The sequence below is a fragment of the Falco punctatus genome (genome assembly GCF_963210335.1).
Source record: "Falco punctatus genome assembly, chromosome: Z".
In the NCBI taxonomy this organism is placed as follows: domain Eukaryota; kingdom Metazoa; phylum Chordata; class Aves; order Falconiformes; family Falconidae; genus Falco; species Falco punctatus.
In genome coordinates this window covers 82313524-82850309 of record NC_137586.1, presented here as the reverse complement: position 1 = coordinate 82850309, position 536786 = coordinate 82313524, and the positions used below count along the sequence as shown (strand labels likewise).

Genomic DNA, 536786 nt, shown 5'->3' with positions numbered 1-536786 from the left:
CCCTTTGTTTGTTTTACTTGTAGGGGGGTTGGGGTTAGTTAGTGAGGGGTTTTTGTAGTGCACGACGACGAGCTTTATTCTTTTTTTTCCCCCCTCCTTCACCCCTTTTCGGTGTAGTCATACTTTGAAAGCTGGAAAGGGTCATGCCAGCTATAGCACTGGGAGAGAGCCTGGGAAATTGAAGTGTCTGGGGAAAGCTACTGCAATTAGACGGAGCTGGCTGCCGGCTGCCAGGAGCTGATAGACTGCAGCTAATTTACACCACTGGCGCCCCGATGTAATGCCTGTGCTGTGGGGTTTATGTCAGCGAGTCTTTCAGGGGCCCTATTTTTGTTTTATGATACAGTAGTAAAGCAAAAGAAACAACAGGAATGTCCCAGAAAGAACCTGTGTGGTTTTTCACTGTATTTTCCAATTACAAATCAGGTACAAGTAACTAAAGAATGAAATGCCACAGTGTCTTAATATGAAGCCTTATAGTAGGTCTTAAAATTAGTTCTGGCGCTTCATGGCATTTGAAGATTTGCTAGTAGAATGGTGTTAAATATTGATACAACATGTATTTTTATGAGTTACGGAGGCGGTGAGCTGTTCCAGTGCGGACTGTGGGCTGAGTGGGGCTGGGATGCTCTGTTTCTGTGCATCTAACAGTGTATGAAAAGAATGCAGGGTTATACAAAGCCCACAAGCAGCGTGAGTGAAATATCTACTCCTTCCCGATGCTAATGGATGAGAAAGAAGGCAGGGGCATGTGGGAAGTCCGTAGCATTCCCTAGATGGGTACAAAACTAAGGTAGTCTTCTGAATCTTTGATGAAGAGATACCAGCTCAATACATACGTTTAAAAGAGATGGGAAAGAAATTGAATGAACTCATAAAATTCCATTGTTTTGTTTTATTTTATGCTGTTTTTTAAACTTGGAATTACACATGCAATCCTATATTGGATTTAGGGGCTTTACAATCGCAGCTAGACGTGTAACTGAAAGTCTAGTGCACAGTATTTACTCAGAAGCAATCTGTGGTTGAGGAAGTTCCTAAGCTGCTGGTTGCTGGATACCAAGAAGATGTATCAGTGAAAAGCTGATTTTTTTCCTTGCTGTCTTTTTTGTAGTCATTTTCAGGCCACCATGACTAGAAGTTGCTGAGCAAGATGCTAGGCTAGATGGATGTTACTTTGAGGCAGTATGGTTGGCTGTATGTATTAAGTTCCAGCAAAATGTTTTCATCTTGTTGAGCAAAGATGTAGATTCAAATTAAGCATAATGTTAATTATAGGCTTCACTTAAGAAGACAGTCATGATATTGCAGGAGATGGATTGAAAAAAAAAAAAAAGCTCTGCACATGCACAGCACAATTTGAGCTACAGTGTGCTGTCTCCAAGGTGCTTGCCTGATGAGCACTCAACGAAGGTGAAAAAAAGTGATTTCATATTGTTCTGTCACATTTGGAGGCTTAATCTGCATATCTTGATAGTGATGTTTCTGTATAAATACCATAGAGGGTTTCAGAGAGATGTTCAGTTAACTCCATCTGAAGAGCAGTTCCACATGCAGATCACTGCTCCATGTGCATTCATCATCTTTGGGAAGCATAAGTAACTGCAGGATCATATCTATAGTAGTGGTGAAGCTTGTTGCATTGCCTTTCTTCCAGCATAATTTGGATTCCCCCCCCCTCCCCCCGCCTTGTATCTGACCATGAAAGCATGCAGAATGAAAGCTGTGTGCTTAAACTGAGCCCAGATAAGATGAATGGATATTATGTATGCTTTTACCTAGGAGCGCTGTCACGACGGGCAACTTTATAGGCCTGCTCATTATTATTCCTAGCACCTCAGACCATGGCAACAACTCCAAAAATGAATGTTCAGTATCGTTGTACCAAAGATTTTGCATGTTCCTTTTCAATATGGCTGCAAAGAGGACCTTTTCTGCAAAAGCAAGTATTGTGATTCATGATGCTGCATTGGACCACTTTTGAAAAGACTTTGGAAGTTCACACTGGTACCACTTAATAGTGACTATTTTTCAGGATTTGAGGAGAAGCATACTGAGAAAACAACATCTAAAACATAAGCTTCCTGATAAATCAGAAGAGGAGAGGAAGAGTTTCAGGGGTTTGGTTTGGTTTGGTTTGAACAGGTTTATGATTTCTTAACCTAGCTTGATTTTGGGTTGATCAGTTCTTCAGTTAGCCAGCCACTTTCAGGGCATGTAAAAAAGTTGTGTCATCCTGAAATTCTGCTTAGAAGTTTTCAAATAACCATAGTTGGTGCCTGTCTGGGGTTTTGGAGAGGGAGAGGGGGTGGCAACCATAAATGTCCGCAGGTAATATCAAAATCACTGTTCCTCAGTGTTGTGATCTGGTCCATTTAGGATCTGCCAAAAAACCAGGTGTTAGCGAACACTGCCAGGCACATCTTCCTGCAAGAAGATTATTGTCCTATAAGAAATGTATAGTCCATTCTTCTTTTGCAACTGTTTTTTGTTCTTAGTGCTCCTTTATTTACAATCTTCTTCAAATTTCAGTATCACTCTTCTTACACATATCTTCTTAATCAGTAATGGATCTGCCAAGTGACACTGGTTCCAAAGGCAACACAGACACTACCACCTTCAGATGCTCCCTCAGTTCTGTTTACTGCCACTCATCGTGATTTTTGTTTGCAGTTATTCACTTGCCTTCCAGTTCCTGTGACAGTGATCTTTTGCTAGACACTCTTAAAACCTGTGAATCACTTTCTTTAAAGAAGGATAAACAGCTAGTAGAAACTGCAGGGCTCTGGAAACTAATGCTGTGCTACAACACTCAACTAGAGTAACCTGTCAAGATTTATGTAATCTTTGTGTCCATAAAAAAAAAAAAAAAAAAGAGGTTTACCTTAGCTTTTGTCCTCAGTTCTCATTGAGTTCAAAACTAGATGTTGTGACTGTGCAGTTTTAGCATAACAGTGATTATCTTTTGATAATATGTTCTTTTAGAGTAAGGTGTTTGGTCTTAAGCCGGAAAAGGAGAAGGCTGCTAAGGAGTCTGCTTGACAGCAAAAATTAAGCAGACTTGATCCTGCTGATGAAGAAGATGTAGGTTAGAAGGTGGCAATATGGTGAAAAATGTGGGTTATGCGCTTCCTCTGTTTGGAAAGTTCAGCAGTATGGACACTATGACTCACCAGTATAAAGCTACAGAAATCGACAGGAAAAAAGGCAGCAGAACATACTAATTTTAAAACAGACCCTACATATTAATGAAATTTTTTTTACTGAAAAAAAGAAAAACCACTGAAGAAAAATACAAGCATGGGGAGAAATCAAGCAACTTCTGCAAAAAATAAAATAATGATCAAAAGGTGATATATTAAAACATTAGTTTTCCAAGCTGACTGAAAATAAAGGAAATTATTTTATGCCAGCTGAACCACAGGCTTTCCATTTGGAATTATTTATAGTCTCTCAGACTACAGTGTTTTCTCTTTCTTTTCACAAGTTAGGCTTTTTACCGTATGAAGCTGTTTTCTTCAAACTGTCAAGTTTCGATGGGACTGGGGTTTGGACATTCATAGCTGCTTAATACTCCTGGCTAGATAATCTTTTCCTCTTTACAGTATTCTCATTTCTACTGCTTAAGAAATGGAGCACCAAAAAAAGTTCATGAAAAAATACAGATTATCTCACTTTTAACATCGCTTTCTCTGGAGATAGATGTATGGGATCTGTAAAAGGGATTTGCATGGTCTTCATTTTGCCAGATAGTATCAGGAGAATCATTTTCATATAAATACCCTTTTGACTTAGCACTTCATCACACAAACTTTACACATTTCCATCCAGAATATTAATTGATTTTTGTCTTCTGATCTATGTTATCTTTGCCTTGGAATTTGATTTGACTTATTACAAACTTTGGCCATCTCCAGGCTTTTCTGAGAACTCTTAATGTTAATAATGTATCTTGCAAGTAATTGTGCTTCTTCAACACACCAGACCAGTTATGGTTTTTCTTCTCATCTTCTGTGAGCTCTATATGTTTTGTTCTTAATTATGTTTCTGTTTTCCTGGGAGACCCTGAAGATGAATTGGTGAGATGGAAATAGAGTGTGATCAAGAATCAAAGATGGCAGAAAGGAAAGGAAGATAAGAAGAAAGACTTTGTAATGTCATGTATAAGCCGAAGCAGGAATTTTTCTCCTGTCGGTATGCAAGTTAGCAAAATACTTTGCATTTACACTGTACCTCCTGCAGATCTCAAAGGTCTCACAAGTGTTCATGCATGCTCCAGAAATAAACAGGTTTTATTTCATTAGCTAGAAGAAAACCAACCCTTGAAAAATGTCTTAGGAAATGATAAGGAGAATATTGGAGGTAGTCTTTGAACTGCAAGTTCAGTAGTGTATAATATACTTCTTAAGCTACCAACTTCAGTTGTCTTAAATGCTGTTTTTTCTGATAGCCCTTAAGATGAAAAAAATCTTCAGTTCTTGGATGCTGCTTGATTTGCTTTTACCACAGTCATTTGTTAAAAGTAGTATGTATGACTGCAATGTCCATAGACTCTCAGAAACAGTCAATGAATGTCCGCTGTGACTGTTGGAAAGTCAGTATTCTGTGTGTGTGATAAATGTGTCATGCCAGAAAGATCAGAGATACTCCCCCACAGAGACTAGATAACATTTTTTCAGTCCATACGAATGTGACTGATCTTTAGTATTTGATAGCGTGAAAGAGATGATTTCAGGCAGTTGTGGTGTTCTCAAAACTAAAGCACACGGGTCCAAGGATTTTCCTACTCACAGAAAACCATGGCAGTTGTCACTCAGTGTTGGACCAATATCAGCAAAATGTTGCTAAACTGAAGCCCCAATCCTGATTGTGCTGTCCTCTTTCAAGCCATTCAGACAGGAAAAAACCCCACATTTTATTGCTGAACTACTAGGCAATCCAAGCCGCTAGCAGTAGGGTTTTTTGCTTACTCTTGCATGTCCTCCTAAATTATCAGAACTGAAGTGCTGAAGAGAAGATTTTGGCCAGTTTCCAAAATGTCCACTGAGCAGTCTCAGTACAGCTTTTAACCAGCTGGTTGTACCAATATCAAAAGAGACAGCTTTAGCTTTCCAGTGGTGTATTTTCACACGTGTATTTTGCAGGTAGAGAGCACGCTAGTGAGCTTGGGTGACTGCTGTCTAGTCCTGGCTTGTGACCTGCTCTGCCTCTGAGCTAGGACTGTGCTGCAGGAGTTGCAACTTTGCAGTGCATTTGTCTTGTGCTAAATGGTGTTTTCTGAGGTGTTTGGAAATGGGGGAGATTGTAGTTAACTTCAAGTAATTGTGCCTCCAAAAATTTTAGTGTTAGAAGAGTTCGAATCGTGAAGTCCATGCGGGAGGCAGTAGCTGTAGCCACTTGGCTGTCAAAAAGGCAGCAGATAGAGCACACTGTGTTTGGCTGCAGATACCAGGGCAAAACACCAGCTGCTATCCAGAGGCTGAGAGTTAAGCCTTCAAGCTGGCTTGCTCACACTCTTGAGGCCAACTGGCCTAGAAATATGTATGACTGAAACTGTGTTGCACAGTTTTTGGTCACTTTTTCATTTGCAAATATCATTGCCTGGATTTGCAGAAGCAATCTGATGTTTGGATGAGTGAATATTTCTGTTCAAAGCTGCACAGGCTCAGATGTCTGCATTTACAAGTTGCTGTCAGGTAACTGACCCAAAGAGTTCTTCTGTAAGGAATGTATGACTCATTCTACCTATTTTACAGCATCCATGCTATGGAAGGAGCTATTGTATTACACTTAAAATGTACAGAACCCATTCCTTCTGCATCTGACTGAAACAAGAGATAGACGTGGTATACCACTTGTTCTGGGAAATGATTAACACTTGCTCGGATCGGCAGTTCCATTGAAGTGGGATTTCTAATGTGAATAAAGGAGCATACTATCTAGTCCCAATGATTATTGCTATTTTAGCTGAATATTTTGTGTAGGTAGATGAGGTAATATGAACTGCAATGCTGCCAGTGTGGCTGGTGCACCTCTTACATCTCTGAGCAAGGCAATTCATTATATTTTCTTCCCATGGGCTGTGAACAAAATTAAAATTTCTGTAAGAACAGATTCCCTGAAGGTCCAGGGTGACCTCTTTTCTCATTTTGCATGATAGGGCCTTAAATCAAATGCAACAGTTTTTAGTTAATATATTTCATATTTGCTGACAGCATGACATTGTTGGTATTTAGGCTTAATTTCATATTCTGTCAAATCTCATTAGTGTATTTTAATAAGGATCATCTCGATTGTAGCTCCCTGGCTTCAGTAATAGCTAGGATGTGTTTGAATAACCATGTGAAGCTCCTTTATCACTTTCTTGTTTCTTTAACTACTGCTTTGTGGTTTCTTATGGGACATGCCCCAAATGAGAGGTGCTAATATTTGAGAAATATTTAATGAGAGGTAAAGCTATTTGAGAAGTTTCACCATTTGCAAAGTTTAAAAAGGCTCTATTTCTGAATGTCTCAAAGTCCACTAATGTTTTTGTGCCCTGGCTATCAAGGAATATTTTCGCCAATCAGTTTGATGGATAGTCATGAGCTGGTGAAAGAGAAGAACAGGACAGCCATTTGTTTCTCTGTTTTAAAGAATTGTCTTGGGGCAGTTTGTATAGACAACGGTTCTGGGGTAATAGTATAACAATGACTTGTTGGGCTTTTCAGGCAATTCAGTACCAGCTGTCATGCACAGCAGTCTGTGGAAGTTATTTGTGGTGCTATTGGAAGGTTACAGATTGCCTGATTCTCTACAAAGAAAGTACTCACTTTGTCTTTTGAGTCTATTAAATCACTTTCTGTAGGAAGTTTTCTGTCCCCGTTTTGTTGTAATAGAATATTCCTTTTTGATAGTAGTGCTTTTACCTGTATGGCTTTCATATTTTTTGAAATTGCTAGAATTAATGCTCATTATTTCAATATGTGTATTCTCATGCAGATAATTGTACTAGTCCTCTGTGCAGGGCTTCGTCAGTGTAGATGTACCTGCTAACACAAGAGGGAAAGGGGGATGTAGTTACTCTCATTTCCTGCTTACTTATCCTTGGAGGAATTGCCACAAGGGACAAAAACCTCGTCTAACTTGTGACAAGACAGTCACAGGTCTGGAGAAGAGGAGTCTCAGGGGGCATCTTACTGCTCTGTACAGCTACCTGAAGGAGGCTGTAGGCAGGTGGGGGTCGGTCTCTTCTCCCAAACAACAAGCGACAGGACAAGAGGAAATGGCCTCAAATTACACCAGGGGAGGTTTAGATTCAATATTGGGAAAAACTTCTTCACTGCAAGGGTGTTGAAGCATTGGAACAGGCTCCCAGGGAGGTGGTGGTATCCCCATCCCTGGAGGTGGCTATAAACTGTGTAGACACAGTGCTTACGGACATGGTTTAGTGGTGGACTTGGCAGTGCTGGGTTATAGGTTGGACTCGATGATCTCAAAGGTCTTTTCCAACTTGAATGATTCTGTGGTTCTCTAAGATCCAGCAAATCATGTATGATACTGTTTTCTCATTCCTGTATGGGTGGAGAATTTTGAAGTGGAATCTCTCTCAGTGTAAACATATTGCACATATAAGCACATAAGATATGGCTGCCAAGAACTTAGTAATTTAAAATATTTAGAAGTGCAGCATTTGTATGTTGGAGTGTATTCTCAACTTTATTTTCAATGTTAGAGACTGTTATTTTTCATTTGTTTAATGATTCAATGTGGAAAATACTCATCAGGTTATAAAAATATGTTGACTTTGATCCTTTCTTTTTAGGAGGACTGAAAATCTTTGCAGTTACTGTAAGTGGAAAATCAGTATAATAAGAAAACGTTGATTTAGCTTTTCATATGGAAATACATCTTCTGAGCGTAGTTAGAAACAGTGTCTTAAAGAGACCAGATTCGAAGATTTTTCCTTTTTAAATGAGGATGGTTATTTAAGAAAAACGATTTAAATGGGAGAAAAATCTTATTCACCAGAGTAGACATTAACTTCATATGCATAAATCCTAATAATCTATGAAACCATTCATACGAGAAGGAGAGCCAAATGTTTTTGGAATGCTGAAATTTTATAGTTGTCAGCTATGCCACATTACTAAAGATCAAGCCCTACACAGTAACAGTCTTTCAGTCCAGCCCAGCTTTCCCCATACTTTTGCAACAAATGCAAATATATCCTCAGCAACATGAGAATATATCTGATTTAAAAGGTACATCACACTGTTGGTAGAGGAGCTAGAAAGAGGGAAGCAGAGGTAATGGCATGAAAAATGCTAAAAGAAAGAAATCTGATGAAGCCTTGCTGGCCAAAAGACAGAATGAGTAGAGGGTTTCCATCGTTTGTAGAGGATTTAAACTAAAATAGCAATTCAGGATGTAACTCTGCAGAACTCCAGGCATAGGGGTCCTTACCCTGATCTATGAAAAGGATCAGGATATTAGAAAAGGTTTTCCTATCTTCAGAGCCTTTGCTCTTTTCAAGCTTAACCACTAACCAAGCAGTAGGCTAATAACTGGCTTAACTGACCAGCTAGGGTAAGCTATAATAACTGCTTAGATTAAAAAAACCCTGCAAAACAAAAACCTTGGTCTTATGCTGTTTTATGTAAAAAAATGCAGTGAATAATCACAGTGATATTTTCATAGCTCCACAAGTAGTTTGCACTCCTAAAATACCGAAGAGGCATCTATTTATGTTTCATTTGTGCTTACAAAATAATTGCTATGTATAATGTATATGTGTGTGCATGTCTTTTTCTAAAATGTGACAGTATTTCTGTCCTCATCAATGAAGAATTCTTTCAAACATGCTATAGTAAATAAAGTTCTTTAGTCCTTTCCTGTGTCATATGCTAATTCTCAGATGAAGCTAAAACTGTCTTTTTTTCCAATTCTTTGTGCATGATTTTGTTGGATAATACCAACAGAGTTGAAGTAATGTGTTTTTCAGTCCTCTGAATATTTTCTTTGGGTACCTTTGCAACAGGAGAGCATTACTGAAGTAATTTGTGAAAGGAATTATCCTTCTTTCCAGCAGTAAAAAAATTTCATGCTCACAGTAAACTCTTAGAATGAGGATGAACAATGAGGGTGACATTATCTTAGCTTTAAGTATTTTATGAATGTCATTTAGATTATGTTATTTTCTTCATATTGGCAGACTTCTGAACCATGCAGATTAAGGCATCTGTGCAATCTACGGGGCAGAAACTCAGTGTGAAAGAAGTAGGTTTCTTGATACTGAATTTTGGATTGGCCAGGTTCCTTTAATACAGCAATAAAATAAAAATAATTTTTCCTGCCTTCTGTAGGCAGAATAGCTACTGTTCTCGGTGGCAGCTTTCTGATATTAAGAAGTGTAAGGAAAGAGCCTTCATAAACAACTTCCTTGGTAACCAAGGGATTTTTTTCATTAACTTCCATTTCAGAGAAACAGAAAATTACATTGTTTACCAAAGAGGTGTTTATGAGGTATTGGGTGCAGCAGGGTGTTTTAAGTTTAAAGGCATCAGTGAAAAAATTCAGTTTTACACACATGATCTAAAATGCTTGTATTTTTTGCAGATTTAGGTAACTATTTTTTCATTAAAAAGAGATTTATACTTCTGAAGCCACTTAACTTCTTTTACAGTATACTTAGAAAGGTATAACATAGGATATACCAGAAAGTATACCTGTCTATTCATAGTTTCATGCTGATTCACAGTAAAGTGAGAGGTAGTTGTTTCTGCTGCCAGGAGAAACCTGAGAATCCACTACTAGTGAAATGCACCCTAAATAGATGTAATGATATGTTCTGTGGTGTGATCCAGAGAATGATCCTTCAGGCTACTTAACTTAGGCACCAGAAAGTCAGAATGAGGGTACTGGCTTCAACATGGTGGTGCAAGAAAGTAGTATTAGGTATCTAGGACATCTGGTTTTGAATTTAGCTACCTACATTTAGCCTGTGTTTTATTTTTGGACCTACAGTATTGATTTGAATCTTGCCTTTACCATCTAACCCTGAGTAAAATATCCCCTATTCATATGATGGAGGTTTTTTTTAGGTGATGGGTAAACTGCTGTTGTTATTTTTAAATATCTGATAAATATTATGCAACTTAAGTTTCTAAAAATGTTGCAATTTTGGTGCCAGGCTTTCAAGACAAAAAGAGCAATTGGTACAGGATGGCTAAGATTAGACTGGTATTCACATTTTTTGGTGGGACCTGCCTTTCTTGCTGGATACTTAGGTTTATATTCTGAAAATCATATCTATGCCCAAAGACCTTATTTCACAAGCAAATGAACTCAGTGGTTTCACAGAATAAGACAAACTCAGTCTGAATAATATTTCCAATGTGTGGCCTTAAATGCACTTAAAAAAATCTACCAAATTCACACATTTGTTAAAAAACCATGATGTTTAATATCTCTGCATATTGGAAAATATTTGTCCTACTGAAATTATTTGGTCTTGACCATGTGCTACAAGTAATTTATGGACTGTATGTAAGAAATTAAGAGTTATTTGATTTAAAAGGATAGATCAAAAGAGGGTTGGGTGCTACGGCAGAAAGCCAATACAGAGTTCCTAATAGGAGTGATATTTTCTCAACAGATAAACTTTGCCTGAAAGTGACTTTTCGTAGTGAATGATGAGATATACTTATTGTTAAGCAGAATTGCCTGTTGCATTTCAGTTCCATGACATTTCTTTTGATGGACTTCAGTGAAGTTAATTCTTATGAAATAATGCCTTTAGAAAAATTGAAGATGAAGCATGAAGCAAATGAGTGTCTCTCACTGGAAGCTGAAGGTCTGCATTTGCAGTAAAGCCAAGTCCTGCTTTCTGAACTTGTGAGCCTTGACGGATCATGAAGGTGCAGCCACACTGCAGTACCGTGGGAAGTTTGTTGAGCTAGTCCTTCAAAGTAGTCATCGTTACTTGAGCTGATCATTGTTAGCTAGCAAAAAGCTATATAAGCAATCTCTTAAGTTGGGGAGGTATTATACTTTGGAGGAAACTCTGTGTTCAGACTGCTTCCAGCATCGAAGTGAGTGCATTCCGAGTGCAGATAGTGCAGCATTTGTATCTGTCACTGGCATGGGTATATACTGTGGCTGGTCTGTGTTTGGGGGAATGTAAGTTTGAACAAGATGCATGATTTCCGTGTAACAAGTGTGTAATGCTAGTGCCTGAAGTGCTCCTGTGCTCTGTGAGAAACTCGAAGCTGTAGTTAAGCTCCTGCTTCGTGTTAAGGAAACTGTAGACAATAACGTTTAAGGGTTTTCCGAGTTCGGGTGCTGACTTAGGTTCACCCTGAAGGGCATGCAGAAATACTAGTGAGCAATCTGATGCATTTCAGTATCAATCGGAATGATTCTCCTACCATTTTTTCTCTATTTTGTTCCCTTAGGTAGTTCCTCTGTCTTAGGACGTATGTTCACTTCAAAAATATGTGGGTCTTTGTGGATCACCAGTCTTAATCTTTCCTAGTCACTTTATTGGGTCATTTCTCACTGTGCTGATTTCCCTGCAAAGCAATAAAGTCCTGTTTTGATACAGTGCTGAAGCTTTCCAGAAGTGAAGTTCTTTTCAGGCTGAGTGTTACGGGAATTACTGAACACATGCATATTCACTGCCACTTTACTAACATTTTGTGTCCAAATTGAACAGAAGGAGCACTACTTGTATACTGCAGTTTAAAATGGTATTTAATGTTTGCATACACTGAGGCTTTTCACAGGCATTATCCATGACCTTTTCCACAGTTCCTGGAATTCTGCTTTGCAATTACTCAGAGTGGTTTTCACACTGGGTCCACTTTTTCCCCTTATTTTGTCAGCTGAACTCACAACATCACTGATTGCCCTGTGTTGTTCATCTGCTTCACGCAGATACTATGCAATTGTAAGAGTGTCTCATTTGGCTACCCTGTATTAGTTGAACATTATTTGTTTGATTATAAATTGTATAGCAGATAGGTTGACAGTTGTTAGTTTTTACTAATAAATCTGAAGCCAGTTTTGCTAGTTTAATGGGGGAGGGTGGGAGAGGAATAAGCACTGGCAGGTTTACATTTGACTTCTAAGATGGATATCTGAGCAAAAAATAGATAATGGTGAATTAAACCATAGTTTGTCACATTTTTTCCTGGAGAAAACAGCTCCACCCTCCCTAAATAATTTTATTCAGTACAAACATTACTTACAAAAAAAGAAAAGAAGTAAAATGCGAGTTAAAGTCAACCTGTAGAGAAGTCATTTGTGAGCCAAGTGCTGCTGGGTTAGAGCAACTGCTCAGATGGGGTTCTCTTATTTCCCTGAAGGACGTGAACCTGCATTTCTGTAATGAACATCTTTAGGGTGCTTTGGAGTGTGAGGGAAGAGGCGGGAGAAGTCTTCTCAGGTCTCCCATTGAAACTCTACTGCTTTGAATAAATAATTAAGCTTTCACACCTCTCAGGCAAGTGTTACTACCACCATTGACACAGTCACTTGTCTGTTCTCACTAACTGTTTAAGTATTTTATGCAAAAGAGAAGCATTACAGCGTCAGAACAATCACAGTGCATTGATAAAACCAGTTGCACCCATGTCTGTAACACGCAGCCAAGTGTGAATCTGCCCCTGTTTTCCAGTTGTATTGGTTATTACTGAGAGAGAGAAGACTTCTCTGGCTCACCTACTGTTTGGGTGAAGCACCTGAGTGGTGGTTTGTCCGGTTGGGTATTAAATTATTTATGCAGCATGGAATGGATATGGCAAGGGCAGAGTTCCCGTTACAGCACAGTGGTTCGTCTCTCACAAGCATAGGAGAAAGGTGAGTTGTTTTAACCTGCAGCTGAGGTGAAAGCACCAGCCACTGAACTATTCAGTGGATGTGGGAAATGAAAGCTGTATGAAATGAGGCCATATTTTTTGACAGGACACTATGCTAGTTCAGCTTTCAGTGAGCACCAGTCTCAGTCTCTTTTCCCACTACACAAGATATACTAAATTTATCAGCTAAGAAATCCTTCCCTGGTCTGCTGAGCTGTCCTGGGAGTGCCCATCACTGCCTGCCTATCATCTCCCATCTTCCAGACTCCATTTGGTGTTGTACGTGCTTGTCAGCTCTCACAAAACCATTTCTGGGAGTCCTTCTTCCATATACTGATTCAAGGAACATTGTTATTTTAAAATACAAAACTAGCAACAGTAATCATGTCTTTTTTGAAAATGAAATGCTTCCAGACAGCTGTCTGTTTTCATGGAGATGACTCTGTATTTCATAAATACATGTTTTTGCCTTCATGAATCTAGAAGAATCCTATGTGGCACTGTATGGCGCATGCTATAGTTTCCAATATTTTTCGTGACAGCTGGTCTTCAGTATATCTGTGATTTACCAGAAACTAAATACTTAGGTTTCATTCTTTAAAATCACTTAAAGTTTAGTTACAGGACTGTCAGCACTTTAAACGTCTCAGTCTTAGTTTCTCTCTGTAGATAGGTACTGCAGGGACAACAGTTTAGTAGTGGGTTGGGCAGATCTTACAGGAGAATGACTGACCTTGAGAAATTAAAAAAGCAAAATATAAGTCGATGTAATTAAACCAGCAAAGCGTAAGCCTGCTGCTCTAGTGAGTGCAAATGGCATATATGAAAATATTAAACAGCTGCTGGCAACATGGTACTGAAATATCAGATAATCCTAGTTCTGTTCTCAGAAGAATTCCAAAGGCATTGCTTCTGGAACCTCTCTTATCACTGGGAGGAACCATATGAATTTGTCATACACCTTGATGGGTTATAAATTAGCTGTAATCACTCTGGAGAAAGACCTGTGCCTCACAGGGGAAAGCTCAATAAGAACATCTGCTCAATGTGCCATGGTGGTCAAAGAAGCAAAGAAGATAGTAGGTTATACTAGGGACAATACATAGAATGATACTGAGATTGCAGTATTACTGTTACATGTAGAGATGCATTATCTTTATTTCTGTGCTTAATGATTCAGGAATTTTAATGCTTCATGGATTCCAGTATTTCAGGAAATGCAGGTAGACAAGCTTGGTATTGACTTATCTTTTGTTTGGTTTTAAGGTGAGAGATGACAGCTAGTTTTATTTTTATCTATACCCTTGTTTTTATTATATAAAAATAGTGCTTAAAGCTTGAATAGGTATTAACTCCCATAGCACTATCATAAATAAAAGTGAGAGAAAATCTATATATTAAGGTCATCCTGTCTTCAATAAAGATTCAAGCACAAAGCACATTATTTGAGATGTAAGAGGGTTTTTCTTACAAAGAAAGCTTGAAACAATGGGAAAAGTTTGCATTGTTCAATGTGCAGAGAAGTTGTGGCCATGGTATAAAAAGGCAGAAGATGGAGTGAGGGAGATAGCAGAGACTCCTTCCTATTCTTAGGAGGACTGAGAGATGCTCAGCAGAATGAAAGGATTACAAATGCCAAAATGATACAGGAACCCCTTTTACACCCCCTCCACATCATTCTGACCTTTGGAACTCACCTGCCACAGTATTGGCAGGCAGTGGTGAAGCGGCACCTGTGGCAATCAAGGTGATCCTCCAGGTTTTTGTAAAGAGCCTGCAGAAAGGCTAGAGATGTTAATGCTGCTACCCTGCTGCCTGCCCAGGACCCTTAATTCCTCTCTGGGTGTCTGGTGCTGTCAGGAGATCTGAGTGTGTGGGGCTGCTGGAGTGTACAACTGCCTGAAGTACTCCAAAATGGGGCATCTGCTCATGAATCAATGAATCAGTCTTCTCTCTTTCTCTTTCTTCTCTTTCTTTCTTTCCTTCTTTCCTTCTTTCTTTCTTTCTTTTTTTTTTTTTTTTTTTTTTTTTTAAGAAGGAAAAGGTTTTTATAATGCACACAGGAAAATACAGTAATGAAAATAGAAACAGCTGGTGTTTGCCTAAAATGAAAGACAAGCTTTTTCTTGGTAAATGTCTTACTTCCCTTGGAGCAGGGAAGTCAGAAACGACCTGACATTTGACTGATGACATTGTTGTCCACGTGAAAGGCAGAGAGTCAGCTCCCTTCATGCTAAAGCTTCCTCTAAGGTCTGTCATTTCCTGTTAACTCTATGCACACTATTTAGACTTTCAGGGAAAGCCGTTCCCCTCCTGCTGTTTTTACAGTGGTGAATGTCTCGGAAAATAGTAGTGGAGATTCAGTTTAATGGGGCTCTTGCCACCATTAAAAAGTGATGTCAAACCTAAGGATAATGAGAGATATTTATACTTCATTTCAGAATGTTTATGAGGATTATCCATCCTCAGCCATAACAAGGCTGAATGTTACAGTTTTTAGGTATATGGTGCATGATGTTTTCCGTGGTGCCTATTACTGAGCAGTTGTTTTGGGGCTATTTCTTTGTGTATGTTTAAGCCTGTATCATATTGGCAAGTTACTTAAGGGGGTGATTTGATCAAATACTATTCTGTTGCTCACAGCGTCTGCATCACACTTAAAGGTGTATTTCTACACACAGTGAATTCCTTGGAAAACATTAATGGGATAGAATGATTGAATAATTTAGGTTGGAAAAGACCTTTAGGATCATCGAGTCCAACCCATGTTATCAAGAGCTGGTCACTGAAAGGCACTGTATACTTCACTGTGGGGCCTGTGCTAGCAAGAGGAGCAAGAGTAATGTTGCAGAGAACAGCTGTAGCAGAACTGTGTACTTATTCCAAGAATAAAAGCTAGGTTTGTAAGTAATTGTTTCTCAATATAGACAGGAAAAGTGTAAGCTGTTCCCTTCTCATCACTCAGGAGCATTTCATTACGGTGAAGATGGCTGTCTAATCATGAGCATTTTTCATCTGGCCAGGGAGAACTTTGTCCTCTGCTTTAAATTTATGCATCTCTGCCATCCCAATAGGTATTGGCAAGGCTGAGAAATGGAAACTGTGCACCCTGTGGGAACTGAATTCACCTCAACTGGTTGTAGCTGTGGGCTTGCTACATATTCACTGCTGAAGGAACCAAAAGCCAGATACCCGGTGTTGCTTACATTTTTGGAACACTTAATCTTAGACAAATTCCTTTCATTGCATGTGTTTTGGCATAGTGGACCAGGGAGAATGTTGCTTTTTGGTGTTTCTCCTAATCTGGCGATTTTCAGTGGCCTTGTGAAGATATTATACTTTCTTTCTGAAAGACTTCCGATTAATATGCAACTTGGTTTCCTCAATGGTCTCAGATTCCTGAGTGAAAAAAAGAAGCTCACTGAAGACTTTCCAGTTTTGCTTTGTGTCATGACAATGTACTTGCTAGTCTTTAGAAGACCTGGTAGAATAGTGGCAATGTATCTTTTCTTGCCAGTGCTGTCAGAAAACAGAGATCCTAATGAAGGTAACAGCTAAAGCCCTGGGGGCAGGGAGGAGATCAGGAAGGGGCAAGAATGTGCCAGTTTGCAGATCAGGTGGCAAATGTTAGCAGCAAAATGTTCCTTTCATGTTCAAAATGACTAAAGAGAAATCAACATTAAATGATAACACCAAGACAAGTTTATTATACCTTTATATATTTTAAACTAGTACTTTTGTGCACTTAACAAAGGAAGGATGGAATTAGTATTTGTGACTGTGTATTGGATTGTACATGGTGGGTTGTGCATGGAAGGCAATTGCACCAGTAGTAAGAAGCAGCTATTGTAATCTGGACATCAGAAGCTCTCTTGGGCAGATAAGGTAGCACTCACACATCATGGCAAATGTGGTATCATGCTTACTATCAGTTGCAACAAATTCAATAACTTTCAATTTGTCATGCCAGGATGACATTAAAAGTACTGCTAGCCAATAAGTCTGAAAATACTTACAACACTGAAAAATTGATAATAAAAAAAGTCAGCCAACTGATATACAATGATGTCACTTAGCTCCTTGGGTACATGAAAGCTGATTTTCCATGAAAAAGTGTTGTTTTTTGAATTTACAAAAGGGACATTGCAGATTAGGGGGGTTTAAGTGTTACAGTGAAAAAATGCAAATGGAAACATTACTTATGTACTATTTCAAAGTCAGAAACTTGTATTTTAAAATTGAATCAATAAGAGAAGTTATATATGCCATAAATTAAGTGTCCCAGACTATCATTAGCTTAAGAAAGTATAATATAAATATGGCCTCACTTGAAGTGAAAGCTAAAGCTTACTCTGAATCCATGAATTAGGAGAAAAGGTGAAAGATGGCAAATAGTACGTCTGAACTTTTAGAGAAAAAAAATGTTCAGGAAAGTCAGTAACAACAGATGAATGCTATTTTTTTGTTTTAGTGAAGGAATCTAGTTGATATGTTCTCTTCAAAATTCTCCTGAATTTACCTGCTCATTACTCAATCACGATCTGAACAAAAAGGCCAGAATTCTCCAGACCTGTGGAAGCTTCCAGCTCCAGCGTGACGGAGATGGATGCTCCAGAAATGCTGCATTGGTATGGCTTTAATTTTGGTCAGAACTGGCTTATGGCTCAGCTTTGTATGCAGCAACCCAGCTACCAGTATACAGGGAGATCACTGAAGTCGGTTCAGAAATAGACTTGGTTCACTCAGCCAGACGAGGTGTCAGCTGTGTTCTGAAGTGAGAAGTTAATCAAATGTCAGCGGTACCTGAAGCAGTGCTTTTGGTGTGCACAGATTCCGTGGCTCCTGCCAAGCTCAAGTGGGTTTGCTTGCGATGGAGCAATTGCAGCTCAGCAAGCGTATGACACATATACAAGGACCACACTGACGGAATGTCTTCCCAGATACTGCAAAATACAGCAAACTGAAGGTAAAAATTGCTCACAATTTATTCAGATAGGTATCTTCTCCATTTAGTTGTTTCAGTGGGTATGTTTGTACTGTTATGTATAGCTACTCCTAATAAACAGACTAATATGCTTCCATTCCAAAATCAGTGTTTCCTTAAGAAATACATATTTTAATTATTTTCAGTCTCTCTTTCTAAGGGAGATATAACACGCTGTGGTCCCGTTTGTTCTGTAGCTAAGTTATTGATGCTATGATTAAGATTTTAATTGATTTGATGTGACAGCAGGCACACAAGGCAGAGGTACTAAATGCTGCCTTTGCATCAGTTGTCCCCAGCCAGGCCTCTGTGCTTGAAGAGACAGGTCAAGGAAGAGAAATAACCAGTACTGGGTGAGCATCAAGCTCGGGTGGCTGGGGACAACCTCACCCACAGACCAGTGGGACAAGACAGGCTGCACCTGAGAGTGCTGAGAGCTGGCCAGTGTCCTTGCAGGGTGAGACATCTATAACCTTTGGGAGGTCATGGAGATCTGAGGAGGTCCCCAGTGAGTAGAGAAAAGCAATTGTCACATCTGTCTTCCAAAAAGACAGTAAGGATGATCTGGGAAACCACACTGGCCAGCCTTGCACCAGTCCCTGGGAAAACTGTGGAAAGTATTTCTGGGCATATGGAGGAGAAGGTGGTAAGGAGCTGTCAGCGTGGGTTTACTGGAGATAAGTCGCACCTGAGCCACCTGACAGCCTTCTGGGAAGAAATGACTGTTGTGTGGATGGGGGGAGAGTGGTGGGTACCTGGGCTGTACCAAGGCTCTTGGCACTATTGCTGCTCTCATATCCGAGTTGGGCCATGATGATCTGGATGGGTGGACAGTAAGATAGATAAAAGACTAGTTGGATAGTGGGTCTTAGAGATATGCGATCAGCAGGTCATATTGGCCTGGTAACAAGCAGAGCATCTCTGGAGTCTGTCCGGGACCTCTCTTGTTTAACACCTATCATGGTGTAACCCCAGCCACAGCTCAGCCTCAACCAGCTGCTTGTTCATCTCCCCGCCTGCGCCTCCCCCCCCCCGCCCCGGCCCCGTGTTGGGATGGGAGAAAGAATTGGAAGAGTAAAAGTGAGAAAACTTGTGAGCTGAGTTAGAGACAGTTTAATAGGTAAAGCAAAAGCCACGCACGCAAGCAAAGCAAAACAAGGAATTCATTCATTGCTTCCCATCAGCAGGCAGGTGTTCAGCCATCCCCAGGAGAGCAGGGCTCCATCACATGTAACAGTGACTTGGGAAGACAAATACCATTACTCCAAACATCCGCCCATCCTCATTCTTCCAGCTTTCATTGCTGAGCATGATGCCAATGGAATGGGACATCTCTTCAGTGAGTTGGGGTCAGCTGTCCTGGCTGTGTCCCCTCCCAGGTTCTTCTGCCATCCAGCCTACTCACTAGTGGGGCAGTGTGAGAAACAGAAGAGGCCTTGATGCTGTGTAAGCATGTTCATCAGTGTCTAAAACATCTCTGTGTTATCAGTCAACACTGTTTTCATTACAAATCCAAAACATAGCTACATACGTAAGCTACTAAACCTTAGAAGGTACTGTGAAGAAAATTAACTGTATCCCAGCCCAGTACACATCTTTTATCAGTCACCTGGAGGAGATCACAGAGTCCTTGCCCATCAGCTTTTCAGGTGGACCGAATAGTGGGAATGAATTAATAGAAAATCCATGAGTCCCTGAAATAAGAAGATCAAAACTGAGAAGCACTTTTCTCCCTTTTTTTTCTAACTCTGCCAGTATAACTGAGGTATTTAATACATAGGACTTGATGTGATTTTTCCTGGGAGCAGACATTTGAGTTTATTTGTAGGTCATCTACCAATAATTCCTAATGGAAGCAGAGATGAAGAAAGCCCTCTGTGAGTTGTTCTTCACAGAAAGCTTAGGAAATAAGCTTAGGCCTCATCTCTATTTTGAAATTCTTAATTTAAAAATAAATTGATCAAAGGAAGGCTATCTTTCACAGCTGATAATTTTCTCTTTCAGCAAGAGATCAATGCCCCAACATGATGGCAAATGACCCTGTATCTTCTTTTTCTTATTATCAGGCCAGTTCCTGTAAGAATAGAGAGAAATCTTCATTTCATGCACATGCTGTACTATAGCAACAGATACTCTACATGCACTTTCAACTACTTAGTTGTGCATTTCAGCTAAGTGTTGAATTGTGTACTTTCTAATCTCAAAGATTCTTTATGTTTTTCAAAGCTTTTCACCTTTCAATCAGTGTCACGTTTACAAGACAGGTGACAGGGGCTCTGTCTGATCAGCCAGTCTGATGGGAATAGACTTCGTGAAACATAGCTGCACCAGGACCAGATGTTTAAATCTTAATCTATACTGCATATAGAATTTGAATTAATTTGCTGGTCTTTGCAGGATCTCTACTTGGGGATAGTTTCATTGTGCATAACTGTCTCAGTGGGAAATCTGCACGACTCTGCATTTTCTCTTTCCTTTCCTCTTGGATTCTACTTTGAAGATGTGTACAGATCTTGGTATGTGAGACACCGAAGGCAAACTCAGTTTGTTAAAATGCCAGTAAAGCTGATTAAAATGCAGGTAGGTTGCACAAAGTGCCATAAATGGGACAATCTCTTGGATGCCCTAGCACTGAAAACTCTTGGATGGGCTATTTATCTTTCAAACCGAAACCTTCTGAATAGATCTTCATTTGGCAAATCGTCCAGAACTGGTACCAGCTCTTCAGTGGGAGCACAAATGTCATATTTCATCCTGACCTAAACAGCTGTCAAACTGCACTGTGCTGGCCTCTCAGGTACCAACAAATCACGACCCTGCTAGGAACACACTGGTACATTTTAACGTACTTTTTATAGCTGTAAAATGCTTAATTACTTCAGTATATAACAGATAAGGTTGGGGGTTTTTTTTATTTTTTTTTGTTTTTTGAGCTGGCAGATTGCCATCTGCGCCTTTCCCCTTTGGCTCTGTGATCCTGCATTTGAAGCATGTTGCTTCCAAAACAGATACCTTATCAAAAAGTGAGTAGGCATCTAGCTAATGGGAGCACAAAGGGTCATTGTCTGTAACTAGGAGACTATGATTCATCTCACATAATTGTTTTTAAAAATTCAATTTGACAGTCGTAGTGGGTAACAAAGCAAACTAAACCGAAGATTTCAAGACTCACATCAAGGTAATCTTTCATTTTAAAGACAGGGAGGTCTGGTGGCTACACCAGGGCATTAGGACTTGGGAGATTCAGTTTCATGTTCTCACTCTGAAATAGGCTGAACACCTGAGCTTGGGCAGTTCACATAGGTCGGTCTTTTCCAAGGGCATAACCCAACTGAAAACACTGGGAGTTAAGCTTCTGTGTATCCTGGAGGATTTGGGTCCAAGGGTCCCCAAAATCATAAATCTCTTTAAGCAGAAGAGTTTTGTGATCTGTCTGTTGTTTCACTGAAGTGACCAGCGAGGCAGGGATTGAATCCACATCTTGAGAAATACCTTGATTCTTCCCTTTAAGCTATGAGCAGAGAGCATCGTGAACAAGGCAAGAGGCAGCAAGGCCAGGCAGTGTGCTGACTGCCAAGGACCCACCATGTCCACACCGTCTGGTCTGGGCCATGAGGACGGTCTGAGGATAAAGTTGGGAAGTCCTGTGGGCACAGTGAGGGCGTGAGGCAGCAGGCTAGGCGCTGACATGGCTGCATCCCAGCTCCAGCAGGGACCAGACGCAGAGGTCTTAGCTGAAATGCAGCTCCTGCCACGGGTGGTGGCCCCACATGGGGTGTCCCAGAGGGCTTGCTGGCAGCACTGCTTTTTCATAGCAGCCTGATCCCAGGCTATGCAGATGGGTTGTATTGGAGCCGATTTGAACATAGGCAGCTAAGACCCCAGGAAGGGATGTGGGGGAAGAGACTTCTCTCGGTTCCTCTATTACAAAACAGGTAGTCTTCCTGTATCTCTAAACACTGGAAAATGTATAGCTTCAGTAGTGTTAGGAGGTAAATAACCTTCTAACTATTCTAACTATACTATTTGGGGAGTTGTAAGGATAATACGTAATGAGATTCACATTAATAGTAAAGCACTTGCAGTTGTCTGTATCGCTCTGTTCTCTGTTTCTTACTGTTGCGGTGGGTCTTCGTGGTAAGCACAGGACTAGTATTTCTTGGTGCTGCCTAGGTATATACCTACCTGGACTTCTGTAAGGCCTTTGATGCAGTCCCCCACAAACATTCTTACCTCTGGTTTGGAGGGAAGTGGGTTTGATGGGTGACTGTTCGATGGATAAGGGATTGGCTGGGTGGCCATGTCCAAAAAGTTACAGTCAATGGCTCAATGTCCAAGTGGAAACCAGTAACCAGTGGTGTCCCTCCAGGGTCCACACTGGCACCAATACTATTTAATATCTTCATCAATGACGTAGAAGTGGGATGGAGCGCAGCCTCAGCAAGTGTGCAGGTGGCACCCAGCTGAGTGGTGCAGCCCGTGTGCTTGAGGGAGGGGATGCCACCCAGAGGAGCCTTGACAGGCTGGAGGAGGGGTACGATGTGCACCTCGTGAAGTCCAACAAGGCCAAGTGCAAGGTCCTGCCCCTGGGCTGTGCCAGTCCCCGGTATCAGCACAGATGGGGGATGAGCGGATCGGGAGCAGCCCTGCAGAGAGGGGCTTGGGGGACACTGGTGGATGACAGGCTGGGCACGAGCCGGCACCGTGCACTCGCAGCCCAGAAAGCCAGCCCTGTCGTGGGCTGCATCAAAAGTAAAAAGGAGGTGATCCTCTCCCCCTGCATGACTCTCGTGAGACCCCCCCTGCAGTACTGCGTCCAGCTCTGGGGTCCTCAGCACCAGGAGGACAGGGACCTCGTAGGGCAGGTCCAGGGGAGGCCACAAGAATGGTCAGAGGGCTGGAGTGCCTCTTCTGTCAGGGAAGGCTGAGAGAGTTGGGGTTATTCAGCCTGCAGAAGAGAAGGCTCTGGGAAGACCTTTAGGGCAACCTTTCGGTGTTTAAAGGAGGCTTAGAAAGACACAGAGAGGCTTTTTACCAGGGCCTGTAGCGACAGCAGGAGGGGCGACAGTTTTAAACTGGAAGAGGGTGGGTTTAGGTAAGATACAAGGAAGGAATTCTGTACGGCGAGGGTGGTGAGATGGCCCAGGCTGCCCGGAGCAGCTGTGGGTGCCCCGTCCCTGGGGGGGCTCAAGGCCAGGCTGGACGGGGCTGGGGGCAGCCTGGGCTGGGGGTGGGTGGGGGTGGGGCCCTGCCCACCGCAGGGTGGGTTATACTGGATGGTGTTTGAACATCCCTTCCAACCCAAACCGTTTTATGACTCTATATATCTTTCTTGCTAATTCCAGCAGCTCTGTGTTTGGGAGAGAGAGTAATTTTGTTTGTCGAGCTGCATGTAGTACCAAAAAGGTAATTAATAAGGGTTAAAATTAACTAGAGCAAATGGGATAGAAAAGGATAAGCCTTGGCACAAAAAAATATTCTGTATCTGAGATTTTATATATAGAGTTTCAAATTAGAAAGTTTTTTATAGCTGATTTGGCAAAAATGATGTTATATATATGTAATACAATTACAGAAATACTCGCTACACAAATGCAAACTGACAAAGCTTATTATTGTGAAGTTCAATAAGAAATTTTAATTATCAGAGAACTTATCTCTCCTTGAAATTCTTTCTCATTCCTTTCTTACGCTTTTAATAAGGAACTATTTAAAAATGGAACTAAGGTCTTAATTTTTCAAGGACTGAATCCTAGGCAGATGTTACAAAAGGAAATATGTGCAACTGAGTCATACTTCTGAGTAATAGAGTCTTGTAAATGCTAGTGTCATCCTGCTAGGTAGGCTCAGTCCATATATGTTTGCACTTTGACCAGAAACGATTAATGGGTTCTCCAGGATGTTAGATATCTTTCTTATGCAAGGAAAAAGGCCTGTTTAGCTAGTTGAAGCAGAAGTCAGTTTTTAGTTACTTTTCAGAAGACAATGTAAGCTCACAGCGTAGTTGTGCCTGTAATCACAGCAATTGTCTCAGACCTGTGATTGTGCACACAGCACACAGCAAGTGGCATGGCATCAGCAGGATCAAGCAGAGAAATAATGAAGAGTGGGTAAGTGGGAATGCCGTGCAGAATCACAAGTGAGGTAATAACACATCACAACTGAGGTAAATCAGATATGTGCAGGAAGAAGCTCAGCTTATTCAAGTGTGAATAGGATAAGTCGTGTTGTTGTTCCACATCTAACACTGCTGCACAGACTGTGCATGTTTCCTTGGTTGTCACGCGTGCCTATTTTATTCCTGAGTGTTTTATTCTTATTGCTGTAGGTACAGTAATGAGACTTGGCCTTTTTGCGATGAGCAGACATAATATTATGCAATAATCTTCATTCTGGTGCTGTGTGGACTGCTCACCCTTGCAGTGGACACTGGTGTCCCTGCACCATCAGCCTACCAGTAACATCAGGTCGGAGTTGTTGTATCCTTTGAGCACGTGAAGTCTCCCAAACAGATAAAAACCGGTATAGCTGAAGATGTCAGAGATTACAGCTGAAAACACAAAAACTGAAAGGCAGTGAGATTTTTTCCTGCTTAGCCTGCATAAAATTATGACTGCCCCCCTGAACAGCAGACAAGGACCGCTTACATTTCTCTTCCTACTGGGAACAGATGGGAGGAGAAGGAGTAAAAATTGTCCTGGCTCAGATTTTCTTGATGATCACAGGAAGAGTTGTCTTACATACGATTTTTCTAGGCACATCCTCTTCTGCTTCTGAAAATTTTGCTCAGGAAGCTTTAAGGTCTTCATCAATTTGTCCACAATTGCTACATGCCTGGTAGCCCTAACAAATCAATCAGATTGTGTGCAGACTAATAATATTTGAGGTTTTCAGATATCTAAAAAAGTCAGAAATGTGTGTCTCTTCTGTCTCATGGCCACCTGCAACGAGCACAAAACTTCTGGCAGGTACCACTGCAATAACTATAATAGAACTCAGAAATTACCAGGTTTGCTTTACTGTTTTGTTCTCAGTGAACACAACTGCACAGGACACACTCGGTCGGTCTGGTACGTCTGGAGGACAGAATTTCATGGGGACTGCACAGTACAGGAGTATTTCTGGGGAAGTGGTGTAAGAGCTTTGTTTGTAGTGTTTTTATCTTCTGAAACCATGCTGTTGGTAGATGTCGTGGTTTAACCTCAGCCGGCAGCTCAGCCCCACGCAGCCGGTCACTCACTCCCCCCGTGCTGGGATGGGGGAGAGAATCAGAAGGGTGAAAGTGAACAAACTCATCGGTTGAGATACAGACAGTTTAACAGGTAAAGCAAAAGCAGTGCAACACAAGCCAAGCCAAGCCAAGCAGGGAATTCCTTCCCCACGCCCCACGGGCAGGCAGGCTCAGCCTTCCCAGGGCATCCGGGCTCCATCACGTGTGACGGTGGGTTGGGAAGACAAATGCCATCACTCTGAACATCCTCCTTGCTCCTTCTTTCCTCAGTTTTATATGCTGAGTGTGTTCTATGGTATGGAGTATCCCTGTGGCTAGTTTGGGCCAGCTGTCCTGGCTCTGCTGGCTCCCAGCTCCTTGTGCACCTGCCCCCTGGCACAGCATGGGAAACTGAAAAGTCCTTGATTTAGGGTAAGCGCTACTTAGCAACAAGTAAAACATCACTGTTTTATCAACATTGTCTTCATACCAAATCCAAAAAAGACCATCGTACCAGCTACTGAGAAGAAAATTAGCTGTCCCAGCTGAAACCAGGACGGTAGACTTCACGCTTTTTGTGCAAGGTCTGAGCAGTTTCATTCACCAGGGAACTGCATTAATAGCTGAGTTAGCAGGAATTTAGAGATATAAGAGATTATAAAGATGTATTTGTACATTTTTGCCTACCTTTCTGTAAAGGCAGGGTTAAACCCATTGTAGAAGCACTTCAGTTTTGTCTATCCACCTTTATTTGTCTCAGCCAAAAGGGTTTCCATTATACCCGAGGGAGTGCTCCATGGTCATGATGTATTCCACTTCTAGGTTTATCCAGGCACTTGGCTTAAATTTTCCTTTCTTAATTTTCGGCTCATTACTTTTGGCTATTCTCCTTTACACTACCTGAGATACCTCATTTCTCTGCTTAGTTTTCATATCCTTCAGCTATTTGTTAATGGTTATCTTGATGCCTTTTAAGTGTTCCACAGCCAGGCCATGTTTATTTAGAACTTTTCATCTTTCTTCATAAGTCAATGCCTCCAGCCCACTTTAATCATATCAGTGGCTTTCCACTGACCTCTCTGCAATTTACAACTCTTCTCGATAATGAGAGTCTCAGGGCTAAATGCAATTTTCCAAGAACAGCCACACACTGAAGAAAATGATTTTACCTGTGATTTCAAGTGTGTTGTATTTGCAGCTGCAAACTGTATTTTTCCCCCGCAGTTTTGCATTGGAAGGTCTGTTTGCTGTCAAGATTACCTAATTTTCTATGAGATGTCCACTATTTGTTTTTTCCTCCCTGACATCCATACAAATTATGAATGGGAAAATACTATTCAGAGGAATGAGAAGATCAACGCCACGTGGAGCTGTCATCCACGTGATGTGGAAATGTGTGGAAGGTTTTCATGTTTTTACTCCAGAGGTCAGAAATATGGACAGATACTATGTTTAAGATTCAGGCTGAATGAATATGCATGGCATAGGAGAGATGGGCATGCATAATGGCTGTATTCCTGGGAGTTCCTGGGAGAAATTTAATCAAAACTGGTGCTCTGGATGAAAATCCCTGTTCATGCCAATGAAGATGGAAGAAGTCAGTGCCATCTGATTAGCTTTAACCCTTCCCCTTTTCCCAGCACCACTGTTCCTGAAGTTGCCTTATGAAAGGCTTTCAACGTGAAAATCAGCAGCTTCTCTTTCTTGTGACAGAGGAAAGCAAGCCAGCAGAGGGTAGCAAAACAGTAAAATGGGCGAGGTGAGAGCCATGGAAGGTTCATTTTAAGATTGCTTTTATTAAGGGCATATACAGAGCATGAACTCAGAGGAGTTTCGTTAAATAGGAAGATGTTTGCTGCAGTTTGGAACATCAGTGATGCAGAGTTTTTTATTTAGAAAGAAGTGAACACTGGTGGAGGAGTGAATGAAGATGTAGCAGAAATCTGATTTGTCACTAAATGAGTGTTTTGTTTTTCTTGTGAGCTCAACATTTCTAATATTTCTGTCTTTCCTAGTAGTGCTTATATGTTGTCTAGATTCTCCCAAGTTCCTGGATAAACCGTGTGGGATTTGTAGTAGGAAAAGAACTGGCTACGGCTAAGGTGTGCAAGAGGGGAACAAATCATACAATGCAAACTTCAGACAGCATTATAAGGAAGAAATACGGTACTCCTTTTGGATTCAAGTTAAAAACCACATTCATTGCTAACGTGGTTTAGCAGCATGCCTGTTCTCTTTGACCCAGTTTTTCTATAGCTTGACTGCTGCAATGATCACACTGTATAACTTGCCTAAGAAGTATGTGTTTCTCTTGAATATGAAACAGTTTTGTAAAATGATTATAAAATGTAGACATATAAATTATGGGCACTCTCATGTTGTGATAAAAATTTATACCTCAGTTTTCTTTTTCTGTTTTGTTTAGACAAATGACTGTTAGTGGCTCATACAAAACGAGGTCCTGAGTGTACAATTACGTGTGAGTACTCCTGGCTTGAGTCCTTCAGTCTCATGGACAAAGTCCTTCAGGTAGTCTCAGTGGCCTGGCTGACTTTTTTTCAGTGTGAGTTAGGGGATATTCAGTATTTCATCATTCAGATTTGCTGAATATTCATCCCATGTTTGTCATCATTTTGGTGTGTCTCTCAGTGGAAATCATATGATGACCTAAATGGTAGAAACACAGGAATCACCCCAGATTTATTTAGCGTAAAAAAAGGATATGACTGAAAGGAAAAGGGAGGCTGGATGTTTACTAGGTGAGTACTAGCAGCACAGGCTATCCTTTGATCTAATTTTCATCTCTATTTGTAACAACATGGAGGAACTGGGTATGACAAAAAGGCCTTAGAAATGTCACGCAAATTTGAACGTTATAAATAGAAATAGAAACTCATATTTTTTTGGTTCTCACCTCTGTTTGACTAATGATTCATATGAATAATCAGTGTTCAGTCTAGTGGTTTTTCTGTGGCTCAGGTTTTAGACTAAAAGAGTGTATCCTTTCTCTGTTTAAATATATGTATGTTTATCCACAATGATTTAGCTATGAGCAGAACTTTAATGTGGAAAATACTATCATAAAACATTAAGTTTTTTCTTTGAGCAAGCCTGGCTTTTTGGAGGAAGTCTTCATTTTGTGTGTGATTCCACTGCAATTAATGAAGCTTCAGATTCTAAGCAGGATATAAATGGATGTCTGATTGCTTATGTATTCAGAGCAGTTATTTCTAATTTAAAATACAGAATCTAATCATGCCACTTCCTTAATTTTGGGAGCCTTTGCTCTTAGATTTTGCCATTCGTCATTTTCTTTCAAGTTGCTGCAGATACAGAGAGAGAAAGAGATGATGATTTTTTTTCTTACGTTTCCTTAATGCATTTTGATAGATAGGGGGAAAAAAAGCATTAGCCACATCAATGTATATAACAGTAGAATTATATTTTTCAGCCTGTACTAGTTGAAAGGAAAAAAAACACCACACCTGAAATTGCTGAAAATCATAAATCAATAAAACTTACAAGAATTGATCTTTAATTGAGAAAAAGTCTAAGTACCCAGACCTTTGATAGATAAAAAAATGAAAGTCTCTTTGCAGAGTTAAAGAGTCAAGAAGTAACCACAAACAATTCAGAAGCCTAAGTAGATAACTTAAGATGGTTGGTCACTTAGTTACAACCTTTGATCTTCTCTGATCTTCACCTGCTGCTCCTTGGGAGATACAGCCTTGGCATTTCTTAAAGGCTATGACCTCTCTTACAAAGACCTTCAGGCTTCTGAAGTTTTATCTCAGTACCTGCTGGAAGTCCTTTAAAGGCACCTGAACAGCGTGTAGGTTTTGTAGACACTCTTATGTGCTTCTTAATGTTTTTAGGAAACCCAATAATTATGGACAATGGTCCTCCAGAAATTACTGAAGTCAGTGGAAAATCCTGAAGCCCTTTAATAAGACCTATGTTATGTAAACATAACTGTACAGATTTTATTCCAGACAGCGTATTAACCTGCATTTAGCTGAAATTGTGAAAAATATCCTCATGTAGTGTTTTTTCCCCCCCTTTCCTCTTTTGGTCTAATCCCAGAGTAGCCAAGTGTCATCTTGGGTTGTAGGTGTAAACCAGAATATCCACAATGGCCACAAGACCGCTGCTTTTTCCTGCCAGCTGTGAACAGCTTGCAGGCTTCGGTTCAGCATTGTAATGTCAAACAGACATAGCAGCATCCCAGCTTTTTGTTGCTACTTTGTCTCAGCTGAACCTGGAAAGAGGTGGCGTGGAAGCCTATGGGATCCAGTCCACCAGCGGCAGTGCAGATTTACTACCTGAGACAAGAACATGCAGATTCCCTTTCAGAGGTTCCCAGAAGAAAAAGTACAAGAAGTGAAGACAGTTTAAGGTTATTTTAGGTGCCGTCATGCTGGCTTTCCTCACACACAGGCAGCCTGACAAAACCAGTGGTATATCTACACAAGAGCAAGGATACAGTTGTTAGAACTGGTTTGCCTACATGTGCTTATGAGACACTAATCAAAGAGAATTGAGATACGGTGTCTTCCCGGATACAAAACTTCTTCTGAATTCGATAGGACTTCTCTGTGCAAAAGAACAGCAAGATATGGCCGCGATCCTTACAATCTGTTGCCTAAACTGATGCTGTCATAGTCAGGTACTAAATAAGATTGTTAAGAAGCAAATCTGAGTCTTCTGCCAACTTGTTACAAGTCAACGTCTGTGTGTCTCAAAAACACACACACTGAACTGACAGAATTACTTTGTGCTCAGATAATAATAAACTGATGTCATTCTGTGGCATTCCACTGAATTTATAGGAGCTCTGTGGGCAACAAAATAAAATTCAACCTGCTATTTTTAGTGAACATACAAATTAAGGCTCAGAACAAGTCCTTGTTACTCGTACTTAGCAATAACTTTTTCTATGAATAAAGCACCTTATTTCCGAGTTCAGAAATCTCTTTCTGCATCTGCTGCAGCTTCTCTGAAGTTACAGACTTTCTACTGACACCAAAAGAACAGTTTAAACATTTAGTTGTTCCTTTGCAATGCTGGAGAAAAATGTTTCATGATTCATAATGACTTCCTTACACCATCCAATGCAGCTGATTTGCTTGCTTTCTACAGCTTCACTTCTTTTCTGACTTACTCTTTCTCATTGTAACCTTATACATTCATAAATGTAATCAAAGTGTGAATTGTCACTGTCATTCTCTTTCAAGAGCTGACAACTCTGATCTTAGTTTAGCAGCTTATTAATCACAGCAATAATTATCTTAGCAAAGACCATTCACAATATGAGAAATGATTGTTGATGATGAACAGGCGTGTATATTCACTGAAATAGTGGCATTATACATTTCTCTTTAGCATCATAATTAAGAACACAATGTATAAACCCACAGTTATTTGTAGGAGGGTTGTAAAACGTGGAAGTTACACTGCAGTAACTATTTTCAGCTGTCAAGAACAAATAGTAAAATTTCCAGGCTCTAACAGTGTTTGAATGCTGAACTCATCAATAACGAGCTTCATACAGTAAAGCTATCACAGTTGTCTTATTGTTGGTTCCTCCATCAATAACTTCAGTTCCACTGTCATATCTTTGAATCTCTGGTATCTTTGGGCAATCGATTATCCAGGCTTGCAGTATGAGAAGTAGCTGGTGGAATGGATCTTGCTCCACCTTACCGCACCGTCCCAGGGCTGAGCTGCAGTGCAGACGTGGCAACCTCATTTGGGCAGAGGGGGGATGTAGGGTGCCCAGGGAGCGCTCCCCTTGCACCAAGGGCAGAACAACTCCCGTCGAAAGGCAGGGAAGGAAGTGTGGGGTGGGGCCAGGCAATTTACCAGCAGTTTAAAGTCACCATGCTCAGCTCCCAGCCAGGGGTAGCAAGAGCAGCCTCCAATGGCTGGGGAGCAGTGCTCCGGATGCTCCGCTGGGCTTCTGCGTGGCACTTGGACGATTATTGCAGCCTTGATTTACTGCTTCCCTGGAGCTTTTATTCCTAATTTGTTGTCGCAGTATAATAAACCTGCACCGTATCATATTGTGTCTGGACCAGATTAGGCAATTACTGGTGCCAATACATTTTTAAGCTTAGAGAAAACAAAATCAAGGTGCTAAAGGGTATGTTCCCATAAGACATTGGGAGGCTAAGAACAGTTACCTGCTGAATTGAAGTGGCGTTGCGTGTGCTATTACTAACAGGAGTGCAGATGCATTATGAATTCCTGAACATGCTCCTTCTTTACCTCCTCGCCTCCTGTAGTCACTTTTTCCTGTACATGTGTACTCTCTCACACATACTGTTTTTAGAGAAAATTTTCAGAAAGTCCAAATACGAAACTTGAGTCATCCTTCAGTTTGGGCTGAATCTGAACTTTTTACCTAGTGGTCAAAAACCTGACTGAATATACTGTTCCCTTGTTTCAGTCCATCGGGTTCCACAAAGGGACCATTTTTGTTATACACGTATGAGCATACTGCGGTGGGATTAATCATAAACCTGGGCCTGTGAGTGTCTGTGCATGTGAATGATGCTTTCTGTGAGCTGAGCTGCGACCAAGAACAAAGTAAGGCCTAAGCCTTAGAAAGCCGCCTCTGTGCTCTCCTTTAAATGCACTAATTCATCTCTGGGCAAAAGGGGCTAGAACATACCAAGCAGGTCCCCTGAGGACGAAGTGCCGTTTGTATCATGACAAATGCACAAGGCAAAGCCTTATATCAGATGTACTGTGCACTCTATTGACAGGTTTGGAAAATTATGGCACTTTTCAGACCTTTCCTGCTTTTCATGTTGCTGAAAAATATTTCATCTTGAAATGTCATGTGGCTGTACGCATTAATGCATAATTTCACATCAAACAGAGGAAGAATAAGGAAAAGGCCAGCAAACTCCCATCCCTTTGCCTGTGTTCAAATCTGAGTGCGAACTGACATTTTAAGAGTAAATGTGACAAAAATGTCATATCTTGATAGTATTCCTGACTTTCTAGTCTACAGGGAAAGCTGGAGCTGGCTGGCAGTGTTGTCCTAAGGAGTAAAACTTCCTGCCCGGTGATTCACGACGTGGCAGTCCCACATGCTTCTAATGACTTGCCCAGCCACTGAGTAAACTAAAAGGCAGCCTCGGGAAAGTCAGCTCGATGGGATGATGTGCTTGCCTAGGGAAGAAATATTGTGCTGTACTCAGTGAAAAACAATAATAAAAAAGAATTATGCCTAAAAACAGAAAATAAGTTTGACACCAGCTGCTCGGATCTAGTGAAACGGTACTCATTTTTGGTTTCCTGGAACAAATTGGCAAGCTGCTTAAGCAGTTTTTTGAATAATAAAATTTAGAAAATTTAAGAAGGTAGCACTACCTCAGGGACATCTTTTGACACATTATTTCTGGCACGTTTTCTAACATCTCACTGCCTGATCTTGTTCTTAGATGAAACAATTAAGCTAGGAGTTTTAAATCGACTTGTAGTTCAGGAGACCAAGTGGCATGAGGAAGAAGTTGCATATTACTTCTCAGATAAGGGGGCACTGTGTGCCTTCCCTAGGCCTTCCTTGTCCTGGTGGTACCCTGCTTGTGATGACTAGTGGCAGGCCATAGCATCCTCCTTCACAGACGTTTGCTGCCAGGTGAACTCATGTGTGCTACCTGCCCCAGGAAGCTAAAGGCAACACGTCTCCCATGGTCCACCCTGCAGGCTGGAAGGAACGTGAGGCAGAAAACAGCCCCTAGCATTTATTTCCCAGGCAAAATCTGGCTCCAGAGGTTATGGGTGAGACTGTTTTCAGCTGTCCTGCCCTACCAGTCCTCCAAAAATGCTAACCTTATCGCAGAGTTGGCTGAAAGGACTTAGCATCCGTGGAGGTGAGTTTGTGGCGAGAGGAGCAGCTGAGATGTGGGTACACTCGCCCTTTTGCAGGCTCTGTCATGGGGATGGCAGCTTTGACAGAGGAGGAGGTGATGCAGCTGTTTGCCCAAGGCAGTGTGTCCCAGCCCTTGTTCAGAGAACAAGCCCTTGCAAGGGAACTTGGAGAACCCTGCAGCTTCACTGGCCGGGTCCCAGTCTGACAAGCAAGCGGAGGGAAATTAAATTAAAATAAAATAAAAGATTCCTGGATAATACAGTAGAGATTTGTGTATTTGCAGTAGTTTCTTCGGTGAGTAAAATGTCAACTTCTATTGCCATTATAACTGTAGACCATTTCCTAGCACTTTAGGTTTCATTATAGTTCGGAAAGTAATGGCTGTGTGACATTGTTCAATGAACTTGGTTTCCAGGAGCTTGGTAATACTATTCCAAACATTCTGAATTAATTTGATAGTTGATTAAAGCTGATAAGAATAAATTCATTTAAACTTCATATAGAGGTTGTATACGTTTCCAAATAACGTGTGGTGTGGTTTTGCAGTAGTTAATAGACATTTGTCATTGTGATTGAAAGATTGAGTCTTCTGCTTCAAGATGAGAATAGTGACCTAGAGTAACACTCATTCTTGTTGGTACTTAAATAGCCAATCTTTTATTTAATCTAAAGAGATAAGGATATAAATTAGTAACAATCATGTTTCTGGATTAACTTCTTGAGTTTGATTTTATGGGAGTTTTTTGTTGTTTTTTTTTAAGGTGAAGTCACTTTTCCCTCCATGGCTTGAGCTTCCTCTTTATAGAAAAAACTGTATGACCTTCATTATCAAAGATTAAGTGTGTGTATAGCTCTTAAACAGCGATTAATTCATTCTCACAGTGTACTCTAAGGCTGACCAAATCTACTTCAATATCAGGGGCCTCTTTAAAGAATATGCAGCAAAATTCAATTAGTGCAAAACACTGGCCTACTTTTAATGTGTATTTATTCAGAGTTTATATGATAAACTGTGCTCCTCAGAAACTCAACTATAATACCTAATGAATGAAATTTTCCCAACACTAAATAAATATGTTTCAGCCATCATAGCTACAAAAGGCCTCTTCATAGCAGTCAGAAAAGTCACACAGTCCGCACTGAAAGCAAGAAAAGTCAATTCACTCCAGCCTTGCACCTACCCCACCCCAGTGAACGGCAGAATAGATGGACCTGACATCTTACCTAGAGCGTTAAAACATTAGAGCTATCTAGACTGTGGTAGGAGACAGTCCATAGATCCTTTTCATTTGTTTTTAACTGTGTCCACTGATAAGAATTACAGCTGTGGAGCATGAGAAGGAAGGAGGCAGCCCCTTAGGTCACCACCTCTGAAACTACATACAGGTTTAGAGGTTAAAATTCAATGCCATAAGACTATAGCAGCTGCCAGGGCTTACCCTGAAGCAGTGGAACCGTGGCTTAGTTACTGGTTTGTTAAGAACATTTTGCTCTACCTTTAGTTTCTCTTAAGTTCACAGTGAGTAATTTCAAGTCTAAAAAGGGCTGAAAAGGAGTTCAAGAAGACATACAGTCTGTTCCTGTGCACTGAGATGAGATAAACTTATTTCAGCCCCCCAAACCAGGTATTGCCCTGGCACAGTGTAGTGGTTTCTGCTATGTGCCTACTTCTCCTTTAAAACGTGATACACAGCAAATTAATGAGTTGCATCTTTGTCAGCTCTTACATGAGCTATAGCTTGCTGCATAACACCCCATTGGACTTTCCTGGAGTTTCAGTTACCTTACATGATCTGGACCTTATTTGTGCCCTCAAAAGATGGTGAGATGTTTAGTTTTTCTTATGTCATGGCTCATTTTCACTGCTACTGGTAAGCTTACCATTGTCGCCATCACAAGAGAGCTGTTACCCAATGTACGTGTTCTGTCGGCATCACCTCCTGGTCCAGTCTTACGCAGTATTTGTTCATCTTTTACCTAAAAGCGTCATGCAGCTAGTAAAGAGGTGGCTGTTGAGCACCTTGGGAGCAGTATTATAGTCTTCTTGTGGGGAGCTGGTAGAAGGCGATAGCTAAGACAAGGGAGCAGGAAGTGTGTGTGCATTTGATGTGCTTTGAGTGAGGATATAGAATATATTGTCATTATTACTGTTTCTTGCATGATTATAATTTCTAGCGTCTAGCATGTAGTTTTGGGAGTAGGGTCACATTGTGATAGGTATTGCCACAGGTTCCCTCCTGCTGGGGATAGCAGTGTTTTTTAATCATTAATTTTTCGATTGCATATGGTGCTGTGATGGTGGAGAATGGCAAACTTCATCACAGCAGCTTCAGCAACAATAAAATACTGAGCTTAAACTGCAGGGTGCTAGCCACATCCTTTTGAGGATCCCAGACTTTGGGATCGATTCATCCCTGCATCCTGCCAACAGTCTTCAGGGTTACACCACCGAAATGATAACACAGTCACTGGGGAAGCAGTAAGGTCTCCAGGTGTTTAGGAATTTGTCTTTGAACCTTACCCTGGCAGCTTTTGTCACCTCTTTATAATGGGGTCTCTGTCATTGCTGGTGGATTACCCCCCAGACTCTTGCAGCTTCCACAGAAGGCTCAGTTGTAGGAAATGCCAGTCTTTGCCTTTCTGTGTTTTCTGTAAAAAGGGTTTGACAAAAATAGAGGAATGCTGCAGATAATAAAACAATAGAGACCATTACTGGGCTTACCCTCCTGTCTCACCGGCTCAGCAACCGCGCCTGTCTTGCGAGGGTGGCAGGTTAGTTCCTGCAAACTGCCCCGGGCTGTCAGACCCTCTCAGCTCCCAGCCCAAACCTTTCTGCTGCTTTGATTAAAGGTGGTTACTGCTGATGGTGCACTCTCCAGCTGTTCCTCCGTGCTGGAATGAAATGACAAAGGTATTTATTCTCTTCTGGTAAGAGGTCAGTGTCCTCATTTCTTAGGCTCTGCTATGGGGCTGTATTAAGTGGCTCAACATAAACAGTAAACAATTTCTTTTTTTTCCCAGGTCTTTAATTTCTGTCCAGCTGCTTATACGGTCATGTGCTGAGGTAGACCAAGAAACTGATCGGTCAGCAAAATTTCTTTTGAGATTAATAAGAAAAAAGGGTTAGGTTTCAGATGAGAAGGTTCCCAAATTCCAGACTTGCTCAGATATACAAGCAGATGTGCAGGTACAGCAGAGGGGACCACACAAAATGTGCGGATGGGTGTCGAAGAGGCAGGCGGGGAGAGGAGTGCAGAACTGCTGCGTGGCCTTATGTCCATCGAATTAGGTCATTTGCATCTGCCCTCCTCCGTAAGAACTTCAAATTACCATTTCTACTACCTACGTGAATTGCTGCATTACTGGCTTCGGGCTGTTTTCCCCCACCTTGTACCATCCTTAAAATATGTTACTATTTTATAAACATGTAATTTACATAGTCAGTGTGTAGCCCCTTTTTGAGGTGTAGAATATGTAAACTTGTGAGCTTTTCTTGGAGTCCATTTGTATAATTTGCGAGCACATAAAAATCACTGATCTGAGTATGAGGTGACCCTTTGTACTTCACAAGATTTAGGATCCTCACATTACAGGCACTGAGCTGGGCGTATAGCCCAGATGATTAGTAGTATTTACATAACTGATTAGACAAAGATGGTTTTAACTTACTATCATTTAAAGCTTCCTTTGAAGTGCGGAATTGTTCCCTTGTGCTTATCACTGCTTCTTAACAAAACTGGATGCAGTCACATTCCTCTATGGCCCCCTTTTAAAGGACTGTGTGTTTTTCTTTTTGGGAATGGGGGAGTATGAAACAAATTCTAAATACTTGATTTTTTTTTCACACCTGTGATGTAACTTTGATGCCTCTTCAACCTGCAGGACTGCAAAGCTGTCTGAATTTTCTGGAGAAATTTAAATTATTGGGTTCTCTTCTCTTTCTAGGTCTTCTTATTGGGAAATAAACAACACACCCTAATGGCAACAGAATTAGAATTATTGCTTTCTGATGATTCCTCTCTAATCTGGGTTCCTTTGTCTTTATCCAGTTCAGCGGACCTGACTTTGAAAAATTCTACAATGATCCAGGAAGTCTGTTTCCCTTTTCTTCCTGGCACATTGATGCTGCTGCTTTAGGAAGGCATTAACAATGTATTAAATAGGAGTCATTATTCATAAGTAAGAGAAATGCTTGTTGCAAGTGGAATGCCTCAGTTTTAAATCAGTGTTTTATATGGTTGTCTATAAGATCCTTTCTTAATCATCTGCCATCAGCAAAGCAATCTATATAATAGTTTTAGTATTTGCAAAAACTGCTTCACACCTAGAAATAGGGAGAATAATTATGAAATTTCTATTTACTGATAAGACTGGAATATGGGTTTGAATCATGAAAAACAGATTGCTGAATATATTAAGCAATGAAAGAGAACTTGCAGCTGACCAGGCTTGCTAATGGATACCTCTGCAGTCTATGGGAATAACTGCAGGTCCAAACAGACATAAACATTAAGAAGAAAAACACCTTCTTGGAAGACAAAGAAGGTTAATGAGTTAGCCTTCCATTTTCTGGCTACAAAGCAAAGTAATTAAAAGGTATGTAAGTATTATGAGCTGGTGTTCATTTCAAAGATAGAAAGATGATGTCAGCTACTGAATGGTGCATTAGTGTAGAATGTGACCTGCTATTCTAATCTATTATCTTTTATCCACAAACATGGGAAAAACATATTGATTTAATCTTGTGATTTTGTTTCTATATACACAGACTAAATTGCTTTTGGCAGGTTGAACAGGAGAGTAATTTACTCCGCTAATACTACATTTTTGTGGTCTCAGATGGATTTGAATACTCCAATTTCCTCTCATTAAGCTTAAGCTTCCACAAAAAAAAAATACACCCCCCCAAAAAAAATCAGCCTTTGCAGGTTACATTTATGGGCTCTGAAGAATCACCTTGTAGCTTTTTCATGTTAGAAAGTGATTAAGTTTTAGAAAGAATATTTATTCCGCCTCTCCACTCTATATACTGTAATTTGTGAAGTTTGTACCATAAATCTAACCAGTAATCAGCATAACAGCATGACATTTTGCATATCTCATTCTTGAATTATCACACAGCTTTTGTTTTGCAATTGGCTCTTGAATGCGGGCTGGAATATTAAGATTCCTTGCATGAAAAATGCTTCCGGAAGCCCTCATTAACTTTCTTTTCTTTTTAATTTTCATGTGTGTTTCCTTTTCTTTTTATCAGTGTCACGCTGAAACAAATGGTTTTATTCCGACATTCTGTATTACGGTTATATCACGTTAATCCTTTTTGGGGTTGTCACCTTTACTTCCACACATTATTACTTTATACTATTTTATCCTGTCTTTCTTTTTCGTAATTTTAGTTAGGGCTCACAATAAGTTTTTTTTGTCCATCCACCTGTCCATCTCATCCACTTTCATATATTACAGCCAGTACTCCTAAAAACAGTGAGATATCAGAGTACTTTTTTAAGTTCTCCAGTGTTTTAAGTAGATCTAAATCTATGTAATTTCAGAAACAGTTCTCTCTCTTATTGACACAAGGTGTTTCACAGTTCTTAGCTGGCAAATCAAATGAAATGTCTCTGATCATTTGTCATCCACAGATGGAATAGAATTCAGTATGCAAGGTGCGAATGCTGGGACACAGAGCACTCCACTGCTCTCTTTGAAACGTTAACAGAAGCCTCAAATTGATGTAAAATGCACATTGCCTAAGGTGAGGTCTCCTGTGAAGCTTTGTCCCAGGGGCTATACGCACTGTGGGGTGCATGGCAATGAGGCAGTCTTTACATACCTTGCATCATTAGAAGGGAATGTCATGAGATCTTCTTTCTTTCTCTGCACATCAAATTTCCCATGTATATTTGCATAAAATTACCTTGCAGTTTTATGCATGTTGCAAGTGTGCTATCGCTGCCCACCTAAGCGTATTTCTTCTGCTCACACATAATGAGCCCTTCCATATGTTTTTTTCCAAAGCCGTTCTTTGGTGAGCCTGAACAAAAAGTTACCGGGCTGTGTTTGAACTTGGGTGCATCTCCCTGTGTGCCTTAGAGGAAAACCTGGGTGTCTTAGGGGGTGAGCAGTAAGTTCAAGCAGACCTAGCATTTATTTCTGTTTCTGATCCTGAGGTTGTCATACTCCAGAGCTGCTGTACTTTCCTTCATGGTGGAACTCCTGATGAAGGCGCAGGTAATTAACAGTAAGTACTGTCAAAATGGCCCGGTGGCTGAGGTACTTCACTGGGCTCGGGCTAATCGGTGAGTCCTCGCTCAGCAAAAAACTCTCTTGTGCCCATGCTTGCAGGACCAAGCTATAGGAAACAACAGAGATTGCCGCGATCTTTGAAACGACAGCTCTGTGTTGCTGAACAAGATTGGTGACTGAAAGGAGATAATGGAAGCTTTGGATTTGATGTGACTTTTTTAATATCTGGGACTCTCATAGAGCAAATTTATCTACATATATGTGCTAGGAATGCTGACTTTGTTTTTTTTTTTCTTATTTCTGTCTGCACAACTGGAGTTTATTAACATATATTTAAATTACCTAAATTTGTCATTACTGTTTTATATATGAAAAACATAAAAAAGTTTAATACATTAGAACTAAGGTCTGCCTGTCTAATGTCCCTTTTATTGACAGCGGCCTGTAGTGGCTGCTAAAGTCAGAGAATCCACCAAGAACAGGACATGGTGAGGATGCTTCTATTCGCAGGATGCAGCCTGAATTTCAGAAGCTCTCTTGGAGTATTATTCATTTTTTCTCACCACAGTTATCTTACATCTCACATTTCTGGAAGTCACTTTGCTCATTTATTTGTTCCATTGCTTTGGGAGATCTCCACAGAGTGTTCCTACTTGATGGAAAGTTTTTTAGGGGTTTCCCTGCCACACTGAGACCTCATCTGAGAGAACTTCAGAGCTTCTTACCATTTTTCATTGTCCAGACACAGTCTCATTTCACTCACCCACACGCAGAGCAACACACATCAATACATTTATGAAGCTTAGGTATTTCTATACGTTTTCAAGAAAAAATATATGCAGAAGCCTCCCATTGATTTTTTGATAAATGATTCACACAGAAACTTGCTTGACAGCCAACAGGAATGAATAAGCTTATTCCAATAAAATCACCACCATGTCTGATTACAATATTTTTCAATGGCCAGTTTTGTGCAGAGAAAGAGATCCCTACAGGGAGGTCATTTGTCAGCCTAAGTCAAAGCTTTAATGTTACTCTGAAATAGCTTAGTTGAAGCTGGGTGAGAGTTTCTCTTTTTTCTTTCAAGGGGAAAAAAATTGTAAAGAATGTAGGTGAAAAATACGGAGATTCATAGCAATTATATAAATCAGGACACAGCAGCCATGTGGTTCCATGTAAGCTCCCAGTGCCAATACATTAATTTTGTGTTCCAATGGGGCACTTATTTGTGAAAAGTCTTTTTTACTTTTACATTTTCCTGCATCTAAATTTTCTTTAAATCTGTTGCAATTTATTTTGCCAAGGTCTGCTTGAGCACATTTTAATCATAAGATTATCAGAGTCATATTTATCAGTGCAGTGGCTACACTAATATACACTCTATCCCTAGGAATTAGTTTTGCTCTCATCTTTTCCCATAATTATTTTTAACTAAACAATAATCTCCAAGTCTGAAGCAGCTTCTGCACTAAACAGTTGTTCCAGTGGGATATAAAATTTAAATGGCAATAATTCTACTTGCTTTACTCCACAGTTGTCAGCCAAATCAGATTTTTTGCATAAAGTATGCATTTTCTTGTCATATTAACTGTTTCAACAGCAGCGTGAATCTGCTGTCCTCAGTTAACAAGGTCTTGATTTTACTGGAGTAACTGGATGAAGAGTGAAGGAAAGCTTTTACTTCAGTGTGTTTAGCAAATGCTAGCTGATACAGGGAAAACGTACAAAGAACAAAAACAATTGCTGTAGATTCAGAGTAAAGCTTAAAGGAGGAGGGATTTCTCTTAGTTTTTCCTTGCAGCTATGTAGTTTAGTACATAACTGGAACTAAAAAATTTCATTGTTAGCTGAATGAAGATTGAACCTGGCTGGATGTGCATGTGTGTCCCGCTACCCTTCCAGCATTTAGCACAGCAATACCATTTGGTGTTATTTTGCTTCCCAAAGAACACAATGAAAATTTAACTCCTACCAGCCACCACTCTTTTGCTGTCTTTTTCTGGGAAGGGTAGGTATGGCGTGTTAAATTAAAAATAAATAAATAAATTTGTTCCTAAAAAGGATTCAGGTGCTGTGGTGCTGAGTGTTGCCATGTGTAATTTTTATGTGGCTTCTGCCTGAAGTGAAATCCCAAGTGACTGAGTTCCCGAAACAGTTTGTGGGGAGATGTCAGGGAAGAATGCAAACCAGACAGATTACTGGGCAGAGAAACTGGATGGAGCTAACCAACGATCCATGGGGTCAAGTCAGGTCTGACACCTGACCATTCTTCAGGTGTAGGCACCACCCAGAGCAAGACCATCAGGTAGTACTTGGCACAGCTTGTCTTTGTTCAGGCCAGGAAGTTAGTCCTCCAGCACTGAGCGGAGGGGTGGTGTCATCTCCTTAAGTGTGTTTTAGAAGAAAGAGGTGGCTCTGAACTGAGGAATAGGACTGGCTGGTGCCATAAATTGTATTTAAATATGAAGATTTAGCTTCCTTTGCTGCAGGCCACAAGGACTCCAACATTTAATAAAAGGAATGTCCTCTCCACCATTTAAGACTGTGTTGCAGTCAGCACCTTGTATCAAGCTCTTTCAGCTTAGCAGAGCGTGGGCAAGAACTGGGTACCAGAACCTGCGAAGGATGTGCTGGCCACAGGTCTGAGTTTTGCCTTCAGTTAAGTCACTGTGTAACACAAGATTTTAATGGAAAACAAAATTAATTTTAAGCTACTAAAAGGCAAAGTCAACAATGTAGTTGCTAGATTTGGAAAGCGAATGAGAAGAAACAAGGCAATTACATACCTTATTAGCCAGCTGTACTTGGCTTGGTTTCCTGCCTCCACTCTGCTTGTTTGCCCAAGAGGTGACAGGATGGATTCGTAGCTTGTTAGAACTAGGACCATGTTCCTCTAATGAGCCACATCCATCTGGCATCATCTCTTGTGAGTTGGAGCTTTTGACTTAGGACAGAGTCTGTCTTTAATGAACTGCTTTACTCACCAAGGCTTCTACAGAGTGTAAACATACCCCAAGGGGATTGCCAATAACACACAGTCTTGATAATTTGATTGCTGTTTGAATTTATGAGCCTTCTGCTAATGTAAATCTGTCTGATGGAATGTTAGCTGCTGATACACAGACGTGTTTTTGAAATACTACTTCATACTGGGTTGCCCAGATAGTGTTATCACTCTCTTCATCAGTAGATGATGCATTAGTACCATATAAATTGTGCTTCTCTTAATATACTCATTGATGAACGTACATTGAATCATCTGAGCTTTTAAGACTTTAAGTAACTAACTTTGCTAACACATCAGAATTATTTATAATCAAAACAATTCGAGAATAACAAAAAAAAAAAGGAACACTTGGGAACAAAGGAAAACTGAGATTATAATACATATAGTTGTATTATATTTTTTTATTATAATATATATTATTATATGTAATAATATATTATTAATGTAAAAATAACAATTAGTTATTAGGGAAAACCTTAAAAAGCAAATAATGTGTTTTTCAAATTTTGTGAATGGGTTAAAACCTTGAGAAAACTTTCATATTGGCAAAATAAAAAGGCTTTGTTCAGCTCTTGGTGAACTAAGTAACACAAAAATAAAAATTAAGTCAGCCTGAAATATTTTATTCACTAGAGAAAGGCATGTTGTTTTCCTTTTGGCATATACAACCTTTTATTCACCTTATGTTTTGTTCAACCTTTTACAAAAAGTAATGGTTTCAAAATGAAAAGCCACAAGTGGTGAAATTTATAAAAATGGTGACAATGAAATTTCAGATAGTTAAAAAATCAGTATTTTATTTCATCATCATGTTGATCTCTTTCAAACAAATCTGATAGCAAAATTCATCTTAGTTGCACTGGGAAAATCCTCTTCGTTGGAAGGGTTTTCTCCTGTCTCACACCCTCAGAAGACACATTGCCCTGAGTGACTGGTGAGACTGAAGAAGATGCTCAGCATCTACAATCTAATTGAGGGCAAGTGTTTGTTGCATCTTAATGATGTCCAACATGACCATCATTAGGTTTCTTCAAGGTAATTATTGATGAGCTGGGTTTTCTGGGTTTCAGTTTTAGAGTTTAAGTTCTGTACAAATTTCATTTTGGGTCATTTGTTCAATCTTGCCCAGGGCAACAGGGAATCTTTCATTACTATGTGCTTAATCTTTCAGACTTGGAGTAAGTGGGAGTTTTCTTTTGCCTTTAGTGCAAAAGTACCTGATGCTGTGTGAGGTTTTGATAAAGAAGCAAGACCTGGCACCAGCTTTACTGAAAGCATCCAGCTTTGCTGGGGAACATCAAATCCCCAAAGCCTCCCACCTGCAGCATATTTGTGGCTAATTCATTAATTTCTGATGGCAACTGTGTCTTACCAGTTGTTCTACACTGCCAATCAAAATGTAGAAGCGGGTCTTTGCAGTGAAATGAACTAACCACTTTTCCAAAATAAATAATGAGATCTTTAAATACATACTTTCCTTCCAAACAATAAAATGCACAAGATTAGGTGGCATTATCTACACGTTCACTAACTTCAAGACAGTGTATGCATTTTGCAAAGGAATTGATGCAGCGCTCAGGAGCAGGGCAAGACTGGCAACCTTGAAAACTGAAGTGGTCCATCCACAGGCTGGCTGCTGTGATGGAGCTCACTGTGGTATTCCCAGTCAGGTGCTGTTGGGATGCACAGCTCTGTTGTGGAGACTCGGTTCTTTGTTGTGGGATAACTGTGATGCCCTGAAGAGTGCATTACTAATTGCACACTAATTAAGACTTACTAATGCATTAGCATACCACTTACTTGTAGCTCCGTAGCCCATTAAGTACAGTACATGTCATGCCCCAAGCATTACAGTGAGTTTGCAAGACCTCAGGTCTGAAGCTTCTTAGGCTAATTTTGTCTGCCTGGATTTTCTTGAACTGCCTGGAGCTTTGTTTTTTCATGGTTTAGCCGCAGCAGTAATTTTTCTAAAGACCAGATGGCTTTTACTGTTGCTTATCTTTACGTGGTACAACAATAGCTTTTATGTAGATAGCTATAACAAGCCTTATTCTGTATAGAACTAAATATTTATGGCCAAGATGGTGGGGTAGTGTAGAAGAATAGGGTCCTGGTACTATAGCAGAGCCCTTGAGAAGTGGGGATGTGGGATGTGGAGTAAAGGAGCAGTAATGGGGTGATAAGAGGCAAGACAAGGCCAGCATCAGAGAGCCTGCAGCTATAAACAACTTAGCATTGATCAGTTAAACAAACGATGACCTGGAGGTGGTGAAGTCAGCCTTTTAGGGGTAAAAAGGAGAACAAAGAACAAGTATATACCCTAGTATATACCCTGAAAAAGGCCCCATATTTATTGTAAATTTGGATGTAATGTGACTTGCAGACCAGTGAAGAAAGACCAAAGTGTAAAGCACGTTAGCAAACATCAAATAACCCCCAAGTATACCCTAGTGTAAAGAGGAAGAAACCCTCACCATCATCATGATGCTCCAAGCAAAGAACTTGTGGTGCTGACAGCTTGCTGTGCTCATTGCCAGACCGAAGACCTTACCATTTGGACCTCAGGGAGTGATGAAAGCATGAGGAAAGCACCTGGAAAAGGAGTAGAATCTAGCAATGTGTATACACTTTTAGCTATACTATTTTTATCAAGATTTTTTTTTTTTTTTAAAGTATTAATTTTCTTTTTTTCTTTTCTTTTTCTATAATAATTAGATCTGGACTAGTAACAGCTCTTTGAGTATGCTATTAAGATTTTACTTATCCTGACAAGGGATTCCTGATTTTACATACCACTGAATTCCTTTTTTGCCCATTCCAAAATTTTGAGTGTAACTTATCTGAACTCTGTCTGTAATCAATAATGTATTCTTGACTAGATTTTTTGCCTGCATAAGAAGTGGACTGTTTTCACAGAGAGGTTAAGTGAGTCGTGCCCCATGTGGTGGACTTCATATTTCTATGAATTTATAGTTATCACTCATTTTAAGAATAATTAGAACATGAATGGAAATGGAGTTAAAATAGTCAATTTACTTGTCACATAGGCTCTATTTCTCTTACACATTTCTAGTCTTACAGGACTTTAACAGCCAAGGCTATTATGCTTGACAGCACCAGTGAAGAGGGTAGTAGGAACGTTGCCCTTCTCTGGGATCGTTCTGTGAAAAGCCAGGAATCTAGGGAAGTTTATGGAGACATTGTGAAGAAAAATGTTCATTGCCTTTCTTGCTAACCAGGAGTCCCAGAGCCATGAACAAACTGTTACGAAACAGCCTAGTTCTTTCAAACCCAAATCGGGTCAATTGGGAAGTGTCTAATGATTAAAAAGAACGTTGCAGTGCCACCAGCTGAAAACAGACATACGTTGTGAATGCAAAGATTCTGCTTTGATATTTTTTATGCGAGGTTTGTAGGTCTGCACACAATGCCACGGTCTGCTCCAGAACATTTCAGCTACAGAGGGTGGCTGGCTCTTAGGAAATGCATTTTCCTTTGCCTGTAACTACCATCCATTTCTCTGAGAGAAAAGTGTGTGCCTTAAGGAAGTAGCCGTTTCTGGGAATAACCCAAGTAATGTCATTTTGTACGTATAGCCTCCATTTTACTCAAATGAACTGATCATGTACTGCTTGCTTTCTCTTTTTTCTTACCCCTCCCAGTTAATCAGCAACACAAAGAAGGATAGAGTCAATTCCACCCTGATTACCATGGATAGGATGTAGGGAAGAAGTAGTTACGAGATGATGTAAAACAAGGGTGTGATGCATACTGTGACAAAGGCAAGGGACTGCAGATGCAAATTTTTTTTTTTAGGAGAGAAGTTAAAGAGTAAGCATAGATTTCCCGTGACAAAGGCATTAAAATACAATCAGATGCTAATGATATTACAGTTTGGGACAACAAGATCTATGGAAAGAAAAGCTGGGCAGAAATAAGTTGTGAACTGAAGACTGACGAACCACGTAAAAATTAGAGGAACCCACCCTGCAAGCTCATCAGCAAAAAACTGGGTACATATGGCTGTATTTCATGGTCTGGGGTCTTGTTAACTATAAGGGCTTATAATTCTTGGTTAACAGAATAACAGAAAGGGAGAAAGAGGAGAGCTCTTGGACGTGGAGAAGAAAGGAAAACAGGAGGAGGTAGAAGAAGTTGAACAGCTTCCCAGTAATTAAAAAAACTAAGAAATTCAGCTGGCAGTTATTTTGCAGGAATTTGCTTTTTGCTTGTAACTTTCTTATTTAACCTCCTTGTTCATAAATGGTCAGTAAAAGAATTAATTAGGGACTCATTAGACATCACCAGCTTTGGGTTCTTTGGAAAGTTAATGGAAGAGAGATCACTCTTTTCATCTCCATAAAGCAAACTCTTTACTGAAGCTATGAGATGTCTGAGAACAGGCTGAGAACTCGCCACCTAGGTCAGGACTTCTGCATTTCTGTCTCTGGAAATTTCTTTCTCCAGGATTTTAGGAAAACTCCGCATGCCAAAGCAGAATGCAGAGGTCGGTTTTGAGGGTGAATTGGATGAGTCTTAGGACTCATGAAAAGGAATGCTCCCCAACAGGTGGTGAAGACTTATGGTTGAATGGTAGCAAATGAACACCAGCTTTCTTCCCAAATTTAGGTTGATATTCACACACGAACAGAACTTGGCAATAAAATTCTAGATAGGAAGTTACAGAAGTTTCTTCTTTGCAGGCTGCCTTTTCATTTGGTGTTTGATTAGTTCTGAGCGCTGCAATATCCTTGTTCATGGCTAGGACTCCTCTCTGCCATTAGCCATTAACAACAAGAGGGAGCAGTTGGGGAACAGAAACAACGTAAAACTGAGTGAGGGAAATAACCTGAGTGGATTTAGAGGAAGGAATGAAAAGCATTCGTGTGAGCAAGTTGGTCTGCTTAGCTCACATAGATTGCACCTGAGGAAACACAGAGGACTTGTGAATTACTGTCTTCTTATAAACAAGAACAATTAAGACCTTAATCTATGGCAATAAACTTAAACAGAGAGTCCTGTGGGGACATGCACCAGCTAGATTGTGTCCAGTAGAAAGTGATGTCCTAATAGTGAATGGTGGCCACTGGGACAGGTACAATAGTACGCTGGTGCTACAGAAGCGTTATACTAAGTTATGGCCTTGTCCCAAGAGGAAGGTGATGTGTAAAGGTGTTAAGTCACTGTCACTCATTAGTGCAGGCAATAATTCATTGCTAATAAAGTAAAAAATAAAACTGCAGCGTTCCTAAAGAATATCCTTTCTGCCCCAAACATCCTGAAACCATCGTACTACGCAAAATAACAAAATATGAAGTCTGAAGTCCTCAAAAATTTCAAAGTAACACTAGGAGAGAGACAAGGAGAGGAAGTAAATTGCAGAACATGACAAAAATGTTCAAATTTGTTTATTCCAATACTGAGAATTTCTTCCCAATCCCAAAAGTTGTTGAACAGTATAATTCTGCATGCATAAATGAGGCACAGGTATCATACATGAGAAGAATTTTTCAAACCGCGCAAGTGCAGCAGCTCATCCAAAAGATACACCCTAAGTCTGTGCATGGTCTCGTTAGGGAAAAATCCCTAGAATTTATCAGTGAAAAGGGAGAATTCTCCCATGATCCCAAAGGCAGTTAACAGAAGCTTTAAAACATGAATGTTTAATTGTGAATAGCTTACAAGTAATATTGTGAGTGTATTGAAAGGTGCAAAATGTCTTTACTGCTGTCACTTCCACAGATTGATTTACCAGACTCCATCTCGCTGTAATGTAGGTTTCTTGCTCACAGATGCCCTGTTTACAGCTTGTACCCAAACACTACTTGGCTGGCTGGAGTGGTGTCACCCCGGCCGGCAGCTCAGCCCCAGGCAGCTGCTCGCTCAGTCCCCCTGTGTCGGGATGGGGGATTGGATCGGAAGGTAAAACTGAGAAAACTCATGGGCTGAGATGAAGGCAAGGTAATAGGTGAAGCAAAAGCCGTGCGCGCAATCAAAGCAAACAAGGAATTAATGCATGACAACCCGTGGTCAGGCAGGCTCAGCCATCCCCAGGGCAGCAGGGCTCCGGCACGCCTGGCGGTGGCTCGGGAAGGCAAACGCCATCACCCCGAATGTCCACCCCGTCCTTCTCCTTCCCCCAGGTTTATCTGCTGAGCATGAGGCCACGTGGTGTGGGATGTCCCCTGGGTCAGCTGGGGTCAGCTGCCCCAGCTCCTTGTGCCCCCCAGCCCACTTGCTGGTGGGGTGAGGAGCAGAAGAGGTCTTGGCTCTGTAAGTGCTGCTTGGCGGTAACTAAAACATCCCTCTGTTATCAACAACATTTTCAGCGCAAACCCAAAGCATTGTCCCATACTACGAAAAAAATCTCTATCGCAGCCAAAATCAGCACACTGGTTGTTAGAATATTTGTAGTCAGTTTATACCTACATTCTACAAGCATTCAGTGATTAATTGTATTCATTATAATTTTTCTTTTCTGGGCTTCAGAGGCATTTTTGTTATCCCCAGAAGGAAAGTCATGCACTGCTGACATTATTCTGGTAGTCCTTCTTTTTACAGGCCCAACTGAAACTAGCCTTATTTTTGACCAGAAGTGGCTTGGAATTACATTTAATGTTCCAAATGAGCTCTAATGAATGGTCTGTAAATTGAAGAAGAACCTGTTTCATCTGAGAAGCCCTAAGTTTCAAGGAGAGCAATCTTGATGTGAGACAGCTATGAAAATACATATTGAACAGCAGCATCCTAAAGTGTTTCCAAAAATATTGTGTCTTCATGAAAGCAGCGACACAATTTGTGTCCAGACAAGTGCAGAGGTTATGTGGACATATGTAATTCATGAGGACTTTCTCAAAGAGGGTTCAGAACTCAGTCTTATCGTTAGGCCTGATTTATCTGAACAGGCTCCAGAAGGTTTTGCTTTGCTTTGCTTTTGAACACAAAACAGACCTTGGAAATTGTATTTACAGACAAATGAATAAATGGGTTGAGCTGGCCATTGTAGCAATGAGTATTTTTCTGAAGTGCCCCTAACCTGCACACCTTGTAGGCCAGCCTTTTGAGCACAAAAGGCTATCCTGACTGCTGTAGAAGTCACCTCATTTGCTGTTTTCCAGCACTCCAAACTATCACACATCCTTGTGGCACTTTTTTTGGGTATATGTATTCCTCTCACAACCTTAAGTTCTCCTTGTTTTGATTTAAACACTGCTAGCCATGGACAATGGAATAAAAAGTGGACTACCCATTCAGTGATATTTTCTATCACATAAGATGCCAAAAAGGTATTACATTCAACCATATGAATTAGCATTAAAAGGAGGGAAAGCATTATCACTCAAGAAGCAATTCCCTTCTTTGTAGTCTACAAGTGGGAATGATTCTCGTTATAAGCACAGGTTGTAATGCTTTGGTGAGAGTTTATCGTACTTTCCAACATTCATTGTAGCATCTTCAGGACGATTGCATCTACTGTGGCGCAGTGCCATCCTGTGGGCCCTAAGGTTATCTGAGGCAACCACGCCGATACAACAGGCATGACAAGTTAACATGTTGAGCAATTTTCCACATAAGGCATTAAACCAGATCTCATTCAGCATTTGATGATGCATTAGTTAAATAAAAGCCCTTGGCTGAAACTTGTGTCCATACTTCTTCATATAACCACATGCACTGCCGCGGCACTGCCGACGTTAAATTCTTGAGCTGCCTGGAGGGCAGTAATTCTTCATACAAGCTTTCAAAAAGTCCCAGAATTTTTCTACACGTTATCAAGGCCACCTCTTGCCAGTGCATTTGTTAGAAAAGCAAATCAGGTCCAACTTGTGTCAAAAGTCCATTTTTGATGGACTAGTACATTTTTTGTGGTATTTGATCGATGTTCCTTTGAGTGCTTCCATACTAGTGGTCAGGATGCAGTTCACAGACACGGGAGAGCCGGGCTGAAGGCCTTGTCATGGTTCACACAGAGTTTTCCCTCACAGCTTGTGCTAAATCTGACCATGAGAAATGCGCATCCTAAGACAGATTCAGGTGGTTCGTCTTTCCCAACTTCCTTAAACATTGTGGTCCTTATTCAAATGATTGTGAAATGACTTGGCTCCATAAAATTTCATCACATTGAAAGTATTTTGTCTACCTCTGAGAAAAATCATCTTGTCTTTTAAAGTGGACATATCTCCTGTGTTGAGCAGATCTTTTTTCCTAGGATGCAGGAGGTTCGATCTATGTGCTTGCTTTTACTTTTTTGATGGGCCTGGAACAGGAGATTCAGCAGGCCTTAGAAAGCTTTTAAGAGAGCTCTAGAAAAGGCAGAAAAAAAGTCTTTGCCTTGAGAGTTCATCCACGGGAGTGGCTGGTATGAAGCATGCGAGCTGAACGCTCTGTGACCCCAGCTAGATAAAGGCAGTTTGTCTGATTTATATATGTGCAAATATAATGCTACTCGATGCAAAAGTGTTTCGCCGAGTGTCGAATGAATGGCCTCTGGTGACCATTTGTGACGGCAGAGTGTTAAAAGTGTTAATGTAATCAATAAAAAGGAAAAGGTCTGGGAGTAGCACTCAGTCTAAGCAGTCGAAACTTTACAGAACATTGCCACTGAAATAAATATTTAGTAACTCTACACTGAAGGGGCTATTCTTTTGACAGGATGAGTTTCATGCCTCACAGCACAAAAGTTACGAGATTTCAGTCAGTAATCAAAGAATAACCATGTTTTTCATACCAAAAAGACATTACTTCTTTTCCACTGACATGCCAACGGTTAAATAAAACAGTTCCACCTCCCACCCTCCATTTTTGGGCAAAAAAGAGAACAAGACAGAAAAAAGAGTCAAGAAAGAGAAAAGGTGAAACAAAACTAGAAAATGCATGTTAACTACATGGTGGCAAACTTGAAAATGGTATACGAGTGTCAATGGGTGCCACTACATGGCACCATTATGTGATTTGAACCTGGGGTTGAATTGAGGCTCCCTGAGCTTAAAAAAGCTCCAGAGCTCATGCTTGAGACCACAAAGGATACACCAAGGCTTAGATTTTAAAAGGTATTTGGATATCTGGATTCCATTTTATCAATTTCACTAGGAAAACGGACTGCTGATTTTCACTACTACGTGACTACTGTACCACTTACAACAGGATTTTGTTTGGTACGTTGTTGTTACGAACTGATTTTATTAATTTATTTTAGGCTAAACTCAGTTCATTTTATGTAATGCTTCCAGTTACGAGAGTGAGATGGTACAGAAGTTTGTATCAATAACAAATAAATAATTAAGTTGCAGCAGGTTCCAGATGAGAAGCCGGAGATTTTGACAGTTGAGGAGGGAGGCTGAGGAGTTTGGCATGTAAGAAAGCCTTGGGGAAAGTACATAATGGCAAGATGTTTCTGCTACAACCTTAATAATGTTGTGTCTTAAAATGCCTTCTGGCCTCTGGAGTCCTGCAGGTGAGTGGTGCTGCACATGTGTCTTGAAATTACTGTTTCCAGCTCAGCAGCCTCTGGAAGAAAATGCTACATCCAGCAAAGGCAAAGGGCTTTTTTTTTTTTTTTTTTTTTTTTTTTATTAAGTCATAACATTTTCTTTTGAACTATGAAGGTCAAAATTGCAAGGACGTATGTACTTGATCAGAAGAAGTTACTTGTGTTGGGTGAGTGGCTGGGACTGCTGCTGGAAGGCTGGTGTAAGCTATGCCGTAGAGAGGGGTGTCAAAAACTGAGATCTGAATGTCCTCGAATTCCCACAGCACGGCTAGCCATCTTCCTGGCGGTGGTAGGAGAATGCCTCAAAATACAGCAGAGAACAGTCTCCTAAATTAAATGCAGAAGTAACTGTAGTTTTCCTAAAGCATGGGCTGCAACCATTAGGAAATTAGTTTGTTGTTCATTTAAATTCAGCGTATTTCAGACAGCTAAAGTTAAGAAAGCACTTCCTTGTATTCTCCTAAAGTTAGTGCTCAGGAAGAGTAGGGAGGGTATCTAAATGCAGGTAGCATTTTGATAACAAAATGTGGTTTTTTTTACAAAACTGAACAATTCTTACCAGTTTTTACATTGTTTAATAACCAAAAAACTGATTTCTTAAGTACGTAACTTCTGAGAATATTTCTATCAGCTGCATACTGAAGTTGCCCTCACTGGCAATCAGAACTGAGTTCTAAAATCACTTTCACTGATGCAGTATTTTTACTACTTTTCAGATGCACCTTCAACTCTCTTCAGTCAGCTGAGTTAGGTCAAGGCCAACCTCAGGTGCACCGTGCTGTTACCTTTTCCTGTAACCAAATATTCCTAAGATACTAAAAACATTGAAGTGCACCTGGTCTTAGCTAAGGTCCTGCGTGTACACTCTAATGCCATAAAGCTTTTAGTTAGTCGATGAATTCAGTACAAATCATGTACTTAACAATTTTTCGTTGATTTTATGTTTTATGGCTGATCTTCAACAAACTTCAAGGAAGATTCACAACACCTAGAAATTCATGGTGGGATTTCATGCATGGATACCACCAAGCAACAGACATTTTCTTGAGTATTTTTTATCTCATTCACCAAGACAAAAAACCTTAAAATTGTTTGCAGATTTCTTTGCTGACATATTGCCTTAATTCCCAGAAGAATTTTCAGTGAAGTATCCCAGTAGTGGAAATTACTTCTTCGTTTGTCTTCGTACTTCAAACAAAAGAGAGTGTCAATGTATTTGTTCCTACTTTTTAACTTCTAAAGTCCTCACATAAATCTAAAAAACTTTTAAATGGACTGGATAGATGATTCAACACATCCAGTAAAGTTTTCCTGGGACCTGTGAATTACAGTATTGAGACGATTAGCTGACCATACTGCAGTGGGGAGTGGTATCTATACGGTGTCTCACCCTCAGTAATTTAGAGACATTCTTATGACTGGTAATTAACATTTTTTTAGCTGCTATGTGTATAGCATTTTGGGGGGGTTTGGTTGGTTGTTTTTTTTTTGTTTGTTTGTTTGTTAGAAATATATTCCCCTCTAAAAAAAGAATATATTAATGCATTCTTGACATTCAAAGAATTACCTGCAGTTTTTTTCTGATTACTTATGTGGGTGTTGTGAGCATGAGGTTTAATTACAAATATAGAAAAATGCCCCATCTTATTTTATTTGTATAAATTCTAGGAATACATCTTAGCTAAATGAATGGTCTCTTGTGGGGAAAGTTGTATATTAAGGTTATTTTCCAATGGCTTAAAAGGTATTTTTGTAGAGTTTATTTATTCCACACAATTGATAGTTGCAAGAGAAAAAGCTCCTACTTTCATGCCTGCCTTTTTTTATTTTTGGCTAAGCCTAAAAATTCCAGCTGTCATACTGAGGTAAACACTACAAAATATTTTTTAGAAGAACACAGTGCAAATTTCTACGTCCCTTTTCTGTATTGACTTTTGTGGGGGAGGGGGAGAAAAAAAAAAAGCCTGTACAGGACACGGTTAAATATCTGGGTGGTTGTTTAAAAAAATGGGAAAAGAAATATAGTCAAGAAGAAAGGTTTTGAAAGCACTAAGTACTGGCTTCAGATTGCTTCCACCGAAATCCATGAAAGTTTTATTACTGACTTCACTGGAAGCTGAGTGAGGCCAACACTGAGTGGCTTAGAAAATGTGAATGTATGGTCAGAGCTGCCGTTTTGCAGGCACTGTGCATGGAGCTCGTTCACCTGGCCCAGCTCCAGCTCCTGTCCCTGTGCTGGGACGATGGTGGGAGGGAGACCCAAACCATCTCCGCTCCAAGAAAATTGGAAAATTTGACCTCCTATGCATATTTGCATATTTTCCTTTTTTTTTTTTTTTTTTTTTAGTAAGGACTATGGTCACTTGTAATAAAGGATCATAAAATTGCATTTGAAAATCAAGTAAATGAGGTGAACTATAAGACATTACAGCTAAAACCAGAGAATGTATGTTGTGTACTTCAAATTCTGCTACACATGATGGGGAGGTAACCTGGTCATGTCATGCTATGGTTTGCAAAAAGTAGTTACTTACAAGCCAAGTATGTTTCTTTTGGTTCACTGCACTAAAACATTTTTGTAAGGCTAGATTCAACTTTAATACAGAATTCATACAGGGCAAATTTCTCTGAGTGAAATAAATTTGGTGTTTTGTAACTGTAAAATAGACTTAAGAGTTTAAGTAGAGTTTGAGTAGAATACTTTGGAATAACTTAGGAGTAAGTAGGAGTTCCATGTCCCAGTTTTGAAATTATGTATATTTCAAAGATTAAAAATCATGAAGGTCAGAGGAACTTCTAACCCATTTAAGGCTATGAAAAACTTCCAACCCCAGCTTTCCAAGGACTTACAATTCAGGTTTGGTTTTCAAAACCCACATAGCAAACCCCACATTTCAAATCCTTATTCCAGTTCATATTGTGGTATTGCTTTGACAAAAAGCCAGTCTTCACGACTCATGCATTTCTCTGCAGAACTAAGAGCAGGTTGGACACTCTTAATTATGCACATTATTTAATTGCATCCCAGTTGACATTTCAGAAGTTCATAGAAATGTTCTGAATATATAGCTTTGTAAGAGAATGGTGACATTTCTACATTTACTAGTAGTTAAATGCTATATATTAATCAGTAGCCCTTTCTCCTTTTTTTATTTGTCTGTTTTTTGCTTTCAACAACAATTTTAGAATATTTTTCTAAAGTAGACTCATGGGTCCTTCACTTTCAAAAGTATAATTTTCACCTTTTTATATATAAACCATGATCAAATCTCTTTTCAGCCTTCATTTAAACTTCATTTAGCAATAAGGTTTTTTGAAGTGTACTTTCCAAACTTTATATGACATGTTTTAATTAGCTGAATCTTTTCCAAACTTCTCAATCATTTCCCCGATCATAGTTTGGTTTTTGTTTCGGTTTTGGTTTTGTTTTGTTTTGTTTTGTTTTGTTTTTTTCCCCACGGTGGCTAATCTCAACGTAAAGTCACACAAAGACCTAAAAAATTCTTCCTTCTCATACAAATTTTCTCCTTGCTTATTCATCACACTGGGTACCGTTTGCCCCTCTGGTCTACTGCAGAGGCAGTTTGTTGCAGGAGAACATTTCCTGCCTTTGAATGAGGCATAACACACACTGTGCAAAACCACCAGGTGATCCAAATTAATTGATGTATTATTTGCCACTTCCCGATTGCTGTCACTTGTTTTGATATCAGCGTGGTTTTTTTTGTTTTTTGTTTTTTTTTTTCCTTCTTTTTTTCATAAGCAGCTCTGAAGATACTGGGTGCATTGATAGCATCAAGTTGCCTTGGTAATTCTTTCCATGGTCCTCATCCATCAGTCAGGTAGATCCTCTGCTCCTGTATGGAAGGAGAAGATTAGCTCTCTGGTTGGGGAAAGCTGAGTAATGAACAGAAGATTGTACACTAGGGTCTATACCCAATGCGGAGTATGAACACAGCCATTCACACTGCTTCAGCTGGAGACCAGGGCTTACAGCCTGCTGAGGTAACCGTGCTGGTACTGATGAGCTAATATGCACACCTGCACTAAGCCACATTTTATTCCTTCAGGACTCCACTGACACTGTAGGATAGGGCAATGATTGGTTTTTAAAAGTGTTCCTGAGCTCTATCATTAATCCATTAAACTACCGTAATACTGGACGGAGTATTTGTCACACTACTGCATATTGTTGTACAGAAAATTCCTTAGGGGTGTTGAAGCCCGTGGCTTCAACGTCCCATGTCAGCCCAGGCACCTTGATCAGCCTGACTTTCCATATCAGAAACCAGGCTTTACAAAATCTGTGCTAGGAAAAATATTGGTTACCATTAATTACGCTACTGTTCTTCCAGTTTCTACCCATGATTCTACCTGGTGTCAGTCTTCCCTTTCTTTTTGTCCTCCAATTACCCTTGGAGACCTTTGGAGGCGTGATTATGCCTTTTCCTCAAATGGCAATAGTTTGTGTATTTTTTGTCTGTAGAGTCCCACAGACCTTTATAAAGAAATAAAGGATGGTTCATATCCTTAAGTTTCATATTATCTGATTTTTGAAATCTAAAATTAATGTAATATTAATGCCTTCTTAATGCACCATTCATTAATACAAATTAATTTTTGCCTCAGGAAGTAGTAGTTGCTACTTCTGTGCCTAGAGTGGCATAATTATATATTATTCAAACCTTACCTCAAAATTGGACTTACACTGCACAACTTCTCTGAGATGTACCTCTGTGTGAGATGCACAGCCTGTGAAGGTTCTTAACACCCAGATCCGCTGAGGTAATTGCAGCAATGAGCTCAAAAACCACATGGGCGTCCAATCAGCATTACTAGGGCTATTCCTAAACCTTGGAGGAATGCCCAGTAATGCAAAATTATCTCTTTTCTATTCCTGTAGAAGAATGGAAGCAGGCTGTTAAAACATGGTAGTTTTGTTTCTTTCTTGTGTTCCTTTATAAAAACCCTTTAATATGCAGTTAAAATCCATTTTTTGTATGATTGGCTGCAAAACAGAAAATGCTTATGCCTTCAAGCAGCTTCTTAGAGTGTTGCTCCCTGCTTTGTGTTGTCAAGTCCTAATAGTAATCTTTGTTAATAACGTAAAATTGCTATTGCAAATTTTATCTATTGTAATTTATATAAGATAAACTATGTATATTTTTATTCAATGACCCCAGAAAAGTGAAAGGGAGCTTTTCCTCCGTATTCTTCCTTTAAGGAAGGCAAGTTAAATAGATTTGTAAGGGGCACTTTTTCTTCCTAAGGATTTTGAGTGCTCTACTGAAAATGTGAGGGATATTCTTCTGTGCACATGAGTTGAGTGAAATTCCTCCCTGTGCAGCTGACCACCAAAGACAGAGCCATTTGTCAGTCTTTAAATTTGTGGTGGATGTACATTGTGGACAAGGCATTAGGTATTCCAACTGCTTATAAATATTTGTGTCTTGTGTTTCTTATTCAAAACAAAAGTACTCTCGGTGGAAAACAGACTGAGGTCCATATCCACCGGTTTGGGCCTAGGCATTTAGAATTATATTTCTGCAACCTAAAATCTTTACATTTCCAGCCAAAGACAAGCTGATAATGTAGGAGCTTGAAGCAGGAGGAAGGTAGCAGCAGAAAGATCTATTAATACTTAAAATGCCATGTTAGCAAAGATAGGCCTTTTTCTAGTGTTTTGTCAGAGCCCAAGTACAGCAAGACAAATGGTTATTCCTCAGTGAGATTTTCCATTAGAAGTATTCCACAATACATTTATTTTTTCATACATGCATACACACACATATATTTTATAGTCTCTACGATTTCACTGGTGGCCTCTGTTAATGCTTTTTTTGCCACAGTTGACGTTAGCAGTTCAGCAGGATTTAACATGATGTAGTGTAACTGCTGACTGTGTAGGAGGTAAAATACCATATAAGAGAATGGTAAAATACAGAATAAACAAGTGGTGTAGTGGATTGTGTCCCTGGCAACTTTCCATGGTAAACAAGTTTGCAAAGGACAGAATAGCTAGGAAAAATGTGGGTTCAAAAGAACAGCATTACTTAATCACGTGCAAATTATGGTTGCTTTATACTCGCCCTAATTACAAAACCCTGGCATGTCAAAAAGTGAAAGCCTCATGGGGCTAGCCAAGACCAAGAAGGATCTCAAAGAGAACCACAGGAAGCAGAAAGATCTGTGAGCCTATATTTCGCCCTCTATATACTTTCCTGTCCCCCTTGTGCTCCTCTTGCTGTGTCCTTCTGTGTGGACATTGTGCATGGCTGCTGGCAGGTAGCACTCTGCAGGTCCTCCATGCCAGCCCTCTCCTCTCCTGCTCTGCCCACAAGCATCTTGCTGGATGGCTAATCAGTGATTATTCTCAAATCAATAAGGATTCTTTGTCAGCATAATGACCTGAATGACGACTGAAAGGTTTCTGATTTCTCAAGATTGGTCACAGTCTTTGCAGGTGCTCCATTCCCCTGATAGTGTTCCCGTGATGTAAAATTGTACCTCCTTAGCGTTTATTAGTGTTGCTAGAGCCTTGCATGCTACCTGAACACAATAAAGATCTCTGCACTTGGGGGACTCCAGGCTGGTATTATCAACAGTATTTTGATTCTGATTTACAGCTGTGCACTTTCAGATTTCACCAGGATAACAAAAACATTACTTTTCACAATTACTGTAGCTGGAAAGAGAATAAAACCTGAAATTCTATAAAAATTGTCGACATTATAGTTGTTTGAACAATGGGCAATAGTAATACCAACTTCTCAGTCCTTTTAGTCTTACTGTTACCTGCCATGAGAATAAGAACTCAACACAGTGGTGTTGGAGGAGAAGGCAAACAAGGAAAATGAATTTTAAAATGAAAGATTACAGTTACATTTCTTTTTATCTTTCAATTTTCTTTGCATAGGGATTGGAAGATTTTTTTGAAGTCACCTCCTAAATACTATTATTTTGGTCCACTTCATAATACATTTTAAAGCTTAAATGTCATCATTTTATTCTTTCTAGTCTGTCATTCCATTGAAGCCGTGTGGTATAAATCAAGGACTAATGTGAAATGAACTAGTAAATTGGTACATAATAGGCAATTTCTCTATATCTGCTGAAGTATTTCACATACACTGATAAACACATTATACTGAATATTTGTAAGTGGCTTTTGAAGAATGCAAATTCAGAAATCTGTACTTCTTGGGAAGTCGGAATTCTTGATATTCAGTGTTCTGTGACAGTACAGGCATTTGGGCCTGGATTATTTTCTTTGTTTTGTATTTTTTTTGTGGTGATAGTGATAAGGACAGGGTTACTTGTAGCCATGGAAGTCATTTGAGGAAAGATACTCCAGCTCAGCACCATGGGAAATAATTTCTTTATGATGACCTTGTGTCACTGCAAGTACAAAGCAGTCTTCACAGCTGAATGCTCTAGCCCTGGGGATTGCTAATGATGGAAAGTAATAGCTTTTAAACTTCTAGCCACCTGAGCTGTGTGTCACATACATGTATTACCTTTGGAATTTAAAAAAAATATTTGTGCAGTATCTTTCAGGATGTTTTCAGCATAATGATATAACCTTGGTGATAAGTTCACATGAATTTCAGGCACACCACAGTAAGGCTCTGTTAGTGATTAATTACCTCCAGGGAGCTGAGGAACTCAAAACTGTATATGACAATCTAGAAAATATTGGCCAATTTCTATTGTATTGGTGTTCAGTACATTCAGTAAAATACTCTTTGGAAATGCTTAGAGAAACAAGTCAGCAAAATAATAAGAAGTTCTCTTTTGTTTCTATTCAGAGATATACAAAAACCCATTCACTTGGGTAATGAGAATTACAGGCATGAAATGCAAGACATAAACTATAAGGCACATTTGTTGTGACCTTTAGTTTATTTCTCTCTTGCAGCAGATTTGTTCCCTGCTGAGACCTGCCCTTAGCCCTGGCCAGCCCAGGTATAAAACATTAAGTCATGAAGATGCCAGTCACTATTTCCTTTGAAAGGTTTTATATCACCTTACTTAGCATTTAGGAAGTCAGTAGTAGTTTTATGGTTATTTCTGGTTCATTTGATTATGAAATCTAATAATAGTTATTCGCGCCAGACCCCGTGAAAACCTTGGCTAGAGGTGCTTCTGGTACTCTGAGTCTTCTCCTCCAGCATTTTCACCGTGAAGCAAAATTTTTTTTTTGAGTAGTGCAGCCCTACACCTACAGTTGTATTTCAAGAAATAAATTTTAGCTACCCCTGAGACTGAAGGTATATATAACACTCCATGCAGTAGGAAAAAAAACTCACCTGGAGTCCCTGCTTGTAACTGGCTCTTCAGGTAATATAAATCTCCTCAGCACCACGTTGTATTTGCCGAAGACCAGACTACAAGCACTGACATATTCAGTGTAACTCGTGACTTATAGGCGAGTTAGGAGGACATCAGCGATATGGTACTTACGGGGATCATAACTGACTGTTACACGCCACAGATTTCAAGATATGTGGGTAATAGGGGCACTTAACACCCTCCTCTGCAATGCAAGATCTGTAATTGGTTTGTGTGTGCTTAGGTGTGCAGGAGCGAATAGTCATGGGGAGCACACAGCAAAATGGACTGCAGCCTGTGTGGCAAACCAGTAGGTATGTACATGTAGGTCTATGTGGGGCATCATACCGCTGAGCTCTCCCTGCTGTTACTTACTGCACTTTATTGCTAGAGTCGGGTGTGTGTGATGTAACCGTGTCTGCAGTCGCAGTAACGACAAGCCTGGGGTGGAGCGTACAACTAAGTGGTTGCACTGTAAGCTAGCTACGTGACATTAAAGGAAAATTACTTCATGTATTCACTCCTAAAGAAAAGGAAATGACCTACTTGCACTTGACTTACTTTGTTTTGTTGCAGTTATAGGGACAATGTGCGGTTTTTTTTAACCTCTAGCTGGGAGTGGAAGATTAGTCACAGATGGACAATGGGCAAGCAAGTGCAAGAAAATCTGTGCATTAGGAAATGCAGAATTCAATAATGCAAGGAAGTGTATAATACGATTGTATGTAAAGATTTTAGTGAAGCATTTCATATAATGGCTCATAAAATCTGACCCCCCCCAAATTAATTCAGGTCAATTGGGAAAAGCATGAAGCCGAAATTACCCAAAGATCATTAAAAAGTGCCATGATAAACAGTAATGTGCTATGATGTTGGAAGGTTGCTGTTGGGATATCAGAAGGATTAACTATAATTTCAGTTTCCTATAATAACTGAATTAATTGCCTGAAATAAAAATATGAAAACACATTTATTAGATTTATAAATGATCCTGAATTAACACTTGGTGTCAGTCCCTCTGGCATAAAATACATAAAATAACAGTTTATGGTTAGACTTGCGAGTCAGAGGAGTATGGAAACATCACCAGGTATGTATTTTACATACTAATACTTTAAAGATATCAGCATTTCTAAGGAAAAGTAGAGTTCGTTCCATTCTTCACATCATCCTGTTGGTGGATATTATGATGGAAGACTAATCCCCTGTTAACAACTGAAGCAAAGGGAGGGTGAGTAGGTGGCAGGCATGTCAGAAGTCATCAGACAGCCAGGGTCTGTGTTTCTTCTGCAGGCTGTGGGATGGCAATGGGGAAGGCTGTAGCCTTGAAGCCATCTGCACAGCTCAGGTCCCCAAAATACTGAACGCAGAGGCCGTATGAAATCCTAAACATGCATGTTACACACACATGCATTGTGTTTGAGATGCTATGGTGGCTGCGCTTGTGTCTCATCTTTGTTGCTGGCAGAAAGAGGGCAGTGAGAGATGCCATCTGTGCCTTGACAGTGTATACTCACTGCTGAGTATTTCACCGGCTGTTCCTGACATTCATCAGGGTCTCTTTAGCTTTTGTTTCTCTTTACAACTCTAAGAAGGCTATTTACACCAGGAGAACATTTTTCTAATGTGGCAACTCACGGTTAACACCACTGTTAGGTTGTTAGGTGTTAGGTATAGATAGGTGACTTGCCAAGACAGTTTGGACCCACAAGCTTCTATCATACTTGTGGTCTGTGAAATGAGACAATAGCAAGGTCTGTGTAGTTGCCTTTTGCATGTGGTCTGTAAACTCTTGTCTTCCACCATTTCTTGTCCTGTATCTAGGCACAGGTAAGGGCATGTAATCTTCCTGCTCATAATGGATGGGAAGTGGGGTGCGTTTTGCAAAGCTAGTGACTGCTGAGCCACGTCTTTGTGTGATTAGCTCTGAAGGAACTATAGACAGGCAAGGTGCTTCTTAGAGGTCAGGTAGTTATTTGCTTCTCAGCCGTTGTCAAGGCTATGAGACTCATTCACACAAGGAGAGACATTTTCCAATGTAGTAGTTAACAGGCAGCGCCATGGTTTGTCTTTGCTTGGGCACACTGAGGTTCAAAGCTGCAGCTACTCTTGCACACCTCTTCTCCTGCTTCTAGGAATGTAGGATGTTCATCTATTGTCAAACATCTCTAAGGCCACACCAAACTTCACAAAACCATGCACTGTGTTCCCTTGCAAGCTTTTACACATATTTTTTTTCTCCTTTTTGTCTTCATACAGCAAATGTTGCTGTGATAAAGTGTTGCAGAGCCCTTCCAGTACTGTCCAAAGAAGGTAAACCATTTGGTTTAGCATCAATTTATCAATAGACCTGGCCTTAAATTTATTTTCCTTCTGAAGCTACTTCTGTGTCGAGAACATGATTTTGACAGCAATTAGTGCAGTGGCATCGGTGAAGGCTACCCTCTCCTTTGTAATATTGAAGCCTTGTCTTTGGCTCTGACAATAAAGCTAAAAATAAGCATCTGCTTCTAACAGAATTCTAATCTCGTGGGATTACATGTGGAAACAGAGCTGGTAAACTTTGCTGGTTTCCTTCATGAGTAAAACAAGAGGTCACCACAGTTAGAAAGTGATAATTTTTGAAAGTTTTAAAATGTCCCTATGACTGCTTCTGTCTGAAAGGACTGATTAGCCATTACTGCAGATTTTATAATTCCTCTCAGACTGAGACAGTTTAATTTTAGCAGCTGGTGGAAACGGTGATAAAAGAACAACCCACCTAGTGGAATCAGCAGAGGCACTCAATGGATGATGAAACATAAAATAGTATGGTATATATGGTCAGGTGGTTTGAAGATACAGTTTTGTTATTTTGTGATAATTAGTGTCACTTGTTCTGCTTCAATGGTACCCTTAGGGACAGCTGTGAATAATAACGAAGGAAGAAGAGGTTTGAACTAGGTGGATATTCAGACAGATGGATAGACAGGTGATTTACATGCATGTATGATATGTAGGTTAAGTCCTACTAATTAAAGAAGGAATTACAAAAATGGATGGTGAATCAATCATTTCTAGTGTTGCATGATTGACATCAAAACCTCGTCTCCCCACACTGCAGAGCAGCAGTCATTGTGCTGCTTGTGGGATCATTACCCTTTTGATTCAATGTTCACTTCTCTCTTCATCTCACATTTCTTATGTAACCAATTTTGTTAATCTAAGTTTTGCTTCTGTCTCCATTGCCGGTAATTAGAAAGGGATCTGCACATCCAAGGATAATTTTGCTGAAGTGTGGTTATTTCTCATCATTCGAGGAGCTGTCAGCTCTGTTTCTTAAATTTCTTTCACCCACATACTCAAGCTGATCATGGCCAGCAGTCTCTTTATTTTCATGCTGCCAGAGGATAATAGACAAGCTTTGCACTGAGGCTGTGCTGGCCTGCTACAGAAGCTACCAATAAGGTGTGCAGTGCAAAACAGTTTTTAAGCAGCTGGGCAAGCAGCGAGGGAGGTGGTTCGCTGTTGGAAACAGCAGGGGTCTAATGCTGTTTGTAGGACTGTCCTATTTCTTTGCTTCCTTTTCAGCTATCCGTTGTATGGGAGCTTGTTGGTAGGTGACAGTCCAAAAGCAAGCCCTGTGCCTGCACTGGGTGAAATGCACCTCCTGGTCCCCATGCTATTCTTGTAATGCCAACATTTACTAAGGTGCATGAGAGCTGTTAAAATGTTCAGATCTTTGGTTCACCCTTCATCATGACTAAGACAAATAGGGTTTTGCAGAAAAGTATACAAGTTTTAGAGCATTGTTCTTGACATGCTTTAAGCATTGCAGTAGGTTAGCAGAAGTTCAATAGCCTGTCACATCACAAGGTTTCACCTAGGCAGTAAACCTGGAAGCAAACACCCACAAGATCTTTCAGTTCCCCCAGTCCTCCGCTGTGCCTTAAAAAACTGATGCCACGTGTTATGATGAGCTCCATCAGAAAATGGAAGCCATCCTGCTAATCCTTCCCAGCCATTTCTTACTGTCAGTTAATACTTTTCTGTCAGTCATCTGCAGTGGAGAGGAAGCTCAGCGAGTCTATTATAGTGCTGAATTTTTTGTAGGCGAATTTGCTGACCCTTTATGAAGTCTCACATTCTGCTGGGAATAACGGTACGCCGCGTCTGCCTCTGTGACCTTTGTGATTGCCCAAGCAAAACTGGGTGGGATGCTCCCACTGCCAAACCTGAATAAAGGTGCAGGCATGTAAACAACCCAGTTGCTTGGGCACACAAAGTCAGCGTGGCTGCCTGCACCCGGGAAGCGCAGGTTCATACGTGCACTTGCCATAAGAGGTGGACGTTACCGAAAGCAATCCCTACAGTGCCAGCTCCGGCAATCCTGCTGCCCGAGGGAGGACAGTAGCATCCTTACATATTCTGGAAGGGATTTAACATCTCAGAGTGTCAGTAGTTGAGATTTTAAGGGTAACCACTTTAAATATAGCCTTAAAACACAAATATATGAACACTGTGCTACAGCAGAGGGATCCTTTGCATGCAGTTAGGCAGTCTATCTCAAGAGGGAAGCAGTCTTCACATTTTTGTATTCAATGTATGTAAAAAAAAAAAAAAAGAATAAAAAAAAAAGAAGAAAGGATTCTCTAGAAAATAACTTGCCAGACTTGCACCAAATCAAAGTAAATACAGTTTGTGACTGCAACTGGTTCTTACATGCAGGACTCTTTCTCTTTTTATTGCTTAAGCTAAATACACACTGGCATTTTTTGTATCTTGTCCAGCATATCGGAAAAAGTACTGAAAGAAAGATGTTCATTTTGATAATGGAAAATAAAAAAGCATGTGAAAAAGAATATAAAGGTGTAAATTACATGTAAACAAAGGAAACAAATTAACTGGAGAGCTGCATCTTTTACCCTCATGTCATGGACTCCATGATTAGTATAGTTTTTTTATATAAATCTGTGAAAATATATATATATATATCCCTGTGAATCCATATCATTACTGTTCAAAATCCCCACTGTGTTGGAATTCCAGCATTCCTCTCATCATCTTTATTTTTATTTTCCTCTGCATCTAGATGCCTAGAGTTCTAAATTGTATATTTATCTCTCCAAAAGGTTTGAAAGCACAATATATTAATATAAAAGGAGATCACGTTGACAATTGAAAGGATCTGTTGAATTGCATCTCTTCTAGTAGTCTCTTTCAAGTTGTGCTACATTATTTCCTTGACACAGCATAAGTAGTGCGCAGTATGTCCTCTGAGCTCATCGTCTGTAGGGCCTGGAGAGGATAAAGAGGAGTGAACCTAATACCATAAAGATTTCAAGATAAACATGTTTAGCAATTATCCTCAGAATTACTTGGGAAAGATCAAGCAAAACTAATCAATTTTTCAAATCAGAAATGCAATCTCGCTGAAACAAAAGCAGACAAACAAAAACCTGCCTCTGTTCTTCCCTCTGCTGCCCACGCAGACGTCTTCCATCTAGATGCTCTTGTCAAGAAAAGGGAAGTATCAGAAGGTTTCCTGGCTCATAACAGCATAACATCAAAGTGATGCAATTGAAGCCAGTCCAGGCGATCCTGGTGTAAAACTGATCCAAGTTAAGTGACTACCAAAATCGATACTTTTAAAACACTGGAAGAAGCTCCATTTTCACAAACGTGATGCCAGCAGTTCTGCAGTGCCACCGTGGGATATTGACAGGTACACACCAGTCCCAATCTCCCACAGCTTTCACAGTAACTCGATTACAATATCAGATTTCTTCCGAGTTGACAGCGGTTCCTACAGCTGGTATTTTAAGAACTCCACACGTCGCTGGAAACTTGCAGCCACACGGGCAGTAGATGTGTCTCAGTATCCTACATTATGCATGAAGGTCACTTCTTGCCTGTGCTGGAGAAGTCTATTGTACTTTGAGGGGTGGTTTGTCACTGAGTTCCGTGTGACAATGTTGTCAGCAGCCTGACAATTTGCCTCCCAGAGCCTGCTGTTTTGAAGACTCTGTGCTAACCCAAGGCATGCAAAAAGGCAGAGGTGACAAATCTAGATGTTAATACAGCTATTTTTGAAGGAAGGTCTTGTAAAGAACAAGCATACTTGTTTTGCAGGGACTGACCTTGAGTTGCTCAGTTTTTATACAGCCTGTTTAAACAAGACTTGTGGTCTCGCCATTCGTAGGTAGCTGTGTTTGGACAATACGGTATGTATTGCGCTTGTCAAAGCTACACATTTCAAAAAATTCCAAAAATTAGGAAAAGTCTGAAGGTGGAAACACATTGTCTAAAACAGGTAAGTTGGCCACAGTGAGTAGTTAAACTTCTGTGTGCTTAATACTATTTAAAAACACTTTAATGGGTTGTATATGAAAGGTGACACGTCTATCAGTCCAAACTCTTCTCACATTTAGAATCCACAGATCTCTCAGACAACTGTGAAATTCAATGTATTGGTATCTGTTTTGATTGTCCTTCTGACTTTGCAACCTATTCACTCCCTTTCCTTGATGAAGTTTGCTGTTGCACTAAACCTTTTTTAGAATAAAACAATATTCTTCTGTCTTTGTAGAAAAGAAAAAGGGAAGAAAAAATGTCACAGTAACATGAAATAACAACTCTCCAACCATTTTTAAAACAGTCCGTTTTGTACTAGATCCCACGCGTTTGCAATAGCTTGGCTTAAGTCTTTCTTATATTGGCTAAATCACATTATAAACCCCACTGAATTAATACCCTCCTACACATTTGTTCCATGACTTGAACTGAGTGCTGGTTTTGAGGAAGAAGTTGTCCATTACTGCACTTCCTGAATCAATACTGTTTTGAAGGAGTCACTAAGTTAATTTATGCTTTTAGTCCCATGGCGCTTGTTCAGTCTGGCAGCTGCAGAGAAGGTCAATGGAGGTAAAGCTGTGTTTCTTAAGATGTAGTAGTTCTGAGAAATCCCAGGTCACTCTAATTACTACCAGCCCAAGCTAAGCATAATGGCAGCCTGCCTTGTGCTTCAGAGAGCCTGACAGTGCGATACACCTTGGGAAAATGAAACACGCTCTCCATTTCATGTGCTCGGAGGGCTGAAGTGGCGGTCACCTGGGGTGTATTTGGATTTGCCTTTGAATGAAATCATCTGAAGTAAAACAACTTAACTGCCTGTCGTCAATAATTGCACCTGCTACATAAATTAATCACCAAATGGGTCTGCAGGTCATACAGCATTTTTCTTACCAAGAGGAGTCTGAGAATGCTGCACATCTGCCTCCGGCGGAGTAAAGGAGGTGCCTGCCCTGTATGGGTTGAGTTTTGGTCTTCCTCTTCGAGTGACATTTATGTTCTCCCGAAACCCAAACCAACGGATTGGTACCACAGCCAATAAAGACTTCATTTTTGGTTATGGACGCTGATCTCCATACCTGGAACATGTCATGCCCAAAAAGTCTAATCAGTCTTTGTGCTGAGAACATTTTCCTAAGGGCCAGCCTACAGTTCTGTTTGCTTAATAAATCCCTACTTGTCTGAGAGTCCCACAGCTTTTGCAAATTGTTCATTTTATAACGGGCGAGTTTTTGACCCTGTCCTGCCCTGAGTTTATGTGTGTATTTGTGAAAATGCAAGTGTGCATGAAAACGTTAAGCAAATGATGCTAGACATTTTCTGCTCTTTGAAGGGAAAGGTTTTCAGCTGGCTGTGTGGGAATGCTTCAATATTTCATAAAAAAGTGTATGAGATTTGAAATAATGAAGATTAATACATGCTGACAGTTTCTGGTTAAGCTTCTGTTCTGAGGAGGTTTGTTCCTTTTGACTCCAGAACAATAAATTGTGAAAAGAAGGTAAACAGTAAAAAATAAACCTTTAAAATGTACCCTCCATAATTATTTAGGCAGAGCTTGAGTTTAATGAAATGGAATAGCACTTGGTTATATTTAAAAGTGTTTGTGGAGAAGTGTTAATGTTGAAACCCAGCTTAGATGTATGAATCCTGTGAGATTTCTTTTGTGTCAAATCTGAGAAGCCAAGGAAGTATAAACTTAATAAATATACATTAACTGTTTTCTTAACAATGTGTATTAACTATTTTTTAAACTTTGTTTGTTCTTACAAGGAAATTGCATGTTCTTAAGTGTAAGCCACAGTTACTTCTGTTTATTATGTCTCAGAGGGCATTAAGGAGAAAAGCCTTAATGACTTAAGATGGGAAACTCCACTCCCTGCAAAAACAAGATAGGTGGTTTCTATGGTAACTTCCTAAATGTCATGTTGTTTTAAGACACTATAGTTATTGCAAACTGAAGCAGAAGTACAATGGGTGATCGTAGCACGAGAGAAGCTTTCATTACTACACTGAAGAAAGCTGTGAGCTGGCAACAAGTTTTCAGTTCAGACACCAGTCTGAGTCACTGTTACTAAATACAGAAGAGTAGAAATCCAAGATGCTAAATATTGACCTGCTCATGATACCGGTTGGATGGGACTCTCATCTTCCTTCCTTCTTCCCTTCCTTCCTTCTTTCCTTGCTTGCTTGCTTCCTTCCTTCCTTCTTTCCTCCCTTTTCCTTCCTTCCTTGCTTGCTTGCTTGCTTGCTTCCTTCCTTCCTTCCCATGGTAAGAATCCAGGGAAATAAATTTAGCCAAAATTGCTCATTTTAGAGGTCAATGGCATAATTTCCACAGAATGAGAAATCCATGGAGGCATTTTGCAGAAAAAAAAATTAATCACGTCTGTGTCACCATCCTATTGTTTCAAATACAATTATTTCAGATTTCTCCAAAGGAGACTCCGGTATTTTTAGGTGAAATATCCAGACTCAAACACCTCTGAAAATGTATGCAATTAAAAATTATTATTAAAAAGGGGAAATAGTAATCAGCATTTAATTTTTTTCCCCCTGAGTTTCCTACTATTAATGATGCAGAAATTACACCAACCGAAATTAAACATAAGAAGACCCTAGATTTTGAGTGCTTTTCATTATGTATAGGCTATTTCTGGTTTTCTTTTTTTTTTTTTTTCTCTCCAAATAATAAGTATAATTTTACAAGCTGCATTTTACATACCTTATAAAGGACAAAATACCTCCTCGATTAGAGTTGAACTACAAAAAATGCTGAGGTGCTCAGCATACATTGCCTTCCTTCAGGCTGCAAGGATAAAGTGTAACCTCTCTCCTGATGGTAGTTGCTTGCTGCATTTATCACGCTCATTTTCCTTCTGCCTCAAAACATGGCTACATAAGAATGGAAGAAGAGGGATGGCTTCAATAAGATGTACTGAGCAAACCTTTTCCTCAAATATCATATGGCATTCCACAAAACTGCAAGAGTCATTTTCTGAATAAATAGCGTCAGCTGTCTGCATAATATTTGACTAGCAAATGTTAGACTTTATGAATTTAAAACTGCATCACTGAAAGTAAATGGAAGATCTGAATTAGATCCACGTTTAATTTCTGATTAATACATTTGAATAATTCATCAGTTCTAGGCCATATTCTCAGAAAACAATATGGTTATGGTGGTACCTGGTTATTCCACTTCCTCACTTCCCACTTACTGGAGTAAGATCAGCAAACACTTTTTAGGGACCACCGTATATTGAAGCCCTGAGTATGAGACAGCACACAAGTCCTATGCAAGTTAGTGGAACGTGAACAGAAAACAAAATAGAATAGAACAAACCACTGTATCAACAGATGAACAGAGACCTGAAGTCATTCTAGAGGATGGTGGAGGAAACTGTATGTCTTTGAGGGACTCCTAAGCCTGCCAAAAGTCCTGAGCTAAATAATGTGTAAGTAGAGAAAGGCTAAATATTGGTGCCTTTGACTTTGATAGTGAAGTCCAAGCATAACGGACACCTACACATGTGCAAAATGTGCATTTGGCTATACGACAGAATCGGTGGAGTTTTAGATGATGAATTACCCTCTACACTCGTGTATGAATATGAGAGCAAGGCAGGTGCCACAGTGTACTGGAGGAATACCTCTTGTGTCCCTCCTTCCTCATCTGATGGTCTGGATCCTGCTCACAGCTTCACTGACACCGGGAGACATTTTGCAGCAAGTCCTCGTGGTTTTCCTTTGGGCCTCCCCAGTGTCACTAGGGTGCTCCGCCTGCAGGCTCCATCTCCTCTGCAGACCTTCCAGCGAGAAGGGGGCACCAGCTACCTCCAGGGCAGGGGTCCCTCTGCCACGGCTATTGGGGAGGGCTAGGATGAGGATGGGGTTCACAAGGATGTCTCCATCGTCCCTGCTGGCTGTCAGGGCTGTCACACACGTACACGTGCTGTGCTGTGTGATGTGGTGGCAACGGTAGGGCTGTGCCGCAGAGGGAAAGGCACCATCAGAGCTGTAGGGCCATCGAAAAAAAACCAACAACCCTACAAAGTTTCTGCTGTTAATGCTTTCTCTGAGCACAGCTTGTGGCAACTCCTCTTTGGTTTGCAAACAAATCTGATGTTTTTCTTTGTGCCTTTTCTCCTCACCTTTTATTTAGTGCTTGGCTTTTAAGTAGTCACAGAGCAAAACAAAACAGTGCTTTTCTAGGTAAATAAGCAAAGTAACATGGAACCTATGAGCTTGTACTGATTTTTCATTATACTGAAAATTAACTCTTTGGTCTTTGTGTTTCATTGTCAGCTGCAAGGAATAATTAACATCGGACGAAGAATGAATGCCATTATAAGGAGCAGTACAGCTGAGATTTCTTGTCTCATTTGCAATTATGCCTGAAGGTAACACGATCACATAGCAGGCTGAGATCCTGCATAATCAGTTAAAGAGACTTTAATGTAATAGCAATAGGAAAAGGTTATGGTGAAGACACAGGCAAAGATGCCAGTCATGCAGCTGCTTTTGCTTCTGCACGTTACAGTCCCATTCAAATCTGCGTACCTACTCATGATTAAAGTCGATCACACGTGCACACGTATGTTTGGTGCTGTACTGCCTCAATTACACCTGCGGAGAGCACAGAGAAAAGGGACCTCTTACAGCTTTGCCCCTCCTGCTTGTGGAAATGTTTCTCAAATTCTGGCTTGCATTTTCAGGCATTGCTTTTCTCTTCCTTCGCCCCCCTCTTCCCACCCCTTGACTTCAGTTTAATAAAGGCTGAGGATTAGTATTCATGGGTATGATCTTTCCTGTTCTCAGAGTAACTAATTCCACTGCATGCAATCCTCTTGTCTCAAGATGAAAACAGATAAAGAAGAGGCCCCACATGAAATAGTTAAGATATGTATTAAGACAACATTTGAAATAATTTTAGCCAGAATTGTCATATGAATTAGTCTTTCAACCAGACTGGTTATAAAATTAATCTTAACTTAATTAATTTAATTAAGGGTAACTCAAATGTTCAGAGTGAGACCACACTTAGAAGCTATCTTGGAGACTGGAAGACGTGAAAAGTCACAGATGTACTGGGGCAGGATGGGGGCGTGTGTGCGTGTGTAGTTCAGATGAAGATTTGCCCTTTTCCCCTACAGCCCCTCTATAATGAATATTCAGTCCCCATGAATTGGATAAAAAATAATAAAAACAAATTCCGTACTGCACAGACTTGGAGCATCATTTTTGAATGGGAGGTGCGGACTCTGTCTGTGCTGTCTCTGGCAATGATGCTCATAGTTTGTAGAGCCTCATGGCTTGAATAGCTGCTTGCAGGGGCCAGACCCCATCCTCCCCCTCCTCTCCCTCCACTTTTATTTCAGTTTCTGTGTGCTCCAGACTGGAGAGAGAAGGGCCAGGGACTCTGAGGCAAAGTGGGAGCTGGAGTGACCTTTGATATGACTTCACCAGCGTTGCTTACCCGGTCCTAAAAAATGTGCCAGTCCTACTGATGAGAGCTCAAACACTGCCGTGCAGCCAGGGAAGTTTAGTTGAAACCTTGCCTTTTTCCAGGGCTGAAGTGCAAGCACAAGAACCTGTGTAAGATCCACTGGGATCGGGGCTGGTCTCATCAACACTTTTACCTGATCTGGTATGGGGGATAATGGTAGAGAACCCTTATTTGGGGGAAGGGGGTGGGGGGTGCGGATAATGAATGGAAAAATGGATGTTCATCAAAGCGTCTCTCCCCAGCACAGCCCACGGTGTATATTCCCTGGTTTCAAGTCATGTTACGCTGGATGGGAAGAACCAGTCCAGGCTGTCTTGAGACAGTAAATGAATACTGATGAGCCTTTGGCTGTTCTTCACTCAGAACACTGCTTTGCTGCATTTCAGGAGATGATTTGAGCTGCAAAAGTGTCAATACATTCAGTTGATTCAGTGTGGCATTGTAATACAATCAAAAAGATCACCGGTATATACAGAGGGCTCGAAACAAGGAAAAAAACCAGCTAAGACAGAGTCCTCAGTCATTTACTAACAAACTGTGTACCGATGGAGATTTTTCACTAGACAGTACAAGACGATTTCACAGTCACTCCTGAGAACCAGGTAAGAACTAAGAAGTGTTCATCTGAGCCCTGGTAATACTGTGCTGCTGCCTGGGTGCCTGAAAGGAGCACGGCATCCATCGGGGAGCACATTACCAGTCACACTGGAATGCTATCGGCACATTTAATTCTCCTTCAACTTAAACAAGTCCTTGCTTCTGTGAAGAGGTTGCTTGAAATCAAGGTGTTGATTCATATGACTATTTACTGGGCTGTTGGCATCACGAATGCCCTTCCATTTGGTGTGATGAGGATGGTAGATCAGTACAGTACATCTTGTTGTGGACTTCTAGCAGTCCATTATTTGACTTTGGGAACATATTAGTTCATTCAGGCAGTCTAAAGGCATTGCAGACATTAATCTGGATAGAATGTAACCCATTGGAGAAGAAATTAACCACAAATGCATTTTTGCAGGCCATAGGAATGCTTGTGGTAGAGGCTAGGGAAAAGATTGCTAAATGTTTAAAAATATCCAAACCGTTTTAGTTGAAGTGCAGTCTTTTATACCATGAAGGGATTAACTGGGACATGTTTACCAAGTCATTCCTATTACCCACTCCGTGTTTACAGATGTAAACTGTGCATGCCATTCAGTCAGCTCAGCAGTTGCGCTGGGATCAGGCAAATTTTCCTTCACCACATCACACCTAGATCCTTGGCTGCTCTGGTTTGGAAGTCTGGCTTTAGACTCCCAGAAGTATTTGGGGAATGTGACCGTTACAGTTAAACGTGTTCTTAGTGAAAAGCCGTTTGTGAATAGATGGTCTCATTCCCACAGCTAAACAACACTTTCTATTACAGCTCAGAAACTGGAGAGAAATGGAAAGGTGAAGCAGCCAATGCAAGTGGTGAGTGACATGCGCTATATATGTATATTTCGTAAATATTGGGTCAGAATCTTCTGGAAGCCACTTTGACTCCTATATGGAAATTGAGTATCTTTGTGAACAAGAAGACCTTTCTGCTTGCTCTGGTCACTGGTCAGTGATGGCTTCTTTAATAAAATGCTTGCTAATCACTCAGTAAAGGGAAAAATGGCTTTAGAACAAAGCAGTGCTTCTGACTTTCATGTAGTGCTGCCTCTTCCCGTGTGAAGAAAACTCCATTTCTGTGTGAGCCTCTAAGCCAAGATAATTAAACAAACCAGGAACATAAATAAAATACCCACAAACAAGCACTGTGCACCCATCCTCACTTATTTTTCTTAAATAAAAGAAAATTATATTGGCATATGAAAGATGAACAGCTAGATTAAGTTGGTGACCTTAATTAGCATCCTTGAAACACTAGTTCTAAAATGTTAAAAGAGTAAGAAAACTGGAAAACACCCCCCCCCCCCCCCTCCCCCGATCATACTGCTGAATACAGAGGTCCGTGGCCATACACAGCTGGTAAAAACTGACAGCTACACGTCAGGTACTTATCTGGTTTGCATGCACCTGTCTGTGGGAGCTTACTGATGCATTAACTGAGGACAAATGTTCAGGGTTTAGTGATATGTGTGCTCAGCTTTAGCTTGCCAAGGAGGGAGAGAGGCTGAGGCCCTGAGAGAGACGCTCCCTCTGCCATGACAAAAGACTTTGCCCTGACTTGCACTGCGTCGCTGGCAGACCTGCGCCGAGGTGCTCGGCTGCCTCGTGCCAATGCGAGTGGATGCCTTGGGAAGCATGGAGTGGCTTCAGGGGTGGGTTGTGGCAAGGTTGTAGGCTTGGGAACTGTGCTAGAAGAAACCGTGACTCTTCAACAGTGCAGCAGAGCACCTTTCAGCCTTTTGACATGGTAGCTTCCAGAATGACCTTTGCAAAATTTCACACTGTACTTGTTGAAATGGAGGTTGTTTGCCTTCATTTGCATCCTCTGAAGGAGGGAGCAGAGAGGTCAGCTCAAGAAAAAATAAAAAAAAACTGCATAGATGAATTTTGGAGAAACACCAAGAACAGCGTGCTGCAAGTTCAGTATGGTTCATATACATTAAATGCCTTTCTGTATAATCTTGCTCATCTGGTCCTAGGCAGCCCTCCTAACCCAAAGCCCCTCTTTATCCTCCTCTTTATCCTTTCCCAAATTGTTTCCTCATTCTAAGTCCAATCTCATCAGTCTGCAGTTTTCCTTTCTGTTCGGTAGTTTTTATTCCCTCCATACTCAAAGCAGAGGGCTTTGTCCCCGACACAGGCTGGGTCTCAGCAGCATCATTTGTGAAACAGCTCTCATCTTCAGTTCATAGATCAGTGCACTTTTCAGCCTTGGGACTATAGATGTGGTGCTGCTCATTTATTTCCTATGTCAGTGGTGCAAGGACAGGCATCCTGAAATACCGTAAGGGAAAGAGGTACTGTGCAGGTATATATGTATCCAATCTATGTGCGTGCTTGGGAAAGATGGGGAAATATTCATGGGGCATGTCCCTGCGATGAAAGCTACTCGATGCCAAATAAAGCCTAAAGTAGAAAGTAGCGCAGCGTATTTCAGTTCTGGGATTTTTAAAGTTCAGGAAAGATTATATAAACCTGGATCGTAGAGAACTTACTATAGACAATGCCACTAGTCTTGCTTCTCACTCCCATTTAGATAGAAAAAGTTGTACTGGGTACATTTACTGACCAGTCAGCCTTACTTCCATGACTGGTAAGATCATAGACCAGATCCTCCTGGAAGAGATGTCAAAACATGTGGAAGACAGGGGGATGGTCAGAGACAGCCAGCGTGGCTTCACCAAGGGCAAATCATGCCTTACTAATCTAGTTGCTTTTTACAGTGGAGTGACTGCATCAATGGACAGAGAGCTACGGATATCACCCACCTGGACTTTCGTAAGGCCTTTGGTACAGTCATAGAATCATAGAATCACAGAATCATCACATGGTTTGCATTGGAAGGGACCTTAAAGACCGTCTAGTCCCACCCCCCTGCCCCGGGCAGGGACACCCCCCCCAGCCCAGGCTGCTCCCAGCCCCGTCCAGCCTGGCCTTGAGCCCCCCCAGGGATGGGGCACCCACAGCTGCTCTGGGCAGCCTGGGCCAGTTTCACCACCCTCACAATAAAAAATTTCTTCTTAATATCTAATCTAAATCCACCCTCTTTTAGTCCCCCACAACATTCTTGCCACTAAAGAAGAAATGAGTCTGACAGATGGACTGTTCCGACAGATAAGGGATTGGCTGGGTGGCCATGTCCAAAAAGTTACAGTCAATGGCTCAATGTCCAAGTGGAAACCAGTAACCAGTGGTGTCCCTCCAGGGTCCACACTGGCACCAATACTATTTAATATCTTCATCAATGACGTAGAAGTGGGATGGAGCGCAGCCTCAGCAAGTGTGCAGGTGGCACCCAGCTGAGTGGTGCAGCCCGTGTGCTTGAGGGAGGGGATGCCACCCAGAGGAGCCTTGACAGGCTGGAGGAGGGGTACGATGTGCACCTCGTGAAGTCCAACAAGGCCAAGTGCAAGGTCCTGCCCCTGGGCTGTGCCAGTCCCCGGTATCAGCACAGATGGGGGATGAGCGGATCGGGAGCAGCCCTGCAGAGAGGGGCTTGGGGGACACTGGTGGATGACAGGCTGGGCACGAGCCGGCACCGTGCACTCGCAGCCCAGAAAGCCAGCCCTGTCGTGGGCTGCATCAAAAGCAAAAAGGAGGTGATCCTCTCCCCCTGCATGACTCTCGTGAGACCCCCCCTGCAGTACTGCGTCCAGCTCTGGGGTCCTCAGCACCAGGAGGACAGGGACCTCGTAGGGCAGGTCCAGGGGAGGCCACAAGAATGGTCAGAGGGCTGGAGTGCCTCTTCTGTCAGGGAAGGCTGAGAGAGTTGGGGTTATTCAGCCTGCAGAAGAGAAGGCTCTGGGAAGACCTTTAGGGCAACCTTTCGGTGTTTAAAGGAGGCTTAGAAAGACACAGAGAGGCTTTTTACCAGGGCCTGTAGCGACAGCAGGAGAGGCGACGGTTTTAAACTGGAAGAGGGTGGGTTTAGGTAAGATACAAGGAAGGAATTCTGTACGGCGAGGGTGGTGAGATGGCCCAGGCTGCCCGGAGCAGCTGTGGGTGCCCCGTCCCTGGGGGGGCTCAAGGCCAGGCTGGACGGGGCTGGGGGCAGCCTGGGCTGGGGGTGGGTGGGGGTGGGGCCCTGCCCACCGCAGGGTGGGTTATACTGGATGGTGTTTGAACATCCCTTCCAACCCAAACCATTCTGTGGTTCTATGATTCTGTGTGTACATAACAGAAAATTACTTTCCAAATTATACAACAGCCATACATCCTGGAAACAGAAACGGGACCTCTAATAGGTCTGGTTTTCACACAAGAAATCCTAATTTCTCTTCTGTTCTGTGAGAAATGGAAGAAAATAGTGAGTGAAAGGGCAGTATACTCAAACCAACATGATCTCTCACCCATGCCAAAAGGTTCACTAGAAATGGAATTAACTCTTAGGCTCGCTAATGAGTCTCATGATGCACACTGGACTTACTGGGGCAGTTCTATAAATATAAGAGTGACAGGTTTTGCAGCAACATGGAAAGTGAAATCACCCTCCTGCTTCCTCTTTGCTCTCTGTATTCCCCCATGACATATATGACACCAGCCTGTAGAAAATGCACATTATATATATGTGTGTGTCTGTATGTATATAACAAATGCATACACCATATTCACAGAAGCAATGCATGCTTTAATTGCTTTTTCAAAAAATCTCCATCAGTGCCTCTTCTGATGAAGCTGTGAATCTGTTTTAGTAACACAAGTCACATGTAATAAAGGAATTTCTCCAAGTCAAAAATAGTAAAGGCAACACAGTTCAAGAGAAAAATAGGACAGATGTAAAAAGTGAGGAAAGAAGATTCAGACAAAATGCTCTTCCATACAGTTGATTGTGCGTAATTCTAGATCTCAGATACGATTTATGTTTTGTGTTAAAAGTCACGGTAGGTTGACTCCAAACATCAGCTAAGCCTCACACAGCTGCTGGCTCGCTCTGTTCCACCAGTGGGACAGGGTAGACAATAGGCAGAGCAAAAGTGAGAAGGTTTGTGGTTGAAATAAAAACAGTTTAATGAGCGAAGGAAAGAGGGGGACACCCCCAAGCCCCACAGAGCCACCACGTGATGGGAAGGCAGTCTGTCACCGCTTCGCACAAGCAGACCAATGCCCAGCCAGCCTCTGAGCAGTGGCTTCCTTCCCCTAAAATCCCTTCCCATCAGTGAAGACAGGTAAATCCATCCCAGCCAGGCCTAGTAGAAAAGTCCATAGTATATCGGTCCACAGCATCTACATCATACTTTATTTTCTGACATTTTCATAAGGACGTGCTGTATCAGTTTTTAAGGGGCCTTTGATCCTGCTTCAGTGGATCTCATATATATATTTTATGCCCAACAGTCTGTGTACTTAATTGTATTTATTGTGGTCAAGGCAATACAATACATTTCTCTACAGCTCCTACTGACCTCTTGCAGCATCCCAGAAATCCAATATATTTCAAGATGTTCACTTAGATTGCTTTTGATTTTCCGGTCTGATGCAAATGTTTAGTGACCTTTCCTACCATCTTTTGAGGGCTGATATCCTTCATCTCGTCATGTGGCCGTCAGAAATGTGCCTATTGACCTATCATCTGATGTGCAACCTCAGATAACCACAATGCATTAGCTTGTAAACCAGCGAGAAAGCAGCATCAGAAATGTTATTATGACGAGCAGACTGTGCTGTGACCATTCCCTCCATTTGCTGTGCCTCACCTGTATTTTGCGAGGTTATTCATGCTCCCCATGCATTCCCATACATGTGGAGCCTACTTCTGAATTAATATATATACTATCTCAAAACACAACTGGTTTTGTTACTAACAAATACTTTGTAAAATATATTTTGCTGCACTCTTAGCAAGCTAAACTGTGAGGCCAAGACACATTTCCATGTTCTTATGTTTAGAGGCATTTAAATATATACATATACAGCTCCCCAAATGCTGATACTGATCTATATCATTGGATAAATTTGTGATAAATGCAGTTACAAAGCTTATACAAGACTTATACAAGTCTGCCTTTTATGTTTTAATCCAAAGCAGTCTTTTAAATTTAAAACCATCCTAAAGTATATTTATCTATTAAGAAAATAATGCACATTTAAAAAAAGAAAATGTATTTTTATTGGTACAATTTTCTTCTATTTTGTCCTGATTTATTTTGCAAGGCTTAGTGATCACAGGTCACTTAGTGACCTTAGATTAACCTCCTGTTATTTGAATCTAAGGTACAAAGCAAGTGTCATTGTATGTTCCACAGAAATATCAGAGACTACTTATTTCATAATGATGTAGAGTGTTGATAGTCATGTTAATCCCTTGAGCTCATTACCAACAGGTACGGGAGGTTGGACAGTGATAAATACTTGCTATTCTGAACAAAATTACTCATTACTTTCTCTCATTGTCTTTATTAGAATTCCTGGGGATCTAAATTATGAAGAATGAGAGGAAAAATCTCTTTTCATTCCTTCAGGAACTGGCCCTGTGTTTCATGAAAGAGTTTCAATTTATAATTAAAAACCCAGAAAGATTCGAGATGCGTATTTTCAGAAGTCTATGACTGAAGTGCTAATACTCAGCCATTATTCACCAAAAGGAATCCTCTTGTTGTGTGCACCATTATATTTTCATTTTTATGACTGGTAGAGATATGTAATCAGGAAAAGCTGCAAGATCTATTCTGTGACTTTTCTGTTGGAAGACCATACACCATTAGTGTTCTGACCGCACATTTGGCAGACAAGGTACCTGTCATCAGTGCATACTCAGGGATGTTTTTTATCTCTAAAAGACAATTTTTGGTGAAAGAATAGAAGCTGAAATGGATACGAAGCAAAAGCATGTATATCTATGGGCTTATTCTGGATCAGTAAGGAGAAAACCACTGAAGCTCCATCTCTCATAAGTACGTAAAGCTTTAAAATTTTCTAAAAATCTCATTGTTTAAAACCTTTTCTGTGTGCTACCTTAACCTCTAGGCTTCTTTAGAAATCGAAATGATACATGAAACTAAAATAAGACATTTCAGGGAGCAGGCTGTACAGCAAATAAAGCGAAGAGAGGGCAGGGCATGAGCAAGCACTGGCTCTGCTTTGGCATCTCCACGAGAAGCCTCATAGCAGGTCTGCGCTGCAGCTGCTCTTACATTTTCGGAAATCAATTTCCCTGTGTAGGAGTGGAGAAGAGAGGATAAGGATTGATAAAAATAACCCCAGAAATCTGACTTAAAGAAAATGAAATTGGCAGTTTACATTTCTGGTGCTCATTCAGAGAGCAATAGTAAGAAATAGAAAAATATTTTTAGACTTGTTCGGAACCTTTGCTTTTTTATCTGAAAGAACAAAGGGAACACATTGAAGGGAGCACAGCACCACAGTTGATTTTGCCAGAAACAAACTCACCTACCACAAAGACCCCGCGAATGCATCCAGGAAAATGCCGCATCATATCTCTGCTCCGTGTTTGCTGCCAGTGAGGCTGAGATAAGTTATATCTCCTTCCAGGTGTTGGGATACAAGTGCTTCATAAGTGACCTCATTTTTCAAAAGTTTTATTGTTAATTTTGAAGACTAGACAAGGTCATACTGGTTTTACATCGTTCTACATGATTTAAGTATATACAAAACCATTTGAATATTACACAGCTTGAAAGGTTGCAAAGGTCATTTTGTCCAAGATACTTCTGTACTTACTGACACATCAGAAGCCAGCACTGAATATTATAGTTCATATTTGTTGTATAGCAAAGATACACTCATTTAGTATCCTTAGTCTTCAAAACAGACACTAATTTGTATGCAGCCATTCCAAAAGAGAAAGTCAACCTCAAAACCAGAGCCAGTTAACGTGATAAGCCCTTAACAGAACACAATTAAAACCGAGCCTCGTGCCAGTGCTGTATTTCCTAGGCTATAAACGTAGCACAATACAGAGCTACAGAAAGGTGAAGTGTGCCTACAAACTTAACTGGTTCAGGGTGAAATTTAATTAGGAGAACATTTCCAGTCTTGTTCAATGCCATTGTTGCAATTAACACTGAAGTCAAGGTTCACTTCAGGGTGTTTCTCCATCCCCTCTTAAAGGGGCGTACCCCGTCCCGCACTTATGCCTGGTTTTGGGGTGCTGGTTGCTTTCACAGGGAGAGTACAGTTGTGTTAATTTATAACTTGTCCCTTATGTCAATGGTGTTCACCAAGACAAGAAAATCCAACCAAAGGAAAAAAGTTTAATTCTAGACCATAATCTGATTCTCATCTGTTTTGTTAAATCTGAAGTATTCTGCAGAGATCAAGAGTTAATTCAGATTTTTACTGCTGGTACTGGGAGCAGAATTTGGTACTATGGCTGCACAACACCATTTAAAGAAAGCTTCTTGGTATCTAAGGAATAATTTACTTAGGAAAAGCCTCAGTATTTTGGCTGAAATTCTAAGGGCATCAAATATATGATTCTTTTATACATTATCACAGAGTGATATCACGATGTATGGAGCTTTCTGTGCAGGTTTTGAAGACCGCTGGTGGATGAAAGCTGATACAGGACATAAGGATGAAAGTACTTAATTCGAAATTAATGCAAAATAAAATTACTATTTTAGGTCTCATGACAACACAATTTTTGTATGCAGATGAATGGATAACAATTACATTGATAAATCAAGAAAGATTAATTCAAAACCAATACTGAAGCTGCAAAAGATGAAAAGCATGAAAAAATCACTTAAGAACACAGAACATTTCAAAAGAACATTAAATCAAGCTGTTACACTAAGCAGCCTAATTTTCTGAAATGGCCTTCCATTTTTTTGCATACAGCTGACTAGTGAAATAGCTGCATGCTGTTGTTCATATCTGTAATTAAGTGTAGGGTCAATAGCTCTCCCACAACAGGAAAATGGTTTTGGAGCTTTTTAAATACTGTGTGTGCCCTAAAGATATATTACTTTTTAAAATATATTTTTGTAATTATTATTTTTCAGAGCCTAAAGTGCAAAACATGGGCAGTAGGTAATTTAGGAATACACTTGTCCTCCGTTATTCAGAATTTTTTTACTCTTTAGAAGTTCCATCATGATTGACTTTCTCTTTAAAATTGCTCACTATGCTTGAAGACCACTTCATATATACATCATTAAGGAATGCTGTTAACACAGTTACAGACAAGACAGTAACAGTCTAGTGGCTTTTGTTATGCAGCACAAAGTAAAAAATAAAGAACTAACTTAGCAGTGTTGCACAGGACCTCAACATTTCTTACACATACTTTTACCTTTACAAGACTCTTCTTTAGAAGTCTTTACATGTCTAAGCCTTATAAAATAAATACTTGTATAAATACAGTTTAAGGATTAAGTCGTTTTATAGAGGCAGGGTGTTCTGTTTGTTAAAATGTGACAGTTTAAGTGACACTATCAGAAAACCGCCACCAATATATCCCCAATTCTTGTATGTAAAATTCCTGGCTGCTATTCTAGAGTCTTTCACAGTTCAATGGATAATATATTTTGTCTGTGGTGGAGAATGTGTGATTAAATGCAGGTTTTTGAAATCCAAACGATTTTGTTTCCAAAGTAAACTTCGCCCTTTGCAGACTGTGGGCCAACTAGCCGTTCGCCTGGGAAGCAGCACCCAGGTTCATACTTGTTTTGGTGAGAATGTAACAATGACAAAAAATAAGTTCAGTGAGGTTTGGTACAACATGCAGCTGTCTCTCTATATATCTTTCTATGTGCCCCCACCTCCCCCCATCAGCATGTTATGAAATTAAAAGGGTGGCAGTAATCCCAAATGCTGTCATTTCAGGTAACAGACAAAACATCCTCTTGCTCCTTGTCCCAGGATTTTTTTAGATTTATGTGCAGTCATACAGCACTTTATTCCAAGGAAAATTGGAGTGCTTTACAAAGGTTGGTATCGTTATCTGTATCATCATGGGAAACTGAGGCAAGGGGGAGAATGTCCCTCCTACTGCTCCACTTTTCCTCCTAAAACCTACTTTTTAATCTGGGGTCCACACTGGCTGTCATGTTGTTAAAATATAATGTATATGAACCATTCCTGTAGATGAGCTATGACAAAACCCAGCCTCCTCGTGACTCACGGGTGCATGTCTGAGAAGATGCGGTTGGGAATGGAGGGTGCCAAGGGCCCAGCTTTGGTGAACTCCTACCACACCTCCTGGCTTCATGCCTGGGAGGAAGGCTGCGATGGCCACCATAAGAAGAGCCCACCAAGCGAGTTTCCTGGCAGTAAGGGAGTCATTCCTCCTGTGTGTCTTTTAGCACCTGATTCCTTTGCCTCACATTTGCCTCCTCACAGAAATTAAGGAGGTATCTGAAAGAAGTAATTGGGCAGGCAGCTCCATCTAGGGTTGTGTGCTCACCCCTGGGCAAGTCACAAAATGGGCTCGGGATTTCTGATGCGCTGTGTGCCTTGAACTATGTGGGTGCTTTAAGATGAGATACCGCAAGTACCCTGGTGTCTCATCTCAACCTCCTTGAAAAAGCGCATCTCAAGCAGAATTAATAAACTTTGGCAAATTAATTAACTTCATAATATACTGATAGCAGGTTTCATTCCATATGCAAACAGGTCACCTCTTTCAAGGAAAATAACATTGTGGTGATGCTAAACAGAAAAGATGGAGGCCATGTCTATAGCATGCAAAATAGAGAAGGAAAATGGGGTTACTTAGGAGAACCCTTTAGGTGCGTGGACTCTGCTGTTTAGATGAAAGTGATGAAAGGTAGCTTGTAACATCAAAGGTACTGTGTTTTACAGCACCACGGAGTATCTTCCAAAATATATGTCATAAATACTGACAGTGTTTGATAGGCACAATTACTATAATGCAGTCATCCCCAAGTAAACTTATTGCTAAAAGCTGCAGTATCACTTTTTGCAAGTAAGATGACAGTATGATTTATGGAGAACTTGTCAGCCCAGTGTTTCTAAAGCTGCAAATGAGCTTTGTCATGCGATTTCTCTTCCCTTGTAAAAAGGATGCTGCTGTTTTTCCCTAACACGTTTCAACTAGTGTGAACAACTCAAAGGAAAACTAGAAAGATAATTCCACAGCAGAAGGGACAACACTAACAGATTTGAAGGACAAAATCGGATTGGATCATTGAAAGGGCAGGCTTAGACCTCCTTGCGAAAGACAGTTAGCAGCCTACCATAAAATGAGCACTTGTTCGTGAAAAACCCACTCAGCATCCTACAGGCTTTGCACAGTTTCTTCTATGGAGGGACTTTTAGCTACACCGAGAGCGGCGATGCCTGACGGAGGTCTGCCTCAGTCCTCCACCGTGCAGCCCAGCAGCTCTGACCGCAGGGTGATCCTGCCGTACCACGACCACGGGAGGATGCGGATGTGCCGGGCGTGGATCGGAGGGTCGATGACGTTCTTACGGTGTGTGTCATTGTCAAAATTTCCCTGGAACACCTGAAGGGCGAGTAACAAGAAGATTTAAGGTGGTGTGGCTTAAGGAACAGCTGTGGTACACTCCTGATGTCCCCCGGCATCTCCCTATGCTGAATTTTGAGCACCCGGGCACCTGACTGATACTGCAAAGAGCACCCGCCCTTGCTGAGACCTTGGGATTTCATCGCATGCCAGGGACCTTGGAGCTGGTATAGGCACGGCATGCTCAGCCGTGGTGCAGATCTAGCCTTCGATTCTGCTGTTCTGCCAATACCCAGGGCCCAGCTCTAAAAGTTACATAAGAATTATTAACATTTAAAAAATTAAATGCCTTTTACTTGGCATTTTCATCATGTCAAATTAGTCCCAGGAGATCCTGTTATTGTTTCCAACAAAATACCATTAATAATTAAAGTTAAGAAGAATTTTTATTGTATCGCTTATGAATGCAGCTTGGATGCAACTGTGTAAACCCCTGTAAAGTTACTGATTATCAAGGAAGCTATCTTCTGTCAAACAAAAGTCAGCATACGAATTATGGGCATCAGTTTGTGACCAAATTAAAAAATTCTTGCACAGTATATTGCATATTACAGTGCTATTTCCACTAGTATGGGTTAACAAATACATAAGTGAGTTCCCAAACATCTGTCTGTGTTAAACCAATGCTGGATTTTTCCCCTGGCAGCCACCACTTAAATTCAAAGGCCACAGCACCACTTTTGGCACAGTGATTGGATTATTCCCTTGGGATATTTTCAGGTTTTATGGGAAATGCTCATTCTCTTCAAATGTCAACCAATCAACTTTTCATTTATAAAAACTGAATTTGATGGCTTTTTGACTTGAAATGAATGAGTTTCATTTGCATCATGCAGAGAAGGAATACCGACCTGCCGAAGAAGTGCTTGTATGACTGAATTAGTGTGGAAAGACAAGTTTCCCAGAAGTTCTTAGGTAAAATGTCAGAGGTTGAACTGAGGAGAGGCTGATCTACTATTTTAGCCCTTAAGCTGCTTCCTCCATGACATGTTTACAAAGCACTATATGAAAATCTGCACTTTTGGGTCTCTGTGCTGCACCTTTTTGTTGAATTTTGAAAGCTTCTCTCGAGTGCTATCAATTTGGCATCTTGAACAAAACATGCATCCTCCACAAGTGATGGCCTTTCACAAGTGATGAATTTCCCTTCATGTCTGATAGCACAATAACAAAGAGATGGGAGCATTAAAGCACCTAGAAGTTAAGATAGATAGATAAAATTGCAGACAGACTGACCACAGAAATAATAGTGTTGTGAGTCTAAGGAAAGAAATGTATTTACCACAGGAGTAATTTTTTGTTGCATAGTGTTGATTAAAACAGCTGGAGCTTGGGCTAACAAGGTTGCACCTGAATTTGAGTTTCCTTTGTGGCAATACAGCATACAATAAAAGGCAGTAAGCTCGTGATTAAAACTACGAATTGGCACCCCCTAACGTAAAATATGTAGCTAGGAAAGCTTAAAAGTATTTTTTGTTTTTCAAATTGATTTCTTGCACATGTATGTTACATATCTGTTGATATTTTTTACCAAGCCAGATGATAATCAATGCAGAACTGCAGACAATTCTTGCTGCAGAACTACTGGAAAATTCTCTTACTTTCTATTTTATTTTCGCTACAGAATACGTATTTTGAAGGTAACATTTAAATGAAGGCATAGAACAATAAATGTTGTTTGCCAGAACTCTTCTATGGCACACGTGTAGCTGTGCAAAATAAATAATGTGATGCAAACCAAGCAAGAAATACAGCTGAAGAAGGTGGGATTATGTCATTTGCTTAGAGCAGGAAAACAAGAATTAAATTTTCCTTCTCATACATAATTTTATTAGCATTTGAGGTCAAACTAATCACTTTCAGAGGTTGATTTATGCAAATCTTGAATTCACCTTCCCTCAAAATTCAAGTTCTGGTTTCAAGAAATTAACTCAACGTGGTAGATCAGGAAAAGGATTTCAGGGAAATAAGTTTACCACAAAGTAAGGGAAGCTTTGTCAGCATCCACAAATGTGACCTGCATAAAACATTCTAAGAGCAAATTTACTGGATTTTATTTTTTTTTTGCCCAGTGGAACCATGGCAAATTCCTTATGGTAAAAAAAGTATTCTTTGTCACTCTTCATTTTACTTCAGCCTAAGTTCCCTAAGTGACACTAATGGAGTCAAGAAACTTGGAATGAGCAGGGAAGACAAAGGACAAAAACTGTAAATCCAACTTACCCGTACAAAAAAAAGCTACTTCTGTAGCCAAAGGTAGTTTTTCTTTAATTATCTTTTGCTTTAGGCCAGTCAATACAAAATGAACCACCTAAGGAATTAAAAGGTCTTGGAAGAGCCGGTACCCTCATACCATAAATGATCACTCCTCACATTTGTTTCTGAGAAGGTTGTTACAGTATACAAAGCCTCTGAAGACTGTAACTATTTATTAGCATTCAAGAAGCTGATGTTGGAGTTACAATACATAGCTCTAAAATTTTTCAGGTGAAAAAAATGCCCAGTGATGGTAAAACACAAGCTGATTAGTGGTTAAGGAGTAAAGAGCAGAGTGTAAGTTATTAAAGTGTCAGTGCATAAAGCTGGTGCATATTTTGATTTTGAGTTCTGGGTGGGTGCAGGTCTGGTCCTGCCTTATCTCAAACAGCAAATGTACAGAGTGAAGCAGCAAGATGGCCACAAGCACAGAATAATGTCCTTTTGCAAATTATTAAACAGACTAGGTCTCTTCAGCCTAAAAGAAGATACGATAGATGCCTATAAAATCAGGTGTGGCATGGACATAATCAATAGCAGACTATTACCAGAGACACTAGGGGACAAGGAAAGATACCAGGTTATTCTGAGCCACCTAAAGGTCATGATTCCCCAGACAACATGCCATTAAACTGTGGCACAATTTCCACAGCCTTTAACTACTGTTAACGGACAAGTAAATTGCTAGGGGCAAAATCAGCAGGGGCTATTAAAGATACAGACAGAAGGAAGCTGGAGGCTGGGGAAGTACACTGGGGAAGAATAACAGCCCTATGTTTTTTTAATTCTTTAGTCATCTACTGCAGGATGCTCCCTGCCTCGGACAGAGCTTCAGCCTCCCCCAGCCCAGTGGCTCCCGCAGCACAGGGCGCCTCTGCGGGTAAAGGTGAACCAAATTTTGAAAAAAAACCAAATTGACAACCCTGTTGTAGAATGTTAAAGATTTTACAGTGGGTATATCTAGTTATGTCAGCCTGCGTACTTAAAAGGTGTATCTTGCTAAAACATTTACCCAGCAGCTTCAGCAAGTTTACACATACACCCCCCCCCACACACACACACATATGTGTAGCTCCTCTAGTCTCTTACAGCTGCTATTAAAATAAAAAAGTAGAAAATGCATGCTGTTGGTACTTTTTAAAGTATGATAACTTATTTCATGATCAGTTTGTGCAAAAAAGGATGAAAACCTGGAAAATGTTTACTGAAATTCCTTGCCAAAAGGATTTCTGAAGTATAAACAAGCCTTGTTTATAATTGTGTCCAACAAGCAATTTGGATGTCTTGCCTTCAAACATTCACTGAGAATTTTTAATATAACTAAGTGGTTTATGGCTCAAGCAGCAAATCCGAATAATGACAACATAAATTGATTCAAATTTTAAGAAGAAAACTATATATGTTTTACGACAGAATTATTTAGAAGAAATATCTGAAGAACAGCAGCTTGGGAAAAGTGGAATTTATTACAACTGATGTTTGCTTTGCTCCAAACATGGAGCTGGACCAGGTTTTATGGCACATCCACAGGACTCATTAATTGGTGGCTGCAGTGGGTAAGATTGTTTGTGGTGCTGTCTCAATGGATGTGCATGGAGCGTGAAAACCCAGGGAGTCTGATTCTGCACAGAGAATCTTTCTGGATCTCCTGTCTCGCAGAAACTTAAATTACATGAAAACTCTGCATCAGCCATAGCATTGTTGGTTCCTGCTATTTATAATAACGGATGAGATTTGAGACTTTTTAATAACGAAGCCTCAGATGGTGAAGTCACTATGTTGGCTGCTGTACCTTAACCGTATTTTTTATTCTGAGAAGAATATTTTAAACACATTATTTCATCAAACCTGTTCATATTAAAGGACTATTTTTAAAGAGTAGCTAGACCTGGGTTCTGTATGGAGTTTGCTTCCGTGCAAAACATCTCAGTGTTTGGACAAATAAAGGGAGCACTGTTCACTTAAAATCTAAAAAGAAGCTGCATGAAGAGTAATTATTGATAGTCATACTCCTTTATTCTGGAAACATTTTATTTCCTCATTACTATTCACTGAAGAAGACTTGCTTAAACAAAAGAGGGAATTTGCAGACTTGAACAGCCCATTTACTTGCTTTGAAATTTTTTGCTCTTGGTGTAGAAACCTTTTCACCATGAAGAGTTACAAGTGAAAACCAGTAGGTAAAAGGTGGTGAAGGGTGTCTTGATTTCTCAGCAGAAGCAGAGCTACTGTTTACAGGCATACTCCACTCCTCGGAAGATACTTTCCGCTCTAAAAGACTGGGGAGGTTTGGGTTTTTTTTAATAAACATATGTAAACACATGTACCTCTGTGTGTGTGCACGCACATGTGTTTCTGGAGTGATTAAGTGGGAAAAAAAAGACATTCTTTCTTTTCAGCCTGCTATACATAAAGTCTCTGGGTGTAAATTTTCCGCTACCAGTCTTAGCCATCTTCCTTTCTTCTTTACTGAGCACTTCTCCCAGGACTGGCTGAGGAATCAGCAGTTAGTTGGTTGGCACGCAACAGATAGCTATGCAAGAGTCCACTGCCAGGAGAAGGACTGTTTTTTTCTCTCTCCGTGGTACATAAGAACATGTATTACATGACCTTTATTATTTCTTCAAGATACCAGGCAGACAAAACTTTCAAACTTGTGAAACAAACTATCGCATTCTTGCTACTTTTTTCACTTGATCTATCTACTGATGCTACTAAAGTGGGAATTTACTCCACTGTACATAGTTCAGAAGTGCTTTATGACAGAAGATTCAAAGCCAAGAAAAAAGAGAAATATTTTAAAGACCAGCCTCCCTCCCAAAATGCTTATAGAAATGCAAGGTAAGGACTGTTAATTTGAGGATGTTGTCTTCCTTCAGCTCTTAGTATGCTACCAAGGAGAGAGATACGTGTGCTAGAGGTACGACTTAGACTGAGTATAACTAGATTTTCATCTGATACAAATCATGGTAACTCAGCTGGAAGTAATAGAAGTCACTCATAATTTAAACGAGTGCAGAAAAAAATATATTTACTGTTAGATTAAAATATTATTTAAAATAATAGTATTAAATAACAATAATGCAAATAATACTAAAAAAAAATGTTCTTTAACTGTGCTAAGTATGTGCATTATGTGTAGGAATTGAACCTGTCAATGTAAACCAGGTATTATGATAATGAAACATCATACAGAAAAACCATTAGCAAATCTAGCAGACAGATGTTTCAGCTGACATGATCTAACTTTTAATTTTTAAGTAGGTTCCTGTCTTCTGTTGCTATGGCAATTAACTAGACATGCAAAGCATGTAACTTTTAACTCGTCATAATTTTGTGCTCAAATCCAGTGGCCATTTGCATACTGGATATTGTCTGCTGGCAGTTAATTGCACTGCTGATGGCTTAAATAATGACTGATGGTGCTGCAGACTGCTAGGCTACTTTAGGCTACTTTCAAATGTTCTAATCTTATTCTAAACAACAGCCTCTAAAATGCCATTTGATGCTGCAGCTGGCTTTGAGTTATCTACAGCAGGCTGTGCCATTTATAAATCACGTGGAATATGATTAAAAAAAAAAAAAAAAAAAGGTCAAATATGGTTTGGATGCCCTTAGCTTTGGAGGCATAGTGAGATACTGACCTCTAGTTGAGAAAAACAAGATAGCCATTAGCTCTGGTCCTTTTTTAAAAAATACGTATTTGCTTCCTACTTGCCAGCCTGTAATGTAAATTATTTTGCTTCTTGAAGACAACAGGAAAATCTTTCATATTTTCCATATTTCAAACTATTTAAAATTAATGAGAAAGGCCTAATTTTTTAAAGACATGCTTTTTTCCCCCAGTACCTTTTTGTCAGCATTCTCAGAATTTCAGCACAGATGTGAACTGAAATGACTGGCTGTTAAAATAGCAGGAGCCAAACAGGAGGTGCAAGAGCCACTGTTCTTGGAACAGCTTTTCCATTTGAAATGGTGCAAAGAACAAAACTGAACACCATATTTTCTTCTGTTTTAAACAACTAATTTCTTGCAAGTTGATCAAAGATACAGGCTGCACACAGCGTGCTTGTGAATAAAAGATACCATTTTTTTTCCTTTGTAAAATAACTTCACAGATGATGAAGAGGCAGAAGTGAATAGCTTCAGATATTCACCGAGATCCACTGATACATTAGGACTCATCCTGTAAACTGTTTAACAGTCAGATGTTCAGCACCACACAGGATTAAGCTCTCGGCTCTTACTTCAAAGCATTGTAAAGTCACAATATTCATCTGCAAGTCATTATTACCAGCCTACCAACATCTCCAAAATTTGTGGCTGAGACATTGTTTAGCTTTCCTTTTCCAGAATGTAAAAATGACATACTTTGTTAGGACTTTAAAAGCAGTTATTTCTCTTTTATCCTGTCTTCCTTTCCCTGAAAGTTTTTGGGATCATCATTCTCCTAAATTATCGGATGACTGTACAAGGATCACAGGATGAGTACAGAATGGGTAAATTGTCTGCAAAGGAAATAAGAAATCTATATATTCTATCCTTCATAGAAGAAATCAAGATGTTCAGTTAATATATAGATTGAATGAGGGTAAATAATGAATAATTTATGGTTGCTGTTGTTGACAGTTGCCAGTATCTATCTTTTATCTCCCTTCGGTGTCTCCTGGGGACATAGAAACATTTCATGAAAAGTTTTCACTTCGCTGTGAAAACATGGTTTCTTCTACAGTCATCTCACATTTTGGGCCAAATCTTGTATCTTGACTTAAACTAAGGGAATTGCTGTGGATCCTGTGCAAAGATGTTACTATCAGACAGGACCAATGATGCTATTTCTCTTCTTCTCCCTGTGGATGAGGCACGGCATTGCTTTTTCTTCTGTTGTTTTTATTTTTTCACTTGTATTTTTGTTCCACTACACTTGCCAGAGTGCAGCCAGTATTTTTGGTGCTATACACATCCAGTGGACAAATCCTATGAGAGCACACTGCATCAACACACACCTATCTGGAGCAGTGGTGAAGGGTTTGGTGTCAGACTGGAAAGTTTTACTGAGTGATGCTCCATGCTTCTGCCCGAATGCAATTTCTGTATTCTCAGTAATGAAATGGATGATGGAAATAGATTTGCTTGTTAAAAATGCGGATGTGGCCAAGGCTTTCCCTTTTGAAAGGTGGGATCAAAATTCAGAGTGGTCTTGGCCAACTGGAGAAATACACAGAAGAGCAATGGTGTAATTTTATAAGTAGCAAGCCAAACATTAGGAAGTCATAACCAATGTCACAGGTACATGCAGAATGATGGAGCCATCAGTATGTCTGTGCTAAAGACTGCAACAGTACAAGTTTGGGAAGCCAGACTTCAGGAAGAGCTGGTCCAAGCCGAATGCAGAATGATCTGAGGCTGAGAAAACATACCCTTTAAGGAAAGACTGAAAGAACTGACTTTTTTTCCCCCCCCAAAGAAGAAACTGAGAAAAAATAGGTTAACATTCCTCAGCTAAAACAAACTATCTGAAAAGATGAAGATAAAATCACGTTTTGTGTGTCCTTTGAGGACAGGGTGGGTGTATTGCAAGGAGGCGGATAAGCAGCTTTTCCACTTTTAAGGATATTTAAACACTGGAGTAGACTGCTTATATTATAGAATTTTAATCACTGGCTGTTTCTAAGAACATATTAAATAATAATCTGCTGGAGAATAGTGCAGGATATGAGCACTGTGTGAGGTGAAGGATGGGTGAATGTGTTAAGCCTTAGTTCTAACAATGAGCTGTTTGTACTCCTAGGGTGGCTGGAAGGGATGTGGGGGTTACTGCATCCCATTTTCTGTTGAGAAGACCTCAGAAGGGATGGGAAGAAAGGAATGTAGTCTCTCCACAGGTCAAAAGGTACATGTCTAGGTCCTGTCTTGAGATCCTTTCCAGTCCTGCCTCCTATGAAGTTTTGCCAAGTTCACTGACTGACAGCTAGAATCTCTGGAATGTCAGACTCTGTCATCAGACTTTTGACTTTTCCAGACTTTTGCCATATGGAAAAAATTAGAAAGAGTAAAGATATTTTCGATTAGTGTTTGTGTATCAAAGTCTGAGGACTAGACTCATACCAAGTGATCTTTTTATTTTGTACAAATATAAATTCAGCAGTTATAACTTCCAATTTCCAGCTAGATGTATTTGGTCACATTCTGCTATTATTTATGTGATCATCATAATATGCATCTATTTTATTCTTAGGGATGTTAATCAATATGGGACATGAGATGTTTTAATAAGACAATGATTAATAAGAGTTTTCCATTGCTCCTAATGGAATATGCATATAGCAATTAACAATCCAAGTGATGATGAAAGCAAAAATAATTTAATTTGCCTTGGCAAATGTTATAAATAAGTATAGACTGGAAGTGTGCTTTAGGTGAGAGTGCATTTTTTTGTAGATTTGCTTGTGACTGTTACTGCGTTTCTCACTGGAGACTTGAATGCTTGTTCTTTCTTCCACTAAAATGGATGCAACAGTTTGCTAATAGAAGTTTGGCTTGGAGAAGACATTTCTTCCAAGTAGATCTTTTGCTTCTGTTTTTAAATGCCAGGGGTTTAAAATGGGATGTGTACAAAGTACTGAACTGGCTGTCATTTATATTGAATGCGCTTATGGTACATCTACAAAAGGTGAGTTGCTTGTTCCAGTTTTTATCTGACAACCAATTATACCAGACACGTCCGTAATCATTGCTGTCAGGACCTTCTCAGCTGGATGACTAAACCAACTGATTTTGTTTTCTCAATCTAAAATCGTTTAGAATTTTATGGGGAAAAATCTCAGTGCAGGATAAAGCTACAGTGAACTGCCATTTGGCTTTTAAGAGTGGGCCTTTACAGAGTCGTATTTGGATAATAATCTTAGAAACATGTCTATGCACACACACACACAATTATGTACCTACTTAATCCAGAAATTTAGGACACCTTCCCCTAACAGACGGGTGTATGTACCTTTGATTGATCATTTTAAATCAGTAAAATTTAAGAGATTAAGGTATCTAACCCCTCATCAATAGATCTACCTGTACTCATACAACACATATCAATACATATCAAAAGCTTTCTCATTACCTCAGAAAATTGAATTTAAATGCCCATATGAAGGGTAATAATTTTTAGTGAAGAATTTTTGTTTATTTTAAGAAAACAAAGTACAAGTGGGAACATTTATCACCCTGAATACAGATGTTAAAACCACCAGATTCAAGATATACATTATCAGATATATCAGCCATCTGGTATTTTTATTAATGTACCTTTTGTTTCAATCAATCAGAATTAATCCCACTAAGATATTTAATAAATAATTCACATTTTGTCAGCTTGTTTAACATTTCCCTTAAGCAATGCATACGCTGTAATCTCTTTCTTAACAGATTATATTATGAATAGCAGTGTTATACAGTTTAAAGGAAAGGTATAATGAATAATATCCTAAATAACAAGACGAAAGTTAAATGCTTCCGGGTAAATCAATTAGAAATCTATACTTTCTCTATGCCTCTCATTAAATATTTGCAAAGGAAGTTGTGAAAATTTTTATCTTTTGTATTCATTTAATAGTGTAATAAAAAATTATCTTTCCATCGGGTATTTGAAATCTTAGTGATTAATTTCCAGGAAAAAAAGTATCAATCCAAAATGGCTAGGTAATGAGGTACACTGAAGATGTGCTTTGCAGAAAATTACAGAAAATAATGCATACTTACCAAAATATGCACCAAGACACTGTTTTTGAATATTCAAATAAACCACTATTTATATACCTTCTTCTCTAGAGTTAAAGGAAGAAATAATTCCAATAAATGGAGAACTGTAAAGTTTTATGTCCCATATTTAATAGCAGTAAATCAGGTGCATTGCATGATAGGTATGATATTACTGCACTGTGAATGTCATTGTGTTATATGACTCTTTTTTATTCACTTTGACTTTTATCTGTGGGTTCCCATGCATATGGAACCCTATAAAGCAGGCAGCATGCAATAATCTAGAGGCTTCCAGCACTGGAGTTACTGCAGATGTATTCCTCTGCAAATGTAAGCAAAACATTAATTTTCTCTGTGCTTTACCTTATCCTTCTTTTGTTTCTCATCTTGGTATATGATCCAGTGTACCCCATCATTGCTGTAAGCAAGCTTGTAGGACCCCACAAATTGGACATGACCAAAATCTTTAGCTCCTTGGGTAATTATGCCGGTGATTTTCGTAGGGACAAGCAGGTCAACCTAAACAACAACAAAAAAACCACAACAAACCAACAAACAGATATAAAACAGAACACAGAAGAACGTAATCAGAACTGACTTCACACCACACAAAAGCAAAATAGTACAGCACTGTTGTTCACACAGTTGTTCACAAGACAGTTCTCAGGTGCAGGCAGGAAACCCCAGGGCTGTTAAGAAGCCCCTTAGTGAACGGCAAGAGAGGACCCTGTCCAAGAGGTGGCTTTGCACCGCTTTGCAACTGTGCCCACTGCACGCCGACATCATGGACAGTAACTTTCATTCTCCAAGCTCCAAGTCAGTTTCCTTCGGTTTTCTGTAGGTTACTTACTGCTTACACCACCTAAGGGCACAATGGGGCTAATCTCGTACCATTTTCCACTGCGCTAGGTGCCATACATGGTCCCAACAAAACAGCAGTCTCCATTGCAAATAATGTGTAGCCAAAAACTGTTCCCATGTGCTCCTCATAATCAGAATCCACTATGCTAGAGGCTGGTTCCCTAAACACCTTTCCATTTAATTTGCAGTAACAGAGTCCATGCTTTACTAAGACTTTTAAAACATTTGCTAACACACTTATTTCCCCGCTGAAGTCTTCTTCTCTTTTTAAGCCTTTGTTTCTTTTTCTACCTCTAAAGCTCTGAGTGTTTCATTCCTTCGGTTTTTTTGAGTTCTTTAGTTTATAATCTTAGCACAAGAGTTTTAAAAATTCAAGGCAGGAATCTTAATGCCTAATAAAAACCTGAGCTTTCGAGTGGCTTTCACATGGGTCAGTACATCTGTGATCAGTTCTTTTGAACCAGAACCCAACACTGAATAGAAGAGATTCGGGCCAGATGCCTTGGATTAAAATGATCAAGGAACTGAATACAATAACAGAAGTAAATTGACCTAATAATGTATTTTTAGAGGAAGAATGGGGGAGTTGAATTCCCTATCAAAATTGACATTTTCTTGAAATGTGAAGGTAAAACTGAGGCTCCATTCTTTGTCTTCCAGCAATGCTGCAAGACAGTAAAAAAAGAATAAAGGTAGATTTATTTCAAAGAATAAATGGCTGTGAAGCAGTCAGCATTTTTAATATTGTCCGTTAAATCAGGCAAGAGAGACTAATAGTAAAAATATTACAGTAAAATGAGAGGAGTGCTGAACTTCACGAGAAGATGAGTGAAATGTTTTTACAGCAAAACATTAAAAAGAGAAGATGAAGAAATAAAGAAACTCTGGCTGATCAAATACTGACGATGCAGTCTTGTGATTTTGGGAAGCAAAGTCCCCCTGAGCAAACCAGATTTTGACTGGAATGTGGCGCACAACAGAAGAACAGATGTGATACAAAGCATAAGAAATTAATCATGAGAAGAGAAGGAAAAATAAACAAGCGGAAGAAGTCAGCTAGTCCAAGACAATGCCTTTGAAAGATGGACACTATAGCTTGGAATCTATAAAGAAGAAAGCACAGAAAGGTGTAAGGCTACACTTATAAGAAAAGAAAAAAAAAAAAAAAAGACTCTTTAGAGCAATCAGATAAGTAAGACTGGAGACTCCTGCCTCAACATTTGAAGACAGGTAGCAAACAATGAGTAGCAAATCCTTTTAAGGAGTAACTTAAAAGCTTCAATACTGAGGTACTATGACAATTAAGTGGAAAATGTAATTTTCTGCAGATGGTCCAAAGAGTTTTGGTTCTACCAGAATGAACTAATTTATTGCCGTCTGATAGCAGCAGTGTTGCTCAGAGGAGCACCCCAGAATATGAGGGAAGTATCCTTGAGAGGCAAAATGTTTTTTGTTTTCTCTTTGGCCAGTGGAGAGAGGGACTCTATCAATGATCGCTCAGAGCAGGAGTCTGCTTTGGATGTTCTTGTGGGCTGCTTGAAGGGACTCCTTTCTTCTGTAAGGAGGGCAGGGGGGCTTGCTTCCGTAGCCTAAGTGGGCCTCTGGGAAATAAGCACTGATAATTAGTACAAGTCTTTCATGAATTAATAAGCACCAGGTCTCCAGACCTTGCCTCCAAATATTTTGGAATCTAAATGAATAGTGTGTTTTTCAGAAAAGCTGATCTGGTAAGGAATCACTAATTGGTCCACACTTTGAGGCAGCATTTGAACTAAATATTTCAGAGTCAACTTCAGATACTTTTTATAAATGATTTTGGAATTAGCATTTTACAAGTGTAACCTCTTTTTAGAGAGAACGCTTCTACAAAAAGTCAATGTGTTTCCTGTTAACTTGAAAAAAAAAATATGCCTCCATAAAATCAGTTGTTTATTTTTAAAACGCTGAAAGTAATCTAGAAGGATTTCACAAATATTTAACATGGCCATGCCACTCAGGGTATTTCTCATTGAAATTCAGAACAGGGAGAAAAAATTCTCATTAAGATTCAGGGGATTTCAAAGGTAAAATCACAATAAATCTTTATTATCACATAGATCCAGTGTTAATAAAAATGTCCCAGTAACAATTGTTTTGTGCTTATAGGACATAATCCAGTGGCCTTGTACTCTTGTTCAGAAAAATGATGTGGGAAGCTGAAAGGTAATTTGGCATATGTTCAGTCTCTTTCTGAAAGACTTACATAGCACTATGTAGAATATATGTGTGTGTATTATATTAAAAAAAATAAAAAAGAAGTAATAAACAGACACAATCTGTTCTAGGTTTTGACAATACAAACAATACATATTGCTGGAGGTGGAGGAAAAAATAAAAGGACATAGCACCAGCATCTCCTTCTCATAATTTAGTATCTTATGTACTTATTTATTCATAAGCTGATAAGAACCCTTCAGGCAATAAAGAGTGCTATCAACCTAGCATTAAAGAAATATAGGTTTTACTCTGTTGTTTTCTTACCTTCTACAAAGGGTTAACACCCTCACTTTTCATTCTTCTTATTGGAAGTATTTACAGCAGAAAGGTGAGAAGAATTTACACCAATTTCTAGGCAAAACATCTGCATGAAAATAGCCTAAACAAAGTCATAACTTCCCATCAGGACACAGAACACATTTATTCAGTTAGTGTGGATTGCAAGTAACAGGCAATCAAATAAATTACCAGGGAGAGAAGCTGAATTAACACACAACCACTATGTACTCTTCAAAGCTGAATGTGATTAACAGGATCAGAATGTGACTTTGGCTTTTTCAATGCGGCAGAATTTAGAACGAGATAGAGGCAATTAGTCTGCAACTGATAGGATCATTAGCTGGTTACAAGAAGAACCATGGTTTACAGTTGAATTTACATTTCTACAAGCAGCTGATCAAAAAGCAGTTTAACATCTTGTGTCTGAAAGAACTCTCTTGGGCTATACCTATTCCCTTTTCCCAACTTGCTTCAGATGTTAAAGACGATTCAGTGTGATTTGGAGGAGAATTAATTTAAGAAAAGCACAAAGACAAATCCACCTGTGTATGAAACCTTTTTAATGAACGATGCACGGATGTGCAGCATGAGCTCTGTGTCAGTGTGCAGTCAAATGCAGAGGGACTAGTACTTGTACTCCAGGTAGATCTTCTTCATCTGGAGAAAACAGTCACATGCAATCACATCTCTGCTCTGAGCAGTCCCAAGCTAATAAACTTCAGCTCTCAGCATCTGACTATGCAGATGCCCCTAGTCTTCATATAGCCACCTTTGCACCTGAACTCCTTGAGAACCGCAACTCATAGATGTGGAAACCTGCATCAGAAAACCTGGCAATGTTCATGTCTCCCAAAAGCAAGAACATAAGGATGAGACGCTTCTAGACGTTTGGGACAGCTGCCCATAAACCGGTTTGGAACTGCAAGCAGTACAACTGCAATTGCATGCACTGTGTTTGAGCACCGCTATGGAGCTATGAGCATCCCTGTGGTGATGCGTTGCCTCCACAGCCTACTGGCTTGGGTCTCTGTTATATCAGGAAGCTCAGTGCAAGTGGAGTAGATGTGCCATGAAATATCAACCATGACTTTCTGAACATCCCCTCCCACTTCTTTTCCCTCTTCTGCATACTTGGAGGAAACACGTTAAGTTCCAGGCATTTGCTGGGACTATAAAGGAGGCAGGACAGCAGATGAAGATAAGCCACCTGTGCACTGGGCTCAGGAGAGGAAGTGGGTGGCTTTCATGAGATCACACCTGAAGCTGAGAGGCCACATGGCTCAAGTAGTCTCTCCTGGAACAGAAACACCACCGCGACTCTGGCTTGCCAGAAGAAGAGCCTCAAGAAGATACAAATTGTAGAATTCTCCAGCACCTTGCACACTGATGGGGGAGATGGATTTAGATGGCCATACCTGGCAACTGGCTCTGGGTGGCCTTGCTTGATCAGGGGCAATTGGACCAGCCGAATCCCAGAGGTCCCCTGAAAACCTCAATCATTCTGTGATGCTCTGACACCCAGCAAAACCCAGCCACACTGCCCAAAGCACCGGGGGCTGGGAAACCAATAAGCACAGGCTGCGTTCATTGCGTTCATACTGAGGAGCATCGGTGCCATGGGCTCAGGTCTGTAAAGCAGAGCAGCCGATATGGAGAGCAGCACAGCCACACAGCGTGTGCTGCAGGGCTCTTACTTCCAGCTAGTCTGCACCAACTTTTGAAGCACGTCTTTTGGCTTAATTTCCTCTGAAAGGAATCCATTTCATGCTCTGTGAGGATACTCCACCATGTGAACCAAAGCGTGAAAAGCAAAGACAGTCTTTAAAAATAACACACTCCTTATCTACACTGTAATGTTAAAAGAGAAGAAAAAAAACCCTCAGAGTCTAGGGGCCACCAGGTCCTATTTCACAGTGAAGATAATGGTAAAATGGTTCAATTGACCTTCAGCTGTGCATCTCTTCATCTCAGGACATCCAATCTCAGCTTCAATTCAAAGATGCAAAGGAGAGAGATGAGATGAAAGATTTCAGGAGTGCTGAGGGTTAACGTTAGTCCAATAATGCTTTTTAATAATTATTTTTTTTACAGATATTACATTTCTGCTCCCAGTATGGCTAATCTTACGCACAGCTTTTCTTGTAATTTGAGAAATGTCATTCTTCTGCCAGGTTTTCATTTATTTACCTTTGTGAGGTTTTTACACTCTTTTTTTATCAGTTGTTGCCACTAATGAATTTCTGGGTAGTCCTATTCTACTTGGCAAATAAAAGAGTCCCTTGGACTAAAAGCACCAGGGATAGAAACCAAAGAAATCGACCCAACGCATGTGAGAGGGAAGCACGGCCAAGGTGGGGCACGGTTCCTTAAAAGATTGGGAAAAGAAGGCATGCATGGTCCCCAGCTGCTATTTCACCAAAGTGCAGATCTGCCTATCACATATGCTGGTCTTGCAAGGAGGTCTCAGATATTTTGGGATGTTTAAGGTAATGTTAGAGACTCATGGTTGGGCACCTGAATCCCACCATGACCGTCTAATGCACTTAAGTTGTCCTGAGCAGGTTATTTACTCTTCATTTAAGACCTCATGACTCCCCTGATTTTTCCAGGCACACTCAGGATAGTTGCTCTCTGCACCCAAGCCTAAGAAAGGGAGGGACAGGCTTGCAGTGTTTGCAGCGTAAATGTAGAATTGCAGATCTCCTTATATTATTGATCCGATGTAGGCACTTAGCTTTCTCCTCCAGGCCAAACACTGGAGATAACAGGAAAATTGGTGACAGTATAGTACACTTGTTGCAGATGTGCAACATCTGTATGTTTCTAACTACATTTCAGCAGCATTTCTTGTTTGTAAAATGTGAAGCTTAGCATACTCATTAATATGAAGGCTCATATTAAAAATCCCACCCAAACAACCACAAACCTAAACTATGATCCATCATGCCTAATTGCCGAATTGTATCTAAAAACTTTGGAGGAAAAAACCAACGAAGTTGACTATACACACTTAGTAGAGAAAGCTCATTTCCATCGCAGCACCATACGTAGCAGACTGTTTTTGGTATAGTCACTTAAATATACACTATTAGAGTAAATACTTATTAATAAAACCTGAAAAAAAAAATGCACTAAGAAAATAAGTTATGAGACAAAAGGAAATGCTCTGGAAGCCATAATAATTTGATAGGAAGAAGCATTTCAGAGCTTTTTGTTCAATATTCCACTATAATGGATTTTCATTCTTGCAAAATAAAATAAAATAAAATAAGATCTATTTACATTTAATTTGTTCTGAATTAGCTAGTGTATGTTTTAAATTAAACATCTTCTTTTATGCCTAGGAAGAGAAGGGTTGTTTTCAGACAAAATAAGATTGGAGTGCCATTATTTTGCTTCTTCAAAAATGTGAGGTTTGTTTTGCTTGCTTCTTTTTCAATTTAAGATTAAACCTTCAACATTATTTTAACATTGTGCTACTATATTTTTAATATCTGTAGTCCTCTAGGCCAAGATAATAAATATGACTCTTATTTTCTTATTTACTCTCATTTTCCTCTTCTTAAAGAGCACGTTCCCTCTGAATCACTTAATAACGACAGCAACTGTGCATAAGAAACAAGTTAGAAAGAATACCATGTACCATCAGCTGTGCCCAGTACAATTTACAAGGGAGAAACGGGTGTGTGATGTCTGTCTTGAAATCTCCACGGACTGACTGTAAAAAATACATCTCAGGCCATTATTTTGAAAATTTTGAACTGAAACACACACACAAACTCACAGGTCACTTGGTTTCAATTAGTGACTCCTTAAGCAGCAGCCACTTAAAGAATTTAGAGTGTGTGAATCTTTCATTGATGTACTTATGTACTTAGTAATCACTGTTACAGAGATACTGGAGGAAAAGGAGAAAAAACGCTTGAATTACTACATGATTTTTTCAGCATTTTAGTAAAAAATCAGATGCATAGAATCAGCTGCATAGCCATTTTAAAAGCAGTAGCTATTTCTTATTGAGAAATGTTATATAACCACACTTTACTAAATCATGACTAATCTCATTTTATTGATATCTCAAACCTAAAGTGTAAAAAAAAAAAAAAAAAGAAAGAAAAAAAGAAAAAAGCAAATTTTAGCCTTGGGATCTGGATTTTCAAAAGCCCCAAAGGGAGTTGCTACCCATTTCCTATGGGAACGCAAGGCAGTTGATGTTCCACGGTTGTATTGGCATGCTGGTAAATCCTGCTTACAGCACACACAAGATAACACTGCTTTCATACTGCTCCTGCAAACTGGAATGACTTCTGTGCGTGCTGGCAACTCTCACAACTTATCAGGAAGAATTCATGTCCTCACGGGAGATGGCAGTACATGGTATATCCATGTCTGAATGCAGTCTGAAGTAAAAGAAAATTTAGTATTTCAAAATGATAACATCAGTGATGGTTAAATCTATAAATTTTTCTCCTAACACTGAATACTTCACATCTGGTGCAGGAGTCTTTTTACTGTAAATGTGATTAGACAACTTTTGTAGATGTGACATAGTTGATTGCATTGGTCACCAACAGTCAAGAAACCATGAATAGAACAGTAATAGTTTCTCTGTCTGGTACGGAATATTCAAAGCTTATCAGTCCTTGATGATGCTAAGAGATTTTAAAATAGTCCATTCAATTAGCAGTGATTAAGCAGGCTTAGGCATCTGGTGGAGTTAGAAGATTTTGAGCTGCATTAGTACACTTTGCTGATCCTTGCACCTAGTTATGGCTAGAAATAGATAGGGATATTGGAAAAAAGAATTAATTTACATTCAGTTCTTTACATAATAGTACATGCCTTTAAAAGAAAAAATGGTATAAAACTGTGTGATAATAAGAAGTAGCTTTCAAGAGTGTCATTCCTGGAAATCATCATTTAAAGCACTTACTGCTGTACTAACAATAATGTTGCTGATAACTTTTGTTCAAAAGCTTTTGACAATGACTAAAGGTGAAAATAAAACACAGAAAAGAACAATTACCAAAGAAAAAAGAAAAGTTGGAAAATATTGACCATTTGAATGTCTTTCCTCTAATCAATGAATAAGGAACACACAATTTGAGAGGCTGGACAGGCATGCTCCACTCTTAAAAAGAGTGGGAGAAGAGCAAGAAAGTATTTCTGTTACCTCCTCTTATGTTACTAAGATATATCTCAAGTTGATGAGCAAATTTTTTAGTAAGATTTCTTGTGTGCCAGTTCTGTGGGCTCTGTCCCCATGTGGATTCCTTAGTTTTCTGTTAAAGACCATTACAGGGAACCTCAGATGCTGGAGTGGGCAGAACAGCAGCAAAATACCGACACAAACAGATAGGAAAAAACTTGGAATGTAAGCAAGGGAAATGTGGTCTGTTTAACTGTAAATTTCAGAAGGACACTTGAAATTTGAAGAGTAAGGAAGGTAGCATTTTATACCGGCACTTTGAAACAGTGGCAGCTTTTGAGCTGCAGTCAGGAGAAATCCAGGTATCTCAGATTTCATTTGTCTTAGGGTTTCAGTGTGTTATGGGATTTAAGCTGAAATTAAAGGCTGGTGATGCAATGCCTGGGAAAGCAAAATCCTTTGTTGCAAATGAATTACTGCAACTTCTACTTGGTTTTCAGCAGGGAAGATGATGTGATAACTTTTACTGGAGGACTGATAAATATCTCTGTAAAAATGTTTGGATCACAAATGGACTCACCTACGCATGAGCAGCTCATTTTATTTTTAAAATGAAAAATAATGGTGGTAATATGCAAGTTCATTATTCACCTGGTCGATTTTCCCCAGGTGATTAATAATTTTGCAAATATTTTCTGCAGTACATAAAAATGTCCCAATAATCTATGAGTATCTAGGCTATAGATCAACAAGTAAACTGCAGATAAGCTTGCACACAAGATACTGCAAAGTGACTAATAATTAATATAACTACTGAACTGTTGAAATACTAACGAAAACCTGCCTGTAAGCAAAGTTAAATCTGCCTAGAAGATAAGTGAGGTTTAGGCTGAAAGTTCCTCCATGTATTTAAAAGCTCTGAGTGCATGACTCTTATTTTCACAGGAAAAGCAGCCAACGCAGCATCATTCAGCCATTCTTTTTAAGAATGACTTCGCCCATCTGTCAGCCAGGCATTATTATGTGCAACCTGTTTCATACAGCTATGCTGCTGTAGCTGTAAGCTAAAAATGCCCAAATTGTGCTACCAGACTCTGAAAACGAAAGTAAGCTGCTTGCTTTGCCTTCTTTTTTTTTTTTTTTTTTTTTTTTTTTGTGTGTCCACAGCCCCAAAATGATAGGACAGGCTTTTGTTTACAGCAATACACTGTTAATGACCAGCAGATATACACTAAATTGGTGCATTATGGTGTAGGAATTGGCTCTGACTTTCTTAGCTAGAGAAGTATTTTTCCAAGTTTAGAGAAGAAACCAAGTTTCTTTTCCCTTTTAGACCAAATGGCTTGGCACTTCCAAGGCAATAATCTCATAATGTACTGGCTTGAATACAATTAAAAGGTCTATTAATCTTCATTCTCCAGGACATAAGAAAGATTATCTGTTATTAGTCAAAATGACACCCTGGAGCTCCTATTATAGAGCTTCATAAATAGACCTCTGGTCAAAATAAGACTAGGCTACTGGCAGGACATATCCAACCCTAGGACTCAGTTCTGCCTTTGATCTGACACAGATGTATTTTCTTGGCTTTCAAAACACCCTGTAACGCTTATCGGCTCTCTGCACCTACTGCAGAGCATGTGGAAAGCACAAGGCATGACTGATTTAAGGGATTAACACTTTGCTAAAATTGTTGACCGAGCCTGGAGTTAAACAGGAAAATATTTTCCTGTTCCCCCAAAGTAAAAAAAAAAAAAAACCAAAACCCCACAAAAAAACCACAAAGAACTTTGTGCTGTCAGAAATGCAAAAAACCCCCCACCCAACCACAGACCCTGAGAGATATAAGATGAAGAAGAATGCTTTTGAAGGAGTTGATCGGGATCTGGGCAATCAGGTCTGCCTGGACCAGGCTCAGTTTCTGATCTGGGTAAGGAAAAGAAGGGTCATGAGAATGGACTTCCACATTCCAGATAAAAGTAACAATTGAATAACTTTTACTGTTTTTACCATATATTCCATTCTAGAGCTTTTGTGATGAAAGTTCCACAAAAACTGATTGCCTGGGAAACATCATAGGATTTTTCTACAAGGAACTTGGATTAAATGAACTTCCAAACAGCTTAAGCCCAGATCGTACACTGGAACCCACAGATGCAGTAGCAGTTAATTCAAACTGCTCTAGAGTAAATTAAATATTAAGTAAAGCTGATCTGCAACCAGAGCTTTAGTATTCAGAAGCGATAAAAAATTGATTTGTCTCTGAAATTTGAATGACAGTTTTAATAAAATTATGTTTGATCATTTTAATAGTGGTATGAATTTCTATTGAAGAAGTTCAGAATTATCTATGAATTGTTTCATTTTCATAAGAACTGGTACAAAAGTAAAAATATGAACTCCAAAATATTTTAAATGTAATTTAATAGCAAAAAATAAAATGCTGCATTTTAATCTAGAATGTTTTCATTATCTTTTCATAGAAATTAAAAGAGCATCTCAATTGTTTAAAAGTTTTTTTAATTTTTTAAAAAATTGACAGCTACTCCCTCTTTTGTATTGTTAAATAATTAATCAAAGGGGTACTGATGCTTTGGTGCCTAGGCAACAGGGTAAATCAATGCAGACAAATTACTTCCTAAGCTTATCTGTACTCTTCTCAGTTTGGAAAAAAATGATAGAGAAGACTGTAGGTTTGTGGACATGGAGTTTGTTGGTTGCAGCTACATTTATTTTGAAATTAAGTACTCTCCTTATGCCTCAATAGACCATATTCCTTAGGAAAATCACTAACTGCCTGTGATTGGCCTCTAGAACTCAAATGAGCCCTGAATAATATTGTTATTTTATTATTTTTCTTCAGATTTACCAAGTTAAAACACTCCTATCTTTGCACCCTAACCCATATGAGAACATAAAAAGAACATAATGCAGAAGGTGGGCACATAAATATATTTACCTCAGCCTCTCATCCAACGTTACAACAGGGTGTAAAAAAATTTTTGTAAGGTTAAGAAAGCTAGGATCTAGCTGGCTGAGACTGGAAAGAATTTCAAAACTCACGGCTTCTGACAAAGAACACTGGAAAAAAACACTCCCAGGTGGGTAGAAAGGTATCTGCAGCTAGAGCCCTTCTTTTGATATAACTAGAGGCCACCAATGGTCAGGCAGTAACCAAAACTTAGACCATTTGAAAGTCAAACTGGTTGAAATGGATCTTCTGACAGGGTGCACACAGATTTTCAGAGCCTGCTTTGTCTTTTTTACCCTTCTCTTTCACTCACCTCCAACTGATTCTTCATTACACTCTACAGTACTTCCACTGAAGAAAACAACAACCAAAACACATCTGCATGTTTTTTGTAACTTAAATGCAGCATAGTATAGGTTCCTACGTGTAACCTCTCTAAGCCTTCCTGAAATAATTAATTCCATGATTATTCATGGTGACACCTTTGAGATAACTCTCGAAAGTCACTTTGTAGATTCGTTAAAAATATTAAATATTACCACTATTTCCAGTATAAATAACTATAGATGTGCTGCAGACATTACGCTTGCTGCTTTCCATGCTTAACATATTAAAGATTTAGTTGACAACAAATGTTATGTCACGTTCAGACTGAGCAGATTAGTAAAATCATTTGAGTCATTTTTTCAATATCAGAAAAATGCCAAAATCCCCTAGGAGTACTTTGGCTACAGCTAATTGCAATCAATATTTTTTTAAAAAAGAAGAAAAAAATGGTTTTTTGAAACAAAGATAGTAAAAGAGAAACGTACAACTATGGCTGGAAAAGCAAACATAGCCCTCTCAAAAACACAACAATTTTCTATAATAAACAAGGCTGGATCTCAAAGAAAGTAGTATCTGAAGCAGAATATTTGCGAAATGTTACATTTGCACATACCCACACAACCCCTACTGACATCTGTTACAGCTAACAAAGAGCCGCACACATACCACAGAGGGTGAAGTCTGGTCTGCCATAAACCAGCAGAAAGATAGGAGATGATCAATTATTAATGAAGTCGAAATATTAACTTAAAAGTTTTGAGCACCAACACACAGAGAAGTCTGTGAAATCACAGCATTAAGGAATCTGAAAAGAACATATTTTCAGCTCTGGGCAATGTGTTTTCCTTGTAGATCCATCAGACATTTCTTGCTTTTTTTTTTTTTTTTTTGTTTTTTGTTTTGCCCTTGTGTTCCCAGTCTTCCCTTCGCAGAGATTAATCTTTTAAATGGCTCCTGCAGCCCTTACTCTGTCAAGTGGGTATAAGCCTAATTTATTAAAGCCCAGTGTTTACTGTCAAGGAATCTGCACCTTTGTGGAAGGCTTGGCAAAACCAGAGGTTTTCAGTCAACTTCAAGCATGTGAGAGATGTTGTGACACATCCACTTTCATACTTTGGTGCTTAAAAAATAATTTTAAACATATAAATCAGAGGAATAAACTTGAACATCTACCAATTGCATCTACCAGGAAAAAGTCTGGATAAGAACATGTCTCAATGTAAATTAACTTCTACTGGAAAGCAAAGCATTACATTCACTGGCAGACAGGAATAAAAGATCTTTGCTTATCACTGCAGCAGACTGTCTGCTAAGTAGAGTTTTCTATCAAGAATTCAAGTAAAAAATTCTCCACTGACTGTAAGTAGGTGTTTCTCACTCATGCATTGAGGTTCCATGGAGTGGACTGTTGCCTAACTACTGCTCTCTAGGCAGCAGAAAATACATCTTTATTACTGTAACACAGATCAGCAGTAATTTGCGTGCTGACTTGCAACAGATTATTGTGCTTATATCAATTTACTCTGTGAAAGAACATAATTTTCAAGTTTACTATGGTATCCGATAGTGCAAATGTTCATTTTTCTCATAGAACACAGTGTTTTAAAAAGCACGGGCATTAATGGAAAGTTGATAACTTTAGACAACAGCATCTTAAGTATTTTTCCTCAGTGACTGGTTCCCAGCGAGTCTTCACAGAAGGGTTTTGCCAAGGTGGTTAAAGACACTCCCAGGGTTACACCCACAGGGGATATAACTGTCATGTTTTTCCCAAATGTCATGTTAAACCAAAGAGATTTAACAGCTTTGTGGAACTGGATGAGAATGTTCTGCTCAGAGCAAGCACTGCGTAGCATTTCAGTTGGGATTAAACGCTGTCTTTGTGTTAGCCCCAAAACACACACAGAAGGTCCCGATTAACCTCCTTTATGTTACTAATGTGGTTATACCCATAAGGTTCAGTGAAAACCTTGGCTACAGGCACTGCATGCAGGTACACGCATCAAACTTCCGGAGTTCACAAGAAATCACTAGCTCGGTGAGCTTGACCTTCTTACCTCACAGGCCAGAGTTCTCACCCCAAAGCTACAGACCACCCCCCGAGACTCTCCAGGCTATACAGTTCAGTCCTTTTACACTGCAAAGCCATGCACAAGGCAGATCAGCCTTTTCCTGCATGAAATTCTAATTTCAGAAGGACCTTGTCAGACAGACGGTGAGGGAGTTCACTGGCGAGGCTGCACCTCAGATCCTGGGTTCAGTTTTGGGCCCCTCACGACAACACAGATACAGAGGGGCTGGAGCGTGTCCAGGGACGGGCAGGGGGCTGGGGCAGGGGCTGGGGCACCGGGCCTGGGGGGGCGGCTGGGGGGCTGGGGGGGGCAGCCTGGGCAGGAGGGGGCTCAGGGGGGACCTGGTCGCTCCCTACAGCTGCCTGGCAGGGGCTGCGGGCAGCGGGGGTCGGGCTCTGCTCCCAGAGAACAAGGGACAGGGCCAGAGGAAACGGCCCCGAGCTGCACCAGCGGAGGTTCAGATTGGGCATTAGGAAAAATTTCTTCACCAAAGGTTGTCAAGTGTTGGAACAGGCTGCCCAGGGAGGTGGTTGAGTCACCATCCCTGGAGGTGTTTAAAAGCCTTGTAGATGTGACATTTAGGGACACGGTTTAGTGGTGGACTGGCCGGCGTTAGGTTAATGGTTGGACTCAATGTTATTAAAATTCTTTTACAATCTAAGCTATGATTCTATGATCCTATAAACACTTAGGGGTTACCCTGATTTAAAAGTACTTTGTGACTCCCCAGGTTACATGACCCATACTCCATCCTGTACAAGAGCAACAGGGAAGACTGGGGAAAAAAATACTTATCTTTACAAAATGTATAGATTTTCACTATATGAAGTGGATATTTTGTTCACAGTAGCAGTTTTGATTGTACCACTGTGGGTAAAGCAAATAATTCCTAAATTAATAATAACAAAAAAGCGCCAATATAGGCATTCTCAGTATTTCCAGAATTATGCAATAAAGTGGTATGAACCCTGATACTATCTGTAATATTCAGTAATTTATTTCTGAGGTTGAGATGATGATCCTATGATGACAACACATTTTGAACTTTGTTTTGAAAGAGACACTTGGTATGCATGTCTGCAATTTTGCTGGTGCACAACAGCATGAAGGTCAAAGGCTAAATCAGAGTATAGCATTTGTACTTTTAAAGTTATCTTCTTTGCATTCTTCTGTTTTTGATTACACATTCAACTGCAAAAGACAACCTTAAAGAAAAGCAATTTTATTTTGGTTGTCCAAATAATGAACATGTGAAATAGGCAACAGCCATTTAAAAAGCTAAAAAAACCCACACACAATCCCTTACATTTTCTTGGGACTTCACATAGCTCATGAAAGCCTCATTGACTGAGATGGCAGTGAAATTATCTGTAAGCAGAAGTCTGGCTGTGTTTTGATTGCTCAGAAGCCAATCAGGGTCTTTACACGGGCAGGATTTTGAAAAAGCGTTTCTTTGAAATGTTGTAAGATGGCACCAGCTCTTGAGAGCAGGTGGGAGGAGCAGCCTGTAGAGACTCTCGCCAGCTGTAGCTCAGCAGAGCATGGCAAAACATCACAGACGTGCGTGGTAGCAAGGAATGCAATTCATTCCTGACACTACACAAATGACTCATGCGGGGCCTAATGAAAAATCCAAAAGAAATTCTTGTACAAAGTTTTGAAAGATAACTTGGTTTTTAATAAGGCAACTCTTCCAGTGATTTTGCATACATTTGGTGAGTTTTCTTTTGTATGCTGACTTTGAAGTCAAAAAGTATTCTTCTATTACAGAAATACTCACACTCACACACACACACACGTATATATTCTCACCTACACAGATATATAAATTCTAAATGTACTGCATTTTTGTTTAACAGTTTTCATATTTCCTGATCTGTGAAGTTGCTATTTGGGTTACAGCAGCATACTCCCAAACATACTCCTTAATTCAGTTTTCCATCAAAATTCTGAATTCTGATTTCTCTGTCTCCTGAGAGATTGTGTGTCTCTATGCCAGGGAGATATGGGTACGGATTTTAATGTTTATATATATATGTACGTAGATATATAAATTTACTTATGATAAATTCAACTGTGATCAGGTGTAAGTACATGTGGAAGAAGCAGCAAATTTTGAACTGAAAAACATTGCTGCAAGCAGGTAGGAGAAGCGAATTTCTTGACGTAGCAGCAATCAAAGATCAGGAGATCCAATGTATGGGATCTAATGAAAAAATGGAAATAAAATTCTGTGGGATTGTGTGGCTGTTGTATCTGGGGCAGTTGTAGCTAACAGCTCACACCCATAGCTTGAGGAATTTTCATTTTCATTATGGTGCCAATAACATGGATATTGGATGATATTGCGTCCCTAATATTTTTCACCAAATACATGTGAAATATTAGAACCATATATTTACATCATTTTTATTTGGTCTACATTTAAAGTTTCCCTCTGTAGACTCTGGATGCCATAGCTATACACTATCAGAAAAAAAAAAAGTGTTGTTTTTAGAAGGTTTAAAATAGATGCTGGTGCTTGGTCTAAACAAAACCAAAAATCACACAGGAATGAGTATTTTGAACAGGTACAAGCCCTTTCCGTGTTCTAGTATTTGCCAGTACTGGGATAAATAACTGAGCCTTAGAGCTTCACTGTGGAAAACACCTTCTGGAGCACATGCACGCAACAGCTTCTGCTGCTGAGCACCCATGGTGATAACACATGTAGCAAGCAAACAGCTGATACCTTACCTGACAAGTTGAAACTATTCTATGAGTTTACAGTTCTATACGATTAGAAACCAACAATCACCTGTCAGTGCAGCTCTATTTTCCTGTTTTCTCAAATATTTTCGTTTTTGGCTCATGGAAGTCATTCAGAGCAAGTCTAAGAGCAACAGGACACATTTGGTCCTGTGCTGGCTCATTATTTACAACCAAAAATGCTTCAGTATTCCCTGGAAGTAGGGGAGACTGACAAAATTAAGAATGTGATCTTCCTGTTAATGATAGTAATTGTATCGGTTGGCCACATAAGGAGTATCTATTTTCTCTGCAAACCTTGTCTCAGCTACATTCTCACTGATGCATGCAAATTATATGTTATTTGTCAAATGCATCTGTGCTTCCACAAATATTTTTGAAATATTGTAGGAATATCCTTTTATCATTGCTTTCTGCACCAGTTTACGTGCACTTACTCTTATTATCCAATTCACTCTACCTTCGCTAAAAATCAACAGAAATAATTTAGGCCAAAATAAGACAAAAAAGACTTCATAAAATTTTACCGGGCACTGAAAATGCATTTAATCTGTTGACAAATGCATTGTTACACATTAACTCACATCATGTGCATCTTAAATCTAGCCCTGTGACAGTAAGGAGTGTACTGCATACCAAACATTGTATTTCATCTGTTCTTAGTTTCTCAGGCTGCATATCAGAAGTTAGTCTTATTTCTATACAGCAGATGAAATATAATGATCCTGGAGAAATATGGAACTAACCTTTTTGAGGAGAAAGCATTGAACTAAAATAAATGAGATCGGACTTGCCAGTATTTTTATGTACTACTTAATGTAGAGCTCTGCAATATGTATTTTTATCTGTACAAACTCCCGGAGGAGCTAAGCCTTTTCTAAACAGAATTATCAAATCCATAAGAAGGCACACGACATATGTTTTTCTCTCCCTAAATGCTGTTAATTTTATCTCTACCAAATTATACCCCAGTTGTTCTAAGGGTGTCTCTGCAAGCATGCAAACATGACTCACAGCTATGTACACAGTCCAGCTCTAGCTGCTGTGTTGCCAGACCATCCTAAGAAATTATTCTTTCAACCACAGCAAACTAAAAATAGCAGCACTTCAAAACTGTATGTATATCAGCTATGCTTAAGTTGGTCTCTTATCTGCAAGCTCATGCAAGGAACAGCAAGACGCAAACTTTCTTCTTCTGTTTGCAGGCATGTTCTTAAATTAGTGTACTTTTCATGGGGAATATGTTGTGCCTTACTCTCAGGTCCCAAAAGCACACAGATTAGCCTTGCATGCCTCTTTTTCCACTGCTACAGTCTGACACAAAGCTGGAGCTATGGTAGCAGCTACACACCAGTGACAGGCACAAAATAAAGGTTTAGCTCCCACAGCTGCTCAATTAGGAGTATTCTTGTCAGACTGTGTATTTTTTTCACGATTTGTTTCCAGAAGTTTTACCAATGAAATGTATCAATAGAAAAACCTAGTCCTCTTTGTGCATATTGCAGTCTGCTTAACTATGTTAAAAATTAAACTCCGTGGGGTTTTTTTTTCCCCCCAAAAGGAGGAAAACCAGCAATATACTTTGTAAAGGAAAGAATTTTAAAAGGTGGTATTCACTGCTTTTGACTTATTGCTTAAAATGTGTTACTTGCAACAAGCTCACCAACATAAACTGTCCTGCAGGGATCTATTACAGCACCAACTTGCACTTTAGTACAGATTAGAAATATGTTAACAGAACCAGAGATTAAATATATATCTAACTGCATTTGATCATTAAGGTAACAACCTTAGGTGCAGTAAAAGAGAAATCAGTTATGATGTAACATGCTGTAATTGGTTTCCCTGAGAGCAAACTGGTTGTCTCCGTATCAATTTTCCTCAAGCTACCTGCGTTGAATTAGTGAATGCTCAGGTTCTTCTGGTTTCATAATTTTGCTCCTCTTTTGACGTACAAGTGTTATGCCTATCAATGCGCGATATTTACAGTCTATGCAGCATGGCTGATTTGAAATCTTGTCATCTGGCTGCTTTGTGACTGTATAAATGCAAAAAGAGCTGGAACCTTGCAGTCTGTTTGGCTAGCTGCAGTGATAAATGCCAATTAGTGATAAATGACTTCACTGCCACGGATGCCTTGAGCACTGCTTCCACACTACCATGCCCCACACATTTTGCCTGCCCAAAATAGTGTAGCAGCGGTTATTATTAAAATGAAATCTCTGCCTACTGCTTTCAATAAGTAGGTGTCTGTGATCTTCATGACTTGTCAGAAAAAGGAGTGGCAGGAGCTGTGAAGTACTGCGGTAGAAGAACATCAGTGTGGCTGAAATATCAAGATACCCGCCTGGAAAAGAGATGTCCAGCAGCAAGGTGGTGGCCTCTGCGTACGGCTGCCATCCACATGCGGAGGCATATGGTGAGGAGGAGGCAGATGGCCGGTCTCCCTTCACGGCTCCCAGCACAGCCACTCGTGCAGGCTTTGACAAACACAATGATTAGGAGCCTGCACTGGATGTCGGCATGACTGAGATGGATGAAAGGATGGGAGGCAAGAGGACAGGTGGTAAAGATGTGTAAACAGAAACCTTTGTTTTATTTTAAGGGGATGAAACATCCACAAGAAAATCAGAGTGGAATGTTGGCAACATGACTCGGGCTGCTGCTGTTTCAAGGCAGCCTAGTTATCTTAATATGAATTGTTTTTTTCAAGGTAGATAGGCAGTATTGGAATTTTCTGTAGTAAAACTGGTTTAACTTTTAACACGAGTTTGGCACCTGTGTTACTTTTAATTGGTAAATTGTTTTTAAAAAAACCTGCCTTTTTTTGTCCTGGAAGTGACATACATGATAAAATTTATATGCGCCTCAGGATACCATTATCTGCCTGCTAAATCCCACAATTTTGGCATGGTAGACAGAAGTGCTAAGGTGTGGATTACAGCTATCGAGCAAAATCTCTTCATGAATTTGAAAAGAAATACAGATACCATTAGTGACAACATTTTCTCCCTCCTCAGAAGGGTAATCCTGATTTAATTTTTATTCTGGCAATGTGACCAGTGCATGACTGCTGCCTGTCATCCAATCTAATGTGATGCATTAGATCAATGAATTTGAACATCATGTAAGACTTGACAAGTATTTTGCAAAACCAGTCACCACTTCACCCCTTGTGATGCAGCTCATCCAAACCTGCTCATCAGGAGGTCTTGCAGCGTGTTCCTAAGCCAGCAGCAGCCACATTCACTTGGAGCTTCTGAGAAAATTCAGGCCCTGCTAACTCAATGTGCTAGCCAGGGAAACAAGCAAGTTGTTTCTCTTGCAGAGGGGTTGTGAGCAGAAAGACGAAAGACTTCCTCATTTGCAGTCTGCAAAGCTGGTGAAAACTAGGTAACACAACTTTTTCTGAGAGCTCTGAGCACCTCACCAGGTCATTCTGCATGAATCTGAATTTCTAGCCAGTAACCTCTCAGGTGCTTCCAGGCAGAGAGCTGCCTAAAATACTCTGGAGAGCACTTGGAGCTTTTTTGTGGCGAGACCTGTGAGAACATATTCTCAAAGAAAAATAAAAGAAAGCTGAGTTGCTACTAGACATTATTCAGCAAGTAAGATGGACAATGCAATAATTGTATATAAAACCTCAGTAAAAATAAAATGGAAATGCACTGATAATGTTATTATGAAAGGTTAAATATTTTCATTATTTTTTCTATATTTATTGAAATCTGTAAAAACATATACTTGCACAAATATGTACTGATTTGAAAACCTGTACAACAATTAACACAAAACAAATATGATGAACAGATTAAGTTTTAACGTAAAGTATCTAAACAGGTCTTCAAACAGGAATTTGCAGCATCTGTGCAATATCCATTGATCCACTGTACAAATTAAACCCTTCATCCCAGCGAAAAAAACCCACCAAACCAAACACCTAAAAAAAAAAGTAAATCTTGTAGGCAGCAATTCCTCCTCCTTTAAGTGTTGAAAAGAACAGAGAAAATATAAACACCTGCTTGTTCTTTGCCGGGTGGGCAAGCTCTTTCTTCCATACCTATTTCCTACTGCCTCTTCTGCTCCCTGTAAGGTTCCCCCGTAATTACTGTTCAGCTTATATTGTTACGATGGAGTGTCAAACATTCAGTGTTTCCTCATTGCATCTTAGCCTAAACCACACATTTTTGTTACTGCGAGCTTCAGCTAATACAAAGTGCTTTCATCTCAGACTGAAACACAACAGAGTGGAAAACCTTTCAGCTTCTGTATAAGCGAGAGATTCCTGTGACTGCTCACAAAAAAATTGAAGCTCTTGTTGCATGAAGTTACTCTTAAGCACATGTTACAGTGCTCACACTTCTAAATTCACTCAAGTATGCTTCCTGTGGTATTTGTAATCCAGCACTAAACTATGCGTGTCATCCTTATTTGTATAGGGTGTTCTGACAATGACTTTTTACAAATACAATTAAAGCAGGTGCATTTAATAATGGTGGCTTTGAAACTAAAAAAGTCGTGCAGGCTTGTGTAATAAGATTTTAATTCTCTATTTTTTTCCCATGCTAACAATTATAGTGGACATAGCCAATTATGTTCTATGCATTGATTACTTACTTATCAATGTGCCACAAACATGTTTACATGTTGCAGTAAATTAAGCTTTTTATACATAGCTTGCTATCAGCATCTTGCCTATTCTCCAATCATTTGTTTATCCAGGCTGGAAAATACTGTCATTTATACAATCAAAGCTACTGTCAGTATCTTTAAAATTTCATTGACTATAGTAATACCTCAAAATTCTTCTGCAGAAAACTGCCTTTTGTCAGTTTACATAATAGCTCTTCTACTTCTTTATGAAGTATAAATTGTGGAATTTTACTTAATAACAGAAACAATTGACACTATCACACACAATGGTAACTTAAGAGCTTATAAATATTGATAACGAAACAAGTAGTAATGTAAAATGTGTTGTTCTGACTACTTGCTTAATTGCTTATGTAGGTAATTCATTCTATGATGAAGGTATTTCGGCTACATAATATCAAATACAGCACAGTACTTGACATGAAATCTATAGAAACTGAAAGCAAAAGACATACGCACAGAGGATTTATAAGATAGAATGGAGCCCTTTGGCAGACCTCAGGTACTTATCATCACCTCCTTCTAATGCAGACCTCCTTGTCCACCTGACAGTGACCAAGGGACCTTTTCAGTTCAGGGACATGGATAAAACCAGCAGAACAAAACTGCTAAAAGCAAATTCCAAATGCTTCATACTACCTGTCCACACAATCAGGCTGCCTTGATTGCCATCTCCCAAGATTTACTCCATTTCTTGAGGGCTAACTGGAAAAGCATGTGTTAATTTCAGGGGACAGCATGCTGGCACACCATCGTTCTTAGGCATTTAAATTATTGTGTAGGAATATATTTCAGGTTATTACCCTAATAATATTGAAATAAATTGAGCTGGATAATTATGTTTAAATGACTTCAAATAAAAATACTGAATGACAAGTTGGGGTAGACTTAACCTCGATTAACCTCTTTTTAGGGAGGCTCCTAACCAAAGCTAGCCATGTCAGCTCAGCAGAGTCAATGGAGTGTCAATGGAGAGGACAGCCTCCTCCAGAGGGCCGTTCATTCTGTGTCTCCCAGAAGGGCACCTCAGGAAAGAAGTAACTGCTTAAGAGAGATGGAGTGCCAGTGACTTGCTTAGATTTGGCTCAATAGATTTAGGAAAAATACAGATACACCTGTGCACAGTAAGGAATCATACTGAAACCATCTTTTCACAGGATTATAAAACAGGAGAAGTCCTATTATAAACTGGAGCAACAGTTGCAAGATACGATTCTGCAGAAATAAACCTGAAAGTTCTACAACACTGAAGTAGTATTGATAGATTATCAGATACAGAAATGTGTGCCCCAATATTTGCCCTAAAGCACTAAGCATTTGCTTCCAGCTAAATGAAACAGGAATTTCTGCAAGCAGTTCTAACAACAGCATTACACAGAAACCTGAATAATAATAATAATAATAAAAACCCCAATCACACACCACCACCACCACCACCACCACCACCACCACCCATATTTAAATGAAATATCATTATGCTGTCCCAACCTTCTTCAGTTTATTTTTCCCTTTCCTTGACTGTAGTACCTTTGCTTGTAATGGTAAACGTCTCTGTAGACGACATTTGCAGATGTCTTCTGTAACAGGAGAGGAGACAAGCTGCACTGGTGCAAACCAAGGGCCCAGTATCTGGCTCCCAAATGTAGATACAAAATGCAAAATATATACATATGTTGGCCTAATACACCTGCAGTCTCCCGTAATTTTCAGATAAAGAAATTTCTTGAGCCTTGTGTTTTGTCCACTTAGTAATTTCTAACGGGTTTCTTCCTGTAATAATGGTAAGTTCATGTCCAGTCTCCCCTTGAATTCAAATCAGCTTCTCACAGCCACAAAATCATTTGTCAGAGTTTCTCTGGTCTATCATGCACTCTGTAAAACCACATCCTAAAACCTGATTCTCCCAGTTGATGTCCGCTAGTTCTTGTCACACATCCTTGCCTTATCCAGGCACAACATCCAGTGTCTTATCTGCTTGCGGTCAGTACAGAGAAGAAAACAGGGTGCAGAAAGCATGAAATTTCTAAGTCCTCAGTTCTGAGAGTCTATAGGTAGCTAGTGGTACGGACTACCACTACTATAGTGATCTCAGTGCTAGCTCTTAATGTGGATGTGTTTCCTTTTATTTGTGTAAACCTGCCACCTGCTAATCTCATGTGACCCCACTTTATTCTTACATTGTGAAAAATACTGTATATTGAATTCCTGACCTGCTTTTTCCATGCTCTGACTTTTTTTATATTACATACAGACAACTCAGAAGATTTGGCTCAACGTTAAAAAACCCTACAACACAACCAATTTGCTAAGTGTCTGTCAAGTACTTTGGGCAACTGAGCTAGAAATCATTTACAGGATGGTATTGGACAATGAATCCTGCACGGGAAAGCAGCGATCGCTCTCGTAAGGTAGAGGTGTAGGACTAGGGGTTGCAGTGCGCCACACTGTTTACTCCCAGTCATTATCCTATGTAATGCGTCAAAAATATACAGAAATAAATAGCAGCATTTACACCGACTTTGCTACATTCTGGATCAGACTTACAATACTAATTTTTCCAACATCACAGCAGCAAGTCTTTATCAGCATGCTGCCACCCATATCTGAACATACACTCTCTGGCTTCTCCTGCTTCTGTTTCAAGTAGTCATTGTTTATCTTAGATATAAACCTTTCTGTAAAAAAAACCACCAACATTTTACATTACTGTAATAGGTTAGTTAATAGCAGTTTCTGAGCTGTAAAAAGCCTCCTAAATAGTTTCTATGGCAATGTGGACCTAAAATTAGAGTGATAAACTAATTAATATAAGAAAATAACAGAACTGCCTGCCTTTGTTTTTATCACTGCTACATGACGATTAAAATCAAGTGCAGTTCATTGAAGAGATCTGCTTTTTACAAACAATGCCTTTTTAGAATCATGGTATTGAGCTTCTTATTACTTTTCAGTGTAATCCACGAAGTAATGGGGTGATACAATGCAAAGTGACAGGTGATAAAATTGTCTAAAAAGCCTCTCATGTAGTCTGTATTCCAGTTCTAAAGACCATGTTGCTTAAATGCAATACTAAAATGAGATTTACAGTTCTCTGTAAAACTGAGGAACAGATTAAATTTGAATAATTGATTTTAATGTTTTCATTTATTTTCTTGTGCATTAAAGTTTAACTTGCTTATATCTTTTAATGCAAAAAATAAAATCCGGCTCCCAGAATTCACTTGTTTCAGTCAAAATGGAACAGAAAGGCTCGTGCAATGTGGGAGGACTGCAATGTAAATTAGCCACAATTTCCACCTTCCAAGTGAGCTTCCATAATAGGTGACAGGGTTTTTTAAATCACGGAAATAGATGTTCCTCAATATGACAACATTTAGATCCAATTGCTCCCTTTTTTACCAGAATGCTATTATTCCATTTGAAGTTTGACTTTTCAGAGGGTCAAAAAATACAACGCTGTGGTCCTTTGCTACATACCCTCTCTTGCTCCGGTAATGGATGCCATTATTGTTTCATTAGAACTAAAACCAGATAACATTTCCTGACATTTCACCAGAAAAGTTGGATGTAATCAAATACGTTAAAAAAAATTATAGTGGAAGAAGGAGAATGGTTGCACCCTTCCCATGTGCATCTGCAGAGATACAAAGTAACTCAGACATGCAAAATTCTCAAAAGACCCTTCCTTCCTTCTCTTATTTTTATGATGTTTTATTTATGATGTATATTTTAAATGGAAAATTACCTTAGAATTTTTTTTAGAAATACTTGGTTAGAGAGAGACTCAGACTGCCTTAGCCACACAAAATCACGTATAGTAGGATGGGGAATAAAGAGGACCATGTTAAAACTCCCTGATAATAACCCTCAAATAACTCTTAAATTCTCATAAAACAGAGATTTCATTTTTAATATCAAAAGACCTTCTAGGACTATGAATTATTGCTGTGAACCTTGGAAAACAAGACTTCAAAGTTCCTCTCAAATAAAAACAACCTCTCTGATGTGTTTTGGAACACAAAGCAAATCCTACTGTGGCCCTGCAATTTATACTGGTGTACATTTGGGGGAAGTGAAAAGAATAAATGGTTTGGTGGCAGATGTTGTGAAAAATGGTCAACCAATAATAACAGGAAGCTGTTTCTAAGCAGCTCTGAGGTTTATTTTGAGTAAAGCAGTCCTCCCACTGGAGATACGTCTGTGGGCAGGCAATAAGCAAGCTTGTCTAAGAAGCAAAATGAGAGTATCATTCATTAGTGCATCGCTTGTGCGCGGCCGGGCTATGGTGCCGGGGCTGCCGGGCACCGCCGGGCCCCGCCGCGGGCGCTGCCCCCGTGCCCGGTGGAGCCCGTGGCCGCCGGCTGCCAGACGGGCCCGGCGCTGGCCACGGCCCGGCCCAGCAGCCACGGCGGGAGCCCCTCGGGGGCAGCGCGGCTGAGGAGGGGGGGAAATGGCCCACGGAGCTGCGGGAGAGAGCAGAGAGCCTGCCTGAGAGCAGCGGCCCTGCAGCCCCCGGGCCGGGCAGGGGGAGGCCGGGGGGGACCGGCCCGGAGCAGAGCCCCCCCGGCAGGGCAGGGCCGGGCCGGGCAGGGGGAGGCCGGGGGGGAGCGGCCCGGAGCAGAGCCCCCCCGGCAGGGCAGGGCCGGGCAGGGCCGGGCAGGGGGAGGCCGGGGGGGACCGGCCCGGAGCAGAGCCCCCCCGGCAGGGCAGGGCCGGGCAGGGGGAGGCCGGGGGGGACCGGCCCGGAGCAGAGCCCCCCCGGCAGGGCAGGGCAGGGCCGGGCAGGGCCGGGCAGGGCCGGGCAGGGCCGGGCAGGGGGAGGCCGGGGGGGGACCGGCCCGGAGCAGAGCCCCCCCGGCAGGGCAGGGCCGGGCAGGGGGAGGCCGGGGGGGACCGGCCCGGAGCAGAGCCCCCCCGGCAGGGCAGGGCAGGGCCGGGCAGGGCCGGGCAGGGCCGGGCAGGGCCGGGCAGGGGGAGGCCGGGGGGGACCGGCCCGGAGCAGAGCCCCCCCGGCAGGGCAGGGCCGGGCAGGGCAGGGCAGGGGGAGGCCGGGGGGGAGCGGCCCGGAGCAGAGCCCCCCCGGCAGGGCAGGGCCGGGCCGGGCAGGGGGAGGCCGGGGGGGACCGGCCCGGAGCAGAGCCCCCCCGGCAGGGCCGGGCAGGGCCGGGCAGGGCCGGGCAGGGCCGGGCAGGGCAGCCCGCGGGCAGCCCAGGGCCGGGCAGGCCGTGCCCCCCGCCCGGGGAGGGTCCCGCGGGGGAGGGCAGCACACGGTGTGTGTCAGGGCCGGGGGGATCTCTCCCCGCCCTGCCCTGCTGTGGCCGGCCCCAAAGGCCCCCGGCTTCCCCCGGCGGAGCCCGCTGTGCCGGGAGGGAACTGCCGAGCGCTCTCCCTGCCCGGGCCTCGCCCCACCAGCCGGGGGTTACAGGGGCTCTGCCCGGCACCGCGCGTTAGTTACCTGGCACCTCGCTACTGATGGTCAGGCCATCGCTCCCATTAGCTCATTCGAATTTGGCTCCCATTCTCCTAATGTGTGATCCCCCATTGCTGTGATGTCCACAGTCTTTGACTGAGGTTCACCCCATCCATTGTATAGGTATCAGCATGTTAACACATTTATATACAGAAGAAAATTACGGCATATCCAGAGGTCCTGTTAAAGTGGAAGAAGAATCTTCAAGGCTGAATATCAATGAGAGACACTGAAAATAATACGGCTTTCTTTTGTGGTGGACTTGTGTGTTGCTCCCAGCTACGTGACTGCTGTGTTCTGATGTCCTTGCTGAATTTGGAGGCACCTATGCTTTGCTAATTCAGCTGATCAGTGAGTTTTAGTCTCAACACTGCCACATAGGTTGGCTAGTGAGTCAAGAAACCACCCTCTAAAAATCTCTTACTTTTATTCTTTGGCTCCATGAAACATCAGCTGAAGCTGCCTGGTACCTCTCAAAAAACGCAAGTCTTAGCTACTCCTCCAACATGCTATTGAGGTTTCCAAAAGTTCAGGATACTCAGCTTTATGTAGCAAAACACAAAACTGAATCCACAATATTTTACATCTGCTATACAGTGGCAGTGTTTGAGTTCAAAGTAACGTAAGTATAAATAAGGCAAACTGAAGAACTTCTCAAAGTCAGTAAAAATAAAATCAGATACAGGGATATACAGTGAATTACTGTTTCGAGCCTTTGTAATATTCCTGATGTTGCCAAAAGGGGATCATTAACAACCTGCAGTAAGGCCTTTAAAAACCATTCTGATAGTTCTAAGAAAACACTGTGATATAATTCTCATTACCTCTTAACAAAGATGACCCATTAAAATGGGTCTAAATATTTTTACATTTGCCGTTAGAAATAATAGAGCTCCAGTTTTTACAGGGGTGTTTTCCCTTTACTAGCTATATATAGAGTTAACTTCTAATTGTGAAAGTATTCTTCTGCTTAATTATACAACAAAGAAAGGCTGGGTTGAAATAGGATTAATATATCTTGTGGTTAATTAAACACGAAGCTTCTAAGGAGATCACTCCAACAACAAAAGCAATTAAGACTTGGTTATGTATAGGACATAATTAGGCAGGAAGTTCTTGTAATCCCAAGAACTTAGTTTTAAAGCATGCATTTCTTTAAAATAATCTATGATCTGACTTACTTTAGAGAAAACTTATCAAATGTGAGTACAAGCACTGACAACTCAGATCTGTTATGAGCTCTGTCCCCATATCAAAGATGAATTATAGATTAAAAAAGGTGGCTCCGTTCTGAGAAAATTTGCCTCTGTTTCTATCTTTATGACTGTTGACTGTCTCTCAGCTCCTGTGAGTATATGTACATACAGATACAAGCCCAAAATCAGTGAGGAAATTCCAACAAGGGTCTGTTTCAATGCTATATTACAAGTCTCAAGGTGCTCTTGAACAAAACACAGATAATTGAAGAATGTTTAGTTGCAGTATTTTTGTGTATACTGCAATTTCCCTTTTAAATTCTCTTTCTCACATTTTCTGCTGAGATTTTTCTCTTATGTCATATTTTTTGACAGGGAAACTGCTCTTGCGTTACTTGAGGATCAAGCAGGATGAATAATACTAGGCAGAGTGGAAAGAGGGTCTTGGACAATACATTTCTATATAGACACACCTGACTTAACATGGAAACCAAAACCAAAAAAACCAAGATAATATGTATCCTGCTGAGACCAACACTGAACTATGAGTGGGATGTTATTAGGGAAAAATGAACGATGAAACCAATTAATAGGCTAAGATTCAGAAACAGCAAAGAAATGTCCATATTTAGTTTATGTGATGTATTAACATGGTGAGATAGGGCCTTTTCATTTTTCTGATTACTGCTAGGTAAATGTCAGCCCGGTTAAGCATGTTTCCCCCTCCTCTGAAGAAGTCTGCAAGGTAGTTCATTGCCTTCTAATTTAGATTAATTTGAGGTTCCTTTGCCACCACTACTTATTTGTGTTTGCATCTCAATTTAATTATTACATAGCAAAAAAAAAAAAAAAAAAACAAAACAATCTCTGTTCACCATTTGCCAAGCTAGGAGCAGATCTGTTTCTATGTACTTTGTGTAGGGAACAGAATATGGAAATGAATGGCAGATTTTGAGCAAACATGTTCCGAAGTCAACCAGAATCTCATAATACAGTTTCACTGTGTTTTGAAAGTGGCATAAAGACTAAAATCATACGAATGCAAAAAAAATTGAGAGGCCTATTCAGTGAAGAATACCTTTCCAAGACCTTTGTATATTTTACTCATAAGATCTTGACAGTTACATGAAGAAAATGTAAGTGCTTGCTTAGTCAAGAAGTAACAATTGGGAACAAACATGCAGGGCTAATAAAAACAGCACAGTCCAGTTAATAAAGCATCAAGCTATCAGAAAACAGAACCAGACTCAGTTCCACTCTATTTGTTTGCTTTCACCCTGCACTGGCTTTTGTCTCATCTGCTTTTACATCAGGTATTTTTTGCTGCTTAAAGATAGTTGACCTTGTCAAGGTCTCTTCATTTCTCTCCGTCATCTGTATTTTTTTTGTCATCCTTTTGTCTTGTTGAGACTGAAAGTATCGTGGGGCAACAACTGTGTCCAATTGTGCATGAGTCTAAAACTAAATCAGATGTAGCTGTGAAAACAATGAACAGTTTTATTATGGAAAAGTGGATGCTGTTTTGAAACACTCCCGTGGAAGAAGAAGGCATGCATAAGGAACACGTGTGCACCCTTTCTTTCTCTATTTCTACCTAGCCAACTTTGTAGCCATTTTGTTATTTTAAGACAGGGCAAGGAAATCAGACTTTTGTTTCGTAAATAGAGACAGAACACTTATTTCAAATCAGTGGAAAGGATAAGTAGGTAAAACAGGCAGGAATTTAATAAAAAAATGAAAAAATAACATCTTTCCATTAAAATGTAATGAATGCCATTTTCAGAAGGTGCTTCTATTGGCACCAAGGAAGAGCAAAATTTCTACTGTAAATACACAGTAACAAAAAATACTTCAGACTCAAATCCTGTGTACATCAAAATTCAGAACAACCAGGGAGTTTTTACTTACACTCCCAGATTTTGTAAGCAAGATCAAAACCTGTTATTGTAATAGGAAATGGGTCATTATTCAATTTTACTTTCATCTGCAGGGGAGTGATACACAGAAAAACTACAAGTCAGTAAGGCAACTGACAATACTCTCTTGCAGTGCTTTAGAGCTAGACATGATTCAACTGTTTATGGAAACTTCACGAGTGATTTTTGTTAGTGATGATGAATTTGTTATGTTTCAAAGATGGAACACTGATTTAGCTCCTCATTTTTTACCGAAGACTTAACAGAGAGAGTAGGGCGTATAATTCACTGTACAGAGTAGGACATTGTGCAATGAAACATTTTTCTCCTATAAAATCTTAACTGTACTGATTTACAGTTCAGATGGACTCTTTCCTTTGTACTCGTTTATTAAGGTGTCATCAAACAAATTTTTGTTGCAGGAAACAACCATGCTGTATCTATTTGTTGACTATTTCCTGGACACATTGCAACAAAAAGCTTCTGTACTCTGCCTGTCCTTCTAACAATCTCTTTGGTTTTGGCCAGAGTAAAATCAATGATTCTACCAAGGCTCTAGACTCTGCTACCTAAATGATAAAATGCACCCTAAATACACCATTGAAAAAGCAAAATAAACCAAGATTTTATGCCACCTTATTTAATTCCAAGGCTTAAATTCAATTACTACTATAAACATTTCCATAAAATGAAAGGCAGAAGAAAGCTTTTGCAAAGTCAAAAGCAATTTAGGAAGGGAATCGTGCTGAAATGCACGATTTAGTAGCATTATTAATGTGAATAATGCATTTAGCTTGAAATTATTTGCGGGGAAAACTGGGTGAGAGAGCAACTTCTGGAATGTCCATCAAATATTTGCTGACAGGTAACTGTGACTAGGAAATCAAGGCATACCTTTTAATACCATTTCTCTAAGCTATGTTTTTGTTAGTAGTGTCAAAAAAGTGTTGGCAACATATGGAGAGATGAGGCTTTAAAACAAAAAATGGGGGAAAAAAAGCTTGCTCATCATCTTGAGCTAGACACTGCCCTAAAAGCTAATAGTGACCATCTAGATGTAAACTAAGAGTGGAGAAGTCAGTAAAGTGATCTGTTTCTATCTCTAGTCCAGGTAGTGCAAAGTAGATAAATTCAGCCACGTGCAATTTAGAAGCGAGTATCCCTCTTTACCTCCCTTTGACTAAATCACTCAGAGCTATTTGTCCATTTCTACTTTATTCTACCACTGGCTCTTTTCATAGGGAAATTTATCTGTAGCAAGTTTCTGGAAAAGTATGGGACAGGAAAGATCATATTAATAATTTAATTATGCCCTGTTACATTGCTGCATCCTGTGAATGTCAGTGTGTGAGCAGGATATTACCCTGTGAAGCTGCTCATCAAGGTAAGCATAAGACCAAGGAGATGCCAAAGCTGAGTGACCAAGTTAAGTCCTCTGAGCAGAAATGACAGCTGCCTTGCCAAGAACCACAGGGGAGGAAAAAGATACTGATTTGAAAAGATAAAATGACCAGTATGGACTGTAAATATCTTTCAGTATCCCAATAAAAAGCGTAGCACAAAGAAAGCTTGACCTCTGTACAACTTGTCATTCGCCATCTGAAATCTAAGAACTTACTTTTCTGCTTGTGAGAAATTGTAATTAAGAAACAGTACCAACTCTGCATCTGAAGAGTGAGAAAGACCTTATGTTGTTGTACACGTAAAAGACATTGATTCCTTTCCTGATTGGTGGGTGATGGCTGTGGCTTATTGAAGCTGCAGAGAAAGATACATGCCTGTTGTTTACCATGTGTTACAATTAAGCTTACAATTCCCATAGAATACTGTATCTTTCAAAGACCAGTCACAACACACTGCTTAGCAGTCCAAGCCTTCTAGTAGTCATGTAATTTCCTCACTATGTTAATAAAATAACATTTTATCCTATTCCAATGTTGAGTCTTGCAAGTCCTTATTTAATTAATATGTTGTTAAGTGTTTTCTTTTCTTTTTTTTTTTTTTTTTTTCAGGGTGTGGGTGTTAAAATATTTAAGCCGGTGACCAGATAGAAACCACTTATTTGGGTACTTTAAAGAGTATTGGTATTAATGCTTGCTTTGCTAATGGTGCAATTCAAAAGGTAATTAAACAATCTACACAATTTTCTCCTTATGAGTTGTTTTCAGCATTTAGGAAATACTACAGTGTAGTGATTTCCTATCTAGTAAGCCTCTGCAGAATTCATTACAAATAAACAGGTAAATACAACAAAAAAGAGGAGAAAGAGGCAGGTGCAATAATAGATGAGAAGCAAATACCACATGAGATACAGGAAACAGCATTCTTTTATTGTAGTAACAGAATGAACACCAGCATTAAAATATGCCTAGCTAACCAATACGAGATGAAAAATAATGTTCTCTACCCATATTAAAAAAGGGGAGTATTGACCTCACATAACTTTCACGTTCAAAAATTCATCTTCTGGTTTAAGCTAATTGTCTGTCTCTGTGGCTAACAGAGTAAAGGCTTATCTCCAGGATGATTCATAACAGGAAACATAAGACGATTACTTAGGGTAGGATGAATTATTTCCTGATAGTGCTGTCCTGTTTCCATTGACTATAGAAGCCTAAGCAACTAATTAGAAATAGGTATTTTAAGGTATCTATAAATTGCATATGTAAATTTTACGTATAGAATCTGTAAATTTAATTTTTTCTGTAGTTTAGTCCCTTTGCATGAGGTTATATAGCCAATAACTTGGAGAAACACACAAAAAAGGTCTGGGTTGTCTCTCTAGGCTCGTGTTAGCTGTGCTGTGCATGAGGCTGCTGGAGCTGACATAGCATTAGGCATGATTGCCCTCTGTCTTCCCTTGATCCTCATTTATCTTAGTAATTAGACAATTTCAGATGACTTGTGGTGGTGGTGCAAAGCACAACATGTACCACTGTCAAGTTTTGTAAATACCGGATAAATGTAGCACAGTCTACTTTCTATGAGTACTCTACAAAAAAACCCAAAACAACAAACCAACCAACCCCCCCCCAAAAAAAAAAAAAAAAAAAAAACAACCCCAAAAAACCCAAGAGCAAAAGCTGGGTGTGATTTAGCCTTTAAATAATATTTTTTTCATTTGATCACTTAGAAGCTTAAACACTATAAAAAATTCCAGAAAAAGAATATAAGTAGATTCTATAATGGCATGAGACTTTGTAGATGTTTTTGTGTATATGTAAAAAAAATGTGATTAGTTATTTGGAATATAATTTTTCCTTTGTTTTCAAACAAGAGACCTTGTGATGTAAAAAAGATGGTCAAGTATTAAACTGAAAGAATGAGTCAACTGCAGGCAATTGTTTTCAGGTGGTGTTGATGAGAAATCTCAGTAGTATTGTCTAATGCTGGAGATTAATTTGGAGGAAAATTCCCAACCTGTATGCATTATACTCATCACATTTTAAAAAAGTGTAGGTATATATGTAACAGTGGCTTTTCCAATCTTCAAACAATCTGCTATCTTTATTAGCAACTGTTTTTTCCCTAATAGCGGAGAAACATTACAATAAGACATTGCTTGTTGCTCCACTCTGCTATTTAAGGGAAAGATTATTTTCTTAAATCAACCGAGCTCAATGGTAGATATATAAAGTAACTGTGAATAAACTGTATCAGGTTTATTATTCATGCACATGAAGCCGCAGAACCTTCCACTAGCTTTGTAGCAAAATACAAGCTAAGCAACCAGATGAAAGTCATTTTGCAGCACGTAAACTGTTTTAAAGTTTCAGGAACAGCTATAGACATAAAGCTAGTGCAGTGCTGCTGGTGACCTGAAGATAATATGGAGATGTAAAAGGAACCTCAGCAGGCTGCCAGGTTGGGCATCTTTTTCATCTAGCTGTGCTCTGTAGAGAGACAAGCCTTCAAAACCCTAGCCTATCAGATAAAGCGGTTTTCTTTATGTATGATTATAAAGTTAGGAATAGGATAACATACAAAACACTTTATGCAAAGGAGATGGTTTAGGGGGCAGAAGAAAGCTCCAAATATTGGGAGACACCAAATGAAACGAGATGCCTCAGCTCCAAGGAATATTGCAGAGGATGGTAGATCAGAGAAACATCAGAGAAATTACTTGCTAAGCACCAGGCAGAAGAAAAATGGGCAAAGGCACTAAAGCAGAGGGTGTTGCTGTCCTTATCAGGTAGTGAACGAGAGTGGGAAACTAATACAAAGACAGATACGGCACCTGTTGGTTTAACAGAAATATGGAAATATTTTATACCACCAAAACTTAACTAACGGTAAATAGAGAAAAAGGAAGTTTAATATGCTGTCCAGATTTCATGATCTGTAACTGGAGAAAAAATGTTAATTCTTTTGAATGATCGTCTCAACTAGGAAAATGAGATACAGAGTGGTGAAAATCTATTTACCAGAGCATTCACCAAGCTATGTGAAAATCAGAAGGAATAACTTTCAATAATCTTTATAGCCTTAGTGTCTCATTCTGGGCATAAGGTGGAAAGTTCTTTAACATTTCCTTTAATGTCCAATGACAAACAGGGAGTGGTGTGACCAGCTGGAATGACAGTCCTGGATTGTGTCCAGGAGGAGCAGAAGCACTCCCAAAACTGGCAAAGCAGCCTGGTCATGGTAGTTCAGCAGGAGATCCTGGGAAAAGCCTGTGAATTGGTTAAAGGTAGCGAGTGATGCTGAGAAGCAAATCGAAGTAATGAGAGAAAGGGACTGCCTTGAAGCAAAGTGAAGTTTAGGCTTTTCTTTATTTTCTCAGTAATTAAATTGAAATGCTTTACCTCATGTAGTTTATGTTGCTTATACATAATTATAGGAAGCAAAAAAATATTTTTTTTAATTTTCACTTCCCCACATCCCCTTAATCTTTAATTTTATTCAGTTGATTTCACAGAGTGTCTCCAAAAGGGAGGAACTCCCTACAGAAAGTGTTTAGGAGTAGAGGGAGTTGCTGGAACTGATTACTCGCATTAGATTTGGTAGCCAACCTGAACAACTATGTTGTTCTGTATCACCAAGCTGCATAGATTTCAACTGTGATGAGAACAGAAATGCTAAATAGGTGGATTACCCAAGTTAATGGAAGCTCCTCTGCTATGAACTAGGCTAGGTAACTGACATAGCTTCTGCAGTATCATGTTTACAGGAATCACGAGATGCCCTTGAGCAAGCCTGTGGGGGAATTCAGATGAAGAGTATGACTGAGGTGGAAAAGTACGATTTTGGTCACCTTATCTCATTAACTTTTTCTCCACGTCACAAAAATACTTTCTTCCATTGCTAATGATGGTGTTTGGTGTAAAGGAGTGTTGTGTGGGGAACCTGGGGTTTGTAAGTGATTAGAGTCTAGATCACAAGAGATTTTCAACAATTGCAGCAGCAATAAGGTAAGTATTCTTCTCTAATCTGAAAATGCACTGTCTGTGTGTGAAGCCACATAATGCTTCATATTCCTGACTCTGGAGCTAAATTACAGATGTAGCAATCCAGAATACTTTAAATCAAAGAGCACACTTGTTAATGGCTGCATTTTTAAATACACAGAATATTTAGGTTTTTCTTTTTTAGAGAAAACCAAGTAAAACAACCTCAGCTCAAGACAGTTAAGCATTTACCTCTAGTGTAAAAGCACTGTGAGCGGCCCCCAAGTAGCAAGTAGCGTTTATGCAGGATGCAAACATCACCTCTCAGCACCCATTATCACAGCAGTCACGCTGCGATTTATGCCAGCAAGCTTTTAAACAGAGGAACAGTTGATAGCAATGGCGTTTGGGCAAGGATCCCCCCCCAAAAGCCAGAACAGATCTGTTCAAGTCACCCACATACCACACACTACAACGATAACTTTCAAAGGCATTCAGTAGGCTCTTACCCAATTTCAGAGGCCTTCTAGTGAAAACTATAAAAGGTAAACCAAACAAGCATGTAGAGAAAATTCAAAAGGCATGGAAAGCTAACGCTGTGAAATACCATTTTGGTAGGTCAGCCACTTTAGCAAAATTCAGAAATCTGTGTCTTACTTTAAGCCTCTTTTAGGATACCACGGAATCGTTGCTGGGATCATTCCTTGTAATGTGTAATTGCTGAGGGAAAAGGGCATACAGATAAGTTTGCTTTCATCCTCTTTTTTCTTCCAAATGTGTTTTGACTAAACTCGATGAAAGCAGTATGACTACAAAATTGCAGTCAGTGTGTTAAAAGGTTACCATACAATACTCTGCATTTTAAGGTAAAAATAGAGAACTACCAGCGAAAAAGAACAATGAACAGACAAATCTAAATGACAGGCATGTCTTTCTTACAGAATCTTACCTAGACTTGAAGCATTTGAACCCGTCTCTACTCACAGACTGAATTCAGAATAAACAACCTATAGTGGAAATTAACAACCAACTTTAGCACTGAAGGAACAAGTGGATTTAATGCCTCCTGGTTGTTGTTTTTTTTTTTTTTATTTTTCATTCAAGAAATGTTATGATACTCGTTTGGAGAAATATCACAAGTATAATGACTTTCAGGAAAGGGTAAATTGGTCATATTCCTATGAAGATACTGAACTTGTATCATAGCTGTATGACAAATGAACTACAAGACGAGTATTTCTTCACAACTTTCTTTTATACCAGATAAAAAAAAAAAAAAAGTATGCCTGATGCTTCAAGGACTTGCAGAGACTGTGCAAGTGGTCAGATTAAAGTTGCAGCTTCAGGTAGGCTCATACATAGCAAGACTTAGAACAGAATTGAAAATTTTAGAATGTAAGAAGTAACGCTGCAGCCCCTTGCCACCTGTAGTTGATTAAAAATCCACTGTCACCCACCGGCGGAATAACACATCACAGGGTGTTTCTGTGGAGTCTCTGCACATCCTTGGTTTCTTGTTATCACTGATGGGGCTAAATTTGATACAACTGCCTTTCTTTTATCTGCTTCTCCACTAAAATTTTCCTTCTCTCCAGAAGTTACTAACTGCTGTTTCAAGAAGCTGCTCTAAAAATCTTTCAGCAAATCCCATGTTCTTCACTCCTTCAAAAGCTAAACAGACAAACCAACTGCTCCTTCCTTTCTGTATGTGTGTAAACTTGGAGAAAGGTTAATAATCATATTGCTAAACTGCTGAGCAACTGTAGGTAAAAAAGCTAATATGTCATAATTTATATGTGAAAAGATTGCAGGGGGTTAGTAGCCAGTCTAGTGCTATTGAGGCTTCCTACTGAGAACTGCACTGCAAACTGGCAGCTGACTCAAAACACTGCTATTTTCAACATTTCTAAAAATGCAAATGTGTCAGCAACTGGTCAAATAGGCTTCCATATCGGTGATTTATTGCACTCTTTCACATTAGTGTACTACTGACCTGTACAAATCACTCCCAGGCTGAAAACAACGCCTGTGCACAGCTTTATAATGAATGCATGCGCTAAATCAGTCTTGCTAGTTTCAGAGAGGTGTTGGAAGGTAATTTTGAGCTGTCTCAATTAGACAAAGATAATTTCTATGAGCCAGATTTGTTAACGTGCACAAAGCTGAAGCAAATATGCTTTTCCAGGGAGCTTTGGAAGGATAGAAGGGGGGAAAAAAATCCTCTCTCTTAACAAGAGAGGAGAAGCCTCTTTTATGAGAACACTCACTGAATAAGTAAAACAGATCTGCAGCTACTATTTGTGTTCATTAACAAAGGAAAATTTATGGCTGCTGGGCAACTCGTAAGGTTTGGCTAGCGGAGCTGAAGGTTTCCCTGAGCAGGGTTTTCTGCAGTTGAGGTACCAAAGATGTGAAAATCTGTCTGGGCTTTCCTAGCTTCATCATCTACCTGTGGCAGAGTTAGGATGGTTACATTCAGAAACAACAATATGAGTGTAATCCTAAACCAGTTCAGCTGTCCCATACCTGAAACACAAAGAAGATAAGTACTTGGGAAAATGTCTGTGAAACTTTACCTGCAACCACTGTGACTGGTCATTGTGGCCAGAGGTCCAGGCATTAACTTTGCCTTGCTTGTCCAGCCGGGCTTTCCTGGGCTCCCAAGCAAACATGTCCATGTTGAGAGTACGGAAAACACTGGAGGCAGTAATTTGGTAGTCTTGTATATGTCCTGATTTCATCCCCAGGGGTTCAGAGCAGCCTGCAACAGCAAAATAAGAACTGTGACACTGCCTACTTATCTCTGTAAGTGGTTTAGGTCTTCTGTTACGGAAAAGAAAACTAGCAATTCTTGAAGGGAAGGCTTTAATCAAAACTATTGTTGGAGGAACTTGTGAACAAACAAATAAAAAATAGCCAATTCAAGACACTTTATTTCAACACTACCTTGGAATAATCAAAAAACAAGATAGAGAATTCAACGTATTTTATCCTGGCATAAATTTATGAAGGCATACAAACAGAAAAGATGACTTTCATCTCTTCTTATCTTGGTTTTATTTTCCTGTCCAGCAGCTTGCTATTGTTTCCTCTATTCAGTTTGATTTTCTCATGCTTTTATGCCACGACACATTAACCATGTGTTTGCCTACTGAGGAAATACTAATTTTGCTTAAAGTCACTGCTGAAGTAAAATGTTAGCAACCACTGAGCTTTTTCTACAGTTCTGAATTTCTTTGACACCTAGCCAAAAAATGTAGAAAGCCCCAACACCCACTGACAGAATGGCAGACTACAGAAAGCCAACTGAGTAGATGATTGCCTAAGAGAAATCAAGAGTTAATGGCTTATTTGTTTAAACCAGGTGGATGAACCACATCATTGAATTATTTTGATTCTAGCAAAAGCTAGATCTTGGGCTTCTCCTTTCTCTGTTGGGTGTCCATGGGAAAAAAAAAAAGAAATAAATTAGTAATTGGCATTATGTTCCTCTGCCTTGTTATTTTACACTGGGAACACAGAAGGTACATTTGGACCCAGAAGAGGGAATAAGTAAGCTGACAACAAGCAGCAGTGTAACAATGGTACTGGAAGCCAAGGGAGGCAGATAAGCTGCCTGGTTTTAAGATTTAAAAGTAATTTAAAAATGCAGGCAAGTCGAGTGGCTGAGAGCGAGAGGGCTTCTAAGAGGTCAGGAAAGATGGATGTATGGTTGGATGGAGTCATGTTTGATGGTTGAGAAGAAGGTGAAAGATGGAGAGGGGAACATCAGGCTGGTTTCTCATTTCCTCCCTGCCCAGCTGTCAAAAACCTGCATATGTGAAGTTGTCCCAAAGTTTTCACCTCACAGCTTCATGTACCCTACTCAGTTCTGTAACTGACTTGACTCAGTTAAATTGCCAATAATATTTTAACATAGTTCACTGAGCGAGAGTGTGCCCAGGATCTAACATACTCGGTTTTGCAAGGAGTGCATCATCCCTGTGGATGCACAGAACCTTGACCTCATGTATCATTGGGAAGACAGCAGTTTTCTACCCGACACTCACATCCCACGCTGCTGAGCTGGCTCCTATCAGGTATTTGCTGAATTCACCAGCTGCGTTGTGACATATGTTATGTGACTCATATAAAGCACACATGTAAGTTATGAAGGCTCTCCTGCTGCTACCATGACCCTACTCAGCTGGTGTCTCTTGAAAAAGCCAATGCACTGTGACCACTTGAAAAACCTTCAAAGTTTTATTTTGTTTTTCACTTTATTTGAGCTAGATATCAGAGCTGGTTCTCTTTTTCTTAAACATCCATTTATTCCACAGTATGTTTACCCAGATTTAAAGACCTGGGGTTTTTTTTTTTTTTTTTAGTTTCTTTGATATTACTAGCAAAGACCTTGACCTTTTGGTCAGATTCTAGTTTCCGTTTCTCCTGTAGGTTTAACACACAGAATTAAGTGGAATTAGTAGGGATTCAAATCAGGAAGGTAAAACTACGTCCTCTCTGGGGGTCTAAAAGCAGGAGCAAATGTGTATTACCAGATGATAATAATAGTAATAATAATAATAGTAACAATAGTAAAATTAGTAATAATAATAATAATCATCATCATCATCATCATTATAATCTCTTTAACGTAGTAACTACTGTATTTCAAATATGAAATACTGACATGATTCATATGCAATTAAAAAACAGAAAATAGAGTTAATCTTTGAGAAAAAGCCAACCCTTCTGCTTCTCAGTGCACAAATGGAAATTGCACTGCCTTGTCCATAGAATGGACTACCTAAGTTCAAATCAACCAACCAATTTTCCTGGGAGTAGGAGGGAGCAATTGGCAGTACAAATGAGAGTCATCTGTTGCTTTAGAGAAGGACTTTGCTTATTATTAAATTCTGAAGTATCACTCCAGGATCACAAGGGCTTTCATCAGGAACATTTCATCCAAGGAATGTGAAGGAGGTTCCTGACACAAAAAACATGGGTTGTCAAAACTGTTTTTCAGTGCTGGTCCAATCCATCAAAACCAGTTGTATTTTCTCTGAGTATTATCATTGATTTATGAAACAACAGATGTGTCTGCTTTTGTGTTTGTGCATGCGTGCATGTGGTAATAGGATTTTACACTCGCCTTCCTTCTCCACTGCCCCAAAGAGAGGGTGAAGACAGTTGTTAAAAGGTGACAGGAGAAAGTGAGAAGAACCATGAGAAACAGAAGAGACGAACATGATGCACGTGGGTAGCAGAACAGTGTCTTAGTGCTGTGTCACAGAGAGCAACAGCAGACCCCCGCCATTCCCAGCTACAATGGCGCCCTGCTGCAATGACAAGAGGACAACGACTGTTTATTTTGATAGGCAACCCAGAGTGCAAAGGGCAGAATCATCAAACTGGTACAAAGCTTTGTGTCTGTAGGTAGTCATCCCTCACAGAAGTGTATTTATAATAATGCTTAAGATTCCCTGGGACGTCTCCTCTTCATTGCACTGTATCTTCTTTAAATTTGCTTTGCAATGTCGCTGCGAAAGGATTCAATCTCCTTTGCCATTTTTACAACCTGTTAAAAGTTAGAGAGAGCTGACGTAGACATACAGCTATGCTCAATGGAGAATCTTAGGTGCAAATGTTTCAGGTGCTTCAGATATCATCACGTGTGATAAATGATATCTGATAAATCTGTATGTTTAAACCTAGCTAGGTATAAGTTTGCAGTTACTTCTTATTTGGTCTAGCTCAAAGAAACAGGAGCAGTGAAATAATGAGGATAAGTGTGGATTAGTGTCTGAAAACTGAAACAATTCACACAAAGGTTTTTCTCTGTTGACTCTTCTGAGGGCACAATATATTACTTTTCAGTTTGTATCCTGTACGATGCCCCTCATATACGTCTTCTTTCAAGAAAGCTGAACCCCCCAAGGAAATATTAAATACCCAGTGCAGCAGAGGCAAAACCACAAATGGATCTGCATGCAAAGGTCTACATATGTCTTGTCTTGGGCCAGGATTAATATAGTATTGGCAAAAGCAGCACATTCAATTATTTGAGGGCAAAGGTGATTTTTTTTTTTATTAATACCATAATATTTTTATTTTCTGAAAATCAAGAGATTTAAAAAAAATTTCTTCCTATTAATGAACATAGTATTCCTTCCTAGATTAGTTGGTGTTAAAAATGAACAAGGGGAGGGGGATTTAGCACTAAATGCAGATATTACAAAGTCCCCTTGTGTGTGCGTTTGTGTGAATGGTACCTAAGGTACTGTTAGAATAGAGAGAGAGTTACCAGGCAACACTCCAAAAAGAGGAAAATTACATGCTCAGGAGATGCTATGAGTCTCACAAGGATGGTTAAGATCTGGGGACCAGCATCCGTTTGCAAGAACTAACAAACTCAGAACACCAAGAATTTGCTGAATTGGTACACAGCCACCAACATACATGAGCACCAACAACGTATGACAGGGACACGTGCAAGAAGGCAGAGGCTGCTATATGCAGATATTTGAGCGTGTGAGTGAACTGCACAAGTAAGTGACTCTGTTGTGCTGTCCTGGTTTCGACTGGGACGGAATTAATTTTCTTCCTAGTAGTTGATACAGTGCTGTGCTTTGGATTTAGTATGAGATTAATGTTGATAACACACTGATTTTTTGTTGTTGTTGCTGAGCAATGCTTACACTAAGTTGAGGACTTTTCAGCTTCTCATGCCCTGCCAGTGAGAAGGCTGGAGAGGCGCAAGGAGCTGGGAGGGGACACAGCCAGGGCAGCTGAGCCCTAGCCAAAGGGATATTCCGTACCACAAAACGTCCTGCTCAGCATATGAACTTTGGGGAGCTGGCCCGGGGTGCGTGAATCGCTGCCCGAGGACTGGCTGGGCATTGGTCAGCAGGTGGTGAGCAACTGTACTGTGCATCATTTGTTTCCTTATTGAGTTTTATTTATCTTTTTTTGTTATCTCCCTTTTCATTAGTATTATTAATTTATTAAATATAATAACAATAACAATAATAACAATAAATTTTTAATAATTTATTTCAATTATTGAGCTGTTTTTATCTCAACTCCCGGGTTTTACCTTTTTCCGATTGTCCTTCCATTCCCACAAGGGGAAGGGAGTAAGTGAGCAGTCGCATGGTAGTTTGCTGCCGGCTGGGGTTATACCACAATATGTGTGAACAGTTATCAGTTTTTAAAAACAACACCTTGATGCTACTATTAATAACAGCTTAATGAATAAAGGCATGGTAGTAAACACTATCTCCGCCCACATCAATACGCTATGAAAGAATGGGAATTTACAACACAGAGATGCACAAAACACAAGTAAAGCAGGAACACAAGGCCATGAAAATTAATGCCTAATTTATTGATGGCCAACTCCACAAGCACTGATAGCATTGATCGTGGTTTCAATAAGGTCTGACCATAGGTCCTGGTAAGTGAAGCTATTTATGAGCCTAGAGCAGATGATACTGAACATTTTGCTGAAGTTTGTCCTAAAAAAACGTTAGTTTTTATCATGATCTGGTGCTGCAAGACAGCCTTCCTCTGTTCAGTAGTGACTCTTCTCTAGCACCAGGACATGTTAGAGAAGCCAGACCTCTCAAAGTGTTTTTCTGCCTAAGACAGACCACCTGGAATTAGAGTGAATTAGTCTGTCATTATGTATAATTACACTCTTCTTTCGGTAAGATTGAAATTGTTCTGCTGAGGCTTGGCTGCCTGCAGTTCTAAGAAATGATGACCTTGAAATTGTTAGGAGACCACTGAAATGAATTAATTTCAGTAGCTTTCACAGTTCTTTGAGCAAAACAATTCCTGGTCATTCTGGCAAGGACTTACTCTAAATTGTGGTTCCAGAAATGGAAGACATAAAAAAAAAAATAAAAATCTAATAGCCTAAAGCAGCTAGACAGAATTTGCTATTTACTCTCAAACCTATCTATATTGGAAAAAAGCTACAGTGAGATTAATGCATTAACTTTTCATTTCTGAATCTGGTTTTGATGCCACTAGAGGACTGAGAATTATTTAACTCCTGCTTTTGATATATCATTCGTGAACTGGATGACTATTTTTTGTGCAGTAAGCAGGCAGCCACATAAAAATCATTCTTAAATGAATTCAGTGGAGCACTCCTACCGGTAAAAGGTTGATCTGTTGAAAAAGATAAAAAATTTACACGCTTTACTGAATTTGTAAGGGAACATGGCTCTTGCAGAGAGTGGCTGGAGGTCAGCATTTACATTTATGAGCTATAACTTCTGCTACTACCTTAAGAGGGTTTATAGTGGCTCCACTTGTTCATTTACTTCGTAGCTACTAGATGCAATACCTGCTTCTGCTAGAAATCCACAAAACAAGTCTAAACTTAAATCTTGACTAAAGCAGCGCAGCAAAATATATCTTACTGCACTTAGAGTGGTCCTTGATGGCAGCTGAAGCATCCTTGTGCCTCTAAGGATCTCACACAGCACATCGGCATGGTCACCCAGCAGCCAAGAGAAATTGCCCAAATCAGCTGTGATGCTTGCTTCTGCCATGACTCTGCTGTACAGCACTGCACAAACAACTTCAGCTCTCAGAAACCATTTTCAGCGCTTAGTTCAGGCTGTGCTGAGTGTAACTGTGACACTCTGTCTCATGGTCTGCTTAGGCTGTGAGGTTATGGGTCCTGATAGCTGTTGTTACCTAGTAAAACTGCTATAAATGACCTTTTCTAGGTTGCATGTAATTGGAGGCCAACGTGCACAGAAAAATTTACAACGTATTATTAGGATGCTACCACTTGATATTACTGCTATTACTGCCCCACTGCAAGCAACTCCTGTCACTTATATCACTTAGGTGAGCGCTGCTGCTTAAATAATTTACATAAAAAGAGATAAGTAACAGTGGATAAATAAACTCAGGCCTGCCAATTGCCTTTCACCAGAAATAAAATGCACATGGTTTAGCGCTTGGGCACAGAAATGTGCCTATTGATGATTGACCTCGGGGGTGGGGCGTGGGGGGGTGGTGGTGGTGGTGATTGCAGGAAACCCACCTGAGAGTTCACAGCCAAGAAGTTCCATTCTCAACGTGCAGTGTCTTCTGCACACCTGAGGGTACAGCCGTATGTACTGTGACTTAATTGGAGGAGTGAAGGAGTTAGCGTACGGGGTGTTGTTGTCCACATTCCCACGGAACACCTATGATAAAATGACATATTCCTAAAAATGTGCCAGGGGGATTACTGAAGGTTCAGTTCATTTCCATATCTCTGAGATATGTGCATTGTTCTTCTGACTGTCCCTGCACATTTCTCTGCAAGCCTTCCCCAAACAGAGGTTGTTTTATCATTCCTAATGCCCAGCATACAAGCTTTTAAGCAAAACATTCTGCCATTTGTTTGCGTCGGCATGCATTTGCCTCCTGTGCTGAACCAGGACCTCTATTTTGTCACTCCTAGAAACTGAAGCCACTAATGCAACTAGATTATGTCGTCTTTTCTAATTAGTGTATTAAATAGTCCCAGTTCAATTTAGCCTGCAATTATTTATGCTGACTGACATTTATTTTTTCCCCTCTACTTCAAAACCTGATCCAACTCCCACTGAAGTGCACCGTAACCCGCCCACTGATCGCAAGGGGAGCTGAGTTAAACCTATAAGCTTTCTTCCATTCGCTCTTCACTCCAACCAGATATGCCCGTACTTTGTTTTCTTCCCTCATTATACACCTCTTCACACAGCATTTTCATTTCCTAATAAAGGAAATATGTCCAATGCTGCAGAGTGCCTCAGTTCTATCTTACCTTACACAGTAGAGGGATTTTTGCTGCTCTGTATAGAATAAGTAGTAACTATAAACTGTAAACACATACTTCCCACTGGATGATATTGTGCGTGTGGTACAGGCGTTAGCATATATGAATGGATTCTGTGCTTTTAAGGGTTAACACTAATCTGCCAATGTAATAAAACTAAACTGAAAACGGAGTAATGAGTAATTACTGGTAAACTAATTAAAATGAAAATCAGTTAAGTGCAATAAACAGGATTATTCTAGCCTTGGGACATAATATTTATACAACCATCAATTAAAGTATAAGAAATTCTTAGCAGAAGTGCAAATTTATTGTTTTTTTCTTTCAGAGAAAAATAATAACAAGGCAACCTACATCATACTATCAGGCAATTATGCTTATCGGCTAGAGATACCTCATACTTCTGCAGGCAGCTAAACCATAAGATTCATTCATATACTTAATGGTGACTTAATCTTACCGTATCTTCATTTGTGCCTTTTACTTTGTACATTGTCCACGACTTCCCATCATTACTGTATGCAATTTTGTAAGATTTTACATATTCTGGACTTCCAATCCTCTTAGCACCTTGAGTTATAACTCCAGTTACCCGCATCTTCTTCTGCAGGTTTATCTGAAATAACAGTAAAATGTTATCACTAACCATCTGAAGGACACAATTCTGATTCTAGACTCCCCTGATTCCTTTTTTTTAAATTGCTACTATTTTTATTTTTAATGGCAGAAGGGAAAAAAACGCACATAGCTGTAGCATTGAAATTACTACCTTTACACTTGCATTAATTCCTTTTAACTTCCATTCATTTCATGTACATATGCACATAAATAAAGGAAAAAAAACTGAACCAAAAGTCTGTACTATGCTTATGTCTTCATGTGTATGTGTACACACAAATACAGATATATATAATTGATGCACAAGATATTACTGGTGTATTATCAGGATATAACATTACTGGTATATAGGATTACTGCTATATATTTCCTTTCTAAAAAGGAAATGCAACAGTGCAGTAATTTAGCAAAGGCTGAACCTGCTGTTCTATAGGAAGCCAATTTACAAACCTATACAAAAGTGTCTAAACTAACTTCAGACTAAATTTCTTTCTGAAAGTAAAAATACATGGATGTTCTGTAAAGCAAACAAATAGACCTTTTCTCAACTCTCGCTGAAAATTCATATATCTGAAGATCATGACTGAAATACTAATCCCAAAACAGTCAATAGCAAAAAACCAATGGCGGTCAATGGATACGAACGTTTCTTCTGTATTTGTCTGAGTTGAGCTCAACACCCTGAAATACAATATGAAGATGCACAGACTGTTCAAAAATACTCAGACAGCGTTAATTCTGCCGCCTTTAACCATCTATGAAGGGAAAGCCAACTACATTCTCACAACATTCAGAATGTGATATTCAAATAAAACAGTGCTGGCGTTGGTCCCGGCAACGAAGTCAATCATGAAGCAATCTGTGGCACTTGCACACCTACCCTCTCACGGGCAGGAAGATGAAGTCTGCAACTTTTGCACCAAATGAAGCTTAAGAAACAGCTGTCGTACTGTACATTGTGCGAAGATGCAGGCAGATGTGTGATAGAAGGAGACAAATGGAAACACCAGAGAGTAAATAGCTGGGACAATGTAAATAATACGTTAAACTATATTAGTACTTGCATCCTCCAAGCAGATCTTACCTGTGCTCCCTAGTTCATGGAGCTGACCTGGTGCAATCCCTACTGTTTGGGACAGCCACCCCAGTACAGGAATATGGTATTATATTATATATATATTATATATGGAATATACAGGAGACAGATCAGGTATTTGCTGTCCAAATACTTGAATCCCAATATTCTTTACAGTGTGGTCTCAAGTTTTCTCTCACTTTGTAATGTGATCTAGCATCTTTTAAGGCCTCAAGATGATCAAACTTCAGTGTTTCAATATTTTACTGTATACACAATAGGAAAGTGGAGAAAGACGGAATTTTACTGCTGTTTTTTTGAGGGAGTCTAGGTATTTCTCTGCTACTTATCTGAAATAGCTGGGCTTCACGTTTTTCTTCTTCAGGCAAAAGAAATTTCAATATAGTTTTACCATAGTTCTCCCTATGAGAAATTAATGGGTATGAGAGGTTAAGACCCATTGAGAGAGGAGAAGCTGCCTGTAAAAGATGAAGATTTTTCACAGGATCTTTCTCACATATACCAGGAAAACTCTGGAGCATTTCTAATTGCAATGGGGGGGAATGGATTCACACCAGGAATTTAAACAGGTATAAACGAGAAGAGGTTCAGGCCTTTTTACAGTCTTGGTAACCCTTCTTTTCCCCCATTCCAGGTCTCCCAGAGGAGGGAAAAAAAGAAAAAAACCAAACAACATTTTAAGTTGAAAGAGGACAGCTCCAGAGACCACTGTCAGCCCTCTAACTATATTTAAAAATGTATTTAACATAGAATAGTAACCAGACAGGCATCGCTTCTATAGATTTCACTCTATATACAGAATTTCAGAATATTAATAAACAAGCAAGTAAAACAATTTTTCATATATTCACAAAATTGTTAATAGTGAAAGGATACCATCTCCAAAAACAAATCAGAAGGCATAGTGAAACAGAAACCAGCCATTGATTATTTGCCTTTTGCATGTACTTACTAGTAGTGTCTTCACATGTCATTGTTTGGGAAAAGGAAGATATAACTGTATGCTATGTTCCCGCACTGGCTCCTTTCCATGCCCTAGCGTCCATCTCTAATGCACAACAAATCAACCGCTGTACTTCAAGAAGCAAAACAATGACAATAAACCCACCCAAAAGTAATCTGTCAGAGTTTAATACCATAGTTGAAAGTAAAATCTTTTTTATATTAAAAAAACAACGTTCTACTGCATAAAGGAAAGATTTAATAATAATTTTAATAGTTAATTAATAATTAATAATAATTTCAGATAATCATAAAAATGAAACCAAAACAATTTAAATTTTAAATACTAATTTAATATACATATTGTTTAACCTGTGTTCTTTGAGTTTCGGGAGGTAAAAAGCCTGCCTTTTTTCTGCTATATACCAGTCTGCTCTATATGCTTATCCAGATAACTGCACAAATAAGCTATACAATCTTATTTACTTCTCTAACAGAGAGAATCTTGCCTTTTAGAGGCTTTCTTGATCAGTATCCGTATTCTGATGAGTCACAAACTGAGCTTTGGCTTTAAGCAATATTGAGCTTGATATAACACAGGAAATAAATACAAGATACTGTATTTTGCAATTAGGTCTACATAATCTGTCAATGTTTGCAGGAAAATCCCAGTGAAGGGGGCAGGGGGAAATGCTTTCAAATCCCCGCAGCTTGCTTGCAAGCAAAATACCCATGGGGCTAACATCATGCCTGTGGTAGCTCCTTGAAGTGCATATGGATATACCAGGAATTAATTGGCACTTTGTGTATGGGTTCTTGTATGTCTTTTAAATTTTTCAAGTCAGAGCTTTGCAAAACTCAAAATATTACAACAGTGCAATGACTATAACAAAGCAGGTGCTGAATTCTTTCTTTCTTAATGTACTTCAGTGGGAAGCAAAGTTCCCCGTGTGAAATGTGAACTAGCTCTTTTAGCACTAAAAGCATTTTCAAAGGTATTTTTCTGCAGCAGTTGTGAAGAAAAACAGCTTAGGAAGCTCTGCTTTGTGGATTCAGATCTAGGACAGAATGTTATATGTTCTAATTACATGGGTGACTGTGTTTTAAAACAAAGACATGAAAGTCAGCACGATAACCAGTTTAACTTTTTTTTTTTTAAAGATGATAGCTTATTCAGTTATAAAGACCTCCTTATCATTACGTAGATTAACTGGAAAAGATCAAGGATGATAGGAGATCAATAGTATTTTGAGGGATTTATCCCAGTAATTTACGTATTAATGCATAGTAAAGACCATGTAAGAAGAAGACACTTGCATAGAAATTTGAGGAAGCCACTAACAGGAAAAAGAAAGAGACTAATCAGTTCTACCAGCCCCACTTACATTTAAGGTTATTTTGAGAGTAACAGATTCAGACTTGACAGTCAGCCCCTGTCCATGGAGCTGTGCTCAGCCCCAGCTCAGAGAGGGCTCCTGGGTCCCAGCAGCTTCCATGGCACCTATTTCGATGGGACCCAACATAAGCCAGGGATTTGGCTGCAGTGCTCAGAAGCAGATCTGAGGATGCCTGTTGCCCTACATCCTCATGGCATGACACAAATTGTGAAACCTGGGTAAGGTGCTGCTTAACATCAGTAACGGGATCTGCCTCAAACAGATTTTGCTTTTCAATGAGGAAGTTTTCTGGGGCTAGAATAAATGTCAAACACTGAACCACCCAGGTAAAACGGCATGTAAAAGACAGCCAGTAGTCTGACATTGATTCATTTAAATATGATGCCACAAGAAATAGATTATGTCTACACAAAATATGGTGGATGGTGCAAAGTCACTGTGATGATATTGTGGAACGGTCAGCTAGAGCACAGGGATGGCAGTCAAGTTAATAGACAGCGCAGAGGGACAAGATACAACTCCTCAGAGTCGGTGCTGTGTATACTATCAAAGGCTGAATTCATGTACTGCCAGTTATTCAGTGCCTTCTATTCTATACTATGCCATGTAGCCAAAACTAAGTAAAAAGAAAATCACTTGAGGCATACTTCCCTTACTGCAGTGCATGTCCACAAGACGGGGAATAAAATCAGCTCTATCAGTTTAAAAAGTTCCCAGCAGCCCTTGAAATTTCCTTTAACCTTGTTCCTTTCAACGACCACAATCATCCTGATTCCATGATTAATCTACTTTTATCATCACAGCACGTTAGAGTCATGACCTCTTTCAACAGGAGGGGAAAAAGTAACCAGCATGCCACGTTTCCAGCTCTCAGCAGTCATTCTGTAGGAGTAATTATCTATTAAACAATTTTCACTGGTGTACTAATGTTTTTGTCTGCTACGACTTGCACAAATTCATTTTAGGATGCTTAATCATTCAGTTGTTTATATTGATGAAGATGTAGCCAATGAAGATTTTACTTGAACTTGAAAAAATCCATACCAGAAATAAGACAAATGAAAAAGAATGTTTTCCCAAGAGAAAGCGGCAATACAAGCAAGGTAATTTTACAAGTTCCTGTAGATTGTGCAATGCCTTATTTTCAAAGGCAATTCAGAAACAGTCCTGCAAGTCTGCACGGTGTGTGCAGCTTTACTTTTAGGTGTGAGTAAATGTAGGACCATAACACTGGAGGGAACTGCTTCATGCTTGTTTTTCACAAACAATCCAAAGACCAAAAATAACTTCCAGGCATGCTTAATAAACCTTAGAATTCTTGAAAAAAAAAAGACTATATTAACAGTCACAATATGTCAATGTAACAGAACAGCAGAGATTAGGGAGAGCACCAGTGGAAGAAGTTCATATTCCTCCTCAATTTGTGATCAAATATTAAGTATATTCAGTGTGCAGAAGGTATGCACTTGACAAAAATGAGAAAAGAATCAGTGGTGTTTGTCTCATTTACATTATTACATGCAGGAGAGGAAAAGAGGAATGAGAAGATGGAGTGACTTTAGGAAGACACCATATGTGATGCTCCTGGCTAGAATACATAACCAGATTCCCCTCATTTGTTACTGCACTATTAGCAATAACACCACTAACATTTCATACAGAACAGGTTTGTCTGAAGTATACCTTAAGAGCAAGCTTCCAGTAAATGCTTAGATTAAAACCTTCATGAAACATTGGGTCTCTGAGACTGTAAATGTAGCTCTACATGAGCCTTCATTCATAAACAGAAATGCAGTTTACAGAGAGCTATGGTGTTTACCTGTTTCAATTATGAGACACAATAGCATTGCTATAAATAAGTTGCTATACTTTCTAGCAGAAAGTATACATATTTTTACTAATACTCACTGCTACTGATATTAAACCAGGGTTGAATAAGGGATCAAGTTCATATTTGCATTCAACGATTTATTACAGCAACCCATCCCTGTTGATTTAATCAGGTTTTGAAGGATGAAAAATTAATTTTTCTGTCTTTTTTTTTTTTTTAAAAAAAGTCATAATTCTGCTAAAGCTTTATAGAAAGCGCACACAGAAACATTTTCTGATGAAGAACAGGGACACTTGCCAATGGAAATGTTTATAATAAAATCAGGAAAGGAGTAACATGACACGCATCTCTTAATACTGGGAAATTTAGTGACCCTGAAGGCTTCCTCCCATTTTTCCTCTTTCATCTTCAAACACGAGAAGCCTTGAACTCGACTGAACATTGCTGTTTCACCCTGATGTCACATCAAGAGCAAGGGGCTGCAGAGCAGGACTTAGCATGCGATGAGGTGCAGGAAGGTCAGAGCAGGTCAGTTACTATTATCTTCCCTGTTGCAAAGCATTGCTGGCACCTGGACATAAGGTGCTCATATATCTTGCCTGCCTGTGGCTTTTTGTTACTGCCCTAATCAGCACTGTCAGCAGAGCTTCTCCAGATTTAGTTGAGGGCATTAATGCAGTCAGCGTAGTAGCAGTGATATGTGTTTTAACTAGCATCTAGATTAGGTAATGCAGTGATTTATCCATGGTAGCACTCCAGCTGTTGCTGCCATCCTGGAAGGGGGTTTATTACATGGAGAAAAGCCAACATGTTTTATCTTATAATGGTGATAGTCTAGGAGAACTAACGCAGTCATTTGATAGAGGTCACTTTATAAATAATAATTCCAAACATGATTGTGGAATTGTACCTTGCAGTCAAACCAACTAAAAACTCACATTATTTCTGATCCCAAAACCCTTTTATTTCACTTACGTGGATGCAGATCTAGCAAAGTCTCTGCACAACTTTGCTATTAAATCCTCTGCAAACTCATCCTTCCAGCACCATTGTTTCCAGAGTGCCTCGCCAGTGTATCATACCTTGTGGTAACAACAAACATCCCACAGGTCTTCCCTGTGTTCACTCAATCTTAGCCCCAGCCAACCATCTAAAAGCAACACACCTATGCCATCTTTACTACGTCTATTCATATGCTCCAATTTAGGCATGATGAATCAGAGACACAAACTAGCCCACTAACTTAATTTGCCTTTCTGTGAAAAGATCAGCATATAGGTTATACCCTACTTGTATGAAAAATATAAATACGGGGATTGTTTGGCCCATGTAATGCTAATACAGAAGAGCATATGTTATGAATAATACCAAAAAGCAGTCACTTCATTTGGCTTTTGTTGAGAATTTTCACTTTATGCCTCAGAGAGTTTACATAATTAGACAGACTAAAAACTTGCTTAGTCTGTTTCTTCTTATTATTAAGTCATTATTTTAGTCCCAAAGGTAGTTTCTATGAATGCCATTAACTGGATGATATGAATTATTCAAATACTGGTGTGTTTAGACTGTCATCTCAAGAAAAGGCCCATAATCAATCTCATGTTGTTCAGAGGTTTGTAGCCCAGCAAAATTCCATCTCATTTGCAAAGTATTGATTAAATGGGTATTAACTACCTGAAATTTAAGGTTAGCTAAGAAACACTAAGGTCGTTTATTGCTATTATTAATTCCTTCTTATACTCTGAACTTGTGAATACTCTTCCTGTCTTTTGCATTCTAATATATCTGGAAATAACTTCCCCAAAACATCTTGAATACTTCTTAAAGCATCAGTCAAAGAATATGTAAATAAAAATGTCAGAGAAAATACCTATATGTATTTCCACTTGCAAAACAGCTTTGATCACTAGCTTGTAGAGGTTAGAAGATAGGATGTTAGTCTGAGGTCACAGAAACAAGCATGCACTTTTCTTTTAATCCTACATGAAAACCCTTTTCTTTAGGGAAAAGAAATACATTCAAAAGGTGCAATATTAGTATCACCATGAAAATATACTCAGGGAAAATTCTTCATGTGCCCAGTGCAAATATCAGAGGTACTTTATATTGGTATCCTTTCTGGTTTTAAGGCACTCTAGATGCACTCTGGTAAAAACCCTGATAACAAATAATGAGCTGCCATCAAGCCCAATAAGGACCACTGGGAAGAATTCCCATTCTGACTTCAGTGTGGGCTATGTCTATGTCCTGTGTATCTTCTCAGGCCAGGAAATGTTAAGAAGGAACTGTGCTAGAAAGTGAGACATCTGTTGCCCGGATGAAGATATTTTTGACACACCCGTTGCCCAGATGAAGATATTTTTGACACATCTGTTGCCCAGATGAAGGTATTTTCTTCATTGGTTTTGAATATTAAAGCTGACCAGGGGTTATAAACCATCCACTGAATGATGGGAGCTAAAGCAAAAACTGAAACAGCAGGACAGATACAGGAGATCAGACTTCCTGGGCACTGCAAGAACCCTGCTGGGGTTTGTGATCATTGCACATTCCCAGCTCATTTTAACACACTGGGAAACTAAAGCTACTTAGTTCCTGCACCAGAATAAACCCCGTAAGCAATAATAGTGCTAACAAATGGTGCACAACCAACCTGTGCAGAGAGTACTTCTTAACAATAGTTCACTACCTTGGCTTTCTTTTTATGCAGTTTATCTACATAAATTGTTCTGATTACTACTGTAAAGGAAGGGGAAGGGTCTACCTGAAGAGTGGTTCTGCAGGACAGATTGTCATGGGCTGTGCAACGGACAGAATTCCTTTCCTATGTAATCTTGCTACACCACCCTTGGGAGATGCTGCAGATTCCGCAATTCAAATGAGGTCTGAACGTTTTACAAGGAATCTACTGAGGAACAAGTGGCACAGTAGATCAGTGTTTGCAGACTCCTGGTGAGTAAGATTTCTCATGCTATCACACTTCAGCTACCATTCCTTAGCCAGTAATTAAATGCCATGTTCAGCTGCTAAACAACTCACAATGCGGTATTTCAATTTTCGTAACACTGGCAATAATTTATCCCCTTTCTTCCTTGGTTAAGATAATCCTAATCATCACATAACTAGTTAAAACCTTCTTTGCCAAGGAGCCTGGCAGCCACAGCTGGCTTTACGCTGACCATACCAACCTTTTGCTCTTCCCAGCTACCTGCAAATACCTTTTCTAGTTAGTGCAGAGTCTTTTTAGTTGTCAGTTGATAGAGGACGCAAAACACATTGAAGTTCCAGCTATAACTAGGACTTCTGACTGATCCGGTAATGCTGCTCATATTTAGGGCAACTGTTAGACTGGGTTCACATTGTGACAAAATTTTTGAGGGAAAGTCAAATGGGAAGATAAGCGTCTGTGAAAGCAATCCTTCACACATATCGTCACCCTGAAGAATAATCTGTCAGTTGCCATGAGACTGGTTGTGTCAGGTTAGAGGCCAAGGTTTGTAGATGGACACAAGTGGAGCAGAAATGTGGTTTGGTAAGCACACAGGGGACAGATGGCTTTGTGACTGCTGAAAGGACTATGCCACTCAAATGATTTCTCCACCCACAGAAACTATTAGAGAAAACAGAAAGTTGGCTCAAATGATTAATCCCTCCTGAACCTTAAGAAATTGTCTCAATATTGCTTGAATCACAACAAACACACTCATAATGTATATTTCATTATCTCTTGAAAATAAGAATCAATAGAAAAAAGTTGATACATAAACACAAAAAGTTACCCTTCAGTGAGACTCCAATCATTCTAATTATCTCTGCACTTTTCCTCAAAATACTTTTTCCTTCTACAAAAATTGGCAGGCAATAGATTAGGTTAAAAACATTAAATGTTGCTTAGTTTTGCAATAGACAAAGAAAAAAAACCCTCAAAATCTAAGAAGTCTCACCAAGACTTGAATGATTGTTTCTCTTTCTTAACCATTCATGGAATAAGAAGGTTGTAAGAGTGCAAGAATAAAATACACTCATCTTTTTCAGTCCACATAACTGATGTTCCACTGAAATTAGAAGATCTTTCAGATGACAAGCGCATGTCCTCATTTCCAGGGGAGGTCAAAGAGTACGAGTTTCGTTTAGCTCTTGTTTTCTGCTGCAGTATCATGGTGCTGTTATCCATGTGTCTGGAAGTGTCTGGAAGTATTGGAAGTACTTCCAACAGCCTACATAAAACAGTAACTTTTCTCCACCAGCTGTAAAACAGCAGAGAAACATGGAGGTGCAGCTAGGGACTGCTTATTTGCTTCTCTACAGCTAGAGCTGTACCAAGGCTTTGCCTTTATTTTCACCCTGCAGATTGCTCTGCACTTCTGTGATCTACCTCTAATGATCCACAAGCCTTCTGAGGAGCGTCTGAGGGATCTGGGGTGGTTTAGTCTGGAGAAGAGGAGGCTCAGGGGGGACCTTATCATTCTCTACAGCTGCCTGACAGGGGACTGTAGGTAGGTGGGGGTCGGTCTCTTCTCCCAAGAAACAAGTGACAGGACAAGAGGAAACAGCCTCAAGTTGTGCTAGTGGAGGTTTAGGTTAGATTATGAAAATTTTCTTCACCGAAAGGGTTGTCAAGTACTGGAACAGGCTGCCCAGAGAGGTGGCTGAGTCACCATCACTGGAGGTGTTTCATAGCCATGTGGATGTGGTGCTTAGGGACATGGCTTGGTGGTGGACTAGCTGCTGCTGGGTTTATGGTTGGACTTAATAATTTTAAAGGTCTTTTGCAACCTAAATGATTCCATGATTCTATATGAACTCAGCATATATGTACTCCTCTGGGGCCATCAACACAGAAGTAAGTGTATATACATCTCTGTACTCTGTACCACAACAAAAAAATTCTTAATATATTGGCATGTATTTTTACTTTTTTTTTTTTTTTTTTTTAAATTGTTTCCTGAACCTCAGCTGTAATGAAGTAACTTGAAACAGCTTTCTTTCTAGAAGTCAAGCCTAGCAGAAGAACAACTGTAAGCGAATATCATTTGCTTTGCTGGTTTTGAAAGTTAGTGTTTACAACATAAAATATGACTTGTTTGACTATCGCACATCAGCATAATATAGTCTTACAGACATAGATGCTGTTCACTCCAGAGGAGGACTGTCATGCCCACACATCACTCAATTACAGTTGCTGAGCCACCACATAGGTGTTGGGGCATCTCCACATGCAACTGACGCAAGAAGCCAGACAGACACATATTTGCTTATTTCGGTGCATCACCGCTTGCTGGCTTGATTACTTTTAATATCAGGATGGTAAATGTGAAAAACCATGAAGTCAAAATAGACGGTGATACAGACACATGAAATAATGTGTTTAAAAGTACTGTTACTTCAGTCCTTCAGCGATATTACTTGGGGTAATTAAAGAACGCTGGCACGCAGGTTGAGAAAGCGTGTTATGGGTAGTGTTCGTAACAGCATCATTTCAGTTGCCATGGGGATGCTAACTCTGAACTGACTGCTTTTGTGTATCCAAACCCTCAGTCAAAAGTTGTTTGAATATGTCTGTGTGTGGGTGTTTGTGTATACAAAGAATGAAACTAGGAGATATAAGATGATACCAAATAGATGCCAAGATATGGGACACAAGGGAGTATCTAGATGATTACTCTAAGAAATAGGCTCCCAGTCCTTTTGTTTTCTTCTGCTTTGAGTACATAAATTATATTTTTAGCCTGTAAGCTAATTGTATAGATGTTGAGGGAGATTTGCGGCTAGTAGACATTGGTATTGAGTTTACTGAAGTCAGTGAACTTATGGCAGACTTTGACCAGCTGAAGATCTCTTCTAATTCCTGCAGTTCAAAAGTCCCTATGTAGGATAGTTTTGAGAAAATTCAATTGTACTTACATTATTAGTTTCTGTTCTTCCCTGCTGAGGACTTTCAGGTACTCACCAATATCCCCCAAGGAAATTCTCCTATGATATTAAGTCAAATACTGGAGAATTGACAAAAAATGCAGAGCTTTAATAGTTTTTTTCAGCATTTAATTTAGCAAATTAAGTCTTCCTATATGGTTCGAGTCACCTTACATGATGACTCTGAGACTGTATTTCACAAGGTTCAGTTGGACACATTGTACTAAGCTGAGAGCTATATTAAGGAATATTAAATATTTAATCTATGATGACAGGTATTTTTGGAAGCTGATACAACAGTGATCATGAATGAGGAAATGAACTTTGACAAAATGAATGGTTTGACAGATGGTAGTTTGCTTAGAACCCTTACTAACAGATGTTGGAATGAATGTTCTGAAAGACCTCTGTGTATTTTGGGTTTTATCATTTTATTGGCAAATAGCTATCACCTGGTGTATACCTGCTCTTTGGAAGTTCTTGATGTGGAAGCTGCTAATTTTTTTCCTTGCCTTTTTTTGAGAAAAAAACCCCAACACTTCATTGATTCTTGCTTGGAGATAAGAATGATGGAACTTAGAAAGTCTTAGAAAGATAAGAATGATGGAACTTAGAAAGTCTTTAAGTACATTTTTTGGTGTGTTTTTTTTTTTTTTTTTTTTTTTTTTTTTTGTGTGCGTGTGTGTGTGTTACAGTAGTTATGATTAGGTTTGTGAGAATCACAGACACACAATTACTTATGCCAGTATTAGGGACATGAAGCCCCAAAAATGTGATGCTGAGCACCAGTAGTGGGACTGAAGCCGTAGGTAGTGTGGGAGACACTTGTGTAAAACTAAATTAAGCTACAAATAAAAACATACCTTCTACATACCAAAAATGTTATTCTAATATATTTAGACTTCAAAAGAAAAAAAAGGAAAAAAAAAAGGAAAGGAAAAAAAAAAGAAAAAGAAAGCATTCTCAGTAATCACTAAATAAAGTACCAATATGGCTTCTGGAGCAGAAACTAGAATTCAGATTCTCTCAGACAAGTATCCTAACCACTGTTCTGCACAATACTTGTCTTACTCTGCTGATTTTGAGCTATCTTAACGTAAACAAAACACATCAATACACTATTTAGTTCTCAGATATCTTTTTAGTGAACACTGTGTTTGGGCAATACTTAAGGAAGACCTCATTCTCCATCTTCTCTGGATGCACGTTGCCATCACCCGTGCAGCATGTTGACTGCATGCTAAGGCACCGAACGTATATCTATGTATTTCATGGGATGCCCGATGTCCATAATTAACCACTCTGATATCTGCTGTGGGAACAAGCTTTATAAGAACTATAGTTTTGTGGCTCTAACTGTACTAAGTTGACCTTAAAATACTAAATTACACGGGAGGTTGGGAAAAATTTTACCCTGAATCTGCTGGGGTACATCCCTTTCCATCACAGGCCACCATTTTAATAAGTTTCTACAGGAAGACTATTTAGTCAGGGTTTGAATAAATATAATGAAGAAATTTAACACTGTGCAAGGTTATTAAAAAAGAAAAAAGTATTATTTAAAACAGATGCATTGAGAAGGGAAAAGTAAATAAACCCAATGTATTTTAATTTGGACTAGAATACTAATATATTCAAGTTACCAGTAAGGAGTTGGGAACCTTTTCCATCAAACTGTTGTATCTCAAAATATGGAGTTTCATCTGAACTTTAGCATACAGTTTCAGAAAAGCCATTTAGGGAAGAAATTAGAAAAATTCTAGAATTAAGAATGCTCTTTTCATATATTCTAAATAAGACTTGTAGCTTTTCCATTTTGACATCATATTTGACATGCAAAAATTGTCCCCCAAAAAGAATAAAAATGTGAATTAGAGCTGGAAAAGGATTAATTCTTTTAAGACAAAACCCACCCCAAAACAGAAAATTTGTGTATTTTTGTATGCAATAAAAAAACAGGGTGGAAAAGCTAACTACTCAACCTGAACTAACTTCATTTCCAAGTTTTTGATTCTGTAACCAAACTGAGCAGTCCAGCTGTTTCATAAATGAATCTTCCTTCTTCTCACAATAACAAAATTAAATATTTGAATATTTTATTTAAAAACCAATTGGTAACCATACTGATGTCTCTGGTGAAATGGTTCCTGCTATTTTAATGAGACATAAGATTTTTTTTTTTCTATGTAATAACTTACATTTACATACAACAGTCTCCAGCAACAGTTCAGGTGTTCAATCATAGCTCCCACACAGTGGTATGATGCACAGTAATTAGTTAATTTTCTTAATATTCTCCAGATGTAAGGTATACTCTAATCTACTGTTAGTGGCTGTGGATTAATACTGACCTTGTAAAAACAACTTCCATTTCCAAAAGACTAAAAAAAGCACTTAAAAAAGAGGTGGTAGTCTTTTGTACACCATTAAAACTTTTGCATCATCAGGCAGGAATCCTCTTAACAATGACATCTATCATGTATTTTTGAGGTTGAAAGTCTTAGGACTCCTTGGTGCATTGACCACCCAACCTAGCCCAGCCTGCAGGAGCTGCTGAAACTCTGCTGTGAGCTCCTTCTCCACGCCAGGCTCCCCGGCACAGGTGGTATGTCTTACTGTTCTTGGGCATATCAACATCTAGGAAGGTTCATCTGTTGAGCAAGGACCCACTGCGGTGGTATTATTTGCTGAACAAAAAGACAATACCTACTCCAAAAGACTAGAGAAGCAAGACTATTATCTTAGGGGGCAATAATCACCCACCTTACTCCCTCTCACCCCTGAGCATGGTTGCTTCACATCCATCCTTCTTCCAAAGCTACTTACACTTCTTAAGTGCGTGACTTAGTACTTCAGTACTGTAGGCCAGTCCTTACACTGCTAGTTATACCAAATTATTACGTCTCGTTTTACAACGTTCTTCACCACATTTCAGTTTATGTCTTTTTGGCATATCCACCATGGCTGATGTCTTTGTGTAATAAAGGGATAATAGCTGCACAGAGATAAAAAAGGATAATATTTCATGGAAACAACAGGGAAACCAGGAAAAAAAAAAAAAGAATCAAGAAGTATTAGGTTTGGGTGGTGAAACCGGGAGAGAAGAAGAAACCTAAGGGTATAGGCATGGACCCTAGGTTAGAAATCACTAGAGGAGAGTAACGTTTAGCAGGTCCTGCCAGCAGTTTATGTTAGAGATTAGCAGTTATTATGACTTTGGCAACGGTAAAGACTAATAGAAACAGCAGTCTTGTCCATGGCCATCTCTGTACTGATCCATACTGCCTTGACAAAATATGTATCTGGATAGAAAAATATAGATGCGTGTAGGGAAGGAGCAGAGATTAAGTGAATTCAGAATAGAAAAGAACAGCATATTTTAAAGCCATAAATGCAAAAAGACAACAGGGAAAAGAGAAACCAGTGCTCTCTTAAAAAAAGACTTCTCACCAGAACAGTCAAAGTGACCATTTTGGTTATATCTCAGGAACGACTAATAAAAATAGAAATGTGGGATTATTTTTTTTTCTCATTGTATTAGGAAACACAAAAAGTTAGTGTCGCTGAGAAAATGGTAAAAAGTATACACATGTGCCGTTTTATCACAGCCAGCCCATGAGGAGAAACAAAGGTCAGCAGAACTTTAAAAAGCAGGTATGAGTTACTCTGAATTAACGTGCTTTCAAAAACATGATCACTGACCCTTTAAATCACAAGCCAATTACATGCATTGTAGTGCCATTACTAATTACATGCTGAGAGTGTAAATTTAAAATGGCAATTTCAATTTTCGATTCATTGGGAGAATGCAGGAAAATGAAATTGCATACTAATCAGTTCATGTGTGTCAGACACCTGAAAGATTAGAGACAAAATACTCTGCACTCATTACAAGTGAGTTATAAGCGAAGCACTCAAACCTTTCATTTGCCAAGCTGCATATAAATAAAGAAATTAAATGACAAAGAAAATTGATAATGAAGGAACAAGGCAAAAATAGCTACAGGCCTGTACGTAATTATACTTCACAGGACTTTGCCCATTATACACAGCTACCTTTAGAGTTTATCTAGCTTTAGAAACTATAAAAGCTAACAGGCTACCGCTTCAGGTTCAACACACTAAATATTAATTTACATTTCCTAAAAATGGGGTTTCTGGTTTCATAGCCTTCCACTTAATCTCTGCCAAATATTCACAGTGTTTTCCAGGAGCCATCTTCTGCACCAGCTACTTCGTGAATCAGACCAACATGGAAATTTTCCCATATACAGACGCCTCGCACTGGGGTGTGGGAAGAAGCTGGTGACATGATAAAGAAAATAAAAACTCGGAACAGGCTGTTGGTAGAGGAAGCATTTGTCCCACAAGGCCAGAAAGAAGGTAGACAGAAACTTAACACGAGTCAGAGTCGGCTGAGTTTTTGTAACTTTCCGCAAATTCCTGTGAAGTGTCTCCCTGGCCATTACAGAAGCTGTGCAGATACAAGACACGGGATTTCTGCTTCTCCTCTCAACAGAAACTGTTCACCCATATACGGGTCAGCAAGTACCTGTCTCTCAGAGTGAGTGTATTTCATGCTTGAAGAACAAGACAGTGCTCTGATGTAAAGAACTACTATGTAGTGCATAAAGTGTGAGTTTGTGGAGATCTGTATCCTTGCCAAATCAAAACGGGGTTTCTGCAGCACACTAAAAAAGGCACTTTTTCTCTGCAAGTATCATCTCCCTGAAAAAAAAATTTACATTTTCTGTTCCCAGGTGTGTTAAGGAGAAAAGTCCTCAGAAAAGGCGGGGGTGGGGGTGGGGAATCCTCTCAAGATTTCAGCTTTTGTTTTTAAACTACAAAGATTATTTTTATTTTTGCTCTGAACTGAAAAGAGAAGATAAAAATACTTGGCAGGTTTCCTGAAAATTACAGACCAAAGTTTATTTTAAAAGAAAAAAGAGAAGAAACAGAAGGGAATGCTAGGTGCTTAGTACACATTAATAATTTCACTTAATTAGCTTCTAGAAAGTCTTTACATACTATGGCTTTCAAAATTACAGAATAGCCTGCATAGGGTTTGCACTACCTAGATTAGGTTATTAACTCCAAAAAAGAGCAAATTGTTTAAACTCGCTGCCATGGGCTGAATTTTGTAGACACATTTTCTCCATTGGTCCAAACTCCCTTCCAGGTGAGAGCAAAGGGAAGACTTCCCTGGCAGCAGAGTCCAAGGCAGACATAACTCTGGTCTGGGTAGAAACCTGCACAGCTGCCTCAGAGCTGCCTGCACAGTGCACGGTGGATTTGCCAAGTACAGACGTAGAGGCAACAGACCATTAGCCATCCCCATCCAGTTCATCTCCTAGTAAAGACATGTCTAGGGGGCTAGTGCTAAATGATTTTGAATTTTTTCTCCAGCTCATTTAATAAAGTCCACACTCCAAAACAGCCCAAAAGCTACTGTAACACTGACTTTTTCATTATCTATTACAGTTACATTAGCATTCTATTCCTGTGAAAATAATTCTGCTCAAGTCCCATAGCATCACTCTTCCCAGTTCTTTTTCAATGCATAAATTTTACAGACTTCCTGACCTCTCTGGTCTTTATGGAAGAAAACTGACTTACAATACATTGAAGGGCCTTTGTGTTTTCACTCTGCAGTGTATAACAAACAGTAACACTGGTTTCATTTCTCAGAACTGACAAAATCCAGCATTCTCACCACACCAGTTTCAAAATCTTCATCAAACAGTGCCTGCTCTCCAAACGTGAAAAATGAACAGGTAATCTTGTACGCTTTTTCCCGGCTTATCTGGGAACTGCTTAGAGAAATCACGAACAGTAGTCAGCACAAAAACTTGAATATAAACAACAATTTTGCCACATACACAAAGGTCACTTTAAGGACAGTGTGTCTGACACACCCAAGGGACATACGGACAGTTCAGCCTAGCACTAGTAGACAAGCTGCTCAAGGACCATCTTTTGCTCCTCCTGCGGTGGGTTCACTGGGAGCGAAGCATCGTCTTTACATACTCACTGCACCGATTAGTGCAGAAAGTTTTCCCATTAGTATCTAACATCAACTTTATTAACTAACAGCTGAAAATGCCAAAGCTTAGCCCAATTCACATATGAAAAGAAAACATCATAAAAGTAGAAAGCTGTAGCAATCCCTACATAATCATTATCCTCCTTAAAATACAGCCACAGGACTTTACTGAAGTCATTTGCTGGGCACAGAGAAATCCAGTCCACAACGAGGGCACTGCTATTTGAATCATTCTAGCAATAACAGCCTTGAGTGGGAATGAAAAAGAAGTGTTCAGCCACAGATGTGGTTGAACTAACAGCTATTTCAACCTTAATTAGAACAGTTCTTGTTACTTCCAGCATGATGCACACAATGCTTAACCTGTGTGCCCAGGGCAACTCAGCAGAGAGGACAAACTATTCCTGCAGGCTCTGGTACCGCCAAAACCATATTAAAGCACTCTAGAATGATGCCCAAGGAAGGCTGCATGTGTCAAAGTAGCTCTACCAAGAGATACTGCTGTGAAATGCTGCTGAGGCCCTAATGAGCAAATGTAACATATGTGGAAAGCAGCCTCCTTGAAAAGAGTCTTTATAAATTTGCTTCTATGGTTTAGAGCCACAATGGAACATATGCACATGTTTTTTAAATAAAAGGATTTGTGCATTTGTAAAGTCAAGATTATTACTGTTTTGCAACTAAATAGTCCCTTTTAGTCCAGGCTACATTTCTGACAGTGAATAAGAATCTAGCTGTTAGTTTACCACTTGTCTTCATCAGTTTCTTAAGTGACTCTGGCAATTGAATCAAGGAGATTTTTTTCCTTCTCAGCTCCATCTGTTACCTGAATCCATGGCCATCTGTCATTTTCTGCAGCAGTCCAAGCATTCACAAGACCCTTCTTATTAAGTCGTGCATAGTATGGATACCATTTCTGGAGCCCAAAAAGAGCTCGGTGAGTGGATGATGCAGTAATTTGTTGGTTTGACACAATTCCTCCTTCTATCCCTAGTGGGCCAGAGCACCCTGAAAATGGAAACAAGAAAAGAAATGTGCAAAACTGAAACAATCAACTCTTCTGAGTCCCAAGTGACTGCAATTACGAATAGCCTACAAATAGATCCAAAATGTCATGTCAAATACATTATCAGTAGATATATAAAGCACTCAAGTAACATATTTTTGTAGAAATGATAAAAAACCAACAACCCAAGTACAAAAATATTGCTTGTAAGTAACTATTCCCATTGCAAAATTAATGAAATAAATAGATTAGCCCTTCAATTTCTTTTAGTCTGTTCTATCTGAAGAGTTGTGAGTTTGGGTTTTGCAGATACCATGAAAGAAAATGATCCTTAGATTCAAATATTAAAATAATTGCTAAAATTAAATTCAAAATTCTGTAATTACTACAAAGTTCCATATTACTGCTCTCACCATAGTGGTTAGTATTTAGGCTACTAAATGTGCTACAAATTGTTATTGCAGTTATCTTTAGAAATATGAAATTAGATACATGATATTGTTCAGTTATATTAAAAATAGTTAAAGGTCTTGTACATTTAATCAGCAAGCTATAAAGTATGTATTTAGCTGTAATGTTCAAGTGTTCATAACTTTATGTGTGGTATTCACTATTAATGTATGCACCTGAAATACCTGCAGATGCAATCTTTTTTAAAGTCAAGATATTCCCGTATACATTGTTTTCTGAAGCCACTCCATTTGAATACATGAACAAGATCATTCAGTTATTGTGAGCAGTCCAAACAAATTTACAAATGACTGCCAGTCTACCTACTATTAAATATCCCCAACCAGTTTCAAGTAAACGAGATTTTTTTTTCCCTTAACTCAATTCTGATGGAATGTATAAAGAGAAGCTAATTGCAGGAACTACTGTAGCAGCCAATCTTGCCCAGTTGCCCAAAAGATCTTCTGCTTTGTGGGTCAATTGCACTTTAGCAGTTTTGAACACAACAGGACAGATGTTTATTTACACTTTAGGTTTACTCAGAAGCCTGGCAGTATTTCACCTCAAGCAGTACCCAAGAATGAACTCTGACATGGTACTGCTATGAAATCCTTACACCACACAGGCAGAAAGTCACACGTAATTTAATTCCTCATTAATTGAAAGGTAGAGAGAAGAAAAAGTGACCAGTGCAATTTGCTTCTCTTGGCAGAAGCTGAGGCAGGGAGGCAGTGCTGGGAGTCACTAGCTATGCAGTTCCCAGGTTATTGCATATCACTGATAATGGAGACAAATATAAACTAAATTGCAGTTTTAAGTTGATTATGGAGCAAGAGCCAGGGACATGCGTGTGATTGCTTTCTGAAAAGATAAACCAAACCCCCACAGGTGGGGCTCCAAATACGTTTCTTCTTAGGTGCAAAATCTGGCTTACTTCCAGGATGTGCTTAAATGAAATCCTGGTCCCATTGAAATTAATGACTGACTTGCACCATAAGATGATTTCATCCACATTTTTAAGAGTCCACAAAGCTCAGTTAGCTTCTGAAATCCTAGTGCTCCTTTTCTGTGTCATGTATCACCCGACAATAGAGGGGGCATTCGGCACTTGACTAAAAGCTCTGTTCATGCTGCACAAAATATAACAAAATGCAGCTCTTTCCTGCTGCTGTACCAGGTGCGTAGTCGTGCCAGAAGGAAACAAATTCTTTGTCACCAGCACAGGCAGGGGTAATATAGGATGTATTTAAAAAAACCACATATGTTGGAAAAGTGTCACTTTTCATTGTGTTTTCAAGCGTTACTTAAAAAAATTGAAAGAACTATTTAAATCATAGCTTTCTGAAATCTTTTCATCGAATCAGAATAAATTCCTTTGGTGTACAAACTGCCATATCTGCTTGGAAGCTGGAGGTAAACTACTCTACATTCCTAATAAAATGGCATATTTAAGAAAGTTTCTTATATTTACTTGTTAAAATATCTTTGCCATTTCATAATGGAAAAGAAAGCACACACGTGTGTCAGTGCATGTAACTCACAAACACACGCGCGCACATAGAGGACTGATTCCAGTTTACTGTGGAATTAACCACCCCTTAAATCTGGTACCTTAGGATGATAAAAATAGAGATGTTAGAAAACTGAAGAAAGGTTTCCAAAGGAGCTTAAAAAAGGGGCATGGAGGTATGGTAGGTTTTTTAATATAGACACAGAGCATGCAGCTGTGTTCTGTATCCTCACGGTGAGGAGCACAGGGATGAGGATGCTGCCAGCTCTGCTGGCATTATTCAGTGACCTAACGGGAAAAATGTGTGCTTGAGGACGGAGCCACAGCATGTATCAGGGCCAGTTTTGAGTGGCGTCCAGAAGAAGGGTATTTGGCTCTAGCAGGTAATTTTCAAAAGAAAAACACGTATTTGATGCCAAGACCTTTGATCTGCTACAGACATCCCAGCTTTGGCAGACTTGGAAGAGATGTGGTTGTCCACTTTTACTGCTTATCAGCCTCTGTTCAAGGTGCAGAATTTTGTGGAAAGCTTTGATTTGATGGTATGTTAGTTCTCACGCTTGAGATGCATTAAATGGTATTTCAAATATGTGTGAATTCCTTACAAGAGAAAGGTGAATTTTCCTCTCTAAACTGAAGGCAGTTAAATTACCATGTAGAGCACTTAACTCTGGTTTGTCAGCTATGACCACATACGGTCAGAAGTGTTCACCTTTCTCAGCTTTAGGAAGATTATTCCTGAAATCCAAAGCAAGCCTCCACCTTCAGAGAATAGCTACTTCATTGTACCGCCTCCTATTTTAATTGCAGTTCCAGTCTTTGTTCGTCACGTCAGTCAGTTTTACAATGTGAGTTAAACACAACATTTACCACTCCTAAAAATTAAAACAACCACAGCAGAAATATTTCCAAAAAACCCTAGAAAATTCCCTTTCAGTGTTCAGTTTAAGCATAACAACAAGATGTGTAGGAAACATGAGACTGGATAATAATTGCTAAATAATACTAGCCTTACAATGTAATATATATATATGTACACGCTGCTAAGATCTGTTTTGGGGGACCATCTTTTTTTCACTGCCTTGAAGGACATCAGATCATTTCCACCAGGTGGGAAGCCTGGATCAAGCTAAAGCTTCATCCTGCCCAGGACTCGCTTGCTAGTCCAAACCACAGAGCTTGCAATGCAATATTACCCTGACTACAGCAGCGCTGATGAACTGAGCAATTTCTTAGACACAGGCTGAGCAGATGGGTCTTGAGGAAGCCCACGCCAGGCTACCTCATCCTACGACATAAGATACCCCCGTATGCATCATGATGGGTTTTGTTTGAGTAGCATTCCCTTGAACTTGACCACTTTGAATTTAACCTTCTGTTTCATAGCCAGGTCAATCTGTATTTAAAGGTGTTTTTAAAACTCCTCAGTCCATTTTGATAACGCTAAGTACATTTCTGAAAATATCAGAACAATTTGCTGTCTTTCTTATTTATTTAACAGCCAGGACCCCCGCAAAAGTTTTCTTAGGATTCAGTGAATAAGCTCCTTCCAGTTAAAACTGCCCATTTACCTACCCTTCAGATCCTTATTTTTAATCAGACATTAGTCTACAAGAAAAGCTTTCAATTTACTTTCTTTTATCAGTTGAAAGGAAATAGTTGAACATGTATTTGGACAGTCAAATACTGCAGCGCAAATGGACTTCCCTTAGCCATATGCTCATTAATTTCTTCCAAATGCTCCAATAGATTTGTGAGTCATGCTTTCACCTTACAAAAGCTCTAATGGGGCTATTACTCTCTGAAATCCCAAGAGATATACTTTGTCTGAAAACTCTCGGCTGAATACCCCACCTCCAGTTCCATCAGGCAGGTACTATGAGTAAAGGACTGGTTACAGACTAGCTTCTGCACAAGATATTCATGACACAAACAATACTTTCCTTCATGTTAAGATATCAGTCCTTTCTTTTAGTGCTTAAGAGCTGTGATAAGCCATTGCCTACTAACAATGAAGGAAATAAGCAAATGCAGCTTTTGGAGATTGTCTTTTAAATAGAACCGAGATACAAATTTTGCAGAACAAGTACAAGCTGTATTATATTTTGTTGTTATACATCCCCTTCTATTAAATCCACAGTTCATTTAACAAAAATCATGACAGCTTGGGAAACTGCAGCCTCCAAGGGAGTAATAGTATCACTACAATGATTCTGTACAACGTAGTGTGGTCAACGCCAGCCATTAAATAGAAAGCCATTTTTATTAGTCAATGCTGACACATTGGGGGATGACAATCAGTTTGATTCAAGAAAATAATAAAAAAAATAAAATAGCAATTAAAAAGCTGCTTGACAGGTTCATGATAACAGATTCAGAAAGAAGATTTTATCATCTGGAGCAGTTATTTTAGTGTCATTAAATAGCAAAATACTAGCTCAAGCAATATTGTTTTTAATCCTACACTGACAATTGGTATGCACCAAATAAAACTGTAATGATGCTTCTCTTGTTCTCATCGAACAGAAACCTATGCCCATGATGCCCCATTGTCCATGAGGTTGATGGAATGCAAAGATGTACCGATGGCTACACGACTGTGAGTGGATCCAGTCAACAACACAGCAAAAGTGAAGGATTCACTTACTCTTTCCAGTTCTCCTAAGAATCCTCACTAGCTCATGTGAAGATCGCATGGTTATAAAACTGCCTTGAAGCCTTCGTTCCTAAAGTACTGTTTTGCACCACAAAGCAAATGATCATTAACTCAAATTTCACTCGTGACCGGGGGTATGGAGATAAAATAGCTCCCCAGACAAAAGACGAGTTCTGCATTTCCAGCCTTATCTCATACAACAATAAATCCCTCCAGCTGAACAAAAATATTTGTGCAAAAGGATATAGAAGAAGATGACTTTCAGCTTACTGTGTTTTACATTGATATCTCTTCAGGGGTAATTTACAATAGGGATATATGTCACTGATCTCCCCTGTTAATAGGGGAAAGACAAACCGTTTTAAAATAAAGAATTACTACAGTAGGCGATAATAAGCAGAAAGGACTGGGTAAACATGTTACTTTAGTACATTTAATTTGGACTTCTACATTTATGTCAGTCCACAAATTAAGCAAAACCTCCAAATGGTTTAAAAATTGCTTGAAAATATGAAGATGATGCCTTTGCAAACAGCAGAAAAAAGATTTCTTGTTATTGATGATGAAACATGACTGACTTTGCAGTGTGAATATATAGCTTTCGTTTGCTGGTTTGTCTCTTACTAACGTCATCAAAACAAACAGATGCAACATTGAAGGCATGCAGAAAACAAATCTGCTTTAGACATCTGCAATCCTGTCTTTCTCTAAGTACCTCATTTTCTGGAACAAGATGGCTCTGGCTGTGCTTGGCATATCATGGTAATTGTGCTGAACACAAACCCTGACAATGGGATTACAGATGACCTCTGATACTGCAGTAATTAACACTGCTCCCCACCATGCAGTCTAGGCTTCAGCCTCCTATTTCTTCCTTTTGTTTCTCCTACCACCCACACATCCTGGCCCAGTTTGCTCTGTCAAGGACAACTCTCTTCAGATAATGGTGAATTTGTTTTTATAGATCCTTGTTAAATGGATATGGATAATCATTTAGCAACCTGCTATTAAAGCATCCACCCATATGCAGCGTATGAAGTGATGCTCTTGTAGGGCTTGTTTTTTTGACAACCATGACACAATAATGCTAAAATCCTTTCTTTATAAATACTATGTAAAGTGCTTTTACAGAGACGTGGCTGGGAGACACAGGTCCCCTCCTATGGACCCCTCATGGGTTTTGTGACACGATAGTCCCCACTTGCCATCTTCACCATTGCACAATGGGATTACAGATGACCACTGGTATTGCAGTAATCAATGCTGATACAGGCATAAGCTCCCGACCATACAATATAGGCTTCAGCCTCTTATTTCTTGTTCTTGTTCCTTCACACAGGGACTTTGCCTCTCTGACTACAAGCATTTTCCCACACTGGCCTGCAGTCCCCAGTATGGGATCGACATTTGGATTCACATCCCTTTGATGGACATCCAGAGGGATTTTCTACACTAAGCAAGTCTGCAAAAACTTACACTTCCAGCATAGTGCAGGAGCATATGGAGACAATGGCTCAGTCACTGAAAACAGATTATGTCTTTTTAATATAGTGCTGTGTCTGAAATGGAAGGTTGTTATTCAGGACTAGTTTGTTTAGTTCTAGTTTGGCAGTTTCTCCATTCTGCTCTTTGAGTAGAATGGATAGGATTGCAAATTCCCCACAAAAAGCACAGGGATTAACATCTGGGGAATGGCAACATACCACACAGTTGAAGAGGGGACGTGTCCAACAGGAACAAAATTAAAGGAAGATACAACATCTGATTTAGGAACTCCCTAAAGTGAAGACTGCTAGCAGCTGTGAAAATACGATGGGAGAACCACCACTTAGAGCTCCTCCCTTTTCTCACACTTAACCATTCAGCATTTGCTTCAGGTCACTGCCCATGGTAGGACTACTGGGCTGCTGTCAGACCAAGCAGTTATGCTCAAAAGCAAGGGTACCCCTAAAACCTCATGTCTGCAAAGCTGTAATCAGTGTCCTGGCTTCAGCTGGGATAGAGTTAATTTTTCTTCCTAATACTGGTGCAGTGCTGGGTTTTGGATTTAGTACAAGAATACTGTTGATAACACATGGATCTTTTAGTTGTTGCTAAGTAGTGCTTGCCCTAAGTCAGGGACTTTTCAGTTTGCCGTGCTCTGCCAACAAGGAGGTGCACAAGAAGCTGGGAGGGGACACAGCCAGGACAGGTGACCCCAACTGGCCAAAGGGGTATTTCCATACCATAGAACATCATGCTCAGTATATAAACTGGGGGGAGTTGCCCGGGGACTGCCGATTGCTGCTGGGGAACTGGCTGGGCATCGGTCAGCGGGTGGTGAGCAACTGTAGCGTGCATCACTTGGGTTTCCTGGGTTGTATTTTCGTCTCTTTTTGTTGCCTCCCTTTTCTATTTCTTTCCTCTTTCTTCTTCTTCTTCATCTTCTTCATCATATATTATTATTATTACTACTACTACTATTATTATTATTATCATCATCAACATTATCATATTTCAATTATTAAGCTGTTCTTATCTCAACCCACGGGTCTTACCTTTTTTACCCAGTTCTCCCCGGCATCACACTGGGTGTGGGGGGTAAGGGGGTGAGGGGGTGGCTGCACATTACTTAGGTGCCAGCTGGGGTTAAACCATGACATCGCAAAAATAACTTTTTCAGTATTTGCTCCACAAAGTGATTGTTGCTGCTATGTCAGTGCTGAACTCCACCACATTGAGTTATTGAGTGCATGCCTAGGCATGTTCAAAATATTTTTAGTAGAACTGGCCTGGGCAGAGGGCTTCCAGAATGCAGACACACTGTGGATCTCTATCACAGAAAACCAAGCTTCATATGATCTGGAAAAGTCTCTACTCCAAGACGGGTCAACTACCTTACAGCCACACCATCCCCGACGGGTGTTTGCTCTATGCCTTTTTTCAAAAGTGCCAGTAGTGAATATCCAACGATTCCATTTTGTGTTTGATTGAAGTCCAACTTGAATGTTTCTTAATCTGTTCATTATTTCTTCTCCTGATTCTATGAACATGGACAACAATTTCCTCTTCTTATAACAGCGTTTAGTGTATGTGTCTCCTCTCCTTTCTCCTACCTGGGATTGCCAAACACAACTTACACCAAGCACACGGCATAGCACAAGGTGTGAAGCAGCACAGCTGTCCTTGCTGTGTGGGCTGTGGGGCTGGCTGGAGGCACAACCCAGCATCCAGGGGACAGTTCAGAACCCAGGAAAACGGTCAGCTGAACTTTGACTGTGAAGCACCACATCGTCAATTTACAGCCACAAGCAGAAAACTACTATAACTCCATGGCGATTTCAGAAAGGACGAGCACCATAGTCCACCAAAACCAAAATGCTTCCTCGGAGTTTATACCACTATTCAAGTTACAGCATAACAATTCACTGACACACATCACCTCTATTTTATTTTGTTTTCAAGCAGCAGTTATGTTTGGGGTTTTTTTAAGTTAAATTCTATGGCAGTCAGGAGTTTCATTTCTCAAACTTCTCTGCTGAGCTCTCATATAGAAATATATTAATCTTTATGTGAAAAATTATTTTTACCTTTCAAGTTGGCAATGTGAAAAATAACATTTCTGCCACATTTGAGTATTGACATTAACCAGTTTTACATAACTCACAGCCACTTAAAAGCTACTAAAATTAATCTGAATAAAACAAATTATGGAGTTATGCTATAAAATAATTGCTATATGGTCATACTTACTTAAGGAAGTGTGGCAGACACAGAAACCTTAAATGCTGCATAACAGAAATGGATGATGATGATGATGATGATGATGATGGTGGTGGTCGTGGTGCTGCTGCTGCTGCTGATTATGATTATTTTAGGTTGCAATGACATGAAAAGATATGTGATTCCAAGTTCTATTTACGAGCCCCAAGGTTTTTGGTGGATTTGGACTCCAGCAGCTACGAGTGGAGGAGATTTGTACAGTTGTGGATCTGTTAATTACCTCCTTTACTTTGAGCGACTGCAAATGGTTGTGGCAGAGAGTACAGCCAATTAACAATTTAAGCATAACTTAGACAAGAATCCAACTGGAATTAAAAATAGTATTTTTTTATTCGCTGCTGATGAACCCTGCGCAATCTGTGCACTTCTCCCCTCCTTGGGTATTGACAGAAATATTTCTTTGAAGAATACAAGAAAACTCAGCTGCTTTGCAGCTATGTTAGGAAATTTGCTAATGAGATATAGTGTTCTGACAAAGTTCAGCCTGATTTCAGGACAGTTACAGACTAATTCTTTCAGAGTTCCTTGGTTTTATATTTACGTTCATGTGTTTTTCTTTAATGACACACAGTTTTGTGGGTTGTTTTTTGTTTGGTTTTGGTTGGGTTTTGTTTTTTTTTGTTTGTTTTGGTTTTTATTTTGTTTTCTTTTCATGGAGCATGTACATAGACAGAAACCTTACCTATGTGACAAATGCAATATATTGTACTGTATCCTCTCTTCTCCCTAATTTTATTCCAAAGGACTTGGTTTTTTTTCTGGCACAGGGCAACATTTGTACTAGAAAACCTAGTAATTTTAACATAGAGTGGTCAAATATGTCTTAAACTGTAATATTACAATTCCCAGGAGCTGTCAGCACTCCCAGGATAAAAAAAAGTGCAAGCTCAAGAATATTCATACCAGTGCTGCAAAATGGGGTTCATCAGTGGAGAAGCCTCTCAGCTGCAGTGCCCTGCTGGTGCAAATGCACACCCACAGCTGTGCCGGCTGGTGGGAATGCTAATTTCAGAGGTGCTAATTGAACAGGGAAGCTCACTAATTTCCTTCCTTTGATTTTCTTAAATCCTACCAGGAGAGGTGAAATACCTGGGATTCTGACCAGCTGACTGTTTTGAAGCTCTGCCTCATTCTTTGAATTAGTTGCAGGAACCAGATGCTGATACTACGTTTTTGTTAAAGTGCTAACTGACTACTGCTAACTTGAAGGCAACTCGTGACAGAGGTATCCACAGGCTTAATGACTGCTTTTTCCCAAAATCTGCTTGTTCCCCCACCCCTCCCCGCCAGAAAAAAAAGAAAATAAAAATTGAACACCACCACCACCACCACCACCACCCAAATCCTCTTTTGGAAGTGAAACTGGATAGACAAGATTTCATTGCACTGAAAAGACAATCTGCATTTTTCTAGCAGGTGTACAATGGAAATCAGTGGGATTACATCAATGTAATTAGCATTCCTGCAAGCCAGCCTGACAATGAGAATGCTCACTCGCCAGGAGAAGAGTAGTGCTTTTCAAGTGGCAAATCTCATTTTGCTGCCTAGAGACATTCTTTCTGTCTTTGTGGTTTGGTGGGTTGTGGTTTGTTACTTTTTTTCCCCTCCCCATAAGAACAGCAACTGTTCCTAGGAATGACAATATTACTTGTTACAAGATGTATTCATTGAAATTGTTTAAAAACTACTACTACTAGCGGCACTAATATGAATTCTACATTACAATGGAATACATGCTCTTCAGAAAGCAGTAAAAAGATGGGAATATCCTGCAATATACTGCTAAACTGATACGCTAAATATGAGCTATACCCACAGTACTGGACACAAACTGCAAGCAAACGACTGTTATTTAACTCTGACTACACAGGAACAGCAGTTGTTACGTTCTCTAAGCTGTTCCCATCTTCTTCTATAACACAGCCAACTTTTTAATAACTGCAAATTCAGATATCGGCATTTAGACTTTGTTCCTGGAAGCCATTTGATGTAGGTATAACCTTATATTCATGTAGAGCACCTTTAAGGATCAGGGCTTAAAGTCCTGTTTATTTAAAAATACAGAATTAATTTCAAGGTCATGGACTTTTATTAGGGTGGAAAAAATTCAGAAACTTATCGTGCTATATGTGCAGTAAGAGAAGCCTTTCATTACTACAGCAGTATACTAAAGTGAGATGCATTTGTGACTCCATGGTGTATTTTAAACATAAATCTTTACATGACCTTTTTTTAATTTTTCTTCATAGCCCCTTATTTTTTCCTTATCAACATCTCATTTCACCATAAATAGGACATTATTCCAAAGTGTTTGAATTAAGAAATAGCTAACCAAACAAAGCAAATGTAAGGGATGCAATCCATATGACCCAGCTTCAGGCACCTAGAAGTTACGTATCTGCCCTGAATAGCTGTTTAGGCTCTTTCTGTCATCTCTGGAAAGAAACTGGCAACTCAAAACCATGTTTTCCATTATTCCAACATCTATTGGGGAAGTGTTTAAGACAAATGTGGTCATCTTTTCTGTGTCTACTGACCAAGGGACAGACCTAGAGCACTTGTCTTCAACTTAAGTGCCTAGGTTTAAGAGGCTAAAATTAAGTGAAACTAAGCTGGTGAGTTTTAAAAACACTGAAAAGTGGTTATTTTAACAATACATGATTATATATTTTTCTGCAAAACTAGATTTACTAGACAGTTATCATACTTGGGCTTTACGGAAAAAGGTCTTTTAAAAACAGATGCCAAGGAAGAGATGAGCATAACAGCAAATAACTTTCCAGACTTTGATTATTCTGTTGAAAAACATGATCATGAAAAGGCTGATGTGACTTTGGAATTGGAATTAGCAAGTGATTCAAGTCAAAATACCCACTGAAAACCTCAGAAAGCTCTTTGCCCTAGAAATACCAAGTGACTCCTCATTCTGTTTATATTACATCTAATGCCAGTGGTGGTGAATCCCATGGGTCAATATGGGGGCCAACAGTTTCAACACCTTCATTAGTGACCCAGACACTGGGACAGAGTACACCTTCAGCAAGTTGGCAGATGACACAAAACTGGGAGGAGAGGTTGATATATCAAATGGGTATTGCTGCCATCCAGAGGGACCACAGCAGGCTGAAGAAATGGACTAAACAGGAGCCTTGTGAAGTTCAACAAGGGGAAGTGCAAAGTCCTACCTCTGTTCCTGGGGATGAACAGCCCCATGCACAAGTACACCTTGGCAGGCTGGGAAGGTGGAAAGTAGCTTGGCAGAAAAGGACCTGGGGGTCCTGTTGCACAAGCTGACCATGAGACAGCATGGCAAAGAAGGCCTCTTGGGCTGCATCAGACAGAGAACTGCCAACAGGTCAAGGCAGGTGGTCCTTCCTCTCTACTCAGCACTGAGGAGACTTATCTGGGGTGTTATGTCCAGTGCTGAGCTCTCCACTATTAAAAAGAAGTGGACTTACTGGAATTAGCTCGGTGCAGGGCCGTGATGGCTAAGGGACTGGAGCATATCTACAAGGAGATGCTGGGAGAGCTGGGACTGCTCAGCCTGCAGACAAGAAGGCTCAGGGGGATCTTATCAATGTGTATAAATGTCTGATGGGAAGGAATGAATACAAAGGAGCCAGACTCTCCTCAGCGGTGCCCACTGGCAGGACAAGAGGCAACAGGAACAAACTAAACCACAGGAAATTCCACCTGAACATGTGATTTTTTAGTATTTTTTTTTCCTTTTTTCCCTGTGAGAATGGACAAAGACTGGAACAGGTTGTCCAGGGAGGTTGTGGAGCCCTGTCTGTGGGGATACTACAAACCTGAGTGGACATAGTCCTGGGTACCTGGCTCTAGATGGCCCTGCTTGAGCAGGGTGGCTGGACTAGATGACCTCCAGAGGACCCTGCCAACCTCAACCTTGTTGTGATGTTCTCATTCCAGATAGTTATAACTCCAGGTTCTTTGCAGATCAATGCTCACAGACTGGTAAATCCTGTTGTCAAACCAGCACGGAGGAGCCTTTTCTGAGTAGGAATAATCTGATATTCATCTGTTAACTTTGGAGTGTTATTTATTTACAATGGGTAAATTGTAAAAAGAAGTACTTTTCCCTGAAGTACTTTGCTTCATTCATTATTATGCAGTGCTACAAGAAATAACAATTAATAATTAACAATTAAGAATTAATAATAGCAATAACAATAACAATAAATTGTTGGTTAGCACTTTTTTCTTCTTGGGAGCTATTCATAAGCAGAACACTTTCTACAAATGTGTCTGCAGTCCAGATTTTTTTGATAAAGTTAAGGATGAATATATTTCTCCCAATCAGTCACAGTCTGTTACAATGATAGCTGACATACAAAAATTCTGTATGTTTTCCTGTACCAAATCAAAGTTTTGACATTAGTTGCATGGATAATCAGTATATTTTTAAAAGCAGAATTTCTAATTTTAGAAATTACATCTTCATTTCCAGGAGAAGGTAGATTCCCAAGAAGACTTTTCTTTTTCTGGAAGATGCTGTCTTTGCATATATATGCAGATCAGATGCGTAAATGCACCCTACAACAGATTGAAGAGCTAGAATCTTAAGTTACTGGAAGTACTCTGCCTTTGTACATTCAGTTTACTTCAGTCATACTTGCAAAGAGCAAACATATTGTGTGGAGGTATTGCGAAGGATGGTTATGTATCCCACTCATTATCTGATTAATTGTCTCATGGCGTGGCTTCAGTAATCCAAGAACACTTGATTACAGCATACCGGTACAGCTACAGATTATACAGACACAGTAAGTACGTTCCTACATACACATTATTTTAATGTATTGGCTTCCTTTCTTTTTTTTTCTTTTGTCAAGCATATTCTTACTGCCATCTCATCTGCTCTCGAGTTCAAGACAGGGTTTTTTCCCCCCACTAGCAGCTATTGCTTCTTATGTCACCTCTTAAAACATCACTTTTAAATACAGGCAGAGCCTAAGCCCTCTACAGTCCCTCCCACACAGAGGCAAATTTTCACTTGGAATGAATTCTAAGTTGTGTGAGAGCTGTGTATGGAACACTGACTTTTTGAATTTTAAAACTGCAGATCTCTAATACAAAGATTAAAATCACCGTTGCCCAAAAGAGATGGTGTACTACCGCAGCCACATTAGCTATACATCTGGTTTTGCTAGTCAGACATTCACCCATAGCTAGAAATCTCCAGCTTCAGTGCAGCGGTGCTTTGGACTTGAGCTACTCAACCTCTCGTTGCATGGACTGGAGCTGAAGATTGCTGGTGAGCGTTAACATAGTGGGGGGACAGCTGCAGGTCACAAGCTCAACTTCCCACATTTTAGCTACTCACCATTCTGATCATTCTGCAGCTAATCACATGGTTTCCTTACTCCGTGTAGCTCAAGTGTTTTTCCCAAATCCAGTGTTCTGATCTGAATGATACTGAGTAACTCGGTTGTAGAAACTCATGTTAATTGTTGTTCTGAAGACCACGGGCAAGACCCAATCAATGCTTTTGTTCTCATTGAAGGAACTTAATCAGCCCTTCCACTGAGACAAGGTAACAGATCATGCATTCCTCTTTCTAGTCTCTTGCAATGCAAAATGAAACCACAAAATTGAATTTACAAACCCCCATTTTATTTTGTGCTTCAGTAGACCCCAAGAACACGCAATGTCAGTGATTATTTCAGATAGTTTTAATCTACTAGACAAAGAACGAAACATGCAGGTCTTATAACTTGGAGGTCACTCCTAACTACACAAAGGAATAACACTTTTTTGCCGAGGCCTGGTAAGTTTATAGAGCCATTCAACTCTGAAATCTGATTAACAGAAGGCATTTATCTCCATAAGTTTGCTTCGCAGATTTAAAACAAAACATAAATGGATTTTCTCGACCTATTAACATTTTAATTATTATTATTACTCTGATTTCTGAAGTATGATTCCAAATATGTTAGTAGCCAGTGTGGTATTGCAGCGTTGAGGTGAAGAATATGATTAATCTTGTTTCATGCCGCACGTAAAATACTGTATGTCAAAGGCAACATCTTTACCAATTTGCGTCGGTGGCAGCTAATAAGCGCACAGACACTTTCAGACAAGCAAACTTTTCAAATGATGCTGTGTTAAGTAAGATTCAAGCCTCTAGGAGGTGACATGAAAATGAAGTGATTAGTTATGTTCCGTGCAACAGAAGACAGCTTTTCAGACAGTAATGGGAAGGATTGCTACCTATTTGCTGATATGTCCAAAGAGATTAAATGCTTTTTATGCTGATGTAGCATCTCAGCCCACAGCAGCACATTATTCTGCTATCATACTGGACAACACGGTTCATGTGTGTAAGCAATGGCTATCAGAACTAATCAAATATAAAGAAATTGGATATTACGTTCTACTTCTCAACAGTGCCATTACTGCTAAGTGACTATTACACGCTTCCATTACCAAATCCTCTCTTCATACTTTTATAGTAAGGTTGTAAAATTCACTTTTGGCCTTCACTTGCTCTACAAGCTCCACGCTGAGGACACAGGTTGAAAACAGACAAATCTTAGGTAGCCTGAGGATTTAAAAAATGGAAACTACAGGATTTTGGAGTTTCCTGGCACCTATTAATGACTTGCTTTTTCCAGCGGTAATGTGATTTCATGACGTAGTGTTTTTAGGAATTGTGCTTAGATGAAAAGGCTAGATTTAGGGGACTACAGAGCTGCACAATAGACCAGTACTTCATTCCCACCTACAAAACACAGCTTTAGGATGCACTGTGGGAACCACAGGCAGGTGAGTCGACTTAGACATCTTGTAGGCTGCTAAGTCTGTAATTAAGATCACTAAGCACCTGGACAAAGACAATCTGTTGGAAAAGAGCCAACATGGCTTCTGTAAATGGCAGTGCTGCCTCACCTGACCAAGTTTAATGGGAATAATGTGCATAGAGATAAAGGAAATACAGTGGAAACAGCACGCTTGGGTTTTCAGAAAGCATTTGATAAGGTTCCACATGAAAGGCTCTTGCCAGGGAGTGCTGAAAAGGCCCTGCCACAGCTATAAGTCTAATTAAAGGACAAGAATTAGCTTTTCAAGATGAAATGTCAGCAGTGGTATCCCCTGAGGATCATTGCTGGAGTAAGTTTTACTCATCAGTGGCCTGGAGGAAAGTATGAATGGGGAAATTGTCCACTTTGAAGCTACTAAGCTCTCTTGATCAAATGACACTCTGATGATGAGCAGCTCCAGAAGGACAATGAAAACTGAATGAGTGGTCGAAAGGGTGACAGATTAACCTCAATGTACACAAATGGAAAATACTGCAACTATGAAAAAAAACCCTAAAGTATGCCTGTACAATATTGAACTTGGAAATGGCCATTAGGACTGCAGAGATCTCACAGTCATCATCATCAGTTCTCTGAAGTTCTTGGCTCAAAATGCAGTGGCAGCCAAAAAAAGCTGGTAAAAAGTCAGGCACTGAGAGCAAGACACAGAGTATTATTTTACATGTATATGAAACCCTGGTGTGACCACATACCATGTGCAGTACAGGTCTCTGCCTTCCAAGAAGGTGCAGAGCTAAAGAAATCATAGGGGATGGCAGTTCAAATGATTAAAGGGAAAAAGCAGATATTGTAGGAAAAGGGAATAAAAACCTAGATTTTTTCAAGTTGGAGAGGAAAAGGCCAAGGAGGGATATGACTGAACTTTACATAGAGATAGATGAGATGAATGCAGTACTGTTCATCCCATCTACATTACTGAAAATAGGGAGCACTCACTGAAATTCACAAAAAATCAGCTTAACGCATATAGAAGAATGTATTTTGCACAGTGGGTAGTGGTCTTCCGGAGCCTTCTAGAGGCAGATAAAGGATCAACAGGTTCAAAAAAAAAAAAAAAAAAAAACCAGGCAAACTCAGGAATAGGTCCACAGATGAAACTGAAGAGGCTGACCAGAGGTGTGCCCTCTGATATTCCTACAGGAACTGTAGACGTGGAGGAGATAGGAGGGGAAGAAATGGTAGAAACTGCCCCAGCCTACATTCTCTCCTTAAACAATGTTTGTCATTGCCACAGTCACAGACTTGGTAAGCCAACTGGGCTGTTGAACTCTCTGACCCAGCGCAATGTTTTTTCATGTTCTTAAGAAATTACCAATAAAATGGTACTGAAATTTAGCTAAGAATACATTATGTTATTCATGTAAATAGTCTAAAAACAATTCCCAAGAAAACACACTGCATACATAATGAATAAGTATAGCAGTTTAATTAAGAATAGAAAGTAGACTTTAAAAAGCCACTATTTCAGAAGGCATCCCTTTTAATACTGTTTATAGGCTATTTACTCAGTATTCTGTAAGAAGCCTTATTATCCAATAATTTAATATTATATAGGAAAAGAGTTTGTTAGGAGATTACCTAGAAGAGATTTGTATTTCTAAGATGACAAACTAAGAAATAATATCCCCTTTCCTGGAATGCCTCCAAGATAAACGTGGTCAATGAAGCCACTAGATATCTGTGACTTTTCCATTCCAGCTGTTTATAGAAGAGATGGGAGGTATTAGAGAACGTCATCCAGTTACCAAAATCCAAATCTTTTCGCATTTTCCTTTCAAAAATAAAGCAAAAAGTAAATGTTTGACTTCATTGTGAATAAAATCTCTCATTTTATTTACAAAATGCCTAGACATCTGAAAAGTTACAGAACGACTCAGTAACTTTCAGGGATAACTACGTAAAGAGAACTATTCACAAAATGTTATAAGAACAGGCAAATGGGAAGTTACCTGTCAGTAACAGAGAAATGAGCACAACTCTGTTTACAAATTCATCTTGAAGCGTTAGACTCTGATGGCTGAGTAACAGCCAGGAGACCCTGCTGTGCTGACAATGTCTGTATTAAGCAACTCCAAATAAACGTGCACATAACAAAATTACATTGCAATCACCAAAGCCAAATTGTTTGATACTTTTGTTTCAATAAAGTAGCAATAGCAGTAAACTATGCTATTATTTATCCATAATGACTTATCACAAAACTCTAACAAAATGTTATAAAAACTTAGAACTCTCAGTCTGAATTCCCAATAACCTTTTCATCCCATATCCTCAGTGCAAGTCAAAAAGCTCACATGACTCTGGAAACATCTTAATGCCTTTCTTGTCTAAGTGTCCCTATGTAAAATTTATTGTGACTTCAGATCCTTTTGCCTTAACATGGACCACGATATTGCAATGTTGGATGCTGGTCTGCTAATTTAACTGCAGTAGGATTGACAGAACAGGGGGACTTGTTTCTCAGCTTCTCTTGTGCAAGAGGACCTAATCTGAGCAAAACTAACAAGGAGGAATATGTGCACTTAACTACCGTATCTCTTCAGCAGGTGTGTATTTGCATCTAACAACATGAATAAGAATCAACTGCAGTTTGGAAAATGCAGCAGCTTGAGTTGAAGCTTTATATGTCTTTCAGGAGTTGTAAAGTTTAAATGAACAAGACTACCATCTACTTATAAGAAAATGAAATACCTTCCGTATCTGACCAAACTTGAGATTGTGTTATTCATATCGCAGCTCCTGGTGTTGTGAGAATTACGGGTCGCGACTCTCACACAATCGTTTGAAGGTGCTCCACCATGCATAAAAGATGCCAGTGGGGCTGAATCTGATTTTCCTCAGGCCCCTTCTCCAGTCGCAGAACAGTGCAGTCACTTCTCTGCTTCCCCAAGAGGAAAAACTCATCTGCTTTACGTCCCTTACACATGGACACTGCAGACTGCTGCATTTTTTGCTGTTCACAAAAATTACACGTCTCCTCAACTTTTAATACTGGTTAACTTAGCCAGCTCCCTACACAGTAAGCTGTCTTGGTGAATTTCTTGAGGTCTGCTTCTCCTTGTACTTTGCAGACAGCAAATCTCATTAGGTTAGATGATGGCTTTCCATATTGAACCAAACACCACTTTTAAAGTATATTAAAGTGTCTGAAAAGAGGACTCTCCATCACTAAATACTAATAATGAACAGCATCAAAAAACTAGTGTTTCAATTTTTAAATCTATTTGCAATTAATGCTACAGAGATTTAACTTCTTAGGTGAAGGGAAAAACATACTACACTTCATTAATAAACCATATTAATAGACCATATTTTCTTTCTAGCAGTTTTATTTGCATGTCTAAGACTAAATCAGAGCTTTTAAAGGACATCATGTAACTTGTGCCCCATTAACTTCAGAAGAGATGAGAAGAGGCTGAACAGATTCCATCATGCGATTTGGGAAAGGAATTTAATTCCTGAGTATTTTCCACCTGACACTTTTTATCGAGGAAAAAACTTCCTATGTCTAAAAATGAACAAAACTCAATACTCACTCAAATTTGCACCTGATGGAAAAGTTAATGGTATTATGAAAAATATTTTGGAAGGACCAGGAGGTAAGAAAAAGAAGAGGAAGACGTTTCAGTAATCACAGCAAAATCCATATTCCACTTCCTGTATAGATGTTTTACTGCTATGCAGAAGAGAAAGGACACATTTTAGAAACACTGAAGAAAAAAAAAAGAAATCTATCTGCATACAGTGGATGTAAGGATTCAAATTTGTTTTCAAAGTTAAAAGAATACTGGGGAATATTTTTCTTAGCAATATTTGCTTTTATTTAACTTTGATGTAATGAATTACAACACAGTTAATTTTTATGCTACCCCTGGGATGAAATTTCAAAACATGGATGGGCAAAAGTGAATTGCACAAAAATAGAAGCAGTAATTATGAAATTAGGTTTCAGCAACAGCAGCATAAATGGGAATTTATATTATTATTAGAAGAATAGGTGCAATATTACATACTACACACTGAAACTGATCTTTGCTGAAGGCATACAATGTCACCATCAACTGTACAGATCTGCCAGCACAGGAAAATCGTATTTATGGCTGAGCATTATCAAACAGATTTTTCTGGATCAGTAAGGGATGTAAATCTGTCCATCAGTTTTACAGGGTAAAAGTTTTGTGTGATACCTTTCTGTAAACAAACTTTCTAAGTAAATGCACCAAAACAAGAGCTGGCCGAATTACATTTCGCATTAATACTAGAAAACAATCACAGATGCAAAGAAAAAGGGTTTAAATTGAGCGTTTTTTCTAGGCAAAGTACTTCCAAATTTCTCAAGTCTTAACCCTACTCCATTTCAAAAACTCACTTGCACCCTTCTTGAGTCCAAATTTATGTACACCATGACAGAAACAAAGCCTTTCTCTCTCAGTATTGTGTTGTTGGGGAATTTTTCATATCTGCTCGTGTCCTCACATGTTTTTTGAAGCAGTGACACCCCTGAGTAAATAAGACTGGCCTCTGATCTCACAGGCAATGAACGACTGCCATTCCCAGGCGGAACCCTGAGGAGGCTTAGGAATCAGACCAAGTTGTGATGAACGACATGCTGCTCTTCCTTCCAACACAAGCAACAGGGCACTGGAGATACTCTGGATTTCTTCTGAGCCCTTGGATCATCTAATGACATGCAACAAATGAGCATGGTGGTCGTCAGGGTCCAAAATAGATGTAACCTACCAGCACTGCTCATTCCCCTCCTATGTAGCTCACACATGGCTGCACCAATGCCTGGAACAGGAGCTTTGCTGGACTCTCCGTCTGTCCAAAGCAGCAGGAGCTGTGAATCCTGTCTCAGTGGGAAGCTGATTACTGAACATATGACATTTCCTCCTCCTTATGAAAACTGCCGGTGGGAGCTTTGCTGAACCTGGAGATTTTAGTTCTTTTAGGGCTCCTGTAACCGTGTTTTGTTCCATTTTCTCTTTAGTTCACATGGCTTTTCATCTTTCACAGCTTGGCCTGAATTCCAAGTGCAAATGAATCTCCAAAATGTGAATCTTCTTTCAAGCTTCCAACTCCTACAAGGTTTATGCCGTACTCACCTGTACTTCTACCCTGCAATCAGTTTGTGAACCATTGCAAACCTCAAGGCAGTTCCATTACGAGGAGTTTGCATGGCTCTAAGGGTGATTTTCCTATCATTGTTCATTCCTGTGTCTACCAAAGGGTAGCGGCCGACTAGACCAGGCTGACTCAGGTGGCAAACCACCTTCCATGATTCATCTACTTTGAAATAAGCTCCCTTTGTCTTATAAATACTAAGCCTTGGAATAAGGCGTTTTCCAATTGGACTAGTACCTGAAACAGAACAAATGATCCTGTGACTTGGGAACTTGGTTGAGCCTATTGCAGCAGTGAATTGTTCTTTTCATGTATTTATAACAATTAGTGCTTTTATTGAAGCTGTTTTTCCATACCTTTAAGGGGTTTTTTTGGTCACACTAACTGGTGATTTGTTTTCAGCTTGCTTCTACTGGCTACAGTCAGGCTTTTATTTCTTTTATGGTACCAATTCCTTACCTGCAAATTATTTTTCATTCTGTGAGGACATAAAAAGAGAATGTGCATTATTGACCAGACCAGGAACTTAAGAGCTATAGAGGCTACTTTGAGAATAATGGTGTGCTGTAATTTTTCTTTTAAACCTTAGAAATGCTGAAATATGCATTGTCATAGGCTTCGCCATGCATAAAAATGCACACAAAAGTTCTTCCAGCATAGGAACAGTGCATTATATTTATGAGTATTTTTTCTCCTCTACTTTTTGTGAATGTCTATGATTCTATGTCACTGAAAAGGTAGGGTTGTATTGCTCCCTGAGCAGGAATAACAGAGGTGGAAGACAGGAGAACTAATTCCTGAGCCAAACACAACATTTCTGCCTCTTTACTGAGGGTAATTGAGGGGTACCATGAGTCAAAAATGATACAATGCCTGCGAAAAGCAGATTAGTAGGTTTAGGTAAGGAAACATGGCAAAAAAATCACCACAACCAGGTGGTTCAAGCTACAATGACATGTCACAAAGTCAGGTTGTAGATGCCTGAATATAGGGTTGAGTTCATTTTGTAGTTATTGACACAACCCACAAGGTACTATTATTGCACTAGATGACTTTTGTACTAAGGACATGATTAAATGTGTAAAATATGCCTGTTGGGTCCTAAGGGCTTGTCTGAATATTTTAGAATGGGTTTCTGTCAGGTGTCTGAATAAAGATTGTATCCTCTACTGCCTAATCAAAGTAAGATATTGAGAAACAAATTTTCAAAGGGTTACACTGATGTACGGTACAATTGCAGCATGGTGAAAACATACCCAGAGGCATTGGGCTAAGGACTTTGTTCCAACATCAAACACTGAGAGATCAGTCTCATTTTCCTATTGTGTTGAAAGGAAGAACTACAATTGTCATCTGTTGAGCCTAATTTTGCACACCTTTGCATCTTACACAGGATGCCTGGACAAAGAAGGTCTGCAGTGGAAGGGCCAGAGTGTGCTTTTGATTGAAGATTCAATATTAGAAACGTTAGAGTTTGCTTAATATTTCTTGCTAGGTCATTGAAATGCCTGGAAGAACATTCCAATGTTAACAATGTGTTCTGTCATTTCTGTAACATTTTCTGCTTCTTTGCACTTTCATACCAATACACTACACAGAAATGCTAGCCAGACAATATTCCCAGAATGGTGTAGTCTCAGCAAACCTCATTAGTTTCAGCAAGAGATTCAAGATGGGTTTTGTCCAATGTGAATATAGAAATTGCGTTCCATCCATGATTAGCTGAAATAGTTAAAAATGTAAATAAAGCATCATCAGCCTTACTACTGACAAAAGTTTTAGCCTGTTTTTCAGCATTTACTTAACCTCGGGTTTTATTCTTATAGCATCCTAAAAAACCGTCATATTTACCTAGGCTGAGTTGAATTACATGGATTTAAGTCACACCTAACATGTTAAAGTTCCCTCTTGCGCTTTCAAAATGTACTGCTAATGTTTCTGTTCTAAGATATTTCTCTAATGCGGGGAGCTCATAAATCAAGTATTACTATTAAATTTATATTAAATAGATACATTTCTTTTTGGCACAATTTTTTTTTTTTCAATTCTTCCTTTTGTCTGAGGTTGACCACACATTATTCTTTGAACCAGCAAGGACATCATATGGATGATAAGATAACTACCCTGAGTACAATAAAAAAAGTGAGTTGATTTCTCTCAGGGTAATATTTGTGCATATATATAGATATATACACCTACACACACACATATGTACCTATAAAATCTCCTTAAATTTTCCATGCAATTCCCGAACTTGTAAGCTAAATAATGACAAACAGGAATATATATATTTACTGAATTTTTATTTGTTGTATCTTTGGCAAATTAGCTGAGAATTCTAGCTTCTAGATTTTATGATCTTTGCAGAGAAACAAACCGAGAAAAACACAAAAGTTCAATTCTTCCACTTGCCTTAAACTTGAATTAAAGAACAGTTTCTAGTATCTTGGTTAAACTGTGGACTGATTAACATTTTTAGCTGGTATTAGGTCCTCATTTCATGTCCAGGCTCTGCCCCCTGCCATTCCTTTCCAGCAGCCCAGTATTTGTGTGGCCATGAAGTTCACTGGACCAGGGAACTTACCTCCTTCATTAACTACCTTTTTTATTTCCTGGTTCAGTTTTTGCAAGGACAACAAGGCAAATGGGTAAACCAGCAGCTCTGAATGAGCAGCCGCAAAAGCAGCAAGATGGGCAAAGAGCTGAAGCAAGGCTCCTCCTGGCAGCAGCAGGGCTGGTTTGTGTTAGTTTTCAAGGAATTGTTACTTTACGGTACGATGCAATGGAAAACAGGAATATGGGCTGTTTGTCTCAATTCCCTAACAAAAACAGAGAGTGTCTTTGGAAATTTCTGGAAATTTAAGGCAATTACAAGATCTTACCTATTTAATAAATGGGAAAAACAGCAACAGGAAACCTGTCTGGTTTCAGTTTAAGGTCTGTCTACTCTAATCCACAGGTCATCTAGAAATCTCTCAGGTTTAGCATGTGCCTGAACAGGATTCCAGTACATACTGGGAAGATGAATAAAAATGGGACAGAAACTCCAATATAAAAGAATAAATTATTTGTGTACTAATGAATGCATATATTCTTCTTTTGTGGGTGATTATAATGCCCATACTTAATTACCACAATCTGTATTTCTAGAAACTACAATTATTTCTATAGTTCATTTTTCTCCCTAATGAAAGTTGAAAACCTGAATCAACTGATTAAACATGAAAGTTTGGTAGGTATCATCATAAATAATTGACAACTTGAACTATAGAGCAATTTCAAGAACACAAGAGAAAAATGGGTATGTTTGGCCAGTTTTGTTTTACAGAAATACACTGCGTTTAATAAAACACCAGTATTTCAGATCATAAAACTGTCAGATATTGAAAACAACCAAAAATATGCTTAAAACCAAACTTCATGTTGGATTATTCATAGAATTAGTCAAACTGGTATTTCAGGCTGTAGAAAATTTAGATTCTCCTAAACCTCATTTGAAGAGAATCTAATAGTAATCACTAATTTAGGGAACTCAAGTTCATGTTGGTTCCTGTCAAACAAAGTGATTCACAGTGGCTTACTACATGCTTTAAGCCACAACATAAAAAAATCTTATGCATTTAAACCTAGGTTCCCCAGCAGGTAATCTGGAGATGAGGTATGGCTGTAACGGGATCATGTTTACCATTCAACAATAGTCCAGTGCTTAACAGCTTAATTTTAATAGGACATTCTCATGAGCTGAATTCACCAGAAACCCTGTTACCAGGTTTATTAATTTAAGAAAATGGTTAAGTTCTGATTCCTATCTATATTTTGAAAACACGGACTTACTGGATGACAGATTTTAGCCAGACATAATGATTCCCATGAAAACATAGCTTTTAACTGTTTCATAAATTGTTTTATTTTGCCTGTGCACTTTGTATGTCCTCATCCTGTGGTGTTTGTTTTGCACGGGGGTTTTTTGAACCTAAGTGTGGAAGCTTTCTGACTCCCGAGTCCTGAGCCAGGGCTTATGGGAGCTGGAGCGAGGGAAGGTAGAGACTCACTGAAGACTTGAGCATCAAGCAACGGATCTCAAATGACAAGCACCCGAAGCAAAAAAGTCCTGGCAAGTGAGGATACTGCCTTGAAAACACTTGTAAGTGAAAATAAAAGAAGAAGATATAGCCTCTTGAAAAAATACTGTGAAACTATTTATTTCTCCTGCACTGCAGGTCATGCAAGCTGCAGGTATCCCGTATTCCTGGGGAAAATTTTGAAAGAAATAAAAGTCTAAAATCACAGTGCACCAGAGTGACACCACCTAGTTTGGAAGTATCAGGTTGCATGTAAGCAGAAGCCTTGAAAGTCTCTTTATGGCTAGATCTGTCAGATCTTTAGATAATTTCAAAGTAAAAATGACACTGAAAGAAGGGGTGTTTTCATTTAAATAAAATAACGCCACTTTGATTTCCACAGAGAGGAAGGCAGAAGACAACCAAGTGCAGGATAAACACATTAGTGTACTGAAATGTAAAGCACAGGAACCAAATGAAAATAATGTGAAGGTACACTGCCTAGCAGGATTTCTGACATGCTAGACAAGCTAAATCGGTGCACTTGCTCCGAATGCAGTCCTCCTACATATGGGGATGTTGAATACACACAGAAAAGGAGGGGAAGGGCCATAGCATATATAAAAAATATTTACAGTGACTAATCTGATCTATATCTTTAAAAAAAAAAGCATGAGAAAATTTGCCATATGCTTTAATGGCAGCAACTCCTGGCAACTGGCAAAACACAGCTCCAAAATGCGTGATGGTGGAATTGTAATGTGTCCACTGTACGGTACCATCTGCTAGATGGAAAAAAAAAAAAAAAAGTGATCAAAAATTACCTGTGGAACTCCTCACAAATTACTGCAATCCACAACCCATGTTGCTCATGGGAGATTTAACAATGCAGATTCATACTGAATAATGCAAACAGTCTGATACTGATGGAAGTGGCTCCCTGTGGCCTGCAAGAGTTTTGTCATCCAGAAAGCAAAAACTTCAACCCCCAGAGAATCTGCCTTGGAAGCAGCACTTATTTATAGACAATCCAAGACTAAGGAAAAATGTAATGGAGGTAATCACAACTGATAGCTTGAATTCAGCACAAAAGCTAGAAATAAGTTTGGAGCGTGCAAGAACAGGAGATGCATCAAGGAAATGCTGATGCCTTAAGAAATCTGGAAAATATTATGGAATTAATATAGTATAGCTTTGGCTTTCAGAGCATAGGAAAGGTGCTCCCTTTCCATTCTGTGTTTACTAAACATCTGTAGGCAAATTTTCTAATTATCAGATCCTCAGTGAAATGTCTCAACAGGTTGATAAGCTTATTCCAGAACAATTGAATGTGCTTTGAAGCCGTCAGTGCTCTTGCACTCCCCATTACTTTGACTTCACCTCATCCTGTGCTTTCCAGCAATGAGAAGCAGCTGGTGTAAGCATCATTTATGCCTAAAGATAGTAGTAGCTAACAAGAAAGAAAGGAGACCGAGTTTAAGCCTCTCCAGAAAAAAAATGAGAGGTCAGGCCAATGCTTCAAAATTGCAAGGTTACGTTCAAAAAAGCAGAAGAAGACCCCAGAGGAGCAGAAGCACTGTTGGGGTGTGAAACACATCAGCTGGCCAGGAGGTCAGCTCCATGTCTTCTGAGAACTTTACTTCACAGCTGAGCCCTTAGAAAGCAACTCCAAACCTCATCCATGCCAGAAGGAGACTCAGAAGATGGTCAATGTGTTCCAGATACGGTTCCAAGCTCATTAGGCATTTTACTACTTAGCTGCAGACAAGCCTTTCCCTCTCACTTCAGCTGCGCTAGGTACTAGCAGAGGCTCCGGGGACTAGACGAAAGGATTTTGAGTGGGTGTCCCACAAGGCTTGCAGGACCTGGGTGTAACACAACAGTTGTCTCACACCTGGAAAGTGCTAGAGATGAAACGGTAGGGAATTATTTAGGAGATTAACGAAGAGAAATTAATTACTGTGGAATTAAATGACAGAATTTTAAAAAGAGAGAAACCTTAGTGGGACCATCAGGAAAAACAGTCTGACATAAACTCCTTCAACCTGATGAGTAACACGACAAGTTATTATTACAAAGCATTGGTATTTGGGATATACCAAAGTAGACACACTATTAGAAAGTGATCCCGGAGAACAGGCTTGCATGACGGACTGCATGATGTATTTTTGCCTTTTTTTAGTATCGATCTAGGAAAGTTCACATATTTTGTGACGTGGATTAGCAATCTCTGAGCTTTGTGAGGTAATACTGAGACAGCAATCAGTAATTTACATAATTAGGTAACAGTATTTAATTACATGATTACTGTAAATACGTGTAAAACTAATGGTGTAGCTGGAATGTAATTACTACTTGTAATTACATAATTAGGTACGATGACATAACTAAATTTCTCATGAAATAAAAGATATTTACATGCCCAGCTGCAGGAACCAGCACAGTGCACAATTATATTGGCATAAAAAGGAAAAGTTACCATTTTAATGCTGGCTGTGCTAAAGCTAGCTGAAAAGTAGACGAATGCTCAAAGTTTGTGAACTGTGCCACAGTACTAGAAGAATGCATTGATTTTCCTGAACAGAGGTAGCTCAGTGATTACAGTCAGTGCAAACATTATTGCCATCCTTAATTATCTGTTATTTATTGATAACTTGTCATATGTTCAGCTGAATAACATGAGTATAAAGAGTGGTATAAGAGAAGTATTCAACTATCTACGTTGTGTGGCATTTTGTAATTACTGATTTAAGTAATATATTACTTTTCTTTTACATCTTGAAAGCACATCTGATTTCACACTCCTCCCATGATACTGCCCCGCAGACACCAGGCTGGTGGTGCCCCCATATGTGGGTCCCTGCCCAGCTGAAGTACAGAACAGAAGCTTTTTACCACTGCGCTCCAGTGCTGCATTGCGGTGCCCTACCATTTAACCACACCATAGAATCACAGAACGGTTTGGGTTGGAAATGACCTCAAAGACCATCCAGCCCACCACCCTGCCCCGGGCAGGGACCCACCCCCCCCCCCCCAGCCCAGGCTGCTCCCAGCCCCGTCCAGCCTGGCCTTGAGCCCCCCCAGGGATGGGGCACTCACAGCTGCTCCGGGCAGCCTGGGCCATCTCACCACCCTCGCAGCACAGAATTCCTTCCTTGTATCTTATCTAAACCCACCCTCTTCCAGTTTAAAACCGTTACCCCTCATCCTATCGCTACACTCTCGCCATCTCTCCTGTCGGCCCCATTAGGTGCTGGAAGGTCTCCTTGGAGCTGTCTCTTCTCCAGGCTGGACAACTCCAGCTCTCTCAGCCTGTACACATTTTGCAGCTGACAAATTAATAGTTACTGCAAAGCACATTTTAAAGCTCACTGTCCTTGATCTCTGCCCCAAAGCAATTTGACTGTTGTATCATAATTGTAAAATTAAAAAAGCTTTATCATAATTGTAAAAATTCTTCAACACTCAACGGAATTATCCTTTCAAATAACTTAGTGTTCTTCTCTATGGGCTAGATGATGGAGTCCTGGGTCACAGCTTTCAGCATTCTTCTACAGAAGCATCTCCAGAAAGATCGTCTGACTGGCTTACTGTTGCAAATCCCCAAAGTATGACCCAGGAAGACAGACTGTAGGCAATGTATTTTGCAAGTCGCTAATGCTTTACTGACATTAGCGGAATTCTTTCACTGTTTCAGTACACTGGAAATTTCTATTTTTTGTACACATATACTTTCTGTTATATGCTCTCCAAAACAGAACTATGCATGTGCATATATATACAAACACACACATAAAATCAAATCCAGTATAATATATAATATATAATGTATACAACTTCACACACAAAGTTCATTTTTACATTTAATTACCTATACATCTATACAAATAAATACGAAAAAACAGGCGATGATCCAGAAAATCCAATACTAACTTCAAGTAATATCTCTGACTACCCCAATTCTAGCAAAACAGGAGACTAGTTTTATGTGGTCTATAATCTGAGCAATGTCCATGATGTGGCCAAAAAACCAGAACGGGTAAACTCTGAAGAGATGGAGGAGATTCCTGGTAGAACTCCACATGGTATTTCAATTGTGCCTTGTAAGGAAATATATGAAGTGATTCACCAGCAATTTTTACAGAAAATTTTAATAGATGTTCATTTTTTACAAATTCTTTCTGGTAGCCATACAGGCCTTAATGTTTCTCAAAACAAATCTTAATTTTGATTTCTCTTTAGAATTATAAACATGTTACGTATGTCTCAAAAATTAGGCACAAAAGAAGATGCCTCAAATCTCCTGCAGGTTGCATATGTAAATCTGGGAATTCACTGAGGCTACGTAAAAAAATTCCCAGCTAGTCATTTGTGGTTATTGGTCTATGTTGTTTTCTTCTCCATATTTCCCCATGCATCCATAATGTGAACACAGAAAAATTAATCAGATTCTTCAGCTTTGTTATGGTGTCACTTATTTAGTATTCAATATGTAGCATTTTTTAAAAAAATATTATTTTTCCTGCTACATATGGTAGCAGATCTTCGTTGAACTAGGAATTTCCTTTCTTGAATGTGGATGACTTTAGTATCTGAGGTATTTTAAATGTAGTATCTAACACTACAAATGCTAATACACAAATATTTTCCTTTTTTCCCTTAAATTACCAGGCCTGACATATCATGGCACTCTATTAGCTTTTTCCGCCACACCACCCTATTAGCATCCTTTGCTCAACTAAAACACACTGGCTTCTTCTCTGCGGTATTTTCAATCCATGAGCCTCTAACATGTTATTGATGTTCAGTTAAGGTATATTGCATTTCTTACCATAGCAGTTTATTCTGTTTTTGTTATTTTGGTCTTCAAGATTCCCTAGTCTTTCTTACGTGAAGAACTCCTTTGTAGTAATAACTTTAGGCATCTGACCTGTATAGTGCATTCATAGTTAATGTTATTGGTAAAATCATGTAAGATTTCTCCCATGACAGAACTTGGAGGAACTCCACTAATGATTTCTCTGTAAACCAGAGGTCCAACTTTTAGAGATCTGTCACAGAGAGTAACATATATTTTCACCCTGCTTTTACATTTGTTGGTATCTGCTAATTACTGTTGAGGACAGGATACTTGGTGAGATGAACCCCTAGCCTGAACCAGTTTTTGTATTTTCTACTTTAGACTACTTACTACTCCTTGTTTGACTCTTAGATAATAACTTCGCGTTTAGCAAATGTTTCCACCATAGCAGATGCTTTACTTGAATGCATGACAGGTTTGGTCTCTTAATTTTCCTCCGTTTTGAAAAGAATAAGGTGGCTATTTTGAGCATTATGTATTTGTAGACTACAGAAACATTTCCATAGTATACTACGGTCTTTTCTGCAAAAGAAAATATTATTTTATTTTAAAAAGTGGATGTAAAACCATGGAATACTTACTTTGTTGGCAGTTTCTTCCCATAAATTCACCTGGACATTCACAAGAATAGTTGGCAACGAGATCTGTACAGATTCCACCATTCTTGCAGGGTTCGGCTTCACATTCATTTACATCTGCAGGAAGCACACGAGACAGCATTGGGATTAGCAAAGAGAAATTGTACAAGCAGTAAGCACTTGTTTTAAAGCACTAAACCACAACATAGTTACACAAATGACTTTAGAAGACATGCATTCTTTTGCCCAGCAAATGTACTCAATAAAAGATGTGATTCAGCAGGGCTTGTTTTAGGAAAAAAACAAAGCAATTTAATATAAATTTAGCTAGTTTCATACACCTACTGAAGTTTTTCTATGTCACAGCATACAACAGAATTTGAAATTTTGCTCAGTGATTTTCACTGTAACTTCCAGAGGACATCAGGGCCACAAGTCACAGTCTGGCCTTAAATAAACAAATTCAATTAGTTCTAACAGAGTACTCATTAGTGATCCTTGCAACTTCAAGTAATATAGCTACTTCTTTATCAACAGATGTCAGTTACAAATGCTTCTCAGTTCATCTTAATTCATTAAACTTCTAATTGACAAGGTTGTTTAACCGTCTAAAAAATTTCCTTTCTGTGCATGAGTTAGTGGGCAAATTGAAATTAATAGCTTGATCTAGAAGCTTGCAAATTTTATTAAATTCAAAGGACAGAAAAGGTGGTTAATTTCGTTTGAGTTTCCCTTTTCCAGTACACTGCCAAATGCTGCAAGAATACTATTGTCCAGTCTTTTTCAGGGTAGTAACCTTCACGTATAATACCAGATTCTTTTTCTCAAAAGCAATGTTGTATTTTTCAGTCATCACAAATAGGCAGATGAAGGATAACAATACCTCATAGTTAAAATTCTCTGTCTCTGCATTTATTTTTCTTTTGTATGGAGTAGAAACATATGGATTTTATATATCATTATCTCAAAGGGCTGCATCAATGCATGCTGTTAAATGTTTAAAAGACGGTAGCCCATGCTAGCTTTATTAAGAGTTGAAGTCCTGTTGCACTAGACACTGGAAAGAACAAACAGAAAAGCACTCGGTTTTGCTTAAGTGCATATTCATATTGGATACAGTTGCTGATAAAGTGCACAGGATAGCACAGAGATAAATTCAAATGAGAAGATTCTTAACAGAGATGAACCAGTTGCACACATTGGTGAGCAAAATGCCCTGCGAATTGAAGTAATACTCCTCACTGTTGTGTTGAATCTGCTTCTGTCCCCAAAATGCAAACCTGGTTTGTGGTGGTATATATAAAAGAGATGCTGCATAAATGTCTGAACCTGATACAATAAAGCTTGTGCAGAATAAGCAGAATTCAGCTCTGTCAAGAAAGTTCCTTGATTTCTGGTAGCTGAGTATGTAGCTTTTGTACACTTAATTTGATTTTTCACATTAACTAGGAATCTATGTACAAAAATTCAGTGTTTTAATACATAGCTTTCCTACATCTAATTGACTTTGTGATGTCTCCAGGGAAGTCTGCACCTCCAGTCTTTTTTCCAAATCTAAAAAGCCATGTAGCTTTTAAGTTCTGTCTCTAATGTATGTAAGGCAGGTTGAACACTGGCTGAATGGCTGGGCCCAGAGAGCGTTGATCAGTGGTGAGAAGTCTAACTGGAGGCCAGTAACTATCACTTCCAGAGCCAGTACTGGTCAGATCCTGTTCAGCATCTTCATCGTTGATGATCTGGATGATGGGGTAGAGGGCACCCTCACCAATTTTGCTGATGACACAAAACTGGGAGGAGAGGTTGATACATCAAATGGGTATTGCTGCCATCCAGAGGGACCACAGCAGGCTGAAGAAATGGACTAAACAGGAGCCTCATGAGGTTCAACAAGGGGAAGTGCAAAGTCCTACCTCTGTTCCTGGGGAGGAACAGCCCCATGCACAAGTACACCTTGGCAAGCTGAGCAGATGAAAGCAGCTTGGCTGCTTGTCCTGGTGGACAAGAAGTTGACCGTAAGACAACAATGCACCCTCAGGGCAAAGAAGGCCAACAGTGTCCTGGGCTATGTTAGGTGGAGGATTACCAGCAAGCTGAGGGATGTGATCCTTAGTGTCTACTCAGCACTGGGGGAGGCCACACATAGAGTGGTGTATCCAGCTTTGGGCTCTCCAGTATGAGATGGACATGGGCATACTGGAGAGAGTCCAACAAAGGGCCACTAAGATGATTAAGGGACTGAGGCACCTTGTCTATGAGGAAAGGCAGAGAGAACTGGCACTGTTTAGCTAAAAGAGCAGGAGGGTCAGGAGGAAATTCATCAATCTATATAAATACCTGAAGATAGAGCCAGGCTCTTTTCAGTCACAGTCAGTGACAGGACAAGGCAATGGGCACAAATGGAAACACAGGACATTCCGTCTCAGCATCAGAAAACACTTACTTGCTGTGAGGATGACCGAGCAGTGGCCATACATTGCCCAGAGTGTTTTTGGAGTCTCCAGCCTTGCAGATATAAAAAAAAAAATTTGGACATAGTCCTGGGCAACCAGCTCTAGGTGGCCCTCCTTGAGCAGGAGGGAGTGGACCAGATGACCTCCAGAGCTCTCTTTTACCCTCAAACCCTTCTGTGAGTCTGGGATTACCTTCCTGTTGCTGTGAACAGAAATTCAGGGACAGACTTTCAGCTAAATGGGGAGGGCTAGTTTAAGTTCTTTGAACCAGGAAAAATTCAGATTTTTATACTAAAATGGATGATGGTTACTGATCTTTGAGCTTCTTTTCAATCCCTCATGTCTTACTATTTGTTGCCTATAAAGATACGATATATTGGACTAATACAAATTGACAGGGTTAACTGAATCTCTGTCTATCGAAGAGGAAGAAGAGGAGTAACAGCTTAGTGTGTGAGAAAAAACCTGCCAAGGGAAATGACCAGAGAGCAGACCTGCTCAATTCTAAATTCTTTATATGTATTTATACAATTTAACAAGATTCTTCTGCTCCCTGTTTGGCTTTTAAAGTAAAGTCCATTAACCTTACATTTTCATCATGTTATTCATCATTTCAATGAAGGCTAACATATTTGTAGGAAAAAAGTATCAGAATCAGTGTGAACTGAAAAACATTAAATGAACACACAAACTGCCTCTTACTTGGTGAAATAAAGGTAGTAATTTATCCTCTTAAAAGCCTTTCTGTGTAAAGATAATACCTTCTTAAGATATTTAAATTTTTCTAATCTGCCATTCCTATTGAAATATGTAGGAAAAAATGCAGAGCTTTCCAGCATATTTCATATTGTCTACGCAATTATGTAAAAAACAGATTGAACCTTAAGTACCAGATACTTTTAAAGCAATCCTCATATTCTATCCCTATGGAGCAATTAGCTATGATCAGTGCAGAAAGATGGACGGGTTTTATTATTATCTTTGTTACTTGGATCCTACAGTGATTTTGTTCCAGTAATTTGAGAACCTTTAGTCCTATCAGTTCAAACAAATATGTCATATTTGATGAATGAGGAAAGACTAGCTCATTGTAGCATCATGTTTGAAACCAGAACAGACGTTTAGTTGGAAAGATAATGAACTGAACTGTTTTAAAGAAAGAAGCATAAGTTCTACAGAATTATTTAATTTACTATTCATTATTTCATTTGATTGAATGTGCAGATGTAGAATATTTAATTAAAAGTGGTTCCTGCAAATTGTTGTCAGATTTTGTTCAACTTCGTAGATGCGCCAATTATGACACTGAACTTTACACCAGCTGGTGTGTTTCTTCTGAAACAAATATATACCCTTTTAAACTTTGTCATATTTTCAGGATTAGAAGTAAATTTGAAGAGAAATTTTAAAATACCAGAGTTTCTGGAGTAGTTGCTCCTAAAGACAATGCAGGCTCCTAAAGGAAAGCTCTCTGTATGTTGTCAGATACGAATTTGTCACTGACTATGCAATCAACCTACCTATGCCAGAAGGATGTGCTTTTAATGTAAATTAACTAATACAAAGTAAAATCACTGTAGGTTGCTCACGATTTGTCAGGTAAGCTTAGGTTTTCTGCCAGGTCAGGTTTCAAAGTGTAGTTCAGATCTTATGCATTGCAATAACTAAAACACAGACAGCTGGGTGCAACCACAGAATTCAGAGTTCCTCACACAGGGACCTAGTAAGACTGTTAAATACTGAGTGAAACGGGGTCCTGAAAAGGTTTAAGTGCCAGTACAGGAAAAGCCTGTGTTTCTAAATAGTGTCCAGGTTAGCTAAATGTAAAAGAGCAACTAGGAAAAAAAAACCACAAACCCCACAAACCCAACCCCCTTCAAGCCCAATCCCCCAAGATTTCTCCACTGCATCTTGATTCTGAAAATGATAGTGGTGCAGAAACGAGCAAACTCTGACCATTTTCTGAAAATAGATGTTCCTTGAATAATAGCTTGAAGGGCTATGACAGTTGGTTAGGAAGTAAAGGTTACGCTAAGGTTTCTTTTTATGCTGAATATGATTAAATTTACATTTCCTACCTCCTATGATCAAACCATAACTACAAAGCTATTAAGCACACTTCTGTTTGAAGCACAGTAATTTGTTCAAAGAACAAAATAATTGTTATATTACATAGTGAACTGGAGAATTCGTTATATTACATAGTGAACTGGAGAATCATCGTGAGGCAGAGTTCTGGGATTTTGTCCACCTTTCTGGATTTTATATATATGTGTGTGTATGTGTGTGTGTGTATATATATAAATAAAAAATTATATTTTTATATATAAATCCTCTAAGTATTTAATAAAACATGAATAAACCCTAGAATTGTAGTTTCTAACATAATATAATTAAAAATACATAATTCTCATTCTGGACTTTACTGGTTAAAGTCACATGTGTTTTCCTGAAAAATTACCCCACATGAAATGGGTAGATGAATCATGTAACTGTTATAAACAAAAATTTAACAATTACTTCCAGTGATTGGAGTTCTTCAGCAAGCTACTTGGTGTAAACCTGACTTTTTGTGACAAAGGGACTGATAAGCTTAGTCACTTGTCTTTGCTGACGCAGCTTGCATTTTGGCTGCAAATGAACACCAGTGTCGTGTTCCTGTCCCCTGCACGCTTGTTCTTTACGCATCCCAAATTCCTGGTGCCTGCCACCTGAACCCTTGTTTCTCATCCAGGAATACCTTTCGCAGTAAAGACTTCCTGAAGTTCCCTCCTGCTGACAAGCACATTCTTTCCTTACCCACTGATTTTGCACTTATTTTGGCTTCCTGATCACACTTGGTCTGCTCATCTCAACTGTAAGTCATGTTCTTGATCTATCTTCCAACTTGATGGAACGGTTGGCCCATCACAGCTCAGTATCTAGGTTCAAGCATCTATATTGAAAGTCAACTTGGTTCTTATTAGAAGCATTGATTAGACATAATCCAGTTATGCCCTATTAAAATAGAAAATATTTTTTTTCCATAATAAAGTCAATGTAATATATAGAAAATAGATGGGGACATATCAACTGGTTATAAACTCTGTATCATATCTGGTTTCTAGGAAGACTCACAGCTATACACTGAATAAAGATCAAGTCACAATTTGAGAACCATGACACCCTTCCCTGCACCCAATTACCCCATTACATTTTTTTTAAAAAAAAAGAAGACTGAAAAACTTAGAAGCTCCTCTACCAAGTTCTATTTTTTAAAGAAGTTGTTGATAACTAATAGCATGTTTAAATACCTCCACATTTGGAAACTGCTAAAGCACGAAGTGGAGAAACATACAGTATGGAATAATTATCTTTTAGCTGGAGCCTAGTCGAGGCTTTTCTTGTAGTCGCTTGATGGTTCTTGAATAGATTTTTTAAAATGCATTCTCCATATTTTTTTCTTTATTGTATATTGATCCTGTAAGATTTAATTACATGGGTAAGTACGGTATTGGTAAAGACCAAACAATGTGTATGATCTTGCTTGCAGAACTTTGTAATAGTCTGTTATTGTTTAGACACGGGCTTTCAGATGTTCAAACTCTTCATTATTACTTTCCTAACAAATACCATGAAAGTCATGCTATATACTCTTTTCTGTTATTAGCGATTTGTGCCAATTTGCTCAAGTACCGTATTTTTTTTAATGAGACATTAAATGGTAAAGCTCCATTGAAAACAATAAATTTATATCAGTTTTATTTGGTAAAGAGTCTGACTCAAGAGAATCAATAGAATTTAACATGGCTATCTTAAACAGTGACCTACTCAGTTAAATGACAAAATTTGAAGGATAACAGCAATTCATGTATAGAGATAATAATCTCCATTAAAAATAGGAGACTTTTAGTAAAAATATTTACCAAAAAACCCCACCCCAAAATCCTCATGAAAATGTTCTGTCTCATATTCCTGTGGTTCACTAAAACAATCTTAAATTGTAAAGGCCTCCTAAATGAAGACAACCTTATTTTTTTTCTAAAAAGCTAAATATATATAAAAAAATTGCATTTAAACAGAATGAATAAGAATTGCCAGAAAGTTTGCAAGCACCTTCATTTTTTAATTAAAAGATACAGAAGAGATAAGTAAGTACCATGGTAACAATTCATTTTATTATTGTTAATTACCGGTTTAAGAAAGTTTCTAGCCTGTTTCTGAAGAACTTTTTGGCTGTGATTAATGTAAGCAGAAAATAACTGTAACTTCAGCTATAACTGTTCCTTGATTTAACCAGGATTACACAAAAACAAGGATTAATACACTACTGGTACAACCACATTGTGAAACCTGAGCATATTCCCATGAAATCTGGGAATTTAGTATGTATTATTAAATCTGAACTGGATGTATTCAATGTATATTCAACAAAGGACAGACGTCTGTTAAAATTCAGTGGTTTGATTGCTTTTTCAGAGCTAGTTTCCTGACCACAGAAGGTTGTAAAAATGCTGTGCCAAATAACCTGCAGGAAACCTCAGCTATAATGTCATACTGCAGTGATTCACTCTTCAGACATCCTTATTATCTGCTCTTCAAAAAGAGCAGAAAACAGCTTTACACTTGAGATGAACATGTGAAAGTAAAAGCCTCTTGCTCCCCGCCCTCAGAGGCCAAACATTGTATTACCTCTACTATCATTATTTTATATAAAGTTTTCCTTTTCCTGCAAGTATTTGGTACAACATACTGTGGTAAATGTCCTCCAGAATAATCTGTCACAGAGCTGCCTATTAGAATTTTTCCTAAACTGTTTAGTATAAACATTTCAGGTAGTAGTATTCTATTAAGAGGAGAGTAAGTCAGGTAAGAGAGTTACTAAAGTTGTGTTCTGAACCCAAAAGTGGCATTCTAAATAAGCAAGCCAAGGTAATAAAAATAATTTCTAGACAGTAAGTCAGAACTTTTGGCTTGACTAGGCGTGAATTTTTGAGATACACTGATTACCAGCAATACACATTAATGTCTAAACAGATAACAAAAACAATTTGGAGAAGAGTTCAGTTGCTCCTACCTAGAGCTCTGTCAGGAAATGCCTCTTAAGCATCCTTTCCAACATAACAGTCTTGCCTTTCAAAGCAATTTTATGTCCTCTTAGGCTTCTTTAATTGATACTTTTTGATAAATAAATACTAATTGATACTTTTTAATTATGTCTCTAACAAGCCCTCTTTAAGAAAAACTAAAAGAAAGAAAGAAAGAGAAAAATAGAGGACTTTAAGCTACCTGTAAAAACTGATCTTTTCCCTAAGTTTGGAAAAAATCAAGTGTTATTTCCCATCCTAGTGCTTTCTGAAATAATTTTAGTCCAACTTGTTTCAAGAAAAATTGGAATACGTGGCTATGATTCTGTTTACTTTGACCTGTAAAGAAATCCAAGTTCTGAGAAACCGACAATCAAAGAATATCTTCAAGATTTTTTAAATGGCATTTTCTTAAATTTAAGGTGGTAAGTACAATCTTTAATTTTTATGAAGCAGCATTGTTTATTACGAGTAATTTCTTTCCCCACCAGTTCATTTATCATCTTTTCCAGCTATAATTTACAGTTCTGTTCAAAGCAGTGCTGTTATAGTATCAGTGAATCAGTTGTAGCAACTACCTGTAAAATCACATTTTAAAATAGATTTATTATCTATAGCATTGTCCTAGCTTTTTTCATGTTCTATAATGGAATTTCCCCTATGCAACTGTCACTTAAACATAAATTTCCAAAGCCAATTTAAAGTTTACAAGTCATTTATGAATACACGTCTATACAATAGTAACTATAACCACAGTTTTCAGATTAACTGTAGAAGTATTAGAAAAATAGTAATAAAAATCAATATCAAGAAAAAGAGCCATTTAAATATTTTGCAGAATACTGTTCTTGTTTTGGCACTTTGAATTAAGGCTAGGGAAAAAAAAAAAATATTAGTCAATTTACAAATTGCTAGGAACCCACAGGGACAACCTCTATGAACACTGCAAAGTTTATACATCACTCCAATATAGACATTTAGCATTTTATAAGCTACGCACATTTTATAATGTGCAGGTTTTCCAGCAAGAGACCAAATATTAATTATTTCTGTATTTTTACGCTCCAAAACTTGTTTTCCCTCGTTTTCCTTCAAAACTATTGGAAACTATGTAAAAGAATGGTGAGATCAGAGAATTAATTTCATAAAAGTCTAATGGGAGCTTCTAAAGACACTACAAAAGGTGCCTGTTGACTTCAAGGGATTTTGAGCAGATTCTAAAAATAAGGTAGGGCCCTGCAGCAATCTTTGCCGCAGTAACCATACATCTTGTTGCATTCACAGCAATATTTGTGGCTTTATTTTCATACATGTTTGTGTATTTTGACAATACTTTTTTATCCATCTTTCTGTTTTGAAAGCTGCCATAAAATAAATTATTAAACTATTGATCTAATCATATAATGAAAGTGGAATCTGCATAGGTTCTTACTGCCTGTCTTGCAAAATTTTTATCTTTTAGTCATAGCCACTTAAAACTTATTACAGTTTTCTCTGCAGTGTCACACTTCCAACACGGGACTACGTCCGTATTTCTTGATCTTGTATTTACCTGTTTAAATGCATATTTAACAGCTTTTCGTCTGAGGTAGTTTAAATTTAATAGAATTTTGCAATAGCATTTCCAAGACCTTTCTTAATAGTTTTAAAAGAGTTGGTGCTTTAAAAGTTTTTATATAAATTGAAGCAGATTTTTCATTTTTAATTACTTTTAATGTATACTGGCATGAAAACCTTGGTCCCATTAAGTAACTTGCCATTTAATTGTACACTGTTAAAGCATGTCTTCAGGGCAACAATTCCTATCATTTCCAATGAACCTTATTAAAATAATTGGCTATTTATGTAACAAGCATTTGACAAATCATTTTAACTGTAGTTGAGGAAAAAAAACTTTATTAAAAAGTGAATCAACTTGTGAATAATTTTTTATTACAAGCAATGCTCCAAAAAATCTCAATTGCATGAGTAAACTTAAATTACCCAGCATTAGACTATAACCTCTAGCTGGATTATTTGTTAAAATAGCGTAGGTGGGCTCAAGGCAGGAAGTCCAATTATTTTCAGAGCAAGTTTGAACACAGAGCAGTAAATTAGCATATTTCCCTTCCATATCCCAAAATAATTGTATTCTTTCAAAATGTGGTTGTTTATGCATTTCAGAATAGAGTGAGCGCAGGGATATATCTTTTTCACATGAGTACAGTTATGGCATGTTTTTTGAAAAATGTTATTAGACCAACAAGTCCTGGAGGACATGATGATGGATGTTCTAAAATGACTAAAACAGATGGTTATATTTGTTCACATGTCTGTATTTGATATACACAGGGTGAAGTGTATTCCTTTATGGCCAATCTATATACATCTAATTTAAGCACTCATAATAAGTTGTCTGTGGGACTTCAGTGCACTTACGTTGCAAAAATGCGCATAAATGTGCCGCGTAAAGGTAATTTCTACTCTTTGCTAATACCTTTCAAATTCATTCTCCTAGTTGCTTATAAATATATGCATATTTTACTGTTTATGAATCTTATTTTTAGATTTAATTACAGAAATAATCTAGCAGTGTAAACAGAAGAATGGGTTAGGTGTTTTGGCACAGTTCTGTAACCTTTTCCCCTGTAGTGGCTGCGGAGTACCACTTTTTATTACATTTAACACACATGGACACGTATTAGTTTAAGAGCACATTTATAAATTACCTAAGAGTTACAGATGATTAATAAATGAATGAACAGCTTAATACATGATTAACGAAATGTCTGTTCCTCACCATTGCAAATCACTATGTTCATCATAACTATAGATATATCCTTAGTCCTATAAGGATTATACATTTCCTTATAGTATAGGTACACAAACATAAGAGCAAGAGGAAAGACCTGAGGAACTACAGGTCAGTCAGTGTCACCTCAGTCCCCAGGAAGGTGATGAAGAAAGCTGTGCTTCCCATTCCATGAAAGACAAGATGGTGATGCAAAGTCATCAGCATGCCTTTATGAGGGAGAAACAATGCTTGACCAGTCTGATAGCCCACCACAGTGAGGTCACTGGTCAGTGGATGGGGGTGAGCAGTGAATACTGTTTACCTGAACCTCAGGAAGACTTTTAACACTGCCTCCCATCGCATCCTTTTAGGCAGGCCAACAGTGTGCAGGTTAGATAAGTGGACAGTGAGGTGGATTAAGAACTGGCCGAATGGCTGGGTCCAGAGGATGCTGATTAGCTAGGAAATGTCCAGTTGGAAGCAAAGCACTGGTGGTTCATCCCATGTGTCAACACAGGGGCCAACGCTTTAGCATCTTCATTAACAACCCAGACACTGGAACACTCATTGCCAAGTTTTGTGATGAGAAAACTTTGAGGAGTGGGTTGTGCTGCCATCCAGGGGGACCTCAACAGGCTGGAGAAATGGGCTGAACAGACACCTCATGAAGTTCAACAAGGGGAAGTGCAAAGTCCTAGCTCTGTTCCTGGGTAGGAACAACCCTGTGCACCAGTACACACTGGGGGGCTGACCAGATGGAAAACAGCATGGCAGAAAGAGACCTGGGGGCGGACCAGAAGTTGACCATGCACGCTTATGGCGAAGAAGGGCAACAGCTTCCTGGGCTGCGTTAGGCAGAGCATTGCCAGCAGGTCAGGGGAGGCAAGCCTTCCCATCTACTCAGCACTGGGAAGACACAGAATCACAGAATGGTTTGGTTGTAAGGGACCTTCACAGATCATCTAGATCCAGCCCCCCATGTTTCACTCAATCAGGTTTCTCAAAGCCCCATCCAGCCTAACCCTGAATGCTTCCAGGCACGTGGCATCTGGAGTGCTGTGCCCAGTGCTGGACTTCCCAGTACAAAAAAGGTGGTCTTTCTGGAGTCAGAGCAGTGCAGGGCCATGGTGACTAGGACTGGAGTATCTGACCTACAAGGAGATGCTGAGAGAGCTGAGATTGCTCAGTCTGCAGAAGGGAAGGCTTGAGGGAATCTTATCCACATGTATAAATATCTGATGGAAGGGAGTAAAAACAAAAGAACCAGACTCTCCTCAGTGGTGCCCACTGACCAGACAAGAGTCAATGCGCTCTGCTTAAAATACAGAAAACTCCATCTGAACACAGTTACTTGCAGTGAAAGTGGTCAAACACTGGAGAGAGGTTGTGAAGTTTCAATCTCTCAAATATTCAAACTTGAGTGAACACTGTCCTGGGCTACCTGCTCTGGCTGATGCTGCTTGAGGATGGGAGTTGGACCAGCTGATCTCCAGATGTCCCTTCCAACACAAACAATTTTGTGATTCTGTGATATATGTATATGGTATATACGCCACGTATATAGTATGCATTATTTGTGGCAAATAAACTTATCTGCTAACCACTTATCAATTATTTTATCTTTTGGAATATGGTAATTTCTTGTCTCCCCTGCAAAGGTGAAGATGAACACCACATCTCCCTCCCAATAAAAGATGTAAAATGTGTATAAAGTAGTTTTCTCACATCACCCATGACTGTCTTGTACAGGAAGGGAAGTATTTATTGCATTGACTTCTGTCTCCGTCTGACTGACAGCTCTATTATCTCAGGGCACATACACCCTGGTTGCTCTTCATGATTCACAGAGAGTTATATGTCCTGCACTAAAAACACCTCTCAGAACTGGAACTTGTATTTACAGCAGCTGGCACAGGCAATGTCACCTTTGCTTGATGATCACATCAAATAAGACCTATCCAAATAGGTTTATGCATTTTCCACAGCTATGTTTAGCAGCTAAGGAATTGCCTTCCAGTCTATACGTATAATCTGTACCATAACTTAGGGCCATGGGCAGTAATCCCTGTAACAATCTCTACTATTGCTGGTAAACGGGAGGAGGTTGTTCCTCTGTGTTATTGCACTGAAATAATGAAGTCAGAAATAAATACTGTAAACTCTGAATTTGAGATTCACCTTTCACTTTTTTCCTAATTTTGGTGTACATCTTCAGCAGTATTATTCTGAAGCTGCCTTAAATATTAAGTATGACTGAGAAAGAAAATAGAAAGGATGAGGAAAAAGCAGACTAATTTCTTTCTAACAATGAAAACTACTGGTGTGGAAGAGAATATTGCTTTTAAATAAACTCTAAACCCTACATGAGAGTAATGATTGTATGTATAAACAGCTCTGATGGATACATGAAAGGATCACACAGAATACATTTTCAGAACCAGTTGCCTTACTGACTTGTGTAGAGAATAAAATGAAATCTGACAAGATTACAAAACTTACCTATTATTTGCAGGTAAATAGCAATTTAAATTCTCTTTTATGGTGTAATGCATACACATCTGGACCACAGAACGTCAATTCACTGCTAAGGCTTTTTGTAAGGGGGCACGAATGCTATCATTTTTGCTCATTCACGGCCAAGGACAGATCCCAGCAGAAGCCCTTCTGAGATAATAAGCAACCAGTGAAGCCCTGTGCACTTGGGCAGAAAAGTATCACAGTAAGAACTAATAAGCTCCTCTGGAAAGCCTTAGGAGTACGTATGTTTTTATTAACAGCTGTTACCAAAAGAGGCTGTATCAGTTTCAGCATTACATCTAATCTGTTAGAGACGCAGAGCTGCCAATTCCGCCTTATTTGTCCCCGTGTGTTCCTGTCTCCCCACTTCCCTAGGACCTAGCACTGGCTACATTCAGTGACCTGATCCCACCAAAAATCCCTTCTTGTGGTCAGCTTGTACACTTCCAGCCAAGCCTGCTAAGATGATTTAGGCTGAAGTCTGATGGGGATGTATTCTCAGGGAAGATGGGCATCATTGCTATTAGCAGTATCAGGTAATCACACCAGAAGATTTAACAAAATTCAGGCCAGATCATAAGACGGCAGAAAACCAAGTGCCTCTCATGATATCAGGCATTAACAAGTCATAAGAAAAGGATGAAAACAAGATCTATTAATTGTTTCCAGTGTACTTGGAAGAAAAACAGGCACAGACAGGTTATGTCTACGTTTGTAAGTAGTGTGGTCTCACAGCATTATAGTTGTAGAGCGAAATGATAAGAGCTGAGGACACAATGTCTGCATGTCCCTACACATAACATACCTCAGGGATGTTTCCTCTGAACAAGTCCTAGGCTGACCGAATGCCCATTTACCCACTGGTATGTTTTATGTCAACTCTTACTGTGTACATGAGGAATTTTAGACTACCAGACTATTTTCTTTTTATTTTCATCTCAAAGAGATCCAGTTCTTGTGCTCTGAGACTGCTGTCACATGAAGCAAAGTACAGCAAGTGGAGATGATCAAGAGATTTTCTTTAAAAATGCACTCCTGATTCAAAACTAAAACACTCATCCAGATGCCCTACAGAAATATTTGTATGTTATTTAACACTTCAGAATAAATGCAAGCTAGAAGAATATCCTGGGTATTCATATGCAAATGTGACAGCATCGTGAGTTTTGCTTGAGATATTTTATGAATACAAAGAGAATACATTTGTAATGCAAATTGGTATATCCTATTAGACTATTATCTCATTATATTGAGCTACAAGTGCAAGCACAGTCTTTTCAAGTTTTGCACACACAGGTAAATGGGTCTGATGCTATACCCTTCTCTCCCTCTGTATACTGCTTACAGAGAAACCCACTGATCTCAATAGTTTACCCACAAGAATAAATACTACTTATAATTTTAAAAAAGCACCTAGACTACTGAATACATTACTGGATTTTCCTTCTAAATAGTTCTTTCGCTCCTTCGAACTGTTCACTGGGTCTGTAGTATAAAAACAACATCTGAAGACTAATTTTTTTTCTTTGACTTTTTTAAAAAAATGCCATGTGAGTTGTTCAGGTTCCAAACATTAAAAGCATCCATATAATTTTCAACCAGTTCAATGAACAATGGAAATACAAATATTCTATATAGTAATAGGGAAATGCACAGCTGTGTGCCAGCATGAGTTCCTAACACAAATACAATATTTTAAATCCACAACCTTGATACACCTACACACACAGATGGTTGAGCACAGTAGTTCTTACAGCAGAACAACAAAAAGAAAAGGAAAATAAAAGAAGAAAAACACCTAAATTACAAACCATCTTTTTTTTTAACAGCTGCTTCCAATGCAGACGGATCGGACTGCGTCACTGTAACAAAATTGTAAATGTTAAGTTTTGTCTCATTAAATAATGAGATTTCATTTCAAGATTTCATTTATCTTCATTATCTTCCCCACAGAAATGTGCTGGTATATCCGTAATGAATCTGTGAATGCAACAACTGAAAGCAGTCCTTCCTTTAAAGATGCAGTGTGGCTGTATTGATCCTAAACTATCACAATGGCTGAAATTGTCTTATAGTTTGATTCATTCACCTAAATTGGCATAAAAGTGGAGAGAAAGAGTAAAGAACAGAGGATTTGTTCAGATCCAGTTTTCCTGTGTTCTTCCTCTAACCATCCACAACTCTGTTGTGGTTCATTGATTGTTCTCTTAGGTGGACTGAGTGCACCCTCATCAAGTTTGCAGATGAAACCAAGCGGAGGGGTGTAGTTGACGTGTTTGAGGGAAGGGATACCGTCCAGGGGGACCCTGACAGGCTTGAGGAGTGGGCACATAGGAAGCTCGTGAAGTTCAACAAGGCCAAGTGCAAGGTCTTGCACCTGGGTCAGGGCAATCCCCATTATCAGTGCAGACTGGGGGATGAATGGATTGAGGGCAGCCCTGCAGAGAAGGATTGGGGATACTGGGACATGAGCCAGCAATGTGTCGTGGCAGCCCAGAAAGCTGATTGTATTCTGAGATACACAAACAGAAGTGTGGCCAGCAAGCCAGGGAAGGCAATTCTCCCTGTCCACTCTCGTGGGGCCCCAGCTGTAGGACTGCACCAGCTCTGGGGTCCCCAGTACAAGAACAGACCTGTTAGAGTGGCTCTTCCTGCACAGGAGGGCTAGAGGAACGGTCTGAGTGCTCGACCACATCTCCTATGGAGAAAGCCTGAGTGAGTCAGGGCTGTTCGGCATGGAGAAGGCTCTGGGGGCACCTTACTGCAGCCTTTTGATATATGAAGGGGGCTTATAAGAAAGGCGGAGAGAGATTTTCTACCAGGGCCTGCAGTGACAGGACAAGGGGTAACAGTTTTAAACTGAAAGAGGGTAGGTTTAGATTAGATGTTAGGAAAATGTTAAGAAAAACTTCTCTATGATGGTGGAGAGACACTGAAACAAGGCTGGATGGGGCTCTGAGCAACCCGGTCTAGTAGAAGGTGTCCTTGCCCATGGCAGAGGGATTGGGCTGGATGATCTTTGAAGGTCCCTTCCAACCCAAACCATTCTGTGATTCTATGATTCTATGATCTATATAATCTACTGGGTCAGAGTTGCAAATATTAACACATTCAACAATAATAATTCCATACTGATGTAATACTCTGGTTAAGACACTGTCTTGAGGGTTTCTTCTTGATGCACTTCCTTGAAGAAAAGTTATGTTAGTGACAATTTGGGAACGCTCCAATGTTGTAAGCCACTCAGCAGTGCAAGGCTGTGTCCAAGAAAGCCAAGGGTACTGCCCTCGGTAACAAGCACTCTTTGACTGTTGGGAAGGTGAAGTCATATAAAAAGCTGAAAAACAGGCTCATGCGCAGAGTGTATTGCTTGACAAAACAACAAATGTGAAGCTAAAAGTTTACAATAACAGAAAACAGTGAGAATCAGTAATGCTTATTTAAAGGACCACAAACAAACAAGGTGAGTTTAGGTTTTCCAATCACTGTTATTACGTTTAAAGTCTGTTTTCCTTTGCAGAGCCTTTCTATGCCAAATCCTTGCTAAGAGAGCACTGAGAACACTCCCATGGAGAAGGCTAAGACTGAACAAAAAGAAGATGGATGATCATCACACTTCTGGAAAGCTGCTAAAACCAGAACACTGAATTTGGGAAATGAAATACAGAAAGCAAAGCAGTAAGAAATGCTTATTTTCTCAACTCAAGTTCTGAAAAGGGAAGGAAAGAATAGCATTTAGATACTGCAAAACTACCTTTTTCAGTGAAGAAAACAATCCTCTATCACTATTCGTAACAGAACTGAAATGAACGCATACTTCTGGTAAATATGAAAGGGAACCCGAAAAAAGAGAACACATATGAATAAAATGACATCGAGGTCCTACATAATTGCTTTTGCTTGTTTGAATGCACAATCCTGAAGGAAACCAATTATATTTATATAGTAGATACTGGGTGGAATAATGCAGTTTTAAGTGATAAAGAATAAGCATAACACATTGAGAGATACTGAATTCACTGTTGCTGGTCTTACCCAAGCAAAAGTTTGAATGATGACTGTGTCAGCATGCCTTTATCTGAAATATCCTATCTGTTTAAGTATGAGACATTATATGTAAGAAATATAAACTCCAAACTCTGGTATGATAGCTTAAGGAAAAAAAACAACCCATGAAAGTAGGAGTGCAAGAGACCAGATGAATCACAGTGTCCAGTTCCCTGTCTGTTCTACTGAAGAAGCTCACGTAACTTCTGAAACCAGTCATCCTTTCCTTACAATATTTACCTGTTACAAGATGAGCCTAACAGCACAATCCATATATTCTTCTGCGTTCTTATTTCACAAAGCCATGTAAGACCATTTACATACTGCTTTCAGAAATGCAGTCTAATTCTTGAAAAGGGAATCTGTGGGTTTTTTTGTAAAAGTGTTTTCATGCAACATTTGCAAGGCACTTCGCTAGTATTTTTGTGTAATGTATTCAGGAATATAAACAGTCATTCTCATTCTGAGGAAACCCACTGAAAAGGCATATTATAATATTTATGTTATAAAAGAGAGAATGTGTAATGTTGACATTACAATGGGATATCTATTACTGAATTTAAAGAGATCATTCTTCATTCAGTATTTATTATTAATTCAAATATAAAGAGGAACTTGTATGTGTAAAGTATCTCCATATGTTATGAATGCAGAACATGAACAAATTTAATTTCTTTCACAATCAAACAACAATTCATGTATTTCTGGAACATTACTTTCTTTCCGCAGTAAAATAATACTAATCTTTAAGAAAGACAGTAATTAGGGGAAAAGAGATTTACCCTCCTACAAAAGAAGCTTACAAAGGCTACTGAAAACCTAAGTGACTTTTATACCATAAAAACACACATCTTAAAAGTACCATTAATTGTATAGTTCAGTCAGTGTATAGGTCATAAGAAATCCACCCCTCTGTTCAATATCTCCATAAAATCCAAAAGCAATTGGGAAGATCTATTTCCTCCCACTATGACATCTTATGAAAGAAACTTAGGCATCAAAGAAGGCAGCTTAATAAAAGCCTGAGCTCAACATCCAGTTCTGGCTAAAACAGGAAAAAATGAAGAGAAACTTCCAACAAAATGTGCATAAAGAATATAGAAAGTGCTGTAAGAATCTTCTACCAAATAAATGGTACAGCTTTGTCTTCAGTACAGGTCACTGCCGCAGTAAAATATATTACAGAACAAAAAAGGTTTTGAGAAGGCCACTGAGAAAACATTTAAAAGTCCTGGAAAAACTCTCAGGTGAAACAGAAAAGGAAACAATTGTAACTGTTTGCATAGGAAAAATATGCAAACATGGCAAATATACACAAAATAATGTGGTATGCAGAAGGCACTCAAAAGCTGCTTTTCTTCTAGTCTTATATATAATACACAAAGAAACATTTAAAGATGCTGAAAGACAGCAGGTTTGAAATTGAAAAGGGATTTTTTTCAATATACAGCATAATTAGACTATGAAATTCGATGCATCAGGAAATTGTTAAGGTCAGTAACTCAACAAGAAAAAAAATGCTATTGGAAGTGTGTATGAACGAGAAGAATAAATAGTGCTATATAAGCAAATGCTAACAAGAGTGAAACAAAATTAGAGGGGATATTATACTTCCTACCTGGTATCTTAAGCCAACCTCTGGCTATTACGGAATGAAATAAAATCTTAAAGTAGGGGACAAGTTATGGCCCGTCATTTCATGGCAAGAGTATCTTGCCTTCTGAGAAGTATCCAGAGTTGGTCTGTTATATGAGATTTAATGCTCTTTCTCTCTGGGCTTCAGGTAGTCTTAGCTCAGTCACCTGCTGCTTTAACCAAGGTATTTATTTGGATTTCAAGGAAAACAAACCCTTAGTTCCAACAGCCCTAAAATTGTTGTCACTGTTGTTCAATCTCACCACACATTTGTTGTAAGAAGATTCATCACCAAAACCTTCTCAGTTTTCAGCTGGAAAACCCATGATTTTTTCATCTCATTAGAACATTTGTTTTTCCGGGCAGTTTCACAAAAAAAGTTTTTCTGGATTTCTGTGAAAAATATTTACTGTGCTTCCAAACCTGGTGGTTCTGCCATTCCTGCACTCCCCTTTTTGCCCTCTTACACAGTTTCCATTTGAGGAACAATACTTCATTGATTTTACTTCCAACAGCTTTTACTGGCTGTTTGCTTTTTTTTATTTTTTATTGGTCATCTCTCTTAGATGTCTTTCAAATTACCCACTTTCTCTTATGTTTTAATTAAGCAAAATTCTAGAAGATTCCCAAATGAGCAATGGTATATCCTCCCTCCCTCACTTCTTATCTAAGCAACTGGTCAGTCACAGGAGTATTTTTCAGACTTTCAAGTCTGAAAGTTCAAGAATAAGCATCCTAGGACATACTTACACATGTAATTACTACTACTATACTATATAGCTTATTTCTACTCCGTTATATAACATATTGCTAGTATAATTTGTTAAAACTATGCATACAGCTAATTTCAATGAAAATTAACACACACACACACCCCTCCTAAATAAAAAGGAACATCTGGGTTAGATTTAGAACTCCCCAGACAGATATTTCTCCCCAGAAGAGAAACCATAGCGAGTGTTTATCAGCAGAAGCATGGGATGAACATCTGGTATGGTGCAACTGCATGTACCCTAGTACATTAAATTTGCCCACCCAGCTACAGGGACAGCTGGCTTGGAACAAGCTGCATCTGTGTGAGATACAGTCGGGTTTAGCCTCCAAAACAGGGCAACTGCATGAAAACCACCTGTGGGGAATGGTTCTACCACCAGACTGCAGCCAGGATGGTTTTAGCAAGAGGCGTCATTCATTGTAACACACAAAATCCATGCCACAGGATGTCCTACAGCTTCCTCACACATACTTCTAGTAGTTGGTAACTAGGATTTGAATTTGCTGGTAGAGCTGCAGCTGTACATTATGCAGCATGTCAACTGGCCACAAATGCATGGCCACTGGCCTTTCTAGTTGCAGCCCTTTAGTTAAAAGCCACTGCGCTATGGGTAGTGGGATCAATGCCTCAATGTGCCATCCACATGTGAGCTGGGGCTCTGCCACGTGGCCCCCATCTGTGCAGTTTCCCAATACATGAATGTAGCAGATGTGAACACCACAGACCATCTAATGATGGGGAGGTGGAAAGCAGAGAACTCTTTACAAACACTAGGAAGGGCTTGCTTACATTATTAAATGTTTTTAGTTAATAACCTTTATTCTTGGAGTGCAAGGAATTTAGTTATGGCTGACAGAGTTAATGATCGTCAGGATATAAACCCATATCCAAATCAAACCCTTAAATCTGAACTTTTCATTGGTTCAATCTGGATTTTTTTCTGGTTGGATGTCTGTGTCATTTCAGTTGGGTGGCAGCCAGCAACCCACGCTTCGACACATACTGTTACTAATGCCTCAGTTCCCTACTTTTTCAGCGGGCAATCTCTTTCTGACAATTGCAATAATGCATATTGTCTATATCTCTTAAGGTTATGGATTATTTAAAAAAAAAATATTTATTTTGGGGGTGTGGAAAACCTCTCCATTGTAGTCCTGGGTACTTCCATGGATTTTGACTAGTTCTGCAGAACTGTATTTGTTCTTGTGAATGGGCACCACCACCACAGAATACACCTTCATCTTCCTGGGCCTTAGCTGTATGCTACTTTCAGGAATTTAAGTGCTCTAAGTTACTCTCTGGAAGAGCTGCTTTGTCATGTAGTAAGACCGTAGGGAGACTTGCATCGCCTCAAGGCAGTTCTTGCAGACAACTCCTCTCTCCTTGTCACTAGATACTGTCAATAGCCCACTTGAGAACCAGATTGCCATACATTAACAGCATGACAAACTGCTACCTGGACAGGAAGAATCTTCATACCGAGCAGATAAGCAAATGCCTCTTAAATAATGGAGGGATATTTAAAGAACATACCGTTCTTGGGTATTACCACAAAAACGTGCCCAGGTTTCTACCTACATAGACCCTCCTACCCAAACGTTGGTTAGTTTATGGCCCTGAAATTGAATACTTTGTTTCCTTTTTTCCACTGGGAAATAAGAATCTTTTCAGACAACCACTGCCAATTAATATCCGTTTTGCAATAAAGCTAGAATATATAATCAGCTAATGATCTCTTTTATAATTTACATATTAATTATTTACATGGGTTAAGGTCAAGGAATCTCAGAAGTACTGACAGGATGTTTGTTGACGCGAATGACAGAATACCAGCTTTAGGGATGTATCTCGACTGCAAAATCAATCACCTACCTTAATTGATTTAGCAACAGAATATTAGACATGAAAGAAATCCAAGATAAAAAACCTTGTACAAGAGAAGTATAATGTGATTTTTTGAAATCCTAACAGTTTAGATGAAGATACGTGTCTTGCAATGAGGTCATTTTAATTTGCCTATTTATGATGGAACCACTTTGACAGACTTCTTACTTGATTTACAGTGAGTTCAGAATTGAATTGCTAAACTTCATGAAGCAGAGGAATTTGTATCAAAGGGACTTTGTGAATTGAGCTAAAAGGATATAATATAAAAGAGTTATATTAGTCCACCACTGGAAGTCACATACTTTTTCCTGACTGCAGAGACCTCCTCTGTGACACCCTTAGAGACCCTTTGAATGTGTATATATTGTATATGTTTTTTTACCACATCTTAAATCAGATTTTATGAAAAGGACTGAATTTCATTATCCCCCAAAGAATGAATAACTGTTCACATAAACTTGTCTTATCTCAAATCACTCTAGCTGCCTTCTTGGGTTCTAGTTTCCCCACAGTGAATCTGAATCACCTGTGTGAGGGCTCTACTTTATTTTGAAATGGGTAAAAACACGCTTTGCTAATTAGCAGGATCATTAGCTCAGTTACATACATGAATATTTTCAAAAGCATACCAGGGACCCAGCAAACGACTATGATGAACCACTCCAAAATGCGCTACTGTATGTTTTCTTTTTTCATGAATTAGGTAAAAAGATATGGTATTTTCTAGACAGCACATGTTCAGCATGCATTTTGTTTGACAAAAATTTGTGGTGTTAACTCACTTCATTGCATCCTTGACAAAGATTACCTCTTTGACATTCAATGGAAGGAGAATTGTTGCACATCACACAGGCTTTGTGACTGGTCTCATGATGGAGCATGCCTGAGAACTTTAGGCCACAAAAGTGGTCTGCCTGTACCCTCATTTACAGCGGTCACAGACATGAAGGCAACACTTGCAGTCCTTCCACTTCTGCAATGACTTTTGCTTCGCTTGTCAGGTGGCAGGCTCGTGTAAAATGCATGCAAGTACAAGGAACAGGGTTGGGAACCACAAGGTACTGCAGTCACAATTTAGCCCAGGTACAATTTTGAAGGTGGTACGACTCCCCAGTTACAGCTAGACATAATCTTGCCTGCTCTCCTGGTCTTGAGACCCTTGAACTCCTGACTACATGGTTTAAAGGCTGGCAATGACTATTCTTTGCCATCACAATTACACAACGAACTCCATCCCCCATCTACAGCACTGAATGCTCTCAGGATATGATCATAAAAACGAGTCAGTATGAGTGTTGCTGGCAGTCAGCTCCGCTACACGGCCATCCCCAGAAACGGGGCTAGATGGAACAGATCCCAAAGAAGTGGATAATATTCAACATTTCCATGTTCCAAGTGGAAGAGGTAGACACAAAATTTAACTAGATTAAGTTAGGGGGCCTGCCTGTTACCTACATAATTAACCGAGATTGAGTGTGCACAAAAGTAATGAAATTGAATATCCATATTCAAGTCTTTGGAGACATTTTCCATTGAGTATATGAAGGACATAATGAACACAAGTAGTTATTTGAGCTGGACTGTATTGGTTCCTGACACTTCAAATTATAGACAAGTATCTAAATGGAGGACTTAATTAAAGTAGACTGGATTTAGTGCTTATTCACTCTGATCTGAATGAGTGGATTTATCTTTTATGTGCAAATGGAACTGGACTCTTGACTGTTTGTTTGAGTTTTTAACCTTCTAACTGAGTAACAGTTGGCTTTCCAAATGCATCAATAACATGAGATTTTAAGAACCATGCTGTGCTTTATTGCACAAAATAAAACACAAATTTGGCAAATGGATTTCTCCTTAGGCAGGCACTTGTTCTCAGTTTTATACACGAAAATTAAAACAGCTTCTATTTAAATGACAGATAATGCAGATTTTGTTTATAAGTTAGAACATGGTCTGATCAGTCACTTGCAGATGAACACATAGCTTTTACTAATTGGTTTTGATCACACAGAACTTCTGATGACATTAATTGAGAAACATGGACCTTTAATTTTCACTATGAGCACAAAAAATGCAACATCTATTTAGTTCTTAAAATTTTTGGTTGGTGAAGTGTAGATCTTACTATATAATTCCCCCATGAGATATTGTTGAAGTTTCAAGATTTTTTTTTTTCCCATGTGTCTAACGGTCAGTTCTGTAACTACATACACTAGGATACTGACCTGCTGTTCCCAATCGTGACCTGAAACCAGGAAAACCTCTTCAAATAAATAATATTGATTAGAAAGAGGTCCAGATACTCTATTTTAAAGAGGATTAAACATATATCTGATATAAGTCTGGAACATCTACCCTTGAATTTAAGCATTGTGATTCAAAAAATTTATTTGTAACTTAAAAATACATAAAGAAAGATCTAGAAGACCTATTATTCACAAATTTCTTCTCAGTTATTCTTTCCACTTTTGTCTAGCATTAATCAAAACAAACCTACAAACAATTCTAAGATAGGAAGAGATCACTGCTATTTCAGATACGCTCTTCCATTAAATCCATGCTAAATGAGGTTAACTTTCCTTACCGTGCTCTAGAATATGCATAGAAAATGTGCACTGTTTTGTCTGGTAAGTTGGAAGTAATGTCATTTTCTGAAGGCAGCAGCAGTTTTCAGTAGTATTAGCTTGCTCATCATATAAAGGCCAAAGACTGATATACTTCACAAAAATCAGGTCTGATATTAATCCTTAACATTGCAAGCAATAAAAAGGCTCCTATCTATAAATATAATAAAAGTTACCATGTGGAACTTACTGTGCTGGCAGTGAATCCCATTAAATCCCTCTGGACATTTACAAACATATCCTATGAATGTGTCGCCTCGGTACGCTTCACTAATTTCACATATCCCACCATTATGACATGGATTGGGAAGGCAGGGTCCTGTGAGATGGAAAAAAAAAGAGAAGTATATATACGTACATAATAACAACCATAATAATTTCAGTCATTTATATTTCTTCATTAAAGAAATAAAATCCCTTATGTAGACCTTAGTATTCTACTAACTCACTAAAATGTACCCTTCACTTAGTTCAGATAACTTGGCAGCACAGATTTTTACGAACAAGAAAAAATATAAAGCATGTCACTACTCATTAATCACAACATTATTTTTTAATGTAAGAGAAGGCAGGAGACAGAGAAGCTAAATCTTGCTCTCCTATTAAAGATAACAGGCATTCTAACTTTTATACCACTGAGGAAATATGTATTAATCAAATGTGCCTATCATGTACAGTGTGACACGTACAATATCCCTGAATAATCACTGCATGTCAAGTTAGTACTTTGAGGACATCTTTGCTATGGTTTTGGGTGACTTTCTGAATACGTGACTATCTGGGACAGCAGTCAGCAGCTGCTAAACCAACTATTCCTTTTCCATGAAGTGCCTTTTTAGCATATCCATTCCAAGCTGATTTCACAAAGGTCTTCTGACTAAACCACCCCCCACCCTCCAACTAACCACCTGCTACAATACCTAATATTTCAGCAGTGAGATCTAATTTGTTATGGTTGCAATGACTATACATACCTTTAAATAACAGCATCTTTGGAACTGAGGTCTAAAGGTTATTCATTTAATGGCACATGTTAAAAGCCTTTTACATCTTATAATCTAATATTACCTGTAACCTACCTCTAACCAGAAGAAAACACTTTAGCATTTTGATGATTTTTTTTTTTTTTTCCTCTTTCCAATCTCACTTTAAAGAACTGGTGATCACTGACTGGAAAAACCTCATGTGCAAGTTTGTGTGTGAAAACATTTGTGAATTCAATAGTAAGTATGTTATCTGCAAAACTTGCTGTGTACACAGAAAGGTGTTAATCTTCACTTACTGAAATGTAATGTCATAATTATTCACCCACTTAAAATTGTATTAAAAAAAAAAAAAACAAAACCAAAACATAACGAAACTCAGAAAATAACTTATTTCCACAGCATAATTTACTGACAATCAACACTAGGAACTGAATGATTTAAACTTAAAGGAGCTATAAGCTTAATGTTTCTCAGGGTCTGCCTATTTATGTTTTCAATTACAAATCCAAGGTTTGGCAGATGCTCACAGCAACAGCACTCATTCAGAACATCACATTAGTGAAAACTGCACTCTCTAAGAAAATACTAATTTGCAAAATATAAAAATTAACAGAATGAGAAGGTTGTCAGAACACATTCCCCAGCTATAATTGCCTGGGTGGTTATAGCAATTTGAGAAACTATCCATGTACACATTTCTATTACAATTTATGTCACCAGCCTATTCCAGGACACAATCTGGCAGAAGTTACACTAGTGTACCTTATTAAACATGGGATATGTCTCACTGAATCCAATAAATAAAAGACATGAATATATAGCAGCTTATTCTAAATGCAATTAGTAGTAAAAAAAAGGCAGAAATCATGAAGATGAAAAGGAGGAGACTGGCTGGTGCCCTTTTTGCCTTTCCCCATCCACATTCTGCATTACACTTTATATGTAACAGTATGGTACGCTCTTAATTCCTACATATATCACTTCTTTAACTGGGATAGGAAGACTCACGGTTTTCAAGTATCACAGCTTCTCTTTTTATTTATCCACTGTAATATTTTGGGAAGAAACACGTTTAATAAACTGTATTTTTGGTCTCCCAGTGAGTATGAGCTGTGCATTTGTCTTCAAGTCTCTATCAGAGTGCTGCAGTTTGGGGATTACCTGCAGGTAGCCTCATATGTTAATTATTTCCATGCAAGCGGATCTCTGATCTTCCAAGAACAATAAATCTTTTAATAATTACTTTCTCATTTTGCTTGCTGCTTTCTCCATATGGCTTGTTAAGCACATGTTCAGCATACTTTCATTGATTTGCTTTAGATTTTGCATTTTCTCAGATCAGTCCAAAGTACAAAGGCTTAAAAGGTCATGTGAGGTGCACAGTAATAAACATATCAGTGCATGCCAGTATTTCTAACTAATCTTAGCCTTCTACCATACCTTTCTACTGACAAAAAAACCCCCACACTAACAATACAAACACTTTTTTTGCCTGATTATAGTTGTTATTTCGTCAGAGACATATAATAGCTGTCCTTTCAATCTAAATGTTGAATAATTTTGTTTTCTTTTTTGTTTTGTTTTGATTTTTTTAATAGAAACTGGTAGTTCAAAAATTTTGATTTTTTATTTTGATTTTGAAAGCAATGAAGCATCTCAATTAAATGCAATGAAACAAGTAAACAACAATCATCTAATTTTCACTGGTTAACATTTATTTCCTAAAAAGGACTTGGGTTAGATTCATCTGCATTCTAAAAGAATGAATGATTGAAACTTTAAAAAGCCTGTATCATCATATCTTGTTTCTTCTAATTCTCCAGAGGACCATACTTACTCTAAGTTCATATATCTTCAGAATATTTTAATGGCATGAACTCTCAAGCATGTGATTTTTTTATTTTTATGGAGTCTACAGGATCCCTGATGTGAGTTATGCAGGTCTGAGTGTCTTGAAGGATCTGGCCCTAATCCTGCCATCATTCCATTTAAGCATCAAAAATGGTATGTAAGATCTAGGCACTGCTGCCTGATGGTAAGAGCTCCCGACTAACTTCTATAGGGATTCATAGGCTTTTCAATAACATTGCATTGAATGCTGGATAATTAATTCTCTGACAATCTGATTAATATTCTCGATTACTCAGATCTATAGCAGCAAGTTCAAAAACATCCTTTACCAAAAAAATACAAAATCAAACTCATCAACTAGTTTTCAAAAAACAGTGGACTTCAGGGATTTGTTTTTTAAAATCAATAGCAATGTAATGCTTTTGCAGGTAATCTTTAAGTGGTTTCCAACACAAAGAGAACAACAGCATTTGATCAATATTAATGAGCAATGGAATTCAATGCTATGCTTTCCAGGCATTTTTATCCATGTTCATGTAAAATAATGTCAAAAAGATTAATTGTGCACTCAAAGTAATAGATCTATTCACTTTGCTGTTCTTTTGAGTCCTTCTTAGTGCAGTTCCAGTGGTATCAGACAACCTAAGTTAGTCCAAAATACATCATTCTGTTATTCAATTGAAATCCCCTGCTGTTTTTGAAAAAATATTGGAAGTTAACTTAAAGCATAGCAGCTTTTAAAATTTTTAGATGCTCTTACTAAAATCTCTGAGATTTTATAGATGGACGAATCAAACAAACACATCCTCAGTAGAGTTACAAAGGGGCTCAAGGCAGAACTATGTGTTCTGTTTTCTTCTTTGACAAGTACAGTCAACTAAACTTCACAAACAGAAAATCTTGTATAGTGCAATACTGAAGTGTTAATTCGATATTTGAGAGAAACCACTAGTTTGTCTACAGCAACAAAAGCCAGAAAAGCAAGAAGAGCATCGTTTCACCAATAAGACAGCAATTTTTGACGATGGTAATATATACAAAGAGTGAATTAGCCTATTTAGGAAAACTGTTTCTTCATTTTGTTTTGTAAGATATTCAAATTCTTTTGAAGTAATAGGAGTGTTCAAATGCCTTTCTACATTTTTCCCTTGACAGTCTGGAAGAAATGTATTTTTTAAAATACATAGTCTTACTTTGAGCTTCTTTTTTTTTTTTTTTCTTCACGGTCCTCCATTTTTTATGAAAATCCAAACAAATAAACAGGAAAAGCCTAGAACATTAACAATCGTAAAGCACATTTACATATATGTATGTCAATGTCATGACCTAAAATTCTGATTGTTGTCATTTCAATTACTTAGTTTTAATATAGACTAGCTGTATCTATATGAGCATGCTACACACCGCCATGGGAAGGGATGTGAAGAGCAAGAGGGCTGATGCTGAGGACCTGGTGCCCAGAGCATCCTTCCTGAGAGGGAGGGGTGGTAGAGCTACTCTGGTGGTAGACCGACTCTAGCCTTTGTCAAGGCTTTTTATCTGCTTAGGTTTGTATCTGTATGTGAGCGGTATGACACACATTACTGTTTCCTTTAAGTGTCCAAGATGCATTAGAATTAAAAAATAAATAAATAAATAATTACGTTTCCAGTGCATTATCAAGATGTCTACAGATACTTTGCCAGGCATTTCTCTGATAAGCATTTACCTAGGACTTAAAATGTGACAAAAGCCAACTCTGAAATACAATGGCTAAGGAGCTGTGTAGCATTAGCTTAGCAATCTCTAAGATATCAAAAATTTCTCAGTTGAAATATCAGCCGTAACAGGAAGAAAAAACAACCGACCAAGCCCCTCTCAATGACTTTCCCTTACCACTCCCCAACTCAGTGACAGCCATCTGTAAAACAAGCCATTTCTCATGTTTCCACCATATGGCGTAAGCATTTTTTGTCAAATATAAAATTTGCTTCTGCTTTGGTGGGAAAGACATAAAAAAATAGCAGGCAGTTACAGGTGATGTAGTGAAACCATAAGTCTACATCAGTCACACCTTCCTCAACGGTATGATTCCCCATACTCAAAATGTGGTAGCTGCTGTGCTGAAAAGGAAGATGAACATATAGTAAAATCCATCATTTCTTACTAAGCAAGATGAAATTAGGAATACACAAAATGTAAGAGAAAAAAAAAAAAAAAAAGAAAAATAGACTCCAGTGGAGTGATACACGCCAAAAAATCACATTTTAAACCAGTAAAATTACAGGCACTGCAAAACAAATGCTAATGATTTTGACAGTAACTATCTATCCATCTCCTCTTCATGTAGAAATAATGCAACTTTAATGAAAAATACTAAATTAGATATTGACCTTGATATACATCAAGATGAAGACACTGTTAGCTACAAAGCTAATTGCTTCATTTATCTTGTGGAATATTACTGAAGTAGGACTAATAGATAATGTTACTAGACTGATACAGTAAGCTCCAAATCCCATCAAAACAAATATTGGAGTTATCATCCAACTAATAAAAGGCATCAAAAGATTTTGCATTTAATTGTAAAAGAAAAATACTCTCTAGTTGCTTGTCTTCATACAACTAGCTTTTCTTAAGTCCCTCTTGGATCTACAGTCAAATAGAGGGTTTTTCCCCTACTGAAGTTAAAAAGTTCATCAGAGATCTCTCACATAGTTTTAATATCAGTAGTTTGAAGTCTTTCCCCACCTGTGCTTTGGCAACACATAATACTTTAGATGCTTCGCCTGTGAAAGCAAAGTCTTCAAAATACGCTGAGACAGAGCTCACATAGCAAGAGCTCTTGTATTTCGAAATGAGTACGTGTAAAAGGAGCCAGTGGCACATATGACTTCTTCCATATTCATGGGAAAAGAAGAATTAATCTCTCTGATTCTGCAGCTAGCAGAATGGCACAAGCTTCCCATGATGAAGTAGTTAAGGATTATTACACCACATTAGGCTCAGTGTCCAGGTAATCCAGCACCCTGTCCCGGCTGCTCATCAGTCCCTGACACCTGCAAACCATGTTTATACCACCGATATATGCACAGATCATACACCACCTCTTTTTTTCAGAAGTACACTGACCTTTTTCTTTTCTCATCACTCTTTTAAAAACTCAGTTAAATGGACTTTTGAAAGGTGTGCCCCTTCTTATGTGACCTTATAGATTTCAAAGTCTGGCAGACACAAATCCGAAATATAACATAGTCCAATTTGAAAGAGACCATCTTCCACAGAGACACACAAACGAGCATTCAAAACCAGCAGGAATGTCCCTATAGGTTCTGACAGAAAACTGCTTTATTGCACAAAAAGAGTGGGAGTATAACAAAAGCTTTTGAGGGTCTTTGATCTTCCTCATATTCACTGCTTTGCTTATTAATTTAGTATGATTGTGCAAGGCTTACCTGACACAGAAGCTGGTTTTGAATATCCCCAGCTGTGTGCCTATATGGCAGTCGTGATACTTCAGAGACCATTTTAATAATTTGACAGAAATGATTCTGCATCTGGTGAATCCTGGCGATCATTAAATCATACTGAAACACATCCTTAGGTCTCAGCTGATCTACAGGTTCAAGCACACAAGCATGACATATCCATTCCAGCAATGCACCGTAGGGAGTTAGGTCTCACTAGATCGTGTATGCCAAGCCTGTGCACCACCTTTGTGGTTAAGACTAAGCTTCTGCTCAAGTATTTTGTAGATTTCACCTGAATTTAGAAGAAAACCTAAATTTTCCCAAGAACACTCTTGACATAGCTGGGTCAGAAGAACAGCAAGTTCATTCACTACTTGAAACTACAGCTACATCTCAGCTGCTGCCTTTGTAGTGCTCAATTTTGAGGACATTTGAAGACAGCATTCCCTTGCAGATGACCTTCTGCCAGAAGGGGCTGTAATCATGAAAATACTTTCTTCTAGTCAACATGCTCATTCTGCCACTTAAACATGAAGCCCCTTCAGTAATTAATGAATATGCCGTAGTCCAGTACTTGCTATTTCTCATCATAGATTTTTGTTTGTTTGTTTTCACTTAAAAGTCATTCTGGGTTCAAATTTTACATCAACATGCAAATATTTTAGGGCCCAACTCCCATTATACTGGTGCATCATCAAAGAAAATGAGAGAGTCCCTCAATTTAACAAAACCTATGGAAGCTGAACATGACGCGTTTTGAACCACCTCATCTTTCAAGTCGTATGAAATGCAGTAAGAACTTCTTTCTGCCCACCATATTTGAGTATTTGTAAAACAAAGAGGAATAAAAAAACTCAAGACAAACCATAATAGCTCCTACATATCAATATATTTCATACAATTTCCTTTTCAAATTTGCCACTGTTGATTCTATTTTGCTGTTAGGATACAAATGAATTTTGTATCAACAAATATTCATTATACCTACAGCTTGCTATTTATTTGGTTATTTTAACCTGAAAAGAACAGGCTTTGCAACATCATTTGCAGTTCATGTGGAATATTGATAATATTAATTGATTACTGTAAGTTATTTCAGTTAATGTGTGAAAGTAGTAAAAATAATTAGCAGTTACTCACACCTTCATCTCATTAACATTCTCAAAATATCAGCTTTAAAAAAAAATAAAATTCAGCCTGGCTCATAAGTGAATTAGTACTGTATTAGATTCTATCTAACTATACATTCATTATAAACTAATGGCACTGATCCAGACTTAATTGCACTGTGATTAAATATTTATCTTGTTTTTAATGCAGCAAATGAAGCGCGCTGATTATAATGATCAAGGTGGCTCCATCTGGATGCAGCAAAAGCTAAGGTTCACCCCTTGAGCTCAAAATGCTTTAGGTCATTTCTACACATTTCCCTCTAATTCTATTCTATTGCAATTCTAATTCTATTCTGTGGAGTTCTGTTACAGAGGAAAAATTTAAATTGATGGTCCAGCCACCTACCAACCTTTTAAAAAGTAAATAATTAGAATATTCTCTGGCAAGATGCTGTTTAAACTTGATGGCTATACAGTGCCCTTAATAAATAGCCTTGAGCTTCTCACCTAACCCTTCCATCAACTGAGAATGACAGAATACCTAGGTCTGAGGCATGGTCAGCACTAGCAGGCAATGCAGTGCTACTACACAGAGTGAGACCTGAAAATGCCTCAGAAGCTGGAGAAAGTGTTCAATACACAACAAGACATTTTCCCCAGGTTCTTCTCTCATTTCTTCTCGCACTCCTCATCCTCCAAGCTTCAGAACTTTCTTTCCTCATTTTTAAAGCTGTTTTTAAACTCTTTATAATCACCTACATATGTGTTTCTGAATAAACCCCACAGTATTCTTCCCCCATCAGTTATCTCATAAACCTAGCAAATTAATGTCAGATGTATTCAGAATCGTTTTCACAGGAGGGTTTTCTCTTCCCAAAGAATACCTGCTTTGTTTACAGAAAATCCAGGGTCAGGGCCTTTTCCTTCTCTTTCTCTAACTTTACACTCAGGCAGCAGCATTGCGATTTTTTTCCCAGGTGATACTGTTTCTGTCACTGACTTCTCCCACTCTTGCTGAACCAAGTGTGGGGGCTTGGTTGCTGCACTCCATTTTTTGTGATTTACTTTGTATCATCGTTACATTGAGATTAATTTTCCTACTTGTATTAGAAATATTTTCCAAATCTCTTTTCAGTTGATTCTGGTTCACGTCAAACAGAAAAACCTCTGCAGATGCAAAGAACCTTGCATTTTGTAAAAATTCTGCTGGAGGACTGCAAAGACTTGAAGAATTTTGTATGTTAAAACATTCACGGAATTACTATAGATTGGGATGTTCGAAAGACTCAGTTCAAAATTGTAGTTCTGACAGAAATAATGGCTACAGGTTCTACATTGAAAAAAACCTCTCCAAATCCATTCTTTATATAGTTGAAACAAATCCATCTCTGTGTTTACTGCATTGCTCTGTTGCTTAAGTAAAATACATCCGGCAATAAGGAGCCTATACATAGTTTGTACCTAATGCAGATCTTCACTGCCAACTGGGATTTCTGTGCAACAGTGCTATTTTTGTACTGTAATCCTTGTCATCATATATGAAGATGTCAGTTTTCATTGTTTCACTGCACTGCAAACTCCCAGTGATCAGGACAGCTCAGCCTTTCTTTTGTAGTGTTCCACTAATAACTGGAAAATGGAAAAAAACCCTGAAAATATTATGAGATCCTTAATTAAAACACCAAATAGATTAAAATCCAGTTAGTCCTCTTGCTGAGCATTCCAGTGGGAACTAAAAAATGCAACAGTCTAAACTTCTGCTATTCATATTTGTATGAGTCAGGTCCTAATTACTAGTGTTGCATTAATGACACAGAAGTAGCAGAAGAGAATCTCAGAGGGTGGTTATCCTTAGGACACAAAATATATTAAAAAGTGATGAAAGAGAATGACTAAATGTGAAATATATATAGTCCAAAAAGGCATAAAGTTGTCCACAACAGAAACCAAGGGAAATAGACAAGACTTACACTCCAGTAATTTATTTCCCTTCAGGACATAGGACAGAGGAAATACATCCTTTCCTCTTTGCATTTTTTCCCAGTGGTCATCAAAGCCTTCCAATTTCATGTACCCTACCCTAAATCCTTTTGAATTCCAGATCCTGTCACTGTTCTCCAGCTCTTACTCCCTTCTTAGCTAGATCATCGTTCTCTTTTCTTCTCATACCCCATTCCTGCTTCCCATTGCTCTCTGGCCAACTCAGAAAACCACACACTCCATAACCACGCCAATTTAAAATCATCACCTGTGCTTGCAGTTGTGTGCCTTCAGGTTTTAAGGTGCACAGCAGAATCACTGGGTGTCTGCTTCCTTTGCACTAGCCGCATCCACAGTACAAATAAAAATTAAATAGTCTTGATTAATGTGATTCAGATGCAATTAGACATACATGGATGAAAATACTGACTTGTTTTAGTGGGTAAGGACAATAACTCCTGCACAGCAATACTGGAGATTAGTCTTTTCTGACAAACGATGCCTTAACTTAAAATTCCTTCTTCTGTTACTACACAAAGTGCAGGTGTCATTATTGTCGTTCACGTACAGATCTTTGCACAGGTGAATTTTGCTTTTGGCAGAGCCTCAGGCAAGGGCTGGGGCATCATCTGCAGCACTCCCAAGGCCACAGGTACGTTCCTTTACTTGCTCTGGAGCCACACACCCTTTTCAGGTTCCCACCCTCAATAGTGGCATGGGTAGCTTGTCAGACACACCAAACTTTCCTCTGATTCATGAGATTCGCAGATCTGTGCATGGGCATAACAATGGCCATATTCATCTGAGTGGCTTAAAAGATGAGGCCATGAACTAGACATAATTAACTTCCCCCCACCACAGGACAGATGACCTCAGTGCATGTTAATACTCTCTTTCCAATCTAGTCTAATCGGTAGCTGGATACTGTTCCCGAAAGCAAAACAATTGCATGACTCATCGGTTGATGGAATGGAGTCAGGCGCAGAGAAAGTTGCCTGGCTGAAAAATGTGGATGCTGCCGTTGGGTTCTGAATGACGGGAAGTAAGATCAATAGGATATGCTATGGAAACAAACCCACTGCTTCACCAATGTAATGTGTACCTGCATCGAGGATATCTGTAGCTACATGACTTAAACATTGTGAAGCAAATACTTTTATGTGGAATTTCTTAGGAGGTTGCAACACATCACCTGTACTCTGCTACCAAAATTTTAGATTGAAACACGACTTGATGACAAATACATTATATCATACCTCCTGTCCCTGTCCCTGCTCAAGGGAGCCTAAAGCAGAACACTGTCCTGACAGGATCCTTGATTTGTATTTTGTTTCAGAAAATGACCAGTTTTTCAGAGAAGATTATTAGAATGCTTTTCTCATCTAGGAGGTCAGATTAAAAAAGGAAAATTGGGAAATTCCAGGTCAATATGGAAAGATTAAGAATCCGATATTGATCTATTGTCACCCTTTCCCTTACTGTTTATTAATAAACAAATACTGTTCTGCAGTTTTAGCAGGACGTAATACTGTAGAAAGCTTGAAACTAATGAAATTCATGAATAACCGCAACAGACTTGTAATATTGCTGTACAGTGTGAATTCATGCTTTGCAAATAAATGTTAAATTATGGTACTGCAGGCAAATTGAATATATAAATCTATATGCAGACCTTTTTGTTCTTGGGCTATGGCTTCCTCATTGTTGCTAGCCATTTCAATAAAACTTCATGAATTCCAAATCCTTTCTCAGATTATTTGACAGAATTCAAATAGCTTCTAAAGTATATAAAGGTATAATTCATTTTAATATTTTTTAGTAATAGACAACTAGTCATTCACTGAAGCATGTTAAATTTTCATAATTGTTATTTTTATCAGAACAGTTGTCACACAACCGCAACTCCCATGGCAGGCAGGCAGTGGAAGTTGTGTCTTGAATAAGCAATGAATTTGCATTTCTGGACAGGACTGTGAAATATTCCACTCTTTTACTTACGTCCAGTCACACTGATAATTTCAACTTGTCAGTTTATTACTTTACAGCACTGTGGATCTTACGTAAATATTTTTGACATGTTTGGAAGTCTCATAGTATTTACTCATAAAGAGTACTACTGAAGTCAACAGTTTCATGTAAGTACAAAAAAAGAGAAAAAAATAGTTTTTCCAGAATTAATATTTTTAAACACTACAGTTGTATAGATAAGGTAACACAATACAGCAGAAGATAGCTGAATACTACATGTCATTCTTTCTTTAAGCCTAACAATGGGCATTCATGCTCTGAGGTAAAATACTGTTTATCTGAATGAGCGGGTAAAAAATGAAATGCATTTTAATTAAAGTAGCAAAGGCTTCAAAAGATTATGCAATAAAAAAGAATCTATTCAATTTCTAAGACAAAAGAAAAAAGGGAGGTCTTGGCTCTGGCAAATGGTCATTAGCATACGGAAAGTCAATCTATAAGAGCAACAATAAGAATCAGTAGACATGAATGAAGTGGCGGATACTTGTTATTGCCAGAAATGGTCTAAGAAATCGCTGTATATGTGCAGAAATCCCCATATCCCTGTCCAAGTGAACTCATTTGATTAATATTTCTGTCCCTAAAGCAATATATGTTCTTTTTGTGATAAGAAGTACATCTGGATTTTACCTGTAATGTTGCTTCAATGACACTTTTTAAAAGGGCTCTTTAGTCTTGGTCAATGTTAATGGCAGACAAGCCTTGACTGTTTATCAAAATATAAATGCCAAATCTTCAACATTTTATTTCCCTGCTCAATTTAGAATAGACTGAAAGACATTCTCAACAGTTCAGTAATACAGCTACTCAGAGCCTGGCTAGATGGTCCCTTACTGGTAAATAGTACTGACTGAAGCCAAAGTAATATAGTAATAATCGGATAGCAGGGCTTTTTAGAGTTTTGTTGGCGCTTTTTTTTTTTTTTTTTTTTTTGGTGGGGGGCAGGGGGATTAGTAATGGGCAGAAGAACCTTATTTGGATGGGAACTGGGCATTGGATCAGTGGCTAATGAAAGAGATTCATAATAAGAAAGACCAGATGGAAGAAAACAACTCACCTCAGCTCTGTTTTAAACCCTGCTGTTGGTCCTCCAGGGCACTTAATTCCATTTGCAGATAATTCCATTATCTGTCAGGTTTGACATTTCCTAGGCTTTGATGCACGACAAATCCACAACAATGTAATGGTACTATGCATGAACATGACGGATAGAATACTGCTGTTTCAGACATGGAGAAAAGCAAACTTGTCTTAATGCCTGTCCCTTTCACCTATCAGCTGGTTCAATAAAATACACTACCTGTATCTACAAACCCTCCCTTCCTGAACTCTACGTACCTACACCAGAAAAAGATCCTCAACCTTCCATCTTTCCCCGATTATAAAATCAGTCACAAAGGAGCCTGAATGTAACTGAAGTGCCATGTTCTCTCAGTTCAGCCATGCTCTCTGCTAGTTCACCACATGCCACAGACCTTCCCTTCACACTTCCTCCTCTCCTTAGCAGCCATCCAACCTGCTTACGTTTAGGCACATGTATAAGTTCTTTAACACCCTTACCTAATATGGTATGAATTACTGAAAAGGTAGGACAACGATTCTGGTTGTAAGAATTAACATTTTTTTTTGTTGTGCAAGATTACCAAGAATCAGCACAGAAACCCAGCATCAGAGTTTGCTTGCTTTTTACTTAAACAAGACTTATGAATAAAAAACATATTTATTTAGGAACAGGAGATATGAAGTGACAGCAAAAGTTACTAGAACATACATACAAGATACGCGACTGAACTTATCATTACAGACTTTCCTTGGCTGTTTCAGCATATCTGTAAAATTGTAAAACTGTAGAGATAATGCAATAGGGTCATTACCATAAGAGTATTAGAGAGGGACATTTCCCATTTATCCTGCTGTAAAACATTATAAGATAGGGAGCAATAATAATAATAACAACATATAGGGGCAATTTGTTGTTGGCTTTCAACTTAAATTTCTGCTTCTCTTCTTTCTCTTCCTTATTGCACCAAACAACGCTAGGACTGGACAGTACACAGCATGAGCTTGCAATACCTACACCTTTCCATTACTTTGTAACCTGATTAATTTTTCTGTTGTTTCTCCATCTATTGGTTTTACGATATTCTCAGATTAAGGCTTTTCTGGTACCCTTCTTCAAACATGTCACTGGAGCACAGCAATCATATCAATGGTACAGGGTACTTCAAAGTTTCACACTGGTTAACTTTGCTCCTAATCTACAAATATTATGTTGAGGTAGTCAGCACCAAGAGTGTACACCCACCTCAAAGACCGCTAGATCTCAGCAAACCTCATCACAGCCATGCTGTCTTATATAACTATAATTATTTGTAGCCTGATCTTTAGAAACTTGTGTCAGTACAGTTATACGTGGATATAGCTTTCTGTAGGCTCAAAATCTCTGAAGCACAGAACTCTGAATGTGCTAAACATATATCCTGGATGGAAATACCATAATTGAATATGAAGAAAAACAAATCACAAACAATACAAATCAACAGCTTTACAAAAGTTAAGGTTCTAAAAACCTCAGAAGAAAATTCATAAATGTGTGCATACTCGTATGTGCATACATGCCACGATACTGGGCTACACAAATCCAAAATTCATTTGTGGGTCCTTCCTGTAGGAAGCAGACAAAGGGTTTTACTTAAATTCAGAGTTTCTTCCTAACTGATATTAACCATGCACACTCCTCGTGTAGTAAATGGAGAAAATGTGGGAATAGCTGCTTTCTGTTTATAATATTTAACTTACTGGGATAACTCGTCCTCTACAGGTTTGTGTTCCACTTCTTTGACTGCAAAGACTGACCTAGACAGGACTCTTCACTCTTGAAGAGGAAATGAGGATGAGATAACATCTACCCATGATGTTGCTACACTGCTACCCAGAAAGAAGACTACTGCCCAGATAGTCTTCGCACAATTTAGTGTTGAATTCACAACTGCCAACAGTGAGTATTCCAAACTCATATATATGCAAGAACTGGTACTCATAATGTATATGGTACCACTAAAACCTTATTATTTTGGGTTACAATGTCTGTCATGGAAAGGTCTGGTTCATTGTTCATACAAAATACAGTTAACATCTTTAAAAGCACGCTTGCTTTATAGTCCTTAACTTGGCTGTCATTCTGCAAATGGGTCATTAGTCATTACTTATTTAGCCTCCTGAATGAATGCATAATACAAAGCCTTAGTTACTCAAAAACACTTGAATTTACGTGGAACAGAAAATGAGAAAAACTTCTTCCTCTTATGTTTTCACAGTCAATCTAATGCTTTAAAGACGGTCATAACACAGTTTAAAACCAACATAAGCACAAAATAAGACTCTTTGGAATGGTCTTTTTGAACAGAGTCCTTTCCATCATGCTTGTTAACCTGCTACCAAGTCCTCAGCCAACCACTCACCACTCCTGTTTGTTTTGCTTTCATCATTATTTGCTCTTTTTTCACTTTCCACACATCTAATGCCTGGATGGGAATTTTTGGACTGCTTTAATCCAATTTAATTACACTATCTCACCAAAGATGACTGGGGTTTTTTTTGCTTCACTCCAGGTTTTGCTACATGTCTCCACCAAACTCCCCTTCCCACTGAGAGCACACACGGCACTACATGGCAATCAGATCAAGGAGTGGAACTAACTGAACACAAATTCTGTTGAGGAAATGGCATTAGGGAGGAGGCTGCTTTCAGCCGGAACAGCCACCTGATGCAGCTTAACATGTAGCTGCACAATTGCTAGCACAAGCGAAATGGAGAGAGCAAGAAAGCATGAGTAGATTGGAAGAAGGAACGAGAAATAAATGGCCTGCATTGAAGGAAACAAGTCTTCAGAGAGCAGCCAACCCAACACAGATCAGCCACTGCAGCCTTTCCCTTTCTGTGCACATATTCAGACCCACTCACTCTGTGCCCATGTGCAACTCATTAATCTCATTTCTTTGCTTGTCAACTCCCTTCTCCCTCAGCCATTTCTCGCCTCAGTTTTCACCAATTCTTAGATAAAAATCCGTCTGTTCTAACAGGAGAGGATTTTGTCATCTGTTCTCTGCCATGGTTAGCCTTTTGCCATATTTTCTGCTGTGCTTCAGTTCTACTTGGAAGTACGGAGAACTCGAGGAGCAACAGAGTACACTGAGATCCCTGGAGCAAAATGTACAGTAGTTTGTTCTTCTTCTTGCTCTTCGTCATTCTTGGTCCACTTCAGAGGATGAAGCAAGCAATAACAAATAATAATCTTTGATTATTTTATTCACATGACCCTGTCTTAACTGCTAGTTTTTCTCTCTGTTGAATGAGGGTCTAGACACTTGCAAAGCCCCTTTTTGGGGAATACTGCTTCCCAGAGAGAAAAGTACCTAAGTAAAGCTACCCTGTTGATACAGACCTGGTACCAATAGACAGTGCTGACATTGCTGGAGCCTGAGGCAAAGGTGTTGTTTCCCCCCCAGAGTGACATTTCCATCTGCTCTGCTCCCTGCTCTCCCTGCCGCAGAGATGCTTTGATAGTTGGCATGGCAGACTTGACTTCACCCACCTTCAGACAGCAGTATGCATTGCTGGTTTCCTTGTAACAGGCTTCTCTACTCTGTTAGATTAGGAGCTGTCTCTGCACATTGAGCATGAGCTACGCTAACCTCCTTGGCTGACTCTGGACCATTCCACGGCAGTAATAAAAGCAACCTCTGACACTGCACTGTGAAATTGCATGTCCCAGCTCCAAAGTATCAGAGCAGAAAGGTTTCTCAGTAGAACAGCTTTGAGAATCAAAACGGGCAGCAGAACACCTTTTTTCCTTAACCTCATTATGGGAAACAGTAAAACAATTTAAGCCGAGTTCAGCTTGAGGCAGATGCCTGGCATGGAAAACTTCTGTCTCAAAGTTCAAGTGAGAAAGTGGTAAGCAAGCAAAAGAAAATGTTCACGACATAAAGCAATAGTTAGTTTAGGGGATACTATATGATCTTCCACTTGTATTTGTACACTGGGATGAATCTTGTGTACTCACCACAAGTATCACTCTCTAAAACAATTAAGATTATGGGAAAACACCCATCTATGAGTTTCTCAGATACCTGCCACATCAATAGGTTAATCTCAACTTCCTAGCATGCTTTATGTCTAATATTGAGAAGAAGTGAGCGATTTTGCTGAACTGAGTTATTTTATGATGTAAGGACACACGTTCACTAAGGGATAGGCTAAAAATACTAATTAATTTCCATTCCTGACCTAAGCAAGATGTCCAGCTTTTAAATGTGACAGCCCACTGTAATAGCCTTAAGTGCCACCTGATATCTAGAACTATTTTTACCCCACAAACCTAATTTCCATCAGAATAGGGTTCAATGTGACCTTTATATAATGTTCTGATTTAGTCTATATTTTTGGGGGGGATATATGGAAAAGTAATTAACAAGTTAGCTCAAGGGACTGAAAAATAAAATGTGTACTTCAAGTAGAAAAAGAACAGGAATTGTTACAAACGCGCAAACCAAATTAAGCAAGCGAGTAAATCTCTGTTACAGACCCTGGGGGAAAAACAAATCCTTTCCCTTAGAATAATACAGAAAGATGCTTTCCCTCTCTGAAATGTGTGAAGCAGAATAGCTTTGCATAGCACAGCAAAATTATTGTGCCCCAAATGACAGCCTGAAAGCATGCTGTCACAAAACTGCACCACTTTGGATGCTGCTGTACAGCGGGCAGTGAACTGAAGTCCTTGAGACTAGATCGGATGCACTTTCCAGGTCTTCAGTGTGCGAGAGTAAGCAGATAAAATACCAACTTTTTGGAAAGTTTCATTTCAATAAGCTAGGGACACCCGTTTATTTTCTTTTTTTCTTTTCTGATCATCATCAAAGGAGTTACAATTTCAACTTCTGGCAATCAAGAGAAGGCCATTAGGGCATTATTTTCAGGAAGAAGAGATACCCTTTATGAAATTTAATTTCATATCAACAATCAGTTAATTATTCTTAAGGCAAACGTACTGTATAGTTAGCATATAAGGATATACAGATAATTCCTATGTAAATATTAATCTCAGTAAGATCTCAAATGTTTTTCATTTGAACTCATAATGTAGTTGTCTGAGAATGAACAACATGTTGCCAGCACTTCGACCAACTGGATCTCCTCTACTCTTTGATGAACAGGGTAGCACCAAACAGTAACAGCATTTGTTGACAAGAAGGAAGGAAAGACAATGAAAAATTGGTTACAATATGCCTGTCTTCAAGCAAAAGACCCATCTTATATTTGAATCATAGAATCACAGAACGGTTTGGTTTGGAAGGGACCTTTAAAGACCACCCAGTCCCACCCCCCTGCCCTGGGCAGGGACACCCCCTCGCCCCAGCCCAGGCTGCTCCCAGCCCCGTCCAGCCTGGCCTTGAGCCCTGCCAGGGATGGGGCACCCACAGCTGCTCTGGGCAGCCTGGGCCAGTCTCACCACAACAAATTTATTCCTCATGTCCAATCTAAATCTACCTGCTTTCTAAACTATCTAATATCAAACTATTCTAAACTATAATACAAAGGTGGTACTGAGCAGAACCTTCCTACCTCCCACCATAAATAGTCATGAAAAATCAGAATCTTTACAATTTGATATTATGAAATTAGCTCAAAATAAAAAGAAATTTGGACAAGGGAAAACCTGGGATTTTAATAATTTTATGTCTAGTGTTTTAAATCTATGAAAAGTGATAACTCAGCAAATATCTAAATGCAAGTTTGTATAGAACAAGAAAAAGCACTTGTTTTTTGCCAAAAATATAGCTCACATTTTTACAATACAAATTCCATTCTGTTTTGGTTTTGTTTTTTTTTAAACTCACCATGGACAATTTTATTTCTGAGGAACCAATAATTTCACTGGAAAATTGAACAAAGTTTTACTTATAGCTAATACAGGAGCACATACTGGTTTTTAATCTACACATAAGTAAGTTTAGCACTTCTGCCGGGCAAATATATATTAAATACATGGCATTATTGCCTCTGTCCTGTCGATTTCCAGAGGTCTAGAATCCTCATAAGGGGAAAACCAATCCATCACACAGGCATCTTTTTATGGAAGCGAGTACATAATTTCCATTCTATAATACAATACATTATAAGCTAGAAAGCAGGTGCTGGCTTCACTTTGCCATTTCAGCATGTTACTCACAAGAACAGTCAGCGTGTGAGCGTTGAACTAGGAGGAGAGTTAGCTTTGTTGAAAATTGTTTTAAGCCTAACGTAACAGCTTCTATTGGATGTCCTGCCTTTTGAAGCTTTGCATCTAAGAAATGTTTCCTTGTGATTTTATGCATTCCCTTCCTCTCCTCAAGGAGTCTGGGATAATTTCTAATGATATCAAAGAGTCATTCTTCCAAGACACAATGAGGGAGAGTACAGCATAACATGCGCCACTTCGTTCACTTGCCTTTACATGCCGACTGCCTGAAATAATAAATACATGACTCATGCCACATGTGTAGATGGGATAAGAAACATGGAAACAAATCTCCAAGAGAACTGCCCTGAGATTTTGCTATCTTGCTTTCACAGGATGCATGAGCTTTGGGTAAAACTACTTAGTTGATCTGAAACTCAAGATGAAATGAACAGATATGCAGAAGTGGATCAAAAGAGAGCATTTAGATGTTTACAACAACATAAAATCATAGGTATTTAACTGGAATGGAAAAAAAAAAAAAAAAAAAAAAAAGATTGAGATCAATACTTATCCAGAAGTAGGGCTAAAGAAAACCCTGTTGAAACTGTGAGGATCATTTGAAAAACTTGGTTTAGCTCTAGTGAAAAAGCGTGCGAAAAATAAGTAAGCTTTGCCTTAGATGAAATATGTTTAATGAGTTATAATTACAGTTCATTAGACTGAAGCATTCTGAAACTGAAGGAAACCCTGTGAAATACCATTTCTATAGAGAGATATTCACAGGGCATTTATTATTTCAGGATTAATAATCTTCAACCTGGTGGTTACAACAATAAGAGTGAAATTTTAGTAACTCCACTTCTACGAGACTACTCATGGAGGGTGCTGTCAAAGAAAGTAGACTCGATCCCAAAGAGCAAAGTATGGGAAAGAATATTGTTTTATTCCTTTGAATGCAAAGAAAAAGCAATTCTAGTTTTGATCCCAATAGGAAGTCAACTTAAAGTTTATAATATTTATATAATGTGTATAATCTTCATAACATTAATGTATTAGCTGCAATTTATCCTACCTCATATTCTTTAGTAAGTAAAGGTATGGTTTGGAAAAATACCGTGTTCCCCTCCAGATAATATTCTCATCTTTCCTCCCCTGCATCTGTTACACTAAATGCAGACTCTCATCTCAAGAGGGTTTAGAAGACAATCATAAAGTACTTGTAACGATTTTGAATGCTAAGTGACGACTCCTGGGCCTCGCAGCTGGCACGTATATACCTCCTTCCCAGTGCTAATAGATCAGCCCTAGAATCAGGAGGTTAATTACACTCCACTAAGATAAACATCACGAACTGGCAGAAACTTGGTGTTTTTTTGGTTTTTTGGGGGGTTTTTTTTGAAAAAAGCAAAATCTGGTAGCTGATAAAACTTGCTTACTGCCTATACATTTGACTGAAATTACCACTAAAGGCTCTAGGTGACTGAAGTGAAGCTTTGGATACATTTTCTGTTTATTTCTCAGCACCCCTGCGTCTTGCAAACTACATGACTGCCTTCCTGCTCTAAAGAGGTGTCTGTTTAAGCAGGACACGCAACTTTGAAAATGTCAATACAATCTGAGAAATAAGCTGTATTTGAACAATCCCATAAGAATGGACTAATCTATTACCTTCAAAACAACATTGGTCATATCTTAAAAGAAAACCAATAGAAACTCTACATTATGAAGCACCTGAAAAGTTTGTATTGCTTACTAGATTTTAGAGATTTAAATTACTGTTATGTAAAGAACGACTGCACTTTATTCACAGATCTTCCTCTGGAAAAGCTCAGACAGGGAATATCTTTAAAATAAAGGTTTAAAAATAACTTCATTTTTATATGCATGCCCTTCATCACTAAATTTAGAACTTTTTTCCTGATCTTAATGCAACATTCTGGTTTTTATTTTGATTCCCTCAGGAGCAAGATAGTGTGCTATATTGTTAAAATTTATATTGTGCTTCTAGGCTGCACTTTCACTGTACCTAATTTAAGTTCCAACTGAGCAAGCAGATGCTTAAACACATGCTCACAAAGACAAGTCTACTATACATTGACTATTCAGCTACATACTTCATTGCTTTGCTGAGGAAGATCCAAAACAAGCTATGTACATCTGTGCAGAAAATTATTGTTTCATCTTATGGAATTTCTAACAAACAGTATCAACACTTAAATACAGCTTATTTTGATCACAGTCACATTTCATGCAAACGTAGAGTTGGGTTATACTGTATTAATACCTAGCAGAAGAGTTTAAGATCCAAAGTTTTCTATTCAAGGCAGAGACTATAATTGTTTTCCCAAATGTGGATTTTTTTCATTTGAGTAGGGAAAAAAATTCATTCTGTGCCCACAGAAGTTTAGTCAAATTAATTCCTGCAAAAAGCTTCAGATTAATCAAAATTTTCCCAAGAAAATAATTGCTTCAAAAATAATTGCTGAAAAATCTAATCATGAAGTGCCAATGTCCTAGAACCAGACTAAATAACAGAAAGCATTATTTCACTTACTCCTGCAGATATTTAGTCATGTTCCCTTGTAACATAATTTCAGTTGAGCAGTTGAGATTTATTTGTACAAATGTTTACAAATATGTGTTTTGTCTTTTAATCTTCTGTGTACCATTTATGCTAGAGGCATTTGTTCATCTGTCCAAATCAAAGAACAAAAACATTCTGGTGCTGTACGTTTGTGTATTTCTAGTTGTTGATTTGTCTGTGTGGAAATATCTATCTGCATTGCTGTACCAGTGCAACTCCCACATGTATAGTCTTACAGCAAACAGCATCCTTTCATGAAATAACTAACAGGAAAAGGTCATCAGTCCTTGCATTAAGAGTTTTTATACAGAAAGTTACACTGGTACAGCTATTACCGCATAAATAATTGTGGCACATTTTTAGATGCCAATAAACCCAGAAGGACTGAGAACTAGTTTCTAACAATAAAAATAACAGCTAAAAATTAGGTGCAGCTCATTCAGCTGACCACAAGTAACTGATTTGAGTTTGAAACATATCTGATCAAGTATTGGGGGAAAATATTTGAAAAAATACTGGTGTAAATAATGTTATAGATAATGGGTCAATTCAAGGAAATCATAAACATTTAGGAACATTCTGTGATGGAGCAATGCTCAAAGACATTCATTGTAAATTACTGGCTGAGCTTTGTTGAACACAAGAATTATGTGGAGAAGTAAACAAAGCAGTGACACTGCGGCAGAATGAAACAAAGCAGTCAGAAGTGATTAAAAACAATTCATTTAAACAAATGCAAAGTAAACAAACAATGTCATCTGGCACCCCAAAAGGCAAGGGCTCCTGAGGAACTGAATATAGAATCTGTAGGCTTTTGTGAAACTATGGAAATTCCAGCTGGCAAGTAACCGAGATCTGTAGTGGAGCTCTGTGGCTGTCTTAATAAATTCCGCTTTTCTCCTTCCACCCATTTTCAGCTGATGTATCTGGTTAGCTTGGCCAGCTCACAGTTAATGGGCTGTCACAAAAGTGCCAGAGATGTTCCAAATGCAGAGGGAGGCCATATCTTCATGAGACACTCCACTGGTCATAACAGGAATGACGGTTTTACAATGCACAACCACAGAAAGATTGCCTTGAACATTGCCACAGTGTGTTCATATGTGCCTCTAAACTATCCCTACAAAACGTGCATACAGAAACCAACTCCATAAAAGGAAAAAGGAGTGCTTTTTTTTCTTTCCTATGTAAAAAAAAACATCTCCTTCTGTATCTGACACTTCTATTGAACAGCTGCAGTAGGTTTCTATTAAGATATTTTCCATGAAAACTTTAAGACTGACAGATCTCTCAAGAAACAGATAGTTGAAGGCTGATGCTTAATAATTATTATACTCCTCAGGGGTGTCTTAGTACTCTACAGTTCTTTCTTCCTTCTCTGTTTTGCTGTGTTTTTTCTCATCTCAGTCATGCCTTCTGTCCATTCCACTACTATCTTCACATTAAAAGGTCCCTTTTGCTTCTTTCTCTATTCAGTGCTAGTCTTAACTACTCTCCCTCTCTTACATTCTACTCTTGGCTTTGTTCTCTGTCCTTTCATTTATTATTCTACACTGTACTCTAATTACTTATATTGCTCCCTAGTTGTCAGTTAGCATTGTAAACTGTTCAGTCCTTCCTTGCCATCCTCCTTTCTTCATTCACTTTCCTTACCTTTTCTCTTTTGGTCCTCTGGAGACCTTTACTTCTTTTAACAAGCCACTATAAAATGACTCCCTAGTTATTTGATGTTTTAGCTCACTGAGTTTATACAACTCAGTGCCATTTCAAACACGTTAAGCTGTTTAGTGGCATTCCTCTTTTGTACACTGTCTTCTTTTTCTTTAAATACTCCCAAGCTAATGGATTGCCAATTAATTAGAAATAGTTAATCTTTGCAATAGAATAAACACTACGTGTTCGTGTCTCTTGGGGAGCTCCTAAACTAATTTTTATGACTGCATTGCTAACTGTTCTCACTACTTGGCAGCCTGTCAATGGAAATAAAAGCTCACTGAGCAGATATCCAGGCCATAGTTTGTAGAACATTTTCTTTGATCAGGGTGCTTCTGCACCTCCTTCCCTTCCTTCACTGCTTGCTCCCAGGCTGCGCTGTCTTTAAGGATGCCAGTTTTGGGGGTCACTCAGATGATTGAGCTTCCCCAGCATAATGACAGATAAAAAGCCCAGATAAACACTGATTAATTCCTGACTGCTTTTGACCTAGTTTGTTGTGTGAAGCCCAATGTGACAGCTTAATGAAGGAAGAAGCAAAAAGGAATATATGTGGCAGAGAAGATTTTGAACTACTGCTGGAGGACTGTATCTCCTACTGACTATAAACTGGAAAAAAAAAAAAAAAAAAAGAGAAGGAAGGGGAGTGGACAGAAGAGAAAAGAATCCAACCCCGATATGGCTATGTATCATGTGCTATACACAAAATAAACCTGGTCAAAATTATTTTTAATAAAGGTAGCTCTCAAGAAAAGGTTACCGTCATGCAGATGTAACTGTAAATTATTTGTACCTGCTGAAGTTGGTTCCTCTTCAACTGAGGCTGTGCAAAAGGGTGGCAGGGGTGAGGGGGAGGCAGGGACAGGGAAGGATAAAGGGAAAAGGAAGGGAATGGAGAAGGAGAAGGGAGAGAGAAAAAAATACAGATGAAGAAATGCATATAGAGCTAATTGTTACATTATTTACATTTTCTTAATATATGAGCAATAAGATATCATGAAAAACTTTAGTCTAAATAGTTTGATCAACTTGAGAAACAGATACTTCATCTTAGAGAACTGAGTTAAAATTAATTAATATCTTAGCTTATATTTATACATTGCACTCTTAACCTTTCCCTCTTAATTTAGCTAGTAGGATATGCCCAATACCGCAACAGCAATGCTCAACAGAAGTTTCAGTCAGCTTCTCTGCAGCCAAATGTACTGCCAGAGCTAGCTGCTGCCACCCTACAAAGACACTACTCTTGATCTAAAGTCTTCAAAACAAGGACCGCAGGACCCAGTTACTGGGTTAGCTAAGGCTGTTGTCTGATGACACAGATAAGCCAGCTGCTGGTTAGCAGTTAATGAGAGGTTTGGTTCACACCTTTTTTCCATCTCTCCATCCTCCACCCCCCTTCTGCTCCCTTCAGTTTCTTTCCAACTAAGTACTTTGGGAGCAAAAATGGCAGTTTTGGGGTTTGGCTTTAGTTTTCTGTTGGGGTTGGGGGCGGCAGTTGTCCATTGGTGTCTCCATTCCAGATGTTTATTGTCTGAGGAAAGCAATAAAAATCCGTATCTTCATACTAGAACCTTTCCCTTTTAGTGGTAGATAACCATTAAATTGCCTTAAGTTATCATCAGAAAGCACCTTTGACTGTAGACTATCTACTACCAATACATTAAAAAAAAAAAATAAATAGACTTATTCACAGTAAAACTGTATTTTAAAAGTACATCAGTGACCTAGTTCTTTCCCTCCTTGCAGTCGGTATGTTTTATATACATATGCATCATAAAAATGGTCTTCTCACAGTCTGGGACAGTTTTCAATGACAGAAAAAGCAGCACTCAAGTGTTTCTTACTTGGACACTGTAAAAGCACCCAGCAGTTTGAAAGGACTCTCCATAAATGTGATACAGAGACCCTGTTAAGATGCTAAACACAGGTGTCCATACATCTATTTTTGTTTTTCTTTTAAGGAGTCTCTCTATCAGTTGAAATGGAAGCTCCTTCTGTTTGATTTCTTGCAGAATCAGTTCTACACAAACTCCAACGCTCCTACAGCTATGGCAAACACCGGTTCATCCTGAAGGCTTCAGAGCTTGCACTTGGCGTAGATAAAGATTTCAAACATTTTCTCAAAGGTCAGTGCAATGCTTGGTAAATGGGCTGCTTTACCTTCAGTGTCACTCCATGTATTCTGGTTGAAGAAATTAGTAAAGGGGCAGGTGGATCTTTCCTATTTTAGTGAAATTTTGTCAGATATAGCGAACACCTGGCTAACAGACTCCAACTGTATTTGAGACCAATTATACACCTTAGTTGATTCAGTACAGTAGTCTATATGCAACTGTTTGCGACAATTAATGCTGGACACACGCTATTTCTAATTGCAGAGTAACATGGTGTCCTTTGGGGGGCTGTCAAATCTAATCGATAGAAAATATTGAATTACTGTCTGAAGCACCAGCCAACCACCTTCTCTCTAACTGACGGTTCCTGAGGTAAATGGGTGATTTCTATGTATATAGCTTGCTGTTCAGATACACACTTAGGACAACTACATTACAAGAAAAGTACACTGTGAAATGCAGGATCTAAAATGGCCCAAACAGGGTACTTAATAGGCTTACCAATCCCTTTTGTTAACTCCTCATTTAGTGTTTAGACGTGTTTTGAGGTGTATATAGGTCAGGATCACAACAAGGCTTCAAATTTTACACTAACCTGTTCTTTTACTGTATAATTGCTGAATTGTAAGTGAAATATGTTTGTAAGAGTAAAGGATTTCAAGACAATGAAAGAAAGAAGGGAAAACACCAACCTCTTGTTTTTAAATTGAACTAGTCAGACACATCATTAGTTCAATAACAGCATGACAGCTGATTCCAAGAAAAAGAAACTATTTACATTTTCAGAACAACAGAATCAGAAGTAAATAAACTACAAACTAAGTAAATCAAGCATGTTGTAATTTCTCAAGGTACCAGAGGCAGAGGACTACAAAACCAGAACAGAACATGAAAGTTACTTAGAATTCCAGTAACAAATTTTTTTCAGACTGCTATTTGAATAAAATTCTTAGGGTTAATAATCAGGATGAATACCAGCATCAGCAATTCAAAACTGGATTATGTTATTACTCTGATGGTCGTTTCAGTGGGACCACTCTGCACTTAGGTATACATCTAAATAAAATAGGATAGCTGAGTCCCAGATAAAATCAATCATTCAGATGCCAAGAGAGCTATGCCATTAACATTATTTTTCTGTTTATTTAATTACTTTTGACTATTTGATTGGTGGTTTGGGCTTTCTTAGAAATAAACTGCTCATTTTTGGTCTGAGTTAAGACTACAGTTATGAGAATTGCTTTTGTAAAATGCAAAAGACCTAGTTCTACTTGTCAGTACTGTGTTTCTTATCCTTAGATATTAAAAATAGGTAGGAAAATGCAGTTATGAACTTGTTTGTACTTCATGCACACTTTGTAAAAAAAAGTCAAATGAACTTAATCTCTTGCTATATATGCCATGACCTCTTTCACACCCCCCATAGCTTGATAAGCCATGTTTAAAAAAACAGCCTCTAGTAAGCTATTGAATACTGAAAGAATACACTATTTTTGCTTTATATCAGCTCAAATGCAATGTCAGCACTTTTCTTTCCACTTGATAAGTAAATGCACTAAATTACCACACCAAAACTTTCGTACAGAACACTGTTTTTTTCCATCAGCAGTGATCTAAAACTTGAAGTTATTTTAAAAATCTACTTATACAGTGACTCATTTCCATAGTAATTACCCGTAATTTACTCTCCTTACTTATTTCAGAGGGGTGGAGAGGGAGTAAGCTGGACCTGCTTTGCTCAACTGAGCTGGCACAAGCTGGTGATTCACTATGCTGGGCCACCATCAGCCTGACTTTCTCCTTCTGACTCCTGAGCAATGAGACTTGCACAGAGGAGACAGGTATTTGACAGCTCCCCCCTTCTGCCCCTCCAAACAGTCATGAACATCCCCAAGTCATGGTCTGATAACAGCACTGCATGACCTTAAACAGTAAACTACTCCGCAGCTTTAAAATTCAGTTTCAAGAACATTTTTCTTCCTCTTTAATGCATCACTGAAAAAATATTTTAAGATATATGGCAGCACAAACATTATTTTTTGTCTTCTTAGAGAAAATACAGTGTTCACTTCGGAAAACTTAATCACGCTTTCCTTAGAGATTAATAATACTGCATGACATCAGTAGGGAAAAAAACCCCAAGACATGGGCAGATTTGGAAAGCATATACCAGGATACATATTGTCCAATGTATATGAGCTTAAGAGAAATAATGTAAGAATGCAATGCTTGGAGTATCTCAATACCTATTCTGGATTTCTGATTATTTCTGTTACAAAGGTAGAAACCTTGACAGGTCTGGGAAAAATCTGAACTTTGAAGTAAGGTAACTTGAGGGAGGCAGATTCAGTGTAACAGTGTGCTATAGTATGTTATATATTATGACACATTACATTAGTTTTGTGTTTACATTAAGGTTTGTGTTAATTTTATATTAATGTGAAATACGTTTGCCTATAACATTCAAATAAAATATATGCTCATATATAAAAGAATAAATGGAGATATATGACATTATCTCTATGGAAAATGCTACGCAAGAGCTCTACAAAATTAATCAAATGAACCCCCTGTGAAGAGCAAGATTCAAGAGCAAATAACATTTTGCTGAATTGCAACGTCAAAAATAAATGACATTCTACTTAGCATCAGATCTCATGATCTCAGAGGACCTGTGCATTGTTAAGACTGACTTGCCAAAAAACTCCACATCAGTCACTAGGAATGTGATTTTGATCTTACAGATGTTTCGTTGACAGTACATGCTTAAGAATTCTGTCTTTTCATGTGCTCCCCATTTACAGGCTTCAGTGCCTTTTTTCATGAAGTGGCTCAGTCTTTGGTTCTCAGCACGGCCCTGTGGGCAGTATTGGCGTGACTGATGAGGTGACCCATGGTCAAGCAGAGGTGTGAAACAAGCCGTGCGTCCACCAAAGCTGCCCTTGCACACAACCCGGCTCTGTCTCGGGTTGTCAGCTTAAATGTGCTAGACACCTCCAAGCCACGGCTCAGATGAGTAATGCTATCTCCCCAACTCATAACAAGTAACTCAACATCTCAACTGGCTGCTACTGCAACAATTGATACAAATAATTTTCACCCCCATAGGTATATAAGAGGAGGAGCAAACCCTAAGAAAAACAGATTGTTTTCAAGATGCGTGAAGCTGATAAATCCAGAAAATGCACAACAAATCTGGAAAACGCACCATTAACGCCAGTTGGTCAAAGATATACCTGTTAGTATGAGTAAGAGGTTTTTATCTTGCAGTTTTATAGTGAGGTTGGGTTTGTTCTGTTGCTCTGTGTTAATTGTAACTGTAGTACTGGGACACCAGCACGCCCTTCACCATTCATATGCCCTTGGGAACAGCATTGCCGCCTTCTAGCTTCAGCTAGCTGAGTTGTGTTTGCAGCTACTCTTGAAACAAAATAAAACAAAACAAGAAGGGAGACACTATGAATGGATAAAACCCTGCTTGGATGACAGATGCTAAATGAAAAACAAAGTCATTAATTAAGAAAACCTAGAAATGTCCGTGGCACTCAACAGAGGAAACCTATCACTCTTCATAGGTTTACATCCACTTAAAGCCTACTTTAAAGAAAAACTTATTCTTTCTTCTCTTCATTATTTTATTTCAAGAAATAATTTCTAACAAAAAGGTATCTGAGAAAAAAATCAGGTCTATGTCTTAGATGTCTTAAAATGACATTAGAAATGCCAGTAAAGGTGGCTAATTAATTCTCACTAATCTTCCTTTTTTTCTAAGTATCAGGGTTTGGTGCTGAATGAGTACATGTTTAAATATGAAATAAAAGATTTATTTAGGTAAAATTCTATATTTTGCAGATTAGATAATTATTTTTGTGGTTAGTACCTTCACATTTACAACTCTGTAGAACAAAGCAGCCAATGGAGTACCCACTGAGCCTAGTATCTGGCAGGATGTTCTTCTTAAGGAAAGCAGCAGAAAAAGAATTAGTTTTAAAACAATTATTCAGTTCTTAGTCAGCTGCAGTTCTTGCCAAGGTTTCAAGTGCTGCCAAATGCACAACAGTACTTAAAGCCATAATTCTGAAACCAGGAGTAATCTGCCATGACTTGAAATATCACACAATTTTGAATATACACACACACACACATGCTGCCATATGCAGTTTTGAGAAGATGTACATGTTCCAAAAGAACAGACAATGTAATCAGAAAATATCCTAGCACTTGTATGAACAAAACCAAGTGTACTCAAACAGAAAATAGCAGTTAGGACAAATAAAACACAACTCTACACGGTCCTGTAACACCAGATACTAACTTCAATGCATGAACTTGTTGTGACACTATGCTATTTCTTAACCCAGACTAACCTCAACCAACCAGTCTGCTGGCAGCAAATTACCTTCAGACTGACCAGTTTGCCCCATGGAAATAGATACTAGGAAGTTCAAAAAACACACAGGAAAACCCAGTAACTTTAAAACCCTAAAATTTCAGGACAAGTACGTATCCTGCAATTTTCAGTGCTTTCCCAAATACTTTGTGGGTTTTGACAAATTCGCTAATACGCCAGTTACAAAGTTCATACTGCCATCCTTTCTGGGGAATGAAGCTGTATAAACCAACAGAGAACAATTTTATCAACATATGAAAAGTCTTCAGATTGCAACAAGACAAAATGAAAAGTATTCAAAAGTCACTGTTTCATAGAAAATACTCTACAATATATTGATCAAAGCTGCCTAGGACTCGGGGCATATACTTCTCTTGCCTTGCTTGGCTCTTCAACGCTACAGAAGAATTAACTTTTTTATTTTTTAAATCCAGATTTGTAGTACTCTTTTCAGCATGACCGAGGGTCAGCATACTGCTTTACTGAGATAATTTCCATGCAAACAATCTTCAACACAGAAAATTTGAACTGTAAATTGTATAGCATGCCACGAGGAGAATTCAAAGGAGCAGATGGCAGCTAAAATCAAGGATGTGGTGTTAAGAGGAGTCCTATGCAGGAAGACATCACTTTGGTGCAGTACGTGTTTTTAATTGTTTTTAAGTAACTTCAGGAATAAGGAACAGGAAATACCCTGCAATAAAGCTACACAGCATGAATATAAGTATAGGAAAGAGAAGACTTGCACTAGGTGCAAGAAAGGCAAAGCAGATATTTTTAAATGAGTAAATATTCTGATTGCCAGGTAAATTTTGGAGACTGGAACATACTGCTTAAGGAATGGTTGACGTACCAGTATTCACCTCTAGCTTTTCTGATTTGACAGAAACAAAAGAAGACCCTACTAATTTTGCAGCTAATATTAGATTTATATTTAACTTCACTACAACTCAAATATATACAATAAATAAATTTGAATCCATTGTTTTTTTAATACTGAAAATAACATGGTGAAAAATATGTATGATGTAGACTGTGGCAAAACAGTGACAATAACGTCCAATAAAACACTGCCCTCATCTAGACGTATTACCACATATATATGTTATAAACAGCAACAATGACTCATGGAAAATACCTGTTTCTCTAAGGATATCTGCAGAAGCCATACTGCACCTGGACCTTTTACACACCTAGCACGTTGTTCTGCCCTAAAATATGAGTGACAAAGAAGCTTACATTAAACCTGAGGCAGTTTGTACAACTTGCTGTGCCCTAGACTGGTTTTACTAAGCATGCAAAGTTCTTTGCAGACAACTGTATTTCAACAAACAGAAATGCCAAAAGAGAAATATGCTTAAACGTAAGTGTAAAACCAGATACTTCTCTCTCTTGCTGACACTGATGTGGCTTTGCTATATGCAGTGAAACGAGGCAAGAGAGAACATGAGGTAAAGACATGACATGAGGTAAAGAAATACACCTGGTGTGAGGTTTCTTTATTCTGCTTAAAAATGCTACATTTCCCCCCTTAATTTGTCAGCTATACACCATTCTTAAGTTTTCAGAAAATAATAGAAGCTGAGTACTCAAGTATTTTTCTCACAACCAAGTGAAGATAATTTACATTGACTTTTCTTTTATCTTAATGAATAAAGCTGCTTGAAGTCAAAAGTTTATCAGCCTCTCTGACTTCACCCCTGTAAGAAGCATTTTCACAGCAGCCGTCAATCAGCACACTGGTGCTCCTCCACACCTTCCAATTTTTATTACTAGTAGGAGTAAGGCCTATCGATTTTGAGGTGCTGTTTTTTGGTTGTGTTTTGTTTTTTTATTTTGGGGTGGGGGGTGGGGGTGGCTTTAAAGATTTTTCTCACCCCAAGTGTATGGATTTTCCGAAACCCATCTCACCCCTACTTTTCCACACATTCCTCAGAGCAGATTTATTCATTTTGCCTGCACCTTCTGCCAGAAGAAGAGGTCCGCATCTTCAGAGGATGCTTAGCACCCCTTTCCAGCAGCTGCATTTCAAAAGCAATCCCAACCAGCATGTCCCATTGTGAGAAATAAGAGCTGTTGGGCTCTGGCAAGCTGTGTTAAAAATCTGTCCTTCGCTCCTTTTGTTTTTCCCTCTTTGGTGCTGCAAACAGATGGCAAAACCTCTCCTTGCCGTTACTCCCTTTCAGCAGGTGTTTGATGGAGGCTAGAGCACTTCCACAGACTCGCATCTCCACTGCACACTGTTGCAGCCCATCACAGAAGCACGGATTGCTCTTCATATAATCTGTTCTCCTCAGCACTTGAGATGTTGCAAATGTTTTTTACCTGGTTGGTTCAGGTCAGAATAATGTAAAGCAGTACTTCTATCCTTGCTTCTGGATTCAGTAATGCCTTGTGTTCTTCATAAAAAGGCATAAAAAGAAATACAGAATAAGCAGAGAAAGCTGTATGGTGCTCTGAATCATTGAGTGCAAGAACCATAACTTTACCTCTTATCTGCTGATGCATCACTTTTGTTTGAGATGTCAAAGTGCTCACCACTGGATTCCAGACCCTGGACAGTATGTAAGATTTTTATATGTTATTATAGGACCAGAGAGGCTGCGGAGGCTCCCTCCTTGGAGATACCCAAAAGGCATCTTTACATGGGCCTGGGCACCCAGCTCTAGGTGGCTCTGCTTGAGCGGGGGCAGCTGGACCACAGAATCCAAGAGGTCGCTCCGTACCTCAGTCCTGCTGTGATTCTATGAATCACATTTTGTCTAAAGAACAATTAATGAAGGGCTGTGCAATGAGAGTGAAACAAAAAAAAAAAAACCAAAACAATATATTTCTACAGTTCCTCAACTTTCTTCCTGTAAGTATTTGCCACTTTTCAATCCCTTTACATAAAGATCTAACATACATTTTATGACATCTTGGCTGTCATAGTACCATTATTGGAATACATTACATTTAAAAGACTAATTACAATGACAGTGACGGAAAAATCCCTATTGCTTCCATAGTCTTCATCTCTAATGTTGAAGGTAAATACATCTAAATGCTCTAAGTGTATATTTCTGGAGTTCTGGGAAAATGACAGGCAGATACTTATATACTTAACTTAAAGGAACTACTGAGAAGACCTTGCCTGGAACACGATTGATTTTCATTATAGTTAAGTGCAGTAAGGAACAAGAAATTACTAGCTTGTCTTCTACATCATTAATTGCTTTCTTCAGGACAGAACCTGAAAAATAATCTTTTGTTGGCTTTTTTTCCCTACCTAATGGGAAAAAAAATTAGCAGGTATTAAGTAGAAGTGAAAAACTTTATGTTTAGGTCAACCTAAAACTTCTATGCTTGTAGCGAAATACTTCACCTTAATTTCAACCCTTTTAGGAGACAAAGTAAAAGTCCAACAATTTTAAAACACTTTGGGTATTTTTGAAAAAATTTGAAATTAGACATCAATAAATGCCTCACAAAAATAAAAATGAAATTCATTAATATATTCTCAGGAAAAATTTTCCAAGTTTTTAGGTTAAACCTGTTCCTGTTAGTTTTTAGGTCAATGACATATGCAACAGTTTTTAAAGTAAAAAAAAAAAAACAACTTCTGAATTTAACTCACATTCATAAATAATTTGCATGGGCCCCGTGGCATTTTCCAGTTAATATTCATGAAAAAAAAAAAAAAAAAAAAAAAGTTCAGGTTTAAAGATCTAAACACCTATAATGCTAACAGGTGCAGTTTTATTGCATTTTCATTTGCCCAACTTTATACAGCATTATTAACGTTAACACAAAACTGTATCTAATACCACTATCCAATAACAAATTAAACTTGAAATAACTCCACTGAATTAACTGAAATACAAAAATTAATCCTACAATATTCTGTCAAACAAAATTAACTTTTTTCCCCTCCAAAACGTTTGGTTTTTTGTTTTTTTTTTTCACCAGGAATTTTATGATGACTTCACTGAACAGAAAATACTGCCCTTAAGGAAGTTCACTACAATATTAAATTTTAAATTAAGCCATATATTTTAAAGTCTATGTTAATTACTATGTACAGCATTCTGCAAGAGCTTTCTACATCGAAGATTATTATGACTAAATACAAGATATATTCAAGAAACAGACATAAAAAATAGTAGTCATGAAATATTCATCTGGTCAGCAAATTCTTCTACTTCATAAATGTTCCATGTTTTAACCTAGTGAATTTCAGCCGTGACTCTGCATTAAAAGAACACAGTGACACGCTATATATGTAAAACAAATACACACACACACATATATATACATACTTGTGTGCCCTCCTGCTGCAGGCTGACAGACCAAAATTTCTGATTGCTATCTGCAGTCAATGACTAAATTGAAACAGCCAATATTTGACTGAATTTCCTTCACTTATGTATCTTCTTATTGATTCTTTGCACCACACAAAGGTTTTTACATAAGATCCACTTTATAAATGTAAAAGTGACTGAGTGAATTTATTGTCTTCTTCTAAACTGGAATAAATCAATCAAATACACATTTATATTACTTTCCACTGGCTATGCTTCCTTTACTGTACTTTCTTGCCGTTTGAGAATTTTTTAAATGGACTCTCACAACACTAAGGCACAATTCAGGCCTATGTAAGGCAGATGGAAACTCCACTGACATCACTGGAGTTCAGTCTAGCCAGGACAAAATCTAAGCTTACAATCCCAGGATAATTAATTCCTCTGTAATTAGGTCAAGTTTTCCCAGCAAAAAGTGATGATATAAATTTTGCTACCATTTTGCCACGACAAATGCACACCTCAATGAGTGAGAAGCTTAATGAGGTTCTAGCTGTTTCCCAAAACATATTATACTGTAAAGATCTTCAGCCTTCAGTCCACCAGTGGCCTCACAAGTCTGGGGAAGGTTAATAGTCGCATGTCTGTGCTTGGCTGCTGCACATCAAGGCAGTCAAACAGGTCACAGGAGAAAGGGTTAAGGTGTTTTTTTTCCCCCACTCCTTCTTACACTGGCAGAAGCTTCTGTGCTCCTTAGGGGAGATGACAGCTCAATTCAATGAGCTTTCTTTTCCTTCAGATAGTCTTATCCCTGATTTATCAGGCAACTTAAAAAGTGACTGTCACTTTGGTGGATTGAGCGACTTGGTAAAAACTAAAGAATGGCAGATGTTGTTTGCTTCCTAATAACATTAAAGAAATTGTTAATGGTAAATACATGTTATCCATAAAAATTGAACCAGTAAACTGAAAACAAGCAAACAAAAACATTTTCTGTCCATGTTTCCTCTCCTTCATCTTTTAAAAGTCTTTTTGCTTTCTTAGTCACAGTGAAGCCTTTAAAGGGTACTTCATGTCTGTTTTCTGTACTGTTTGTTCTACAAGTGACAAGAGGGATGTTGCTCTTTCTTTGACTGAAAGTCCAAATTACTTTTTTCTGATAGACATCTTGCAAATCAATTAGATTTTTTTTACTGGATATAAACTTCTTTGTTTCATTTTTTCTGTATGCTGTGTACATCTTCAAGTATGATCTTCCATGAATAAGTGTCCCAGATCTTTTGTATTACTACTGTGGTTTGGGGAATTGTTTCCAACCTATGATACTAGTGACACTAATCCTTTAGTTTGTTCCTATATTAAACTTTTTCCAGCTCTCCTGCTCCAAATTGGAGGTGAATAAGGTTCTCATAAGCCTTTCAAAAGGATATTCCCATACATGTCCTGTGGTCTGCATCACCTCTTGCAAGTACGAGCTTGTTATCTGCTGCTGTTCTGCAATAAAATTACATTTACAGGGTGCCACCACCTCATATCATTATCATACCTTGCTCTTATATCTTTTCAGTAAGAATGCAATCTCTATAATGCCAGTGGTACCTGGTATTACGCTAACCAAGGATACATCCGGACCACAGAGAGTCCGTGTTCAAGAACACCTTCCCAAAATGTGTTGAGGATGGTCAGAACAATCCAGAAGAACTTATCATGTCTCATCCGGCTTCCAGGACTTACCAATTCTCATCCAGTTTTGTTCAGGACACACTATGCTGCATAGCAGCCAGTACTAATATCCGTTTTTAAATAACTTCTGCAGTTTTCCAGGGTAAAAGCAGAACCACCAGTTTATCCCTGACACTAAGCTGCTGATCTGTTCTGGTGTATTTCGAAATACTACAGGGTTTCATACTGCTCATCCTTTCGTTCATCAACATTACTCTTGAAATATTTATGGGAAACTTTATTTCTATATTCAGCTTCTCTCTGGGCACACATCACATTGAATTACACCACCTCACACTTCCTTCAAATGCACACAACCACACTCCCATGCTCTTTGAAGCTGGGACTGCTGTTGATCTTGTACAGTCCAAAGTACAGCTTGCAGTGCCCAGCTGCCTACATGACAATGATGCTGCTCTATGACTGAATGCCAGACTTATATCTTTTCTTGCTCCTGATGGCTTTCTCATCAGCAATCTATATTTACCCACTGATCAAAGAATTATTTTGCTGTGTTCATACAGTCCATTTTCCGTCATCACACCCATTCTTTTTTAATACTAGGAGTAAATATTACAGTTAAGATTCCTGGATATGGAGACACAACAAACCCTCAGAAAAAATCCCTTAAAATTAGTTTGCTGTTTATCTTATCTTATGATGCTGCTAAAACAAATTTGGATCAAGCTATCCCGTTCTTGTGTCTACATTTCAGCAGACTTGAAAATACCAAAGAAAGATACAATGAACACCTCAGAAATATCAGAACAAGAAACACTAGCAAAAATGAAAATAAGGGTTAGAGAGTTCCATTACTCAGGTGGTGGAAACATAAACGGAGAAGCACCTGAGCACTATTTACATAGAGAAAATAAACCAGATCCTGAAAAGCTTTTTGCTTTTGTTTTTAAACACATGCTTACAAAGATGATAAAGTTCAGTAAATTGGAGACGTTCACATTGAAATATAAAGTGATGTTTCTATTAGATGAAGGTGTAACCGTATAATGTACCAGAGTGGTAGTCAAGTAAATGGTCAGGAAAAAAATACCCTGAAATATACATCATTAAAAAAAATGGCATTTTCCACCTACTTTTAGAGCAGAGGCTGCCAACTAGGTCAGCTGGTCTTATCCCACCTCATCAAATTGCCTACTTTAAAATCACCTCTTCTGTGTACCTCACATTTGTAAGATTCCTGAGAAATGCAAACCTCTAGTCTGACTCTTTGGGCTTCATGCAGCAATATTTGGGTGCGATGACACACCTGTAACATGAGTTACAGGAGGTCATCCTGTATTTCGTAATAGTCTGTTTTGGTCCTAATGTTGATGAATCCTCACAGCCAATCAGCAATACAATTCTATTCAAGTTGCAAGCTTGTAAATAATGGGCCCTGAATGCTTGTTAAAAATGTTACAGTGCACATATATTAAAATAAAGAAAATCTATATATATATATTAAAAAAACCCACACCAAAAACCCCCAAGTGCTATGAATATGTTCAGTTCTTTGGAAAATGCTCAAATCAGCTACCAAATGCACTGTTTTGTTTGTAAGTGTGGCTTGATTGTGTTTACCCATTCCTTTAAACAGAGCATATCTTTCTACTTTCCCTGAAGCATGACACCTGTATTCTCAGATCCTCTGTCACCATTTCCCCCCAACACAGGGTTTCAGGACCCTTCTGCAGATTCTTCTAAACTTTATGTACTCCCAAAGAGTGGAAACGTGTAGTCCTACAGGTGACATAGTCCTACAGGTTACACATGGCACTTACTAATCAGCAAAACTTAATTTTGCTGGTTTTGGTTGAACTGTGGAATCAGTTCCCTCCCCTTCCTTTGTGCTACTACTCAGCTGCTTTGTTAGGCCGTTTTGATTCCTTTTAATTATATTCCCTTAATCACTTTGTTCTCACCAGGTAAGTCACTAAAGTTAAGTTTCACTGTACTGCATTCTGGTTTTCCATTAATCACATTCTCTTTGCTGCTCCAATTCTCACCAGACAGACTGTTGCTGCTGTGTTTCATGTACCACGTGCTGAGTAATGACATTAAAAAAATTCTGCGTTTATAAAGCTAAATTGTCTCCTCCCCACCTAAATATGGTAGCGAAGACTGTAAAGGTACAAACTAGCTATATTTGTTAAGTTGCTTCTGCAAGCCCCATCTCCTGTCCCACTGAACCAAGTAGAGTCCTCAGGTTCCAGGAAGACCTGCCCCACCAAGGTATGTGACTTCAGCACAGAAAATGTAGCTTTTTCCTCCGGCAGGCCAAAGGCATGTGGTAACATCACATGTCTCACAGGATAATCAGCCCTATAGAGCTGAAGTAGACAAGCAAATTTGCAAAGAAAAGGAAATGGTAGGCAACAAACAAGTCTGTGACTTAGGGCTGCCAATTCAAAGAAGAAAGTGGACCTACTACGGACTGTTTTTTGAATGAACACATCTCAGAAACGTGGATACAATACTGTTTGTTACAGAGTATGAAATTAATTTTGGTGGGAAATTAAATTATATAAAAATAAGTCTTTTAATTCAATTCAGATTAACCAGATTATTGGAGTTTTAATATTTCTTTTCCCAAACAAGGGTCGAATATTTCTCTAATAGTACTGCTATAAGTTTGATTTCGGCAAGGCCAGACAAGAACTGTGCAATTTAATTCTTTCTGTATTTAACTGTAAGACGCATGAAAGAAATGCTTAACACATCCCAATTCTAACAGTATCAAGATTCATAGCCTGCTAGTTTAATATTTACAGTCCTTACTTTAGGAAAATTTTATTTCATGGGTTTTGGGTGTTCACATATTCAGTTGCAATACTTGAAACATAATCTATTTAACTTTGGATTACTGATTCTTTGAAAGTGCTCAGGTCTCTTCTTCCATCTTGAGAGGGCAAGTGACGAATGCACCGATGTTTTGCAAGTAGCCACAACTTGCATTCAGATTGATATATCTAATTACTTTGTTTATGCTACATTGGTCAGGGTCTGCTATTTTAATATAACTAAGACTGATCCCAGTGACACTACTGGTGAGGACAAAGTTAATCCACTGCTTACTTTTGCTGCTGACTTAGGCTAATGTATTGTTCAGCTATGAGCTAATGACTCCTGCAGATGTTTCTTATTTCATGCCAGGAAAGGCAGAAGCTGAACTGAAATATTTTCATTTTATGACCATTATAGTTCCCCTTATAAATTATAGCTCATTCAGTCGTATTTTTGAATAAATCAAGTGACACTGACAACGTAGTTTTCCTATGTGCAAAAATTAATCTTACAGGACCAAATTCTGGCCTCATTAGACTGTTCATAATGAATAACATAAGTGATGATCAAAAAGTTGACCTGCCTAAGAAGGACAGAAAAGTAGTAAGAATTCTTAATCAAGGCATACCTCTCTCTTTCAACAAGAGTACATTTGTGCTTAAATATGTTGGCGTGCCTATGTCTTCATATGATTTCACGCTCTTACTGTCCCCACCCTACTTACACATTGAGAAACCCAAGAAGACATCTTCAAGAATGCCTTTCGGTTAATCTAATGCCAGTTCAAATTTACTTTCCCATAGTCATGATTGGATATGGTGGTTTACATTTCTAACACACTGAGTTTTAGCTGTTAAAAAAAAAATATATTTTTCTTACTTGTTTCTCAGGGCTTTAAGACCTGATCCATGATCATGATTCTGTTACATGCCTTGATCTTATCACTGCCTGTGCACAATGCAGACCTTGTGCCAGCACAAGGCTACAACAGCTTCTCAGGACCTTTGTTCAGACATATCTATGAAGCTAAGAATCCCTACTAATTATGATAACTCTCTTTGCCATAGTAGGAATGTCATTAATTCATACTGTCCCAACAAGCAGAAAGCTGGTTAATGTAGTGTAAGGACTCATCTACCACGAGAACTGGGGTTTTGTGTGCAAAACTAAACACAAATAGTAGTTTGAGTATCTGAAAATGGTGTGGTTTGAGTCTTATAATGCCTTTTAAACAACATTAATACTTAGATAAGCATATGCCAGTAAGCCCTAAAATACTGATGTCTGTACTCACTGTAGGTTCTCACTGAGAACCTAATTTTCACCTTAATTAAATGCAACTTGTTGGTTTGTGCATAAACATATTGGAACTGAGCTTTTCACTCTTCCTAAACCTCTAGTTGCTGCAACTGGTGAACAAACTCGGAAATAAGCATTTTTTTAAAGAATGTGTATGTTAGTAGACATGAAAAATCTCAGATCTCCTGTTCTGATGCATTTCTAATAATGTATTAGGTTTTACTCAGTTATGCCCTTTCTTGGCACGTATCATTCATTGCATCTCATGGCACACCACTTCTGGGATCACCACCTCTCTGACTTTCTCCATCTGTCAAAGCACCTAACTGTTCACACATTGGTGAAAAGCCTTGGTAACACCTACACAGCAAAACACTCAACAGGAAGCAGCATGCGCATGTTGCAAAATGAAAATTTGGAAGATTGCGACGAGCGATTCTTTCTTTGGCCTCCCCAGTGCAACCTCACAGGCTGTGTCCCTCTACTGTCACTTCTCAGGAAACAGGTCGATGTGCCAACCTGCCAGAGTCCACAGACCAGTTCAGTAGCTAACATAGTCTAACTTTTCTTATGGCTTTAATCTTTCATGAATTACAGCAAGGTACGCAAGTACTTCTGCAGAATAAAATGAAAAAGCATGACTTAAAACGTGCATGCCCCTTCCTTGTGAAATCAAACTTGAAGGAACGTTTGTGTAAAGGAATCTTTTAAGTATCCTAACGTCTGAGCATCACTTGTTTTCGTTAATTCCAGCCTCCACACTCTCCATTTTGTCTCACTGGACAAGCAGTGCTCTCTTTGTCTGAGATCCCACAGCAACACATTCTTCATATGGTTGGATTGAACCTCTCAGACCAGAGAAAGAAAGGAGGATAACGTATCTTGCTCATTTTTTTCCCCCATTGATGGATTTTGCTACAACATATCTGACAGTTTGGGAACTATCGTAATTTTTTTTGCCTTGGTTTAGGTTTTTGTTTTTGTTTTCTAAAGCACATTAATTATTGATTCATAGCCAATTCATTTAGCCTTAGGTATGCATTTGAAGCTGTAGCTGCTTCTAGACTAGGTTTGAAAAGAGGCCAGATGCATTGTCAGTGTTCCTAAAGGTGAGTATTACAAACACAGAAGTCAATTAAAAGATGAAAAAAAGAAAAAGAAAGAATTCACAATTTGAATATAGACAATCCTAGACAAGTCTCCGAGGCATGCTACTCTGGAAGACATGCTCACCAGTGGAGGATGATGCCACAGGATCATGGGGAGCTTTCCCTGAACTAGCAAAACCGAGAAGCGAGGGCAGAGAGAAAGGGGATGCCCCAGCCCCCCGCCCCAGAGCAGGAAGTCTTGAGACCCTGATGAGCAGCAGGCTCTTAACTCAAGTGTAGGTGGGGCCAGTATTGAAGATAGCCAAACCCCAACACGTATGACAGCAGCGCCCAGGGAGTACAAATGCCGAGGAACATGGTGAACAGCCAGCTGGCGCAGGGAGGGCATGCAGGAAGGCCGCTGTCCCTGTAATGGCTCAAAGAGGTGGCCTTCAGCAGTGGTCATCACCCTTCCAGAAGAAAACTAGCCATGGTTTCCACTTGGCCGAAAACCAGCACCAGAAAGCGTGTGGCAGCCCAGATGGAGGTCCCATGTAAACATGAAGCTGCCCAAGTCATGGGCTGCAGGGGGTGCCTGAGCGGGTCACTGCTATGGGAAGGCAGCAGAGATGACACCTGTGTGAGGTGCGACCTGGTGGCCGATCTGCTCAGCCTGGTGACACAGCTGCAAGAGGATGTAGAAAGGTTAAGGACTATTAAGGTTTGTGAGAGGGAGATAGACTGGTGGAGCGACATCACTGAGACAAATGCACCAGATGGACACATCACAAGAAGCAGAGGCTCCCCTACCTGCTCACCATCAGGCAGATGGAGGGGTCCTAAGTGGGGAGGAATGGAAACAGGCCCCTGCTTGGGGCACCAGGTGAATCACCCCCTAGCCTATTTCACCTTCCCAGGTACCCGTGTACAAATGTGACTCTGGAACCCGAAGGGCAGGAAAATGATGATGTGGACAAAGGTCCATCCAGATTGGAGAAGTTGCCTAGGGAGAGTCGGTCACCCCCACACATCACAACCAGCACTGCCAGGAAGAAAAGAAAGGCAGTTGTCATCAGCGACCCCACTCTGAGAGGAACAGAGGATTCAGTATGGCAACTGAACCTAACCCAAGGGAAGCCTGCTGCCTCCCTGGGCCCAGGTAAGCGATGTTACTAGAAAACTCCCTTGCCTGGTACGGCCCTCTGATTATTGCCCATTACTGGTCTTCCAAGTGGGCAATGATAAAGTCCAAATAAGAAGTCTGAGGGCAATCAAGAGAGACCTCCGGGCCTTGGGGTGACTGGTTGAGGGATCAGGAGCACAAGTAGTGTTTTATTCTGTCCTGCCAGTTGTAGGGAATGACGGGGCGTGCAATTGGAAGGTCACGCAGATAAATACCTGGCTCCAGGTTTCCTGTCCACAGATAATTTGGGGTTTTGGGTCATGGGTCAGTTTACATGGCACCAGGCATTCACAGGAAGCAGCATTTGGATGTTGCAACTGAAAATTCTGAAGATGCTTTCTTTGGCCTCTCCAGTGCAGCCTCACAGGCAGTGTCCCTCTTCTGTCATTTCTCAAGAATGGGTCAATGTTACAACCTGCCACAGGCCACAGACCAGTTCAGTAGCTAACACAGTCTAACTTTGCTTTTCCCACAGCATTCTCCTGGAGAAACTGGCTGCTCATGGCTTGGATGGGTATGCTCCATACTGGGTTAAAAGCTGGCTGGGTGGACGAGCCCAACAAGTGGTAGTAAATGGAGTTACATGGCTGGTGGCTGGTCACAAGCAGTGTTCCCCAGGGCTCAGTACTGGGGCCAGTCCTGTTCAATCTCTTTATTGGCAATCTGAATGAAGGGACAGAGTGCACCCTCAGTCAGTTTGCAGAAAACACCAAGCTCGGCTGGAGTGTTGATCTGCTTGAGGGCAGGAGGCTCTGCTGAGGGACCTGGGAAGGCTGTGCTGACGGGCTGAGGCCAATTGTATGAGATTCAACCAAGAAAAGTGCCAGGCCCTGCACTCGGGTCACACCAGCCCCACACAATGCTACAGGCTTGGGCAAGAGCGGTTGGAAAGCTGCCTGAGGGAAAAGGGCCTGGGGGGGCTGGGCAGCAGCCTGGGGGGGCTGGGCGTGAGCCCCCGGCGTGCCCAGGGGGCCGAGGCGGCCAGCAGCGCCCTGGCCGGTGTCAGCAGCAGCGTGGCCAGCAGGGCCAGGCAGTGCCCGTCCCCCTGCGCGGGGCACTGGTGCGGCCGCCCCTCGGGCCCTGGGCTCAGGGCTGGGCCCCTCGCTGCAGGAGGGACGCGGAGGGGCTGGAGCGTGTCCAGGGACGGGCAGGGGGCTGGGGCAGGGGCTGGGGCACCGGGCCTGGGGGGGCGGCTGGGGGGCTGGGGGGGGCAGCCTGGGCAGGAGGGGGCTCAGGGGGGACCTGGTCGCTCCCTACAGCTGCCTGGCAGGGGCTGCGGGCAGCGGGGGTCGGGCTCTGCTCCCAGAGAACAAGGGACAGGGCCAGAGGAAACGGCCCCGAGCTGCACCAGCGGAGGTTTAGATTGGATATTTAGAAACATTTCTTGACTGAACAGGTGTTCAAGAATTGGAACAGGCTGCCCAGGGAGGTGGTTTTATATAAAAATTTATATATGTAAATTATTTATATATTTATATCTAAAATTATATATAATTTCTCTCGATACATATTGACATTGTTTAATGATGGACTTGGCAGTCCAGGATTAACAGTTGGACTTGATGATCTCAAAGGTCTTCCCCAACTTAAATGATTCTGTGATTCTATGATTCAGAACTTGCTATTCTATTGCATCATTTGTTCATCTTTTACATGCATCTTATTATACCACCTCTATTCTTTTTTCACAACAAACTATTTGTATCTGTTCCTCTGTTAATAGCCTCAAAGAACTTAATTTCCCATTGTTTGTACTTCAAAAGGCGTAATAAATACACACTAGAAATTATTCATCCTGCATTTAAAAAAAAATAATTTCCTTTGTGTTTGAACAATCACTTTGCATGAACTGTCTTCTAACTGGATAGAAATAAACAGTTTAGCATACCTCAAACAGCTAACTGAATTGGCAGTATTGCAACTTAAATCCAGGCCTCTTCTGACACAGTGAAGAAATCAGCAAATCTTTTGGATACTTTAGCAGTATCTGACTTACTGACTTTTTCATAGATTCTCCTTATTTAGCAGAATCAGTTCATTTCTGACTAGTGCTTTTGTTTGACTTTTGCTCCCAAGTGTTTTTCTTCCAATTTAAACTTGAAGAGTGAAGCACTTTGCACAACATGGGCATCACTCCACTCAGATACACAGATACATGCATGGACAAAAGAAACTTCACTTCTGTCCTGTTTCTGTTTACACCGTAAAAGGCACCAGACTCCAGAAAACTGTTTATAGTATCTTTAGAAGAAATATTACCTTTAATGCAGTTACCACAGCAGCAGCTACTCTTTCCTTTCTAGATTTTCCTACATGGGCAGCTAAAAAGACCAGCTGAGCAAACATAGTCAACACAAGTGAAATAGTTAACTGTGGTTCAAAGCCATGAGGAACTACAATACATACTGCCTGGGACTTAGAGAAAGGACTATGGCTTTTATAGATATCTTGGACTTTCCCTCTGAAACAGAAGCTCTGAATCCATGGTTAGTGCTCCCAACACCATCTTCCTGAGGCATGTTACACAGGATAAACAACCTGTACTTCCTTCTGTGTTAGTTTTAGCACCTAAACGTAATAACAGATACTTACCCAGATGACAGCTACACACCTTTCTGCAACACTGTATGCATGCGTGGATGCTTTGATGTAGAAAGGGAGGGCAAGGAGGTGTATATGAATTGAAATGCAACACTTGGAGATGGTTCAACATCTCCCTGAGGCCTGAAATCTGAGCATATGTATCCCATTCCCTATGTAGAAAATGCTCGTATGGCAAACCTAAATATTCCAGGTTATTTTGACCACCCCTGTTAGTCTGTTAGGAAGGGGGAGGGAATAAGTGTAGGATATCAGTTTTATGCATATGGACAGATAGTGTAGATTATATAAGCATGTCTTGTACCCATCCATTTGAAAAAAAAACAACATTAAAACCTTGCATGCATTCATGCATATTTGAATTAGATATTTGTTGAAAGCATAGATTGGAAGAGTGGAACTATGCATATTTGCACCAATTATGCATGAAGAGACACATAAGCTGAATAGCATCATAAACATCAAGGAAGCTGCAGCATGGCTTCACCAAATCATGCAGCTTGAATTCTACCTCACCCTTTCTAGTCTCAGAGACAAAACATTAAGCTCACGTCCAAGTCAACCCCTCACACATGCTTTTCAAGATTTCTGAATTCCCTGGTTTACAGTGGAATCAGTCCAGCACATGATTCTAAATGAATATGATATGGATGACTAGAGAGTTTGTACCTCAAATTAATATTCTAACACTGTATAACCAGAAAGAACCTGCTGAAAATATTAATTATAATCTCATTGATTACTTTTTTTGACATAGGAAATAAGATATTAACTCTTCCAACTCATGGCGCAAGAGCAATTCTCAAGCATGTGTTCAGCACAAGTAATATATTTGTAATATTAATTCTGCAATCATAGTTTAGCACAGAATCTCATACCCTAATCATTTGGGTCATTATATTATAACGTAAATGTGACTGGATTATTATTAATCAATATTCTATAGCACCATCAAACTGGGAAAGCTGTCCATGCATGATACAACATGAAAAGCTCCCAGTATCTCTGAACAAAATTATTCATATGCTTCATATAGTCAGCATTCTACTTAAGACCCCATTACCCATTCTGGGGCCAAATTGAAAAAAAAAAAAAAAAGGAAAAAAAAAAAAGAAATGGATGCCTGACTTGCCTTGCCTTTAAATAGCTGAAGTGTGAAAACCCATCCTGAATAACACCCGAGTGGCTGTACCTCTCGCCATGCGTGCCAAGATCCAACAGCCATGGGTGCACATAAATATGAGCACATGGCATTTAGTGTCTTTTCATCACTCAAAAAACCATCCCATATAATTTAGTAGGTAAACAAAGAAAGAGGAGAGGAACCAGTGGGGATCCTTCAGCCTGGTTATTAACAGCTGACATGAGCTGGTGCAGCACAGGCACGTCTGACTAAATAGCAACACGTCCAGACATGCTTACCCTGACACCAGGCAAGAACAGTGAGATGCCCCTCAGGTGGCTGTTCGTGAGCCAGCTGGAGCTGGGATATAGCAGCACCATTTCAGTTCATTCATTATCCAGATTACCCCAATATCTCATTAACTGGCACTGAAGGGTTAGTAAACAAAATATATCCCTGAGAACTGAAAGGACTTATTTCTTCCTGTTATTTTGACCAATAATTTTCATAGAAGTTTGATAATGAACTTTGGTCTTTCAAATTCTGATTCCCATTTTATTAGATTATGTTGTATAATTCCCCTGTTTTGTTTACTCCTTGCAATAAAACCTGCATTTATACAGTAGCCTAACAGGAAAAACTTTCAACCATAAACTTATTAGGAGGTATCTGTAATTATATTATATTTTAAAAAAAAAATCAAACAACAAAACAATCAACAACAAACCAAATCAGAGTGAAAACATTCTCCTTATCCAGGTAAAATGGGACTCTGTGGGTATTTCTTTGCTGAAAAAGTAAAACAAAAATCTCATCTGGTGTATACCAGCACAATTCCTCTACATTCAGAGTTGTGCCCACTTCTATCAGTAATTCCTTGTTTTTAACGTAATTAAGAACAAGGTATATTTGTTCTAGACAATACTAGCTGTATATATTCCAGTTTAACAAGTTCGTTTAGTATTCTGGAACTGTGCAGAAAAAGATGGTAAGAGTAGAATAGATACATTATTCCACACTGTTTAAAACACTTAAGAGAATTTTGTGTCTGGAACGGAGTGCTGAACAGCAAGGACCAGATCTTGCACCCTTAAGCAAATTACTTAACAGAGATTTCAAATAATAATGGAATAAGCACACAAAGGCATCAGATCACTCAGAGTTACAGAGTAAAAAAAATTTCTGAGCTACTAATAGCAACTTTTCCCAGTTGGAAAGACAAAATTTTTTCAGAAAAACATTTGGGCACTTTTATTCTTCTGCTTCTGAGCATAAGAATATTTATTACTGGAAAAAAGAAAAAGGGTTTACACACTATTGCATCTCCTTATAGCACAAAAAAAAATATTTCACTAATTCATTATTTTAGATATAAGTAAACATACATGGGGAGAAAAAGGCAAGAAAATGTGATTCCAAGTCATGATGAATTTTGCTTTGCTTAATGAGCCTTTTATATAAATAGTTTTGCAAAAAACATCTGTAAAATAACTTAGAGAGGAAAAGAAAGAAACAACAGTAATGTTCATCTGTCTCTGGGTTTCAATATTCAGCTTTTAATTTTTTTTTCTTTTACTCTGGAATTGCACTGCATTTAGAACTTCCATTAATCTGAACATCACCAGGTTCTTCATCGAATTGTTTTTGCCTAAGACATCTAAAATCTTCTAATCTGAATCTCCTATGATGCCAGAATTATCATCTCGTTAAAGAAAAATCTCCCTTTCCAGCTAAAGAATCAGCTTCCTCCTGGCATTTTTATTTTAGTAAGTTGTGTCCATAGTGTTGAGTCATATCCTTCTGCATAAAAATCCAGGAACACAGTATGTTATATAAAATGGAAACACAAACAGGAGCAGTACTTTAAGAATGCTTATTTCTTAAGCCTAAATTTTATGAGAAATTAGGTTGTCTGGTCTCTTCAAAAGCATCAAAACTACTTGCTTTGCATTAGCCAAGGAATTAAGGGAACAAGAAAGTAAACCTATAAAGCTACCAACGCATTTCTAGCAAAAGAGAAGAGTACTTAATCCCTGAGCCATACTGGTAATTCTTAATGAGTGGAGTATTTTAAAAGTATAGAAAAAATTCTGCAACTCTTCATTTCTAAGAGTTGGGTGAGAACATACAGATCTCTGATTCAATACATACAAAAATGGTCTAACACGAAGAGCTCTCTTAAGGGCACTAACAATGTCCTAGTAATTTAAAAAATAAAACATGTATGTTTTACAAGTTTTTAAATACACAAATTAAAAAAGAAAAAAGAAAAAAAAATAAAAAAAAAATAAAAAAGGTGGTGAGAGACCTATTTTAAACACTTAGCTCTTTGAGCTTATATAGAACCAAGAAGTCCAGGACAGGGACGCTGAAGAGCAAAGACAACATAATATGGAACTTGACTACAAACAGTCTAACAGCAATGTCAGTATGTCCTGCAGGCACCTAGACTACTTCAGAGGTACTGATGGATGTGAAATGTGCATAAAGTTGTGCACCAGAATATTTATTCCCTTAGATCTCGATGTATGATGTACTGGATTCACCTGTTTTAATCTGGTGCTGCTGTTGCCCAAAAAGACCTTTTTCTTTTGAAGTCATTGGATTATTTGCGGGCTTCTTTTTCCAGACAACATCAGAGCACCTATCCAAAGAGCAATTTTGCTTGGCTGTTAACATAAGCTCTCCACAGATTTTTATGTGCTGCCTATTTTACTGGCAGATCTGGCAAAACATAATCGGCTTATTCTACCTAGAAGCAAGTTAAAAACATATCAGGGCACAGACACATCACATTACTAAGGAAATCACTCTATTTTTTCGGTTCCTTCTTCTGTCTTTTCTTCACTCCTTAAAGTAGGGCAAAAATCCTGGTCAGCTGCAGACAGGAACCAGTGGAAATGGATCTGGCTCATAGGACATGCCTCCTTTCTAGTACACACAGCCCAGGCAGGTCTGATCTGCATCATGCCCAGTCTTGTTTCTGGAGCACCACGTCTTCAGCAGCCTCTATACACTTGAAATTTCCAACCAAATAGGACCTAGGTCGAGAGTCCACACCTCATCATTTTGTGACAGTTCTCAATGACACACATGCATGCTTTTCTGAAAATTTTTGTATACAAGGCTGGGCATTGGTGTTGGACCTTCTAATCAAAACTGTCTACTACTGACAGATGCATCCCTCCATTTGGAAACAGGGGCTGGAGATGTCTTTTGCAGACCAACCCACGCTCACAAACCTTATTTATCCTTGCAAGGCCTCATCCTGAGCAGCAGCTCTGGCAACAAGAGTCTGGATGGTTTTCATTTGTCCTTTTTTTTAACTAGACTAAAATGTATAAAATCTCCCTCGGTTTGTTCCAGAGCTCTTTTGTCAAATGCTTCAGTGTGCGACTACAATTACTCATCACTTGCCAGTTTGAGCTTTCAAATAAGAAATTTGTAAACAGAAAAAAAAAAAAAAAAGGAAGAAGTGTGATGTGATTTTCAGGATAGGCTTTATTTGACAGGGTAGTTTTCACAAATGTCCTAAACTTTCCACTACAGACCTTGAGGATGGTCTTCTTGAGATTAACAATACTAAGCAGACTTTTAAGATTAGCCATATACTTCAAAATGCCTTATAAAAGATACATTCTGATAAAATCCAAGAGTGTATTAACCACCTTCTTTCAGTTGCCAACAGCATCCTGGGCCTGGGCAGCATTAGGCAGAGCACTGCCAGCAGGTCAAGGGAGATGATCCTTTCCTTCCCTCTGCACAGCACTGGTGAGACACATGTTGTCCTGTTCTGAGTTCTGAGCTCCCCAGTACAAGACAGACATTGATACACTGGAGCAAATACAGTAAAGGGCCAAAAAGGGGCAGAGGGTTTGAAGCGTCTTTCATTCAAGAATAGGCTGCATGAGCTGGGGCTGCTCAGCCTGGGGAAGAGAAGCCTCAAGGCTATCTCACCAAAGTGTGTAACAATAGCTGATGGGACAGTGTAAAGAAGATGGAGCCACACTCTTTCTAGTGGCATCCAGGGCAAAACTTAAAACACCACCTGAACACAAGGAAACACTTTTTTTACTGTGAGCATGGCCGAACACTGGAACAGGTTGCCCAAAAATGTAGTGGAGTCTCCACCAAAACTTCTCATACAGAGACAAAATAGGACATGGTCTAGTTGACCATGCTTGAGCAGGGAATTAAGACTAGGTGATGTCCACAGGTCACTGCTAACCTCAGATGTTCTGTGGTTCTCTAATTCTATCCCAGTGAATACAGTACTATTCCAAAGCTTCCCTACCCAAATACAGAGGATCTTTTAATAAAATATTACCTTTAGTCCAAATGAACACAGCTGTGGAACACTCACAGGAAAAGTGTTTCATGGATTAATTGACCATTTTACTGATGATGATATATCTAAATTATTTCCAAATTTTTCTAAATATAGAAATGCTTCTTTTTTTTTAAATGAGGCACAACCAAAAGCAGCACTCAGTGGTGGCAGCAGTGAATGCTCCAGCTGAGTGCTCCATGGGGGAAACAAGGGGGCTCCCGGGGCCAGGGGAACCCGAGGGAGAGCAGAGAGCCCCACCAGGAGCCAGCAGCTCTGGTGTGAGGCTAACGCAGCTCCGGCCTCACCAGGAGCCCTGTGGGAGATGGAACTGGCCCTGGAAAGTGGAAATCTGGACATTACTAAGAACTCCGCAGCAATAAGTTGTTGCTGAAGAACACTAGCACTTTCCTTCTTTGCTCACAAGGAAAGAAATCAGCACAGAATGCAAACAGGTATCAGCGATAAAGCCCAGCAGCGAAGAACTTCATCTTCCATGCCCGCTTTCCCACTCCATCTCACTCTTTTCCCAGAAAGGACTAACCTTTGAACATGAAACCTGATCATTCCTTCTGCATTCAAATAAACATGGGCCCAATTCACCATTCTGCTGTTTCACTTTTCTATCAATGGAACCGTTGAAATGGTTTTCAAGAACAAAAATATAAACAGACACTCCTTTCCCTTGCAATTTTTGCAGATCATAGTAGGAAGAGCAAAGCAAGACATTTTACTGAAGAACTCAGAGCCCTATAATAAAATCTCCCTGTTGGCAAAAAGAAAACCAATGAGTAAGTCACTTAGGTAGATTCTGTCACAACAGCAATAAATACAGTCAGTTTGGGTGACACTACACATACAGCAGTGACAGCAGATACTGAAATCTGGAGTTCACACTCTGTTCCCTGTTGTGGGCAATCTGCAATGAGTACTATATTGTAATGGGGAGAACACTGCCGGCAGGCTAAGGGATGTGGTATTTTCCCTACAGTCATTAAGGGAGTTAATTGTTAAGCACCTGACATTTGAGGAGCATGCAAGAGAGCTGGGGCTGTTAAGCCTAGAGAAGTCTCATAGAAATGAAGGCAACAGAGCCAGGGTCTTCTCAGTGGTACACAGTAACAGCACCAGAGACGATGAGCAGAAACTGAATCTCACAAAATTCCACTTAAACATATTTGGGAGGTTGGGGTTGGTTGGTTTGTTTGCTTGGTTTTTTTCACTGTGCAGGTGATCAAACACTAGCACAGATTGCTATGAGAAGCTGTGAAGTCTCCATCCTTGGCAATATTCAAAACCCAACTGGACATGGCCCAGAGAAACCCCGGGCCCTGATACTCCCTTGGGAAGTGGGGTTATATTACGGACCTCCAGAAGTACAGAAGTGGTTTCCTAACTGCTCTAATTTTGTGATCACCAGTGCTTTAATTGGCATTATTGCAGGTTACCTAATTTAGAGCTGAGGCAGCTACATTCATATCAATTACATACCAGATACACGTGGCACTAAGCCTTTGGCATTCTTTTGTAAGAATGGATTAATTTCATCATATCTACCTTAGAGAGAAAACCCATTAGCACATATGTTCAATGTGTGGTGCAAACAAACATCCTTAAAAAATCATGTATCGTAGGACTGTGAAAACATCTTGGAAATCATTCAGTCTTTTCCACTCAAGACATCAAAAAACATCTGTAACACTGACTGGAAAACAGTGACAGAAATATATGCTTACTAGTTTTTTTGACAAGCTCTTGTCCTGTCAGTGCAGAGGTCAGGACAGCAACGGTAGAAACTTAGGCTGTGCTGGGAAAGCCACAAAGCCAACAGATCATAGCACTCTGGGTCTAATCTGTGAATTTTTATGTAACAGCATGAAAAGGGAAGAAATCCTTTGATTCCTGTGACCCAGTCTCAGAGACAGTAGCTGTTAAAGAAAGAGCTTCCCTTGGATACTGGAAGGACTAGACTGATACAGAAAACACTGCAGCATTATAAACAAGGAACCCCACAGGTCACTTATTAATCATCTGGCAGAACAAAGACGGAATGAAAAACTGACGTCTCCTTTCTTTTTCCTTTCAGCTCTCCTCCCTTCTCTCAACCACCATGGTGCACATAGACCCAAGTTTCCTGTATTATGTGTACAAGATCATTAACTCACCTTTCCACCCTTCTAAAATGCACAAAGACATTTTTACCATGTTTTCCAGTAACAAGTCCTCTCAGTAAGTAAGCTCTCAGCCGCCACAAAAGGAAAAGACGCTTTCCAAAAGGCTACCAGCACCCTATTTGAATGCAGCTTCGGAGAATGTTTACAGCTCTTCTCTAAATGTGCTCGTGGCTCCTCTACCCTCCCCATCATTGTACATCCTTTACTTTTCCACTTACATAAACTAACCATGTTTACCAGTTTATCCTCTCAGACAGCACTGAATTTCAGATTTAGAAGATCAAACCTGAATAGTTTTAAGATGTTCGTTTTTCACACATGAAATCATGTGGTCACTCATGGTACACACTGTGATAGCCTTACTGTGTACTAAACTTAGCTGCTCCTTCTTTAAGTTTTGCTTCAGTCACGTATTTCTCTCTCTGTTTTCCCCTATGCACACCCCAAACGAAACAGGAATAATTTTTATGTCAATATTTTCCCCCAGTATTATTTCAATGCATACAGCCACACTGTCCTTACTCCCCTCACGCACAGTCATGACAGACTAGGCTACTCTTCTTTCATCAGCTACCCATGTTGATTAAGTCACATGTTAATAGCATTCCTGAACAGTATGTATTAAAGCTTTCTATTAATTGTATGTAACAGTTATAGTCTATGGTATTTCTGTAATTTACATGGCTTCTGAGAATTACTTGTGAATTATTTAAATGATGTAAAGTCTGTCAACTTATCTGTAATGCATTTCAATACCAATGTTAATCACATGTGAATCTTTTTCAACCTAGACTAGAATTCGTGTTTCCAAGGATATAGATAGGAGTCTGCTAAAGAGGTAACTTAGGCCATAGTTTCCTTATTATCTTTGGAAAGCACCCTCCTATTTGGGAAGCTTGATATCATTACCTTTTATCTGTTTAGCTAAATCCTTTCCCACCTCACTGCCTTGAGGATGTGCTGTACTGAAAAGAACCACAATGTACTTTTTTTTCCTGCTTGCCTCCATCTTATTCTTTGCTAGTTTATCAGATATTTAGAATCAGTTAGGATACGCAGAGCACTGAAATGACTTGTCTGCACCAACAGGGTAATATTACAGCTTTGCCGTCTAATCTCATTTTTTTTTAGATAACTATGTCTAGTATTTAGTACAAGGAAACGTAGGAAATAAGGCAAGGTTACCATTAGAGAAAGGGTAGGATACAATAGGGTTAGTATTTTAAAATATGTATTACTATTACAAACATTTTACAAAAATTTTGGTTTAGATACGCTCAAAGTTATAGCATCAGAAAACAGTGGAGATGTATGGCAGAAGAATCAGGATTTTCCATGGGTGAATTTTAAAAAAAAAAACCAACAATAACAAATCTTATTAGACTGAAATAAGGCGCTACGATCATGTTGGGTTATTTTACATTTTAGTTTTATTAAGGTAATAATGGGCATTACATTCTTAAGTCCTTCAACTATTCATGCAGCTCCCAAACTGCCTTGAATCTTTGATGATCAATTTAGGTAAGACTGCTGCCTAAATATTTAACCTTCTGTCCTGTATGTGCTTTTATGCAGCTATCTTTTTTCCTTTACATGAATTTACACCCTTGTATCTGTATGGCATTGTTGGTTTTTTACCCACATTAATGTGTGATTTAGTAAAATCCCTGTTCCCTGTTACTGTCAAATCCTCCTGTCTAAACTATGTTCCTTGAAAATTTGTGACTTTCCAGCTAATGTCCAGAGATTAACAGTATCCTGTCACCAGGACTGAATAAAGTCCAATACTGGTGTACCTAGAGAAAAGGCCACATAGAACTCCCAACTAACTCTTTCAAAATTTGTCATACAGCCCTTTTGAGGGGAGACAGACTGACACAGGCTCTTCTCTGTGTTGTGTTTTTGCCCACTGTTTTCTTTTCTTCTTACTCAGTGCCTCCTGACATTCTAAATGCTTAATTTTCAACCAACTGAAGTGTTTTCAACTACAGAGGAAACTGTCAAGAAATCTTCTGGAGATTCTAAGGATTAAGAGAAATAGCTTTTGGGCAATAACTCATTAAAAATCCAAGGAGAGTAACCTTTGGTAGCATTCCTTCTTCAACCTTTCTTTGATAATAAACACAGTTGGTAAAAGTGATCGCATGGGGTCTTGCACTCCTGGGGTCCTCACAGACCCACCTTCCAATGGATTATTTTACTTGAAACACTCCAGTGTTTGAATTAATAAGACTATGACTATTAGCTTGCACTAAGCATCATCACTTTCACAGGAAAAATCAAAATATTATCTTGAAATACCTTTTTCTTTTATATGACACTTATGTAGGTGAATATAATGCTGAATAAGCCTCAGCTTTTACTAAAAAGTAAATGATTATTTTTAAAACCATTTTTAGATTTCAAAAAGTAATGGCTAGTATTTGAATCCATACATGCAGCACAATCATACAGGGCAAGCACAAACTGAATTAACACTCTGGATTTTAGCTAATATAGGAATATTAACAAGCCCTTTACTTAACCAATGTTGTCCAGTGAACAATCTCTCTGGACTGCAAACTAAAAATATAATATTCTACCTGCATAAGTGCTGTGATCACCACATATTCTAAAGCTTTCTACTTGCTTATCCTTTATGCTGTTTACCAAACCAAGGTTTTGATGAAGTGTTTGAAGAATTTCTTTAAGTGTATTTGTATTTTTTTAAAGCCTTTCTAATATTTAGTTGTAAATTACAGTGGCAATTATCACAACATGCTTTTATCTCAGATTCACTTATGATCGGCATCCTCCCAGCTGTGCACAATGCAATTTCCTGCCAATCAGGCCCATGATAAATCCCAAAATTTCCTGCAGTAAACCTATGTAAAGACCATTTTAACATAGCATGATATATAGCTGTAGGATAAATTCAGATCCTTCAAGCATGCATAAAAATGTAAAGGAAAGGTATGGAAAATAGTGTTCTGAGGCAGTGTCTTCTGGCTTCTTGTGTGGTTGCATCAAGGGCACAAGCAATTTCTTGTGTAACTCAAATGTTTGATTCGAACCAGCTACTATGATATTTTAGTCAGAAAAAAAATGCAGTTGGTGTCTCACCAAAGCTGGTCATTCTCTCAACGAAAGCAGTTCACTTGTCTGGAGAAAACTTATCTTTGGCAAAATCAAATTCAAAACAGATTCCCTTAAAATTGCCTTATACAGAGTTAGAAGTCACTGCCAGAACAACGATAGTATTGTTTACAGAAAAGAAAAACAGAAAACAAAACCAAATTGACCCTGGGTTCCTGCATTAAGTACTGCTCAGCTTATCTCGTGATAGAGAGGGATAAAATTAATCCCTAGAACAGCGTATTCAGTTTGTGCCTGCGTAGCCTTTATTTATGTATTAAGAAATGCCAACCACACTGATGTAGGATGGTTGCAGTGTTAAAGAGGTGCTGAGCCGAGCTGTGACAGTTTCAACGAGACATCTGTAGAAGCAATGCTATTGGCGTTGCCTTTCTTCTCAAGGTTCATGTCCTACAGTACAGCTGGCAGAAGAAAAAGTGTGAGCAACACTCAGCTGCCACAGACTGAAGCATGTCAGTGTAACCCAGGATGATGAATCACAGACACAGACATACGATATGAAATAATTGAAGGGTCATAGTGCTTTCAAATACTTTGGCTGTCAGCAGAAGAAATGCAGGCAGGGCATGCAAAGCTTTCAGATAAGATGTACTGCCACAGAACCTCCACTTTTGTGTATTTTCCTGATACAAACAAAATAAAAACTACTGCCCTCTCTTCTGTAGGTCAATGCTTTTCTGTGTCTCTTACCTTCCCATCCTAATTCCCAGAACTCCATGGAAAAGATAGGTATGTACCTATTTAAACAGTAGTGTCTATTTATTGGCTCTACCATACATAGTTTTATACCTTCTTTGGGATAATATAAAAGCTTGGTCAACTTGCAGCTCTTCTGCTCCATTGAAAATGATGGCCTGTGACACAATGAAATGTCTACCACCTTCTTTGCCCTTTTCCTCGTTAAGTTTTCTTAGGATAGAGGCCTGACCTGCCAGATGTTTTGGAACTACCACTCATATTTACATTTACTCTGGGTCAAATGCACATCATAAAGTTTCAGTACTCTGTGCACTCATGTAATGATTAACTACAACCTCCAGCTGGGTAAATGTTTTTAAATTCAAACAAGTGAGTACTAGGTGCTATTCTGTATTCTTCTATACTGTTTCTGTAACTTCACTTGTTTAAGTAACTAGTCTTTACTCTGGACATCAGTATAAAACTATCAGAAACCAAACTTTACGTGGTCATTGATCAGCAGAAGGATATATAAAAATAATTGCATCGATCTTTGAGAAATGTTGGTCACTTTAAGTCACAGCTATGATCTTTTTGCTCTGTGAAGTAGAGCACTGCACTTTTCTGAGTGATTATACTATGCAGATACACTTGTCAGATACTGCTTTAACTGTCTGTTAATTATGATATAGATATGAGGTTAAGAAACCAATAAGGAACAATGGAATGACCACAGCATTATACAAAATGCTGTGGAGACCATCACTGGTTGGCTAGCCACAGACTAATGGGATATTTAAGCAACTATTTCAGCATTTAAGGTTTGCACTTACCAACCTCCACAACACTGGAGCAATTGGGGTCTGTGAAGCCTTCGGGACATTCGCATGAGTAGAAGTCATCATTCAGCCCTGACAGACAGATGCCACCATTTTTGCATGGGTTGGAGTCACACACATCCCCTGTGGGTTAAAGGGAAAAAAAAAGTTCCTGTATAAAACTCTTCAAAGGTTATGCACAAACTCTTAATATGGCAGATTGCTGATAATCAAGAACAAAAAGGAATGACAGACTATGTCCTTTGAATACCTATTGGCTAAATCCATTTTATATTTATTTAACAGCACATCTCTGTGTTTTCTTCCTTTAGCCTTTTGCTCTGTAAAATGTGATTCTCTTCAACACACTGACAGCTATTCACTTGCAAAAGACAATGAAATGTAACAAGAGGATTTTTTTCTTTCTCTCATTTGAGAGATTTGAGATGAGATTTGACTCTCATTTGAGTCATTCAGGATATATGCTTGAAAAGAAATTTACCCAGGGTTTTACCTCTCCAGGTTCCCTTCAACATAAAGCTGAATGGTGGTTTCAAGTCAGGCTATTGGCTTACCACCTGGTTTGTGAGCAGAGAGCTGTGGCTGTGGTTGTATCATCATGTGCTCCAGACTAACACTCTTAAAACACTCCGCAGCACAGATTTGATCAGGTATTGACATGCAGCTGCATTTCTGCTAACACAGAATACAGCATTCAGGCCAGCAGTGTGCTTCTATATTGGCTTTATGTCAGTCACACGAATACCAATTATATGTGATCCCAGGGTAAAGTCTGATAGTACAGACTAAAGCCATTAAAGTGTTTTGAGTAATTTAATTCTAACAGTAAGTTTACACCCAAGCAATGATTTCTGATGTGGAGTCCTATGACCGGAGCTGCTGTTACATTCACACTGTGCCCCCGGGGATGCTTTCACTATGGCTTGTGACCCACCAGATCCATGTCAGGGATGGAGGCTAACGCACATGAGCAGCCACAGCTCCTCAGTGCTCCTTGACAGTTCCCTCCAAGTTCACAAAGTAGTTTTGTCAAGTTCTCCCATAGTCCATCTTGACTGAAGATCAGAACAAATCAGTTAGAAACAAAGCTGTGCTTCACTTCAAAACTGCTGTGCTATGAACTAGCTATGCTTCAAAACACTCTCGGACACAGGGGTCACTGGCACTTCAGCCTTCCTAAATAATACTAAACCAGCAGATTTGGCTCATCTTTCAATTGCTTTTCAGTGTAGAGACCCTATTCAGTCAATTAAGATTGAGGTGATCAAGAACAGAAAGATGCAAACCCTGAAAGGTGCACCACAGAGCTGCTCCACATGCTCAGAACTTGAACATGTCTCCAATATTATCAGTGTCTACGACACATTATTGCAATTTCCTATCTTCCTTCTATTTGAAATTGCCTTCAGGAGGAGACAGAAAACAGAGAACAGAGCGCCTGTTCAATTCCTGCAATTCCCTAGTTTTAACATCCTTAAAAAACCCCTCTCACCCTATCACACAGCTCTACAAATACATGGAAATAAGGATGGCATCCTGTCCCCAATGTGGTAATTGGAAGCAGTCCTAAAAAATGCCCTAGGCTTTGGTCACTGTCAACTTAATTTTTCTCAGCTAATTAAATATGTATGTAGATGCATTCTTTTATTTATCTCAAGCTTCATCTTATAAATAAGACAGTTTTGTGCTTTCTATTGCTCAGTACTGTTTTTAGAACTACTAATAATTTGTGCAGTACAGTTTTATTTTGCAAAATTTTTGCGAATGCAACTTAAAGCAACATTTGCAGATAGTTAATTAATAAAAAAAACCAAGTATATTATTTTGTATGCTCTTTTTTTAATTGAAAAGGTGCCAGTGTTTTGCCATATAATTGTAAAGAGTTACAGAAATCCACTTGTTTGTGTCAGTAGTACTGATATACGTTTTGGACTATAGTGGTTGTAAGGGAACTCAAAATGTTTTTAATGTCTTTCTGGCACATAGATTTCAGATTAGTGACTGGTGTGAGAATTTGAATCTAATAATCACTTAAGAAATTCAACTGATACACAAAACTGCTTTCATGAATTTTGCGCATCAGTCGCAAAAAAGTTGTGGGTTAGTTTGCTGGGTTATTTTTAGTTTTACTTAATTTTAATCTGTCAGCTTTAAACTGCCTTCATGACACAGAGAACTGTCATCTGTCTACATACTTGGCATTAACAGTTTCGTCTTGAAGACTGTCCAGCTGACAGAGAAGTACAGTCGGTTGAAAAGAGTCAATAATGTAAGACATCTGTCTAATGACTGTCTTCTTAAGTGAATCTAAATAAGTCAAGACTTCTCATTTTCAGTGCTTGTTGCACTATTGGGGTAGCAAAGGATGCTTGCTTTTTACTTCATGGGGCTTGAAAGAACAACTACTATTAACTGAATGCTCTGACAACTGTATTTCCATACCTTTCACTAAATTAATAAATTAAATAGCATCTGGAGCAGGAACACTTATTATGCAAATCCGTACAGATATACTGATTAAAACGAGAGGGGACATTTTTACTATGTGTTTCCTGATTCTCTGTTCTTCTGATTTCAATTACGCAATACAAGAAAGAAAAATAAAAGACAAAATACTCTTTTCATTTGTAAGTTTTGTATTAACAGACAAACAGAATGCATCCCATTTCCCATTATATTTCCAGAAAGTGGAATCTTCTACTATCACCAAAGTGTGCATACTTAACTGTGTAGTTCTCATTTGTCTGAAAATTCATGTTGGCATTTTCAGTCTGAAGTGACCCAACCTACAGTTTCAGACTAATAAAACAGATGCTGTCCTCTAACACCAGTCATTTATTTCCATGTTCAGGTAATTACTTAAGTGCTCTTTTGACCCACCACCTTGGCCCAAATTCTACAATCAATCACTGGTGTAAAATTTTAATTGTCCTTATATCACACCATAGAAATAAAATGAATACAGTGCACCTCTAAAGAAAATGGGACACAAAAAACCCCCAAACCCCACAAAAAAACCCCACCAAAAAGCTCCAACAAAATAGATTATCTAGCCTGTCTCATTCATGTAATGCTAAAGAGGGCTAAAGAGGGAAAATCTATAGTTTGAACAACAGTGGTTAAAATAACAGTATGATGTCAAATGGAATGCAGAGAAATGAACAACTGCAGAGACAACCAAGCAATAATTCTGCTTAATACTAGATTCTAGGCTATGCAAATTTGCATACTTAAATTAGTAAAATGCACTTAAATTGTTAGCACCCTTATTTATGACTTTTGTGTGTGAAATTGCACAGAACAAAATAAATATCACCTTTGAATCAATAATATTCCCCTCAATTTACATTTTGTTCCTCTTGAGAGGCCATTCATGTTGAAATATTGAAATCTAATTTGTTTTACATTTTACTGAGTTTGATGAACATAATTTTATTTTAAAGGCTCTGTTCTTAACTAAGAAAAGCTTATACGGATGCATATCTTAACAACTGATTAAGGGATTTGTTACCATTGAAACGCTATGCTGTATATGACAAAATTTTTAACACAACAGTAGTTTTAGAATTTAACTTTAGTCATGGTGAATGCAAGAGTAAAATAAACCCAAAGAAAGAACTACACCCTTTACAGTAATTTTTAGAGAATTCTGCTCTGTGCTGCTGATTATCCATAGTGATACATAATATTCTGGGTTTGCATCAGACTGTGTAATTTGACAAATTTCTGTAAATTAAACAAACACTCTAAGAGGAACTTCATTATTAAAAAAAAACAACAAACAAACAAAACAAAACAAAGAAAACCCACCAAAAGATAATTAATATTGTATTTCTATTAAAATGTTCTGAAAGGGTCCAGTAAGAATGCAAGTGTCAAATGAAAACAATAGTTCGTCTTTACTGTGTCTGACTAACCCTGCACTTTTCATTACATGGCTACTAGAGCATTAAAGTGCGTCTTAAGACTGTATATAAAATACATACTGCAGTATTGATGCCTTTACATCATCCTTGGGAAAACTGCAGACAGTAAAATCTCATTGCATCAAGCTACTGAGATTAGTTACAAGGATCTGTGAAACAGGATCAGCAAAGGATCCACTCACATGCTCCCCGCTCAAATTGGCAGAACTCATGAACACTATGCATTTGTGTCTTTTAGGAGACCCTTGCTTTTAAGTTATGGTTTATAGTAGCGCATATATTTATTTATTTAATATATTTATATATGTTTATATTTTTATATATAGACATGTATGTATGCACATATTTTATGTATATAAATACATGTATGTATATACACGTGCGTATGTCCTCCTTTTGGATAACATAAAGAGTTAAGTTAGGAATGTAATCGACATTCTCTCACACGATACTGCATTGAGTGGCGGATAAAACATTTATTTGATTAGAAGATAACACATTGGAGGATTTTGATGTTTTCTTTTTATTTTTCCTCACATCTTTAGTTTCTTGAGAACATCCTTAAGTCACATTAGTCCTTGAATGAATTGTCCATTCTCTCTTTGGAAAATGTGGTAGGTTAGAAAGCATAAAATTAAAGGGGAGATCCATACATAATCAAAATTGGAACTTTAATTAAGAACCCCCTCTGCTTCTCCAAACTCAGAAAAAAATATCTAGCAAAACTCAAATAAAATGGTGAGATATTTACTTTCTAGTAAGAGTTAAGTCTTTTTGTAAAGATGATGTCAGCTTTTGTCCACAGTGAATAACTCCATCAGTGAACCTGGACCAAATTTTATTAAAAACACTTGGAGAGGAACTGTTCTGTAAGTCCATCATGCTCCATGACCTACCTTAATACAACCACACTTAAGCCACATCCTTTTCAACGAAATACTGAATGCACAACTATTGCTTTTTTCGGCAAGCAGGTAATGGTGGGAAGGAGGGTAAAATTTGTATATCCACTCTTTGTTGAACTTTACACTTTTATATAGCATACTTTTTGATCCTGTGAAACTCCACAAAATGTTACATGATTCTTGACTGAGAGTGTAATACTTTGCTTGACAGCAAAGGACAACCTGAAAAAAGGAACTCAACTGCTGCATATAAATAATGCAGTACACCATGATGATAACAGTTAGCCCATCAATCCTTGTCAAAAACAGAAATTCATAGAACTTTTGAAAACATTTTTTGTGATGTGAAGGCTAAAGAATATGTTCTGTGCAAACAGGAAAGTACCATTCACAACGACCTGCACGCACTACTTCGTAAAGCTTTCTTGTAAAAGCACACAGACTAGCCAGCTACCGTTGCTATAAGCAAATCAATTTGCAATTCACCAACATTTGCCAATGAAAGAAAAGAAAAACGAATTATGTACTCCAACTTAAAACTATTTACTCTTTCACATTGTAGTTCCTGGGATAGGAATACCTGCCAAAATCTATGTACAGTATCCTGAATTAGGCATGGGAGAAGCATTTTTCCCTATGCACAAAATCATTACCCTAAAATGAACACTACTTCCCTCAACTATTTTTGAACACGTAGTGTAACTGCTATGATTTCTGGCAGAAAAGTTACTGTAAGAAACACCTGCTTGAGACAATGAAATGACGGCAAGGAAAGAAACGTGTCTCAAAAAATCTCATGGATTCACAAGATTTCAAAACTAGAAGGAAAGAAGTGACAGAAGAAAGATGATCTGGGTGTTTGGGCACATTTTCTTCTCTAATTTAAGAACAGAGCATATTCCTTGAAATAGAAAGTGTGTATGGGAAAATTCAAGCCTATTTATTCTTTTATATTTAATGTGCATTAACTATGAACACATTTAGTATGCATTACGTATTGATGTGGTGAAATACACAGAAGGTAATACTGAGGCAAACACACTTACACTATAGGACTCCAAGTAGATGCTGACACCCATTGGAACAAAAGACATGAAGAAATCTACAGTTAAAAAGTTGCAAACACAATGTCATACAAGTTCATTGTGCTATCCATGCAAGCTGATAGGGAAGCACAATACTCCTTACTGGTACGCTCTGTGATGTGTGTTTTGTATCTCAAGCACTTGGTTTCACCATCGATGGGAGAAGGTGAACCATCACTCCTACCTACAACAGCCACTGTATTTTCATTCAATTTCCTACATTGCTACATGAAATATGGGTTATTTCAAAAGCTCTTTCTAAAGAAATAAAATGAATAGCTATTCCCTTTCACGAGAATAAAACTTGTTATAAAGAAGAAATCTTCAGGTAGCACAAAAGAATAACCAGCCCAGAAAATAGCCAGTCAATAGAAATTTGGTCTAGGGATAGTAAAAACAAGCCCCAGTTCTGAAGCCCAGAAGAGCAACTAAACTTCAGAAGACGGAGAAAGTACTGGCTACCAGTAGCAGTTTCACGTTAAAATCAATTTTCAGAAAAAGAGTTTTAATAGTTTTCTGATTTACAGAATCATCTGTACAGTGTCCAAGTTCAAATCTATTTCTCCACAGCTGAACCACTACTGAGAAGCAGAACCATAAATCATATTGAAGACACACCTGTGCAGAGATGCAAAATGTGAATATGAAAACAGATGAGCTCTGCAGTTCTTTTAAGAAATTTGTAAGCTGGGGGTTTTTAGATTTAACGGTGAGGCAGCTGACTTGTTTTTCCTAAGGTAAAAAGACAGTTGAATAATTAACTTGTACCCCTTATTATTTGAAAGGGAAGTTAAAGTTTCTAGCTACCAACAGCTCATCGGTGTCCTTCTGCTTGTTTTCTAGGCTGATTTGCTTACAATGTAGGTAGAAGGTTCAGATAACTTTCTAAATAGAATATGCACAGCAGATTCTTTAGATGGTTTTAAAAAATGAATAAACTGATATCACCTACTCTAAATGTCCATATATGAATTTGACCGGGAAACTTACAGGAGAACACAAATGTCAGAATAATTACCTCATGATTTTATTACAGGTCTCCTGAAAATTGACATGGTTGGCTTCTTCTGAAGGCCTCTGGGATCAAAAGACTGTATGCATTTAAGCAAGCTGTAGCTTGTAGTTGTGGAGGAGAACTGCAACATACTCGTGTAAACTAGGCACAAACATTTCTTTAAATTTAACTTTTTCCTGTCTTGTAATCTGAGGGGATGCACTGGCTGATTTTTGAAAACCTGAGATGTATTACCAAAAGAAAATGAGATTATTCTAGGAAGAGAATTATCGTTTGAATATGACTCTGGGACTGGACTGAAACATTAATCCTGGGTGAAGATGAAGTGCTGACTTAAGCTTTGGATTTAGTCTAATAGTACAATACTGTAAAAGTGTGTCCCTACTTTCAGGGTTAGAATAGAGGCCTAAAGTAATGTCTGCAGAGATTAATTTCTATCATAATAAATCCCCTTCTGCCTTAAAAAAGTATAATCTCTTCCCTTTCTAAAGGTCTACAGTATGAGCTACTTTATTCATTTGAATGTGAAAGTGCAGCAGGTCGCCGCACTCCAGCCTGCTGGGTTACAGACATTTTAAGCATCTGATGTTTGACAATATGAAATACAAGTAGAAACAGAAAACAGCTTAAAAAGTAAACTCTTCTCTCTTTCATAGGTTGCAGAGAGTTCATTTCTATGCCAACTGGCTCTGCAGGGAAAAAGATGAACTATTCCTGTCATTTCAAATCTTTATTAGTAAAAAATGGATCAAAAGTGATTAAAGGAGGAATACGGTTATATAAAGCACTTCTGAATATTTTTACAACTTGTGGAAAATTTTCATGCACACACTGTCAAGGGGATTTGGGGAAAGCTGTCATCAGTTAGAGACATTGTTTCATCAAAGGAAAAGACAGATATTCCACCAAACTGATGATCAGCTGATGGTACCAGCAGCACACCATCCCCTGCACCCAGCCCCAGCTAACCGCAGTGATGCTTCCCACGCAAGCAGGGAGATCAATGCCTTTGATGAAGATACCCTTATCCCTATCAGCACAACCTTCCACAACATCTTTTCTCTCTGCACACTCAACAAAGCTGGCAAAAATTACCTAGGCACTCCTTGAACATCCTCGTTTGATTTAAGGCATCATTCACGTCAGCTGTGTTTATACAATTATTTGCCACTTGCTAACAGTCACATGAATCAACCTGTATTTCTGCACCTGTTCACATCTACGGGGTGAAAGAGGTTTATGAAAAGGGAAAGAATAAGAGCTTAAATTGAGGCTTTCTGTGTAAGGCACTCAGGATAAACTGTCTCTCCATTAAGTTGTTCTGTTCAATTAAAACTTTCTGAGAGATGAAGTCATGACAGGAATACATTATCACTTCCAGCCACTTGTCCTTTGTTTTTAAAGCTGATGGTGAGATTTTTAGTAGTATGTTCACTTGAAATTTCTCACTTGATAAAATATTCACATTCCTTGCTAGGAATTACTGTGCTTTGCAGATCTCTGGATACAGATCTTCACTGGTTTCTGTCAAAAATCAGCTGGGCTTCTGCAGGCTTCTCCACTAACTGCCAGTAGGCTCCACTTCTACATCCATGACCATCAGATGGTTAATACAGGGACCCAGATTTCTTATTTGACTTTACCTACATTGAGCTTTTGATCATTAGCTCTTCCTAAATCTTTTTTGAAAATATTCATGGCTCCCAAAGCTCTGGAAATGCCTCAACCCCCTGGTCAGAAAACAACCCAGACACATTAACAACTTTTCTCTTGCCCATCCCCTGCTTTCCATGGTGAGAAAATCCATGCGTGCAGCTAAATCAGCCAGCACCCTCTGAAATAAACAGTTGTAAGTGTTTGTGACCTTCTTTAGACAGGTAACATCTTTCTTACTTCTCTTCCTTATAGACTGAGAGCATTCAGGGACACATATTCTAACTGGTCTTTACAGGTATCTTCCCAGTTTCTACTTTCACTTCATCAGTGAAGCAAGATTATTAAAAAAAAACAAACAAACAAACAAAAAAACCAAACAAAAACAACCAACACTTATTGTGGAATTACCAGTTTATAAATTAATAGTCTCAATTTTTATCCACACTCAGTTTTATGTCTCAGGTTTTTTTGTCTCAGTTTTACCTTTGCATTTCTTTTTCATGCGCCACAGCTTTTGAGCTTAGCAATTTCAAAGCACCAGAGTGTGTGTCTACATGTATACATGCACACACGTATATTTAGCTCCATACTTATATTCTTATTCATACTTTATATACAAGGAAATGAAAGCGGTTTTTTTTCCCCCTTTGTGTACCCTATATTGGATGTATTTAGACACCAGTTGCTAGGCAATTATTAATCTCAGCACTGGTGAATTTATCTTTTCCCATCCTAAGTAAATCCAAATGTGAAAGCTAGGCAATTAAAAAGTCATCATTAACAGGTTTTAAACACTAATTACATTTCATTATATCCATAAGAATTCTAAATATATTCCCATTACAGTTTGAAAAGTATTAATTCATCTCCAGTTACTTCTAATTTTTTTTTTATATCCACTCAAATATAATATTTGGTCACAGTTTTTACAAGAGGTGTCAACACTATTGAAGAAATGGGCAGCATTTAACACCCCCAGTTAGGTATCCAAAATATGGAACAGGCAAAATTCTCTTTTCAATTTTGAAAAATCATCTAAGTACCAAATGCATTTCATAAAACCCTTAGACATATATCTACCTATCTATAGATAGATAGATAGATAGATGTATTTATACAAAAATACATACACATTCACCTCCATCAACACTTTCAGAATGCATACTGAAAATGAAGGAATATTTTCTGCTTTCAAGCAATATCCCAAACTACAAAATGTATTTGAAGATATGCAATGTGAAGCAGTCAGCATTGGCTATGCCTAGATTAGAAAACAGCCTGACACAACATGAGCAGATCAGTATTTCAAAGCTTGCAGTGCTCAGTCTTCTGTATCTTCATTACGTGATGTCTGTGGATTTATATGATTTGAAGGTGCCCAAATGACCAGCTGTTGGTTCAGACCCTTAAGTAACCATTAGGGTCTCCACTTGACTATAGCATCTAGTCCAATGTCCTCAGGAATGAATCCAGCTCACGACCATCAAAACCCCTTTGCAAAATGAGCCCAAGTTGTGGAGGCAATCAAAGGATTCCCTTCCAAAGCCCACCGGCATGCTAGATGACCATTTTAACAGACATGCCAGCACTGAGCACTCTTTCCTACATGAATGTTCTCTACAATGAGCTCTACTATTATACCAACCCTGCAGCTAAAGAGAATAAAACAAAATATTCTGTAACTTTCCATTGTTATAATTAACTGCTCACTGCATTCATTTCATGCATTTTTTGGCCACACGGATAACCACAGATATCATCATGAAAGTTCTGTCACCATCAAAAAAGACATGTCACCTAAGGAGATACAACAGTATTGCTGGTTTTCATCATTTTCATTCCGACTTTACAGGAAGGTGATGTTACTGATCACACTCAGAATAATAATTAGGTAATGAAGATATGTGTGGCTCCTGTGAAAGATATGAAATAATAAGGGCATTACAGCTATCGACTACAATAAAGAAATGATTCTGTTTATTTTGGACTATGCAGCTGGCAGTAACATGTAAATTCTGTGGATGAATGATGCAAACCCTGTTCCTAATTTTTGCTAAGAGCCTCTGGAAAGATGAGCAGATGCAATTTTTACCTTATTTGTTTAAACTTGTTTAGAAACAGAATAAAATCTGAAACTTCTGCACATATAAAGACTACTGTATAGATTGTATAGCATACTGTTATCTGTAAAAGGGGTTTCTTCCATCCCTAGATTTCCCCCCAATACAATACAAAATTAGATGGAAAAAATGTATCTACCACATTTTAACTAAAGGCATCAGGCAAGAACAGCGTGAACCTCTTACAGTGCTTACTACACGCAGCAGCATGTGACACGATGACATCTAAAACAAGGGCATAGCCAAGGTGGCAAATTGGATTACAATAAAATCCTTTGATGGTCACGGTTGCTTCACGCCCATCCACGTTGCACTCACTCACGCTGCAAAGCCCTGACCTTAAGCAACTGCCCAGCCTCACTGCCCTGCAGCTTTTCCCAGTTTTCCCTTCACAGTGGCCATTCAGGCACTCAAAGCCACGCTGCAAGGACTGCCTCAGACTTTAAGAGTCCCTTTACTAGACACCAGTTTATGGGAATGTTAAGTAATAAACCAGTTTGTGTATGTCAAAACCTTGCCTCAGTATGGCCACTCTGCACTAGCAAACTGTATTCTTGGCACTGTTTTGTTGGTTGGTTTGTTTTTTTTTTTTTTTAATTTATTTTTATTTTCCAGTGTAATTTGTAAACCAAACCTAAACAAAGATGGGTATGGGTAGCAGCTTGAATGTGCTTACTGCCTGTTGCTTGGTATGAAATAAGATTTGAAAGTGAAGGATGGAGAATAGTAACTGAAAAAGGATGAGAAAAAAAAAAAAAGTCTGGCAGACAACAGTGTAAGTGAAAGATACTCACAAATGGAGTGGCTGAGAATTTGGTGCTTTTGTTGTAAGAGGAACCTTAACTTTTTACTAACGGTACATATAGATCCTTGACTATTAAGCTAAATAACTCTGCTGTTTCAGCTTCCAAACATAGACAGATGTTCCTATAACAACTAATTCCTTGTCTTGCCTTGCAAGACAACCCAAATACCTGATCTGGAGAACTGAAGTGCACTAGAATTGCTTTTAGTCTCAAGGCCAAGCCATTGACCTGCTCTTCAGCACCTCGGATGCATCCGATTCAGCATCATGTCTTAAGCAGACCTGAAAATAAAGCTCATCACCCACTGTCATTTAATTAGTAGACAAAAAGAGGGTTTACCTAACTGGCCCGCTATATTTTTTATCTGCAGCTCTGCTTTATTAGCTGCATCCAGGCAATGTTAACGTGGTTAATTATGTATAAGATGTCCACACCGTACTGTCTAAAACGCAATTGCTGTTCTTTGGCACTCAACAGAGTCCTGAGTCTTCATACAGAGCATGTATTTTTTAAAATAGGGGACCACCAGGCAGACAGTAAATAGCAAAGGAAGGCAAAAATACTAAAAAGGAGGGGAAAATACTGAACATTATATGTATATAATAAATAAATAAATAAAATATATTAAATAATTAATGTCTTTTTTCATCAAGTGTAGAGGAACAAAGGGAGGAAGGTGATTACAGTTTAATAGGTACTATTACATGCATAGGCCTCTGTCACTGTACATCAATCAATGCCTTCTGCTCTTTCCACACTCCTACCATCTGTAAACATGGGATGCCGTAACAGAAGACACGAGGTATTTTGGAGTAAGAACAAGGTCTTTACACGTACTTGTATGGTGCCAGTACTACACCAATGTAACACATGTACTATATATACATATGTATATGCACATAAAGTACATATAAGTATATGATATAGAAAGTATACAAACACTACCATCTTCAGAAACAAATAAGAATCCAGAATGGAAAAACAGTCATGGACACGAGTATCTTTTCTCTCAGGTCGCTTCGTGCAAGTACAGTTTATTATGGAAAAAAAATCATGGAAAATTCACTTTGCTTTGCAAAACCTCAAAGCCCTTCAAGTTGAAAAGATGAAAGAATGATAATTTTGTTTCTCAATTAAGCCTGAGATAAAAGTATATTAAATTTATTGCATTTTAAAACAAAGCATTAGGATACTACTTTGGAAAGCTGCTCAAGCCATTGGATTGTTGTAGCCCAGGAAACAGATACATTAAAAAAAAAGAGTAATTCAGAATGAGAGATTTAGTTTAAATTACAAGGATATAGATGTATTTATATATTTTTTTATCATCTCTAAGGAGTTTTTAAACCTATAAAATACAGAAATAGTATTATTTGAAAGAGCCTGAGGGGCTTTCACATATTGAAATATACAACTCACAACTGTATTTGAGTTTATTGTTCAATTCTCAGTAATTATTTATGATAATTATTGCAGTTAGGAATTCAGATGGCGGGTCTTATTGAATTTGTTTCTACCAAAAAGATCAATCTGAAAATTAAAGATTATTTTAAAAGAAAAATCATTTTTTGTTTTTCACTACTTTGTTGTGACACATTTGAGTTTCTGATACTGATAATAAAACACTTCCCAATCAAAACGGAAGTTTTACACATCTACAAAGCTTTCCAGTTTCAACAAATCAATAGTTCCTGACACAAAAATGTTTTGTGGAATACCCTGAGAAGTAAAGCTTGCCTTCTAATGAGAACAGCTGCTCTTTCTCACATGCCATCTCTATTATATATAGAAGGTACCTAAAAATATTCTTCTGATTCACCATAAATTCTTCTGCCTGGACAGCTACAGAAAATAAGCAGATAAAGCACATAAAAGTATAAAGCTCTAAGCGGAAAAGTGAACACGCTGAGGGACTGAATGCATTTTTGCATGCAAGTGTAAAACTCTGGGGGACTGAATGCACCTTATTTTGCTGACCCATAGCGACTGCCAAGACCCACAGAGCGGGACATCACCACCAGTCTCCTGCTTCCCTCTGTCCTTGTACATCACTTATTTACAAATGAATTCATACAATTAACTTCATTTTGTTTCCTTTCCCTCTTTCACCAAGTACAAAATGCACATCATTTCCAGTCCCATGCCCTAACTTACAAATGTTATTTTTTATCGTTTGCCATTGGTGTCCAGTAAATTGTGCCAACAACAAAGAACACAGTAGCTGTAGCACAAACAGGTGATTAGAGAAGCCTCATTATTCACCGACAGGAAATATAAAAGAGTTATTGTGGGTACACAAATAGATTGCTATTGCCTGATCTTCACAAACAAAGGGACTACAATAAAATAGACCAATAAATAGAATACAACAGTGGAGTCTGAAATTCAACATACTTCTCAAATGAAGCTATTAACAACATACTGGAGGCTCATTAGGGAATTCCTTTCTTTTTTCCTCTATTTGTGGGCCTCATTAAAAGAACGACCTGTTACTTTGCATGTGTTGTAGCTGTGTGCTTGCCGCTGGAACTTTTTTTCTCCAAGAACAGACAGGCTCAGATTATTTTTTTTTTAACAGCTACTGATCCCTACCCTCTCCCAGCTCTCCGTACTGCCCAGGGACCCACGCCATGGACCAGAATTGCAGCAGGTTAACTGCTGTCATTTCTTTCTTTTGAACTTGACCTCATACGAGCTTCCTGAAAATATTTATTATTTTTCCTTACTAAGCTGGTCCAGACCCACTACCCACCAAATCTGCAGTTGCCACTGCGGGGCTAGGACATTATCCCTGCTCTAAGTTAGGTTTTCTCCCCACCAGGGCTGAAGGCAGAGCTGCTGTTTCGCACCAGCCCCATAGGCAGGACACAGGCAGTGCCCTCCCTGATCATACTGCTGCATCACGCGCAAGGAGAAGGAGTACATAACGCACAGCACAGCAGCGCTAGCGAAAGATCCTGAATGATAAAAGCATTATTTGCATAACACTTGGCACTCCTGCAGGTTTCAGGCCTAATAAATCTCCCCAGGGAAGTTAAAGGCAAAATTCTTTCAAAAACCTGGATTGGACCACTGGTGCTCACCACCTCTAAATCAGCAGCTGTTACACAACAACTTCTAATGAGATCAGCAGAACTGGTTTAAATCCAAATGCTACTTGCACCACTCTCGTGCAGGTCCAAAGCAACTCCGTTAATTTGATGGTGTTATTCCTGTTCAATATTATCAAGTATACATTTACAATGATATATATATATACACACATATATAATATATGTATAATAAACCCCCATACACAATACAGAAGCAGTATTTGAATAATTTTCTCCATTGCTTAAATACATTATATCACCAAAAAAAAACAACTTAAGACACTCTCTTGGGATTTTATTTCCTTGCAGTATTGCTTTTATCCTTTCTTCCAGTTTCCTGTCCTCCTCAACAACGTTTGAGCCACATTTTCCATTTCTCATAAGTTTCTGACTTGTTGTTCCTTTTAAGCCCAATTTATTTTTAATCTAACTTCATTCAGTTGGTAGTGTTTTCTTTTCAATTTGTGTGCAGCCTTTTATGATTTTCCAGTTGTTACTTATCTGTTACAATTTTCTTCATAAGTAGTTTAAAGCTATTATTTTAAGAAGTGTCCAGAAACTGTTGAGCCCTTTAGTGTGTTCTAGTGGCATATCAGTTTTGCCTCAGTAGTATTCCTGATTACTGGGTTACTAAGCCAGAAATTGCTGCAAGTAGCTCCTGCTAGTCTTGCTTAAATTAAACATGCAAGATATATGTAAGAGAATTTGGAGAAATCAATAAAAAAATATTTTTTTCTCTATTTGTGTCCCGCCAAAAGGGTTCAGACTTTTATTACTCTGGAAAAAAGTATTTGCTGAAGTCTCCTGCTATGTTATTCAGAAATAAAGTTATTCAAGTAATGAAAACTACATTCAAAGTTACTGCACACATTTCAAGACAAGTCACTTCAGACAACAATTTCAGCATTTTGCAACCTGGTTCTTCTTTATACATCTGTCCTGGTAGGTAACTGAAAGGCAGACAATGCAGTAAGAGTATTTTCCTTGCAGCAGCTGCCAAGCAAGCCTAACAATGTTGTCCGAAAAGCTTAACTATTGAAAGCAAGATACAAGGCATCACAATAGAAAGCATCTTGAAAAATTACAGATCAAAGCTGGACTCTATTGCACTTCACTAAAGTCTTTTATTCTCTTGAAACATGCTGTAAGTAAATAAAACTAAGCATAAAATATATTTAGAAGGTTTCATTGTCAGAAGTGCAATGAAGACAACAGGTCTTCTCAGATAAAATGTATTAGCATGTAAATTAGAGTAAACCCCATGATCACAAAGCAGTTGAAGTAAAAACATAGGAAGCACAGTATCTATCAGTGCTAAAGACCTCTGTGTTTATCTTCAAAATCACTGGTTAAAAATTGTAGCTGTAAGCATTTGCTGAAAATGCTTGTCTATTAAGTAGCATGAAATATAAGTTGAATGAACTTACATTTCCTGGGGTACTGTATTGCTTCTATTTTTAACAGCAAAATTATCACTATCTTCGCGGTCATTTACTCCCTCAGAAATCCTTCAGTTACCTAGTCCTAAAGAAATCAGATATTTTCTAGTAGATCAGGTCCAAAGCATATTGATTAGCTTCTTGTAAGAAATCCTGCTCTTACTGCAATGTAAATTTGACTGAATAGTGAAAAACACAGGTTATTAAAAATGGTGTGTGGAACCAACGGACACATCTTTGCATATGAAAATCTTAAAAAATAAACAAACCCAAAGACAAAAACATTACGAAGCCCATAAATCTCTTTCCTTGTGACTCACATAATCTGTCTACTACCAAGGTTTTAAATCCCACCATCCTCCAGCCCGTACCAACCACTTTCCAAGAGCTGACACATCTCAAAGCTATGCCAAGGAGAGGATCAAGAATTAAGCAGTAAAGGCTGCTGTGGGATTGTGCCTGGCTCTGTATGGTGGACCTGTCTTTTTATGAGCAATGTAGATTCTCTGGACATCAAAAGTCCCCTTTCCTGCGGTAACAGCATCTGAACAACTGGGACTACTTCATCAAACACAGGAAAGAGAGACTCTCGTGGAGGAGGAGAAGGCTTGGCTCTTCTGTCCTCCATTGCTAGAGGTGCAAACAGAGATCATCAATATGCCAAAAGGGAAGGGGTACTTATGAGGAGTTGGATCCCACCTCTCTCTCTCTCTCTTATCCTTAAAGGGACCTTCGAACCCAAACTGTTCCATGATTCTATCTCTAATTTTCATTGCTGCTATTGTGGTGAAGTGAGAAGTGACTGACACGCCCTACATTCCTCTTCTAGTAATGTATTAAGTGCTTGTGCTATGCTACCCAGGCTATACATAATGAAACCTACAGATTTTAGTGAGACTTTTTCCTCTCTAAACAAATTTGGCAAGTGCCTGGATGTTTTCTGTTGGCTTGCTTTTTGTTTTGTTGTTTGCCCGCCCCTCGCTGTTACGATGCAGGTCTAGGTTTCAGATGAACGTAATACAGAAGCAAAAGTCTCAAAAGGCTCATCTTTTCAGGGACAGACCACAGCACAGAATCTGAGTAGGGCACTTCTTGGATCAAAGCAAGACCGAAAGACCTCACGAGCCAGAATTAAAGGAGATCATAGGGCACCTAGTGAAAACACCTCTGATGTGTGTCCTTATTTCCTCCTGGGAAGTCTGAGTCTTTCAGATTCAACTGATGGCTGAAGTTGAGTATTGTTCTGTGGCAGTACTAGCAAATATTTTCTTTTTTTTTTTTTTTTTTGGCTAAAGGGTATAAAAGGGAAAGGGGGAAATACAGTACCTGTTAGAATTAAGAGCTAAAAGCCAGTCCACGGGGTCCTCATGCCAAAACATTTTGATACGGGCTATTGACCTGTTACAATCTAAGTCAGAAAAGAGATCTTACCCAATGATAAGAACTCACACAAAGTTAAAAAATAACCACACCAACAACAACAACCAAATACAAATTATTCTAGATGGTTATTCAAAGAATGCTATTGCAGACACTGCTCTAGGAAGGTCTGGAGTCAAGCCTTCGAGAAGACCATTTTAATGGGTTTAGATGTCTTAGTAGCTGCCCACAGGGTTTGACTCATAAAAGGGAAACCCATTTGGATTACTTGAAGACTAACCACCATACTGGGCACGCAGTCAACACTTCTCCTTGTGATAACCACAGATACTAACGCTTCTACCATCCCACACATCATCTTGAGCCTGCACAGTGCCTTCATAAAACATGCTAGTGAGTCCTGCAGAAGTGATTCTTAAATACCAGCTTCCATTTCCAGATCTTCTGAATGGGAAGGGTTAGGATAACCCTAACATTACAAAAATTTAGCTGACTTCAAGTGTAATCTGTTCCACAGACATCAAAGGGGCTCTTCAAAGACACAGCAGCCTCCCTGCACAGAGCAGCTTGCTGCCTTTGTGCTTCAGGTCTTGAACACCAAATTAAAATGGAAGCCAGGAGTACAGGTACTCCCAAATTAAACCACTTTTATATACATGGCTAATTTTAGTTCTGAAATTAATGATTCCTCAGAAATTTAGTACTTACCATTTTAGCATTCAGAATATTTAACTAATGCGATTATCTTCCCCAGCTGTTTAGATATAGAGACATGCACATATGTTTTCAAGAACAAACTACTTTTACTTCCCTGCGTCTCCTCCTTTTTTTATTTTTAAATAAAACAAAAACTGTCAGGATGTTTCAAGATTTGCTTTAAACATCCATGTGGCTAACATGTTTTGTTTATTTTAGAGATGGATTGTGTTCTGAACTCCAGTTTACAAAACCAGAGTAGTACTGGAATAAAAAATTGGTAAGCAGTATTACAGATTAGTAATTTGCAGTTACCTCTAAATCTAGAGCATCTCTCTGTGCTCCTGTCTGAAGCTGTTCAATGTTTGTTTTCTTGTCCTTCTCCCTGTGTCCTGCTCTTCTTGTTTTCTTACCTGCCACCAGTCCAAATGGAAACCACCTAGCACAATCACGTATTTTGTCAACAGCATGCTTCTCTAAGGGCAACACATCTCACACTCCACCTGCAATACTACAAAGTGGATTTAGAATGGCTGAGTTTCATGTCTAACCTATGCAAGATTTAAGATTGAATCAAACAAGTATGGACCTCGCCCTCTGGTCGACACTTTTGCAACACTGCTATTTTCCTCAAAGAGATTATGTTTTGGATTTCTGAGATTTCCCCATTAAATTCCCCTTTGTGAAAGAATTCCAGACCATCTTTAACTTGCAGTGTGCTACTGCTGTGTAGAAAAAACATAGTGATCTGAGCATATATCCCACGTATATGCGTGATTTATATATATGTGTGGTAAATGGCGCACAGAACTGTCCTGTGAACGCCACCAAGCACACTGCATATAGTGACCGTTCCTGTGCCCGCCGCTGGCTGGCCTTCAGTAGGGACACAAAGGAGAGAGTCCAGCGCACGGGTCGTGCACAGCATGCTGTCAAGCCACCAACAGCCGGACGAACACGTTACAGTGTTGAGATGCTGTCACTTCTCATTGTCAAGGCAGGAGGTAGTAGGTGTGAAATAACATTTTCTCCTCCAGGCTTTCCTGGAACTTCATGATTAGCATGGTAAAGAACTGGGAGAAGTCATAATAATTTTAGTTTCTAAATACAAAATGCACTAAGGAGCCAGTGCCTATATTTGTATTACTTATTCGTGAGACTAAAAATCTGACTACAGAGTCTGTGAGACTCCCTTGAAACTTGTTTTTTAATAATGATACTCTTGTGAGACTTTTTTTCAGTAATGACAAATATCATGGGATATATTTTTATGTTAAATGGCAAAAAATTATCACTATTACTACTACATTCAGGAAGTGCTGATTATACATGGTAAGACTTATAAGCCTGTTGTTACTTTCCACTTCTTGCCCAAAGGCACTAAAAAAATTAACAGAAAAAGGCACAAATACAAGCCACAGCCATATGAACTAATTGACCTAAGTTATAAATAGGATGTTTGTTCAATTGAGAATAAACTCAATAACACCTTTTCAGTGTGCAATATAAATTGTTACCTTTTTTCTTTCAGAATGTATACAGACAAGTGCACTTTCTATATGTAACCATGCCTTGATTTTTATGTTTCTGTATCAAAATAAAGTGGCAAAAATTTCATTGAAGTCACTGGGTTGATACCTGAATAAATGTGGTGTGAGGGAAATAATTAAGCCCATTCTCTTAACACTTACAAAGGAAACAAGATGTTTGCTAGGATAACTAATCATACATGTAGTGCTAATAAACCCAACACGTGGCCAAATACAGAAAAGTATGTAACAAAGCCCAGCTTATGACTCCAGTTTACCATGACAGACCAGTGACTCACTGCCTCCTGCATGGGTACTGCACACCATCATCTGAGGTTTTTTCTGACAATTACAGTAAGACAGGAATTTTATTTTCTACAAAAAAAGCTAGATGCAGGCAAATACCCAGATGTAACCTAAGCTTCCCTTCTGGAATTGCAGCAGACATAAACCTATTTGTTTTCATGACAGGGGAGCTATGAAACACAGGATAATAAACACAGACTATCTTAATTATGAAGTTCTCAGTACTTTCTGGAAGAAATGGGTTCTGCATGGCTACTCCCTACTTGAATGACTACTGCTCCTGTTCCAGGAAAGTCATGCTGCCATCTCGTCATACTTGCACCTGCTCGGTTTTTTTCACTTTCTCCAAGAATACTTGCCAGCCAGAACATTAAACTATGAAAAATATTATTTGGATAAACCCTGGATATTTCTCATGCCATGAGCCAATAGCATCATTTTCACCCGTAACACACCTCTTTCATCTCTAGTCCTACCTCAAATCTCAATATTTCTTCATGCACATAGAAATTTAAAAAGGGGGAAAAATATCAGAAGGCAATAAAAGATAACATCGGATAAGCCAAATTCTAAGTACCAACAGATTTTCAGCCATTTAATAGTTTTGCTGTTATTATCACCCTCTCCATGGCAAAAATAAAAAGGATTATCTGGCCCATAATTAGGGAAAAATTCCAAAGTGTTTGCTTTTTGCAATCAGATCATGTTGTTCTGATACTTTAAAAGGTCAATGAGGATTATTAAAAAAAAAAATAATATCAAAGTATAAGTTTATTTCACAGAAGCTGGTGGTAAAAATCATTATTAGGGAATGGTTGCTTGTTTTCAGATCTTGTATTGGCATGGCTATGAATGTTGTTACAACACAACATAAAGCTAAATATAACATTAACTCTGTTGATGTATTTTGCTTTTTTTAATTTACGATTGCTCAATGCCCCTCATGCACAGCCAGAATAAAGTCCTACATGGAAATGATTTGGAACACAGTGTTCCCCCTTAACTTGACATTAAAATATCATTGCTACATTTCAGTTTTGGGGAAAAGAAAACCCTCGCTCTAAATTTGTGTTGATGTTGCTATTAATCCAGAGCTACTATGAGAAAAAATGAATATGGGAAGAAATTTTACTTAAATCACTTTGCTTAGAAATTCATTAAATGAAAAACACTCTTGGTATGTAAAGAATGTGTATCATCATAGCAATCAAAATTTTTATTTAATAGTATTATATATACAAATAAAAAACTTGCTAGGTTAATTTTCAAGGAATCTAAATGACTTACCATTTGAATTAAAGAAACCTCTGAATTTACCCGAAATAGCATCACTGCAAGACATAATTAAGTACTTTAATAGTATCTAAATATTTATATGGCTTCTGAGAATGTAGAAATGTTGGCCTTCTGTCTAAGCTATTCAGATAAGGTCCTAGAGAATGCAAACTCCTGGCTTTGATTTAGGTTATGGTAACTTTCAAATTCTTCATTTTCTCCAGATTGCAATTCTGCAAAGAGTAGCCAGTGTATAAACAAATCACTGCAATGGCTCCAAAATTTAATTTATCATTAATACAATAAGGGGTGACAACTGACATTCTTTAAGTAATTGCACATCTAGTGAAGTCCAAAAAACATCTAAGCTACAGTTGAAATAATGAACAATCACAGGAATTTATGATGAAATATGATTAGTATGATGAATCATAGTAATTTATGATAAAATTCATAACTCCCCAGGATTGCCATAAAAGCCTGATGTCTGAGATGAAAGCACAGCATTAGCTACATTTTTAAGATATTCAGACTACTTCATACAAACTCCAAATCATTGAAATTCTGCATAACACAACCAACTGTGATTTGTGGATACAGGGGTACAATTCTTCCAACTACTTTAATTTTGCACATTAACTCCTGTATCTTTTAGAGTTTAAGGTTTTTGTACGGGTTTGTGGGAGCTTTGTTTTGGTTTGGGTTTTTTTGTTTGGTTGGTTGGTTTTTGTTTTTTTTTTTCATTTCTGACTGGTGTTATCCATTGCACGTGAATGGTTCTTACTGACAATCCATGATAGCTGCAGTACTAATGCTAATATGCCAGCTCTTTTAATGTTATCCCACTGTCATCCAGCCTAAAAGGCAGGCTGGAATAGATACCGTATCCTTTTCTGCTCAGTCCACTTACCCACTTCTAGACAAGTATATTATCATAAATTTATGTTGTATTTTCTTATACACACCATCCTACCACTTTAAGGCATTTGCACAGTTAATACAAATTTAACACTATTTTTTGGATGAGCCCGTTTTAACTGTCCCTTTAAGCCAAACCTCTTAAGACAGCCACCTTCTTTTACAGAACAACTGGAATGTGGTACAGTTGCATGAAAAAAAAATCCATCCTACTCAAGCTACATACTAAGGAAATGCAATCATCAAACAAACAAGCAAGACAACTTCCAAAAATGACTTCAACAAAACTGAAATACCAGTATGAATCAATTCTTTTTTGGGCAAGACAACAAAAGCATGCAGTGGCTATTGACTGTTCTCCCACACAGTGGCACCAAGCGTGTGTGTCCCAAAGTTTATTGGATTTAGTGTTTCCTTCAAATACCTCACTACAAGCAAGGAACTATGTGAACTTCTCAAGCCTGGTAGTCTGCCTTATAAAATTTCTATAGCTTATAGGTGCATCTGAAGAACAAAAATTATCACAAATAGAACCAAGAAACTAAAGAAAACCAAGGGTACATTAAAGGAATTCTGCTTTTCAAAATAAGAAAAGCATGTCATGACTTAAGCTTGAGTCATGATGTAAAAGAATCTATGATTTTTCAAAAACTTTAAGGTAGAGAATACCATTCTGTTATAATTTCAGTTTTTACCAGAAAACCTGGTGCTGTACAATGGATTCTGTATGGACTGAACTTTTCTGGCACTAATTAAACACAGAAAGAAGCAGCAGTGTGACAGTAGCCATGTACCAAAGGGGCAGGAAAAAACACTTAAAATTAAAGGTGTTAATTCTTTTGAGCGACAAAAAAAACTTCTGAAATTTACCTTTTTTATTTGCTAAGGCTCAAGGGGTTAAACAATCAGCTTCCTAAACAACATAATTTATCTAACAGCTCTGTCCACCCCCATTAAGTAACAGCTTCAGGGAACGGTATACCAAATAAGTCACAGTAGCAAGCAAGCAGTAAACACAACGGGGAGACTGCTTCCTGGGTGCCTGTTTCTTAATAATTACTTTACAACAAGCCAACAATTAATTTTTTTACAGTAACAATCTTTAAAATTTAGAGGCTACATGAACCATGCAGTGCAAATGTGTTACTGAAACCGCATTAAGGAGGCAACAGAAGAAAGCAATGTATATCTGCAGAATCCATTGCTTTCTCTCTTCAGATCAAAAAATACAAATAATTAACATTGCAGTCAATGACCAGGAAAAACTGGGTTGGCAATTTAAAAAGAAAAATTAGGAATGACTGAACTAAAATTAAATAATTGACAGTTGTCCTTCTTGCAATGCTTACATGGCTGGCTGTTCTTTCTAACTCACAAGCTATAGTTTGCTGTCAACAGCTTTGACAAATCTTTCATTTCACCCAAGCAGCCACACTTCGCATTTTGAAGTGACCAAATCAAAACTCAATGGAAAAACTGGGAGAATTAAGTAGTTCATCATATCCTGAATTCTAAGTGTTATATTGATGGTCCTTAAAAGGCCCATATTAACTTTCACTGTAAAGCTACAATGGGCATCATGACGTTGATTATATTATCCAGCAAATGCCACCAGAGTTTTTGAGGCAATAATGTCAATTAAATTTTGGCTTTTGTGTATATTTGGGAATATCCAGAATATAACATGGAAATGTGTTTTCTTCCTCCTCTCTGTTTCCTCACTGGCAGTGACCCCTTTCCATCTACTTTTCTTGGAATACTACAGCTAATGAAGTGGCTTTCAAAGACGTCTGGTATTAAAACACATCAGGCAGACTGACTTCCTATAAAATAAAACTTGACTTTCTGCAAGAAAATAGAACTGACTGCCGAAAATCGAAGTAGAATCCTTCATTCAATCACCATGTCTCACATGTTACATTACATATTTAATGGACAGGCTTTGACCCAATCATAAGTGCTGTTTTTTATTTGGAAAAAAAAAAATATCCACATCTAGCTTTTAACAAAACATACAAGCATGCTGCAGTGGTCCAGCCGACTGAGTCAACATTAACAGCATGCCAAACAGCAGGAGGAAAATCATTTCACATGACCTGCACTCTCTGCAAAAACCTCTCATTTCCAAAGGATAAAAACAAAACATATTTCTCAACAGGCATGCTATTTCTACAAACAGAGCCGATCTGTAAGAAAGCAGATAGATAAAGGACACAAGGGCAACACAAGGCACCTTTATGTCCTCCAGGAAGGAAACTCCCATGTCTATCCAACCACACACACATGTACAGACACAGAAAAAACGGACAAATCCACAAACTCCAAGGAGTTAATCTGACAGATTTTCCCTGGGTGATCAGGTGCAAGCCAAAAATTCCTCCAACAAAAAAACACGTGAAGTCCTGTCTTCTTCACAAAATAACCTGTCGGAACAGGTCATAGAAAGATTAATGTTATTAGTAAGCTGTCATACAACAACTCAGTATTAATTTGAGCCTCAACCCTACAATCTGTCTCCTCAAATGCATATTATAAGTCTCATTAAAGTTAATGAGGTTTTGACGAGGCTTCAAACTTACAGGCTGGATTTTAGGATTGTGCTCTAGACTTCCAGTTGGACTGGTTTTATCCATTCTAATTTTTGTCAGCTTGCTCTGAGGTTTGCATCTTCCCCTTCACAAAACTATTTCCCTATAGTGAATTCCAAGGGCCAGTATCTATAACTATGAAGTTAGCTTACTCACATATATAAATACTGTATATTTCATGCTACGATACAGCATTTATTTTGAAATGTCTTATTTAAATACCACGTCCTGGGTTATTTTTGCAAACTGAAGACTTCCACAGACTGACTAGGATGCCCACGGAGCATACAAGTATGCTGGAGAAAATACTTCATGCAAAACTTACTGCACTAATATGCAATTAATATTAATTCACCATTGCAGTGTCTTCTTTCAAAACAACAAAAAAATAACCCCAGTAAACCAGAAAGGAGATACATTGACATGAACATGGTATTGTCAAGACGGTATCTCAGCATACCACAATACTGAGGCATGACATCAGCAAGCTCACAGGCCTTCCTAGAAGGAAAACATCTTGGTTACAAACGCACAGCAGAATCCACATAGCTACATGTATGTAACAGTGCTACTCCTTAAGAAGAAATTTGCCCCAACCAGAACATGAGAACTTCGCACATTATAATGCAGGAGAACTCACAGATACCACTTGTTGAATTTTTGCTATTTTGGTACAACCACTCACCATTTTAAAAATGTACGAGAGAATTTTTCTAATTAGAAGTGTCTCATCATGGCTCTGAAACTGTCACTAAAGCACATATTTAAGCAGTTGAAAGAAATTCTGAAAATGGTTGTTGAGAATCGTTGTACTCGATTCAGTGGAGAAGGGAGAACCACATTTACTCAAGTAAATGAAAACTTCCATGCTTCTTTCAAGATGGCATTAATGTATTTGTACAGAATGAAGAACTGACTCGAAGTTCTATGTGCTGTCACAACAGCTAAAAGACCATTTTCAAATACAGATAGATGTACCTTGGGATGCTCAGGACCGCAACTGACAGGACCATGACTGACTTCCTGACCTCACCCTCCTCTTTAACCTGTTTATGAGGTAATTCTAATAATATAACCACAGAAGTGGTTACTCACCTGACAAAGCTTAAAAATTTATAACATTTTTTGTGAGCAATTTTCCAGGTCTTTAAATACACAAAAAAGAGCTCACTACGTTCCAGAAGCTCACACTCTTCAAATTCTCCCAACTCACCAGCCTGCCTGAAATATTACATCCATTTTACAGTTGCTTTCTAGTGGAACCAAGAACTGTTATCACGTAGTGGGATTAGGAAAAGATGTAGGAAAACATATATGACAATGCTTGCTGGGTATTAAGAGTTCCACCTGGAGTAATGACTCAGTGACCTTCATGATTTTCCTGCAAAGCAGCTCAGTGTGCAAGCAGAGTCCCTTCATCGTGATATGAAGGTGTTATCCATCTCACCTCACATCAAACGTCTATCCTCAATTAAATTTTGCAGCAAAGAAAGCCTGCAAAATTAACTTATTTTCTACTTTAACTTAATTTCCTTCCTTCTTTTAACACTTCTATAATTTTTCTTAGAACTGTTTAAATATATTATCAGAAGAAAAAAAAAAAAAATGAAAACTTAGGATAAGGACTTTGCCAAAAAACTCACTGGTTTCAAGCTCCCTCCTGGACTTGATCTTTTACGTGAGTGTTCAGTCGAGCTCATTATCAGCAAAACAGTTTCAGAGTGAAACACAGACACTGTAAAGAACAACTAAACATACATTACTTTTTTTTACGTTGTTTTCCTTGTTATGTGGCTGCAGATAGATAAGCCAGCTCGGTACAGAAAGGCAGGAACAGCTACAATGAAAAAGAGGAATACGGCAGTTTATGAAGTCCTACTTGGGATGTGTGTTTATGGACTATCTTCAGTCAACAGCTGGAACAAAAAACTTGTTTCCAAAACTGAGAGCAAGTCTGACAATTTGCACAAAACCCACAGACAGAACTAAATTACTGCGTGTTGGCAGAGTGGCGTCTCCTGCATCCAGCACCCCAGTGGTGACAGCAGCTCTCTTAAAAACTGCTGCCACTGCCAAAATGCGTAACTTACTACAAGCCCGTACGGGCCATGAGGTTTTATGAGCCCTTGAGAATTATTTAGTTATGAAGGTGCAGTAACGAATTGCGTCGAATTCTAGAATCGCTACGTTGTCATATACAGAATGGAAGACTATACTGAATGTTCTTTTGATTCAACTTTGCCTGTTTTCTCTGCAGTTAGAAAACTAACATTTATCAAAGTAGCTGCCCCAAATTCATTTGTATAACTCACTCCGGGCAGTTGCATACATGCACACAAACATTGCACAGATGTAAAGTCAGGTCCCAGGTGTTCAGCAGATATTGAATGTGTAAGCGATACATGCTGTTTTGTACTAGAGATTAATTGCTGCTTTCTAAAGTGTTGAATAACCTTTCTTGTTTCAAAGAAATGAGAAAGATGCAAAAGGTTAAGCAACAGAAGATCTGAATATTAAATCTGAGTTTTATATGAGACATGTAACTATAAACTACCTCCATATTTGAATTTTCAGATACCTAACACCACTGAAACAGAGAGAACAAAATGCTATCTGTTTTCAGAGAAATATATTGAACCATCTGATGCTACCAATGTGGCTTAATGGTGAGAGAAGCATTTCTTACTATTTTGTGGTCTTTAATTGGAACAAAATGTGCTATATGTGAATGACCCAAATTTGACAGATTTTCCTCTTTTTATAAGCGACTAGATTCCACTGAGAATACTGGAGAAAAACAGTGACAAAGATGCAAAGAGGACACAGACAATTACAACCCAATCCATCATAAAATCTTTGGTGACAACTTTGTGAGTGGCAAACAAAGAGAACATTTAGTCTTAACTAGGTACTAAAATGTTTTCTTATGATGTGAAAAGGCATATTTAAAAAGAATCAACAAGGCATTGTAAGAAATGGTTGTGCAGATACTATTTTAAAAATCTATCTACCAGTAATTTGTGGATGACATATAAGTATATAAAATGTACTTATGTTACATGTTTTTAAATGTTAGATCACTGTTAAAATAGGAAATCTGGTAAATTTATACTAGCTTGAACATTTCAAATAGAGGTATAATAATTATGTACTCTAATCAAAATTCACAAGTTACTTGGAACCAATGCCTGCCCACACCTAAATATGTTAAACATAAGAAACTGGACTCGCTTCTCTATTTTCAGTTTTCTACAACTTCTAACCAGCTACTCCCTAGGAGCTTTCCAGACTTGCATATATCAGCTTAATTAGCAGATACCCAGCTGGATCGTATCCTGTGTCAACTTTTCAGCTTTAAAAACCGACAATTATTTTTCAAATGTATACACATCATTTTACCTAGCTGAATAAAGATGTAGCAAAAGAAAGACATAATTGGGCAGCAGGACAACCCAGAGCACAAGAGTTGTACACCAGTGATTTGCACATCTTTTCTCATGTGGTTGTGCATCTTTTCTCATGCAATTCCTACTAAGCCCTGCATAGAGTTTATTGGGACCATGCACTATTCAGGGATAAATCAGGACATAAATAAATGGTGGTAACAACTCTGTTTCAGGAAGGACTGAGCCTTGGGATACCTGCCCTTCAGTTCCACCAGTGAAACAAGTCACTACACTGCCAGGGACTAATTAACCTGCCCCTCCTCTTTCATGGCCAAAAACTGCAGGTAATAAGAAGAGCAGATGAGAACTGGATTCACTGCCTGCCATCCTTTCACTTGCAAGGGCAAGTGTGAACACGGGAAAGACTGAGTCAGGTCTGGAAGGCATCGAAGAGGCCTTCAAACAAAATCTGGAGCCTTCCAAGTCCTTCTTACATACCTCTTACAGAAAAACTGAGAGGACTTGTCTCTAGTAATAGAGACATATTAGGTCCATAAGAAAATACAGTCTAGCTGATGTATCGTTTTTAATTACTGTTATCACTGTCATCTTGAAAAGCTAAAATGGATTACTTCCTTTTAAGTCTCATGTTGGTTTGCCTAGCTTTCAAGTTTATCTGGTTGTTGTTTTCTTTTAACTAACTTCTACAGAAGAGTGTGGGGGAGTGACTGCACCAGCAAACCCCATCTTCTTTTACTAATAGAAACACAAAAAGCTCTATTAAAACCACATTGTCATAATATGAACAAAACTCCTAGATTCAAAACAAATGCATGAAGAATGTATCTCTCTCCACAGATTTCTATATGATAAAATTCAACATGTCTGACCTTCTTCAAGGGAACAGACCCAGAGCTGTGTTGCTCCACATTTGCAACATTGCTTTGACTTTTCAGGGATAATTTTAAAGTAGGCCTTCAGGTGCCACTATCTAAAAAAATCTCCCCCTAGATCCTTTTATCTGAAGACTATACTGTGAGTATAACTTTTTCTACCTTCTAGTAAAAATCACTGGATGCAAGTGGATGACTCACTGCATAAGAAATCCAAACCATGCATTCAGGAACAGCACTGAGATTGCAGTACTTGCTAGAGGAACCATCTATTATAAAACCAAAAAATACGTTATACTGATCCGCTGAATTGTTATTTTTATCTAAGGTGTCAATAAAATATTTTTCAATGTTTCTTCACTTTTCGTAACAGTCTTCAGATGATTGGTCAAAGCGCAGCTCAATACAAACCAACAGAAGCAGCTTGATGCGATGCTTGCTATTTAACATCTTTTTCCATCTGTCATTTGCAAGAAAACACACAAACATGAAGATATAAGCAGGGAGTCATGTAAAACTGTGTGTAGCTAAAATAATTAATGCATTGGTGACATTAATTCAAATTTAAATACGCCTTCAGTTAAACAGATGTGCAACATTCAAAGGCAGTCAAACAGCACATACAATAGAGACCACAGCCAGAAGACAGGAAACAAAGAAGCAAAACTCATGAAAGCAGGTATCATTGCCCAGGTAAGTCATTTTTACAAGCAGTATCCTAAACACAGTTTCCCTGCCACTGCCGTTTCTTTAGAATTACATTTATATCAGATTCCTTTCCCTCACTGATTTTCTCCTAATCATCTTGTTCCAGTACAGTTAAGGATATCTTTCAAAAACTGCTTCTCCTGTAATGAAAATAAGTCAATTGTGTAGTATTTCTGTCTCCAGAAGAAAAAAAAAAAAAAAAACAAAAACACCAAACCAGACATCCAGGGAGCATTTCACATTCCCTTTGGGAGAAAAGAGAGAGAAGAGAGTTAGTTCCCATCACACCCACCGAACGAGGGGGACAAGTCCAATACTTGATGGTGAAATCATTTACTCTTCCTTGGTCTTAAGTGTCCGCAGCTTGTCCTGTGCAAAAAGAACCACAAAACCCAGGGAACCAGGATAGGTGGTAGAGAGAATGGGTGATCAGTTGAAAAACTGTAGCAAGAGAAAGACTTAAATGGGCTGCAGAAGGACAACCCAGACCGCAAGAATTGTGCACTGGTGACCCAAGTGAGAAAGATCGACCCCCCTGTGAACATAGCCACTGGAAGTGTGCAGATCCACGTAAGTAGAACGACCACTTTGGAGAACACAGCCAGATGGTTTCAAGCTTGACAGCCAGCATTCAACAAGGCTGAAAGCTTGAAATTTATTTTACTCTGTTCTAAAAATATTCCACAGGTGGGAGACCAGTAAGAGGCTCAAACGTCTTTAAAAAGATCCATACACAGGCAACCAGTGTTGCCTGCTTTTTCTTTGAAACTTCAAACCTGCTGCCAAGCACCTTAACATCAAGATATAAATCCATACAGGCAGGACATTTTAGGTCCTCTACACAGTTTTTCAGGAAAAAAATTATACAAATGGTAGTGCTGTGCATTAGTTTCTATCATCATCACAGAAACCACACAACAATACCAACGGTTGCCTCCAATTTCATAAGAAACTGTAGTCTGTTTTAGGTAAAATTGTATTATATATTTCACTAGGTTTTATTTTGCTGTCTGTGCTGATCCTGCCATCTACCACATCTAGTTTCCATTTTAAAAGCTGTCTAGCTAAAGTTCCAAAAGTATTACTTGTATCAACTGCCACTCACAGTAAACCCACAGGGGTTTCCACCAGACTGAGGAATGATAGAACCACAGAATCACAGAATCATTTAGGTTGGAAAAGGCCTTTAAGCTCTTCCAGCCCTACCGTAAAACCTAGCACTGCCGAGTTCACCACAAAACCATGTCCCTAAGCATATCTATATGGCTTTAAACACCCCCAGGGACGGTGACGCCAGCAGCTCCCCGGGCAGCCTGTTCCAGCACTTGGTCACCCTTCCAGTGAAGACGTTTTCCCCACTACCCGACGTAAACCTCTGCTGGTGCAGCTCGGGGCCGTTTCCTCTGGCCCTGTCCCTTGTTCTCTGGGAGCAGAGCCCGACCCCCGCTGCCCGCAGCCCCTGCCAGGCAGCTGTAGGGAGCGACCAGGTCCCCCCTGAGCCCCCTCCTGCCCAGGCTGCCCCCCCCAGCCCCCCAGCCGCCCCCCCAGGCCCGGTGCCCCAGCCCCTGCCCCAGCCCCCTGCCCGTCCCTGGACACGCTCCAGCCCCTCCGCGTCCCTCCTGCAGCGAGGGGCCCAAACCATCCATATAGGCAGGATGTTTTTATTCTAGTGAATACTGAAACTTCTACACAGCTGTCCACATCAAACACTGAACCACCCAACCCCCCCATTTCAGAGAGTACGTCTAAGAAAGCAAGTGTTCAAATCCATTCCTACTGCTATCCTCCAGAAGACTGCTTCCACCCGTCCTGCTATGCCTCCTCCTACTTTACTATGTAGGATGGGCAGAACTGCTCTTTACACAGGCAAAAAAAAGGCACAGGGAGAAATAAAATAAAGTATCAAATGGAGATGGTGTTTACAAGGCAAAATGATTTACAAAAAAAAAAAAAAAAAAAAACCAAAAAAAAACAACCAACCCAAAACAACGAAAACCAACCAACCAACCAAACAAAAAAAACCCAAACCATGCTCATTCTCATCTTGTTCATTAGGTTCCTGCCTGGGCACCTCCTGCCACCAGAGACAAAATGATGAGGGAGAAAAGACATCTCAGCAGTGCAGAGAAAAAAAGAATATTGACTGCAGAGTAAGATCTCTCCATCCCCCTGACTGAATCCTTAAACATCTAATTCGAGAGAAACAGACACTGGTAAAATCCTTGGAGGGAGAGAAAATGCTTTCATAGCTTTTTCCTCAGATTACTTGCTCTGCCCTTGCCTGCTGGGTTTTTCAGAAAGAAGTACATTTGTAAAGGAACACTTGTCCTCTGCCTTAGAGGTTATCACAAAATCTATATTGGAAACCTCAGCTCAAGCTTCTAGATATTCACTATTTTTTCCTATTTCCTATCTCCACTAAGTAAATGACATTTTTCCCTACATTTTGCACCTTTTCTTTCACAAGGAAAATCTAAGCTGAAGTTCTTCCTCGCAGAGACTCTGAAATTGATTTTTTTGGTGGTGATGTTAGTGCCCAAACACACAAGACATCCTTTCAATCCTGGGCCTTCAGATTAAATTCAAGAGACTAAATTCATCCTCGTTGACATCCTTAGACCTCTTTAAGTCTCATTCTAAAAGTGGCACCATCTCAGCAAGGAGAATTCTTGGATTTGCTAACTTTTTTCATTATTATTTATGAAGCTCCCTGTATCATTTAGAAATCAGTAAGACAGAGGAGTATATCCTATATCTGATGACTAACAGCTATGACAACACTCTCAATCGCCACCTGAAAATAACATGAGGCTTGGAGTGGCACTTACGCATGACTGTCCCATGATTACTTTATCTAAATATCATCTCTTTCATGTACACCATCTTCCTGAAACTGTTGCTGCTTCACATTGTTAAGAGATCACTTATCATATCTAGTGCTTCTGCTACAGCTTGCAGTTTGTCCACAGTTGCAAGACCATGATGATTAAGTAGCACGTTTAATTGTAATAGGTATTCCCAGGTAAGTCCACACATGGGCACTTTCACCCATTTTAGGTTCATTTATTAGAGTTATTACTATAAAAGTTCATGTAAAGGGAACTCCTCAGCATCATAAGATGCACAACACCCTTCCCCTATTCTCTTTACGCTTGCACTCACATCCCCTGATGCTAAGAGAAGTATTTGTCCATCTTTACGTCTCTGAGAGAACTTTTTTTTTAAATAGATGAAGTAGAAGAAGTAGATTGTTATGCAAAACCAGAAAACACATTTTGTTTACTGCTTGGGTTTGTTGATTATATTGTAACATGAAAGTTGATAAAATAAAAAATAAGATATGCAGTAAAATTAACCAGAAAAGGCTGGAAACAGAATTCTCCAAGTAATTGCAAGGGATTTGTATTTTCATTGATGTTTCTAGAACTAGAGCTGGTACTTACAATAAAAACACGTAAGTCCTTCTTTATAAAGGACCTGAATTCACAGATTCCAATCTCACAGCACCCCAGTACCAGTTTGGCTCTTCCCCTACTCCTCCCATTCTTCTCAGTACTGGATGGGAAACATGGTTTATTTTCTCTTTGTTCAGAAACAGGGCTTTATTCCATACTGGTACTACTTAAATAGAAGAGACAAATGTATACAGCTAGACGAAAGAAACCATATTGCAAGAAATAAATTCTTCATTCCGGATTTAGACAGTAGAGCTAGTTACTATGAGCAGAAATATTTGTATCAAATATGTGGATTTCCAAAATCCATCTCTAAAGCCTCATCACAGTCAAATGTGCATAAGGAAGAACAGATTTTAATACCTTATTATACTTCCTGGTAATTCACCGTCAAATAATCAAAATGCATATTATCTGTTTTCTAGTATTGCTCTGGCACTACTTAGGTAATTATGGGGATCACAGCCTCTACAAAGTCAACACACTTAGCAACTCTCTCAGCTGGGTAAGTGGAAAGATAAATTAAAACTCTTTATGTACTCAGATGGATAAAGCAACACAAACTGCCTTCCACATACAAGATCTGGATACAGCTCTGCCATTTGCAATATTTTGTTCCTGTAGTTGCTTGATAATCTGAACTGACTGAAATGGTAGGAGTTTGCACCTCACCTTCTGGAGTTGTTTGGGTCTGTGTGCTGGACCACTGAATCTGGACGCTGGTGGGTGACTGAGGCATCTCTAGACCTCCAAGACATGGTGACACTACCTGAAACAGTCTGGATCGTCAAGACAGTCAATTCTCACCTCAGATGTGGGATTCTTGACAGAGATGTCTCAGGTGAACACAAGGGAAAATACTATGAAAGGAGGGAGAGGCAGCAACCTCAACAAAACCACTGGCTTTTGAAAGCTGTGGATAACATTCATCACCACATTTCCAAAGGCTGATTCTAGCAGTCTGTAGAAACACCTTGAAAAACTACGGATTTCTGCCAAGTAACTGCTGATAATTAATACTTCAAAGGAAACAGGTCCAGTTTTTAAGAAAGACAAGTCACAAATATAGGGAAGGAAGAAGAATTTGAATAAGGTTGTGAGATGCTGTGGTCCTCACATAATGCCCCAACACCAACAAGTTATTGTCTGCAAACCAAAATGAAGAAACACTGACCATGAATGTGTGCCGGTCGATTATTCTCCATGCTAAAATCATTTGTATGTCAAAGTGAATGGAGGAAGGAACCTGCAGTGTCTGCATCAACAGCAGTTCTGCAAAGAGAGATTAAGTGTTGGATATGGGTTTACATGCCTGCAACCAGCAATCCTGCTATCTCTGGCTAGATCACTCACTCATCCACAACTGTAAATCCTTGCTTCCTGTTGGACTGAAGTCTTCCAGCTTTTCTACTTCAGACGGTATTTAAGGAAAGGAAATATTTAAGTCATATCTGCGAATGAGGTGAATGAAAATTATGTTTGCTCAGCCACAGTGGAGGCATACAGACTGGACCTGGTGTGTGTCACACCTGAGCGAGCCGAGTTATATTTTGTATTAGTGGATTAGTTACTCATGAAACAACGGTTTGAGCTGAACACTGTGAATTGCCATTGAATTTTATGAATGCTTTGGAATCCCAGAAGACTGGGAAAGTTTTAGAGACAGCATTTCCCATATGTATCTTGAAACAAAATTTCATTTTGAAATGTGATTGTTGTGGTTTCCTTAGCAAAGTGAAAAAAAAAAGTCCAAACCCACATGATGTATTATTTCAGGAAACAAGCACCAGTATTTTTTGTTTGGAGGAACATGTTTTTTCTCCAGTTTGATCAGCAAAACAGAGTTATTCACGAAGGTCACAACAGGAATGTACAGTGAAAGATACTGGAATGCCACCGCTTTTTTCATTTACTGGAAGTGTTGCAAGGTACCTAATGGTTGACACAGGTAATTAAGGAAAAGAAGAACTGATTTTGTAGTTAAAACAGTGGAATGAAACTAGGGTGGCACCTAGAGACTGCTCGTAACTGGTTGCTACCTGTGCTGCTCATTTTGTGAACTCCCGATGTTGTTAGCAGAACGGATGAGAATTTAAATCTACAGTAAATGTATGATCTGTAAGCTGAATTTTTTAAATTATCTTTAAAGAAACTGAATATCATGACAGTGTCAGATAGCCAGAATGTTCCTGCCTCAGCCTCCTATTTCTGCAAAGACAATGATACCACCTCATTTCAGAAAGTTGTTACGGAAATGTTTTCAGACATATTCAGGAAGTTTTGCAAAGATACTACAAGGATGAACACTGATGAACCTGCAAGGAAATTAATCATTCTATTTCAGGAGCAGGTTTTGAATAGAATGCAATAAATAATGCTCAACCGTGCTATGATTACAAGGCAAACAGGCTTTGAACCACAACTCTTCTCTGGGATAAATAACACGGGAAGGGGGTGAGGAAATGACTGTCATACAGGTTTGGATACAGGTTTGGGCTCTGGATTTGTATCTTCACAGTTTGCCAACCAGAACTACATACACAGTGTGGTCCAAAGGGTGGTCTGAGAAGTGCTCCTTGATGGAGCTGAAAAATGACCACTCAGGTAGCAGGGAACTAATATAAGAACAGTCATATTGGGGCAGATCAAACAGCTCAGTAGAATTAAGAGCAGTTTACAGCAGAGGTTTGCAAAACCAGGCAAGAGCAATCCTGTACTGTTATAGTCCTTGAGTTTCCAGCAATTTACCCTTAGAGACTTCACAAGTGAGAGCAGGTGCCTCCACACTAGGAAAAAAACTGCAAAGGATTTTCTTCTGTGAGTACGTCTATTTGCTCTTTGAAGTGAGCAAAACCTGTGGCAATAAAACATGCCACAGAGCTGCTGTTTGACAAAACACTGGATTAAGAAGCACTTCCAACCACTTGCTGTAAGGTGAGAACACCTCATTCAAGACCACAGGCAAAGGAACAAGACCTGTGCCCACAGCATGGATGACCCAGTTCACTCTGATGTCTTGGCACACACATCTGTCTTTACTGGCAAATATTTAAGCCCTGCTTAATCTTCGTCATCTTCCATCCAGGAATAACTTTTTAAAAGTTTGATTTTTTTAAATTCCTGAACTGATCATAACAGTTTCACTTTACCTGAATAGTAGGTACACATGCTCACATATCTGAAAGAAAATGAGGGGAAAATATCAGCTTGTATCTGTAAGCTCTATATGCAAATATATTCTTATATTCTGTGTGTAGACATTGTGATACTTCTGTCTCAGCTTGTCTGACAGTGTCCTTTTAGGCTTGAATAATACTGCCATACAAAAACATTTCAACAAACTAATGAAAAACTCACTATAAAGTCATCTGCATTTTTCAGGAGAATTCTGCATTACCGTTGAGAACATCGCATATGTTGAAGAGCCACCTGTTGCTGAATGAGGAGGTATACTACCGAGACACCCACCACTGCCTAGAGAAGAGCCTCGCCTTTACGGGACAGAAAACTGCCTGTAATCACCTACTGCTGCACCACAAGCCAAAGATGGGCTAAATAAAGGCCATTCAGATATTAATTCTTGTGTTTCCTGCCTGTGTAGTGCTTGCCTGACTTTGCAAACTTCGTATTCCTTCAGCACTTTTTTTACACATGCCTTCCCCTCCACAACCCACCCACACCTTGCCCCCCCCCCCCGCCCCAAGCTCACAAGTTAGTGCAGCTAAACAGGAAAGGAGATGTATGAACTCAGGAATTACAAACAGCTATAAAACTATAAAAATCAAAGAGACTTATTCGAGAAACTGAATAACAGAAAGCACAAAGCTTTCTTCCAGGGATAGGACAAATTAAAAGTTTCCTCAGCTTCCAAACTTCGTTATCTCTGTAAGCCTTAATTTTAGACTAATATTTAGAAATCATTAAAATAATCTCTAAAATATACTATTATTGCATGGCTCACTGGGAATGAGGCACTCAACTGAGAACACATTTCTGAAGGAAAGCAAATTGAAGTGGAGAGCAGGAGCAGCCCAATGCTCAATGAATTTTAACATTCTTCAAGGTGGCATCATCTAACTAATTAAACTGATTACATTTGAGAACTCGAAAGGCCTAGAGATAAATTCCTAATCTTGAGTAGTCTTAAAATCCTTGATTATTAATCTGCTAATTGTGTGAAGACATTTGCTGTTAACTTTACCAGTTCAGAAAGAGAAAACAACCTTTTTCTGTCGCTCAAAGCCGTTTTAAATAATAAAGTGAATTTCTAAACTGATTCCCACTGCAGCCACTGAAAGAAAGTAATTGCATTTTGTATCAGAAGGCAAATTTAAAGTTAACAGGAGGATAGTTACAGCTGTTCTCAGACTTCCAAATATCAGTTTTTCATGTTACCATTCCAAAGGGAAGCACTATTCATCACAAGACACATGTAGGAAGGAATCTATCCCCAGTGTGACCATGCTCATCTGTAGAAGAGAAAATATTTAATGTTCTTAAATCCATTTACATCCCAGACTAAAGAAGCACTATTATCACTATGCACTAAGCGAGCAGTATTATTTGAGTTACACAAAAGTGAGGACAGAGAACAAAAGGACAAAGAGGGAGGAAGGTACTGAGAAGGTGGTGGCTGTTGGATTAGACGATCATTGTAGGTCCCTTCCAAATGAACTATTATTCTGAGAAGGAGCAGCAGCGTGACCCCAGTTCTCCAAGCTCCTACACTTTGAAATGTTCTTTTCCTTATTGCACAATTTGTCTATGTTTCCAAGGTAGAACTTTAATTTGGGTAGACCTGGCACATATCTCTGCTCATACAGAGGATTCTTTCATGATCTTCCTGCATCAAACACATGTTGGGGAAAAGACAGTTGTGATTTCTCTTTTTGTCAGAGTACACTACAGGAAGGTGTTCTTTCAGTTCAGCTCTTCCTTCCACACCTCTCTTTCCCCAGGGCTAAACTGCCAATAACGCTTGTAGCTATATATTCCTTCCAGGTAGAGTGGGATGAAAGAAGCAAGGAGGAAAACGGACCCATTTTTATCATTATTCAGTCCCAAGCTACCCCTTCCAGGAAAGTTCCTAAGTGAAAAGGAAAGGAGAACGTGAACAGAATTGGTTCCATTTCTTGTGCAACTTCTCTTGCCCACACAAGTAACTAGACCTCAGACCTACAACTCCTCTTGGGTGTTTTCTTTCCAAGGAATAAACACCTCTTCGTTGGTATGGTTGGCCAGACACCCCCCTCATGTCCCTTATTTCCTGGGACCGATTTTGTCTGCTTTCCTAAACAAAAAGATGTACGCAATTGAATTAATTTTTAAATATGCATCAATTCACTGAGGAGAATATTAAGAAACTTAAAGATGGTTGCCTTCTTAGGAGTTTTGGGAAAATAGCCGGCTATAGATAATTTATTTCATGTTCCATCCCATCCCCACGCCAAAATATGCAGCCTGATTATCCATCATCAGGTATCAGCCAGCCCACTCTGTAAATGTGCTAAATACCGAGAACAGTTTAAAATCTGTTCTTACAATCAAATGACATCATTGTCAAAGTTTTTGCTGAACTGTTTAAACACTTTAAGAACCCCTTCTGACAAGCTAAGTGTGATTTACAGTGGATGACACCGAAGAATGCACACCGTGAGTTCTTGGTTAAAAATGGGGGGAGGGGCTAGATAAATTTATTCACATTCAATGCTCACAGATTGATATTTTCAATGATACGGTTATTTAAATGGAAGGCTGTATGTTGTTGATCTCTAAATGGAGCAACTGAACTCCGTGCAAGCTCAAAACAAATACTGCAGCTAGTTACCAGCTCTCTGGCAACGGTCTACGAAGCACCAGTCAAGGGGTGTACAGGAATTCTTAATATCCACTCTTCTTTTTTATTACAATGACCAGAAGCAGATTTTCTCAACCTGCCAGTCTTCTCAGAGCTAAATCAAAAGACTTCTGCTGACAACAAGCCTTGGAACTGTTTCTGAAGGAGAACAGTGGCAGCCACATGATTTAAATTTTAAAAATTTGTTACCTCAGTAAGCACTGATGCATGTTCAGCAGGAAGACAATCCTACACAGTGAGAGTGATATGGACTAGATGATTAAACTGAACAGCTAGCAGAATAAATGTCTTCAGTTTCAGCAGGTAAAATTCCTGAGCTAAAGTTTCTGAGTTAATTGCTGTTTTGCTTTTTAATCCCAGTTTTCACTGAGGAATTGCTATACAATAGGCCAGGTGAGGACAGTGAAGGCTTCAGTGACTGCATGAGAGAATTAAGCAACATCACCTTTTCTAAAGCAGCTGCATATACAGGCTTATAGAATGAAACAGTGGACCTTGCAGGTGCAAGTAAAGGAAAAAAAAAACAAACAACCTTCTACCATCTACTCTGTAGTTAACCAACATTAGTGTCCTACAGTTACAAGCCTGTACGCTCATCAGCCTTACCTCACACGCTTTAGTAACTTAATCTGTGATGTGAGTGTGGCTCTGCATCACAGTTTATTATGAAAAAAACACACACACCAGGAAGCCAGAAACAAACCAAAAATCCTACCATCCAGAAAAAGGGTAAAAAAAATAAATTAATGCTTAAGCATACTCAGGCAAATACAAGTGTAGAAGACAGAGAATCTATGTTTAAACCATTTCACACTATATTTTCCAAACTTTTCCTGAACTCCATGCTGTACAATCTACACAAATAGCTGGGAGGGGGTGGGAAGTGCTGAAAATTTACCTCAAAAGTGGAAGACCCAGATCCAGATTCTCTGCTGTTGTACCTTCTCCAAGGCCAATTGTTTCCTTCTGCAGTAAGTAAAGAGGCTGTAGGGAGCCAGAGCCTATAATCCTGCAACAGAAAGCCTGGAATACCTTAGCACAGCGTTTTGAAAACCCTGACCTTGGAAATACCAAAACTCACACACAAACTGAGTACACATAAATAAAATTACCTACAAATATACGTTCACATATTTTATTGGTTTTATTACACCACAGGCTCCGTGGGTTCTAAATACCCTTTTTTTCCTATGTTAACCATAATGTATTAAGAAAGAATAATATGATCTCTGTTATATCTTTGGTTCAATATCTGCTATAGAACATTCTTGAGTATATATATAGTACATTCTATATACATATATTCTAGCAAGTGTCGGAACGGTCAGAATATTCTCTGCATCGTACATGTAGTTTGAGTGTATTGACCCACACAGTACATTATTTTTTTGTTTCCGTGTTTGTGCTCCAAGCTGCCAAACACCAGTCCCCTGCAATTCAGAAAGCCCTTCAGGCGTGCCGCCATGGCACCTCCTGCGCTCTCAGAGGTTTATTAGCTCAAGCACTGCAACTACCCAGCTCCTGCTTGCTTTCCCTTTCAGTACGTATGATGCATCTCATGCCAGGATAGGCAGGTGAAGATATGCAAATCAAAAATGCATCTTGTTCTTTTGCGATTACTCCACAGGGGTAGCCATGAGAGCAGTGTAATGTTTTGTTGTACAAATTATTATTCCTTCTTTCCCCTTAGAAGGCTTTGTATTTAGATGCACTGTAGATGTTCATTGTGCACTACCAGGCTGGGCTTTCATTCTTCCAGCAGTGGACTCTTCCACGTACAAGCACAACAGCTGGTTTTTCTCTGACAGTAACAACACTTTTTGACAGAGAGGATGCAACCTGACAAGTTCTCTTTCCAATGGGATGAGTAAGAACATTAGCCTCTGTGTGGTGGGAATGCCACACAAAGGCTAATACACATTCAGGATTTTAAAAAACAACCTGGTACACCCATCACGTACCAATTTTATGGGTATTTTGCTGTTTTCTGATAATTGCCTCTTAGCTGATAAAAAGTTTTTTAATTTAAAGCTGTTAGAGGTAGAGACTAGATTAAATACTATTCCAGTGTGAAGTATGAAACACTATCATTACTATTGATTTATTCTGAACTTTTAGGACCTATGAAGCAATAGAAGGCAGAGGGGATCATTTCTTTAATAGATTATGGCAAGCACCTGAAAGCAGTAAATGTTTCCTGACATTTGAAGCTCTTGCTAACATGTCAGTGAAATCAGCAAGACTGCTTATAGCAGAAGAAGTATACTCAGGATTAGGTTTAAAGTGAGAATCCATTCTAAAAAAAAACCATTTTAAACAGAACAGTTTCAACAGCCATATTCCACAGGCACTTTAATTGTGTAAAGTTTGTTCACTGCCATAACCAACAACAGAATGAGGAGGACAAGGAACAGAAGAAATGCTCTTAAAAAGAGCAAAAAAAGCCTTACATGAAATTTGACAATGGGTTGCAAGTATGGCTGGTGGAAACATAAGGAGTAGGCATAAAGAAAAACACGATGACTCAAGTGAGATAACTATTCCTAATGAGTGATAGAGAATGCTATGCAGAAGCTCGTTTAGATAACACCTATGTTAAAGGAGTGTCTTTTTACAAAGACAGAGCTGTTGATGAAATACAGTTGAACATTAAAATTCTAGCACAACCCAAAAAGAAGGTTCAAAATGATCTAAAAAAGGACCAGTGAGCATCTGACTCTTCCCCTAAGTACTTTTTCAAACTGATGTCTTTATTGGGCTCACAGCCACCTTCCACATACATTTCTTTATTCTTTCACTTGGCAAAGGAACGCCACTGTTTTCTTCCCCCACCCCTCATGACTTTTCTTCTCTAAACAACAAACTAATAGAAAAAGCTAAAAACAAAACTGAAGATGAGAAAGATATTCTATCACATCACTGTCTTGAAAATGCCTTCGAAATCACTTCTAAAACGTCTTTCATTATGTTAATCCATTTTGTATTGATAACATCCCCTGCTGAAACGTAGATGGCAATAGCATTTATGACTATGTTTGACGCACTCTTTTGCTTTTTTTCCTACCGGTTCACAAGCTTATGTCATAACTGCACAGGACACCCAGAGGCACAGCCGTACGTTATGGATACCATCTCTTCCAGAGTGATCAGCCTCAGTTTTGCCTCACACACTTCACCTATCACAGGTATGCTGACATCCATGATAACAGACATCCTGCCCTTGTCTCCCAGCTTAATTACAAGTGTCATTTTTCTGAACTCAGACACTATGCAGTGAAATTGTAATGAGTCTAATGCATGTCTAAAACCATCATCTCTACCACAGACCAAGAAATACATCATTATCATAACAGGTCCACTATATCCTTGTTCTCCATATGATTTAATTGTAACTGCTCCCCTTTATGCAACACGCTGGACGAGTTATATTCACTAACTCAGTGTTAGCAGGGCCTCCTGTCAGCATCATTAGCAGAGGAAATGCAAGGTGAATACAGACTTAATGTGGATAATGAGCATGCTGAAAAAAGTAACTCCAGCAAAGAGCAGCATTGCTTCTGAAACGTGTCATTGAACAGGTCTTTTAGTATTTCCATTAGCAACCTTGCTGGTGATACAAAGCTAGGGAATGTTATCAATACCAAGGCAGATTAGTATAGCTGAGGAATAATTGGATGAATTCAAGGAATGCAATAATACGGATGGGATAGCATTTACTAGAACAACATGCCAGTTCTCAATATCCAGGGATTAATAGGTCCCTCTGAGCTGTGGGCTCAAAGACCTAATCAATCATATGATCCATACTGTTCTCACTCCATGAAAAAGGCAAGTGGCATGCTAAGGATGTGTTAGATCAGGTATTTCTGGTAGAGATGAAAAAAAACTGAGCATCATTCTTTAAGATCTCAGCGAGCTCTCATGTGGATCATTATATACAGTCACGGTCCCTAAAAAAAGTGAGTTTAAGCATGCACAAAGGAGTAGAGTGCTTACCACACATGTGGAATTCAGGATAACTCTTTAGACAAACCAACACTGAGTGCATAATACATTCCTACTGATTTCAACCACTGTTCTTTCCTGATGTTTTCCCACTATGTTTAAAATGTCAGTACCAACGTGGGTACTCATGTATGTCAATTATCCATAAACAAAAGTCTGAAAATTGGGAAAGGTGCAAATTACTTTGGTGGCTACTAATATCAGACATAAGCTGATGGATTACCAGTTGGTACACATTTTAACCAAATCAGCACTTTTTAACCAAATCAAGCGAAGGCAGGACTGTATTTCTCTTATGCCAGATAGAGCAAATTATGTATAATTTATGTCAAACACACACCAGCAAAAGGAGCAGGTCTATATCAGAGCATCATTTTGCTTCAGAGCTGGGAAGTTCTGATCTGGAACCAAAACCCTTAAACTTCTGTTTACTATGGATTCAAAATTATGGTCCGATGTTTTAGAAAACACAGCCTTACACTTGGAGTTGTATCAGCAAAAGCCTTCAAAACCTCTAATCCCAAGCAGTTTTATTGATGCTGCCGCTACAAGGAAATTACTTAATCAGGCAACTGGTAGCCACATAATGAAAAGTATGTCCAGTGCAGGTACTACAGTCCTCATTTTACGGCACAGAGAACACGGAGTTACTCTGCTAAAGGTATGTACAGTCTGCACCTCCAATGAACGGCTTAATGAAATACATAGGCTTATTTTATCTTCCCTGCCTTCTCTAAGCCAGTTGATTTTGATCAAGGGCACGCATTTACATTTTTGGGCACATAAACAATTAGTCTTGGTACGGACAACAGACCTAATCATTAGCTCTCCAGTTGCACGGGAGGAGATACAGGCGTGTGCTACTTAAAACTTCACAAGCAAGGCTTACGTAAACGTTCCAGTTCAAGGACTGATGGCAAAGGAACTTTGATCAAAGCATTTTGTACTCTTCCTAAAATTCTAGCTCCCAAAATAATTTCACTCTTTCCAAACAAAACGACAAAATTCCCTCAGCAGGGAATGGACTTTTACAAGACCTTCTCCAAAGTGACATAAGGCTACTATTGAATGCAGTGTTCAAAATACAGAGCCATTTCCATAACCTCCCTCCATACGCATACCAAACCCCCTAAAATAGATACAGCTGCCCTACCAAATTGATTATTGCTATCTGGACTACTATACATAAACTAAACAACAGTACTCTGAGGGTTTACACTTCCAAAATGACATTTTAGCTTACATACTGGTTACTTAGCATTTCTAAAACACTACTTCTGTTTCAGGCACGACTAACAGGAGTAACTAAAATTCACTTAGTGGTTTCCATCATAAGAAAACCAGAACTCCCACATGTTTAAAAGTGTAAATTTTTAGTGAGTATTTACTTTATGCACTTCACGTACTCCCACATGAGGCTAGAGAATTGTGTGAGAAGCACACTCAGACTATTAAAATTCCTCTCATTTTTTGACATCTCAACCCTCAGGTGACCAAGACTATCAGTTTACTGAATGGGCAAGAATAAGACAATGAGTCTTACATATTCACAAAGACACAGATCATTGCTCCACTATGAGGAACTAAATAATTCATAAAGGTATTTATAAGATCAAGTAGGTTTTTTTCTAAATGAAGAAACCAACCTTCAGTAACAGTTAAGATTGATATTTTTCGTAACTATGAACACGGCTGTAAACAGGAAACTAGTTGTTACTAGTTGGACAATTCAAACAAACAAGAAAAATGTAATTACACTGAAATGAATGGTGCCATATAGGTGTTTTATATTCTGGTAAGGTTTCTAAGTACAGAATACCTAGCAAAACACCATAGGAATTAACAAAAGACACTTGGCTGTTCAATAACATGACAAGCATCTCTGATTTTACACAGATGAAACACCCTGGTGATCTTTTTATGACAGTCCCTCCCTCCTGCTGATTCACGGCTTAAAAGTACTTGGCAAAGGGCAGCTTTCAAATTTCCTCCCAGGATACTGCTGCAGCCCCTTCTGTCCCAGTAAACACCCTTCACATTTCATTACTAAAGGGTGTGTGTGTTTATGGGATGAAAAAGGAAAGCAGAAGGAACGAGGCAAGAAGGAAGAAAAGGGACAAGAAAGCAGAAAGTACAGAACACAAAATCCTGGCGCTGGTCTGTGCCTTCTGGCACAGCCCCAAGCTCAGAGTAACGGCGGGATGCTTCTTGCAGATGACACAACCCTGTATAAGACTGTTTCCTCTGCGTCGCCCCATTGCTCCAGGGACGTGCAATTTGCCTTTGGCACGAGCAGTGCTGAGCACCATCCACCACTGCTCCAGCAGCACTGGACCGATGCCACACACAGGGGCTAAACGCTGGTCCAGCCTCCTCGCACTGCACTCATGGTATATGCTGGGCTGTGACAAAATGCGTTTTCCTGCCCAGCTCAAGTAACGCGTAGTCTTACCCACTCTAGTGTGCATATACATGCATGTACACCCTAATTTACCAAAAAAACCCAAACAACAAACTGAAGAAACACAACTGCCTCTAAAGCTTCCCTCTGTGTGCCATGACACTTAGATCTCTGTTTTAAGTAATGACATGCTCCATCCACACAGACTATCTACAGGTGTGACGGATCCTACAGCAGTACTGTAGTTTTCCATACCATTGCCTGATTAACAGGCAAGCTGCATGTAAGTCAAAAAGCATGGTAAATATAGTCAAATATTTGTCCACGTGCTATTAGACCATGCTAGTTGTTCCCTGTACTTAAGGCACAGCAAAAGCTTTACTTTCCAGTTTGTTTTACTGTTTTCATTGGGCAAATTGTTTTCAAGCACATAAAAAACCCAACGTGTGCAACAGGCAAGAAAAACTATTTCGAGCAGGTCTGTGCTGCCCAGTGTTGCTCAGGCAGATCTGATTGCAACAGAATCGACATCAGCCCCGAGTATTGCACGTTGTGTGGGTTTGTTGCTACTTTTTGCCTGCAGGTGTACCACTACATAGCATCACGCTATACCAGGTGCACGTGCAAGCTTGCATTGGGGCAGCCAGCACTAACCAGCTGTGACTAAAACTTCCTACCACATGCAGGTCAATCTCTTCTGTGTAGACTTTTGACAAAGCCTTTCAAGAAAAGCGTCCCAGCTTCAGCTTATTCCCCTAGCACTTCCACATGCCCACACCGGTAGCTTCAGTCAGTCTAGTTCAAAGCCACCTAATTTTTCTTCTCTGGCTGCACGAGAAGCTGGGGACTGCAAAAGGCAGCAGACTTGCCACAAAAAAGCAATGCAATGTGTATAAGGAGATCCAAGAGTCTGCACTCTTAAAAGTCAGATCCCAAGTTACCAGTATGCAAGGAAGACCTGTGAAGTCATGTACCTATAGTCCCTAAATGGGCCACGGGGAGCCACATTATGGTTTCTGCACACCTATAGCTCCAGGTAATGAGCTGTCTAAATGGTTTGCTAGTCACAAAGGAGGTCTTCATCATCCCAAATACTTTATGAACACAAAATAAAAAGTATTCCTACATGCAAACAGTTATGAGTCCCAGGATACAATTCCCACCCAGGGAAAGGACATTTTCATGAATTACTCTGGTTTGAATACTTCAATCCAAATGTGGAATGTCTCAAAAAAGGTAACCACTATTTCATTAGAGTTGACTGTTATTCAGGTAAGAGTTCATTTTTATAAGCAGTCACACTGGACGACAGAAATGTCCTCAGTCTTCCTAAAATCTATAAAATCCGCATAACCTTGAGCCCCATCTGCTGCCACCTGACCTATTAACAAACTTATAGAAGGCGCCCTTTGTATTACAGGGGGTACTACAGAAGGTCTTATGTACAAACGTACCACAATTATTTATAGACTCATTTGGTGGTGCTGGGTCTTTTTCTTAACAGACTACTTTCATCCTCAAATATATGTTTGTAACACACAGTTACAATTGTTTCTGCATAAATCCAAAAAACTCCAGCATGTACATTTTAAGGATTGTGTTTGCTTATAAAGCACCTGACTTACTCTTTCAATGTCTAAGACGGCATTATTATTGTCTATACCATTACGTTCTCTTTTGCCTTTGACTTCTCTATCCCCGCCCATCATTTTGATGGTTCTGTCCTTAGGCTTTTCTGCTGGAATAGTCCCTGACTGAAATTGTGCCAGATGATTTAAATCCTCTTGTGGCAACACTAGTGAAAGAAAACACATCATTCCCATTTCAGATAGCCACATCACTGCTAAACATGGAAGACTGTCAAGTTAAATAAGCCACTGCTGAAGTGCAGCCAAAAATCCAGCTTCCATCTAAAAAACAGCAAAGTGGAATACTGAAACGACTGGATGTTTGTTCACAAACCTGAGAAGGAATGTATGCATTTATCTTTAGGATTAAATATACTCAGATTGTACTCATTTTCTTTAGGTTTGTATTACTTGATGAAATATTTGAAATACCTTGATAATCATGAAGATCTTTGTGAGAAATAATAGCATTTCTGATACTAGCCACTGTATTCAGAAAATAACCAATTCTTATGGCACATCTAATATAAGTGCTCATCTTTTCTTTGCTCCTCTGGCTTTTATGAAGAGCAACAGTTTCATCTTTTTGTAAGAAAATACATACTATATATATTCATCTTCTTCTGAAGGTAGTTATGGAAGGCTGGAAATTCATTTGCTTCAAGAATTTCTTCTATTATATTACTCAGTGGTTTTAATTGCAAATTTCAAGCTGACTCACTATATACATCTAATTATTTTAAAACGAAAAATGCATGCAATTCTAGTGCAGAAAATTGCTATTTCTGTTTAATGGAAGCCTGTAATCAGCATGATTTACTTTCTCACTCCTAAAATCTTCAGTAGCTATGAAGTTAATGAAAGAAATGGGAAATGGCTTAAAAATAACTGTAACAGCTGAAATCAATGGAGTATATTTAAAACCTCTGATTCTGAAGGACAAATTTTTTGAAACCTGTTGGTCTCAGTGATCAAGAAACAATACCTTTCCACAAGAATCTTGAAACTATCCCATGTGTCCAGCAATTGGATGGTTTTACTTGGTTCTACTGACTGGGGGTGATGTGAGTGGCGTGCGGAAACACAACCAGAAACTCAAAAAATATACACGAGAAAGTTCCTTCTGGATTCATCAGAGGTTACATTTCTCACTTCTTCATTGAAATACATGGTTCCAGTAATTTTGGTGAAATTCTTACGAACACAATCCTGATTATTCTCCAACCAAACCCACCAGAATCATTGGCAAAGGTGGGGGAACAAACAAACAACAAAAAAAAACCAGTCAAAACAAAACTAGAATCCTACAGAGAAGTAGAGAGAGATTTTCAGCTTGGCTTGAGAAGGATCCTGCTTCTACATTCTCATAACCTCCCCAGCTGCCTCCTCCATGGCACTAATCCTTCCTAGTATTTCACCTCAGAGGTCATTCCAGCATCCACAGCACCAGGATTGCCAGTAAAACTGGGGTGACATATTCTGATGTGGTCCTGGCTGTACACCATCATCATGTAGGTCTGTATCCTGACAGCACTAATGAGCTCAAAAATACAGAAGATCTCAGAGAAAGGTTGCTCCATCTTGCTCCATGAGAACATAAAGTAGCCACATAATTCACCTGAAATATGGAGTTAAAAAATCAGATTTTTGTAAGAAAAATGTATTTGCTATTAAAATAAGAAGGTTTTATAAATAAATTAAAAAAAATCCAGAAATTCTTGACAAGCCACAGCTTTGCTCGCATCTATTGATAAATCAAAATTAACCTTTGCTAGTTTCTGAGAATGACACAGACAAATGTATCCTGGCACTTGAATTACAGCAAGTTGAGTTGTAACCTCGTTAGAAGAGTAAGAAGCAAGCGCACAGAGTCAGTAAAAAAATACAGGGAATGCAGCCCAAGCAGGAAACTCCCCAGGCAAGCTGATACTAGTAAATATCATATCTAGATGCTTGAAACATTACTCATACAGTGAGATTTCACAGTACCATCATACTTAAGTACGTCTTGGCTTTATTACAGTATTGGTTAATGTTCCACAGCTATTTAACCTCTTTTGTCCCTCCTCTTAAGGTCACATGGAATTATCTGAACACAGTATTTGTTTATATTTTTTGTTACCCATGAGCTAGACAGATGCTCACAAACAGTAACATATAAATGGTTATGGGAACCAAACATTAGCAACACATTACTTCCCTGCACATGCTAGTCATTACTCATGTAGCAACCAAAACTGCGCAATTCACGCCCATAAAAAGAAAACAGAGGAAAGGAGCAGCAGATGCTTCAAGGTGCTGTTCTGTCAGAAACCTGGGGCCAAACTCTCAGTTGGTAGAAGACAGCTGCTCCGAAACTGCCGGAGAACCAGGCTCTGGCTTTCAACCAGAAGCAAGCAGAGCTCCTTCTGAAAACAGCAACTGCTGACAGAAAGATATGAAGACAAACGCATAAACAACCTTATGTTACTTTTACCTCTATGACTCTTTTCCTCTGAGACTCCGTTATGACTATTTCTACAAAGATGTTCTGCCATTTCATTTTTTCAGTAGGACTGAACAAAATCGTTAACCTATGCAGGATCTGTCTTCCACTCAATTTTTACTCTGACAGTAAATAATGTCCACCTAAAATCTTCTTACAATCTGAGATTTCAAAAGTCTAGGGGGACAAAAAGACTGCTGTGCTTCAGTCAGGTCTCCTCATCACCTTTCCCTAAAAAGCCAGGTAGAAAATTACAAATATTTCAACTCGATTTGTTTTTAGCTATAGGTTAAGACCAGTCATTTTTATCTTTAAGAGGAAATAAAAGTTAATTCCAACTGTTTCAAGAACAGAGCAAATCAATACACAGTTCTTCGAACATGCTATTCCTTCCTCAGTTTGTGGGGACAGGGGACACGGTGGAAGGAGATCCTCTTTCTCAGTGTTCCATTATTTTTGTTAATGCGTTCAGCTTTGATAATATTATTTAAGCCTAAGAGACCTAAGATATTTTGAAAGTGGGAGCTAGAGAAAAAAGGATAGCTCCTCATATTCCTTTTGTGGCACACAGGTTCTGCAAATAGAGCATGAATGGAAGTCAGGGTCCCACGTCAAATTAACTCACAAGTCCGGATTCCCACTTGACAATTCTGACTCTGCACTTACAAAAAAAAAAAAATAGAGATCAGTTTTCACAAAAATGCTCCTATATGGTCTCAATTGCCAGTAAGTGCTTTGCTTTTTTCATGTTCCAAAGGAGCTGAGCAGCCTTTTTTTTTTTTTTTTTTTTTTTCTCCCCTAAGGATAGAAAAAGAAGTTTTGCAAGTGTAACAGTTAAAAACAAAGAAACAAAGAAACAGATTTTACTGATGGGGACCAATGACCTTCATTTGGCCTAAGTTAGCAGGCCAGTGCTTCAAACAACCAAGACTGGCTGCTCATCACAACTTATTCCAGAGATGTGCTTCTGCTCCTGCAGGATAAATTGGACCTGACTAATGTTGCCTAACAGAAAATCACATTCCTTTCTCCCTTTCTCCCTTTCTGTCATGAAGCACGCTTTAGTACCCAATGAGTTCATTGAGTCATTACACATGGTCATCTAAAACATTCGTAGATATTGCCCAAGGTAAATAATTTTCTAAGTCAGTTCAATTAAATCATCCACCAGACTGCTTTTTGAAGGCTGACGGTACTGGTGTGATCTGCATGCAATAATTACCCAGCCTTTCTGTTCTGCATAACACTTTATTTGCATTGATAGTGTTAAAAAATACTTTTTTCTTTCACCTTCTTTTCCAAATTAATTACTCTTTGACCTTCATGAACTAAATCTGAAATGATCTTTCAGTTGACTACATGACTTTTCCCAGGACTACAGTCCCCTAATTACCCACATCAGGTTAGAGTAAATACAGAACATACCAGATCAAGCCATCTGGATGTCCTGTTCTTGGACCTGTGCAAAGGAAGAGGCCATGGTAGCACGGAGGGTAACTCAGCACAGCACGGTGGAATGCCTGTGCGTGCACTTGGGTCGGGGAGTGTGGAAGTTCCCCGTATCTCTCATTTTAGAGGAGAGACTCTCCCGCACAGCCTTTCTTTTGTAGAAAAACATGCACTAAATCTAAAGACTGGATGGAATAAATTTGGTTTCTTCTCCAAGGTCTTTGTAACAGATTCATCACCTCTAGTTCAAACTTCCATTTCACTCTTGCCAGCTCAAGTGGTGTGGCTACAATGCAGATTCATCTCCCAAAGACTGCCGACTAGAATCAGCTAGCCAGTTTAGAAAGTTTGCTAGGGAAAGGTCTTCCCTTTTCACCGCTTCGTGTATTTGCACTCCACAGGCAGACAGAAGAGCTCTTCCTGACACACACCTGAACTCCTGGACAGAAAGAGAGATTTGAACAAAGGAGAGCAAAGAGCTGAGCTTTAATCTTCTACTTCTCCGGGAAGCGCACTAACAAGTAAACTAATCCCTCCGAGTCTTCAGTGACCTTGATCTCCTGTCAGTATATGAAGGATCCTGAATTACAATTGCTTATATGGAACAAAAATAATACTGCAATACAGACCACTATTACTTTGCTTGCCACTTGATTCTAAAAGGGGTGAGGGTGAGGAGCTATGCTGGCTGATGTTCCACCAATTTTTTTCCTTAATTATAGCCCTGAAACACAGCTTTTCCTACCCACTAGTGCAGCTAATCATCCCAAATTCTCATCTGTTTGAGTTTGTATTAATCTGTCATCTTTCACTCATAACTTTAGAAATGGAACAGTGACTTTCCAAACGCTATTGCGGAGCATTACACAAACCTTTAGCTTTAACTAGATCATTACTGTCCTTCCATAGCTCCATTTCCTCACCCTTTCCTATCACGTCCAACACATGTCACTGCTCTGTATTTTCAAAGTTCTTTGAAAGGATATCTCTTAATGTATCATCTCTTACTCAGTAACAAGAAGTCCAGCTGAACCTTCTGTGTGTTTGAAAATTCATCACCAAAGCACCCTGTGTTTCATTCGCTCCCACGTCACCCTTTAGCTTTGGAAAGATATTTCTGAACATTTCAACAAAGGTGCCTTTCATCTTCTCTAAACCCATCCTTAAAACTATCCTTATCACACCATATCGCTGCCCTTTAGTTACACCAGGAGATCACAAGTCACTTTGACAATCACAGTCCCATAACTCATTAGGGTCCCTCTGCATTCAGGCAGCCCTGCCTCTTATCCTGAGGCTGCAAGGCTTGGTGTTTGTTTTTGGGGTTTTTTTGGATGGTTGGCTACATACAATGCTGGTGCCAGCCAATATGTACCTAGACACCGTGAGAACAGAATTAGACTGATTTGCTTAACCATGGCCTTCAAAGACTTGCCATGCCACTGGTTCTGCTGCAATTCATACGCTTAACAAAATGAGAGAGATGTACTACTTACCCCAACTAACACTCTTGGTATTTGCAAAGCAATTTCATGCTCTAGATCAGAAATTATAGGAGCAGAAATAGGACACACCACTGGACACCAAGCTAATGGCTCAAAAATAAAACACAGTCACCTTATTCTTGCAGCCAAGTTACGAGTAGCAGTAACAGAAATCAGCAAGTGTCCTGCTGCATCTAAGTATCTTGCTCACGTTACGCCTCTGGTACAGTATCAGCAGCACTGTTACTATTTCAGGATCCCAGTGAAAAAGTTAAACTAGAAAGCACACCCTAAATTTGGGACTCTTGCACTGGGGTGCATTTGGCTGGGAGAGAACGACTTGTGTAAGCATTAGCGGAAAATACAGGCACCTGAACATCAGCGCTGAGCATAATCCTCGGCTGGTGACTTCTGTGATAAAGGGTGAAATGTTTACATCTCACAATACATTTCCAGAATGCACAGCATTGCAGGATTGTGCCTTTTTTATTCTAAATTCTATTGAGCACTCTCAATCTGTAATGAAGGCAAAGACAATGCAAACTGCCCAGCTTATTCAACCGACACATCTTCGTTTTTCAAGTAAAAGAAATACTTCATACCGAACTAGGAAAAACATAGCTCATGATCAATGGTCAGTAATCAAGAACATTTAATTTATGCATATTTTTATTTCTCTTCTTATGCAGATTGCCATATATTGATCAGCCATGTTTACACACAGCTTTTATTAATAAACGAGTGCAGGGTACATTAATTTTACTGGGTAATTTACTTTAAACTAATTTCTTGAGGCAAAGCCCAGTGAACTGAAGCACCTATAGTTTTTGTGAAAAATATAACAGTACTTCCCATTAGTTCTAAAGATCGGCCGCTTTATTATACAAAATATCTAATTTCTTACCTCAGCCAAGAAACAGGGAGGTTTTAAATTAGATAATTAATTATTAGAAAATGTCTGTTCTTCCCCCAGAGTGTAACCAAAATGAATCACCAATTCAGTTCATTTTAATTTCTTCCCTTAACATTCATATCAGCAGAGTTGTTAAACTCTTTGCATGATCACTGAATCTTAAATCTATAAATCTCATCATCTCAGCAGGAGGTTTTCATCTGAGATCTCTTGTGCCAAATCCAGATTGCATTTTAAAATGCAGACTCGCAACTTCATTCTAATATGCTTGAAAGCCACGGTTTTCTGTCACAATCTGGAAATTGGACATTTCTATTATTATTACCATCTCAAGGAGGAAAACGTTCAGGAAGAATCTCTACATATTGCTACCCATTTTTTCCATTTGTATTTCATAAACAAACGTAAAAGAAAGTTAATAACGGAACTAAATCTTTTGTTTGGAGTTCTTACTTCCAGCCCACAGAACTGCAAGACTATAAAGTGAAAACTGCAAAACAAAACAAAACTTAACATTGAAAATAGCAGCTTGCTTAACGTTGCTTAGCCTACTTTATTAATGATAAGCAACAATTAAGAAGTAAATGAGCAAACAAAACCAAAATACACCAGATGTACCCTGTATATCTTAGATTTTATTTTTGCTAGCTTCTACATAAAATACAATCCTATTCTTTACATTGAAAGGAAAAAGACAAAAATCACTGTTCTGCAGAAGGCGAACTGAACAACACTCTTTACTCTCACAGCTACTCAAAATGCGGCTTACAAGAGGCACCAGTCCTCACGCTCACTCCCCCAGTGAGGGTGGTACTTACAAAGACGACAACTCTCATTCTCCTGCCACGGGTCTGCCTCCTCCTCCTCCAGCCCCCTTCCTGCAGGCTGCAGGGGCTGCTTTTCTGCCCCTGTAGCTGCTCCTGGGCTGCTGCCACAGCTGTGGTCCCCCAGGTCCCTCTGTATGCAGGGCAGGGGCTCCAGTCCCCACCAACACAGTGGTCTTCCTGACCTCACCCACATTCATCCTGGTCATTCCTGAACTGGGGGTCCAAAATCCAAACACCAGTGTCCTAACAGGGGATGTCCCTGCCCAGGGCATGACTTTGCATTTGTCCCTTTCTATGGCTCCTGTTGGCTTGTTCCCCCAGCGTGGCCTCTCTCAGTGGCAGCTCTGCCCTTGAGGGCATCCACTGGTTACCCTGGCTTGGTCTAACATGCACACTTGATGGACAAGGATTCTTGTCATGTCCTCCAGGCCACTGATAAAGATGCTAAACAGGAGAGGTCCCAGACAGGCCCCAGCAATGCCCCACTTGTTACCAAGCTCCAGGCTGATGTGACTGATTGACCACTGCCCTCTGAATCCCATTATCCAACCACTTTTTTATCTGACTGACTATCCATCCAGATCATCATGGCCCAACTCGGATATGAGAGCAGCAATAGTGCCAAGAGCCTTGGTACAGCCCAGGTACCCACCACTCTCCCCCCATCCACACACCAGTCATTTCTTCCCAGAAGGCTGTCAGGTGGCTCAGGTGCGACTTATCTCCAGTAAACCCATGCTGACAGCTTCTCATTACCTTCCTCTTCACATGCCCAGAAACATGCTCCACGATTTTCCCAGGGACCAAGCAAGACTGACCACAGCCCAGAGTTTCCCCTTCAGTCAACCTTTTTGTCTTTTTGGAAGATGGGTGCAACATTCGCTCTTGGTTGGTCACTGGGGACCTCCCCAGATCTCCATGGCCTCCCAGAGGGTACAGTGCCCTGCAAGGACACTGGCCAGCTCTCAGCACCCTCAGGCACAGTCCTTCTTGTCCCATTGGCCCATGGGTGAGATTGTCTCCAGTCACCGCAGCTTGATGCTCACCCGCTGCTGGTTATTTCTCTCTTTAACATGTCTCCCAAGTGCAAAGATCTAGCAGGACTGTTTGGGGAGGACCGAGGCAATGTCAGTGTTTAGTTCCTCTGCCTCCCGTGCCTGCTGTCACACCGAACCACCCACCCCACTCAGCAATGACCCCACGTTTTCTCTTCCAGGTCTCCCCAACAGTATCACTGGCCACAGTCTTTCTATATCATCACAAACTTAAGCACCTAAGACAAGAGGTTGGGTCAGCAGACTGGTGTCTCTGTTCCCTGCAGAGCATTCTCCATTAACTATCATCTTGCTTTTTTTCCCCTCTTTGTTCAGTCACTTGGTCAGTATCTGTAACTGCAAAACCAGAGGTGGAGAAGAGAGCTGAGATATGATGTCAGAAGTTACGGGGTTCCAGCATCCCCTATCATGGAATTTTCTATCCGCAGCTTTTCTGGAAGTTGTCCCTAGATCTCCCTCCGCCCTTGCAACACAGGACTTGAGCTGCTGGTTTTGTGGGGTCTTTGCAAGATGCTGTCAATCTCCCGTTTGCCACCCCGATGACCCACAGCACACCCCAGCAGGTAAGGCCATCACTGCCCTGACCCCAAGCATCTCTGCAGCCTGAGGCTGGCGCAGCAGCATCCTCCCTCAAGGTCTCTGACATACCAGGGTAGTTGGTCCAGCCCATGCCAGAGGCAGCGTCGCCTGGCACATAAACATAAATGAGCCACGTTCAAAACCATGTTCTTCCAGGACTAAATGGCCACCTACAACACCTGCGTTTGAAAGGCAGTGTTATGTAACTGGCTTCTTGCAAAAGGATAATTTCACCATTGAGTACTAAAGAAGTTGATAGGTGTTTTACATAACTGCTGGCAAGCAACCCAGCTTAAGGGCCTCAAATCAGATCATAAAAAGACTTGCAGTGATTAAGACACAAACACGTAATGCAGTGCTGGCGGTTTTTCTCTAGTTTTGCCTGGGATGCAGAAGTCCAAATATGAAAATATAATATAACAAACCAGAATTTCAGAGAGGTTTTAGCCCGTTCTGTAATAAGCTCTTTCCCAAAGGTCCTCTGAAACCATAAAATCCTAAACTATGTTGATAATAGTAAAATAACGCATATCCGATTTGAAGATTTAATTACTCAGTTTGGACACGAAGTGACAGCTTGCAGTAAAGAGAATAGTTTTGGCAAAGTTACAGACATTAATCTAGAGGAAGCTTTGGTGTAAAGTTATCCTGCTGTATTCACAAGGTGTCTCCGTGTTATTAGAATCAAGGAAAGCCAGAAAAATCCATATTCCTGAAAGTTAAATCTGAAGAGCAACCTACTTTCAGTATCAAATTTGGATTAACATCTACCATGGCCCTTGGTCTTTGAGCCATCAACTGAAAAATCAAAAATCCAGAAGTTCAAGTCAGTTCAACATTATGGATGGAAAAAAGACAAAGGGATAAAATAATAGTCCAGAGAAAAGAAGCAGTGGGTTAAAGTACAACATAAATCCTAAACCTGAAAAACAGTTTCAAATAACACTTTGACACAGTGAAGCCTTTTGTCTGCGTTTCCTGCCCTGACTCTATGGAGGTTGCAGCTGACTCTAGTTCTCGGCCATTATGGCTTGTAACACTGCTAATTTTCAGAACTATTAGAAAGCTTTCAATTATCAGAAGAGTTCCAGGAAAAGAGAAAAACGCCGTGTAAAACCTTTATGAAAAGGAAGAAAGTAGAACCTCATAAAAACCTCAAGCTTGAAGAAACCAAACTCCAGACAAACAGAAGAGTTACACCTCTTCCCACAAAAATACATTAATAAATAAAGAAAGAATCAAACAAACCTCTTCTTCAGTCTTCCAGACAACAGTACAAATTCCAGACAACAAAATTCAGGGTAGGTAGTGATAAACAAACTAGGTCACTACATAGATACCAGTGATAAATATATTCATTTCTAATGCAGGGAAACGCTCCCAGAAAATTTCTGGGAAGCCTCCGACGGCTGTACTGAGTGCAGAGGCCTGTTTTATCTATAAACATCACCACCGCTCTTCACTTTTTTGGTCAATATTGCAGAAGATAAATACTATATAAAGATCTACCCTGTGTTAGCACTTATAGATATGTTAAAAAAAAGCAGAAAGCCACCAAAAAAAAAAATTGCATGGCTGTACAGTAATGATCCATCCTCCCCAGCTATTACATCCCTCTTATAATTCTCGCCGTTGCCGTTTATGACCACATTACCCATGAGGTCTGACAGGATCAGGTGGTGACACACCTGTGCTGCTCCCAGGACAACACTGGCAATATACCACAGCCTCCTCACAGATACGATTTCTTCCAAGCCTTCATTTCTACCAGGAAAATAAGGGATCTACTATGCCTTAAAGTGGGTCAAGACTAAACACTCTCCCTTTGCACCCAGACAGCAATAGGAGTAACAAGGCAGAGGGCTGACCCTACACTTCATCAGTCGCTGGTGGAGTCATATCCACCTGTGGCCTTCAGCTACTTCCCAATGCCCAAAATCCGGGCAAAGCCTATGTGGCCGAAGAGCAGAGGCAACACCGTCACTACATGGCTCAGGAAGGGTATGATCCAAAAGTTAGTATTTTATTTTTAAACTACATCAACTTAGAAGTACCTTCCATAAAGACAATTTCAGCAGGTACACGCTACAGCTTGTAATCTACTAGAACAGTAATTTTATGTCTTTTATGCTGTTCTCTTTCAAAGAACAGATGTAGTATGTCTAAAATCTTCAGTAATTTTACTGCTGTATCTTAACAGGAAAATGGGGCAGAACAAAACTATACCCTTTCTGAAGCTGCTTTTTCTACAGAAAATCTGTTCCGAGATCCTCTATTAAAGGCTTTTAAAAATTACTCCAACTGTTACAAAATACATATACCATGCTGTAAACATACTGGGCATTTGCAATTTGAATTTTAAAAGCTTCTAACACCTCATTTTGAAAATGAAAAAGAAATTACAATCTCTTGCATATACGGCAATAAAGGTGAGAACACCAAATAGCATTAACTAAGTGTTCTCCTGAAACAGCAGTTCCCGAGGGATACCCGTTTGTGAGATCCCTGCAACCCTTTCGGTGAGTATTGCCACTATACTAACCCTTCTGACATAGGCAACAAAATGTACATGCGAGCAGCTGCAATGCTTGCAATGCAGGAACCTGCAGTACAGGAGACCTAACATCACAGCTTCCAGCAAACATAAGTCATCACAAATCATTATTTCTTTTGAAGGTAGATGCCTTTCTATGTGACGTGCTGACCTTTGTTTTCAGACTTTGTATCATCAGGAAGATACACACACTTCAAGGCGGGAAGGAGGGGAACCAAAATCAAAGCTTGATGTGACACAAGAGACAACAGATTGCTATGAAAGATGTTAGCACAAGACTTTATGATTATCTGCCAGACTAGAACATTTATGGGGTGAAAGAATAGCTTCTTGAATCTCCAAAAACATAAAAGAAGAAAACTTGTATTTCTTGCTACAGTTGTTCAGCTCTGAAAACAGTGCTGCTCTAGAGGAAAAGCCCAGATAAGAAAAGTGATTGGAATGAAATCTGACTGATCTTTATTCCAGAGAAGTTGGGATACAATTTTGAGATATGCCTTCTTCCCTCCTCTGCCTTAAAAGAAATTTTTTAGTTGGGATTTATAATTCTGTTCAGATTTTTTTCTACAAGTATAATGCCATAACCACAATTTATTACTGGAAAAGAAATTAATGTAACTATTTTTAGATTTTTATTGCTTTCTACAGGGAAAAAAAAAAAAAAAACCACACGAAAAAAAAACCACCAAAACTTGCTTATCAAAAAAAAACAATCAAGCAGAGGACTAATTGGTCAAAACTAGTCAATCACTGGTCCCAAGAAGAGACACAGCTCCTATGGCGCTGGTGTGTAAAGCAGGGCTAAAAGGACACTGCTACCTGGCAAGGTCACAACACTTCTTGATCAGGTTGCTTACTTTCTGAAATCATCCAGCTGAATCTAGCTGCCAGATTCAGTATGCACACGTACTCATGAAGTCCTTGTGAAACAGCCAAAACAACTTTTTATTGACATTTTAAAGAGTTTTCTCTTTTTCCTCCTGAAGTAACTGAAGCATGTCATGATTCCACTTACTCATTTTGGCTTCTTCTTTCTTCCTGCTCAGTCTTCGGTTGGTCTGAAGTTGGAGGAGCCAGAAGCACATCTACTCACCAGTACTTTTAAAGCAGTTTGCCTGCTTAGAAATAAGCCAGGGCAGAATTTCTATGGCAGACAGCTCCTCCTGCTCCACTGACAGCACACGGGAAGCTCCCTAGCTTTGCCTGCTTTGCATGACCAAAAAGCAATCTTTATCCATAAGATAAATATTTTGCACAAAATAATTAGGGAAGAAAAACACAGTAATCTGTCCTCATCAAAGTAACCTGCCAGGGCAGTTTAGCTAATCAGCATCTGATTGACTCCAGGATGGTGAGGAAGCATGCAGGTACTCAGGACTTGGAGATGGCAGAGGAAATGCAGAATTTGCTCATCTGCAAATCTACAACCTCACCAAGGCAACGCAGACAGGAGCACAATGTATACTCACAGCTATGATGCCTGTACCTGGTTTCCACCGTGGGTGATGCATAGCTATACACAAGGCAGGGAGACACGCAGCGTTCTTTACCTTAGGGTAAGGTGCGGTGGGGGAGCCAGCGACCTTGCCTCCCTGTTCAAAACGGTTTAACTTCACCTGTTTGGCATCGAAAAACAGACTTGGGACACTGACACATTAAGAGCCAGAAAGCACCTGGACAGGTAGGTCCAGAAACATATTTATTGGCAAAAAATGCGTAAGCTGTCACTGAGAAAACTGTCTGTGACTTCCCCCTTAAAGGAACCAGGTGAGGACACAACTGGTGCCCAACAGCCCCATGCCACTCGCTCCTCCCTGACTCTTTCCATCCCCCGTCCTTGCACCAGCACTGGGGCTTGCCTCGTCCTGCCCTAAGTAACCCCAACAAGCTAAACTACCAGAAAACTAGCATGGCATAGAAATAAAGTTTTTTACTGCTCTGCATATGAAGACCATCACCAGTGCTGAAATTAAGGAAAAATCAGCGACAAACAGCAATTCAATGGGCTTGGCCATACTGTCAAATCTCGTATAGCAGAATTGCTCATCCCAGCTGATGTTTAGCAGTAAATTATGGAGATTTAGGAAGTTTCCTACAGACTAGAAACATGTTTCACCCCTCCAATGGCCGAGAGGCTTTGACCCACAGGTCAGAGCTGCACCTTTTACTACCTTCCATTTACTCACACTCAGGATATTAAATGCACATTAGCACATAATTATTCAATTACACTGAAAGGTAGTGAGGCGTACTCAAGTAATAACTACTTTTGCTGTGTGAAGCGATATAGATGTAGTCTTAATTATATTAAGCCAGTATATATAGTCAACCACACTTCACTCCAGCTGATTTTAGGGATATCACTCAGAATGTTGACTTTTTTTTTCCCCCCAACAGATTTCACAGAAGAAGATATACCTCTGAGACTACACTCCCAAGCATGTCTGACTTTGCTTCAATTACCTTTTTTTATTGCTCTCTGGTTCTCCGCTAAGACTTTATTAACAGGCTGAGCCATAAGACCCACATGTGGAGAAGAGTTTGAGGTTAAGTAAAACCACCACAGGAAGGAACCAAAGTGTAAACGTACGTGTAAGTGTGCAACAGAACAAAGATGCAGCATTTTATAGAGCAGTTGAACAAGGACATCAGGTTAAAGAGAAGCCTGGTGAAGAAAGTCAAGAGGTCACAACAGGATGGGCTTGATCACACCCAGGAAAATGAAAGCTGTTATTAAAGTAGTTGATCTTTATCCTGAAGGACTACCTGTAAGTGATACATCATTTTGTATGAGGTCAGAAGGTAAGCCATAAAAAAGACATCAAAGAAATTAGACAAAAGCGTAACTAAAGAAATACATACATAGGACATACCATAGAAGAGAACTACTAGGTCATTTTTGCTGCTTCCCATGAAAACAGCACATAATTTCTACATCTCCATTGTAGACTATTCACAGTTTTACTCTAATCTTCCCTTAAAATTATTCAAATTAATGGATGTTCTGTGGTTTTAAAGTAGTTCTGGAATAGTATCCAAAAGCAATCAGCTACCAGCTCTTAATTTTTAACCTAGAAAAGCCCTTGTAAGGCAATCCTGTGCAATTCCTCAGACAAGTAAGGAATCTGACACGTTACATAGCAAATAATATTTTCATCTTTATTTCAAAAGCCCAAGCTGCAAAGGGTGTGAGTAACAAAACAAAACACACACACACACACAAAAAAAAAGCCAGTTCCAGAGCCCACTGTCTGCAAACATACTTAACCAAACAAAACACAAAACAACCCCCCTCCCCCCAACTGGCAAACTATTAAAGTTGTATGGTCTATGGGACTGTACTAGAGAATAATCAGAGAGAAAGCCTGGATTAAAGGGGCTGGTTGTGTGCAGTATTATCCAGCAGTGATAGAGGCTGTCATACATGACAGGGAGATGGATTTTAAGATACAAATGTTAAAAATTAAATAAATCAAAATGTCTTTTATTTTCTGTTTTTCACACTCACAAATGGCGTATGTATTTCCTATATTGTCTGTTGTAGCTTCACTATTGTAGAAACCTAAGACATGAGCAATCAGAAATTACTGTTACTTATGCACTGCTGTCACAGCTCTCCATAATTATACAGGTTGACACAGCATCTTGACAATGATAGGAAAAAAGCAGCTTTTGTAGAAATTTTGTCAGCCTCCCTACATAGAAACATGGCAAATAAAATTACCGCAGCTAAAAATTGACAAAGCAATCATCTCTTTCAGGTTTGGGTGTTGGTTTTTTGTCTCTGTCAAAAAGTTACTATTGTGAGAATACTCAAAAACACAAAAAAAGCCCTCCATGTCTAAACTGTAGCTTTTTCCTGCAGTAGGGACACAATCTGGCTATGCACAAATGCCTTGTGTTGTTGAAAACGGAAAATAATTAAGGAAAAAATTAGTTGCATGATGAATGGGACAGGAAAAAGTACTGCATTGTATTAAAATAAAAAATGTGAAACTGAGGTTCAAATCCATAGTCTGAAACACTTAATAGTCAACTTGAACCTACGCTGTCCGTGTCCCAGGTAGGCAAGCTAAACACCGGAGCAGGTCAGGGATGACAGATGCTGATTAAACTTGTACATACAGAATTACAGTGCTCTGATAAAGTACTTTTGGTTGGCAAACATCTCAATGTTTTAATCAAGAGTCACCGCTTGATGCAGACACTGCATGCTGGACAGCTTACACCTCCAGATCCGCCCCTGCTCTTGCACCCACCACCCAGGGATGGATGAGAAGCGACAGGGAGCAACCACAACGCAGCTCCCACCTCCTCCGGTGGAGGCCCTGGCTCCACTCCCTCTTCCCTGCGGGCCTCCAAGGTCACATACGACCCATGGAACTGAAGCAGTTGTGCATCTTTCACTCCCACCTTTGGTTTCCTGCTGGAGTGTGCAAAGCTCCTGCCTGGGCTGCATGCAAGGAGAGCAGATCTTCTTGTGCCTGCAGTTCCATCTGCTGCTCCTCCCTGCTGTCATCTGCTTACTTGAGTTTACTGCTTTACACATTGTATTTAAAATCGTAACTCCTAAAACTGAAAACCTGATGTTCTGCTGACACAAGTGGCACAGCTAAAACACTCCAGGATTCTCCATTTGAATGGCACAGACTAACGAGTACTTCATTCTCTATTTTTGAACTTCACCAAACTCTTAGTCATAAAAAGCCTTTTCCTACAATTGGCCCCTTACTAAAAAGTTGGGGGGGATGGAGTGAGGCATACTGTCAGTCTCAAAAAGCAGTCTTAGAGATTCACTGCTTTTGTTGAATATAACAATTTTTTACTTGAAATATGAGCTCTGCATCCTGAATTCATAGGGCGATGAAGTCTTATCTAACATTACCCAAACTTTTAAGAAATACGACACTATGTGTGTGGCACATAAGTGAATTTAATTCCTCTGTACGCTATCTAAAATGACGATAAACTCACAATACAGTGTGTATGCATATAGCCACTATATAGTATGTAAAGTTAAGTTGTTTCCATGAGTTTCACTTCATAAAGCATTCACTCACACACCACATACTGTAATTATTAGCTAGATTAACTAGAGAATTTATTAGATAATCATGGTCTGTTTCATTTCTCAGCTTTTAAAACTTAAAATAGAAGAACACCCCCACTGTGATGAAAGGTAACACAGCTTGTGGATTAAAGAGAAAAAAACCCACACAAACAAATGAACAGAAAACCCCCACCAGTATATTCCCACAACACCAAGACTGAGATTTGAGGAAATCCCAAACCATGAAAAGATATGCACAAATTCTGTGCCTCCGAATTTCTGGGACACCAGCTGGTAGCTCAGCCCCTGCTTTCACTAATATCCAGCATCCAGGTCCACAACTGCAGTTACTGTTTTCAAACAGGTCCATGCTCTGTTCCTGCAATATGAATGCAACAAAAGCTGCTTTACTCCCTACACAACACGCCGTTAGAAAATTAGCCATCCCCTGTTTTCACTAGGCACAGTGAGTAGCTCTCCCTCTGACATAAGATCTAAGTTTCCTATAAAGAAGGAAACCTAGACCCGTTATCACTTATTCCTTGGGCTGATATAACACACTGAATTCAGGCTGATGTTTGGCTTTCCCTCTGCGTTCTCCCTTCACCCCCTTTAAAATGTCTGTAGGTCCTCCAATATAAGACTGCGTTATCCAGAAGTTTTAAGTTTGCAGATGCTAAGATTCCTACAACCCTTATATGGGTTTCAATCTTTTAGCTTATCTTCTATTTTCTAACGTATCATCCACACAAGAAAAATTAAACTCCTATTTTCACCGTGAACCTGTTTTGAAAGTTGAAATGAATGAATACTGTTTTGACGTTCAACCCATATTCTTTCAAACTCGAGGCAGCTGAGCTTCACGTATGTTACAAAGAAGCCCAACATCACTTTTAACTTGTAAAAGACAGGTGACTATCCCTTAAGATTTCAGAAATACTCCTGGCTCTGTGGCTTACATAAGCTTGAAATGTGTAAAAACCTGAAAAACGGAAAACAGCAACATGCTAACTCCTGTGTGACTCACAATAAAATTCAGTATAACATAGATTTATTTCCAGCTCTTGCAGTTTCTTAAACGCTGCTTCTTCAGATATCTTTACTTACGTTGAAGGGGTATCAGGCTGTGAGTTTGTCATGGCTGCTGTATGGACATGTGCTGTATAAACCACTAATTCAAGGCATAAAACCCTGCCTCTTAATAAAAAGCGATTGTCTTTTGAAATAACTTCCAACGTGGATCATTTCCTTGATTTGCAACTGGACAGTAATTGGAAAAATGTGGAGGAGGGAAGATAAGACAGTGGCCTTTTTCACTGTGCTACCATTGATACACAACCTTGTATGAAGTATACCCTTTGAAAAAAGACATAAAGGATAAAGACATAAAAGGGCAGAGAAAGAAGCTGGACACTTAAAAAATCCCTACCAATACCACCAGGACTATTAATTCCAGTTATAACAATGCATGGCTTGACATCAAATTCTGTCCTAGGATGACCAGACACGTACAGGATGCAATAGTGTATCTGCTATATGCTTTCTGGAGGCTATATGAGCAGTCATGGAAAATCAATTTGAATACAAATGTAATTTGTTAAAAGAACAGTGATAATCATTATGCAGGGTCACACTGTCAGCAGTTTGTAAAGAAGCTGATGCCATCCAAAGACGCAAAGGCATTTAGTAAAACAGAAGAATCTCGGTCTTTAAAAGTCTCTGTGATCTTTTCAGTCTTTCAGTACAGTTCCATGAGAACAAAGCTACAGTTTACCTCTCTTGTTTCTCAGCACTTTTACTTCTTGCAGCTCATTCCAGCTGCAGAAAGAGGCTTTATAGAAAACTTCCAAGCCTCAGAGAGAGTGGAGGTTCCCACTGTAATGGAGAAAAAGCAGTATCTTTGAAACAGTTCCTTAAAAGTTCCAAAACATTTCTCTCAGGATGATAGGACACAATCATAAAATAACCAGACTTGCCTGGCATTGGCAATGTCAATATCATTTTTACGCAAAACATACACAAAAATTCAGCGACAAGCTAAGTGAAAAAGCATGACAGAATTTAAGGATCAGCTTCACAACAAAGACGACTCAAGTGGTAAATCTTCAGAAGATCCCATTGCAAAAACATTTAACATAAAGAGATGGAATATACCTATTTTCTGTGCACTTATAGTACCATTACCATAGCCAATCTGCTTACCCCATTCCATGAAGTAAACCTGGGGACTAAAACAGCCACCAGTTTTAAATTATGGTTGCCTTGCATTTGATCCCAATCTTCACTGACTGTTCTGAAAGGTATTGACTTATTTGTTCCTAAAAAAATACAGTGGGACTCGGGAACCTGAGATGAGATGCACTGTATTTCTTCCACCTGAAATAATCTCTTATAGTCTCTGTAGTCACTCTTGTAGTTAATGTCAGTCCACTACACGGTAGAACATCAGATTGGCTCGCGTTCAGATTTGACCGGGGAACAGCAACAACAGCAAATGTAAAGCCTTACAGCTGTTTTGCAGTTATGTATAAAAGGGCATTCCTTATTAAAAATGCACCTGCATTTTTCTTGCAAACTAAGGGGTAGAAGTCACTGCACCCTTGAAGCCTAGTTTCATCACATACATGCACATAAACACATTTCTGAAGATCTGTCTCTGTTACAGTGCATGAGATTGCAAATTCATCAGGCTGGCCACAGAGAAGAAAATTCCAGTCTTCCATTGGCATGACTTTTTCATGATTGTCATCATCATGATGATCATCTTGCTCAATCTTTCTCCTCCTTCTCTCTCCCTTTTTTTTTTTTTTTAAAAAAAAAAAAGATAAAAAAAAATAAACCAACTTGCTGATACACTATGCATGTGTTCCAAACGCAAAAAAGCAAAAGAGAGTTTTCAGGTATCATGAATAAACAGGATTTTGACCTCCATCATTATTTTGCAAAGCTCCAATTAAAAAAAAGCAGCTGGCATTTTTCCTTAACAGCTGACATGAAACACAGGTCAGTAATGAACTGTATGACTTAACTTTGATCTGCAGCTGGCATTTACCCCAAAAGAAGACAGGGAAGAACTGGACACTGCGTAGATGACACTACCACAGGTTTGCATTATACACCACTATGCAAGTGAACCATCAGCAAGTGACATTCAAACAATGCACAAGAAGTTTTGTACTGTTCAAAAGGTACTCTCCAAAGAGTTTCAGTTACTTACAGTCATCATAACTTTGAGAGGATCTATTAAAAGTAAACATTATGACAGCAAGCAAAATTAAGCCAGTATATCAGATCTGTCAAGCAGCGTTTTATTCTGTTTCAGCATTAAAAAGAAAAAGACTGTGTAATTTCTTCTGTTTCATTTTGAAAGCCAAGGACAAACCTTTAACTGAACAATTACAGCTTAAGCAATCACAGAGCAAACAGATATTATTTTTTTCCCTTCCTGTTTCACTTCTACTGGAAAATCTACAAAATTCTCTCCGTTCCGAAGTTACCTAACCCCATGGAAAGACTGTAGACTTCAATGAAAAAACGTCTCAGATGTGAACTATGAGAAGTCCTACAGACGCCCAACGCAAAGTTATTCGGGACAAGTCCAGACTTCGTGGCAGAGCCAGTACCTTTTCCTTAAAAGATTTTGGGCATAAACGGCAGGTACAGGGACATATTGCATAAACTATCACATGCTCACTGCAACTGTGTGACTGCTACTGGATTTTGAGAAGCCACCGTGCTTAATAATTTAAGATCTAATAAAATATTCAATTTTACTGATACACTGGTTTCATTTTAAAATAAAAAATGTGAATAATGACAGGAACAGGTCTAAAAGTCAATGGAAATATTCCGTTACTCATTAGGATAACAGCTGCTCGACTAAGCTTCGGAAAGATACAACTAGGACGATAAAAAGGTCTCCAGCCCCGAGAGACTCCCCCCGCCGCGGGCACAGCGCCCGGCGGAGCCCGCACAGCGCCGGCTGCGGGGCACGGCAGGAGCCCGCAGAGGGCGAGCGGGCTCGGGGGGGGCTCGGGGCCGCCCCACGCGGGACGGGGCCGCCCACGGAGGGCTACGGTGCTGCGGGGCGAGTGGGCGGGGGCGGTGCGGAAGGGACCCCCCGAGGGGACCCGCGGCGGTCCCCCAGCCCCTTCCCTTCCCCGACGGCGCTGCGGCTGCCCTGGCGGGGAGCGCCCGGCACCGGACGGGACGGGCGGCAGGCGACCACCTCCCCGCCCCCGCCACCTCCCCCGCGGGCGGCCCGGCCACCCCCGACCCCTTCGCTTTCCCAGGAGCTGCTGCTGTGGAACCGGTCGCCCGTCCCTCCCCACCTCACGACGTTCATTCAGCTCGTTGCTAGATCAGCTCCGCCAACTTTTGTAATGCGAGGAGGGAAAACCCACCGCGACTGCACCAAGCAATTATATCAAATAATCACAAAGAGAACTCCAAAGAGCTGTAAAGTTGTTTTTCTGGGGTAGAGTTGGGGTCTGGGTTAGGGTTTTTTTTCGGGCGGGGGGGGTGGGGGTGGGGGTGCATGAGACACAGCGAAGGCGCCCTTGATGTTTTAGATGAAGATGCCCTAGTTAGAGGGATGCGGGAGAAGGGCTCGCCTGACAAGAGCTGTTCGCTGCCGCCGAGACGCGAAAGCCCCCGAACGTGTTTGCAAACTGTTCCGCGGCTTCCTGGGTCTCCTGCTCGGAGCTAACAGCCTTCAAATTAAAATGAAGGCCGGCGACTGGGGGTGGGGGGTGCGTGTGTGTGTGAGGAAGGGGAAAGAGATGTGGACAGCTCTGCGGATATTACTAAATCTTCCCAGCCGCTCATCTGGATTACATTTAAGCTCTCACGGCATTTTTTTCCCCTCTAATTAAGCGTAGTTTCAAAACAGAACATGTCTGTCGCTCATCGGCTTCTATTTAAAATGTAGAGATGAGTGGGGTTGGTTGGTTTGGTTTTTTTTTTTCATAAAATAATAATAATAAAAAAAAATTAAAAGCCGAGCGCAGACGGAGGCACCCGGCTGCAAGCCGCCCGCCGGTCGCACCTCCCCGCTCCCCCGCGCACTTCGGCTCCGACTTTGCGGGAGCTCCGGCGCCGCCCCGACCCCCGGCCCCGCCGGCCCCGGCCCCCGGCCCCTCACCTCGGGCGAGGCGCGGCGCCGCCAGGCTCCCGCAGAGCACCAGCCAGGCCAGCAGCGTGCGGCTCATGGTCCTCTCCTCCCGCGGCCGCGCCGCCTCTGCGAAGGAAGGAGCCGGCGGGCGGCGGCGGCGCCTCCGCCCGGTGAGGCGCGGCGATGCGAAGGTCCCTCCCGGCGCGGCGCGGCCCCCGGCCGAAGCGCAGCCCCCGCCGCCGCTCCCGCTGCCGCCGCCCTAGCAGCGCCGAGGAGGCTGCCCCGCCGCCCGCCGGCTCTGCGCGCCCGCCAGGTGCCGCCGCGCCTCCAGCATGGCCCGGCCGGCCGCCTCCGTCCCGCGGGCTGCCGCCGCCGCCGCCTCCTCCTGCGCGACCGCGGCCGCTCTGCGCGCCCCGAGCGGCTCCTTCGCGGGGGAGGCGCCGGCGCCGGGCGGTGCTGCCCGACACACCCTGGCACCTGCTCCGCCCCCCGCCCGCACCTCCCCCGCCGCTGCGGCGGGATTTGCGGGGCACGGCGAAGTGCGGCGGCACGGCCGGGAGCGAGGGCGGCGCTGGCTTCTGCCGGACGGAGCCACCCCTCGCAAAGCCCCGCTCGGCGCCCCGCCGCCCCCCGCGCCCCCACCCCCCGGCGCCTCCGGAGTCCCTCTTCCCCCACGGACGGGCATGTGGCGGCTCGGTCGCTGGCCCGGCGGACACCTTGCCTCTGGAGCCCGGGCAGGGTCGGCGAGGGAAGCCCACCCTCCGCAAACTTTGGTCTTGTAGGTGCCGCCTGAGCCCAGTGCTTTGCCGTGACCTAGAGTCCTCCCGAACGCCCGGGCAGGGAAGTCGGGCGAGGCGTACAGGTCCTTCTTCCACCTCCCTCCCCGGGCAGGGTGTCGTCCGGCCCGTTAGGGATAGGAAATCAAAGCACGAATGCGGGACGTGATGAAATTCCAGCAGCAGTCCAAGCTGGAGGACGGGAAGGTCCCATGTCAGACCACTGCTCACCATTTTTCTTTTCCTACCTGCGTGTGTACAGCTGAGAGAGTGAAATCTGTACTAATTGCCCAATAGGAGTCAAAAGGCGCTTCAGGTATTTTATATCTGTAATTTGCATCCCCTCTACATGCCCTCGTAGTAAAAGAGCCCATATTAATATTGTATTAAACGTTAATGCAATTGCTGAGTGAGAAGAATGCACTTAACAGCATTAGGCTGTTCAGAAGCACTTCTGTAGAAACAACCTGAATGTCCGGGCTGGTTGCATGACAAAAAGGAGACACCATGAAATTAAAGAGTGGAAACGACCCGTTAAGTCGTCTAATCTTTTGGCTACTTCGGCTAGCATCTCACAATAGTTTCCAGCATTTCATTTCACAAGCCCTTTGTCTACCATTAAGCGCCTGTAAGTGGCAGGGTGACAGCCCTCCCCTAAAGCTCTAGTCTTACATCTGAGCTTGCAATTAATAGCGTTTTTCTCTGACATTGGAACTGTTTCCGTTTCAACACATTGCGATGTCAGGAAAGAACTAAAAGGATCAGGCTTTTTTGCAATGGTCAAGCTATAAAATTTACCGGGAATAACACACCTTGATAAAGTGCATTTTACACCCAGAATCCCAGAGCATTTTGTGCTTGCGTGCAGAGCACAGATGGACTTCACCCAGCCTCTTCGGTGGCACCTAGCCATCAGTAGTGGGGCACTGCAAAATTGTCCAGCAGGTTAGGACAGATAAAGAAAAAAAATCTCCCCTACACTAATGAAGCCCACGCTAGCAGAGAAGATACGTTAGCATGGGCTTTAGTCCAGCATATCTCTCTGGACACGCTGTAGCTGGTAGCATTCACTGAAACTTTGACTGTGTTCACTATTTATTATGTGTGCTTCACATAATGCCTAATTCACCTGGCAGCACTCATGTCGGTACATTCATGCCTTCGTTTTGCTGCACAGATGTGCTTTGCGATTGCATCACTACTTCTACAGCAACTTGGTTTTTGCATCTCAGTCTCCATGCTAGAGATCTGCCTGAAAAACTACTGTCTGGAAAGAAAATATACCTATTTCTCCTCGAGGGTGGCTTTACTGTCAATACAGAGACAGTGAAAATCTAGGAAGCCTCAACAAAGTCTCTGATATTAATGCATCGTTTCTTCACAACGGTGCTAATTTTACTGCTTATCTGTGTTTTACAACCAAGAATCCAGCTGTCATAATTATAAGGCAAGCTGCACTTTAGCTGCTGTGGCAGCCCAGCATGCCTGCACCCCCAAGTGGCAGGCTTGCCTTTTTTTTACGGTTCTTGAGGGAATAATCCCGTAATGCAGCCCCTTATTTTCCCCAATTAGGATAAATCTAAAGGGCCTAACTACATTTGGTACTGGGAAGCTTTTTTCCACTGAGATCCTGTGACTAGCAGCTGATTAAAATCACACAGAAATAGCTTCTTCAAAGCCAGGCATTGTTTATTCAGCCAAAAGGGATGAAACAACAAAAGGCTTTTATGTTCGGTTCTTACCTAAAGTGCAATGACTTTTTGTTTTCAGATTTTATTCAACAAAATCCATCATCTCCCCACCTCAAAGTAATCAGACTGTTCCTGCGGTTTTACTGCTGCCCCTCTCTGTTGGGCTTCTCTTCACGTGCTGCTTCGCCCAGCTTGCTCCCTTGTGCTTCCAGAAGGGCCTCGGCTCCGGGATGCTGCAGAATCTCCCCTTCATCCAGTACCTTCCTTCTAGCCCTTCTAGCCCATTTTTCTTAGCACAGAGCAATGCAGTACCCTGCTCCAGCTCAGTGCCGCGAGAATGGCTCCAAGGTACAGACTGTTCCTTCCAGCTCAAAAGTGGTAATTATTTGCATCTAGGTTTTCTTGATATGGATTTTCTGATATGTATAAGCCAAACCTATTTACTGTGCTAGTCTGAGTTTCATGTAAGACTCCCTGCGCTGTTGTGCTACGGGACTGCAATTCTTCAGTGCTACATCATTGTCACCGGGGTGGTTGCGGTTGCAGCGTGTCACAGCACTCTCCACCTACGGTGACTGATCCTGGATGTGGCCTTCTAGGTGAAGAGCCTGACCAGGTGTCCGTTGTTGTCCTAAAGTCCAGAAATGGTGGATTTTTGCCATTTGTTGTGTACATCTTTCTTAAAGCAACTGCCTCGCTTTGCAGTGGGAAAAACTGCCTTCCGAGTCTGCTACCATTTGTAACTACTATAGGTATGTAAACATCATTTACATATGGATAGCCCCAGGACCCAAGAGAGTTTGAAGGTTCTCTTTCCTTTATTTGCTCACATATCTGCAAATCCTCAATGACTTCCCAACAGCAAAAGCCTTTGGCTGAAATATGGATGAGATGGGACTGGAATGGCACAAGCCATTGCAGCTCAAGCTGGCATTCTCACCTTTTATATAAATTTTAGTATTTATATAAAATAGATAAATATTACATTTTTATATTTGTATTTAGATACTTATCTTTAGTGCAAAATTCTTCCTTCTGTCATGTGAATTCATGATGTGCTTCATGTTCTGGAATTTAGTACCAAAGTGGGCTCAAGACCTGCCAGATGTGAGCCCTCACTCATCCTGTCTTCCTTTTTCTGCCATCCATTGCATGAACACAGGATAAAAAGACTGCTTTTCATTTTCCAAATTGTTTCCCCACATCAGGATAATTTCTGCTGCATTTTAATTATCTACACTCTAATATCCAAAGATTTATTTTATTTGTTCACTAATCACTCAAGGTTAAGAACTTTTTGCATCCAATTGTTTTTTTTAACTTCTTCCATCTGATTGATCAGCATCATTTGCAGGATTACCAGACAGGGGCTGTGGAAACTGTCTAAATCTGCAACACTCCATGCTTTGGCTCTGGATGCCTGGTGATCTTCTGGAATGGAAGGGGTAGAGCAGAGAGACAGATTAACTAATGCCTTTCAAAGGGAGCACACAACATTGTCAAGTGGGCAAAAGCTATCCCACAGCTAGCCATGTCCCCATTTTTTCCTTCATCTTCTGTTCACGAATACCTTATTTTTCCTCATCTTTTGTCTGCATTATTTCCTGTTCTGCCTCAAATGCCCAAATTAACCCTTTGAAGTCCTGCAGTACATTGAACAGAAAAAAAAAATATTATAGACATTAGAAATGTAGGCGGCCACATAAATTGCCACACTGCCCTTAGATAAAAACCCGTCTGTAAAGGAACAAAACCGAAACTCTTAATGCACAAAATGAACACATTTTTAGCGTAAGAAATAGAATAATGCCTAATGTTTAATAGCAGTGACATAAGGTCTAATACTTGTTACACGAAAGGTGAACTGAGTAACTCCCATCTGCGCTGCACTAGTCGAAGAGTAAGAGCTTATCCTTGCTATCCGCCAACCTCTTGCCAATTTTAGAAGTCATCTAGTAAACATAACTGTAACCTGTCAATTACCCTATAACACCTTTCGGGTATCTTGGATACCAGCTTTGCTTAGGGGATAAGCTTTATCACTGGATGCCATCAAAGCACTGGCCAGATTTGAGCCTTCTTGAAGTGAAAGATCAAGACAAGATCAGGGACCAGCCTGTACAGGCAGGGATTATATTGCCACCTCAGTTATAATTAGGGCTATAAAAAGCCACTGCTGCACACAAGCAATAGAACTTTCCATAATGTTTTCTAATAATGTGTACTTTGTTCATCAGGGATTTGTCATACACCGTTCACCATAACCAGCTACTCTTGATTCTGCAAGGCATCGGCGTTTATTTGCCTCAGAGAAAAGAACAGATACTACATCTGTCTGTCACCCCCACCACAACACTGCCAGAATTATTCTTTTAGTTGACTCTGCCTCTGAAAAAGGGAACAATTCATTCTTTTATCTCTTCTCAAACAGAGCCTGATCCCCCACTTCCTGAGAATGCAAGGTTTCTGGTTAAATCAACATGGGGTTTTGATGCCTAAAGCATGGAAGATCCTGCTTCCCTCAAACCTTTCTGGTACAAAAGAAGTGCCATGTAATGCTGCATCACAGGAAAAGGAGAGAAGTGGCTGTGCAACACACACTCCAACTCCATTAAAAAAAAATAATGTTCTTTTTCTTTTGGTTTTCTGTAGCATGGGTTTTTTTCATTTTGAATATTTATAGAAAGGAGGCAACAAAATTAGTGCCATAATTAGTTTGATTCCCTTTCTTTTATCTTGGATATAAGCCTTTACTTTCTACAGAGGAGATATTTAAGAATCCCATGCATTGGCTAAATGTCTGAGTATGTTTTAAAATTAATCCTTTGCCACCCATAATATGAGTGTGTAATGCGCATGAGAACATAAAAGAGGAGAAGGGCGGACAGATTAAGGTGCAAGAGCAACCCCTGAAATGAGGTATTCCTATATTTTGTTCTACGTATCCTGCATACCCCTGAAGTTGTGGAACTAGCTGGTAATTAATTTCAGCTGAAATTATTCCCTGCCCACTTGTGAAAAGAAGAAAGTTTGCAATTTATATTTGTGGGAATGGTGAATGGCTGCTCTTTCATTGGCAGTAAGACCTGTGTAGAAGCTGAGTGCTAATGCACCCGTGTGTCTACTTACTGCCCTGACAGTTCATCACCAACACCGCGTGGTTCTCCTGCACAAGGTAATAAGGCAAAGATGCACCCCAATGAAGTGTCACTCACAGCAGGTGGCACATAGTGGGTCTTATGATGCAGGTGCAAATTGGTTTCTGCTCAAGGCACTGCACCAACAGGCGTGATGTCAGATTGCTGTTCTCAGGTGAGCCCAAGACCCCCGGCCGGAGGACTACAAGGTACCTGCAGTTCTTGAGAGGTTGATGAGCACCCAGAGTGTCCATGACACTGCTTAACCCCATTCTTTGCCTCCTACATCAGTTTACAGAATGCTTTTGCACTTGATAGTGAGGAGGAGTCTGACTGGCATCTTGGATATTATGTTTCCGTGCCCTCCATGGCCTGTATCCCGCTTCTGGCTGCAAACATGTACTTAAAGGAAACCAGTCAGGGGCAGAGAGACTATCTGATTGAATGAACCTCGGTTCCTTACAAAACCAAGTTAACACACCTCTCTCCTTTTTGAGTTTTTTTCTCTCTCTCCACTGGTGCATGGTTCGTATTTTCTCCACTTGCACACTGTCTGACTTGCACGAGTAAACATTGTTCTGCCCTGCTGGTTTGTAGTCTCTTTTATGGCAAAGCTAATTCACGATCATTAATGGGAGCATTAAGTCACTATCAAACACGTACACCATTCTAAACAGCTGTTTAGGGAAAATGGAGCAACAGTTCTTCGACAAAGTTTGCCTTGCCTCTCATCCCTCAATGTTAGGGCTTATTAGCACCCTGAATCATTGCAGGAACATCTGTGAAGTGCAGCGCAGCGAGCCAGGTTTGCAGTACTGGAAGGGTTCATTCTCATGCAATATATGTTCGGTCTGCATTAGGCCTGCATCCTACTGTTATTTATATCAGAATTTCAAGGACGACACCACAAATTATCTTGGTAAAAGACTTTATTTGAGATACCTGCAGAATATATTTTCACTGAGCAAGAATATGCTTTAACCATTTAAACTGTAAGCAGCTCTTAAGGTATGTGAAGCTGCTTATTGCTTAAATGTGCTGTTGCAGATTGCTCCAATAAATAAGGGGTTGGTTGTTGGGGTTGTGGTTTTTTTTTTGGCTATTTTTTTTATTCTGAGAGAGAAAAATTGATTTGGAGCATAATTTTTAAAATTATTTTGCCTTACTTTCAGCACTTATATTGCACAGTTAGTTTTAACAGCTCATTCACACTGAATTTCAGAACCCAGGGGAGGAACCATTAAATCACAATAAAGTATTTAATGGAGTTGTACCATCTGCATTTCAAAGAGCCAAAGATCTTGTGATTTCAAAATAAGAGAATATTATTAGAGCCAGGAGACTTTTGACACCTGGCCTCTCATGGTGGAATGCATTTCAAATCAACATTACGTACACTTAATAGATTTCAATTACTGTCTTTTTGTGAAACAAGAAGACAACTAACCAAAACTTTTTTTTTTTTTTTCATCTTCTAATGAGCTGGCAGCCTATCACGACATTTTGTAAATCATTCAAGTTGGAATTTGACAATGTGAGAAATTCTAGAAATACTTTATGCCACTGCAATGAACTGATAGAGCCATTCTGTCTCGATGTATGACACTTTTCCTTGTCATATAAAATTATTTTCAAGTGTTCTTGGTTTTAAGTTTTTTTTCTGTGTGGTTTGTTGGGTTTTTTTAACAGTTTCTGGTTAGTTGGTTGGTTTGTTTAGTTTTTTTCTTGAAGTAAGACCTAGAGATGCGTGTTAGAAATGGATATTCATCACCAAAACCAAAACAACAACAACAAAAAAGTTGAGGAAAGGAGATGTGCTAGTTTCAGTTAAATTTCTGAAACGTAATATATTTCATGACTGGTAAAACAGTTTTGTGCGAGATGAAAAAGAACAAGAAGGCAAAAGAGCCTCTTTTCTTCTCATATTGTCGGTGGTTCAGCAACCAGAAAGCTTGCCTGACACAAGATGCTGAGATCCCTGCCCATACTCTGATTCAGGCAATACAGCTGCTTCATCTGGCTTTTTGGTGTATCAGATATGTTGACTATTTCCTTCCCCTCGGGGACTCCAGTTTCCCTATGAGTACGCTGGTTCTCATGGGAATGTTGAGAAATCTTAATTTTGTCTCATTTGATTTTATCTCTATTGACAGTCAAAACATATTTTCCAGACAGCTGTTGTAGAGACTGACGTTTGAGTTTGAGGCTGCACCACGTCAGAGGCTCTGCCAAGGTGCAGCAGCAACAGCCCCTTCCCTGGAGGATTCACGGTTTAAGATTACAGCTGAAAACACAAAGTACAGGAAAGAAACAAAGGGAATGTTCAAAAGAATAAGTAAACAAATACAATGTTTTATGACAAAATAAGATCTACCCGTGCAACTCTTTTTCTGTTTGTGGTATTAATTGTGTTGGATATGGGTTTCGGGAAAGAAATCATTCAAAGATGACTTGGGATGTCTAAGTTAAAAGCTCCTTCAGCCCTCAGACCATTTGTATCCTCACAGGAACCTCTTATGGATCCTGCAGGTCCCAGAGCACCAGCAGCATTGTCTCTTTTCAGTTCAGAATCAGGACACGTCTCCCTGGAGCAGGAGGTTGCTCCAGTACTCTTTTGCCCCACTTGCAGTCAGTTTTAGTAATAGTAATAATTCCCTTAATGACAATAAAGAGAAACTCAGAAAGCAAAAATATATTTGAGTATGGGCATGTCAACACTGGATGGGCACATTGACCATATTATTCAACAGAATTCATAATGCATGATGACTATGTGTTTCTAATGCTATGGATAAATAACATTAACATTTATAAATGTTCCATATAAATGTTTTCTTTCTTCCAAGGTCTTTATATATGTCCTTCCACTTACTCCTTTTTGAAATCCTGAATTCCTACCCGAGTGGTAGTTTTGTCACATCAAAAACTTTGTTTAATGTTTGCAATTGGGAGTTTTGCCTCTTAAGCGAGAACACTTTAAAGGGCAGTTTCCATCCTCCATTTTTCTCAGTCTGGAAAAGTTTCCTGTTTAAGAGGTCTTCTTACACAAGAACATGAAACCAAAGAGTATGATAAAGGATGTTTGTGTGTGTATTTATTTTTAAATATGGTACTCAAGAATTAGCATTTTCAGAAAGGCATTTTTCTTTTAAGTCCTTTGGTTCCCGTCAGCTAAAGAGGAAAGATTAATTACTGCTATAAAATTCAATTATAAAGTATGGATGGATATAGTATGGGAACATATTATTAGCCAAGTTATTTTTTTTAATATAAGCAGCCAAATATTTTAGTATCTTGCAAATTAGGGTGGCTTTTACAAATCTTGTATACTCATTTCCCAGAGATGTAATGGTGTCTAACATCTATTCAACAGTAAGATTTTGTAGCTTTGGTAATTAAATAGCCAATATTGGAGCAGTGCAGCCACAGAGAAGCATATTAAATCTCAAAATTCCTTTTCATGACGGAAGAGAAGAGGGAAAAAAAAAAAAAAAGGTAGAAGCTGCTAAGAGTAACCAAACATATACTTTACAAAAACATTTTAATTATTACCCTTTGACAAGTCGATGATTAAAATCCAGCTTTTCAACCACACACATGCATGCAGGTAAGAATGACCCCTTTACATGGAGATCTTTTTCCTGGGCCAAAACGACTGTTTCATCCTAGGCAAGTTTAAATTCTCTTTTACAGTCCTCAGAATACAGCAATATTGTATCTGAAATAAAAAAAATTATGACCTTCAAGCCTGAAGAAAGTCATATTTTGTTAGATGGACAGAGTTGTACTTCAATGCCAAATGTTATTTGTTGATTCACATATCACTCGTGCCTCTGGCAACCAGAGTCCCTAGAGATCAAGGGAGTGGCCCAACCTACCCATTCTTTAGAGATGGGGTTAATATTTCATCCATTCATTTGGATCGGCAGATGCTGTTCTTTTGTTATAAGGTTGAAAAATACACCCTTTACATTGAGGTGCAACGAACCAAGTACTCATCAGAGATAATAAAAATTACATCTGTACTTGATCCACTATAGTCTCCCAAAGCTGACCTGCCGCACTGCTAACTGCACAAGAGAAATTTGCTGCATCTGCCTAGTTCATCATAGTTAGAAGCCATGATGATCTGAAAAAAAAATTCCTTTCAATTCTTCAATAATAAAAAAAAATGCACATGATTTAGCATGACCAGTTTGCATTGCAAACACAGAATTTCTCTGTTAATTTTCAGAAAATCTGGAGTTCAATGGCTTGAAGTCCTACCCAGAAGTCTTCCCTGCCACCCAAAGCTTTAATCCTTTAATCTAGGTTAGTTCCTTCAAAATTCCTCTCTCCTTTAGGGGTTGTTTGTTTGTTTGTTTTCCAGCAACATCATGTATGTAATATTCCTTTGACCCATATATCCTAGTCCATTTTCCTGTTGTATATAAAACTTCTGGAAGACGATGTTCCCATAATAAGTCCAAGATTATTCTTTTCAACCATTTAAAATAGTCCAGCTGTTTGAAAGACGGATGCATGTCCCAAAATGTTGGGATGATCAGTTGCCAAATACAGACACTTTTGTCTCTCAGTGGACAGAAAGACACATGCATACTTCAGACAGCAGTTGTTCACACTGATGAGAAGATGCAGAATAATCAGAGTACAGGGGTGATGATGTCTTTCTCCATGAAAAAAAACCCAAACCTAGATGCTAGCATGGGAAGCAGAAGAAGGATCAGACTTTAACCAGAGGACCACAGAACATAGTAGAAATACCATCAAGGACTGAGAAAATGAACAAAAGGACATAAACTCATTTAAAAGGGACTGGAATACTGTGGTGTGGAGGAGAAATATTAATAAATTGTTAGAAGGGGGTGATTTGATGGCCTTTCAGTGTGGCTTTATACTGGAGGACAGAGATTATCATGGTTGGAGTGTCATGCAGGTATTGCTGAAGATTTTGACAAAACAAACAAACATATCCCCCACCCCCTCCAACTAGGCTTAATTACTTCTGTGGCTTACAGAAGAACTCTTTTTTTATTGCTTTTTAGTACAGGTGCTTTGGCAATATAAATATAATACATTTTGTAATTGTATTTACCAGAAAAGGCAAACTAAACATTTGTCTCTGCTTTTACCTACAATAACAAAAGAGGTGATATCCATCACAAAATATTAACATTAACGCTATGATCACTTGCAAGAAAAATACACAGAATCATTTAAGTTGGAAAAGATCTTTGAGATCATCAGGTCCAACCTATAACCCAGCACTGCCAAGTCCATCACTAAACCATGTCCATAAGCACTGTGTCTGCAGTTTTTTTACGACCCCCAGGGACGGTGACTCCAGCAGCTCCCCGGGCAGCCTGTTCCCGTGCCTGAGCACCCCTGCAGGGCAGACGTTTTCCCCAGTACCCGCGCTACCCCCCCCGTGCAGCTCGGGGCCGTTTCCTCTGGCCCTGTCCCTTGTTCTCTGGGAGCAGAGCCCGACCCCCGCTGCCCGCAGCCCCTGCCAGGCAGCTGTAGGGAGCGACCAGGTCCCCCCTGAGCCCCCTCCTGCCCAGGCTGCCCCCCCCAGCCCCCCAGCCGCCCCCCCAGGCCCGGTGCCCCAGCCCCTGCCCCAGCCCCCTGCCCGTCCCTGGACACGCTCCAGCCCCTCCGCGTCCCTCCTGCAGCGAGGGGCCCAGCCCTGAGCCCAGGGCCCGAGGGGCGGCCGCACCAGTGCCCCGCGCAGGGGGACGGGCACTGCCGGGCACTGCCTGGCCCTGCTGGCCACGCTGCTGCTGACACCGGCCAGGGCGCTGCTGGCCGCCTCGGCCCCCTGGGCACGCCGGGGGCTCACGCCCAGCCCCCCCAGGCTGCTGCCCAGCCCCCCCAGGCCCTTTTCCCCCGGCCCAGGCCTGCAGCGCTGCCTGGGGCTGGTGTGACCCGCGGGCGGGGCCCGGCACTCGGCCTCCTCGGGCTCCTCCCGGTGGCCTCGGCCCCCCCGCTGGGACCTCCCCGCTGAGCCAGGGCTGATGGTCAGTGACGGAGAGTGGCCTGGGAGCTCCTCTGCCAGCTCCCTCAGTGCCCTCGCGTGGATCCCACCCAGCCCCACAGCCTTGTGTGGGCACGGGTGGAGCAGTGGGGCACTGACCGTTCCCTCCTGGGCTGTGGGGACTTCGTGCCACTCCTTGTCCCCGTCTTCCAGCTCAGGGGGCTGAGCACCCGGAGGGAAGCTGGCCTTGCTATTAAAGACCGAGGCAAAGAAAGCAGACCGCAGCCTTTCCCTCATCCTTTGTGGCAATGAAGGATGCAGACTCTTCTGGGCCCTCCCTTTGAGTCTAATGTGTTTGTAAACACCTTTCACGGCAGTGGCCATCCCGAGTTCCAGCTGGGCTTTTGCCTCTCTAATCTTTGCCCTGCACAATCCTGTGACATCCTTACAGTCCTCCAGCGCTGCCTGCCCCTTCTTCCAGAGGTGGTAAACTCTCCTGTTTTCCCGGAGTTCCAACCAAAGCTCTCTTTTCAGTTACGCTGATCTTCCGCCCTGCTGGCTCTTCTTTCAGCACATGGGGACAGCCTGCTCCCGCGCCTGTAAGGCTACCTTCTTGAAGAATATCCAGACTTCCTGGAGACACCGGTCCTTCAGAACTATCTCCCAAGGGACTCTGTCAACCAGGCTCTTAAACTGGCCAAGTCAGCCCACTGGAAGTCCGAGGTAGTGGTTCTGCTGACCCACCTCCTTACTTCTCTGAGAATCAAAACCTGTAGCATCTCATGATCACTATGCCCAAGATGTCCTCGGACCACCACATCCCCCACCAGTCCTTCCCTGTTTGTAAGCAGCAGGTCCAGTGGGACATCTGCCCTGGCTGGCTCAGTGACCAGCTGGCTCAGGAGCAATTTAGATAGCAATTTTAAAGACTAAAACTATTACATGTAACATTGGGGGTATCATCTCTAATAAAAACCAAGATACTACTGTAACAATGTAGATGACCAGCATTTACTGGAGTCCATAGTTAGTATTCTGGCTGAACTTTACATGCTTTTTGTATTCACTTTGCAGCTTGTTTTTTGTTTTTATCACATCTCATTTCCATCCACTTAAATAAAGTTACCTGTTGAGCTCATTATTTTAAGATGATATCTCCTCTTTCTTTGTGTTTGTTTAATTCAGGATTGCTTTCCTAAAAGGCAAAAAGGGAGGACAGAGCATGAACTAATTTCTTATGAATGGAGGAAGAGTTCCTTTAACTTATTTTCAAGGCAGCAATCAGGTTAATTTCCAAAATCTGAAACTTCATAAATAACAACACAAGGCCATAATTCCCCAGGAATTTCACTTGCGTCAATCATTATGACACCAAAAATGTCAGTAGAAAGAGCAGTGTGATTTAGAATCAATGCATTTGTAATGTTTTGTAATATTTAATGGCAGCAGCCCAGGTAAACAAACCAAATCAAGAATTTGCTTAACACCACCATTTAGTGAGTTGGAGTCATACAGACATTCATGACTGTGCTTTTGAAGAAACATCTTTCAAAGCATACAATATCATACACAGTAGCAATTATTATGGTTTTTGCTGTCTGAAAAAAAGAGTTTTCTCCTATCTTTGATATCATTGCTATATTTGTCAGTCTCCTCAGTATAACCTATCTAAAATAATTAAAATGTTGGGGGTATTTTATTTTTTAACCTGTAAAGTTATTTACATCATCTTTAATCTTTTTTCCCCAGTACTGAAATTTAAAAACACTTTTACAGGCGATTGCAGGAAAGAAATCTGTGTTATTACAAATAATCAAGCAAACCACACCTCAGAACGGGAAATGGATAGTTGAGTAACAAAATGTCAAAATCCCTTCTTGAATTTTAACACAGGCAATTATTTTTCATTCAGCACCATGATATTTAGCTGGAATAATGTAGAAAAAAAATCCCTGATCTTACCTGAGTATGATACACTAATTCAGTAAGTCAGGAGTTTAGTTTGTCCTACAGTCCTGCCCTAATGTAGAGAATAACCTGATTAGGAAGTGTGTATTTACTCACACCTGTGATTTGCCAGCCTTTTATCTCTGCTGTTCTTTGAAAGATAGCCTGATTGGCTGATTGATTGATAGTTGATCCATAGTCTTCCTTAACATGCCTGTATCTTGTCATCTCTTAATTTATACACAAATGATTGTAACACATGGTGTTAAAGTATGTGTGCAGAGCACTCAATCAAATTAACAAACACAGGCTAACTTAATGTAGGAGACCGTAGTTCATTTCCACCAGATGATGTTGAGAATGCTTATGATACACATACTAATAAAAGATATATACTAATAAAAGAGAAATTTTTCAACATCTGCTATAAAATGAAATAGCATTATGAAATCTTATGTCTTATTTGTTTTAAAACCTAATCAGCACTTCCAAAATAGTGCCTATGTTCACTTATTCGCCTTTATTTTCTGTGATCAATATATTCCCCTTTTCTGTGAAACCATCATAGACAGGAACTAAGTTTACAGAAAAACAAGATTAAGAAAAAATGTTCAATAAACCCTAAAGTATGCAGAAGAGGGAGGAGCACTGTGTGATACATTGATCAACAGATGAAGCTTTCAACATCAAATATGTGCCTCCTACAAGTATAACTTGATAAACTCTCAGTTCTGCTGCATTCCAACATGTCATGAACTCCCAATCCCCACACAGAATTATTTGTACTTTTAAACATCGTTTGTCTTCAAGAATAATCAGAAACAAAAGATCCTTCCACAGCAGTTCACAAAAATCCACCAGTGCTTCATTGGGAACACCTCCAACTCAATCAAGAAAAATTACTGATGCAACAATTTTCATGGTTCACCTCAAGGATACTTTACTACAGCTGAAGTAGCAATGGCTGTAAGTTTCTGGTCATCTATTAAAAAAAAAAAAAAAAACAAAAAACAAACAAACAAAAAAAACCAACAAAAAAAGGAAAGCCACAATTTCATATAACAGCTGTTTTCTCCTCAGGTACTTAAGATTAGCATTTTTTTGCTTGTTTGTTTCTTAAAGGTGCAGCAACCATTCATAAAACACTTTCTAATGTTTATTTAAAATTACTTTATCTTCACTGTGGGTTTTTTGTCTTTTTTTTTCCCCCCATTTTATGTACATTGAGTTGATTATCTATGGGCAACCTACACTGAATATCTATAGATTGTCTGTTTCTTTCATAGAAAGACAGAATTCACAGTGGCATCTCCTGAAGCAAATTAAGACCTAATTGTTCCTCATTTGCTGTGGCTATTCTACTTACAAGTGAAAACATAAGTATGAAATGCAGGTCATTCCTCCCAGAAGCATGACGCATCACAAAATGTAATTTGTTTATGTTGTATAGTTCTCATAAATACTACTAAGAGGCTGCGATTGTTTAAAAAATGTCATTGCTTTCTTTCAGCTCTTAGATGCCTGAAAAGCCCTCCTGAACAGAAAGAAAATAAGTAGCTGTGAAGTGCATGGAAATGGTCTGAGGTTTCCACCTACCCTGCAAAGCCTTTACCATGTATCTAATATTAGGTGTTGTGAATCATTACACTGAAGTTTAGCAGACTCCTGTAACACCTGAATACCCGAGACGCTGAGGTACAGAGGTTCCTGTGCTGGAAGCTGTTGCAGGAGCGATAACATTGGGATTTCAATCTGCAGGGCCCTTCTGCATTCACTTGCAGGTGCTCAAGCATAGCTCTGAATTAAAATCAACAGGAAGGAAAATTTTAGGTAGCTTTTCTCCCTGTTCTATCATTTAACAAAAATGGCTCTTAAATGGAAATCGTTTAGATAGCGCTAATAAGTTAATGTCATGTTTTATTAGGTTACCAAACTAACTTAGCCCAAGTTGGCTGGGTGTTTTGGGGAGGGTTGAGGTTCTTTCTTTCTTTGTTTTTTAAGGCAGGATTCCCTCTTCATAGACATTTTACAGAAGACATAGTCTTGGGAACTTAGCTTCCTGGCTCAGTCTTCCTCTGTTATGTTTACAGGATAGCATCATACAATTTCCTCCATTATTAATTTGATTACAGACCTACCTTCAAGGACCACACAGTACTTCAAGATAAAAAACATAACTGACCTTCTTTAAGTGTACATATTTTAGGTAACATTTTATGTAGCCAGGCAACTATTTTATCATAAAAATTTTCAGTTCTTTTCTAGTTCTTTTTTTTTTCTTAAGGCTTGAAATATACTGTACTAGCTTTCTGGAGCTAATTCGCACCTGATTCACTTGCTTTGCTCATACCAGGCCCAAAAGGGGAAAGTCTTTAAGCTGTGTTAAAATCAGACTGCCCACACCTAATTCCTTTGCCTCTTCCTTCTGCCTGCCTGACTCTCTGACAATCTCTTCCATGATGCAAATTAAGAGACTGCTCCTTCCTCATACCTGACAGTCAGGGGAGAAAAATATGCTAATGTTGCATTTCTTGCATAACTGTACATGCATCTTCCTCTGATGCCTCAGGAGGTCTGGAAATGCTCCACTTCAAAGTAGTCTGTGTATAGTTTTACTATCTACCTGCTTAGCATGAGAAACTGTTTCTAATAGAGGCGATTTACAAGAGAACTGTAATTCCAGAAGGTGAGTCGGTCCAATGTTTAGGAAATAAGCTGGAGACTAATGTTACTAATGCTGAGTTTCCATGTGAAGTTTTATGGCTCATCAGGCATGTAATGGAATGGTCAGCACTGCCTGGGTGCATGCTAAGATGCAGTTGTGAATTACCTGGGCTACCCCATGGACGGAAAAAGAAGCAGAACTCGAAGCCATGATACTCCTTAACACAGAGACCAGTACATGCCCCTCTGATGTACATGTAGATAGTGCAGTCAGATATGACATATCCCACTGGGCTTTCTAGGAGCGTCACTTAACCACATGGTGTGGACAAGGAAGTCACCTCCACATGCTGCTTGTCACATTGCAGTCACTGGAGGCTGTTATGGTAGAAATATCCATGTTACGGTAAAGTGCAGAAGTACAAAATAAAGGTCAGAAAGACCAGCGTGCTGTAGCATGTTCTCAAGTCACTCTGCTCTGGACAAAATAAATGCATCCTCTGTGTGTCTGTTCTTTTTAGTAAATGGGGATGATATTGATTCCTGACCAGGAAAGTAACTTTGCAGTGTAATAGATGCATAGGAGACTCTCAGAAGCTACCATTAAATGTTACACAGAAGTACCTTCTCATTGATATTTATTGCAAAAATATTAGGACTGTGGTGACGCAGAGTAATGAAAAACATTGTGAGTATTGTCAAATACTGAAATGAAAGTAACATCGAACAAGTGACATTAGAAGGACCTACATTTCAATTTAAGGAGAAGTTAATTAACATTAATCCTCAGTCAGTGGCTTATTTGAAATAAACTCAACATGTTAGGTTGAATTTAGGATGAAACTCATGAATCTTGCTATTGCTAGCACATAAATATTACTAGTCAGGACCATACTTTGAAATATGAAGGAAGCTGATTGCACCCTTCGAGAAACTTTTTTTCCCCCCAGAAGAAAATGCTGACAGATTAATGCATTGTATCAGTATTCTTCTCTCTGTCCACCTGTCTTATATCTATGATTAACACATTTTCAGTTAGGGATTTCTAAGATTCTTTGTTAGGTCTTGTCAAAGAGCAGGCAAACAGTATGCTAAACACAGTTTCAGAAATGTATAAACAAATAATTATTTTGTACATTATTTATTGAACATATGGCAGAAAAGAATGCAACAATTTTTCATTAGCTAAATAGCTTCATAATATGATGTAAAGTACGAAACCTACAAATTTTTCTATTTTTTTTTTTTAAATATTAGAACAAGGAAATTATTCATAGAATCATAGAATGGTTTAGGTTGGAAGGGATCATCTAGTTCCAACCCCACTGTCATGGGCAGGGACACTTTGCACTAGATCAGGTTGTTCAAAGCCCCATCCATCCTGGCCCTGAACTATTAAATGGTTTTCAAATGGTTTACACAGAGTAGTGGCTTAAAACATGAGTTTCTTTCCTTTTTTTTATACCACCCCCCCCCACCCCCCCACCCCCCCCCCCGCCTTCTTCCAAGACTAAAGAAGGCTAAAGATCAAAGTGAGAAGTTTTCTCATACTCTCATGGACCATATAAACCACTGAAATGTATGATGCAAAGACTTCTAGTACAGAAATCTGTTTCACACCATTTATTTTCATTGGTTTTATTATGCCGCTTTGTCCTATTTTGTAGGTTTCCTCTGGATGACAGAGAAATGGATTTCATTACGGGAAGTTCAAGTTTTTAGCTTGCTTTTTTCTTATACTGGACCTATGCTTGCCATTAAAGCATAGTAAGAAAACCAGTCTTTACTTTTATTAAGGATCCTACTTAATCAAAAGTGGATATCTGGAAAATACAAAGCTATTCACAACATATGACAGATTCAGCCAAAGTAACTCCACTTCCCCCCAAAAGTCTCAAAAAGTATAAAAACACCTCACCCCTGCAGCTGAATAAAGAGAAAGGTCGTAAGTCCTTTCAGTAAAAGGAGAAATACTGGCTCTGTAGAAGACATTAAAAGATTATGGAAGCTTTTAATAGCAATTAATTAATGCAACCTGGAAGCCATTGATAAGAAGAAGAAAAAAAACCAGAGAGAACTTTTCTTAAATTTATCTGAAGAAAAACTTATCTGCTCTTTCCTATCATTGAATAATTCATTGAGAATCACACATATTTTTTAAAACTTACAGTTCCATCACTCAGGTTAGAAAACAATTCCCAGGCCTCTAAAAATTCGGTGTGCTTAGATAAGGAAATATCTTTTCTTCACTGACGTCAGAGTCTAATGAGGCATTACTTTTGCTGTATAAGAAAATACGGACAGAAGCCAGTATTTATACATGCAGGAAAAGAGCCTCATCTCTAGCTGTAATCCTAGGAATATTGCTTAGCTATCTTTAAAGGGAATTACTATTTTGAGTAAAACAGGATCAGGCTTATTGAAAGATGTACTCTGTATGTGAAGAACTTGTTATTAACGAATTTTCTTTCAGGTCAGCTGTAAATGCCTAATATTGTAAAGTCAATTATCAAGTATGTTAAAGACTGCTCTTATTCAAGCACATGAAAAAATTGCTCATTAATTTGAAAGTTCCAAATTCATTTTGCAGTTGTTCCTGAGATTTGGAATGTAGAACTATATGCATTAGTATTTCTGGTGCTAAACAGTATTTTCTCCTTCTGTTACCCTGTGGAGAAGGACTTCGGAGCAACAGACGCTCCTTGCTATTTGAGGCTGGAGCAGTCTTTATGGAGCATTCTTATATGTATTTACTGCTTAAGGTGTTTTTCCTGCTTTAGGAGCTTTAGGATACTCAGCTAAGTCACTTTGATAGACATAGAAGATTTATGTCTGTGCATATTTTCAGTGGTGCAAGATACAACAGAAAAGAATCTTAGTGACAAAACACTATTATTACTTACTTTAAATGTTTTACAGAGGTACTGTAAGTTGGTTTCCTATTTCTTTTTGAACAGACAGAAGATATGACAATCTTTTCCTGCTTTAATTTGCCATTTATTCCTATTTGGATCATAACATTTTGATAATTTGAAGTAAATTAATCAAGTAGGTTCTTTTTAATAAAAATTAAAAAAAAGAGAAAATCCTCCTTCTTTTTGCCTCCCCATGTGATATCCCAGAGTCCTAGACTCTTTTATATACTATCATACAGCTTCAGTAATAGATGCTTTCTAATGTCTTGACACCTCAGCTCTTGTAGAAACTTCTGATGTAGGGATGCTCTTCTGCAGGTTCACCTGTCCTGGCTTCTGCTTAGAGTAAGCATTTTAATGCTGTGGCAGGCACAGGAGCTTTTTGCTTTTTACACACTACATACTACAGTGCCCGAGCCAGACAGAGACCACTCTAGTTCCCAAACCGAAAGCAATACAGCAGCACTAGCATGCTGCCTTGGTACGGCTTGTGCAATGCAACGTTCAAGTTAATAAAATAACTACCACTAATGTGGGCTAATGAACACTTCAGAAGAATGCATTTGTTCAAATACAATGATACAGGGTTGTCCTTACACTGATCTTAGGATCAAATTGTATCTTCATAGTAAGGGATAAAATTAACTAGTAAAAGCGAGTTTTTTGAGGCAGAAAATCTGCTGTGGGTCACATATCTTTCTTATCATCATTATGACTGCAGAAATGAAAAGTTCTCCGATATCTAGTGAATTACTTTAGAGAACAATGAGTATATTGTATGAGCATTCCTCTTCCTTTCCTTTCCACTCCCTCCTAGGCCTGCAGAAATAGACGCTAACCAACAGACCTCAGTTACTTTCCATGGGAGATGTTAATTAGTGTATAAGTACGTTCATAGTGTGCTACAGTGCACTGAAAAGAGTAAGAGCTATATTTAAAGCAGAGTTTTATCAGAATGTTCTTTCATTTGACAAAACTGAATCCAAGCTCTCTAGCTTATAATTATGTATAAATAAAAAGAAAAAATCTTGCATATCTAGGTTACAGAGTTCATGCAAGACACATGACCTGATTCCATATAAATATTGAAATTCCAAAGTTCACTTTGCTTCTCAAGCCAAGAAAAGGATGAAGTCTTTCCTGTGTGTTGTGGGTTGACCATGTGAGACCAGCCAGCAGCTAAGTCTCACATGGCTGCTCGCTCGCTACCCCTGCAGTGGGACGGGAGAGCAAAAGTGAGAAAACTCATGGATTACAATAAAGACAGTTTAATAGAAGAAGGGAAGAGAAACCAACAAGCTATACAAGTGGTACAAAGACAGTCACTCACTGCCTCCCAAAAGTAGATTGATGCCCAGTGAGTCTCTGAGCAATAGCTCTCTCCCCAACCAACTTTCTTTCTCATTGCTGGACACAACATTATATGGAGGGAACATCCCTTTGGACAATTCGAGTCACCTGTTCGGGCTGCGCTGCGTCTCCTCCCAGACTCTTTCCCACCTGCAGCCTGCTTGCTGGGGGAGCAGAGTATCAACCAGAGAAAGCCTGGATCCTGTGCAAGCACTGCTCAGTGAGAGCCAAAACACTGGTTTTAAAACAGTGAGTTTACCAACACTGTTTTAATCACAAATCCAAAACTCAGCATCGTACAGGCTGCTGTGAAGAGATTTAATTCCACCCAGCCAGACTCATCCCAGCATCGTGCTTTAGTTATAAATACTTCGTGACAATGACGTCCAAGATAATTTTAGAAATGTGTGTTAGAAAGAACGTATAGAAGGATACTGTGGTATACCAAGCTTCTTTTAGGAAAATGATCTATTAGTAAAAGTGCTTGTCTTGGGCCTCCTGCTGCTGGTTATCTGTGTAATTGCAGACAGACAAGTTACCACCAAAAAAGAAAATACGTTTAAAGGTATGGATACAGATGCAGTCTCATGTCTTAGTCCAGATAAATATAAGCCAGATACAGGACAGAAGAAGCCAATTTTCCTCGAAGATGTCTTGTCTCTTGCCACTGTCTTTTAGATCATCTTCAGTGCAATGTCAGTTTAGTGACCAAAGCAGGACTGCATCCAGTTAAGGAATCTTAGGCGCAATGGTCATATTTGTGGTGTATCAGCCCACACGAGCATGGTCCTCCAGGAATCTGTCTGATCTGCTGGACGTAATTGTTCTTCAAGATGGATCTGCAGTTCCTCTGGGTGGCCATCACTGAGCTTCCTGTGACATAGTAAGTCTTAGTAGGGTAGGTGACTTACATAGCGACTGAATTATGAGACTTTCAAGCATACTGGTTATTGTCCAATAATCTTTCATTTAAGCAAACCAGGTAATGTCACAGATTCCTCTCCTCTCCTCTCCCTCTCCCTCTCCTCCTCAGTTTTATACAAATTGATTAAGCCTCCTCTCCTCTCCTCTCCTCCTCAGTTTTATACAAATTGATTAAGCCTTTGCTACAGATGCTGTGTTTTGGTATTAACAAACTCTACTGTTTTTTCTTAAACCTGCATTTTTTAAGGGAAGTTATTATAGAAAGTGGACTTGGAACTAATTTAGCTACTTTTGTAATGCATAGTCTGTCATGTTTTTCTCTTATTCAAATTTCAGTCTTGGAGGGGAAAGACAGGCTACATTGATGTTTCTGGGGGTATCGCTATTAGTTGTAGAGGTATTTAAAGTAAATTCTTGAATTTGTTGAAAAATATTGGATACTAGTTGAAGAACACAGATTGAACACATGTTGAATGAAACTGATTTTGCACAGATCTGTCCCCTCCTCTCAGTGAAGTCCTGAAAGTCTACAAGTTAGCATCATCTCTGGAAATTTTAAGCACAAGGGAAGAATTTGAGATGGATGTGGTTTAAACTCTAAGTCATTCTAAACATACACACCTGTGTTAATTTTAATTAAATTTATCTGAAAGCAGTTGTTTCTTTAATAATTGCAGATAAACTCAGACTCAGTGACTGAAACATAATATCGTAATTTTTTGAAGGTAGTCTGAAATGAACTTACACCATCAGGAAATTTCTACTTCAACTTTTTTTCCTTTGCAATATGCTATGGAATATAAATGTTATTTCAGCAATCTAAAAATCGTGGAACATACTATTAGTACCTACTTATTAGGTTTCCTACTTGGAGGTGGGTTTTTTTGTTTGTTTGGTTGGTTTTTTGTTTCATGAGGTAATGTTAGCAGAAAACTATGTCTTTTTACCTTTTTTTTTATTCTTCTTTTGTGCAATGTTCATTTTCTCAGAAGCACTTTGAGCACAACCCATATAGAGCAACCCCTGTCAATTCTGGAAGTTAAAATCCTTTTTTGCTGTTATGAAATTAAGTTCTACCAAATATAATTTTAGTTTGATTTACCCCATTTTGGAAAGACCCCTTCTCAAGATGAAACATATGGTTGTATAATGACAGGGCTCTGGATGTGATTTCAGAAATTCAGATTGTGATAAACAGGTAAACAGATTGTGACATGGATTCAAAAAGTGAAATAAAATAAATAACATTTATGAAAGGTAACTTTTGGTTAGCATTTAATTAGAATGAAAGACTTCGATAAGAAATTCTGAAATATACTGTAACCCGTTGTTGTTTCCTTTGAACATAACTTTTACAAATAAATACTTTCTGAGGCTGTCCTGAGGTTAAGGAAAAAAACCCCAAATGGTCTTCCTTTATAACAGGCCTGATATGACGTATATTTTGAAAACTATTTGTGAAATAAATGCCCAAACAGCACACTAGCTGAGAGTGTTATCTCCATAAGTGATATAATGGAGGCCCTATTTCCTGATAAATGAGAAAAACTTACTCAGTTAACATGCTGTTAACACATATGTTGACATAACTTTAAATAAAAATGTAATTCATTCAGTACAGCTTATGATCTAGAAATTGTAACCCAATGTCTTAGTTCAACTTTCAGTGATGGTAATGAAAGTTTTGTGGCTTATTGTATGTATCATAATATAAGTCATGATCCTGAGGAGTCCACTGCCACTGCTTGTCTAATAAATGAAAAAGTTTGGAAGTGCTTAAGCCTGTTACAAATGTCACTAGGAAATCAAATCCTAATTAAGATAACTCTGTGTGTGTGTGCGCGCGCGCGTGCACGTGCGTGTGCGTGCGTGTGTGTCTGCAGTATATGCTGAAGCTGTAGGGATAGAGGATTTAATGCCAAATGAGTTAAATTAAGTAACAGAAGCAGTTCTGCTATAGCAATGCAGATTTGCCTACAGTGTGCCTGGTAAACACATCCTCATTTATGCACAGTCAGGAATCTTTATGACGGAAAATCTTTCATGCTTATTTCTTCACTGTTCTGTCTACATTTTTCCTAACATTTTTATTGACTTAATAATCAAGAATACTTTCTGTATGATATACTTCATAACATTCAAGAGTCTGTTAACAGGATCAAACATCTTATTCCCTATTAAATTAACCTTACCTAAGTAAATGACTTTTTTTCTCAGTTAGTTACATTATTTAATTATTGCAAATCAATATTTCCAACACTTTTTCTTCTGTAGTCTTGATAGCAGCCTTAAGTTTCTTTCTTGCTCTGTTTCTTCCATGTATTGCCCTCTTTATTTTCTTTGAGATAAATTTGATCAATGCCTATCCACTTCAGTGGGCTTTGGTTTAGGACTGTAAAAGTAGTTTGGCTGATAAACTCTGAATTATTCAAAAAAATAGTCCTTTCAATTTTATGAGTTGGCTTAGAAAAGTTAGTATCTCTCATTCTGCTTGTGGGAAAAACTTCTAATGGCCTACAAAAAGAAAAAAAAAAAAGTGTTTTGGAAGGAAAACTCAATCATCAATCACTGACTGCTTGTCTTTCAGAACGCAGGATGTGCCACAGTGGAGCTATACTTTGGATAATTTGTTAGAAGTTAGTCAGAAGTCGTCACCCTATAGAGGTTGGTACCAAAAGCCTCAGAGATTTTCAAACAGACAGACAAATATTCTCACTGCAGAACTGGGTCTCGGGGCTGATACCAAACACAGCAGAGGAGATTTAAAAGAAAACCACGAACCAGTCATGGACAAAGCTTAAAACATCGCATGCTGTGGATGGAAATCTCCCCTGACCTCTGCAACTCTTCGCATGGACTTGGGCTTTGAGTTACGAGATCAGAAAGCTCTGGTAATTTTATCCTAAATTTCATAATTGTTGATAATGTTCTTGAGTGTAATTATTTAACATTCTTAAATGAGGTATAACAAGTGAAAGGTAGTAAATTTATTAATAAAATTTAGAAGACATTATTGTCCTGCAAGCATGTGTCCCTCTACAAAAGTTTCTCCAGGGAAGAAAATAAGCCTAAAATAATCCTAAAGCAAATCTACTTTACTTGTTCTGAAAAGATAATTAATAATTAGCAACTTACTATGGTGAAACCACTAAATCAAAATTATTTTTGTCTAAAAGGAAACATTCTTTCTTCCTCTATTCCCAGTATACACTAATAGTTGTTAAAAAAACTGTAATAAAAAACAGATTAAGTACAAGCGGGGGTTGCCATAAATAACTTTTATATACAGTTGTGCCTGTGTGCACACGCATGCATGTATGTGAGTGCACACACATATGGGTATAACTGCTTACCAAACCAGAAATATGAAAAGATATGAAAAAAACAAGGTGACTGACAGAAAAGGCAATAGGTCCTGATATTTTTATCAGCTTTACAATGGTTTTAACAATGAAATGATATACAGAAAACACAGACATTCTTCCACACTTCACTGTCCCCCAGCATAATTTAATAAGCCTGCAGTGTTAGAGAGCAACACTCCCCTTTTTAGCCAAGGGAGAGAAACAGTTGCTTGCAGAACATAGTCATCTAAATCATCTAATCTAGGTTAGATGAGCTTTTAGATTAAGGATGGGATGAAGTGTTCCATTTTTCTCACCATATACAGTAAAGGAAATCCTCATGGCCAGCTTATCAACTCCATTCCAGCATAATTCAAGAGACAGTGCTGATCTGTCAGGTTTTTTCACATTATTAGCTGCTAAATATGTGATGAGAGCTGAAATTAAAGATCTGTGCATATAGACAGAGAAGAGCAAGGTTTTAAAGCTCCGGTAACCCAAGTTAGTGCTCTTACTTTTAGGAGTCCTGGCTGATGGGCAAGGTCACTTTACACTTAAGACAGAGAATTAGGTTATCACCGTGTCTGTGACAGTGCACAGAATTTTAAGTTAAAACATCAACCATTTTGTTTGCTTTTCAATGTCATTTTTAAAACTGCAACAGAGCCAGCGAGCCCTAGGATGAAATAGAGGAAGACACTTTGCTGTGTTACACCTACAACCACAATAAACATGAACTAATACATGGCAGAAAAGTTCAGTAAAAGCAAATTAAAATCAAAGATGCAATATTGCTTTTGCCTCAGAAACCCACGTAACTTTTTCTGCTAAGAGCTGGGCAAGCCCTTTGTATGCCTGACCTGATTTTATTTGCCTCTGAAGCAACAGTTACAGGCTACTATCAGAGACATAAATCTTTATTAGCTGTGATGAACAATTTTTATAGTTCATCCTTGGCTTTATTCTGTATATTCAATGTGATACAGTTAGGCCGTTCTTATGTACCCTTTCTTCATTTCTTATTGATAAGTCAAAGCAGATCCTCGCTACTTCCTGGGAATCCATCCACTTCCAAGGCACCTGTATCTATGTCACAGAGTGTATTTTCCTGATTGGCAAAGTCCCTGAACGTTCCCTGTTGCAATACTCATCTCAGTGATGCATGCCAAAGGCACTTTGTAAGGTAAATCTGCAGTTCATTTTTTTTTTTTTTTTTTTTGAATCTGTTTTTAGCAATGTCAGGCAAAAGGACTATTCAAAGCCTGTTACTGGCAGGGAGATTTTGTTATTCACTTTATGGGGCTTTGATGGGATCAAGCCCTATACAATAATCTATGAAACAAATCATGGTCCAGCTCTGCAGTCACTGAGAATCAAGGGAGTTTGTCAGTTCCCCAGAGATGTTCAGTATGTCAGAAAAAATCAGACCTAAAATGTCCTCGCTTACGTTACAGTATATAACTTTGGGATATACTCTCTGAAAGATTATCAGTCATTCTGAACTGATAGGACTCAGCAGATGTTTAATATATCTTCCTCTGAAATCTTTGGACAGAATCCTAAAATACCCCCCCACCCCCACCCCCCACCCCATCCCTTTAACTTTATATGTTTGCCAGAATTTGTATCTGAAGAAGTGAAAGCAAAGGCAAAAGGAAAACTGAAACAATTAAAAACCGAAAAGGCATAGCAATACCAGGCGTCCTAGAGAGAGGAAGTAAAGCTGAATGCTGAAAGTTTTTTTTAAATAGGCCATTACATTATTACTGAATTCTTGCTGCTTTTCTAATTAATCAGACAATCAAAACCTTGAAGATAAAATCTAGAAAATCCTTCTTAAATTTCTTTTCTCTGGGCTCATCTGCAGGTCAGAGACTCTTTTCTTTGTTTCTAAGATGGAATTAAGACTCCAATACATTTCCTGTTTTAGGTTTGGTTGATTATTTTGGAATCTCAAACCTGAACTTTAGAGATGTTTTGCTTATTGTCAGAACAACATTTATTAAACTTAACATCTATCACATTTACTTGAAAGTGTTTGGCATTAATATTTCTTTCTCTTGATGTCTTTGCTGAATTAAAACCATTTGGCTTTAGGACAACTTCTGACATTTTATTTTTTCTTTTGCAGGATATTCTTCTGTGAGAAACAGCTTATTTTAAGTGAATGCATGATGGCTTGGAAAGAAATTAAAAACTAAGTTCTTAATGTGCGTCAGGCATGATTATCCCACCCTCAGAAATCCTCCTTCTGTTCTCAGCTCGCTTATATAAATATCAGAATGATAACTTTTCCTCCAGCAATTTAAAAGAGGAAAGAAGATTTCTCAAGTAGGGCATACAGTGATTAGTCTCAGATTAACAAAAATTAGTTTTTTACCATCTCATTTTACCTGTAATCCTAGCAAAATCTTGTCTAGTCAAGCCCCATCTGTTTTGCTTCTTTTGTTTCATGTCACCTGCCTCTTATTTCCTTTCTGCATATCTACATCCCACCTCTTTGCTCAGCTGTCCCCATTTCTTCCTCCCAGGGGAGTCAGTCCTATCAGCAACCAGCCTCACTGCGATAGCTGTCTTTCTTCTAAACTGTTCCATCCTTCTATGTTTTTCAGTTACAGGACTTTTTTTTTTTTTTTTTTTTTGCTTCCCTTACACCTGTTGCCTTTCTCTGTCTTCTACTGGTTTTTTTTAGCAGGAGAATATTGAAAGCAAGAAAGGACAGTCTCAATGCTCTCATTTCTGCAACGAGCTGCTGAGAAGGTCCTGCTGTGCTATTGCACCCAGATCTGCAGCACAGGCACTGCAGGTAAAATCTCGCAAAGCATGTGTGCTAGGACTCACGGCTGCATTTATTTCAGTTCAGTGGGTCCGCTGTACAGATAGTGGAGAAAGTGCGGACACATTGTCTACTGCAAATTAAGCATTCCTGCTGTTAATTCCATAAGCACAGATGAACACAGGGTTCAGCTCTTTCCCACTAATCGTTAAATAGCACACACACTTTAGGTATGACAGCCACAACCTTGCAGAATGGTCAGACATGAAAGTTTTCCCACACATAGATATAACCCTGCTGCCCAGATCAACCATATTGCTAAATTTCTATGTTTTAACCCAAATAATGGGGTTTCTTGGGTTCAGACGACTAAAGGAACTTCTACTGTAGGCAGTTCCTAAACCTATTCTTTGAAATTATGGTTACTTTTGGACAAAACCTTGAAATAAGAAAATGCTCATCTTGTGGTATCCCGACATGGAAAATTTCCAAATGATTAGTTACATAGGCTGTGCATACTATGTATTAAACAATGCACAATAGTATTTGCTAATGGAAAATGTGTTAATTTGACCATAGGTCCACCTATTGCAAGATACTTTTATTTCTACTGTTTGCTAGTCTTCTGGTAGTATTGTATTACTGAAAAATGTATATTCAGATGAAATTTTGTATTCCATATTTCAATGGTTTAAATACCCCACATACACAGCCTTTGCCATTTCTAGTATGAAACTTTAAATGTTAGGTTTCAAATTATTCTCCAGTATATTAAAATTCTGCAGAGTAAGAAAATTACTATTTCCAGGTATGCCATTATGAAAAGAAGGCAAGGCAAAATATTTTAAGCTTTTAACCTTAACTAATTCTATAACATTGCACATGAAGCTTTATATATCCATTTTTAGATACTATTGCAATAATCAAAAACTTAGTAAATTTCTTCAAAGCTTCTTAATCTCAAAGAAAATAAGGATCTTTGAATTATTTGACTTGTAACTGATTTTTGCTTTGGCACAACAAGGCATACAGTGATAGCTTAATTCATTAAAAGAAAGAATTATATGCTTTGGATGAATGTTGTACTGGCTTCTATAGGTAAAACTAGCCTTTGCTAGCACTTAAGGTAAATAATCTGAAATTAGTAAATTCTCTTGTTCCATGCAATAACTTTTCAGGAAAACTTTTATAGACAAACATTTTGAACTACTTTTTTTTCCCCCACTCTTTTTTTCCCCACCCCCCCGCCAAGTCATATAGCAGGATAAAGACATGCCTGCCACATCTTTAAAGGTATAAAGCTAAGCCTTATTCATAATCATTACTTCAGAAAGTTCTACTCTCACAAAAGCCTTATTGCCATGGAAGGCCTGGTAGAGGATCAGGCCCTCATTCTGCAGTCTGTGGAGCACTTTTTCTTAACTGTCTAGGTAAGAAAGGACAGACATTAATCTTCTTGCAGGTGTGAGGTGTCCTTCCAGCTAGGTAGGTGATTTGTTTTCCTGGAGTCAGAACCTCCCGAAATGAGACTTTTGAGCATAAAAATCCTTTAATAAAGGTGTGCCATTCAGCAGAAAACCAGAGCATCTCATGGCTAAGTAGTCAAATGTGGCTTGCTTGCCTTAAATTTCTTATAGGATTATTGCAAAAAGTCTGGATTCCTTATGTGTACTGAAGGGTCTGTGGCTTAGGGGGACACCATCTGCACTCTGCTGAACTTAGCTGTGATAAGGCATGCATGCTTTTTTCTGGAGTTCATTTTGAATAGTTTACCTTGTCTAAGCTTACACTTAGGTTATGTTGAAGAGCTATAGAAAAATATTGCTTCTAGAAAACTGTTGAACACTCTGTCATTCACTCTACTCTTCCCTTTCTGAGGACAAAATCTGTCCTTGCAAAGTTACCTAGGAATTATTTAAGCACTGAGGAAATCATGCACTGTTAATAGTGGATGTAAAATGACAATAGTTTCTGAATTATTGTAAACACATAAATTACTTCAAATATGCGTAATTAATTCAAAAATTTGTAAAAGTAGAGAAACAACAAAAATATCTTATTGTAAATAAATATTTGATTTCATTAATTGAAATTATGTTTTGAATTAATTTTAATAAGTATCTGTATTGCTTTGAAAGCCTTTCTTTTCTCCTGATGCATTCCAGAATTACTTTACTGAGTACCAAATGGGAACTGAAGGTCTTGCGCTAAGCATTTTTTAAACTTCAGGAACTGGTTGAACTCTGCCTTGAAGAACTTCCCAATGAGCTAGCAAATTTTGACAATGTTATCATAAAGTATACTGAAATATTGCCCCAAAAGCAGATTTATAGTGCCACTACAGCACAGGAATGTATCCTCTATGTAGCAAGATCCTTAAATAAGCAAGACTGTCACAGATGCTCTCGTATGACATTTTCATCCATAATAATTATAAGGGCTACGGACAGGGGCAAAATGAAACAGGGATGACAGTGGTTCCTTTCTGCTCCAGCAATTTCTGGCTTTGCAGCAAATCCCCGGAGCCCTCAGTAAGTAATGCAGGATAGAGAAGTGTGGGAAGAACAGAACAGCTGTGTTATTCGGGGTCGCATCCTTACCCTGTGTGGATAGCCCGGGAGGTGTCACTATTTTGCATTGCATCTTTTCATATGACTGTTTTTCCACCTCCTTTTTTTTAAAGCTGCACTTGAGTCTCTGACCTCTTCTCATATTTCCTTAAGAAAGCCAAATCCATCCTGAGAGATAATATCGCTGTCAGAACACTTTAGGCTGGGTAGATTATTTCTGTGATTTGTACTACAAAGCCTGTAACTAATCAAATTGAGCCGCTTTCTCGCAGCACTCACGCAGGGCTGCACCTAGCTGTGTAATTAGTACAAGCATGGTGTGCCTCTGGGGAGTGGGTCAGCTCCGTGTGGTGTGCCGAGGGACACAGCTGGACGCTGTGTCAGCCTTTAGATGTAGCTGCATGCTGAAAGATGCAGGAATCTGCTTTTCTGGACAGGACTAGGATAAATGAGGTAACCCAACGCTGCTGTGCTCTCTTGGAGCTTAGAATATAATGTGCAGTCCTTATCTTCAATATAAATTGTGTATGCTTGCAAACAGCGCTTTTGGTGCTATGCTGCTGCTTTAGACAATTTTAGAGAAATAGATGGATGTTAATTTGACAGCCCCTGTATCTCTGTCCTCATTAGAGATTTCAAAATGCTCTTTGTCGGGGATGACTGATTAAGTAGTAGCACTATGAATGTGCTACGAAGCTAAGAAAAAATTGATTGGCCTGACCCAAACATTCACTTCTTCATTTAGGTCAAGCCTTTGTTGGAGATTGCCATATTTTGATTAACTTTTTCTCATTAATTTTTATTTTCATAAATCTCTCCACTTCGAGATTCCCCGTAGATGCCCAGGCAGAGATGTCACATAAAAAAAATCTCAACCTTATACTACATCTAACCTGAAATAAAAAACTAAGTAGATTTGGGTGGATACTAGCACTGTAAGCCAACTTCTCTTTCATACTAAATGGGCTACTGTGCCCAATACTGAACCTCCTGTGGTTCTGAAGCAAAATTCTCATTTGTCTGTGCTGGAAGGATACCAGAACAATGAATTTAAGCACATACTCTGGACAGTTGCAGGGTTTCTCTTTTAAAATAGTTTAATTTACCCCCCTGTTACCAAGGTTCTGCAAATTTTCTTTCATTTACTATGTGGAAGTTTAATTTTGCTCACAATATCTAGCCAAGTTTTTTTTGCTGCCACTCCTGATATCAGCAGGATTGCATACCTTTCTTTGAGGGTGGATTTAGCTTGTTACATACAAGTCCTATCTGCCTCTTCTGTTGTGGAAAATGAAAGCATTTTAACCATCAATAAAATATAAGTAATGTAATAAGCAAGCCAATTATAAGGAATGTTAAAGGGAAATTCACTAATGGACAAAGAAAATGCCTGCCAAATTTTACACTGACATTTATTTTAAAGCAAAGCGATTTTTTTTTCCAGACATGTTTTCAATAAATAGCTCAACAAATTTTAACATCAATTACACAATTCCATTAAAAGTATTTTCTAATAAAATCTAAGAAATGCTTAATAATTTTTCAGGTTAACATAAAGCAGTGAATTAACAATTGGTAAGAGTTTCACTGAATTAACACATTTTTAATGTACCATAGATAAATAGCTAGTGATTAAATTTTGTGAATGTAGCCTGTAAAAACTGCCTTTTCTCACAAAATGATTAAAATGTATTCACAAAAGTAGTAAATAAGACATTCTGGAGGTCTGCATAGTTATTTTCCTCAATTATATTTGGAAGTGACAGTAATTAAAATGGATGACGGTAATAAAATGAGAGTTCTCATTTTAGAAAGCTTTTAACTTGTGGAAAATAGTTCAGAGAAAAACAACCTAACAACAGGGTTTTGTAAACACGGGCCAGTACATAAATATGGAAGTTAGGTACTAGGTACAACATTTGAAGAATAAACCATTGCTTATATATGGCAACAGATAGTTCCTGCCACGTTGGAGTGAGTAGCTACCTGCAGTCTCATCTCCTCCAGAGGGTGCTTACAAATGATTTTGGGGTCGGAAAGGAAAGGAAAGGAAAGGAAAAAGGAAAGGAAAGGAAAGGAAAGGGGAAGGGAAGGGGAAGGGAAGGGGAAGGGGAAGGGAAGGGAAGGGTAGGTGTGGAAGTTTGTCTTTAAACTGCTGGCCTTCAGAACCCATTTAAAGCAAGGCTAGTGTTTAGCCTGGTGTCTTGGTGGGTGACTTTGGGAAAGGTGAGCCTAGGAGCATCTGTCTGATGTCCACGGGTAGTAGCAGATTCCTGTTTTGATGGTAACATATCCTTGTTTTCCCCAGCTTTGTCTGCAAATCTGTGACAGTTATTATTAAGCCTGACAATTAAAGGCATTTAAAGTTATGCCAGTGCAAAAAAACATGGCATCCAACATATATCTGCAGCTTAGTGTATTATGACATGCTATTTACCTCATTCACAAGCATAAATTGATTTGTACACCTAACAAGTGAAATGGGGAAGAACTGCTTGGCGAAAAATGGTTTCCAGTCTCTAGTAGTACAGTATTATATGATCAATGTCAAAGTAATAAGTCTGTCTGAAAGAGCAGTGGGCCTGGGGAGTGTGAGAGTCTAAGCTTTTGTAGACTAACATCTGCTTTCTACTGGCTAAGACCCTAAGCCTCTTATTTTGGCTGATGTTTTAGTGTTTAATCTGTTTTGCTAAGGAGCTCTAATATAAATGTTAATATTTTATGCAGATCATGCTATGATGCTTCTTGCAAATAGCTGGAAAGCCCAGAAGCATGTCTGAAATGAAGTTCCTGGAATTTTCTGAGCAAGGCAGAAGGCCATGTAGAAGAAATTTTTCAACAGTATTGAAAATTCATAACAATTTTGCCATGCTCAGTCTATGTGTTGTAATGGATTAACACATTAGTCTCTTAGCTCAGAATCTTGGATGTTTTGTAATCTGGGTTAATGAACATCTGAAAGGAGTACAGTGAACTTGATATCTCTCTAGTACAGAATGATATGAAGTTCATAATCACAACACGTTCCTACAATACCCCTGACAGGTTAGAAAAGGCATATATCTAGCTAAGGAATATTTGAGGAATGTAGTGTATCAAGGAATTTAGGAAAGAAAATCATATGTAATTTTGACCAATTTAAAGATGTTATTTTCTGTGCTTTTGGATTCCTGGTATGGGAATACCAATGGATACTTTTACTTTAAACACTACATTTGGTTTGAAGGAAACAGAAATACTTCTTCTGAACTGATTTTTATTAACCTTGATGCAAAATGCAAGTTCTAGTAGTCACATTGTTGGAATCATGTTCAGTGATTGCTTTAGTAGAAATGTACAAGTCATATGAGCATATCTGGAGTAAAAAGGCAAAGTGTGCATACTAGTTCCAGTGAAGATACTAAAATTGACAGGAAAATATGGACAAGAAAAAGGAGAAAATGCTTTAGGTGTAATTAAAGTTTAAAGGTGAATGATTATCAGAAACTAGTTTTGTGTTACATTTGGATCTAAAAGCCAATGACTCTCTGAGAACTGTTTTGGTAAAAGTTCCTAGGGTTGTTTTTGATTTAAATACAATCCAGTTGTACTGAAATGATGGAATGAAAGGAAGGCAGGATTTTGTCATTAAAAGTTATGATATTTAAACATCCAGTTTTGCAAAGGAACTGGCAGGGGTCACCAGGGTAAAAAGACTTATTCAGATACGCAGCAAATAGAATACACCATTGAGTATCAATACACTCAGAATAGGCATTGTGTGTTGGATGTATCAGCACAGTATATGGAGATCTGATTTTTCAGATCAGTTTTAGTCTTGTGCAGCTTAACAATATTGTAGTAGGTGCAATAGATTGTTACGCTTCTTCCAAAGTTTATGCTTTGGTGATATTCTTTACTAACACATGAAGAAATAATATTGAATCCAAATAAAAAAAAAAAACAAACCAACCCTCATGAAGTGAATGGTAGTCTTTCCAACTACTTTTACTGTGCATTACAGCAGGCTGTAAAGTTTTACAGTCTGATTGTCTGCTCTTGCATATAGATCAGACCAATGTAAGAATGTGGAACTAGAGCCCAGTGGATATGACAAGTGTCCAAGCAGCATAGATTTGTATTCATGTGGTGCCTGCAGGTGTAGAGATCTGGACAGAATGAATGTACTACCATAATCCATTTCAATACTGAGAAGCAATGAGAAGACTTGTGTAGCACTACTTTAATTTCTAAAACCTTCTAGTTTTTTTGTGAAGTGCAGATAGTTGTAAAGTTTTGATTGAAAATAAATTATCCTGGGAAAGAATTTGTCGCTTTCATGATGAAATACACACTGTTTTTCAAATAACTGAACTGTCTTGTTGAACATCAGAAATGTTTTCTGGCTTCAGATTTCCATTTGGCTAATGACTCTTTCAGCACAGAGTATGACTAAAGCTGTCACTGCAGCAACTGTAGTAATACATCAATAAACAATGTTTCCCTGTTTTTTCTAGCTTTACTAAGTGAAATGAAAAGATCAGTGGACTAATCAATCTGCTATTTGTGGAAGGAAATTTCACAAAATATGTACAGCTGGAAAAAATGGGAATGTTCCTTAAGGGCACTTTCTTGTACTCCTTGAAAGAAGAGCTTACACCTAACAAATACAATTGTGAAGTTTGTGACTCTCAGAGACCAAAAGAATTTTTTGTTTTGTGCCCATAATATGATTTTCATATGTGATCACATAATATTTTAAGCATTAATCTGTGGAAGGCAAAATATTACTCAGATCTTCACAAATATCTTCACAAACACTGAATCACAAGCTGGACATTGTAGAGGTGTACCTATTGTCTAGATTATTTTTCAGCTATAGGAACTAGTAAAATCTTGAGATTAAGCCTTTTTGAGTACATCTTCAAGGACATTTTAATTTAAGATTCAAAGCCAAACCATATAATACACACACTAAAATTTTCTATAAATTACTTCATACTCAGACTGACATGAATGAATTGTTAATTAAACAAGTTATTTCTTTTTATATTCTAATACATGGGAAGCCTAGGTGACTTAGTAGTGATTCCATCCTTCTTTGACAAGTTCAGTTTCCAGATGAGGTGCTTACCATTCAGGTTTATTTGACCGTTTAAAAATATGTAGTTAATTTTTGTTTCTGTAACATTTAAAGTTACATTTTCCAAAACTGTTGATTATGACTAGTGAACCAAAAATAAAAAATGTATTTTTAATGAGCATAATTCCTGAAAATTTCTGCATAGCAGGTTGTTGTATATGACATGAAAATGTACAAATACAGCCTTAACGCTACAAGCTACTAAGTCCCTTGAATTTGTAAGTACAGACTTTTTTCAATCTTCATATATAAGCCATTTTTATAATTTTAGAAACTTTCCTAAATATCCAGACTTATTTGTACCCTGGTCCTTACTGTCAGCAGGGATGTTCTCACTAGCTTGGTCCTTTGTAATTTGTAATTTCAGTTACTTGCCCAGGGACTCACCCTGTAACATTGGCCTATTTTGTGTGTTCCCAGGAACCCATTCACAAGCTGTTAAAAAGGGATGATGTTGGATTTAGGAGTCTGAATAAAGTAGGGCAGAGATTTCTGCTATGTAGGTAGAACAGCTGGAAGCGTAATGAAAAAAAAAATGGATTTACCTGATCTTACAAGCAGAAGCTGTATGCAACCAAAATATAGGCAAAGAATGCTAGTGATTGACTGTATTGGATGTTAATGAAAGATGGGGAATCTGAAGATGACATGTTGACTTTTTCAAGGAAATAAAAGGAAAATAATGAAAGGGTTTCTCCTCTTAGGGAGCATAGGAACAGACTATAACCAAGAGTGCTTCTCCAATAACCTCTTCACTTCCCATACACTTCTCTTCTGCCTCTTTCTGCTTTTCTGCCTTTTTCTTTGGATGAACACTGTAATAATTTCCTGGTTGTTTTGCAGACATGTACAATTCTAACCTAAAAACCTTAAAGAACTGGCACATATTACTGGTTTCTTTGTCTCCATGGTAAGTGATATCTTGGCTGTCATGTCTGAGGAGATACAGAAACAGAATACACTTCCAGTTTACAGAGGGATCTATAATCGTAAAAGTTATAGTGCTTTTTGCACAACTTTCTAGTTTCACCAGGCTTCCATTATATTCATAAAGGAATAAACTGATGAAGTCCCTCCCTACACACAAATGTACATGTTTGGGTTTTAAATTGTGTTTTAAATAGGAAGTATATTGTTTAAAATTACTTTATTTAATGTTTAATGAGATATTGTTACAAAAAGAGGGTCTTTGATGCTACATTTTCAGTAGAAAATGCTTACAGCGTGGCAAGGCAGAAGAGTTTGTGACTATGGGATGTGTGTTCTTCAGATGTTAATGTGGTCGAATACTTCAGTGCTCTCATCTCTAGCATTGATCAGGGTCTTGTATGACTAACTAATTTATGTGTGGTTCAATTTCTCCATTTTTTATACAAAGAAGAATACTTGCCTTTCATCAGGAAAGAAATACAAAATTCATAGCTGAAAGTTCAAATAATGAGTAAGAAACATAGAAGTCTTGTCACATTTCATATTCTGCTTGCAAAACTTATTGGTATTTTTAACAAGGCTATCTCATTTTTGGAAAAACCAATATTTTCTAAAAGGTTTCAATAATTCAGCTATTTAATTTGTATCATACATTTTACTTTTGCAGTATACTTCTTTTATGAATGTCTTCTAAAAGGTTTCATACATATGTGTTTGATAATAATGATGTTATTTCATATTCCGGTACTTGTTGACCTTTCTCCTGTTAATGGAAGAGTGCAGTCTTCCCAGGTTATTTTTCATACAGATATGTTGACTCCTTATTTGATTGCACATTTTGAACAAACACACAGAAGCTCATTTTTAGTGACAGAGAAAATTAGATATGCTGCTTATTCTTATTAATGATTTGGCAAATTAGTGCCACCTTTTGCATCTTGGCTATTAGCAACATGGTTGTTGGTGGCTTGCCACAACTACATTCAATATGCAATTAATATTAATTTGGCTGCTACTTATATGAAGACTTTATATCTTGAATAAGATTAACGAATAATATTTTTGATATTTATACAACTTCACCTCTTTTCAGAGATGACTGATACTGGGATAAAAGTAAGTTTATTCAGTTAAGCAATGATTCCAGTGTTTATGACACTGATTTGGTATTGATTAAGTCTTTCAATTCAAACATGTGATTTGTCTTCCCTTTCAATTTTCTTTAAAAAAGATCTGACTACTATTCTATTCTAAAAAATAAATATACAAAATCCTAGCACTGTTTCACACCCATTGGATATGCTTTTTCAAAATAATTATTTTAAAGATATATTTTAAGAAACCAGGTTATATGACACTCACTCCCAGTAATACCTTACTCCCTGTGTCCTGGTTTCAGCTGGGATAGAGTTCATTTTCTTCTCACTACCTGGTACTATGCTGTGTTTTGAATTTTATGAGAACACTGTTGATAGCACACTGGTGTTTTAGTTGTTGCTGGGTGATGTTTATACTAAGTCAAGGACTTTTCAGTTTCTCAGGCCCTGCCAGCCAGAGGGCTTGAGCGGCACAAGAAACTGGGAGGGGACACAGCCAGGACAGGTGACCCCAACCGGTCAAAGGGCTATTCCATAGCATAGAACATCATGCTCAGTACAGAAATGGGGGGGAGATGGCCAGGTCTGGCCAGTTGCTGCTGGGGGACTGGCTAGGCATCAGTCAGCAAGTGGTGAACAGCTGTCTTGTGCATCATTTGGGCTTTTTTCCTTTTGTGTTTTATTCCTCCCCCTCTCCTTTTCTTGACAATTGCTGTTATTTTTATTATTATTATTTTATTTCTAATTTCAATTATTAGATTGTTTGTATCTCAGCTCATGAGTTTTACCCCTTTTCCTATTCCCCTCCCCATCCTGCTGGGTGGGGAGAGGGGGCGAAGTGATCGAGTGGCTGCCCTGGTACTTAGTTGGTGGCAGGTGTTAAACCATGACACCCTGTAAAGTCCCTTATTATTACAGAGGAGCTAAACAACCTCTTGGAGTGAATAAGCATGACAAAATCTGGCCCTTCATTTCTGATACAAATAAAACCACACTACAGCTTATCAGTTCTCCCTGAAGTTAATTTGAGGTTTAGGCCATAAGGGGGGTGTGTGTGGGTGTGGGATGAACAGGGGAAATAATTAAAAAAAAAAAAAAAAAAAAAAAAAAAAAAAAGGCACTGGGCTGAAGAGAGCTAATTTCTTTCAGTTTTTCTCTCTGCATGGGAGATTTGATAGCAAGTACTGTAGTTTAAAAGTCTGAGTAAATGCAAATGAAGGAGAAACTGGGACATCTTGGTATAAAAGTATATTATGTCGTTCCAAGAGGTCCAGTGGCACTTGTGTTGTGTTTAATCAAGTAGAACAAAGTAGATATTAGATCCTAGTAGACTATTTTGCTTAGCATTCTACAAGTTGTATTTAAATCTCAATGGCCTGAATGCTAATTAATAGAACAAATTAATCTTTTTGACCCAAAGGAAATTTACAAGTATGTTCTTCTTACACTTACAAGGGTATTTATGTAGGCTTTCAATGGCTCCATTGCAAAGACTGAATAAGAGACGTGTGGCAGTCCCAAATCAAAATTAGGAGGAATTAGGTTTTAATCAGTGAGGCTTTTTAGAATGTAGTTGTTAGAGCAGAGCAAGGTTGCCACTCAACCCTGTGTCAGAGCAGTCTGACATCTAGGAGGAGATTATTTTCTCAGAAGGAAACCATTATTTTCCCATTGAGGTTTGTAAATCAATACTGTTCTATAAAGGTATCCAGAGGTTTTCCTCATGTGTTTTGTTAATGGAGAACAAGAAAATTAAGATTACAGTGGATGCTAAATGGAAAAAGGGATCTGGAGAAGAAAAGGAAAATGCATTCTGGTTGTTGAGCTACAAACTCAAAAAGTGAGGTCATTGCGGGTGAGAATGAGAGCTGAGTGGTGCATTTCTGAAATACAAGGTGGGGAAAAAAGGCATCCCCAGGCTGGTTAATGGGAAATGTTCCAAAAAAAGTCCTTCCAGCTGCTGCATGTTGGGTTGATGGGGAACATTAAGGAGCTCTGCAGAGCAGAAAGGAAAAATATTTTCACTGACAGAAGGCTTTGAAAATTTTTTTTTGCATGGAAAAAGTAGTTTGGATCATATTATATTTGAATCAAGAAATTTCTTAGAGAATGAGAAAAGCTTTCCCAAATAAATGTTTACCTCATAAAGGCACTGATTTTAGGTTTGAAGCCCTGCTCTCCAAAGACACAGACTTGCCTGTCTTGCTTTTGTAAAGTTTCACAGTATAATATAAAATTTCAGGTTTACCTTCAGTGTTTTTCCTCACTTTTCATGACTACATGTGTACTCTGCTTCTCAGGAAGAGCTGGTCAGGTTATTTATTTTCTGTTTGATCATTTCAGAAAAAACCCAACAGTCTCAATACTGCTGCCAGCAAGCAAAAATTTGCATAAGCTTACCCTGGGGTGAGTGAGCCCTTCACTTAGAGATAAACCAGCAAGAGACACACTGCAGAGCACACGCAGGAAGCAAATATGGCATGGAGAAAGCTTTGCATTTGGATCTGCCCTTGTACTTTAGTATCTTCATACTTTTACTGCTGCGAGCTCTTCTAAGTGCAGTTGAAAACTTTTCTCAAGTAATGCCCTGCCTCAGCATTGATCTGTGCAGCTGGCCAGTTGTAAGACCACTTCTTTGACAGATCTTTCTTTCCTTCCCTGAGGATATTTGAACGTGACAGCTGTGTTAGATTTCATGGCTGCAGATCATGGTAATAAATCGTCTCACAAAGGCAGACCCATGCAGTGGTGAATACCTTTGCAATACCATCTATGCTATGATACAAATCCATGGTTTTTTTCATCTAAATGTGCAGGATTCTCATGTCTGAAGGGCTGTAACGTGATAACTGCAAAAATTTTAACTTCATTCCTTCCTTTATTACTGTTGTACAACACAGAACAGCTTCATCTTGACACCATTTGGCATTCTGCCCTCAATCTTGCATGCAAAGTCACACGTGCAGGCATGTTGCCTGGTTATTCTTGTTTATTTTGTTTTGGGGATCAGCAAAGAAAAAAAATATTTCTCACTTCAGCTTGGGTGTCAGGAGAGACTGAGGAAAATCTCACATATATGTCCAAGACATCTTTTCAGTAAAAAATTCTACATTACTCACCAGAAAACAAAAGTGGTCAAATAAGGACACTTCACTATCAACACTGAATCTCCGAGACCCAAAGCTTGGTAGTGCTTATCCAGCCAGGCAAGGTTTGCAGCTGACCAGGCTTCGTCAAAAATCTTGCAGTCTGTTTGGTCTAAATAGATGTGTGCTGGTGATAGTGAACATCCATAACTGGTACACAAGCACGCTGCCTGCTCTGAAAGGAGATGTAGCGTAGTAACAGCCTGCCTGGGGAGTCTTCAGGTGCTTCTCTGACATTATGAGTGCCTGTCTAAAATGTCAAGGGGTTTGATTTACATCAGTGAAAACAAAATCAGGAACTCAGCTCAATACAACCTGTACAATATGACCCAGAAGAAAAAGGATAAGAACCATAATTACCTTATTTCAAGTTTTTCCTACTAAACCGATACTCATGTAATTCATTACTATTGAAAACCATTCTATGTGGGCTGTTTACAGATTAAAGAAAGAAGCAAGTGTTTTTTTCCAAGGCTGGCAGAAAATCCAATTGGTCTGAATTCTCACCCTCGTGAAAAAGGCATACCCAAAAGATGAATTTAATTTTATCTCATAAAAAGGAAAATCACAGCTGGGGTTTACATTGGTCATACCTTTCTAAGAAACTTGGTAGCTGCCCCTTGCCCTAAGCTGTACACACAAAGTATACCACAAGTAGTCTCTTCCTTTTTCCCCAAAATGTGACCCGAGTGGTGCAAAAATGCCACCTGAGAAAGCTTGGCCGAATGGATCTCCTTAAACTCGGAGTACTGTGTCATTAGAACATCACCCCTTTCTTACACTTAAGAGACTACAATACATGAAATATTGTGGAGTTTTTGTTTCTTTCTTTCAATTGTCCCAGTCAGATAAGATCGCTGTTCATATATCCTAATATTATTTAACCCCCTAGTTTCCCATGGCAGGTAGATAGCTAGCTGCAGCTCTAGCAACAGAGTCTGCTCAGGTAACATGAAAAATACACCACCGAGCAGTGATGGCACAAAAGGTGCTCATGGTATGGAGCTCCTCAGCCAAGCAAGCACTTTCACAAGGCATTTTATCATCATTACTATCTGGATACTCTGCCTTAAGAGAATGTAACAAAATTAAACCAAGTCGACTGCCAAAGTACATGCTAATTAACTTTGGTTAACTTCTACCAGTATTAGCCTATGAGAGGGACATAGTTTGAAATAATTAGGGCATTGGAGACCTCTAAAAGTTCATCAACTCATTCATTTTCTAATGCTTTGCCCTTGCTCAACACTTCTGCACCTTAGGGACCTGCTTGAACTCTGCTACTAGCACTGGCCTTTCATAAGCAGGTATTCCAGTGTTTCATTTATGCAAAAAGCTGGAATCTCACATTAGTGTCAACTCACTTGCTCAGATGAAAATGAAGGACATTGAGCTTTACAGGGCACCAACAGGATGAAAATCTGCATAGTACTAATGTAAACCACAGAACAGGCAGGTTTCCTTCAGTCTACAACCTGCACTTGCACAAACAAAGATTTAAAAAAAAGACTTTTCATTTAAAAAGAAACATGGCAGGTGACTCTTCACACACTGAGCAATATGCTTCTCTATAATGCTGCCGATTTATCCAGGTCTTGTCCTCTAGCCCCACAGAAACCAAAGAGAATTTTGCTAATAAACTTTACAGGTGGTAGCTTTTTACCTTTGCTGGGGCAATGCTGTGAATTAAGAGAGCAGCACTACGGCTGTGGCCATTACTCTTCCCAGAAACAGAGTAGTAACCTTCCCCATCCTGTTCCTGGAAAAGATATATACCTTTTAGAAGTCTTTTGATAACACCATTGAACCTCTTGAACAAGGCATAAAAACCCTCTAACAACAGAGAGTGCGGACACACCAATTCTAGGAAACCAGATATGCCTTGAATATGCAGAGAAGAAAAACCAGTCAGCATTAGCCTGCCTGTTGATGCTAACAAGTTCAGCATCTCTCACTTTAGGTTTCGGTGTAACCATCCTTTTCAAGCAACTACAATTTGCTCGTAAATTTCTGCAGGTGTTGCCTCAAACAGCTTAGTGGTATTCTGATTGTTCTGCACACAGTGCAACTTTTCCTTGTACCCAAACCACCGATTCAAGACTACTAGCTCCCCAAATCACTTGTATATCTTCTAACATTTACACAGCCACCTACTCCAAAACAACACTCTGAGCCCAGAAGAAACAAACAACACTTCGGTATGGCCCCTCAACTTCTGAAGATGGGGAACAACATATTGTTTTAATAGTTTCCTGTTATGTTTTTATGAAGATAGGTTTCTGGATATATCTGTCACTAAGTGTAAAAGAAAACAACTGAAAGAAGAAATGTTCCCAATGGAACAATGGCAGTGCATTAGTGTCATTTTTTAATTGGTTCAGGTGTATGGTCACAACATGAAGCACTCTTTGTACATGTCCTGCATTAACTCCACTTAGGGTGAACTGGCTGCAGACTGGGACATTGCCATAGAATGAACAATGCCATAGAATGAACATGAACCATAGAATCATAGAACCATTTAAACTGGAAAAGATCTTTGTGATCATCAAGTCCAGCCATTAACCCAGGACTGCCAAGTCCATCCCCAAAACATGTCCCTAAGCACTGTGTCTATGTGGTTTTTTTAACACCTCTCTGGGCAGGCTCTTCCAATGCTTCAACCCCTTGCAGTGAAGACATTTTTCCTAATACCCAACCTAAACTGCCCTTCCTGCAATTTGAGGTCATTTCCTCTTGTCCTGTCCTTCGTTATCTGGGAGAAGAGACTGACCCCCACCTGTCCACAGTCCCCTGTCAGGCAGATGTAGAGAGCAAATAAGGTCCCCCCTGAGCCCACTCATCTACAGACTAAACCCCCTCAGCTCCCTCAGCTGCTCCTCATAGGACTCATTCTGTAGAACCCTCACGAGTGCCCTCCTCTGCACACGCTCCAGCCCCTCAATGTCCTCCTTGTGGTGAGGGGCCCAGCCCTGAGCCCAGGGCCCGAGGGGCGGCCGCACCAGTGCCCCGCGCAGGGGGACGGGCACTGCCTGGCCCTGCTGGCCACGCTGCTGCTGACACCGGCCAGGGCGCTGCTGGCCGCCTCGGCCCCCTGGGCACGCCGGGGGCTCACGCCCAGCCCCCCCAGGCTGCTGCCCAGCCCCCCCAGGCCCTTTTCCCCCGGCCCTGCCCAGCCCCCCGGCCCAGGCCTGCAGCGCTGCCTGGGGCTGGTGTGACCCGCGGGCGGGGCCCGGCACTCGGCCTCCTCGGGCCTCCTCCCGGTGGCCTCGGCCCCCCCGCTGGGACCTCCCCGCTGAGCCAGGGCTGATGGTCAGTGACGGAGAGTGGCCTGGGAGCTCCTCTGCCAGCTCCCTCAGTGCCCTCGCGTGGATCCCACCCAGCCCCACAGCCTTGTGTGGGCACGGGTGGAGCAGTGGGGCACTGACCATTCCCTCCTGGGCTGTGGGGACTTCGTGCCACTCCTTGTCCCCGTCTTCCAGCTCAGGGGGCTGAGCACCCGGAGGGAAGCTGGCCTTGCTATTAAAGACCGAGGCAAAGAAAGCAGACCGCAGCCTTTCCCTCATCCTTTGTGGCAATGAAGGATGCAGACTCTTCTGGGCCCTCCCTTTGAGTCTAATGTGTTTGTAAACACCTTTCACGGCAGTGGCCATCCCGAGTTCCAGCTGGGCTTTTGCCTCTCTAATCTTTGCCCTGCACAATCCTGTGACATCCTTACAGTCCTCCAGCGCTGCCTGCCCCTTCTTCCAGAGGTGGTAAACTCTCCTGTTTTCCCGGAGTTCCAACCAAAGCTCTCTTTTCAGTTACGCTGATCTTCCGCCCTGCTGGCTCTTCTTTCAGCACATGGGGACAGCCTGCTCCCGCGCCTGTAAGGCTACCTTCTTGAAGAATATCCAGACTTCCTGGAGACACCGGTCCTTCAGAACTATCTCCCAAGGGACTCTGTCTGGGTCTTAAATAGGGCAAGTCAGCCTCCTTACTTCTCTGAGAATCAAAACCTGTAGCATCTCATGATCACTATGCCCAAGATGTCCCCCGACCACTGCGTCACTTATCAGTCCTTCCCTGTTTGTAAGCATCGGGTCCAGTGGGGCGTCTCCCCTGGCTGGCTTACTCACCAGTTGGGTCATAATGTTCTGCAAAGTGGACCTTAGACACGTGGCTCTATATTACTGTAATAATGAATTTGAATTTATCCAGCATGTCCACTTCTAAACAACTGTTGCAGAACCCTCAGGTTCCCTATCATCGGACTTGTCCTCTGCCTTCCTGAGGGCACATCATTCCCAAAGAGGACACCATTACTGTCTGCCTCTTTCCCCGATTCTGCTTTCAAGGCCCTTGTATTGGGTTTGTGTGGCCAGGTTTTGGCAGCGGGGGGCTACAGGGGTGGCTTCTGTGAGCAGCTGCTGGATGTTTCCCCCATGTACAATGGAGCCCATGCCCACCAGCTCCCAGATAGATCTGCCGCTGGTCAAGGCTCAGCCCATCAAATGATGGTGGTAGCGCCTCTGGGATAGCGTAGTTAAGAAGGGGAAAAAGTTCCTGTGCAACTGCAGCCAGATTGAGGAGTGAGACCATGTGAGAGGATCAATGCTGCAGACCCCCAGGTCAGGGCAGGAGGAGGCAGAAGGGGCTCCAGAGATTGCCCTGCAGCCCATGGTGAACATGGCTGTGCCCCTCAGCCTGGGGAGGTCCACTGTGCAGCAGATATACCCTCGCAACCCCTGGAGGTCCACATGCCATCACAGGGGGATGCCCAAAGGAGGCTGTGACTTATGGGCAACCTGAGCTGGAGCTCCTGGCAGCACCTGTGGCTCTGTGGAGAGGAGCCCAGGCTGGGGCCGGTTTGCTGGCCGGGCTTGTGACCCTAAGGGGGACCCATGCACAGCCCCTGGAGAGCTGCAGCCCGCAGCAGGGCTCAGGCGGAGGGCCCCGCGGGGGAGGGCAGCACACGGTGTGTGTCAGGGCCGGGGGGATCTCTCCCCGCCCTGCCCTGCTGTGGCCGGCCCCAAAGGCCCCCGGCTTCCCCCGGCGGAGCCCGCTGTGCCGGGAGGGAACTGCCGAGCGCTCTCCCTGCCCGGGCCTCGCCCCACCAGCCGGGGGTTACAGGGGCTCTGCCCGGCACCGCGCGGGGGGCGCCGGCGGGCGGCCGTGGTGGCCACCGGGGCTACGGCCATGGTCAACCTACCACAGTCCTACAGGTAAATGTAATCTAGGTTAAGAATCAGAAAGTTAAAAACAAACACTTTAATTTTTTTCTTCCTGTTTAGGCAAAAATATGAAGGTGATGTTTTCAACAAAGTTTTTCTTACATACATTCATAAGAAGATTACAATACTACATTCTTGAAGGTCATAGGCAGTTTAATTCATTACTGTTGAGCCAAGATAAGCTCTAGAGTCTGAATCAGACTCTGAAGCAAAGGGTTTGCTAGCACTCTGGAAGCCAGGTCTTGAGGCTCTGGGTCAGTTTCAAAATCCCAGCTAGAGTTGACTTTCCACATCAGCCCAACTGCACTGAACAGGAAATGTCCACTTAGCCTTCCATGCTGAACCTCGGGGTCCTCTACAGCATGACCACCTGCCTTGATCCCACCGTGCCCTGCTGGACAACATCTGCATGGCCAGAAGGCTCTGCGCAAAGCTACACTCTGGTCTCAAGGTGAAGACACTGCAGAGAAGTCACTGACGGCAGGATGAACTGAGCAAGGCATTGCACTTGTCAAGCACTTGCTTTTGGTTGTCATTTGCTTGCCAGAAAGCAAAATCCTCAGTGGCCAAACCCACAGATACCTGTGTTTCCCAAATGCACCAAAAACCTCCTCTGGGAAGTCCCTTCTCCCAGGTCCCCAGTGCCTTGAGCTCCAGCATCTCTGGAGGGAATATGTCTATAGCAACGTCCCGTAAATTCATGGACACTGTACCACCAGCAGCATTATTTAACTGGGACTTAAGAAATGGCTCTGGGATAAATATTTTTTCCTCTCATCTGGTACTTTATACTGAGATATCTGCCTTTCATTTAGGGACAGAATGAAGCCTTTTTATTCTCATTTAAGTTCCATGTTCACTTATCTTCCTGCCAATTTTTGTTTTTGTCTCGAATGCTGTTTGTCAGATTGGACTGTTTTATACACTGGGATATTTTATAGTTGGTTAATGTTAGACAGTGTGAGTGAATCTGCTTTAAGCTCTTGTGCAGTGCATAAAGAGGTATTGGATTCCTGACTGGTAATTTAGAGCAGTCGCTTAAATTATGTGGTTTGAGTTCCCCTCTGCAAGGGACTTGTCTTCCACCGTATGTAAGGTCCTGGGGTGCTGCCATTGCTCAGCCTCCCCAGGGCCTCCTTGCACCCTGCCCATGGCCCAGGACCATGTTTCATCCCAGCCCGGGGCAATCAGCCCCTGCCCCAGCAATGCCTCGCGATGCCACGGGCCATGGGCTGTGCTGAGCCATGTGCCATATGCCAGCTGACACCCTGGGCACCCTGACACCACAGGCTGTCTGGGGGCCTCAACTCTGTGATTAAGGTTAACCCATGAAAGCACTCGTTTCTCCTTCCTCCTTGTTAGTGCTGTTCTCAGATCATTACACAGTAAAACTTTTCATCTCTGAAAGTTAATCTGTTTACGACTGTAGCCCATTTGAAAAAAAATTACCTCAAACTGTGTAATCGAGTGAAGCATTGAGCCAAGAGGAAAAATGCTTTTTGAAAACAAAAAAAATCAATTATTTGGTAAGTTCCAAGTCTGGATTTATCAGAAAAATGTCCCTTCAGTCCAGTGTAGAAGGTGTTTTCCGTTAACATTGGGATAAATTGTAACACTAGCAATCAATTCTGAATCCTGCAGTCTGCTGAGGCTTGGTTTCTGCAGCTATACTTTGCATTCTTTGTTGATGAGCAAGTGTTTGTTTCATCACTTTCATGGGTCTTCAGGATGACTCCAGTGAATTAAATCAGAAATTTTATTCTGCATCAAAACTGTAGCAAATTGATAAACAACTATGTTGTAAAAATGGATGTCAGTTGTAGCACCATGTTTTACAACTTGTAGGGAAAACCTTTAGATACAGTAGTTGTATTATCTGAGCTTGTGTATCTTACACATCCAGTACAAAACACTCCTTACCTATTCATTCACTTTGATTAACAGCATAGGTTAAACTAATTTTTCTTGTTCTTTATTCATAGAATAGGATACTCTTGTGCACTGCTGAAGTTATTTATTTACTCCTTTCATCTCCGAACTCTTATTTTCACCAATGCATTGTCTGAGGATTGTGTGCGTTCTGACAGAGATATCTGTAAACAAGGTTCTGTGTTTTAGAAGTATACTTATCAGCTAATAATGCTGATCTGAAAATCAGGTAGTTATGCATGGAGATCCATGTCTTGAGTTTTCTTACTTTGTTTTAGAAAAGCTTGGTTCATTGTTGAAAGAAATATCCTTTAAAACGTATGTTTAGATCTTGTAGCTCAAGTTTTTTGTTCCTTCCATACCTAAAACAAAAGAACTACTTAGAATACTGTGAATTCTCAGTTTATTGGCTTTTGGATAAAAGATTTTGAAAATAATCTAATTTTTAAACATTTACCATTTTAAAATTATAGTTTCTTTCTAGTTAAGAAGGCAGGCTTGAAAAGAAACTTAGAGCTGAGCTTTAAAAATGTGTAGTTGAACCATCAATAACTTAGTCTTTTCACATATAAAGCTATTTAAAAACTGAGAGTACCAGACAGTTCCATACTGGTGGAAAATTAAAAGACTATATTACCGCATCTCAGTTCCACAGGTATTCTCCACACTGCAATAGACTGTGTGAAGTTAAATTGACTGAAACGTGCAAAAAAATCAACAGGAGGCAGCTTCAAAATAGAAGTCTCCATTTTCATTCAGTTATTTGGAAAAACTAAACTATGTTTTATTTTGCACAGCATAAAAAAAATTGACTTTTTTGAATCAAATAATGCTTTTCTTCCCTTCCTCTCCTTCATTATGGCTATGGTGGGGGTATGGTAGGCAAATACAAAGAAATAGTCACAGGAAGAAAAAAGGTGAAGTACTTTAAGCTGATATTGCTGCTGATTGTTTTGATCTGAAACTGTAACTTATACTTTGGTTCCTCCCAAGTAGACTAACACTTTCTTCCTCACATTCTTACTTTCTTCCTTGCTTTTTTTCTCCTTTCATACACAAACATGAACATCTGCAGTCGTTCAAACTTCTAACCCCAGTATTCACTTTCGGTCTCAAGGATACTGCGTAGCTCATACAATTTAACTCCTGATCTGCTCTTTTTACAGTTCTTGGGACAATTTTGGGTCAAAAACCAGAAAGAAAAGACCTATTTGCCTATTTCTGTTATTTGACCTATTCCACTTGGCTATAACTGTAACATCATATTTTAAGAACATAGTGAAAGGTCTGCAGGCAAAAAGACCTATGCGTGATGGCAAATACATTTTATAGGGTAACAACACTTAAGCATTTGAGTGGATTACAGCCAATTACATCTGATGTGCTAAAGGATAATTATATTTTTCTTGAAATTAAAAATAGAAACTCATAGACTTCATCTGAATTCAACCATATCCTTTGTGAAACCTACATTTTGGCAGCTTTTAGGGTTTTTTTGAGTCTTTTTTACCTTATCAAACCAGTCAGGTATTAAACCTATGTCAATGAAACATTGTTCTTTGGACTGTTATTTTCCAATTAGGAGAATCCCTCATCCTTAACAAATGCATTTCTTATCTGTATTGCTTTCATGTTATCACAATGATGTGCCAAAACACAGCAGTAATAGTTAAAGAGAAGTCATGTGAGACCAAGAAAAAAAATAAATGGAAGATGTAGTAAGCAGACCCAGTTTTTCAGCCGCTCTGTACATAAGTGTAGCTCTTCTGCAGCTGTGCTGAGCTGAAGTTTTTCTGAACTGTAGTAACAAGAATTTACATCAGTAGAAATTGCAGCTTTTTTTTTTCTTTTGTTTTTCTCCATTTTGTAGCCTTTCACTCTCATTACAAAAAGCTTTTCTGATTCATTCTGGTTTTGTGGTTTTTAAAATACTGTCTATGGAATTCAAGCTCTTTTTTTTTTTTTTTACCTTTTCCTTGAGTTGTTTTCTAAATTACTCCTCTACTGGTTGATTAATATTTCTACAGTAATTCGAAAAAATAAAGAGTTTTATAGGCACCGTTAAGAAAGATCATTTGGTTAGTATAGCTCTCTAGAGGTTAAAACTGAGTGCTGATCTACACAGAGTATTCTTTAATTTGTAACTTATTTCTGTATAGTAATAAAACATGGACAATTACATTTCTATGTTTGTAATGAACTTTAAGAGAAAATTGGAGATGTATCATTGGAAAAAGTGAGTTAATATTCTCAGAAACCTTCTGTAATGTCTGTGTGTAGAAAATAAATTCAAAAGATAGTCAGTTGTTTGAATGCAAGGTTTTAGTCTGTGTGCATCTCCATTATACAGTAAACCCAAACCTTTTATTAATGGTCATGGTTTGCATTAGTAACCTAAGGTCTAGAAAAGCTGTAACATCCTACATTTTACTCATATACTTCTCACCATTCCAGGAACTAAAACATTTTGGGGAACCTGACAGAGCAGAATTGAGAAGGAATGTACATTACCTTTAAACAGATTGACATTGACCCTCAGAATTCAAAATCCAGTGGAAGTCAGAGCACAAGTTAGCCTAACAGTTCCAAAGCTACCCACTGCACTGGTTTGATAGCCTAATTTTGATAAGATTGGGAGACATGAGTAACTCAGTTCTTTCAGCCAAGATAGAGTGCATATATGGTATACTACAAAACCATGGAGAAGCAGCTACCTATTGAATCCTTATAATGCAAAATATTTTTTTGCAGAACATTTTGGCATATGTGGCTGTACTCTCCATGTACACTCAATATTTTGCATGTACAAAGCCAGAGATTGTTTACATCTTTCATGGGACAAATCGATGGGACTGGATCACTGATCATCTAGAATTTATTGAAAGATGAGAGCACTTCCCTTCCTTTCATAAAACCTAGAATGATATCAGGACTCCATTGAAAGTAGCGGTAATAATAGTTAACATAATATCTCTTTAAAAGAGTTACAATATCAAGTACTTAGAAGTCAAAGTTACGCAAATGTAGGTTGGGAATAAGGTATATTTTTTATTAACAAGAACAAGACACATTAAATAAGAACTTTCCAAGGATGAAGTGAGATTTTGTAATCTTTAAAACAGGGTGAGATATCTTCCTCACTGAAAAAACTGCACCACTCAAGCTATTTGCAGGAGTCAATGGATTATGCTTAGAACTGTAGAACTGTTGAGGTTAGAAGGGACATCTGCAGATGTTTAGTCCAACTCTCCTGCTAAAACAGGGTCAGGTAGAGCATGTTGTCCATAACCACGTCCAATCACGGTTTTAATATTCCCAAGAGTGGAAACTCTCTAAAGTCTACAAGCAATCCGCTTCAGCATTTGATGTCCCTCAAGGTAAATTTCTTATCTTTAAGTAGAATTTCTTATATTTCAGTTTGTGCCCATTGCCTCTCGTCCCTGATATGATTGGCTCCATCTTCTTTACACCCACCCACAACATTAGGTTTTTAATAAATTGACAGATTTGTTTATGAGATAAACCAAGCTACCAAAACCTCTGCTTTGGGCTGCTGAAAATTTAGGCCACTGTTTCTCAGGAATTTTGAAAATAATTTTATTTCAAGTGAAATGGACTGAAATCAAGCAGGAAAATATCAGAATCCTCTTGCAAATGGAATTCTAGATCTTTAGCTATGAACACTGTTTAAAAGATGTACTAACTGTAATTTGGTAAATAAAGACAAATCTATCTATGGTGAACACCTAGATTTTAGGCAAAGATTATTTACAACTACATCTTCCTTTTCTGTCTAAGGTATTTCTTCCAACTTCTGTATATCGTAGTTTAACAATAGTCTACAGATATACTTTTTGCATTAAGTTAGTGTTTGGCAGAGATCAGAGCGTTCAGAGGACACAGAGCAATTTTGGAAACAGATCATACAGATTAAAAAAAGGCAGTTGTCCTATTGAATGTTGATGGCATCATTCAGAAAGAGTTGATTTATATTCTTCCCATTGGAAATGAACGTAAGTCCTTCCTTGGATTGGAAGGAGAGTAAGTTCAAAGCCAGAGTAATCTGAAACAAGTTCTACAGCCTCTGCATATAGGTGACACCAAGAGAATTTGGTTCTATTGCGTGTAGTTCTGATGGTTGAATGAAAATTTCTAAAGCTCTTGGCTCAATGAATATGAAAACCTTTTAAAATTATTTTCCAGAGGTCAGTAAAAATAGATTAAACCCCAGCTGTTTTCTGTTACAGTTCCCTACAGTAACACACAGTATTTATAAAGTCTATCAAGTAAAACCGTATCTGTAATACTTATTTCTGTCAATAGATAAATCTTTTTCTGCTTTTTCCAGTACAAATTACATTGTTTCTTATATACAACACAATCTAGATACACACGGTACAGTGTTAAAAAAATTATGAAAACCAAAAGTAAACACTTCAAGAAACACTGGATAAGACTTTACATTCAGACATTTTATAATAAGCAAAATGCATTTGGAACTACAGAAGTTAGTGTTATTATTTATTATTTTAAGACTACCGTCCTAAGATGCCTTAGAACTTTTAGAGGTAAACATCTATTTTAATTTATCTTGAAGTATATGTTCATTTTCAAGAATTTGGCTCAATAACTGAATTTAAATAGACATGCCAGGAAACAAGAATCAATTTTCACTAGTTTATTTAAAGTTGTTTAGAAGCCCAAAAGAAATCAATTGTTGTGTATGTATGCACTTTAAATGTCAGCAAATGTGAAATGAAATGAAATTTTGATGACAACAGGAAAGTCAGCATTTATACATTAGTTACATTAGAAAATCGCCCAATAGACCCATTATATGTTATAGTATGTCAGCAATTTTATTAGAAATACTGATATTTCACATGTCACAAAAGGCCTTTGTGATTCATGGAACTTTTTTCCTGAACAGTTTTTGAAATGCTTTTTGAATTTCAAAGGCTACAAAATGGTAAATGAATGGCATTTTCCCATATTCCCTAGCTAATATTGATTTTTTTTTATTTTTCACAATGAGCACTTGTTGGCATCTAGCTTATGTACAGTGTAATAATATTACCCTTGAAGAAAATTGATAAAAATGTGATTCTCTGAGTAAGAATATGGAATGATGGCTGTGTAACATATGTAGATACTATGTAGACAGGACCTCTAAGTTTTTTTGTGCATTTTAAATCAAAATAGAATGAAAACCTTTGTTTTTCCACTAATATTCATACATTTGTTTCTGTTTTGTGGATTCCTTTATAAAGTTCATAAAAGCAAAGCTTCTTGCCCATTCTCCTGTCTGTTTTATAAGCTACTGGACCTACAAGTAGCTTGTCCTGAAACAATAAAAAGTGCCATGTCTTTTGCCAAGCACTTTCATGAATGTCCTTCTTAACATTCTTTCACAGAGTGTCTTCTTTGAACACTGGGAAGTCTAACAGCCATTTTATGAAATCTTTGAACACAAACCCTACAACATTCACAACTATAATAATGCTTACAAGAAACTTAAAGGTTATTATTTGGGCCAATGAAGACTGTCAAGTGGATTATCACGGACTCATAAATCAATGTTTATGGCACTGGTGAGCATTTTAGGTGCAGACTGAGAGACTTAGGGCAGGTATCAGGTATTGAAAACAACAACAAAAAAATCCCTTTTAATGAAAAAATGAAGTAATACATGTAATCAAACTATCACCTCTGTGCTAAAAATCCTGTCTTAGAGTATTGCAAAGGTGAAAACACTCCAGGCCAACGAGTAAAGCCAGTGAGAGCCCTGGACTGCTTTAGGCAGGACAGTTTGACAGGACTAGCTGTAGTACCTTCAACAATATTTGTGGTGTGTTCTCAGTCCAGCTTTTCAGTTTTCAAAAAACCCAAAATTTAAACACATCAGAATGCAGAGTATTCACTATCAGTTTCCCCATGAATAGAGGTAAAATTACTTCTCTGTTACTCTTTATTAATTATATGTGAAATCAACTTCTACCAGCAGAAAAATAGAAGGACATTTTTATGTTGCTTGCCATGACCTGAATCTCTTCAGAGCCACTGCTTTGATTTTGTTTCTCTTTATATGAGTATGGGCACTTTCCTTTTATCTACACGTGTATCATTGCATTTTTTTTTTGTAAGTAATTTTGTTTGAGCCATACACAGATTCTAAAATAATAATCTGATATGCTTTTCTTTATTGATTCTGCTTTTATTTATCCAGAAAATAAAATTAACTTTCAGTTGAGATACATGGTTGTAGTGCACATGGCATTTTGGAAAAGGGCAGTGGCTTCCAAACTTACAAGAACTGTGTGAATGAAAATGCTTATGTCGCTATTAGGACAAAGACTGAAGCAAAGCTGTGCTTTTGCAGACATTAATCAAGGGAAATTAACTAGGCCTGGTTATATGAGAGATCTGGAGATTATTATCAACAGGTATATTAAAGCTTGCTTTAATAATCACAGCGTGTCATGATACATGACTTTCTGTGTTACTTTATCACCTGGAAGTGTATATGTAAAAGTAGGCATTTTTTATGCAGCAAATTTAATTCAGAATTTAAATTGAATTTAGTGTTCTTTATTCCAGTAGCAACATATTCACTGAAAAATGAAGCTTCTATTGCAATTACCTACATAGCTCCTATTATTGCAGCATCTGAGAGCCAAAATCATGTTATAGCCACAGGAAAAAATATAGGTACTGCAATTCAGTTTTAAAGTTCCAACTCTCAAAAACATCTATATGAAAATTCCTTGTAAACAAGAGAAAATAAATTGAAGAGGAGATAGCCCACCTGATTTGGGAAGGAGGACTATGTAGAATATCAGGCAATGTTCTTAAACATACACTAATTCTCACCGATGCAACTGATTTTTTAAAAGTCATAAGGCCCGATTCCCAGATGAGAAATCAGTGTCCACACTGACTCAGCCATCTGTGTTGCTGTACAGATCTAACCCACTGTGCACCATGGAAAAACGTGTAGCCAGAGCTTTGTGGCAAATGAAAGTTTCATTGCATTACAGTAAAGCATAGCCTTTTTGCTGTACTGCTCTGAAAGATTACATGGTTAGCTTCTTTTTCACAGTGTGAGGGAAAAAGTCACCTTCAGAGAGAATGAAGTTATCTAGTACAAACCAGCAGTGGAAGGCTAGGCTACTTCCTCCTCAACTGGATGGACCAAAATCTATGCATCAGGTGGTGGCAGAGGTGGAGCTATATATATGAGATAAATTTATAAGACATGAGATTTAATTATTGTCCTGTGCATAAAGGATCCGGTTATCACCTCCCTTCTGTATGTTTAAGAGAGATGTAGGGGGATGAAAGAATGTGCTAACACTGTTGATGAATCATGCCAGCTCTGCAGAGCTACTGCTTTGACAGTAAAAGTATGAGGTAGTCTGATCTGCTCACTTGCTCATGCTCCCCTGTGTAATTCATTCCTAATATGAGAAGGAAAAACTGAAGCAAGGCCATTCAAAATGATACTTCTAGGTGTATACCATGAAATATATCGTAAGGGTTTGGTCCTTTACTGATGCTCTGTAACCCCCCCCCTCCCCAAAGTCAAGGGAGAATCCCTGATCTTTCCTCAAGCGTGTATCAGTTCAGGTTCTGTTTTATTTTTCATTACCGTGTTTGTGATTGGGATGAATAAAACTTTTTGTTGCATATAAGCCAGATAGATGGAAAGTGGTTCAGGTACTAGAATGGGATCTGGGAGTCCTACTTTAGCTTGCTGCTTCTATCACAACTTGTGATATTGAGCAAACTCATCAATAATCAGGTCCTCGGTGGCATTTCAGGGTAAGGGTTCAGAAATATTGCTTGCAAAATATACAGGGGAGTTTGACACTTCAAAGTGGATATTACAAAAAACAGAGTGCTAAATAGATCTGCCCTAGACAAACTAAAAAATGCTGAGGAGAAGGATTATAGCATCTTAAATCCCAGTTGTTTCCAATATTTGAGTTATTTTTTCTATTTGAGATGGGAAAGACTGAAACTTTTCTTAAATGTGCTTTTGTTTTAGAACCGAGAGGAAGATCCTTCCCTTCTCCCAAGACCAGTAAAAAGATCAACGTCTTTCTATGCAGCAGCTGAAAAGTTAGAGCACTCCACCGCCACCTCGGCCAGATGAGTCTTGTCTCCTTTCCTCTGCAAATATTTCAAAACCCACACCTCCTGCTTCCCTAGACAGTACCCAACACATCAGATGCTATTCCATGTTAGAGTAATGGGAAATATTGAACATAAAGGATATGATTGTGCCCCACTGTAGTTCACATCACTATGGAATGCATGGTGGACGGTAGCCTGAACAACCTCTTCTTGGCTAGAGTTGAATGTTTTAGAACTATCAAAAATAAGTAGCAATCAGAGAGTGTGACAAGAAAATCAGAGAAGGCTATGTGAAAGCGACTGCTTTCTGAACTCAAATACCTCAAGAACTGCTAATAATGCAGTCTTTCTGAATTAATTTTTACTAAATTTCTTTTTTAATGAATAATATACTTTCAGAAAGTTCATTTTTTCCACTCCATAATTCCTAATAACTGAAACTCATTTGAAGAGTTTGCCATCCCTTCCTGTAATTTAGAAGCTTCAGGAAAGGGGAAGTTTCTGTAACTTATTTGATGACCTGAGATGACCAATCTCATGTAAGGGCTGTAGAGCTCCATTCCTTCTGAACTAAAAATCCTGATGGGGTGCAAGTGATGAAGGGAAACATCATTCATTTCCTCAACTCTAGTCTTATTCTGTCAGAGCAATGTCCAAGCTTTTGTGTAAGGTCAACTGTACAGGCTCTTGTGGAGCACAGGATCTGCAGCCTATCTTCTATCTGATCTTAATCAGATTTCAAAAAATAGGCAATCCTATTCATGCAAGAACAGATGGCTACTGATGTATAAAACAGAAAATCTTTTTTTACCAATTTTGTGGAACTATTTTTGATAGCACACAGCTATCAAAGTCACTCCCCTTTCGGTCTCATTGAAAACATGCAAAATATTTAATTTCCTGAGTTTTAAATTGGTAACAGTCACATTAAAAAAACCCTACTTTTTAAAAATGTGAGTATTTTTATTTGAAAAAGAAAAGGAACAAAACAAATACTGTATTTACTTATTCCTTATTCTGAAAATAAGGTAATTTTTAAGATTTTAGCAAAATGGGAAAGATCTGACTTACAGGGAGAAAAAGTATGTATTTGCAGTCAATATTTTTAAAATCTGTATAAGGACACTTGTAGTGATTATAAGCATTTGTAAAAAACCACAAGCTTATGTTAGCATCTGAACGTGAAAGCCATTTAAGAGTTACTCTGATGCTAATAAGGATTTCACCGGCTTCACTGAACAGTGCAGCAGTTTTTAAAAATTCCAGTGTCCGAGTAAATCAAAGCTCTTCAGTACTTCCACTGTAGTCAATGAATAACCTCACACAAAATTGAAAATGGGCATATATTTTTGGTTCTTTTTGAATCAGAGTGAAAAAAAGAACCACCTTTGAGTTCATCAGTCAGCAAGGTCCCTCATAATGATGCACTTCAAGCCCAGAAATGAAACAATCTCTCCTTGCGTCATGAACTAAGAGATCAGCTAAAGGTGCTGTACAGTCAGTAAGCAATGCAGAGCTGTTATAGGACAAACATGGGTAGCTTGTAAACTGTTATTTATTTTAATTAATGATTACAAAGATCTGTCTGGCTTTACAGTGTCCCATGAGATTAGCTCAAGCCATAGTAAAGATTCAAGCTGTTTATAAATTTTGCCAAAATCTACAAAACTGCTAGAGTAGTAAATACAAACTCTTGCTGCTGAATATGCTACCTTTTTTAACATCTCAGTGCCAGGAGGGTAAATATGCCATAATCATAGAACAACCTGCATTTTAACCTGCTCAAAATGACATTGACTGGAGTTGTATATCTCCAAAAATGGAGTGGTAGAACATGAATTGGTGAAAGTAGGAATAACCTCTCAGATTAAATTCTAGTGGGTGTTACATTTAAAGTAGTGGTGCAAATTGTTTCAGGCTCTTCCTGGGGCCGTACTACAGGCAAGTTCTGCTCTGCTAGCATTTTTAATACGTAGTGCAGGCATCTTTCTTGAAACCATTCATTACAATGGTACAAATTTATTCTGATATGTTCCTTTTTCCCCTGACTGAAAAGATTTTTCCCTGTGACATAGTATTGTTTAGACAGAGTTGAAACATTTATTTTACAAAAAGAATATTCACCTAAATTTAAGTGTTAAATTCAGATAGTGTCTCCAAAGGTTTGTTTTCTTCTTTCATCACACTGACAGCTTCTTGGCTTTTGGGGAGTAATAGTACCATGCTGAAAATTTAAGATTAGGAAGCACTCACACTCTGGTCATTTGAGAGCCCAAGGAACTCTGAAGATACTTGAGACCGTTCTTCTCTATCACAAATATGTATACAAGTGTATACTTTGCAGTCAAACACGTGGAGATGCACAGCCACAACCACAAAACCTGAATTTTCCTGTGTAGATTAACAGCTGAAACATGTACTGCATATTCTTTTGCTGATGACCCATTAGTACTGGTAAAGTAGAAGAGACACGTGTTGTATGTCTTCATCATTTTGCACTAGGAATTAGCAAAATTGCATTTTTAAACAAAATAGTGAATTAAATAAAGTAGCAAGATTTCAAAACTCATGGAAATAACCATCACCTTGCTTTCTACTTTTTATTAGAATCTACTGAAAATCAGAAATCAAGTGCTGATATAAATTTTGATATTGCCTGTTTTTTTATCATATAAATGTAATATATCCTGCTATATACCATAATTAATTTGACCTTATATATAATAATTGCCTTTGGCTTCCTTAGACATAGTTAAAAATGTAAGTATCTTTTCATTTTACTAATTGGAATAAATTGTAAAAAAAAAAAAAAAAAAAAAGTCACACATTCCTATTGGATCATATAACTTGCCGCATCTGTGTGAATTCAATGGGAAAGCACTTCAACTTATGGGGTAGGACCATGATAGTTCTTTTTACATATAATACAGTGCAGATCTTTAGCACTCTTACTTTGTATTAGCCTAGAAGAGAAACTGCACTCTTTACCGTGCTTATTTTGTTAACTCTTTATTATCCACGTACTTAATTTGTTCAAGTCCTGTTCTCGGTTATGATATAGCACAGGCTAGATTTTTTTTCTAGAATTAAATTAACTCCCTTGTATTTGATCTTAATTTTTACATCTGCATTTCCTAGAACATAAATTAGTGCTCCTGGATTGAAAATGGGTATCAAACTGACTTGTATATCCTTCATTGATCAGTATTGATCTGTTTCATGTTCTCCTGTTTAATCAGCTCTTGAATTCTCTGTTTTTACTGCTTTTTTATCTTTCTTACCTTTTTTACTGCTTTTTCCCCTAACCATAGAAAATCTGCAGCTGGATGCAGAGGTACCTCTTCTGGCTCAGTTGTCACTGACACTAAAATTGTTGGAGATTTAGCAAAATTTAAGAGTGTTTTGTCTGTTTCCACAATCTTCTTTAGGTCTCTGAAGTTGATCCCTGCTAGATACAGCCGCAAGTTCTGGAAGACTTTTGGTCACACTTAGTACGGCTGCTCTCACAATGGTATCAATCAATTGTTAATATGGTGACAATACCATTCTGCTTTTTCTGTACATCTTAACATTTCTCTCTATTATTGTTTTCCTGTTTCTACTGAGTGACCTAGACGTACGTTGCAACTGAACTGCTGTGAGATATTAGTTTGTTTTATTTCTCAAGCTTCATTTAAATTGGAGCTTATTGATATGTATCAGCAATTCACGTTACCCCTTCCAGTAGGTATCCTTACACAACTGTTAACAAAAAAAGTCTGCAGTCAGGCTATCCAATTCCATTGCATATTTAAGTCCCTTTCTTATAGTCTCACACTCAATACTAAACTAAAACATTGCCCTTTCATCTGTACAGTGTGAATTTCTTATTAGTCATTATCAGCTTGTATTTATTGTTCCTTTTTATTTTCTTAGGAGCAGTGGGGCCTGTTTTAGCATGAATTTTAAGAAATATGAATTAATATCATAAGCAATTGACTACAAGAATGAAAGCTTTAGTGTATTATGTCCCCCTTGGATTTTAGCAAAGATTTGTTACTATTCATAAAAAGCAACAGGGCATGCAGACATACTCAGTTGTAAGTCCATTTGCTGCAGAAGATCTTTCTCCTTATTTTTGTTCTTCACCATATAACAGCACTGCCTGCTGACCTGTAGCATAAAAGGAGAAAGTTGCAGACATTAGGCTTTCATTGCTTGCATTCAGAGGGACTTGTTAGAGTTTCCCAAAGAATAAGCTTATTTAGTTTCCCTTATGCAACTTATTACAGAGCATTGAGTCAGAAAATGAAATTCCTTTACATACAAAATAAAGTAAGGAAAAAAAATATCATGTTAGCTAGTACCTCTGGTATTTTGGGAAAGAACATGGGAAAATTGCGATTAAAAATTGTGGTAAATCTGAAAATTTTGAGCTACTTCACAGAATTCTGGAGAGACTCATGACTCATGTAAACCACAAATTCTAGGGAAATATTCCATAAATTAGAGTCTGTTCTTAATTATAAGGGCATAGGTAACTAACACGAGGTCATTTATTTTATCATTTAAAACAAGAGCATCTATGAATCCAAAGAATTGCACTACATATAGAGTCATAAACAAAAAATAAAACAACCCACCAAGCCTGGGCTGCCTTATGAAACCAGAAAAGACATGATCGACATGAAAAGAAGCATTTGTTTAATTTTCAAGAATTCAAGCACTTCTGAAATCCTAAAAAAATAAAATGCATGCTTTTTAAATAGTTTAAGCAAAATGCTTAAAAATGAAGAATCAAAATTGGTTACTTATAAAACTTGTTTGTACTTGTATGGACTGAAATTCCTTGTTAGTTCAACCTATTTGCAGCATTGGCTTTGTGTGAATATATTTTGGAGAAGAGACTGGAGATTATATGTATTTTTCTGGCTCTGCTTTATTATGCATGATGGAAGTGATGCTAAAACAGCATCCAAAGTTCTAAGACAGTCATTAAAGACAAACACCCAGACCCTGCCAGTTACAGATGCCTTAAGTTGCCTTGCTAAACCTAAATTTTAAATCAGCAATGAAAAAACCAAACAGTAAGGAACTTAACATGAATTAAAAAGCCTGCATATTTGATAGTCAATTTCATTTTTTTAAGGTCAGGATAATGCCTTCGCTTTCCTTACACACCATTATTTCTCACATTTTGGAACTCTACAAAAGTGAAATTTATTTCTTTTTTCCACAGTTTTCAAGGTCACACAGCATAGTGAAGAATTCAAAATTTAAATTTGAAGCATCTTATTTGTTTCAACTAGGGTTAACGTTCAGGGTCTAGGGTTTGTTTAGCCCAACCAAAATCGTCAGTAAGTGCTCTAGGTCTACAAGGTTTCTTTCTAAGTAACAGTCACTTACTGACATGAAAAATTCAGCAAAAATCCTGTACTTGCAATTTGGTAATCTAGCCTTAAAATAAATTTGCTGCTTACAGGGCCTGATCAGATTATTATTTTTTACTTTGAACTCCAATTTCAGATCATCATTTTGGTAGCAGGACTATTTCCACATGACAGTGCCTGCCTGACCCTGGCATGAAGATAGACCCTCTGTCTGAACAGGAATTCTGCTAAAATTTAAAAAAAAAAAAAAAAAAAAAAAAGGAAAACATGAACAAACAGATTAAGTTTTCCAGCACATACAGCTGTGGAGTTTCTGTGCAAATTTGTGCTACAACATGCCCAGTTATTCATGTTTATTAAAAGAGACATTTTGATGAATTTAATATTTTTGCAATTATGACAAGACAGGCTTTTGATGTTCTATGTCTCTCTCTCCTCCCGCCCCCCCTGCCTCCCCCCCCCCCCCCCCCCCTCAAGTATCCACTTTGTGTACCTGTGTTGTGGTTTAACCCTGGCCAGCAACCAGGTACCACGCAGCCGCTTGCTCACTCCCCAACATCCAGAGGGATGGGAAGGAGGATCAGAAAGGAATGTAGAACTCAAGGGTTGAGAAAAGAATAATTTAATAATTTAAACAGAATAAAGAGGTAAGAACAACAATAATAACAATAACAATAATACTAACAATAATAATAATAGCACAATGTAAAGGTGGGGAAAAAGGGTAAAGCAAAAGCCGCGCACGCAAGCCAAGCCAAGCAGGGAATTCCTTCCCCACGCCCCACGGGCAGGCAGGCTCAGCCATCCCAGGGCAGCCGGGCTCCATCACGTAACGGGTACTCGGGGAGACAAACGCCATAATGCCAAATGTCCCCCCTTCCTTCTCCTTCCCCCAGTGTATATACTCGGCATGACGTCCCACGGTATGGAATCCCTCTCCGGCTGGCTTGGGTCACCTGTCCTGGCTGTGTCCCCTCCCCATGTCCCGTGCCCCCCCAGCCCTCTGGCTGGCAGGGCCCAAGGAACTGAGAAGTCCTTGATTTAGTAGAAACATCACCTAGCAACAACTAAAACCATCAGTGTCCTGTCAACGCTGTTCTCACATCAGAGCCAAAACACAGCACTGTACTAACTACTAAGAAGAAAATTAACTCCATCCCAGCTGAAACCAGGACAACCTGTCAGAGCAACAGATGAAACTCACTTCCCCTTCCTTCCTTTCTTTCCTGCAGCACTAATCAAAGAAATAATCAGAGACCTAGAAGGGAAGTACTGGGCTGACTAAGACCAGTTTCACATCCTTGTCCCCTAAAGCAACAGGAATATCAAGTTAATATCAATATAATGAGGGAAAGAAATAACACTGTGAATAATCTAAGGCAGAAATAGCCCCCATGTGACAAGAAGAGTGGAGTCCCCTGCCCTCTCGGGATGAGACCCTGTATCCTGGTCAGTGTCAGATGCCCCTCAACTTCCTCACTGAGATATGAGAAGCACACAGAGTTGGAGACAGACCTGGGGATGGGCTTCAGTGCTGCCCTGTGAGCTGTCAGACCCACCACATCAAGAAAGCAAGATATAGAGTACACCGTGAGGTGATGGGTATCAATAATCCTCTTCCATTAACCCTCCCTCGACCCTCATGAGGGGCCAATAAAGAGAAAGATGTTATTGATGAGAGCAGGGGGTACGCAAACAGCTAAGAGACCTAAGGGACTAATCAACCTAGCGGTCTGCATGAAACCAGAGAAACAAATGAGATATTTGTATGAGGCTGGGAAACCAGATGAAAGCATTTTTTGTTCCTGGTAGAAGGTATCAGAAAAGATAACAGAAATGTATTGAAATGTCAGTTAGGTTTGAAATACGTGTATCACACAAGGAGGCAAAAACGGTGATATACAGTATACATGAATGAGTTGCATTAATGTAGTAGAAACCTTAATGTTTTGGGTCAAAACTCTCTGAGGGAGAATTGTGAGAGAGTTTTACTTGGGGATGTATAAATCTGCTGGTAATTCCCAAGTTTTGATCCAATTATTCCAATAATATCAGACAATAAATATATTAAGGGAGTTGTGCCATTATGGGAAATTTAAACTTCTGAGATACTTGCAGCTCACTTTGGTAATGACTTGTTGAAATAGAGAAGATGAGTAAAAGAACTGTTAGTACAAGAACTGTGAATTAGGGAAGAAATTAAGGTAGAGTTGGCAACTGAGTGTGTTAAGAGAAAAGCATGTCTGAAGGACATCGTAGCCGATTTCACAAGGACACTAACTACTGGACATCATTTACCTTTTTCATTTAGACTTTGGCACACATGCCCGAGTTTTTATAGCTAAACTCTGTAGTGGCACGAAATTGGGAAGAACTGTTCATGCAGGAAGGATTACAAAACTGTACAGAAAGAATTGAATGCTTTTGGAAAAGGACAAATAAAATGGGATGGCATTTAGTAATAGAAAGCAAAATGCCTACATAGATCTTGTACTTGGTGGCTAACAAGAGGTTTTTTCCTACGGAATGAAGGATTATTAGGAACCAAAAAAACCCCACCCTGTGAATTCTAGCTGACCCCAATGTGGGAAAACAACGAATATGATCCTACATTTCAGAAACACCTATACAGACAAAAGTTACAAAAATGTTAACTAGCTTTAAGTTGCAGCTTGATAAATTGAGGAATAAAGGATGTGATACGGATGGCTGCTGCACTGTGAGATCAGGCTCAGTGATCCAGCTAATTGTTCCGGCACAACAGTTCATTCTTCCAATGTCTCTTCCTCTTGTCCAGACCTCTGTGCCACAGTCATTGCAGAAGGCAAGGGTGGCTTCAGGTGTGTTTTGTTCAATGACAGTAACTGTCATTGTTTGGTGGCATTGCTTGGAAAAACCCTAAAATTTTAACCATGTGACTAAGTTGCTTATGACCACATTTGCCTAAATTATTCACTTTTGAAATTTAGTCATATGAAATACAGTGCCTTTATCTTACAACTACCATCAATTGTATTTTGCTGCTAAGGTGAACATATTTTTTAAAAAAGTATAATACTTTGGAAAGATCTTGTTTTAAATGACACATAGTATGGTGTCTAGGTTAGAGCTTAAGTACGATTCTGCTGCACAAAGTGTCCAGAAGCACAAATAAAGACCTCAAGAGATCTCAGGGAAAAAATCCCTCATTAAAAATCTGGATATTTTTCAGGAGACAAATTCCACCAATTCAGAAGCCGGCTTTCTGCTCTAAGTGTTACATTTCTGCTATTAATTTAGCTAGAGATACGGATATCTAGTTTACAATACAGAATGTAATAGAGCGAGATATTTTCAACTATTAATGAGTCACAACTAAAAAATAAGATCACAAATGGAAATTAATTTATTTTTATGATGTCATGGGATGGGTTCTCTGGTCCTCTGGTTTCTCGTGGTTCTTAAGGTGGGCTGGCCTGTGTCCGGCGGTGCGAGGCGCTGCCGCCCGCCAGCGCCCCCCGCGCGGTGCCGGGCAGAGCCCCTGTAACCCCCGGCTGGTGGGGCGAGGCCCGGGCAGGGAGAGCGCTCGGCAGTTCCCTCCCGGCACAGCGGGCTCCGCCGGGGGAAGCCGGGGGCCTTTGGGGCCGGCCACAGCAGGGCAGGGCGGGGAGAGATCCCCCCGGCCCTGACACACACCGTGTGCTGCCCTCCCCCGCGGGGCCCTCCCCGGGCGGGGGGCACGGCCTGCCCGGCCCTGGGCTGCCCGCGGGCTGCCCTGCCCGGCCCTGCCCGGCCCTGCCCGGCCCTGCCCTGCCCTGCCGGGGGGGCTCTGCTCCGGGCCGCTCCCCCCCGGCCTCCCCCTGCCCGGCCCTGCCCGGCCCTGCCCTGCCGGGGGGGCTCTGCTCCGGGCCGGTCCCCCCCGGCCTCCCCCTGCCCGGCCCGGGGGCTGCAGGGCCGCTGCTCTCAGGCAGGCTCTCTGCTCTCTCCCGCAGCTCCGTGGGCCATTTCCCCCCCTCCTCAGCCGCGCTGCCCCCGAGGGGCTCCCGCCGTGGCTGCTGGGCCGGGCCGTGGCCAGCGCCGGGCCCGTCTGGCAGCCGGCGGCCACGGGCTCCACCGGGCACGGGGGCAGCGCCCGGCACCCCCGGCACCAACACCTCGCCGCACACAACCAATAATTTTCATATACACTGTAATGAAAGTCTTACTCTAGATAGTATACAGAGCCTTTCTGCAGCTCTCCCCATAGCTTCTCTGATCTTTGTTCCTTCATAAAGGTCACTGCAAAACTTCAAGGGGCTCACGGCATCACCAGATTTAATGTGTCAACTTACTTGATTATTGATGGGTGAGAATTTAGGTTAGGCTCTGGATGCTCAGGTGAGCCACAAAAATCAATGTGGTCCATCTGGTCCTTTGAATTTTAATAAATCAACCAATTTAAAATAATACAGATTTTTAGTACCAAAATCTTACATTCAAATTTTTTGTTGCATTTCACAGCTGATGTACTGACATGAGTTTGTTTATTATAATATGTAACATTTAAAGTAAGATGCTAAACAGCACTGAGTTTATAACTATACGTAAAAATAAATAAATAAAAAAATAATTGGAAAAGAGTGTCTTACCTTACAAAACATTTCTGAGTGCTTTAGTTTTCAGATGACTGAAATCAAATGATACATTCCTGACACATAATTAAAATATTCTTAGTAACATCATAGACTGTTGTTTTCAACCATTCTCATAAATTGTAGTGCTATAAGACAAGGATTAAAAGGTGCACAGTTCTCTGTTTAAAATGTAGCATTATAATAATTCTGTACTGAAGTTCTAAAGAAGTGATAAAATTCTAAATTTACATATATGCCAAGCCTACATGGAGGAAACAAGGATGAAGTGTGTGGGTACAGATACAAAGAATAAGTTAGTTTTAGTTAACCAGGTTGTAATTCAGACTCCTTAGGGTCTGTTTCTGCAGGGAAAACCACAAAGCTATGCTAGATATTGGTAGATATCTGCAAAAGGGTTTTTCTGTCTGTCTGTCTGTCTGAGGAATTACAGATCTGAAGCAAGTTTGATGACCAGTGAGACACTGAGCATGTGACATTATATTTATGGATGATCCCTGCAGCAGCTCCTGGATGCATCCATGGTGAGCTGAGGATATCTTGAGTAAAACCCAGCAAGACCCAAATGTCAGTAGGTGCTTCTCTGCTCAGCTTTCTTGAAATTTCTGTAGTTCCGCGCTAGAAATCTGTATTTAAGTCAGTCCCAGAACACCCAGAGGATGCAAGGTTTATGTTAGTCTGAGCTCTAAGATATTCTAGCCTGGATGGTACCAGCGATGTGGTAGTGGCTTAGGGCAGATGCAACAACCAACACTGCCTCAGGCATCTGAGCTTCTGCCCTTGGCGAGCATAGGCACACATGTCAGCTCAAACATGGGGCCAAAACACGCCCTGGATGCCCACTGATGCCATGCCTGAAGGTCTAAGCAGTAGCAAGTTCTGCCTAAATTACAGTGAGTATATAAAATTAATATATAAAGAATTTTACTGTCAAAAACATAGAAAGTCAGGTCTATAAAGGAGAAACTAAATTCAGGTACATTGCACATTTTGTGCTTACTATTTAGAATGTGAATGTCTTGTGACTTCTGAATTTGTATAATGCTAGGGAAAAGAAGGTCCAAACCCATCTGAGACCTATAGGCTATATAAAAATTTATGGGCTTTGGAGCCCCTAACTTGGCCTGGTAAACAGCCCAGCACTTTCCATACTGAAACAAGCCCTAGACGTGCACTGACACTTTTTGCGAATATGGCAAAAAGAAAACAAAACCGAAACCCAAAAACTGGGTAAGTTGGTGGGCAGGCTGGAGAAGAGTCATGGTAAACTCTGGCCCTGGTGCCAGTGGAAACGTCTCAGCAATCAAGAGTATGAGCCACACTATGGAGTGCTCACGCATTTCTGCATAGACATAGCCTTCAGCAATGCAGCCTATTAATAACAGTAATGAACACAGTATGGCCAACAGAATAAAAAACATATCTGCTTGATCAAGTACTGGGAGAAAACAATGCAGATGAAATGCAAAGTATTTATATATTCATGGCATACTTATATATCCCAGTTAGCAATAAATACATCGATATAAATATATGTGTGTAGATGTGCGTTTCTGTAGAAATATATACACACATGCATACATACAGCCTCAGTGGTGCTTATCACTATAGTTTGAACCCCTCATACATATTAATGAATTTAGCCTCAAAATACCCTCGGGAAGTAGAGAATTATTATCAACTAAAAAGAAGAAATGTAATACATTGCAGCATGAAAAGCAGGAAAAAATAATGCTACAAAAAAACAGTGGAGGTAACCAAAAAGAAGATTTCACAGAGAGGTTAAGATTAAAACCAGAAATCTTTAAAGTGTGGTAATTGAACATTACAAAACAGTAGACCTCTAAAGAAAATACAAAGGGCAATTTTTGACAGTGTAAGGAGTCATTGCAATGTTTGAAATTCTGTGCATAGCTATTTGTATCTCAGGATTGTCCAGTGTATATAGCTCTCAGTATATTTTCTTGCAAGCACATCCTAAGTTTTAAGTTTTAGTAGGGAACACATGAATAAATATTTGTAACAATATCAAGCTTATATATTGATTCTTTCACAGCACAAAGATGTTGTAAATCTGGCAACTGGGAGTCTCCTATCTAGATGTTTTCATCTTGCTCAGTACTGCAAGCACTCCTATACCCTTCTAAAACCTAGCCAGTTTACTTAGAAGTCCAAGTCCTTTGAAACTTAGGTTAGTTTAAGAAATTAATGAAAATCCCCAAACAATACTTGTGATCTTGAGAGATTTTAGAGGTATCTCAAAATATCTGAAATATTTCACAGATTTTTCTAGGTGTGAGCATTTCTTTGATCATTTTGTATACATATTTCTGCTGAACTTACCTCCAGTGTGCAGCATTTCTAGTCCCTGCAGCCCTTTACTCTAATAACAAGATTCAAGATACTTCTAATTATATGTTCTTTGGCCCAGATGCCTGTATATAAGAAGTTGTACACAAAAATTTTCCACGCTTGCTGCAGTCCGTGTTAGTTCTTCAATTTTCAGTTGCCATCTAGGTCATCTAGGGCACTATGTAAACCTGTAGGTTTAAACCTGTATCCACACACCTTAAGAGTTTATGGATATATACTTGCAGATGTACTCCTTTCATGTTATGTAGGACACATAGTTCCAGAAAGCTAGTAACACCACAGAGATTTCTTTGTTGACATTACAGTTCTTTTACTTCTGTTCCCTCCCCAGTGCAGAAAGTGGATTTTCAGCTTCCTCATTGTGACACTGTCAAAACTAACAGTAAAGCAACTCTGAAGCTGTTTTCACAGAACTCAAGCATTAATCGGATTCAGGTTGAACCTGTTACATGCTGTGCCTTTCTCTGCTGACTGACTTTTAACTTCATGCAACTTCGCTGTGCCATATGTTTTTGTAAATACCCTGTAAAACTGCATATTTAAAAAATGCAAAATAAAGCACCTTCTAGTGTCCATGTTATCCAGAAGAGTGGACATACCCCCAGTGAACTTCTTGTTTCTGCATAGGCGTCCTGCTTTGAGCAGGTGGACACCCAGATCCCACCATGAAATCTGGGGAGGCTAGGGTGTGAATCTGCAGCTGGGAACTGCCCTCAAGTTCAGCTACACTGAGGCCAAGTGATGGAGTGACATGCTCTTAAGTGTGGGTAAAAGTGACAGAATCGATATATGAGAGCAGTTGCAACATTTAAGAGTTTTGTGAAAAAATGCTTTCAAATCCCTACAGACAAACAAAACATACACCCACATACGCATATGCAGGTATCCTTTCTGATAGGTAATCATGGTAATTTCTAATTGTATCACTTGAAAATGCACCTCTATACATATTTCCTGTGCTATTTTAGATGTGGCTGTATATTCATTTATAAGACACCTTGCATTGTCCTACTTAATACGAAATCAGCCAGATTTTACCAGATAACTAGAAAAACCCTCTGTGGACTGTAGTTCTGGTGGGCTGGCTTTCACCTCAACACTTGTCATATACTAAAAGAAATAGAATGAAGACTTTATATCTGGTGAAACAGAGATTAGAGTGAACAATGATACTCAGGTACTACTGGAAAGATAGAGGTAGCTGTTCTTCCAGAGCAGTAAGGAACAAGATTATACTTCCTGCCATATAATTTAGTATGATTTGCAAGTTTTTTGTGTTTCCTACCCATTCTTATTTACAGGCATTCTGATCAGCAATTTAATGTCTTTCCACTGAACTTTTTATTTTACAGCAGTGAAATATGATTTCCTGAATCTAGTTCTAGTAGTTTTTGGGGAAAAAATATTCAGCAAGGAAGGCAGCAAGGGAAATTAGACTATATTATAAATTAACTTAATGGTATTTCTTTTTACCTACAGAAACATATGTGAAAACTGAAATTATCAGGATAATATTTGCCTCATGCATGAAAATGCACGCATCTAATTCTTGTTAGGAATAATTACTGCAGCATACCACTAAGCTGTTTCGCACCATACCTAGTACCATAAGTCAGTTAGTTTAAAAGTAGCTGTGCTGATGCTATACTACCCTGCAGTCAGAGGTATTTTTTTAAGTTCTTTTGTGTATCAAGTTCTTTGAATTTACTTTTGAAGACTATTTTTGTAGTGGGGAGAACTTTTTAAAGAACTAACTATGAAGGGACAAGGACAGCCATGCAGACCTGGGATCCTTGTTTGAGGTAGAGAAGTAGTGAGTGCCACCTGGCAGACTCACCTCTTTCAGGGAAATCAATTGTTTATATATATATATTTATATGTATATATATGTATATACACACACATGTAAATATATATATATATAAATGATAGGAAATCTACAAAGTCCAGAACTGTTAGTTAAGGAGGTGTAGCATATCTCTCTCACACATGTATATATAAAAATGGCAGGAAAGCTACAAAGTCCAAGAGTGTTCATTAAGCTGGTAGAGTGACCACTCAAAGGAAAAATCCTCCTCTTTATTGTTTCTCATCTGACAAAATTGTATATTACCAAAAAGGCACTGTCACCCTTGCTGTCATGCTGGCCTTGCTCTCCTTCACCAAGAAACTTGCCCCAATGCTCCCTGACAGCTTGCAGTATTGCATTGCTCATATTTGCTAAAGACTGCTGGTTTTCATCACGTATTTTCACAATGGTCTAGAAGACAAGTTTCACATCCATGATATTATTAAACTCCCTAACTCTCCACACTTGTGCCAGCAGAGACTCTAGAAAGCTGTAAACTGCTAATGTCCCATTCAGCTCCTAAATCGTTGTTACTCCATTTGGTAAAAAGCGCTGTGACCCATTTAACCATGCCTTAACTTACAGAAATGATAGGGTAAAATTGCTCAGGCAATCTAGGTATTGTTTTGAAAAGGCACTTCATTATTTGAAATTTCCTTAGTTACCCTTAACAAAATTTTCTCTAGAAAGTGCCTTTATCTAAGCACATGTAAAATTAACCAATAATTCTAGCTTTTAGCACTGAGCTGTAAAAAAAAGAAAAGGTCATTATTTGAGGAATATATCTAGAGAAGTCTAAGCTCTTTGTACCCAGTTGCAAGCTAAACATGAACTCGCTGAAGCTTTATCAAGTAAATTGTATTTCATTACAAAGATAATGTATTTTACCAGTCAGTTCTATGGGAGCTATGCAATTACCTGTTGGAAAAAAAAACCCATAGGAAAGGAAGGGTTCCAGATCTGTGGGAAACTACAGCAATGCACAAATTTTATTTCTTTCCTTTTTAAACAAATTTTGATATGATTTTTTCATATGTGTCTATACATGTATAAAATGAGGAAATTAATTCTTTACATTAATTTACTTAATGATTGAAAAAGTTATTCGTAAGATGAAACTTTAGACAGCTGATGAAAGGGACGGAGGTGTGTTTTAAAAAATGTATAGAATTCTCTCATCTCGCTAAAACGTCTGGTGACTCACGCAAAAGTGTTAATTTTCAAATAGCTTGTCTAGATTTCAGGAAGAACAGTATCACTTATTTTACATCTCTTTAAGAAAATAAGAAGATAGCAGATCAGTTCTTAACCCTGGTGAATATTTACAAGAAATACCGTATTAAACTGTATGTTTCAGAAAGCTTCTCTGGTTTTGTTTTTCATTTTATACCCACATATACATATGAATTTCCATATACAAATACATACCCATCTATAAATACACATATGTATGTACATAATATGTGCAATAATAATTGTAGTAGCTTATTAATATTTGCTTTAAACTAAAATTGTTTCCTAGTCAATGGTTACCACCACTAGAAAACTTAAATTCACAGATACTTAAAGCCTGTGCATATGACCCTGTGTTCTTGCAGTTCCTTGTGAGATATTTATGAGATTTATGAAAAACAAAACTGAAAATACTGTTTTTCACCTACCCTAGAGAACTTGCTCTGAATGATAGCATACTCCTGTTGCTTTGTAACCAGTCAGTCAGACCTAAGCCATGAGCAATAGCATTCAAGCCTGTGCTTTAGATAAGGAACAAAGGTCAAGGGAGGAATATAAGAGATGTAGGAATTAAGTCTTCCTTTATTTTATGTTATGTTACATTACGTTATATACCTAAATATCAGTATCAGCATCTTTATACTATATTTTCTTGAAACATATTCTTATGCAAACCCTTTTCAGATACCCTGTGAAGATATTTAACTTCATGACGACTGCTTGGTCTTGATGCTATGAAGATTCTGAACCAGCTCAGTAGTTTCTCTGTTTAGAGGAAGGAGAGAGCTTGCTATCTCTGACAGATCCATTTGCTTGAATTGTAAACTATGGGTGTGGGCTGGGCATGGATAGCTTCAATTAGGCTGATGAACTACACAATTTGTATGAGTAATGAATATATGTTTAAGAACATAACTTACATAATGTGTAATTCAGTTTGCGCAAAGGGTTAAGAAAGCAAATAATACACCAATAAACCATAAACGAAAATCATGGTTTTAAAGAGAGAAAAAAAAATAAAAAAGGTGGATTTTTGCAATTAGTTATAAACATTGTTATCTTAGTTTTGGAAGCAACATGAGTTAAGCATTATCTTAAGGTACTCCTGGGTTAACAGTTGGGCTTGATCTCAAAGGTCTTTTCCAACCTAAATGATTCTATGACACCTATGAGCAGAGTCTGCAAGGAGAAGTCTGTACCAGCAGCACACAGTGGATGCTGCAAAAGGAAACGAGTGCTTGTAGTGGGTGACTCTGTTAAGGGGCACTGTGGTGGCCACTGGCTGGCCTGACAGGGAGTCACGCTGCCTTGCGGGAGCTAAGGTCCGGGAGGGTGCCACAACTTGTCAAGAGCACAAACTGCTATACCCGGCTACTCTTTCATGTGGGCATGAATGACACCACAAGCCAGAACCAGGGTGGAACCAAAGGCAGCTACAATGCCCTGGGGGTACAAATAAAAAGTATCGGTGCCTGAGGTATCTTTTCTTCTATTTTACCAGTTTGAGGAAAGGATGCAGCCAGAAATAGGTGTGTAATACAAATCAACTTGTGGTTTTGTGGCTGGTGCCATCAGGAGGGTTTTGGCTTTTGTGATAGCATTCTTCTACAGTGATAGCCTACTTGGGATCCACTTGCCTAGAACTAGAGGCAAGGGAAGCTTCGGCAGCAGGCTGGCCAGCTTGCTGAGGTGGGCTTTAAACTGATGGACTCAGGGGATGGGGTCCAAAGTGGCAACGCTGATGCCATTGCAGCCAACTAGGGAATAAGCCAGGCCAACCAGAGTAGCGATATAATCTACCTTAGCTGTCTCCCAAGATGAGTACCAGATGGCCAGCCACCTCAAGTGTATACTAGTGCACGCAGCCTGGGGAACAAACAGGAGGAACAGGAGTTCCATGCCCAGTCAGAAAGTTATGATATCATAGGAATAACTGAAACATGGTGAAACAGCTCACATGACTGGCTGATTGCGATGGATTGCTATACACTGTTCTACCAAGGGCAAATTGTGCTTGACAAACTAGATCACCTTCTACGACAAAGTAACCTGCTCAGTTGATGTGGGATGAGCAGTGGATATTGTCTACCTGGATTTCTCCAAGGCTTTTGATATGGTTTTCCCACAGCCTCCTCCTACAGAAAATGATGTTATGGTCTAGACAAGTGGTCCATGTGGTGGGTGGGGAGCTGGCTGACAGACTGCACCCAGAGGCTGGTGGCAAATAGGTCCTTTTCAACCTGGCAACCTGTCACAAGTGGGGTCCCCCAGGGATCACTGTCAGGCCCAACGCTGCTTAATACCTTCATAAGTGATCTGGATGATGGGATCAAATGTACCCTGATGAAGTTTGCCAATGATACCAAACTGAGCAAGGAAGTGGACACTTTGGACGGGAAAGCCACCCTGCAGGAAGACCTAGACAGGCTGGGCTGACAAGAATGTTATGAAGTTCCACAAGGAACAAGTGTATGGTCTTGCGCCTGGGAAAACATAATCCAGGAGTGCAGCACAGGCTGGGATCTGCCTGCTGGGGAGCAGCTCTGTGGAAAGGGACCTGGGGGCCCTGGTGGACAGCAAGCCCGATATGAGCGATCAGTGTGCTGCTGTGGCAAAGCAAGCCAACAGGGTGCTGGGCTGCATCAACAAGGGCACCGCCAGCAGAGACGAAGGAGCCATTATCCCACTCCCCTTAGCGCTTGTCGGGCCACACCTGGAATGCTGTGTTCAGTTTTGGTCCCTGCTATGCAAAAAAGATGTGGACAGGCTGGAAAGGTTCCAGAGAAGGGCCACAAAAATGACCAGAGGACTGGGAAGCCTGCCACCTGTGGAAAGGCCTCTGAGAGAGCTGGGTTTGTTCTGCCTTGGAAAAGAAGGCTTAGGGGAGACCTTACTGCCATGTTCCAGTATTTACAGGGTGACTACAAAGAAGATGGAGACTCCCTTTTCAAAAGGAATCACATGAAAAAGACAAGGAGCGATGGGTACAAGTTACTCCAGGGGAGAACCCAATTGGACACAAGGAGAAAATGTTTCCCAATGAGAACAATTAGCCATTGCAATAATCTCCCTGTGGCAGTGGTGGGTTCCTCAGCACTGCACAGTTTTAAGATGTGGCTTGACAGGGTGCTGGGCCATCTTGTCTAGGCTGAGTTTTTGTCAAGAAAGGTTGAACCATATGATTTTTGAGGTCCCTTCCAACCTGGTATTCTGTGATTCTATGAATCTATGATTGATTATTGTGGTGGCTTGACCTTGGCTGGATGCTAGTTGTCCACCAACTGCTCTATCACCCCCCTTCTAGTAGGACAGAGCGAGGGAGAAAATAAGATGAAAAAAAAAAAAAACAACCAACCCCTTGTGTGTCAAGATAAAGGCATTTTAATGAAGGAATAGTAAATGTTGCATGTGGAAGCAAAGGAAAACAAAAGATATTGTTCTTTACTTCCCATTATCTGCCCAGCCACTTCCTGGGAATTAGGGCTTCAGTATGTGTAGCAGTTACTCCAAAAGACAAACATTGTAATAATTATTGACACCAACAACCCCCCCCCCCCCCCCCCCCCCTCCTTTCTCTTAGCTTTTATTGCTAAGCAGTTGTCATATGCTATGGGATATCTCTGGTCAGTTTGGGTCAGCTGTCCTGGCTATGTCCTCTCCCAAGATCTTACTCACCCCCAGACTAGTGGTGGGAGGAGAATGTTGAAGAGACAACTTTGACGCTGTACCAGCATTGCTCAGCAGCAGCCGAAATGCCGGTGTGTTATCAACACTGTCTTTGTTTTAGCTAAGATAGGGTTAATTTTCTTCTTAGTTGCTGGTGTAGTGCTGTGTTTTGGATTTGGTTTGAGAATGATGTTGACAACACACTGATCATTTAGTTGTTGTTAAGTAACATTTATACTAAGTCAAGGACTTTCTGGTTTCTCAGGCCCTGCAAGTGAGAGGGCTGGAGGGACATAAGAAATCGGGAAGGGACACACCTGGGACAGCTGGCCCCAACTAGCCAAAGGGATATTCTGTACCATAGAATGTCATGCTCAGTACATAAAGCTGGGGAAAGAAGGAAGAAGGCAGGGGGGATGTTTGAAGTGATGGCGTTTGTCTTCCCAAATGACCATCATGCGTGATGGAGCCCTGCTCTCCTGGGGATGGCTGAGCCTGCCTGCCCGTGGGGAGCAGGGAAGGAATGCCTTGTTTTGTTTTCCTGGCATGCATGGCTTTTGCTTTACCTATTAAACTGTATTTCTCTCAACCTACAAGTTTTCTCACTTTTGCGATTCCAGTTCTCTCCCCTGTCCTGACATGGGGGAAGTGAGCAAGTGGCTGGGTAGGGCTGAGCTGCTGGCTGGGGTTACACCACAAAAAACACCTTTCTAGCTGCTTATAAAAAGCACAGCACTATGAGGGCTGCTACGGAGAAGATCAGCTCAATCTCAGCCAGATCCAAGACAGTTAATCAAATATAAAGTGATTGAAGTAAAATGCAAATATGTCTATGTATTAATAAAGTTTCAGAGTTTTCTCTGTAGAGATTTTTCTTCCACCTACAGGTCAAACTGAACTTCAGGGAAAATAAAAGGGTTTTATATATTTTGAAGAAACAAAGTTTCATTATTTAGACTGCAGGCTATCTATTACCTACATTTTCAAACTTAAAATCTAAAAAAGCCCCAAATATACAGAGTACTTGAAAAGTGGGTTTGTATGTAATTTTCACGTCACAACATTAACAGAGGAGCCAGACAAAAATCCTGAATTCCTGACATTCATTCCATTTGGTAAGTACATCACAGCAATTTCTTCTCTGAAGAGACAAAATAAATAAATAAGTTCTAAAATATTGCAACAGTGTTACTTCATAAAATTCGGGACTCTGATCAACCTCTTCCACGGCTGGGTTAGTAACAATGGTTTCAGAGGATATGTACAATGTGTGCTTTTCCTGGTGCTCAGTATGGACAAGGTATTCTCTGCCTGGTGCTCATCCCAGGGCTGAAGCTGGGCGTCCATTCATCTACAAGCAATTCCCCCGCTGTCCCCGTATTCCCCTGGCAGAAAGCTGTTTGTCATCCAGGGTGAAACTGCCACCAGCTCAGAGGTTGTTTGGTGGGACTGAGAGCCAATGTCAACACTTCTGGTGGACACAGATATCCCTTGCTTTTGTTGTACATGCTCCATGCCTGAAGTAATCCCGCCACTGTTTGTCTCCTACCCCTGACCGCAGTTCAAACACACACTCCTGCCCAGTCCCATCCCATTTCTCATTCACAGCAGTATTTCTCAGGGTGGCTTCTCATGTCATTTTAGGAACTGATGCACTTGGTGGCAGTGGAAAGAAACTCTCTCTGCATGACCCAGCCAGCATATCTACTTAGGGCATCCAGCTTGCTTTTTAAGGTATTAGTATGAACTATGCTTAATATCATTCTTGACCTTAAAATAACAATTTTGATAATGCTATTATATGTGAAAAGTAATTGATAAACTATTTTGGGTCCACTTAATCTACATCTATTTAGCAGTATGAAGTATACATTGGATTTCAGCCTTATAGGTTGTCCTTAAATCGCTCACTTCATATGTATGCTGTCTAGAATTGTTAACTGCAGATGTGCTACCTCATGTGACACTGTTTGTATCCCAGGACTAGATGACTATAACATTTTAATCTAGAGATGAATGGTAAATAATGAATATTGTACTTTTAGTGTAAGCTGTTGGACAGATAGTAATTTATAACCTAATATATAAGGCCTGAAGGATTTGTGAATATTTTCATAAACAGCCCAAGGCAGACTAAAAAGTAGGACTATAAATCAAGCTGTACTTCTCATATTTTCAGAATAATAACAAGTGTTCTGTCAACTGTAACACTCTTGTCATCCATTAATGTCCTGTCCGTGCTGTTTGGGAAGAGCATATGTGCTCCTCGCTACCTTGAGGTACCTTTGGCATCTTGTTAAATAGGGGAATGATATTGGTAAGGACTTTGAGGGGGAGAAAGACAGTACAACATATTGCTAAAAGGATGTAGCCTGCAATGGTTCCTTCTGATTCCCTTCTGATGGAAACTGCAGGGAAAGGAAAGGGTCTGTACATCCGTGTGTGATGTCACATCGAGGTGTGACTGAACTCTGCCATAACTTAGTGCAGAGCTTCATGTGATGCCGTTCCTGCCTGTTCTTCATCCTTTTGAGGGAGATATATTCTCAAATCATAAAGGCACTATCCTGAATGAAGGACTGTTCTTGCACCTTTTGTATAAAGCAAAGTTTTTTACATCCTATCACAATGAATAGAAAAAAGTGTCTTAAGTTTAGAAGTATAGGGAGATATGCATTGATAACTAGTGATATTTTAATGCACATAACTAACATGATTGGGTTTTTATCCTCTTTATATGGGAGTGAAAGTGGTAAAAAACCTGCATTTTTTCATATTTGGCTGATGATATAACATATTTATTAGATATGTCATTTTTAGCACTAACATGAAAGGCACTAATACTTCACGGTTTTGGTTTTCTGCTTGGGACTTCATAAAAGATGAAGATATTTCATTCCCACTGTCACATACGAAAGCTTTAACTTATCTATAAAACTTTAAAATACCGAATTCTTCTAGATAATAGTTTCTAACTATTTACTGATATTCAGTTTTTATAGGAGAAGAAGGTGCTAATATGCTTCATGAGGTCACTTAACTTTATGTATGAATATGGCTACTTTTTGGAAGCCGCAGGAAAAACATGCACATGAGCAAGTTTAATTTTGTTATGGAGAGAATAAAAGTGTCGCTAAATAGCCACTGCTATAGTCAGTAATAATCATAAACAAAGATATTCTGCCATTATAATAGAGGCTGTCGGGTTATTCTGGGATAGGTATTTGAGATATTTGGGTCAGAGGGGTAAATCAATATAGGGAAAACACAGTAACATTACAAAAAGAAGACAGTGCGATTAATCTTTTTGAAATCTGGGTGTACAACATCTGCTAAAATCTTAGAAGAATTTATGTTTGTGATTTAGAAAACTAGAAATATCAAAGTGCAAGGGCAGTATCCAAAATCTCCCCCTTCTCTGTTGGTTTAGAGGTACCCCAAGGGGGAAAACCACTTAATATATTTTTAAATATTTTCCTTTGGGCTACCTATACTTTGCACCATTTTTCATCCAGCTAAGGGTTACAGCTGATGAGATATAATCACGCTGGTCAAGTTAGTAGATAGTTGATATTCTAAAAACCTTTTTATTTTCAGTTTGATTTGACTTAGTCACACATTTATTACTGACAGATATCTGATGAGTTGGACAATATCTTTGACACGTAGCTTGTTAGCAAGTCTAATGGCAATGCTCTAAGCAATGATGGAGAAACTATTTGACCTCTTTAGCTGAAGTGGGCAAGAGATGGACATGAGGTTGTTTTTCAGGCGTGTGCAGTTCAGCTAAAGAGAGTCCATCTTGTGCTGAGCCAGGCCCTCCACGCTGTTTAAGTCAGTATCACATTTGATGCTATATAAATTGGCTTCTGAGGGCTGGTACACCAGCCAAAACACTTCCATGTGTGGGAAGCTGCTGTGGATGCTCCCACCTCAAACTCCTGAAACCCAGCCTCAGCAGCAGAGGGTGAAAAACTTGGGAATCTGGGAACCATTAAATCAGTGCTGATGCAAAATAATTAGCCTTAAGTGGTCTTATCCTGACACTTTGTTCCACCAGTTAAGTGTAACAACTAGTCAATAGGGATAGAGCTCCACTGAAGTTAAACGTTTTGCTAGCTTAAAACTGCTAAAAGATCTGCTGTAATAACTGCAGATGAGGTACATCATCTTGCAAAGACATTTTATCCATCATCATTTTCCCTCTTTCTGCATGGTTTTGGATGAGCTAGCTATTGCTATATAATTTGTGAAGGATCACAGATATGCTAGCAAATGAAGATGCTATGTGGATTATTTTCATATCAACTGTTCAACCTGCAGATTAATATTGTTCATTAGGTGGATAAATTTAATGAAGCAAGTGCAGTATTAATGGTTTGAGGGGATCCTCAGTTCAGCAGAGATACCTTATATTTTGAAGAGGGACAGGAGAAGACTGAGTCTTGCTTTCATGACATGATATTCTGTTTCAAAATCTAATTCTTTATTTAAAACTAAGTCACTCAGTGTTGTAAATCCTACCATCACTGATTTCAGCAGGGGTATCCTAGCTCTAGCCACTGAAGTCATAGTCATGAAGACAACCTTTGCGTTATGAATGGAATAAAAAAAGGACTCATTGGTATTTGCTTGAACAAGCAGTCAGAAGCAGTAACTGCAAGGCGTGAATTCTCCCATTCATTTTATTAATGTCATTAACTCTGGATCTGAGTTATGCCAGCTGATCTGTTAAATACAGCTATCTCTTTGATGACCAAGCTTATATGGAAACAGAAAAATTACCCTACTGGTAGCATGATATTCAGTGCATTAAGGGAAGGAATAATATGTCATAAAGATCTGTACACTTCAGTGCATATTTCATTATTTTAGTGATATATTATGCTGACCTCTGGAATGACACAAGGCTTATGAGCAAGCCTAGTTGGTTAGAAATGCCAGAAAAAATGCCCTTTATTTTTTTTTTTACCACTCTACATTTGACACCTGGTGCCAGACACAATGAGTTACAGGAATTAACTGTCTGCCGAGTTCCAGCTGGTATATTTCTGCTTCTGTGGCTGCTGAAACTTCTCATTGCAAAAACACAAAGTGTTTGGGCCAGAGGCTCACCAACAAAGGAGGATTTTGAACCCAAGGATGTCAATCAGTCTTTATTGACTTGGTGTATTTTTCATCTGACTATCAAATAATATTTATTGTTTGCTGTCTTTTTTTATTAGTGCATAAGAGTGGGAGCAGATCTCATATTCATTTTTCAGTTTAAAACATGGATACTTTTAATATCACTCATTAATCCAGTCTGGTAGTTTTATTTATTTAATTTTGCTCCACAACAATGTCTGGCAACATGTGGTTGTATACCTAAGTTTTTTCAACTCAATCATTTAATTTGTGAGGTGGGTTTCATCCCTGAGAAGACCTGATTGCATGTGGGATGGATGTTTCTCAGAAACAAGGTTGACTAATCAGAAAAAACAGCTTACACTGATGTCATTCTCACTATTGACATAGTAATAAAGATTGGACCTGGCTCACGTAAATTAGTCATAAAATGAGATATGTGATTTCCTTCATCACTGTTACCACAGAAAGGGAAACCCAAAATTACACTTCCTTCTCATCCTCACTGAGCTTTGTGCCTGCAGCAGGGATGCATTATAACTTTTTTTTTTCTATAATCTACAAAATTAATGTGAGGAGGCTGAAGAGACTGGAACTGTGGAGGAATTGCTTGTTTCTGTTGGTGAATTAATTTTGTGATAGCTTGTTGCTCTGGACAGATCTCTTTTTCATCTGCACTGAAGATTAGACTTCAGAGTTTTTTTACTGTCTCATGAAATGTCACTGAACAGATGGTGCTTTTCGCTGTTTTCTTGATTAGAACCCAATCTGTCAAAGTGCTTACACACATGCTTAACTTAAGCACAGCAGCACTCCCATTTGTATTTGTTTTATAATCAATGCTTTATAGATTTTGGGTTTTAAAGAATCCTACCAACTAAGAAGAAGTTTCCTTAAAATTTAGCACTCAGCTATACGTTTGCTAACTAAAAAACTTATTTAAACCTCTGACTGCAAAGGAGCCATTGCCAGAATCCCTCATTTGTGAATGTACTTCAGTGTGGACGGCTGCATACACTAGCAACAGGTGAACATGATGAAGTGCGTAAGAACTGCATGAAATACAAGTTAATAATAACATCAGTTGCTCTGTCATAGATAAAAAAGTTTTTAATAAGAATGTAAAAATATTTTTTTTTTAAACCATAGTGTTTGGGGTTGTATCCTTAGATAAATCTCACCAGCTCACATACACAAGCCTCTAAGTACATCACTTAAACTGAACAGTTCCCAGCTCTCCTCAGCTGGAGACATTAAGCAGTATAATCTTTTCCTGCTACAGGATTTGACGTGATGATTCTATCATTTGTGAGTATGCAAGGAATGGAGAATTTGTTTCAAACACACAAGGAAGAAGAAATTGCAACCTGATGGGAAGGTCAGCATCTGAATCCCCTTATCTAAGGCTTGCAGGTTTGAAGCCATACTTTCTATTTTTTAGAGCTTCTTCTTGCACCAACGTATAAGCTAACTATTTCTCCCTTTAAACCTGAGCTACTGAACAATTCAGTTTAAGGGCGAAGAAGGAAACCTCTGCAGTGACTTTTCAGGTAGGACACTGTCCTTGTACTTTCTCCAAAAAAAAACAGTACTATAGATTTCATGAAATACTTTTGGATGAAATATAGTTTCCTGCAGGTAAGCAAGGAACAAGCAAATAGCACACAGTCATTCTTCAATTATTTTGTGTCATGTGAGATTGCTTTGAATTTTTTTCAATGATTGCAACTACAATCCCATCTCTTTCTTGGATTTCTGGCTAGAGCAAAGCATCCTTTCTGATGTTTTTGTTCTGGCTTTTTTGTGGTTTGTTTTGGTTAGTGGTTATTTTTTTGGTTTCCCCCCCCATACATTCAAGGCTACACTCTTATGACATCACTTGAGACAAACACATCAGTGTATGAAGCCACAGGTCTTACTATGGACCAGTAACTTCATGATACTACATTAAAAGATGATTCTCAGCTGAAACGTGAAATCAGCTCCTAAAATCAGGAAAGAGACATTTTCTGGCATCTACTTTCATAACAGCTAGGAAAATAAACTCTAACTTCATCTCAGCCTAGCTTTGCCTTAAACCTTTGTCTCATTTTTTCTTCATCATAATTACTGGTTTTGGTATATCAATATTAGCTTAGAATTTAAATTTAAATTATCTGCTCCAGAACTACTTGTCTTCAATACATTATTTATTTTTTATTCCTTCTGATTACACCACTTAGACAGAAAAATTGTTTATGATGAAAAAAAATCTGTTTACAGCAGTAGAAACAGTCACAGGTCCATAATTCATGAAAAAAGAAAAGTAATGCAGTACTGAAATTATATTACTTCAGGGCAGGAGATTTATCAGAGTATTTCTCTGCATTGGATGCCAGTTCATCCATTATATTGTATATATTATTTGCTGGATTGTTTCATTACACAATAAAATTACTTGTCTCCTATCTGGTGTTAGCCAAAACATTGTGAAGCATTGAATGGACTCATGGCCGAAATATAATATAATAGCAGTGTGTTGAAATGACATCTGTGATTTTAACAAAAGGAACACAATTCAGGTGTTCTGTTCCAGGTCCTTCTACAATAGTTATTTCACCATAATCACTTCATTGTTACTTTGTCCTTCATGTCATACTCTCTATTTGTTTTTCAATCCATTGTCTGTTGCCATACATTTTGAATGCAAGCTTGTTGAGATAAGGAATATGCTACTACTATATGTTTTCATTACAAGTAAACATGCCTACTAAATTGCAGCTAACATCTCTGCAGAGGTGCAAATGAAATATGAGCAACTGTTGGATGAAATAACAGAAGTGATTACATGCAGAAAATATGAAAAAATGGTATTTCAGTTGCACTGCCATAATTTGAAAAAAGCCCATACTACTGTAGTTCAGTCCTTATTCTTGAATATGGTGTGATGTGGGGGTTTATTTATTGTACATCTAAAGAGGACTTATGACAGGCACTTAGAATAATGGCATAAGATTTCAAGAAAATGCTGAGCTTTTGACAATTTTTGCTATTCAGAACTGACAAACACTAGATCCTGTTTTTCCTGGAAGCAGATGTAAATATGCTCAGATTTATTAGGAAAGACTAATTTCATCTGCTTCCTCAAGCTCAGCGGTTTTTAATCATAGAATCATAGGAACATTTTGGTTGGAAAAGACCTTTGAGATCAAGTCCAGCCATTAACCCAGGACTGCCAAGTCCATCACTAAACCATGTCCATAAGCACTGTGTCTATGTGTTTTTTTTACGACCCCCAGGGACGGTGACTCCAGCAGCTCCCCGGGCAGCCTGTTCCCGTGCCTGAGCACCCCTGCAGGGCAGACGTTTTCCCCAGTACCCGCGCTACCCCCCCCGTGCAGCTCGGGGCCGTTTCCTCTGGCCCTGTCCCTTGTTCTCGGGGAGCAGAGCCCGACCCCCGCTGCCCGCAGCCCCTGCCAGGCAGCTGTAGGGAGCGACCAGGTCCCCCCTGAGCCCCCTCCTGCCCAGGCTGCCCCCCCCAGCCCCCCAGCCGCCCCCCCAGGCCCGGTGCCCCAGCCCCTGCCCCAGCCCCCTGCCCGTCCCTGGACACGCTCCAGCCCCTCAATGTCCTCCTTGTGGTGAGGGGCCCAGCCCTGAGCCCAGGGCCCGAGGGGCGGCCGCACCAGTGCCCCGCGCAGGGGGACGGGCACTGCCTGGCCCTGCTGGCCACGCTGCTGCTGACACCGGCCAGGGCGCTGCTGGCCGCCTCGGCCCCCTGGGCACGCCGGGGGCTCACGCCCAGCCCCCCCAGGCTGCTGCCCAGCCCCCCCAGGCCCTTTTCCCCCGGCCCAGGCCTGCAGCGCTGCCTGGGGCTGGTGTGACCCGCGGGCGGGGCCCGGCACTCGGCCTCCTCGGGCCTCCTCCCGGTGGCCTCGGCCCCTGGGCCCGGCCTGCCCAGCCCCCCCCGCGGAGCCCCCTGCCCCCCGCAGGGCAGCACTGCCCCCAGCCCGGTGCCACCCGCACACTGACCGGGGGGCGCTCGGTCCCCTCGCCCAGCCCGTCGGTACAGACATTCCCCGGGGCCGGCCCCAGCACGGAGCTCTGTGGAACACTGCTGGTCATAGTGGTGTTCTCACTGTATGATAGCCAAGTGCTTCACCGGTTTCCTTCCATTCTTATTGCCTTACATTTTTCCGTACTTTCACACTAAATCCTTGAAGTACCTGCCTGTATTTTTCTGACTCAGCTCTGTCAGGCGATTGCTATGTTCATATAGGAACTGCATGTATAGGAAATGTAAAATTCCCTAACATCCATAACTCTGCAGAAAGGAAAACCATAGTAGTAAACGTTCAGATTAGACTAACTGACTCAAATTTGGACTACGTGAGAATTTACCCATCAAAGCATGTTTTTGATAAGTATTTACCATCTCCAATGAATTAAAGAATTATTTTTGACCAACTGGATATAGATTTTGGTGGTGAATTATCAAGATCTTTGAGATCTCTCTGCCCAAGGTCTTTCAGTACTTGCTCCAGGCATGGAAATGTTGAAATTTTTCATAAAAAGACTGAAATAATTCTAAAAATGAACAGAAAGGGTGATTTTTCTTTTAAATATATTATCAGAAGTACTTGTCAAACCTGTGAAAAGTAATAGCAATAATAAGATAAAAGAAAACCGGATAAAATTTTCAACCATTAAGTACAGGAGCTGGCATTTTTTTGATTGTCCACCTTGACTGTAGCCAGCATGAACTCTGATGGGTTAGATAATGCTGTTATGGAAGACATCTGCTGAGGAACCTTATAGGAGTCATAACAAAAGATGACAATAGACAACAGGTAAATGTGAGCTCACTATTTTGAGTAGGTGCGGGCAACCCTTGCACAAAACAGACACGTCAGCTTTTGGCATAATGTGTGGAGTCCATTTCATTATCATGCTAGCTATGGTTATGTAGGTTCTATGGAGGATCAGTTTATCTTCAGAACCCATTTGAGTTCCCATGAGCTAGAATATAAGGTACTGCTAGCTCATATTGGCCTGAAAAATAGTGTTTAGTCACAACCAATAAAGAAGGGATTATGGAGAACAACCTTTTAGAAGATTAGGCCTCACATTGCTCAGACTTCATTGTTAGCATCTTGACCTATACAGTTTTTAAGTAGCATAAAACCTTCAGCTTTTTTTGCCTGTATAATCATATTATCCCTCATCAGAAGAGATTTTTACCAAGTGTCTGAAATAAAATAAAATCAATAATATGTTTTTTTCATTTTTTTTTTTAAATGAGGAAACCATTAATAGGTGTTGTACCTCTCTTTTGTACAAATAAAATTCTAGTAAATTCAACAAACGAGTCTTAATTTGAACTGATGGGAGGGTAAAATCTGTTGACATGAATCTCCACAGATGCAACCTAATCTTCAAATAGATTAATATAATGTCAAATTAAGGTTATAATTGTACACGTGGTTGGTAAACTAGGCTTTGAGATGGCAAAATGTGAGTGATTCCAATGGAGTCCACACAAGGAACTGGTGTATCTAACAGATCAGCTACCTATGGAGAAAAAACTGGGATAGACCACAAATGTTAGAAGGAAAAGCGAAGTGAGAAAATTTTATAAATTATGATTCCTTCAGTAGATTCCAATCTGACCAACTAATATAGGTAGAAAGTAAATCACTTTTAATGGAAGCTGAACTGAAGTTGTACTTTATCTCCAGAGACAAAGCAGACCTCTGTCAAGTATTTCTTCTACCTGTGTTTGATGATATGCTGATTTATTCATACACATGCCTGAAGATCTGGCAAGTGATGAACAGACATGGCATCAAGATACACATTAAGTAAAAGAGAGAAACTTAATGTTGTTCTTCTACAATAGATTTACAAGCTAGAACACATATTTTCAGATTAATTCTTCCAGGTGTCGGAGAACCAAAAATTGATTTGGCGTCTGCATCGAGAACATCTAGTGAATAATCAGGAAGGGCATTGAATGCACTGAAAAACTTGAATAACACAGGAGATTCTGGTAGTTTTTATAGTAGCATGCCAGTTACCATTCTACCTCACCAGCCAAAATAATCTTTCCTTGCACTAAGACTTTCTGGGGAAGGGTTAAAATTGCCTAATAGAGTCTTATGACTTAGTCATAGCTTTATCTGTTTTTAAGGAGCACTGTGTTGTCAGATTCCTTCCCTGAAGATGCTTGTATGTGCTGAACAGAACAGGAACACCTCTGAGGAGCAGAAGCCCCTTCCTGAAGGCTGTAAAACCACTCTCACACACATTTCACTGAATTGAACCCTTTCTTCTTGCTAAAAGTTGACAGAACTACTACATCAGAAAATTGCCATGAGGAGATTGTACATCATTTATGAATAAAATATCTATACTAAGCAACATTTTAAACAGGGTAGCTTAAGCCTCCCTCTGCCACAGCCATTATTTTAGCATGTCATCCTACACTTTTGCTTGAAATATATGTCCTGTAGTCAATTATAAATACTGTCTTATAAATAATATTTTACAGCTTATTGCAACCAATAAAGAACCACACAGAATGTTTTGATGTCTTCCCCAAATGAACTATGACACATTAACATGACATCTTTTTTTTTTTTTCATTTCCTATTCTAAAACTTTACACAAAGTTCTCTTTTTCTCACCCTTCGATAAACCTAAAGCTTTTGCATCATCTATATTTCTGCTAGTGATTAATTCAGGCATATAGTCATTGTACCATAGCCATCTAAGTAAAAATAAAACACAAATCTGAGCAATAATGACATTTCGCTACCCAATATCTCAGTTATTTTGGTATTGACTGTACAAGTGTAGCACTGCTTATGAAATGCATCTTTGGTATTTAACAGTAGGCTGTGATTTCTACTTTCATCCGCAGTTGATTGATCATGGCCCAAAGGTGCAGAAAACATAATGTCCTCATGAGTTATTTCTGTATGTAACTAGAGAAAGCTAAATATGCAAAGTGGCAATAAATAAGGTGCTATGATTTTCAACAATTCTAAATGGCTGCATCTTGCTTTGATTCACAATTATTTGGGGGTAATAGAAATATCATAGTGTATATAATCACATAGCTACCGGAACATTTTTTCCTCTGTATACCTGCAAGGAAATACTTGTGTACTTTCAGGGACCTTTTTTTTTTTTTTTTTTTTTACTGGGCGGTTTTATTAGCATCTTTTGAATATAACATTTTTAGTAGAAGCTTCTAAATGAAAGGATTAGAAAACTCACAGGAAATGAATTCTGAATTTAGAATTTCAGAAAACCAAACCAGAAGTCTGGCGTAGAACAGACTTTGATCTTAGAATCACTGAAGGAAAAAAATCCTTTTTTTCCTGATAACAACCATTAATTTACAAATTATATGCAGATGCAGAGTAATTTTTAGAGATTATTACGATAAAAACTTTAAATGACTAATAAAAACTGTCTTGGAAATTCGGTTTTTCTCCCGCCCCCCCCCCCCCCCCCCCCCCCCCCCGTAGAAAAATGGAGTTATATGGTTTAGTTGTCTGTTTCTTTAAATCTTTGTGTTGGTATTTACAAGACATGCAGATATATCAAGATCATTCTAGCTCAGAAGGTTTCTGCACTTTTGGGAAATCCATGGAAATTATTATATGCTTATCCAGTGTCTCCTTTCCCTGTAGACATGACAATTAATTACTGTTTTTTCCCCCATTTTTCTTGTAAATGTGGACACTGTATTGTGCTCCTCACAAAATATTTCAAAGCATTTACACATTTTGTGGCTTTGGCTATTTCTTTGCTTGATACAAAAAGCCTGAGTATGTGTTTAAAAGCTGGAAGAAAAAGAAAAACCCCAGCAGATAGATCTGATTCAATACACTTTTCAAAGTATATTGAACTCTTAAATTATCCATCTTCTGTTTCTTATTTTTAAATAGTCTTGTTGAAATCAATATTACTTTATCATTGCCAGTTCAGAGTTTTCTTGTGATCTGCTTTTTTGGTATTATTCAAGGTTTGAACCATTTCAGTATATTTTGCATTTTAGTACCCTTTTTTCCTAAATTGTAAATTATAGTCAAATAGAAGACAGATGCCCTGTGGGCATTTTATGTGATCATCCTATTGTGTTATTCCTTCAAAGGAGCAATTTGAGAGGTGGCTACTGCTTCATTTATGTGCACAAATCTATATATTGACTCCTTTAAATTATTATACATTGTAAGCTACCAGCAGTTTCTTTCTTATTTCTCTCTTTACCACTTCTCTCTGTTGAAGCAAGCCTACTTATCTTCTTAATATCCAAGGTGAAGTTAACAAGCCACCCTTGCATCAGTTAGTCAGCAGAAACAAATTGGAAGGTCCCTACAGGATTCTCAGATATGCTAAGGGAAGTTAAATCCCGACAACCTGCAAATGTCGTTTATTAAGTCCCACAAAACCATCTTCTGCTCTTTACTGCTTTTCTCTTCATGGGGACACTCATAGTCCCCAGGCAGAATGAACCTCTGTATGTAGGATGCTCTACAGTCTAAGAGTAAAGAGAGTCTCTTGAGATCTCAGAATGCAAATGCATGAAATATCACTATTATTTTTAGGAAATAATAGAGAACTGAAATGTGGATGAGGCAAGATAAATTTTCTGGCAGTGAAGGAAGGCTGGCCTCAAACTGAGCCCCATTTTTTTTGGTTCTCCAACTAATTTATCAACTTTATTTTTAAACTGGATCCAGTTTTCCACTGGACCCAGTGAATAACCTGATTATTTGTAGAAAGTAGATCAAGCCAACAGGTGACTGATTATCATTCCTTGCAGAGAAAACAGCAGGGTTTCTGTTGTCAGGCTGGCAAAACCTCAGATCCTTCCTTCCCTGTAAGCCCTCCAGCCTGTGGTTTTGCTCTGGCTGTCCTGCTGCAGTCTCCTCCTTTCCAGCTCTGGGGAACTGTCAGCTTTCTATAGTAGCAAATAAGAAAAGTTAAAAACTCATGCTGTTAGTGGTACTGGACCTGAGGCATGGTATAAGTGGGAAGAGGGGGTACCCAGGACAACAAAGTGTCTCCTACCATGTTGCATATCCAAGTGTAACTGCTACTCCGGTGGAATTATGTGTTCATAAAAAAGGGGGCATGCTCTCTTGGTTTTCTATAGCAGTTGATCTATGGAATATTCACTCTTTTCTACTCAGAAAAATCTTGATAAACAGCTGACATTTTGCTTTGCTATGCAGTTTCATGCCTTTTTCTTGTTTGTTTGTTTTTTTTTTTTTTTTTTTTAATTCTTTCCCACAAACAGCATCATGTGGTATACGTGTGTGGGTTTTTAGTTCAATGCAAAGCAAAAATGTAAGCTAAACCTTTTCATGAATTCTCATGCGGCTTTGATTAAAAGATGTTCTTAGGGCAGGACAACTTTTATCTTCATAAAAACAAAACCCAAAGTCTTTATGCTGTGCAGCTTGGGATTTTTCCTTGTGTTTTAATGTATTGCTAGAGGTTAAAGTGTAGGTCAAGAAACTGAAAGGCAATTATTGTTGTTATTGTCTTATGCCACAAAAAATATATATCCCCAAAGGATGAACAAAACTGCTCTGCTGTTTTTATTTTAACATAATTTGGTTTTCACAGGATATTGCCTCAGGACCATTATAAGGTATCCCAGACCAAACTAAACATATTCTGATACAGTAGCATCTCTGAGACTGAAAACTGGACATCATGGTATGAGCATTTGAGAAATTTTCCATTAGTAATTGCTTTAACTCCTGAAATAAAATAATGTTATCCCTCTTAAAAATACGAACTAATCACTGGTTAAGGTTGCTGTTCTAAAGCCTGATACAACTAAAAAATATTTTACTTAAAATCTATAAATTTGAATTTGGATATTAGTAAATTAAATTTTTCATAAATAGTTTAGTTGCATCAACTGAAAAATATGCTTTTATTGACTATATAATATTCTTAAGAATTTATGTTGTATCAGCAAATACTACAATTTAATACCAAAATGTTTTTTCCAGGCAAGTTCCTTAGTAGCAATTTTATATTTCTGGACTTTAAATTTCACTGAATGAGTCATCGCTTTTTTGTTATGAACAGAAAGGACTAGCTGACCTTTAGAATGTTGTTCATGAATGATCAGGCGAAAAGGGTTTTTATCAGATCACGTCAGAATCTCAAAAAAGATTTAAAAATTACCTAGTTTTAATTGTAAATATGGGCCAAGTGTGAGGGGGTCTTTGTTTTATCAAATGACGTTCTGGCCTTTGCAAGGATATAATATTTACAGCATATTTGACTAGACAAATTCTAAGGCAATATGTAAACTTTCTTGAGTATGATAGTTTGAAAAAGAAATCCTGACAGATGACTAAGCTAAGGGAAGCAGATGACAACTTTCTCTAACTATAGATTACAGACATTTGTTTATTTCTATTTAGCATTTCCATTGCAGACAGTACACTGATGATGTGAATTGGATGGATAGATGTTGACTAATCTGTAAACACTTTAATTGGCTTCTGAAATGTAGCAGAATTGTATGCCAGGGTTTTATCCACAATTAAGTCAAGTTTTATGAACTTAATTCCTCACTATTGTTTGCTGCCAAAATAAAATTATCAAAGCTTTTGCTCGTTGACATGCCGCAAACAATTATGGGGTTGTTTATGTACACTACTTTGGAATGTTGTGATGAAACAGCCTCTGCTCAAAGTGCTGGCTTTCAGCATCACACTGCAGTTTGACAGCATTTTCTTTGGGAAAGTGTCTTAGGTCTGAGTTGCAATTTGGAAAACGTGAAGAAGCAGAAAGGTGTGCATGTGCAGAGTAATATGTGAGTGCCATGTGTGTGCACCAGAAAGAGGTCACCTGCCATGTTGTGTGCTCACCTGGCCAGCAATCTATTGATTACATTGTACATTTCTATGTTTACTTAATTTCTGTCATTTTGAGTAGCAAATGTGAAAGTCCAAAGTCTAAGGAAATGAAAAATTTGGGGAGGTTTCCTTGTACTTTCTCTCTGCTGTACAGAATCACAGTAGAGGTGCAGACAATGTCTTTCTCATACTGTTTTGTATGCACCTGGTTGTAGGTTTTCTTGCATCCAGTGCAAGATGATCACCGATCTCCATTCTGATACATGCTTGAAGTTTTTTGAAGGTATGTTTTTGTTAGTTACATCTCAGAGAGTTACAGCAGAATTTGCCCAATGTCCAGTGAGATTCACTCTTAAAATTAAATTTGGAGAGGCAGGCTCTCAGTGAAGCTGATCATATGCTCATAGGTGCAATTACTTAGGTATGATATTTAGTTAAAGATAGTAGGTGTGCATTAATATGGCAACTTCAGACAACTATAGTGAAACAAGGAGGAGAAAAATTAGGTTTACAAGGTTAGGCATCTGCCGCCTTCAACATCCATCCATCTCTCCTCCAGATTACTGTTGCCATTTTGCCATATGTTCCCTTCTATTTTGTGTTTGCTTACAAGGATGGCTAGTTTACAGGAGACAAAATCATCTACTAACTTAATTTTGAAGAAAAAGGCTTATTAATCAAAGGAATTCTATGTTGATTTTGATTTTATTATGCGAAAGTTAAAATGAACATAAATTGAGTTTTATAACATTGTTTTTGTCAAAAGAAATGTTTTTCTCAAAGATATCAAGTGTGTCACCTATTGCCAAAGATACCACTAAGCTAAAGAAACTTTTCCATTGATAAACAATAGCTAAGTGGTCTGAATAAACACACTAAATGTGCTTCACATCCATGTCTTACTTATAAGCATTTAAATTCTCAACCTTTTTAATATATCTTAATTCTGTATTATATATGCGTAATTTGGAATCTTCATTTTCTTGGCAGGAGAAAAGACAAAATACATTATTTAAGTGCAGTAAAGGATATTAATAACATAGGCATCTTTCTTTACATTCACTGAAAAGAAAAAATAGTCCATGCTAACATGAGTTTAAGGAAAAGAGGAAAGTGCATATGCTATATTCATTTTTTCTGTATTATTCCTTATTACCTATGAGATCTGCAGGAAATTCTTTTTACCCAGCATGCTACTTCTGCTTTCTGAAGTAATAGTTTTGGTTTTTTATGACTTACATGAATTTAAATTTGCTGTATTAGAAAAAGTGAAATTCTATAAGAGAAAAAAGCATTTCATCACTTACTTCCAATCTGTCTAGACAGTTGGCAGCATTTTGCAAGCATCTTATGATGATTTGGTGGCTTTCCATATTTTTGCATTTTTTTCCCCCATCTTTTGGTTTTTCTTGCTTCCCCCTACCCACTACCCCAGCTCCCTGTTCTTACTCTATTCTGTTCCCTTCCTGGGCATTCATTTACGTCCTAACCAGTTCTTATCATGTCTTGACTTCTCTAGTTCCTTGTTGAGAGACATTTGAGTGAAGATACCGAAATTTTTAAGTACTGAAAATGACAGAAAGTTTCAGATCTTTTAGGAAAAAAATGCCCCCATACTTCTGAACAGACCAAATTTCTTACAGCAAAAAACACTTCTTAAAATACTTTTTAACTTATCTTAGAATGTGTTACAGCAACCAGAGTTGTCTAAACACTCCCCATGTCTATCATCGAGCTTTTCTGTGGAAAAGAAACAAGAGAGATATTTTTTAATCCTTCCAATGTCCCTTTTGTACCAAGGTATTGTTCTCTGTTGGGATATAGAGTATTGCTGAATGTAAGGCCCCAAAACAAGGAAATACTGTCCTGAGCTTCCAATCGCACAGTGAACTGCTGCTCTTTTTTCAGGTCATCTATCACTAATTAAATAATCTCATCCCTAAAATTTGAGAATTACTTTATTTCAGGTTAGTGTAATGGTCCTGCTTAGAAGTACCCCAGGCTTTTTTATTCTAAATGTAACAAAAGTGGCCACGGATTTTTTCAACCTTTTTTTTTTTTTTTCTTTTCTAATGGCTAAAACCCGATTGTTGCTAAAGCAGATTCTGAATCCTTACAAAACTGCACTGCATTGCAATCACCTCAGTTATTAAGCTCTGTCACCCAGTTAGTTGACTACAATTAGTATAGATTTATTTGTGAGGCTAATTATCCTTGTAAGGCACTTGTTTGAATTGCAACACATCTTTATCCCTAACCAGCCTGAAAGAGACTGCTCAGTGCTAGAGGTAGTTTCAAAGCATGAGTTAATCGTACGTATTTCCTGCTCCCTCCCACAAAACCCATGTCTGTGGTATTCACTGGTTTATGTCGGAACATTAAAGACTTCCATTTTTAAGCTCTGGCTGTGTCTCACCAGTTGTCCAGTGCATGGGCACTGGTGGAAGTGTGGACTATCTGACCTGTCACTGTGCATACCCAGTGCTGACTGTTAGGCCCCCATCTCATTTGAATGTTTTACCCAGCTTCTGCAGTAGCATTTTCTTTTACCAGAGTGCTGTTCTTGGACAGAATACAAGGATATAGAAATGCTCACAGCAATATTCATTATGGTTAGTATTGCTCTAATGGGAAATGGAGCTAATAAAATTTGCCATGTATTATCTAGTGTTGCTTTTTAAATTTTGTATTTTCTAGAAATAGACTTCATTAACCATAACAAAAATGTGGTTTAGGCACTGTAGAAGTTAATTTGGTTGCATCTCCTAGTGGATGTTATACCTTGTATATATACAAGTGTGCACAAGTATATATTGCATTTTATTTATAATTTTTTATGCATACTTGTGGGTATGTCTTATGATGACTACTTCAGGCAGTACATTGTAGCATTATTTCCTATTTTACAGCAAATCTCAGCTTTGAGATTAACATTTGACAGTTCAAGTTGTGAAATATTTAAATTTTTAAAAAAGATTTAATGTGCACACTTACAAAATCAGTTACAAGCAATGTAAATACTCATTCAGTGTACTAAAAAGTAAAGGCTAATACATATTTAAGCCAAAGATAACTGATATTTGCATAGAAGATAAACTGATTATATTGCATAAGTGATTTGGGAGCTGGAATTCTGTGGAAGGTTAATGAAGGTGCATGTGAAAAACGTGCCCATCTTCCAGACATCACTGATTATTGCAGAGCTGCTTAAATACCCTGCATGAAAATAAACAGAAACTAGGAGCAAATCAGAGAAGAATAAAATAAGGTTTTGTACATTGCACTAGTTACGTGCATTTAGAGATGATAAATGAAGTAGGAGCAGGCTGAGAGAAATGCTAATACTCAAGGGCTTCAGGAGGAACTAAATGATGGTCCTCATGATGCTAGTTTGCAATGTCCTGTTAGCTACTGTTGCTTGATGGGGCAAGCTGGAGCATGGAAGTTTATAGAGCAGCCAAGAGTCTCCTTTCCTCCCTGTGCTTACGAGAATGACAATGTACTGCTCCTTCTCCTAGATAGGTGTATCTCCTACTGGTCTTCCCTGCACCTTTGAACCTGATGGTATTATGTAGGGGGTTTTTAGTATTATTTTATTCAAAAAAGCTCCTCTTTGCTGTGAGCTTTATGTTAGCTTTACAGATACTGCAAAAAAAGATCTAAATCAAAGCCAGCTTGTATTCTTGTTATGATTTCTTTTCTTACTTTCTCAAAGAATCATTTCATGATTTGGGTTGGAGCAGACCTAAAAGATCACCTAGCTCCAACCCCCCTGCCATGGGACACCCCCCCCCCCCCCCCCCCCCCACCTCAGCCCAGGCTGCTCCCAGCCCCGTCCAGCCTGGCCTTGAGCCCTGCCAGGGATGGGCCACCCACAGCTGCTCCGGGCAACCTGGGCCAGCGCCTCACTACCCTCACAGTAAAGGTTCTTCCTAATATCTAAACCTACTGTTTTTCAGGTTAAAGCCATTCCTCCTTGTCCTGTCACTACTTGCCCTTGTAAGAAGTCCCTCTCCAGCTTCCCTTTAGGCCCCCTCTGGGTATTGGAAGGTTGCTGTAAGGTCTCCCTGGAGCCTTCTCTTCTCCAGGCTGAACCACCCCAAGTCTCAGCCTGTCTGCACAGGAGAGGGGCTCCAGCCCTCTGGTCATCTTTGTGTCCCTCCTCTGGACTTGCTCCAACAGGTCCATGCCCTTCCTGTGATGGGGGCCCCCAGAGCTGAAGGCGGTACTGCAGGGGGGTCTCGTGAGAGTGGAGTAGAGGGGGAGAATCACCTCCCTTGATGTGCTTGTCACACTTCTTTCAATGCAGCCCAGGATGTGGTTGGCTTTCTGGGCTGCAGATGCACATTGCTGGGTCATGTTGAGCTTGTCATCAACAAACACCCCCAAGTCCTTCTCCTCAGGGCTGCTCTCAATCCATCCTCCACCCAGCCTGTATTTGCGCTTTGGATAGCCCTGATCCACGTGCAGGACCTTGCACCTGGCCTTGCTGAACTTCATGAGGTTCGCACAGGTCCAGCTCTCAAGCCTGTCTAGGTCCCTCTTTTCTTTATCTTCTTTCTTTTTCGCTTCATTCTTCTTTGTCTTTTAAAGATTTTCAGTCACTTCAATGAAGCTTTATCAGTCCATCCTCTACCTCTTCCAGTCCCTTAAAGGTTACGCCCCTTGGAATGGCTTTCTCCATTTAAATAAAAAAGAGAACATGTGCTTGGGATATTTGTATTTCTGGCATAGTTCTTTTCAAAAGTAATAGTTCAATAACCTCTCTAAATGTTAATTTTTGTAACCATAAAATATTTTCTATATTATTAGAGAATAATTCTTTCTTGATTTTGACATACAAGCAAAAAAAATACCAGATGTACTTTTTATTTATTGTTTAAGGGAAGATACATGGATTTAAATCACTCATATTATAAGATAGAACCCTGAATTGTGTTATATCTGTGTTTGTAATTAGAGGGCAGAACAGATGGTGGAGTCTTAGTTTAAAGGAATATGTCTATTAAAGTAACACATGCTGCCAAGTCATTGTTCCAAATTACAAAATGTCCATTCATCCTGTTTTCTAGAATAAACTGGCAGTCTGAGAGACAGCTACTTCTTGAGGAGGGGTTAAGGGGGGGGGGGGGGGGGGGGGGAAGTAAACAAGACATTTTAAAATAGGCTGCTTATAAAATCCAGTTAGGAATATTAATGATTTTTTATGAGAGGAACAGAAAATTAATATATCAACATTTTATTAGAAACTCATAGAATTCTTACATGTATTGGAAAGTGAGAAAATACAAAAGATGTACATTTTTATAGCTATTTATTTCATTGGGACTCATTTTAAGACTCCAAAAGATTGCATACGATGTCTATGTTTTTTATACCTTTCCTTTGCACTGATTTCTAAGGCTGCTGGATGACTTCCTGTTTTAGGAACAGTTCTCAGCAAAATTTCACTCCATAGTTTGAAGTCATCATCATAGCTGGTCAAGAGAGGAGACAGAGCTGCTGATGGTAGTCAGACAGCTGTAGAAGGTACACTTATTTTCATCCCTGTAATGAGATTCTTTTTTGCAAACTGTAGCCAGCTAAGTACACAACAGTAAGCGATTGTCAAGCACATAATCAATAAGATGTAACATGTTCAAATGTTTTTTTTCTCCACTCCTCAAGAGAATCAAAGAAGTTTTTAATTGAAATTTTGCTAGGGTTTTCTGGAAAGTTTAATCTGCTTCCATCTATTATTCGTAGTGTTAACAAATATGTGCTCTCTGACAGAGTGATATTTTTACTTTCTTCATATTTTTCCTAGGAAAATAGCATGTAGATATTTCTGGGTAAAGAAAACCAAACCACTAAACCCCCCAAAACCGAAAACCACCAAAACCCCCAAACTCAAACAGAAAAGAGAAAAAGCTATATAAAAATATCTGACATTTAAATTCTTTTTAGGGTATGTTCATGAAGTTAAAAAGACTACCTTAGGTCTTTAAACACAAATTAATAGAGGTTGGTTACATCATAAGCTATGAAATATTTTTATTTGTTTTCTCAGTGTGATTCTGAATGTGATTGCACTCTCTTATTTCTAAATGTTCTTATTTACAATGAGCTCTGAAGATTATAGTTTTACAGATGATCATGAATGTTATCCAGGTAAAGTGGATGATAAAAGTGCTTATGCCCAAAAGAAAGTTTGATCAGTCAGGGACAGGGTATACATTAGGTACTGGTGTTAATTTACTACTGTCTCTGATCCCTATTATTCAGCAAGAGCTCAGATCCTAGAATTAAATTTGCTTGTCATTTTTTATCCAGCTTGGCAGACAGCCTTTTCTTACTTGGTGACATATTTTTGTTTCCTAGGACTCCTGCTTTATTCATATGCAGGAGGGGCATGAATAAGACAAATGGGAAAGAAAAGAATGTTTATGTTTAAACTCTGGATTGCAGTGTATGATAGATGGGCTCTTTTCCCAGATCTGACAGACTTCTAGCCAAGCTAAAAATTGTAAAACAATAGTATCTCTAGTACTTAAAAGATCTTTGCTTCTGATTCTCCAAATTTAACTTATATGGATAGTTTTCTTCTGAAAGTTCATATATAATATATCTCCTATTATTACCTTTTCTTCATAAAAAAGCGACTATAAAATGATATCCCATTACTCTTTTACAAAACCCCTAGAATACCTTTGAGAAAATCACAAAGCAGAATTGTAGAAACAAATATAACACATATTTAAGAGAAGATACAGTAAGATATCTGCAAATGCTTGAAACAGCAGAAGCAGCCAGATTCTTGCTGATGTGTTTAAAAATAGCAAATTAAAGCCTTTCATGGCTTTTAATATGCATTTTTATATCCTAGTCTTCTAGCCTGATAGCTGGCAGAGAGATAAAAACACTAATTAGGAGTAGGTGTGCATTTGAAATGCTAGCTTTCCAACATAGTTTATGCTTAAAATTTTCATTATTATTTGAAGACCTGAGAGAAGCAAATTTACTAGAAACAGGGTGATGTTTAGGCTGCAGTCTCACTAGAAATTTAGTTGTGATCTTGGACCAGACCCTAAAATACAAGCTAAGTTCCTAATACAAGATTCAGCAGAACTGCAAATTCTCAACTCTAAAATTGCTATTAAAAACCTCTTGAATGCATGTTCATAAGATATCTTCAAGTATGAGCTAGCTTTTCTGGATACCAAGAATTAACTGAGACTAGAGTTAGGTATCAGCAAAACCTCCATGTTCAGATATATTTAGCAAACAAAACATCTCGAAAGCAGTTTTGATCAAATACGTTGTTGCCTTGAGCTTTTAAACATGAAAGATCCTTTGTAGTCAAGCCTTTGGCCTAAGGAGAAAACCTGACTAAAACAAATACATTTAAGGACCCAAAAGTAAATAATATATACATTCTAAAGCACAGCCCAATAAGAGAAAAAATACAACTGAAATCTAATCTTCTAGGGAGGGCAGAAGGACAAACCCAAATTTTAATATTTTAGAGTAGAAAATCAATACATTCTGCTTACTGCTTTTCTGCTCTACACTGACATTGTCATGATCAACCATTTTTACTTCTTATGGCACCAGAATCTGTTGCAAGTGTTTAGTATTTGATTTCATGAGAAAGATGAGTGAGGTATTCAACCTACTTACTATACCAGGTTGTTTCTTGGATAAGATCTGGTTTCTCAGTTCCAAGGAGACAAGCAAAAAGCATGTTTAAGTCTCCTACAATCAGCTTCTGTTGCCAATATATGACTGAAGTCCAGGAATACTCTTTTCTCTCTGAAACTTAGACACCATTAGCCAGGGGCCACTGAATAAGTCTCTAGACCTCTGTGGCCAAGTTTTTGCCAAGGAATAAGCACCAAGCTTTCCTACTGTGCAATGTAGATATACACAGATACACTTTTTATTCCTATAGTAAGGACTGCTTCTGAGGTCTTCTAGAATTTTCCAAAGCATTAAATGCACAGAACACTATTTGGGAGAGAATTTGGATCCTGAGCTGTTCTTTGTCTCTTTCCAATTTCATACTGCTCCAAATCAAATATTTGTCTATTTCCATAATAAAAAAAAACCACAAAACCAACAACAAACCCACAAACTTACAACAAAAATGGTCCTGTAAGGTTGGACTGAAAGTTAAAGGCCTGTTTAGTTTTCTGTTCCCCTCCCTGCAGAAAGAACTTCATTTGGAACAGATGGGGTGTTGAATGTTTTTGCACCTGAGATTCCCTGTCACTAGCATAAATGGGCAGGGAGTTATGCACATCATTTACTATGCATGTGATTTCCCTAAGCTGTGTTCAGCTGGACCCTGTACTCTCTGCCCTTCACTTTCATGGACAATAAAATCTTCTTGAACATATGCTGGGAAGAAAAGAATTAACCTGCAGAAAAAAACAAAAACAAAAAAAAACCAAACCAACAAAAACCCACCCTTGTTCTATCAATGCAGATAACCCATCTTAAGCATTTCTAATTCAAAGAACACCTTCCTTGACAACTTTGCATCTGAGGTGATTGCATGTGTCTTGCTTAACCCCACACTAGGAACACTTAGGAAAATAAATCACTTTATAATGAACAGTGTTGTTGCTTATATTTAAACAAATACTTGGCCAAATCTCTCTTTCAAGATCTCTTCTGTCACTAAGGTTGCATGCCATTAAATCCCTCGAGGGCAGTAATAAGCATTGCTGCACGCTGTCACCAGTAAGCCAGAAGCCTGAAACTACCACGTTGCCTGTATGACCTCTAGGGAGGTGATTTGGTTTTGCGTTCCCTTGGAGTAACTGCTGTCCTTGATATCGATTACCAAGGAAAGTAATTTCTTGCCTGATGTAACAAAATCATACACGATCATTTCATTCCTTCCAGAGTTCATGCTCAGTGATAAGTGAACTTGCTTTGAAAGACCAACAGGTTAAACAGTGACAACAGTAAGGCGGATCGTTGTCCTGCTGTTCTGCCTCTATCACCCTGACTAGAGATTTCCCAAACTTTTTCAATACTGGGGTTTGGTGTGTCTTTTTTTTTTTGTTGGTTTTTTTTTTTGTTTTGTTTTGTTTTGTTTTGTTTTGTTTTGTTTTGTTTTTTCCCACTAAAACTTTTAATTTCATTTTGCTTCTATTTCTGTTTACAAATTAGCAAAGACTAAACCTATATCATGAAGTGCATTGCACATATAAGGGGTAGATTATTTGCCAGACCAAAGAAAAGACTTTTCAGTGCATAAACTCTTCTATTTTAGCCATTGCATCCATGTAATATGTTAGTATTACTACTTTATACATGATTTTACCATTTTAATATTCTCCACAGCTGTCAAAAAATACCCATGGTTGGTCTGACCCCCCCCAATTTATTTTGATTTCCCAAAATGTGTAAGCATGAATACCTGAGGTTCAAATTCAGATCAAACTTGTTCTGTCTCCTGCAGATGTTTTTGCACTAGCTGCCACTTAATTATATAGGGTTTTAAAAAATTAATAGCAAGGCTCTCATTCACTTCAAAACAATTATAGTTTACACACTGAGGTTAATGAGACCACTAACGTATGCAGATATTTTCTGACATTTAAGATTTCAAAGGAGTTTTGTTTGAATCCAAAGCCATAACCTTTGATTTGCAGCCTATGAAATCCCTTTGACAGATTTTTTTGGGAAAAAAAAAAAAGAAAAAAAAGGAAAAAAGGGCTTGCAACCCTGAAAATGTCTGCATGAGTCCAAAACATTATATTTATTTACACTTACAGGTGCATTTACTTTTACTCTGAATGAATTTTTGTAGTTAGTTGCCACAAGTTCTTTGCAGGAATTAAAAACTCTGAAATCTGGGTGCGTCAGATGTCAGAAGCACTTGGAAGCAGTATTTCCTTCTTAAAGGAGACTCCACGAGGAATAGAGTGAAAAAAATTTTGGCAGCATCCACATCTGTTGGAGAAAAAGATTTTATAGGGACATAAAAAAATAGATCAATGAATAAATATTCTGAATAAGACTGTTCTCAACCTCAGCTTGACTCCAAACAGTGGGGAAGGTAACACGAGGCACTCCATGCAAAGAAATAGCCTGATATACATGACTTTCGTCATCAGTTTCACTCATTTCCTTTACAATAAGGTGCTTAAAAGGATTGCCATTATTACCGAGTTGCTTGACTGAGAGGAAGCTGCAGTGGCTTAAACTTAGGGTTATACATCTGTGAAGTGATTGTACAGAACTATTATACTCTGTTTTTACCAGACAGCACTTGAAGTAATGTAAGGAAAGCCGTGAGGACAAATCATACACTTCATAGTACAATCTTGTACTTTCAGCTATGGGTTCAGCACTACCATCATTCATTATCCTCAGTCATCACGGCTTAGTTGTTATTATTGCACTATCAAACAGATACTTGCTTTTTGTTTCTTTTTCCTTGCAGCTGTGTTAAGATTTTTATCAGGCATCTGATCCCTACCAAACAAATACTTTCAAGTCTACGATCTTCAAGTGATGTTACTGTCACAGTACAAAGCTGTTTGTCCTCCAAGTTCACAACACAAGTAGTGTTACTCACCTCTTTGATACTGAGGCACCAGTGAATTGTGATTCCCCCAGCATGGGATCTAATAGCAAATGCCATAAATGCTAAATATACACATACAAGATCTTTTTCATCTCTTATTTTGTCATGTTAATGAACTACTATGGCTCCCTTTCTTTGTCTTTCTTCCCTAGGGATAGCAGAACAGAATCAATTTGAGGTAAAACAGTAGGCCGGGCTGACATAGATGTGAAAACACTGATTAAAAAGTAATTCTATTGTGTGCACATCCTGGAAGAACATGACATTAATTAGACTACCCACTTGATGAGAGATAAGTAATCAAGTAGAATTTTGTTCTAATTCTGCTCTTATAAACATTACTAATATTTAATGAGTAACTTTATTGAAAATTAGTGAGATTTTCTAGAAGCTCAAGAAGATCCCATCCAGTACAACCATGTAATTCACGTTGTATGATTTGCTTGGTATTTTCAGAGGAGATTAGGAGGCTTTCCAAGCAGGGTTATTCTGCACAAATTCATTCACTCACTGAACTTCTGCGTCCCTCATATTTTTATTTTCATTTTGAAATTCCCAGTCCACCAAACTGGCTGTATAAAGCCACTACAATCATGTGTTACAGATTTTAACTTTCAGATTTTTATCACTTCTTTCTTCCTATCAAATAACTGATCCAGAAATGTGACTTCTTGAGCTTTACCTGATTCTGAGATACAAAATACACTGAATAACTCAGGCATTTTTGACGGAGGGCAGAGAGAAGTGCTTATGCTATGTTCTTTGGATTGTCCCATCCTTGAGACCTTCTCTGACAGCAGGAAGGGGTGTATCTCTTCACCATTAGCCATAACCTACCACTCTGCTATGCCCAGAATTTCTGCAAAGATGCTCTATAATTTCTCTGCCAACATCACAAAAACTTGTATTCCTTGGCAGTGAAATGACCTGAAAAAATCCAATCAACAAGTGACATCACTTTATGCCTGTCTGCCAATGTGTCATAGCTCAGATACGTGTTTACCTCTGCGTGCTTAGAAGTAAAAGTCTCCCTCTCTCTGGCACCCCTTAAATATCTCTGTGCAAAGCCAGTGTGAGGGACTGTTCAGAGCTGACCATGGTAACATTCTCAGAATGTCTTAAACATCTGCCTTGCCCAAGCATGCTAAGAATTGAAAAGTGTGGAGAGGTACACTCTGCAGAGGCAGAGTGCTCCTTTTCTGTGTCCCAAACCTGTCCCAGGAGTCACCTAGGCTAACAGGAAAAGTGCCTACACACTTAAGGCAAGGTCAATGGAAGGTGATTCTGGCAGGGATGTGGAGACATCCCGGAACCCGATACCACCCGCGAGTCATTTTGAGGACTTCGGACAAGGCCTAATCTGCATGTGCATTGACACCCAAAGACCTGCCTCAGGGGAGGAACTGCGTGGAGACCAAGGATATAAAAATGGACCTCAGTTGGGCACACCCGTTACCTGACGACTACCTATGATCCATAGAAGACTAGCCATAGTCCAGTGGCCAAACCACCTAAGACAACGTGGGATCTAAGAGTGGTGAACAATTTCTCTCTTCTTCTTTCCTTCCTTCTTTGCTTCTCTCCTTCTATATATTCTCATACAATCAATATCCCTATGTCTCAAGTCTGAGAGTTCAGGTTTGTGGATTACACTATTTTCTCATACCATATGACAAAGAGTTCCAAGTTTACAAATCTCTGCCCTTTGCCATGCACAATTGCAATAAGCAGATCAACCAGTAAAAATCGCTGTGTTACACTAAGTCTCTGACTGTAACTGTAGTTGTTCCTGGTTGCCCTGTGGAGAATCAAAAACAATCTCTCCCTCCTCCCACCAAGTGGGACAGGACAACCAGGAACACCAAACTGCCCTTCCTTGTTATAAATTTGTCAGGGATGTGTCTGAAGGTCTAAGACTCAGGTGAACAAAAGTCTGTAGCAACATATGCAAATGATCAAAAATTACCTGTGGATTTGATAATAAAAAAGAAGCACTTTCTCATGTTAATGTTCCCCCCCACCCTCCCCCTGTAATATTTGTTATGTAACAATTTGTTTCTGAAATACTCAGTTATTAATCATTGGGTAGTCATTATTTCTGCCACCTGGAGGCAGAAACGTAATTCATAGTGAAATTTTATCAAAGGGCAGCCACTACCTAAAACAGATGGGTTAATGTTTTTTGGTTTTGTTTGTTTTTTTTTTTTTTTTTTCTTTTTTTTTTTTTTTTCTTTTTTTTTTTTTTTCTTCTTTTTTTTTTTTTTCCTGTTTCTAGGCTTTTGGACAAGAAAAATACCATAAGTTGCAATGCAAAAACCAGAAAATATTTAGGAGTGTGGAATTAACTTTTATAGAATCAAATTGTAGAATTATAGAATGGTTTGGATTGGAAAGGACCTTAAAGACCTTCTACTTCCAACCCCCCTGCCATGGGACACGCCCCCCCCCCCCCCAGCCCAGGCTGCTCCCAGCCCCGTCCAGCCTGGCCTTGAGCCCTGCCAGGGATGGGGCACCCACAGCTGCTCCGGGCAACAAGCTCCAGCACCTCACTACCCTCACAGTAAAGAAGTTCTTCCTAATATCTAAACCTACTGTATTTCAGGTTAAAGCCATTCCTCCTTGTCCTATCACTACTTGCCCTTGTAAGAAGTCCCTCTCCAGCTTCCCTTTAGGCCCCCTCTGGGTATTGGAAGGTTGCTGTAAGGTCTCCCTGGAGCCTTCTCTTCTCCAGGCTGAACCACCCCACCTCTCTCAGCCTGTCGGCACAAGAGAGGTGCTCCAAGCCTCTGAGCCACTTCATGTCCCTCCTCTGGACCTGCTCCAACAAGTCCATCTCCTTCCTGTGTTAGGGGCACCCAGAGCTGAACACAGCACTCCAAGTGAGGTCTTATGAGAGTGGAGGGGGAGAATCACCTCCCTTGATGTGCTTGTCATGCTTCTTTCGATGCAGCCCAGGATGTGGTTGGCTTTCTGAGCTGCTAGCACACTTTGTCAGGCTGAGCTTCTCGAGTAACACTCCCAAGTCCTTCTCCGGGCTGCTCTCAATCCATTCTGCGCCCAGCCTGTATTTGTGCTTGGGATAGCCCTGATCCATGTGCAGGACCTTGCACCTGGCCTTATTGAACTTCATGAGGTTCGCACGGGCCCACCTCTCAAGCCAGTCAAGGTCCCTCTGGACAGCATCCCTTCCCTTCAGCATGCCAAACGTACCACACCGCTTGGTGTTGCCAGCACCAAGGGTGCACTCAATCCTACTCTCTATGTCCACAATAAAGATGTTAAACAGCACTGGTTGCAGTACCAGCTCCTGAGGAGCAGCACTTGTCACTGGTCTCCACTTGGATATTGAGCTGTTGACTGCATCTCTTCAAGTGTGACCATCCAGCCAATCCCTTACTCACTGAGTGGTCCATCTCTTGTCTCTGTGTCTGGAGAGATCTGTGGGTTTACGCATGAAGCTGCAAAGATCAGTGTGAGAAATAGCAATGCAAAGTGACAAAGTTTGGGAACAAATTCCCTGTGCCCAGACAACAAGGCACCTGTATGAAGTTTCTTACAGCATAGAGCAACTCCAGAACAGCACCATTGTGGCACAGATAAGACTTCAAAAATTATCCATTTTATTCTAAACATTGCAGAGAGGAAACCCAGGAGAAATCTACAGCTAAATATTGCTATATGCCAAAAAGAGAAATGCTGAATAGTGTGCCAAAAAAATCGCTTTGCTAAGGTTTGTTTTTTCTTTCATGCATCACAAGTCTTGCACCAACTAATTAAGCCTTCTTTCCTCAAGTTTAATTGATCTTTGAAAATTTTTTATTTTTTATTTTTCAAGTAGTGGTAGCTCACTGGCTAGGACTTCTACAAAAAACCCCAAACAGAGCTATTTTATGATTATTGTCCAAATTCAAACTGATTGAAACTGAAAAATTCATTTTTGTGTTACATCAGCTAGATGTGGTCAAATAACTGCTTTTGTCACCTCTTTTTTTGGAATCACAATTGTACAACAAAACCCAAAAGTTTACGTAGGACTTTTTATGATATCTTTGTATTCAAACAGATCCTGTGATTTTTTCCATACATATCAGCTATATGCAGATTATGACTCAAATATTTTGAAGAGCTACAGCTTCAGAACACTAAATTATTTCATAGTTTGAAAAACTAGTAACCATAGGAATTTCAGTGATTTCTCATGATCTAAAAGGTTATTTCAACAGATGAAACCAAAAAAAGTGTTTTTCTTGTTTCCAAAAGTGCAGCTCAGCACTTAACCAACAAGTTGAATAACATAAATTAAGAACAAGAAGTTTTTAAATGACATGATGGCTTCTAAAAATGGTCGGATATCTCTTTTAATAATAGAAGTTATGGGCATTTTTTGTTATAAAAAAGAAAGAGCATCATTTTGGTTAGTGAATTCAGTTTCTTGAAATATTATCGACTTAATATTTTTGTTATAGAATGCGCTCTGTCTGTGAAATCTTTCGAATTACAACTGTTACTCTTTCAAATGTGAAAACTCCTTGTATCAAAGAGTTCCAAGATTTCTTTTGTCAAAAAAATAGTCTCTGGACTTGATGTGTTTGTAGAACCGGTATTTTTCTCACTAGAAACAACCCAATTTTTATCTGCACAGATCAAGTGAAGGTTGGGCTTTAAACTGCTCCCACAAAAGCTGCAAAACATACATTAAAGAGGTATAAAAACTATGCAATTTCAAATTTGTGAAAGTAACTCCATAGGTTTGGTCATAAAAGTAAAAAATAAATTCTAGTTTACATATATATTATCACATCTCTGAAGAATCTATTGGATTTTTTTTTTCTCTCTCTCTCCTATTCTTTGATTCTTCTTTTTCTGGGGGAAGAACTTTTGTTTAGATTACCTTTTCTGGTTCCTTGTTTAGCTTCAGCTTAGCTTTGCATTTCTAAAATGAACTTCACTGGGATATGTCAAAATCTGGGTCATTACAGTAACTGCAGGAGTCTATGCAAATTACTGCCCATCTACTTAAGGCAAACTGGGAGTCCTGATCCAGATAAGCAGTGAATGTAAATCAAATCAGGCTTTAATCGAGAAGCCAGAAAGTGCTAAACTTAGTAATAAATAACAGCTGTTTTTACTCATACTGTGATATAACCTGGGCATTTGGTAGACTCTTTGTGGAGGGTAAAAGTCATCTTACAAAGCTTTCAGTTTACTGTTAGGAATTAGCCCTGCATCCTGCTGTGGCGTAGACATCTACAAGTATATAAATTCTGGCAGGTGTGTGTCTTTTAACCTTTATGGTCACCCTCAAGTTATGGCAAGCCAAATTTGTCTCTATTAGGTATAAAACTATGTTTTTTTCTAAGCTAACTGTGCCTGAGACCTAACAACCAAGGTGAGGTCATCTACAAGGGCTGTGTCAGTTCAGTCCCAATTCTTCCCCAATGTCAGTGAATTCACTGACAAAGTTGCTCAAACCCACTACAACAATTAGTGACAAATAAAGTAAATTATTAAGTATGTCAAAGTGTTTGCTGTATCCTGCAGAAGAGCTGCACTGATTGTATGAAAATCAAGAATCAAACGTGTCATTATCCTTCAGGTGCACACCAGACTTTCCCTCTCCTCGGATATACGTTTTACATGGAGTCACTATGTGCAAACTACTTCATCTCATCAGTGCAACTGCTGGTTATCCCTCTCCTTCACTCTTTCATTGCTGGTGTCCGGGCTTGTTGAATACTAAGTACATCATCCACTCAGCTGGGAAAAGATATTATCTGCAAGATTTGTTGCTTTCCCTTAAATTCAGTCTCCTGCTCCTGGCTGCATTGACAGAGCACATTATCCATGTGGCACTTCAGACTGGTGTTAGCTTGCATATCAAGAGACAGACATAATGAAACCCTGTAACTTAATCGAAATTTGCTATTAATACCTGTGGATCTGAATTTCACCTCCTGAGAGAAAAGGCCTTTATGTGTGGTAGGATACACAGCAGCTAAATTGGAAGTTTGATTTTGAATTTATGTTCTGTGCTTATATTCCAAGGTTTGATAGATTTTGATATTTTAAAATAAGGTCTTATAAAGAAATGAAATTGAAACACAAAAATATGTATTTCAAAACACTGCCAGAAGAGCCATTTAAAGTGCATAAAAGCAGATACTGCCTTTTTCTAAAATAGCTCCTCTTTTCTATGTATTGTTTCACAATAGTAGCATTATGCAATTGCTAGAGCAGACATGGTGTACATAGCCTAAGTCAGAATTTATTTCTGTAAATGAAACTCAAAATGTGGTAGTTTTATGTGTCCCTGCATCTGTCTTGAAAATTATATTAAGCCACTCTTAGTCTCCAATAATGAGAAAAAATGTTTCAGTTTTGTGGCCTGCTTAATCACATAGTATCTGAATGTGTATTGGATGGCAGATAACAGGTAACAGCGATGCTTCAGCTCTTCACAGAAGGCAGAGCTGAATGATACAACATCCTATGATGCTATAGGAAGCTCACATAAACACAGCACATTGCAAATGTGTAGCTTCCATGTGTTATGATAAGTGCACTCCCCTTTCTGTTGCCAGCAGCACAAGGATGTAAGAACACGACCTGCAACCCAAAACTTTTGGCTGAGTGAGCTGTTTCTGGAGAATTACATGTAATACAGAAAAAAAATCAGATTTAATAAATAGTGGCAATTTGAGTATTCAATACATTAACATCACAACCTGTAAAGGATATAATGCCTGGAGACAGGCTTAAGAGCTGAATGCCACAGTGCTGTGAAAAAAAGGAAATGAGGAAGGTGAAGAATTTTTTATTCATGCATGAAGAGGTTACAGTGACTCAGACTTCTGACATGCTCTATTTTCAGGGCCAGTTTCTAATCCCAGAAGAACTGCAGAACCACAAGCTGAAGAAAACCTGCTACTCAGCTTGTGTGTGTAAGGAGATGTTAATACTTTTCTTTTTTTTGAGTTGCAGGAATAGCAGATACATTTAAAATTAAGATACCGTTCCTCAGACTTTTTGGAAGACACAGTTGGAAAATACTGCTAGATGCGCAAAGGTTCTGCTTATTCCTGGAATTTAATTGCCTACTTTTAAAATTACTGGTAGCAGCTAACTTATTTGAACAAAATGCACTCTTACTAATTTTCCCTGCTATCCCCCCAATTTGTTTAACATCTTAGCAGGATTAATGTCATCTCTCTATTCAGTCACTAGAATCAGTTTGGATATTGACTTAACAGTATCTTCTATGAAAAACACTGTTGCAATAATAAATACTAAAGCAAATATTAATGTATATTTATAATAGCCCCTGTAAAATCTAATTAGCAGCCAAGTTAAGGTTATATTGAGCAAAGTGTCATGCAAACACATCATGAATAAGAAGTCCTATTTGAAACACCTGAGCAGTTACAATAAGAAGCCAAAGGTTAAAATTGACGAGGAGGAGAAGAGCATAATCCTAACAGGGTGGTTTACAGCAGTCCTATGGTAGGCAGATGTCACTGATGAAACAAACTGACTGGGGCTGTGACCACAGCTCCCTGCCCTGCCAGCCACTAGCCAGGGACCTTAAAGGAGGAATTACAGTAGGAAAGTGATGGCTTTGTCCATCTACTTTTCTCTATCAGCTATAGGTGGGGATACTCAGGAATTAACTCTTTTGCCTCCAGTCATGCTTTTGTTGTGACTGACTCTCTGAGGTGTCTTTTACAGTATATTCAATGTGCAAGTGGTGATGTGCAGACGTAACCCGAATGCGTAACCTGAAATGTAAGGGAGAAGAGAATATATTCTGTTGCTACATAAAACAGAGAGGACACAGATACTTGCAGAGTTTTGAAACTGTTCGGTTTCAAATGATCTTTTTGGATGATCCTGCATAAACACACCTTTCTGTCTCTTCTATAGATATGGGGTATTGTCGCGCCGATGATTTATATGAGTATTCAGTGCGAGGGGAAAAAAAAAAAGCACATTGGCTACCTGCTAAAAGTGTTTTGAAAACAAAAAACCCCAAACCCTCAGCCACAGCCATTTTCATCCTTTTCATCTTTGCTGTTGTTTTCACTCAAGACTCACAGAGATCCATTAAGTTAATATCATTTTATCAGTCCAATTTAGAGAGGGAAACCATTCCTCAGTTTAGATTTAGTTGCCTGCCTCAGTTATTTATTTTGGGACGATGAGAAAAGAAGGCTGTTGCTGCTTTGGTGGCCAGGAGTAACAGCTGGTATTTTCTCCTCTTGAAAGGATTGCCAAGGACAGAATACATGGAGCACTGGTGGCACAAAAGACTCAGAAATCTGTCTGAGCAGCTGTCACTGCAATGAACATAGTGCAAATATGCAAAACGTTACTTTGGGTTGCCAAAATCTTCAGTGGTTTTGGCACCTGTTAGCTGTAAAACTGGATGTTCTGTGGATGGTGACAGTAATAGCAATGTCAGGCACCTCTGCAGCAAGTAGGAAGACGTAGGGTCTTTTATTGCGTGTTTGCTGAGACACTGCCAATGGGATGGCAGAGGCGAAACAGGCATCAGTATGCTTCGGTGACTTCATATATGGATTGTTCTTTAATTTAATTTAGTTTCACAGTGAAACAAATACGAAGCAACCAGTTAACATTTTTCACAGTAGGGTGGCAAGAAGACGATGCGCTAAGGAGCAAGTCTTCAGCTCCAGAAAGGGACTAAGAACTCGGAAGAGAGATTTAGGTAAAGAGGAGGGGAAAAGCAAGAAAACCTGAGGTTTGCACAGCTGTTGTGCATTTCTATATAAAACAAGTTACTGTTTGGAAATATGCCATTCTGGAAACAAGGATTTTGTTTTTTCTTCTACCATTTTCGTGTGAATGCAGCTTTCATAAAGGAAATTCCTTGCAAAATCACGATGCCTAATGTTTTGCCATTATCCTTATTGGGATAGTACTCCTTAAGTGCATTGTGGGCAACTCATTCGGTTTCAGTATTCCATTTCAAAATGGTAAGGTAATGCTTCTGTCTTGTCATGCTGAAATGGAAGGGGCAATCTCATCTGATGGTTTTAAAACAGTCTGCTTCATCTTGTTGGGACTAGAGCAATCGTACTAAGGTCCTCTTAATAGGGTAGCTAATGCATGGCACAGATGGACTTCTCTGCTATGGGACATGAGCTAAAGATCATTTATTTTTTATATTTGAAATCCATGTCATTAGGCACCAACTAATATTCAGACTCCATTGACAGGTAGTCCATGCTAGAAAACTTTGTACCTTTTCCTTTCTGAGTGCTTTGTAACAGGTTTACTCATAGGCATACAAAGAAAGAGAAGCTGCTAGGACACACATCCTTTTGAAAATACAGTTATTGGACAAAGTAAAATTTATAATTATTAGGCACCTAAACATAATGGGACACAAAACAAAATATAAACCACATCCATTAAAATAAGAATCTAGAAGAAAAAAAAAAAAAAAAGAGGTTGCTTTATTAGTTGTTTGAATATAACTAGTTAAAAATAAGAATGTAAAGAGGCACCACATGCTAGCAAATTGTTATATAAAATCATATTGTTTACTCTGTTTGTTCTGGAAACAGAAAAGAACAATACCCCACCACCACCACGAAAAAAGTGAGATATACACTGCAGAAATACCAAGAAGGAATAATAAAGTGAACATGATGTGAGAGAAACTACCTAATGGTCCAGGATTGGCACTGTTGTCTGGGCAATGTACAGCAACAGTAAAAACAAATAAACAAAATGTAATGATGCGTAAGGAACAGGGTGGAGAAAACAGTAGAAAATATAATGTCACAATATAAATCAGTGACTTTCCCTCATCTAGAATATAATTCTGTATATTCCAGCTCTGAAAAGATACCTCAGAATAGTGTAAGCCACCCAGAGGAAGATAATAATTACTTAATGCACAAAACCTCTTTTCTGAAGAGAGATTGAAAAGATATGGCTGGTTTATTTTAAATAGACACACAAAAAAGTATATTCTAGTAATTTGCATAAGGAGTACAGTACAGAGGATCAAACAGAATCCTATCAGTTGTTAATCACTTTTCCAATTTTCCATTTCAGGGAAAAAACACCACCAAACCCAGATACAATACAAAGGTCATATTCTTTATGTTTCAAGAGAAAATTTGTCATAAAGACAAATAATTTTCTGATGATGCTTTAGCAGGATGATACTTTTTCATAGAAAAAGTGTAAAGATTGTTTTGTTTACATGGCAAAAAGGCTTGGAGGTAGAAACTGCCCCCAAATAATTGTCACAATTCCAAAGCCACACAGTCATACCACCAGATGCAAGCACAAATGCAAATAAGTGTCAGTGAGGATGAGGAAAATTTGATGAGTAATGAAGAAGTCATATGATTGCTTGTTTTGTTTCTGCAATTAATTTTGCTGTAATCATAGCCAAGTGAGCTACTAGAATGTTTTTAAAGCTGTTCTGATTTTTATTGTTGTTTTTAAGGTACAAAAAATTAGAGGTTATTTTTGTAAACTGTTTCTGCTAGTTTCTTTATCATTTAAATGGAGATAAAAATCTTTCCAACAGGGCTGTTTTGAGGCTTACAGAAGTTGCAAAGTGTTCTATGAAACTTGAACAGAAGTGGTATGTAAAATTGAAAGGCGTTATTATCCTAATAGGATTTTTGTAAACACACATGGAAAAGGTATAGTTTCATGCAGTTTCTAAAATTTTACAATGTTTGCTTGTCCTTACAAGAAATCTGCCTGAAATATTAAGTGTTCACTGCCTTTCAAGAAAATACCCCACAGAGATTTTCCATCTCTCTCAATAATGCACAAATGATGCATTAGTGTAATGAAAAATAAGCTCTTCTCACAGCCACACTCTACTTCTTTTTCTCTGTATCCCATTTTTGAGACAGATTTTCAGTTTACAATTCATTACAAATGTTACAACAAATTGCTATGCTGAAAACCAAGAACAATCATTAAAAACAAATTTGTCCTCAAGAGTGAATGGTCCATATTACCTATTTTGAGGACATACTTTGTTTTTGATGTGCATTTTAAAGAGTGAGAGTTGGGTTTTTTTGTATGTATGCGTGAATGACATTTTTCCACATTGGTAATGATGCTACCAGATTTCAATTATAATTTAATTTTCAAGTCCTTGGTATAATGCATCTTGCATAACTTTAAGCTGTCTTTATGTAAACCAGACTACCGTAAAGAAATACATTGTTTGCCTTTGGTTGCTTGTAAAGGGTAACTATGAAGCCATTGGCCTACCTGAAATTAAGTCTTTAACTTTCTAAAGTACTGCTTCTTCCCTTATCCTGCTCTTTTCTCAGCATATTTTCATTTTCACATGCTTTAATGTTTTCCATTGGACAAAGTCTGCCCTCTTTTTCCATTTCTAGAATAGTAAAGACATTGTTGACTGCAATACCTGATGGCTGTTAAGTACTCTCAAGGTCTACTATACCAATAACCTGGAAAAATTACTAAGATGAATTACGAATTTGGAGATTTTTCCCCTGGTCTCCAGAAAATAAGAACAGTGATATTATTTGGAATGTGGCTAAGGTTATTCCAAATGGCAAAATGGCAAGTTGTGAATAAGGACAGAGATATATATTAAGAGGACAATGAAATATAAAGGGAGTGAGAAAAGTGCTCCCACTGGGTTAAAAAAAAAGGGTTATTTTAAGTGTGATATCTGTTAGGTACGTTGTGTACACAAATGATCAAGGACCTACATTCTCAGACCAGATGCTAGAAGAATGTGTTGCTGAGACATTTGTTAGAAACTCCTCATTGTCATACATTTCAAAAACGTTTTACTATTTTAACAAACACATACTTGATGAGCAGATAAGACGAACGCAACTGTTAAGTAATAAATGACCATTTGTCTTTCTGAGAAAGAGCACACTGGGGGTAATTTTTAAAATATGCTCAAAAATTCATTTCACCTACAAAAATGTAGGAATTCACCAGAAAATGTAAAAAACCTTGTCTGTCTATAATGTCTATGGCCTTAAAATCAGTGTAATTCATTCCTTAGAGCTTTGTTGCTGTTCTGAAATCAAGTAATGTGAACAACACAAATTTCACATGGAAATTAAAACTGAATGACGTGTAGAGCCAAGAGAGAAAGAAAAGACAGCTAATAAGTAAACACAGGGGAAACATGCTAAAATCTACAAGACAGAAGACTGACTTAAAAAATTCAAAAGAGAACTTTGCAATAGAAATGCTGACTCAGAATATGAGGCAAATGAAAACAAATGCTGTAGAGTTCATGGTAGAAACTATGGAATTTCTATCCAATGCCAAAGCAAAGAATTCCTTAAGCAGCAGTAAGTTGGAAAAATATTCTTCAAAGAAAGGGAAAAAAAAAAAGGATGATCATTTTTCCCATTATCCTTCTATTAAATGGGAATGGAATGTGATAAAATGTGAGACAGTTGGGTTTGTGGTTTTTTTGGTTGGTTTTTTTTTTTTTTTTGCTTTTATTTTTTTGCATTGCTTTTGCTGCACTGCTGAAGGAGAACAGCCTTGACTTTGTATCAGGAAAAAGGGGGAGGGGAAGCTCTTGTAAACCCTGCTAACATTAATTATTCAACACATGGCCAGATTTATTGCAATCATTATCTCCCTGTGCTTATAGGCCGTGCAGTGTCTTATGCCTTGATGCTATTTCTGAAACCTAAAGATCAGAAATACCTTGTGTGGCTTTTTGCGTTTTTGAACAAGATTATGTAACTTCCCACAATTACTGAAATGGATGATGAATGCACTCTTTACTTATATATGCTAAATAGATGGAATTATCATAAAGGCATTAACTCTGTCATTTGGAAATATAAAAAGCTGTTGGAAAAGTCATGTTTTTGTGAGCTACTTGATGTTCAGGCTCCTGGTGTAGTCATTTTAAGTAGAATATGATATTTTGTAGCAAAAAAATTGGAATATTAGCACCTTAGCATTCTTCCTGCTTTCTGTAAGATGATTACAGGTCACAGGTCTGCTTGCACTTGTGGTGGTTTAAATTCTAACATTTTTATATTTGGCAGAAAAAGGTGATTATGGGAAAAGCTAGAGATACAGAAATTTGAACTCAATTTCTCTTTTGTCTTTTTTAGTAAATAGTATAGGTACTCATTGAATGTCTGCTTTATTTTTTATTCCACACACATCTTAGTTTTATGTCTTCCTGACAAAAATGTTGTGTTTCAAACAATCTGAACTGAACAGCTATGACATGACTGTCATATTATTTACTAAGCAGAGATGGGAGATAAGTTAATTAAATCACAAGTAGTTATTGCTGAATGTTTGGAGGGATGAAACTGTTTCCCCTCCATTGTGGGATCACTTTCAAATGAAATAATCTCATTAGTATGCAGATTATCCACAGTGCTGTGGAAGATCCTTGATTGCTTCTTGCTACAGCTGATAACAATGATTTCCAGAAACAGAAGAGGAAACAAATTTTTCTTCTTCTTTTGATTCTTTTCTTCCCCGCAATACATTCCCCCAGTCATATGGTATTGGAAGTCTTCATTTATATAAAAGTCTAACCGTTGATCTATTAAGATGTACCCACCTTACCTCATACTCATAAAAGAGGTCGAGAACATCTGACCATGAACTTAATGATGACCTTATTCTAGAGCACAGCACAAAATCTTTCTAGAGCACTTTCTACACTGAGGTTTTGATGGCTAAGATTGTAGACCTTCTCTGCAATCAGTTGCTTTCCATTCTTATGCTCATTATTTTTTGAGGAATACTCTGGCAAAAAGCTTAATTGCACTAATTAAAGTTTGCCATTCCAGGGAAAGTCTAAAGAAAATGCAACAGCTACTTTGATATGCGTTTTTATTAAAAATGCACACATTTATATTGTTATAAATGTGCTAACACTGAGCAGACTCTCAGTTTTAGATGGCTGAAGGCAACTTGAAACTTGCCATTAAGTGCCAGTCTTTTCCCAGTTGTGCAGCAGCATTAAAGTGTTGCTTTATTACGTCCTTCATATGGAGTCCACCATAACTTTTGACATAGTTAAGCAATAGCTTTTTTTGGGACCTTCTTATTTAGCAATACACAGGAAAAAAAAAAAATAGTTGACAGACAGAGTTAAGGCTGTGTACTTTGTGCACTTTTAACTCCTCAGTGAGGGACATAAAGGCCATGCCATCTCAGCAGCTACAAATCCTCAAGGTACTACCTCCTGTCCCCAACTCATTTCAGCCTCTTGCACAGCACAGAGGAAGAATTTATTGCAATTTATCTTCATGTTCAATTGAACGTAGTTAAAGCGTAGTCACTTCAATTTTAAAATTTCTGATACCAGCCAAAACTACCAAAAGCAAGACAAAGGGACAGTTCTCTATGAGCAATGTTTGTATGACAGCAAAGTTAACCCTTTAAGGATTATATTGTTTGGCTTCATCAGCTCTAGTGAGTCTGCAAAGAGGGGTGTAACGTTTTTCACTACACAAATCCCCCTCTAGAGGTACTAACTAAACTCAGTGTCTTGTTCCATTTATTTTAACAGTTTATTTTTGAATGAAAAATTTAAAATTAAATTGAAAAAGAATCAATAAACCCACCATTTTATTTTTGTTCTAATGAGCTTTTTCCTAGAACAGAAGGAACATTCTATAAAATGCACAGATTTGTAGGTCTGTTACTTAAAAAAAAATACCGAATACTTAAAAGTGGATGAAACATGCTCAAAAGTAATAAACTTTTCAAAGACATTACAGCAGGTGTGCCACCGATAAGCTACAGCTTAAAGTCTTAAAAGGTCATTTGCAATTCATACAGAAACCTATATCTGTGCTGCATGTACTTTAAAAGGTTGTGTGCAACAGAGCACAAAAAGAAATTATTTTAATCTGCTAAATATTGTTCTGATACAACCTTCTGAGACAAAAATGTTAATTTAGGACCTGCAGATCTCAGAACATTCTGTTCCTGCAATTATTTGCCTATTTTACATGGTCATGTGACAGTCTATTTAAAATACAAATTATCATCAACAATAGTCTTTTATGACAGAGGAAAGTCCTAAAGAAAAGCAGGTAATTTGAAATTCTAATGAAAATGTCTGCAGAAATATGTTCTACTATGCTGTTAAAAATGAGTGTACTTTAAGCAAACTAATGTACTCCACTTTTTCAAAGAGTCAATGGACGCAAGAGTCATCAACGTCTAGATAATGCGGGCAAATTATTTGGACACCCTAAAGTAGAGTCATTGCACAATTGGGAAGAGAGGCAGAAATAGAGCCTGAAGTCATGCAAGAGCTGGTCCTGTTCCCAGCATGAAACCACCCAGCTTCCAAACCGCGGTTATTGATGCACTGGCATCTGAGCTGTAAGATGCCATTCTGGCAGCTTCTAACAGCAGAATGGAAAACAGACTCCTTTCCACCATAAATGCTGCCTTTACTGGTATGTGAGACTGGCAGTGGTAGAAAGCTTTTATGCTGGCTTTCCACGAAATGATCTGCCATTAAGAAATGAAATTTTAAGGAGACAGCTAGGCTTTGTTCAGCTGCTTTAGCAGTGGGCAGAACACTTCCTATTACAAGATGCAAACTACTAAAATGTTGCCTAAATTAAAAAAGAAAAAAATATTTGACGGTCACACACTAGCAAGTTTTAAAGAATGAAAATTTGCAACTTTGGCAAAAATGCATGTCCTATTTCACTTAATATGATAATGTGGTTTCATTACATTTTAATTGAATTATACTTAGCTAATACTTGACAACTAAGACTCCTAATTTTATAGGAAGCCATTTCACAATGCAAGAAGTCTTAAGTGATCGACTAATTGGAAGAGCTTTCTGAATGTCAAGCATTATGTAAATTAAACTCTTAGCCTATTTAACCTGTTCTTCTAATGTAATTTTTTGAACTGTGTCCAAAGAGTAAAGTATGCTGAGTTATTGCAGTAATACTGCAAGATTTCTGCAATAAGCATAATTTTGTTCTTTCTTCTACGTTTAAGTGTTTCTTATGCTATCCTTGAAAGTCATTAAAAAAACCACTGTTCTACACCAATCTGAAAATGGTATTTACAGTTTTATTTTATTCAGTTGAATTTCTTTTCATACAAAAGAAATGATCCTTTAAAACTTACAAATGGGTAAATCTGATCGTGTTGCCAGTTTGGTAGCTTTAGAATTCCCACTTGGATATCTTTGCCTCCCCCTAGTCTGGACCAGTAAGGATTGTGTTACATCTTTCTGACTATTTTCAATACTCTGCCTTTCAGCTAAGAGCTCTCTGCACTTTGTTCATAAATATATATTGGTACTACACAGACTGCTGAGAGCAGATGAGTGTCCAAGGGAGAGTCAGGTGCTGCAGAACCCTTCCTGGCAGATGCCTTTAACTTGGTTTTAAGAGTTTCCATTAGCAGAGGCTTTATAGCACCTCCCCAGACAACTCCTTTCCATGCTGTGCTAGACTTTCAGTCACAACGTTCTTCTCCTAGTGTCTTCGGCTGCATTTACTTCCACTTCTATTTGTCTTATCCCTGGTGAAAAGAAGGAAGAGTCTGAAAGCCATTACCATGCTTATCTGCAGTCTTTATCAGGAAAAAAAGACTGTATTTTGCAGTTTTGTTTTTCAGATTGCTTTTGTTGCTTTCTTCTGCATCCCCTGCAGCTGGTCCCCAAGTGGACCTGCCATCCTGTGGTCATTGTGAGGTGGATACATAGCAGTGTGAAACCTCACAGCTTCAGCATGAGTGCATATCTGCAAGTTCAGGCAAGTGAACCCCAACTGGGCATCACCTCCTTAGAAACAAAGACATCTAGTATGCTGTATATCTCACTGTTGGGGAATTTATATGCTTAAATACAATGCACTGGACAGAGTGCCAGCACCATAACCTGATCTATAAGATGTGACATGAGCCAATACTTCATATGTGCTTGCATAAGCACCATTCGTGTCAGCGTTGCCGTCAGGCACATCAGCTCAGCGTTGGGTTCATCCCCCAGCCCTATCGCTGCTGACCAGAGCTGGTCCCTGAGCATCTGCATTGCACCAACGGCTGCTGAAAGAAAACACAGTGGCATATCTTGTCTCACCAGCAAACTTCACTTTCTTGCAGGCAGTTGTTCTGTTCCTGGCATTCATGTTTCCAGCCAGCTTAACCCCTTCTGCAGTCATGCCCTCTTGCCATCCATGCCAGATCAGTCACGGTCATGAATTGCCACTGCTGCGTGGTTACCGATGGAAGTTTCCCTCCACCAGGCAAAGAACGACTTCAAATCCACAGTGTTATGGAGGACGTTTTTGTGGAAAGTGAAACTGAAACATTGCAGAATGCCTACCATTTAACAATAAATATACTCATTCTTTGCAGTGTACAGTTTTCAGCTGCACTTTTAATCCAATTATTCATGTTTGCAATGATCTATTAGGAAAGCGTGTCCTTGAGAAGTAGTTTATTAATATTATATTCACAGGTTGATTGCATTATCTAAGATTCGTTAAGTGAGGCCCTAATATTAAGACCCTAGATCCTTCTTTTTAAAGGTACTTAGGTACTTACATGAGTGGTCTGGGTTGTTTTGTTTTTTCTTCTTTTTCTAAAATGCAAAGTATTCGGTTGTTTCCAGCAGTTCAGGAAAAAAATTTAAGAGTTTAAGTGCTCATTTAATAAAAAGAAGAAAAGTCTGCTCTGGCTATAAGAGCAGTAAATTCCTGGTTATTCAACTCTACAAGGCACCTACAGCTCCCATTGCCTTTAACTAGAGTGGATTATTTTCTGCACCTTAGAAAGTTATACTCTAATGTATGTCCAGGACATTTTACTTCATGAAATCTGTAGGCAAGAGTAGGATATCAGCATCTGACATCCAGCTTTATCCAGTCTAAGCATTGTCTGCCTGACTAAGTCAAACTTTGCTTTACACGACTAAATGTGACAAAATTACTAATTTCATTGCTCTTTTTACCTAATCGTCTGCAAAGGTCCATACCTTCTCCCATGCCCTCTACCCCCCAGGTTTTGGCCACATTTCTTCTGTGTTCTTTTCTCTGAATGCCTCTTCACCTCTAAACATGTGTGTAAGGGAAAGCATAAGAATTGTTCTCCTGTGACTCCATCTGTTTAGTCTCAGCAAGGACAACATGGGGAAGTTGAATCAAAAAGGAGATGAAGCTTAAATTGCACACATACACAATATACTCATTACCCACCCGTAATCAGCTGTCACGGAAAGGTTTTTTTTTACACAAGTAACATGTAGGTCAAAAACTGTCTTTCTCCTTGTTCCTGTGTCAGCGCAATACAATACAGTAATGAGATTACTTCTCCCTCTGTAAACATTTATGGGAATAAGTTTTCTTTTACAAAAGTTCTAAATTCCTTTGGCTCCAGAATATTCAGCATCAAAAGTTGAAGATAACTTTCAAATCAAATTTCCTGTTTACAATGAAATATAAAAAGATTTGTGCACTTTGAACAGAGTCAACACAGTCCTTAATTGTAAAAGCATACGCTAGTAAGGTGACATTTTCTGGTAGCTTTCACATGAATTTCTGGAGGAAGAAAACCCTGAAACCATCACAAAAGCCTGCTCCAGAGGACATGACTCCTTACGCAGTTTCTTGGAGGTGTGTGAGGGAAATACTTGGAAAGAGAAGAAGACGCTTCTTCTGCAAAGAAGAAAGTAAGATTTATGCTGTCCCACTGAAGTACAGAAACGTCTGGTAATGCCTTGAAGAGCAAGCCCCAGTGGTATGTAAAGCTATTTTCATTAAATAGTCTTTCTATCTTTTCGCTGTCACGAAGTGACATTTGAGTGCTGAAAACATGTGAAGACTAGACCTTAAACTTACTGAGAGGTGTACACATATTAAAAGGAGCTGAAAATTTTCCTGTCTCAATGAAAAAAGTTGAAAGCTAAAATCACATGGTTTGTGATGGAAGGTCTTCCATCATATTAAACACCAAAAATCTGCTGCTACAGTATTATGAAATTTTGGTCATTTATTTATATGCGGTCTGAACCAGAATAATCTAATACCGGCTACTCTCTGAACTTGGTGAAGGGTTACTTCATATGCCAAGATTACATCTCCTCACACCTGTTCCTCCTTCCAGTGTTTGTAGTACCTCATCCAGCAGACTTGTTTAAGCTATTAATAATAAGACTTTGTAGTAAAAATTAAGCTGCCTAATATGCTAACACTCAGCATTTCAGGAAGCAGTTTGTATGTTAATATTTTAGAATTGTCATACCATTCAGCCAGACTGGGAACAATGAACTGTAATCTCATGCTAGATCAGAGTATTCATTAGAGACTCATTGAGTATTACAGTATTTTTTTTTAGCAGCAGTATGGTGTCTGACAATCCAGTTCTTCAAATACTAAAGATAAATAGTAACACAAGAATTTTTAAATCTTTTTTTTTCTGTATGTGAGACTTTGAGCTGTCGATAACAATCAATCGTTTCATTAAATGGGTGTAAAAACATATACAACAAGATGAACTGATTTAAACTAGTAACTCTAAGTATTCTGTATGAAGGGAACTGGATTTATAAGTGAGGTAAGGACAGACCTTTGCTCTTTGCGAGGTCTGACAGTGAGAACCAATAAAGCTGATGGTGCGGGTGCCTCAGGCAGAAGTTCCACTTCCAAAGGAAGTCTTCTGTCTAAAGAGATTAAGCAGAACAGGAGGGATGCAATGAGTGAATAGTGGAATTCAATTTATTTTACGCAGCAACTAGCTATGTTTAAAATTTCAGTTTATCAGTACTTTACCGTTCTTTTTTTTTTTTTTTTTTTTCTTTCTTCCCAAAAGGGTGACTTAGACAGGGGAATAAAATAAATTTATCTTTTAGTTAGCTATATTTTATTTTTAACTTCTGCAGGTTTTTTTGAAGTAGCTTGTTATTGCATGACAGTTGAAAGTAATTTCCTTCTAACTATATTGACGTTATCTGGATGACAAGAACATACTTAAAGGAGATGTCAAAATAACTTAAGCGGCACAAATTTGAGTAGTAATTTCTGTGGCTGATTAGTGGATTAACATATAATCCAGTGAGCAGTGTGTGTAATTGTTGTTATTTGTAAAAAATTATGCCTTAGACTAAGTTGCCCACATATTATTTAAACTATATGCAGGTCTTTATAGCAGCTGAATATACAGATGACTATTTCCAAAAAAAGCCTGAACAAGAATGATGAACAATTATTTGCTGATACTCCATCTACGCCCCCAAATTTCCCAAGGATGACTTTTCGTTTTATAACAAAATGCTCAGTTCCTTTTATTTCTGATCCTGACTCATTTAACATTAGTGATGCAGAAAAGGCATAACAGCCTAATGATACAAAACCCGCTGACTTCAGTGTGAACCTGCAGTTAAACACTGCACCTGATTCAGATTAGTAGCAATTATTAAGATTTAGTGATCTTAAAGTTATTCTGAGAAATACACTCCTCATTTTGTCTAAAAGGAATAAGAACAAATTAATTTGTTATGTAATGTGAAACACAAATTTAATGTGCAAAAATGAACAATGCTCTTTTCACACTACTATTCCTGGTTACCATAGCTATCAGAAGAGTACATGATAACCACAAAGGTGAAAGAAGAACTGCTAACCAAAATAAAACTGTTGGGACCCTCTTTCTGCAAGATAAAGATGAATCTGAACACACAAGAAGAAAGTTGGATATATGACATTTGGAGATATGCAGGAAGTCAGGCCAAACCAATCATGTTCATCGTAATCTCCTAAATTAATAAAAGAGAAAATAAATTCCTATATAAATATTTATACATGCTTATATATATGATCTCATATGGACTATTTGGATAGGTTTATTCCCTGGGGAAACTTTCTGGTCCTCAGTCTTCCTGGAAGGCAGCCGATCCTTCTCAGTTTTTAAGTATTTTGATACTATGGAGAACTTCATAAGATATTACATTGTCTTTTACAGGAACTTGAAGCTGTGGCAAAATTGTTTTCAAAACTGTGGCAGTTCCTCCACTATCTGCCTTGAAGAATTCCTACTCAGTGATTTCTTTGCACATTGCCTGTAGCTGTTTAATATTTACCTGTTGTACCTGCCAGGTTAAGGTAACATTAAGCCCTCAAGCTCTATTTTTGTTAATTATCAAAACAGATATAATAGAAGTATGGATTAAATTAAGCTGTCAACGGACTATGATGACACATTACTTAAATGCTTGTGTTTGTATGAGAAATCAGAATATGCAGTAACTATAACTCAATGAATGCTCAATGAATAGCATATTAATTACAACACATGTAATTGTGGGCGTCTTTTTAGTACTGTAAAACTTGAATGCTCACATGCATTTGGAAGACAAATCTCATATCCTCATGTGGTTGTTTTTTTTTCCCTAATATGTGATTTTTTTACCCATCTTTGGGTACTTTCATTCCCTCCCTTAGCCAAGGGAGTGTCTTCAACCCTTAGAGTACTTGTAGGTACTGGACCTTGCTACCCATTTTATTTTTGGTTTTGGTGTTTGGGGCAATTATAGGGTAAAGCTGCAAAGTGAGAGATGCACGTGATGGAATAACGTTTTGTCGTGCAGTGTCAGCTGGTCAATATATGCTACAAAACTTTGCTTTTAGAGGAAAAAATATTCTGAAATACAAATTAATTTTTATGTCTATATAGTTTAAGCTTTCCACGCCACCACCACTCAATCTTCCCTGTTGGTCACCTAATGCCCTGTGCAATCTCAGCAGAGTCTGCCTTTCTTTGTAAACAGAAAGAAATAGCAAAATGACATTAGGAAAGATTTGTGTGACAAGGAGCAGATATGTTAACAAGTGTATTACTCAGCCTTGAACCTCCCCCCAACAAGTCGCAGGTCTGGGTCCACGGAAGCAATGAAAAAAGTTTCAAAAGAGGCTCTTACCTTGATCAGATTAATTTGCTTGATGCGACACAAAATGCAATCAACTTTAATACATAACTTGAAAGGTCAGCTTGAAAGATTAGAGCAGTTTGATTGTGGAGTGTGCCCAGAAATCTCGATCTGAGAGAGGATGATGAATTTCTTCAAATTATTACTGGAGCAATAAAAAGCACAAGGTTGAAATGTTTGAAAATTAGGTGTGCTCACATAATTTCCAACTCATTGGTTTCCCATCTAGAAAGGGAGAAAATGTCCTGGGGAATTCTTTGAGGATGTGAATAATGAAAACCCCTCATCTAAAGGCTGCTATACGTTCAGCTCTCTGCAGAAATGGTTATTCAAGTCCCCTGAGGAAATCCAAAAGCAGCTGCAGTGCTGCAGGATATGCCTTTGGATGGTAGGAAAAGTTCACCCAAGTAGATGAATTCCCACAGAAACAGAACTTTTTTGTTCCCCTGAATGCTTGTGGAGGCTTTGGTGCTGTGATGCAGAGCAACGGAGGGCTGTCAAGAACATGCCAGTAGCAGGACATCTTTTCTGTTCAGCATAATGTGGGAAGCTGGGCAATGCTTACCCGGCCACAGAGAGAAGCAAATCTCTTGATGGCTGTCTGCAAAAAATCCACCTCTTCAAACCAGAAGAAGGAAGTCAAACCCCCCCTTAGCCAAATCCTCTTATCACTTCTTTTTAACATTTTAGTACTATTGATTCTATCCAAAACTAACACCGCCTGCCTTGGGTCTAAATATAAAAATGTCAAAGGTGACACTGACAAATATTGACCAAAACCCTGTCCTATTTTAAATCTAATTTAATCTTCTGGTAAAGTATTATGGTTCCAAACATCTATTATATCATCTTAAAACCCTAAAAGTAAAAGGTAAATTTTAATGAGAGTATATTGTCTTTAATGCAAATATATATTTATGTATTTTTTACACCTACTATAATCGTGACTTTTTTTCCCCTGCTGATACCAGAAGGTTCTGCAATAGAAGTCATGCTATGGATCTTCCAAAACTGCAATGAGAGTCTGATGTTGACAGTGTCATTTAGCCACAAAGAGAAGCTGAGCTTTTTGAGATATGAAGTAGCTGCACACCAAGCTAAAACTGTGGTTGGCATTGTCCCTCCCTCCTACACATCTGCAAAAGACCCAAAAAATGAAATAGGTGCAGCAAGGCAAAGAAAATCTTGAAGAAATTAAGATAAGATTAAATTTTTATTTCAGACCAAGTGAATATTTGGTTCTCATTGGTGCTTCTTATCTGATGCTCAGCATTACAATTTAACCTCAACATTGCTGACAGAAGAAAGGCTGAGGATCCATGTTTAGCCAGCTTCTTCCCTGAAGAAAATATTTTGGGGTACTGTTAGACACGATTCACAAACCAGGTAGAGAAATGCTGCCACCAGCCATTTGTTCGATAACCTGACAAAAAGCATGAAAAAATAATACGTGGCCTATGCATAATTTTGTTTACAACCAATGGATAGGTTTCATTTCCCAGAATGTGAGAATTATTCCCAGTAATATTTCCTCCCATCCTCCAAAGTACTTCTAGTCACAGTTGAAGTTAATAACCAGCCTTACTTCTTGAAAAACAGTGTCCCTAGCAGGTTGACAGTGCACATTTTCAATATATAGAGTGAGGAATTTGAAGTTTAATACTGTTTGTAAACAGGAAGAATGATTTTTCTACTTATAGTGATTATTATCAAATACCATGATATGTTTCAGATACTATTTCTAAATAAATGAATTCTGCTAATGAGTAACGATTGTGATGAACTGTGAAGACTTTGTAAGTCTTTTGGATTTCCACAAGTGAATACATGAAATCATCAGATTCTGTTACCATCAACTAAAGGATTACTCAGGAAGAAAAAAATAAATATGCAAGTAGCTAATCTGCTAGTAAGTAAGACAAATATAGTAATTTACTGCTATGTCCACCATCCATAGAGCTGTGGAGTTCCGAATGAATGTATGTTGATGACCATAAGGTCAATTGAGAAAGACTTGAGTTAAAAATCATGGGGCTGTCACTCACAATGAAAAAAAAATAATTTGAATACGAAGGCAGATTTGATTATATATCAAAATCAAAATTCTCTCTTTTCTTTTACAGTGTAACAATATGGCGCTCCCTTAGTACCATTCAATCTGTTGAACAGTTATATTTATATATATATATATAAACAGATATATGGAATAGATGTTTGTTGGTTTTTTTTAAAGCAACAGAATTTTGGATACAGTACAATTGCACCTGTTGGAGATAGAATCTACAATGTTGAAACTGCAAACCTGAAGAACCTTATGCTTTTGTAAATCTTAGACTTATCTGTCGGCTAGAGAGAAGGAAAACTGAGTAACAGTCAAACACTTATCAATTGCATCCATGCTTTTAGTTCTGAAGAGCTAGAGATACAGAATATATGAACTTAGACTGAAAGATTAGCCTGTGTGCTATCTGTGCTGGTTACACTGTTAAGCTGCAAGAACTGAATACAAGTTTCCAGATGTCTTTGATTTAGACAAAGATGTTTTGTATCAGAAGAGCTGGTTTCAACATTTTTCATTGGAAGACTATTGCAGCTTAGAGTGGAAGTACAAGCAGACCTCTGTCTGGTGAAGTTAAATCAAGGGAAAGTAACATGAACAACTGTCAAAAATCACAACAGCTGAAGACTTCCTATAGGAATAAAACTTCAGACATAATAACGGAAATCAAGCAAGATATTAGAAACTGAAAATTGCCCTTATTATTAAAAATAGGTGTTTAACATCACCTGCCCTTCCCTGGCGGATTGAATTGCTTTGCTTAGTTCTTGCACATCGGGTATGCGGTTCCCCTGTCTTTGTAGTTATCACGGAATATCCCATCCTTTCACTTAACTACTGCAACGCCAGCAGGAATTAGTTCTCTCTTAGCTCCCCCTTTCCCCTGCTTCTTCCTTTCAGGTTCCTTTAAGGAACAGGCTTATAGGACCTGTGTACAACAGTGCTTGTGGGTATTGCCTGTTTTCCCTGTGAAGGTGCATCATGTTCAAAGACCCTGACCTGCTAGGCTTCTTTGGAGACACCAAACACGTAAGGTGACTGGGGCAAACGGCCTGGCACAGCGGTTTGCATGGGAGGGTGCACATGGAAGAACCCTCTTCAAAGCAGAGACATTTCTTTGGCCAAGTGGAGAGATTTGAAGTTCACATAACTCAGCAACTGGGCACTGTTCTGTGACCATCTGGACAGGTGAAGGGTGCTCACTTATCCTACCTGACCTTCTAGGCAGAATGGTGGGCACTGGTCTGAAAGCAACAGCCGCAGTTCCACCAGGGGATTCTTCACTATGGGTAGACCACCAGCAGTGGCCGATGCCTCTGCCCAGAGGAAGCTGCAGAAGGGGGAGCCTCAGTGCCTAGACTTTTCTACCGGGGCAGGGACTGACAGCAGACCTGCCTCCAAAAGCTGTGCCCAGGTGGAGGACCTCCTGCAGTGGGTGACTGAGCTGCTGGAGGTGGTGAAAAGGCTGCAAAACATCAGGGAGGCTGAGAAGGAATTGGATAACTGGTTCCAAGCACAGTCTGCAGTGGGCCTACAGCCCACAGCCGAACAGCTCAAAACTGCCACACCACTACACATGGAAGGGAAGTGGGCCAATAATGCAGAAGAATGGAAGCTTGTAGGGGCAAGGACCTGCAGGAGGAAGAGAATTCCCCTGAAGCCTGGAGGTGCCCTTGCAGAACTGCTTTGCCACTCTACAGACTGCTGAGGAAAGACCCGTCGCATCCGGAGACACACCGGAGCCGAGTAAGGCAGCCCGGCTGCTCCCCCTATAACAACCAGTAAGAAAAGCCGATGGGTGACAGTGGCGGGTGACTCTTCTGAGAGGTACAGAGGCACCCGTTTGCCAGCCTGACATACTTCTAGAGAAGTGTGCAGCTTACTGCAGGCTCGGGTCAGGGATGTCACCAGGAGACTACCTAGCCTAGTGCAGTCCACAGACTATCATCTGCTGCTTTTATGTCACATGGGCACCAACGATACCACCAGGAGCAGCGTGAGGAGCACCAAGAAGGATTACAGAGCCCTGGCACGGTGGTGAGGGACTGAAGAACAGGTTTGGGTTTTTTTCATCAGCTCTCCTGGTTAAAAGCAAAGGGTTTGAAAGGCCAAGCTAAATCTTCAAAATCCATAAATAGTTACAGGACTGGTGCTGCAGCCAAGGGTTCGGCTACTTAGACCACGGGACTCATTTTGAGAAACCTGGTCTACTGGGGGCTGATGGGGTTAATCTGACAGAGAGGGGGAAGGGCATCTTAGGTCATAGGCTTGCCAAGCGGGTGCAGAGGGCTTTAAAGTAAAGCTGCTAAGGGAGGGGAACCTCAACCCATCCCACTCCTACCAGTTTGACACCAGTGCCAGCAAGAGATGCCCAGAGCCTGGAGAGGGGTCGCAGGGCAGGGGGAACACCTGAGGAGCAGCACAAAGGAATTCCAGCCACTCCGGCCAGTCAGTCAGCTCCACCGGGGGCTCAGATTAAATGTTTCTGTGCAAACGCACGTAGCACGGGGAATAAACAAGAGGAGCTGGAGACTTGCACGTGCCTGCAGGGCTGTGATCTGACTGGTGTCACAGAGACATGGTGGGATGGCCTCAGTGCCTGGAGAGCTGGAATGGAAGGATACAGGCTCTTTAGGAAGGACAGGCAGGCAGACAAGGAGAGGGTGTCACCCGCTATGTCAATGACCAGCTGGAGTGCAGGAGCTCCGGCTGGGCAGGGATGAGGAGCCCGGCAAGAGCTCACGGGTCAGGATTACAGGGAGGGCAGGGACAGGTGACATTATAGTGATGGTCTGCTACACAGCACCCAACAAGGAGGACTGAGCAGATGAAGCCCTCTACAGACAGACAGGAGCAGCCTCAAGTTCACAAGCCCTGGTCGTCATGGGGAACTTCAGTCAGCCCAGTATCTCTTCGAGGGACGACACAGCGGGACACAAGCAATCCTGGAGAGTCCTGGAATGTGTTGATGATAATTTCCTTCTCCAAGTGACAGAGGAGCCAACAAGGTGAGGGGCCACGCTGGGCCTTGTTCTCACCAACAAGGAGGGGCTGGTGGGGAATGTGAAGCTCAAGGGCAGCCTGAGCTGCAGTGACCATGAAATGGTGGAGTTCAAGGTCTTTAGGGCAGTGAGGAGGGCACAGATCAAGCTCACTACCCTGGACTTCAGGAGAGCAGACAATGGCCTTTTCAGGGATCTGCTTGGTATAGTACCACGGGATAGAGCCCTGGAGGGAAGAGGGGCCCAGGAAAGCTGGTTGATAGTCAAGGATCACCCCCTCCAAGCTCAGGAGCAATGTCTGCAAACAAAGAGGATGTCAGGCAAAACCACCAGCAGATCTGTGTAGATGACCAAGGAGCTCCTGCACAAACTCAAACACAAAAAGGAAGCCTGCAGGGAGTGGAAGTAAGGACAAGCAGCCTGGGAAGAATGCAGGGAGCAGATCCCAAGAAGCTAGGGATCAGGTTAAGAAAGCTAAAACCCTGTTAGAAATAAATCTTGCCAGGGATGTCAAGGGCAAAAAGTAAAGGTTCTCTAGGTACGTCAGTGATAAAAGCAAGACTAAGGAAGATGTCGGCCCTCTCCAGAAGGAAATGGGAGAGCTGGTTACCTGGCATAGGGAGAAGGCTGAGGTATGCAATGACTTTTTTGCCTCGGTTTTCACTGAGAAGTGCTCCAGCCACACCACCCAAGTCGTAGAAAGCAAAAGCAGGGACCAGGAGAATGAAGAACCACCTGCTATAGGAGAAGATCAGGTCTGAGATTGTCTAAGGAACCTGAAGGTGCTCAAGACCATGGGACCTGATGAGATGCCTTCACGGGTCCTCAGGGAACTGGTGGATGAAGTGGCTAAGCCACTATCCATCGTATTTGAAAAGTCGTGGCAGTCCAGTGAAGTTCCCACAGGCTGGAAAAGGGGAAACACAACCCCCATTTTTAAAAATGGAAATACGGAAGACCCGAGGAGCTACAGACCAGGCAGTCTCAACTCTGTGCCTGGCAGGTTCATGGAGCAGATCCTCCTGGAAACTATTCTATGGCCTACGGAAAATAAGGAGGTGATTGGTGACAGCCAACATGGCTTCACTAAGGCCAAGCTGTGCCTGAAAAATTTGGTTGCCTTCTGTGATAGAGTTACAGCACCAGTGGGTGAGGGAAGGGCAACTGACATCATCTACTTGGGCTTGGGCAAAACTTCTGACACTGTTCTGCATGACGTGCTTGTATCTAAATGGGAGAAACATGGATCTGTTGAATGGACCACTCAATGGATAAGAAGGTGGCTGGATGGTCATACTTAAAGAGTTTCGGCCAACGGCTTGATGTCCAAGTGGAGACCAGTGACAAGGGGTCATTACTGGGACCAGTGCTGTTTAACATCTTTTTTAGCAATATGGACAGCAGGACTGAGTGCACCCTCAGCAAGTCTGCCAATAACATCAAGCTGTCTGGTGTGGCTGACACGCTGGAGGGAAGGGATGCTGTCCAGAGGGACCCTGACAGGCTTGAGAAGTGAATCTGTGCGAACCTCATGAAGTTCAGCAAGGCCAGGTGCACGGTCCTGCACATGGATCAGGGCAATCCCAAGCACAAATACAGGCTGGGCGCAGAATGGATTGAGAGCAGCCTGGAGGAGAAAGACCTGTATATGCTGGTTGATGAGAAACTCAACATGACTCGGCAATGTGGACTAGCATCCCAGAAAGCCAACCACATCTTGGACTGCATCAAAAGAAATCTGGGCAGCAAGCTGAGAGAAGTGATTGTCCCCCTCTACTCCACACTGATGAGACCTCACCTGGAGTGCTGCATTTGCTTGTGGGGGCTCAATCATGAGAAGGACATGGACCTGTTGGAGTGAGTCCGAAGGAGGGCCACGAAGAGGATCAGAGGGCTGCAGCACCTCTGCTGTGAAGACAGGCTGAGAGAGTCGGGGTTGTTGATGCTCTTTCACATGCAACACAGAGATGCTCTCTCTCAAATGGAAGGGGACCTACTAATGGTGAAAAACGGTATGGGGAGGAATTCTGCTGAATATAATTCCATTTATCGTAGTGCTGGTTTTGTTATTTCATCCTAGTTTTTGTTATTTGTTTATATCATTGCATAGTGGTAGCAGGGGTTGAAGAATGGTAGCCTTCCTTCAGGTAAAGATGCTTGAAACCTTCCCTTAAGTATCATTTTGTTGGGTATAAATACGGTGTAGCTGTGGAGGAGAGGATGTGCTTGAGACCTCCAAGGGTATTCTTATATTAAGTTGAAAAGAAGTAATTCATAAATGAAAAGGAATTCAGACCTTTTACTTCTCACAACAAAAAGATCTAATGCTAGTCTATCAAACTAAAGCTTCCACACCGTCCTTTAAAGAAAGTGCCCCATCTTTCACAGAATGGAGTGGTACATATATTCAAGCCTTCTGTAGACCATCTTGTGAATTCCAAGTGGGAGTAAGGCGAATCTGTTCTGGTCCATAAAAGCCTGAGCTGGGGAGATTTGATGTTATATCTGGAGTGAGATGATGATGCAAACGAGGTCAAGTGCCGCCAATCAGGAAATTTTATTGGAGCAGAGTGTTCATAAGAAAATAGTGATAGGAGAGGGAAGGAAGGATAGAACAGAAAGAAACCTAGCAAGCAGTCAGGATGGAGTTGGAAGAGATAGTCACCACCATGGATCCAGCGGCGTCCCGTTGGTCTGTAGCTTCTTTGTCCATCGGTGGTGGGGGTCTCCAGATCACGCCCCTTGTTGTTTGCTTACGCAGTCTTTTATAGGGTATTCAGGGATGCCATTTCCCGGACAGCAGCAAGTACTGCATGTCCCTGCGTGCTCCCCATGTCGGCATGCTGGTTCCGAGGGGTGCACACGGTGGCTGTGTGGTCCTTTGTCATGGACTGCACATGCCTCAGCAGGTTGAGGTGGTCGTTCATGTCTGAACGTGTCCCCCAAAACAACGTGGCCGTTCCTTGACCCTGGTCGATGTCTGGTTTCAGGTGGCTGTTTGCTTATTGTCTGGTCCGCAACTGCCGAGTTCAATTAAACCACCAGGTAGTCTTGCACCAAGCTCAGCAGGGATGTAAACAAGCTTTGAGACAGTCAGCTCACCATATGGTCTTCCACAATCTCCTAGACATGAGTAAGGCACCCAACTGTCTGCTCTGCTGAAAACTGGGCAAGAAGAAATGTGTTCCAGGTCTAACTTCCAGAGGAGGTGTCAGAGTGTGGCAGAGCATGTGAAGAACTCACAGATTCTCTCTCCACCTAATTTCAGACAAACACGTAAGTGCCTATACCATAAAACACAATTGCAGTAAATCTGGGAGTGAGACCTACTTTATATGAGCTAAACAGATGGCCAGTATATGTAGGTATTAGTTTTACAAGGCAGACATGATAATTGTTTGGACATCAGAAACATTGGAGCTGGTGGATGTGATGTTCAATTGAGGTGACCAAGCAGGCTGCCCATTCATTGGGCTTCTCAGTATTATAGACTGCTTCAGTTTCTGCATTTTCAAACCCCAGAAAGCTAACAGGGAGGGCTAAAGAAGAGGCTTTGATCACTTTCCTCCTTTGCTACAAACCACCCTCCTGATACCTCTCCAGGAGACTCAGCATTTCCTCAGCCAGCCATTTCAGCAGCTGATCACTAGCAGATGCCACTGGTTAAGAAGGTTCCACCTTCTCAACTTTTGTTATACAAGGAATCAGCAACCCAAATTGTTTCTGACTCTGTATTGTAGCCATTTTCTATATCATAGGACCTGGATCCTGAGACAGTTCTTCCTTTTGCAATTGTCTGCCCAATCTGCTGTTTAAATGTTCCGATTTGGTTACTACCTGGTTTTCAAATAATTCATTGCTCTCCTGTATCTTTCTTAGAAGGTATTATGTCATAGAAGAAAGGTTTGCTGCTTTTTTAGGCTGAATTCCCTGTCTCTTAATTCCCTAATGTCTGTGACTGTATTTATTGCTGCTGGAAGGCCACCGGTTCCCAGTTTAGTTTAACAGGTTTACAGCAGTATTAATTCAGACTCCAGAAGCAAGTGTTCTCATATAGACACATCATTCTAGACTGTAAAATTTTAGAGAAGTGATTTTAATTTTTATGAAAGGCAGAAATAGAATGTGTTGTTATATTGGTCAGAATGGCTGTTTTGTTTGCAAGATACTTTAATTTTGATTCATTTAATGACAGCTGTATATACTTTAAAAAGAAAAAAATTAACAATGGAAATTTATTTATGACTTCCTTTCCTCATAGCATAAGGAAACATTCAAAAAGCAAGAAAAGGCAATAAAAGTCCAGAGAGATAATGTGATGCAGGATTGTAATGGTTGACAATATTCTAGCAATGAACAGGATAAAAACCAACACCCTTCAAAAGACTTACGAAGGGACATTTCCTATTTATGCAAATTAGACTCATGTAAGGAATGATCAGACTAGCTTTCCTACAGAGTGCCAATTTGTTAAATGGAACAGATTGAAAATAACAGGGCATTTCACACAGGCATAGGGCATGCAGGCCTATTCCAAGCTAAATGGTATCACAAACGGTAATCTGAAAATAGCATGTCATACGTTTTGTCACCCTGGTGTATACACCCATAAGCAAGGTAGTGGGTGTGTTAACCCAGTGTAAAAGCTCTCAGTTTTCCTCCTTAATACAGGCTATTTTATATTCCTAGAGAAAAGAGATCTGTACTTCCAAGCACCAGAAAAGTTGTCACATAATTTGGAAAGCTTACAGCACTTTGTAATGTTGCCGATTTGGTAGAGAAAGAATAAATTGCACCATGTGTTATTTACAAAATTAATTCCAGCTATGTCTGGATTCTTTTCTGAACCAGGTTTAGCGCCTCAGGAAAATAACTGAAGTAAAATGAAATTGCCTACGTAATATTTGTCAGAGAGAAATATTCTTTATAAATGAAAAAGTTCTGATTTTTCCTTCTCTGGAGAGCATAGCTTGCTGCAGCCATCTACCAGCTGGGAAGGGCGCTTTGTTGAAAGACTCACAGCAGGGTGCAAATAAAAACATGCCTGCTCCCTACGTCCTTTGGGCTGTTTCAGGTGATGTATTTGGACTACCTGGGCAAAGACTTGATACATCAAGCAAATGCCGCTAACATTGAGCTTTAGTCATTTGCTCTTTTTGCTTTTACTTTCGGTTTTCAGAAATGCATTTTTTGATTGCATGTGCATAGCAAGAAATCTCTCTTTGTCCACTCCCCAAACTGATGAGTTTCTGTATAACTCTCCTCTTCTCCACTCTCAAGATAAATCCACCCGTGTGTCTTCATCTTGGGGTCAAACACTTTGTTCAGAACTGGCAGAAATTTGCCGCCTCATCATGGCCACCTATGGCCAATGGTTTTGTAGGCAAGAGAGTTTCTATCATCCCAGAAACTGCCTCTGCTCTCCCACACATCAGGTGCTCAGAAGATGAGCTCTTGCTGTAAATCTATTCCCTCAAAAGCTGTCATCCAGGGGGTAAGTGGGGAGCCTTATGCAGTGCAATGTGCATATATACAATGTGCAAACTCTTTTCTTTTCCTCTTCCGATTCTTAAAAGGTACTTTTTCAGGAAATGACCAAGAAGAAGAATGGAAAGAATTCTAAACTAATAGAATGGCTAAATAAAATGGGTCACTGCAAATATTAAAACAATAGAAACTTGTGGTCTCTTAAAGGTCAGTGTGGCCCACACTCTCTGAGGTGCTCAGAGAAAAGTGTGGGGTAGGGATAATGGGATAATTCTCTTGTGGGCCCCATATGAGTTTGTTAGGGGTAGTGGTCTTTAGGAAACCTGTATGGCAGTAGGTTAACCTGTTCTCGCCATATCAACACAATTATTCTGAAATTTTATCCTAACCTTCAACTGGAGCAGAGCCTGAAAACTTACAAAAACTTGGAAATTATACACACAGATGGACAGGAAGGCTCTGTGAGCCTTTAAATTGGCTTCCCTGGGACTATCTAGGCTAATGTGTCCTAGTCGAGGTGTCAGGCACAGCACCTGCAATCCTGGGGCATGGGCACCTGGTTGATGACTATGCATACTGAGGTGCAACAGTTACTGGGGAGCTGGGCACCCTCCTTTAGGAGCAGCTGACCTTCCTCCTTTGGTGTCTTCACAACTAGCTGCCAACAAACATGACTTGGCAGCTCTGGATCTGGGTAAGGAGTCTCTTGCAGGTTCTGCCAGTTTCCCAGAGCTTCCTGCTCCTCAGACTCTGCCAGATGTGTATCTTCATTATCCCAAGACTGCCGCCAACCCTTCTGAACACCCCAAAGGAGTGTTTTGACAACAGCCACAACAAACATGTCCCTTTTGCCCCTCCTCTCCTGGAAATGCCACCTTGTCCTGAGAAGCTGCTTCTTCCTCTCCAGAGGAACTTCCTACAGCAAACTCTACTGCCTGCCTGCACAAAGATAGGATCAACAGGTAAGGGCAACTGCCACCATGTTCCCTCCTGCAGTAAAATGACAGGCTATCCCATATGGAGATACCAGCACCAACAGACACAAGCCCAATAGTCAAGCAAGAAGCTGACTCAGCAGTGCGTAGTGCCTGAAAACTCTACAGTAGGTGCAGATCTGTCATGCTTCCTCTGAAACAGTTGTTGCTCTAGTTTAGGATCACGACCTTCATCATATCAGGTTTTAAAAATCATTGCCATGAAACACAAGAGAACCACCACCACCAGCAACAACCTTAAAAATCACCTGATGCTGCTGCTATCAAGACATTCCCCTGCCTGAAAGCCTCTAGTTCTCTCATGGTACAGCTCAGAGAATGCTGTCATCGTTTTGGGTCTTCAGGCAACATTTCTGAATCTTTTCATTCTTAATGTAAGGATAACAAATGCCAGGGTGCAAGGTTAAGGTTAGAAGGAGGAAAAGGAAAAATAAAGGACCAATAATCAATTTAGTGTTCAGTAAGAGACATAAGGACTTCTGAAAAGCAGGGCAGCAATAGAGGTAGAATAAGACCAGAAGCCTAAGGGGGCAGATGAAGAAACAGGAGAAAGGTGCAAGAGCAATTTAAATGCTCATAGTAACTAGCAGCTAGGGAGATGTACACAACATTTGACCTTTCACATTGCATGAGAACCACTGCAGGATGTCACGGGAGGTTTTGATGAAACCCTGCTGTTGGTGCATGCCGTTGGATAGGTACTGGAGGGCATAGCTGCCTTAAAACCAACGTGACAATCTCTAAGCAGCGTCTCCACTAAGCACTTAATGAGCTTCTGGAGCAAAACTGTTGGCTGAATTCCTTCAAAAATTAACATTGTTCATATGCACTAAACACTGAAGTCCAAAACACTGTTTAGTAAATGGAATCAGTAAGATGTGGCATTTAAAGCTGGGCTACTGCTCTGAAACAAGACTCACTGGTAGAAACAGCCAGATTCTAAGGCTATATAACTAATGTGATTTCAGTCTACAATTTTTTTGGTTGAGAAATACAAAACTTCCTTGCTTCATTCTTCTGTTACTCACTACACTACACCCTTGGGAACACTATTCTTAAAATTATGGGAATGCATCATGACCTTCTGTCTGTCTCACATGACACCTCCCACAGAGATGTCCAACCTCATGTGAAATGACCATGTAAAGAGATTAAAAAAAGAAAAAGGAGATGACATTTCAGACCTTCCAAATTTAGAAGACTGGGGGGGGGGGGGGGGGGGGGCAGGGGGGAGGGAGGGCAGTAGGAGAAAACCCCTGTTATCTCTGCACAGCATGCGTGTTTGTGAGTTATGATCTAAGTAATTTTCCTATTAGCATTAGAATTTTGTGGGCATCTGAAGTACAGAGGACCCCTGATGTGATGAAGTCTGTGCAGCTTTCTGTCTGCAAGTGCATGATGAACTGTCTTGAATAACTGTGAAAAGAGGTAAAACTTTATTACCACGCATCTAAAGTTGGTTGGGGAAGTCTGTCATATCAGACAGGAAGACTGAAGTTAATGAGCTGTTTTCAGTGTGACAGCTTTCATCAAAAGAAGCTGTGTTTCCACATCAGGGTACCATTGAAGAAAAACTACTACAGAATCAGTGAGAGGCTCCATAATTAATAAGGCACAAGAGCACAATACTGCTTAACACCACATAAAAATTCTGAACTGTGGGTAGTATCAGCATGGGCCTTCATTTACAAAGACCCATTCACTACCCTGGAAAAGCAGGAGTTACCAGTCTCACTAGGATCTGAACTGGTACACACATGGAATTGCTTTCTTATCATGCAGTTAGGAAAATAATAATATGTTATTGTTTGGGGCTACATTCTGTCCTTTCAATTACTTAAAAATTAATTGCATTGATGCTTCTGTTTGGTACACCTACTTCAAAGAAGACACATACAGCACTTGGCCAAATATTCAGCAAAAAAATAAGGCTTAAAGGCATCCTAAATGTTAAAATGGTTTAAAGTTATAGTCAGTATACTCCAAGCAAGCAGGAGGCAGACAAGTTTGGTTGAGAAACTGCTTTTAAACAGCAAGCGCTTTGCCTGCACCCAATCATTTCAGCAGAATGAACAGTTATTCAGAGAATAACAGATTTCCTGAAGGAAAGAAGCAGCATATTAAAACTATTAATTAAAGAGATGTTCCATTCAAGTCTAGGAATAGCAGCCTTTTTGTTATACATATGTGAAATAAAGTCATAAAAACAGACAGCAAGCTTGAATGCTTAAAGATACAAAAGCTTATTGTTTCACCTGGAGAAAACGAGGGAATAGCTTGTGTTCTCTCCATGTCACACCTTTTACCACTGTAATACCAGCCTGAAGTCCGAAGAGGTAAGAGTATATAGAGGTAACTAGAGTCTAAAGAGGCAACTAGAGAGGTAAGAGGTAATTCTAAAGAAGTAACTCAGGCTTTAATAATGAATTAACCTTGTTTAGACTCATTCAATAAAGATTTTAACTCCAGGTACATCTGAGAAGGTGGAAGTTCTGAAGGGTTTCAGAAAATGGCTTGAATAAAAATATTAGCCAAAATACTGTGGGTTTTTTCTGTAACAGGAGCAAGGACAATTAGAAATATTCTGTGTACACATTAAATAGCATATTTGAGATCTAAAATGGACCCATGGACATATTACATCAATAAAAGGATGATAAAAAGTAATTTTAAAACCAGTCAAGCGAAAGACATGTTTTAATCCTTTCATAAGGTATAGAAGAGGGTATGAAAACAACATTGTCCTGTTCCTAATCCTAGTCTTAAATTTCCCAAACACTCCTCCAATTAGTAAATAGCAAACAGAAATGAACAAATGTATTACATAGAGGCAATAAGCCTCAAGTTCAGAAGATGTTAAGAATAGTAATATGCTTAAGTATTGGTAGGTATTGGTAGCATACTAGAACGGTGATAAAAATCAAATTCACAGATTATTTTTGTTATGCAGCTTGTGACTTAACATTAGGAATTGTAAACTAAAGCTCAGAAAACTCAAACCTTTTACTGTGACCTGACATATTTAAATCCTGCTCTCCAGCACTTTATCTTCAGTTTAGAAGCTGGGGCAGAGACTCGCAAAAACTTGTGGTTTTTAACATAGCACTTAATGTTCTTCTGAAACATCTGCTATTGCAATTATAAAAACTCAAATTCTGATGCTGTAGCAGTTAGGAGTTGTATTGTGTGTGTCACAGGGAATTCCACACTGATTAACTACATGTTTGGAATTGATGCTGGGAACTTTTATATCTTGTTCTTACCTTGGCCCGATTGAGACAAAAATAAAACAAAACCACCTTACCTGAGCCCATTCCTTTCTGAACATCTCTACTTGCAACAAATTCCTGGCTTTATACAAGGAGGTTGCCCCAGTAACATCAATTAATCTAAAGGCTCAGATCCTGAAAAAGATCTGAATAGGACACTTGTAGTCAAAAGTGAAATCCTCAGACCTCGCGTTCAAGTAAACCACAAACTTTTAACTACTGAATTCTGAAAATTAGTTTACTAATACAATGAAAAATTAGCTTTGGGTAAAATCTAGGAACACGACCAATTTGATATTTACTGAGCTGAAAGTCTTCAATAGGCATTAAATATTTCTTTCCCTGAATTGTTTTCTGAGGTTCTTAGCTTTTGCCAGGCATTGATCACACACGCTAAACTTTAACAGAAGATAAACTATTTTAGTGAAAAGAAAGTTAAGTGTGAAGCAAAGCTTTATGTAGTTTGATGTTCTGCTCTAAGAGTTTAATGTTAAATATTGCTTTAGAACCCATTCAGAAGGAATTCTTATTTAAAAGGTTTGGAGAGTATTTTATACATAGTGAATTCTCAAATAAACCTAGATTTGTTACATACAGTACTTGGGAACTGTAACTAACATTAAATAAAGGCAGTGCTATATTAATTCATTTTTTGGATAGCAGCACAATGAAATTTCTAATCGTCTTTACCCTAATAAAATGCATAGGTAAAAACCTTAATCCAAGTCTCTCAGGGTATAAGGAATTATTGTTCAGTATTTCATGATGATTAGAAAGTTCCTCTTGCCCTTCTGTCAAACACCCATGCTCCTCAAGTCCTTTCCCCCTTCCCCACACACTATAAATTCTTGTGTTCTGAAGCCTCAATAAATAAATATGAAACTCATGCATTATATATTCCATGTCAGTGCTTTAGCATCTTAACCATTTAAAAATAATTTTCAGGCAAAAAAATCTTGTAGAAATTTCAAAAATGGTGCAAACCATCATTGCAACAAAACAGAAAGGTTACATTAAAAAACATTTCTCTTTCTGGGAAAAACAATATTAAAATTGCATCCTCAAAGAATTGTATTGGTTCCTTTTTTAAATTATGTTTACCAATTACCAAATCTTTTCTATATGGCCTATCATCTCAAAACAATTCCTACTTACAATAATTGCATCTTACATGTCTGCATTTTCTTATGAAAGTATAACTGAGCTTAAAATTTCAGAATAAATGCTTTTAATTCAGTCACTTTTGTTGTTCAGTATGAATGGTAATACAAAAATAATATCTTTATTGACACAAGTAACTATTAAATAGGAAATGTCATTTTTTTTTTTAGCTGTGGACTTTAAGGCATGCACAGTGGTTTTTGTAAAAATAGTTCCATATTCATTTTACATAAGTCTATTAAATTATGAATAGAAATCCATGATATCAATCTAACAATCTGTATAAGTAATTCTGCTGTGCATATGTAATGCTGTGTTAGATTACTACTGAAAAATTCCTTGAAGTTTATAAGGTTTGCACGGGCTCCAGCAGACTTTCCGCAATAGAAGTCTGTGAGATTTCTATTCCCTTTTGCAGCTACTGTTGTCAGAAACTTTATAACAGCAACTTTTCTTTGCAGCGCTTATTCTTCTAGCTTAATCCAAGACGTAGTGGGGTACAGTCAGAAGAACAGAGACAGAGGCAAAATGTTGTCTGAACTTGGGCATGTAGAATAATTTTTCAAATGAAATTATATGCTTACTTTGATTTAAAACTTAGCTGTGGAGATACAAAGAAGATGAAGGAATTATATTTCTTAAATCTACTTAATTTCTTAGTCTGTGTTCTACTGAAAGGAACAATAACCGTTTTACTTTAGTGTGAGGAGCATTTTGTCCAAATTATAAAGAAAGCCATAAATATTTATGTGTTTTCTCCCCCCAGACTTTCAATCATTTTTTTCTGAACTGCTTGACTTACTTAAACAAATAAATCAATGCAAATGGTTGTGTTTGCAGATCTAATTCTATCACAATCAGTGTAAAAGCTAAAACCAGTTCAGAAACATGACCACCAGAAAATGGTTTAGCCTTGGAAGCTGATAGAAAACTGAAATCCATCAGGTTTCTAGCGATGTGGACCACATTTCACCGAACCTTCAAGGATGCACAGACTTTCTAGGCAGGTTTTGGGTGACAAAAGGAGAAGTCAGCTCCAGATCACTTGGTGTTCTTGGGACTCTGAGTGGTGGAAGGGCTATAAGACCTTGCAATTCAGTGCAAACTGACCTAGCTCCAACTCCAATTTAGTCTGGCCAGAATCAGGAAATACCTTCCTTGCTCCTCATCCCTTTTCACTTTATTATCCCCTTTTTACAAAACTATGTTCAAGACCTTGTTTTTATGTCTGAAAAATTACATTCAACTTCTAGTTTAAGGCTTTGAGAACCATTTAGATTATGCATATTCTGGAAGTGTGATGACAGAAACTGAATGGGGGAGAGACATTCTTTTATTCCTGGTTTGTAACTCCTGTTGGTCATGCATGGCCATTTCACAATTTCACATTTCACAACAGAAAAAGGACTGTTTCACAAACAGTCATTTGTCTTTGTCTTCAATTATTCATGCAGCACTTTCACTCCCACTCTGTCCACCTTCTGCTCCAAGAAGGAATTTAACTGGCCTCTCATTTTCTACCTACATTTTCCTTAATTTTACTGTTCCTCTGAATACTGTTCCTCAATACCCAAATGCACATTTCCCTATGGTATACACATTTATAGAAGGTTCAGGAATATCCATTTGCTGGCTTAATTGATAAGAAATTCAAATTACTCTGATAAAAATTCAGTGCCCACTTTGTTTCCTACTGACTTATTCATAAAAAAGTCAGTATTCTCTTCCATCATTTAGTATGCACAGCTATCTTACACTTGTATCATCCATTTAAGAGGATTTTTGCTCAGCAAGTGTAACCATCATTGAATTACAGAATTATACGATGGCATTTTCAGATACAAGCATATCTTGAAACAGATTGGTTTGCAAAAACTCCAGAAAAAATAATTGCTTGGGATCCTTTAGTGATATTTTGTAATAGAAATAATTAAAAATCTTAACTTCTCAGTGGGAATAACTGATCCAGGGCTCTTCTAGCTACAAATGAGAAAGTGCACATAGAACTACCTTCCAGAAAAAGGTGGGTTTTTATTGGTAAAAGTGAGCAGAGTATTTCATATTTAAGTTCTCCTTGATAGTGAGAGTCTGAACTCAAATTTGGCCAAACAGTATGCTGTTGATCATAAGATCTTTTTTTAAAAAAAGTATACATTGATTATTTACCTGTAACCAGAACTGGGAGAGATGGAGTCTACTCTACTCCACCCTCGCAGCCAGAAAAAGGTTACTTTAGAAGCTGTTTCTGACTGAAGTTCTGTCTGACTGGGCCAAAAGAATATGCTTGGAGGAGACAGCTGTGCCAATACACAATTTCACACAGTCAACAAGGCAAACAGCTGGTAAAAATTTTAAGCCAAAAGTTCTTATTTCACTTGATAAGCCTGGAGAATAGTACTGTATGAGATTACTCCAATGGCACTAAAATGACTTTCATGATAATGAATGAAAAAGTTTTATGTGAGGGTATAGATACTTGTGAATAGTAAATACACATTTTAAGTATTCTAGAGTACACCTGTGGTTATTTAAATTTCATCCATAGGTCTTAGAGTAATTCCATCAGACTCTTGGCAAAAGATTTGAACCCTGTAAGGGTCAATATGCTACATCCAGGCTGGCAAACTATCCCACTGCATTATTCATCAATACATCTGACAACTCCCTAGCTTCTGGTAAGCACGGCTGTGGTTGCTGGTGATTGCTCTGCATGCTTTCACAGATCTGGTGATGAAGAATGGACATACCTTCTCCTGTGCAGAGCATCAACAGGAAGTAATCTTAACTGGCAAGCTTTTAAGTGTAAGGGATTGGAAATCAAAATTCTAGTCAAATAATTTAAAAGCAACTCATCTGCAAAATTAGGAATGTAATCCTCTCTCATCTTTCAGCTGCCTGTAATATGATAAACACAGAACTTACTTAACTCCTTCCACCTGCATTTATTGAGAATTGTAGCTCATAGACACTTGAAAGTTTGAAATGAGCACACAGAAAGGAAAAGTTAAAAATGCCCAAATCAAAGCATTCACTCATTCTTTCACTCAAGAAATCATTATAAGCCCCAGACATATTTCCATGCACTTGCAAAATAAGGACATTGAATTTGTCACTGTCAGCCCCTCACACCCTTACTCATATGTAAATTTAAGTAGTTATTTTATTCAGTTCCCTTAGCTCAGAGTTTGAAGACCCAATCTCCTTAGTGTGATACTATGGATTAAGATCAGGATGGGAAAAAAACAGAACTGCAAAATTAGTATGAACTCACTCTTCTTGGTCTTTGAAGTTCTTAAACCTTACTCGGATTTTAAAATACATTAATTAAATTTTCAGACTTTTCTGAGAGAGACTGAAATGTGAGGAACCCCTTCTATTTTCCTTTCACTGTCACAACCATAACCTAAGTGAAGGCAACAATTTCCATCAGAAAGCCTTGTGTTCAGAGGTAAGAATGAGATGGAAAACCTGACTTGTTTGATTTCCTGTGGCACACAGAGGTGTTACAGGGCTATTTTTTTCCTGGACAAGCCCTCTTAACCTTCAGAAAACGTCTCTGAATAGAGTCTGGAATCTTCAAATATTTACCCAAGATTTCACTACGTTACAAAGTTTACCAATTACTCCAGGAATATCCCAGATACGCCTAGCACTACAACAAGCTCTGTAGGAGCATCATATTCAGTTTGCCTCTGATTTAATGCAAGTGCTTTGTACTGACTCACTGTAAAGTTGATGTGTGCAGTATGACTCAGTGTAAATGTGAAGATCATCTGCACTGTGCATGTATTTCTGGCTGAAAAACACTGAAAGCCCCAACACAGGCAATTGAATTCACAACATCCCACAAGGCTTAAGTGAAGTTCAAACGATATAAAGGTGGACCAAGATGCATTGCAGTCCACTTGATAAATTAGCCACAATTAAAATGCTGTATTCCCTTAATCTTTAGCAAAACCCCTCCAATCTCAAAGGCAAAAGAACCCTTTCTGACCAAGAGTGAATGCAGAATTGAATGTACTTGTCTGCAGTCTCAGATGGAAAAAATGCAGCCAGATTTCTGCAGATTTATGGTATTATACAAAAGTATTTTAAACATTGGGGAGGCAAAGCATCTGTCTAGGACTTTGTTATTTGTTTCTAGTGCTAAATATGGCTTTGAAACAATTAAATGCTCTTCATATACAAAGGTCTTACTGAAGTAGATTAAAATAGAATGCTTAAAAACAGGCTTGTCTTTGCAGGTTGAGATCAGAGAAACTAGAAAAGAAAAATGTTTTTTCAGACCTTCATTTTTAGATGCTGACTCTAGATGTTATTGTCTACTTTTGATAAAGATTGCTCGTGAGCCCAAGAAGCACTGCTTAAATAAAGCTATAGAGTCAGTGTAGCTTCAATAACTGTTAAAAACCATGAAAACTTTTACAATGCAATTTATCACTTCAATTGTCATCACAGCTGGGCATACAGTAGGAAAATACTAGAGATGCAAGTAAAATAGAAAGGTTGCTAACCAGTCATGGCTTCAGAGATATATTTGAAAACATATAAATACGATATTTAACTATTTGAAATTGTAATGCATTAGGCTTTGAGGGAGAGGGAAATCTGAAAAAAAAAGCACATTTGTCAATGTACAAGAAAGCGAAGGATTTATATTTCCAGTGCATGTATGCCTGGTTCCATCTCCTTACTTAAGTATACAGAGGCTTATCAAAAAGATAAGAGCATATAGGCCTTGTATGAATAATATGAATATGGTCTGTGTGAGTGTGTTCAAGCAGTGTCACCCAAATATATGCGAAACATACTGCACCATCAAAGCCAGTCATTTAGCTAGCCGTTCTGAGGTGACAGAGGTGCAACAGTCATCTTCATACCATCAGTTTAAAGATGGAGAAATGAAAAGAAAAATGGAAGAAATATTCCAGAAGCTACCACATCCTGTAAGGCATGCTTATAAGAGTATTCCTACAGTATAAAAACCACCTAAGATTTAAAGTCCCTCTCAAACAAGAATGTGTTGTGAATTCCTTTCTTTTTGCAGAGTAACTTGTAAATTCAGCAGAAACCAGAGCAGGCTAATCTCCACCAGTCAATGTCCTGCAGTAAGGCTTTCAACTACTAGAATGATTCATACTCCAGTACTGTTCTACTTTTTTTGTCAATCAACTGTGCAGGAAAGAAGTGCAGGCTCTTCTCTAATAATAAAGTTTATATAGACCAATTTTTACAAAAGTTCTGCTTAAACCCCCACCCCCCCACCCCCCCTTTATATCACTGAATTATGGTGAGCACCAGAGTGAAGATGAATGGACTGGTGAACGGATGGTACAGCAATCAAAGCTGAGCATCAGCAAGGTTTGCACTGCTAAAAATAAGTTTAAACAGAAATTAGATTATTTATTTTCTTGATATTAACCCTTAAGATGCAAAGGTTTATTTTAAGCTATCTCTTGGCACTATTGTTGTGAAAACCTACAATGGCATCCCAAAATGCATAAAAGGAAATGAGAAAGGAGAGGGCAGGGTAGGGTAGGGTAAGGTAGGGTAGGGTAGGGCAGAGAAGGGAAGGGAAGGAAAAAAGAAAAAAGGAAAAAGAAAAAAAAAAGAAAAAAGAAAAAAGAAAAAAAGAAAAAAGAAAAAAGCCAAGCTTTTTACCATTTTTACCATGCTAGGTATACTGATGAAATGTAAGAACTCAAAGCCATAAAAACAATCAGCAGAGGTGAAAAATACACTTTCCAGCTGTATGTGTGCCTTATTGACAAATCTACACACAGTGTGTTTATTGGTCTTGTATTTATTTGGAAATATCTTAGTCACACCACTTTAGATCTGCATTAAATCTCCCAAAGGCAAAAAATTATTTTGCAAACTGGTGTTGTAAAAAAAACCCATGTAAAGTTGTGGTTTTAGAATGCATTAATTTCAGTTTCCAAACTTAAAATGACTGGGTTAGAATCTTAATCTGGAGAATGTCAGCATTTTTTTAAAGACATCATCCTTCAATCCAGCCTCCGAGAGGATCTTTACTAGATAAATTCACAACCCAAAAGATCAACACTGTTTTCAGTTCTCCTGGTTCTTTTTCCAAACAAGGACAAAAGCTTCCTTAACATAGATATGGCTGCAGAGCTGTTGAGCTATAATTACAGCACAGGGGTTAGAACAGTGGCTGTTCTCTAAAAGGTATTAGAAGAGAGATCATATGAATGCCTGCTTTCATCCATGTCAAGGTTTATTAAAAATTGAAAATTAGTGCCTGAAATGGAATGGCAGCCTGAAGGTTGTGGTAATCATCTTTGTGGAAATATACTTATCTTACCTAATAAAAGATAATTACCACTGAACACGTTGTCTTTAAAATTACAGTACAAAAGGAAGAATCTAACAACATACTAGAAGATGTGATTTTGACAAAGGACCAGTCACAGCAAAATCTGACCATTATACAATGGTATTGAGAAACATGGAATGGGACTTTTCTGAAATTTCCTTCTCAGGGTCTCCAAAGTGCTGTAGCAACATCTCCATTCAAATGCACAAAAAATTGGCCTATAGCATTTTTGCCTGTTTTCAGTAGTTTTATTTTAGCAAAGAGTTCTGTGAAGGAGCTTTGCTACATACACCTGGAGGAAGAATTTAACTACAGTCCCCACCTCTATCCTCATCTTACAAACAAATTAGGAATTTACTGTTATTGATACTTCATTTTAAATTGATTGAAAATGATATTTTTTTGAGCATGTGGCAGTCCCTTTCTTCTGTCTTCTGCTGTTTTGGGGGAAAGAAGCAGCTGAGTCGCGTACATGCCAAAAAACCGTTCTAGCCCTTTCTCAGGATGCCCCAACACAACACACGTAGAGCATGCCTTCCTTTGCCTGGTGCGTGGACACAAAGGCTCCACCACCATGAATATGCACCTGCTGTGCACCAGAAGCTGCAAAAGAAACTAAGAACAACAACTAACAACAAGCAATTTTACCCGTGCTGTAATTTATCTGAGCACATACTATGCAGTATTTTATAGTTTAAAGTATGTCTGACAAGCAACACAAATTACCCTACCAGCTGCCTCTTGTCCCTTCCTCTGCCTTGGCATATCTCAGCATTCACACACAGGATGGGGAAAGGTACTAGAGAAAAAACTGCAATTAGGTGCTACTGGAACAATCAACCCCTTCCTTAAAGAAGCAGAAGTCTCCAGTGTAACTTTTTCCCTTCATTTTTCTTTTTCATGGGAAGGGTGAGAGCAGTAAGGAAGCAGCAGCAGAGGCATGCATTCTCAAATTGCACAGACTTTACTTCATGAGAGATACCTAGTCTGGAAGCTTACCAGCCAAGGATTTCAGAAACTCTGCAAAGGCTTTGATTTTTTTCAGAAAAAAATAGAGCATTCTTTCCACAACTGCTCATCTATACTTCAAGCCCTCAAATGCTCACTGCCTGAAACATGTAATATTATCCAAACACCTGCATATCCTTTTTCTATAGACTTTTCCTCAAATTTTCCTTAGAAACTTTCATCCTCTCTGGGAGGCAATGTATTTTGAGCGTGGGATGATTTTTCAGGTTCAAGAAAGCCTGCCAGCAAGCTAATTCCCTCAGCTCCACCACAGTCTCCCTACGTAGGAGGCATCTAATTACCTAAAAAGGACACTAAACCGCCTCCTTTAAAGAAACAGTTAACAATCAAAATGGTCCTTTAAAAACAAAACAACAAACAGATTATGAAATTGTAGAAGTTTGATGTTAAGTAAGTAGAGAAGTGTTTGTGTTTTCTGAATGAACTCTGTTCTGATATGTACAGGAAGTTTATCTTGGGGGACAAATAATTCAAACAGAAGCAAAATATGTTATCGTATTATGGGATGTGACTTCTTCTCTTTTTAGAAATCATCAAGGTTCAGAGTAAGAACATTCTTTAAGACCACTGTTATCTTCATGTTAACAGGAGGTAAAAGTGAAGGGAGAGGAGAAGAGAGCACTGAGACTGTGTTGAGAAATCAGTGGAGTAATAAATAACAGAAGTAACGTTAGAAATTTCAATACACAGTGATCCTGTTTCCCATTTGATGCACAGATGTTAATTTAAATCTTATTTGGAAACTGTACCTTTATTGTTCTGCACTTTTGCAATAAAATTACAGTTATCGAATTGTAAAATGCTGCAGTGCAGATATGGGAACTATTAATCTAATTTTATTGTTAGAGACCGTCTTTTTTTGTTCTTTTTCCCCCTCCTTTTTTATTACCTAATATTTTGTAGATTTCTATAGTTACTTAAATCCTTCACACCGGCCAAAATTTCCTATTGATTTTAAAATAGCTTCTATATTTGCAGGAGAATCAATCAAGCAAACAAATAAGTAAAGTAGTTCTATTGTGAAAGTACAAAAACACTGAACCAAGTAGAGTCTTTTACTCAGAAGTACAGAAATAGCAGTCAGTTCTGAAAATTTGGTTTTCCTTGTTCTTTTGCTTATGTACTGATACTTCTTTTTCCCACCTTTACAGCATTCATATGCTGCGGGTATCCATAACAGCAAATGAAATGAAATTAAATAAGTGCTTCTACATATGTTCAATCTCATATTTCAATCCAGAGTGTTACTTTCTGCCTTGCTGTGTTTGCTTGGGTCTTGGCAACAGAATGAATTTCCCATGAGCTTGCAGGAATAGTTTTTTTCATGATATGTTCAGCTTCAAGCATGGACCCTGAATTGTTTTTGTTTTACCTTTCATTTAAGGGTACCCACGATGGAGCAGAAACAGCAGTCTCATGCTAAAGCCAACAAGCACCATGAGGCTTGTTTGGAAAGTTCAAATCTCTGGTGAATAGCTGGCTGTTTCTCTGGAGAGTGTTTCCACCTCGTGTTCTCATCAGCAGCAGCCTGCTTATCAGGTTCAACGCCAGCTTCTCCTCCAAAATTTGAACTCGTTATTTCATACACATGCACACAGTTATTGCCTCAGGTTATGGTCTTGAATCTTGCTTAATCAATAACTTCTAGCTCTCCCAGGGGTTCCTGTATGGCCTCAGTGGTAAAGCTTCCTCTACTTGAAGGCAAGATTTTGAAAGCCGAGATATACATATGGAGGGAAAAGGAGGAAAAAAATATCAGAAATGGGAATATTAAACAAATGACGTTCTGAGTAATACATGGATAAAACTAATTTATAGACTGCTTTGCTTGATCAAGCAAATCCATCAATATGGATTTTAATTAATAGCAATATCCTAAGCAAGCCAAATTGAAATTGAAGGAAACCACAGTCTGCAATCACAAATCTGATTGAACTGTTGTTAGTGTGCTGGGCACATTTACCTGGTGTTGGGACTCACGGCAAAATTCAGACAGTGATCTTTGCTCTTGAAAATCATGGCACTTGCAATTTAATTCTAAACAGGCTGGAAATAAACAATATTAGGAATTACAATGTCTGTGAACAAAGCATTCCTAATGATAGGGTTTGCATTTCTTTTTGCAGCAAGTTCTCATTGTTTAAATATGCATTCTTATTTTTCAATCCCTAGGTGCTAATCTTCTTATTTGTTTTTTATAATTAAATGCTAGACTCTCAGGCTTTATTTGTCTGTTTACACAGATGGAGTACTGCATGTTAACAGGAAATCTCTTCAGGGATTTCTGTGCTTCTTCTTTAAAGAAAGGGCAAAAAATTTATTAATGTCCCCACTTAAAAATGACCCTGCATTTACTCTCCATATTAATTAACGACAATTCGAAATAAAATGACATTTATAGTGCTGTCCTGCTTTTATACACATTGTGTGCTATGCTATGATATGCTGTTGTATTTTCTCCATATTTTCTAACATAATTAGCATAATTTTCTAACCAACCAAGCCTTATCACTCTGAATTGCAATATTTGTACGATAACAATTATTTGTTCAAATATGTGTATGAAACATTGCTATTTTCAAAGTCAGAAGGAAACAAAGATAGCAGTTATCTTTATATGGAGACTACCACTTTCCACATCAGTGGAAAGAACGTGCAAGTGAAATTCCTGGGTGATAGACTAATTTAAGGTTAAACAAGTTGATTCTGAGGTAACTTTCAGAATTACTAAAGACAAGAACCTCAAGTAGTCTCAACACTTTTCCTGTTAATAAGCATCATTTACTCAGCATTTATTTCTTTTTAATAGATGATAGTTTAGAAATAGAAGTATGATAAAACCTGATTTTTAAATGATGTTGATACTCTAAGGTAATTTACAAAGCATACTCATTGTAGGTGTACCTTCACGTCAAAATACCAATAACTGGCTACGTATGATAAAATAATATAAGTATTAGATAATATTATATAATTGGCTTAGTGTTATTTTATATAAAATTTAAATCAATATTGTAATTTTACTGAAGCTTTAGCTAAGCTCCAAATATTCCAAGAAGCTGAAGTCCTAACACTCTGTAAGTCTGGAAATGAAAAACTCACAGGCTGAAATTTTCTCTACCTGTTAAATTATAGAGAAACCTATAACCAACTGTAATGCCGAAATGATTTGATATTTTATGAAAAGCAAAAGGAAAACCAAATCCAAATCAAAACTAAAAACAAGTCCTATCAACTTTTCCCTGAAATTTAGTAGCAGTATATGGAGCTTTAGCTGTAGTTCTGAGGAGAAAGTGCAGTAAATCTAGAATTTTGTTTAGAACTCCAGAACAAAGATTTGGGATGCCATTTCCTGCTACAATGCATTGTCAGTGTGTTGGGGTTTTCTATGAAGATTTTTTTTATTATTATTATTTATTTTTTTTTTAATGGAGCTGTTGCTGTTATTTCCATTATAAATGCATTTAGAGAAGATCTGGATATACAGGTCAAGTTTTTCTGAAGTTTCAAAGTGAAAATGATTTTTTTTTTCATCTTTACTTAACTTTCAACTCCCTGATTAATTTGGAAAGACACATAAAAATAGAAGTGATTTAAGACAATGTAAATTTTACACTAATCCAGATGCTAATTTTTTTCTTTATTCAGCCAACCTTAGTCAGAATTCAGGTTGCTGATGGTGAATACATAAAATATCATTGTCAACAGCATTTGTAAGTAGCCTTGTGGATTCCCTGCCACAGCTAGCTGATGATGGGAATTTTACAAAGCTTTAATACTACAGGTCACAGATTAAGAGAAACCAATGTAACAGATGATTCCATATGCCTCAGTTTGGTTGAGCAATCCGAGAAACATAAAAGGCACACAATAATGTCAAAACTCTTTAAAAATAAAGCTTAAACGCATTTTTCTAAATCATTATCCCATGAAATAGAAAGAAAAACAGATTTCAAAATAGGAAAAAGCCTTTGTCATTCTAACTCAACTTTACTCAGAAAGAATTAGTAACTTACATGCCCTGTGGGAGTGTTGGGACATGGCATGCCCCTCACCACGCTTGCGCCAGAGGTTTGGGTGCCTGTCTAAGGCACAGCCATGAAACCTTGGATCTGAGTACCGTGAAAAAACTGCGTAAGAGCTGGGCAATGACTTTGTCACAACTGACCCTCACCCTAACCATGGACTTCACTATCTGGTTCAACCTTGGCCTTGTTTTGTTACTAGGTGCTTGTCTGGTGGCCATGGGGTCACTGGCTGACCCTTGTTCCCACTGCTGGACCAGATCCTGACTTCTTGGCTTGACCTGGACTTAGTGCTGTGGGCTTGTCTGGTGATCTGGACTCTCAACTGACTCCAGTTATTATTGCTAAACCTGCCCTGCTCTCCCTGCTCAGATCCTGTGGGATGGTCCCCTTCTTGGTGAAAGGGACTGTCCCTGCTCACCTGAGCCTCTAGTTTGCCTTTCCTTCTCCTGGATCCCACTCCTACTGCTCCCTGTCTAGGAAAATCTTGATAAGATTTTAATTTTTACATGAAAATATATAATCTTTTTTTTTTTTTTTTTTTTTTTTTTTTTGGTAGGTAAAACATCAGAAGAATCAGGGGGGAAATTAAGTCTATACAATCATTGTTATAATCTCACAGAATGACAATGGGTCCATTACTAAGTTTTTTACCACTTTCTGCAGAGCATTTGAAACTGCCCACTGACAGAACAGGGCATGCTGAAGATGGACTGTGAAGGTGATGCATTGTTTTGTGTTATTCCCACCTATTGTTCTGACCAAAAATTCACCAAGATGCTAGGAACTCTAAAGCACTATAATGCTTCTTTGGTGCCAGACGCAATAATTTTTTGAGAAACCATATGAAATAGGGGTACCACTTCCAGAGCCTTAAACGATGAAACAGAAAACCTGAAATTCTGGTCCCCTTGGACTAAATGTGAGCCTTACCATTGACTTCCAGTATGTGCAAATTCACTTTTGATTATCATGTACGTATTTGATAAGGTGAACCCTATAGTATGTGTTCAATCACCTTCTCCCCTGTAAAAAGGAATGTAAGAAATGTCACACACCGGTGTTGAAAGAAATGTCACATTCTTGTGCTGACAAAACTGTGAAGGCAGTCGCCTGACTTCTGCTCAAAAGCCCTCATTTGTTTTTAGGCAAAATAGTGCACGGGCAGAGGCAAAACTGGTGAACGGAAAATAACTCACAAAGCTGGATGTTCCTGTTTGCTGACTGGTATGCACTGACGCCTTGAATCACAGAATCACAGAGTGGTCAGGGTTCGAAGGCACCTCTGGAGATCATCTAGTCCAAGCCCACCCTGAACATGAAGCAAGCAGTATTCTGCTCAGACAGGAACTTCCAATGCCAGTCGTTAGCACAAGGTGCTGTCCCCAGCAAATGGGGACAGATGGCAAAATAATTATTTTGCAAATAGTAGTGAGCACATTAAGAGTTATAGCTTCAGATAAGCTGGAAGAGATTCTCAAATGCCAAGCTTCAGGTGGTCTGTGAAGTAAGGTTTTGGAAATACCAGCAATTAGCTCCACTGCCTTATAGTTTGTCCATCCAAATCCTGGTCTTGGCTTGGAGTGGCTGGTGTATGTCAATACTTTGACAGATGACATTTGTTCACTTAAAATGACACCCATCACACTGACTTTTGTTCTGAAGATCTGAGAGGTTAATTGAACAGATATGAAGAATCAGCTGGGCTAAAATTGCCTCCACTCCAACTCAGAAATACTAAGCCTCTGGACTTAATTTAAGACTCCTCTCTTTTGTGCACTAGACTGTATCATGTAGGCAGTTTAAAGGAGAAAATGTTAATAAAAGACAACTTAATTTTTTAATTTGCCTATGGTAGGAAATTTCAGTACAGCACCTTAGTGGCTTCTGTACCTGCCAGCGAGACTAAGGTTTTTCCCATCTAATATATTTGTACCACTATGTAAGGGAAAATGAGACATGATCTATTTTTTTTTTTTTTTTAATCTATTTGCAGGTTTGCTTATGACCTTCAAAACTAGAGTTCACAGATAATTATTTAATAGCTGTTTGGGGGGGATCTATGGCGAACTTCAATTTAATTTCAAAAGCCACACATTACAGACTTCTGTTTTAGATGCAAATTAATTAAGGGTACAGTCATTGTATGCTGTATTCAGTAGGTAATTATGAGACAGTTTGGAACATTTCTGTGAAGTATTATGCTTAGTTTTGTAAAACAGCAGGTTGTGTTTGAATAAATGAGCACAGTAAAATCTACTTTTCTTTTTTTCCATCTGCATTACCAAATAAAGTTAAATTTCTTTTTAAATTGGAGCAGATTTGAGATAAAGACAATATAAGTAGACAGTGTAAAGTGCCTTGTCGAAGGAAAATATTGCCTTAGTTGGAAAATATGCTTAGATGATTTTGCAGGGACTACGGTTGTAATCTTACCCAAGATTGCTTCATGTTCATTATAAGAACCTTTCTGACTGATTGCATTTCAGCTGTTTTCAGTTTTAGGGAATTTCAAATTACTTTTGTTTCTCAGATGACAGGGAGTATACCTTTCTGCAGTTACTCTTAAGCTGCAGATGTACATATTAATCTTTTTCTTCCCCTGCTGACAACAAAGAGATTATGTACAGTTTATGTGTTTCATGACAATAAAATTTCAGAATTCTGTTTATAAGGCTTCCTGTATTTTGCTTTTCCTGTGAAATTTCTATAATGTATATAAAATCATCATATAGCTTTATTCTTTATGTTACTTTTGTTTTGTATATTTTTCAGTAAGCAGTTCTGAATATTTTTGCTTCACTGGAACTAAAAGTGTTTCTGCAAATATACACAGGTATAAATCTGAAGTTAGCATTCAAGTCACTAGTCAAACGTTTATATGTCTTCAACATTCATCGCTGCTGAGATTATTTGCAATTTTATTTGCCTACCCTTGAATTGTGTCTTATCTTCCAAATTTCCCATCTTTGTCTCTCTACAATCTACTGAACATGTCAATGATGAATTGGCAAAATAAGGCCTTGCTAATGGGAAAAACGCAGTGGAGAGCTTTTCTTTCTTATGACTTTTTCCTGTGAATGCTAACACCACTAAACACTTGGTTTTCCTGGTCTAGGTACACAAGGAAGACATATCAGCCAAACAAGTGAAAATTATTATTAATGCTAGTATTCACTGAGGTGTTCCATCAGCTTTGTCCCGTCTGTAATGAAGGTTCATTTACACCCTGAAATCTTAACAAAAATTCAACAATAAATGCCAGTCCTCTTGGGATGTTCAGTGGCTACAATGGAATATATTTCATATCTATTTAAATATATTACAGTATTAACTGTAATTGCTGCACTTTTAAAGGAGAAGTAGTATTCTTTTAAATCTGCTTAAGAATATCAACAAAAAATACTTACGGTTTACAAGTTCATATTTCTAAACTAGGTGTTCACCTATTTTTTCATGCAGTCCCTTTGATTTATATCCAGCTTCTGGTCGCTCAACCACCTTTGGGACTCTGCTTCAGAATTTTACTTTCTGGATATCATTTTAGTTTAGATTGATACTGACACAACTTTATTTTGTGTTTTAAAATGTTTTTTAAAGATCTACTTTAATCACTATCACAACTTCTTTTAGTTGCTTTAGATTTCTCACTTCTTGATAACAACATATATGGTGAAGATCTGAAAGACTTTAAAGTTGAAGTAATGAAGTTCTTAAATTTTATATAGTAATAAGATTTGGGCATCTGGTATTCCACCAGAGGCTACTTAATTACTTACAGTTTAGAGCTTAAAACCACTAAATGTAGCCTGTAAGATTTTTTCTGGACCCCCAGGTTCAAATTTTGCCTTCAGATCCATCCACCTTAAGGATTGTGCTTATAAATGTCAAGCTCTGTCTTAAAGCCGGTAGTATTTCTACTACTGCTCTGCCAAAGCTGCTAAAATATTTTTTCTAATGTTAGAAACATCATTTGAAATAAATTAAATGACAACTTACATTTGATATTATTTCAACATTAACATCGAAAGACAGGAGATTACGGTTCTGGTGTATTAATGTGAAGAATTCTGCTTTTAAATGCATGTATTATAGGCATTCATAGATATAGCAAGCAGAGGTGAATTAGACCACTTCCAAGTACTTGAATACTGAGTATAATGTATTATTAGGTAGCTTAAAAATATATATATAAATATTTTAAACCTTTCATATTCTAGTTAATTTTCATACCTATTCAGACAATGTGGATACTACTTACAGATAAAACAATGAAATCTGCAAAAATGTGTGCTTTTAGGATTTGTGTTATGGTATAAATCAAATGGCTTTCTTGGAGTGACACCTCAGATAAGGACTAGTGACAACAAAGTGCATCAATTCATGACACATTAACAGTGCTGTGAATCCACTAATAGTAAAAAAATATATAAATCAATCACTAATATTCTGATATATTGATTGCCTGAGAGTACCTCATATACTCATAGTAAATGCCTGACTAATTAGCTGAAGTAAATATTTACAGAATTAATCCAGAACAAAATGTGCCCCATCAAACTTCATTATTAGGTATGGCAACCAGTTTGTGGAGATTTATAAAAATGTAACACAACATAAAATAGAATAATGGAAAAAATGAATTTTATAAGATTTTAAGAAGTTGTCTTTTCAAATTTTTAGATTTTCAGTTTTTCCTTCTCTGCAAAATTTCTAGGAGCACCATTAAAGGTGCAGAGAAACACCTGAAGTCCCCACATACAGGGACATAGCTGAAGGCATTCTTAACACCTGGCACAGAAGTCTGTAGGGGTTATGTAGAAACTTACATTCGACATCTGTGTTTGAAAAAGATTTGAGGGCTGGTATTTTTTTTTTCAACTAGTAAAAATAAGTCCAATCAAAAATAGCTTTTCACATAAAAAATAAGGTTTCTGTTTTCCAAATTAAAGGGAAGTGTGAGTCTTCATCACAATAAATGTCATGAATTAAATTTAGTTACAGCTTTCAACATTTTCTTGTTAGGATACAAGTACGAAGCTGTATTTTTTGAGTTTATTATAATAATTACTGAAAACAGAATCCGTAAGAGCTGTTCTGTAAAATCAAACCAACAAAACCCCATGTTTTTGCAAAATATTATATATTATGACAAAAAATGACACTGCACATGAAATACTTCAATGTTTACTATTGCCATTAGTTCTTAAAATAATGAGTCCAGAGAAAGCAATTGCTGAATTTAATTCTGTTTCTACATAAATGTGAAACGAGAAATTTGACATGTTGATACATATACTGTTAAAAAAATGAAAAAAGAAAAAAAGAAAATACTAGATTAGTCTTTCAATTCTGTGCAGCAACACGGAACATCCATAACAAGCTGTCTTTCAAGGAGGAATTGTAAGTCATTTTTTGTGGTTGATGATTTTATGGTATCATTGTACCTATGATGTCAAAACTATACATTGCTGAAAGCAGATCAAAGAAAATTTTAAACTTTGATGCCACTTTTAAAAATAATTAAATAATCAGAAACCTAATGCGATGAAGAATGCATATCAGTATTTTACCTGGTTCACTTTATTACTTTTAGTATAGTTGGTGAAAGGATCTCAATGAAACAAATATTTCTCAATCATTTAGAAATACCTGTCTTGCCAGGTACTAATGTATCTGTGTTTTCATGGTTCTAAAGTAAGAGCTTGCATGGCCAAACTAAATCCAGTTTTAGAAAAAAATTCCTCTATTCACTACTTTCTATGTTACCAAGACAGGTTATTTTTTTATTCCTTTTCTGTAATAGCTTGCATAAAATTTACTGTTCTTCTTAGGTAACATGCTTATGGCCCACACTGTTTAATAGTCCAGAAAATTTGAGCAAAATTCCTAAGTAAATCAGGCTATTTCATCTTGACAATACTTTTTACCACTCTACCACTAGTATACTGTTATTAAAGGATGATTCAATCTAACTTTGCAATGCTGCATTTGACTGTAAGTTTTACTTTATGACCTAAGAAACCTGTCTTCATCCAGTCTATATAAAACTGCTCAGGCAATAGGAAAAGGAAAAGCCCTTTTTCTTTTTCCCTTTTCCTTTTCCTTCTCCTTCTCCTTCTTTCTCCTTTTCCTTTTCCTTTTCCTTTTCCTTTTCCTTTTCCTTTTCTGTTTCCTTTTCTTTTCCTTTTTTCCTTTTCCTTTTCCTTTTCCTTTTCCCTTTCTTTTTCCTTCTTTTTTTCCTTTTCCTTTTCCTTCTCCTTTTCCTTCTCTGTCTCACTCTCATTCTCATTTTCCCTTTCCCTTTTTATATTCCATCAGGCCTTACAGAAGCCTAGTTAGGAGGAAGAAAAGAAAAAAAAAGAAGCAGCAAGCTTTTTGGATTAATGATCTCTTTGGTTGTTCTTGATGCTCTAAGTCATTGAATTATTATTATGGAAAAAAGTGCTTGAGGCAGCAAAAGAAAGAAATATTCTGCATTAATGCCAAATGATGCTGAATAAAATTTTGGAAAAGAAATATACATGAAACAGCAATTTCTGTCTGATTTTGTATAAGATCATGGTGGTGGGACAAGGCTGAACAGTTACTTATAATAACAGGATTGAAAACTAGGCTAGTTTACTTTTTCCCAAAAGTCAAATCCCAATTGCTGCTGTTCATGGTATTATTTTTCTATCTCACATAAGACTTCTGTTTAATGTAAGTGAGTCAGATTCTGGTTCTAAGTTTTTGATAAAAAAGTATTTCCACTGGGAAGATTAAAGAGTTCTGCTCTCATGTTTGAATATTACTTTCAGAGTCGAGGGACTGTGTTGGTCCTATCTGTAACCTGTTCTTTATTTAAAGAGAAATTCTGTCTGTCTGAAATCATGTTTTAGATCACTATAGCACTGCAACAACATTGATTTGCAATTCTAGATGAAAAATGAAAGACTGGATATCAACATTATACAGCATAATTATGCTGATGCTTTAGCTGACTTTCAGCACATGCCCTATGGGGGTTAGAGTATCAGAAGTCTGAACACAGATGGGTTGAAAAATAGAATGGCTGGTCCCTTTACTTATGAACTCAAATTCATGATCCTTGCCTTTGGAATATACTGAAACTAATTCAGCCTTTTGTTAAAATCAGTGGTAATTGCTTACAGAGACTCGAGATCACAGAACTATAGGAGTACAACAATGACAGGAGAGAAAACGTTACTCCTTAATTGTTTTCTGAAAATTTCTGACAGTTGATGGAAAGGCCTGTGACATAGACAAAGAACACTGCACCCTGTCAAAGCCAGAGATCTCTCGGCTGGTTCACTCAGGAAGGTAAAAGAAAAAGAAAAAGAAAAAAAAAAAAAAAAAAAAAAGTGAAAATTGCTCCAGATAAATATGAAGAGTGATTTTCTGTCATGTGATTTCTATTTAATTTTATAAATGTGGGTAAAAGTTAAGCAATGTTTCTTCTTGTCTACTGTAGAAGCTAAACAAATTCTGCCCCATAGAATTTGATAAGTTCATGGAGTATATTGTGGCCCTCCTGACTTCCCTCGCCACAATCAAAAGACCATAGTGTATCAATACGTTGCTTCAAATAGTCGGATTCACAGGATTTATTTTCCCTCTGAGACCATTAATGAAACAACATTATCCCTTCATGCAATTCAGTGCATGCATTGACAAGACTAAGGTAAAAATAGAAAAGAAAAATTACATATTTATTATTTAAACTAATTCCAGATATAGCTGTTAAAAATACTTGAAAAAATACACTTCTCTTCTAAAAGAACTCATCCAAACCAGAAGTGACAAATGCAGTCTTACCTTACTCTGAAGTATGTAGAAACTTACCCTTTACTTTAAAAGATGTTGAAAAATGCTTTCAGTTCATTTATATTTTTGCAGTATTACTCAGTAAGTTACTGGAAGCTCGGAACAGGCATATTTTTCCTTGGTGTGAAACTATCAAATTTTGTATCAGGTCCTGGTCTGCTAATTTTAAAAAGATTAAGTATTTTAATGGGAAACTGTGAGGAATTTTTAGTGTTTCCAGCATTGCCAATAGTTGGAGAATGACTGAACAGAAACCAACTTGGAAATCTTGGGTTTAATTTCCAATCTTTATACTGTTTTGTTAACTATGACTAACTCAACATTTCATGTTCAGCCCTTAGTGCTGCTTGAATTTCCAGACATACTGAAAATATTTCTTTCAATTAACTGTTCAGTTAGAACACTTCCTTTTTTATTACAGTGCAGTCACAAAACTAAAAAAATCAAATTAATAATAATTATAGTTGGAATATTCATTTTGCAAGAAATGCTGAAAAAATGAAAGTAATTTAATGACAATTTGAGTAAAACATTCTGCTGAAGAAGTCCAAAATAATCAGAAAATTCAGTGTAAAGTTCTGAGCATCAAAGCTTCTGGCTGTGGCAGAGGCTGTGGAGCTCACATCGTCTTGGTTTTCATACTCTAAAAGCCCATGCTGAGCCAGGACTTGGAAACTTAATAGAGTTTCTGGTGTTTACACATTGTCAGGGTTGTGGCTTAGGGCAGCCTAAATATTGAAAGCTTATTTGTTTTGCTTGATGCTATCAGAAGTCTTTTCATCTTTTTTTGCTCTGAGAGTATACGTAAAATAAGAGCCAAGATAAATGATTTAAGTAAGTAAATGAAAATTCAAGAGATATATAGGTCAAAATCTCTTCATTGATCTACTGAATTTTCCTTTCAGCCTGTTCCAAATAATAGGGTAATATAGCTATCATAAAATATTTTTTAAAATATTAAAATATATTAGAAAACTTAATATCACTACCTCTGAGATACTGAGCTTTCTGTTTATCTGATCCAAAGATCAGATAATAATTGGAAGGGCTTCCTTTGGACAATTACTCTTATATTGAAAAATATATCTATAAAACATTGAAGGAAAATTCTTATGCTTTTTCATTTCCTACTAATGAATCAAGGTTTAGGAAACAGACAACAGTTCATTTACGTTATATTTCGGAAAGATCTATAAACGTTTATTATCTTTAACAGGTTAAGTGTCATCTCTGTTTGGAATACATTATGTTAAGAGGGGGGTGGGAAAAAAGAAAGATTGCATACTTATTTTGTGTTCTGCCAACAGTGTAATGGAATATATTCTTCATCAGGTCCTATTCAGGACAGAAGAATGAATAGGAAAGAAAAAATATTCAAAGTTTCAGCAACTATAATGAATACTCCTCTGACTACAATGAGGGCCAGACTGTTATCTCTGCACCTCAAATTAATGTGGAAAAACAAGAGAATCAGGAAAGACTCACAATAATTTGAAGGTGATTCGTCTGGATGAGAACAAAGCTTTTAAATGATCAGAGGACATTGAAAGTAAAATCACAAAGCTGTGAGTTAGCACCTGGTGGGCAACTGCAGAAGTAATTCTGTGCATAAAGAATCATATCATTAGGAAATGATTTTGCTATTTTCAGGTTTCAGTATGTGTTAATGAACTTACTTGAAAGTCCAGCTGAAAATCATGTTCCAGCATGATTTCTAGCTCAGGATTCTGTCAACAGAAGTGCTGTTGGAGAGACACAGTCAAAGATCAAACATGTCTGTTGCAGAACGGTCCATACTCTAAACAAAAATAAATCCTCATTGCAGTTGGCTCTGTGTTGACACAGGTCTTGGATAGCTTGTGCCTGAAGAAGCTGACAAAACAGGTTTGGCAGAATAATATGTAGTGTTACAGCACTTCTTGTTATCAGTTGAGTTCCCACTTTGCTTTTTTTTGCTGTGGCCCTAAAGCACAGCTGACACGCTCACCACCATGTCTCCATCGTGGGGTTTAGGCACTACTGGGTCCTCCTCCGCCCAGATCTAGTGCCCTTTTACAAAGGGTCACTGTATAAACCCCTCCCCACCCTTGCTAGAAAGTGATCTGTAAGTCTGTTGTGGCTTTTCAAAAGCCTAATTCTCGCTTTGTGGTGGAGATTTGAGGACCTAGTGTAGTGAAAGAAGCAACATAGCCTTTGCAGAAAATGTAAGGGGGGGCAGGGAAGAACGTGACCTATTATGAAAACAGGCTCTGGGGCTGAATCTTGTAATGCTATTACAGGCAGAGTTACGTTTTCATCTTTCTTTTGGGGATAAACTGAGGGATCATTTCTGGAAAGCACACTTCTCAGACCAAAAACCAGCAAAATGTCAGAGATATCTCGTTTTCAGGAATGGAAAAGCACTGATATGAGTGGGAAAGGGTGCAGCTTTATAAAACAACACCTGTTTCTACCTTGCCCAGATCAAAATGAGAAAAAATGAACAGCTGAGAGCATCATATCTGCACCAAGATGACAAGACACATTCACACCGTCACTCATACACAGGGTGAATTCCCAAGTGTCCTGCAGCTGCCAGGAGAGATTTTTTATGCGGTTAAAAAAAAAAAAAAAAAGGAAAAAAAAAAAAGTGCAGCTGTTATCAGAAGGCACTATCAATGACACAGAGGATGTGTGTAACCGGAAGAAAGACACGTAACTCCCATCTTTGCTGTTCATTATATTGGCTGTGATATTGAAAGGCTGAGAGAGCTGGGCCTGTGTAGCCTGGAGAAGACTGAGAGGGGACCTCATCAATATATACAAATTTCTTAAGGGTGAGTGCCTAGAGGATGGGGCCAGGCTCTTTTCAGCGGTGCCCTGTGACAGGACAAGGGGCAACGGGCACAAACTGCAGCCCAGGCAGTTCCACCTGAATACGAGGAAGAACTTCTTTGCCTTGGCGGTGGCAGAGCGCTGGCACAGGCTGCCCAGAGCGGCCGTGCAGGCTCCTTCTCTGGGGACATTCCAACCTGCCTGGATGCGATCCTGTGCAACCTGCTGTAGGTGACCTGCTTCAGCAGGGGTTGGGCTGGGTGATCTCCAGAGGTCCCTTCCAACACTGACCATGACATGATTCTGTGTCTTGTATTTTTACCAATTAAGTCTTCTTACATCAATAGTTGCTTAAAAATGTCTGAATATCTGTAGTTTTGCAAGCCAATTGCTAAGAGGTGTGGCAAAACCCTAGGTACTTCATCTAACTATTTACACACACACATACGCATTTTATTCATGTAACACATAACTATTCATAGTCATTTAGTTACATTTTTATTTTCTATACAATAGTTTCAGTGATTTAATCATTCATTATAGCTTTAGAAAAGGATAGTCACATCTCATGGCAAGCAGATCTAGGTTTACGACATGCTAAAGGTCACTGAACAATTATTTGGGTTACTAATTGACTTTAATTTTTTATAGGTCTGTCAAAAAGTTGTAATGTATATATGGCATGCGTGCTTTATAAAAATGATTTAGCTATTGGATCACTTTCAAAGGCCTTATAGAAAACACTGTCTAGACAAAGAGAGGTGATCAACTATAAAATGTTCCTGTAAGATTATGGTTCACTTTAAGCTTTAATGAGATGCTTTCTACACATTATTACAACCAAATGAAAAAGCAAAGTAATGGCATGGTTTGCTGTCATCAGTGGGAGAAAGGCTGATTACATTTTACACTTATTTCATCCTTTTATTTGTGTTTTCTGTCTTAAAAGAAACTGGGGCTGAGCCAAGTTAATTTACATTCTAACTACAGTGTACTGCTACTAGTAATAGTAAATAGACACAATATAGAATAAAATAGGAAAACTGTATTCTTTTAGCCTCAGAACTGTTTTTATAATTTTTTTTTGTTCATTTTCCATTCATGACTTTGTTTCTGTTGTTGATAATTTATGAAGCCTTCAAAAGAGAGGGGAAGGATCTCTATTTGCATCAGTAGTGATCCTGTAAAATCAACTGATAATGTATGTAACACAACCACGCTACAGCTGAAAGCACTTTTACAACATTCTGTCATGTGTGCCTTACTGCTTTCATTATAGCAGATAATAGGATGAAATCAAAAAGGACCAGATTACAATACTGTTATTCAAATAGAGTAACAGTTTATTCAAAAAGTTGTTCAGCTTCCTTCAGGGGAATTATTCATACAACACAGTTGCTAACATTTGGCTCTGCTCTACTTAGGTTCATATCCGCAAAGGTATATATATCCATTACTTCTGAATTCAGCGAAATTAGTGGGATTTAGGTACCATTCTAGTGGTACCTAAATACCCTTGAGAATCTGTCTCCTAGTTAATTTATTGGAGTCTTAAAGTCTCAGAACAACAAGTTCATATTATGTTCACCTAAATTCCTTTAAACTCACCCCAAAGTTCTGCTTTTACATATCGTAGAATAATGGTACAATAATAACAATTAACCCCAAAGTCACTAGCCATTATACGCAGGTTAATGCTTTTATTACATTAATACAGCAACAGCCTTTGTTTAAAATGAAAAAAAAAAAGAAGAAGGATGGACAATTACAAGTTTTTCATCTTGTGATGTAGGTAATTTATGGTGTAGATTATTTATGTGTAGGCCACTTTGTGTTCAACATTAGTAACTTACCTAGCCTCCAAAATTTGGGATTTTAGGTTTTATAGGTCCTGAAGTTGTACTTTTATTTTAAGAGACCATAATCCATGGTTTCAAAGTGGTACCCAAGAGACAAGGAGTCCTTTATTATTTCTAGAAGTATAGTGTGTATGAACATCTGCAGTTGCTGGCTTTAGTGCTTTTTTCCAAGACTACAATTCACAAGTAAGAGTTTTGAATTAACTAGTATTCAAGTGCAACATTTGTATAATTATAATACTGAGCTGTCAAAGCTGAACGTAACTGCACTTGAATGACCTGATTCTGTTATATGCAAAAAAAAAATATATAGGAAGAACAACTTTAATTAAATTAAGATCTTCAAATTAATTCACTACCATCCGTTGATGCATGTGGTTTATCAAAACTTATGGAGGTTTGAAAGATAAGCTGTGTTAAAATAGACATGGAGAAAACCAAAAATATATCTATGTTACTCATTTTTTGTTTCAATTTTATCTTCTGTTCAGTGATAATTGAAAAATAATATATATTACCCAGCTTGTGTTTTTGTCACATCAGATTTTCTGAAGTCATATAGCCATCCTCTGTAAGCAGTCAAAACATCATAAACAAAAAAGGGTACAAGCAGCCTGTGTTTAAAGACTTGTCTGGAACGTCTGTGGTTGTGAATCTCTCCGTTGAACAACAGTGCACTGATTCCACAAAGACACAAATTTGATTTTTTTTTCCAACACAACACCCAAGGTTTACCCTTCATTTAAGCCTTGAATTTTGTTCCTTCTTCTGCCTAAGGAATTTTGCATTCACTGCTACCCCTTCGTGGAACTGGGCCTAAATACCATCTTATAAGATGTTCTTGGATAGCATTTACAAGTATAGTAGGTTTCTCTCTTTGAAGCAGTGCAACACGCAACAGTTGCATAGTAATTGTGAAAGATCGAAAATAAAAGGCTGATTATAATTTTGAAATTATTAGGTGCCGTTTTCCTGCTTCATAAAATATTGTAGGTTGTGATATCACATTTCCATGGAAAGTGAGCACCTTTGGCCAGAACTGTGAGGATGCTGTGCCCCCATAGGCTTAACCTGATGACTAGAGAGTTCCCAGCAATCTGGAAGGTAATTGACCCAAGTTCTTCAAAAAGAGAAGGTGGTGGTGCGGGGGTGGGGGGTACAGAGAGGAATAAAAATAATGTGCATGTACCACTTGCTGGGGAAATGCACTGGAGATGAAGAACTCAAACTATTAGCTACCTTCTGGTAGCTTGCGAGGTCAAGGTCTATCCTTCCATAAGATGCTCAGCACTGCCACCTCTATCAGGATTTTAGTGTCTGGAGTATTTTACTGGCCAAACTAAGAACGATTACAGTCTTTTAACATTCACCGGAAAGTGCAACCAATGGCTTAGCGAAATATTGGATTCAGGTCTAGGACCATTTGGGAATACAAGTATTTTTCTGAATCTGGTTCTGCTTGTAGCAGAGGCTTTTGTTGCTGTTGTTAATTCTCGTTTTGCCCATTGCTATGACTTGAAAACCTAATGGTGGCAAGAAATATATATCTGATCTTTAACATGTACACTTGCCACACCAAAAATTTGAAGTGCATCAATCATGTAAAATTATTCAATTTTATCTTCAGTTCGCAGAACATCTCATGTTAGATTCACTGATCCAAACTGAGAATACCTGCTCTGAATGTCATACAAGGTCTTTTTATTTCCTTTAGGTGAAAAATTATTGTAAAAACCCTTTTCTTTAAGACTGAACAAAATCTAATCTGAAAACTAATGAACTAGTAAATACTGCGCAGTTCAAATACAACTAAGGGTATAGCTTTGCTTCTTATAGATCTTCTGCATGTATGCAATATACTTAGGTGCATCAATATGTATGAAATGGGGCTTGCACATTAATACGACATTTTCTGTTTATTCAGATATATCAAGGGTCTAACTGCAGCTACAAATATCTGAAATTCAAACTCACTGCATGCATTTTTTTTGCATAAGCCTAAGAACCCTTAATAAGTTAATCTTGAGAAGGTGTTACAACTTGACACAGCAATTTCCTTCTGCCTAGCTTTGTATACCAGTATATTTGATGTTTCATCAATACTGTTGGAAAACATGAAGTTATAATATAAAACGCTATACTTTGAAAAGAAAGAGATGAAAACGAAAGTTGAAAGCATCTGGAGTACTTTACTGTCTTCTACGCCTACTGAACAGGTTACAGAATTTTGGATTTACTGTATTTTCTTTTTTAAAAGAAGGAAAAACATGAGATAAATGCAAAAATCTACACTCTCTGGAAATGTAATCTTAGTCCATGTTAGTATCTCCTTCCATTTTCTCTTTAAAAGTTCCAAAATCTGGAAATGGTGCAAGTAGGGATTTGCACTTTAAAAGTAATTCCTGAATGAATACAAGTATTTAACTATAAATAAAAAATTTCTCTATCATGAGATTTCTTTCAATTTCATATTTACTTCTGCCTTCAAAATACTCTAAAAGTAACTGGACAGTCCACGCAATTTCATTCAGGTCATAAACCACAGTTTGCATCTGTGCTGTTTATTAAAATAATGAATCCTTTTGGAAGGTCTAAACGTGGTCTCGATGTATGAGGCCTAGTAACTCTGATTTCTTTACACCATGCCCACCATCCCTCTAACATGGGTACAGGAAGAAATATTTCATAGATCTTTGGTTCTGTTGCTTCTCTGGATGCATCTAAAAGTGTTGTTCCACAGACACATTTCGGTGTCTTGAATGTGACTCTGTCTGGACTCTAGATCGAAGGAAAAGTGCATTGAATCTTGCTTTCCATGGCCTGGAAACCCGCCAACAGTATTGGGAAAGAAAACACGGCAGGGTCACCCAGAAGCGCTCAATGCATGACATGCACTTTGGATTGTACTAGCCCAACACACTCTAACATAAGCTAAATTTGAAACTGTCCAATTCATTTAAAATTCTGGCTTTGCCTGAACAGCCCAGGCTTAATTTTAAAGGTCTTTTTCTTGCCCTGAGGTGGTAAGAAATGTTAAGAGCTTGACTTTTTTCCTCTATACAATTGAATAGGTTTTTTGTGTAAAGTTCCATTCTCTTGTAGAGAATAACTTAAGGACAGACTAATCTGCATTACATGACTGAGTATCCCAGAAAAAACAGCCAAGAAATAGTAGCAGGGATTGAAAACTTAAACATTTCAAATAATTTTTATCTTTATCTGAAAAAAAAGGGAAAAAACAAAACAAAACACCCCCCACACACCCCCCCAGATTGTATCCATGTATATGTAGAAATTATGTTACCCCCAAAAAATGTCTTTCACAGTCTAGGGAAGAAACATTAAACAAAACTTTTCTCCAATGTGAATTTCAAATTTGCAGAAGCTATATTTTCAGTATATAAATCTCTGACAGAACATCCCAGAGAGCTCCAACCTGGAAGTAAAAGTTTAACTTGGAGGGCTCAGTATAAGAATCAAAAATCAAAATTACTTCTGAAAATAGATGAGTTAAGCAAGGTTCTTGATGTATTAAAGGACTGATGCATTATTAGTACATTAAAGGAATTAAAGATTCTGCACTTTATATTATACTGTCTGATAAATTTAGACCAGACAGAACTGATTCTGGACCGCAGTAGTTACTGGAAGCTTTTGTCATGGACTGCGATGTGGCATATTTGAAGAGCCACGTACATCAGCAGATGTGAGGATGTAGTGGCAGCAGTAGATGAGCAGTGCTGCCTTGGAGGAGGTAGTCTGTGACATGAAAAGGGAAAACCCATGAATGCCTACGACATGACAAATTATGTTACTTGGCAGGCAAAACACCTGATTTTCAGGAAAGAAGATATAAATATATAGGCATAAATAACCTTTGAAGGAGGTCGGGTAATCAGCAATAAGAATTGGCATCTGTAGCATAGTGTGAATGGCCTCCTATTAAGGCTACTCCATTAGCAGCAGTACGACAATTTTAAAATCAAATTCATATTAATCATAGATCACTTCATGTTCTGACCTAATATGTTTCATATACTGCTCAATTTTTATCTTTAATTTAGAATTTCAATCTATTGCCCAAGGAAGACTTCATTTAGGAAGTGAGCGTAGGCTGGTTCTGAAGTAGAAGCTGATACTTCTAAAACAAAATATTTTTTTTGACCCTTTCAGAATTGTGTTTCAAAATTTCCTCTAGATGTGTTTCAATTAGAAAAATATAGTTATTGAAAATTATCGAAGTCAAGCTGAAATTCTAAACTATAAATGAATAAAAAATATTTGTACCAATGAAAAACATGTAATGAATATTCAATGGTAACTCTTTGAGTATGGATTTTTTTGTTATGGGTCTGCTTTTAAGGATATGCTGCTATTTCCAGTTCTTGAAATCTGCAGATTAATATTTCTTGCCTGATTGAGCCAATACTTAAAAACATAAGCTAATGGGAACATAAGTTTTTAGATTTATATTTAATTGTGATTAATAGAAGTTATATATACACACACAAGAGAATCAATTTGTGAACTCTTAATGGATCATATCCATTGAATCCATTTTTAACTTTGTTTTTCTACTCCAAGTAGGAAATATATTAAAGACTGCTTAGGATCAGTTCTGAAGGCCTAAGTGCATTTCCAAAGTAGAGAAAACACCATTTGCCTTCAGAAGTTGACACAAATTATTATGGAGCTAGATCAAGCACATAGGTAAACACAGTATTCTGTGTTCAGAATGTTTTGTTACGGGAGCATCCAATACCCTCCCCGCTTTCCTCTTCACCTGGAGAAAGGGGACCTGCCTTGTGCTACGCAAGAGTAGGTTCTCATAAGCATACCTCCCACCTCAGTGAAGCTCCCAGTGGGATTCTGGGGACCTAGAGTTGTTGTAGCACAAGATGTGATCAGATAGGACTGTTCAAGTGGGATGAGGCACACTCCGATCTCAGGGAGTAGAGGGGCTGGCAGCTCCTGAAGGGCTGGGGAGCCAAGGGTGACAGGGTCTTTCTTTGTTCTTCTTCTTTTGTTCTTACCCTTCATGTAGGAATCATCTACTCACCTCTGTCAAGGACACTGGGAAAGACAGACCTTTGCTTTGACTCCTTATACCTAGTTTTCAAGCTATAGTGTAGGTCTCTTTTTGAGAGGTCATATTTTTGACATGAATTTAAAATTAAAACTTACTAAAACTCCAAATGTCTAGTTTGGTTATACTGGCAGCAAGAAAAAATTAATGTATCATGCACAACATTACGATCTCTTTAAGTTTGTTAACTTTTGTTTGCACTCAACAGTTTTTCTTGTGATCTGATGTCAGACATTTAAGAAGTCGAGTACTGGGTCTGATAAATGAAAAAATCAATATGTGGTTTGCTGGTTTTCCACATATAAGAGAGAGATTACCTCAGTTTAATTTATAACATTAATGAGACAATTTCTGGATGAGTACAGGAAAAGGGGGTGATTTGCATTTTTATTTACTTGACAAGTTACAGTCTTTGTCTTCTTCAAATAGGTTTCCCACTTGAGAATATCAACCCTTAATTAAATATCTAGCTAATAACCAAGATAGAATCACATACACCAGACCAACCGGTTATTGAAATGTGGGAAGCTTACCGCCACTACCACCTACCACCAACGCAGACACACACACCCATTTGAGACATAGCATATGTTTGACAGCCTGTTTATACAAAACTCCTTTGTATAAAAAAAAATAGGTCTGTTAAAGATGTTACTAGAGTAGCTCAAAAACCTTTTTTTATGTCTTGATTATCTTGATCAGCATTAAGAACTATAAGCAATTTAGTCACTGTTACTACCAGTAATACAAGAACTGAGGTAGATTTAAATATCTTAAAGGCACAAGCTCACCTTTAGAAAATGTCGTGTTTTCTAATTGGTCTTATATTTTCTGCCAAATAATGTAAAACACTTAATATTTTTGCTTAATGATTTAAAAGAAAATAATCTGCTTAGACTAAGCTTCAAATCAGAAATGAATTTTCTAAAAAAATTAAAAATGGGAACCCATTATATGAATAGTCATATTCCAGGGTAACCTGTGAACAGTAAGGTAGCGTTTTAAGGTTAGTTAATGAGTAGCTTAAATGGAAGTTTTTTTTAATGTGAAAGTGGCTAAAGTTCTCTTTGTAAGTACACTAGAGTTTCTCATGTTAATTCTTAAGGCAACAATATTTTCATACTAGAGAAATTGCATCGACTACTGTTGTTTTAAGTTTGAGGAGAGTTTTAAATTACTCTGGTCTTTGAAGTGCAAATTAATTAGATATTTACCTAAGGAACCGAAACAAATACAGACTGCTGTGGTATGTGGGTATTTGGAGGCTGGTTTCATTAGTAGCCCAAATTGCAGTGTATTGTCAGTAACGTACTAGTATATTTTCCCAGTATCCTTTTGTCCTCCATATTAATAGATACTTATTTTCTTTAGGTCCTAGAACATAAGGTTAAACTCTATCTTCCATCACACAGAGGCAGCAATAATGTAAGCAGTGATAATTATCTTATGAAAAATGGCCATCAAATGTAAGTGAAGACACTTTGCTAATAACTGGATTTAAAAATCTAATCCATGTCAATGGAATACTATATGTTTCAGTTCAATGTGAAATACAGGACACATATCTTTAGCTCTGTATTTTTAATTAGTTACTTAGCTAAATACAGCTATAATGCCAAGGATACATCACATGTCTAGTATATAAATCATGAAGGTAGTTTTAAAAAAATACAGAAAACATCCCAAGATGTGTTGTGTTTGAGGTTTTTCATTTTATTTTAATAAATATTAATTTCTGAGATCAGTATCTGTTTTTATTTTCTTATCCTACTTTATAGTTTTCCACTTAAATATAGGAGAAAACCTTCATCAATTGATTTCCAATAATTTTGTAGTGGTATCATATATTTTAAATTTAAATTAATTTTTTTTCAAAGAACTGTTTTTGACAAAGAGTGGGGCATACATCTAGCAAGGAAAGGAAATCTGAAAAATATATAAGCAGATAAATACCTACCCCAATAAACTTATTTATAATACCTATGTATCTCAGATACTAGACGTATTATTGACTCTAAAGAAGGAAACCGAGTTGGAAATTTTAAAGTCTTATGACTGAGTGGCAAAGAATTAGTGTCAAAGATTTTGTAGCTGGTTAATTCATAAAGGCTTTTTTTTTTTTTTTTTTTTTTTTTTTTTTTTTGAGACTGAAATTGTCTGAAGAACACCACACTCTCTTCCACTCATGAGATAGTTTTAAAGTTGACATGTGTGGTAAGTACTTACAGTGTGAGTTTTCAGTATTTATTATTTACTCATGTGATGGCATTTGGGTTCCTGAAGTGAGCCTAGATCGACTGGAAAGATGTTTGAGAGTAGTAAGCTTAGCCTGCAAAGTCTGTGTTGTAGGATGAGGCTGAAAAATTACTTTATGTAGCGGGCTGGCCCGGCCGCCCCGCGGTGCGAGGCGCTGCCGCCCGCCGGCGCCCCCCGCGCGGTGCCGGGCAGAGCCCCTGTAACCCCCGGCTGGTGGGGCGAGGCCCGGGCAGGGAGAGCGCTCGGCAGTTCCCTCCCGGCACAGCGGGCTCCGCCGGGGGAAGCCGGGGGCCTTTGGGGCCGGCCACAGCAGGGCAGGGCGGGGAGAGATCCCCCCGGCCCTGACACACACCGTGTGCTGCCCTCCCCCGCGGGGCCCTCCCCGGGCGGGGGGCACGGCCTGCCCGGCCCTGGGCTGCCCGCGGGCTGCCCTGCCCGGCCCTGCCCGGCCCTGCCGGGGGGGCTCTGCTCCGGGCCGGTCCCCCCCGGCCTCCCCCTGCCCGGCCCTGCCCGGCCCTGCCGGGGGGGCTCTGCTCCGGGCCGCTCCCCCCCGGCCTCCCCCTGCCCGGCCCTGCCCTGCCGGGGGGGCTCTGCTCCGGGCCGGTCCCCCCCGGCCTCCCCCTGCCCGGCCCTGCCCGGCCCTGCCCGGCCCTGCCCGGCCCTGCCCTGCCCTGCCGGGGGGGCTCTGCTCCGGGCCGGGAGCCCCCGGCCTCCCCCTGCCGAAAAAATAAAAAGCACTGGTATGTCATTCAACTGTCAAATTTTAAGTCCTAATTTGTATAGTAGTTATAATAAGTCAAATGATGTTTACAATTTTTTCAAGAGTAAGGCTTTAATTTTTTGTATTTGTTTTTATTTTTAGTGGGAACACCTAGAACTCTAATTTTTGGAGTACTTGCCTATTGAGATCTTACATTTAAAAATTAAATAAAACTCTTGCATTATGAAAAGCATATATGTGGTTTTTTTACAATGTAACAGGTAGTCTATTAAAGTACACTACTGAATATAACTTATGAAGGAAATATAAAAAAATATTATTACAAGGACTTTGTTTTCTGAATTTTGACCTAGTTCATTACTTTTGTATTTGGTTAAAGAGAAAACCTAAATCCTATCTTTCAGATTTTGGAGATGTAGCAACATGAGTAATGATTCCTGGTCATTTGCTCTGGGATTTGTTCTATCCCAGAATACTCTGAGTTCATTTTTAATGAGCAACTACTAGACAAATGTACGGCTAGCGTATTTTTGTCTGTATGATATCTAAATCTATTTAACTACAATATTGCTGAATTTGCAATCCAGTGTCTGATTTATTAATTCCTTAGCTAATGTCACATTGCTTGGAAAATCAGCAGTGGTAGATCAGCTGGATATCTCTGTGGCTGACTTAGTAAGTTCAAATCACTAGGACATTTTTTGATGATGATGGGGATAGTTATGCAGAATCCTGTTCTGTCTGATTTGGCTTATGAACTTGAAGCTTGGCCTCCTACCACCTGGCTGATGACTATGTGTTACCAGTTATTCATCACTTTTTGGGGTTTCACTGTTTTTTGCCTGGGTATGTAAAGAACAACAGGAGAACTAACAGAGGTTCAGCTCAACATGGACAACTTTACTGTCAGAAAATTTACTTGAAATGTGGGGATGAATTTTGAGTGTCTTCTGAATAAGAGGAAGTAGGGTCATCATCTCCCTTACTCAAAATACAGGATGTCACCATTGGGATAAGAAAATACCTTCCTCTGGTTTTCATGAAAAAATGAGATTCCAGATGTGCAATGGAAAGATTCCATAGGGAACATGGAAGACATCACATCATATTATAACTCCTGACACTTGTAAAACCATTTCATACATGTCCCTGTAAGAGGAGTTCTAACTTTGAATTGCCCAATTGCCACTAAATTCTTCATTAAGAGTCACTTACTGTTATGGGGATTACTAGTATGCCCTTACTTTATATACCTTCCTTATTAGATTATGTAACTGCCTCTATTTTTTTAAGTATCACCAACAAGGTGTTGTAAGCCAGTACTGGCCATCAGTTTGGTGTCAGGGCTGTGATGAACACATATATTTTTACCTTTGGGTTCTGAACAAGTCTTCCTCACAGGAATGATTTTTTGTTTTGTTTTTTTGTTTGTTTGGTTTGATTTTTTTTTTTTCTGAATTATTAAACTGCTGGCTGTCATTTTGAAGATCAGGGCTTTTTACCTTTTCTGGAAAACATTAAGTATGAGAAAAATAATTCACTAAGCTTTTTTGATTGTCACATTTTTTTGACATTTATAACAAAATTTTTAAGATGTTTCATACAAAACCATTTAAAAGACCAACTCATTCTAAGGTCATAGCTGGCATCCTAAGAAATGCTACAAATGCAATGACATATTAAAATGGCTTTCTAGATCTGCTGAAATGAGGCATATCCAGCAGTTCATTCTATTTTCTAACATCCAGAATAGTTAAAAGAATCTATGTTGCCTGTATTTACCATATAATATGCACCTAGATTCTGAACTCAATCAAATTGCACTGGAAAGGATTACTGTAAAGACATGTAATAGAGAGAATTTTGCATCTAAAGCAAACAGTTATGCCAGATATTATCGTGTTTGGAGGCACAAGCAGTTACTTTCACAGTATGCACAGTTTTACTAAACAAAGACTCTCACACTGTGAATGCTGCAGCAAGTAATGATAGATCAATGTGAACACTTACACACTTCTTCGAATTAGGCATTAGACATTGCCATTGCTACAGTTCTGATGCACTTCTGAATATAAAACCTGAAAAAAACCCAACTTGAAGCTCTCCTCAGTCATACAGGTACATAAGCCTTACCCTCCACATGGCCTTGAGCATCATCTTTTTCAAAATTAGAAAGAGTCAATGTCCAATTGGGTAATTTGTCTGCAGTTTCTCATCTATAATTGACTATCCAGTTTCACTTGGATTTTTATGTATCAAATTCCCGCAACAAGCTAAGCCCCCTTCTCAATGAAAATAGGAAACCCTTTTAGTGTTTTGCAGAAGAAAAAGTTCTTTTTTGTCAAAGTCGGAATGCATATTCATTTGGATACCTGTATCTGAATAGTACATTTGGAACTGGACCACTAAAACAGGTCTTAGAGGGGTACTGTTACATCTGCCATCTAACAGTATATTTTTAAATGTGAATGTAACAATTGCACATACTAACACAATTAGACATAAAATCTGACATTACTCACTCTTCCAACATGTAAAGCTTGTTTCAGGGCACAATAAGAATGCAACATTCCTGGGGGTGGGGGGGGGTGGGGGTGGAAATAATGAATTGCATCCTTCTTCAAAGATAATTCAAATAGCTAACTGAAAACTATGATAAATGATACTCTAAAATTATGGTTAGGCCATCCTTAAAATAAAGTTTTCTAGAGGAACTTAATTTGGACAGAAAATAAAGCTGCTACATGTGAACTGTACTACTCTGCCATACTGGAAAATCTATGTCTAGCATAATTTACAGAAATAGGTATAAGATTGCAAAAAATATTTTTTTTCCCAGAGAATAATTTTTCCCATAGAAAATATTATTTGCCTCTGCTATTTGAAAACACAGTAGCATTGCCTCTTCCTGAAATGGAAAAGTAATGATGGCTGGCTGCAGTCATCACTGCACATTAGCAGAAGGTTATGACACAGGCATTGCTCCAGTGCAGTAACTGTATAAAGAGGAGACATGTTTTCAGTTTCAAATCCCTTTATCAAGATGTTTTTCTCTGTAAAAACAGAACTCAGATTAGAGGAAAATCAGATTTAGGTGTTTGGATTTAAAGACAATAACTAACACTTTGTTGCCTAGAGTTCAGTAAATCATTCTAGCTAGTTCTGAGATTGAAAGGGCTATGCAAAATTTGGCGTGAGAATAATTCCCAATAGAGGGTGGAATTTTTTTGTTTTCTTTTGTTTTGTTTTCCTCATGAGAATAATTCTTATGAAACTGTTGACAATTGTTTCTAAAAAGAAAACCATCTTCATTAAATTGAACTAGTTTTCTCTGGATAACTGTTGTTGTAAAGTTGTATCCAAGGTTTGTAGGCTTTCAGACAAGATCTTCTGAAAATTATTATTGATTTTGGGTATGTGACTTAGAGTTACGATCACTTCTCATCATCTGAGTTTTTACATCCATTGCAAAAGCTTAAATGGGACAGGAGAGGTTGACCTGGGTCTTCCATGTAGAAGTAAATTTTATTTTCAGCTTAAAAGGAAAAACTTGCTCCACTCCACTTTGCTTATATTGATGGATAATCTTAATAATTTTTATGACCCTTGAAAACACTATGCCTTCCCATCCCCAGCTAGATACTTTCATGTGTAATGGCACAAAGGAGATCAAGCTCTAGATCTTCAGTGTATGTCATGCTTGTACAGTTACAAAAATATTTGAATTATGTGAGTAAAGTACTATTGTGGCACTGAAAACACTGATGATCTTTTTAAAGTCAAGAAATAAGACAATAAGTGTCTAAAACAATAGGAAGGCATATAGTTACATATATAAGAACACAGGTAATGTGTAAAAATGTGTGGAAAAAACAGCTTAATTCAGCTGTAGTTGGTATGCATGACAGAGAGAAAGACAGACTACTGAGCTGTAATAATTTATCTTTATTGAGCAATAAGACCTGTTATCACAAACAGCTGGGAAAAACTGTTTTGTCAGCAATATACAGATATTTACAAAGACAGTTGTTTTTAACCAGTAATCTACATAATTATTGAAATTGCAGGTATGTGTTGTGTTTTGCAGCTGGAACACATATTGGACTTTTTGTGGACATGAATACCTTTGTTTATTTTGGCATTTTCTTTAAAATCCTTAAATACTATTAAATTCACATCTCAAAATAAAATGTGAACATGAACACAAAATTTTATTTCAAAAGCATAAACCCAGGATGTTATGCAAACTGTTTGGAAATTTGAAGTCCTGGCACTCAAAAAATTTGTATCCATTTTTATTTCCTTCTGCCATAAATTTTAATTATGGTGCAGCAAAATGATACTTCAAAAAAGGTTTCAGCTACTTCTTTCTGGTCAATTCTAATCAATAAAAAACTACTTGCTTTAATTGCTGAGATGCAATAAGGACCTGGGAAGCTAAGTGTATTCTTATTTGTTTATTTAATGGTAGCAGCACAGCTGTGGTGCTAGGGTTTCAGTGTTGCTGGTTATCTCAGCTAACCTCAGGTCTTACATGGTTATGCAGAAGCTCAGGATTGCGCCACGATGCTTTCCTATGATTAGTACCACAGCTATTAGAGGATGGTATTTTCTCTTCATTATGTCTAGAAACTGGAGATTTGCTTTGGACTTTTTTTTGCATTTTGCATTTCTCCTCAATTCTTGTCTTCCAGCCTTTGGTGAAATGCTGTATCGCTGATGTTCTGAGTTATATGTATTTAACTTCTCTTCAGATCCACCTCTTCTGCGGGTTTTTTTCCTTGGTTCTTGGATTCCTCTGTAGTGTGTGAAATATTGCTGGAAATAAAAAAATCCTCAAAACTAAAATCCTGTTGATACTTAAGTGTTATCCATACTACCCATTATTTTCTCCCTAATCTTAAAAGCATGTAGAAGCTTTGTTCAGAAATACTTATTCTTGTTGCCAGCATCCATACGTGACAATAAGGTATGGCTGATAGTATAAGATCTCTCTATATAAAATCATAACTCAAAAATTCTTAAGTATGATATGCAGATGTTTTTATGTTATAAAATCCCAGCAGAGGGCCACAGACTATCTAAATGTATACCATTTAACCCTCTTAACTACACTGATTTATGCAGGGGAGTTGCCTTTTCTGCAGTCTTGGGTGTCAGAACAGGTATCTGCCACATCACTTTCCTCTAAATTACTACATCAAAATAAAAAAATCCCCAATGCATTAACACCAGAAAAGAAGGAAAAAAAAGAAGTCCAAGAAGGCCAGGTCACTCAGTAACTAACCATACACAAAAGTTAGACTTGTTTGCTGAAGGGAAGCAATGCAGTCTGGTGTCCAATCTATAGAAAGCCACCTGACAACTTTAAGTGTACTGCCTCAGGTGAACAGCAATAAAGAATAAGTGTTATAGGCAATGTTGTCAGCAGTATTTCTTGAGTAAATGTTTATAATACTTTTTCATACTTCCCACCACCACCCCACCACTCCACGCCCAAAAGGAAAGAATGCCTCAGTTTAATCACAGAATATTATCTGAGAGTGTAATGTGTTATCCTACTTTTAAATAGTCAAGTACTTTTCATATTCTTAGAGGTGTCTATTTTGTTATCTGCCATCATAATTGTGAAATAATAAACATTTTTTCCTGCAATACATCTCTTCAGGTAAATTCTTTTAAACGTCAAACCATGCTGTTTTACATTTGCATACCCACATTTTTCACCAATACAGCGAAATTAAAATGTGAATTCAAAGCCTGAGACTTAAATCAAACAAACTTGACAAATTCATTTGCAAGATAGTATGTCCATTAATTGAGAATAGTAAATGTAATAAATTAACCATTTTTTGAGGTTAATTAGGAAAGGTTAATTGATTGTAAGGCTATTTACCCTGCCTGCAAGGTCTCTGCTAATTCACTTCAAAGATCCAGGAACTAGCTTGCCTTTCTGCACTAGAAAATGTCCTTTCTGTCTTTGGTTCTCCTTTACCTATTTGTAAATAACAACTTCTCTAATTTTACTTGATGCCTCATTTTCAGTCCCAGGAGAATCTTTATTATGATTAATTTCAGCCCTCAGACAGTTTACTTCTTCCTCTGCTGCTGTCTCTAAGGAGCTTATTACTGATTTCTTTAAAAAGAAAAATTGACAAAACATAATATTCTTTTCCCACAGAAATCCTCAGCCACCTCCCCATGTTTTGCTTTTTTCAGCCATTATTCCTCTTCTCTTACCTTTAAACACCAATGAAGTATTTGTCATTTATTCTTTTTTAAATCTTTTCACTTAGACCAACACTTTCCTGAAAAATTTTATCAGTTATTTAGCTGAAGAATTATGAAGGTATGTCCTTTCTCTTTCTAGGTACAGTAGATATAGTATCTTATTGACACTTTCTATACACCTGTATACCTATGGAAGTCTGACCCATATACCAAACAGAAACAGAATAGCTTTATCGTTCTTGTCTCCAAGATGCTTTATAAGGCTTTTTTGACGCACCCTCTCTTTAGCTTCATAACATTATTTGCTATTGCTCGGTAATTAACATCATTTGACAGTCTAATAGTATGAGTACATATTCTGTGTATTTCTTTCATTGACTGTCCTGCAGCAGACCAAGCTTTTAATCTTCTGAAGTACTACAAAGTCTTGGAGTTGCAAGAGCATCCACAGAAGTCTGATGAATCCTAGAGCACAGCAGTTGTCTTGTGTATTTTACTGCTGAGGAACATCCTGCACATCCATCAGTGTTTAATGAAGCAGGTTGTTCAAAATCTTATTCATAATTGCCTCAAGAACTGTTTTTTTGCAGCTCTTTTAAGAAGGTTATTTTTCTCATTAAAATTTCTTCTGCAGTTCAGCTGTTTTTTTTCCAATCCCCATGTCTTTTCATGTTTCAGGAAGAAACATATTACTCCATCTTGACCACTCCTCATCAGCTTTTCATACAACAGGCTAATTAGCAAGATAAGCTCTTAGTTTAGTTTAAGTTTCAGTTTGATTGTCTACCCATTTATCCTTAAATCCCAGAAAGACTCTTTGCTGACTGACTTCACCAATGATGTCTTAAATCTTCTTCCTTTATAAAACATATCTTCTGGCATAAGGAAAGAACTTCCTATAATTATGCTACCATTCTCTAAAAGTATCCTTCCATCACATTGTAATCTTTAAAATTAATACTCATCAAACACTAGAAACTGTGGTGATGAGAAGGAGAAATATTTAGTTCATAGACTTATGAAGCAAGGTACTTTGACATGGTTTTGTGCTCTCAATTTTAAACAAAGATTTCCCTGTGATCCATTGGTCCATAGTATTTTACCTTTGACTACTTTTACCTTGTCATTCTTAAATTCTTTATCTGGTGTCCAAAGTATTGTTTAGATAGTCTAGATAAATATCTCTTCTGTACATGGGGATTTGCACTTGAAAAAATCCACAGAAATAAATTAACTTTCAATGCCAGAGTTCAATCAATTCACATGCAGCTGACATATCCTTTATCCAAAGATAGGGGTGTGCGTAGATATGCATGTGTAAGCTAGTAAATAAACATCAAACTTAAGAAGAGGTATTAAGATTCTACTTCAATTACAAATTTATTCCAACGATATTAAAATTTTGCCTCTGACTACTCAACATAGGAATCAAAACCTTTAGTTAAAGTTCTGATTTAAAAGTTTTGTACTTTAAGAAGTCATACACTCCCTATGAAATTCTACTATAGCTCAAATTAGTCATTAAACATAGTGAGTATTCCACAAATCTTGGGAAGGAGTATACCATTTTTTGTAAGGTAGAGCCACTCCTTTCTTTATCATACTTGTGCCTTAGGTCTTCTTGCTCTGGAAGGAAAGAAAGTTCATCCATACAGTTGCAGGAAAGAACACTTTACCTTTGGACGTAGATATTTTTTTCCAGTGAAATGCAACCACAGAAGTTAACAAACTACACATTGCTATGAAACAATGAGCATTTTTGAGTGTTTTAAGACCTGAAATCACATTTGTTGAATAATCAAGACAGGAGTGCATATGCTGCTATTAGCCCCTGCTTCATATTTGAGCCATAAACTGCTAAAGAGCAAAACATGAGACCAGCTCAAATGTTCCAGTAGGAACATGATGCTTTCCTGAAAGTCCTTGTAATGTTTTTTAAACAAATAAGCCAAACCATGAATCATGGCAACTGTGACAAAAGAGCAAGTCCCAGTCTGCTAAAGACTTATGACCTTCACAAAAAGGTGGACTGATAGTAAAATCTTGAGTTTCCCGAGTCTGACACAGCAAACAATCACCATCCCATGAGTAATCACTAGCCTGCAGGTGGATGCCTGGACCCATGGGGACCCGTGGCCAGGCACAGCCATGAGCTAGAGACTTGCACTTCTGAACTGTAGCTCAGGCAGGGTCTGAAGCCCTGGCACTAAGCTTCAGTGCTAATCCTGGGCCTGTGACCAGCAAGTACATGGAGGGTAAAGGCCCCACGTAGGGTGTACTAGTCCTGGCATAGTTCAGGGTCCTGGCATAGGTCATACCACACAACAATAAACATATTTGCAAGGAACAACACATAGAAATAGTGCAACCCAGTGATATCCTGTAGCAGGCTATCTGTGGTACCTCCACAAATCCAGCCTCACAGACATCGTTATCATACGCTTTTTATATGATCTTCCTGTTGTGAAGGAAGGTTCCTCTTCTTGTATTTGGTGTGATAATTTTTCACAGGACAAACCTAAGCTAGTTTAATTTGATAGCTTTCCTCTCAAGTACTCTACTGACTATAAAAAGACAACTCTTAAACAATTTGCTTGATGGTACAGCTTGAAATAAGAGGACTTAAAATCAAAATTCTTTCTGTGCCTTGATCTTCTTCACTGTGTCATTGTATCTTGGTGCACTCGCTTAAGCTGTTTTCTGATCTGCAAAATGGCAACACTTTGTGCCAACATCTCTAGGAAACTTTGCTTACAGTTACTTCTTAGACTTGATTGCGGAGGGGTGACTTGCCGCTAGCAATGGCTTTGTTTCTGTGTATACATGCAGATTAAACACACACACACACACCCCCCAACCCCAAATTCTACACTAATGGCCATTAAATCTACGCCTCTGTAAGTAAAAAAGATGCAACTCCTTCTTACAAGTAACCAAAACTGTTTTCTTATTTGAGGTACCATCATGAGATTGATCTGAAGTGCTTTGATGCAATTGGAAAACAACGTTCTCTGTCTTAAGACTGTTCATGCCAGAACCATTGTCTTTGGACAGCATAGATCATAAAAGGTAAGTTTATACTGGTTTATTTGCTTTTCTTTGTGATTTTTTTTTACTATTAGTCAGAAAATTCAGTGGCTTTGCTAAAGTGAAAAAGTGTGGTTTATAATCTTAAGACTTCAGAAGCTCATCAGATATTAACTTATTGTTGACTTCCAAGCCTCTGAGTGCTCTTGTATCGCTTAAGAAATCACATACATAAAGCTTCACTCTGGTTATTTTTTTTTCTCCCAGGCTTTATATTTCTCATTTGTTTCATATTCACATAAACACGGCTCTTATGCATCTATCCTGAATTATTTTCAAGAAGATTTATACTGCTCATTTGTATTTCCATATCACTGCTGATACAAGGTAATTTGCCAGAGATAAACAGAAAAGGTACATAATAGATCGTTCCTAATTTTTACAGACAAACAAAGTGTGTAAAAAGAACACTGAATAAATGAAAATGAGGAAAGAGAACTGGCAGAATTAATTTAATCCTACTTATATTTTTTCTCAACAATAATAATAATAATCTGCCATTGGGAAAGCTGTAGGTGTGGGCAAATGTATATACAATAATTTTCCTTGTATCTTTCCCATTATTTCAGCAGACATGTTGTCTCATTACAATATCATGAACATTTTTAGGTCTGTCTTCTCCTTGCCTTTTAAGGATAATGTGTAAGGTAAAAAGTGAAAAAAACTAGCAGCTTTGTAATATTCCACAGGTTCCTAAACCTTTTAGGATAACTCAGAAATCAAAGACTGCTGCAAAATTAAATACCACAGGCTTATGCCCAGTTTTCTGATTGTATATAAAATGTGTCGAGACTTTCAATCTGGTCTGCATTAACCACAGAGGCAGCAAATGCATTACTTTAACATGTTTCAAGATTAGAGTTTTCTGGAGAACTCTGCATACTCCGGTGAAGCAAAGGTGGCAAGGAAAAACTGCTCCCAGGACTCCAGTAGTGCCTACAAAAAAGGTGTTAACAGGCCCTTCTGAAACCATATGATCCACAGTGAGATGGCAAGTTTAATGAGGAGAACAAAAAAATTTACACATCAACAAAATCAATGACCTTCTGTTCATAATCTCATTCAGATATCTGACGTGGTGTATAGCTCCAGAAAACAGAGATAAAAAAATAAGTTTTAGCTATTCCTATTAGGATCACTTCAAATGTATGCATGAGTTTAATGAATACAAAAAAAAGCATTTGCATACAGAATGCTCCAGGGATTCAATTGTTATGAAAGGTGTGGATATTGGGTTTGAATGGCGATGGCTTAGTCGTGGGGAGGGGGCTGCCAGGCCCCGCCGCGGGCGCTGCCCCCGTGCCCGGTGGAGCCCGTGGCCGCCGGCTGCCAGACGGGCCCGGCGCTGGCCACGGCCCGGCCCAGCAGCCACGGCGGGAGCCCCTCGGGGGCAGCGCGGCTGAGGAGGGGGGGAAATGGCCCACGGAGCTGCGGGAGAGAGCAGAGAGCCTGCCTGAGAGCAGCGGCCCTGCAGCCCCCGGGCCGGGCAGGGGGAGGCCGGGGGGGAGCGGCCCGGAGCAGAGCCCCCCCGGCAGGGCAGGGCAGGGCCGGGCAGGGCCGGGCAGGGGGAGGCCGGGGGGGAGCGGCCCGGAGCAGAGCCCCCCCGGCAGGGCAGGGCAGGGCCGGGCAGGGGGAGGCCGGGGGGGAGCGGCCCGGAGCAGAGCCCCCCCGGCAGGGCAGGGCCGGGCAGGGGGAGGCCGGGGGGGACCGGCCCGGAGCAGAGCCCCCCCGGCAGGGCCGGGCAGGGCCGGGCAGGGCAGCCCGCGGGCAGCCCAGGGCCGGGCAGGCCGTGCCCCCCGCCCGGGGAGGGCCCCGCGGGGGAGGGCAGCACACGGTGTGTGTCAGGGCCGGGGGGATCTCTCCCCGCCCTGCCCTGCTGTGGCCGGCCCCAAAGGCCCCCGGCTTCCCCCGGCGGAGCCCGCTGTGCCGGGAGGGAACTGCCGAGCGCTCTCCCTGCCCGGGCCTCGCCCCACCAGCCGGGGGTTACAGGGGCTCTGCCCGGCACCGCGCGGGGGGCGCCGGCGGGCGGCAGCGCCGGGCACCGCGGGGCGGCCGGGCCAGCAGCGTGCAATACCCTTGCACAAATTTAGGGTATGTTTGTTGCTAATTATGAAATTTCTTCGTGCTATTAAAATAAATACATGCTGATTCATTCATGTCTAGTGAGAAATACTACTTTTTAGTCAGTTACATATGTGAAACAGAAGAATAAGCATGACAAATAGAAAAGTTGCAGATTTCTGTATTACTTTAAAGCTTGAAGGTTTTGTATTGACGTGACAAACTTGACTAGTTATTTTATCCAAGGGTTTATCTGATATATAGTGGCATTTTCTCCTTTCAAGTGAGGAACACTCCTAGGCCTCAGAGAAACCAGGTGTTATCAACCAAAAATAGAAGTACAGTTACAGAAGGGTTTGTGTGCAAGTTTGAAAATGGAAAAGTTATTGTTTCTGATGACATAAAGTTTTGGCTTGTTTACTTTGACATTTTCTGCTTAATTAGACTAGAAGTGGAGGAGGCCAATACTTAGTTTCACCTTTCACACATTAAGATTGTGTCTTAATGTATGTCACAGATACAGATGTGTCTGTACCAGGTCTGAAGACTTTTTAACTTTTTATAGTGCAAGTGTTAGTAAGTTTTTTCAAGGTAATGTAGAAAGTAGCCAGAGAATAATAATTTGCTTTTAGATCATACAGAGCAAACATAACGTGTCCTGTCTGCTAAACATGCGTCTGTACTTACATAAAGATACAGCAAGAGGCAGTTCAAATGTCCTGCTCTCTTACCTTAAAAGTACTGAGGCAACTGGCTTGAGACTCCTCCTGAAGTGAAAAGCCTCTTCACAATAATAAAACACACTGAGTTAGGCACAAGGAGGAACCTTGAGGAGATTCAGTCTCTGCAAGTACTTTAACAGTGGAAATTGTAATCCTGAATAAGAACAGGATAGCTCAAGATGACTGAAGTGTCAAGAAGACACTTGAAATCTTTTTGTGGGTTAAAACATGCACCTTTCACAACGGACTTCATGTGAGTTTCTTAGTCAAATATTTTAAATCAAATCAAAGTCCAAATTATCTAGTTATTACAGGAGAGTCTCATTAATAATATAATTTGTTGCAAGCAGATTTCTCACTATCTACTTCAGTTTCCCTCATGTGGTGCTCATCTTTCTTAGGATTCTTCTGGGCCCTGGGAACAACAGTTCCAGCCTTTCTCAAGAAGACTGGGGGTGGAGAAGCCATGATGAGTAACCAGCGTCTTTCAACAGGAAGACTGTGAAGTCATGTCTGTGGGTCTGTGTCTCAGTGTGTCTGTGTGTGTGTCTACATATATAGGTATGTGTGATCCTAGCTAAAGTCTGAAAGTGCCTCAATATTGCCCTCAAATCTCAGTTACTACAAAAAACTTTCTGTTCAGCAGTACATACTGAAGTTTACCTCATGTGGTATTCACAGATCCTAAGCTAAACCAAGTTAGGTGATAAAGAATTTTCTTGTAATTGAGTGACATCACAGTCTTAAGGCAGCTTAGGGCAAGGCAGGTCTTGAGACCCTTGCACTATGTCTTCTATAAAGGTCTAAAATCTTAATGCCGCCTAAATAACTTATTTGACTCACCTGAATGACGGTCTCCAATGCTTCCATTGACTAAATGATGGAAATGTATGGATTCTTTAAAAGATATCAGTTCCTCAGATACACTTCAGTTTAAACCTGTGTATTTTTGATCCTGGGATGTTCTATGTGAATAAGCATTAATTTTTTCAAAGGTCAGAATGTCAATGGGATAAAACTGAGTATTTTGCTGGGATGTTTCCTTTCCCTCTGCTCATCTTTGGAAATGGAATACAGTAGTGCTTGAGTTTTTATTGCATATTAACTTCTTCATGTACTTCTTTTTCTTGTTAAGCAATTAAAAAGACTGAATAATGAAGGTTAGTCCTGATTTGCAAATTTCTAGTTTTACTTACCTTAACCGAGTTTCTTACACATTTTGCATCTTGCTCTGAATGCTATTTATCTAATCAAATTCAGTGTTGTTATTTGGAAGGAACATGCATTTAGTAACAAATGTGATGGTTACGCACTCTGTTTTTTTCCATTCTCACACTTCTGAGATTATTTTCTTCAAGCTAACCACATGGTGCTGCATATGCAAAGCTATTTCTGTGCTACAAATAAGCTGGGTTGCTGAAGAGAAGAACAGAAGAAATCTACTTTAAAGTTGGACAGTATTCCTGTGCCATTTCATGTTGCAAGTCTCAATGAATGTGATATTGAACAATACTGTTTTGACCCTGATGTAGTTCCAGTCTCAGTCAGTCATCTTGGATGCTCCGTTGTGTCCCCATCATCACTGTCCTCAGCAGACCTCAGAAAGTGCTCTCATACTCTTGAAAGGCTGATGGCAGACCATGCTTCACCTCTCCATTGGATACCAGATGAGAAAACAATTACTTGCAGTGCCACTAGAGACCTGTGGATTCAGAAAGGAAGTTGTGCTGGAGTGGATTTTATATGCTAGAGGAGGTAAGACCGTAAGAAGGAGTTTCCGACTGTGTTGTAAGTGAAAGTATCACTGGGGAAAGTCCCCCAGAATCTGACATGGTAAATAATCTATAATCCAAAAGGTAAATATGAATATAATATTTATTTTCTTATGAAAATTTTGCAAGTGATGAATGAGTTAAGTTGTTGGTTTTTTTTTTTTTTTTTTTTAATAACTTGTGATCTAGTTGCTGTGATTTAGAACTGCAGATGGTGAGAGTGGTACATTAGAGCTACCAGCCCTCTGTTTTCCTGCCCCAGATGTGGCAAAGTGAGGGTAACTGTTCTGCTGTTGTGTAAGAGTTTGGGCATGGTTATTGCATCTCCAATTAGTGATTCATGAATCTTGAGCTGCTGTAGTGGAAGGACTCTATGGGACCTTCTGAGCTGCAGATGATAAACATGGTAAGATACATACATTAAGGTTCTTGTCTTTGTACTCTTGCCTTGAACAAGGGCTAAGTGATGTCAGACTTAGGTACTAGAGTTGATGGATCCAGAGCCTTAATTACCCCTCCCCCCATCCTTAAAAAAGAAGATGGTGGAAGATGTGGTAGATACCTTGCAATCAGTCAAGGCTTTCAGAATAAGAGAATGTTTGCTGGGGCTCTCTACATACTTCAGAAGCACACATTTTTGGAGGATCTGGGTGTGAACACTTGCAGGTAGTGCTTATAACTCTGGTACCAAATACTTCCAGCAAAATAAAGCATAGTTAACAGGGTTATTTTCCTCCTCTGTTTCCTGCCCCCAAATACTCAATGCCTGGGTATCTCCTGAGTATTCTAGTTTCCAGTGTTTTAACGGCACAGTTGGGTAGAAAAAGTGAATTTCTGCATTAGAGAAGGACACTGGTAATATATTTCACTCAGACTGATCTAACAGGCCTCTTTAAAAGGATCCCTACTTGCCTATTAACACTGCTAATGAAATGTGCAACAATCATAGGGCAGGATGATTGCAAAAGCAAGAAAGTTGCTGAAATGAATAAAGGTTTTTGTTATGATGTTTCTCAAACATTTGTAACACTATCTCTGACTAGTTATTAATGCTGTAAGCTAAGACTTATCAGAAGAGTAAAAATCAAACTGAAGTATGCTTGAAACTGTCTTCTTACATAACTGGGCTTGAACCAAAGAAGTGTAGTTTTCCTAATAAACAAATCCAATGTTTAGCTAAAATTTATCTGAATACTGTAGTACACATCTTGGCATAAGAAATCTCACTGCTGTGTTAAGCCTTATATTAGTAGCCTTGGCACATTTAATAAAATCCTTTCATAAACTGGGAACAAAGCTGTTATTCTAGAGATGGCTCCAAATTAGCCCTGCCAAGCTCTAATGCTGCAGTATTAAGGAGACTGATACTTGGCACAAAGTAAACTGAAAAAAGAAATGTTGAGCTAACAGAACTGTGAGAGAACCATAAAGGCAAATCTTAATTCCTGCTTTATTGATCTTTTAAGGAACTCATAGAATGTATCACTACTTACCTCGATAGTCATGACTTTCTGAGGGAGTATGCTGATTTTCTAGTGTGTACTGTGGTAACTTGTCACTTATTCTACACTTCTAGAAGCAAAAATGGAGGAAAGAATTCTGACCATCTGTAAAAATAGCTGGGATTCATCAAACCCAGATCAGTATGAAAGTTCAGGCTTGAATCCAGCACTAAAAGTGAAAAAACTCACAGAATTCCAAGATGAATCTGCTCTTTCCTGAAACGTTAACCTTCACCCATTTCCAAACCCTTATCATGGTTGAAAGGAGAAGTGCAGATTCGAAGGAAGGGCAGAAAGTATTGCAATAGGCAATGTATGTGTCCACTGTATAAGAAGAGCCATTTTCACAGTGAGACATAAAATCTGTAGAATCCTGCCAATTCCTTTTGGCTTTGCATTTTATGTGAACTGATTTAAGCAGCTCATTTCTTTCCTTAAGGTCTCTCTTAATTTGCTGCTGGAACTTTGCCAGTAAATTCTTCCATTCTGTTTTAGTCCTACTTTTGCTAACTCTCCTTGTACAGTGAGATGGGTGGGAGTTTCTTCTTCAGCCTTCACAAGAAGTCTGTCAAGTATATCGTACCTCTGTCCCAGGCACCAAAAAGTCTTTGATTGTTTGACCCTTAGGTACTGTCCCATTGCCCTAGCTTTAGCCATAATGTCTGAGATACCTACACAATCAACAAAAAGCTGGCAGGGTGATTGATCTGGAGGTTAGTGCCCTAAATAGGTGGGATAAACTGCTCTGGAGGGTGTATGCATTTGTTTCTCCAGAGTATCCAGGGAATCATACATACCACTTTCTTAAAAAAATTTGCTGAAAACTGAATGTTAGGTATACTAGTCCTGAATGTATTTTTGTGTAAAGCATTTGAGAGCAAGTATCATGCTGAATGAAGAACTACATATTCAGGAGTCTCACAGGATGTGTCCTAACTGCAGGATCTGTATATGACATCTCTTCTGAGCTGATACTTCTCTGAGACATGTAACAAAATTCATTACAAAGGGTGTTTATCATCCTATTAGATATTGCATTTGAAATGTATTTTCCCAAAGATGTCATTAATACATGACGTGGAAAGATCCCCAGAGCCACTGGACTTTAATCTATACCTTGTAACTTCATAAATAATGCAAGAAGAATTGAATTCCAGATCTGATAATGTAATGGCTGTAGAAGTTGCTTCAAAACATCAACTTTTCCTTTAACTAAAGGAAAGCCACCTACTGAACATGAAAACAAAGTTTCTTTGCACAATATTTTTTAGGTTATTAAACAAGGATAAATCCTGTAAATATTTGAATGTTAAGATATGTCCTTCAAAGAAGCGAATTAAATAGTGGTTCTAAACACTGTCTCTGGGTGAATGGCAAGACATTTGCCTTCATGTATAACAAAATGAAAAATATTGATTCTCCAAAACTATAGTATTATGACAAAGGTCAGATGCTGACCCCTTTTAGTATAGTGTAGCCCATCTCTTTGTAAATGTTATGTTCTGTCAGCAACTGCTTGTAAAAATAGACTATACTGAGTTATAATACTCAGTAGAGGGAAGCCATTAATGTTTGCAGGGGCAGGGTCAATTTCCACTTCAATACCCCAGACTTTAAATGGTCTAAATTCTAATGGAATTTTTTTTTCTCTTTGCTGGGAAGGGAAGTGAAGTCCAGGATCTGTTGCCTTGGAATTTAAATTTTGACTATAAAATTTGTCAGGATAGTTTATACTGTGTTATTTATTGTGTTTAGAGTTGATTCTAAGGCAAAAGGAAAGTGAAAATACTCATTTATATAGATGTATGTGCCCCAAGTGGCACTAATGCTGAAACAATGTTTCAGACTTTGAATAAATGTGTCACAAATCCTCCAACCTGACATTTTTGCATGTGGTCCTACCTCTAAAGTGGTGGCATGAAAGACTGTTCCTCCTGATGCTGTTCATGCTTGCATTAATACAGACAGCACCTCTTTTCTACTTACTCATGACTTGCAGGTGGTGTGCCCCTTTTGCCAGGAGGGCTTATGTAGCAATAGCAGGCAGAGAGAGTAAAGGTCTGACACTGAGTTTTCTACTTATTATCTTTCAATCAGTCTTTCATAGAATCAGACCTTTCTTTTCAACAGTATTTTTCATCAGTACTTTTTTTTTTTTTTTTCTGCAAAATCTAGAAACCAATTTAATTGCTATGTGCAATTTCTGCTATTGGTTAGAAAATATGAATCCAGACCCAGAAAGAAACAGACCTCTGGGTTCTCTGGCTGTTTTTTCTGTATGGCTTGAGGAGGCTGAACTCTTCTTAAAGTTCTTTTTTTACTTTGTGTTTGCCTTGAAACAGTAGAGGCCAGAGTATCAATGGCATTAGTGTTAGGCCAAGATGTTGAGTATCGGGATCTGTTCACTCCTGTACTGGCTGTGTAGATCCACTTGATGTGGAAACTGGCAATGCTAGTGGTGAACTTAGCCTTGAAATCAATCAATTTGAGTGTTAGACTTACCTCTGACTACAAAATTATCTGGACTTTATTGTCCAAACAACTTCTCCTCTAGTTCCAGCTCATACTGCCTTGTGCAGCTGGCAGAAGGCAACTTCACCTGGAAGGTTTCTGGCTAAAGATGTCCTGACTGCTGGGTTTGTGGGATAAAGGCAATCTGTTCCTATTTGATTTAAGTGTAGATTTTATGCAGTATAGGCTTAAACTCTATTTTATACTAGTTTAGGGAACCAGCTTCCACAAATAATAAAATTGTTAATTATTGTTTCTGAAAGTAAGTTACACAAAGAAAAGCTTAGCCTCAAAGGTTAATTATGAGTCTGAGAAATTTTAGCACATTGGCTCTAATACACTTTGAAAGATGTGGATCATGGGGGTTTAGGTTATTTTTGTGCTTGTCCTATTTATTTTAAGTTTCCTTTAGTTAGGTAACAGCAGTGTTTCTGAAAAAAAATGTACAATAGAATTAAAAAGTGGCAAATGTGGCTGAATATAGCGTTATGAGTACCATATTCCCATTGACTCATTAGACATCAATATTTTCAGATTTTTCTACAGGATTACCTAGGAAACGCAGGTTTACAGCAGATTAGAAAGATTTTTAAATCCTTCTCTTCAGTGATACTTGTATAACTGTTAACTTTTCAGTATTTTTCTAACTTTTCTTGCATGACTGTACTTTTTGCAATGATTTTGAAAATTATTTAAACATGAGATTCAGTTTCTTTGCATGAGTTTTGATATGTATAAAATGCATATAAATGTCCTGGTTTAGCTGGGACAGGGTTCATTTTTTTCTTAGTAGCTTGTGCAGTGCTGTTTTGGATTTGGTGTGATAAGAACAATGTTGATAGGATATTGATGGTTTTAGTTGTTGCTAGGTGATGTTTCTACTAAATCAAGGACTTCTCGGTTCCTTGGGCCCTGCCAGCCAGAGGGCTGGGGGGGCACGGGACATGGGGAGGGGACACAGCCAGGACAGGTGACCCAAGCCAGCCGGAGAGGGATTCCATACCGTGGGACGTCATGCCGAGTATATACACTGGGGGAAGGAGAAGGAAGGGGGGACATTTGGCATTATGGCGTTTGTCTCCCCGAGTACCCGTTACGTGATGGAGCCCGGCTGCCCTGGGATGGCTGAGCCTGCCTGCCCGTGGGGCGTGGGGAAGGAATTCCCTGCTTGGCTTGGCTTGCGTGGCTTTTGCTTTACCTACTAAATTGTTCTTATCTCAACCCTGGAGTTTCACATTCCTTTCAGATTCTGCTCCCCATCCCTCTGGGTGAGGAGAGAGTGAGTGAGCGGCTGCGTGGGGCTGGGTTGCCAGCCGGGGTTATAACACAACAAACTATTGCATAATTGTGCTGTTAATAACCTGCTGTTTTGAAGGTTTAAACACCTACTTGTTAAGAACTGCTAAAGAAGAGCAAGATTTTTTTCTAGCAACAAGGTTTAATGCTTTATGTTACTGACTCAGTGCAACTTCTTCAGGCATGCAAAACAACTGCACATGTGTAATTGATTGTGCATGCATTACTAAGGCTAAGGCTGTTCCCTCAGCTGAGGAAGACTCAAGCAAAGAGCTGAACCCACTGCACTATACAGCTTCTGTTGAGGAACACTAACTGTAACTTGTAATTTCACTAATGAAACATCATTTGACTGCAGAGATTACATTCTAAACTTTAATTTAGGAGAAAGTTTGCTTTTATGCAAAAAGTAATGCTACCTAGATGGTTGTCTCAGAAATAACCTGTGTTTCTGCCAGGGAGAATTTTGTGTCATTTGAAGCCAGAAGGAAGCTGTAGGCCTTGCTCTTAATTTAACCTTCCAAACAGGTATGAAAACTGGTTAATTATGCAGTAAGTAAAATGATAATAGGTGCATGCTTTCTTTCCCAAGTTTCTGGCTTACATATGGAAGCCAGTATTGTCCCTTTGATCTCATTTATTCTATTAATGTTGTCAACTCTGCCCCTCAGTTATGGTGGCTGGCAACCTTTTGTGACACAGAATTAGAGTTCCTCTCTTTTTCTAGCTTTCACAGTTCTGCAGTTCCTAGTCCTTCTTCAAAGGATAGGTTCTTTATATTATTAGTGAAATATAGGAAAAAAGCATTTAGGGTTAGAGCCAATATAGTTCTTAAGTTTATAACATCGGACATAGGAAAATTTTAAATACCTCAATTAAAAATCACAGTCACAAAATCTTCTGTTTATCTACCACCTCCTTTGTCAGTCTGCTAACCATTTCATGTCCAACTTGTGTTTTCTAACCTTGGTTTGCAAGCCTTGACCCAGGTCCTCAGCCTTTGGAGTGTAAGGTAGGGAAGGAAAAAGAAACTTTTAATCTTGTCTTTCCTACCCCTAGGCAAAACTGTGCTGATGAAATAATTCTTCTCTCCTCTGACATAACTGGGCCACTGTGTATAAAAATGTAACCTTTTTTTTTTTTTTTTTGTTCCACATACTATGAACATTTTATGTGACTCCAGCCAAGTATTTAAGGCCTGGCAGGTAAGAAAAGATTCAGAGGAGTCTTTTATTCCTGTGACTATGTGTGCCTTCTCCAGTAGTTTGTGAATAAAAAAGAAAGCTGATAACATGGGGAGCAGGGAGCCTGACCCATGCCCACATCTTCTGACTTAAGTATTTTTAACCAGTTAGTTGTTTTCCTCTTGGTTGCATAGTAGTCCAGGTCCATGAAAAACTTACTGACTACAGTTCAGTGAGAAGACTCTTCTGAAAGTACAGTAGGTAGCTTTGAATGTCCACAGGCTAACACAGCCTCTCTGCTGGGTCCCTGGCTCCCTGGAAGACAGCTCCGACAAAAAGACTTTAACAAAAGCAACAAAAAAAATTACTAATTTTTCCGTATTAATGGAATTGCCTGAAGGCTGCTGTGCAAGTTCAAGCACCTCAGCACTTGCCCTGGGAGCTCTGCTTGCTTCCAGGCTGGTAGAACTGAAGCTTAAAGAAACCTATGTGTTTCATTCTTTAGGTTGGGGCATGTCAGTCTTCGCACTGGTCCTCTTAGTCTAGAGCTGCCTAAGCAAGACTCATGGAGGAATTCACCTTCTCCTTAAATTCTGTTACAGGTATTATTCCAGTGGTTTTGTTTCTATGCAGCCTGGACTGTTTGCATGCATGATTTCATTTGCTTTCTTCTTGTATTTTGGATGTTACTGCATCTGCTACAGATCATGTAATACACTCATTCGCTCCCCCCCCCCCCCCCCCCCCCCCCCGCTTTAGTAGTAGTTAAAATCATTCAAAATCTTTTCAAATAGGTTTATCTTTCCTGTGGAGGCCTTCAGATAATATCACATTCCTCTACATATTAAAAGTTCAGCTATCTGAACTTTTTTCCATCTGCACGTTGAAGACCTGGTTTTTGTGAAGCTTAGACTTTTCCAGTTGTCTACAAATCTGACTGCAGAAGAGATAGATGAAGCATTAAAAATGAGGCTTAAAACTCTCTGTGGAACTGAACTTGGTTGAGCGCTCATGATCCTGTTTTAATATTCCTATAGACACCTGTTACTATCAGTACAGATGATACATCTCACATCATTAATCCCATTCTGAAACTCCATTAAAGTCCATAAGAGATAGTTCCATACTGGCTTAACCAATTCCAGAAGTGCCAAATCATTAAAAATTTTATTATTTTTAGGCAGATTGAGAACACTGTTTTGATTAAGATTTCTTTAGTGATAAAATTCCTTCTAATAGATGGAAATTAAAACCCTTCTCTTGCAAGAGTAAAACATTAAAAATAGCGAGCTATAGTACAAGGTTCCAAGAATTAAGTAAAACCTGGAAAGTTAAAAATGGAGAGCAGTCCTATCTGAATATCTTTGTCTTTTCTTTGATAGGACACTGATTTAATTGCAGTCTTAAAATACATGTCTGAATTGGAGTTATTTTCATAGTGTTGTTAAGTTTATATATGTTTGCAAATGCATGTTGCACTTTGCTGCAATGGAGAGTACCATAAGAGACCGTACTGGCTTCTGCAGCATCAATGTCTTTCCACTTGCCTAATGCAGGCTATAAAAAGAAAAGGAATTCAGAGTGTGTGACTGATAGTTTAATATACCCCAAAATCTGTAGTCTTGAATAACATAACTTATACATATGTATATGTATATGTATACACATGTATAAAAATATAAGTTCAGATTACACATTTTACTAATGTTAGCTATACAGCCTACTTGTGTTATCTTGACCATGTTAGATGATTTTATAAACCAATGTTTTCAATTATTTAAAGGAGATAGTCACATTCACGGTTTCTAAAGAAATAAAGCTGCAAATTTCATTGCAATTTGCAGTGTGGCTTACAGAAGGATTTTGAGAGCTTTGGTCAGGTAAATTTGAGGGTTGTAATGGAAGAGTTTTATGGCAGCAATGATAGTATGTCAAAGATGGAGTAGTACTACTGCATTTTGAAAAGGAAATGTAAAATATTACTACACTGGTATTATAGAACCATTTTAGTATGTTAATTTTAATGATGTCAGCTTTACTGCACTCGATTATTAAGAGTAACTATTGTCTGATGACTTATCATTCAACTTGCATTAGTTGATATTTCCAAACTGTATCCATGTGAAAAAGGGAATGACTTGCTGTTTTTAAAATAGTGCATGAGCTTCTGGAATCACTTTTGTGAAATGTTCTTCATAGCTGGTCTAATTAACTACGAAAGCCAGAGTTTATTACCGTTAATTATATCACTACTGCTCATGAAACATACCTGTGGGTAATTCCATCATAGTTTCAAGTAGTAGCACAGTCCTTGAAGATCAATATTCTGTTTATAAGTCTGATTTTCTGCTGCTGGGTATGCATGATTTATTAACCTTTGTATCACATAATTTAATTTAATGGATTTAAAACAGGACAATGTAGGGTCATGGGGAATAGACAGCAGTTTCACAGTTCAGAGGATGTCATTAATGGAATCCAATTAATATATTAAAATGGGTAAGGAATAGTGAGGAGTCTGCCCTGGCTGAGCAGCTTGTCCACTTCTAACACTTGAAAGATGAGACCTCTAAAAGTGTTAATTAATAATTTCAGAATAACTTCAAATCTGTATCTGTACACCACAAAGGCTATGATGTATCGGATGCACCTGAGGGATCTTGCCTCCCACCTTAAAAGGTAGAAACAGCCCTGCACCTACTGGTAACCATGCAGGCTTTTATTTGAATTAACGTCTTTGCATTAAAATAGCTCTCCTAGGTGAGCAAGTGATAGTATAAGTTTTGGTAGTTTTTTCATGTATTAATGTTGGAGAAACTATTTTGCTTCCACAGCAAAGGTATTGAAGTGGTTTTGTGCTATAAATACAACTGGATATGGTTTACAGTAAGTATACTGTTGTGGCTGCTTAGCTGCTTAATGCTTGCTGTGTGGTTAATTAAAGCCTAGGCCTGCAGCCATATAGAAGCACCAGTATGTTTCAGGTGAATGTGCTTCAAGAAATTTCTGACAGTTAGGAGTGATAAACTGAAAGAGTCAAAGTAAAATAAATGGCTTAAAATTCTCCTTGGAAAAGAGAGGAAGTAGGAGACTCCAGTTTCACAAAGGAAGGACATGGCTAGAGGAAAAGAGTAGTTTTATACATCCATAGAAATATTGCATGTTATGGAGACAAAAATTTGCACAAGGATGAAGGTATAAAAAACATAAACATATTTCTCCCTGGTAAGTATAATTAATTTCTGCTATTTTACTTCTTTGACACTTTATTAGGCTCAGCTACAGTTGGATGTTTAGGTATACTGTATTATCTCTATACAGACTTGTCAGAGAGCATTTTTTCCAAAGGTTAAATATGGAAGTAAATCAGTGTTAACTTTTTTAACAGCTGATGATCAATTAGATGGTTGGTATCACTTGCTGTTCTGTACAAAAATATGTGAAAAAGCTTCCCCCCCCCCCCCAACCCCCCATTCCTGTCCCCCGTCCCTCCCTATTAAGCTGAGTTGTGCACAACACATGGCATTTTGTTCATAGACTTAATGCAAAGAACAAGCTTTTAGTGTACTCAAATCTGCTGACAATATCTGAGTATACTAAAATTAATTTTGAGTATGCTTTGTTAAGTATACTCAGATTTAAGCATACTCAGGTCTACCAACAAGGATACTACTGGGCATTACAGTGTTTGCACGGTTTAGAACATTTTAGAATTTATTTTTTAGTTTGAAATTGGTGAAGCTGAATTGTCTTACCCCCTATGCCCTTACCATCTTCCCATTTCAGGATAAAAGAAGAAAATAATTCTCAAAGTTGTAGATTAATACTTCTGACTTGGAACTCTTTAGAAGCCAATTGTGAACAGTTATCTTATTTGGCTTGTCACATGTTTAAAATTGTAGTAGCTAAACAGTGTACAAAGGCATTAAATCAAATGAAAATCTTTCTGTATTCTAGTACTATTTCTGATTATTTTTTATAAATCCTGAGCTCTTGTATAGCTTTTTCATAATCCTTCCATTGTGAACTGATTCTTAGCAAATTAATTTATAGGAAAGCTGTGTGAAGCTTTCCTGTGTCTCTTTCCTCTCTACCCCCATTTTCATGCTAAATGCCAAAGAAGAAATCTCCTCACTGTAGTCGACCTAAGATCTGCAGAAACACCATTCACAGTGGTAAAATAGTACTGAAGCAAACTGAGATGTGGCCAGAAGTAGTACTGGTATCAGCGAAGTTTTTTCCTACAACCAAAAATGAATCCAGTGCTTGATTATTTAGTCTAGTGTGGAGCCCACAAATGGTTGTGGATCAAGAAGGAATTTTTCTCTGTGAAACGTTACTTGTAGAACTGCAACATCATCATGGGGCTTGTCCTACTAGTGTTTTAAGAATACATAGTTTCCAAAACCCTTGTGTCCAAGAACAGTACTAACTAATTTTCCCTTATGGCTTTCTAGGACTCCAAGTCTTCAACATGTTTCAGAAACTGTGCTGAGGATACATAATGTTTCATTACATTTTGCATAGTCTTATGACCTGATCAACTTCAGGAATGTGAAAGTACTTCTCTTACAAGTATAGTGCTGATGGTGATTGTGGTTGGTTTTTTTAGTTTGTTGTTGGTTGTTTTTTTGTGTTTTTTTTTTTTTTTTTTGTTTGTTTGTTTGTTTTGTTTTGTTTTTAATGCATTAGCTGCCTTTTTATGATCTTCCAAAGATGATAAATATTCTGTGTTTCACTTTTCATTATAATTTTACACTACAGGTTAGTTTAAATGTGATGCTTCCCAAAGAAAAAAAAAAAAATAAGGGGAGAAAATAAAATTTAAAAAGTCACTGCTCACAGAATTTCTAAACAGGGTAGTTTTATTCAATGTCAGTTAAGAGGTGTGTAATCATTAGATGGAAGGATGAGTTAGTAGTTGAACTTGCAATGGAAGCAAATTCTGATTCCTCTGCTTTTGTAAAACTCAAATTATTTTAACCTTTTTGAAATGTATACATTGTCAGCTTAATAGAGCAGCTTCAAGAGGTGTTTGGATTATGGGACTGACCAACAAGCTGCAAAACCTGAGAAAGCTGACAGAAAATTGAAAATACAAAATAGAAAGCTGGTTAGTTTATTGAAAACTCCGGAAAGCTCACTTAGGTCAACATGAATCAAGATCTCTTGAGCACTCTGAATCAATGTAATAAGGGCTGTTAACAAGACCACAACATTAAAATTTGAAAATCTGAAAAATCAGCTAAAATAAACCCATGCAATCAGCATCATGTTAAAAGCAGGAAGGGTATGGAGGGGAAGCAGCAAAGCCGTAACTTCAGAGTTCTGCTCTGAATTAGGAAGAGTGCTTTAAGGCTCAACTTGTTGTCAACTTATCTAAGATACTTTCACATGACGAAATTCCACACTTCAAGAGATATTGCAGACTATAGTGTAGCAGGTGGCATGGCTCTGTCCACTGCCCATTGGGATCTCTTCAGCTATGCCATGTGGGGCATTTTGACTACTTGAAACTCCTGTTAAAGAATGTATGTGATAACAAACCGCCCTGTCCTGGCTCAGCTGAGAGAGTAGCAGTTAAAAGAAACCATTTCAACTTATTTTTAAAACAACTTGCAGCGATGCTGCTAATTGGTGTATTCATGGTCACATTTGACACTGATTAAACAATGAAACTCACTGCCAACATCAGTATAAAACTCCCCGTCCATAATACTTGACCCAGACCCTCAGGTTTAGCTCAGCTGTCACAGACACATGAAAGCGTGTGGATTGACTCCAAGGAAATAAATCAGCATCTCATCTTATAGATGTCATGTGCATGCTGGCAAAGTGATGATGGCTGTGGTCTGTGGTCAAATCTTGGTCTTTGTTGTAATCCACAGAAGCTACTCTTTGTCTCAATAGATGACTGTTTACAAAAAAATCAATAAAACAAAATGTGGGGAAGAAAGATGGCTGTGCGGTTACGGCCAACAGTAGCAGTCAAGAGAGCTGTGGTCTGCTGATGCTACCGCTACAGTTTTCTGGCCCTCCACAGCATTTTGAGGAAGTCAAGGCATGTAGGCTAAAAAAGAAAGATTAAATATTACTTGGCTCAGGTTTGCCACAAAGTTAATTTAATCTGGGGCATGCAGTGATACTTTTGAACTATTGGCTATCATCAGGCTATATTTTAAAAAATATGGATTTAATAAAGTTATTAAAGTACTGAGGCTTCTTCCATTGTCTTCCTGGGCTTGTTCTTCAGCTTTGTAAAAGAATTTAAATAAACATGTATAATATACATATATATGCAGAGTTTTTTCAAATGCTGTTCTGAAATTGTAATGCTTGGGCTTAAATTGTTGTTGATGATACAAACCTCTTCTGTAACTGGAAATCTGCACTGTAACTCAGTGAAGCAAGTATGTCCCTGCTTTGCAGATAGAAGGTTGGAAATTGAGGCATGGGGAAAAGATTAATATAATCTGGTGGCTGGATATTAAACACATTTCAAAGTTACCTTCTGAATTCTGTCACTGTTCTGTGACTAGGTTTAAATAAATCATATCAATTACTTACTTTAGCTATTACTAGCTATACAGCTACTTAGAAAATGATATAGTACATTGCATGTAAAATAGTTCAACACAGTTGGAGGATGGTTTAAAGATTGTTTTGCTTGATCCTGTTATTAGGTTTTCGGAATATCTGAGTTTTATAATTATATGCCTGTATTTACCCTGAAATAAGGTAAGTTTCCCCTCACTTTTTCAGTAGCTAAAAAAAAGTAGAAGTTTTAATTCAGCATCATCCTCTGTATGCTGTATGGATTAACCTTTCAAATAGAAGTATGACTGTGTGTAATGTGGGAGTCTCTCTGGTAACAAAGACACACAAAAGCTCAAGAAGCAGCCCAAGATCTGAATGCATGGGGAGTGCATGCTGCTGTTTTCCTAAAACAGTTTATAGTGTTGTGTAGCTTAGTTTTCATGTGTTTTGGACAGATTTATCAATCTCCCTAAGTCTCAAAAATTAATTGTGAGGTTGCAAAGTGTCTGGACTTGAGTGCAAAAGGGGAGGTACCAAAAGGTATAATGAGAAGTGTATAGAGAAACCCAGACAAAAAAGCCCTAATGTTTGAGGTCAGGAAGAAAACATAGAAACATTTTGGTTGGAAAAGACTGTTAGGAGTCAGTACAGCCATTAACCCAGGACTGCCAAGTCCCCCACTAAACCGTGTCCCTAACTGTCACATCTACATGGCTTTTAAACACCTCCAGGGGCGGTGACTCAACCACGTCCCTGGGCAGCCTGTTCCAATGCTTGACAACCCTTTCAGTGAAGAAATATCCTAATGTCCAATCTAAACCTCCCCTGGCATAACTTGATGCCATTTCTTCTCATCCTATCTCTTGTTATCTGGGAGAAGAGACTGAGACCCACCTTGCTGCAACCTCCTTTCAGGTAGCTGTAAAGGATGGTAAGGTCTTCTTCCCCTCAGTCTCCTTTTCTCTAGCCTAAACAACCCCAGCTCTCTCAGCTGCTCCTCATAAGGCTTGCTCACTTCACCAGCTGTGTTGCCTTTTTTTGGTACACGCTCCAGCACCTCACCTCAGAGTCCTCCTTGTGGCGAGGGGCCCAGCCCTGAGCCCAGGGCCCGAGGGGCGGCCGCACCAGTGCCCCGCGCAGGGGGACGGGCACTGCCTGGCCCTGCTGGCCACGCTGCTGCTGACACCGGCCAGGGCGCTGCTGGCCGCCTCGGCCCCCTGGGCACGCCGGGGGCTCACGCCCAGCCCCCCCCAGGCTGCTGCCCAGCCCCCCCAGGCCCTTTTCCCCCGGCCCAGGCCTGCAGCGCGGCCTGGGGCTGGTGTGACCCGCGGGCGGGGCCCGGCACTCGGCCTCCTCGGGCCTCCTCCCGGTGGCCTCGGCCCCTGGGCCCGGCCTGCCCAGCCCCCCCCGCGGAGCCCCCTGCCCCCCGCAGGGCAGCACTGCCCCCAGCCCGGTGCCACCCGCACACTGACCGGGGGGCGCTCGGTCCCCTCGCCCAGCCCGTCGGTACAGACATTACCCGGGGGGGGGCCCAGCACGGAGCCCTGGGGACACCCCCTGTGCCCGGCGCCAGCGGGAGGGGGCTCCAGCCACCGCCGCCCCCTGGGCCCGGCCGCCCCCAGCCCCTCACCCAGCGCAGGGCACCCCCGGCCCGGCCCGGGGCAGCCGGGTTCCCCAGGAGATGCTGTGGGAGATGGTGTCAGAGGCGTTACTGGGGTCCACACGGACAGCATCCACGGCCTTTCCCTCATCCACTAGGAGGGTTTCACCTTGTCATAGAAGGAGAGCAGTTTCATCAAGCAGGACCTGCCTTTCATAAACCCATGCTGACCAGACCTAATCACCTGCTTGTCCTGCACGTGCCGTGTGATGGTGCTTAAGATGATTTTCTTCCATAACCTTCCCCGGCACTGAGGTCGGGATGACAGGCCTGTAGTGCCCCAGATCCTCCTTCCTGCCGTC

The 536786-nt window shown here is 39.1% G+C and overlaps 1 protein-coding gene across 3 annotated transcripts; it reads right to left on the bottom strand.

Moving 5' to 3' along the window:
* Positions 1–79974: 79974 nt before the first annotated feature.
* Positions 79975–337120, bottom strand: EDIL3 (EGF like repeats and discoidin domains 3). Of its 3 annotated transcripts, XM_080372555.1 has the most exons (11): positions 336752–337114; positions 268138–268266; positions 235197–235226; positions 211669–211797; positions 187705–187818; positions 157678–157859; positions 139472–139627; positions 138250–138394; positions 131780–131964; positions 94282–94437; positions 79975–83886 (listed from the first exon to the last, which is right to left on the bottom strand). In XM_080372555.1, exons 1-11 carry the CDS (start codon positions 336816–336818, stop codon positions 83737–83739), a joined length of 1443 nt encoding a protein of 480 aa, XP_080228681.1. In that variant the 5' UTR covers positions 336819–337114; the 3' UTR covers positions 79975–83736. The 3 variants fall into 3 exon arrangements, with proteins under 3 accessions (XP_080228681.1, XP_080228682.1, XP_080228683.1); XM_080372556.1 differs by lacking the exon at positions 235197–235226 and having other exon boundaries at positions 336752–337115; XM_080372557.1 differs by lacking the exons at positions 79975–83886; positions 94282–94437 and adding an exon at positions 101355–101714 and having other exon boundaries at positions 336752–337120.
* Positions 337121–536786: the final 199666 nt, after the last annotated feature.

Bases quoted from the DNA above. Each gene is read 5' to 3' on its own strand.
- EDIL3 (XM_080372555.1), bottom strand. From the start codon at position 336,818: ATGAGCCGCACGCTGCTGGCCTGGCTGGTGCTCTGCGGGAGCCTGGCG. The intron at 139,628-157,677 runs GTAACAGATGGA...CTGTTATTTCAG, and splicing joins ACAGATGGCCATGGATTCAG to ATAAACCTGCAGAAGAAGAT. The intron at 138,395-139,471 runs GTAAGATTAAGT...ATTTTATCATAG, and splicing joins AAGGCACAAATGAAGATACG to GTGTTCCGTGGGAATGTGGA.